General features: G+C 41.4%; 6 protein-coding genes across 6 annotated transcripts; 2 read left to right on the forward strand and 4 right to left on the reverse strand.

The window, feature by feature from the left end:
• Nucleotides 1–5,986: 5,986 nt before the first annotated feature.
• On the reverse strand, nucleotides 5,987–379,352 carry LOC126644616 (potassium voltage-gated channel subfamily KQT member 1-like). The gene is made up of 16 exons (XM_050324167.1): nucleotides 378,970–379,352; nucleotides 364,457–364,547; nucleotides 355,429–355,555; nucleotides 350,932–351,010; nucleotides 349,105–349,201; nucleotides 345,346–345,486; nucleotides 341,426–341,536; nucleotides 339,943–340,038; nucleotides 338,748–338,876; nucleotides 338,075–338,237; nucleotides 314,762–314,876; nucleotides 179,492–179,567; nucleotides 175,930–176,024; nucleotides 174,892–174,932; nucleotides 168,757–168,818; nucleotides 5,987–6,334 (listed from the first exon to the last, which is right to left on the reverse strand). Exons 1-16 carry the CDS (start codon nucleotides 379,350–379,352, stop codon nucleotides 6,179–6,181), a joined length of 1,962 nt encoding a protein of 653 aa, XP_050180124.1. The 3' UTR covers nucleotides 5,987–6,178.
• A 7,996-nt stretch (nucleotides 379,353–387,348) lies between these two features.
• On the reverse strand, nucleotides 387,349–388,607 carry LOC126644836 (probable G-protein coupled receptor 19). Its single transcript, XM_050324610.1, has one exon. It carries the CDS (start codon nucleotides 388,579–388,581, stop codon nucleotides 387,349–387,351), a length of 1,233 nt encoding a protein of 410 aa, XP_050180567.1. The 5' UTR covers nucleotides 388,582–388,607.
• Nucleotides 388,608–392,157: 3,550 nt separating this feature from the next.
• On the forward strand, nucleotides 392,158–403,540 carry MRPS35 (mitochondrial ribosomal protein S35). Its single transcript, XM_050324880.1, has 8 exons — nucleotides 392,158–392,376; nucleotides 393,629–393,663; nucleotides 394,584–394,751; nucleotides 395,127–395,187; nucleotides 396,015–396,154; nucleotides 396,852–396,961; nucleotides 397,439–397,508; nucleotides 403,035–403,540. The coding sequence occupies exons 1-8, from the start codon at nucleotides 392,175–392,177 to the stop codon at nucleotides 403,305–403,307; spliced, it is 1,059 nt and encodes a 352-aa protein (XP_050180837.1). The 5' UTR covers nucleotides 392,158–392,174; the 3' UTR covers nucleotides 403,308–403,540.
• Nucleotides 403,541–406,430: 2,890 nt separating this feature from the next.
• Nucleotides 406,431–409,625, reverse strand: MANSC4 (MANSC domain containing 4). Its single transcript, XM_050324962.1, has 3 exons — nucleotides 409,403–409,625; nucleotides 407,845–407,979; nucleotides 406,431–407,110 (listed from the first exon to the last, which is right to left on the reverse strand). Exons 1-3 carry the CDS (start codon nucleotides 409,623–409,625, stop codon nucleotides 406,431–406,433), a joined length of 1,038 nt encoding a protein of 345 aa, XP_050180919.1.
• An 8,194-nt stretch (nucleotides 409,626–417,819) lies between these two features.
• On the forward strand, nucleotides 417,820–428,851 carry KLHL42 (kelch like family member 42). The gene is made up of 3 exons (XM_050324235.1): nucleotides 417,820–418,736; nucleotides 423,878–424,071; nucleotides 427,078–428,851. Exons 1-3 carry the CDS (start codon nucleotides 417,820–417,822, stop codon nucleotides 427,527–427,529), a joined length of 1,563 nt encoding a protein of 520 aa, XP_050180192.1. The 3' UTR covers nucleotides 427,530–428,851.
• Nucleotides 428,852–485,754: 56,903 nt separating this feature from the next.
• PTHLH (parathyroid hormone like hormone) lies at nucleotides 485,755–495,812 on the reverse strand. The gene is made up of 3 exons (XM_050324672.1): nucleotides 495,712–495,812; nucleotides 489,722–490,144; nucleotides 485,755–485,926 (listed from the first exon to the last, which is right to left on the reverse strand). The coding sequence occupies exons 1-3, from the start codon at nucleotides 495,810–495,812 to the stop codon at nucleotides 485,917–485,919; spliced, it is 534 nt and encodes a 177-aa protein (XP_050180629.1). The 3' UTR covers nucleotides 485,755–485,916.
• Between the last annotated feature and the right edge of the window lie 70,613 nt (nucleotides 495,813–566,425).

Here is a 566,425-nt window from a genome sequence, read left to right on the forward strand (position 1 = left end):
GGACACACGTGGCTCTGAGGATGGAGACTCTGTTGGCCTCTTTCCACACTCTGCTCGCCTCCAAGCAGAGCAGCAGCCTCCTGGGAGCTGGTGGAATCCAAGAGTGATGACACTCATGTTGTAGCCAAACTGAAGAAGTTTGGCACGGTACTGATGTGTCACAGGAGCTGTCCCTGGCTCTTCTTGGCCTCCTGACCTGCTATCAAACCAATGGAAACTTGTACTTAAAATACCAACCATTAGAAGTAGAAAGGAGGAGGAGAGAAAAATCAGTAGCTGGCAGGATGGTTTGTTTAGATTGGAAGAAATGAGCTGTTTGGTGTTTCAGAAAGGGGAACATTCTCAGCAAGGAAAACAAAAAGAATGAGGACGCTGCATCAGGCAATTGTTCTTTTGCTCCAGGAATAATGCAGGAGTGCTCCCCCTTCCCCCTCACCATGTTTTAGACCCCAGCCACCACAAACATTAGGCTGCTTGAAGGGTCCTGGTGACCAGCCATGGGATGGATCTGTCTCTGTGTCAGAAACCCTATGAGCTTCTCTCCATAAGCAGGACCAGAGTCTCCACCTCTCAGAGCCTGCTTCGTGGAGCATTTCTTTCATCTTCTGGCAAAGAAAACAGCCTCTTAGACCTTTTTGGTGAGGTCATCTACAACCTATGAGTTGGCCAGAGGTTGGTTAATTTGAAACCCCCGGGGACATTGCTTCTTTGTAGCTTGTAGGTGTAAAGTGCTACTGGGCTTGGGCTCTCCTAACAAGGGACGTGACAATCCAAGGCACAAGGCAGTAAAGGAGAAAAGCTGCATTTTAGCAGTGCATAAGTAATGCTCGACAGGCATTTTCGAAATGTGAATTTTCTTTCCCCTGTAAGAAAGACCGAGGTGAGTCTCAGGCAAGTGCTTCGAGGCATTGTTCTTGAAAATTATGATTCTTTGGTTGAACAAAGAGCAACCTTTGCCAGTCTGATCAGACAGACAAGATACAGCAGTTAACATTAATCACAGAATTCAAAAATCCCCTTCCCCTAACTGCTTGTGTCAGGTCGGTCCCTTGCACGCAGTTCCACCCAACCCGGGGAGAGATCAAACAGCATAATGAAGATGAGTTAAAATTCTGTTCACAAACCCACATGCACCAATTCCAAACCCCAAGACAAACGTGTTTTCAGCCAGGAATCTCAGCAGAGACATTGTACTTTTAAGGAGTCATTTGGGAGCCACTGTAAACCATAATGAGGGCTGAACACACAACATAGTAAGCATTTTGGCAAAACGGCTCGTTGTAGAGAAGATGCTCTTTGCTGCTTTACTCTTTCGTGTCTGAGAGTTATGGGGGTTAGAAAAGCATGTGGGAAAAGGGATGGTGACCATTCATTAGTTAGTCTTTTTTCTCTCTTTCAGTGTTTGATATTTCCAGCTACTTTTGACTGTCTCTTGACTAGGAGTAGAGGTTGGTTTAACTACGAAAAGAGGTGGGTCTTCTGACAGGCTGAAAGGAACTCAAATCTTTTCTCACCACAGAGGTTGCACAGTACCATCTTGTTTCCTTTTGCTGGCTGGGCTCTGATGGAGCCAGAAATGATGCCTGAGAAAGATCTACCCCTGGGCCCTTCCCCATGCTTCTTCTGGGCCATTACAATCACAGTAGCATGTACTCCTTCAGAATACTAAATGATGCAATTGTGATGTTTGGGATTCTTCACCCAGTGGCATTTTACTCCCTAAACCATGGACTTCTTTTTAGACACATTGTTCAGACTGTTCAGAAAAGTGCTAAATGAGCCCTGCCTTTTAGGGCTCCATGAAATACAGCACATCCCAAATTTATTTGTGAGTACAGACCCTTCAGGGCTTAGGTTTGAAACATCACTGAGAAGAGGCACCAAAAGAATTCTGCTCATTTTAGTGAGCTGGGAATTTAGTCTCTAGCTAGTGAGCTGGGAATTTAGTTGTCATGGCCCTACAGAGATTGGAGGGCATTCCAGCACAGGATCCTCTGGTGATACCAGGGCAAGTTAGTTGGATGGAAAACATCCAGGGCTGCTGGACAGACCCACTTCTGAAATGGACAGCTGTGTCTGGACAGTCTTCTCTCACTTTTTGCTCTCCAAGATAAAGAGATTTCTAATCTGTAACCCCCATCATCTGTTTTGGGGTCACAGTTACCTTCTCTCAGGAATGAAAGCCCAGAGCTGATGAAAGCTGAACTATTTATCTCCCTCACTGCTGCAGCCTTATCATACACAGGACTTTAATCCCACACAACACTTAAGAAATATAACCATTAAAGATTCGAGTACACGTTTTGAGATAAGATTGGTCTGTGATATTATTACTGATTGTGTAATTATGGAAATGAGAAAATAATCCCCTCGGGTTTTGTTGTAATGACTTCTGAGCGTCTTGCATCATCATAGGCAGACAGCAGACTTCGGGATGCCATGCATTATTAAAAGGAATGTGGAAAATCTTGTTTTGGTTGGTGTCAATGTCTCTGGTAAGGGAGGACATCATGTATCTTCCACAGCGAAATCGGATCCGGTAGAAACCCATGCGATCTTTTTGAAAATAAATAGTTAATCTTTACTTGATCTCCTGTACTCATGTCTTTTGATGCATTGGTAAACTGCATTCCTGACGGTATCCAGCTGATACTGTGGCCTTGAGAGACCTTGACTGCCTCTGTTCTGAATCAAAAGACAACATGGGACCATTGCAGACCTAGCTGCATAGTGCTGATGATTTCATTGGTCATATTACTTCATGGAACTGTTACTGTTTTACTGGTGTGAGAAGAGGTGCTGCAGGAGTGAGCTTGGTGAATGAACCCTGGTCAGCAGCTGATCCTCCTAGAAGTTATGCTGGACCATATGGAAGACAAGGAGGTGATTAGAGAGAGCAAACATGGCCTCAGCAAGGGCAAGTCATGCCTGACTAACCTAGTGGTCTTCTCCAATAGTGACAACTGATGCCATTTACCCAGACTCCTCTAAGGCCTCTGATAGACTCCTCCACGACAACCTGTCCTCATAATTGGAGAGATATGGATGGAATATTACATGGAAAAGGAATTGTTTGGATGGTTGCAACCAAAGAGTTTCAGTTAACAGATCAACGTCAAAGTGGAAACCAGTAATGAGTGATGTCTGTAGTGGGACAAACACTAATATCTTCATTAAGTGTCCCAGACAGTGGGACCAAGTGCACCCTCAGCAGGTTTGCAGGTGACAGCAGGCTGAGCAGTGCAGCTGATAGGCTTGAGGGAAGGGATGCCATCTGGAGGGACCTTGACAGGCTTGAGGAGTGAGCCTATGGGAACCTCATAGAGTTCAACAAAGAAGTCAGGTGTAAATGGGTTAATATGCAGTTTGCTCACTATTCAAAACCATCTTTGCTCAGAAGAGGGGTCAGGAAGGCCAGGTGACCACATCCGTGGTACTTCTGTACACTTCTACCCTTGGGCAATCAGAAAGATTTTGCTAGATGGCAACTCTTGTCTTTGCTGTGGGTGTGGAGATTTGTTTAAGTGTGGCTAATGTATGTTGCTTTTATTTTTTTACCATTAATCTGGTGTGAAAATGGGTGTCTCCCACCAGTCCTCTTCCTTCCTCACTGCAGTTTGTTCAGGCCACGCCCTTGTTTCTCGATTTTAGCAGTGGGGATTGTTGTGGTGGTGCTGTCCGAGCGTGTTCTGCCACACTGCGGTGTCCACAGCACCAGCTGCAAAGCAGATGGATGGCCAGCACTGCTGGATTTTAAAACCTTTAAAGGCTCAGGCTCTGGCCTCACTGCTGGGGAAACCTTGGCTTGTGCTTAAAAAAACCAGACACGAGCACAGACACATACACACACACTGACACACACTCTGTTTTTCTGAAGGGACCACCGTGTGCCTCTTTATCTTCTCCTCCCACCCCTTCATCCCTTCTGACACTTTCTGTAGCTGAGACTGCTAGTTTTCAATTTAACTGGATTTTCCAGGCACTTTCAGAGCAGTGGGTGTTATTATATATGTACAGTGCCTGATCACCACTGTTGAGGCTCAGTAATAAGTAAAATATTGTTGTATTCCTTGGTCCACCAAGCAGTGACCAGATATACCCCTCACACAAATATCTGTAGTGCACCAGAAGGAAGTGCCACCTTGTGTTGGCCACAGCAGTCCCTGAGCCCTTCTGCTGAAAGCTGAACTGCTCATCTTCTAAAACTCCATGGAATCTTCAGGGAGATTTTTGTTTTTTACCCGTGACTGATGGAACAATGCTTACCTTTGGTGTCCAGCTGTCCATTTAACTCTGACTGGCCAGAGTCAGTGAGGTTTTATGAAGCACCACTGCAGAAGCTCATGACCCTGACTGAAAGCCAGGAGCAACTCAATGCTCTGACAGTGATTATTTACTATTTTCCCATGTTACATGCTGTATTTGGTCATGTTCAGTAACTCTGTAGTAATCAGACAAGATGGAACGGCAGCTTGTCAGCTGATTTAATTAAAACCACATTTTTTTTTTTTATTGCCTCTCACACATCGTTAATATTCTGCCTAAGACCCGCCTGCAATCTAAAGATTGGAATCAGTCTCGTTGTGCTCTTTCTGAGCTTGAATTCCCAGACACACAAACCTGGGAAAGAGTTTTAAAGGGACAGGTAATAGTTAGAAACTAATTTGATTACATTGAAATGGACCACTCGTTTGTCCAAATAAATGCTTATTAAGGGACCAGTCTTTCAGGTTGCTTTTAAATGCAGTGCAGGCTTTGCTTTCATGGATATGACTGGGAATAGAATATATCTAGGATTTCCCAGGAATCAGGTCTTTGCTCTGCAGACTTCTGCTCATTCAAATTGTTGGTTATGCAAATATATTAAAAACATTCCAGTAAATAACACTGCGCCTTTGCTAGCAAGCCTTGTTGTTTAGGTATTTAGCAACAGTGTTGTGTTGTCCCTTTTCTGGAGTGTTAGGTAAGATCCATTTCACGGTGACGATGTTAAGGAGGCTTTCCCAGCCTGACCATTCCCAGACTCCCTGGCAGTCACACTCCCAAGGTGCAGTTTCGAGCCGAGCTACCTGGACCGTGTGTTCTTCAACAACAGCACATCGGCCGGCATATGCACTCGATTTACAACCAGATTACAAGGAAAAAAAAAACCCTCATTTAAAATTATATACAGCAGTTTATTTAAACAGCGATTAACTTTCATCAGCAGGCTGTGCCTTTCTGTTTTCTTTAAGAAGCCCTGCCACTCTCAGTCACAGCTGCAGCCCTCCTGCAGCACCCCTGCTACTCGGTGGTTTGAACCCAGCTTCACAGATAGTTCACAGCCAATTACCATACAGGTTTCTTATGTTAAAATTAAGGCAAACTGAAGTCAACAACCTCTGCTGAATAAAGGTAAAATCTTGAGAACATTTTGCATAACAGTCATCAGCATAGCTGATAGCTATTACAGTGTTCTTGTGCAGTGAGCCTACGCAGATGCTATCTCTCTTGCCTGTCTGTTTCAACACGCATCTCATCTCATTTGCAACCCTTTGCTTTAATTAGCCGAAGCCTTTGCTTCAGTCTTTCATATGTCAACCAGCCTGTGTACACTTCCATATTTTTAATCAGTAGCCTGTTGTCTTTACTTTGTCATTCACACTAGCGTATAAATCTGCCCTTCTTATGATCCTCACTGCTTGGTAGAAGTCAAAACATGCTGTTTAATTTTCCTGTTCACTGATTTCCATTTGTTTCATGTTCAAATGCTGGCTCTTTTCCCCCTTTCGGGCATGCTGTGAGCATTAAACTTAGTGATTAAACGCCAAAAGAACAGTTCTTTCCCCCTTTCCATGCCCACAAATGGGTCATCCTAACCCCTCCCTGGGACGCCCACCTCGACAGCAGTGCCCTGTGCTCAGCCTATCTGGCTGGGACTGCCGTGGGCTGGCAGAGGTTAAATAAAACAGGTGCAAAACTTTGTTCTCTCCTAAGGTTGTGACTGGCTTCTTGCTGTTTCTTCGCCTCTTTCTTTTTTGTTTGTTTCTTTGTGTGTGTGTGTTCTGTTTTGTTTTTTTAATTTAATCTACTACGCCAGAATATTTCATTTCCCTGATGACACAGCTGAAGACACCAAGACTTAAAAATAACTGGATGTAAAAGAATGAGAGGGTGACGTGTGGCTCTGCACCAGCCTTCAGATTTTCCGGTTCACTGGGGGGGAATCTGAGGTTGTCTGTAGATGCCTGACAGGTGGGGTTGCTGGCTCTGGCATCTGTGCCTGTGGCTGATCCCCCAGCTGAGCCTGGAGTGTGTTCAGGATGTCATCCAGCTTCTGGTCCATCTGCATGACCTGTTAAGGAATCAGAAAGCAGACGAGCTATCAAAGGGTTGCACGTGCTTCTGGTGAGGAACATTCACAGGCCAAGAGCTCTGGATGGATAAAGCCTGGCAGGGAGCATGGGCATCTGAGCACCAGCAGCTCCTCTGAGCGTTGTCTGGCTTCCTGCTCTAGGCCAAATGACACCGAGAAGTTACAGGGAAAGCTGTAGGAAGTGGCAGCAGAAGGACAGGACTTTGCTGGCTCAAGGACTTGACCACTTGAATCGACCATTTTGTCTCTCAGCCTTCTCCCAGGGTTGTTGATGATGCATCGTGCAAATATCTGCCCTGAAACTCTCTTTCACTCTTCAGTTTACTGTGAATGTTTTTTTCCCAGTACCTCTCTCAGTCTTCACCACCCTTACTTGCAGGACATCATGCTTTCCATTACTGTCTTGGGAAATGAAACAGCTCCCCTCCCTTCACACTGTAAATAGATGCCTGTATGATACATGTTACAGTCAGAGATCCTACCAGATATGATGTTTATTCCCATGCATTTTGAGGAGGATAGCCTGCTAAAAACCACATAATAATACCAACGACTTCATTTAAAAAGAAAAAAAAAAAAAGAACAACCATTCTATAGGAAGCTTGAGGTACTAATCCCTCCCCTCATTTCTTTGCCTTCCAGCTGAAATTTCTCAGGCATAGTCCCTGGGTAGAGGAGTCTTTCCGAGCTGTTATTATTATTAAGCAGGGAAAGGCAAGTCTGGATTTTTAAAGGGACACTGCTCTCATACTTCCTACTGCTTTTTTAAAGTCCTGACCTGCTCTAGGAGCACACAGCAGGCATCAGCCCGTTGTGCTGGTAGGGCTGATAGGGCTGGCCTTCTCACTTGCCTTAGCATCACCCAGTAGGAGAGGCTGGGGGCTGCTGAGTGCCTTACTTTGCTCCAAAGGCAAAACCACGGCCAGCATCATGTAATCAGCTGGGATTGCTTCTAGTGATGCTTGAATACAGTGCAGCTTTGTGTTACAGATGAGCCCTAGAAAAATGAGCATTTTGAAGAACACTGAATGGTTCACTTTACAGTTATCTGCCATGAAACCATGAGCCTCTGCAAAACTGTGATCTGTCCCAGTGGGTCTAATAAACTTTGATAGCAAACCTTTTAGAGTGATATCAGATCTAAACCGAGCTTTCATTAAAAAGGGAGACAGAGAGAATGAGAGAGAGAAGGATTCCAGCCTTTTTCCATTCAAAGATAACTTTGGAAATAGCCATTGGCAGCAGGGACTGAAAGCTTAGCAGGCTGAGATTGCTTCAAAAACTAAGGCAAAGAAAATCACCTTATCCGCTTTTGCCTCCTCTGTCTTTTCTCACTCCAAGTGTCAGCTCCCCCGGGGGCCTCTCAAACTTCAGGGTACCTGGAACTTGAATTCAAGTTGTAACTTTTTGGCAACTGCTGTTCTCTCCTACATACAACCTGCTGGGGGAGGGAGGACTGGAGTATCCCTCCTACATCACACAGGGAGAGATGTGCTGGTCTCTTTTCCATCTCTATTTTTATGGTTGCTGCCTTCCAGCAGAAAAGCTCCTCTCCCTGCCTCTGATTTGGAGAGGGTGTGGTGTGAGGCAGTGCTTTCAAGCAGCAAGAGGGGATTATTTAGGACCTGGGTTAGACAGTGCAGAGCTTTACTGCGATTTGTGCCCCGGTGTTTTCGGGTGTGTGGCTGGCACTGCCTGAGCAGCCCAGCACCCCCAGAAGCACTGACAGCGCTCTCATCTCGGGCACATCAGCTACATATTCTGCTCAGCATTAACTTGGCTGGAAGTCTGGAAGTCACTAGTGTAAGAGTTAAGCAGCATGGAATTAATTTAAAAACCACAGCCTTTTTATTTTCCCCTCCATTCTTGAAAAGCCTGTTTGGCTGATGCTGGTAATGACTCAACAGAATCTTTCTTAAGCAGAAATGTTGCTGCAGAGCAGAAACTGAAGTACAACTAGTATTTTGCAATAGGCTAAAGAGAGGTGTAGGCAGGGAAATGGGATCAGGTAGACAAAAGATCTTTTGGGGTTTTCTTTTGTGATGCTTTGTTGATTTTGATCTGCAGGCTTGATCTTAGATAAGCTATGCCTGCATATTCCATATCATTTAAACTTGCTGTGTATCTCTGTATTTTGCCAACTCAGTGAAAGGATGTGATGGGGAATAATTTTATGCACTTTTCTTTCCAGGAGAAGAGGAGGGTGGAGAATGTAAATATTCATTTGTAGGGATGAAAAACGAGAAATTTGTACATAAGGGAGTAGATTACACTACACTTCTGTCACACTTCCCACATGAGGATCAGCAAATATTCCCTGAATGTCAACAAATAAAACTGCTGAGTTCTTCTGTGTCAACCATACACACGTGAGGGTTTTCAGGATCATTTCTGAGATTAGAAGCACGACTCTGCAAAATTAAGCAAACCATAAGAATATGTGGCAGATCTCTTCTAATTCTTGGCTTTGTATTTTATGCACAGGCTCAAGCCACCACTTTCTGGCTTCAGATGTTCTAAAGCATATACCTTACTTGCAAAGATGCAACTAGCCTAGTAAAACTTTAGTCAGAAAGAAAAATTCTTAAGCACCTTGTTCAGTGGGAGAGTATTAAAAAAGGGTCAAATCTGGAGGCTGCTTAGCTGTGATTAGGACACTTCAAGGTTTGACTGAAGTCAGTGGGATGACTTGCAGGGTTAGAATCATTTTCACAGGGGTGAAGTTTTTTTTCAGAGGAGGCTCCTGGTTTCTCCAAACCCACTTAGCAGCTATTCCTCTCCTCAAGCCCAAACGGAAGGAGCTGCCTGCTTGGAGTAACACACCCAGGCAAGTGTGCTGACAAAGGGTTAAGCTGAGCAACGTGTTTTTAAGATGAGTAAAGTGAGAAGCCATCCAGAGATTGCTGCAGAGTTTCCAGAGAGATGTGATATGGCCCTGGAAGGCTCGGTGGAGACAGGTGAGTTTGGCAGCTGTCCACGGGCAAATGGCAACAATACTTCTGTTCTCCCACACCACGGCAGCGCTCTGGAGATGATCTATAAAACTGTTAAAATGCTCCTATATCCTTTCAACTGCTCTGCAGAAAGGAGACTTGCAAAAGCAGTTTAAAATGTTACAGTGCTGTTGTTGGGGCTGGGAGGTGAGCTGAAGGGGTGTTGAAATGTGTGCTCATTCTAACATCGCCTCACCACCCCCACACGCCCTCCGTCCCTCTGGGGAAGTGGGCTGGACTCCACGGTGACATGCAGGACTGTTGGACAAAGAGAATGCCCTGCAACCAGCTCTGGTGAGTCACAGCAAGCCACGAAGTCACTCAACCCGTGAGACACAAGGTGTCCCTGCCCTTCACCAGGTTGGCTTTCAACACCTATGTGCTGTTTGAGGGTACTTTAGAGCCTCTGTCTGTGAAAGCTGGTGTTCCTTAAATACCTCTTTTTACCTTGGTTTTCTCCTGCTGCAGAAATGTAGAAGGATCCTAGGAATGGCAGCAGGATGGAGGGGGAGGGCTGGGTCATGCTGGGGATTTGCCACATGCTGGACAGATTCCTAACTTCCCTGAGAGCTTTTTTTTCCCTGACATGTTTTGCACACGCAGATCATGAACAAAATGCATGTGTGGAAAACTCAGTTGGAGTAGTCACATGGTCTCCCTGAAATCCCCTCACTTTAGGTCAGAAAAATCCCTCCCCCTGCATTTTGTCTATCTTTTTATTATGATTTCTGGAGGCTGGGAAAGCCAGTATCAATTATGTACAGAACACACTGACATGAACTATTTCCAGAGGAGGGGAAGGGGAAGATGGTCTGCTGGAGCACTGGAGTAAATCTGTAAACCCACAAACACCCTCGTATGTTGCTAAGTCAGTGAAGCTTTGTATCAAAAGCTATGCCCCATAAATCAAATAAAGTTGCTGTCACCTCCTTAAGGCTCTGCTCTCTCCCTCCCTGGAGCAGTCCCACACGGGCTGATCAACGTGGCTGAGCTGAACAGCCTTGGTGCAGTTGTCTGCTCCATGTCTGGGCTGCTGGGACCAGGGGTGCAGCCCGAAATGGAGGAGGGAGAGAAGACAGCTCAATTTGTGTTACTAATCAAAATGTCATGGAGCAACAGCAAGTTCTGCTTTTGGTTAAGCTGGATTGACTTTGGCTCCCTGTTTGCCTCAGTCAAGTGCAGAAAGCTATGAAGCTGTGCCCATAGGACAGCCCAAGGTGTCACAGCAGGAGCAGAGGATGGAAGGGACTGCGTGGTTGAGCCCTGTCCCCTGCTATTGGAACCACTGCAGGATGGGGGCTTTGGCTGTGGAAGCCCCACAAGACGTCCAGACTTCTTCTCCTTGACATGCAGCCCTCATGCCACGCTAAAATGCCAACCCAAGCACGGACAACCAAGAACCACCAAAGCCCAGTGGAACACAGGAGGTGAACAAGGACATTCCCAGGGTCTCTGCATGGTGGTGTGGTATTTTCCAGCTGACACCGCAAAGTCAACCACATTTGGGGCCGGATCGACTGTGGCCATGCAAACACAATATCCCAGCCCAGGGTTTCCAAACCCCCAGAGTGCTCAGCTCAGCCCCACTGAACACTCCTTCTGTAGCAGTGACCCAACACTGAGCTCTGGGATTTACCACCACGCAGACCATTTCCTCTGTTTCCAGCCTTTGCTGCAGCTCCTGGCTCCTTAAGTAGCTATAATGAAGCAGGATCCTCTCACTGAAGCTCTGACTTATCAACAACTGATTGCAGGGCTTTAACACCAGCTGCTTGGAAAAGAATAATTTGAGGGGGAAGATTTATTTTCTATGGATAGAAGAGTGTATGTGAACCTTAGTGTGCCATGAGCTATTCTACCTGCATGTACTTGTTTCTGAGTGTTCCCAGCTTGTTATTTGTGATAGGTCACCTAAGGTCTAGTTTGTAGGAGAAAATGGTATTAATTTAGCAAAATCAGATGTGATTTAGTTGAAGTAGTGCAATCCATTTTATGGATGCTTCCATTTCTGACTCATGTGACATATTGATTTAGCTTAAGCTCGTTATCCAGAAATTTGTGCCATTTCCTCATATTGACCAGGTCTGTCAGACAATTTTTCTTCTCATCCCAGATGGTGGACTGATTTGATTAGATCCTGTAAAGCCAATGTGTAGCTTTATATGCACATCTGGTCTTGTAGCTTCTCTCTGCCTAGGGTTACACCCAATTATTCAAACTAATTGCCTATTGTACGGTTGGAAGCCTGAATTGTTTATTTTAGGAATAGCTTTATTTTTTAGCATGTGGATTTATTGCTGCCCAGAGACTGCTGATTCTAGGAAGGGAAATCTTTTCTCTACAGCACTGCATGCAAAACTGCCTCCCTCTCATCTTGCTTGTCCTGCTAGAGAAATTTCACCGAGGTGAAACGCTGAATCCACTGAAATTTGTTTTTCCCTTCAGCAAGGCCAGACAATACCAGTGTTGATAAAGCCTGTTGGTAGTTGTCTGTGAGGAAGCAAATGGCCACAGAAACTGCAAGTAGCTCAGGGAGATTTCTCTTGTGAAAGGTGTGGCTCCAGTGCGGCCTCTGAGCCTGGTCCAACAAGGTGCTTGTGGACGTGTTAGCTTGAAGCGTGTGAAGAGTCTTGCTGAGTTCACCAAATATTTAAGTGCTTCGCTGGAGTGGAGCCAGAACGGCCAACAGTTTGCAGGACTATACCTTTAGGATAAGCTTTTGGAGTCTTCTAAAGTACTCCTAAACACATAAGTCTCTGAAGAGTAATAATTGTCATCTATCATGATATCCTTCTTGAAATTACTTTGACATTCGTATTAGCAGAGAACTAGCAGCTTTTGTGCCTCTTAAACAACAAGAGGGCTTTGATGAACAGGCTCCCATTAACTGACTGTTTTTGGGATGAGTTGTAACAGATTTGGAATTGGCCTCAATTGTGAAACGACGCTGTGTTCCCAAAGCAACACTGCCAGGTGGCAACGTACGCAGGGAAACATCTGACTGTGGTACGTCAGTGTCTCAGAGCCAAGTGCCAGCACTCCCTGCCCCAGCCCTGAGCCCAGCAGCTCGTCATCTCCCTCTGCTGAGGGTGCAAACAGCACAGAGCCACCAGCTTCAGTCCATGGGAGCTTTTGCCAGCGACCTCAAAGGTCAGGTAAACAGGTACGTGAGTAGAAGCTAAATAAAGCCCACTTCCATGATGGCCTGTTGTTCTGGCAGACCCAATTCTTCATGAACACTAAAAATATATATAAACCACCAGGCTGTCTTGTTTGACTTATTCCATGTACCCCTTGGCAGATATCAGTTGTTTATTTTCATTCCGTGAAGCTCATCTAGATAACTCCACAATTTTCCAGGCCTCCCTTCCTTTATCCCAAACATCCCCACCCGTTCTTAGGTCAGGTGTTACAACCTTTGTCGGCCCAGAATATAGTAATCTTTATTTTAAGTATAGCTTCATTTATTTTGGTTTCCATCTACCTTTCCTGTTTAAATGAAAACACAAAGGTCTATCCCTCTTCACTTTGTTCCCGGGGTATTTCCCGTCGGTACCCTTTCAGTGAGCACGATATTTTTACATTTCCCATGCCACAGTTGCACTGATGAACCCCCAACAGAAAGACCTGTGCCTGTGGCTGCTGCTTCTGGTGTAAGATGCCTTTTGCTTAATTACTAAGCAACTATCAGGAGTTGAGCCCTGGGTTTCTAAAGCAGGCCTGGTCAGCATTGTGCAGATTATGTGTTACTGCTCTGGGGAAGGTGTGATTTATTTTTAAAAAATGAATCCTCGCTTCCTAAACAAATAAGGTTTAGCTGATGATGTATCTGTGTATGTGTTGCCACAGCAGCTTTGAAGTAAGCTGGCCAACTTCAGACATTTGCCAGAGTCCTTCAAGATAAAAAGTTCAGACAGACTTCAGAAGGTCTGGCACTTGTGCCGAAGACAGACATCCAAATTAGTGCCTCAGCGAAGAAAGGGCAGAAGAGGAAGGTGAACTGTATTATTAGACCCCGGAGAATCCACACAGGATGCCCTGACCACAGGAAAAGCTTTATTCAGCCCTTGCCCCTTATTAGCCTTGGATAATCAACCACAAAATGCAGAGTCACAGGAAACCAGGCAGCGTAATTTCCACTGCTCGCAGAAGCACTTGTTTCTGGCTAAAGAAATTCAAGTGATGCCACTCTTTGAGCAGACACAACAGTAACTTCCCACAGCTGCCATTCTGCAACAGCACTCAGCTGCTGGCTGTGTTGGAACTATTGTGAGAGTTGGTCTCATTTCAGCTATTTGTATATGCACCTGTCAGTCTTTGTGTCTGCAGCCAATGCTTTGAAATGTTTTGGGGGTTTTTTCCCTAATTTCCCCCCAGTAGGTAAATTAGACTTTGCAGAACTCTCTGTCTCCCATTTATGTACATAAATGGTTATTTTTATTGTTGCAGGATGTTTTGTTCTTCACCCTCCTCCAGATCCTGCTCAGATCCTCCCTGTAGTAATCTTGCCATCTCTCTTTGCGACATCGCTCTTCAGCCACACCCTGGATGACGCACTGCCATTTCTCAGCTCATTTCATTGTGTGCCTACAAGTCCTGCTGCAAAACCAGCGTGGAAAGAAACAACAGACAGAAATAACAAAGCCAGTCCAGCCTCAAAGGTGGATCTGCAGCCTCTGTGAGTCACACTGTAATTTCACAATAAAGCGGCCTTGGAACTTACGCTCCAAGATGCTGATTAATTTAATTTTTAAATCTCTAAACAATACTGGACAGAGAGAAACAATAAAAAGAAGAAGCAGCATGGAATATTTCAATAGTGACAAAAGAGCATGGAGAAAGAAGTGACCTTAGCCTTTCACTAGGTGGGTGCATTAACTCAGCAGTTTAGATGGGCGTGATGAACTTGGTGTTTGCATCTCACCTAACCCTTTGAAGAGATGGTGTCGAGCTTTCTATGCTCTGGTTGTTTTGCCTTCACTTTGGCTTTTTTTAAGCTCAATTAAATCTCCTCTGTAAGAACAACATCTAAACCACACCAGCCTTGTGGCTAGACAGGGTTCACTAGTTCCTGTAAGCGGGGGGACACCCTGGACTGTGTGGCAGCTGGTTGTTTCTTTTCAGCTGAGCTGCAAGGATTGCTTACTGATACTGAAATCAGCAGGAGAATTCCCTTAACCCAGCCCTACTGACCTGACACGTAGTTCAGGTAGCACATACTTAGCACAGCTGATGGATTGTGTGTGAGGAGGTGACGTTCATGTGCTTTGTCACAGGTGTTGGTACACAACTGCCCCCCACTGACACTCACACACACACACAAGAAGCCTCGCTTCAAATTATCACTCCATCTTTACTTATAGGTTGGCAAGAAAGGCAAGGCGAGAGGGGGAGAAGGGAGTGTTGTTATTGGGAGGAGCGCAGGCATTATGGTGATGGCGATCTAGATAGCAAGACATGTAGGTACTAGAAAAGTTCCAGGCAGTTCTTGTGGGACTCAACCAGTACCTCATAAACCCAAGATCCAGTTTACACCCCAGCACAGCCTTCTTGCACTGACAACAAGTCACTTCCTGGGTAAGCCTCGTCAATATTTGTTAACCACACGGGTCAAATAATCCGCCATTTCTTATCTTTCTGACATCAAAACACTTGAAGCTGGATAGGTTTGAATCTTGGTACAAAACAGAAGACAACACAGACCTACAAAAGGTATGAGTAGTGTTGTATGGGGACTGAAATGCTGGCTGCAGAAAGGAAGGAGGCTGTATTGGAAAAAGACCAGTCACTGTTGGAGGAGGACAGGGGGAGAGAAGATGGTGCTGGTCCTTTGCCTTTCCTTTGCCTATTGTTGGCTCTTTGAGGATTGACATGGACATGGCAGAATGAGGCTGAAAGTGTGGCATGGTGGCCATGCCATGAAGAGAAAAGTAATCAGGAAGCAAAAGGATGATTGACTAGAGATCAGAGGTGTCACTGGGAGGCCACTCTCTGGGCCTGTATTTTCAGCTCTGTGAAAGAACCATCCTAGCATTTTAACCAAACCCTGTAGCAGAATTAAGAGATGATCTCGGTGCAGATTTGTGCTGATGTCAGACAAACCAAGCCTACAACGTGCCTTCCATTGTTCCAAGGGAACCTGTGCCTGGGCCCTCATTTGATATGCCCTGTTCCAGTGAAAGAGAGGAAGGAAGCTTGATAGAAGCTAACTCACAAGGGTCTCGGAAAGTGAAAACCGTGCCTTTGTGCCGTGAGCAGTTAGGCAGGGCGAATGAAAACTGCCCTTATTTCTTCTCTGCTTGGCATGGGACAACTCTCTAGGGTCACCTTCACATAAAATGTTCCCCGAAACTCTCACGCCCTTTGAACGATGCCGCAAGACTTGCACAACCCACGCCAGGCAATTTGAGGAAGAAGCTGCAGAAGCACCGCGTGGTGTTGTTACATATTTAAACAGGGAGGATTACAAAACACCGTTGTTTCCTCATCAAAAACACAGAAACCCAAAGCAAGTAAAATATTATCAGGCAGTGCTGATTGAAGGTGCAGCAGTTCTTGATTCCTACTGACTCAACCATGCTTTGCTGAACCGTTTGGTTTCAGCCTGTCTGGCTTATCTGTCATTTGATGGATTTTATTAGCTTGCTCGATTAACAGCACTGCCACATGCAAACTTCTAATGAATTTTTGAAAAAGTCAAACGGGTGGGTGAACTCTGGACTGCCCTGTCCAGTTCTGCTGTCACAGTGACCTGATGTTGAGGGTGTCCATCTGTCTGTTCAGTCATAGCAAGCCACAGCATTCAGTCCTAGACCAGCAAAAGCCACAGGCACAAAGGGTGCAGGAAAATAACTGTGCTGCAAGGAATGGTTCATGACTTGAGCTGAGACTGCTCAGCACCTGAAAGGGTCTGAGCAGTAAGTGGGGTGTGACAGCATAAATCAGTGCATTAAAATGGCTATAGCTGCAGGACTGTGTGTGCAGAACCTCAGAAGGGATGGCAGGAAGAATGAATTTCACTGGATTTGTCTTTTCCTCCTTCCCAAGCTAGACAATTTATTGCAGAATATGTTCTGTAGCTGAAGAGATGTCCATGGGCATTTAAAACACTGACTGAGACTAGAAGACTGAGCAAAGCAGATGTTCCAAATCCAGAACCTCAGTGGTGGATATTTTCCATTTCTTTTGTGCTTGAAAAATAACCAAGAATTTTGAAAAATCAGCATGGCTACATCCCCGGGGAGAGACTGAAGTAAAGCATTAATTAAAGTAAAGAAAGGGAGGTGTCTTATTTGAACTCTGCTGAGCTAGATGGATTACCTATGAAAGCTGGCATTGACAGGACAGCTGTAAGAAGCAGCCTGTGGCAGAAGCACCGGTGTCTTATACAAACAACAGGAGACAGGGCGGGAGATGCAAAGCCACAATTGCCAGATAGATTTCTTCCTTGTGAGGCATATGCTAAGTCAGCAGAAACCTGCTTCAGTTTTCTGTTGCAAGGCACTGCACTTTTAATTAAGGGGAAAAAAAAAGTCAGGCATGCCTACTATCTCTTTTACAGCTCTTTAGCCTTATACTGCAGGGAATACTGCTGAGAGAAGGATGTTTTTTATATATATATATATATATATATATTATTTTTCTCTACTGTGTTTCTTCTTTTTCATATATCACTGCAGAGAAAAAGTACAGCAGTAAAAAGGGACATGTATTAACATGAACACAGAGGTGTAGGGATATGAGAATGGCCTGGTGAGATTTCACTGTCCCAGCATTTAGTAAAATAATTTAAACTAGTGTTGCAATTTAATTAAGATTTTGGGTTACTGGCTTTGTTGAGGTTCTAGAGGCAGAACTGGGAAGCCATGGAGACCTTTACGCAACTTTCTGCCATGAGGGAAAGCATATAATTTTCAGGTCATATTTTTCAGGTCAATAGGACAGAAATCATTAATAAAATAGGAACAAACTAAAATTCATTAATAACATAGATACCAGTTGGGACTACTGAGAATCCCGCAGATTTAATTGCTTAGCAACACATCTACATATAATAGAATCACAGAATCATTAAGGTGGGAAAAGACCTCCAGGACCATCAAGTCCAACCTTTGATTTACTTTTACTCCCCATGAACTATGACTTTGATTTACTGACTCAACATAATCTACATGTCTAAGCCATATTTAAAAATGGGTTATTTGTTGTTCTGCAGTGTTTCTTGTCCCTTCAGAGCAGGCTTGTTTAACCCCACATGGAACTAGTAATCAGTGAGAAGGAAAATAAGATATTTATTTTTTTAAATAATAAATTAGTTTAGAAAGCTTTCATTTCTGTGTTTTGATGCATATTAAAAATGCCAGCTGTGACTGGTGCTTGTCTTTCTGCACCAGTGGTATAAACCAAAAATGACCATCACCATGAATCCATGGCATTGAGGCTCTGGTTTTGGCTGTCTGGCCACTGTGTTTGGCTTCCTTCACTGCATGCCCAGCCCTGAAACTGGGATGAAAAATATGCTTAAGCCCTGATGCTGCTGAAAGGGCAGCTGCACCCTCCTGCCCTCCCTGTTCTACAGATCTCTGCAGTCCAGCCTTGACTGGACTCAGGAAAAAAGCTCAGGACACAGAGTGGAAGTGGCTTGATTCAAAACACTTTTGTACGGTGTATTTATGGGCAACCAGCTATTTACAAAGCTCTTCTAAACGCTGGCAGCCCCAGGTGCAGCCCCCATGTAGATCTACCCTGGATGAAGGGCTTCCCCCAGTCTGGGGACTGCTGTTGCTCCTCTCTGATTTTGGCCCTGCTAGCGCATGGTGTTGCCCCACTTACCGCCCTTGCACAGGCATAATAGTTATTTTGGGCTTGAGGGGAGCAGGATCATGTGCACCAGGGGGTAACAGTGAAGGCTTGCATATCTGTGCTGCCAGCCAAAATGCTCTTCCAGCCCTTGCTCATCATTCTCCCCCTCGAGGGACTTGGGCGAGCAAGGCAAGGGATTCCTCAGCTGAAGGTGGAGTCGGTGCAACGCCCTGGGTTGGAGCAAATGCCCCAGTACGGGGTTTCAGACATGCCTCTGTTTACCACATCAGTTGGGCATCACCAAATGTGACAATCTGAAATACTGTTTGAAAGCTAGATGTGGTGCTCATGAGTGGATCTTCACCGGCAGCTGGAGAAGATTAAATACTCTTGTTAGCCACGGGGCAGCATGGTGTGACAATTACTGTGTTAAGTAGAGCTGAAAGTTTTACAATGAAACCAAAAATGCTGCTGGCCCCCAAATTCTGCAGAGGTTCAAGAACCTTTCAGTAAACATGGACTAAGCCTTGGCAGATGTAAAATTTCAAGGAGGAACTGTTTAAAACCCCACGGTTTGTGCACGATTTTGAGCTGAGACCCAGCCACGCTTGGCACTTTGGGAGTTTTGCTTTGGGTTTTTTTGCATACAAATCCCAAACACAGCGTAGGCTCAGCAGGGAGGAACCGATGCAAACCAAAACTGCTGAGTTTTGCACAGCTCTAATTACAATCTCTCCACAGTCCTGGTTTTATTTGTTATTGTTTGTGCTGTGGTAGCAGTGCAGGGCTCCAACCGGCTTCAGGGCCGCACTGTGGTAGGTGTTGTAAAGGCAGGAGGAGGAGGCAGGAACCCCAGCCTGAAGAGTACAGAATCTAAACAAACAAAAAAAGATAAAGAATGAGGGAAATTCATAAAACACACAAGCAGAGTGATAAGGGAGGTCTTGGCAAGACAAGGCTTTTCTTTGCGTCTCTCTCGTCCGCACATAAAATCGTGTCTACCCTGTAAAATCTTTGGGGTCAGGGCTGCATTTTCCAAAATGTGTAGGGAGATGGGGTGCAAGAAATGTGTGTGTGGGGGGTAGCAGCAGGATCAGCAGCCCAGAGGGCCTCCACGCTGGGTTTTGGCAGCGAGGGTGGGAGCAGGAGGAAGGTGATAGGGACAGTGGAAGGGTGGGCAGAGGAGCAGATGGACTGCACTGCTTAGCTGGGCTCAGGTCAGAAGAACCATTGTAGGCACTAGGACAGCCTGTGACAAGTCACCACACTACTCTGCGCTGCAGTTTCCTCTAGGGCTGAGCAGGGCTACAAATACACCCCTATATGGATAATTCTTCCTTGGAGTAAACTGCTTTGAGACACCCAGGTGAAAGGTGCTAGAGGAATGCAAAGATTTATTTTTCATAAACCTCCTCACATATTCTTTTCACTGCCAAGTCAAGCCTGATGCCAGAAATTTTAGAGATGCATACATCTCTCTCTCCCTCTCTCTCTCGGAATAGAAAAATACATTCATGAAAGAGGCCAAGGCATATTTTTTCAGAATAAAGCCTTAGGTTGGGTTTCCTAAATCCGTATAGAGGATCTTAAATGAACAGCCTGATTCAAAATCAGGACATTTCTTTAAAACTGAGTTCAAGAGTCTAGCCATAAGTTCTTACTTGAAACTGTTTAACCACAAGCTAGATGGAAATTTCATATCCTAAAAGAAGTTCGTATTGTTTGGCTGGTTTTGTTTTTTTTTAGTTTTTTCTTCTATGATTTAGGTGAAGGTTTGGGCTGGTTATTTTATCCCAATTATTCACCATTCTGCAACTATTAATTAAAACAAACAGGTCTCTGAGGCTATTTCTCACAATAGGGAAGATTTATATCTTGAAACTGAGGCTTGTTTTTTCACTGCATCTATTTTCTACACTGCGTAAACACCCAAGTTTGTTATTGCAGCAATCACCAGCATGAGCTCTCAGAGCTCCTTGCCAGGCTTGTGATATTTATTGTTTGTTAAGCTCCAGCTCCTGGAGTGAAATGATTAGATGAGAACCCCAGCTTTCAGTTAAACAAAACAGATGGAACTTCGAGAGAAATGAGAAAACACGAGCAGAATGTAGAGTCGAGGGTACAAACATCAGAAAGGCCAGCAAAAAAAGAAAACCCCACATGTATTGTTATTTTTCAAGCCTAAGGACACTTAAACCAACCTCCCCCTTATAATTTGGGAGAGGGGGGCTGACTCATGGCTTCTTGGCTGCCAAGGCATGGCCATGGCAAGGGTTACTCATCGCCTTGGAGCTGCCCAGAGGTTTCTCACCAAGGGGCTGCTCACCCCTCTGCTGAGCTGCACTTTTTTTTTTTTTTTCTCCTTTTTCCTTCTTCCTTTTAAAACAACTTGACTGAGACATTCATTTTTGAAAATATCCTGTACAAGGAATTGCACAGATTTGGCAAGTAGAGACAATAGGTCAGTTCCTGGCCCTTCCAGCTCTGAGAGGATCTCTTTAGCTTTCACAAAAAAAGAAGAAAACCAGAACTATTCAAAAGCCTCAGCTGCCAAATACTAAGTCTACAACAATATAAAGCAAATGTAAATACTATATGATGAAATGCATTTTTTAAACAAAACACCTCTTTTCTCAGAAGTTTTATATACAACAGGAAGATTCATTCCTGAAGATAACTCCAGCCTCTGGAACTAACCCCCACATATCATGGTCTGAAATATCTATTTTATATGATACAACAACAGTCATCGCCTTTACCTTGGGAAAAGCTCATTTAGCCTCCTGATTTATGAAAACTGCACTTTCTTCTCCACATGGTGGAATCTAGGCTGGACATACTGGTATTAGTTCTGAATGAATCACCTGCTTACAGGGGCTTGTGTGCTTGGGAGGATGGGAAGATAATTCCACAGCTTTACACAAAACTTCTTGACAGCAGTTACAGGTGGATGGTGCTGCTCTCATTTTTCACCACAAAGAAAGCAGAGGAAAGAACAAATCCCCCTCGACTTTCCTGCTCCCTGTGAATGGGCCCCTGCTGCAGAAGGTGCACGTGCAGATGCCTGCAATAATGTTATGCAAGCCAGCATAATACTCAGCTCATTGCTGCTGGAAGTTCTCCCTCCCTTGCCCCCACAGATGCCACCTGTAGCATGTGGTGAAATCCTTCGTGCACAGCAGGCAGGGGGGGTCCCAGACGAGGTGGGGACCCAGCAACAGATGCAGACAGTTGCAGCTCAGAAGAGAGTTATATCTCCTTTTTCAGGGGTGAATAAATGCCAGAATACCCTGAAAGCCCACTATTTGCCAGAGAACCTTGCATTATGAATGTGGATCTCTGCTGAGGGTAGGGCTATGCCTGCAGTAATGAACTGGTGTTGTCCTTCCTGTTTCAGACATAACTTTGTGAGCTGGTGGAAGACAAATGCTGGACCATCAGCTGCTCCAGTACACATCAGGAACACCACTCTTTCTATTCCTGCTGTTAATTCAGCAACATACCCTGCCAATAAACCATAGCAGTATCTGCCTGACAGGTCATCATCTCGTGTTTGCCAACACAAGAAAAACTCAGCCACCAACCATGGCTCTTCTGGGATAGTTAAACTCTCATGGATCATGGCAGTCCATTCTGAACTAATGTCTTATCCCACTGGGGTGTCCTGGGGCTGCCCATACTTTTGGAATCACAGCTGATGAACACAAAGGCTGCAGGCTGATCCAGTCCTACTGTTCAGTGTGCACTGCTCTGGTCCAGAACGAGTCAGCACTGGGGCATCAACAGCTGGTGTAACGTAGGTCTAATGTCTTTGCTCTGCCTCTGTGAGCTGCTAGGCAAGGCCCAGCACTGACTTCTCAAGGTTACAAGGTAGGGCTGAAGTGGCCTCCAGCCAAATCATCACATATCCAGTGCTCAGAGAGATGCACGAAGGTAAACAGCGCTTGAACAACTGGGTACTTGCTGGAAGGAAGGACAAATCAGACCAGAGATTTCTGGTTTGTTAGTCATTTGCAGCCAGATCAAGGGAAAAAGACAAATATCTAATAATAACAACCTGGAAAATAGCTCAGTAGGGATGCAGTTCATCACCTAATGTAGCCCAAAAGGGTTGTTGGCACAACCCTACAGTTAAACTCAAGCACTGCTCAGGACTTTAGAGGCTTAAACTCAAGAATGCCACACCCAGAAAAACTGTGCTGCAAAGTCAAAGTGACTTAAGGCAGATTTGTAGATTAAAATGGAAAATCCCTCACTGTGCTGATTACTTAATGCCATTTTATTCCATCCTTCTCTTTTGAAGAGCGCTGTTGTGCGAGCAAACAGAGCTTCAGTTTTTCTCGTGGAAACTCCTGACGCCAGTGGTCCTCTACTTCCATGCAAAGCAAAGCTATGTGTAAGTCATAGGGTCAATTTGTTTACCTTGCCTGTGGCAAGAGTGGGGTTCATCAGGTTAATTTCAGTAGTTGCTAAAAGGTCTTGAAGTTTTTTCTGGTGTCATATGACTTTTGCCTTTTTTTTTTCCAAAGTAGGGGGTAATCATGAACTGTTCAAAACATACTGAAGTAAACAACATTTTTCTGCATCAAGCTCATCCTGTGAATTAATTCATTTGCATTTCTGGCCCTTTCAAGTCAGGGGAAGTCATGCAGATGTGAGCAGTCATTTAAGGATTTTAAGGGTTATGGTTCACATCGTCCAAAATTGATACCAGGGCTATGCATTCACAGAAAAGGAAAAAATTATGGTGGGGATGATCATGTTTTGGGAAAAATGGGGGATTTTTAATAATTAAAAAAATTATTTTACAGTTTCTATTATTTGTTTAAGTCAAAGCTTCTGAACACATCCACAACTGATCTGTTGTGAATTGCTTCTTTGTTTTCGGTTGTAGCAAAGTTGATTTCATATTGCTGATTCATCTGCTGGGTTTGGACTACTCTTGCTATCCTTTGAGATAATGGACCATTGAGCCTGCAAACAAGTTTGCTGTCTGCCACCATCAGCTGATTTACATGAGATTGCTGAAGATTGAGTAGTTCCAGTTTTTATGGGATGTGTGTACAGCAAAAGTAAGAACTTCATGAAAATCAGAGCAGCCAAACATTCTTCTGGTCAAGAACCAGCACGTCTTAAATGTTGCTAAGGAGAGCTTGTCCTGTATACAGGAACAAGTTAATTCTGAGACAACTCTCTTAATAATTTGCCATGACCATGGCTATTGATTCTGCAGCCTGGCCTTAGGTGAAATTACTATGTGAAAAAAACCCACAGTGGCAATAGCAGCAGACTACAGTGTTTTCTGGCAGACTCTGCCAGCCCCTTCAATGCAGGAAGCAATAGATTATAAACAACTTTTATTTTAATCCCTACAGGACATATTGTGAGGTTCTAAGGACGAGACCTGATTTTCTCAAAGCCTCCCAGAGAAAAAAGTTCTTGATATCCCAATACAGTATCAAAGAGATCAGCAAGTAAAGATAAATTATCTGTTCCTGGCAAGACATCAGAACATTTCCCACAAGTTTATAGTTGTCCAACTGATCATCAAAAAAGGGGTTTTGGTTAGGTTCAGGACTTTTCAGTGCCAAGAAAGTGTTATTGATTCTGAGACACCTGGTATTTTCATGTATGCCAGCCAAGGGACTGTTGAGGGAACATAAACGGTCCTCACTACTTGAAATGTGTTATCTCTGGGCCATTTTATGGATAAACTGGTCTTTTTGCAAGCAAAATGCTTTGTGACGTGCTCAATGCAGGCAGCTGTTATGCACACAGAAGCTTCTATTTGCACATCCCTCCATTTACACAAAAAGTGTGCACAAATATATTTCCTGTGAAAAAAACCTGATGTCTAATTCTTAAAAGAACATGAGAGTCCATTAATTTTTACTGTGCTCACCACGAACACCTCACAGTGATTTCTTTTCACAGGTTTTTTTTTTGGGTAGGGATTTAAGGAAGACAGCTTTCCCACAGCACTGTTGCTGGATATGTGGGTTCCCTCTCTCCCTTTCTCTTTTCTTCCCTCTGTTCCCATCTCCTGCCCGCTTGCTCTGCTGTCCCTAGGCCAGGGACAAAGAGCTTATTGACCAACAGTGGCCAAGGGACAGTTGCAGAGGCTCTGGCCCCCCAGCAGTGAGGGACAAATGCAGCCACCCTACAGGTCTGTGGATGATGGGCTGGGAACTGGGGTTTCACACTGAGGGGGGATTCAGTGGGAAGAAGCCCAAAGCAGGAAGGAGACTTCTGGCTCTAAACGAAACCTGCACTTGGAAGGTCAGCTGCAAATGCTTCAGATCTCCCAGACAGTCATGAGGTCAAGCTGTGGCTGGGAAAAAACATCAGCCCCAGCCAGGGCTGAGAGGAGCATTTGTGCTGAACAGCACTCCTGCCTCTGAGAAACAGCATCTCTGGGAGGACAAGCAGAGGTATTTGGGCAAATCTCCCTCCATGTCAGCTCAGATGATGCTGGAGGAACCATAACACCCGGGCTAACTCTGAAGGAGGCTCATTGCCACTGCAGGGTGCCTGCTGCCCTCTTGTTGGTTCACCACAGACCTTAGTCCTGCTCCTCACCCCTCCTGAGCTGCAAGTGCTGATGCTAGACAGCTGTTTGGACTCCTCCACTGCTCTAGGTGGGTGTGAGCAAACCCCAGCATAGCTACATGGGGCAAGCACAGCTGCTTTGTGCTTTGGGCTTCTGAGCCACCACGCAGCACAACCTGCCCTAAATGTGTCCCAGGAAAAACAGTGGCAGTGCCAACATCCAAAACCTGTCACCTGAAGCTCACGATCCCATAGAAGAGGTATTCTTAGTGAGGCTGCAGCCCATCTCACTTCAGGAGAGTGGAGGCTTAAGGAAAGCTCATCCTTGACAACGGGCAATGCTTACGTGAAGTGTTGCCAACAATTTGGCAAGTTATTATTTCTGCAAAGCTCCTCTGTCACGGCTGCCCCGTCATCTTCTCAAACACAAATGTTTCTGTCATCTGTCACAAAGAGTCCTGCCATTTTGCTGCAGCGGTGGGAAGGCCAGACTGTTGAGATAGGAGCCGGAGTTTGGCAGGAGATCTGTGTGAGCAGGGAGTGAAAAAAAAAATCCCTAGGTGGAAACGTGCCAGCAGGAAAATTACACTGCACTGAGAAAGCAGCGGTGCAAAAGTTATGAAAGGAAGGGGGTAAGCCCTCTTCAAACATCCACCCTTCCAAGAGTAAGGTAAAGGGGGTGGTTTGCTGGGAAGTCAGCTTGTGTGCTGTGAAAGCCAGTTCACAGTGGTCACTGCTGCTGGGCATGGCAGGGAGTTCTGCAGATGGCACGAAGCAAATTCCAGCTCTCAGAGCTGAGCACGGAGTTTTGCAGATTGCTGTGAATGCCGACCCTCACAACTGATTTGGACTGCTTTTCATTCTCAGAGATGCAACCTGCGTTCCTCATGATCAAAATCCTTGGGGGGAGAAATTCAGCTGGGGGTTTTCACAAAACTGTTTCCTACCTAAAGAATGTCTTTGCAAGGGGCTCAGTGAGATTTTGTTTTGCTGAACAACTTTTTTCATATGTGCTAGTCATTTGAAATAGTAAATTACCCAGCTCTGGATATGCAATATTAAAATAACAGAAGGGTTGAAAAATTTTTCTGGAGAATTTTGGCTGAATTATACTGCTTAATGATTTCTTTTTAGTGATATAAAAGGTATTCAGAATTTTCTACTTTCCTTTCTAAAACAAAGTGCAGTTAATACTCTAAATTTCCAACCTTTGATTTTTTAAGTCTTTTACTAAAAGCATGTTTATTTTAACCAAATACTTTTCTAAGGAGTTAAAAAAGTTAGTTTCAACTTTGTATTAAAGAGAATATTGATGAAAATAAGGAAACCCTTCCAACTACAGTGTTCCATTCATAATCACCTTTTTTAAAAATCAGCTCAGCAACAACAGCAAAGAAAAGCCTAAATCCCAATCATCTGTGACTTTAACAACATGGAAAGACAAAGTGTGTGCAATTACACTAGATTTGCACACCTTTTAAAGAGGCAAAACCTCTTGGCTGTTTGTCACATCTTACAAGTTTGGAGAGGGGTCTGGGACACCTTGGGGTGACTGCTGGAATGTCCAACCTCCCACCCCCCTTGATGGGTGCTGGTGCAAGTTACTTGCTCTGCCTTTCCACTCAGGCTTTTAACATTTAGCAGCTGGCTATGGTTTTCACACTTCTTTCCAGTATTTAAAATGACATATTTATTTGCCCGATCAAATTTTGAATGTGGCTTAATCTTTCCCCACCCCAGACCTGTGCTTTCTTGAATAGAAATAATGTTTAGGATTCAATTCATACTCCACCAGGCGAACATAACCAGTGACCACAGGCTCTGATATTGGGTGGGGTGTGTGGGGAACAAAAAACAAAGGGAAAAAACAAAAACAAGCCACTCCTTACCCCCTCGGCCCTTTCCTGGTACAGAACAGAGTGCCCTGTACTCTGTTCAGCTGGCTTGGCTGCAATAGTTCTGTGCACAGGTACAGTGAGTGACCTGCTGCTAAACAATCAGGGGAACCCCTGAGATTTTGGGGATGAAAGTCCCTGAGGAAGAGTGGATGGATCTGTCTCCCTGGCTCAGCCCAGGGTGATGGCTCATGGCTCTCCTCTGCCCTTGACCTGCTGTGCTGTTGCACGTTGGTGCATGCTGGGGTGGGTGTGCATGGGGTGTGTGTGTGTGTGTGTGTGGGTGTGTATTACCAGGGAAGTATTAAAAAAAAAAAAAGAAAAAAAAGAAGAAAAGGGAAACATTTTCAGGGACTGCACAGAAACCTGTGCAGGAGTTGCTAGAGCAGTGTGCATACGCTCGAGAGGAATCCCTTTCAGTTCCTCTTTTCTTCAGCTTTATTTAAAAAGGGTTTGAAGGCTGGTTTAATTACGAAAACCAGCTCTCTAGACACCAAACAAAACGGCAGCCTAGCCTAAGTTGGCACCAGGACAGATGCATATTTTGCTCCCTTCTCCATGCCAATCGGCGGTAGCTCACCCAGTATGTCAATCCAAGCTGGCTGTCTGAAATCCAAGTTTAGTGGCCTGAAAATATCCCAGCCTGGCTTTGTTTCATGTGGTAAACAGCTTGTTCAGTCTATTCCTCCGACATTCAAAACAAAAATCAACCTCCTCCCCAAAAACCTCATTACTATATGTTATGGTAATAGCCTCTCTTTGCATTTCACCCCACTGCATGATTTTTTTTTTTTCTCTGTATGCGCTGACCACGAAACGCTGGCAAAACACAACTGCTTTTGAAAAGATAGGCCCGATCCTGCGGGGCACTGAGCTCTCATGAATGGATTCAGAGTTAAGACCGAAACAACCGAGTTGTGCAGCGAAGATGTTTGAGGCTTGTTCAGCGCCTGCGGCTCTGCCAGCTCCTCCGAGCTGCCTGGACATATCCTCGCTTCAGCTAAAACTGGATGTGGCCACTCTGGGAGCAGCCAGGGCTCGGGGATGGTGGCTTTGCACAGCTGAGCCTGCTCTGGGCTTTGTGAGGTCCAGTGGCTTCTTGGGGTTTGGTCCTCCCCCCCCCGCAAGGGTTTGCAGGACAGCGTGCATAGGGCAAGAATAGCAAGCAGTAGCAGGGAGGGTTTATAGTGATTTACCATTGATGCAAATTCCCTCCCCCCCTCTCCCCCCCTCTTTGCCATTTTAGCACAAATAAAGGGGCCCAAGCTCCCTAGTCAGCCAACAGGATCGGGACTGCCAAAAGAAAACAAATCCAGTGCGGGGAGGCTGCCCACAAAACATGGCTTAGTCAGTCCTGCGGAGATGAGAAAAAACCAAACGGCTTCCCAAACGCCAGCCACGGAGCATGGTTTCCTCGATAATTAAACTCAAGCAAGGACTCATCTCTCTGGCTTTCTTACTGCCTATTTGCTCTTGAAGGAAACTGAACATCTCTGAGAACCTGAAACTGGGCCTCCACTTGTCAGCTTTCTAAGCAGGAGCAACAGTTTTCCACAGCTAAACCCCACAGAGACAATTAACAAGTCAGTGATCTGGTTTTCACCTTTCTCAATAGCTTTGCAATTGACCCAGTGTTTACCAGTTTAAGGGTCAGTGAAGAAGAAAAAAAGAAAGATAGAATGTGAAGGAATGAAAGAGATATACAGCTAGTGAAAAAAGGGGATTTAAAATGTCAGGGAATCTGGAGGAATCCCTAGGAAATCAGGAAATATCCCCAGCTGTCACCTTTCCTCTCCCACCTTCCTAGTGAGAAGTTATATCGTGTTCAAACAAGGCAGGAGTGTGCTGCCTTTTAATTATGATACTTATGTGCTTTATATGGGTACTTCATATAGTGGAAGTGCTGGGCAAATATTAACTTTGACTCATCAGAGCCTTTGGTTTAAAACAAAGGAATCTGGGAGGTGTGGGGAAGCAAACATTGGGAGAAGAGGCTTGATTCCAGCTATTTACCCCAGCTGTGAGCCTGCCTGCAGAGAAAAGATACCACTGGGTGAATTCAACTGTGCTGACAGCACTGCAGAGCCATCCCCTCTCTATGCTGTTTGTTTTCTGCCCCAGCACCATCCCCTGCTTTGTTTTTACACTAAGAGACCATAAGAACAAAAATTGGCTCACTGCCCACCTTGATCCAGGCTTTTCTGAATATGCCTTTCCTTTTCCAGACTGCCAGGGTGGGTGCTGCATCTACCTCAGGCCACTGTCACTGTTAAACTTGGCAGGTTTGGTTAAAAACCACTAGCAACAGGCAAGGAGCCCTGCCCTGCCTGCGTGGCTTGATGGAGAGGTGTGGATCCTGCATCATTTGGGAATATGGGAATATGCTGTCCTGTTCCCTGAAAACAGAGCCCACACTTCCCTTTTTCCCTCCCCACAAAGAAAAGAACATATTTCCTGCAAGGGGAGGATGATTTTGCAGTGCTCTAAGCAGCTCTCTCAGTGGCTAGGGGATCTTCTTGGTATCTGGGCTGGGAGACTTTGAAAACCCGTGTTTTTCCACCCAAAAGCACTCTCAGTTTCTCTTGAGTTTGCACACAGTTTAAATTGCTTCAGAGAGGAACACGTGGATTCACCTGCCTTCTGTACTAACTAAAAAACTTTCTCAGCAATACCTGGCTTGTTTTTTTTTTTTTGTCTGGATGCTGTCACACAGCCACAAAGGCTGCCCCCCTTTCTCTGCTCTCCAGTTCTCCCCTAGGATTTCGATCTTAACACCTCCAAATGTGACTTGGCTTCCTTCCTAGAAGGAGCAGGCCTGTGGGGAAGGGCTTGCACAGTGGCAATGGCTTGGTTCGTGCATGGAGAACAAACCTGTAAGCATTTTCAAGCCCAAAAGTCAGGGTGAATGTTACACAGGAGGGGCAACCCAATGTCACTGGAGGAGCTTCTGTTCCCAAAGCTGATGGACTTGGCGTCCCTCTCTATTTCCCATCTGCACTGATGCAGAGGGCACAGCGTTCATACTTTGTATAACAACGTCTTGTTTGCACTGTAATCTCAGCTGTGGAAGGGAAATGTCTTCTCTGGCCCAAATGTGAGCTGCTAAAAATCTGGCAGATCCCATCCTAGAGGTGGCTGCATTTCAGTGGTGGGAAAAGGGATTTTCATATTGTTCTGGCACGGCTCTTGTAAACTGAACTTCTGTAACACTTCTCTTTGAGATCCATGGGAGTTTTTGCCTTCTCTAGGTTCTGCAGTGCAGGGCCATCAGTTTGTAAAACACTAAAACAATGACTGAGAGGAATGCTATAATGAAGCTTGTTTGTCAGAGTATTTTTTTTTTTTTGTCCTTATGTTTGGTTTCTTTTGAGATAATCAGAGTTGACTTTTGCATCTCACACTTTAAATATTTTTTCAAAAGCATCTGTGCTCAACAGAACACAACTCACTCGTACAGTTATGCTGGAGAAGTGCTTTGTTCATTCATATGCACATGCAAATTACTATTTTATGATCATTTTCTTGCGTGAATGACAACGATTTTGCCTGCTACTTAGACGAGTCACTGGGTGCCATTGAAAATCAGATTCTTTCCAAGGCTGAAGCGAACATTTAGCATGCACACTTCATAAACCAACTTCAGCAGCTCTTTTTCCCTGCTCCCACTCTTGTAGGAGCGCTTACTGCACTTATTTCTGCTCGTCACGCTGCGGACACCCAGAACTGTCTTTGTGGCTACACGGGAAACAAACAGAGGAAACTGATGCAAGCTAAAGATAATTCAGAAACCAAAAATGGTTATTATTCAGCAGGATCTATTCCCTGACCTAGCCCACTGCACGGTCCCATGGCCAGTTGTGCTGGCACAGAGCAGAAGGTGGTGCAAGGGTGGGACGAGGTGGTCAAACCTTCACAGAATCACAGAATGGGTAAGATTGGAAGGGACCACAGTGGGTCACCTGGTCCAACCTCCCTGCTCAAGCAGGGTCATCCCAGAGCACAGGGCACAGGATTGTGTCCAGATGGTTTGGGAATATCCCCAGTGAGGGAGACTCCACACCTTCTCTGGGCAATCTTTTCCAGGGCGTGGTCACCCAGACGGAACAGAAGTTCTTCCTCATACTCAGGTGGAACTCTCTGTGCATCAGTTTCTGCCTGCTGCCTCTTGTCCTGTTGCTCAGCAGTCCGAGCAGAGCCTGGTCCATCCTCTGACACCTCCCTGCAGACACTGACAGACACTGATAGGACTGAAGCAGCTTCCTCTGCTGCTGCCTTTGCAAATGCACCTTCAGCTGCTTCTCAGCTGTTCCCACAATTTATTTCTGATGAGCCGTTTGCAGGGGCTTTTCCAAGGAAAGATCTCATCCTCAGTGACTTAACAGAGGATCAGAAGCATGCATTAACTCACCTAGACATGCCTGAGAGGTGCAGCTCAGGATGATGCCCTGTTCTGAGCCCTGAACAGAGTGTGGCAAAAGAAGGGCTGACAAAGCCCCCATGGCAGCCTGTTTCTGCTGGCTTTTGCTTGTACAGCTTAGACCATCAATGCCATTAAGGACAGGTTGTCCTGTAGTGGAGGCACACAGTAATTTCCCAGTTGGTGTGTGAGATCTACTGCACAACCTTGTAAGATCTCATGGGAAAACCGTTTAGTTTGGTCAACATTTTGCGCTGCATCTTGCCCCTTTTCTTATATAATTCCAGGGAGCAGCTGAATTTTCGCTGGTACAATAATACTTAGAAAAAACAACCCAAAGGAAATTAAACCACAAACAACTATATTCAAAAAACAAAGGGTCTGGCCGCTGCCCAAGAAAACAAGGAAATTTAAAGATAAAGCAAACTGTCCTCATTTCACCCCGTTGCGCCTGAGGATGGATGGAGTTTCCAAAGAAGGCAAGCCACAGCATGTCCTGCTCTGCCAGGGAGTGGCCAGCAAAGCAGGACTGGGAGGATGGACTTTATCCCTGCCCCCTTAATGGGAAAGTCGTGCAGTAACGTTGAAACCCAGATGTAGAAATGTAAAAAACCCCTTAGCCCCGTGTGCGGCTGGGATGGATTAGCACTAAATGAAACTCTGACTCACCAACAGCACATGGAATGGAGGAAGACTCAAACTGCATGAACTTCCTTTAAACAGAGCTGTCCAGAGCTTTCCCATCCTGTGGCACCTCCAGAGCTTACCCAAGTGCATGGCCTGGCCCAGCCTCCCACCCTCAAGTGATGGCAGCACAAACCACTGAGAACCAGCAGCCACCTCTGCTCAGCCTGAGTTTTCCTGCGGTGCTCAGAGGGCAGAAGGATAGTGGGGGAGGAGGAGAATTAGCAAGGCATGAGAAGCTAAAATACCCCACTTTGCACAATTATTTGTTAAGCAAATACTCGCCCTGATTAGTGTATTTGCTGGTTCCATTATGACAGCACTTGGCAGCATGGCCTGTGCTTGCAGTCCATGTTAATGGACCCTTTTAACCTTGTAAAGTCTTGGAGGAGCAAGCTTGCCATTTTAAATTTTTCCTCTTTTGTGGTACCGGTTTTACTGCTATTGCAGGCCTCCAGAGAAGCCAACTCTTATCATTTCTATTCATAAGTCATCGTTAATTTAGCAGGATCTATTTTATTTATTCTTGAATGCTTTGAATATCAAAGGATTTCCTCTATCTTCCCTCTGAGCCTATGTGGCCCCGGTGGATGTCTGTGCTTTCATTCCCAATGAAATTAAAAGGCCTAGACAGTAGCCTTGAATGTGAAGATGTGCCAAACCACTCAGGAACAATATGCTAAACCCCCATCCATGACATCTGCATCCCTGTGAATGCTTCTTGCAGGTGCATGCCCTAGTACAATGTACACATCTGATTTTGATGTTTACTTTGCTTGCTGAAATTGCAATTAACAAATGAGTTGCATGCCTTTTTTTTTTTTAATTTTCTTTTCTTACTGTCACTTGAATTTAGGCTAATTCCCCTGTGCTTACTTGGATCCCATCAATATTTTATGCCACAAAGTTAAAGACAAAGCAACACAGACAGCCCTTTCAAACCTGCAATGCCTTAAAGACAGACATTGTTTCCAAGCGATCATTTTGCTGACTTTATTCTTTTTGATACAGTATGCCTTTTGCTACTCCAGGAATCAGAGATGGATTCAGGTCTTAGAGCAGACTTAATTTATAAGCCCATTTCTTAAAAGACAGTTGGGTGCAAAGGCTACCATCTCCTTGCAGTTCCACTGGCACAGCCTGATGCCCTGAAATCCCAAGCTTTTTGGCAGTTTGCAGGGGAACTGGGAACCTAGAGGCCAGCTCTGAGGGAGCATTCATTGCTCTGAAAAAAAAAAGCTCCCCCCTAGGTTGCCAGCCAAGAACTACTGGGGAACCTGGACTCCCCAGCCTGCTGGGAACATGGGGAGCTCAATTGGGCCTCCCATGTCCCAGCTGACAGCCCTAATTTCAGACCTGCTGATTATTCTGGGGTCTGGCTTTCTTTTTTGACATGCAACATTTCAAAAGGTCTCAGTTTCTACTCAACGTGAATGAGGGAAATTTGTGGAAGCTTGAAAAAACTTGGCAGGATGGAAAAGCTCTTTCTCACCCATCTGAAGTCCTCTGTTTTCTCCTGGATGAGAGTAGTGGTTTTCAAGCTTATCTAAATTTTTCCAGTGGAAGTGAAGACTCCTGCACAGTGAAGTCATGAGAATAGCTTGCTTTTCTCAGTTATCTTTTGTTGAGCCTTCAGAAGCTGCTCACAGACCTCCCTGAGCTGGATCCTGTATGGGGACTCCTATGTCCAATTCCTCCAGAGAGTCTATATAAAGTTATTGCCAGTTTATTTAAAACTACACCTTTTCTTATTTTGGCCTTAATGAATCCATGCATCTAGCAGAAGAATCTGTAGCACCATTCAAGAGCCTTTTCATGTGAGATGCTGATGCCAAGACTCCTACTGGTTCTTACCATCTACTAAATAAGACCACCTTTTCCAGTGGATTCCTAATCATATGATTACCAAAATTGCTGCCCAAGCCTTTTGACAGCTGGGCCCTTCTACCTATTTTTCAGTGGTCAGGTCACAGCACGGGAAGCTGTTAAGAGACCTGGTTTGAACTGGATAAACACACACAAGATAATGCTGCTAAAAAGTGCTTCCTCTTCCAAGTGCTGGTGTCCTGTAGCCCTGTTTGCTAGACAGCATGCAGTAGGGACCTTCCCAAAGGAAGCCTCCTTCCAGGCTCAGCCTGTCCATGGAAACCGGCACGGAGTCCTCGCTGCAGGGAGTGTGCACAACTGTGTGTTCACAATCATCAGCTCCTTGCTAGCCAGCCCCGCTGCATTGCCCCAAAAGGAGAGCTAACAGGATGGGCATCTGTTTTACCCCGATTTTTCAATACAGAGAGGCACAACTCCAGTGTGCAAGCTCCCTTCTGGGAGCCAGGGATCCAGCTTGCCTCATCTGCGGCTCTGACTCACCGGCAGCGCCCGACCGCCCCTGCAACTGGGTGGTGGCTGCGTGCTTGGAGGGGATTAGGCAGCCACAGGTGGCACCACCTGCTGCAAAGCTGTCCTGCAAAGCTGTCCTGCCCGGGCTTATTCCCCTAATGACTCCTAGACGTTTAAGAGCCGGCTCAGTTGCTGAAGGGAAAGTGGCCAGGGGGACAATGGGCTCCTTGTAGCTGTTCAACAGCATCACTCGACTTCACCACTGACTGGCGCTTGGCACAGCTCGTTGGGTTGGGTGCAAATGGTGTGAGGGGTTGGCTGTGCCCCTCCGGAAAGGTGGCAAGGGAAGAGTTACAGGTTTATGTTGATCTCTAACACAAGAGTGCAGCTTTCTCTTTCTTTGCCACAAAATCCACCCTTCAGACAGTGATGCAAACTACTGCAGGTTCTGTCACGGTCCCTACAGGGCAGTGGTGTATGACTGCTGCTTTTCTTTAGTCCTATGCTTTCTGCTAACTGAGCGTGTAGGAGAGCCTAAAATCTGATTAGAGCTAAGATGCTATGCACTAACAGTGCTGCTACCTTTGTCTGCAGCCCAAGGATTTAAGCCAGCGCAGCCATCAACAAGATAAAGCCACCAACAAGTGCTGCAGTCCCTGTCATTGCTTACCACGAGTCCCAGGCCCATTCTGAGCAAGGGAACTGGCTGTGGAGTACAGCAGTGCCAGGTGAGATAACCCAGAACCTGCAGCTCTGACGTCGCTGGCATCGTCTGTGATGACATATGGGAATTGCTTATGGCATTTATAGAAAATAAATCCCATGTGGAGTCTCATTACAAAAAATCCCCTATATAGACCACTCTCTGCACTCCCTCCCCTGCAATCCCCTCAAAGCACAGAAGAGGTAGGAGACTCCGTGCCAGATCCCCTGAACTATTCACGTTACCTGGCTGGCTGCTCTGCAGCACAATCTTGGTGTTCAGAGGATTGCTAGATGAATCTTTCGGTTTTATATTCTGATATATAAATTCTTTGTATTTTTAACCAGGGCCCAAATATCTCATGCAAATGAATGCTCTATGCTTTAACAGCCAAAAAAGTAATTACAAAAATCAAAGTGGATGTGACCTCCTCTATCCCATACAACAGAGGTCACTACCACAGCCACCTGTCTTCTTAGGTCAGGCCATACTATGAACAATGTCAGAAAGCCAGGTATCTGTGGACAGACCACAAGCCAGTGCACAAAATCTGTTCTAGCATACCACTGATTTAATTTCTTGTACTGTGCCCATCCCACATTGCCAAGACTACACGGGGAAAACCAAAATTAAACTCTGCTGCTGGTGGCAAGGGCCCTCTGGTACCCACAGGAGCACATCCGTAGGCAAGAGAGGGACCAACACCTCAGAGTCCAATCCTGCTCCAGGAAACTGAGAAGCAGGCACCCCTCAGACTTCACAGGACTGATAGATTTACCCATATTCATAATTTCGAGCTTCATCTTCAATTAAAAGGAAGTTCAAGTGACCTTCACTCTACAACCACAAAATGATAAGGCTTTTCTAGTTGCAGTGTCCACACACCAGTGGGAAGCACTGTAGATATGGTTTTTGTATATACAGTCCAAGGTAAGCAAGGAACTGAAATTTTTGGAGAGCAATGTTAATTTACAAATTCCAGAGAATCCTTAATGGATGAATATTAGGAACTCATTGTAACACCAAAGTCAGGAGGAGAAACTGGAACCGTTCTTCAGAGCCCATACTTTAGACAGTTTACTCGGGATCAATTTGATTTCAGATAAACCAACCAAGAAAAAATGAATTTCAACTGTATACCCTACAAGCCTATTTCTGAATACCAGGACATTCTGATTTACTAGTCTGGAGATAGCTTCATCCTGTGGAATTTTTTTTCAGATTTCTTTATTTCCTGAGAGCACATCCTAAAAACCTGATGACATCAAACTGCTTGGATTCATTTATTTCTCTGAATGTCATGTGGTGGAGAGACGAGACAGATTTTCTTGCCTCTGGCCTCGTCCTCCCTTTCTGATCTGGAGATGTCGGCCCCGCTAGAGCACGCTGGCTTGGCATTTGCTTCATCTCCTGTTTGCACAGATACTCTTCTGAATGGTACTTTATTTTTTTGTGGTACCAGATGGCTGGATGTTAAAAGGGAAAAATACTAGTGGGGTAGACGCTTGTCTTTTCTGAAGGACAACAAACAAACAGAGCTCAGTGCTGACCTCCAGCCTCCAGCTGTCTGGTAGAGTAGCTGTCCCAAGCTGCAGAATAGCCACCCTTTCTGTGGCCAAGCTCCCAGCATTCCCACGCATCCACACACTGGCACACCAAGCAATTCTGTTCACTTCGCTGCTGACTCTTCAAACTACTCAGAAGTACCCAATGCAAATTGATAAAGTTCATAACAACATTTGTAGCCCTTGATTCAGAGCTGTTAAGTTCCTACAGCTGGTAGGGACCAGTTCTTATACCTGTCTATACTGTGAGGTTTTTCATAGTGTCACTAAATTGACAACTAATGTTAATCAGGGAGGGAAGAGGAGGAAGAAAAGGTTTTTACTGTCACACAACAGATTTAATTGAACAGAAACAATGAATGACTTTTAAATACTCATAACTTTAGTGCTACATTGAAATACTCATTTTCTTTCTTTAATACATGGAGTTAAAAAAGAAAGATTTCTTAAAGCCCCAGCCATCTCTCTGCTATCTTCAAACCACAAGAAGTCAGGAAAGTGAAACTTAAGTTATGCAGCTTAATATGACTTATGCTGCACAGATGATAGGAATCAGTTTTAAAAAGTTAAGCATTAGCACTTTTTAATTAGTTTTTATTACTTAATCTATTTTCATTATTTATTATTGTTAATAATTATTGTTAATTATTTATTTTTTATTTCATAGAACCTGGAACTCCCCTGAAATCAAGTTGGAGTCCTTATTGCATGTGAAGGGTCTCATTGGGCCCAAGTCTTTCACCAGAAATGGATGCACAGATTGTGCAAAACCCAGTGGTTAAGGTGCCCCCTGAGGAGAGATCAGTTTTCTCCTTTGCCCAAGGGATGGAACCTCACATCTCCAGTGGCAACTGCTCTCACAGCTGGGAAAGAAATGGTGCCCCCCTCTGACTCCAGCTAAATGCATCCTTCACTGCTGGAAGTCACGTGGAATAGGCTGTGGAGAAAGGCTGGGAATGACCTTACTCTCTGAGGACAGCCCAGTGAGTGTGACACTTGGAGGGGAGAAATAGATGTCTGCCCCACCCCCCAAGAAGTCAGATCCCCTGCACTCAGAGGAACACAGTCATTGCTGAAAGCAGGAGTCACGGCACTGCTGTCACCCTCTGGGCTCAGAAGGAAAGCCACGCTGACCACAGCGTTTCATACAGAGCATCATTCAGGGGGCCCGCTCGGAGATTGCTGAATGAATCGAGTCATTTGTGTGCAATATGTAGAAAAATGCCACATCTGTGGTCATTATAGTGCTTAAGAGTGAGGCAGGCACTGAGCAGCACAGTCCTGTCAAGAGAGGGGCACTGCTGGGCACACCCTGCAGCACAGACTTAAATACATTTGTACACTTCTGTGCACAGAGCTGAGGGTGCTGGGTATAAATTTTGAGTGGAAGGTGCTAAAATCTTATTTTGGGTGCCTAAAGCCTTACACAGTTCTAGATAAGCCTACAAAAAGCCTATTTAAGTCCACAGAAACACCTTTGTTAATGACAAGGACAGGCTGCTAGTGCTACAAGGAGCCAGAAAGAGAGAGAGAGGGAGGGAGGGAGGGAGAGAGACTGGAATGACACCCTGACTTCCTGGGACAGCCCCAACAGGCAGACAGAACACATGATACAGAGGATTCTCTATCCTCTCTCCACCTGTCTGAACACACTTAAGGGACAGGGATAACAAATCTGTACTCAGCACAGCAGGCACGCCTCCTCCGTGACTGCCCCATCTCCCCACCTAACACATCCCAAACTCAAATGTAATTGATAATTCCCTATCAAAGTGACACCACTTTGTGTGTGTGTTGCAGAGGGAAGGTTTGGTTTCATTGGTGCTTATCTGCTGCTCGTGTAGACCTGCTTGAGTTGCTTCCCAGCCCTCTTGCCTGCTCACCATGATGATAGCTGGAGGCAATCAAAATGTACAAGAGGTGTCAGTGAGGTTGTCAGCCTGTGTCCTGAGTCAAAACATTGCAATAAGTTGCCCAGGGACCAGATCCTACTTGCTGTCTGTCCAGCAGCATTCACTCAAGAGTGCAAGGCAGTAAATGAACAGCACTGTGTTCAACCAAAATTAAAGAGTTGATGTAGACATGCTGATATATTCAGCCACTAATACTGGACAAATTTGATGTAATGCCTTGTAAAAATCTGTTTGTCACTTCCAGATGCTCGTGCTTGTAGCTAGTTACTGAGCTTGGGGGGCTCAGATGTAAGTAATTAACATCCTGGCCCTGTTAACATTCCACTTTCTTTCATTCTGATGAAGCGTCCCATTGTAAAGCAGACAACAATGAAAAGCATGTCCATTTTCAAACTGTTTAAATATATTAATCATACAAGCCAGGGTGGATTTCCATTAATCATTTTTAAACTTGTGTATGGGGGGAGGGATTCGCTGACAGGACTGGGCAATGTCACTGCCAAAAGCCCCGACTCTTTTAGTAACTGTGTATGAAATTAGAGCGAAAAAAATCCTTAGCCTAGTGACCAGACTGAAATATATTTTTACAGCTGCCAAGGTTCTCATTGAAGATATAAACCAGAATCTAAAGGGACCCTGTGCATGTGTGTGTTGCATTAAGATATCCCACTTCCAATGGCACTAACATTAGTTTTGTGGGAGGCTGAACGGTGGAAGGGGAGGGCAATGCTTGGCAGCAGTTGCACTGTGACCAGAGCTGTGTTACACACCCAAGCAAAATCATTTAGGGAGACAAGTTTAACATCACAAGTTCTTTTTGGCTATGACAGGGCTGGATTTGTTCTGGTGTTCTTCAGATGGTGGGATGAGGCTGGGGTTGGGCTATGAGGAGATGCTGCTCCTGGGAGCACCCTCAGAGACACAGGGGTCTCTCATCACCTCCCTCCCCCTTCCCACCTTGCTCCCAGTGAGGAAAAGTGAGCTCTGCTGCAGTGATCCCGCCTTTAGGCTGGGAAATCTCTTAAGGAGTCTCTCAATAAAAATATTATTAAATAAATTAAATTAAAGAATTAACCCAAAGTGCCTCTTGCTTGGTCAAGAAAGCTCAGGCACCAGACAAAACTCAGTCTCACCACTCGGCTGGTGGGCTGGTGCAAATTCAGCTTCAAGGGCCACAGGGAAACAGTGCAAAACTGGAACCAACACAGAGAATTCTGCTCATGTTTTCGCTACCTGAAACTCAACTACTTAATGCAGTGCCCAAAGAAATTATTTGGAAGTAAATAGGTAAATAAAACAAGGAAGGCAGTAACTTTTTGCCCAAATCCAAACTTAACTGAAAGAGTTGACTTTCTCTAGTCCAAACATTTCCACCTATAGAATGATTTTTCCTTTATTGAAGCATTTTCTTTCTTAGGGGCCGTATTTCCTTCTCATTCTGCCATATGAGATCCAAGAATGATCAAAGCCTCAAATGGGATCCCAGCTGAAAGCGGTTACAAGAAACTGGAGATAATAAAACAAATATTATAAGATCACTAATGTGAGCAGTTTTCATAAAAAATGAGCAACTGGGGAAAATCTTTGCAAGTCCTCTTTTAAGTTCATTTAGTTCTTCTATTGCATGAGCTCTGAAGATCTAGTGTCATAATTCGTAAGTACCATGAGGCCGTTTCCACTTAGAGATTTTCAGCAAATTTTGCAAATAAACAAACGGCTTCATGACGTCTATAAATTCAAACTGAACAAGATGAAGATATCTGAGCAAAGCAAAGTACAAAATAAAGGAATAGTTACAGATTGTAAATACTAGTTTATAAATTGCAGAGTATAAATCAAAATTTATGAATCACAGATTATGAATTGTAATTGTCCTTCAAAATCTCCCACCTAGACTTTTGAATTTCTGATGCTGATGGCCTAATTCATGTTCAAGTTATCACTTGGTACTTGCAATAAATTCTCAAGATGAATGCAACAGGAAATGTTATTTTGTTCTATTAATTATGCTAGAAAATGCCGTGCAACATTAGAAATATACCCTTTCAAATGAATGGAAATCAGGTCAAGTTTCTGGAGGACCACAGCTCTATCAATTGCAAACAATGAAAGTAATCAGGAAATTTAAAAAAAAAAAGTTGACAAAACAAATGTGGTTTGTAGGCCATGTGCATCCCTTGACTCTGTGCAGTCTGAAAAGGGTGTTTTTAACCCCAACAGCAGAGCCTCAGCAGTGCTGGCAGTCCCAGCTCTGCTCCTGCTGCCTGGGGAACAACTTGGGAGAAGATGTAAAACTACTGAATAACAAAGCAAATTTTTAGTGAAATATTCTGAAGGATGATTAGCTGGAACACATTACACAGATTCAGCAAACACCTAAAATTCCCATGGGGTTGGATTTGACGATGAGAGGGTCACCTTGAGAAGTGACAGACTTAACCAGTTTATAAAGTCCTAAGGGATATTTAGAAAGTATTATTAAGACAAAAATGGAAACAATAAAAGGCAGCTCTGCTCATGTCTTGCCTCCAAGAGTACACTGTTTCTGACCACTTAAATGTCTTTAGAGTGTGCTGTTCTTTGTTTCTACTTTGCTTCACAATCGCCCCCAAAGTGAAAAGTACTTTAGATAAAACAGAAAAAAAAACTGATTAGCAAGTTCTACCAAGAGCACAGCATCCAGCCTCCTGAATTTAGACCAGGCCAAGAAAAATAATGGAAATTTTTACTGCGTATGAAAATGGTAATTGTCACAAGTTCAAAGTTACTCAACCAGTTTTCTGCATACTTAATCTGCTTTTAAGATTTCACTGGTATACTCAAAGTCTATTACTGGTATGTCCAATCATTACAATAAACATGCAGGTTTGTGTTGGCCTCTTGGGCCCCAATTATGCATTTGCTTGTTTGCTTTTTGAAGCACAAGTAAGCTATGCTGGTCTTCCTGGTACTTGAAAATAAAAGGAATGGACAATTTTGATGCAGTAAAATTTGATTGTGTGTCGTGGTTTTGCCCACCAACCCATCCCTGGGGCTGAGGATGGTTTTGTCCAGGTGATTTCCGGACAAAAAACCAATCAAAAAGTTCAGTGACGCCTTTGCTAATTACATCTTTAAGAAAACGGAAGAGAAGGTTGTTGTTGCGCAGTTGAAATTAGGAGCAGCAGCCATGTAGAAGGGTAGCGGGCCCGAGGAGGGCCAAGGCCCCCTCCTCCCCCGGCTTGGGCCGGGGGGGGCAGGTGCAGCACTGAAGCCTCTCTTGTCTCTTGTGAGAGAGTGAAGAAAAAAAAAGGTTTAAAAGACAAACTGCTTAGACAAGAAACCGCTGCAGAAGAATTCCAGCCATGAGATAACAGGACTTCAAGGTCGAAACTGGCAGCTGAAGCTGCAACAGGAGAGAGAAGAAAAGTTCGAAGAGGGGAGAGCTGCTGTTCTTCTCCCTTTCGCTCTCTCTCCCTTAAGCAGGGTAAAGACTGAAAAATAAAACCCTGCCACCTGTAGAAGTTTGCTGGGGTGAAGAGACCCCTCATGCGGCTCACAGAGGAGCTTGTGGATGCACCAGAGATTTGTGACTTTAACAGAGAGAAAGCCTTATGCTGGAGTAAAGCGGCTCAGATGAGGCAGAGTCCTGTTAAAGACTTTGTGACCCTCGAAGGGATCGATGCTTATGCTGGAGCGAGACGGCTCAGATAAGCTTGGGATCTCAGTGAGAGATCCATGCTGCTGCTGTTGAAGATTTATGACCCTGATGGGTATTAGAACCTACGCTGGAACACAAAACGGTTCAGGTAGGGATGTTGGGATCCATGTGTGGGATCCGTGCTGCTGGTGCTAGAGAGAACCTACGCTGGAGCAGAAAATGGCTCAGGTGGGATATTGGGATCCAAGTAAGGGATCCAGACTAGACCCATGCCGAGAAGTCAATCAAGGACTATTCTCCCATGGGGAGGGACCTCCATAGGGAAACAGGGGTGAACTCTTAAACCATTATCCCCTGTAACCCTGTGGAAGAAGATCCATAGTAAGCAAGTGTCCCCTTGCAAGCCTATGGAAGGAAACCCTTCAGGACCTGGGTAACCCTCAACCTTCGGTTTTAACCCAGGAGGGGGGTAGGCCCAGCCCTGGAGGCCAACACAGAATGAGAGAGAAATAAAGAAGTCCTAACTGCGACGAAAGTGCTGCAGAGTTACTGGAGAGAGAGAGAAAGCTGGAATTCCAAGAACAGAAAAGGACTGCTTCTCCTCCTTGGACTAATATAAAGGGAGGTGGGGGGAGAAGCATCTTCTGTAAATACATAATACCTATTACTTAAGTAGAATTATTGTAGATATAATTCTTTAGTTTTAGGTTGTTAATAATAAATACTCATACTTTTTTTAATTCAGTCTCTTTTTGTCTGCATAAACCTTCTCTCAGCTAATAGTAATTGTATGTGGGAGTATAAAAGTAAATTGAGCCAGGGCAAAACCACGACATTGTGAGGGTTATGAACAACTAGAAATCTGTGTTCACAGACAATAGAATGGAAATTGCATTCATTGCTGTGATTTTCTGCTGTACAACCATAATAAAACATTATTAGTCAGCTTTGATGGGAGATGCAAGTCTGTTACTCTGACAGAGTCTATGGAAATAACAAAAAGCCTTTGTCTCAGATGTGGAAGGATCACCAGCATCCTTTCTGAACACCACTGGCCCTCTAAAATAAACACAGCTCTAGTCTGAAATTTTTTATGCAATCATACAAAATAATGGAAATGAAGGTGCATAGCCAAGGTCCCCATCCTGTCCTGGGAAAGCATTTTAAGAAAGCTCACTATCTATGGGCAGCACTTGCTGGAATCCTGTCATAAAACAAATGAAGTCTGAGCTTATGGCTGCCTGAGATGTGCCAGAACTCCTGGAAAGAGAACGAGAGAGAAGGCAGGTTCTGTTTCCATCAGGCAGGAAACATCAGCAGTGAATTGCCTTGTACAGAGCTTCTGTGCTGCTTCTGGGACTCAAACCAGGTCATTTCAAGCCAGTGTGATTCTCTCTGCCCTCTTCTGCCACTGATATTCCCAGTGGATCTTCCTTAAATGAACAAGCTCTCTAAGTTCTCAATCCGGATTTCCCTTCCACGAGGAGAAAGATGAGAGCTGTTGAAGGTCACATAAGCAGTGTTTATTCTGCTATTTTTTTTATTTTATTTTATTTTATTTTATTGAAGGAGGGCTAGCACAGGGTGAGGGCTGCTGGGGTAGGTGCTGTGCAAGCAGAGCACAAAGGGTGCCTGCTGCAAGGTGATGGGGCAGTGCCAGTCCTGCAGCCCTGCAGAGTGATGCTCTTTTGTGCCATCATCGAGGAAAGCCAGCCAGGTCTTGTTACCGTTTGGCCTCATGAACAAAGGGTTAATCACCCCAGTTTTTTGCCAGCTGGGGAGGCACTGAGCCAAAACAAAATTGGGAGGGGAAGCAGGACAACTAGCTCTTTGGAAATGGGAGGGGAGGGAGGTTGCCAGGCCTCGCTGTTTGTGTTTACATTTCTGTTTTATGTTCTGTTTTGAAATAAAACACATTATTACACCTCTGCAAACGACTGCATTTTATAAGCCAGCCCAGGAGTAGAGCCTACAGCCTCATGGAAACGAAGTCTAGGGGCACACGTAGGAACACAGAGGCAAAAGAAGATGGGCTGTGGTCTCAGCACCTACTTGTGCTGGCAGGAGCAAATATCTGCACAAAAACAAGGCTGGGACAACATCCATTTGATAGACTTCCCAAACTGCAGCTCGAGTCACTCGTGGCCCTTTTCATGCTCAGCCCTTTTGTCTCAGCCCTACTACTGCTTGTTTTTCAAACCAGGCCACTTGCTGCGGGAATTTTGCCTCTTTAATTCCGCAGGCAGCTGGAGCTTATTAAACGCGATTTTCCACGGCAGTATTTTATATCAGTACTTGATAATGGCACACCTGTAAACACCCTCTCTAATGAGCACCTTTAGGCACCCATGGAATCCGCCTGCTGGGGCTGGCGTGGTGGGGATGCCGGCTAACAACGCCGGGGCAGTTTAAGCCCCAGCTTTCTTCAATGCATTTCCCCGCCCTGCTTCCTAATCTTTCCTGACATAACGTTGAAAGTTATTACTCAGGCGCGTAAAGAAAACCATCTGTCAATTATTTACCTGCCCGCGTGTGGGACCAGGTACCCAGAAGCTGTTACTGCAAGCCAAGGCAGCTGCTGCTGAGCTTGCAAGGAAGCAGAAATCCAACTGCAGTCATCTGACTGAACCATCTAGCTAGGGACAGCCAATAAAAAAATCTGTTCTCTGTCAGAGAAAAACCGAGGTTCCTCCAAATACCGTTTTTGACATCCAAGCCACGGCTGAATAGTCCTTACGCTTCTTTTGAGAGCTCTCGGAAAACGAGATTTTTTAGCAGTAAATAAGTGTTTAAGGGCACATCTTGCTGAATATGGGCATGGAGATTGTTCACGCTCATCTATGAGGTGTATCCTCACGTGTGTAACAAAAATGCTAACATCTCAGCTCCAGTGAGCATCCAGAGTGCTCCTGTCATAAATTACAAAATTTACTGCCTCTCCAGCTTTCCTGACGTGAAAACTGAACTTTCTGGAAGTACTTCTGGTGTCTGCAGAAGCCCAGTCCTGTCACTGAGTTTAACAACAATTTCAGTTGAACTAGGCCCTGAATAGAAGGTTTTGGCTATATGTGAATTGACTGAAATGCCCATTTTTTTTTTGCCTTACAGCCTGCAAATATCAGGGAATTGTACCAAAGGTTTTGTGAGACTGCTTGGGAAGGCCATCTAGGAAAAAAGTCACTCTTGAAGAAACTCATGAGCTGTAGGCAGATTTTTGCTCCTGTTATTTCACATTAGATATTTTCTGCTGTAATTGGTAGATTCACTTGAGGTCTGTGGATTTCTTATTGGTCTCTCTGGAGCTTAAAAAGAGAAAAACAGGACTTCTGGTTTTAGGCTTGTTTGCTTAAATTTGCTATAGCATAGTCTTCAGTGGAGACTGCCTCCCTGGGTTCAGAGAATTGGAAAAGAGACTAAAAGCCAGCATTAAAGAGAATCCTTGCTTGAAATTATAATATATATTTTGATAAACAAAGGTTCTGACCATTTAAAAATTCTGGCTCATGCTGTCAACATTTTCATTTTTGTTCCAATTTTTTTTTTTCCCTCTGGTAATTTCTAAGGAGAGGCTGACAGTTCTGAAACAGAATTGTCCAGATGGGTCTTTCCTGACACCCTGAATCCAAGCTGGGCAAAGCTGGCTGGTTTGGTGGGGGTGCCTCATCTGGGATTTACCAAAAGAAAAAAAAAAAAATTCCCAATGAATTTTTGCCATATATCAGCAGCAATATTGCCAGACATGGAGAGGGTTAAAACACTTGCTCATAGATAATTCCAGGCCTGTGCTACTCACTTCACTGGAGAAAGACTGAAAACTTCAGGATTATGTTTTTCCTCCAATCCTGCAAACTGGAATGGAATAATAACAGAACTGTTTCCTTGAATTATATACTCACAAATCACAGCAGTTATAACTTCAACTTCCAGAAATAACATGCTAAAGATTTTGTAGAAGGTAAACTGGGATTACATTTGCTGTAAATAGTCAGCATTCACGCAGCAGTGCGTCAGCTACCGGAATATCCCTGTGCTGGCCTTAACTTTGCAGGTTGATCTTTTATTTGTGGATGCTCCACCTTGTCAGGAACAAAAAGAAGAGGAAAACAAAGCACACTTAGTCTTGGTTACAGTGAGATCAGTCAGGTCAGTGCTGAGCGTTTTCATAAATCCCAGAGAACGGAATGGAATGGAAGCTAAGCTGCTTGTTGTGCTGGCCGGATAGGAAAAATGTGGGATCTATAGAAACTCAGAAGCAAAATGGCCAGCTTAAGGCAGCATTGTCAGCAGCTGGTTTTTTGGTCTTCTTAAATAGAACGTGCTTTTTAAGGAGGTCTGTTGGGAATATTCCCTCCACTAAGTGAACCCATAACAGCGTGCTGCTGATGGCTGAGTAAATGGAGATGGAGGAGAGTTCAGTGTTTCCCAGGGGAGTTGCCATATTTCTTTCCAGGATTTCTTGGACAGCACTACATGTCTGAGCTGTTTGTGATGCCTCCAAAAGAAGTGTGGTCCTTGTGAGACCTGGTATGCACACACTGCATCCAGAGCTAGGATGCTTTTCTGGTGCCTGTCTGAGATGTGCACTGTGGGATGTCCCAGAGAGTTTTACAAAATCTCCAGATTTTCCCAAGACAGACAGAAACAGAAAATTGGGAGAATTTACATGAAGAATATTTCAGGATTTATAACTTCCTTTCAGTAATTTTTTTAACAATGTTGCCAGCCTCTAGTGTTGTTCTTGCATGAAAGATGCTGCACAGTCAATGAAGCAATGAAGAAATCACAGCTTTGCCACAACTTAAACTCACAGTCCAAGGATGCTCAGACCTAACTGTAGAGATACTAGTGTGTTCTAGATGCTACTCTTTCTGGTTCTTAAAACCACCTCTTCTGCTCAGGACTGTCTTTTTTAAACATAGTTACTTGTCAGTTTATAATTTCTTTTTAAGAATACTTCATTTTTACCTGCAGTGGGAGCAGCCTGACGGCACAGAGGGCTACTGTGATGGGCACACATGCAGCAAATGCCATTGGAGGCAAGTCAGCCCTTTCAAAGACATTTTTAAAATATCATCCCCACAGCTGGTTTGGCCATTTGTTAAAAACAAATGGCACTTGGGCAGTCTGGAAACCGGGGTCAGCCATTAGGTGGACCTAAAATATGTGTCATCTGTTTAGTGTTGTATCCCCTTACGCGCTGTCTTCTCTCAGGAGGCCAGTCCCTCGAGATATGGGACATCAGAGGGAAACAGGAGACCCATCTGCAACCTGCTGATTAGCCAGTCATCAGCAGATTATCTTGTACAAAGGGATGAGGGTAATGGGCTGAGGCCAGCTGAGCATACGTGGTGCATCAGTGCCACAAAGATGGGAAAGTCCAGAGGATGGGACTTCTGGGGAGGGCACCTTTAAACAGACAGAAAAAGAAGGGTGGGATTGCTGGGTGAGTCACTCTGGAATACTTGGCACTGATATAAAATCAGTGGGTTCAGCCTGGTCTTGTGGTTTCCCTTCTCTCTGGGCAGGGCTCTGCACAGGCCGGAGGAGCTGCTGGGTGTGCGGTATTTGCAACCGCTTTATTTTCTCTGGGCTAAAAATACTCTGCAAACTTCGGTTTTATTTTCCATTCCTAACAGCTGAGCCCTGGTCTGGAGGGAATGAATGTGTTATCCCACTGTGAAAATATCTAAACAGGTGGAAAGGACAAGGGAGGGTAGAAAGAGAGGGTGGAGAGACTGGTTTTAGACAGAAATCCTGTTTCCTTTCTAAAAACAGAGTGAAGGTCCTTTAGATTGTATTAAAGCTAAAATTTGTTTTCACATTCTCATCTATTTGCTTAGAAAGAGCCTTCTGTTGCAAAACATCGGGAGGAAAACAGTTATGGAGACACTGACAGAGGACAGAGAAAATCGTGGCCACTGTGCTGCTCTTTCAGTCAGACCCAAGCTCTCTGCCAGTAAACTTCATTTTTCACCTGTAACTTCTGTTATGCCAGCTGGAGTCTCCATTCAGCTTTACCAAAGTGCTTTTCTTTTATCTTCTTCTGAGAAAGCTCTTTATGAAAACTCTCCTAGCTCTGAGGCAGCTCTGTCGAAGCCTCTCAGTGCTGAACTGGTGGTGCTGTTTCTGTAGCCACCCCCGTTGCCTCAGCACAGAACAGCCTATCAAACAGGCTGAGCTGTGCTAAATGTTGTGTTTTCCATTTTTCAGTGTGGAAATACTTTCCATTAAGAAGCGTGATCCTGCCTGGTAAGATTCCCTTCATCCAAATCCTGTCTGGATTGCGAGTAAGTCTGCAAAGGCAAGGGCTAATGCACTAATCCATTCTGGTACTGTATGTCTTTATAGGGGCTTTCTGAGAGAAGAAAAATAAGAATAAGAGTCTGGAGACTTGTACTATACAGAATGTAATCAATAAAGTTATTCAAAGTTTTACACAAAAGCACTCACACAGATCATTAGGGCAGAAACTTTAATCCACTGAGGTTTAGAAATGAGGAATTTCTTAAGTAGCACCTGAGATATTTTTTTTTCCACTACAAGTCTGTAGGGCTTTGTGGATTGCAAATCCTCTGAAAACACTTCTTTCAAATAAATATTGTGGAGGGAAAATAAAAAGAGGAGCAAAGGGAAACCAAGCTGAAATCTGATAAACAGCCCCAAGATTTCAGCCCTTTCAGGGGTCGCTGACTATTGCCCCACATTCTCTCCTAGGTGATGGAAATTAGTAAATAATCATAAACAGTGGGGAGGAAAAATGGTTTGTGAGAAGAACAAAGCCAAATGATAGCTTTGGGATAGCTGATACACTCTGCTCATACAGCCCAGGCCATCAAACGTATCACCTGTGGTTTATTGCACATATTTTATTTGCAGTAATGTTGGCACCAGACTGTCAGCTTAATTAAGTTGTCTGTTTTATGCCTGCCACAGTAGGGCTGGTGGGGCTGTGAGGTGTGGTCCTCCTCCTCCAGCAGAAGATCTGTGGCCTCTACAGTGGAAAGTTAAGTATCCTGCTTGTGTAGGTCAGTGGTTTGAAAGCTGCTTGGTGAGGCTGGGTGCACGATCTACACCTGCCTTGGAAAGCCATGTTAACCAAGGACTTGCAAAAAGCAAGGAGCAAAAGCAAGCTGACAAGCCAGTGTTGCTGCCTTCAGCAGGTTAATGGAGCTTGTTATGATTCACTCAGATTTCACAACACTAATAGCCATTAGAATGGATTGAGAATAAAAATTAAAAAAAAAAAAAAAAGAATAGGCAGAAGAACTGGTTGGGTCACCACGAACAGAAATATTTTGACTTCATCCTGGTGACACTTAAATATTGAAGATATCGTGATGCAGGTGCTGATGTTCTAGAGAGCATCCATGCACTGGAAGGCAAGGAAATGCTCAGAGCCTGGTATCACTATCAGCCAGTTGCTGAGGGGGCAGAATGGAAAAAGATGACTGATGAAAGAAAACATGAGGAGGGACAAATGATTTTGCTGCCTGACTGCTGGTTTCAAGGTTAAAGAGAAAAGATGAAATCAAAGTGCCCATTAATTCTAACTGTTCGATCTAACTTAGTTTGCTAATGCTGCAAAAACCACTGCTCCACTTTTATCTAAAATTGAAAAAGCGTAATTCAAAGCCTGTTCAAAGGGAATAATGAGATAGCCCGAAAGACCATTACCTAAAACCCAGTTACAATTCTGCGTTATCTGTGTGGACTCAAGTTTTTATTAGCTTGCCTTTGCCCTCCAGGGCATCAGACAAAGGCCATCTATTTGTCAGGCTTTGGAGGAGTGCTCAAATCCAGCCGTTCTGGACAGGGTTGAGGGCAGGACTCCCATCTCTCTCTGGGATTTCCTAGAGGGATGTAAGCACACGTGACTTATGCAGCGACTTCAGCCTGTTCGTCACTGCAAATCACCGCACCAGTGATTTGCAAATGCGTGGCTGGATTCCTCTGGGCTTTGTGGATATCTCTCCGTGTGCTGTAGCAGTTCTAACATGGCTATAAGACTGACAACCTTCTCCCAGGCAAAAAGGGCTGAAACGGTTTCTTTTTTTCAGCTGAGCAAGATTTCTGGACGGAAAGCTGGAATCAGACATGGGGGAAGCAGGAGGGGGAACTGCTCTACCTCCTGCTGCTTAAACACCTCTCGCTCCTGCAGGCTGGTGGCTGCCTGATGATCTTGTCTGAGTTGCTGTCACACTATGCTATGTCATGCTGTCACACTGCTGGGTATGGCTGGTGTAGAATAGTGTAAGTATGTTCAATTCATGTGAGTTCATAACACTTTGGACAGTTGGAAGTTGCTAATTCTTATTTTGCCCACCAGAAGTACTGTCTCTCCCTCTGCAGCTGTGATTTAGTAACAGGGTAGTATTTTGCAGTCTCAGATTACTCTTTTTTTTCGAGTACACAAAATTAATTCCTTACCTAACTCAGTTGAAATTAACGGACTGATTGATACTGATGATTTGATGGTACTCTGTTAAACTGACAGAAAAATGTGTCAAGATATGTTTTATTATTCTGTGGAGCATAAATGAAAGAGTTGATTGAACTGTTTTTTTATGGGGAAAAAAAAGGGATAATAATTTCTTTTGTACCTTTATTGTCTTTGATTCTTAAACTGTTTAGGACATGCAGGGGGGGAGCACAGAAGGAGATAAAAATCTCTTTGTACGCCCTCGAAGACTTGAAGGGAGCTCTGGAAGGAGCTCCTGGAAAAAAGGCCTTAATGAAAAAAAGTGGAGAAGTAACTGCTCTGGTCTGGATTCAGATCCAGACAAAGCTTAAGGTCCATGGTGAATAAAGACAGCTCTTCTGGCAGGTGATATGGAGTGGTGTCACTGTCCTGTCACCACAGTGAACTGAAATCTCACAGATGGGGTCAAATGAATGTTCCTTCCACTTGACTGCAGCTTCCCTGAAAGTGTCGACCCACGGTCTCTGGGGTGATGCAGAATTTTGCTCGTTATTATTACAGATTATTACGTTTCCTGTGCCAGTCACTGGAAACCTGCCTGAAAAGACACAGATCCCCGTGGAGCAACAGCCAGAACCTGGATCCCAAAATATCTATCGAAAGGCTGCATGATGGTAAGTCCTGGGTCATTCTGAAGCACTCTTAAGCTATGACTGTTATTTTTCTCTGCTAAAAAGCATTAAAAAACTCTGAGGAGGAACACAAATAACAGGGATGAAAGCCTAATCTTTGTCAGAAATCCAGACACTGACTGTATTGTAGTTTCAGCAACAGTCATGTGTCTGATTTAAAATCAAGGAGGCAAATAAAATAGGAGCACTCAATGCAGTCACAAAAAAATGGAGTTTTAACCCTTTTTCAGCCTAAGCAGTTGCAGCTTGGAGTGAATAGTGACCGTGTATTTTGTGAAGGAGGAGCTGTTTTTGTTTTTGTTTTAAAAAGAGCATTCAGATCAGCTGAGTTTGAGCCAATGCTGAAAACAGAGCTGCCAAACTTATCATTGACCAGAAGATTTGTATGGGGCCAAAGGAGGTTGGTACAGAGAGATTAGAAGCAGATTATCAGCATGCTTTTAGCTTTATCTGTTTCTAGAAGCAAATAATTAGCCTCAGACAAAACCTCATCTTAAAATAAGTTTTAAAAATTATTGTTGTGAAAAGACTGATAAAAGTTACAGAAACTATTATTTCTGCCAGAAGAAATTAATTCCCAGAGGAATTAATTTCGCTCAACATGGTTTCTGTTGCACTGCTTTATTTTTGCTAAGATAGGATTTTTGGCACCAATGGGGGAAAAGTGGTTGATTTTATACTGGTATGTTTACATGGATTTTCAAAACAGTGCAGATTCGTGTAGTTTCCTCACACCCTGTTTCCCTTATGTTGCTTTGAAAGCTTCCATTAGAGAAATTAAGAACCTTTCTAGATAGTACTGTAAGTCCTTTATCATATTTGAAAACTTAGAAGCATTTATTGGGGGGGAAAAAAAAAAGTTTAAAGTAAAATGTTGTCCCGAAGGCAGATGAGGAATGAAAACTTTGGACTTGATACTACAGAGGATTTTTATGAGGCAAAACTTTGTGCTGCTGGTACTCTGATGAATAAGAAAGCAGACCTTTTCAGCTACATGATGGGCTTTTTTGCCAAACTTGAAGACTGCTGACTGTGTCCAGCCTGGAAAAGCATCTTGCCCATACTATGCCTCTAGCACTGTTAAGTTCTGTTCTGCTTTCCTATTTGGGATGTCCCCATGTGGAAATCTGCATCTTCAGCTGAGCACAAATCCTTAGGAGGCCAGATCAGAAGTTAAGACCGAGGTCTCCTGCATGTCTGTGCCAGGAGATCACCTCTGATCTTCCCCTCTCTGAGGAAGAGCTGACAAAACGACAGACCTTGCTGCAGAGTCAGGGCTGGCAGCTGTGGATGGAAACACCTCTGTCACAGGAGTGTCACCACCAGGGCTTTTCATTTCCCACATGACAGCGTACCCCCCGCCCCTCTGGCAGCCAGGTCACTCTTGGTGATTTAGGACCTAATCTACTTCTTCCCTAGGCAGTTTTAAACACAGAAAACATAGGATCGGTTGTTACCACGAAATCCAGGGCAATGCTACACAGAAAAAGGACATTCTTCTCAATAAAATGCAAATTTAACTTCCCAAGTCATTGGGTGAGTAAGAAGCTGCATTTTTTCATGAATTTTCATGACTAAGAAGCTGCATTTTCACCAGGACAGCTTGATTTCTCTACTCATTGCCATTGCAACTCTGCTTCAGGGGGGATGGCAGTTCCATGTGTGGTGTGAGATGAGGTAGGAACAGCAGCTCCCAGGGAAGGGTGACTGCTGGCCTGTCCAGGCAGTGACTTTGGGAAGTGCATGATGCTTGCTCGGATGGCAAGAGCTACCTTGCTGCCTCACAGCACCCCAAAGAGAGAGGCCACTGCTGCGAGCTGGTGGATGCTTGGTGTGAAACTAAAACTGCATTTCTTCGCTGTGGTAAAAGTGTTTACAACCCTGTGCCTGAGTGGGGCAAAAGCAAAAAAATAATTGACAGAAACGGGGCCGGCTGTATGCCAAATATATGAGCTATTCTGACAGTACATTGTGTCATGGGCTCGTTATTCATCAGTGCTTCATCACACCGAGTTTATGGTGGCATTAAAACTGGAGGGGGAAAAAAAAAAGACGTCATTTACATGAAATGCTGGAGACACTCCCTCCACCCTTTGATTCCTTCAGTAAGCTGGAAGGAGTTGGTGTGCGCATGAGAAAGTGTGCTATACAATGCCGGCCTTTATTCTCTTCTTGAATTACTCATACTGTGCAGTATGTAGCAAAAAAAAAAAAAAAAAAAAAAGGAAAAAAGGAAAAAAAAAGGAAAAAAAAAGAAAAATGTTTGGGGCTTATTTTGCTCTTGAGAAATAACAGTGAAACGCTGAAGCCAAGCTCCAGTGTGAGTGACTGCACCGATCCCTTCTCGAGTTTATTTTTCTGGGAGTTTTTTTGGAATGCTGGTATCTCTTTCTGGGCTTCACGCTGAAGCTGCCGCTTTCCTACGCACACAGGACAACCAAAATTCCTTCCACCGCCCCCTAAGTCCTGACCTCAACAAAGGAATGACTGTTGTCCCACTGCACAAGGTCCTGCAGGCTGTTAAACAACTGAGGTGGAAAGCACCAGCCCGATGAAAGTAGCTGGCCTTGGGAAAGGAGCTGGAAATTTGGGCCAGCATCAGTGTAAGAGAGCGGGGCAAGGTGGGGAGCTCTGCATGAAAACCCAGATCCCACTGGAATGTCTAACAGAAGGCTTGAGAGTTCAGTAGCTGACCTCCTTCCCCAGGGACTTTTTTATTTTTCTTTTTAAACCTCCTGGGTTTTCTCTGCTGACAAAACCAGGCATATTTTAAAACCTAAGCCATGGCACAGAGCAAGGGGGAATATGGGAGGCCGAGCTCAGTGGCCTTCAAATGGGACATTGGTGCCTCCCAGCCAGGGGACCACAGCTCAGAGAGGGGCACCAGAGGGGTTGGAGGGACATGGAAGACAATACAGGAGGTGCATGCCTGTGCATTTACATCTTGTGCTGACCTCCACCAGAAAGAATTCGGATGGGTGTGTTTTGACTGAGCTGTCTGGCCATCAGCTAAGGTTTGAAGATCATTTGACTGCTCATTTTGGTGGCCATTTAGTTTTTCAAAGTTAATTTCCTAGTACAGGCAAAACACCAATTTTTTTTCTTAGTTGTTTCCCATTTTTTTGCAAAGAAGGGATATTCAACCTTTACTACCCATGGCATTATCCATCTAAGGTTTCTTCAAGCCCAGCATAACACAATAGACTGGACTGGCTCCAGAGGAGTTTGTTTAGTCCCATATATAATTATTACCTTGTAAACAGGATGCACCTTTAAGTCATAATTTAAATATGATAAATGGGTCAAACCCAAGAGTTTTATTATCCCAGGACACAGTTATTACCTACTTAACAGGAAACACCTGCAACTTATTGTTAAAATTAGAGATGGTTGAAAAATGGGGAAATCATTTTGTGGAACAAAAAAAAAATAGAATTACCAAAGTTACTTCGTTCTAAAAGGTTCAAATGTATTCATGTAGGCAAAATTTTGTGCATAATTTTAATTGAAATCATGTCTTTCTGTTCTCATTAGCAGAGAACCATTACACTTTTCCACTGAGAACTAGTGTTTAGATAAAAGAAGAGTACTAAAAAGGAAATTTAAAGCTACGTAATTTCAAAGTCTCACTGAAGAAGCAATCAGAGGTTTTGTTTAATGAAAAAGGTAACAATTTGGGCAATTTGCTCCCTATTTTCAACTGAACTGAACTTTTCCTCAGGCAGTGAGGAAAGCAATCCCAGCAGTGGGAGGAGGGAAGGTCACTGTAGAAGGTTTTAGGACAGTCACAGCACACTGGTGAGAAATCAAATTGGTTTTAAATTGGTTTTAAATGCTGCTGCTACATTAATGTGCCACTGTCAGAAGTTTGTCAGATGTACAACCACACATATATGTGTGTGTTTAGAATGACAGCACTGAAAAGCCTTACAGCAATAAAACATTTCATGAAAATAGTTTCCCAATTTTTGAAGAAAAGGTTGCATTAGAATGAGGGACCGTTACTAAATTAATTAGCATGGAAAATACATAATGATGTTTGATTGAACAGCCCCTCAACCTGAATAGATTACTGCAAACAGGTTTACTTCTGGCTTTTTAGCATTATAGTTTTTAGTGCTGCAGATTCTTGAATTTAATTATACTTTTTTTTTCTTCAGTAGGAAAATGGGACACAGTTGGAGAGCTGTTCCATGAAAAAACTTTTAAAATAATGAAATATGTCTGTAAGAGATAGTTTTGAAAGTCTAGGAGTCTCAGTAGACTTCCATAGGCCTGGATGACTTAATTATGGAACTGGAGTCACCAAGTCAGTAGGAGGCTTTACAGATGTTAACTGGCATACACTGTCCACTCAATCTTCCTAGACTAGATTAAGAAGAGTATTTTGTAATTTAGGAAGAGTGTATTTTGTAAATTCACTTTTCATGTAAAATATATCACAATAATTTAAAGCAGGGCGCTGTTTGGACAAAAACACTTCTCCTTTTTGCAACACTGACAGAAAGACAGAGATCAGAAAGCCAAGCTGACTGGAAACTGTGGTAAACCAAAAAAAAAAAAAATCATATTGACTTATCACCATCCTTTACTTCTGGGCATGTTTATCCTGTCATTTCCCTTTAAATTCAGATTGACCTTCTAAATGTGCAAAGGTGAAATGGCTTGTTACTCGCTCTAGTTATATTACAATTACTGGCTTTTTAGTTTTGCTACAACTAAATGGTGAATCAGAGAAGTGACTTGAACACATGCTGCTTCTCTTTCCTCTGCTCCCATCAGACTTTCCCATTGTGCATGCATAAGTAGGAGAGGACACGACTGAGTAACCAAAATGAGTCACTTTCTATCTTTAGTGAAATAACTCTCTGTTCAGCATTGCCCTTTGCCAAGTAGCAGGCAGCAATTGCAAGTAGGTAATTGCACTGCTAACACATGCCAGGGCTCAGATAAGAACCAATCTGGGTACACGCAGTGTATTAACAAATTCTCCAAGCACTGACTCTGCAGAATGAGATTCAGCATTTTCATCCCAGATAATGTGCTCTAATTAACCAGTGCACGGTACTTTACACTAAACACAGGACTTGAATAGAACTTGGGGAATGGGATAATGGAGGCTTATTAGGTTAATAAAGAATCATGTGTTCCAGGGCTGACTTAAAAACACAATCAGACTTCCTTTAAAATAGGCCAAAGTATTTCGGATTTAATCAGTTCCTGGAGGTTACTGAAATTATGAAATAAGTTTGGCAATTGATAAGTGACATCATTTATGTTGTTCAGAAAATGAAAATGCTCCAAAGAAATACCAGGAACTCTGGTGGCTAAAACAGCCACCTTAAAACAGCCTCAGAGACTGGATGCTTTTTGTCCAGCATTTGGGCAGAAAACATTTTATTACAAAAGTGGGAACCAATCTCTAATACTGTGCAAGATTTCTGCAGCAGAAGGGAAGATGTATGTTATGCCATCTGGCTTCATTAAGATCTCGTGTTGCTATTTCCTGGGGAGGCTTCCCCTCCAGGTCTTTGCCTTGAATTTAGAAGCCATCCCAAAATGACTGATGAGAAACCTCGAGCAAATTAAAGAGTTGCAGTGCATGGAATGGGCTGAGAGGTTCATAGAATCATAGAATATCCTGATTTGGAAGAGACACATTAGGAACATCAAGTACAACTCCTGTCCTCCTGTGCAGGGCACCCCAAGGACCTCACCATGTGCCCGAGAGAGTTCTCCAAACTCTTCTTGAACTCAGACAGGCTTGAGTGGTGCTGTGACCACTTTCCTGGGGTCAACCACCCTCTGGTTGAAAAACCTTTCCCTGATGTCCAGCCTAAATCTCCCCTGCGACAGCTCCAGCCGCCCCCTCGGGTCCTGTCACTGGTCATGAGAGGAAGAGCTCAGTGCCTGCCCTTCCCCTACCCCTCAAGAGAATGTTGAAGACCACAGTGAGGTCTCCCCTCAGTTTTCTATCTTTAAGTCCATGTGGCATCTACTGACCTCATTGCAGCCTTGCACCACCTGAAGGGAGCCCACAAGAAGATGGGGGGAATTATTTACAAGGGCCTGAAGTGACAGGACAAGAGGGAATGGCTTCAAACTGAAAGACAGCGGGTTTAGATTGGATATCAGGGAGAAATCCTTCTCTGTGAGGGTGGGGAGGCCCTGGCACAGGTTGCCCAGAGAAGCTGTGGCTGCCCCATCCCTGGGAGTGTCCAAGGCCAGGTTGGATGGGGCTCTGAGCAACCTGGGACAGTGGAAGGTGTCCCTGCCCATGGCAGGGGGTTGGAACTGGGTGATCTTTAAGGTCCCTTCCAACCCAAATCATTCTACGATTCCTGCATAGAATTGGTCCCACGGAATGGTGGGAGTTTACTCTCACTTTCTCTCAGCAATTTTCTCTCAGCAACTTGCTCCTGGCAGTTTGAAACAGTAGCTGGGTTGGTTTGACACTTGACAACATCATCTGAAACCCTCCTTGAATTGTGACTTTATGACACAGTGGCCTACATATCATTAATTCCATTTCTTCTTTTTTTTTTTTTTTTGAGGGGATGATTTTTCTTACACATACACCCTGAAATGTATTTGTTCTGCCAGCAGTCTATGCCATTACTTCTGGTTTTTATCAATTCAAATTTTTCTTAGCTAATTACATAGCAACTGATGAGCCAAACACCCCAGGGGCCTGATCATCAGGCAAAAATCTCACCTGAAATGAAAGGGAGTTTCAGCCTAAAGGGTGGGACTGTCTGTCATGAATATTGAAAAAACATCAAAATAGATCATGCCATCATGCATGCCTAATAGGAAAAGCCAAATGTGTTTTAGCCTTTTTAGTGGAAATCATATTTAAAAAGAAAATTACTGGAAGGGTGGGAACGTAACTGAGGAAAGACTCTGCAAGTAAAATAGCTTATGTGACTAGTCTGGTACATTAACACAGCATTATTTCTAGGACTGGAGCTGGCAGAATTTTAATCTTTCCTTTGCAGATCACCTCAGATTAATTTGAATTTTCTCACATCTTAAAATATCAAATTTTTTTCAGGTTTTCTCCACTTATCACCCATCCTCCTCCACCTTAGCTGAATTTAAGCTCTGGTTGACCCATGACAAATACATGGAAGACTGTAACTCTCAACAGCTGCAAAAAAACCAAACCAAACCAAAACAAAAAAACCCTTAAAACATTCCAGCATGTCAAGGCCCAAACTGTCCTCTTCCTCCTCCAGTTATTTCATTGCTAGCTTCGCTAAAAAGTGTCAGAGAGAGTAAGTACAGAGGACAAATCCAAGCTTGTAGGAGGAAGACTCCCACGTGCTTTGCACTGAACCCTAATTTTACTGCACCTCATAAAATAAAACTATTTATATAGTCACTTCAGTTCCAACCCCCCCCCCCAGCCAAGAGATAAGCAGTAAATATGTGCAGAACTGACAGGCAGCACCTGAATACCAGGTGAACATTATCTGTGGATCTCTTCTTGTCCCAGGATGTGACACTGGTTTGAACAAAGCTGCCCTTAGTCAGGACAGGCCATTAGGAAAAATATTTCCTGAATTGTGTGCAATTTCTGCAAACTTATGGAAATAATTTTCAAGCCAACAAGAGTTGTGTTTAATCACACAGTGCAATACTGCTCATACTGGCTGCACAGAATAATTAAAATAACAAAGCCCATAGGTTTCTTTTGTTTACCCCAGAATCACATCAGAATACAATGAGATAAGCAAGCAGATCTTTCTTTCATGTTCTGGAAGCCTATTTCCTGCTTCAAGGTGTGTGTGCACTAGGAAACAGTAAGCTAGATATGTTTAGAAGTTCATCTGTTATCTGCTTTATTTATGTAACAAATGATATTTGCCTGGAGCGGGGGTGACTCCACCTGGGTTTTGCTCTTTTTCAAGGTACCAGCTGATGGTAGTCCTGACCTGCTGACACTCAGTTTCTACTGGCAGTTATGTCCAAGGCACCCAAAAGGCCCTGCTCTGTCTGCAAATGGTCAAAGTGCCACTAACCTGTCCCAAAAAGGCAGAAGGAGGAATTTGTTTTCTTCAGTGATTAAACACGATTTCAGCCCAAAGGCTCTCAGAGCTGGGGGTGTGTAACTCAGCACACATTCCTCCAGCGGGACACTGGAGCTGATGAAAACGAAGTTTTGGGTACTCCAGTGATACTGCAGTTGTTCACGTGCTGTGTCACCAGCACATGGCTGGATATTGTGCAGGATGCCTCCCTTGGGTAACACAGCTCTTGCTCCTTTGGCTGCAATTCCTACAGCCAGCAAGCTCTGCAGGACAAGTGATCCGCCCCCCAGCCTTTTGTCCCCTCTCTGTTGTGTGGCTACACACTTGGGGCCCTCTTTGTTTTTAAAAAGGTTCAGTGCTGCACATCTGGAGCTGTGCAGTGCCCCACCAGGAAAGGAATACATTTACAGCAAGTGTAAGGATAAATATTTACCAGAAGTCATCTGTAACAACAGAACAGGAAAACTTTTTAAAAACAACAACAACAACAACAAAGGAACCGGCCAAGAAATAATGAAGTGGTTAATCCCATTGGCTGGACTGATCTATTTTTAAACTAGCAATAACAAACAGATTTGCAGTGAGTTGTACTGATTATGTTCAGTATGGTAGCACTGAGGACCCATGATCAAGAGCCAACCTGACACTGACATTGCTTGGTTTTATAAGCAAAAACTAAAGCATTGTTTTATAGCATAGAATGCCAATGTTCACAAAATAACCAAGTACTCAGGCTTCACTCCCACTGAATTGAATTTAAAGGCTCCCCCTGACTTATGTGGGAGTTGGATCAGGCCCCACAGCAACTGCTTATGCCCAAATACAATGTATTGCTGCTGCAAGTAGGGGCAAGCCTTGGGTTTGGATGATGATGATGATGATGATTATATTTGAAATTTTGTATGGGGAACACATACATTGTTTGTTTTTCAGAACTGCTTTTATCCTAAAGTGTTATGATAACCTTTCATCAGGCTCTAAGCTGGCACTCTGTAGGTTCAGGGAGGAGTGAATGTCACCAGTGCCTCTCTCTAGGAATAAATCCCAGCATGTATGGATGCGTGTTTGGGTTGTACCTGGCTTGGGAAGAGCAAAGGCTCCCTGGTTAGAGCCACTTTGCTGGAACTTCTCCGTGGAGAACAAGGTCTCCAGGAAGCAGACAGCTCCCAGGAGGAAGGAAAAGGAGCCAGGTGTTCAAGTCAGCATGCAAACCTCAGAAGGACCTGCAGAGAGAGGTCTTCAGGAGAATGGAATGGGAAGCAGACCTATGACTTCAGGGGAGGATCATGCTGAAGCTGCAAGAATCCCATTGCAAGACTCCAAGGTAGACAATGTAAGCCATGCAAGATTATCTGAAATCTTGAGCAGACACTGCTGTAACACACAGGAACAGTAGCCAACAGCGAGGAAAGAGTAGCAGAGTATGATTAAGAAGGGTGTCTAAATTCACCCAGACCTGCAGACCCTTTATGCTCCTTCAGAGAACAGAATAGTGCCTCACAGGCCTTTTACAGGTTTTAAACATGATCCTTTTAAAGATGGAGAACATGCCACAAGAAACTGAGCAGGAGGTGTAAATGCAGTGCAGAAGATCAAATGGCCACCGAGCACGTCTTCTGTCTGCAGCAGAGGCCAGCAGCAGATGTCTTCAGGAGAGCACAAAACTGAGGATGTGCAACATTATTAATTTCCTTGTTTGGCCTCCCATTTTGAGTAATCATCGCTTCAGGGACTTCCTGAGGTGGATGTTCAGCATGGACAGTCTTGCCCTGCAGATCCAGCCTTCTAGTGTGAATTTGTCCAGTGTTTCTTGGAACCTATTTGAATATCACTCTCCCCACACTGTCCCATGCCAATAAGCTCTGCAGAGTTACTCCATGCTGCCCAATAAAACAGAGAGCTTTTTTTCCCCTCAACCTGCTAATGTCATTTTTGTGCCGTCACTTGTGTCATAAAACCCGGTGACTAATGGTTAACTGCTGTCCCTCTCTCTCTCTCTCCCCATTTATGAATTTAGAGACATCTCCCATATCAATCTCCCCTCAATCATGTCTTTTCCAGATGGAGGGCTTCCAGTCTATGCTGTGCACACACAAACCCCCACAGCCCTTTTTTGCTCATCCTCTGTGTCCTTTGCTGGAACTTCTGTGGTTTTCCAGTCTCCTGAAATGGTTGGGGATCAGACCTGTATATTGTAGTCATGCTTTTGGAAAGGGCTTTTTAGTGCCTGATGGGTCTGGGGATGTTGGCAGCCATCTGATGGCTAAGATGGGAGACCCTGGAGGTTTAGTTTACAGCTGCCTAACCAGTACATCCAGAAATCAGCAGAAAGCACTTGTCAGTTTCTCAGGTTGGAAACGTTTCTTTTTGGACAAAAAATTGCTTGGAGACCCTAGAAATCCTTCTTCCTACACTTGAACCTGTCCCAAGGATGAACAGGGAAACTTGGGGCTCTTTGAGCCCAGAGGTATTTTTGGTTTCAAGAAAGTGCCCATATGAGCTGGAGATAAAAATCATCCAAGGGAAATCAGAGCAAAATCATGTCTGAAAATCCCAAATTTAATCTTTGGGTGATTATGAAGAGACCTATAAGACATACACTCTTAAAAAAAAAAGGAGATAATTTTAAAATTAGGTATTTAAAAACAATCTACTGACTGCTGAACAATCATGACTTTTTTTACTGTTTGGAACAAAGCTGTTAATTTATGTAAAGAAGGCAGACAATTCAAATAATGGGAAGACCACTTCTTGCCCAGCCTTTACAGTTGATCCAGCATCCCAGCCCTGTTCTCATTCAACTCTCTAAATTTTAATCCAAACTATTGACCGGATGCAGCGTGGAAAAAAACACCTTGAAATAAACAAGCTTCTATATTTATACACATTCTGTTGCACTTCTGCTAAAGCTGATCAAGGAGATGTGTGTTTCTGGAAATCAAATCATACTTTGAAGAAATGAAGATTAAAATAAAAGAAAAAGGCAACCCAGTTGTTAGTTACATCAGTGGACAAAGGATGGAGGAGGGATGTAACCTGAATTTTGCTGAAAAGTTTTAGTTTTTTCCATAAAAATAGAGAGAAGAATAATGAAAACGAAGTTTCATTCATCTTTACCAAGAATTTTATCGGCATTTTACAGTTTTTTAATCACTGTTTATAATTTTAGAGCAATAAGAAAACACTGAGCAGAAGGCTTATTACCTATTAAACCTTATCTCAAACAGAAAGTCCTGGTAACAAATCATCCAAAACACAAATCATCCAAGGCAAATTCTACTGGCATGATAGTTACAACATCCAGATGGAGTCATTAGACATACTGAGGAGGTATAATATAAGTACTATAATTTTAAGGTTATTGCTGGCATCTTGACAATGAGACCCCATCTCATTCTGTGCAGCAGTGTAACCTTACTGACTTCAGCAACAGTTGCTTGAAAATGATTGCAGGGTTAAAACTGAGTCAGTGTTAATGGAAAAGAATAATATCCCCCAGATTTAAGGTTATGAAACTGTGTGGCAATGCAGACCACTCAGAAACCGAGAGGGCCAAAGAAACATAAAACAGTAGGACACGAAGTTCATGCATTTATAAAGGGGTTCTTTTTTCTTTAATGAAATGAGGTATCATTAACTGAATGGCTTCTTGCTGATCCATTAAGTCCTAACTGTGACCTTTTGTGTCCTGATGACAGCCAGAAATGCCTCTGCTGAAGTTAAGAGAGTAACCTGTGTGTGTAAGTGCTCTCCCAAAGCAAAGCAAAGACAGTGTGTTTATTTCTAACAGGGGCAATGATACCATCACATGGTACTTTTTACACATTGCTATAACAGTTCTTTTACATTTGCTATACCTTTTTTTTTTTTTTTTGGCATGCCAAAGGGGGATGTATGTTTTGTGATTCAATTTTTGCAGATGTACTGCTTCTTACCTATAAAGTGCATTAGCATGTGTTCAGCATTTAGAAAAGAGACTAGTTTTGTCATCTGGGATCACAGACAGCAAAGCAGAGGAAAAAAAAGATCCCGTGTGTCTGAATATGGCAAATATAAGAGGCAGTACACGAACACAGAAGTAAGGTGATATTCCATATAGAGCCACATTTACTGCTGAAGACTTGTTAAAAGAGAAAGGACAAAAGATGTCAGCTCAAACCCAAACTCTTTTGGAGGTCAGCTGCTTCAGGACCAAGCTCTAGAGATGTCTCAAGAAAAGAAAAGAAAAGAAAAGATCCTCAAACAAAGAAAATGCAGTGAAAACCAGTCTTGGACATACATTAAATATCAGTACTGCCTTGAGATCAGAAGGTACTGAGGAGAGAGAAGAAAGGGCTTTATTTCCATAGGGTCCCAAACTTTGAAGTTTACTTTAGGTAAACCTTAGATCTCTCTCAGATTGTTTCTCTCAAGGAAAAGCACGAGTTAAAAGAGAATAGGAAAACATAAACAAGTTATATGTCAGGGCCTGGCAAACAACAACAAGCAGTGGTCCTAAAGGAAGAGCTGCGGATTTCAAGGAGACGTGGACTCATGCAGGATGTGAGTAACTCCCATAGACTTCCCACTATCTTCCAGTGGGCTCCCACTGACGTTACTGGTATCCTGTGGCGAGAGAATGGGACCAATATTTTTAGATGTGTGTGCCATGGCTGTTTTCTGGGGTTGTTGCAGCTCTAGTGTATTTTTAGTGGTCCATTATTCTGTCGAAGGGTCTTTGCGTCGTGCTGTGTCACGTGCGGCGTGCGAACTTCCTGCAGCTCATCTGTCCCTTTGATCCCACCAGCCAAAATAGCAGCAGAGCTGACACATCACTCACGAGGATTTCTTCCTTAATAGGAGCTTCCCAGGTAGAGGGAAATGAGCCAAACAGGGCATGGTAATGGCCACGTTGACTCTGACGGGACATCCACTGCAGATGGGATGGATCTGAGCAACGTCAGAGATGCTGCAGATATTTCTTCTGCTTGCCTTTCAATACTCTGCAGTCTCACTGTCTCACTGTGTCCTAACCATATTTTGCAACTATAGAAATGTCATCTTGCCAGGTACAGCCACCTGTGCCACTGTGAGGATGACACGATTTGTCAGACAGATGACAAGGCCTGATGCACATTTAGAACTCATAACTGAATGCATCATGACCAATAAGTTGATATAGAGAGGTCATTTCTGGTGTATTTTTCTGGTGTATATTTCTAGGAAAGACCAAAAAAGGTCACTTTTCCTTTGTAAAGTTTCTTTGACTTTCCTGTGATTGTTATTCAAAATAACCAAAAAGTGATGTCCTACTCAATCTGTATTTTTCTTACTGCTTTCCTTTTCGTCAGTGAATACTTAATATGTGCTGTCAGTAACACATGCTAGCGGTTAGAAAATCCAAATAAAATTATTCAGTGCCTCGTGACAGACATACTGTTTTCCCCACTCCTCACTGCTGTACACCCAATCCATCATGACAGCTGTTTAAGATACATAAGGCTGGGATCACATGTGAATTTGCTTGAAGAAATAATACAGTATTCCTTTAAACTTGGAAAACGTGGGAGTAGGTAAATTCTCTCATATACAGTTATTTTGAGAACAGTCGTATAAGTTTAACTTTATGCACTTCCACAGAATTTGCAAAAAACTTGCATTTGAGTTAGAGAATCACGCAATATTTTTCTGACATACTTTCATCACAATTTTCTGTACTAGTTCTTCAAGCCTACCCCCTCAACATAGTGTACCTCAAAGACTTTCAGCTGTTTATAAAGCAACATGACCATTGTCTGAGAGGCTTTTTTTTTTTCCCCTTGTCTCTCCACCTCTCGCAGGTAGAAGCCTGTGCAGCCTGCTTGATTTTCTTTCTTGCTTCCTTCCTTCTTTTTTAATTACTGAGCATTTTAGCACTGAAAAGGCACTGTTTCTAGTTGCAAATCTAGAGGAGGTTTAACAGTAGTTTTCTTGGCCAAGCCTTTGTTTGGATTCTTTCTGCACACGAGCACAGTTTCACATGGGGCTTGAATCAATCCAAAACCATGCTGCTGCTCTTTTCCACCAGGCACATACTCCTTGCTCTGGCCCACCCTGGCTAAAAGGGAACTCCAAAACACAGAAGTAATGCAGAAATGACCAGATGGGTCACTGAGGTGGTGCAGATGCGTGATTTAATGATGTCAGCACAAGGGATGTGGTGGGGACCCAAGACTGGAAGAGAAGCATCACTGTTCTACTGGCCACCCTCAAACAGTCTCAGGCGACTGCTGAGATCCCTGGGTGGTTTATTTTTGAGAAGACACTCTGCTGGTCCTGTCCTAGGCCTCTCTCTGCAGGGTTATTTCTCTAAGTGACAGCTCAAAGGATGGCTCCTGACAGAATAATTGACAGGGCTTCATTTATCTTCCATGAAAAGGGTGCCAGCCTTTCACAAAATAAGACCTAGAATTTTCAAATGCCTTTTTTATACAAGAAATCCAAATCCACTGAGAGTAAAGAGCTCTTTTAAAATCTCCTGCAGCCCCTCTAAGGGCACTCAAAGTGTCCTAAGGCCCTGGCTGCAATGTGAGCATGGTTCACTTCTGCAAAAAATGTCAGGGTCCCCAAATGCTGTCTGTCAGGAACTGTCTGTTGGGAGGCTTTTTTCCTCCTTTGGGTTGATTTCCAAGGAGCAGGGGAATGTCTGAAGTGCCCTAATCTAATCCTATCATCACACTGTGTATGTATCTGTGTATACATGTACATTTATATACATGTACATATAAACATAAACATGCACACACGCAAATTCTTCAGGCAAGAAAGGAGGGACAAATTGTTAACTACAGAAGTAATTCCATCACTGTATGAAATGCAAAACTTAGTGGCTTATTCAGACTATTTCATTATTATTTTTGCTCTGCTTTGATAGAGGCAACTCCAGTGAAAGGGAGGAAGAAAAACCAGAGCTGTTCACCAGCCGGTGATGGGAATGGAAACATCTCTCTGTTCCTTCCAAATGTGATCTCCAGACCAGCCTGCCTTCGTGCTGCTCCTTCAGGCAGCGATTTGTTGGAAAGCATTTAACAGCTTCAACTGTTTTCTCTATGCACAGGAGAGATTCCTGGTCTCAGCTGTGTAAATGTTTTAACTGAGATTCATGCTTGGCTGTTCAGGTCGTTGCTTTCTCTTCCGGCCCACACAGGCCAAAATGCATCTATATGAGCATAAAGTGTCCAAAATCAACACAGTATTTTTCCCCTGAACACACCCATGGCACGTGGCTCACTCAAAGTACAGGATACAATGCCAAGCAGTAGATTTGTACATTTGCCTGATATGAACTTAGTATGATTTACACAAAAAGAGGCAATAGCCCTGTTGTGTGCCCGTGTAAAATTGGCTTGGCAGAAACGATCTTTCCAAAGAAAGAACACAAGGAAACCACACTCTCCCTTCAGTCTAGAGAAAGGACTAATCTAATGTAGGAAATGTTCTCAAAATATTTAATTTATATTAAGAATTACAGTGTATTTCTTTCTGAATTCAAGTAACCCTTTATCTCCTTTACTGGAAGAATAAAATAATAGATAGCTCTGGCCTTTTTATAGATGTGTTTATCAGTTTAAGTCTAAAAGAACAGGTATGTAATAAAACCAACATAGTTAGTCTGCAGTTGATCTTGCAACACAGGAGGAGAAGGGCTTTCATCTTTCCCTAAACTTGGGAAAAGAACAATAAAAATAAAGAGTCTAGAGCTGAGAGATTGATGTAACTGTCTTAAACTACCTCCATTGGTTCATCATGGTCACCACTGTCACAAACTCCCCCTTCTCTTTGCCAGCTGCAGTCTAAGGAGGGAGGTGCTGCCTGTGAGCCTTCCCACAGGAGGACTACCAATGTCCTAACTATAACAGAGCAATGCTCTGACTGCTAAGCTATTTGATAAGCTTCATATTTTCTTTTCCCACTTTTTAAATCTATAGCCATGTCCTGTCCTTCTATTTCTTCCTAACAATATTTATCTCCACAGATTTGGGTCAAAGCTGGCAATACTTCTGGGGCAAGAAAGACACTCTTTTTGGCCAGTCAGTTTTGGAAGGAAAAAAAAAAAAAAGTAAAATGTTTTTCTGCTTTTTTTTCAGGGCAAAGCTGCTCGTGCCTCTGGACAGCCTAAACTGCAAAAGCATCAGTGTGCGTAGTTGTAAATATGAAAAGTATATCAAGTTTCAACTCAGGTTGAAATATAGAAGTTCACATTGGAGTTTTTGGAGTAGAGAAGAAGTACATTTTTTTCTAAGTTTTCAGCCACATCCTATTAGTTTCTAGTCAGTCTGGGTAATCCTGTCCTATAACAAGTGGCCTAGCAAGTCATGGTATTAGTGTTTTCCTTCTGGTAGGAATCAGTGATCCATAAACACTGTGCTGGCTGCTGTAGAAACACTCAACTTGTCCTAAACATTTTACAGAGCCAAGATTAGTGAAGTGTTAAAGGAAGCATGGACACCTCTGTTATCAATAGGAAATAAAAGATGAAGAGTTATTTAGAGCTTTTCCCAAGTTCAGACAGGAGGCCCATACCACAGCTCCAGCTCCCTTAATGCCAGAGCCACACTCCAGTCACCAAAACTATACTTCTCTTTCTAAATCTTTAAATGTGATAATGTTAGAAGTCTATTTTGGTAACTTTGATTTGATGGCCCTTTTAGAAGCATATAATGAAGTGGCAGCCTCAGAACACACATGAATTGGTGGCAGCAGTAAAGCAAGATATTTCAAGCCTGCACCTTGCTTGTTCCCTACCCCCTGAACTGTGCCAGGAAAAACACTGCACGTGAAGAAGGCCAGGGAATTTGGTAGATCATCCTAAAACCAAGTTGTTTTGTCCTGGTTTTGTCAACTTTAAAATAGGGGAATTTATTCTTCTAGATGCAGGAATGAGAGGTGTTCTTCTGGAAAACCTAAGCCACGTTGTGGCTGATCAGTCTCCACTCTGAAATCTGTGATGCAGAAGTGAAATTATATGAAATTTCATGTAATACCTATGTTATATGTCCTGACCAACACTATAACCACAAAAGAGAAGTCAACATGCATCTTGAAAATGAGTCACCTTTAATGAAACACACGGACTGAATGCCCCTCATCCTTCTCCCCATGTTTTGTTGGGCTTCATCTTAAACTGAGCTGTGAATATTTCCATGCAACAAAACATCTATGAGGGGCCATGTTTTACTTATGATCCCAGGGGAAAATATACTATTACCATGCTAATTTACAGAAGATGATGCCAGATGGTTAGAGCAGACTGCAGAATATATTTGAAGTTAGGAGGGCTGTATATCCTATGTAGTATATGCTACATAAAAATTTAAAACCAAGAGAAAGAGATGAATGTGGTAAATCTATAGTAGCCTAGGGGTGCTTTATCAGTCATATAGTGCATGTGAGTAAAATATTGTTAATGAAAAGGGTCAAGGTGTGCTTAAGGAGCAAGAAAGAAGAATATATCTAGTATAGAAGCTAACACAGCCCACTCAACAACCACTCACACTACAAGCCTGAAGCAAATCCTAGTACTGATAAAAAAGCCCATGATTGTTGCCAGAGATCTTATTGCAGGAGATAAATCTAAGAGAGAAAATACAACAGCACATTTTCTATCATCTCTAAGAATATCCCAGGTCCATCTATCCATAACATCCTCTATCTGACAGCATCCAGGAAGAGACAATGAGAGAGTTTGCTTTCCCTGTTTTATTTTCTCAGTGAACTGTGGCTGGAGGTTGTAACCACACTGTCAGAGCACTTGATGCACCTTGGTTTTGTAAATTTGTCTGCATTACCATTTTGGACCTGTTCATGAATATCTAAACTACCTTACAATGATGCATTCAGTGTTAGCCACAAACGTGGTCTCTCCTGTGATTAAGCTGGTAAGTGCTGTCTTCATTTGTTGCCCTGTAATTCGTGCACAACTGGAAGGAGGGAATGGCCATTACTGCTGCTTCTTCTATACATTATGTGTGATCTGAGGGACACTCTCCAGTGACTCTTGTCCAGGTTAAACAGCCTAAAGTTGCACAGAAACCTCACGTGCTTTTGGCCTTCCTGCTCACCAGCTACTCTTCCTTTCAAGTTCTATTGTAGTCTCTCTAGAGCTGCATCCAAAGATCCACCAGGTGTGGGGTCGCCAGGGATTTCTACTGCAGTGTAATGCAATGTACTTCTCACTTTTCATTTCTCTCTCAGTAATTCCCAAATGTCTTTTGCACTGCTGGCCTCAGAGAACTGCAGCAAAGGACTCCAAGGACTCTCACACTGTGAGTGTGAGTTGCTCCTGCAGGGCTGTCCCAGTACAGAAATTCTTAGGTTCTTTCTCCTCTTATTAAGTATTATGTTGCATTTACTGACTCTCTATCACCCTGTGAGCTGAAGCTCTTCACAGTCATTATAATTGTGATACCTTGAATAGTTTTGTAGCAACAGGAGAGTGCCATCCATGAAATGCTAAATACTTCTAAAGTACTCCCTCTCACGAGGGAGAACGAGTGCCATTAACACTTTGATCTTCATGTCTATCATATTAAAGGTATATTCAATCAACCTATCCCTTTCCACAGTGCAGATGAACAAAACCCAGGCACACTGACAGAAGAACGTGTCTACACTGTCGTAGCTCAAATCTGTGTGAAATGAAATCAAAACCAGAAAAGAGCCCACAGTGCAAGTCAAGCCTAGTTGTTGGACTGTTCATGTGTATTATCCATTGTGTCAGAAGATAAACCTTAACTGCATAACTGGGGCAATCCTTCAATGATTCCACTCAGAAAATACGGCAGGGAAGCTGTGAACGGTGTTTGCCTCAATTCTTTTATGTAGTGTTAAAATACATGAGAATTTTTCTCAGTTGTTGAACCAGCCCCCCTTTTTTATCTTCCTGACCGCTACTTGCAACATCTGTCAATGCTTATTTAGGAGGGCCCCATGACGCAGAGAGCACCAGGACAATTACTCTGAGCTATGAACTGTATTGCCAGGATGCTCTTGTCTTAGCCTTGAAAAAATATGTTCAGTGGGAATAAGATAAAACTGCGTGATTTTTTTTATGTTTCAGAAAATATATGCTGGCAAAGGCTTGTCTCTAACAAATGCTGTTTCTTCTTTAAAAAACATCAGGGGAAAACCCCATCATAACTCTTTTTAAGTATTGTTAAGACAATAAACTACTCTATCCAAATAACATATGACATTTTTCTCATTTCAACCTGCAGTATGTCTCTTTGGCAGGCTTCAAAATGTCCTCATAGTCACAGGGGGACAACATCCACAGATACAGAGCTCAGAAAATCAAATGAAAATTTTCTAATCTTTTCAATGGAAATCTCTACAAAAGAACAAAAAGACAATGGAATTTCAGCTGATGGGGACAGATGATCCTTCTGTTGCCACAGAAAGCCTAATGTATCTGCTGAAAATATGAAAGACATATTTCCTTCATGATTTTGGGGGTTTTTTTTTGAATCCTTGTATGTTTAGGGATGCTTCTGTTTTAATGCCTACTCAGCATTGAAAAAAACAAGGAAAGGGCAACTTGCTTCCTTTTTAAACTGAAAGAAAATCAATGTGTTTTGGGTTTTTTTTTTCCATTTTTGAAAACAGCTCATTAAATAGTGTGAAAAAGAGCAATGAAAAGCACAAATACAAGCAAGCAATTACCGTTGAGCATCACAAGAGTCCCAGTCCTGCCCAGCATTTATGTGGCAAGTTCTGGGACCGCCTCCTGAAATAACTGCATCTGACAGAGGTTTCACGCCTGAAGAACATCTTTGCATGGAAATATTTGCAAGAACTGGATGCTAATGAATGTGTTTCCCCAGAAGATTCTAAGGCCTGATGAAATCCCCACTGCAGCTGATGGAAAGCAGGCAGAAATCAAGTCCATCAGAAGAAGTGACCAACCTCAGGTGTTGAGTGCAGCACAAAGTGTTTGTTTTTTGGTCGCCCTGTTTGGATAAATGTGTGTCTGATGGTGCTCAGAATAAATAGTTCTACACTGGGCCAAAATAACTGATTCTGGGTGCATGAAGTGATATGGAGAGGTCATCTCCACATCACAGTGAGGGTCATCTGCAGTGAGGGTTGTGGTGTGGGGAGAGAGAAGGAGAGACCAAGCCACCCATCACTGCTGTGCTGGGCTCTTACTTTGAAAAGTTAAATGGAAGAGGCTTTGGGCCAAGTCTGCTTTTGCAAAAGTAACTTGGAAATCTCTCCCATTACAAAGCAACGTGCAACACACATTTGTTCTTTATGCTGCTCTTTAAAGATCAGGATTTTACCTCTGTCAGAGTGACACATATGTACAGCTCTTCCCTTCTTACACACAAGAACCCACAGAAGGGAAAAAACCCCACTGCAACTCACAACTTCATGCTGAAAACTTAGGCTGAACAGAAGCAGCAAAACTGCTAATAATTAATGTTAGTCAGTAGGTGTAAAACAATTCCTCCTCCTCTCATTCCCTCCAACACTCTGAAGAATTGAAAAGAAGTACAAACACCACAGTGTGGTTTAGATGAAAATATTACTAGGTTGAATTAAATATCTCAGATGCTAAATTACTTCACTGGGCCATTTTGTTAATTGGCTGTATGGGAGACTTGATCAGTATGTGGTCAGGGCAGATTTCTTAGACTTGTAATCTGCTTGGCTGTGAAAACCCCATGTACAGTTATCTATACATACACATAAATGAAGGTATAAACATATTATGGAACACAGTGTTATGGCACTGCAAAGCATTTTTATGGGATCCATCACTGATATGTGGCAGAACATTCTGAGAATCCACTATGCACCTAAAACTAAAAATGAAAGCTTGTGCTTATGGATGAGAATTCAGAGACAGGGTTTACTTTCCAGCAACTAGAATACTCTAAAATGTACTGTCAATGCATCCACAATAACTGTAATAATCCTCCCTAATAGCCTTAAAGATCTCAAACACATTTCACACTCAGAACATGAGTTATGTAACTATTTTGTGAAATGACCAACAATTAAATAATTTTACGAAACAGTCTCAAGTGTGGAAGTAAGTAATTGCATGGCTCTGTAGAAATACATGTGTAGAAAAATAATGCCAATTTTTGAAAAATTAATTAAACAGTAATTTTATTAAATGACTGGCTGAAACAATAATTTCACAAAATGACTGGAAATTTTAGTCATTTTGCAATGTGGATAGAGCTTACTTTCATGTTTGGGAGTGAACTTGACACCCAAGAAAATGAGGGACTAACAAGCAATCAATACTCCCCAGACTCACTCCCTAGCTCTTTGAACTTCTCAGACCCAGCTCTACTAATCCATCTGTCTCTTGTCCTGAGCTGTCCCTGCCAGGTTAACTCTGGGCTCTCTGGCAAGATTATTTCATGCTGGATGTTCACTGAACGAGTCTGTAGCTCTGTTTCACTTCTGCTCTTGAGTAAATGCAAGAACAGATGGCTGAGGGTTGGGAGAGTGATATGGCTCCTTGGCTGCTTCTGCTAATCCAACCCAACTGTAACTGCAGTTTGAAAAATCAGGAAGAACGCCCAAATGCCAAAAATTCTGCAACTGAACATGCAAATAATTACGAGGCTTGTGCAAATGTGTGGGGGGTGTGTGTCCATGCCCACAGCAAGCCCACACCCACGTGGACTGCCATTAATCCCCCTGGGATGTTTACTCCTGGCTCATCAGAATGCATTCAAAGAACAAATAAATGACATTTTTTTAGAAAAAATGATAACAGTGTTTCTTGAGGGAGGAGACCCCTGACAAACACCCAGTGGGTTTTCTCTTCTACAGTGTTAAATAGGCTGGTTGGTAGAAACAACTGAAGATGACAGCCAGGCTGTAAACTGTTTGGGACAGGGATCATCTCTTCTTACACAACATGCAGAAACTAGTTTATGACAAATGGCAGAGCCTTGGTTAATGCCTTCTGCAGGAGAAAGGGTCTTTAATCTCCAGGCCTTTCCACCTGCCCTGCCTTCAGCCATGACATTAGCTTAGAGCTCTTGTGCTGGCTTGCTTTGCTCATCAGTTGATGACATCATGAGAAAAATACAGAGCACGTGGTGAGCCCTTGAAAGTGTTTATATTAGAAGTTTTGATTCTTGCTAGCAGGCTACTGAAAATGAATATACACATCTGAAAATGACAATACACGTTGGCATCCACTGTGTAACTCTTCTGTAGCAGCCCAAAGACAGCAGAAGCTACTTAGTTGAGGAAAAATGCAAGAGGCTCAGCTATGCTCAGAGATAGCCTGCATCCTCCTTTGAGTTCAGGGTATTAAAATCTGCATTCCCCTAACTCCTCATCACTGCAGAACACCTCTTTCTTAACCTTCAGCTTTGTGGAAAGTGCTCATCAGAGCAGCAGAGCTGCATATGGGAATGGTCCAAGATTTATGGTAACAAGGACAATAAAAAAAAGCCAGAAGTGGTAATCCCTTTGGCTTGGAACAGTTGGAGCTGTGAGGAGATGTTTGCTTGCCATCTTCACTGCTTTTTGTTTTCTAATTATGCGAGCCCAAACACCAGGAAAATTACCTATATATTATTATAATAAATATAAATAATAAAACTACCTGTATAGGAAGTAGGAATAATTGAAGGGAGTGGTATAAGAAAGGCTGGAAGAGAAGATGCTTTCAGATTTATGAACCTTGTATAATTTATGGTCCATGATGCTGTGGCTACACCTCTCAAATGCAATGACTGGTGATTGTCTCTCTTGTCAGATAATCTCACCTCCTAATTTCACGTGAGAAATGCTCAAGGGACCAACTGAAAGAGTGACCCTGAATCTCTTCTGACTGAGAACATCTCCATGTGGTGGAGTTCCTCATCTGACCACATTACCAGAGAGAAAAGAATGAGGCTTCAGGTACAAACTCAAAGCAGTCATCTTTCAACAGAAGATATCCTAGGTTCCCAAAATATAATCCCCCCCCTCTTGCTTAGTCCTTTGCTCCTTAATCTGCACTTATGTTGCACTGAAAAAAGTCCTTTTATTGCCAGACCAAGCTACCAAGCACTCAGATCCTACCAGCACTGTATTGAGTAAAAATAAAATAAAAATAAAAAAGACTGTCTACAATCAATATCCTTTACAGAAAGTAAAATGATTGGATCAAATCTTTAAGAGATCTGGTGAAACATTTGTTATCCAAACACAGGTATGACTTGGTGAGTCTTCTGAAGCAAACCTGTACTTAAGTTGTGTGAGACACTGAACTAGAACACGAGTGCTATAAAATGCCTTCAAAACATTTGTTTTTGGAGAGGACAAGACAGAGCTAGAGGAGATTGTCTTCATGAAAATGCAGTGGGTGACACACCTCAAGCATGAGCTAAAACAAACCTGATGAACCATGAAGTTGACCTAGGAGCTGGATGATCCATATGAGTCCTTTCCAACTCAGGGTGTTCTGCAGTTCTACGATTCTATGAAATCCATTTCTACTTTTTTTCATTTGGAATAGTATTTTAAAATTTTATGTATCACCTCCACACGTATACAATGTACAAACACACCCAACACACATGCACAGATTTGAGGATGGCAGTAGATAGCACATATGTGTATGTATGAACTCCTGTGTGCACTGCAGCAGTGCCAAACAAAGAACCTTTGTCTGCTGATCTTACCACACTGACCTGGATATGAAATAATGAAGATACAGCTAAGGCAGGAAAGGAGTGATTTCTTCAGAGCAAATTTACTCAGCATCTAGGAAAATGAATAACACAGCACTGGACCAAACTGAAAACAGTCTCAACCCTTGTTGCTTCCCAACGGCCATGACACTATTTGGAAACCACCTGTCAAACACACACAAGGACTGGCAGAAGTTCTTGCTTTTGCTGCTTACTTTTTCCAGAAAAAAGGGACCTTCAGTCCTGTGCACCAGGAGGACACCATATGCAGTAAAATAATAATAATAATAATAATAATAAAAAAGGAAACTACTCAGAAATACTTCTTTGCCTCCAACCCTAACAAGACTTCTTTGGGGATGTAAAAATTCTGTAATACTGAACAGATGTTAAGGTAACCCAAATACAATACCCAGAATCCTTTTTCCAGCCTGTTATTTTATAATTTATCAAAATCTTTAAATGCTCCTTCACTTGGCTATTAAAAAAATATTATTAAATGAAAGTAAGACTCTTGAGAGGGCTTTGAGCTTTAATGTGTTTCACAGAACACCCAGTCAGAGAGGAATGAAGGTGCACAAATCCTGCCAAGGGCTTAGTGAATGGATAAAGTGTTAGAGGTGATGTGTGTTTTCAGAAGACTTTATGCAGTGTAATTTCCAAATGAGGGCTGCATCCCTAAAGTCTTATTCAGGTGAGATGTTCATGGGATGAAAGGAATGGTGGATGCTCAGCTTGGGCTCCTTGAGGTCATCTATTAAGCCTGGAAGTTCCTGTTGGTACACATCCTTATCTTCTTTAAATGCTGAACATTAGCCTGTGTCTGGAACAGTAAATGAGTATATATTCTCACTTGTGCACATCAGATTTCTCAAGCATCCAGCTTAAAAGCAAGGACATGAGTCCAAAACCAGGAGTCCATTCTCTGATACTAACAAAGTTAGCTAAAAGTTGATGGAGTTAATCAACTAACCCAATTTAACTCTGATACAGAGAGAAACCAAAAACTCTAGAAAGGAATGTGCTCAAACCCATACTCTCTGCTTGAAAATTTGGTGAGGAAGGAGGAAAGCCAAAACCTAGCTGTGAGTCTGGCAAGAGGTACAAATCCCAACTCAAACCACTCGGGAGCTTTGGACACTCAAGTTCAGCTTCCAAATTGCCTGCCTGGAGCACATCTTGTATCTGGGATGGGTAAGTAAATCATGACAGCAAGAGAACTTAATTTTTAACTTCCTTATATGCAGTAAGATTGTTTTTATATTCATTCATTCTTGATACTTTTCTTGCTTACAGGATTTATAGCTGTCCATTTCCTGGAAACTCCACTGGCTGGCCATTGCACTTGCTGTTTTCTTCCTAGCCAGCAGGGAATGCTGGTGTATGGAAGTAACCCCCTCCCTATCACATGCAGAAATGCCTCTTCCTCAGCTAAGAAAGCACAGAAAACATTCCCTGCACAATCTGGAATGTATTTGTTTCTGGAACAGCGGTGTTCAGCCTAAAGGGCAAACTGATTTTCAAGTGCAGAGTGCTCTTCCTTTAGTCTGCCCTGCTTTGCCAGTGCTTCTAGTCCTAAAGCAGGATGTCCTATTTTACAGTGCTTGCTATTAGTGCTTCAGACAAGAAGGATCTTCATGCTGCGGTCGTAGAAAGCAGAGCTTGTCTCCAGGCTGGAAGAAACACTGGTTCTTTGAGTTGCCAGCTTCTATTCTTAAATATATGAATGGTCCAAAGATCTCTCAAAGCCTGATGTGACATGACAAAGCAAAGGTATTTGTGTCCCATGGTTATTTTCCCTTGTCAGATTCAGTCAGGAGAACATACAGATGTACTGTAAGACTTTCAGTGCTCTCAAGAGAGAAAGCCCCTTTGGCAGCCATCCTTACTTTTTCAATAAACATAAGGTTTTTCTCAGTTTTGATTTATAGCACTGAACGTGTACCTTTTCCATTCTGTAGCTGATGATACTGAAAGCTGGAAGTTAATAGTGTCATAAAAAAAAAAACCCCAAGGCCTTGTTTCCAAAACCTGTACATATTCTTTCTACTTTTGAATCAGAGAATATCTGGGAGAAAACTCTCCAAAGTAACTGAGTTCCAAGATAAATATCCATTCTCCACTTTGCACTCAAACCCCACAACCCCCAAGAAAAAAAGAGTTTCTCTGCGCATTAAGGGCGCCCTTAAGAGTATGAAATGGAAATGTCTGCCAAAAGGAGAGAGGAAAGAAGGAAGATCCTGTGTCTGGCCTCCAGTTGCAAATCTGCTGGGATGAATTGCTTGAGGCCAGCTCTGTAGAGAAGGACTTCAGACTATTGGTGGATGTAAAACTGGACATGAGCCAGCAACGTGTGTTTGCAGCAGAAATCCTGGGCTGCACCAAAAGAAGTGTGGCCAGCAGGTTGAGGGGGATGATCCTCCCCTTTTTGCTCCGCTCTCATGAGACCCCACCTGGAGTGCTGTGTCCAGATCTTGGAATTCTCACCACTAGACAGACATGGGCCTGCTGGATTTGGCCCAGAGAAAGGCCAGGAAGGTGGTGAGAGGTCTGGAACATCTCTCCTGTGAGGACAGGATGAGAGAGTTGGGGTTTTTCAGCCTGTAGAAGAGAAGGCTCTGGGGTGACTTTATCGAGGCATTTCAATAATTAAAGGGTGCTTATAAGAAAGATAGATAGAGATCCTGGAATCACAGGATCATGAAGGTTGGAAAAGACCTCCAAGATCATCAAGGCTTTGACCAAACACTCCTTGTCAACTGAACCACAGCACTAAGTCCTGTCATTTCTTGAACATCTCCAGGCATGGTGACTCCACCACTTCCCTGGGCAGCCCATTCCAATGCTTTACGACACTTTCAGTGAAGAACTTCTTCCTGATATCTAACCTGAACGTCCCCTGGAGCAGCTTGAGGCCATTTCCTCTTGTCCTGTGACTCCTCTTGACCTGGGGGAAGAGACTGACCCCCCTGGCTGCCCCCTCCTGTCAGGTAACAAGAGACAATGGTTCCAAACTGAAGAAGGGTAGATTTATATTAGATATAAAGAAGAAATGCTTTACTGTGAGGGTGATGAGACACTGGAACAGGTTGCCCAGGGAAGCTGTGGATGCCCAATCCCTAGGAAAGTTCAAGGCCAGGTTGAACAGGGCCCTGAGCAACTTGGTCTAGTGGAAGGTGTCCCTGTCTACAGCAGGATGGTTGGAACAAAATGATCTTCAAAGGTCCCTTTTGACCCCAAAAATTCTGTGATGCTATGATTCTATCTCCAAGATATCAAAAGTTTCACTTTATGATCAAATAGCCGTCACAACAATAACTTAACCAGCTGCATTATTACTTATACACCTCGCTGTTGGCTTTAGTGTTGGCTCTGCTTTTTGCTGAAGCTCCTCATATTACCTGTGAAGGAAGGCAACCAGCACTGAAAGAGCAGTTTATGAGAAGACATGAATGGTTCTTAAGGGATAGTTTTTTGCTTCTAAGCCAGTCTTTGGTGACATTTAAAATTATAATAGCAGCATTACACGAGCGATAACCTGGTCCAAGAACCCTTTAGTGCCATGAGCACACGCAGCAGATGTGCAGCACCTGCATGTAGGAATAGCTCTTCCTCTCACCAAGGCGTGAAGGCTCTGCACAAAATCTCACGGACAAAGCTGCACAGGGGCACAACCACCACATTGGTCTTGGCTGTTTGAGCTGATCCTCTGCTGTTTCATGTCCTCACTGAGCAGAGCAGTCATTTTCCATGTCTGTGGAGAGAGCTTCTCTCAAAAATCACAGGCCTGCCCGGTACAGCTAAAACGTTGCAGCAGCTTTGCACCCCAACACTCCCCTGCCCTCAGAAAAATGTACTTTATCAAGCACTGCTGGCCCTCAGTGTCTGTCTCTCAGTGGGAAACACCTGAAAAGTTCACTATCTTTTATGGCACATTATCAGCCTACAGCATGATCTGCACACACCCATCAGGACCACAGCTGACTGCCCCCGGTGCAGCTTCCAACACGGAACTATCCCTACACATTTTTATTCTTTCCTCCTTTATTCTTTGTTTACTTTCCAGGAACTGTCTGAAGTGCCTCCAGTCTGCCTTTACCCAGCTTCAGTTCTGATCTAACTTCCTTTACTTTACTTTTTCTTTTTTTTTTCCATGGGCAGCTTCACTTGAACCCCCGGCAGATCAGCAGCAAAGTCTGCTGACTTGCAGCATCCCTGGGGAGTTGATTCAGTCAGTCCCTGTCTGTGGGTCTCTTCAAAGAGCTCCAGCTCAGAGCTCCAGCAAACTGGCAGCTTGCTTTGCTTTAAAATACATAATGGAACAAACTGGATGTGAGAGCAGCAGAGCTGGGAGGATGGTCAGTGGAGGAAGGCTGGACGTGTAAGGAAGTGGTGCAAGAGAGGGCAGAAAGGTCTTGCAAAATATCCTGGCAAAATCCATAGACATACCACAAGGAGAGACCCAAGGTAGTGCAATCTGCACATAAAATCCCTGCATTGAGATTTTATACATTTTATAACGAGATAGAGGAAGTTTAAAATTTTTTTTTGAACTTTAAAATGTTCTTACATGAAATATCTAGTTCTGCTGTCAGAAGTTCATCCCTTTAAAGCCCTCTTCCCCTTGTTTTAATGAAATATGGCTTTTTCTGGTTTTTTAGAGGTCATCTTGGAGTAAAATAAAATTTTATTTAAGGATTGATGAAACACAATATGTCAGCTTTCCACAAGCAACACGTTTTAAAAAATATTGAAGTGTTCTTTCTTGATAATTTCAAACCCCTTCCTTCGTTACTTCTGCTGGGACAGATTCCTAAATTTAAATGGATTCATGAGCCATTTTAATTTTTCCAGACTCTGTGGTTGGATTTGCTATCTGTTGAACACAGAAGCCATAAGGTGCCAAGGGGCCTTGTGCAGAAGAGCACTCTTATGGCTAAACCATCGCCCTGGGATTCAGGAGGCCCCACTACAGCTTCTGACTCAGCCAACTGTCTTCATCTTGGCCTTTACCTGTGGCCAAATTCTTAAAGGTACTTTGGCAAGCTTTTTTTTTTTTTTCAGGGTACCAAAATAGGCAATCTATCTTCCAGCCAAATTCTCCTTATTGTCCCCGAGACGCTGTACCCCTGGGTCACCCTGTGGCACAGCTAACCCACCAGAAAAATTTTTATATCCAGACAGCTTGGGATGGTCTTTTAATAACCTAAAAATTAAATACCATGGTCGCTGTGAGGGGAGGCACTTCCACTGTCATCATACAGATGGGGAAGGTGAGGGAAGTGTCAGAACAGATATTTGCCCCAGATTACTCAGCTGCAGCACAGGGTTAAAATTAAATTTTTCTCTTCTCTGACCTTGCATTTTGGGTCTCAGTGATATTCCACACCTTTGTAACTGGCTGTGAACTCCTCAGGACTGGAAGTGCCCTGCTGGTACCACTGCAATCAGACATACGACCACAAGTACGGACATATCCAAAATAACCTAGAGATAAACTCTCCCCTTGTAAAATGAACACACCAAATGAAGCATCTCTGCCCTGACAGAGGAGTGGACCATGCTGTCTTACAACGTGCCATTTCTTAAATCCAAAGAGAACTGAGCGAAAAGGGTATACAGGAATAAAGCACTCTGACTGCTAAGGAATCATCTGCATGTGAACAGTGAAAATAAGCAAGTCCTGCTCATTTTGGAACTGGGAGGTGCAGGCCTGAGGGTTGTTTGTGCATTAACTTGTCATAGTGGCTTTACAAGTGTGTGCCTGCCTGTTTATTCATGGATGCAACACGAATGGAGTGCTACTGTAAGCAAGAAATACAACTTGCAGATAAGTAGTATTGCGTGGAGACAAAACACCCACCGAAAAACTGTGGGAATTTGTGTGTCTTTATGAAACGTGTTCCGATAGGGAAAGACATGTATAACAACAAAGCCATCTTACTGGTAGCAGCAGTTAACATTTCTCCTAATTTCATTAATGATTTAATTCTTAAAGGAAGAAAGGCTGGCAGAGTTCATTTGGTTTTAATTAGGGGGTTGAAGTAAGAGGTGACTAGGGTTTTGCAAATCACTCCTTTTGTTTCGAGAAACCAGTTTACAATTTTTTTGTTCTTATGATTCGTTTTCTTAAAAAAAAAAAGTGAAAGGAAAAATAAAATCTATTTAAGGTATGTTTCTTCTCTTTGATGAGGCTTGTGATAAATGCTGAGGATGAAAGCAGAAATTCAGGTGTATCAGAAATAATAAGTTTTAAACTGTTTTTCCCTGTCTCAAGTTTACATTTGGACTTCACGAACTCTTTCCAGTGTGTGTCTTCAGTGCCTATCACCACAATGCGCCCTTCTCCAACACATGCTTGTTAATCTGACAGGGAGGACAGGCAGTCACCCACTAAATGATTTTCTTCAGTGTGGATTTTCACACTGCAAGAGCTGCGAGCAGGAGGAGAGAAGTGTTTGTTTTGCTGTTGGGGACCTATTTGCCTGAGCATAAAAAAAGAAAAGAAATCTGGATTCATTGCAACGATCACAAAGAAGGCCATAAAGCGATTTTTACCAGGGTTCAGCTCTTGGTCAATGAGATTCATGTTTGCATACATATCACTGAGCCGTGGGGGTCCTGCAGCAGGTGCTGTGTGGGGAAACCTTCGGCACCACAACGGCACCTGTGCCCATAAAGTCATCACCCACTGCCCCAGACGGGCGTGCAGGAGCACCAGGGGTGGCAGAGCCCCTCCCAGGGGGCAGCTGGGCAGGAGGGATGAATGGCAGAGCTGCTCTCTCCCGTTCTCGGGGCAACAACTGCCCCCTTCCCTCCTGACCCTGGGCAGCCCCTCTCAGACACAATGGACAGAGCTGGCTGCAGCTGGCTGGCGAGCCCACACAGAGCTAAACACCTGTGGGCCAAGCATGCCCAGCTGCAGCTTGCCAGGGCTGAACCCCCGACTGTGCACTGTGCACACATCGCCCGCCTGCGCCCCAGAAATGCTGCGGGTTCAGAGACGGAGCCATTGCGGGTGGGGGGAAAGAGGGGGCTGCCAGAACCCCATCATCTGATTTCACTCAAATGCCCTGCAAAAACCTTGCTGTGGCAGAGGGCGTTTCTTAGAGCTGTGCAATGTATGGATGGAGAATTGAATGCCTGCTGAGGAAGCACTCGGCCACAGTTCGCAGGTTTGTTGCATTCAGTTTTCGTGTTATTGCTGTAAAAGCGATTCACAGGAACAATTAATTCTTGTAATGGCCTAACTCTAATACTGAGTAGATACAGAAAATACCTAGGGATGACTGAGTTGCATCTCCATGAATTAATTTCTCGAATGTCCTCAGAATATGCAAAACAGCACACACCTATTATTAGCCCCAGTGAGAGTAATGCAGAAACTCAAGGGCAGATATTTCAGGGAGCTGCCTTTGTTCATGAGACATACATATATCCATTTAAATGATTCTTCCTATCCAAGGTTACACAGGCTTTAGCAAATTAGGAAGAGACTTTTTTCAAATAGGAAATATTAATAATCTGTTATCGTGGCTAGGGGATGGCTACTCTACTCAAATCTATTGGAAGCTGATCTGCGAAAACTCCACCATCCAGAAATTCCCCTAGAAAATTTCAGCTCAGGTGGAACATGGGACAGTGTGCTCTTGAACTAAGAAATGAACACAGTGTTGACTGCAAGCTGAAAAATTAATTCCAGCATTTTTGTACCCCCAAAATAACCTGTTCAATACATGTGTGGTCCAACCTGACTGGCTAAGAACTTTATCCTCAGAGCTTCTGGTAGGTGAAGGGCCCTTCAGAGACTCCTTCACCCATGTTACCAGGTGTACCAAGACACTTGCACATATGTCTGACTGCTTCTAGGGACGTGCTCAGTGCTCCCAGTTCTTCTGGCCAGCCAAAACTGGTTGTCACCTCCAGAACAGTTTATTCTGTCAACCTTTTTTTTTCTTATGGATGCTTGGAAATATCCAGGGAATAGGGTGGAGGCATGCCATGAAGCTGTTTTCATCGTGAAAGTTTTCTACACTCAAACCAAAAGAAATTAAGAAATTTGTGCCTTCTGGGAAGCTGTCACTTCTGGAAAACAGACACCACAAAGCAGTCACACAAAACCAGCCAACAACACAGGAGAAATCACTATTCAGCCAAGGTACCCATACGCTGATATGAATAAAACAAAATGCTGCTTTATGGGAGCTATTAAAAGGGTATTGAGTTTTTTATGCTTACTGGGAAATGGACAGAGGCCACCAACCTGCTGCAAATCCTCCAGTCAGTAAAAACTTTCAGTTATCCATGTCTAGATCTGAACCCATGCAAAAGGTGCTGTATCCCTTCATCACTCAGCCCCTCCCTGCCCAGTTTTTATGGTCAGCAGGTGTGTGTGTGTGTCGGAGGGACTGCGGTCTCACATTTAATTTGTTACCCCTGATTTATGACATAGTATCAGTTAGGCAGGCTTCATAAAGTTGGAGGGGCCAGAAGGGACAAGTAGATCATCTTCTCTGTCCTCCCGTGTAGCACAGCCCATAAAGTTTCACCCGGACACCAGTATATTAAGCTGAAATTAAGGTGAAATTGAGACTACAGTATTTTAAGTACACAGGGGGTTAAACCACATGCCACAGATGCACCCAGGAGAGATGAAAGTCATCACTGCTCAAGACCTCTGCAGTCTCAAAGAAGGAGAGGTTTGAGAGAAGTCCAGCTGATACCAGTGGACAAACCCATCCCTGTCATGCAGCACCCAGATCAAAAACAATGAGGAGAGAAAACCAAGAATGAGAGCCAAACAGCCAGAAATTTCTGCCAACCTAATCTGGGAGAAAATCATGTCTTCTATCCAAATACTGTGATCAGCATAGCCCTGGGTATGACAAGAAGGAACAGCAGCAGGAATATAGTGGAAAAAAAATTTTCTGCCATCACAGGACTCTTTTTCCTTATCCCTTCAAGCTTCTGAGGAAGACCAAAAGGGGGAACAAAAAGGCAAAAGGTTGCCTTGTATGGCTAAGGTTAGACTGGCTTTTCATAAAGGTTTATAGGGGCACTCAGAGACACTGGGCATGTGATGCTGAGAAGTGATGAGTGTAACGTCATTTCAAGAGCAGAAGCTAAAACGTGGGGAAAACCAGTTCTCGGAACAAACCACGCCACCAGGGCAGCTCTCCTGAGCCACAGCTTTCCTGACTGGGAAACAACTGACTAATAAGGAGCACACATGGAAATAATTTACTGTCAGAGCAGCGGCAAAAAGGATAGTTTTGTTTTATTCCATCAGGACAAAAGCATCGCTGGAGAAAAGCCAGTCCAAGCTCCAGAGTTTCTAACCAATTAAGCATGGGACAAAAAAGGCAAGCACTGCAAACAAATACAAAATTAAAGCAATATTTGGCGGACTTTAGCATCTTGTTGCTTTTGACCGTGTAGAAGTTTTAGAGCTAAAACACACAATGTCTTCCCTAGAATGATGAGGTGAAATAGCGTGGCTTTTTAACTGGTCAAAGAGTATTCAAAGGCACGGATAGTATGATGTGGTGTGTCTAGTTTATACATCTCCCACAGAGCAGCCTGTCCACTGCCCCTGAATGACCCAGCAAGTAATTTTTCATCCAATCCTTCCAAGTTTCCCCTTCTCGTAATTTGCTGAATGTGATGGTTTTGAGGAATAGAATTATCTCCTCTCACTGTCTATCTGACATATTTCTTTTTAGCTGCACTGACTTCAGGAAACTCTACACTCTTGTGGACACCCTCATAAACTAACTCTTCTATACTGAATAATTGTAAGGAAAAAAAGCGCTTTTATTATTAAAGAAAAAAAAAAAAGGAATTAGGAACACCACAACATACTGGCACGAAGTGAAGATTCTGGATTTAAGTATCAAACCAAGTTTTCTTGTGCAATGATGTCACCAGCACATAAAATGTGACTCATAAAGCCCCTTTTGATAAAGGCCCTCTTGCACCAAACTTTCTCTTGATATTTTTTATGCACCAAAGAGATGTGGGGTTCCCTCCACACACAGTGGGAGGGAAAAAATAAGAGAGCTGTGGGGAGAGATTGGAAGGGAAAACAAGAAAATGATGAAGGTTGTTTTAATAAACCAAAGGAGAGAAGGATGCAAAGTGCTGGAAAATATGTCTAGAAGGAAAAAGTGTAGAAGTTGAAAGGAAAGGGGAAATTAGGCAAAATATGTGAAACTGGGAGATCAGCAAGCCAGGTTTTCAGCTGGGGTAAGCCAGTCAAAGTCCACTGAAGTGAGTGGAGCTGAAATGAGTTCTAGCCATTAAGAATCTATCTGGAATGGCCGAGGCTAAAGCCTGACATGTATTTTGGGGTGCCAGGGAGGAGTACAGAGTTCCCCACCCACACACAATCCCTTCATGCTGCACTGTGGCAGCCCTCCATCCATCTGGAAACGCTCCAGAGTTTGGAGGAAGCTCAGGAGGAGCAATTTGCAGTGATCCTGCTCACAGCCTAAGGAGCTGTGCCAGGGACCAAGTTCAAGACCTGAGCAATGCCCTGCTTGGCTAGTCAATGGGATAGAAAAATTAATTTACAGCCATATAGTGGAGGAGGGCCCAAATTCCAAAGAACACTTAAGTCTCTGGAAGCTTGGCTGAAAGATAAGTAGTGCTGCTGTGGCAGCTGAGCTTTCCACTTGTTGCAAGGAGTGGCAAAACTTGATTGCCACGCTACGACAGGCAGCCCAAAGGGACCTGCACATCACCCTGTGTGCTGTCACCAGCATTCACCAGCCAGGAATGGAGTGTGTGGTACAGCTTTTCACCCTGACTACAGTTCAGGTGAGGTCATCTTGCCCATCTCAGTGGTGGGTGTTTAAAATGAAGAAAACACCAAGATGCTCGGAGCTGCATTATGTGTGAATGCAACACGTAGAAATGCTGCTTCTTTTGTGTTAAACACGAGAATGGTTGCAAGCAGGTCTTTTCCTGGAGGCTAAGTCTAGAACCTCCAGCTCCTGGAGAAGAGCCAGTATTTCTCCCAGGCAGTCAGGATTGCCTGGTACTATCAGGAGCCACATCTACACTTCAAGGTCTCGCTGACTCCTCCACATTGATACGTTTGGATGGGAGAAGGATTGCTGAATTGCTACGCTAAGGAAAAGGTCTGCACCAGTCTGGAGTGAGGGAAACTGTCCAGCACTGGTTTTAGAACTCCTGAAGTAGCCTGTGACACCCAGCCCTCCACAGGGAGATGGGGGCCTGTGACGTGCAGCAGTGGGATGGGTAGATGTTGAAACACTTTCCTAAAGCAAGGGGAGATGTTAATGGTTGCAAGGGGAGATGTTAATGGTTGCCCGTGTGAAAACGAGACCTGTTTCAACAACCACAGCAAAAAAAAAACCAACACTTGGGATTTTAGAAAAGTATAACCCAGATCAAAGGCCTATTTATACTGTGGGCAGTGAATATTTCTGAAGAACTTTCAAAACCTGTGTTTCACGTTCTCACCTGAATTCTCTCCTACCTTAGAGAGGATGCGCCTTTCGGCGAGAAAGTAAAGCACAATAAATGCTGCAAATTTCATCTGACTTCCCACCTTTTGGGGATAAAAGAAGAGGTTTTGAATCTGCCAGCAGTAAAAAAACCCCAACATGTTTTTGCCTTGAATGCATGGCTACCAAAAATAGAGGCTGACTACCTGGCTCCTTCACTGCTCTCAAAGCCATCACTTGCAGAAGGTGTGCCAAGCCCGTCCAAAGGAAGCGGCCTGTGAAATAAAACTTCATAGCTAGAAAGCTAAAAATAAAACTTCACTGCTTCTCGAGTGTCCTGGCTTAATAGCCCTCTGTTATTCTTCTTATTCTGATGATTCTTCCTGTTATTTGTACAGCTGAGCCGAAGTTTCCAGGCAGTTCACAGAGTTGCTCAAGTGGGACATGAGGAATTATAACCTGTAATTTTGACTCTCATTTACGCTACAGTTTCATCTACATCCATTTTTAAAGTCTCTTGACATTCAGAGAGGTATGAAGGGGCTTATTTTTTTTTTTTTTGGTAACACTATTAGAGGTATTCTACATGTATAATTATATTGTTATTATTAATTTTATTTTAATATCTCCTAATCAAATTTTGGGGTTTTCCAAGAAGAACTCAACGCTTGGTTAAATTCCAGAGAAATCAAGGGAATAATAAAAAGAATTATCTTGCCCACTCCTATTATATTTAATCACTTTTCTACTATGTGAAAGAAAACCTGAAGAGTGATACAGTGCAAATTAGATTACTTAAAACAGGTACTTCTTTATGAAGTGCATTTGCAGGACTGTTGTCAAGTTTTGTAAAAAAAAAAGGAGTTCTCAGTGATATTAATTTTAAAATTCACTAATCATATTTCTCTCAGGTAAAGATAGGGTTATTAAAAGACTTTTCAGCACAAAGTATTTCTCCTACAGAAACTGTAGGGCTTTTTTAAGGGTAGTCTTTTAGTTAGTAGTGTAGTTGCAAAATTAATCCAATCACCTTCTCATCACCCATGACCATCCCAAACCTGGTATCAGTTGATCAGAGTATCAGTTTCTCTCCTGTATTTCCTAACAATTAGGAATAACACAGGAAAATAATATTCAATGTAATGAGATATTTATATATACACTTGTAAATAAAATTATTTCATGCCATGTAAGGTATTTTTCTATTTGGACATTGCACCAGTATTTTATTTTAAAACTTCACTATAGATTAAAAAAGACAGATATTTGCAAGCGAGGAATAACTTTTTTTCCCCATTCCATTTTCATAAGCATCCTTTCATTTCTCTGCCTTCTGCTCCCTTTTCTTTCTCCCTCCCTCTCCACCTTTTTTTGCCTGGTGCAAATGCACATCCCTTAACATGAGAAACTCTCCTAATGAAAGCTCATGTAGATCTTCTCAAACTTTAATTTCCACAGGGATAGATCAGGTCCAACAAACATGCCTGTACATGTGGAGATTTTTGTCTCAAGACACAGTATGAGAGGTGCCCTATTTCTGAAGGTAGTCATAGGCTGAATTGAGCTCACCCCATATAATCCACTAACATTTTGTTGTTAGGGGTGACATCATTTAAAATTTTGATACTGGGAGCAGGGCTGCTACAGAGCACGCTGAAATCTGTAGGGGTCTCTCTACTGACTGCAGTGCACTAGTGATCAAGTCCTTTAATTCCACCTGCAGAAGGCAATTTCAAAGCATTCCTTTCATTTAAAAAACCTCACAAACCCTCTGGTGCACCCTTAAAAGCAAGGCTTTTAAGAGTCCTGTCCATACCCAGTGGACACGCCACCCTACCTGCTCACTGCCTGCTCCAGAGCTCTGCAAATTGCCTTCAGTGTTTGGTTGTGTCAAAAATATCATAAAGAGTCATTACAGCATTTTGACAGCTGAGGGCAGAGACCCCTTGAATCAGTCAAGTATTGCTGATGTGCCAGGAGCTGAAAAGCCTTTGCTTCACTTTTTATTGACTTTTTATTCCTACCAAATCGCCATTCACATTTCAGCAAATTTAAATATTCTTCTGATGGGAGCAGTAAAAGCTAAAAAAGCTATTGGCTGTAATACCTCAGGCAAGATTAAAAAAAGAGAGAGAGAGAGAGAGAGAAAGAAAAGGAAAGAAAAAGAAAGAACAAGAAAGAGCCATGGTTTCCCAAAAGTCCTGTAGCTGTGCAACAGAGTTACTAAGGACTATTAAATACATAAACTTCATCTTCTACTCTTGGGATGTTTTGTTCAACTGACTCTTTTTTCCACTTTGACCACCCTTTTGACTTCTCAGCAGTCTGTAGGTCATTGTCCCTACTCTTCTGTCTCTCACCCAAACTAGTGCAGGGCCAGGGATGGTCCAACCCTACCCACATCGAGAAAGCTCTTCCTTCCTAAGTTGTCCTGTTTGTCCAGACAGCTAACGGATCTCTCTGGGAGAAAAGGAGATGGAACCAGGCTCAGGGATGTGCACAACCTCAAAGAGAGCCCAGGCAGACGGGGAGGGGGAGATGTGGTACCCGGGGGTGGAGGCTGCAGCTGGGCACAGTGGTGCACGTGGCTCCCACCAGCAGTGATGCTTCCTTCTGGCTCGCTGCATCTGCTGCGTGGGATGGAGGGGCTGGTGTCAGCCAGGGTGCTGCAGGGGGAAAAAATGGGAAGCACGTGGGAAGCAGGAGGGAGGAACCAACTGGGAAGAAGGAAAAACAAAGCCCCTCTAGCTCCTTCTCAGTAAAATGTGAGCTGTCAGGCCTTTGAGGTCCAACAAGAAGCAGTAGTGTAGGTGGGCTGCTGCTCCCTTGTGGAGCAGCTCTGAAGCTGGCTGAGCACAGCCAAGTCCAGGATCCAGCCCCCCAACTCTGCAGTCCACTGGGCTAAAAGTTTAACTCAACAGAGGCCTATGTCCACTAGCAAAACTTTGCAAGATCCGGTCCAAAGCAAGAAATTTTACTGGAAACCATTTTTAAACTACATGTGAGGAACAGGACCAGGGAAGACAGCAGAAGGAGAAGCTGGTGATGAGCTAGTCAGCATCAAAGTTGTCCGAGGAGAGCTCCAGAAGTGCTGCAGGTAGAAGCCATGCTCTGCACTTTCTGTTCCTTTCACTTCTTAGTTCTGTCTACAGAAATTGCCATTAGCCACATATATGCACTAATTCCTTCTTTGAATAGTGCTAAATTCTCAACCCAGTAGCTTCCTGCAGCCACAAATCCTGTAATCTAATTACACATCCTGTGAGAAAATGTTTCACTATGTCAGTTGTGAATATGCTGAATTTTGGTTTCACTGTCTCCTTTTTCCAGTATTTTTAGACAGAGTCCCATTCTGAGCAAAGAACTTAAGAGCCCCAAATCAGCTCCTCACCTACAATACATACAAAGATTGAAGACAGAGTTCCCTCTTTCTCCTCTTAGACTTTTCAAGTGGCAAATTCAACCTTGAATTTTGGGTCATTCTGGCAGAGTATGGTGCCTGTGGGGTGACTTGTGCTCATACAGTCTGGTCTTCATAAGAGCTTTGTTTTTCAGTTTCCTATTAATTCAATACTTGACTAACTAAATGGAGTAGAAACAGGTACCTGATACAGAACGGCCTGATTTCACTTCTAGGTACTTATCTAAAATATTCTGGGTTATGTAAATACTGCAAATACTTGAGAGGCTCCTTGGCTTCCATAGAGTGAAGACTCACAGCTAGACTGGTGGTGAACAAAAACCACACGAATTTGCAAGTTTTGGATCAGAATTTTTCAGCTTTTCACATGCTGAAAGCTTTGATGCTGTCAAGTCTCGAGTCAATGGCATGTGCAGCTCCAGCTTCATACTGAGGTTGCCAGCTCAGTTCTTGTGGCCAAGTGACTGCCCAGCTGGGCTTAGTTCTCAACAGCAGCTCTTTCCTGGTGCAGGAATATTGATTTCTGTTTCACTGGTACTCAGACTGGCGGTTCAAGCTGTCCTTGGACTGGGCATGTCTCCGTCACAAAGGCACAATGGGGATTACCGTATTGCAGGTGGAAGCGAAAACATTCCTGTGCTGCAGGGAAAGGATTAGCTTTTGGACTGACCTCTTCAATTATTTTCATGAATGGTCTTGGCACAATGATAGGAATGCACAGGAATGCATTAATCAAACTTTGTGATGAGAATTTGGGATATTGCCAGTACAGCAAAGGATCAAACTGTCATACATTAAGAACTGAGCTGTTAGAATAAAAGAGGTGTAGTAGGTCATGCGCTTTTGAACTAGTGACAACAGTTTCTGGAAAAAGTTGGGAACTCTCCAGTTGGAAAAGGTCAGGAAAAAAAAGCTCAGGGAAGCTTGAAAATGCTGGTCAATACAGAATGACTGGGAGTCACAGTGTGAGGCAGCTATGAAAAAGATTGCTGCAATTCCATGATAACTATTTCCACTCAAAACAGGAACTGTTCATGTCACTGTAGAGGGCAGGGACAACCTTTCCTGGAAAACCTTGAACTGTTTTAAAGTTCTTAAAAGAGAGGAATTCAAAGAGAGACAAACACAGACTCTTTAATGCTGCAGATTCCACGTCATGGTGAGCTGAGTCCCGTTTGGTCTCACATCCTTTCTGGTGCTCATGCAACTGTGTGGCAAACCACAACAAAAGAGGAAAAAAAGCTTTTGAGGCAGAGATTACCCTTGTAGGACTTGAGGATGCAGTTCCTGTAGAACACGTAATACTTGAAAGTCATGGTAATTTCCTTTTTAAGTCTTTAAATATATACATGGATTTTTAGGGATTTTTTTGAACTTCAAAAGTTCAAAATACTAAAAAAAGCACCTTAACTGCCGTTTTTCCAAACTTGTTCAGCAGTTAAAACCATGGGCTATCCAAGAGCTGAAGTTCCACCAAGGAACTGAAAACAGTTTGATTTCCAGAGGTGCCCTGTACCTCCCAGGTTTTGTCTTCAGATGGAGATGGAGGATTGGAAAGAGCCAGAGTAGAGACAACCTCTGACACTCTGGCCACTTCAGGCAGCTGGGTTGAAGTGTGCCTTTATGAAAACCTGTCTTCTTTACTACTACAGCCTCATTGGGAACTCCTGGATACTGTTTTCTTATGAAAAATTGGTGCCTTAAGGGATTGTCTGAGTTAATAAAACTATCAGCAGTCCTCAACCAAGACTCACATGATGTCTGCCTTCAAATGACACAGGATGTCTTAAAATGACAGACAGCAATGTGCACAAATCAAAGGCATCAGGGAGGCTGAGCACTACAGAGGAGCACAGGTAAAGTAAAATCTTGTCCACGCAGAAGAATGGCAAGGATTTCTGACAGGTGTATTTATACTTGCACTGAGAAAACGTGTAGAAAAAGTTGATGCCCAGACTGAGGTAAGAAGTTCAGCATTTCAAGCCCTTTGGTTGGCAGTATGGTGGGAGCTTGCTCATGTTCTCTACAGGATATGCAGGACATGTTGGGTTACAGCTCAGTGTACTGATGAAGAATTCCAATCCTACTTCTCTGAGGAAGGTCCCTTCCTCCAGGCATTCCCTGCCTGAATGGAGATCAGGAGCACCCTGGAGCTAGGGTGCCATTCGAAATTGCCCAAACTGCCAAGTCAGAGCCCCTTCTGGCTGGTTTCAAACTCCAGATCTGCCTCCTCTTGAAGAGCACCCACCTCAAATCTGAGCAGGAGTCGGTGCTATCTTTGCAAACCCAAATATGTTTGAGGGACTCCTTCTTTTATGAGACATAATGATGTTTGAAGACTTGAGCAAGAACTGGCAGGTTTGTGATAGGTATTCCTTCAGCTCTGAGAAGGATTGTCAGCTACCTCCCACCGTGCAAGAAAGAGCAAGGGGGCATGAAATGAAATGAAGTGATGGGTTTGCAGCACAGGAAGAGGTGGCACATAGAGGGGAACTCATTGCCACAATTCACTCTTAATGCCAAAAGCTAGCAGAGGTTCAAAAGGTGATTCAACAAAGACATGGAAGAAAGGTCCAGGAGGAACTTTGGTTTTAAAAGCAGGTTGTTCTTGGGAAATTCTCTGGAACCTATTGCTGCAGGCTGGGAAAATGCTGTGGGGAACAGCACTATGTTTGCCATGCACTGACACTTTTCCAGGCAGCTGTTACTGGGCCCTGTTGGGGACAAGTTAGTGGCCTATTTGAGCCTTTGATCTGACCTAGAACTACCATTCCCATGTTCCTTCAGAGCATAATTAAGCTAATTCACAAAAAAACCCCACAGCAAACTGTGTTTCTCTCTCTTAACTTAGAGATAAACTCCTTTTTTCTTCCTAGAAAAAAAATTAGGCTGTGTGGATGAATATGAACTTCGGGCAATCAATAATATCAACGTGTTGATAGTAAACTTATTATAACTATTCAATAAATCAGTCCCTTACAATGATGATGTCTAAATTCTTCAAGGAGATCAAGACCTACAAAAAGTCAGAAACTTTCCTCCACCCTAAAAGTATGTTCCTATAGGGAGGCTCCTAATTCTGTATTTAAGCATATATCTTTTATTCAGAGGCAGCACTTCCTGACCAGTAACTGGACAGTTGCAATCTGTATTAATAAAATCTGGTCTATATTAGTAAAGTCTGGATGATTCTTGTCCCCTAAAAGATATCCTGTAGTTAAAAGAATGTTCATTAGGATAGGAGAATATAGAGGTTTAATGATCTGGGCAATACTTTCTAATCTGGAGTGAGAAGATGGGGGAAAAGGTGAATATTAGTTATATTGCAGAAAAAAGTCAAATGTCTTTTTACACCTCAAAGCTGAAAATGACTCAGCTGTTTCTTGCACAAATTACGAAATAAAGCTGTTGCTTTAACAACAATAAGTTGTGTACAACTGGTTTTCTTTAGCCAGATTGCCTATGTGAATGTATTCATGGAAAATAAACCACTCCTACAAATGAAATATATGTTTATAGGGTTGATCTTATCTCACGTTTCACAAATAGTGCACCACGAGAACAAGCACTGACAAGATAAAACAAGTGCCCATGAAAACGTTTGGCCTGGGAAAACTCTGCTTCTGAATTTAAAAGCTACCTAGAGTGGGAGAACTGGACACAGACGCAGCATCAGACCACATTTAAGCACTCATGACAAGGACTGAACTTTTCAAGGCAGTGCAACCCCTGTGTAAGAACTCGAGTAAATGCTAAGTAAGTTCTTCACAAATGCTGACAGCAAGCTGGAGATGCCAGCTCTTGGGTAACTTTTGAAAGCTTAAAAGATAAGCAGAGACCACATAAAAATGCAGTCCAGTTTATGGGCTTCAGGTACTTGGAATGGTAGCTCTGTGTATTCACGTTAGTATGGGAGCAGCTGAAGTGTCTGTCTCTTCAGAGACACTTCGATGGGGGGTGTAAAGAATAAAGAAAAGGGTCTGGCTTGCTTCTAGGTGCTCTACTGATTTTTTTCCTTCCTTGTTTGTGCATTTCCTACGTTCAGGCTGTAACTTTTAAACATTAGGCTGCTCTGAAACACGTCTGCTGAGTCACAGTAGCTGCCCTACATTCACTGACCCGTGCAGTGCCTTTACCTGAAACCACTTCTTGTAGCACTCAATGCAGAATTCTACACAGCATCTGCAATTCAAGATGGCAAAGGTCTCAAGTGCTGGACTACACTGGGACACCAGAGCCTGAGTGCCAACCTGCTGATGCAGCTTAAAGCAGGGTTTTCTCTTAACACAGAGAGAACTTTTTTGTCTGAGTCCCTCTCATAGTCATTCTGCAGATATTAAGCTTGGCAGTCAGTGCAAGCCTGAGACCCAGCTAGAGGACTACTGTTTAAACAACAGGAACAGTAATGTTGCATGTTAGAGGCATCACCTGGTACTGGAACAGTCCCACTCCCATTTTGCACATGTAGACCGAGCAGGCTGCTGTAACCTGAGAAGAAACATCTGGCTCACAAAGCTTTAGCTTGGTCTTCTCTAAACTGAAAAAAACCCAAAAAAAAACAACCTAGACCCCAAGCCCCTACAAAACCACACCCCTTCAACAGCCCACAGAAATGTCCAACAATTATCTGACTTTTCAAAAATCAGTAAAGTATCACTAGGTTGTGATTAAGCTCATTTCAAACCTGTTCCTCAGGAAATGCCACTATTACATTCCAAGCAGTTCTTCAGGCAAACTCACTTAGCATACAATAATAGAAAAATACATTTGTTCCAGGTGCTTTCTTGGCAGAACCTGACATTTGTGTCTGTTTATTCTTTCCTCCATCTCCCAAACTCCCTTCAGATTTTGTTATTCTGTAATTGTCCAGGTTGCCCTGTCTCTCATGCAAGAGATGGCTGGGGAGGGGAGAAGCTTTAATGAAAGGAGCATGGATCAGAGCCACAAGATAAATCTAAATATGGTCTTTGTTTTCTTATCTCGCAGCTGACCCATGTTCATTGTAAAACAGACTCTTCCATGACCACTACCCCATTAAAAATATTTGGAGTCTTCAATACTCTGCATGTTTAAAATGGAATTAATTCCTTTCTTTGCACGCTTGTTTATTAACTAACATTGTGCATGGAATTGTATAAAGCAAAAAGGACAACATGCTATTTTCTTCCAAGTCTTGCAGTCTAAGGAGACAGGGAAAAAGCAGGAACAAACACTGCAGCCCATAAAATGCTGGAGATTATGGCCACAGCTTCCACAGCAACCTGTGTGCTTGATTTCTAAAAAAGATCTGTGTTGTATTTGGTCATTTTCAGGAGGTGGGAGGACCAGCAGGTGCTGAAAATTAGGTGCATATGAGAAGTCCAGAGCAGAACCACTAAGAACAAATGCTCCCTAAACACTTGATCACTTCTAAAAGCTTGATACTGGAATTTTTTATTTCTTTCTGCGTCGTTTGAGCTTCATTTGCCATTTTGATAACAGGTGTTCGTTGTACTTTTATTACTTGGGGTGGTATCTGAGGAGCTCTCAAAAGAAATAAGCTCTATCCAGAAGCAGTTTTTAATAAACACTCCTCTCAGCCCAAAAGTGAATATTAAAAAGACTTAGATGTTGGTTTTAGGTTTGGGGTTTTTTTCACCTCTGAGTTTGAAGAGGCCTTTGGCAGTGGCCTGAGTCCAAAGAAAAGAGCCTTGCCACAGAACACCAGACCAAAGCAACAGAGAGGTCCAGAGAGGAGAATAATATCGTCTTCTCAACCATGAGACCAGGATTTTATATTTGAGTAACAGGACAGATCTCAAAGCCTAAGTCACTGGGCTTGCCTCTCACCTGCTATAGATTTTATTTTGCCTCTTGCCTTATTTACCACTGAATCACTTCAGTCCAGCCTCTCTTTCCAGGTTACAGTTGTATCAGATTATGACATCTGCTTCATATTCATAGTAGGGTTTCCTGTAATAATACGCTTTCCTAAACTGAATTCAAGTCAACAAGGTAATTGTATCTGGAAAGACAATACAGTGTTTCTTCCTTCTGTTACTCATTTAATTAATTTGCACTGTGGACAGAATCTGATGTGTGAAAAACCCTTTCCTTCCATAGTTTTGCATGACTAATGAAGACAGAGCTTTTGGTCTACAAAACCAGCAATAATACAAATGGCTTTTCAGGCTTTCATCCCTCAGAGCACTGTAAAAACATCTGCTGCACAGAAGAGTTGTCTCCCCCATTGTTTACTAGAAAACTAGTTTTCAGGGCTAGACTACCTAGAAACGTGTTCTGAGCACTAACAGACCATCCATCTACAGGCTGAAAAAGCTGGATTCCCAAATTAAATAATCAGAGTTGTCTGCCTATAGAAGTGGTTTGCTTTCCTGAAGGGCTGACCAGGCAGCAGTTCCTACTGGCTTTTTTTAAAAGCTCAGACCTAACCATTTAGCAACCTTGATACAAAATTAGAAAGCTAACTTTAGATACCGGGGTTGGAAAACGTTGGTGGTCTGTAAATACGATTACAGGTCAGACAGTGCAATTAAATTTCCAAGGAAACAATCCCTCCATCTATCCCTCCATCTGTGCATCCATCCACTTATCCATCTCACCCTACTTACACACCCCTACATACCTGCCTACTCCCACCAACACACGATATTAGCACTGGGACCATGAAATTCATCTGTCTTCACTTAACTCTGGCCCATTTTTTCCTGAATGAATTTAGCTACCTAAGCATACTTCTTGCTGATGCTCTTGCCTTGAAATTGGAGAGCAGATGATCTCTGATGCTATTTTGCCCATCCTTGGTTACCTCACTGAAAAGTTCCCCACCCATCTTGGCACTGTCGGTTTGAGACAGGAAGCACAAAATCGTGACCACACAGGGTAAAGGTGGTGCCCCAACAAAGCCACAGGGACTCTAAATTTAAGCCTGCCATGAAAGCTTTGAAAATGATGACACACAAAGAAGGAGAAACTACAGGCAATGAAACACCTCAATTTTGAAAAACCACAATGATCCACCCAGCACTTTTAGAGCTTTCAGCTTAGGGCATGAATTAACCACAGGCAGTTTTCAACCTACCAAACACAGAGACTCATTCTTTGTAACTTTGCAGCTGCTTAAAATGGGATGGATGTGCCTTACAAACTTAAAAAGACAGCTCTCAGCATGTCTATATCTGTTTTAAAGAAACCAACAACATACATTGACAGTCCAGTAGGCCGGAGTTCCCAAAAAATGAACTGGTGACCCCTCATTTTGGAATGGCAAATCCAGGGTACTGTAGTGGTACCTGGCTTAAAAAGCCCAGAGCACTCCTGTTCTGCAAAAAACCAGTGCTCTGCACTGCTTCATCTTGAGCTTGGGTTCCCCCCAGAAAGGCACCTCAAATGAAAATTTTGGCCTGGAATCTGTGATTTCAAAACTCTTGTGGGCTGGCCACATTTCACAAAAAGGTGCTGACACTGTATTTAACTGTGACTGTAATTAAATCTATTTATGGCATCGTTTGGTATTAATTTGTATTAATTAGTCAATTACTGCTAATAGCCAAGTGTTTTTTGGACTCCACTTTCATTTAAATAACACTCTTTAAAGGACAAGCAAATGGTATGAGGCATCTTCTCAAACATGACGCTATCCAGAACCAGCGGTGAGTGGAAAACTGTTATGTACATTAAGCTAAGCCCTTCTCTGAATTAGGGAAATGCTGACTGGTGTTTCCTCTGAAGTTATGTTTTGGGGGAAACTTTGAGTGCTGGCGAATGTGAGTATCAAATTAAACTGAAAACTAAATCCTGCTCTCTGGAACCTACTGCCCTTCAAAGCCTAATCACTGCTTTTCTTGGAGCAACGCTGTGTTTTAGTTTGGGGTTTGCTTTTTTGGATTTTCTTCACCTGTGCTCAAAAGGCAGGGTGAAATTATAGGAACACAGGGGATAGAGGAAATTCTAACGGAAATAAAGCATGTGGTATGGCCAAGACACAGTTTTATAGCCTTCTGCAGGTTACTGCACTTGCTCCTGCAGGCAGGATTTGCCAAGGAGCCTAAGGCGTGTCTTTCCCGAAAAAACTTTGAGAGTCGACTGCCTGGAGCCGTTAAGATGAATTTAAAAATCTCAGCCTGGAATTGTTCTGAAGTTCCTTAGAAGCATTAAATCTGCGTCCCTAAGAACGCTGAACTCCGAATTTTGGGGTGATTTCAGCGGCACCTGGGAAGGGCAGCCGAGTGAGTCAGAGGGTGAGGATGCCTCCAGCCCCGGGAGTGCCCGGGGATGGCAGCACTCACCAGCCAGGTGAGCAGAGCTGCCCACACCTGCTGCGTCAGGCCACGGGGAGGGGAAGATGCTCTGGTGCAGGTGCAAGTCAGTGGCTTTGTGTATCCATCTGCATGAAGCAGGAGCCAAGCACGGGGATGTCATGTCTGGCCTGGCTTCCTGTTGAACTTCACTGCCCAGGAGGGAGAGAAACTCCTCTACACACTGAAAAGCATTTTTAAACTGGATTCTAGTATTTATAAATTTATATTTTTTTCGTTTCATTAGAAGCTGTCAGTTTCATTCCTCCCAATAGGACTAACTTTGTAACACTCTATCATTTACAGAGGCACTGGGTCTAAAAGCAGATGGAGAAACCTAACCTTATGGAAGAGAAAACTCTAAAAGCCATGACAGAAACATGTTTAAAGACTTAATTCCTTCTCTATTTATCTGCTCAAAATTTTTTCCCCAACAACTGTCACTTTTTTTACTACATTAAACAGGGAAAGCTCTAGTCCAAAAATTTTAATTTTTTTTTTTTCTGTGTGCACTTATATGCATGGATATGAAAGCAAGTGTTTTAAAGCAAATGATACCCAGAAGTTTACTACTGGCACATGATGTTTCTCCACCTGTCACTCTGACAACAAGTGCAGGACTTCTGGTCCATTACAATCTCAAGACATCACTAATTTACTAAAATCACTTTCAAATGCACAGTAAAAGAATGTTTTTCATAAAAATGAGATGCTGGGGGTATCATGCAGCAGTCAAGAAGGTTGACCGAGTCTTGTGGCTGCAATTAGCCCATTGCACTTATGGGATCTGTCAAACCATAGAGGAGAAAACAAGCTCAATTCTGTTGGAGCCAGAGATATCCTTTTGAAAAGTTAGAAAGGAACATTCCCATTACAGGGATCTCATTGCAAGGACACAGTCCCTGCTTGAGATAATATAAGGGAGAAGATGGTGGCTTATTTTGCCTACTTTCAAATTTGGGATGCTGTTGGGTGTTTCAGTTCCCCAGGAGGGGCTCGTGACAGGGGATGCCACATAGAGTCAACCCACCAGAAGCCTTCCATGGGAGTGTAGTTTCTCCTCTGCTCCCTGCTCTGCCTCGAAGCCTGCCTTCACAAGAGGAGCAAAGAAGGAGCTCCAGGAGGGCCAGACTGCCTGGCCTTAAAAGGAGATTTCCAGAATGGAAATGTTGTGCATAGCCTGACTTTGCTGGTTGCTAAATGAAGGCGAAAATATACAAATAGGCAGGCACACACACACACACACACACACACACAGATGTTCTTAAGGGAACCTTTACACACTCTCCTTCTTTCTTCTAAAAACATTACCACTCTTCCCCTTTCAATGACAGCAAAGTCCTCATTTCTATGACTTCAGTAAAGAATTATATTCTGCCACCAAAATGCTGAGTCCTCTCCAGTAAGGGGGTAACTGAACCTTACACATCTTCCTGCAGATGAACTGTTTTCCCTCTGTGCAGTTCCTGAAGGCGGGGTACAACTATTAAGAGGCTTGTCTGCAGACATAAGGGCAATAATCTGACTGGAGCCAGTCAGTCCATGACCTCAAGTGCACCATTTGAAAACTACACCTCAAGCCTTGCCTTCATTCTTACTCCACCCTCTGCAGAGCAAATCACACCACACCGGTTTCATAACTCTGGGAGTCTGTTTTACCCACTTTGGCTCTGGTGCTGTCAGCAGCTCTTGGGAGAACCGAGTTAAGACGTTGTGGGAGAGCTTTCAGACAAAAATCTTTCTTCTGACTTTTCTTTTAATGTTACCTTGAGTGCTTCTCTTTGCTTTTCACATTTGCCTATCCTAGTTTGACAGCACGTCTGAATGAGTTTGCATGGTGTTTATCAAGAACAGTATTATGACTAACATACTTTCATGGGTCACAAAACAACTTATATCAATCCAGCTAATTAGCTCTTTTCTGTGGTACTTTTTTTTTTTTTCCACATGAAATATTTATTCAGTTTGCTTATCTACTGGAATTTGTGATGTGCAGACAAAGACATACCACAAAGCGATTCGTTGTGAAAACCGCAAGACACTGCTCTTTATTTGTTCACAAAAACATTCAAAATTAATTTATCCTAAGGGATGAAAGAGGCAGAGAGCGCAAACTGAAAGAAGATGAAGATAAGGCAGATTAAAAGAGGCAGAGAAAAGCTTTGCCCAACATCTAGATCTGGCACTTCACCCTACAGAGAGTCAGCTGAATTATTCCACTTTCAGCCTCTTTTTTTTTTTTTTGCATTACTGGCATTTTGGGCTGACTCCCATCCATTTCCTACCAGCTCAGAGAAGCCAAAACGTGCCTGATGGGACACCTTACAGGGCTGGAGGGGGGCTTTGCTGTGTAACAGCCACTCCAGGTTGTTGGCAGTGGGCTGGAACAGCGTAATCCCGTGACAGGATGGGGAGCTGGCAGATCATCCCGCTCATCCTTTGCCCAAGGCAGGTGGCCTGCACCCCTGTCCTTCCTGGTACATGTTTACAAGCCTATTCCTAAGGTCTCTACAAATCATTTTTCTCTGTCACTAGAAACTGAAAAGTATTTTAGCAGCACTTTTCGTGCTCCAGTTTCTCTTATCGAGCATGCAAATGGAGAATGGAGCATCGTTTCCCTCCTTTTAGCTACCTTTTATGTACTTGTGGAATCATTCTCCTCCTTCAGTCCTTTAGTCTTTTTAGTCCTTTTTCAGACTAAATTGCCAGAGATGACTTACTTCTTTTTGTAGGCCATTTTTCTAAAACCTTTGATCAAACTCTCTGCTCTCCTGTGCCTCCCTGATACCCCAAGCTACTGTACCGAGGACAACATTCGAATCCTGATCTAAAGATTTATGAATGCTAACAGAAACAGAGTGGAAGAACCATTGAAAATGTCAGTCAGTCTCTGCTCCTGGTTACACGACCCAGGCTGGCATTTGCCTATGTTGAAAACCATGGTATTGCTGGCATCGTGTGCAGCTGGAATCCAATACACCACTTGCAAGCTCTTCCCTGCAGAACTGCTGTGCTGCTGATTCATTCCCATTCCTCATGCCTGCATTTAGTTACTGCTAGGGGTAGTTTCTGGCACTTGTTGAAATCCATCCTATATTTTCAGCTCATTTTTATATGATCAATTTAAATTGTAATCACCACGCTCGCAGTCCCTCTCAAATTATCATCTACAAATTCAAGAAAAGTGTTCTCCTCCTCTGTCACCACGAACACATAGAATCAAAGCAGTTTCTATCTTTATACTGGTTTTAGAATGGAAGCAATAGACCAAAATACATCCCTCAGCACACACTGGTGTGCATTCCCACTGCCACTGGGTGGGGGAAATATTTCAGGGCACATCACTTAGGCACATGCTGTCTTTGTCTGGATCTCTACGATGCAGAGAACTGATATAACCCTGAAACACCCATTATCCAACACCCAGGGCCATGGAGCTCCAATTGTTGTGGAACAAGGATGTTTCTTGTGGTTATCTTACACTTGTGATTTGAAATTTCATTACAAAAATTAATACATACCATTCTAAAAGAACTGCCTGCATTTGAAATACTACAAACATTTTACTAGTCCCAGATTTTCCTCAAAACATTTTTTTAAACTTTCACTGCAGACAACACTTCTACTGATTTTGAAAACACTTTGCCAGAAGGACTGATGTTGTATCCAGATCTTGCAAATAAGACTTTATTATTTTGTTCTGCCCCTGGCTTGCCATTTATCTCAGTGGAATTCCCACCTGCTTCTTCCAGGTGCTGCCAACAGAGATTCATAGGAGCTCTATTAAGTTTTAAAGTGCTAGTTAACGTCATTCTAAAAAGCCACTTGTTTTCATCTTACTGCCATCAGTCGAAAAAAAGCAGCACTCCTCTTTTCAGCAGCTCATTAAATCTTATTAAAATACACGCCTGAAAAATAGGTAGATTAACTCCAAAACTCTGCTGTGATAGTGCCCTACCCTGCCCTTCCCTTCCTCAAGCTGCAAGGGACTGAAATTTTAAGAGTTAAGGACTCAAACGATTGGCCATTCCCAAAAGCAGAAGGGGAGTTTTTGGATCTACACAGGAACAGCCCTTCACCATCACCTGAGGATGACCATGACAATCCAACCTTTGTTTGGCAACAAGCTGGATTTTGAGCCAGATAAGGAGAGAGGAGAACAAGAAGCAGATCCTGCAAGGTGGGATAATGCTTTTTATCGGCCACAAACCATCAAAGACCCCCGAAGTGTCCCCAGACTCATTTAATTTGAGACTTTACAAATTCATACAAAAGCTCCCTGTACCAGGTTGACTGCACTGACATTTTCCTTTGCAATAGTTCAAAGAGGAAAATTAATGCCCCAGACTTGGCTATCTTTAGGCAAAGCATTTCTGTTAGACTTGGCTAATGTATGCCAAATGATTTTAGGTAATTTTACCTTCTTCCACTTTTCTTACATCCAGGTAGGTATTGCCTATATGTCAGCCAGCAGAACATTCACCAAAAAAAGCAGCCTGTGTGTCTCTAGTTTGCAGAGGACAAAAAAGACTCAGTGATTTCCAAAGCAGCGTTTCTGATGAGAGAAGCTGATCAGGTGAAATACAGATGGAATAAAAGACTGCCATCTGCTTTCCTGTTTTAATTTTTGTGGTAAATTCTGAGAGCCTGTATCTCTCATTTATGCATACACACACTCATGAGTCATAGCTGCAGGGCAAATGGGGAGTACATGAGCATTATTAATTTGATAAAACAAAACAAAACATGAAAAAAAAAATCCTTGTGTTATTTTTGAAGGGACCTTTCTGTTTTGTTTGAACTTTAAACAGAGCTAATGCCAAGTAACTTAACCTTAATTTACCACGAAAATCACTAATATCCAGTCCTTCAAAGAAATTATCCATAATCAGCATTCCCTGCAGGATTTTTGCTACAGTCGGAGGAGATTTTTTATTGCTGTTTCCTTCTTGTGAATATGCTTTACAATCAATTATTCATCTTGTGTCCTCTAGTTCCAGAGCCTGTCATCGTCTCTGAAAGGGGAATCAAGAGGAAAAACATAATTGCTGCAATTTCATTACTTTATGACTGTCATTCTCTTCTGCAACTCCCTTCACCCAAAGAGCGGCACTTCACTCATCGCTGGATTGCTCAGACCATTTGTAACTTCTAAAGTATTAACACCACCTAACAGTCGCTCAGTTAAGTTCAGGCTTATCAGGAGAGAAGCAAAAATGTGAGGGAGGGACCTGGGTTTAGTCCCAGCACGAGCACCAGTGCTGGTGCAGAAGCTGCCAGGCAGTGACTCTTTGTCACGCTGTTGTCCAGCACCCCACCTGTGCTGGCCCCACATCTCGCTCCCCCACCATTTCTGCTCTGGACTAGGAACCTTTCCCTGGGAAGAGCTGTGATTTAGGAGAGCAGGGAATCAGCTCTCCAGTACATACAATCTGCTATCCACAACTGAACCACGACAGATCAGTCTGGTCTAGCTTTATCCTTATCACTACTGCCTATACTTCAGTTTGCATAACTGCACAGTTACCTGTTAGCTATAAACAAGAGGGAGCCTTGTTGTGGAACTCCTCATTTGCATGCAAAGAGAAACACAAAAGGAATAGTCTGTCTCATATTTTAAAATATTTTTGTATTAATATTTCAAAAATACGGAGACCAGATTTTTTTTCTTTTTTTTTTTTATGCCCAAAGTTTAGTGTGCTGCCATGCTTTGGCTAGAACATTTGGATCAAACTTCAGTAAAAACAGAAAGAAAAACGTGTATATTGCTGTAATTTTTAATCTAAGAAGCAATTCGCCACAACAATAAGGAATCTTGGACAGTTACACCAATCCCCTGTTAAAAGGAGAAAAAGATCACAGCTTTGCGTCATTTGCAAGCTCCTTGTGCAATGGTACCCAGCAAACTGCTAATGGAGGGTGAGTAAGAAATCTGGAGCTGGATGAAGTACCAAGTACCTTACAGACAGTGCCTGAGCTCAGCTGAAGGGAAAGAACATCTCTCTGACTACAGGAGAGCAACAGGCCACTACTGCTTTTCATCTTTCAACTCCCTAACGTCGCTGTGATTGCAGACCAAACTGCCCAATCTTTCCTGAGATGGCAAATTGGGCAGCTCCTGTTTCATTTCATGCTGTTCTATTTGCCGTGTCTGGTGCACAAAGGTCTTTCCTGGGAGCTGCTCCTGGTGGGTGTAGCCTAGCAAGCAGGATGGGAAAAAGAGGCTCGGGCTTGGCACGCTGTTTAAACTCCCAAGTTTAATTGTATCTGGTTGCTGAGATGCACATTGCTTTTTAAAAACTGTAAATAGAGACTGGCTGCTCAAACAGTAGCTGCAGAAGCCTGCTGACAATTTCATCTGGTGACAGGAGCGGGTTTCAAAGAAGATTAGTCACTGCTATTGAGAATATTAATTAAGAACTCACTCTTTCTGCCTGCAGATTACAAAGGTTTACTGGCGGTTCCACTAACCCAAACAAGCCAGGCTTGTTTCAACCACCCAGTTGCAGCAGTTTCCTAACCTCTCCTGCACGCAATTTACCACCAGCTCCTTTTAGCTGCAGCGAGCTGCAGAAAGGAATACGACTCTTTTAAGACTGATTTTAGCCAAGAAAACTACGCTAAGGAAGAGCTACATCATCCATTAACTGGGATTTCCATTCAGTTCTAATTAGGCCGCATAAAAATGTCTCCAAACATATTTAACTTGCAGGCAGTGGCATAACGTTCAAGGCTTAAAATGTTAATTTATGGCTTTGGGTGGGTGCCTGATACTTCTAATGTTTAATGAATCTGTCCTCACTTGGCAATTTGCCAGCGGTGATCATAGAGTTTGTGTATGCCCCTAGGTATTTATATCTCTAAAATTGATAGTGTGTGAAATGTCTTATATTTGACAAAACATGGCTGTTTTATTTTCTTCTGAAATGACATAATTACTCCTGCAGGATATGTGGTCAGTTGAAGATTTGCAATTTTTCATATTAAAGAGTTCCATATATTATTTCTGACAGCCAATGTTTTATTTTTGTGAGAGATTCAGAGTCTGTTTAGTTAGTAGCCACATTTTGTTTAAGTCTCACACTGGAAGCTCCCTGGGACAGGGGCTATCTTTGTGTTGTAACACAATTGAAACAATAACTTTAAAAACCTCTGTAAAATGCGATTTTCCATTAATTGTGCAGATGGTGGTTTGCTAAAAATACACATAGAAATTAAAGTGGCACACAAGCTAGTAAGAGTAAACACACAAAAACACTCCGAGTCCAGAGAGAAAGGAACAAGAGAGAACAAAAACCTCATGGATGTTAATAAAAAATAAAAGGAAAATCCTTTGTTATTCAAGCAGGCCTTTTAAAATATCTTTATTTTTTCCTTTCAAATACCACCAATGACATATTTAAGTAAAATTTCCACTCCCTTGCCAAATAACTACTTAAAAACTACAGTGCTAAAAAAAGACAGGAAAACAAAATCAGGAAGGCGATCATATATATGAAAATAAAACCAATCTGAAGTCCACTGGGTACAGTCTGAGGGTTCAGCACTGGTAGAACAATAAGGCTTTTGAAGGTCTCCCAGTTCAGCTACATTTAAGGAAAATGATGGTGTTGTCAAACCCTCTGTACTGCTCTGACTTTTGTAGATGGGCCACCCTAAAAATTCAAAGCACCTACACTTTCAGAATCTGCCCAGGTTCATCCAGCTGTAAAAGTAAACTTGTCCATGTCCCTTCTAACACAGTTGCACTGACAAAGCTAGAAAATCCAAGAGTTATTCTCTGCTCACTTAACAGCCTCCCTCGCATTCTCTACGAAAGGAAACGATAATTTAAAGGAGACACTTTTCAGAAATGGCATCTACCAAGGCTATTTTTTTCATGGTAGTTGCTAAACTCTAACCCAGGGCAAGTCTGGGCTTGTCTGTGAATAGTTAGGAGCTAAAAGGGCTGGTTTGTTCTGATGCTAAGGGGCAGCAACTGTGACCTGCACTACAGAAAATACCCCTTCCGAGCATCCACGTGCCTATTATTTTTCCCACGCTTAATCTCTTGTGTAAGACAGAGCAGAAAATTGTAGGTAGCATCCTTCACTTCTTGTCTTCTTTAGAGTGTCAGGAAAGGTCTTATAAATCAAAGGTTTAGAGCCCCTTTTTTTAACAACTCTGTTTGCCTTCCTCTCTAATGCCACACTTCCTGAGCACGATAAAGAGTCCTGGATATTTTTAACAACTTTTTTTTCTCCTCCATAGCTCCTGTTCTCCAGGGATCCTCCATCCTTCTGGCTGCAGGACTGTCAAAGGTGCTCAGAGCCTAGAAGTCCTCCTGGGAGGTCAGTTTTTGGGAGCAGTGCTGCTTTCACTGGTGTGAAACTCCAGCTCCACAGGCTGAGGAAGCTGAGCTCACTGGCCTCGCTCACGGGTTTAAGAGTTTCTCTAAAGAAATCAGGCAACATTTGTCAGTTTAGATCAGTGGTGATAACACATTTTCCTAAGGAGTCGAGTTTTTATGGAAGACGTTTGGTTTGTGGGGGTAGATGGCTCTGGATGAACTTTTGGAAAATCCAAACAAGCTTTTCGACCTTGTCTTCCTGTTTGTTTGATGCTGTCTACTGTTGCTCTCCTGCTGGCCAAAATCTGTTGCATCACTTGCTTCCTCTCTTCTTAGAGGTTGTTCTTTTTTTAGCTCAAAAGTCAGCAGTTTTCACTTTTTGCTATAAACTGCACAAAGTGTTTTCTTTCCCCTGATGGGGTCCTGTCTGCACCCTTCTACTTCTGACATCCTTCGAAAGTTTCTTTGCAACAACCTTAATGTTGTTTGTGGCCTCATATCACAGTTTATCCTTGGAACTTCCCAGCTCAGAATAACTGAAACTAAGATTGTGAATTTAACAACACTGTCATATTTGGTCTCTTTACCCATGAAATCTTTCATCTTAGACAGCATCAGGTATTTGAGTTAAGCATCGCAGAGGTGATGGATGTTTTTTTGCCTGACAGCTCTAATTTATTGATTTGGCCCACTGGGACAGTTTGGTTACCTTGGCAGGAGAGCCACCCATTTTGGCACTGCAGAGGGGTTGCAGAAGTTTTATAAGGTTTTCAGCCTCTGGGAGAGTTTGACAGCTTGGGCAGAGCTTAGAGATAGTGTTAACACAAGAGAAGGGGTAAATTGCTGGTGTTTCTGGCTGTTTCTGCTCGCCTAATAAATGGTTTAAAACTTCTAGGCTTTTTGTCAGAGCAAAATTTCACCTCAGCTAAATAATGACGTGCAAGAGGAATAGAAGAGAAAGAATGTATATAAACAGACATGCTTGGCATTAGAGCTTGAAAGAAATCCTCCAGTGTGTTCACAAAACACATGCAGACAGAAAAACATGCATGGGTGCAGACACACGTGCATATGCACACACACAAACACTTCTTCAGGCCCCCACTGTCACACACATTTGTTTGAGGTTTTATGGGTGCCAGAAAATGCTACAAAAATCAAATGAGATTACTGCAAAGAGATTCACATTTTTGAGATACTGTTTTCCTGGAGCGATATATATTCACTTTCTGAATCAACACACTTTCCATCCCAAGGGCCTGTTTGGGTGGGTGAGGGGAGCAGGAGGGAAGGGGAGGGGGAAAAAAAGAGTAGAGAAAAGAAGACTCCAGTACTAGTCACTTAATTTGATTAACTGAGCGATACTTAAATTGTGATGTCCATTTATACATATTTCTGTGCAAGTTAGAAAAAAAAACCAAAAACACTGGAGTAAGGATTATTTGCTAAATTCTACTGCAAAGAGTGGCTGCATATTTGTGTCTCTCATAAACTCCTCTGACATAAAATAACTAGTGTTGCTGGAATATTTCAGTTTAGTAAAGGGGTTTCACTGCTGAGCACAGTTTTTTTTTTTTTCCTCCTCTTTTCCCTCCCCCCTCTTTCTTTTTGAGTCTGACTATAGGATAAAACCTCAGTGATTAGCTTCGTTGCCGGCAACAAGCCCGATTCTTTAATGTAGCTGCTGCGCTCCTTAGCTTTGTTTTCATTATTATTTGCATTGTGCAGCAGATGACTAAGAGATAGTCAAAAGATCAAAGGTTTCCTTTGATGGTTTCTATCACGGATCCCTGCTGTATTAAAAAGGATCTCAGGTCAGGACATTCTTGTTCACACGCAGATCTGAACAAGGGGCTGCACGGGGTGATCAAACTGGATGGAGGCTGAGCACATCCATCAAAGGGCTGACCACATTGGCCCAAACAGAAGAGGAGGTTCTACCTCCATAACCATGACATTAACTAGTGACAGATGTCTCCCTGTGGCTGCTGCTTTGATGTGTCAGGGCTAAGGAGAACAGAGAACACGGAAGGGTTACACTTTCCACATTACTCTAGAACTGTTTCAATAAAATAAAATAAAATAAAATAATAATTCACAACAAGCAATTTCTAATATCTAATTTCTAATATCAAAGGGTGTTTGCTTTTTACAGAAGAACACAGTCAGACCCAGCTTGCATAACCAAACCATGCCTGTGTCAGGTCACAATGTGTGTCTCTCACACATTGTATTTAATCTTGAAAACATTTACTAAACAACAGTAACTGAGTAATCACAGCACCCCTGTGAAGTGAAGGACTATCCTGCACAGAAGGGAGGTGGACTTATTGAGACCAAAACGAAGACCTAGTGCCCAGAAGGAGGGCTGGTGCAGCTTGTCCACATCCGTGTTTAAAACTCCTGGCTGCAGCCTGAAACGATTTTGTGTGTTTCTTTGTGTTTGTGGGAGAGGGTGGTGACATTTTTATACCATTAATATATATCAGGCGAAGATTGCTTTTGCAGCAGGCCTGTCAAAACCCCTGCTCCGAGCACGCTGTGTTTCCCATCGCATCAGTGACGGTGCCATTATCCGTGCACTGAAGAGACATTTACTTGGAAGGGGTGTCCAAACAACCCACACCCACTTCCTGAGTGAAATAGAAAAAAAAGGCAACAGCAAACCCCCTTGTTTCATGCCACATAATTTTTGTTTACGTTAGGACTTTTGCCAGGTGAAGTGCTGTCATGCCTCTAAAGAGTATTAATCTATCATTAAGAGATTTAAGTGTGGACTTGCCCTGAATTTTACAGACGATCTCCATCTGCCATTAATTGCAACAGCAGCTTGGTTACACCTCGAGAGGTAGGAGGATTCCGCTCTGAAAATGTCATGTGAAGAGAGGTTTCTAACCCGAAATAAGTGTTGAAATCACTTGCCTCGTGCCAGCAGGAGGCCCAGGGCACTTCCATAGCTCTCACAGCACTCCCAAAGAGCGGTTCATTCTGCCTGCTCTGCCATCTGTGTTATGATGCTGTACGGGAAGCCCTGCTGGGAGATTTCACTTGGATATTTAGACATCAAAAATCAGGCAAAATGTTTCGAGTAGCATCCATCTGACAGTATCTTCGAAATGGTTTGTTTACTTGTTATATTCTGTGCCTTCAAAAAAACCAATAACCCCTCCCTGATGTACTCCTCTATTTAGTCAGCAGATGCAAAATTAGAAGAATCTGAAACTTGAAGGGGGAGTTTAAATGGTAAGCCCATTGCTCAGTAGCTTTGTAGTGGGATACAAAGTGGCAGAAACTGCATGATCTGAGTGTGCTTATGAAGCGGTGGGAAAATTCAACTCTTGGTCTACAGTTTAAGGGAGCCTTTTTACTAATAAATATATTACCTGTAATTGTTACAGTTACTTGACTTAAATTCCAGAAACTTGACAGACTTACAGCCCAGGTTTTAGCTGTCCTCCCTCTGCTGAGAAATTACCTAACATCATAACATGCTTTTTCTCTCTTCTCAGAACATCAGATATCCAGTTCCAGGAACAGAGAGTTATTTCTCTGTCAGTTCAATTTTCTCTAGTGATAAAATAGAGGAAATTCTCTTTTATTACTGGTGGACTTTTGATAGACTGTCTTGTTTTCCAAAATGATCACTTTTTTTTTTTTTAAATGCTAGTTATGAATCATGTTCTGAAACACTTATCCACAGCTGTGAATGTTTATGTAATAGTTCTAGTGGTGGCAGTGTGAATACTTCTGAAGTGGAAACCCCCTCAGAATTTAGTCTTGAAGACATGTTTTTAAAGGACTGTTTGTCTTTGTTCTATTCAATTTGCTATCTAAAATGGAAGCATTTGCTTGATGACTAAAACCACTAGAAATTCTTAGATTAATATTCTCTATTTGTTGATGATGCATTAGGAAAATCAGTAAGGCTTGTCATGCAGTATTCTGGTACACAGTATTCTCCTGAGCTGCCTTTTTTTTGGTTGCTGTTGTTGTTGGACATTTGTGCCTGCTGCTCACAGAGAGAATGCCTGGCAAAAACGTGAGGGCAAAAGCACATTTGTATGTGCACAGGCTACATCCCAGCCTGTCAGCAGCTTGGAATAACATGCAAATAGGTACCAGTGCAGCTATCTTTCTGTTTATTGTCTTTACTCACTCTGAGTTTGACTTCTCATACAATTCTGGCTCTAAGCAGTTGATAAACACCATTGGACTACTGGACTTTGTTTCCCACCAGCATCACATCTTTATCTTTTGGAAAGGTTGATGAAATACAAACAGTATAAGAAAAAACTTCACTGGCAAAGGCCTCTGTGTGTGTTGCTACACCACAGCAATGTACTATGGTTGCTTTGTATCTGCTGCATAAAGTTTGTTTGAGTGACACCCTGACAAATGGTCTTTTTAGCACTGAGACTTAAACAAGGAGCGGATTGAGTAGAATCACAACCTGGACTGACTCAAAATGACATATCAGGAACATTTTTCAGTGGTCAGTTTCCTGATGGTTGAATTAACTGCAGTTTTATCTTGCTCTGTATTAGCTGTTTTACCTCACTTTCACCAAATTGCTCTCTTATCGTCACAAACACTACTGAATTACTGTAAACTGCCAAAGTGGCAGAACTCTGCTATCCAGCCCATGGGTGCAATCACTGGATTTGCCTCTCTCAGTTGTCCATTGTACTTGAAATCACCTCCAGAGAAAAACGAGCCAACAAAGCCATATTTCGTCCTGAATGGCACAAACTGTCACACACAGTAACAACTCTATTTTCGTGTGCCTGGATAGGAATTTCATGAACAAACACGTGCCAGACAAATACATGACAGAAAAATAGCTTTGCTCCATCTTCTGTCAGGTTTAGGTGGGTTATAAAAACAACCACATTTCCGTGCAAGGCCTTTCCTTTCATTTTGTGGTTGCCAAGATGACATCCAGAGGAACCTGAATGAAAGGCACTGAGACTGGCATGGATGGGTTGCAATTTCCCTCTTCTGAGGGTAAGAAGTCTCACAAAGGCAAGGTGTGAGAGGCCAGGATATAGTATTCTGCAGGTTAGGGATGAACTGTAAATATGAATATTTTTTATATTTCAAAGGAAGTACAAAGCACCTAGTCCAGATCGACCAAGAGGTCTCACTGGTCAGTAGTGGTAGAGAAAAAACCCCTAAAGATCAGAATGAGGAGCCCAAAGTCAGCCCCACAGCTTCTAAGAAATGCAATAAAAAGTCTGATTTTTGTAAGGTCTGAAATTGTTAGCCTTTCTTCCTCAACTTCTTTACAGGAGAAAGCAGGGTCCTTCTGCTCAGGAGACAGAAAACCTGTCTAAAATTAATTTTGTCTTTTCAGTAACTGAGAGTCACTGCTGCACTAACTTTGTGACCAGTGAACATGTATTGGGTTACAAGCATTAAACCCATCTGCAGCTGCTAAACACAGAGAAAGACAGAGATGAGTCAAGACAGATGAGAAGTATGCTGTGATCTGATCTCAGTGCATGCTCCTGATCTGATCAAAACCTTCCTCTTGAAAAACTCCAGGTTTTCCCAAACTGTCCCTTGCAAAGACAAATCAAGAGCCACAAGGAGTAACCAGAAGACCAAACTCTTTGTGTCCACAGGACAGCTTCTGTCAGTAATATATTGGGACCTGCCAGGAATATCTAAGTATGTGTCATTAAATGTGTAATAATTGCACAGTGCCAGCAAAATGAGACAACTAGATTAGGCAAAGATACAGGATTTATTATAGACTCTGCTTTATGTAACATCCCTGAATCATGCTTTCTAGGCTGGCTCTCCAACAATCTCGTGTTTGTACTGGTGGTTCTGTCATATGGCATCCACATTTTCCTGGGATCTGGAAATACAAAGTCACCTTTGTACCAGCACTCAGTTTACCTGCTCTGGTTCGAGTAAGTGCAATAGCATTTGTGTAGACTGTTTTCTTCATGAGGCTTTCTAAGCTGCCCCTTATCATCTTGTGATATATAGAGAAAAAAGTTAGTACCTCCTTATAATGGTGATTTTAGGATGCAGGTGCATCACTGAGTTTCTTCCCTTTCAAGAATGTACAGCCAATAAGCCAAGAAAATCATCATAGTTTGGGATCTATTTCCTTTCATGGAAGTGTCACCTCCATTGGAAGAGCCAATGCATCTCTCTAGTGAGGTCTGCCCTAGCTTGTAGAGATCAATGAGAGTGACCATGATATTGTTTTCCAAGGTGACTTATATGAAGAACTAATGTTTATGCTACGAGAGTTAGAAAGAAAAAAAAAAAAGGTGGAGAAAAGTATGATCCAGCTACCCAAGTGGCAACTGTGCCAGCACACTGTATCTTCAGATGCACACCCTCTCAAACTTCTTTGAATAAACCCAGGGTTGTCAGGTTAAGTACCTTTAAAAAAGCTTTTGTTAAAGGAAAAGGAGAAGATCCTGCAGGATCCCAGAGGATAGCTGTGTTTTGGCCAGAAGTTCCAAGTACCAGAAAAGTACATTTTCTCAGCTATGCATGTGTGGCGGCCTCCAGTTTAACCACGACTTTGGCAGCCCTAGCTAACTTATGAGATCATCCCCACCCCTTGGATATCACAGCTGGGCTCACTGGGCAAGAATATAGTGGTAATTCATCTGTTTGACACCAAAAGATGCCTATATGAATTATTAGCCAAATCGTCCCGTGCAACTTGTCCTTCACGGCTTTGGCATTTTGGACATATTTCTTTGGCCTATTACACAGTGTATTTTTTTAAGATGTTTCTTACAATTGTCTCTAGAATGATAGCTAATTATTTTCCCTTATTTCCCAAATACAATAGCACCTGATTCAGCTGTACTTTTGGAATGAGACAGGAGGAAAAAAAAAAAAAAATCTGCTGAAGTAAATTAAAAAAATGATACAGCAAGATTATTACTTCCGTTCATCCATCTAGAACATCCTGAGGGGATGATTAAAGGTCTCGGTAGCCCATTAATTTAAAGTACTGCCAACTTTCTCAGTGCAAACATACATATGAATACGGAAAAGAAAAAAAAAAGAAAATAGAAAGGTGAAAGAATCATTTCTTGTAGACACCTTAAGGTAAGGGTAGGATTTTGTGTTGGTGCAACCTTTCACCTGCTTGTGAGAATCCCATGAGAAACAAAAAATGGAGCTGAGGGGAGATGGCAAACTTAGACACAGCTGCAGAGGTTGTTGTACTTTCAGCCTATATGGATCAGAAATCAGTAAGGGAAAAGCTCTGACAGCTCATCCTTACTGAAGACCCTAAGCTAATGTCAAATCAAAACTGACCTAAAGTATGCAAAAGGTTCTACCCAGGGTGCTTTAAAACACCAGGGGCATTTTCAGGGGGTTGTAGAGATTGTAGGCATCTACCTGCAGACTTTCTGGTTAAATAAATTATTCTGTATAAATGATCCAGTTAAAAACTTAAAATGCCAGCAAACACGATATGACCAACCTAGTTTTAAAGTCCATTTGTAATACCTTTGCAATTAATCAACCAGTTTTTAAATTAAGAAAATTAATTTAAGAGTGATTACTGATTTATAAGCACTCTAACTCAGAGCCAGCATGTTTTTATTTTGTTTGCCTGGATTTACACTAGAGGTCAATTAATCCTGATGAGATTAAAGTCTCGGTAATTTTGAGTAACAGCATCTATATGAGATCATGCAGTTTAGCTTTAATGCATTTTAATCCACTTTCATACTTCTGGTTAATTTGCATTAATTTTCTTCAGGGTCCATGTAGGTAAACCTTGCAGCTGAAGCCCCTAACAAAAGGGAAGGAATAAAATGAGACAAAAAAGCATCTGCTCTGCATGGAATTGGGCCAGTCCAGTCAAGTTTAAAGACTGAATCGTTTAAGGGGTAGGAGACTGGCAATTTACTAATGACTACAACTTATTAAAAAGGCATGAAAAGCTCCCTAATTACATATTTGGATGCTAAGTAGCCATTCTCAGCTTCACAGGCAGCATGACTTTCTCTTCCAGTCTTGTCCCAGACCACACATTAAAGAAAACAGACATCACAAAGGGTCAGGTGTTTTACATGTTAGAAACCAAAATATTGTAAAAGAGTTAACCAGACTTTCACTGCAGGCTTGAGGCTACTCTCTGGTTTAATTCCTTTTGAAGGCTAAAAAATCTTGGTCATCTTACAGTATGTGCATTTATAAATTAAATTACAGTACATCCTAAAACTTTCAAAAGCAGCACAGGACATTAATCTCAACGAACCTTTTTCTCTACCCCACCAGGGTAAATTTCACTGGATCAGTTTTAAACATCTACTACACCGAAAAACTCAGACAAATCCTGCAAAGCTTATGGACACAAAGCCATACATTCAAAAATTTGGAAGTGCCAGATTCAGTGCAAAAGCTCTTTGAGGCTCAGCCCAGGGAAATCTATTTGCAATTCCTATTATCCAGATTCCTCAGTGCCTTTATTTGCTGCATAGCATCCAAAGCCAGCACTAAATATAAAATTGTTTATTTCCTGGTGAGTGTTTTGATTTTGTTTGGTTTGGGGTTTTTGTTTGTTTGTTTGTGTTTTTGTTAATAATGTATTAATTGGACATATCCACCCCTGGGCACAAGCTCAGAGGCCCTCCACAATTTTCCCTATTTTCCAGGAAATGAATTGAGTACAGATAGTGACACTGTTGTCAGAAATTGATAATCTATTCAGTGCATTGCTGCTGGTTGCAAAATTTAAAATCAAAAAAATCCCCACCAAGCAAGCCTACGGTGAAAAATCAACAGCTGTCTCTGCAGTGAGCATTTAAATACAATGCATGTGTAAAATCCAAGCAAAATAAAGCTGATCTTGTATTTTTATAATAGCTCTACAGCTGTGTGAGTACTTACTATTCACCTATTTCTCCTGCCAAAACAGCAGTCTGATAACAGATAAGTCGGTAGTTTTTCTTCTGAAAAGTTCTAATCCCCCATGTAAAATCCACATAAAAGTCTTGTTTTGCTCTTGCATGGACTAATGCAGACAGGCAGTACTTTCAAGGGAGACAGACAAGATTTCTGTGTCTGGTCACTCATCTGAGTAGCACCCAAAGCACAACCAATATTTCACCACGGTTGAAAATAGAATGTGTAAGACCCATCTCTTGTGACCTCAATCAGCTGGTGTTTAGCTGAAGTTATCCTTCCAGATTCCTTCCATCACCAGAGGGCATGGGAAGTTCCCAGGAGTGCTTCATCCCACCTATTCTAGCTTAAATGCAGGCTATCCTGCGACCAGCCAAGCTGTATGAAACACAGTCCATACAAGATGATTTCAGGCAATTAAATCAGGATCTGAAAAGTGTTTGTTGGTTTTTTTTAAAAACTACAGTGTAGTGAGAGCCTAAATTGCATCTAGTCCAGAAGAGCTCAGCTCTCCTACCAATGCAATTCCATTCCTGAAGAGGATGACACCAACATGGCTATTGGCTGCAGCATCATTCACCTTAAAAGTCTCCCCAAAAGTGCTGAGCCAGGCACACTTAAACCTCGAGATAAGGTTGCAAGTGCAATTTGGACCGTGGTGGCTGCACCTTATTTCATTTATAGGGAAAAAGGACTGGCAAGGACTTTCTGAGGAAGGGAGTTTCTCCTTGCAATAGAGGTGGCCACATTATGGAAAAAAAAAACCCACAATAAACCACAGTATTGAGAAAGGATTACCCTACACAGGAACTCTACATAGAAATAATGCTCCTTGAGGATACAACCTCTCCCCTTAACACACACATCTCTAAGGAGCCCTACAACTTCTTCCAGAGACAACTTGAGAACTGGAAAACAAAGAATAGATGGGGCAGTGGCAGGTGGCATTCCTAACTTTATAGAGAAGCGGTCACTGAGTTTGGGCATTTTGCACACAATCCCAGAAAATCCAGATCTTGGCAGTCATAGAAGACACTTGACACAGAAGTGGAATAATGAAATGAGGCTGTGTTCCAGCTCAGTGCCTCTGAGTAGAGGGTGGTCAGATAGAAAACCCAGACTCATTCACATATGGTCAGGCACAATCTGAAGACCACACTCATTTTCTGGAGAATTCTTCAACAAACTTGAACAAAAGCCATGTACTATTAAACCAACAGAGGCATAAACACCAGGTTCTCTTTCAGCTGATACAAGGACAATGAAGAAATAATAATACAACTCCAAAGTGTTGTAGGGAAAAAGGCTAAAGATTATAAAGGTATTTTTATTCTTGGCTGACACTTCTATCGACCCAAGCCAAAAATCACAAGCAAAAGAATAGCTGCTTTCCTTTATCCACATAAAAGGATTCTGTGCTGAGCAGCACTTAAGAAAAATGATCAGATTGTGATTATATAACCCTAGCATGAACTTGGTGACCAGTATAGTCATGTCAAATTAGGATGCATTATTCAAGCAGCAGGGAAGGATGAAAGTGTTTACCATCAGATATAAAAACCCCTGCATTTCCCTTTCTTCTAACCTGCTCTCTTCTTTTCCCTTTGCTGGCTATGTTGGTGGGCTGGCTCACTTACTATACCAGCTCTTCTTCAAAAACACAGAAATTATCAGTAACAGATGCTGATGGTAATTGAAAAGAAAAGGGAAGACATCCAGTCATTATTTCTCCCATGTGCCTTTATGCTTCCATCTCCCCCCCACAGCTCTCAGGAAGCTGGTTTATTTCTTTGCTCCTCTTGTCCCCAGACCTCTGCCCATTCTTTCTTCCCAATTCTGATTTTTTGCCAGGGGCCCTTCACCTGACCCCATCCTCACTTTCTTTGTCATCTTGTTTTTAACTTCTTTTCATAAAAATACACAGTATTTTGCCCATTGATGTCTAGACCACCACATATCACCTTTTTTTTTTTTTTAATTAGATTTTAAAAATTGAAACAGGAAATAAATGAAAGAAATAAATGCTGTATGGAACATAAGATGAGGCTGAAGCAGTCATAAACAATGTAAAGTTTTTAGATGCAGTTTAACTATTTCTAAGTAGTATAATGCAAAAAAAAGAGAGTTATTTAGGTATATTTCATGCACATTCTTACTCTATGAAAATTACCAACCATATCATGACAGCTAGCAAGTTTAACTTTTTTATCCCCTTTACAACTTTGAAGACCAACCAAAGCCAAATTTATTGTGAGCCAAGCCTCACAAAACAAGAGCACAAAAGCCATCTGACCATCACAGAACTCGTTTACATCCCATATGAATAAAATTTATACAGTTTCTACAATCCATCTGAGGGTCACAATTGAGAGTTTGGAAAATTCAGTTCGATATTTCCAATAATATTTAATTCCTCTATCAAGCCAGTTTTGTTCCTTTTCTCAACCTGTCATCAACAATAAAATACAGATGATCACTTTGCCTTGATACCATGGAATTACACGTGAACATTCAAACACGTATAGAAAGAAAAAATTCCTTCTCACTCTTTTTTTTTGCAATAAGAACTTGTCTTTGCATAGCACAGACCAAGTCCTTCTTGGATGCTTGTAAAAGATTCACTGGCTCACCATTACAATATTCTACAAGTCATATAAAAAACATGCATTCCTTTTTCAGAAGGTGGTGAACTGGTGACCATCATTGCCTGAGACCCTGAAGCTGTAGTCCTGTTAAGAATATTGCAATATAACCTCAGCTTTTCACTGCAAATAATCTTATTTTACCCTTATTTGCTTTTTAGAATAATCCATCCAGAAATCAGAACCACAGATAAAACAGTATTAATTTTTCCTCTTCATATTCCAGCAATATCCTTCTCATTGGAACAACAGCAGTAGAAAAGCAACTGTTACTTCAACCTAAAAAGAGCCTGCATTCCTAGCTGGAGAGGTAGCCCCTTGTCATCCAGGTCTAAAGAAAATTTCACTCATAATCTTACCTTTTCTTCTCTTCTCTCTTCTTCTTTTCCTCCTGCCATACTTTTTTTGGCACCTCCCCACATTCCCCCAGACTGGCAGCTGAGCAGCACCTCACTAATGCATTACCTGATCACATTAAGTACTTTCACATGTGGAGTTCTGCAATAACGGGACACTGATTAAGCAGTTTACTCACCCCAACGGTGCATGAAAGTCACAGGGCATCAGGAGGAACCCAATCACTTACAGGAGAAATGTTTTTATTTCCTTCTCAACATCCAATTTGATTATCTCATTATTGTTTCACCACCTCTGTCTAACTTAGCAATTTGCTTCTAGATAATTTCATTCTTCCTTTTTTTTTGCTGTTAAAAACCAGTGACGGGTCACATGGAAATTCCTTCTCCAATAGGCATTCAAAGATGAAGTTGATTAAAATGTCATATATGCAACAAAAACACTGGCATTCAGTCAAAACCTGACAAATTAGTTATGGCTTGTCTAATCCACATTCAGCTATAAAACATGATTTACCAAATACGCTCACCTAACAAAGGGTATTGGATTTCTTACTGAATTCCCTCTATTTGACACTCTCATAATTTGCTAACATGTATGGATTTAATTTTTTCATTTCCTTCCTGATAGAATTTTTCAACTTGCTAATGTCTACACAAATCCTGGTAATCCTGAAAGCTGTTTGGGCTTTATTTTTCTTTCAAATTATATTTTCTCTATTTTTTTCCCCAGTTTTCTTTGTGCTACATCTGTCTTTGTGCATGAATTTTCCAAGAGCAGGCAAATAATGAAAACAACACGTTGTTTCAAAGAAAATAATTGAAATAGGCATAAAACCAAGATTTTTTTCAATTAAAGTTATCAACATCCTAGTGGGTCTCAAAGTTCCCTGAAGAAATGGTTAAAATAGACTTCTCACCATGGCAATAAAGGTTAAGTTGGCAATGGCGAGGGACAATTGCAGAGAGGCACTTCAGGAACTTTTTTTTCCAGTGTTTCAACTAGGCAAAGATTGTATGAACCTGGAATTTCATCCCCATGGAAGCACAAGTGCCTTTGCATCTGTTAGGACCACTTTGGGATTTGTGTCCTGTGTACAATGGAGATGTGAAACTCAGTCTGTGACGTTAATGGGATCAAATGGTGATGCTTAATCCTGTGGAACAGGCAGAGATCATCTGAACACTCTCTTCAACCTTCCTGGCTCTTGCTAAGGTCTTGACCTTTATCTTACAATAAAGTTTGCTAACCAAAGGCATCTTATTTCTCTCTCTATGTATTATATTAAACTAGATACATGTTAGTTTCCCTGTCAGATGATGTCAGAACCAAGAAGGTGTGACAAGCGAAAAGGGTCTCTTTTACTCAGAAACTCTGGTCTTTTTTAGTGCTACTAATTCTCAAAGGAAAAAAATAGCAACCACACATCACTGTTTTTAAGATAAAGCCTGCCTGAAAACAGGTGTTTTTTTTCTCTTAAGAGCAGACACCCTGTGCCTGATGCTATGATCAACTGTATCCCTGAAAACATATTATTATTTTGTACAAAATTAAAAAAAACCCCAGTGTTGGAAGTGGTTATTTAGAGGAAACTGGTTATGGCACTCAGGCACTTGGGCTACTTCTAAGAAAGCAAGCTATGAAAATGTGTGTCTGGGTCTTGCTGTAGCCATTGCTGCTGACAGGACCCCCGGGATGTACACACCAAAAACAAGGTGTTAAGAGTTAACAACTGAACTATGACTAAACAATAGCTTTGTTAAGGAAGCTGATTAAAGTTTAAGATGACTCCTTCTCCCAGTGCCTCCTCAACAGGCAGATGTTTAGTGAATGGGAAACTCCCAGGCACAAAATAACTGTAGAGGAAGCTGTGGGTGAGGGGAGAAAGGGGGTGAGAAGCACAGGGGGTTCCTGTGAGGAGGGCAGAGAGGCTTGGATTACTTGAGGTTCACACCAAAATTAAGCTCAGCCGGCACATACCCGTGTTTCAGAAGTCAAGACACTGCTGTAGAAGAAAGATCATGGCCAATCTTTACCCAAATAATGCTGTCTAGAGGTGAGAAAAAAAGAAGCTCTCTGCCAAGGAAGTGCTCCTGAAAAGCCAAAGAACCAGCACTAATAACCCAATGTGCTTCAGAGGAACTGCTGGCACAGGCTTGTTCTGGGTAGCACTGGGGCCAAAGAGTTAGGATTTGAATTACAAGCAGTAAGAACGAGGCAGCTGAGGAGCTATGAGAAGTAATATATCAAAAGAGATTTAGGAGAAGCTCATTTCTTTGATTTTACTGCCAACAGAGCTCAGAATTTCTTGTCTGACACGGGGAGAAGAAATGGCTTTACAGGTAGCAGATAATGTGTTGTTTATTCCAGAGACAACAACTACTGCCAATTTCTGAGCTCCTACCTGCACCAATAAATCCTAATTTGAAAAGGAGAAGTACAACCTGACACACCTATGCTTGACAGATGCATCCCTCCCAGTTTAGCACATGAAGGCTTGAGACCCAACAGCAAAGAGAGTGGCCAAGAAGGAAAGCTGTGTCAGCTCTGTATCCACTTTGACTCGCTCTTCAGCACAAATAAATCAACTGTCACTGCTTCCCTCTCCCTCGAGCCACATATTCCAACCTATTTCTTTCCTATGCATCTTCTCCCCTTCAGTGACAATATTAGTATGTTTTTCAACACTTCTGCTCCATCTGGAGCTTCTTTTCAATAATTTCCAATACTTTCCTTTCCTACCACCACCCACTCCTCATTTTCCCAGTTGCCTCTGTTGCATTCTGCTTTACCTGAATCAACCCATTCCAGCTGCTGCCAGCTCTGCAGATATTTTTTCTCAGAGAACATCCAAAATACACACAGAGCCCTTTTGCAAATGTTATGCTCTCTTTTTATTTGTGTCTTTTCTGACATCTAGTTCTCTTTTTTTTCTGGGCTGCTATGTCTAATTAATGCAAAATGACTGTCACAATAAAGAAATTATCCCATCTTAGAATCTGAGCCGTTTCAGGACAAAAATGTAATTAAGGAAGAAAATAACCTGAGGTCCCCAGTAGTCAGAGCAGGCCAAGAGCTTTAAACTGAAACCTCATTTTTGTGCTGTGTGAGCTTTGTTCTTCCCTAAACTCCACGGGGCAAACTCCCTGATGTGGATAAAACACAGCATCTCACGACTGGCAGGTCAGAGCATCCTCTCCAAGACTGCTCCACACCCACTGAAGTCAGCTGTCAAGTCACTTCTGAGGAGCAGCCCCACTAACATCTTAGATTTAGGCCAGTGTTTTCCAGCTGTGGGTCGTGACCCCACATGGGCCAGGGTCAAGACAGGGTTTGCACGGGGTCACCAAGTGTTGGAAAAAGCTAAAGAAATATTTAAGCTTAAGGATTTGTGTTCAGGGTTTTTTCCCAGTAGGTGGGGGGAAGGGAAGGCTCACAAACAGACGACCAAAGAGAATGATTGTTTCAGAAATCCTGGCGAGAAACATTGGGAATTCCACACTCGAGAGAAATAAAATGGTTCTGTGGCTCGTGTGCTTTGTCTATGCACTTTTTTTTTTTTTTAATGTATTAGTTTGAAACTAGCCAGAAGTCTGGAAAGGTTTCAGTAACCTTAGAAGACAGACTAGCAAACAAATACAAGAGACATCAGCGTGAGCATCCTAGTAATAGTACCTGGCTTTCATCAGAAGAATTTGGAAGGGTTCTCAACAGTGAGAGCATTTGTACTTCCCCTAGAGTAAAAGGAGGTTTTGATTATCACATTTTACAGAGGAGAACCTGGCTAGGTGACTTGCTCAATGTCACGGAAAACTTCTGTGGCAGAGTTGAAAGCTGAGTCCAAAATCAGATTCTTAATTAAGTTAATGCCCTTGTCACAGGACTATTCTGTGCTCACATCCCCACTCCCAAATGCATTTTCAGTCATATGGATATCACCAGCACTATGTAATTAGAATTGTGCAACTACAGGAGCATTGCAACAGACCTCAGGGTCATGAAAGGTGTGAGAGGGATTAATCTAATGACTGAATTTCTTTGATATTACACAAATAATACAGATACAGTCATAGATAGTGATTTGCCAATGCCATTTCATCCCTAAGGGGAATACCTGTAAAATCTTGCCCACACTTGATTATAAAGATCCAATTCAGTGTCTGCTTTTTCCTTTCAGAAGCAGGATGGGAGTCAAACAGACAGCATCCCTACAGATATTATGGCTCCAACTAAATAGCAATAATAGTGAAATTGCTGAGGGTCTTCCCTAGGTGGGCCACCCTGCAGCTCCTTTGCTGGCTGCTGCAGCTCTCCCAAACCTGAACCAGCTTGAAATGTGGGAACTGTGTGGGACAATCTCCCAGCAGGGAAGCCAAACGAGGCTGGTAAGCAACTCCAGCACAGCCCTCCTTGTGTGCCCCACTCAGAGCAACATGTGCAGCACGGGCCTTGTCCAGGAGAAGACAAAAACCTCTTCCCCAGCATTTCTGGAAGTCAGTAAACTGCTGTGGCAGCAAGACTGATCTGTAGGGGATCAGCTCACCACGACCACAACCCCTTGGGGCAGGGACCAACCGGCATCAGAATGATCCTTCACTGATGACATTTTACAAGATACTTTTAGCTGATATTTGGCACTGGTTCATTAACCCAGCTGCTGGCACAATCCTATTTTCTCGTGTAGATAAGAACTTGGCCTCACCCATTACAGACTGATTTGTTAGCTGGGAAAAGATCATTTATTGCTTTCACATCATTGCTTTAGCTATCCTCGGATAAACTGGCTGTGCAATTTAATAGTTGACAGCTTTCTGCTTGCAGAATTTTCTTGCTACCTGCATTCTGTATTCCTACTTACCTTCCCCCCCTCCTCCCCCCTTATTTGCTTTAAAATATTTTTAAAAGTTCAAACTGGTAGCAATTTTCTCCACGCCGTTTTCTAGCGATGAAATCAATCTTGCAGATATCTCTGCATGTAAAAATAAGCCTATTACAAACCAACAGATCCTTCCACTGTTTCCTCCCTTCACTTTGGGAAGGTTATCTGTTTACAATCATCACCCCTGTTTCTGCAGGGGAAGGTTGGGAAGCCTGGGACTTTCAAAAAAATATTCATGCCCGTGCTGAGCGGGGTGGAGTAGGAATGGATACAGACTGGGAACATTTTGATTCCAGAGCTCTTAGAAAACTGCTAATAGGATGATGAAAGCTTGATCTCACAGATCTGTTACACTCTACCAGCCTCACTTGCAAGGTTTCTTTGTGTATGGCAATTACTTTGGGTTCCACCAAAATACCCATAAAATTTTCACCTGCTAGAAGCAAAATCACTTTTCTTTGCCTGGACAAATGCAGTGATAAAGATGCTTAAAAACAACTGCCTAGAGACACTCTGGACTCCCTGGTGAGTCTAAGAACTCTTACCCTTGTAGACATGACCCAGGTTGTTTTGAAGATGGACAAGAGCCTAGGAGCAGGCTGAGGTGTCCTAGGGCATCTTAAATGGCACCACAATCTGTTGTTTCCATGGTAACTGAATCCCACCTAATTATTTATATTTTTTTTTAAATTACAGAATGAAAATTATTACTGCTCTTCATTTCATCATTGTAGGTACTTGTGTGCATGTACATTTATAAACAACATTAGAGCATTGCACAGCAGCAGCAGCAGCAGCAGCTTGAATAAAAATAATGGCAAGCCAGGCACAACTTGCCTGGCAGTAGAGGAAGTCACTGGACCTCTTAACTGTTCATTTTCCAAGATCTGGATTTTTTTAAATTTGAAAGTTTGTTTAGAATGTGTAATATCAAGAGCTAGGTGTTTGAAAAAGACTTAATGTGGAGTTGTAGCTAATTGTTTGTTCTGGAAAGTGCTAGTAACGTATATATATATAGCTATATTTATAATTTGATATATTTTTATACACACATGACATATATTTAAGTGTGGCAGCAGAAACTAATAACGTTAGCTAAATAAAGCAAAAAGTTAACTAAATTAACTTTCAGCTAATGCCATTCCTCTCTGCTCTGTGTCTAAGCATGAAATCTGCCTTCTGAGCTACAGAAGCGACCTGAAGGTCACTCCTGATGCTGCCTGACGTACCAGACAGTAACAACCATGTGGTTGTAGGGAGCCAAGGGCTGGAGAAAACACACAAGACTTCAGGATTTCTACATGGAGTAGGGAGTGGAAGTAGTTCAGGTTTTCTTCAGATTTTTAGGCAAAATCGTCTTTGGAGTGACATCTTGGCTCAGCACTTCTTTATTTTCCTTCATCTGCAGGGAAAGGGCAGCTCAGCCATCTTTGCTGGAGTCTAAACAGGATCTAAGAAGATTTCTAGATGGTCAGTTTTCTAGATGGGCTAGTAGTTTTGTGTGTTCCCTCACTACCTGATACACCTGCAGGAACTGGACCAAGGAGCAGGACCCTGATGAAATCCTCGCCCCAGTGAAATCAAGGCGATAAGGTGGAAATATCAAAGGTAATCTCCAGTAGTTAGAACTGCAGAAGGGTTTCCAAACTCCAGTATGTTGTGAAGTTTGATTTCATGCAGCTGTAAATGGAAGAAATAATGAGTAGATCTACCACTTATCAGAATGGGGTTGTTTTGTGAGAAAGGTCTGACAGCCTTATTTCTGAAAAGAGCAGAGCTAATGCAACTATAAACATGGGGAAAAAAAGGCCTCTCCAACTGTTCTAGCCAAAGCCACGTGTTTAAAATGCATTACAATGGGTGCTAGACCCAACCAGTAATTATCTGGATCTAGACAATAAATAAATACTGATAACTTTAATTACAGATCTTCAATAGAACTCAGGAAAGGAACAAAAATACGTCTGGAAATAATTATTGCTCAAAAATTAACAAACAAGAGAAAGGCAAACATAATGAGATCATCTTCAGGTACTACAAGGAGCTAAATTGTGGTTTATTCCCAAGGCAGGGTTGAAAACAGTGACAAATCTTAATCAGTTTTCCTGGGAATACCAAGTTTTTTGAAGGGTACATGAAATACATATTGCATAAACATTCCTGATATCTAATTCCAAAGGGCTCAATACCAGGTGTGGTGATTTAAAATTGTTCAGTTTCCTCACATCCACAGAATCCTCCCAAACATAGGTATGCCCCACATGTTGATGGTGTGATTTCATATAAAATTATGCACGATTATCCCTGTGCTCCAAGTCCATAAACAAGAGTTATTTAAATGGCACAATTTCATGCCATGTTTTTTATCTGAAGCAGCTGGCAGCCGGTGCACTTACTCACACCAGCACTTCTGTCAGCAACTCTAAGCCTTTTCAAATACAAGACTTGCATTACAGAAAATACAACTATTTTAAACCTAAAATTATCTCTGCCTGCTCAGCTGTGTCCTCGGATTGGCCCCAGCAAGTGCCAGCCCTGTGTCTCGTACTGTAGAGCGTCCTAATGGGCTTCGTGACAACAGCACAGCTATCGAGAGGCTCTGACCGAGTCAGGTAGTGCTTGTCAACAGTGTGTGTCTCTCCCTCAGCTCTGAACGTGGTGCTGGTGAGAGACATTCAATTGACACCTCGCCCCCGCTCACCCACAGAACGGGGAGCTGAGAGATGTGGGTGTCGTTTGTGCACGGTCTAACCTGTGCCACCTCTGGCACTGACAGTGCCCAGGGGTCACCAAACCCCGGGAAAGCCCGCCCCTGATTTCAGGGACTCTTTGTTTGACCTGCAGCCACTGACCATTGAATCCTGATGCTGGGATTGACAAGGGTGCCGCATGTGAGGGTGGCTCCCACCCCAACCTGCAGACACGGGTCCAGCAGGACCTCAAGTGGGGCTGTGACTGCTTAATAATTTATTATTTCAGGTAGACAAAACCCAGACCATCGCTTTTCCAATCTCAATTTGAAAACTACAAGCCACTGATGGTGCTTGAAGGTTTGTCCATGCATTCTCAAATACCCCAAATGTGCACTGTGCTTTCCTCACCCCTTGCTTTTCTTCTTACTATATGACCTATGGTTACAGTTAATTTCTTAGTGGAGACAAGCACAAACATTGCATATTGTTGTAATGTTAAAACTGGCTCCACTGTGAGTGCCTGAAGTTGCTAACAGAAAATTCTAAGCCAAGTAATAAAATGTTGTTTAATTTGAGTAACCTAAAACCAAGCTCAAAACACAGAGAAGGGAGATTCCTCTCTCTCCTCCATAAAACTGTTCTGTAGTTAATTGTACTATCAAGGCAGATAAAGAGAACATATTTCATTCCTTATGCCTTTACTGCACTAGGGCTTTTTTTCTCTTACAGAGAAAACACAAGTGTACCTTCAGTACCAGTCAAATACAGCCATGTGGCAGCAGAAGAAACTCTGGTTCATCCTGCTGTCTCAGCATAACTGTTTAAAAATTTTCTGTGGAGCTTGCAGTAGAGCAAGAAATTATTTTTCTGTGAAAAACTAATGATAAAAATGAAAACAAAAAGCTTTTTTTTAATTAAAGAAGTAAATTCCTTTTCCAACAGTCAATCTCCCACCTCCCAAATTGGTGGATGATGAAACCAGAAAAAAGTTTTACCACAGATGTTAGACAAACATCAACAACAGTTAATTAAAAATACATATATTCTTGTAAAGAAAAGGCAATAAAACACAGAGGAGCTGGTTGCCCATTACAACTCTTTCATAAGCTGTTCTTCAGACCTTGTTTGTGTCTTTTTTTCCATGAATGTTAGAAACTTAAAATGGAATGAGGAAGAAAGTGCTGTGAAGTTTCAGAGAATTAAAGCAAAAAACCCTTAGTGACAGCTAAGGCTGTGGAATAATCGTGCAGGTAGTGCCTGGTCTGTCCTGTTTTTGCCAAGACAGAACCGACTCTTAACAGAAGAGTCCCCCAGCACTGGGGAAAGCCTGGAAGTAGGAGCCATACAGAACTTAAAAGCTCCCTTGAATTTTGCTATTTTTTTCTTCCATGTCTAAACCTACAGTTGGTGTAAATGACCTCCCCAGGGGGAAGAGCAAGTATCACAGTGTACATTAGCCTCATGGCAGAGTCAAGCTCTTGCAGCAGAAAAAAAAGTCAAATTTCTGTGCAGCTTGTTTGACAATGGCTTCTGCCAGTTTACCACGTCAACTAATCTTGCTGTGTCTCGGTTCTCCCTTTGAAATACAGAAAGGGTGTTATATATATCATTATAAATTAACTCCAGAAGTAAAGCCAGGAAAGTAAAGCGTTTCTGTAAGATTTTTGACACTACCGTAATCAGGGAGTGGCGAGAGAAGCAGGTGAGACTTGTGTAAGTCATCAGGATCCCTGACTGGAAATGGGCCTCGGGAAGGGCTTTTCCTGCACAGGCATCACTGCCACTTGCACAGACAGCCCTTTTGGCCTGACTGCTTTTCTTTGGGGCTTCGCATCGCTGGGCTATTGCAACCCTAGTCCTGGCTCTCTTCCACAACAGAAAGAGTTGATCCTGCAGAATTTGCAAAAAAAGTACAGCGTGGTTTAGTCTTCCTGCCTGCCAGGGACAGTGTTTGGCAAGCAGAAAGATCCGGAGGTGAGGATCTCTGGGTTGTGTGAATATGCACACATGTGTCGAAAGGAGAAGGGGCTTCAGAAAATGTCAGCTCTTGGGAGTAACTTCTGGAAAGATTTCCAGGACTTGGAATCTGTCATGATTAAAAGCAGTTGTTCTCTTCCTTATCTTCTGTCAAACTTGAGAAGTGTACTGACAGCTCTTAAAGATCGCACTCTCCAAGGCTTGGGAATGCTCAGAGTGGCACGTGAGCCAAAGAGAGCGAGGGAGATAAAAAAAAAATCGGGGATGAAAGTTCCCTTCTGCATATCCCAGAAATGTGGGCACGCTTTGCTTTGCCTCCCAGCTAACGACACAAAAATGTATCATCCCCGAATGTGTTTGGCTTTAGAGTGAAAACCAAAAAGGCATCTATTGACATTAATATCACAAACATTGCACTGTGCTCCAAAATGAACTGGTTTTGGCTCCTACCATGAAATGTCAGCTTAGAAAATAAGAGCGCTCTGTTGTGGTAGCCTCTGATTGTCATATGTGTAAATTCATCACATGCACACAAACAAATCTGTTTTAGTGACGGCCTCCAAAACAGGGTCTTTGGAAAGGTTACCGCTCCACCACGTGCAGGACTTTGATTTATAGTCATATTTTTCACAGCGTGACACACATTGTTGGTGAACTGCGGCTGTGATAAAATCGTGGAGGTGTAAAGTTTCACTGGCTGGATGGCAAAGAGCGAGCCAGGGAGAGTGTAATGCGAGTCGAGAGCTGCTCTCCAAATGAATGAACTTGTATTGTGGATCTGGTTACAGCCGGCACACTGCCTTAATCCATCAACAGCAAGTTCACTTACAAACCAGCCTTTGTTTTTAATCCACGAGCCTTTAGGGATTCACTATAATCAAATGACCAATCAGAGGAACACATAAGAGGAAAGAAGAAAAAAATAAAAAATTGCTCCAGTGAAGTTTACTCTCAGCCACAAACTCTCCCTCAAAACCCCCCAGGTAATGCAGATAACAGTATAATGCACAGCATTTAAGCTTACAGGCATTTAAAACTCCGCAAGTTGAAAGTTAAGGCACTGGCAAAACAGATCTCGTTACTTGCTGGGAGTGCTTCTCTGAAGCTCGGGAAGGCTTTGATTTCAACCCATGTGTGCTCGCAGCACAGACACAGCTTAGTGATGGAACACAGCCACAGGGACTGCGATTGCTGCAGCTCACTTGGAGCTTTCTCCTGTTCTGGACCGAACGAAAAGAACGTCCTGGATCTTGCAATTAAAATGTGTCAAGCTGAAATAACATATGTTCCTTGGCAAAGGCCTGAAATTAAGCCTTGGGGTGTGCCTATGTATACATAAACAAATACTTTTATTTAAAAATGCGTATGTGTGTGTTTTACTCTCTCTCTGTTTATCATAAAGCATAAATGAAGAGCAACCTTTAGGCTGCTTTTCCTTGCAACAGACCAAGCCAAACATCTACCACTGCCCAACTGCCCACATCAGGACGGCAGACACATCCACGAAGATGGAAAATGGGGACAGAGTTCCCATTGTTAGCATGATAATATCTTGCTTTTCTACTCCTACACCGTAACTCTGGGCTACCTGGGCTGTGTCCCCTGCAGTCCCCCAGGATGGACCCAGAGGAGGAGGGCACGCAGCGTGGCTCACTCAGTGCCATATGGCTGAGCTCCCCAACACGTGTGTGTGCCCACAGCGGGGAGGGGGGGCACAGGGGTGGCAGGGGGAAGGTGGCAAGACACACACCCCATGCCATTAAAGGAGTGACAGATGGTGATGAAAGTGCCATAAAACCGTAAGCACTGACAGCTCAGGGCCACGGCTGAAGCAGCTGCTGAGGTACCACGTTGTAAACAGCCCCCCTGGCAGGGCTCCCTCCTCGCAGCTCCTATCACAGAAACTGTCACCTCTCACAAACGCTGCGCTGCCCTCCCACAAACCCACCTCACCCTGCGTGTCCTTTGTCTCCCTCTGGCAAGGGATGCCGTGGGGTGAAGGAGAGAGGACTGCAAGAGGCTGATGATGGGGCTGGAAGAAAACCTTTTGCACACTGGGCAACCTGAGACGAGCCAAAAAATAGGGAGGCAGCCACAAAGTCCCCCGTGCCAGGGCACAGGAAGGACATTGGTGCCACCAAGCAGTGACTACACATCTCTTGGTACCCTTCTCCCCAGCCTGGCCTCCCAGCTCCACATGTGGGAAGTTCTCATACCCAGGTGCCCAGTTCCCTCCTAGCAATGGACCAGCAGAGCAGCATAAGCCCTCATCATTCAGGCTGGCTGTCCAGCTACTGGACTAAAGGAGTCCCAAGCCTCCTTTAGAGAATTCCATCAGACCATGCAATCTTTCTTTATACCTCATTCCCATCAAGTTAAAGAGAGAAGCATTCAAACTCCAGATGAGCAGAAATCTGGAAAGAAGCTCTCTGCTCTTAGGGAACTCCTTCTTTAAACCCTAAGGAAGGTTAAACACCACAGCCTCTTCTCAGGGAAAGTTGTACTGGAGACCAGTGCTCTTGGGAGTTCACCTCAGATGTGTTTTTTTCAACCTTTTTTCCCCCTTTTTACAGACACACAACACACACAACTACAGTGCTGCTTGCTGGAACAAACATAGATCCATGGAAGTATTGCAGGACTCATATCAATCATATATCATATCATATCATATCTCATATCATAGCGAGGCTCCCACATGTGCATGTGTTGGGGGTATTAAGGACTATAAGATGATCCTAACCCTGATTCATCCTGCATAACTTGAAGCACTTGGGTGCCTAATTTGCTTTGTTTTCAGTGAGGAGAGGATGCAGGACAGTCCTTCCTTTCATCTACAGCCTCAACTGCCTGCAGCAGGTGCCCCTTACTAACCCAGCTCGAGGCCTGTTTAAGACAGATACATAGAGAGTGCCTGTTTTCCTCTATGCTGTTTTCCTTCATTTCTGTTTTCCTGGGAAAGGAACAAGAGATTCTTCACTTTGGAAATACTGCACAACAAGCAGTACAGTCTGCTGGAAAAATTTAGCTGGGCCACTTGTCATATGAAAAGCTCTGTTCTCACCCAAATAAAAACTTAAAAATGTGCTGACTTCAAAAGAAATTGTAAGATATTGCATTTTAATTTTCTTTCCAGGGAGTTCTTTTTTACAAGTTGTCTTATTTTTTATTCTTTCATGACGTAGTAGGAATAATTTACTAGCGGCATGTCATTAAAATAGTTGAACAAGTGCATTTTAAGGCTTTTTCTGAAGTAGTCTTTAGTATGTTATGTTAAGGAAAACATCTTGTCTCCTTGACTCATTTGATGTAACAAAAAGGCTTGAGATGTAGATCAAAGTACAGCTTTGGGGTGGGGGGAAGCTATCAGATGCTCTCCACTGATACATTTTAATGCACAGTTTTATTTTGCCTCACTCTCTGCTTCCTACCCTGCTTCTTACTTGTGCTGAAACTCTTGAAAAATCCTTTCACCCTGGTGTGCCCTTCCTTTCCTTAGATTTACCTCATCTGGACTCTGCAGAAATTAGCAGTTTATTCCAGCTTCCCTTTGGAGGGAACTCAGCACAGCAAGCCTGAAGTTATTTTCCACTCGTACCAGAAGCAATTTAGCTGTGGCAAAGCCCTGCCCAAGGAACTGTCTTTTTTAGCAGCACCAATGAGCCCCCACAAACCTCCATGTGGCTGTTCCTTAGAAAGCATCCACTATTTGGACTTGCTCATCTAAACACACGTGTGTTGATGGCCAGTTCTGGCAAAAGACACACCCATGATCTCTTCACCACTGAGTCTCCTGCAATTTGTTTGGATGTGGCTCCATTCTCTCCTATTTCTGTGTCTTTCTTTGGACAGAGAAAAAAACCTTTGGCAAAGGTTTTCCAACTTTGCCAACATAAGGACTGATTTTTTTTTTTTATTTTATTTTTTAAAATTTTTTTTTTGGTATGGGTGTGGACTGCTGTGCAAAGAATTTAAGCCTCCTGACTACATACTTAGTATTCACCACTAGCTTCTGTGGCCACCTTATAAGTCATCTATGGAGCCACAGATCATAAGCTGAAAACCACTGTTCCGTGGTACTTTGATACTTATGTCTATACTTAGTTATGAAAGTGTACTTATTTAGGAAAAAAGATAATCAGGCTGAAAAGTTAAAAATATTTGTGATTTTCAGCATCTCTACTCCTGACCTGTGGTGCCAGTACAAGGCATTTTCCTTGCAAATAAACATAAGAGTGCTGAGGAACGTTTCCAACATGAACTCTGCACACTTCAACACCAGGAGACTTCGTAGAAAGAAAAGGAATTCCCCTCCCCTTTCCCCCACCATTCTGTGATTCTGTGAATCCAGACACCTGGCATGAATAGCACTGAAGACTGATCTAGTCTCTTAAAGTATACATTACTGTGTTACTAGAGGCTTGGACTTACAAATGGATTTACACATTTCCTTTAGGGATCTGGAATTTTTAAAAATGAATTAATTTCTCATGTTATTAAATTTTTTTTATTATATCATATTGCATTGTATGCTCATTCACTGACTGAATGTGGATAAACTAGATTAAGAAAGGACACAAATATTTGATTTATGGTTAAGTATCATCTCCAAGCCTAACAGAAAGTTGGTAATTACACAAATCACTGGTTCCTTGTACATAGAAAACCAAGCTCAGCTTAACAAAGAACAAATATTTCGCTAAGGTAAGGCAGTTGCAATCAGATAGTGTTGTTTTATTACCTTATTATTGATAAACATGGACTGCCAGAGCGTTTAACAGTGATCCAGCCCAGCAATCCATTGCTCATACAGTCTCTGTCTGTAAGCTTAGGCCCTTAAATGGCTGAACTATTCTTAGCCTTATGTGGTGAATACACAGGAATGTTCATGGGCAGAATATTAAGGACAGAAGATGGCCCTAACAGTGCTTGGCAAAGGCAGATTGGATTTATGGAAAGTTTCCTTTTGATGCTGTTGACTCCTAACTACTGCCTTCTCATGCTGCCCCAACATAAAAAAATTAGTATTAAACTTGCATTCCAGATGAATGACAGGGAATAAAAAGGAAAAGGGATTTCAGTTAAATCCTGTGGAACTAGATTCAAGGCCAGGATCTGGCCAAGGTTAAAACCAAGCTGGATCTCTTTAAGCTGGAAATTCCCTGACTGAGAAACTCTGTAGCTACTTCCTAACCAGTATCCTTCCTCTTCAGTTGCTTTATAGGGAAATACAACATACCTGGGCCAAGTGCTATTTGTGGCCGGCACAATTACCACTGGATGCCAAAAAGACAGCCTAGAGCTGCCCATATTATGTAGGCATCTGACTCGGGGGATGCTCCTTTCAAATATGCTCAATGAGGTCAGGAATCCCCCACAAATCTTGCCCTACAGTTGTGCTGGTTTGTTATCACCAAAGCGAGAGAGCAGCTTAGCCAAGCAAAATAAATACATTATTTGAGGGGGGAAAAAAAAAGAGGGGGGGGGAGGGGAGGGATTACTTCTACAGCTATCCTAAAAAACTAACCCAATGTTACCTTCCAGTGATGCCACATGAAAGGAATTACTACAAGCCTGTATTAATGAATATTGCCTAACAGCTACGAGAAGTGACTAAACTGCAGTTGCATATCAGTGTGTTTTTTGGGGATGGATGGCAGGTATTTATGCACTGCTGTAGAGCTTTGTGACCACCAGACCGTGTATTTCTAACAACATCATTTGTTTTCAGGTTGTAACCAATGCTTTTTGCAGGCTGGAGATGAAGGATGACTGAGCCTGCGAGGGAGATTCTTAACCTATCCTTTTGCAGCCTTTCTGGGCTGGAACAGAGCAGCAGTTAAAACAGCACCACGTAAATATGGGATACTTTGAGGGCAGAACCTCAGGACTCCCCTCTCAAATCAACCTACCAAGCAAGGACACGTCATGTACAGAAAGGGAGAGGGAGGGCAGGCTGCTTTTTTTGGCACTTTAGGAACCGGCAACCCCCACTGCTGGGACGGGTAAGGAAGGGTCTTCGTAACCACAGCGCACCGGGGTTTTTGCTTTGCAGCTCTTTTAGCCCCAGAGCAGCACGTAGGGTGTTGATTCAGGAGAGACACAGAGGGAGTAGTGCCACCTACTGAAGTAATTATTTTTAGCACTCGAATTTCTTGTCCTAGGCTCTTTCCAGCTAAGGTGGTCTAAAGATACTGCAGCATATTAGATAGCTCTTCTTCCTCCCTAATTATTTTCAGGAACTGAAAATAGCATTGCAAAAACCCCTGCAAATCCAAACCCCAGAAGACCGCCAAACAAGCAATAGTCTACCATCAAACTGTATTTTTATAAAGCTACTAATTTGAGAAGTGAAACCTTGGCATCAGGGTGTATTTAAGCCTAGGCAGACTTTTAAACTAGATTAGAATTTAGATCTGCTCTAATTTTATTTACACAACAGAAGAAATGCAAAATTATTTTAGTGGGAGCAAGTTCACTCTGTTATTTTCTTCCAGACTAACTTATTTAGTGTTGGATCGATAGCCTTGAACTACAAATTTGAAATTGATTGCTATGGGGACTGGAGATTGCTTTAAAAACCTTGACTAAAAAAGCTGAGTTTAGCTTTTAATCACTAACTTTTTTTTTTTTCTTCTTTTTTTAGTAGGAGAAACACAACTCTTTCATGGCAACATGACAAAATCTCCCTTCCCCTGTATCAGTGAATGTGAATAATATTACCAGGCTAAAGAACAGCACTTTCTCTTTTCAGCAGGTATGAGAAATACACCAGTGTTCTGTTTTCAGATATTGATTAGTGTTGCTACGTGCTGCCAACCAGCTGTGCAGAGTCACGTCACTGGCAGCTACTTATCAGCAAGGAGTGAAGTGGTCCCTACAGTTTACTTTAACTACTGCACAGATTTAAATAGTTAATGTCTGCAAGCCCGGGGGAGAGGCTTGCTGAGAATGCTCCAGGAACACAGTGACATAACAGTCATTCCATGTGCTGCAAACCAAATTTACCAGCAGAATAATTAATTAACAGCCAAAGTCATAAATACCAATAAATGGCAATTTTACCAATAAAGTGGCAACTCAAAAGCCATCCCAGGTGTCTTCCACAGGAGATCTGATCAGCTCTGGGTGCTGTTTCTGCTGACCCATCAGTAATTTTATTGCTGCAGAGGCAGTGCAGCGTGTCATAGCATGATAGATTTGGTCTTTTCTGACATCCAGCTGCTTGCTGTTATCGTTGGCTGTTGCTGAAGCACTGAAGATAATACAGGTGTTCTGTGCTGCTAGAGCTGACTGCTCTGGGGAGAAATCTGGGACAAGCACGAGTTAGAGGATATGCCTGCCTTGGGCAGTGAAAGCAAGCAGTCTGATGGTAAAGAGAAAAATGCCAAATAGGCTTCAAAATTAATGGAGGACTATTTTATTGGGCTCGTCCTAGTTAAACACAGCAGGCAATGCATAAACAGAGATCTCTGCTGGCTGATTGGTTGGGTTTTATCTTATTTTTGCTGGTCAGTTGAATGACTCCTGCAGTGAGTGTCGGATCTTACCCCCCAAAACTACTAGCAGTAGTCAGTAGGCAGTCATGTGTTTTGCAAGTTTAAAGATAGTTACAAGCTAGACATGGGTACCAAGGGCCACCTCAGTCTACAGGTGGGCAAACTGAGGTGCAGACCAGCTGAGCACTGCTTCGTTTTCAGTTTGTCCAAAGCTGCATGTTAAGTCTGGGAAAGAGCCTTAGTCAGGTCACAGGTGATTCTCAATCTGAGCAGAATGTTTGAATAACCAGCTAGAGCAGACAGGACAGTTCCTGCTAAACACAAACTCAGGGGAGTGGTATCTGTCTCCGGCATCAAGGAAGCAATACAGAACTAATCCTATGTGTCTGTTTTTATAAAAATGCCTGACAAATACAATGAGTAAATAAACAGCTGCCTCTGAGTTATTTACAGTGCTGTTAACCAGCATTTAGGCTTCAAAATTGATCACCAGAGTCAACAAAGGGTTGAACAAACATATCCATGGTGGAGTATTTGTATTTGAGATTAAGTACACATATACAACTGTGAACACATGTGTTCAGCCAAACTATCGAGGCATTTCACCTAAACCAAGGCTGTGCCTTAAACTGCATTTTGGTCAAAAAGCAATAAAGTTATTCATGCAACTAACTCATACTTGTCCTTACCTCCTTGAATCTCATCTAAACACCGACTTGGGACTCTTGTCAATTCTTTATGTTGAGTTTTGACCTGATCTTTTTTAATGGTCTTCTCATTTTAAATTCTTTCCCCTCTACAATGGTATCTTGTCTAAAGCCTTAGTATCCTTTGAAAGGAGTTGTTCAGTAGTAAAGGTTCCCCCCTCACAATCCCACTCCTCTGGGAAAACAGGGAAAGGAACAGTGTACATCCCTGCTGGAGCTTCACGCAGGAGAGTAGCATCAGGAAAAAAAATTCAGTGAGGCCCTTTTCTGTTTCCAAGGCTTAATTTTTCCTACTGCAAATAAATTAAACACCACAACTGCTTCAGGGGCTGAATTTGTGCCTCTGCAGCAGCAATAAGTGTGAGCACTGAGCAGGTATTCAAATGGGTGGATAGAACAAGTGTTTGGTAGGGACTTGAATAAACAACAGAGCCAGAAATAACCCAGTGGTAAACCCAAATAAAGGCAAAAAGTTTGGCTTTTGCCAAAAGGTGTTTATCTTTTTTAACTGTCTTTTTTTTCTCCCAGCCCTTCAGGGAGCTGTAACAACCTGAGCTCTGCTCTTTTCACAGCACATCCACCATCCAGGAACTGAAATACCAGGAGAACATAAATTCTGCCAAATTTGGATTTTACAAGTCACTCCCCTTAGACATTTAATAAAGACTCCGAAAATAAATCTGTCCAAATGTGAGAGAGTTTGTGCACCTCCTGGCACATGAAGCGTTTACACATAAAACAGTATCTTTGGGGAAAAAAAAAATAAATTGTATTAGACAGTTACGGAACATTGCACCAGAGAAGGAACATCTTCCCTCAGGGAAAAACATGACTGAGCTCACACAGGTTAGCAGGGCATGTGGCACCACTGGCACCAAAACTGTACCCCTCCTGGCTGCCTCACCACCGAGGCCAGGCACTGGATGCATCCCATGCTGCCCTCTCTGCAGGGAAAAGAGCAGGTGGGGAAGCTCAGAGTGCCTGAATCCACTCTACTTCTGAGAAAAAAAAAAAAAATTGCCTCATTTTCTGTGGTTGCTAGTCCAGTACCTTTAGTCAGCACTAAATTTTCATTTATGAAATGAAAACAAGAGATTAAAACCAAGATCATTCTTCTGCTCCGTGTAAGAGATTTTAGGTACGGGGGTTTGTTCCTGAATAACAAACTACTTGACTAGAGGCTGATTTTTAACAATGCCACGTTTTTATATTCAAAAAAAAAAAAAACAACCCAAGCTGCATGCACTGTAGCTACACACTCTGTTTCGCTCTGGGTCTATTTTAACAGGGTTTTAAAGCTATTTCACCTGAGTGCCTGCTGATTACCATGCTGAGTTTTTTAAACCAATCCATTGAATTCACTTCCTTTCTGTGTCCCCAGTGCCCATTCACCTATAGAAATATATAGACATACAAGGCCACAGGTGCAGAAAATTGGGCCTTTCCTGCTGTTTATTACAATGTTGACCTTGGGGATTTGTTGGCGGGAGGAGGAAAGAAAAAGAAGAAATACACGTTTCGCAATAGGATTCTGCTAAAATCCTACCTTCCTTTTCTTGCTAAGTTTAACAAAAAAAAAAAAGCCTCCTAGCTGCCAGCAAACACAGACACCAAATTATTGGGAGGTGAAGTGGGGGTGAGGCTGTTTCTTTTGCATCTCTGAGGGGGTTTTGGGTGAATTGCTGCTGAGAAGAAAGCGTGCTCTTCCCTCGGCCCCCCTGCCTCTCTGCAGTTTGCCTGCTGGTTATTCTCAGGCACAAGAATTTTGCTCTGCCCTGTGGTCACCCAAAACTGGAGGGCTTCCACCAGGGGCTGCAGTGCCCAGGGCAGCCCTGCTTCTCCTCCAGGAGCAGAGTGAAGATCCCCACATTACATTAAGTGGGCTTTGCCCACGAGAGGAGTTCGAACCTTTCTTGATGCAAACTGGAACAAAAAGTGAGGAGATCAGGTGTTAAAAGTCATGCTGCTGACTGGACAGGGAGGGTGAATGGGTCAATGCCAGTCAGTACTTAGCTGGGGTCGTTTTTTCTGTGCTGAGAGCTGAGGCAGCACAGCACACAGGGGCTGCAGCAGGAGACAGATGTGCTGGAGTGTGAGTGTGTGTAAGGTCTCAGCGTTTTTGTCTGTCTGTGAAGGTGTTTGGACCAATTTCTGTGGCTTGATCTCAGTGGATTGATTAGGTGAATGCATCTAGTAAGGGCTAAACCCTGACTCGAAGAGCTTCCAGTGGGTTTAAAAATCAGACACCAGGGATGGGAGGAAAGATGCACTTTTCCCAACATTAACAATGTGGATTTGACGTGCAGGGAGAATAAACAGCTTGTTAGGGGTGATCTTTGTCGTCTGGAAACTGAACTCATTTCTACTCATCACCAGTTCATTGCCTTAATTGTATGACTGCTCAAAGCAAAGTGCCTCTTCTCAAGCCCACCCAGATTTAATCTGAGACTGGCAAAGCCCTTTGGAAGCTGATGTGCATTTGGTCAGACTGACCTGCAGGTAAAGGAGCTGCTTGGGTAAGTGAAGATTGGCACTCTGTGTTCTGCTGGACATCTCAGGCACAAAGCTGACCTGCAGTAATTAACCTGCTCCCCCAGAGTCTGGGCTGAATTTCATCTGTCTCGTTTTCACAGGCACTTCAGAACATGCATGAAGGTTTGCAACAGAGGGACACTTTTGAAGTTCTTACTTAAGAATATCAATAGGGGTTCCCTTATTTTATTGCAAAGTAGGTGCCAAAAAGCCCTCTGAGAAACCTGGTCTGTAAGTCCTAAAGCAAAGCACATTGCAGGACACGACCAAGAAGGTCCAGAGAGCAGCTTGGGCAAGCCTTGTGTAAGGCTGGGCTTTGGTGGGCAGTGATGACTTTGTCATGACTATGATGAGCTCAGCTCCTGAGCCACAGATAGAGCATTCTCACTGGTTGCTGCTTGATATTGCACTTCATCAATGATAGCTGGGAAAGGCTCAAAGTGTGGCCCTGCATTTTATGACTCTTTTTTTCCTCTCTCAGCACTGTATTTCTGGGACATGAATATTCACATGGCCTCTGGGCCTGATGCATCACTATTGTGCCTGTGCCTGCAATGCAGCCATTCCACAGAAACACTTGCTTGTGCCTTTGCCTTTAATAACTGCCACCAAAAACTCCAGGTAACAAACTCAGCCAACACAGCCAAGGACAGCTGGCCTAACAGAGCAGGGGTTTCAAGCAGTTTGAACCTCCTTCTCATAACATACAACCTTCTTAAGCCATATTTATGACAGGTGGACCAGAAAACTAATCTGAATGTGAAAACACTCCTATTATGCTGCCTGTGAAGACTGACATCCATGTTCTTTATCCAGGGCAGACCCCTATCCATGTGTGAGTCCAACCTCACCTGAGGACACAAGCTGGTGGTGAAGCACAGCTTTAGGGTGGTGGAGTACTGAAGACAGAAAGGGAACGAGCTGCTGGGGCTGCTGAAGGGCCACAGCACTGGGTGACCATGGAGGTCCTCCTGGGACCTCTCACAAAGAAGGAAAAGGTCTGTGGGAGATCTGAATTCTGGTTATCCTTCTTTGGTGGCTTCCCACCACATTACAGGCATCCCACTGGATAGCTGGGCCTGGGCTAGGACACCTGGGGCCCCTGGATTCAGTGCAGGTTTCATCTGGAAGACCATTTTTAAGGTACTGTGCAGCCACAGATAAATGTCAGAGGGAAATTTTAATTTCAGTAACTTTCCTTTTTTTCCTGACATACGACTTGGAATACAGGTCCTGAAATTGTAAAACTAATGATGTCAATACGCCATAGTTGGTGCTAATTACTACTTTATGTCTTCCCTGGCTCAGACACGCTCACATATCATGAAATGTGTTTAAACAACAATAATATTACCATGAGTTGTGAGAGTTCCCCTCCACCTCCTCATGCTCACTCTGATGAGCTAACCAAAAAACACAGTTTGCTTTGTCTGACTGAGGAATTTAGCTCATATTAGTTAACAAACCTCAGGTATGAAAATTAAGCAAGCCTTTTTTCTGTAATATAGGCAGGACTTAATGCTAACTCCCAATATGAAATTCATCTTAGCCGTTTTTTCATGTAAAACCAACTTTCTGCATTTCTCGTTTTCATTTGCTCAATTTTCCGCATTGGAATAATTACTATAACCGAAAAAGCATGTTAAAACCCCCGGTTATTACCAAAAAAACACGCTGGAACTTTCATTCCAGAATTTGTCACTTCATAAAACTCCACATTATAGAACTGGCCATTCTGGGCCAAACACATGCTCCATGTAACCCAGTATCCTGCCTGTTGCTGTGATTAATAGGGGAAAGTGTGGAAGAAGATAAAAATGATCTTTTCCCCTGCTGTTCTCTCCCACCTTCCAGTCATCAGTGGTTTACAGACACAAAATGCTGTGTTGTAATAACACAGGGAAACAATGCTTCCAATAAATCAGAATTAAACTGCTGTTTGCTTGCATTAAGTCACTCAATCTTATTTTATCGCAGTATCTGCTTTTAAAAATTTCGTTTAATTTTTAGAAGCAAATGGGTATCTTTATGCCAGCTCTGGAGAATTAAGCTGGAAATATTCCATTCAAACCACAGTACCCAGGAAGGGAGAGGATTCAGCTGGAAAAGAAATTTTAACTGAAGACATGAAGACTTGTCTGTCAAGGTGGAGTGACCTGTGGATTGTCTCCCATCCTGCCCTGGAGAAACTACTTGGAAGTCAGATTTTTTTTCTCCTTTTTTTTTTTTTTTCCCCCCCTTGAAGGTCTCTCTGCATTGTTTCACATTCTTTCTTTATTCTCCTTCCTTCTTGGTTCTTGTATTTTTAATTCCCATTGCTTCCTTTCTCAGCCACTTCTTATGACAATGGAAATAAAGACCCAAATTAAAACTTCAAACATATAGGTACGCTTTGCTTAGAAAACCTGCAAGGATTCCCCCCCACCCCAGGTCCTTTTTAAACCCTTCCTTAAAAAGAAAACACGTCTATTTAGACAGTTTGTTTCTCTATCAATCTGTGAAAAGTTAATACAGTTTTGTGCCATTTTTGTTATGGAAACAGCGCTGTAAAAATACCATATGGTCCACTGAGCCCTGCCCTTATAACCCCAATAAATACAAATCACCCTAGAACTTATCATTGCAAGCTCAAATATGTAGCTAATGTAATCTCAAAAATCCTTCACAAAAAAGAAAACAAACGAGCTCCTTTCAAACCCCTGACTTGCTGCTCTTGACTTCAGCTATTTGTTCAATATTTCAACAACACTAAACAAATGTGCCGGAAATACTTCTCATTTCTGAGTCACCCCCTCGCTATCCCAGATCCCAGACTCTTCAAATTAGGGGCTATCTTAAAAAGATTAATGTGATTCATTCCCTTTGTTTCTTTCATTTCAGTATTGTCTTCAGCCTACCCCTTGAGAGTCTCCTATTATCAATCTGCCTAATTCTGGCTAATCTTTCTTGATAATTCATTTCCCATCTCCCTGTCACAGGCTGTTTTGGCTATTCTGTTTTGTACCTTTTCTAACTCTGAAACATTATTATTTGTACTTCATTGCTTATTTATACATATGTATTTTAGACAACCAGAACCCACCCTAATTCCTCCTGATTTATAATAAAATATAATAATAAGCTTTAAGCAAAAACCCTGTTCTCTCAACACACACTAAAAATAACTACTCTGGGTATTATGGTATAATGGGAAATGTGATCAGATAAACTGCATTATTTTATTATTTATCAACAGTATTTCACTAGTGAGTATCCAGAACTACCTTCATGTCATGGAACATAGTAGAAAGCAGCTTGATTTCCAATGTCACATGAAACTCTGGTTCCCATCTAACTGCTCTTCCAGGGATGCTCAGGAGTTTAGTTTTAAGAGTGAGCAGCAGTTTTTGTGTCTCTGTGTGATGTCTGATTTTTTTAGAACATGTTTTTCCTGTCAAGGAATTCCAACATAGAAATGTCAAAATAATAAGCTGCAAAAATAAAAGAGTTTCTTTAAAGTAATTTCAATCTTCATGGCTCCTCTGTCTTCTTGAAGTGTGGGTGAATGGGAAAGAAAACCAAAACTGTAAATGGTATTTTCAGGGACATGATCTTGGTCATTGATATATCCTTTTGTGTCAGCGAGATGAAATAACATAAATGCAGAAACATCTGTACAAAAAATGCTTATGTTTCTTTTCTTTTTTTTTTTTTTCTTCATTTCCAGCATTGCAGTAGCACCACAAATGACAGAAAAATGACTTTGACATGCACGTGACAATTTGTTCTGTGTGTACTTCTACTCTCACCCTAAGGAATGGAAACAGGGCCAGATGATTCCACTAACAAATGTCAGTTGAAAAAAGGGCTATTTGGGGATCAGCTCACAGAGCAAACAGTTCTAAAAGCAAAGGGTATATCACAAGACTGGCTATATATATGTAAATAAATCCCTCTTTACTCAGAGATATTGCACAAGTAAAAGAAGATCAGAGAAGTTCACTGCAGTTGAAGGAACTACAGTTACAAGATTCAATCTCAGAGGCTTTTGGGATTATCAGCAGGTAGCCTGAATGCCACACAGCTGTTTCCATACCTCCACCTTGCTACCTGCGCAAAAGTCACACCCACTCTGCTGTTCAGTGGGAAGAAAAGCCAAGGAGTGAGGGAAGGACTGCTGAGGGTTGCTTGCTCCTACTTTTGTCTCTGTTCTTGGAGCTGTCCTGAGTGCAGCTCTCAAGGCTCTGATGTAGCCCAGACTCCTAATCTTAATGTGTTAAATACATTGTCCACTTTGGATTGTTCACTTAGCTCCAGCAAATGCCTGCTATTTTTTCCTGTCTGAGTACAATTAAAACTGCAGGATATTTGCCAGACAGGCTGAGACTCTTTCACCACTCCAAGCATCCCTTTGCAGTGTTGTGAAGAACAATCAATCAAATTACTCTTAGTCTCACCTATAAACAACTTATTTTAACTGTCTTTACGGGTCTGTTTGGAGGCAGTTTAACACCCAGACTCATGCCATCTGTGCCAGGCTGTCCTTTCATTCACAAAGAAATAACACAGGAAAATTGGGGCACTGTGAATGAATTTATCAGTGAGCTAAAAATGGCACATGATAACAAATAAAACCAACCTATAAAAAGAAGAAATTGCTACTCAAGAGTAGGAAAAAACCCCACAATCCTCTCTTGCATGCCATCACATGCGAGTCCTCATGGTTTTTTTTATCCTGTTATATTTTTTATACCTGGTGGTATTTCACCAGGTATGCACAGGAACACCTGAGAACAACAAACATGCAGCCTTTGTGCAAACCAACTGCAGACATCTCTAATTACTAAGAGCTGATTATGTTCTGGGGGGGTGGCTTTCCTGAGTGGTGATTTTTTAAAAAGCCTCATTGAATTCACTTCATTTATTGATCCAGGAATGGCCACCTAATGTAAACACATCCTGGGCAGAGAAAATAAATGGACAAATAAATAGAGAAGGAAAGAGAAATTCGTTTGTGCTGAGGCAAGAGTAACAATATGCTTCATAAGGATATCAGTTCTGAATGCATTTCAGAAGTTATTTTCCCTGTAAGTTCATACTCAGCTTTCTGTACACTTATATTTCTGACCTTATGCAAAAAAACAAGACCTTAATTACAACTTATACATCTATTCAAATACAGTCAATTCTAGAAAACAGAAGCAAAACATACACAACTTATATTTTACCAATATAATTTCAGAGACAGGGTGGATAATACTTTTGAAAAAAAAAATTACTTGATGTAATTACATTGCATTACTTTTTCTTACTATAAATCTTTCTCCTGCCTCTCAGGACAAAATCTGAAAGATAACTTTTGCCCTACCAGGTTTTAAACAAATGCACACCTTCATTGTTGCTACTGAATTGCAACCGTGTTATTCAGCACAGCTCCTGTCCCGTTCTTTATTCAATATACATTTCTTTGCTCACAACTTGGCCTGTACTGTTTCTGCTAAATTAGAAGCACTTTCAGTTTGTCTGAAACCAAATCCTCTTGTGCTATAAAGCAGCGTGCCTGTGTGTGACAACAAACACAGTAGGGGCCCTGTCATTTGGAAGTTTATTTTAATGTAACAACCCAGAGTAGATCACAGATTTGGATGCAGCCTAAAGTAACTGTTTTGCCTTTTTTTTAAAAGTCTATCTAATAAACTTGGCAATTGGCAATTTTTGGGGAAAAAAAAAAAGTGGACAATTTAATTGCATAAACTCTCATTATAACAGGTGCAAATCATTAACTCAGTGTCTTTTTTAGACTGCCATACTGGTGAGCTTGTCCCAGAATATTTTTGTATCTGTGGGCATTTGCACTTTCAACACATTCTTTTGGTTCTCTGCATACTCCTCTCTCAGTTTGTTTTCTGAAAACTACCTGAGCAAAACAGTCAAGAAATTAGGAGCAGGGTTTTGTTCCCTTTACATTTTTTAGAAACCATAATTTTAGCACTTGTATATATGAACTTATGTGAGCCAGAACTACACCTATACTTAAGCAAGAAAGTAAATCATAATTTGTCCTGCCTGAGAAAGCACAATTCACCAACACAGCTCAGACAGAAAATCCCTCAGAGCGAGTGCACAGATTTTATGTTATCTACCAAATAACACACACACATCTGAGGAAACCACATCAAGAACTACTTTGTGTTCTGGAAACCTGAGGTTTTTTCTGTTTTTTAAAATACAGATCTTCCTGTATAGCGGGTTTTTAAAAAAACAAATCCCCCATCATACGGCTGCAACACATGCATACAAAGGGAAGTTTAAAAAAACTTTTCTGCAGCTTTCCTCCACTATACACTTTTGGTCTCTGGTTTCTCACAGGTTTCTCTTCTCTCTTGAGAGCTTCTCTGCCTCTGTCTCTAATATCAACCTGTACTTATTTCTTACAGGAGGGAACCTTTGATAACTTTCTTAGCAGATTATTTGCATGACACTGATTCTCTGGTCACAGCCGAGAGTACCATGACAGCAGAGGGTAGGTACACTGATTAAAAGAAGGATTCATTTCTGAGGAAATACTCCAGTACACACTTTTGGTGGGAATAAAAATCCTGATGCTGCAAAGCTCCCCAAGCCTGTGAGAACCACATGTGCCCACCAGGCACTCATGTGGCCACTACGGGCTTGGGGGTGCTGCAAGTCCAAGCCCATCCTGAAGGACTCAGTGGGGACATTGAGAAGCAGCTCTGTTTTGAGGTCCTGTCTTGAAAACATCTCAAACATTCACGTGTTTGGGACTGTGTTTACAGGCTGGTGGAAATATATCTGCCGGACACGTCCCAGTGCTGCCAAGGAAACAGCTTCCTGCGCACTTCCCACATCCCTCACCGCTCCTGCTGGCCCCTGGGGACGTGCCACTCGTGTGCTTGTGGCTGGGGAGCACCATCCTGCACCCACTGGGCTGCGTGCTCCACAGTTAAAGCACAGAAAGCCTATTTCTAATCCCAAGACTTTATTGTTGTCCAGTATTTTTGTCCTCCTGCTTGGCCTTCTCTTGAGTCTTTAAGCCACAGCATAGTCAAAGCTGAATTTATGAGTAGAGAAGCTGACAGCAAAACCATCTGATGGGTCTAAGGAGAAGGTGAATATGGAGGAAGGGGAGAAAAGCTCCACAGCAGAGCCTGCTTTCCATTCCCAAACCTCAACCTTACAGGCAAGATTGTGTTTCTTCAGTTGTCAACAAATAGAGAAAGGAAAAAAAAAAAAAAAAAAAAAAGAAGCTTTACAATCGAGTTTCAGGTAAAATGTCTTCTTTCCCTGACAGCTGGAAGGAGAATGTTATTTGGATGTAAGATAAGGAAGCGATAATCTGTTGCTTGTGTGTGATTCACTGTAGCTACTACTTTCTTTAATAAAGAAAAAGCCCACATGTGAATAACATTCCCTCTGCCTAACAATTTCATATGCTATTTGATTGCTTTTTTCTTCTTTTTTTTTTTTTTTTTTTTTAACAACTCCCTTTTCTGGTCCTTGTGCTGTGCAGTAAATGCCACCGCTAATGAGATAATACCAGCGTGCTTGAGAGCAGACTGACCCCGCTGTTTTCAAGCAGCTTCGACTTCTCGACAGTCAGGAGCCTGCCTAATGTTTTGTGGCTGCCTCTGGTCATTGACATGGTACAAACTGCCTTATCTCCCCGTGGGAGGGAGGTCACTGCCAAACCCACGGCTACTCGACTGGGGAAGCAGTGATTCAAACACACTTGGCCTGTGCCAAGCAGAGGGCTTATAACAAATAGCCTAAAATAGCTCCAGTCTGCGCGTGTTTCAGTTTTTCTCTGTATGTCAACAGATGACATGCATTGTCACGGCGCTGTGTACGATTCCAGAGGCTCAGTTGAGCGTATTCCAGTAAAACTCCCATTGTTCGGGATTTCTGCAACTTCGGCACTTTCTCAAATATCCTTCTTTACTTTTTGCAGAGCCCTCTCGATGACCCTTTTTGTGTCAGTGCAGAGCTCAGCTCACAAATCAATTGTTCTATTTTTATTTCCAATATTACACTTCCTTCCAGAGGGCTCACAGGACGATGCCGTTCACTTTTGTCACCAACTCTTGCAAATTTCCCCAAAAACTCCCTAATTGGGCAGGAAAGCAGGCTTAGCAGGAAAGTGGGGAAATAAACAGGAGTTCAAGCAGTGGTAGCCCTCTCACCTTTTGGGCTTCTGGTGTAGCCCATCTATTTGTGAGAAGGATATTCCCCAAACTGGAGTGATGTCTGATCCCCTGGGATGGTCACATAATTAAGCCCATGAGAATTTGTGGCTTATGGAGGGAGGGAGCACTGCTGGCCTGTATTTCCTAGGGAGTCCAGTTCATCCAGAGCTTCCCTGGCTGCCCACACTTGGCAAGGCTCAGCTGTGACTTCCCAGCCCCCATGACTCACCACAGATGAGCAGCACGACACAAATGCCAAATTTCTTTCCAGGATCTCCAATTAACAAGACTTTCCGGAGCACTCGACAAAGTCTCAGACACGCATTGCTCACGCCCACATCTGCCTGCTTCTGGTGGTGCTCAGCTTCTCAGCTCCTCATGGGAACAGAGGGGTCCCTCTGGGGGACTCCTCAGAGAGGACAGGGACCTTCAGCATGAGTATTATTAGCCAGGGATACGCACTGAACACACGTACAAGGATTTTTAATCTCTTACTTGGAAAGCTTGAACTACAAAATTGTGCCTTCCCTAATTTTTTTCCTCCCCTGCTACATCAATTTGTTTTCTCGGGAGCTGAACACCAGCAATATTCACTGCTTCAGCAACTGGAAGCTCGTTATAAATGGAAACATTTACTATGGAAGGAATAAAACAAACAAACAAAAAGAACAAAAAGAACAAAAGCAGCATGGGAATCTCGTGAGGTTTAACAAGGACAAGTGCAAGGTGCTGCAGCTGGGTAGGGGCAACCCCTGGTATCAGCTGAGGCACAGTGTCCCAAAGATGACTCTATTCTTCCTTTAGGTAATGTCCAAATGTTTTCTTTTCACTAATGTGTTCTGTGTAGGGAGCTTGCTGAAGGGTCACTGATTTTTAAAAAGCCATCATTGTAGTCTAAAGATTTTCTTTTTTTCCCCCATCTTTGTACCGAAATTAGATTATTCCTCTACACAAAAGTAAGCAGAAAATACCACAAAATGGGATAAGGCAGAACTTTTTCAGTATGACTGGCAAAGAGTAGTCCTCACTACTCTTCAAAGGTACAGTAGTACCAGCTGATGAGATGATTGTAACCTACAAGAAAATAACAGCCTGTTCAGAAATGCATCTTCCTGTTTAAAGAATTCAAGTAAACCACTCTCATAAATAGCTTTGAAATCGGATTTACAGTGAACAAAATGACCCAGCAAATATCAAGTCAGAGCTTACTACAAATACACAAGAGGGATTATAGAAGAAATCCATCAGTAGAATCAAAGATGAATTAATATGATGGCACAGTCCTAAATAAATGTACTTCACAATACATTCTTTGAAAGAGAGAGGGAGAGCAAGAGAGAGTGCAAACTATGCATTTAATGTGTGCTTAAGCAACTGTAACAGCATAGTAAGAGCTTGTATTTTTTCTGGCACAGCCCTCTGTCATAATCCCATTGCATACTTGCAAATGTATTTTTAAATTGCCCAGCTTCTGTCAACAGATTAATTCAGGGCTGTGTTATTTAAAAGGTGAATGCAAAATTCACAGGGCTCACAGCGTCTGCTCTGGCTGACACACCTATAACGAAGGATCACTAAATCACCCCTCACCACAGGAAAATAAAATTAGAAATAACAGATACCAGAAAAGGAGGACAGTCCCTGTGCTTAGCTCCAGCACGCCAAGATGATGCCAAGTAGACTTCGAGATTCATTTCCACTCAAAAGATACTGACCAAAAAAAAAATGTTTCAAGTGTTTACCTTGCCTGACTTCGCGTGGGTAAACATTCCTGCACCCAGCGTAAGGAGCTATATTTAGAAATGTATTCTTACCAGGAAACTAAGTAGGCTTCAGTGAAACCAAAACAGTCCTGGGTCTGACTCTGAGGCAGATGAAGCCAACGGGAACCCCACCCACATCACCCAGCTCAAAGCCAAAGCCAGAGGCTGCACCCTCTCCCACCCCACCGTGGGGTAAATCCTCCCTCTCAGGCTCCATGGATAGAGGAGGGTTTCTGGAGCCATGTGAAGCCATAGCAATTACTTAAAAGGGACCAGCAGTACTGAAAAAAATGTTATACAAGCAGTGGTAAACCTCAGTGGTCTGGGTTTGAGACAACAGAAAATCCCTTTGACAAGTAGTAAACACACTAAAAATAGTGCCTGCTTCTTTTTAAAATCAGCCTAAAATAAATCTCTTTGCTTTTTGTATCCTGTTTTGCAGTTTCATGTGGAGGTGCCCAGCAATCTTTCTCCAGCAACAAAGATGACTAAGGCCTTATTCCACAGCCTGTTCTGGAGCCTAATTCAAGTAGAGAAAGTCATAGTACTGTCAAGGCAGGACCTCACATCAAGAGCAAAATTTCAGACTGCAATGGGTGGCTTCATCTCACAGTGAGATTTTAATTCATCAAATGTATTTGGGAACAGAAAAATACTAACTTCAGTGTCCTGAGCAGCCAAGACAGAGAGGATAAGGATTAATTAGACTACAATGTTCTTGTAACTCTTCTAAACTGTATTCTGAACCATTTCCACCTGGTTAAAGACTGCCATCGCCCAGGCACACTGCCCTCCCCTCCAGATCTCAGCTGTCGGTAGGAAGACATCATCCTCTGCTAATAATAGTGTATCTCTTATTATTATCAGATGGGACTGATCCCATCTCCTTTATGCTTGAGCTAGATATCAAGATTCCCTCAGCAGCCAGTGGAGGGAAACAAGTACTTCCAGAGAACAGAGCACCCGTGTCAGACGTGTACTTTAGGACAAATTATACATCAAAAATTATTTTTTCTACATTGGCAATACAGGGAGTTCAGACTTAAATTTACATTTGATGAACTATATGCTAGATGGGCTAATTCCCTGCCTTGCTCCAATAGAAAATTCCATCTGTAAAACCACCATAATTTATTTTATTTTATCACCAACGTTTCTCGGGTGCTCAGAGTACGTAGGAAATCAACACCTGTTCTGCATTAATTGTGGAAGCCTATTGTATGCTTTTGAGAACTACATTACATACTTATTAGTATGTACTTTTAATTAAATGTTCTAGATGTCTCAGAGGTTTGGAGTAAGGTGCTCTCATTTTCCTTTCACCTTGAAGTTTTTGTTTTTTTTATATATATATAAATTCTGTAATTTTGGTACGTTTCCCTTTCATTTTGACTTAGCAAGCATTCCATGAAAACAAGTGATTCTGTGTTCATAATATAATAATTTAGTTACTGAATATCTTCAGAGTATGTTTGTATTGCTGTATCTCCTGCACACCTACAGCTATGTTTACCTCATATCTAAAATCTGATGTGTTCTTTGGTTTTCAGTTCATCAAGGTTCACTTTGGCTTTTCTACTGAAACAAAAGCAATGTTTCCACGGTCATGAAAGCAGTAGCTGGGGGAATCAAAAGCCTTTGAATGTCTGGCACAGTAATTTATATTTTAATATAAATTCTGTGAGTAAATGTAAAAGAAAAACCTACTGTTTATAGGAGATTTCAGCTAAGAAAGTAAACAAAGCTGCCTTTTAAACATAGTCTCTCAGGCAACTATGATGCAGATTACGAAACAAGGATGGGAACTTACTAACATTCTACTTATTGTGCAATCACTACATTTCACATATACAGCAGAATTACCATAAAAGCCAAGACTGGGGCTCTGAGCACCCTCATCTAAGTGAAGATGTCCCTGCTCACTGAAGGGAGGTTGGACTGGCTGACCTCTAAATGTCCCTTCCAACTCAAACCATTCTGTGACTGTGCTATACAGCAGCGGAATTTTGGACATCTGACTGTATTACCATAACCAAATCTGCACGCTCCTGATGGTAAAAATATTTTGTCTTATCTCTGCAGAACTCACTGTCTGGGTGAGTGGAACTCACTGTTAACCCCAGACCATTTTCCATTGCTGTTTTTTGGATGGGGATGTTGAATGGCAATGGCTTGTCTGTAGAAGAGAAGCTGAGGGACAGAAGCACTGGAGGAAATCACCAACTCCTCCTGCCAGCTTTCCCAAAGACTTGCAGGGTGTAACTTTTGCCATGTATTTTTCTTCATAAAGAAATAAGGAAGGACCCATGCTGAGATATCTGAGTGTGTATCTTTCGGTAGAGCAACGTACTAGCCCTGAAATTGTTTCAACTTTCCTCCTCATCTAGCAGTTACTGAAGCACAAACATATAATCATGGGAAATGCTATAATTAACCATAAATCTCTGCTTCAAATCAAAAGGGCTCTGAGCTTTCATTTCAGACTGAAAGACTGGAACAAGAGCACAATTATTAGAGCATCTACCTTTGAATCAATTTCTGTCAGTGTGCTGGCCTTGTTTTTTTGGTCTAACCCACAAATTTGTACCTGTATGGTTACCCAAAAACTCTACATTATTTACCAAGATCAGCATTAAAACTCAAGGATTTGGCAATGCTCCATCTTGGAACTAAGCATCTGACACTTTAAAAAAACCATCAGAACTATGTCTGAGAATGCTGCTCCTTGTGCAACTCCCCATACAAGAACTTAAGAAGAAATAGTTTTCTTATAGCTTTTTAATTTTTTTTTCTTTTTAAATCCATTACACGTCTTTGTGTGAAACAGAGTATTCTCAAACATAAGGCCTGATGTTGCAAAGCATTCCACAACTCTCTTCCCACTGAGTATCTACTGAGGTTACTTTAAGGCTTTACTTCACCATAGTCTATGAACTATTAAATATTTTGAAGAAAAGATGGTAACCACAGCATCACTTTCTTGCTTCATATTTTAACACAAGCAGACTGCAGGAGAAACACTGATTGTAGCAGAACTCGGGTTTTCCAATAACTAAATTATAAAGCCCCGAAATTTAGGCAGAAGTTGGGCTGATTTTAAAGTGCCTAAAAAAACTCAAGACTTATTTAGCTTACACTGCATTTTGCTGGCATCACGGACAAGGTCAAAATAACCCCAGGGGGGTCCTCCCAAAATCCAAATTTCCCTCTAAATCCATTTCCCTCTTGTCCTGTCTTCAAAGAGGCAGGTTTGATTTGTTTGAGGATTATTCTGATTGTCCCCAGGGACCAAATCCCACCTTGGCTGTTCCTTTACCTGACCTCAGTGATTCCACTAATGGGAAAAGTAATGATGAAGCTATTCTGTGGCACTTGGTGTGTGAACACTCACAGTCTAAATCAGACTGTGATGCAAGCGTGAGGAGCCTGCCAGTGGTGTATTCTCCCCTTTAAATGTGCTAAAATCTAATAGAGATGACAGGGAAAGGGGTAAGATAAGACATCCCCTGTTCCTGCATCCGGCAGGGGACTGACTATAATGAAAGGGAAGAGATGGCTAAAACATTTTTTTTTCTAAATTCTATCAAAATACCCCTCTGACACTGTTTAAAATGCAGGAATTTTACTGCCAAAAAAACAAACCCAAAGCAAAATAAAAAACAAATGCAGATTGAAGCTCGCCTGCTGATAGCACATGCCGTTCTGGAGCATCAGGCTGGGTAAAACCTCCTGCAATGAACTCATCTGCTGAGCATGCCAGTAATTCCCAGGGACTGTGACTTCCAGGGGGTCACAGTTAAGGTTCTGCTGTTAAATGCCAGCAGCCCTCATTTTCTGTGTTTTCAGAGGTTTGAGTTTTGCTGAGCAAGGCATTTTGGAAAGAGATGAGAAACCACTGGGCAGTTTTAACTCTGTGTTAACAAAGATTTTATTTTTTTTTTGGTCACTGAACGAGCTTATAGAGGATCTGCTTTAACTGTGTCAGAGGACAGTTAAACTGTGCTTTAAATGTGTTGGAGAGGATTTTCAGAGGGGAAACTACACATTTCTGAGAGAAACTCTCTCAGGCTGTGAAGAACTCTGCAGAATCCACAGACTGAACTGCATCAGAAAGGTAATATACCAAAGAGCTGAGGGTCAGTGAGTGCAGCTGCAGGTTTCTGTGCTTACACACCCACCCTTCCATTCCTTTTTCTCGAGGAGGATAAATCCCTGGGTAAAGAGGATCTCATCACTGCCTGCACCTCAGTTTTAGACACAGAAATCTCAGATGTTCACTGTGACCTCCAAATAGCTGCATGTTTTCTGAACACTTACAAACATTATATTCCTCATAAGCTGCACACAAGTATGAGGTCTGATTCTTTAGAGGAGCATGAAGAATCATTGGCTAAACAAACATGCAGCCTGGTTAATGGTTTTGTTAAAATAGCTGAAAGTGAGTTCTCTTTTTGATTAGGGTATTTGTCCTCTTTGTCCTCTAATACAAAATGCCCAAGCCAGCAATGTATTTTTTAAACACAGAGGGCTGGTTTGATTATGCTGGCCTGGTTCTACTTCAGGGAGTTCCTTTAGCTGCTGAGCTACACACTAACTCGCCTGGATCTCCTTCCCCTCTCACCACATCTTTACATTCATGTTTGGTTGTTCAGACACCGCTCTCAGTTACAGAGTGCAAAGTTGCAGTGCCTCATCTTTGGCAGGTTACACTGAACTTCAGAGGAGTTTGAGACTCATGGCATTTGAAGTGTTCTGGCTCGTCTCGTGGGGCACATTTTTTCAAAGGGAAGCAGGGGTCTGACATCTGGGACAGATAAAAAGATGCCCCACAGAGAGGTGATGGCATTGTTAGTGGACAGTTCTAAGGGATGACCTGGCTGCAGCAGAAATTTCTGCCTAAATCCATCGTGTAGTGGTTACACTGAGGCTCTGAGGCATGAGGCATATGTCTGGTTTTGAGAAAATGCTAAATGATGTGTTCTAGCTGCCCATAAAGCATTTAATCCTGCAAAACTCTTCCACTCAATAATCTGTGTGGCACTGACTTCCATAGATGTATGTTTATATGTTTTGGGGAAATAAAAATATCTTTCAAACTGCCTTTAACTTTATTTCTTGTTTCATTTCGTTGCATAACCCCTTCTATCTATAAAAGCATACAACTAATTATCTAAATGGGATATTATTAGTTTGATTTTTCTTAAGACCATTTAATTATGCTTCCAGGCACAAGAGTCTGCTTCTCAAAACCACAAAATCCAGTCTCACTGCTGTGCCCTAACAAATCTAGAGCTCCAAGTTACAAAAATGAACTAATCAGCTATAGGGGCACAGGAACAGAAAGAGTGCTCATGTGTAAAATGTCACAAGATTTCTCACAACTGGACATATGCAAATAAAAATAAAGCAACAATTACAGCAATGTACACGCACTGAATGATTCAGGAAAATTAACTAGACATGAAACTTGTATTACTGCAGAAAATGTATATATCTGTATGTATTTATAGCTACACACACAGAATATATATTCAGCAAAATTGTGTCTTACCAGAAGAAAGTGCTGACAGTCATTTCAATTTGAGATGTCTATTAAAAACTCAGAGAGAGAGAAAGAAAGCTCTGTTCTGATGAAGGACTGAGCATAAGAGTTCTAAGCTATGTTTTCGCCACGCTGTTCCTGAGGTTAAAATCCTGGGATCACAGGTATTTATGGTGCTGGTTTACTATCTTAAAAAATGTTACTTTTCTCTTGGTGAATCAGAGTCTTTTTCACTTAAACCAGCCACATGGACAGACAAATGGGACAAAAAAAGGAAAAAATAAAAAAGTTTGGGAAATTTGTAATAATCTATCCCACACATGCATGTTATAACACCTACTTGTCCCGAAATATAACTTTTTTTCAGTTACGTCACTGAAATCTAAATTATTAGCTTTATGCACGTCAAAAGGCTAAACAGTCATTTTGCAAATATACCTGATTTCCCTATACCCTTTGGAAACACAGAAGTTACCAGAAGTCTGTCATATTCAGTAATCAGTTAAATTTCAAGATAGTTCTTTCTGCAAAGGTCTGTAATAGTCAAAGTGTTCACATGCAACAGCATAAATTTCCCCAAGTTTTGGAGTTTCTCTTTGGGAAGTGCAACAACTTCTTTGTATCAGGGACACTTCTGAAAATTTGAGGTTGGACAGATTTGTTACTGTGATCAAAGCTGAACCTGTCAATTTTGACAGCTTCGCTGAGGAAAATGCAGCTTGATTCTAGCGAGGGGTTTTATGAGTGAAATTGGAATCTCACAAAATGTGCCTTTGTGCGGCCCATAAAGGAAAAAGTCCAAACTAAAATACTCCATCGGTATTAAACACACACACAGCCTGATGTTGTTTGCTGTGTGCCCTGAAGACCGTAGAAAAGATAAAAATCAACAGCTAGAAGGCATCATGCCTTCCTGCAAGGCTCTCCCTCCTGCACAGGCATGGTCAGGAAAGGGACCAAGGTGGTGTAATAAAACCCCTGGAAGATGTTGCTGGAAGGTCACTCTGCTGTTTTTGCAGTAATTTTTTCTCCCTGCCTACCCCTCCTCGGGGAGCAAAGAACACAGGTGCAGCTGAAGTGTTGGCTGAACTGTGCCCCCTCCAGAAGCTCTGGGGTCACTGAAGAATGAGGAACAGTATTTTTAATTTTCAGAGGAAAACACCAGTGGAGTCACCAGGAATCGCCACAGAGGCTTCTCATGTTGGATGCTCACACTGAGACCTGTCCTTGGAGCCCAGGGATGCAAATGAGCCCATATCTTTGCACAGCAAAACCATCCTAAAGCTTTACCACTGAAGCTATTTCAATGCTGATGCTCTGGAGACATTTCCCCCCATCCTGTACACTTTCCCAGAGCTGGAAGATCAAAAAGTATCGTAAGTTTGCAGCCGATGTTTGTGCAAGTTCTCTCAAAGTGATTCAGACACATCATACTGCCACAACCTTACTGACTAGTGGACCTGAAGGCCGTATTCTTTTTTGTCCATCTATATAAATCTTCTTAAAATTGCCTTTTTTATTGTATTTTAATTCAGACGCTCTGACAGACCAGTGAAACTTCCTATTTTGCCTTTCAGTGTCATTCTTGTTGCTCACTGGGGATCAGGATGAACCTTCAGAACAAATGCCTCGTGGAAGGAGATGAATGAAACCACCACTCAGAGAACCAACTGATATTTTTCAAGAGACCAGGAAAAAAAAAAAAAAAGAAAAAGAAAAACACTCTCCCTTCTATGCAGGAAACTAAAAAGACAAGCTCATGGTATTATGAGGTAAAAACCATGAATGGACAGAAAGTCCACTCACAACCACGAAATCCAAGTCAGAAGAGTTCTCTCTTCCCAATCTCTTTAAATGACAAAATCGTGTGCAATTCTGCAGGAGGGTACACCTGTGCTACCATGAACTTTTACCTAAGTGCAAAGAATTTCCTGCTTTGCTCTTGGAAACCCTGTCATTTGTCAGCTAAAGAGCACGTGGGAGGTTTGTTTCCCTTCCTTCTAGCCTCATGTGGCATTTGGTTGAGGTATGTACATAATTTTCCAGGCTCTTTACACCAGAAGTTTTTGACAAGTTCCCGGGGACTCCCCTTTATTTAAAGTGATTCCTCTTCCTATAAATGTTTCCAGTTTGCTGAGCTTTTTCCCTGCCTTTTCCCAGAGTTTCTGTAGAGTGCCTGGTCATGGCTTGTCATCTGGCAAAGACTGGTATGGAGTCATCTGCCAGAAGAGGCATTAACCATCTTTAGAGTTGCAGGGATTGTCATTTTTAAAAAGGATTGTTTTCAAAAATCACTCAATATTCTCAATAGAACATTATTTTTCTTTCCATACTGGATGATTGCAACAGAAATACAACATTCCCACACACGCACAAATAAAATTATCAGCCTTATACCTCTTCCTGAGCCCTCTGAATGTGAAATGCCACATTTTATGGGAAACACACAAAAGAATATTTTAGCATTTTTTCTTGACATGAATTCAGAACTTGAATAAAAAGAGCTGAGAGTTAACACCTTTGCTGAGCTGTCGAAAAAACCCCAGCAAAACACAACTCACACCACAAAAAGTAAACCAAGAAACCACTGTCTGTTGTCCAAAATGACAGCCACGTGCCCCCACCACTCACTGCCAGTGGGTTGCATTCCTTACAAAAGATGTGTGCAGCACCTCCTTTCTTCAGCATTTGTCACAGAAGTTTAACATGGCTACAAGGATGCTAGAAAATCCTTTCCCCCTTCTGTTCTCTGTCTTCCTATCACTATTAAAAATCCAACTGAACCAGAGAGCAAGACAAATAATAATGATAAATCTAAACCAATGCCAAACCATAAAAGAAGTAACGCTCCCACCACATCTGAAGTTTCTACCCCAAAGGGGAGAAGTGGCAAAAGAGAAGATTTAGTTACTCCTAGTGATATGAGTAGTGACTCATATCAAACCTGCTCAAACACTATTCCAGCTGCATGCAGCTCCAAAAGAGAAAAAAATAAGGAATGATCTACTGAATGAGATATTAAATAATACACATTAATCAAGCTCTGTAACCAGCTCCACACAGACGTGCAGCCTGACAAGAAGGCCCATTTAGTCAAGCAAAAATGTAGGGAAAAAATATCAAAAGATCTGCTGCATATTTTTTCCAGTTTATTTTTCCCTTTTTTTTCCCCCCTCTCCGCACTAATAATTTTTAAGAGGCCAAAGAATATTCAAAGCGAAATGTCACCATTCTTACAGGCTTAAATAAACTATTTATTAGCAGCAGACTAAGTACTCTGAAGAAATTTATTTGCCCTGGCAATAATATTTATAAACGACCTATGAAATATTATGACTCCGTACCAGTAGCATTGCAGTTTGCCTGGGAGGATTTAGTTCCAATCAGCAAGTGCACTTTAGAAGGGGGGGGAAATATTTCTGCACTGGGCCAGTGGAGTGTGCAGGCAACGCTTGGGAGAAGATGAAAGGGGCTGTAAGCACAATCTCCTCTTTGACACCGGCGGTAAATAAATAGAGAGGCAATAAATAAATCAATCATTCAGCTCCAGCAGGACGTGCAGCCGTTTTATGGTCCCCATCGGCGGAGTCTCTGCTGCTTGTCACGCAGAGGTGTAAATGCAGAGTGGCTCAAACAGGGAGCTTGAGATCCTCAGCCCCTGGGAGGCTCCCGGAGGGGGGACAGAGCGTGGGGACACACGGGCTGCTCTTCACGCTGCTTTCCCTGCCCGACACCGAGCACCGGGGCGGGAACCACAACAGAAACCCAGCAATTAGGTATTCCAAACAGAACTGCTATTTTAAGGACAACAAACTTCGTTAAATGGTTTGGGGGTGGAGGGGTTGAAGTAAAACGCACGGATACACAAAAAGGTGTAAAATTCAGGCTACTGAAATGCTAATAAATACTATATTTGAACACACATTCCCCCAAATGACACTATTTGGCTCTGTGCTACAAAGCTGTTTTAAAAAGCAGCTCATGTTGATGTTATTCGTCCTCCACCACAGGACAGATAAAAACTTTGGGGGGGAAAAAAAAAAAAAAAGAGAAATAAAACAGATGATTAATTCTAAAACTGTGTGTTACTTCCTTGGGCCCTGATGGTAGTTTTGAGCAGGGAGGGAAATATCAATAAAGGATTTAAGAGTTAGGTCTCTTCTGCATTCTCAATTGAAATTTTACTTTACTTGTTAGGATGTAAATGAGTCAACACACACACTACTAAAGATTATTTTTCCCTACAGTATCAAATATATCACTGGAAATAATCAATAAAATACACAGATGTCAGAAACCAGCTTATATTTCCACTTTTATTCCCCCTGAAGAAAATGTTAAGAGGACTAACAACGCCACAAACAGAAACATCTCCCTGGGATTTAAGCACAGAAGGCATAAGATCAATAGATGTCATGTGGAACACAGCATCTACCTAAAACACTGTATCTAAAGAAAGCTGGATAAGAAAGAAAGTACCTGCAAAGTGGTTGCTCAATCCTATTCTCTCCCTTTCATACCATGTTTGCTTTATTCCCACTCCACTGTGAAAATGCTGTAGAGGCATAAGACTGACACAGTGGCACAAAAAGCCCCCAAACCCCATCCTAAATGTCCTTAATTTTCTACCTGGATTTATTTTTTTCCCCCCTAACTGACCCCTAGTTCTTTGCACACCAAATTTTAAGGCACCCAAACAAGCAAGCCCTGCTGAGATGTGGCCAGGAGCGGGTCCCAACAACGAGCAAGGCACAGGGCGTGTCACGATTTTCATCTTGACAGCAGCATTGAGCCTTAGCTCATCCAGGGAGCGGCCCTGGACATGAACCTCTCCAAACTTGGCCCAGGGTTCCTGTTTATAACTGAAAAAGGTGTCTTTTGCCTGGTTTGAAAAACTACCCACTGCTGATCTTTAAAGTCTGCTTCCAAGGCACACTTCTCATGCTGCACAGCCATCTGCTCTTCTGGGGTTATTTACCAGGCTCGTGGGAGTGTAAGGAGGTAGGTACAGGAGGACTTTTCTTCTCCCCAGAAATAATGACCCAGGAAAATGTAGAAAGCGTATCTCCAGGCATGACACCATAGCGGCTACGGCAGCAAAACAAGACATTCGGAATCGTGGGACTGACTGCAAAATTTCATTGGGATTCTTCTTGTTTGTCTCCTCGCCTTTAAGCACTTGTCCTGCACCCCTGCAAGTGTTCACGATTTTGTTCAGTCAACAAAGAAGCAAAGGCCTATTTGCTCTGGAAAACAACTGGCTTTTTTTTTGGCTAAATAAATTTCAAAAGATCAATCATATTCCCCCCAACTTTTCCTTCAAGAGATTAAATTGCATCCATCATTTTCCTTTCTTTTTTTCTTACTCTTCCCTCCTCCCCCCATTAATTTTATCTTGCTGCCTAATCTCTGCATGCATCTTGGAGGTGCATGTCTGCCATTACAACAGAGAAACGTGAAAAAAGTCATAAATGGAGGCTGATGCATTAAATACAAGATATATTTTGTTCGTTGCTGAATCCAACTTGGTCCACTCTGCCTGCTTATTCTAGTTAAATGCACATGTCAACATATAAAAAGTTATTTCAGACTGCAGCATTTCATTACCCGAGCCAAGCCAAATGAACACAGGAATAGCAACAGCACACACGCCAAGGAAAATGAACTTTTTTTTCCTCCTACTGTGACATTTTTGAAGGCAGCCAATTATACATTAAAAACATCATGAATGAGCAGTGTAATTTTGGAGCCATAACTTAAAGTGAAGTATTCCTTTAAGTATGAAATTAATATAATCATGACATTTTAACAGTTTTTCATGGTCCTGCATTCTTCTACAAGGACTCATTCTAAGTAAACCTATATGCTACATAAAAAGACCACAATAATCTTTTCCCACTAGTAAAATTGCTACTCTTGTGAGTGTTACATATATAGGAGTTTTTACATACATAAACATAGTGTGGTCACTTGTGGGATCTATAGATTACATTGGGGGCATATTAAGGGAGTAATGCATGTGCCAAATTTGTTGGCATGTTTTACAGTGTCTAGATTTTTCTACCCTGTGCTATTTCGTACATTTCCTGCCCTGACATAAATGACCTCATTAACAAGAAATTCTAATAAGTATACAGATTTTTTTTTTAATTATTTTTTTTTATTTCAAAATCTGAACTTTGCTGGCTACAGCTTACTTCTGTTTTGTGACCTCCCTCTGTATGCATACTGTTGGAGGAGAAGGAAAGAGGAGGAAAAAAATTAATAATATGAAAAAAAATTGTGCTCACAGAAGGAAGTTTTCTGCTGAATGACATAACCTGTACTCCCAGCAGTCCCAGCTATGGTCAGCCTGCCCAACCAGCTAGAAAAATTAAGTAAATGCAGAGAAGATATTCTGGGGATTGAAAATCACCTCCCAAACACAAGCAGTTCATTTTTGCCTTCCAAGCCAAAGAAGGAAATCACACAGCAGCATATGGAGTACTCGATTCCCTACATATTAAAGTTGTGTTGGCTTCACAGCAGTTCCTGTCACCATTCAGGATCTTACCCCCCAAGAAGATATGTTTTACCACAGGATCAGGAGTCTATTTTTGCAATCCCAAATCAGGGTAAAAAACCCCTTGGGATTCCAGGATCTGACCCACTTGCAGTGATCCCTGCAGTAGCATTTACTCTGTAGCTGGGGCTGGAAATAAAAGCTGTTCTCAGCATCAGAAACAATGTTTTGTTTTGGATTTTTTTTTCTTTTGTTCCTCTGGATAGTTTAGAATGTGCTACAGTACCTAGCAAAAGCTCCACTCAGAAATAATAGCAATATTCAGTATTCATATAGAACTGTAAATTCTTTTTAGACTCTAAAAAATGGAGGATGAAATGCATAAAAAATAAAAGATAGCCAGAAAAAGAAAAAATGTAGATGCAAAAATTACAAAATATAAATCAGAGCTCTATATGTTTACACATCCATGCAGCTGCATGCTCAGTTAACATATATCAAAGACCTTTGGCTAAGGTAGGGCCATGCAAGGCTGCAGCACCAGGCTCAAATGAGACCTGGCCTGAAGCATGATTCTCAGGTCAGGCTCCAAAATCCTCTAAGTAAAAATCTCATTTGTTTGCAGCTCCTACACCCAGGAAGAGCAGCTTCATGTTCCACCTCCATCCTTCTCCTCTGACAAACTGCCATTTCCCAACCTCCTGTTCCTGCCCTGACCTCCTTCCAGCCACCTCCCCAAATGCTGTTCCCCTGGGGCAGCTGCCCACTAATTTAATGATGAGGGTGAATGGAGGGGTCAGAGCTGAGGGGGGCACAGAAATGCATACCCCGAGGGCACTGCTGTGGTACTGCCTACCTAGCCCTTCATTTCTGAAGCTGGCTATCCCATTTGTATGGTAATCATAAAGTTGGCTTGGTGGTGAGAATACTCCTCGGGTACAGCCCTCCTGCCCTTCAAAAACGATTTCTAACTGGCTTGCCCAGACTAATTTACGGTGTGTGTCGTGGTATTACAGAATTTTGAGATAAGGATGGAGAAAGCCATTTCTTCTGTTTGACTGCAGCCACCGAGTTGAACTGCACACTGCAGGAGGGTGTCGATGCTCTCTGCATCCCACCCGATCCTGTTACGGGCTCAGCCTTCCACAGGCAAAGCAGACTTGCTGCTCAGGGCCTCAGAAACTCTGCGGATGCACACAGAGACGAGCTGTGCGGAGCTGCTGAGCACCTCGGGAGCCGGCAACCAAACTAGCGTCAATGGGAAGGCAGAGGAGGAATTTTAAAGAGGGTTGGTGTGTTCTGAGCCGCTGCGAAGGAACGTGGGCTTCTGCTGCCTCCTAGGGTATGTCCTGCTGGCAGTGCCTGCTGCTTGGGGATACCTGAACTCCTCCTGTCAGACTTGCTAAGCGCAGTGCAGCTGGCAATGTGCTTAAGGTGGCAGAGAGGCCAGGGTGCGCTAGTTCTGAGCATTTACATGGCCTTTAAGTTGGTTTTTTTCTGGACACAAAATAAAAAAATATTGTATTGGAAACATGTTGTAATTTTCAGATGGGGAAACATCCCAAAGAAAAACTCTCAGCTGGTCTGTAGGGAGGGTGGCCACTTGCAGTGTTCAGCCATAGCCAACTAAGAACAGCTACAAAACCTAATTTTGAAAATAGCTTTCGAAATTAAATTGTTTAACGTCTGCAGCAACTGGAGGCTGCAAAAACTGTCCAAAAGACTTTTCTTTTTTTTCCGTCAGAAAATTACAATTTTTAAAACACTGCTTATATGAAAAGATGGGTGTAATGCATTTATAAATTTTTATATTTTTTTATATGAACAGGATAGAAGGATTGTTGAAATATCGCCTTTTCCACATTACTAAAGAAAGGCATCTTGTTTTGCGGCCCAGGACCATTCAGAACTTTATGTTTATTTACAGTAACCTATTAAAAGTTACAAAAATCGTAAGTAAAATACTTGTAGCTGATCTAACCTTTGGACATTCAGGTCAAGGCTCTTCATGGGAGGATTTGACATTTTATTTAAAAAAAAAAAAAAAAAGGTAAAAAAATCTCCAAAATACCCTTAAAGTAAAAATACTTTTTTTTTCACCCAGCAATAGTAAATAAATTACTTCATTGCATCATAAGCAACAGAACTACCAGAGCTTTGATTCCTATACATTCGTGGCCGGACTCTCTGGCACCTGAGAAGAGCCACGCTCACACTGTAGCCTTTTCTTCTGGGAGCAGGGGGATTAACAGAGTGTCTGTCCTCTACCCAGGCACTTGTTTTCTCTAAAACTTACAGGAAATCAATGTTTTTAAGCTCATGACCCTTTCCTCAGTTTTGGTTAAACCCACTTGTGATGCTGGGATGGTTTTGGTGGAGCACAGGAGGAGATGGACAGGCTCCCTCAAGCACAGCCTTTTTGGTCTGCTCTGCTGTTTCCAGGACCTTTTCCCTGCAGGTTAATCAGAGCAATCCTTGAGGCTGCAAATGAGATCCAACTGTTCAAGCTGGATCCTAATCAACAGCCAGTGCAATCACTGGGGAGCAGACACTGCCATCTGCACGCTCATTTCTTGGGCTTTGGAATTATTTAACATTTGATTTATGGTGGTGAATTGCATCCTGGCAAATGTTCACTACACAAAACTCTCTTGTTCACCCATTAAAAACCAGGGCCTGATCCATGTGAAGGCTTCCTGCTGGGTTCACTAATTTTGGATTCTGGCCTCTGGGTCTCAAGACTGGCATATAATATTCCATTTCTGTCCAGTTTTCTTTCTCAAATTCAGAACCTCAAGTGTTTTCCATCAACATTTTTGTGTTTACTTTTGGGAGAATCTTCACAGTGGGTCAGGTTGCTGTGATATAGAAAGGATGACCCACGCTGACAGATAAATTTTCGAAAGGATCTCAGCCTGAGGCAGACATCTGCCTCAGAGGATTTCAGCCCAGATGGCTGGAGCTTGGCAAAGATGTAAGGAAGTGAAAACAGAGCTCCACAATGGAAAGTGGTGTAGAACCTTAATAATTGGAGGGTGCTACCAAGTACCACATATTATAAAGCTCCACAACAGAAAACATAAGGGAAGAGTTGAGGGAGGATTCTTTCCATTATACTTCAGAATATATGATCTGTCTCTTCTTTTACTTGCAAGGCTATCAGAGTCAGCTCTTTTTTTTGCCTGATCCTCCTGAAATTACCATCACAACCTGGCAGCTCAAAACCAGCCTTTCGTTCTTATCTGTATCAAACAAGGTTTGTTTGAGAAGCATAAAACTGTCTCAGATAGTCAAAAGGAGTCAGGGCTGAGATAATTCCTCTCTGCATTGAGAAGTCATCCAGCAAGCTAGAAAAGCTGTGTGGCTGAGATGATCTAAGCAGTTAAACCATCATTACTTGGTTTTCAGATTAAAAGCCCATCCTGAGGTTTCAGTAGAAGAACACGTGCGTGATTTCAGTTCTACAACACCTTAAACCCCTAGCACAACACAAAGATTCACTTAGTCATAACAGATGAAAACCATAATTTCACTCACATTAATTCTGAAATTTTCGAGTTCCCATTCTTGCTTTCACCTCATCTCAGTCAATTCACGCCTGATGAGCAGCATGTGAGGACATGAGCTGGAAACTTGTTTAAAGCCACGTGAGAAATTTGCTACAATTTATACCTGTGTAAGTCCTGGGTAACTTCACTGACATAAATGGAAACATAATTTGGCTTGAAGGATCAGGGCTTTTATTTTTTTGTTTGGTTGTTTTGTTTGGTTGTTTTGTTTTGTTTTAATTCGGTAACAGACTGAAAATAAAAATCCAGTGACATCATGCTTATGGTGCAGAATCAATGTATTTATGCTCCAGAGTAAATGAGATAAGGCTTTGACCTAATTAGCTAAGAAAATCCACACAACACCCACTTGCAAAAAGCCTTCTGAAGAACTTCATATTATGGAATGACTCAATCTTTACAAATCTGAGGGCAAACAATGCACAAACTCCCTAGCGCCAAAACATGTTTTTGTTAAAAAATGTGTTTATTTCAGACATATTCATGAAATCTTGTAAATGAAGCATGCTCATTTTGCGACTGACTTGTCATGCACCAGTATTCACCTTTTTTCTGTTTGCTTGGGGTTTTTGTTTTGCTTATGATTTGTTTGTTTTTGTTTTTGGTTTTTGTTTGTTGTTTGGTTTGGGTTTTCTTAAATGCATTTCAGTTATGTCCATCACCCCACCCACTAATTGGGAGTTTATAATGGAAATTCTGACCAGGCCTTCACTACGGTGGTGCTTGCAGGCAATGTCATGATAAATAATTTACTGTTTAATGACTCCTGACTCAATCACAGCAGGAATGAGATTCACCAACATCCACCCCTCCACTGTTACCCAGGAGGAATAAGATGGCAGGGAAATACCACTCTTCCCTGAGCCCATCTTTTTAGCCCCCAGTTCAAAAATGAGTGTTCAAATTGGTAAAGAGAGAGTTCAGCACCACAGTCCAACCTCTACGTTTGTTTGTGTTGGACGACACTTTTGGTCTGGCTCGTGTTACTCAGATGGATAAAACTCTGAAGGGTTCTGCTTTACTGCCCTGCTTTCTCCCAGTGTTTCTGCATTTTTTAAATGCTACCAAATGGCTGCTTTTGGCTCCCAGCATCATCACATGTTGTCTGTAAGTATGGAAATAGTTATGGTAATACGGACGTAAATCATAACTGCAAATACCACATAAAGAAGACTGCCATATAATTATAAAAATACCTAATAGATTTCTTTTTCAAAGACAACACAGCTGTCCTTTCTAACCTTTCATTTGCAGATTCTTTTCTCTCCTGTTTTTATTTATAGGTTGCCGTGCAGAATGACACAGCACACCATGATTTTTGTTTCCAATTTTGAAGAGGAAAGGAAAAGAAAGAATACTCATTTCATCATAAAGAAGCATTAGTTTACAATTTTGAAAAGAAACTAACGCCAGCTCTAGAACATCGTCTTGGAACCAATCTCCCTCTTAATACAATTCAAAAGGATCTGTCAATGGCTACATACCACAATATAAAATTAAACCCTGCCATCAAACTAAAGAAGGGGTCGGCCAAGTGGCACACATCACGTGTTGGGAAAGAAGCCTCGCTCTTTCTCGAAACATTTCAGTGTTTTTGCGAAAAGAACCACACTAAGACCACAACAAAATAAGATTTTTATACTCTACTCATGGAAAAACAGGTTGAAAAGTGTCATGGGTAAACTTACACTATGTCACTGAAAGGAGTAAAGCCTTAGACAGCACTGATGTCTCCAAAAAGGGGGTTACACACTGCCTGAATACTGTCAGAGATCTGCACCTATGCCTTTCTGTGCAGCAAAGCCCACATTCTAACTGAAACCACAGCAAGCCTCTCAAGATAATGAAGTTCATCTTAACCATCAGAAATGAGCACCTTTCTGTCCCTCAGTTTACAAAAGGATTAATTATCACTTTATGCAGAAAAACGCAGAGCTCTGAATGGGTACAGCACATCCTGACTCCCTTTCAGGAGTCAAACAGCTAAAACAAATGAACTGCAAAATGCTGGTGGGAAGGATCAGCCTGGACCAGAGGTGTATTATTAGCTTATTGATACAGATTATTAAAGCAGATGAAATGCTCAAGTCCACGCTGCATTTTTCTCGGTCTACACTACCTGGCCTTTGTCCAAAAACGTGTCATTTTATCAGATGTGTCACTCTGTTGGGAGGCTGCCATGACTGTACTGGGTGACTGAATGTTCAAGTAATTTCTCCAGGGGGAAGGGGCTGATCCCAAGGGTTTCCTAGTTCCAAGGGGGAGATCATTTTTCACCACCAGCTGGAGCCTGATGTCAGACATGCCCTTGCTTCATTTATTCTCCTCAGAGGTTGAAACTCAGCTTGTCCTTCCTGACTCCAATATTGTTTCCCGTTTGGGCACACAGCAGCTACTCCACAGTGAATGATTAGAACAGGAGAGCCCATGAGACACAGGAAAATAGTTTAGGACAAGCAGTTTGACAGCAGGGTGCAGTAGTTTCTATTGTCCCATTAGAATAGAGATAGCTAAGAAGCTTCACTTTGTATTCATTAAGTAAACATATGCATTTTAGACAAATGTGCTAAAAAGATGCAAATATATATATAAAAAAAAAGAAAACCCAAACCAAACCTATGCCACCAAAATTCCAAACAAACCAACACAACAAATGTCTGTGCTTTTTCTGCACCATGTCTGTTTTCCTAGCAGGACTAGGAGAATGAAGCCCTGTACCCCTGAAAGAAGTTTAATTTGTACTGAAAAAACAAATACCCTGGATTACCTTGGAGTCTGGCATTTTATTTTACATTTGTAGTTTGGTCTGAGAACAAAAAGGAAGCTGCAGTGATTGAGTCATCTTATGAAAACATCTGAACAGGTTTTCATTTCTTTCTACGTGGGTTTTTGCAGAACAATAAGCAGAGAGAGAGAGAATTCACCAGTTTCCATACAATACTTAAAATTAAAGCACTAAGTTGAACTTTTCAAATAAAATAGCAGCTAGGTCTTACCCACACTAATGGTTTGAGCTTGCAGCATATTTAGATCATGTCTAAATGAAGCTGAGGTGGCTACACCACTGGGTTTTTTCTTTTTCTGATTTGCACAAGTGTTGTTCTGAAAATATTGCAGTGAATCCACGCTACAGACTTGTTACCACAAAGCTTTCAATAGATATTTAACTTGAGATGGTGAAACCATGTGGCTTCATCATCTCTAAACGTTTACATCAAGGCAGCATTGACGAAAATGATAACTCTTCAAATCAGCTAGAGTTCAGTTTTCTGGCAGGTTTAAGCTGTAAAGGCCTAAGCAACAGAGATCAGTCACTGCAGCACTTATGGCACACACCAGTGTCTCCTGTAACATTCCTCTTCTTATACCAAGATCCCTCTGCAATACTCTGAGGAAGGCTTTGAAATAAAATTTACTGAATCCACAGCCCATTGTGCTAAAGCTGGACCAGTGCCAGACACACTAAAAACTTTCTCACCTCTCTTCTTCATAAATATGGAGCAGTCAGGAGACCGTGAAAAACTGTTTCCAGAGGTATTTACGACAGGAGCAGTATTTCTCACTCAAAGCACTCTGTTATCACAGATACTTTTACAGCTGAATTTTCAAATCTGTATTGTGGGTTTCTCTGTATATGCATATTCAAGAAATCTGAATGAGCTAGTGGTGCAAATTTACAGAATATGCAGAGACTAGAGAGCAATTTATCTCTTTTGAAGTGAGTTAAGGCAACCTGAATGAAAGCCATTTTCACTTTAAAGGGCTGTGTCCACACAAGGGACCAATCCACTTCAGAAGTTAACTCAGATGGTTTGGGAAGCTGATTCTCTGGCACTGCCCAAGAAGGCTAAAAATCAAAGAAAATCTGTTCTTTGACATGCAGTGTTACAAATTTCCAGTGTTGTCCTACCAATAATCATTACAAATTAGGCAAGGGATTGTATGCACAGTTCTTAAGAATTATGAGAATTTTCCTTCCTCTTTCCTTCTTGCCTCACTTCCCCAGAAAGAAGTGCAAGGAAAATTTGCATAAGAAATTTGAGTGAGATAAGGATAACAAATAAGCAGCAGATAGGGTAAATTCAAGTGGACTTTTGTCTCAGCTGTTACATCATACCACCCACCAAAACTACTGTGCTACTGTCCACAGAAATCACCCTGTTCTAGGGACACCAGCTTTTAGAGGTAGGTAGGAGTGCTGACCAAAACACTGTTAGAGAAATAGAGCCTTAATTTTAAGCAAAATTCTTTTTTTTTGGTTATTACTTGAGTGGGAAAAGCTCTTGAGGAAGTTTATATTAGGTCTAAAACAATAGAGCCTCACTGAGCTTTGGCCTCTAGGCATACTTCTGAGTAACTCTAATTAATGACAAATATGAACATATTCTTGGAGAGAAGGCAGTGGGGGAGGGGCAGAATTGATGCAAAGATAATTGCACAGGGAAAAAAAAAAGCAGTAAACATTAAAGAATCTCAAGACCATTAACTGAGATATCAACTGTTGCTGTTTCAAAAGCTCCTCACACTGGCCTTGCTGTTTAACTCACTAACACTTCCCTGTACTTAGACACAAAATGGGTGATTTGGCTTCAGGATGAAAGCAGTCCCTTTTATACCCGAGAACCAAACCTGCATGGCAGGTAAATGGTTAATGCTGAACAACATGCACGCGATACTTCATCAACTCCCTTACAAAAATTATATTACTCTTTATTACGGTGCCCTGCAATTCTAAAGTAAATCATGCCAAGATACTATCTTGCAGGTCTGTAGATCAGATATCATGACTCAGGAAAACGAAAAAAAAGCAAGCTTTCATGCACTTACCTTATCCTCCAGCCGGATCAGTCTGGCTCCTATACTGTAGTATCCTTTGTCTACCCCTTTTTCTAAATAAAGAGGAATAAAAACGGGACATCCATTACTGGAGAATAAATTCAGACAAAGAATTATATTTATGATATTTAAAGCAAAAAAAAAGAAGCTGGTAATAGTAGGGTAGCATAAAAAACATGAACACAGCTAGAAAGAATTTTTGGTGGTGAATGGAAGTGAAAGAGAGTTATTGGAGAGAAGGGAATTAGTTTGTAAAACTGGCAAGATTAAGTTAGTCTAAAAGGCAACCTGGACATTGTAGACATGAATGATTACAGGTAGTGTCTGTGGTAATTAATTTCCTTGTTTAATTATGTCAGCTAATTGCACGTAGTTAGATGGAATAGGCCTAGTACTGGGCACACCTCCTATTTTGGATATCATTGGCACGAGCAATGTGCACTTGCTATGCTTAAAGAAATCAGAATAGTTTTCAGCTGAGGTTGCAGGTGTAGAAGACAGCACTACCCAGGAGTTCTTTCCTTTCCTTTTTCCTTTCCTTTTTCCTTTCCTTTTTCCTTTCCTTTTTCCTTTCCTTTTTCCTTTCCTTTTTCCTTTCCTTTTTCCTTTCCTTTTTCCTTTCCTTTTTTCTTTTCTCTTTTCTTTTCTTTTCTTTTCTTTTCTTTTCTTTTCTTTTCTTTTCTTTTCTTTTCTTTTCTTTTCTCTTTTCTTTTCTTTTCTTTTCTTTTCTTTTCTTTTCTTTTCTTTTCTTTTCTTTTCTTTTTTCTTTTCTCTTTTCTTTTTTCTTTTCTTTTCTCTTTTCTTTTCTTTTCTCTTTTCTTTTCTTTTCTTTTCTTTTCTTTTCTTTTCTTTTCTTTTCTTTTCTTTTTTCTTTTCTCTTTTCTTTTTTCTTTTCTTTTCTCTTTTCTTTTCTTTCTTTTCTTTTCTTTTCTTTTCTTTTCTTTTCTTTTCTTTTCTTTTTTCTTTTCTCTTTTCTTTTCTTTTTTCTTTTCTTTTCTTTTTTCTTTTCTTTTCTTTTCTCTTTTCTTTTCTCTTTTCTTTTCTTTTCTTTTCTTTTCTTTTCTTTTCTTTTCTTTTCTTTTCTTTTCTTTTCTTTTCTTTTCTTTTCTTTTCTTTTCTTTTCTTTTCTTTCCTTCCTTTCTTTCTTTCTATCGATCTATTGATCGATCTATCTATCTACCTATCTATCTTACCTACCTATCTATCTATCTAATCTAACCTGTAGGAACAAACACAGTAAGGAGAGAAAATTCAAAGATTTTTCAAGGACATTGTGTGGGGACAGACAATAAATGACAGAGCTTGGCTTATACATGTGTGCTGTGCATCATTCACAACCTCAGAAACCTCTTAAAATATAAGTGGCTGAGGCTCAAGTTTATCTGTATTCATCTCTGCCTAAAATGAAACAATTGACTCTGCAGTCCACTTTCTAGTTAATAAATCTGTAGGCAAATCTCCCAAAGAATATATCAAAAAAACCCATGCATTCAAGGATTTCTAAATTGGGATTCAAAAAGCAGTGGGTAGGTAGTGTTTTTGTTTGGGTCTAAACCCAAGAAGTCCCCCAAACATGAAGAAATATTTCAAAAAGCTTGTTGTTTTGTTGTTGTTGTGGTGGGTTTTGTTTGTTTGTTGTTTGTTTGTTTTTGTTTGTTTTTTAAAATAAAAATAAAATAATAATTTCCTCACCGACTCTAATTAGACCCATCAGATAATCACCAAGACATCACAAACCAAGCAAACCAAGTTAATGATGCTTCCTATTTTAGTTATTCTCCAGTGTTGTGTGGAACAGAAAACAAGAAAATAGGAAGCAGATAAGCAGTAAGAAGCTGTTTTGTGGCATGTGGCACTCCCAGCAGATGAAGTGAAAAGAATAATACACATGCACGTAGCTGTGTCTTGTCCACCCCTTTACTGGCATGCAGACTGTACAAGTCACAAAATGCTGTGGTCTTTCCCAATTTCTTATTAATTAGCCTCCATATAAAACAGCATTCAGCTCTGATTTACAAGCAACCACGACAATGACCTTAATGGAAGGAAGCCCAACTATTTATAACTGGATGAAAATACATATGGACAAGTTTTAGCTCAGAAATAAAAAAAGAAATACCTTGAAACAAGCTTGTGTAACATGGTTGGTATGATACCAGCCCGTCATTTTATAGACTTGGTTCTGAATCAGAGAAAACACTGATTTATAAGCACTGGGCTTTACAGTTCAGGAGACTGAATACTTGTTGGGTCATCTAGTCCAGTTCTCATCTTTATAAACAAAGAAATTTCTTCCCTGGAAGCCTTTGCCTTCCTGAGTACACATGCTATTCTACTTTCAAAACAAGTATTCATTTCCTAATATTTTCATAAAGCTGGCCCATCTCTTTTCCTATTGAAGAACAAGAGAAGCCTCTTTAAAAAAAAAAAAAAAATTAAAAATTTTAGGTATGCTCCATGCCAGTTCAGCAGGTGGTGACTCTTTCCCCAAATGGAAGCATGTGATATAAATAACATACAATGATATAAGGAGGAGGAAGAAAGCAAATAAAATGAGGGACCACATCATATTCTTAATTTTTCATACAGTTAGTGTCCTCCATCTCATCAGAAAATACCAAACATTAAATAAAACATATTTTTTTTCCTTTGGTTAGAAGAAATAATTACAGGGAGCGTTAGGACAGTGAATGAATTGCAGACAGATGGTCTGAAAATTATTAAAGCTGGAAATAACTGCTGGAAATAACACCTTCCTTCAGTAGATGCTGATGGCAGGACTGAGACACACTATCATTACACTGTGTATAAAACAATTACTACACCAATTTAAAAACTAAATGCAAGCTTCTTTATTAAGAATACTGTTCAAGACTGGATTCAGAGGATCTAAATTTGCTGTAAATTAGCTGCAAATTCCAAACCCTCAGAACAGGAGATAAGTGACATTTCTGCTAGCTCCTTGCATTGAGGTAGATCAACTCCAGCAATGAAATGAACTTTCAGAGACAAGATTGTGAACACCTGACAGCTACAGAAAACATCCTGTGTGGTTTCTGGTTTTGACCAAGTTCCCACTGATTTTGTCTCCAGGAGGAGTGGAATAAATCAGTTCTTGAAGAAATACGAGTATCTCTTATTTCAAATATTAATGCACTCAAAAAGATAAAAATTAACCCAAGCATATTTATTATGTTTTAAAAGATACTATGACTCAATTTCTTCTTAACAGATGGGAAGGAAAAGCTATCAGAAAGCTTAGGTGACATTTAATGGAAAAAAAAAGCAAGCAATGGAACTGTCAAAATTTTACAAATAAGTCCTTTCCTCCAGGGATTCCCACCCATGTTATGCAGGCCCAAGAGGTTCAGATGAACTCCAGATAAATATCAGCTTTTTGTGTACTTTTCTGAACCCAAACACTGGCCTTTTTGTTTTACCTTGGCATTATTCTTCACCTTTGCCCCTGAAAAGCTACAGTAAGTCCCAAAAAGTGCAATCAGAAGCAGTTAACTTCATTATGTGTAGTGAAGGTCAAGTATTACACTCTTTTTGTTTGTATCATTATATAACTGTCTACTTTGTTAATTCAGTAATTTTATTAATATGTGCTTTGCCTCTATATCAACACTTTGGAGTTATTAAGGTGTATATTATTACATAAACATGTTTCATCTTACAAAATTGTGTCACCTGGAACACTGGGACAGGCTTTCAGTGAAACTAAGACACAGCCTTCATAAAAATGGGATTCGGGTCTTTGGAGAATGTATCCATCATCTTAAGGTTTTTAAATCCACTCCTGATAGTAGGAGTTTCAAAGAAAACTAGTGGGGACCGAGACCAAAACAAGCAAAAAGGTAGAATTTCTCACCACGTGTGTACGTGAAACTTAAACCACGAAAAATCTTTTCACAAAATATCCCAGATGTCAAACGTTTCCAGGGCTCTCTAGGAAAGTGTGTTGAGGACACACTATTTTGTACCACTGAAGGCCCTGAAACCATGTCAGGAAGTCTCTGATCTGTAAATGGCTGAAAGCTCACAGGAAGCTTAGAGGCTTATGCACAGCCTTTTTTAACACATTTCCCAAAGCACTTTGCTTTTGGCTCCATCAGAGTCAGGACTGGTCTGACCCAGCGTGGCTTTTATTCTGTTCTTGTATCCTTATCTTGTTTTAACACAGCTTTTAGTGCTTTTCGTCTCTGAGAAACTTAACTTGAAAAATAACAGTAATTGCTTCCAGCGAATTCAGATTCTGCATCTTTTATGACATCATTCACTTTTGAAAGGTAATAATGCTACAGACACACTGCAATTACTTCATATTCTCAAAGCTGACAACAGGGTTTCAATAACACCCTGATCCAAAACCCACTGAGGTCACTGGAAAGACTCCCATTCATTTCAACGGGCTTGGAATCAGACCTGAAGATTTTTTGAATGGGAGTATAATAAAATTCTTCTCATATTTTTCTCCTTGGCAGTTTAATTTTGTTTGCATTGTCGCTTCTCTTTTGCTTGCCATCAATATAAAAATAACACAGTCTGGAGGAAACACCCATATTGTTACAAATGGGGTTTTTAGCAATGCCTGGAAAAGTGTGAGTGTCATACTGAAAATACATTGTCAGTGTAGAACAAGCCATGCATTCTGAGGAAAGCTCGGGAAGAACTCCTTTTCCAGAGGAGAAGGGCAATTCAGGAGTCTGTTTTCACCCAAAGCAGACAAATACTGTAACCACTCATCACTGTTCATCACTTGGATAGTACTGGCAGTAAGGGCAGGTTGGATAATACTGGGAGTAATTGTAAACTAACTCCAGATTTAGTTCTGCAGACCATTTTTGGATTTGTGGAGGCTCTAGATAAAATAACTGCTCTTAAAAAAAAAAAAAACAAACCAAAAAACAGCTTCTTAAACTTCTCAGAATTAGTTTCTTCGCAGCCAACACTTCTAATTATTCCTCTCCTCTGAAACAAGACACTGCTTCATAAAAAGTGTTTCCAACACTAGTCTTTTTGAGCACAAATTGCAGTTCTGATTTGGTAATGCTACATTTGAAATAAAATAATACATTCTTGGAGGTAAAGGGAGTTTTTCCCTAAGTTTAGCTTGCACATTGTGGAATGAATTCCCAAGTATAAATATTTATAGAAGTATTCAAGCTGACAGATTATTTTCCTGGGATCCAAAACCAGCACAGTTACAGGGAAGGAAGATCATACTACTGAGTCCTCTTCAGCAATCAGATGTTGAAAAGGTATTTTGAGAGATATTTCTTGTTCTGGTAATATTAACCACTGATAATATGCAATTTTTTAAAGACTCTGAAATAACTTTGCCACCCTCAATTAAACTTATGGCTGTGGATGCTGAAAGTCACCTGGGGATATGTGGCTTCAGTTCCTAAGTCACTTTTGAGCTTGTAGGGACAGAGAATGAGACAGAGCCCCTGAAATTTGAATTCAACTTCTTTTGGGAACAAAAAAATAAACACTTCTTTCAGTTTTCCCCATCAAGCACTCAGGTTTCTGATCTCCACGATTCCCACCACAAGATTTTCCAGAACATCACTGCCATGCATGGCCATCACATTCAGTGACATTTGCTTACAATTAATTAGCAAACCAGGCCTTTCTTTTTCTTAGACATGCCAAACTGTTCACCTTGCATTTTTTATGATGAATTTCATCCCCCTCTATCACTCTAGCTTTCACATTTACCCCAGTTCTTCCTGAGTAAGACCCATGATCTTCCTTTGAGCTTTCCAGAACTGAAATCCATTGGTCACTCAGAAAGGAAAAAAATCCCTTTTTAAGTGGAATCAATATATGTTCTAGTCCCAGCACGAAAGATTTTGAAAGAATATTTTTGTGGAAGAATTTCCTGTGACATATTTCCAACTCATTGTGCACTGATACACATTTTAGCATTTATTATTACTTCCTATTTGTTCCACTACCAACTAATGCAACATATCTTTACACAGGCATTCCAAAGATTATTAACAGAATTATATTAATGCATAATTGGACTGGATTATAAATCCATATTACTGTAGCCAAGGGTATTTTCCCAAAGTTATGAAGGTAATAATTTTACATAAAATGCAGTCACTATACCTGGGAGGAAAAGGCCTGGCTTTCCCAAGGATTGGTCCAACCTGAAAAGCAAACAGAGAATTACCAGCAGTGCAATTACCAAGCAACTTAAACTCTGCTGCTAGAGAAAGCATGGGAGCATAACTTCCATGAGAATTGACAGTAGCTTCAAACCTAAACCAAAACAAGTAAAAACATGAGACCAGCATGACTTTCTGCATATCCAGTCAGCAGTTTAGTTCTTTAGAGTTTTTTTTCTCCAAAATCAAACCATATTATTATTGTTATTTTCTTGAGTACTAATATTTCTTAGACTTTCAAGCTGTAACCAAAACACAGTTCTCCTGTGTCTTATATAATCTAATAACAAAGTCTATACAAACAGAATAGCTCCTTAATAACATTTGCAACTATTCCCTGACTCTCATACAGGCGGATTTAATATCTATATATGTTGACACAGTAGATTCCATTCGACAGGATTTTATTTTATTTTATTTTTTTTCATTTGATTTAAGGGCCAGAGAGGTTCATTCTGGTGTCCCAGTCCACAGCGTTAATTTGTAAAGAGAAAAGCACTTTGTGCTGAAACAGAAGAGAACGGTTTTGTGGCAAAGTATTTCAGCTGCAAATCCAAAACTCCATGTGCATGGAGGAATGTAGGAAGGGAAAAGTTCCAGATAGAGAGGGAAACACAAGAGAACCAGATTTCTCTCAACGGTGGAGAACCAGAGAGTGGGAACAGAAAGATAAATCGTTATTTGAAAAGCTTTTCTTTTCCAAGAAGAGGACAGAAAAACTTGCTTCATACTATAACCTTCACAGCATGCACCTTCGTTTCCTTTAATTTCACTTGGAGCAAGAGGAGAGGAGAATAAAGGACGACTGTAAGCCTGGTCATAAAAAGGGTTAAAAATGACTCCGAGCTAAATCCTCTAGATATTGTGCTCCCTGTTGTGCTTGCAATTTCAGACAATTACTGTTCATTAAGTACACATCTCTGCTAAAGCCAGCTGGCACTGGAGAAATGAAATATTTCATGAGGTACACAGGGCCTACCTTCTTTGAAGTTCTTTTATCCGGACCATCATGTTGAGGTGTCCCTGCGAGTACTGCTCGATGACGTCGCGTACGTCGTACGGCTTCCGAGCTTGCTGTGAAAGGAGGCAAGACACTGAAAGTTGAGTATTGTTTAAACTTGATTTTTATTTCAGATGGGCCTTCATTCTGTTTTTTTTTCTTTATCTTCCAGAGGTTATTTGCTTGTCATTTTGCAACAGTTGTTACAATAAAATATACGTATCTGCTGTAGGAGTGCATGTTTACGGTGGAGATGGGGCCAAATGATCCCCATTACTGTCAGTCAGAGTCATGTCTTCATGTTACTTCATACTGAGCAAAATATTAGACCTTCACAGTGTATTTGAAAAACACAAACCCAAGATATATAATTTATCTAAGCCTGTCATGTGCTGTATCTCTTGGCTCGTTCCAAAACCATATGATAATCATAATGTCAGAGGACTGAACCACAGGAACAGGCCCAATTCATAACACTTGGACCCGGAATCAAATGTCTCTAGAGACTAAAGATGCCTGGTGACAGAAATATTGCTGTTTAAGGGACTGGGAGGACAGATGCTTTGCATAAGTCAGAAGACTGCTGCATGTGGATTTTGTTTGCACTTCTTTGTCTTTCGTGATACCTACAAGGTCAGGAAAAAAAAAAAGTGCAATTCAAATAAAAAAGGACAGATAAAAAATGCAAGAGAGTGAAAAAACTGCCATCTGCCCAGCTTTATTCCCATTCTAATGAGAATCCAGATGCTTCTGCCAAGCTTTGGTAGAATTTCGAAGCAAGTCTAGAGAACTTGCATGAAGTGATGTGATTATAAAAAGTGCAGCATGCTAAAATTTTAGCAAGTAAAATCCATAGTGTGTGGTGGTATAAACATAAAATTACGTCTTTTTGAAAATGTCAGCATTTTGAGAGCCGTACCAACCCCTATGGGAAGTGTGGGGCAAGATGTTCTTCCTTTTGGCTCTGACTCAAGGAAAGAAGGGGAAGAAAAAAAAAAAAAAAAGCAAAGGTAAACTGCAAATCTAGTAATTGGAAATTACTGAAAACAGCTCATTAGTCATCTTGTTGTCTGTTTCCACTCTGTCACAGCTTCAGCCAGAGCCATTAGCATGCACCACTGCACACATGCACTGAACACCTACAGTATGTGCTGGAGTCATGCTTGGAAGGCAGCCACAGGATCCTAGAAATTTCAAATGAAAAGCGTGGAACTGGAAGGGAAACAAACCCCGTGAAATGAATGAAGAAGGCAAAGCTCTTCGTGGCAAAATGCCTTCCCTGCACTCAGCACTTACCTGCATTATTGCTTTCAGAAGGGTTCGTGGCTTGGGTGGTGTGTGTGCATTTGTGAGAGGAGATACTCGGTGGGGGAGGGAGATACTCGGTGGGGGAGGGAGATACTCGGTGGGGGAGGGAGGTTTCAGCTTTCAGTTTATCGCCTTTTTTTTTTTTTTCTTTTTCGATTCACATTTTGCAGACGCTGACACATCACTATTTCTGGCCAGAAAAGCAGCCTATTGTTTCTTCACCCCGAGAAACAGTGCCAGTATCACTCTTTAGATTGACGAGTGGAGGTGCTTTGAGAGGGTTTTGGCGAAATTCTCCGTATGGCACAGAGCCTGGATGTGCTGGGGGTTTTTCCCCTCCCTTCTCCCCCATGGGCTACCATGTGCATAATTAATTCTACTCATTGGTAATGAAATTTCTGCCCCAAAAGAAGTCCTCTGTCTGTTATCCCTTTTACCAAATCATCAGCTCTGGACTGTACAGTTGCAAAGTGCTGGACACTGCCATCTGCCTTAGTAAAAATACCCTTCCAGCTTTCACCATTTTTATCTCCTCTTTTCCCATAAAGCTTTAGATCTGAGCATCCAACGTCCTGCCAAACTTTGGCCCAATCTCTTGTTATGTTTTTAGCAGGAGATGCCAGTGCAGTACCACTTAAGCCAGGAGGTAATGGCCTTCCAGGGAAGTGTGGTAAATGCAGAACTTGAGCGACTCCCTTAACTTCCATTCTGCCCATAATCCCAAATCCTGGCCATTTGAGTTCAGTAGTCCACATTCAGTGTGCTCAGAGCTCCCAATGCAACACTCTAAACAATATTACCCAGCTTCGAACCTCCAAAATCTAATCAGCATAGGGAGCCCTAAAAACTGTATTTCACAGCCCCAAGGAAGAAAGAGAAGATCATTCCTTTGTCTTCTTTTTCCCTGTCACTAACACCAACTCCCAGAATTCTCTCCACAGACTGATCAAGTTCAGTTTGTAAAGTTTGGCAGCTTTGTAAAGTTTGGCAGCTTTGTAAAGTTTGTAAAATTGGCTGACAGCTCCAGAACAGGAGGTCTCTGGTGGTTTGAAATATACTAATTTTTAACCTAGCTCATTTATAAACTGGTTTTATTTTCAAGAAACAGTGTCTTTAATTTATTAATTAATTTATTTATTTATTTTTTAATTTCCCATAACGTTTATCTCTCTGGTATATTTACAATATAATCCTGCTCTCCTGTTTTTGTCTGAGTTAAATAAACTGCCTTCCCCTAGTCTTCTTTCAAAAGGCAAGGTCATCTGAAGATACGTGCCTGCATGAGCTTGGGAAATGTATATGCTATTCTGTCTGCCAGAATTCAGAGTCTTCTGAGTGCTGTGAGCTTATCTCAGACTTCTATCCCTTGCAATTAAGTGCTCAGCTCTAATCAAACGTCCCTGAAATGTAGGTGCTTGATTTATGTTTTTAAAACCTCTTCAAAAGGATTATGAAAGTTCATTAACTTGCAGTGGATCCTCTCAGACAAAAAGAAAAAAAAAAAAAAAAGCAAGAATCTTAAATGGAAATAACAGGGGCTTTGAAAATCAGCCCAGAAGTTAATTTTTCATTTCCATGGCATTTCCAGCACGTGGGTGATGAGAATGATGATATCAGAATGCCATTCCAAAAATGTTTTATCGTAAGTAGCCTCAGTAAACAGGCAAAATATGACGGTATTTCCAATGCAGCACGTTTCTTCTGAGCACTTCCTAACCTGAATGAGAAAATGAACTTAAGCCTCCATGAAGACAGTAAATTTCCAGACAGCAGCTTTACACAGCACAGTACTCCTCAGTGAGGCCTGTTGATCAGTCAGCCACCCACAGCACACAGCTGGGCACCCTCTGACCAGCTGTTACGATCTGTGTGGACACTCCAGTGTTCTTGCAGACACTCCAGCACAGTGTTCTCTTCACTTCTTCTAGCACAAGTGTAGTAAATGAACAGAACCCCCAAAAAACACAAATGCAGCAAGAAAAAAAGAAGCGAAAAATAACCATGCTGACTCCGCAAATGCAGGTTTTTGTATCGTGCCATATCCATGGATAGGCGACAATTCTGCCCACACCACAAAAAAAATCCACATAAGATAAGTCTGAGGCCAAGAACTTAAAGAATACCTTCGACTCATTAGCACTGCATGCACAAAGACGAGTCCACTGTGAGAGCACTTCCAGTGTCATATGCTTATCTTACAGCAGTTGTACTCACGATCAGTCGTGCTGCTTACCTGAAATTTTCTTCTGGCTACAAAGTACTGCATTCTCCTGATGACTTTCACAGCTGTTCGATGTGCTTCAGTTAATCTGCCAGGAAAGGCAAACACAGACATGCATCAGTTGGTCTGGGGTGGGGGGGGAGGAAGCAGGAAAAACATCTTAATGGGAGATGTTGACTCTGAGCACCAAAATCCACAACTGTGTTTTGTGTGTACAGTGCAAAGCTGTAGCGCAGCACGCTCTGTGTGTGCACATGTGCTTTGTTCTGCTGCTTTGCCTCCTTGTGTGTTGTGGTTTTAAGTGTTTAAGAACTGATAAGTGAGACAGTGAAAGCAGGTGTACAAAGATAATGCGTGTGGAGGGGATTAGACAGGATTACTGTCAATGTGTACAACTGGCACCGCTTTGAAGGACGTGAAACGTATTTAGAACCATGACTGCATTCCTTATTTTGCATTTAGTGTTTGCCCACGAGCTCTACTGCACAGAAATTAAGTTCTTTAAAAAAAAAAAAAGGACTTTGAACTCTCTAGGAAGGAAAGAAAAATTGAAGTGTCACATCTTAGGAAAAAAACCCAAAATAAAACACAACACACTCTCTTGGTACACGTGTGTGTGTCTGTGCACGTGGCTGTCTCTACTGGTGTTCAAACACAGAACTGGACATTATAAACCTCAGCTGTATCACTTCACCCACAGGACACTGTACTTGCAGAACATTAATTGAGCCACTTGGCTGGCAATTAATTACCACAACCTCTTATTTATGGTGGATTTTGGAAGGGTGGAGAGGAAGCAGGAATGTGGTAATTGTAAGTAGAAGTACTTTCTTGAAGTACTGATTCCTTCCCCGTGGTCTTTATTCATACAAAGTGAGTGAACTAAAGAGAAAATTTTCTTTCCAAGGATGCTGCATAGTTAGGAAATCTATGTTCTATATGGACATCATCTTTGACATGTGATGATAACCCTAGGAAAGCTATCCAGCAAATCTCTTGAGCCTCCTGAAAGCACAGTCTGGCCCAATGTAAATGGCTGGGGAAATGGAAGTATTAGCTAGGCCACCCACTTGGGTGTTACAGTTTAGAGATAAAGTCTTTAAAAAGTGGACAGGTTACAGTGTATTACTGCAAAGTGAAGTAAATAAAAGCTAAACAAGCAGGGATTGTATTTAAGAATTAGCATAGTTTTTCATTTTACAATTATTCTATGGTAAAATTGTCTCACCTGACTGGGTGAGACACCAGAGCCCCAGGAAAGGTTTTTTAAATAAGCTTTCAGGAGCTTTTTCTGGTTCTTTCTATGTCAAGCCCCAGATTAATATTGGATACATGCACAAATATGTGTGAAACTCAGATGTCTGTACTACACATACCCTCACATTTCATTTATCTGTGTGCATTCATGCACAGACCCAGATAAATGCACTCACACATGCAGACACACGAGAGACAGTGCAGGGTGAGCATGACTGAAGAAATACCTTTATTGAGTAGCATCAACAGCACTGCAAAGTACCAGCCTTGGCATTTGTGTAAACCTATCAAAGGGACTGGAGTTTAGCCTACAAGACCTTTATTATGGTAAAAAAAGATCTCAGCTTGACACTCAGGGCCCCAGCTGAGCTCCTGTGGCCAGTGACTAAAATGGAGATGACATTCTGCTTGCAAATGGCACATACTTGATATTAGAGAAATCTTTGTCGGTTCCTACAATTATTTTTTTTATACATATAACCAGAAAAGAATCACAACTTAAGGTTTGGGGTTTAGCCTACCTCCCCTGTGTACAACTTAAGTAAAAAGCTTAAAATTATCCCCTACCAATAAATCATTACTTTATAAATTACGTGAAACTTCATATATGTACTTGAGAGGTGTTTTTTATTAGGCTTATCCATATGAGGTGGTTCATGAGCTGTCCAAACAGACTTAAATAGATAAGCTTAAAGAAGTCAGAGATGGAAACAAACCAAAGCAGTAATTTCCTCCTAATTACCCTCCTTCAGCAGAAATCAGGTCTACAGAACTTTTTCCACTGTGTTATCAAATTTAAGTGTTCAGAACCACGAGACTGACTCTTGGAAATTGATGCACAATTGAACAGGCCTCATTTTTAGAGAGAAAAGTTATTTATTTGTGAAATACAAAGCTAAGGTCACCCAACTATAATTCAAAAGCACTTGATATTGGCATGTTCCAAATGGCAAAATTCACACCAATCTCACTGGGAGCAAATCCTGAAAAAGAAGTGACTGTTCAGATTTGATGGTCACTACTATTACACTGAGAGACAGAAATACCTGAAATCTGACTCTAATGGAAAAATAGCACGAATAGGTGCAAATTCATAGGCTGAGATCCATGTTATCTTAATTGCCTCAATAAATCCATAAAGAGCATAGGAGCTCTAGGTGACAGGGAGCAGCTCCAGATGAGGTGAACACCCTGCTCGACACAGCAAGCAGTGCTGTCCTCCTCACAGGGGGTTGGGTCAGATCCTAAACATCTTTTGAGATTTTAGCTGATTTTCACAGGTTTCCTATCACTGATGCCCACAGTGGATAGTTACAGCTATTACTGACTAGGTTTCATTTATCCCTGTATTTAGCCCTGTGCATTTACCCCACCAAACCTTTTATTTTATCCCAAAAACACTGGATTAGGCAAAACCCTTTCAGCCTAGAAGGCTGTGCCAGAATCCCACAGCTGGAGAGAACAAAAGGGCAGAGATGCTTTGGGTCACGCTTTAGTAACGCTCCTGAGGATCACAACACCACTTGCAGTGAATCTCCCAGGTATTTTGGGATGTGCAACTCACGACACAACACCACGAGGGGGGAGCACCGCACTAGCACACCCTTTCCACGTGGGACTTTCTAGTGACACAAGACAGAAAGGGGCAGATCTTTACAGGTATTATGTTTCCTAACTCCCATGGGGGTGAAGATTGAACTGCTTTCACAGCTCTAGCTCTCATGAGAAGTCAGTAAGGGCTAGGAAAGTGGGTGGGTGGGTGCCCAAACCTCAGTCCCTAGAGCAGCCAAGCTCTCTCCTGCCGCTGTGCACCAGAGGGCAGTGGCACACACACACACCCCCCAGGACATGCTTTCCTGGAGAGGGATAACAAAAATAATAATTGATTAAATTTGATTGATTAAAACAATTGAATTGTTTTAATAAAAGCTTTACCCATAAACCCAGGCATAAGCTCTAGGCCTCGTAAGGATGGGTCCGTGCTGAGGTGGGGTGTTACTGTTGGGTGGTAACAATGGGGTGGGTTGGTTTTTCTGTGTGTTTTGCTCAAAAGGGTATAATTAGAGTTTTATTGACAGACAATGGCATGCTTTTCCATCTTTTAACCTAAACAGGTAAGAAGGTTTTGTCAAAACCTTCCCTTGAAACACTTTGTAAAGGCCAGCAAAATTACTTTTGAACAGAAGTGATCTGGGTTTGGGAAAGTTACTAGCACATAAAAACATTAATAATGGGAGCTTGTAGCATCTGTAACTATAATGGATACCAGGAAAACTGTATTGAAATAATATATACTTGGGTTCATAAATGATGCTGACTCAGCCTTCCCCTCTGCAGGTTTTGGGCATGCCTGTGTGGATGAAGAGGCTGGAGGGACAGCTGTGAGCCAAGGTGGCACTGCAGCCCCGATTTGGTGCTCTGCTCAGGGTTCAGAGAGCACTGAAAGGCACTACTTTTAGCTAAAACACTTGGATGCATTTAAGACTTTTTTTCTTTTTTTTAGCTGCAGAAAGGCAGTAGCTTAAGCCAAAGAAGCCAAACTTTTTTTTTTCCAGTTAAAAATATTTGAACCAGAGGAGGAAATAGAGATGATGAAATCCAAAGCAGCTCTAGAAACTATCCACAGCCATGGTTTTTTTTTTTTTAAATTTTATTTTTATATACCATTCTGTTTGTTAAAAGCTTGTGTTGGCCAGTTCAGATGTCTCCTTTCCAGAGTAACATACAGCATCATCAGTTCTGGAGTTGCTCACATCAGTGATGGCAACTGAAATATAAACAAGTTCTCTGAAAAGCTCAGCCCTCCATCTGCCTTTTTGTTTTCCCACCACCTCTGATTAAGAGTCAATCGCTTTCCAACTGGGATTCTGGGAAGAACATTGATTCCTAGTCCTAACTTCCCTTTTTTAACATGTACAATCATATCAAATGATATTTCATTAGGTAAAATACAAAGCAAATCCTTTTTGCACTGAAAGCATTTCCAGAATCAATACAAAACACGAAACAGTGGCATCATAGGGCACTTTTTTCCTGCAGGTGCATGTGGAACAGACTGCTCACCTCCAGAGCTGAGCTTCTCCCTTGAACCTGCAGATTCCCACAGTTACTGAAGGGCAATATTTAGCAGAGATGAATATCATCTTTATTCAAAGATATACCCCCAGCTAAACTGGGCAATTATCCTGTCACGTGGATAGCATGCACCAATAATTTGTTGGAGGATAAGAAGGGTGGGAAAAGATAAATCTTCCAGGAGATAACGTTACAGACGTTATCACAGACAGATGCAGCAGTTACTCCATATGAGGTAAAATGCACTATGTCCACCTTCTATTAATGGAGAAAAAGGGTGGAAGAGTAATGAGTCTCACCACAAAGAAACGAAGCTTATATAATGTGTTTTTAAAGCTGAGGGAAGCTACAATGTCCAAATGAAAAAAAAAATTACATCTTCGTCCCAGTAAATGAAAATAAAATGAGTATTGCCTTCAGCTAAGCAAAGCCAGACAAAATGCCTTGAGCCTTAGCCACGAGTTAAGAGAAGGCTGCAGCTTGAATTTGACATGCAAACACCTAGAAATGTCAGGCAATGATTCTGATTCCAGAGCTCACCCCAAGCCAGCAGTAGCAGAGAAGTTCAACATAAATAAATATAACAGAAGAGCTTTCCAATCTTGTAACATTTCATCAAAGCCTTGTAAAGAACACATACTTCTGGAGACTTTCCATCACTTACATGATGGAAATTATATAAGATGCCATTTGCACTGAAACCTGAGGGAACATTTCAGAAAATGTTGGCACAACTTTATTTTCCCCTTCATTCTTAATCACAACCCCACCTTAAACCTACCTCATCTCTATTTTAACCATATCCTTATCTGAACCTTTTCAAGCCCGTGTTTGGATCGAAACTACAAATAAATTAGGATTGGCTTCTCTCAGACTGCGCAGCCTGGAGGCCTTTTTGGCTTCACCAAGCTCTGCTGACAGCCTCAATTTACGAAGGAATGCTGAATGCTGCAGATTCTGAAAATCCCTCCTCAGCAGGTACAGTCTCAGGCAAAGTAGGAAACAGCACAGAAGTGACAATTTTGTGGGGGGGGCTGCTTTCTGGCACCAGGTTATTTTGCTGAAGATTTTGTGGCAATTGCTACCTCCACCCATTCACCACCGTGCACGCTGCTGCACTGAAATCATTCCAGAACGCATCTGCCTCTGCTCCTGTTTGTCTCTCTGACCTGGCCTTCCCTGAAGTGAATGAGGCAAAAAAAGCAGATTTCCCACAGCAGTGCCCCTAGGGATTGGGGCAGGGAGGACAGAGCAGGGACAGAGCAACAGCTCTGAGGAGAAACTGCTGGAAGAGGAAGAACTGGGACATCATTTAAAGGGAACAGCTGCCAGCACAATATACTGGTAAAGGAGACACCACTGGGAGAAGAACCAGTACAGGGTGGTTGCTTGATGTTGTCCATGAGCAGAATAGAGTAAGCAGAAAGCTCCTGAAAATAATCAGGGGTAGATGCAACCTCTTCGCTGAATGGGATTTAATGAAGAAGAAAAGCCCTTGAACTTCAGGCTGTTTTTCTCAACCTCAGACAGTTGGAGTTTTCAGTTACAAGTTTCTTCTGTAATATCACGAAGTGGGTTCATTGAGAAAGTGGGAGAAAAGCTCAGTGTTAGTCCCTTGCTAATTAAAATGCATAATTAAAATGAGCAATTAAGCTTACTACAGAATGCTCTTGTGTCTGGGAGCCCAACTGTCCTTGAAAAACAATTCATCTGCTGAACTGTCTCTGAGAACTAAAGTAACCATTGGATATTTTGGTTACATCTTTCCTCTATTTTTTGCTGGCAGCAAAAAAAAAAAGCCCCTGGTCTCTTTTCTGCCATTTTATTTCTTCCATTCTTGCTGCAATGTCAGCACAAACAAGATGATGTCATAGGGATGTCTCTTCAGTGTCGAAATACAAACACAGAAAGATTTTTTTTTTCCCCTGAGCAAACATCTTCTAGAAATTACATCAATAACTTCCTATATTAGTGCTGTACCATCACTACTTGTAGTCCCAGGACTGGTGAAATGCTCCTGTGCCCATTTCTGTTCTCATTACAAAACAGACTCTAGCCACAAACCCCTTCTTGGGAGTTGGACAGATGCTGGCAGATAATGGCATGTGTTTACCCCACATGTTACAACATTCACTGATCCTAGCAGCTAAAGGTAATTTTTTTTTTTTACTTCTCTCTCCTTAAAACTCAGCCTTCCTCCTTTTGCCTTTTAAAAAATGTCTCCAGAACGTTCAGCTGGCGAAAGGCACTGCAGAGACAGTCATCACCAAGCCCAAACAACCACCCCAGATGAGGAGAAGCCTTTCTGGAATCTGAACAGCCTTCATATCTGTGCAGTACAAGAACAGGACAGCCTTATTCCATAGGTTCTGGTTTGCTCACTCGGAAAAATGCCTCAACCCAAATTAATGCACTTTAAGACTTCATTTTCCTCTTGACTGTATTCAGCATTTATGGGAACAACGTGGTGTTGTTAATATACACCAGATGACTGAGCGCTGTATTTATGCCTCAATGATTTTCTGTCATGAGAATATAATGCCTGGCAAAGACTGATTCTCTGAAATACCAGTTTGTTTGGGTTCATTAATCTTAATTCCTATCTTGCCTGAATGGGAACTGGACAACAGTCAAGTCAGGGAATAGTTCTGAGAATTAAAACTTCAATGGCTTTTGGGCTGCCCAAGGCTTTACGTTTCTTTTAAAAATACGTAATTAATTAATCTGCACCAAGTACCAGGAAGAAACCCTGTGGAATTGAGGAATATGCTTCTTGTGGTTCTAAAAAACACAAAACAGTGGCTTTTGGCAGGATCTTTCCTTAGCAGTTCATGTGATTTAGTGGATACAGCAGGGGCTATGGAAACACAACTCCTGGGCTCTTGAATTGATTGATTGAAGTGGTCTCTGTCTTTCTGGGTGATCTAGTTCAAGTTCCTTTACCTGGCTACACTCTGGTTTATATGTCCCTAAAGTAAGTGCAAAACCTGTCTAGGTCATGGAGGTGTCACTGGGGATTTTAAGGCAATTAGCAGTCCCAAATGAAGTGGTGTTTTATTTACAGAATGACTCAGCAGAGAAGGAAAGGGTAGGGACAATATGTTTTTTTCCTCAATGATGAAAAGAAACGAGGGATACTGAGCTGCAGGCTTGGGATAAATTGCCATGTCACTGACCCCTGAGCAAAGGCTCTTTTCCAAAGCATTCTTCCCTCTCCACAACCTCTGCTCCTCCTCTCCTGAGCACCTGAGCAATCTGGGAATTAATTCCCCATTCACCAGACACTCAGCAATGAAAGACATCCACAGCATCTGAAGCCAAACAGGACCATTACATCATAAATGTGACCTGCTCAACAGTGCAGGGGGTTGCATTTCACAAAGCTGCCCTTGCCCTGAGCAAAAACCTTGTGTAGGACTAAAGTAAGTTACCAGAAAGGCATCTGGCCTTGATACAAAGACCTTTATACACTGTTAAAAAGTGCCTTATTTTTTTATTTGAATTTGTCAGCATTCAGTTTCTAGGTTCCTGTCTCCAACTGGAGTAGTAGCAATTTTAACCTTTTCCAGTCTTCTTTCTTCCAGGGACCCTCAGGGGTGCCAGATGCATTCCCTATGGCCTGGCAGGGACACCAGGCTCTGGTATAGGGAAGAGAGAGCACAGTACTGCTCTCTGTGGAATTTCCAGGAGACACTGAAATCCTAAAACATTTTTTTTTTCATTTTTTTTTTTTTGCCTGTGGTTTAAATCATGCTACCAGTAATTCCAGAGATTCATAATGGAAATGCTTAGACTGGCAGGAATGAGAATGAATGTGGAAGTGTCAGAAGAACAGCATAAAAAGCCCAGTGAGGATGGCAGGTGCTGGACGTGTTTATGAACAGCTTTTAAGGTTCAGGAACACAAAGGAACAGGTTCAGTCAGGAACTGCCTTCACCTGGAACTGAAGAAGGTCTCCAGCCACTAAGAGGTGACAGTAGGGAAATACAGAACAGGGCTGGAGTCCCAAAACAGTCCTTGTAAGGAGACAGAGAAGAGGCAATAAATCCTAATGATTCCCAGAGGTGGGAGAGCAGAGGGATATAAATAATAGAATAAAAGATCTGGGAAACTCTCAGCTCCCAGAGGCAAAAAGAGTTCAGTGCCACCTGGCAGGGGAATCCTGAGCAGCCCAGCTGGATTTGTGCAGCTGGGATACAGACAGGGTGGACAGACTGCTTGGGTACAAACTTCATTGCATTTGTGAGTACCTGGATGACCTTGCCCTCCGCTGATGTTTTGTGTCAGGTTTGGCACACAGCCACCAGTTTCTACCAGCAGAAAGACCCCAGCAGAAGCCACTTCTAGGATAGATTTCCTATTTGAGGACCCTCAAATTTGCCTTTCAAAGGTCTTGTTGCAAACACACATGTTCTCATAAACTTCAGTCACGGAGTCACAGCCCAATTTGAGCTCCAACACCCACGTGCCAAGGAAGAATGTCACTTTGCCACTAGAGAAAGTGGCATTTCGAAACCAGAAAAAAAAAAAAAAAGTACCTTTTCTTTGAAATTGTAGTGTGCATGAACTATTTTGCAGACAATGATCACACTCATAGAACCTCGCAGGAAACGTGATGTGGCCACAGACATGGAGTATTTTTCCACCCTATATTTCATAACATGCATAAAAACCTTACAGGTCTCACTTGCCTGAAAAATACTGAAAATATGCAGTGCTTATCAATAGTTTACTACTGTGAGATAAATATCTTGCTAAGAGTGGCAAGCATCATTTGTGAAAATAATCACTGAAACCAGAGGTTTTGCTGCTCTCTTATTTCCAAGAGATTTCACTTGCTCATTGAGAAACTACTTTCTTTCCAAGGATTGTGCAGTTTTTCTTCACTTTCAGGAAAAGATGCTATCTCTTGGCCTTTTTTATTTTTCTGGCAGACCTTTAGCTCAGCCAGAAGGAAAGTGCTCATATACCAATTACTTTTGACTCACTATTAAAGAACAGGAAAATTTCTGTTTTCAAAGTAAGTGAGGAAATCTGTGTCTTCGTGCTCTGGAGAATTCTGATTTTCCTGTCTTTGTTTCCATCCTAACTCACAGGAAAAATATTTTAAAAGTCATTATGAAAGAAAAGATTTTGAGCCTGAAATGATAACACGTTTCATTCCCCTCGCCCCCCTTTTAATACACTTTTGTTTCCAGAGAGGAAATATTTTATTCTCTTATAAAATGAATGCATTTTATCTGGATTATGCCCTTTCTCCTCCCTGTAACTGGGACTGTAACCCTGAAGACACGCACCCAACACTGCATCAAAGGGTGCAGAATGAACACTGTATGTCTTAGAGAAGATGTAAATTGGTTTACAGGGTATTATTAAAGAATGGCACATCCATGCTCTGCATCCTGTGAAACTGCAATTTTAAAGTGGTTTTTTTCCCCTCACTTGAAAGATCATCAGCTCTTTGTTCACTGAAAGTTATTAGCAAATGAATATCTGATGGAAGCAAAAGACAGCCATATTATATTGAGTACATACGAGGTGATCTAATTAACAGGATAATAGGTATTAGTGCTTCAAAGACTCAATATTTTGTGTTTTGATTTTTCTTTTTGTGCGGTTTTTTCGGCTTTTTAATTGGGCCTTGAGGATGCCAGTGCTGCAATCAAAAGTGTTTCTAAATAATTACGCACTCATTTAGGTGGCTAACCACCTGAACTGCTGTAATTAGAACACTTGATACAAGCAATTAATTATATTAGCAACGCTGAAGGCTGTTTTTAAGATCTAGATACAGAAATATGTTCAAACAAATAAAAAAATCCCCAAACAAACCAAAAAGCAAGGTCATCTTCCTTTCATTTGGCACATTTCCACTGATTGTTCTCTGACAACGATCTGGGAGCTCCTCTTGGAAGCTCTTTGTAAGAATAAAATAAAAACTGGGAATGATGCTATCAAGACTCCCACTGAAATTAATTTTTTTTTTTAATCCAAGGAACAGACATATATAGATATTGCCTCAAATCAGCTTTATCTTCTCCTCGAGCAACTGGCTTTATGATGGGTCTGAAGAAACTTACTGCAGTATTACTCAAATATTCACGTACTCAAGCCCAAAATTCTCAAAAAAGTGAAATAGGTCATGACCATCTCTCAACTTGGAGCTGAAATAAGAACGTTCTGCTTCTCCTCCAGTATAATTCTGTTACACAGAAGTTTCCCAGTATTCTCCTATCCTCCACTTCCTAAAAGTTCACAAACCTATAAACTTCAGCTTCATTCCGAAGGAGCTGGACACAATTTATCTTTTTGGCTTAGAAATTATGCAAAAAGAAATTATGCAAAATCTCTGGTTTGGCATAGACTCGAAACAAAACCACTTGAAACACTGCAATTTGAAGTGAATTTTCTTTGACAATTTCAGTTTGCCCAAACCTGAAGCTCAAAGCAAACCTCAGGGCAGAAGTGTAAACCAGAACAGATAGAAATCAACAGGCGTTGACACAGCACTCCATGAATCAAAGATACTTCACAGGACATGAAGCAGAGGCTGACAAACCAGGAATCAGGCAGGAACATTTTCTGAAGACAATCTCCTTCACGTTTACCAAAACAATAATTCATCTCTTCTATCACCAGTCTGCTCAACCACAAAGCCTCATAATCTCAAGTTTTAAGCTCTTCTCCCAGTCTTAAAGTTTCTCTTACCATCACTTCCATCTTTCTCAAATTTTCAGGCCTCATGTCGTGAGAACTACAGGGAAAACAAAGCCTTTTTATATTTCCAAAACCCACCTCTAAATGTGTTCTCTGGAGAATAATCACATGTGTCTGGTGAACTGGTAAACCAGTTGAGTCTGAGTGACAGGTGACAATTTCCCTGAATTATACAGTGTCACAAGTGATAATCAACTTAACCTGAAACCATCACTTATCTGAAGCAGAGAGCTAAGGACAGAATAAAGAACTAATTTTTAGTATTCTGAAAGATCAATGGAAAATAAGAAAAGAGCTCTTCAAAAGCAACAGCCAGACATATTTATACATTGATTTGTGGCTATGCTACATGTAGCTCATATTCATTCTTGCTCTATAAAACATAAATATGGAAAAATACAAACCTGATTTATAAACTCCAAAAAATCCCAAGACTGATCCAGCTGTAGTTTTAATAGCATGAAAATGACTAATTTAGGGTCAAGAGTAATTTAGTTTCGACTGACTTTGCAATCCTTTGTTCTCTGGGTCATGTAAGTGTTGAGTAAATTATAAACCTGTAATTCTATCCTGAGGTCAAGGGACTTCAGAATTGATTTGATATATTGGTCTCCTGGAAAGTTCTTCCAAGGCCTGTACCCCCTAAACTGTGTTTATGAGTTGGCCACATTAATAACTAATAGAGTCATGTAACATTAGCAGAGGTGAAATTAAACCCTTTCAAAGAAGAGTCTGTTCAAATGAGGGATTTTTAAATGAGGGACAGGAAAGTCAGATATATCTGCGAGAAGTCAAGTTTCTACAGAGCATTGGAAAAAAATTACATGATTGTAAAAAGGTGTGGATATTTGACTTTAAGAGCAAAATTAGACTGCATCACGAACATCACTCGGGATAATCCTGGATTTATGAAGCAAACCCTATATATCTTACATGGGGCAAAAATAAGCAAGGCAGCAACTGCTCTGACAGACTATGTAAGAAGCATAAATACATTAAAAAATCAGCAGCTGCTCATTTAATGCAGGCTTTGCTGTGTCCCAAAACACTTGCCATTGAAAATCTGCGATGGGATATGAAGTGAAATGTTTTCCACACAAGAATTAAATGTGCACTTTTTAATTTGAACCTTTTAACGTTTCCAAACGAAACTCATCACACTGCTAAAAAATCCCCACACTGTAAAGCCCAGACAAACTGGTCTGGACTATTCTTTCATCATCAGGCACACATTAAAGTTAATGGTCCTCAAAGTGTTTAGGGTTATTTCTTTTGCCCCACGTCACAGTCCTGAACTCTTTAGTAAGAGGTGTATTCAGATTACTCTGTTCAGTTGTGATTTAAAAGAAATTCAACAGTAATCACAATCTGAAATCTTAAAATCATTAGGAATGACCTGGTGTTATCCTTGAAAGGTTCTGTAAAAAATAAGAATTAGATTCTCCCCCCTCCAACACTGTAGATTTCATGTGAATATGAATATCTTCTGGTATCTGTGGAGTACTAGGAGATGTTTCTCCTGGACAGTCCTTGGCTATCTCCTTCCACTGCTTTAAAATTCCTAGCAAGAGCACTAACTTTGCTTTTACATTTCCAGTAATTCCTGTATAAAAATCCAACAGTTGGTTAGACCAATGATCAATAAATGCACACCAAGGTTAAAGAAATATTGGCATCAGAACTGAAACTGCAAAGGCTCTCACCACAACGGATGACAGTATTTGACCTGGTCACACAGTAGGAACCAATTTGCAAAAAAAAAGGAATCATATTGCTGCTTGGCAAATAACACAGCACAGGATCATACCCAAAGACCACTGAATGTCACAGAATACATTTAAGTAGCATTTCTTTTGCAACTTCAAGGGACCTTTGAACAGGTTTCTGGTGGATATTAAAAGCACAAGCCAAGTTCAGGTGGCTGCTTCACGATCAGCTGAGGCCGAGCTTTGACCACACCTGAGAGGAAGCAGCCTTAGTCCCTGTGTCATCAGCAGATCTCACTGCCTGCTTGCACTCAGGACCTCACAGCTGCTGTCAGTGTGTCAGGACAACCACCCTACAGGGGAGGAACATAGAGCATTTTCCATCGGATAAATACCCCGAGCAAAATCAGCACTGCAGAGCAGGTGACAGCAGCACATGGCGGGGAACAGGAAGAGGTGGTTTGTAGTAGCTCAGATGTAGACTGGTTCAAGTTGCAAAGTCATGTCCAGACCCTTTACTATCCTTGTGTCTCTCCTGTGGACAATCTCTGACTGCTTAATGTCTTTTTTGTATTGTTTGTTCTGCCCAAAACTTCCCACAGAACTCATGGTAAGGTTGCACCAGTGCAGAGTAGAGTGGGACAATCACCCCCTTTGCCCAGCCAGCGATGCTTTGCCTGATGAACCCCCCAGGACACGGCTGGCCCTCCTGGCTGCCAGGGCGCTGCTGACTCCTGTTCAACCTGCCATCAACCAGGACCCCCAGCTCCCTTTCCATGGCATCTTTCCAGCATCTCATTCCCCAGTCTGTCCATACATCCCGGGTTGCCCCATCCCAGGTGCAGAGTCTGGCACTTGCCCTTGTTGAAGTTCCCGTGGTTGGTGAGTGCCCAGCCCTCTGATCTGTTGAGGTCTCTCTGCAGAGCCCCTCTGCCCTCAAGGGAGTCAACAGCTCCTCGCAACGTAGTGTCATTTGCAAACTTAGTATTACTTCAAGTCCTGCATCCAAGTGACTTATGAAGATGTTGAAGAGAACTGGGCTGAGGATGGAGCCCTGTGGAAGCCCACTGATGAGAGAGCTCACCAGCCAGATGTCACCCAGTCACCTAGAACCCTCTGTGCCTGAGCCTTGAGCCAGTGGGTGAGCCACTGGCTCAATAACACGATTATTGAGATGTGGGCTGCACATTTCGCCTAGAAAGGAGAAACAGTATCAAAATCATTGCTGGCCTCCACAGAGATTACATCTACGAGCTTTCCTGTGGGTTAGCCTGTCCACAACAGGCCTTTCCCCTCACCAAGCTGTGCTGGCTCTGACCAATGGCTGCATTGTCCTCCAGGTGCTTTTCACCATGACCCGGAATAACCTTCTCCATGATTTTACTGGGCCCTGAAGTGAGAACTGATGCAGCTCTCTGAACTGGCTCAGAACTACATCCCACAGTGATCTGCAGAGGAGGGAGGCGAGGGGTGTGCAGCTGGGGCAGGACCTGCCCCTGTCAGCGGCAGTGAGCTGTGATGTTGGCTCAGCCTCACACTGACTTATGACTTCAGCTCGGTGACTCTGCCTGCTACAACAGGCACCTGACAGCTTGGGAAGGAACGGGCAAAGCCTGGCAGGTCTGAGAACTAAGTGTTGTCTTGTAACTGCATCTGGCAGGGAAGGAGGGCAAATCAGCAGTGAAAACAGCCTGCTCTGATTTCAGAATGAGAGTGCTTGAATTGGCTATCTATCTGTGAGCTCGCTTATCTAAGTATTGTTTACATTATATGCAAGGTAGAACTCATTCTATGCTGAACTCAGGGCTGCTGGCAAGTTTCCAGCTAGAGGAACTTTAAGTCAGGTTTAGGTTTTAACACCACCAGCAGGAGAAGGGCGAGGGCTTGAATCAAGCACTCAGAGCTGGGTTTAACTTGCATTGCAAACCTCTCCTCGAACACCCTGTAAGTAGAGCAGCCCATGACTGTTCACTGTGAAAAACACAGGTTTGAATGCACTTTGTGTGTGGACAGAAGATTTAGTGACTAAGGGCAAAGGCTGTCCCATGTAACAAAGAGAGCTCCTCCAGCTGAAGTCACTGTTGTGTTACCCAGTCTCCATCAAAAGCATCTTCTTAGTACTATATTTGGATTTCTCCATGTAGCAGGACTACAAAACAAAATTTCTGTTTGCTGACGTTTATCAGCTGCATTTTAAATGAGAGCTATTCACTTGGAGACACTGAAAGAAAATTCTCTCCCATTTTAGATAATATATACTGTATGGAGAGTATATGCCGTATTGTATATTTTCTATAAAAACATTACATTTTTAACTTCCCTGGGACCATGTATATAAATATTTGTACATGAAATTATACGATAGGCTTTGAAATTTCTGCCATACATTTCTGTTAATGTTCTAAAAATATTTGTTCAGGCAAATGAAATTGCTGTAAAATATTTTACTACAGATCAGTCAAAGGTTCTCAAAACTTTATCTTCCTAAAAACAATATTTCAAGCTATAAAACAGAGTTCCATTTCAGATATCTAAAAGGCAAATTTAGCCAGCTTGACTTAATTAATACGAAGCAGTTTAACATTTTTTAAAACACTGAGGTTTTAAGGCGAAATAAAGTCAAGATGCAAGAATTTTCTCCTATTCCATGTACGATTTAATTTTGTTTTCTAAAAACTTACAGTGTTAGAGGCAAATTTCCTAGGCAGTAGAGGTGGAGGTTAGGTGCAAATTTCCTATTGCAATCAGCAGTAATGAGAGCGGGATGTGTCGCCCAGCACACAAAGCTTCAAGTATGCAAATTGTCAATAAATCCGACTCCTCACGAACCAGAAGATTAATGCTGTGCTCAGAACGATGTGTGGTCCATGAGATATTTTAGAACAAACTCCTTCGGTGTCCCGACACCTTCATCACGAGCTCAGCTTACCACCCACCGTGGGAGCCTCCTGGGCAGCTGAGTAAGAGCCCTGTTCTCCACCACCGTTTATGCTCACAAAAAAAACCCCCAAAAAAAGTCCCTTTAACGTCAATAATTTTCTCTCAGGAAGGTTCCAAACAGCCCCCAAATCACAGGCCTGGTTTTCCTAGGTTGCACACAGGGGGGAGAGCCTGTGTGCCCTCTTGAAAAGCTGTTTCCCTGCTCCTCTTCCTTCTCTAAATCCCCATCGAAACACCCACGGTCAGGTGAGCTGGAATCACTACCAGCTCGCACTCGGTTTTGCAAGCAGCAGCTCCTTGCAAGCTTGTGTCAATTTTAAATTTTTTTTTTGGGGGGAGAGGGCATATTTTCGTTCTTTTCAAATTTAACACTCTTTTCATGTAGTTCATGTGTCACCTCTAAACACAGCACTAGTAAGGTCATCTCAGGTGTTGTTCAAAAAAAAAAAAAGAATCAGGAGCACCAGCAATCACACCTAATACTGCCCAATTTAGAGACAGATCTCTAAAGACAGATCTCTACATATAAGTTTTGCTGTTTTCCATTGCAATGGATCTTGGTGAGCCAGGAAGAGAAAAGACTGTGATGTACTCAGCTACAAATGCTTATCCACTTCTGATTTGGGTTTGATGAAGCCTGTCTGTTTCCTGCACACGTGCCCCAGCAGATGTTTGGGGATTTGATTTGTTTATTCGTTTGTTTTGTTATATTTATGCCTCTAGGTAATACAGAGTGGGAATGTGTCTGTGTCAGAAATCTGTGGAGGCAGAAAGAGCAAGATGCAGGGTCAGGAATGGGGAGCTAGAGCCATCTGACAAAGAAACTAGACTGAGTTTGAGGTAGAGAAGATAGACTGGGATGAGGAAACAGAAATGAGGAAGAGGTGAAAAACATTTGGAGAAAATCCAGGGAGAGAAGCTGTGTAAGGGGACAGCAAACAGCTTTTAGCAGAGTTTGTTATATATATAGTGTGTGTCTGCATCTCCTTTGCTGTTAGCCCACAGAGCAGTTTTATAATTAAAGTCTTAAATGAAGGATAGGATGTCACTGTGTCATTACTGTGAAGCTCTGTTTTTGTTTAATGAACAAGAGCAAACACATTCCTGAAATAAAAATGATTGATAAAATTAAAAAAATAATAATAGTAGAGTAGTAGCATCAATCAAGAAAGATCAGGGAATACCATGTTAAGTACCTTCACAAACTCAGTTTAAGCCTCTATGCATAGACATTATATTAGGATTGTTTGAGTCTTCAAAATGAGTGAAAATATATTAAGATATTATCTGTTGTGATAGATTCAGCTGAGAATGGAGAAGTTCACACGTTACAATGTACTCACAGTCTCCTTTATCTGATTTACCTTGCTTTTTTCAATAAAGTTCAGCTGACTGCAATTTTGATGGGGTTTTTTTTGTTTGGTTTTTTGTTTTGGTTTTTGTTTGGGTTTTGGTGGTTTTTTAATGTACAGAAAATACAGTGCAGTAAAATAGCAGTGCAACAGGGAAGCTTCAGTTTTTGTATTAATCTAAAATCTGGGTCACTGAACAAGCATTAAAATAATCCTAAACCAAACAGACAGCCCATTCTTACGGCTGAAGAAAGGTGAAGGGTGATGCCTCAGCTGAGCTAACAAAGGTGGCAGACTTGAAGGTGGACCATCCACACAGTTCAGGTACAGACCAACTTCAGCTGCTATTTTACACTGAAGGAAAAACTGAAACAACGAGGGGTGTGCCTTTCCTCACACATGACAGTACATTGCAGTGTCAGATCAATGAAGTTTGAAACCAGTTTTTTAAAAGCCTGAACTAATGTGCACATGACAAATTCAACGTTAGAGTAAACCTTGTACTAAACTGACAGCTCAGCTAGCCCTTTAAATAAATGTCTGTGCAACTTTCCCAGTGATCCTGACTACTTCAGGTTTCCCCTGTCCTCAAGAAGCTGATTGCAAACTAAATGCAGAAGTTGCAATGAGCAGATGGCATAATGTCCCACTATATAAAAAAACCCCAAAAGCACTGAAGAAGAAACTTTGTACAAAAGCTTTCTATTCATGCAACATAACTGCAGATAATACTTTTTAGACCTGGGAGAGTCAGAAAGCTCAAATCAGCATTCACAGAGAAACTTAACTTCAGGGGGTTTTATTACACACTTGTGCTCACCCTTTGCAAAGTTAAGCCACGGTGCCTAACAGAGATGGTTTTGTGCCAGAAATTTGGACCAGAAACTTCCTCAGACATTGAGGGTCAGATCCACAGGAGCAAATCTGGACGGGAGAGAGAGACAAAAGCTAAAAGTTTCATGAAAAATGCAACAAGACAGCCAAGTTTGGAGCTGCTGTGGAATCCTACTGCTGAAACTTCTGACTTTCGTGCCTTTGACTTCAGGATCATAAGGTTTCACTAAAAGAGTGTTTGCATTGAATGTATTTTCTTTGCATTCTTTTTGCAGATGGATTTGCATGAGAATTGTATCTTTGTTTCCCCGGGATTCCATCTGCTCCCAGTGTTTGCTGCTCACCTGAAGCCATAACCCTCTGCCTGAGCCTTCACAAATGGCTATTGTGGACACAATTAAGGCCTTCAGAGTAAGATGAACTCATAAGATAAAAAGGTCTTCTTTACATGCAAACTTCCCTGATAATAAAGAATCAGAGAGAGGGGGGAAAAAAGAGAACAGAATACATAGCAGTGACACAAGTGTTCCTAAAGAAAATGTTCTTGTTTTTCTTCAGAAAAGTTCCTGTTTACATGGGAAGCTGCCACGTCAACAGCATCTTGTAGCGAGCTAATGGGGAGGACTGCAACTGGGTAGGCAGCAAGCCCTTCTCCCTCTGTGAGGGCTTATAAATCTGCCAACGTTGCCCATGTCCCTGTAGACAGGGTGAGGAATGTTGGTGAGCTACTGGAACTCAGAAATGTGAGCAGCATCAGTGCTTTCCCTAAATTGGCAGAGAGAAAAAGGTAAGGATCTACCTAGCCAGTGAAACTGGGGGACTTGGAGTTTGCAGCTCTCTCTCAGGCAGTTACAGAATAAAGGGGCAAAGTAAAAGCATGGGTTAAGTTGCTCATAGATGCTGGGTTGACAGAATGGGTAACATCAAACTCCCTCGGAATTAGATGATGTTCTGCCAGAGCTATTAAAAAAGTGTGAGAATGACGTGACTTGGTCGCCACTAAAAATAGAATTGCAGACTCATCCGGGCTGAAAGTACAGTTCAATCCCTCGTTAGTACAGGCCTAATGTCAGAGTTAGGTCAGGCTGCTCAAGTTCTGAAAGTCTTGGGCACAGAATCTCCAGTTAGGTAATAATAATCCCAGAGGCCCATCAGGCTGGCAAGCTGTGTTCCAATCTCACAGAAAGGAGCTGAGATCAGCTTTGTGGCGAGCAAATCACCAGCACACTACACAGAGATGCAAGCAAGGACAACACCACAACTGTAAATGTTGAAGAAATATTTTCAATCGCTGTATGAGAGGTGCACGTAAGAGATTTTGGAAGGGCAGCAGAAAGACTGGTTTCTTTCCCAAAACCTACTAATGAACTGTTGTGTGACCTCAGGAGAAATCCCTTCAGTGCTCCGTGCCTCGGCTCCCTTTCCTACTGGGTCTATTTAGACTAGGAGTGCTTTAGGGGTAGGGACTGTCTCTCCCTCTCTATTTACACACTGTCTAGCACAGCGAGCCCCTGATCTTGCATGAGATCTACAGATGCTATTGCATTACAAAAAAATAACAATTGCAACAATGAAGATGTAACCAAATTAGGCAGATATGAGAGGGATTAGATTTACTTGTGAGAAGCTGTATTGGATTTTTTTGTTAAGGAGTTTTTTATGACAGTCCATTCTAATGCACAGTTAACAAAGCATGCAAAATCAGCAGTGAAAATGTGTGTGGGTGGAAAATTACACAAACTGAAGTTGAGATCAACTTTGGGTCTGTTAAAGGAACATATAGGTAGCCTGTTATAACTGATTTTTGTTACATGTCATATACCAGATTTTTTTTACGTATTTTCAGAATGAAAAGATTGTTTAAATGATTCTAGAGGCAGAAAACAGCTAACAGTGATTGAGTTTGTGAAATTTCACCCAGTTGTCCCTCATGATGACACCAATAATTGTTCTGTATTAACTTTTGTCTTCAAGTGAATCCTCCTAATTTTCCAAGTGTTAGTGAAATATGTGTAATGACTTTTCAGTATTATCCTGAATTTCTTTTCATTTCATTTTCAATCCTGTATGAACTACTCATCTGCTGAAGTCCATGAGAATTTTAATGTGGACACCAGTAGAATTTTTAGTTCCTTCCAAGAGATAGTTCTAAGGAGAAAGAAGAATATACTGATGTCTAATGGGTGTTTCATTCATTTTTTTTTTCATGTCAGCAGTGTTAGAAGGAGGTAGCAGAAAGTAAGCAAACAAATTAAGCAGTCTTGCTGAAAATATTTATACTTTCTTCCTAAAATACATTTTGGACGTATTTGTATACATTTGTATACTTAGTATACAAACTAATATCCCTTGAAATGAGAGCTAAAGAATGACATTTTTGGTATTTCATACAGGGAACAGTTTTGGAGACATCTTATACCTGAGGCAGTCTACTGTATTTCAAAGGCAAGCATTTGCTCTTTAGAAGTAACCTCTGCTAATGGGTGCAAACCCAGCAAGGCAGCAAAATCACTTTGATCTCCCTTTCAAAATGTTTTTGGAATTTATCCATTGCCACAGAATGAGTTTCTTCTCCTGGAAAGCACTGAACCCTTGTATTGATTAGAACTCTTGATCAACAGAGTTAAATCTCACCATTTCAGACTTACAACGTGATTTGTATCAACGCACTCCCCAAATACACCTTCACTATCTAAATAGTCCAAAGATTTCTGGGTCCTTTTCTATTCTATTCAAATTAAGAGAGTTATCAGCAGAAGCACTTCAGTCCCAAACATTTGTCACTTCTATCACAATGTAAGTTTTATGAGCAAGAAACTTTGCAGAAACAGCACAATTAACGGGGCATAAAGTTAAAAAAAACCACCAAACAACATCCTGTATATAGTGGCAAAAGTTACCAGGATTTTTTGTTTTGTTTTTGTACAATGAAGTGTATGTGAGTGGATATTTGAAATGTTGGATATCTGTAGCTTTTAATACTGTGAGATAATTTACCCATGGACAAAGTCCTGCATAATCAAATTAAAACTAACTAGAACACGGAGGAGTTCAAGTCTGAAATACTTTGGACTTTTAATACAGCTTGATGAGGAAGTTTATATTTCTTGCTATATGGAATTTTTAAATCTTAAGGAAACAAACTAAAAAGTACCCTACTACTTGGAATTTGTTTGCTTTGTATTTTTTCATTAGAACCAATTATTTTTCTTGTACTGCTGTTTTGCTTCAGCCAGAACTGAGGAGGTATATTCAGTGGGTTTTTTATCTTTGTAGGATCTCTTGGTATAAATATTCTTCCCACAGATGCAATCTAGTATGCTGAATTTTTAAGGATTTAATAGAAGAACGAAAGCAATAGGGAACAATGCAAATTTCAAAGGCAATTGACAGCCTTTGGCCTAAAACTTGCACTTAAACAATTGCTTCATATTCGTTGACGAGCCAGTGAAAATCAGAAGGCATTAAAAAATTACATCCCACACAGAAGATGCTCAAATATGAACTCTAGTCTGGTCTTCCAGTTTTATATACTTTACAAAGGTCAAACTGAGCCCAACAGGCAAGTGCACAGAATGAAGCATTGGACTAGCAGTTTAAAAGGTGAGAATTCAGTTATATTTTATCTTTGTTTTGCTTTCTAGTCTTCAAACTGTTATTAGCTTGTAAGCCATGTATAAAAACAAATAGTCATCCAAGGGAAATATTCATAATAATAAATACAGGATTACACAATAATTTGATTAGCCCAATAGATTAACAGATTATAACAATCCAATACACTGTATATAATTACTAAAAAGAAAGTAGAGTAATTAAATTACATATTTTAAACCCTACCGGATATATGACCAAGTCATACATTACAAATCAAGACGAATATCTGACTTTTCCATGTTCTCCATTCAGACTTTGACAATAAAACTGGGCAAACACAAAGTCTGACTTCAGATCACAATGTTGCTGAAAAGAGCAGATAACGAGTCCTGACTGAGGCCCATTTCGAAACATCACACAGACTGAACTTTCTATCCTTTACGAATGATTTGGGTGATATTTAAGACATTTTATTATTTGATCTAGACAGATGAAATCACATTTACTTGACCTTAAGTGAATGAAACTAATGGATGCAATGTCACCCAAGCACTGGCCAGAAGACTGAATGGTAGAAGCAAATCAGCCCATGGATTAATTTTGTATCAACCCACACCTCTGAGCTGGACACCACATTGACCATGCTTGCTGCACAGGAGGGTAAATCCTAAGAAACACCCACATGAATATTTGGGCACTGCCAGACGCGAATGTTTAAGGAATTTGCGTTGGGGGGAAAGAAATGGCAAAGTGAGCTTTCAATATAAAAAGAAAAGAACATGAATAAACCCATCCTTTCTTACTGTTTTGGAACGGCAGAGGAAGCAGAAAAGAACTCAAGAACACGACTCTGTGTCCCCATGTGCGCAAGGGGAGGCTCCCCTGTGCTGACCAGAGACAGGAGCGCCGACATGTGCTGACTTGAGCAGCAAGAAGGCCTCTCTGCCACACTGCAGACACTCGACTTCCCACCGGGGAAGCGCAGCTTTCTCTCCTAACAATGGCCCGACTGGTTTTCATAACGCAGATAAACGCTCCCCGCTGTGAACTGTAATAGGAAAACATGTCAAACAACCGACAAGAAAAAGCGGCGCGGCCAAAGGACTCGCTTTCTTCCTGTTTTTTATGGGCAGCGCGGAGGCAACCGAGCACGTGAGCCGCGCCTGGCTCCTCACGAGTCAAAATATCGCTCCTTTTAAACGAGGAGGGGAAAAATGCAACTCCTTTCTGACCTTCTTCTTCGCTCTGAAGCGCAGAGATGAAAACTGAACCCATTAGCACTTAGTTGCCAGAGGTTTACAATGAAACCTCTGAATGTGAAAGTCAGATGCTTTATTAAAAAAAAAAAAAAAGGAATGGTTATTCAGTTAGGATTTTTCCACCCTTTTAAAAGCTGTTAGGGTATAAGTGATAAGAACATCCAGCTGCCATTCTGATGATCCTGTGATATTTTTTAGTTTTATATTCTCTGCTTTTTTCTGACAAAAGTTCACTTGCTTAAACCCCCCTCCTCTTTCATCCTTTCATCTGCTCACTTTTGCCTGCCCTGCATACTTCTCTTTTTCATCATTTTACTTTTCTCCCAACTACCTTTTGTAGCCAACTAGCTTTATTTTGACATTTCTAATTAATTAGTTCTGTGAAATTCCCTTTCTTGCTGTCCTTCTCATCTGCTCAAAGTGGAAGATGCCAGAAATGAGGTCTTTTTAGTGAGCACGGACGATTCTGCAAATTATTGGTTAATCTTATATCTTCTGGCTTCAGGTTCAGTTGTGCTGCACGTGGTCAAAGAGATCAAATGCACACATTTCCAAGGTTGAAGACAACACAGGTTTACAGTACCCTCTGATAATAGTTCATGGCCAGGTATCTAAAGTGACATCTGTAGTCTGAACAGCTGCCTGCAGTGCCAAGAATCATTTCGATAAGAGTGAATTTTTGATAACCCTGCTCTGACAGGGGTGAACACAGCTGTTTGTTAGTACTTTTGTTCTTTCCTCAAGCAGAGGTGTCTTCTGTTCTCTTTTTCTGTTTCTCTTGTTTGCACCAGACTCCTCAAAAGAAACACTGGTGCGTGTGCCAGGCACGCTGAGCAGAAGACCTGCAGTGTTTAATTTGTAAGTTTTTCAAGGAACACCAGCCCCATACAGGAATCCTGATACCTCCAGGTCTCAAAAGACTTAACTGATCGTGCCTAGGCTAACTACACAACACGTGTACTTGGATGCATCTGACTCCCTGCACCTACAGAATGGATATTTGCTTGAGATCTGAGGAACTTCTCTAAGCCACAGGTGCTGGGAAGGTCAGCAAGCATCACCGAGTGCCTCTTCTACTTTTCCTTAAGTATCCACATCGCTGGCAGGTGACCAAGCTGGAGAGACTCCTTGTTCAGAATGTTCTTAGATTGGTAGATTGGTAGATTTTGTTAGCTGTGATTCTACTACAACGAGGCTATTGCTGCTTGATTTTAAACCAAGCATTTCAAAAGGGCAGAAATAACAGCGACTTCATCTAACGTTGCTGTTTGTGTAGTACATTTTTACACTCCCTTGCTCCCTTTGTAAAGCCAGTGCCTCACACCTGGAAGGTGCAGTCATCTCAATCAGGAACCCTAAATCTCCTAGAGCCTAAGAGGATTCCTCAGTCACTCTCATGGTGGGTGCCTGTGCTTTGGGAACAGAAGGCACTGGACTCTGTCTCTGTTTATAAACATGACATTCTAGACAAGCACAAATTGTGAGATTAAAAACAATAGGTTAGAGAGTGCAAGATGTTTGTTACTGTAATAAGGATGATTAGCCTGTGGCTGGGCTGTGAGGGGAACGGGAGAGGTCACAGGAAAAGCAAGAGAGGAGAGTCACAATGAGAGGTCTCAAATGTGTGGTTATCAGGAAGGCTGCTTCCACCCTGCTCTGGTTTCTGTTAATGAGACCACAGCTTGGGACCCCTCTGAGGACGCTGAAATATAAATGCATTAAGGTACATTAGCTACTGCAGCTACAAAGAACCTCAGAGTCATGACATTATCAGATATGCAGGACAAAGAACAGATTCTCAGAGCAGCCAGAGAAAGCAAACAATTAATTACAAGAATAGCCTTGCCCACATGTTGTTCTTCCCAGACCCAAACCCGATACCAAAACTTTGAAAGGTATAAATTAGATTTTAGATGCTCCTAACCAAGGGAGATGCCAAAACTTGCTTCCATTTGATGCAGAATTAAGTATTCCACAAAGGATAGTCATATACCATTTGTGCAGGGTGTGGAAAACAGAGAAAGAGTACACTTGAAAGCATAATGATAATCAGAATCTCTGTGGCATTGGAGATGACTTAGAAAAAGAAGTGAATGCTGGAGTATTTCTTGAGCCAATATACTTGGATTGGGGTAGGAAAGAGTAGAAAAAGGGGAAAGAATAAAGCACAATTAAATTAAATTAAAGGAGAGTGGCTGAAATTTTCTCTTTCCTAAAGTAACAACGGTCAAATATTCCATATGGAATCTTAGAACTAATGTAGGACAACATTTTTGCATCATTAGGTCAAACGTTAAAGACTGCTGATATTCTGAGTAAGCCTTCATACTCTCACAGTGTCACATACATGTTGACATCTATGCCACAAACTTTAGGTTGAAATTTTTAAATTCCATGAATAAATGTAAATAAACATTCCTCTGTAAGAGAGTGGAAAAAAGCATCTGGCTGTGCTACATTGTACTTGAGAATAGAAATGGAAATTCAGTGAGAATAAAGAAAAGGGGAACTGGCTCATTTGAGCTGTCATTTGTGGTAAGCCAACAGAGAGAAAAACTGAGACTTGAGGACGTTTAAAAGCACATAAAACTTTTAAAAATTCAATTTTAAGAACCTGCTTAGGACTTTATGATTAAGAAACCTTAAAGCTGAAGTAGTAAAGGTGTTTTGCTAATTCAGGTTGGTCGTGAGTCCCTTTCTGCCAGACCTTGCCAGCAATGGACACATCAGAGTAGAAATTATGCACAACACAGGTGTGGCCTGCACAGGTGGGGATCTTCCAGAGTTCAGGACCAATGCCACACACACTCTTGCTGCACAAAAGAAAGAAGAGATGTTTAACTTGCTGTGAAATTGGCCTGTGCAAGTCATGACAAGCTCTGGCTATTGAAATACAGCACTGAGGCCTCTCGGTAGCAATTAAGCTTTGATTCATATTTGCAGAGACTCTTCCTTCCCATCCCATGTTTGAACCAGTTCACTGAACTTCTGCACTGTGTAAAAATGTACCTACACAGGGGAAAGGGAAAGAGGGAGCTCCTAGAGACAGATATATCATGGGGAGTCACTCATTCAGGCCCAGATGTGCCTGAATACTTCCAGTTTCATGCACAAGAATAACTTCATAGTGCCTTCAATGGCACTTCTTGCAAACCTAGACTGATGTTGGATGGGTAAAGGCCTAAGCCTTGCAACTCTGAATTCCCTACTCATATGAATTAAAGCCTTCTGAGGTAAAATGAATAAGTAATTAAACAAAATTAAAAGGATCCTGTCTACTCATAAAGATTTTCCTCATTTTTTTAGACATTCTTTTTCTACGTGAATGTTTTAAGCGTGGAATAGCTCTGGTGATTATTACTGTACTGAGATGCATAATTCCAATGGGTATAACTAGTTCTGTTATGAAAGATGCTCATCAAATGTTGAAAAATATATAAAATATTTACAAGAAATTTTATAACTTTTTTCAAAAGCCATGTACACTATGTGGCCTTACTGTACTGCCTATCTACTCCATTTTTATTGTTGCTTATTTAAAGCCTCACTCTGTCATAGCTGTCTGTATTTTGTTTCTCTTCACAGCAGCACCACAGAATGTTTACAATTGACCGTGCAGTGACACACACTTGCCACGTCTTTGTCTTATTTCGCATGAGTTATCTACGCTCTGTACTATTTCCTGTTATATGTATGCTTGCATTCTGTTTGCTGCTCAGATCTGCTAAAAAATGGGCCAAATCTGTTGATACCTGTGCTGCAGGGACTACCTATAGCCCAGGAATACAGTCTGCAGTTCAGTAAAGCACTCAAGGACACAAATAACCTCTTTGTTACTCAGCAAAGCGATTTATTTAAGTATGGAGTTAGGCATTGTGCTAACAGTGGATGGAATGATTGCTGCTTGGTGGCTAAAGCTGTGTTGAATTGCATTTCTAGGCAATCACAGAATTAAAGGATGACCCCATAGCTTCAGCTGTAGTGAAAACTGCTGGTGAAAAATGACAGAGGGAACACAGAATAGTTTTCTCAGCCCTATTTTTTTCCTCTGAATGGTGAGCACAACCAACTGTGCTACGATGGCAGTCACAAACAATTGAAGGAAAACATGACTGTAACCCAGGACACCACTCTATGTTCAAAAGCAGACAGGCTTGATGTTTCATCTGTGTTTAGGAACTGGCATTTTACGGCATTAGTAGTGAACCTGGTGGCTGTAAATGCATATTTAGCTTATTTAAACCAGTCCCTCATGAGCGATACATATAAAAAACCAGAACCCTTGCATTTAATTTCATATCCCAGCAAAAATACATTAGAACTAGGCTGATGTTCCTCTTTTCCAGTATTGCTAAATATCAATCAAGTGATCAGTCAAGGGATGCACAAGCATTCCTAGTACGAGTACATGATCGGGCATGGGCAGAAGAGGAAGAGCCCCATGAAAAGACAGAGCTCAGATGCCAAATTCCCTCCAGGATAAACCTGCAGGGTTCGTGCTTCTTTGGATTAGAGCCAGCAGTGAGTAAAAGGGATACGACATTTTGATGGCTGTGAGTTATCACCAGAGGGATTCTGAGAAGCAAACACACCTGGAAGGATGTGAGTGAAGAGAGGAGGTTCCATCCGACCTGGCAAGAAGCAGATGATGTGAGAAAGAGCTGGTTTTGTAAAGAGAAATAAGCAAGGCATGAAAAGCCAGAAGAGATGTTATTTAGGTGTTTTCCTCTTGAAGGGGAAGGAATTTGCACTGAAGTGTGCAGGACAGCAGAAGCAAGAATTTGAAGCATTTATCACACATGTTTCAAGCCATGATAGATGAAGGGACTGTAAGGAATCTGATGAGCAAGGACCAATGTGAATGACAAAGAATATGTCACAATATTAGACTACAGCAGTGGTAGGCAGTACTTCTAAAACAAGTAGTCTACTTTTGACATCTAGTTATGCCCAAAAAAGTGTCCTCCTGCAGCTCCTCACATTTCTAGATGGAAAGGATTGTTTGGAGTGTGTCAAGGACTGCAAGATTACTGCATTTCTTCAGTTACCACCTTAATCAAAGATTTGCTGGGATCCTGTATATCGTTATATTGAATTGTTACAGGACCTGGAGCCCTCAGTCACAAAATGGGGATCCTGTGCAAAGGTCCAGCAATGCATTTCAGCCAGTGGACAGGAGGAATTTGTGCTCTCCAGCAAGGCATTTACACACACACACTGACATTTGCAGTGCCAGGGTTTATGGTTGCTGACAGTGAGGAGAGAAAGGGAGGGAAACAAATCTGTGCACAGTGCAAACAAGAAAATGTATGGAATGAAAACTCAGACACATCCCTGAAACATGACAGAAGATCAGATTCATCTGGTCTTTTCTCTGCATCTTTTTTTTTTATTTTTTTTAGTTTAAATTTGGGGGAATAATTTATTCCTTGGGCTATGGACAGCAACTTTATAACTTGAGATGAAATACTGCATTTTAGCCTTGCCCATATCTGGGCAGAGAGTATTTCATACTACCTATGTCAACAGAGCAGTAATCAATTGTATCTTCTCACTGCTCTAATGATGTTGTTACTATTTTATAGTTATGCTATTATTTTTATAGCAAATATTTCATATGCCTATTGGTCATTAAACACAACTTTCAGTATTTTAAGTATGGCAGGATACAACAGCATGCCTTTAACCCCTTGACAGGAGAAGTAAATACCTAATATGTAGTAAAACACGTAGTTTTCAGTAAACTTACACTAACTGTGAAGTTGCAGTTCTTTTCCATCTTTATTCCTTATTATTCACTGAAACTAAATGTTCCTGGAGGTTAATGTTTGCTACTGAGCAAAGATCGAGTCAATACAATCTAGGACAGTTTATTACAAAAATCAAGTATTTTCCAAACTGTTTTTCTCAGGGTAAGCTGGGAAAAAGAAGAAGGAGATTTAACTAGCTCTAGACCTAGCTATATGTTTCTTAACTTTATTTCTTTTTAATTACGCTCTCCCCCAAAGCAAATTCCTCCTTTTATTTTGATGAGCAGCTCAAACAACTAATCACAAAGCCCTGGTATTGTTGGTAGGAAATGCACCTACAAGAGGTAAACTTTATGCTCTTTAAACACATATTATTGGAAGCTGCAATGACCTCACATATGCACAGGTGGGTTACCTCATAAATAGAGCAAGGCCATTGTTGTAAGAGGAGCAGATTACAGCCTGATAGCCAAGACCTCAGTCTGTTTGTGAGCAACTGCTCTGAGACCTAGAGGGAATCCACACAGGGACTTCTTCTCCTGTCTGCAGACTTCATGGAGTCTCTGTAGCTTGGGAGTTTGGTAAACCCAAAACTCCCCCAAGTCCTTTGAAAACTCAGTTTTGCTCGGTTTTTAAATCAGTAATGATGCAACAACACAAAACGTGACCACTGTTGTAGTTTGTGATATCCCTTCTCTCCCACACCTAATATGCCATTTGAAGACTCTGGAGAAGCAGGCTCTAGAAGGAATTGTTTCCTGGTTTTATTGGGTAAAGAGAAGGCTCATTAAGGAGCAGGAGCAATAGCATTTCAGTTAAAGCAAGGCAGGCTCTTCTGCACAGCCTTCTCCCACGCATCCCTGCCAGTGCCAGTGACCTGCTTCACCCCTCTTATTGCAGTCCTGGGCCCCTGGGCAGCTCTGCCAAAACACCTCAGTCCTGACCTGTGACACCCCCTTCGCTATTCCAGTCCTGGGGCTCCCAAGAGGCTCTGCTGAGACCTCCTTTCTGACCTGCAAGGAGCTCCCCGCTTTTCCTCTCCCTGAGCCCCTTTGTGCCAGTGCCCCACGGGTACCTCCTGCTCTCCTTGCAGTGCTGGGCCCCTCTGGGCTCTGTAAATGAGCCTCAGTCCTGACCTGCAGCAACCCTGCTCTTAGGATCCAGAGGTCTCATCTGAGCAGAGCCTGTCAATCATTTCCCAGCACTGCCTAGGGGGGCTGGGGGGATTTTTCTTCCTTTTTTTTTTTTGTGTGTGTGTGGGTGGAGGTGGGGAGGGGAAGAGGGAAAGGGCTGTTTTTAAAGCTTAATAGAATCAATGAAGAATTTAAAGAATACAGTTTAACGTGTTATGAAAACAAAGGCTTTGCAGTGGCTCACTGCAGCAAAATCACACGAAATGACACTTTTCTGCTTGTGGGAACGCAGCGTGGACTGAAATAGGAGGAAAGGGCACATAGGAAAGGACCAGTCAGAAGCAATCAAAGATTCTGATAGACAAAGGAAAACCATGAATTTCTCTCTGTGTAACTGGAGGTACAGCCCTGCACAGCTCATACCTGCTGACTTGGGGCATTCCCTACTGATTTCCCACATTCAGCATTTTTGCTCTCGCCCATTTTTTCATACCCTCGCTCGTGTGAGCTGGAACCCACCAAAGGCTGACGTACACTGAGCCTCACTGACTTCAGGGGACTGGTTCACATATCTAAAATTACTCACGAGTGAAAGGACAGGAAAAATTTGAGGATTCAAACCACAAAGTGTTTGAGACAGAGGGTTTTTAATTTTTGCCTGTAGAGTTTTGTTACAAAAAAGCGCAGCTACAGTAGTACTGCCTTGAGTCATATTAATGTATAAGACATCAAACTTTAAATGCAAAGATCTACCTTCAGAAATGAGGTAACTCTTGTTACTCTATTGTTTAGATGTGGTTTGTTTTTTTTTTTTTCTCATTTATTCTAAAGGCTTTTGTAAATAATTGCCCTACAATCTTAAAAACCTTAGCCTTCTCAGTCTGGATTTTTTTCGCCCTCTGATCAGTATCAGCATGTACAATATTTATTTTGTGTTAATTTCTTACAGCTGTAGCATCCTCTTTTCTTGTTTCTGAAACAATGTAGGTTGAGCACACCCTCACCCTCCTCTCCCCTCCCTACATGCTCCAGGCTTTTGGTTTTTTCACATCACCAGGAACATTTGTTTGCTGATAGATGTTTTCTAAATCTTTAACTGTGTACATTTAGGAAGAGAAATGAAAGCAGTAATTTTCTTTGAATTATTTCAGAATTCATTAAATGCATTGGCGTTTATAAGGAAAACAGAACTGACACAAAAGGATTATTTTTAAAATGTATTCATGGTAGGGGAAAATACACTCATTACAAGAAATAAAATTCTTCATCTCATAAAGCACTAAAAAAATTAAACACAGAGACAGGCATGACACAAATGTGATCATGCACTATAAATAAATTCCATTAAAAAGGCCTAGTTAAATGAAATATACTTATCACATCTTAAATAGTATTTAGAAATGGAAAGATGGCAAGAGAGACGGCAGATCTCAGACTGGATAGGAGATATTTATGGCATATATTCTGAAACACAATCCTTCAAAAATTCCAAGGTTTAGATTTTATTTTTACAACTGGAGGCCCGAGCAGGACAGGGTAATGGGGATCTGAGCCACAGCTGGAGAGCAGCTCTGGCAGAGCCAGCTCACACACCTGCAGGAGGAGCAGGTGCTGTCCCTCACCACGACACACCCAGCAAGTCCAGGCACCTTTAACCAGCTTTCTGAGAGGGTGTCCCAGATCCAAATCCTTGCAGGCAAGGAAATTCTCGCATTCCCTCCTTCCTTCCTGTCATATCGCCACTTTGCAAAGCAAAGAAAGTGGATCAAGCTCAACCCTGCCCTTATTCAGCTGGTTTTCAGGAGGGTTTGCTGTGCTAGAAAACTCCTCCTCTGTGCCCCAGCTTTCCTTCAGCACTGTATTGGCCTCCTCACGGTGGTCTGATGGGCCTGACACCGATTATTGATCTGCACACCCCGTGAAACAGCTCCACCTCACTGGTGTTGCAGGAACAGTAACAAATCCACAGGTCACAGACAAGACCCTGAGTTAATTAATCCATTTTATGCAGGTTTGATGCGTTTCGAATGCCCCAGAAATGTGGTGGATGTTGGGTTCAACGGTGAAAAATGTGAGCTCTTCTGGAGACTCAACGTTTCCCAACACAACTAAGAGGAAAGCAGTAAAGATATACAGCCATTGTAGGTGCACCTTCATCATCACCACACTGCCTTAACGAGGTCTTCAATCTGCCTTGCCTTACCTTGCAAAAGTGCTCAGTGAGAAAGCGGGTACAGAAATGTGCAAGTCGTTTTTTCAAACAGCCTCATGCCATCTTTACTTGCCTCACCAGGGTTTGTAGTGGCCAGAACACAAACCTTGCTGAGCACAATCGACATGGGAGGACAGGCTGGGGGGAAGGGAGGGGAAAATCAGTCGTGCTAGGGGTTGTGTGACTAAAATAAGGTATTGAATTTCTGGTTTTCACAATGAAACACTCCAGGACAAATGAGGTGCTGAAGCAGGATTTATAATTCATTGAGTAATAGGATTTGGTACTGTTTAGCAGGATTAGGCATGTTAAAGAAAGACCTATTTATTTCAGTCTAACAATGGAGGAGAAAAGTGTATAGTGCCCTTCGTTGTTATTTTAAGCAATTTACAGGATTACTCAGTAGTGGAGGCCCTGTGCTCCCGCTATCTGCAATGTGTCACAGTAATGGGGAGATTTGAATAATTGCAGTTTTCTCCATGCAGTTTCAGAATTGAGGGATCAAAGGTATGAAGGTTGGTGGAGGGGAGGGAGGAAGGAGAGGAGGGATGTCAGGGGAGAAACAGTAGAAACCAATTAAAACATTCCCTTATTAGGACCACGACCTCAGTGACCTCAGCCCTCCAAGTCTTTGGGACAGCATGGTTTGTGACTTAATGGTTTCTTTCAGGGGTTTTCTGCCAAAGTGCTGACTGTGCTTTCTCCAACGATGTCTGCCATTGACGTGGGGACCAAACCTCTCTTGCAAAGTGGTTGGAGGGAGGAAGAAATTGTTTTTCACTAACACTTAGGATAGGATTTCCTATTACAGGCACTGTTTTATTCCTTCTTGCTCCTCTCTCTCTCTCTTTTTTTTTTTTTTTTTTTTTTAAGAAAAAGCAAAAAAAAAAAAATCTTTCTTTTAATTCTATGGTTTTCATGAAGATGTTTACTTCAGTTGGCTAACTGGAAATAAAACTATCAGCACATCCAAGCTAAGGTTTCAGAGCAAAACATGTGCAGAGAAAGTGGGACTTTTCCCAGCAGTGTTCGTTCTTAAGCACAGGTATGAAATGGCAGCTTGTGTTAGGAAAGTGCTCAGGTCAAAGAGAAGCTGAAAGCCTGATTATGCCTTGGGAATCCAAAATGCAGCTTAATTAAACCAGAGTTAGTGTTTCATAACAAAGTTGTTAATTGTGGCCACTTTCTTTCTGAATTTAAAGCATCTAAGGCAGTTTTAAAAAATGAAATCCTTTCTCTCCAGAAGCTCAGATGACCAAGCTACACCACCAATTAATTCGAAGAATTCCTCTGGAAATCTGCAGAGGTTGCATACTGCACAGCTCTAGGCCATTTTAGGTCAGAAAATAAGCCTCAGTGGCACGACCACTTTGCTCTCAAAACCCTTGAGCTGTGAGCAGCAGAAGGTCCACGTTCCTTCTGGCATCTCCATTTATTGCTGAAGAAGCTGGAAAGCGAGGTGCCTAAATTGGGATGACTTTCTGTTGAGCACTGAATCATAAATATAATACAGAGAAAATTAAAAGCTGCTTTTTTTTCTTCCTAGTAGATGAAACACGAGTCTATTTACAGCAGGAAGAAAACAGTCAGTGGAAAGAATAATATTTAAAATCTTTGCCACAGACTCATTTACTGGACTGAGGTGCTCTCAGCTTTTAACTACAGACACATATCCTGCTTGCAGAGCAGAGTGCCAACTGCAGTGCACACCTAACTAATTTCTCTTTCCACCTAAAGGAACAGCAAAACAGATTAAAAAAATCCTCTGGAGAACAGAGTAAATTTCATGCACGTGCCCATTGTAAGCAGCACCTGCAGAAAGTGTTTGCAGTCCCTTGGTCTCCACAGGAAGGACTGAATCACCATCAAGTCAGGAACTCACTGGTCTTATGGCAGCAATAATAAAAACTTGCAAGTTTTGTTCTTCTCACAGTTTGAAAGCAGATATTAAATACTTGACAATGCTAATCATCACGTGGCAGAATTAATTCAGAAACAATCTCTTGAAAACTGACCATTATTACAGCCAGAGACAAAACAGAGATGGGTCAATAATCTAACAGAATGGTCATTAGCAGCAGTTCTATACTTTGATTTGACTGGTTTCTTGCTAGGATCTAAAACAATAGGTTACCCAGCAACTAAACACAAAAATAAGGTTATAAAAATATATTCATGCCATCTGGCAACAAACGCTAACTCAAAAGATAGGAACAAATTATTTTGGACCATGGCACTGATCATCAGGATCATATTTTCAGCTCAGAAAATGTTTAGCTGAGATGTTGAAACCCCTTTTCAAACTAGGATTACACCTCAGAGAATTCCTGGGAGATGAAAGTGCCAGATTTTAAAAGCAGTCTGTATGCTAATGGTGACATAGAGGAGTATATAAAATAGTGGGGGTAAAAAGCAAATTTGGGCACTTGTTATGAACATTGCCTGCTTGTTTGCAGGCATGAGATTAGACCTTGAAAGTAGTTAATGAACAGGCACTCTTTTGACTTCATGGACAGTCTCATGATACTTCCTGACTTCCCAGCACCCCATGGCACTGGCAGCAAGGGTCTATGTAAGAATTGATAAAAGTCCAGTTCCCAGGGCTCCAGAATAACTTGCAGGTATGATGTTTGAGATTCAGAACTTATCTGCTGTTTCTGTGCCGTGACTTCAAACTACATTCAGAATCCAAACTGAAAAACAGCCCCCTCTTGTCATATTTCATCCAAGTTAAAATCTCAGTTTTGAAGCTGTACTATGAGATTTTTAGATTTTTAATCTATTTCAACATGTAGAAAACTATTGTTACCCTCTGCTTGATGTTCTGAGAAACATCCAAATGCCATGCTGTTCTATATTGACAGCTATGTTCTGTCACCTACAAAACAGAACTAACCTGTGGAGCCTTTTAAATCAGTAATTTTAAGCCTGTCATATGTAAATACTTCACTGTCCCAGAACTACTTCTAAAAATCTCCACTAAACCAAACCACCAAACAAATAAAACCTCCTTCTCTGTGTCTGCAAAAACATTGGGAATGAAAATTACTGTGCCAGATTAGGTTTGGTTCTGAAATGAAAAACTAATGCATGGCTTTACAATCTTCATCTTCCTCAGGAGACTGTAAATCTAATCCATTAAAACAAATATCTTTGAAACAAATTATTTGGAGATTTTATAAGTAAATTTCCTATTTTAGAAGAGTATTATTTTCAGTTGCCCTAAGTCAAACCTCAATCACAGAAGGAGATTATATTATTTTAGTGTGTAAGTAATATTTGCAGGATTTGGCCAGTTTTCCAAAGAAAAAAATTCTACTATTCTCATGGAGTGTGTGATAAGGTTTTCCAGTAGTACCTTGAAGTAATCTATGAACAATTCTTGAGCCCAGTGAAGCTCAGTACCAAAAACTTCTAACTATAAAACCACAATTAAATAGGAGGCAAACAACTGGAGAATGACTGCAAATGTTCAAATTAGTTCTGCTTAGATAACGTAACATTCACACTTCTCTGAGCTGCCAGTTCCCAAGGATTAGTTCTGATAGATATATCTTGCAGTGCTTGTTCAAAATATTTGCTAAAAAAATTAGTGTTTCTGTTCTGCAAACCCAAAACACCTGTCTATACAATCAAAGCAAATTCATTACAACCTAAAATCTACTGCAAGGCAAGAGGAGGTCAGAATGCTGGTTCAAAAGAAGTGTCTTTAGATTTAGGAAGTAAAGCAGGACAGGCTTCTGAAAAGTACATTGAACACATCTCAAAACAAAATCAGAGTATACTTTAAACAGGGATGTTAGGAAAGTATTTTGTTACTAAATAGTAACAAAAAAATAGAAATCTTCTTTCTGAAGATGTAGACTATTAAGTTGCTATTGCTGTTACAAGTGATTTAAAGCCTGACAGTGATCCAGAGGATGTGTAAATTCTCTATCCCACTCAGAGCATCTCGTTCAAATACTGCCATGTTAACAAAATCTCAGTAGGAAAAGGCTCAGTTCTGTGATGCCTCAAACACCTTAATTCTATCAGAGGCCAGTCTGGCTCAGCATAAGTTTGAAAGGCAATTAATGTCATCAGAATGGGCAGCTCTGAGATTGCAATAATACACCCATGACTCAATTCCTTTGCTCTGAAACAAAGTTAATATTTACTCTCTTCCATCATTTATCAAACTCTTTGGTTTTCCATTATGTCTAACACAATGACACCTTGGTGTCCAGAAACCCAAATGATAAACAAAATTATCCCCGTTGTAGGGCATGTATTTATTATGTTATTTTTTTTTCCCACTGGTTACAGTGTAGAGTCTGTTTATAAATGAACACACCACTACCTATGCACAGCTGAAACAGCACTTATTCCAAACCCCACTGACACATGTTTGTTCTTTCTGACCCTTGGTAACCTGAAGTAGGGTTTTTTTTTTTTTTCTAATGACAGATGACCCACAGCTTCCAGACATCTCTAAGATATCATCTTTGGTACTCAACATCATTAGTCATTCTTAAAAATATTATTCTTCTTCACTGGGACACTGGTTGTACATGAGTCCACCCAGGAAGAAATCTGATTCCCCGTTTAAATTAAATACCCTGTGTTTCTGCAGTAATGACATCGAATACCAGACTGATCTTCCTAAACGTAACAAATGCTTATCCATGTAGTAAAATGTAATGCTTTGACCTTCCTTCCTTACAGGAATCATAATTTCTTATTAGGCAACAAAGAGGCATTTCTGCTGCATAGCATTTAAAGACAGATTTGAAGAAAACTGTTGTGGTTTGATAGGATGGAGTATTGCAGCCTCGAGAAAAGAGAGCATGCCATGCATGTTGAAAAACACAGAGTTTACAGAGATAACACTATGATCAGGGCAGTGTTACTCACAACAACAGAAAAACAGGTTTCCTGATCTGAGAAAAAGCTTTCGGCTCGGCCAAGGAGAACATTCATGGACTGGAAGGACTGCACTCCTTTCAGTGAGATAATCAACACACCTGATTCAAATGCCTGTTACTGCTTTCTCTTTCTCATGTTTAAATCACTGAAACTTTACAGTAGCTTTTTCTGTGTGTGGAAAGGAAGCACTTCAATTTCAAGTACTACACTGAGGAAAAATACTGTTCCATAAGTAAGCATTAATAACTCAATTTAAAATTCAAAACCACTTGTGTAATTCTGGCCTTTGTTTCTAGAAGATGAATTTAAAGAGAGATTAATTCTTATTACTTTTCACAATGTAACCAATCCAGCTAAGGATCTAATGTTTTTACTGAAATATTTATATGCATATAAGCCTTCACCTGAGCATAACTGTACCACAGTAAAGATGCCTTGCACTGCTAAAGTGGGAATTCCCTGACAAGCCTATGAGTGGGCACATCTCTCTAAACCTACATGAGAACTGTTTATACTAAATTATTATCCTGGCCAAGGTAAACTACTTGACTGTATGAGTTGGGACCATTGTTTCCTCCAGTTTCATGGCATCAAACAAAACAGTGATGAGAACAAGCGAATTAATTCCCATGTAACGTCTCAGTGACCGTTCTGAGCACTACCCCTCCACCCCTCCAGATTATTGTTACACATGGGGTACTGCACTGAATACACACCTTCCTGATACTGGGTTGCTTTTCATTTCAGATTTCAAGCACTAATGCTGTTGTATTAAATTCAATTTATAGAGCTATGGACGTGAATATTGCCAGGGCTGAAGTGCCAGCGTGTGACAGAAGTTAGCCACATTGCATAGTGCAGATATGGCAGTGAATGGTACATGAGAACCTGTGCAGAATGGAAAACTAAACATTTCTAGACCCTCTTTCTCAGCCAACTGTTCAATAATAATTATTTGAGCTATATTAACTATAAATGACAATTAACACGTTGCATTCCTTTAATGCTGTTCACACACAGTAGTAATGAACTACTATTTTAAAATATTTTAAACGTTTTTTGGTGGAGTGATTTTCTTGTTTTAAATAAGGCAGATTGAATCTTTTGCCAGCTCTGTTTTTTGTGGGGGTTTGGTTCAGAATACAGCTGTGTCTCTGAACTGAGGATCAGCTGGGGGATTACTTTAGAAACTTCAGGAGCCAAATAAACTCCTCATGCAGCTCTAAGAGTGGTTTCACAGCAGCACCTACCAGTGCCTTTTTGGTGTGAAGACAAGGATGGAGCCAACAGTGAAGCAGGGAGGCAGTGGGTGTATAATTGTGCTCTCCAAAACCAACTACAAATCTCTCTGACTGCGTTCCTTATTTATAGGATGCATCTGTGCCAAAGAGCAAACTCAAAGCCATGTACACCCTTGGGCTACCAGCTCTACACTGGAGCACCACCTCCTTTTGCCTCGGTTCAGCAGAACCTTTGGGCAGCTGCTGTGCCCTGTAAATAGCACAGGCTCTTTGTCTCCACGATCTGTTTCACAGGCTGGCTGTCAGTGCTGACAGATTGACCAAGTCACAGTTTCCCTGCCTGCTGACACAGCAGGGAGCTGGTGTTGTGCACTTCAGATATGACCACGTTTAATGGTGCTCAGAATGAATGCAGGACAGAGTTCTTTGTCACCCAGAGCCATTTAAAGCCCATCAGATACAAGCCTCCTTGCAGTCTCTTGCTTCTAAACCATTCCTTTGCTGGTGTTTACGTCTCCAAAACAAAGCCAGATGATCCATCCCCCAAACCTGTCTTGTTACGTGTGAGCACATTTTTCTGATAAGGTAAATTACAGAACAAAGGGAAATGCACTGCTTCAGCCCTTCCTCCCCCCTTTAATTATCAGTGGCTGGAGACACAATTAATTTTGAAATTAAGACTGTCTGCTTTCATAAAAAACATATCCTTCCTTGTCTGGCTGTGCTTTTTTTTTTTCTTTTCATGAGCAATGTTTGTAATTATCTTCTGGGTCGCCTCTCAGTTGTCAATAGGCTGTCTGTGTGTGCTGCTCTGTTTCTGCAGCCTTTATAACAACTGGCTGTTTGTGACACAATGTGGCACAGCCAGGAGAAAAAAAAACAAAACAACAAAATACTTCAGCAGTGCTGCAGAGGCTGATATGATGGAGTAATTAGAGATGTCACACAACCTGATAACATCTGTGAATCACAGGGGCCTCCTAATGAGCATGATAAAACCTACAGCAATTGTTTCAAGTCTTGAATGTGGTATAATTACATAAAACAAAACCCCACCTCTGAGCTAACTAAACCCCTGACTAAAAGGCATGGATTTCACAAGCTTCACAAATGAGTCCTAGGAAATGCCATCACGACCCACTCTGCATGATCTCATGATCTTAAGTGAAGGCATTCAGGACACAGGCACGGATAAAACTCCCTGTATCAGAAAGGGCCGTGATTTCCTGTTGCTAAAACGTGCTGTGTTGAGAACTTTGGAGACTGGAATTCTTCCTGTAAAGTCTCTGTTCAGATTGGAAGGAAACACACCTAAAGCAGCTGGGCATAGGATTATTTTGCCTCCACATGGTTGACTTTGGTCCTTAGTCAACCCTTGACTCAGACCCAAGGCTGACCGTCAGAGAAGCCTGGTCCTGAAAATAAGATCCTAAAATGAAGACTGAATCCAAAACACTTTGGATTCCATGATTTTATAATTCTTTTCTATGGCCTCTGTGGAGTCCACAGACACTTGACAATTTATCATCAACTTGTCACTTTACCAGCCATTCAAATCAAAGGAAAGAAGGAATAACTTTTCAGTAAAGGAGAATGCATATATGTAGAACAAAAATGAGACAATAATAAAGCAAATAATTCAGTCTTCCTGCCACTCTAAAAACTGAACAGTCATGAAAAATTTCACAAAATTTATGAGGCATTTTTTTCTAATCTTTTCACATTTCTAATTTAAGCTTAATTTTTGAGGCCAGTGAATCAATGCTGACTTTCTCAGTTGCCATTCACTCACCATCTTCTAACCATTTCCCTGAATCCAGCTGAATACTGGGACCATCTTTGTCATGAACTTTGAAAAATCAGATTCCACTTGCTTTTGGTGAAAGCACAATTATTATGTTGAACAAATCTTTGCCTTGAATTCATACTCTCTGAAGGAAAAAGAAGAGAGTAGAAATGACTAGAATACATTCTGTCCAGAAGCTTCTTTACCAGAATTATGATGTTTAATTCCATTTTTGATTACGCACCTGCAACCAGTAGTAGCCTGCTTCCCAAAAACCTATCCTCAAGAAGGCAGTGGTGATGCACCAAAACTTCCTCTCCTTGAACTGTGCCTGACAAACTAAAAATAGCTGGCACAAAGTGCAAGTGTTTCTAACAATTATATATAGAAAAAAAAATCACTCTCTCCATATTCTGAGTGTGTACACACTAGTATAATTCCCAAAGTGTTTAACATTGCAATGTAAACACTTTTCAGTTGCTTTCCATGATCTATTTCTCTTGCTAATCATTCCAATCTGTAATTATTACTCTGGTGGATGGTCATTTGGCTTCAGTTATATCTGTAAACTACTTGCATTAACTAGAGCAGACCAGCTCCCTCACAAAAACTGAGCGATGTCTTGTTTAATCAAACCTTACACTTCATAGTTAAGACACTAAAGTGCAAAATAAAAGTAAAAGAAAAAGCCCCAAAATGCAATCCCCAGCTCTCATTATTTCAATCTGTCTTCTGGGCTGTGTAGCAGGGCAGTGGAAGACAAGCAGGGAACAGGTTTACTTCACTGACAATGCCAGCCAATGCAAGTCTTGACTTAATTTCATAGGATGGTACAGGTTCCTAAATTCCAGAATAGTAAGATGTCAGTGTAGGTCAAAGCAGACAGTCAAATCAAATGCAAGTGGAATTGGGCACTTCCAATAAAAAGGAAGAGGAAAGTTTTTACCATGAGCAGCAATCATCACAGAGATAAATGGTTTTATGTGTGTCCAAAATATGGAAGTATTTCACAAAGAAAGTACACTTTTTAGGCATAGAGGTAGAGAGAGGAAGAAAAAAGATACTTTCATGAATAATTGCATAAAAGTGCCTGACCTTGTATCTGCAGTAACAAGAAATCACACCTAGTTTCTAAAGATGTTCCTCCTGATGAATCAAATACAGCACAACTGCTCTTTCCAAATGGGCAAAATGATTTGTTCTCTGTTATTCCAGTTACATACTGATGTAACTCACTGCTGTGAGAGATTCTTGGAAGCAGGTTTGAAAAAATTTGATCAAGTTCAACGACAAGTTCTCCCTTTTAAGCAAAGGGCACTGATTTGCCTGGCTAAGTGGTGCATAAATTCCCGGCTTACAAGAGAGGAAAATGCTCCTTCAGCCTCAAGTCCCACACAGTGAAGACCTTTCCAGGCATGAGGGTGAAGGAAAAGCTGCAATGAAATCATTCAAGCAGCAGCTTGTCCAGGCCATCAGGGTTAGCACCTTCAGGTCCTGCAAGCACATCACTGGAACTTTAGGGACCACAAGTGCTCAGCACTTTGTTTTCATCTCTTGGGCAAACATCCTACTTTGTGAGTCAACAGCAGAGTCCTGAATAAATCAAGTTTACCTACAGAGTCTTCTAGAAAATGAGGGAAGAAGAGTTGTAGTAGTTAATCCTAGACGTCACCAAAGGAGTTTCAGTCCAGTCCAATCCTTTTAATTTGCAACCTTTGGCATTCAGCCAAATAGTTGTGACTTAATAGGATCTGCAAGTTAAAATTAAGATCCTGCATGCCTGCCTGTTTCAGCTCTTATCCCACACTTCCTCTCTGGGTAAAACTCTCCTCTATTACTGCTGTATCCTTAGCCTGTATTTTGACTATTTGGAACCATAAATTCAGTTCAGAACCTTAGAAGCAAAAGAGAAACAATGCACAAGCTCAGCAAACAGTCTTGGAGATGCATGGAAGACATGATACAGCATATTCCTGAACACAGCAAAGAGAACCTGAGAGCAAACATTGGGCTGAAAGGTCCAATTTAGGGTATTTTCGTTTGAGACATTTCATTCCCTTACTTCAAATAACAAATGCAAGGGGATTCTGCTACCTGCTCAACCAAGGGATTAGAAATAATGAACAACTGCTGTGTTGTACTCTATTTTTACTAAATGGAAAGGAAACAATTTACATTATGTAGCATAAAAAATTTCAAAAAAATACTTATGTGCGCTGTAACTACTGAGGACAACTCTGAAAGACATTAGTGGTAATAATTTCAATCACAGATCAACTGTGAATTTTTCCTTCACTTTTTTTATTTACATTCCTTTTCTTCTTCCAGACTTTTTCTTTCCTTCATCTTTTTTTTTTTTCTTTTCTGCCTCATATTTCTATTCAAACAAGTTGGTCAAATGTTTTAAAACAATAAAATATGCAGCAAATTCAGTATCTGGCAGCTTCTTGCTATTTTGCATAATGAATATATACTGAATATATATAGGTTTTGCAAACTTGGGAATCGCTGTGCTTTTGTATACCAATAAAAATAAAGATACACGTATTTTTAAAAGGATCCAGTTGCTCTCAGAGGAGTTTATAACCAAAATATTTTCCTGCTTTATACTCTTCAGTAAACAAAACAGAGATCAGAGAAAAGCTGAGACTGGTGCTTCTAAAAATGTGCTATGGAATAGTTCTAAAGTACACAGGTAACACTATCCCCTATGCTGTTTAAGGAGAAGTTCAGGAAATTTGTCAGAAATTCTTATTTTGAGGTGTTTTAAGACTTCACTAAACCTCTGATAACAAAACAATAGGGGCAAGATAATAAGTTTCTATCCTTGATTACTTTTCTGCCTTAGTGGAGGAGTGCCCCCACTGCGATCTGCACAAGAACATTTCACGAGACATTCATCTGCAAGAGAGAAAGGAACAGAACGAAATCCGGGCTGAGTGATTAAACCTGATGTCTCCTTTCTGCAGACACGTGCACAGGCTTAATCAATCCGACGCCAGCGGCCTCCACTTTCACGTTGCCTGCTGGCTTCGTGCCTGACAGATTCCACCCTACTGTACATCTTTGTAGGCAGGATAGAGATGGGAGATAAAGAAAGCAGAGCATGAGCTGCGTGAAGCTCTGATCCCCGGGCCTGTCGCTGTCTCAGCCACCCCGCAGCGCAAATGGAGTGTTTATGATGAGGAGATGTTCGCTCTTGAAAGGCAAAGCTTGCAAAAAAAGTTAGGCTTGCTCTGGTTTTGTTTTGTTTTTTTTGGTTTTTTTTTCCCAAGTTGCGAATGGTAATGCTTTCAACATTAAAGAGCCTGCCTCCTTCAAGTGTTGAGTTGTCCATCTACACGTGCTACACGAGTCAAACAGGAAACATATTGCGGCTAACAGAGGTTCTTGTGAAAATTTACCAACTCATCTCAGACACACTGACCTGAGAGGATTTTTTTAAAAGCAGCACCTATTTAGGCTCGCTGCATGAAAGCAACGACTGTTTCAGCCCAGAATTTTCCTAAGGGGCAAAAAACCAAAGAAAAGCCTGTAACTAAATCTCCAGCATTCGCTCTGCCCGATGAAAAACACCAGCAATGCTGCAATTTGAAATTCAGTAAGAAAAACAGTTAGCATAATAAATTGCTCTGGGCTCAACGCGTCCTCGCTGAGGGTAATATTGGATTCTCCTCTAAACAAAAACATCCCTTGAGGATGAAATGCTAGGACAGTAAATATTATGCTTTAAGGGGATGAGCGGCAGACCTTCCAGCTGTCCTAAACTGAAATCCAGAAAAAAAATCCCATTTCTTTCCCCTATCCCCGTATTATTTAATATTTCAAGGCCCAAATGAGGAACCATATTCGTACACAAAATGCAATGAAGAAAACGCATGGCTGTGGAAAACTTTACATAGCTCAGATAATATATTCTGGAATCAAACACACACAAAAAAATCTAGTTTCAGATTTATCAGTTAATGAAAATTCCAAGAGTAAGAATAAGAAGTGACTAAGAAAATTACAACAGCAAGAGAAATTCCAAATGTTTATCTGAAATTAAACCCCATTCCTTTATAATGATATAAATCACAGAGGTATGTTTCACTAATTCCAATAAATCTCAATATTATAACTGCAACACAAGTCTATTGGGAAAAAATATATATAGGCAACCAGAGATTACAGACCAAGCCATGCTCCCTGTGGTATGGGCCAGCATCCCAGAATTCTAATTTGCTACAGTTCTCTGATGAAAATTGTATAAAATACCAAATGAGAAAAGCCCTTTTCAAACAGGTGTGTCTTAAGTCGTAAATAACTTCTGCATTGCTGGAAATTTCCCTTTCATTCCATGGGAGGGTGTGATTATGTGATATCATCTATTCTTGATGATACAACATAAAGATAGTCCTTTTCAGGAGAGGCAGGGTACAGAAAAAGGCTCCTGAGAATTAGAGACCTTCACAAAAAATCCAGATATAAAAGAGAGCATTGACTCAAACACAAGGGAAGAAAGAGAAGGACAGGGTGTCTTTACCCCAGTGTTTTAATAGTGGTGATATGGAAAGGGGCAGATGGACAATCCTGTCTTATCAAAACAGAACAAAATGTTCATTAGAATTCTCTCTGCTAAGATTTAAAATAAATAAATAAATTAATTAAAAGACAATGTCAAGCATCCATTGAGACAAAATAATTGCTACCTTTTTTGGAGTGCTGAAGTTTTTTTCCTCATCCTTAGAGAAACATGCTTTCAAAAGCATGCCATTTTTAATGAAATATTATCATCAGCCACAGGAGTTGAGTGATGTATATTCCAGGAGTCTAAAGAAAGCACCTAAAATATTTTGAATTCCAAGTGATGCTGTGTGTAAACAGAAAATATAGATGCATATATATATAGCACAAGGTATCTTTTGAATCTTTTTGACAAAAGGGGGAAAAACCATGCTTTCCCTACTTTTTTTTTCTTAAATCTTGGTTGATAGCTGAGTCCTACAATTTACAAATTTCTGTCTCTGCCTGATCCTGCCACTGAGTCAGAGTCTGGATTTGAGACATTGGGATCTGCTACCCGTGAAATGATATCGATCCAATTCAGAAGTGCCAGAATTGGACCAGATGGGAAAGCACAAGCACAAAAAAGCAAGAGAGCTCCAAGTTTCCACTGACGTTTTCAATAAATAGATGAACAGAAAGTGAAATTTTGAACAATGAACCATGGAATTTCTGTTGAATGAATGATACTGTCACCAAGTTAATGGCAGCAGAAACTACCCAAGTAAAACAGGATGAAGGCTCAGGTATGTCAGTTAATTGGGGATGTATTTAGGAAATAATAGGAAATGCCACTGATAAGAAGTTAAGGACTAAATGGACAAATGTCTTCTACGGGATTTCAAATTCTTTGATGGGCCTATAAGGCAGAAGTCCTCTTACAGTCTGTGCTACAACCAGAGTTAAATATAGATTTATATATGTGGAGAAAAGACTTGATGGTTACCTGCAAGAAGCCTAAATTGGATAGAGACAACCTGAGGTCAGGGAAGTTATTAGTCTGCCACAGAGAACTTGGAGTAAATCCAGAAAATTATTTGTGTAACAAACCTCAAACCCACTTCCCCTTCCTTCCCAAACCGAAGCAACACTGCCTTCATCATCCTCACTTCCTAGCTGGCATGCAGAAATCAAAGCTTTTCCCTTTCATAGTACCTGTAAATTTACTTCTCCTTTTCCACACAAAATACTTTACCAGCCAGTCTGTTAACCATGCTGTCACAGATTCAGAAGTAGTCAGCTGAAAACGTAGCTGGTTTCTGGAACACAGGAATTTTTCAGGATATCATTGTGTTCTAAAGATGGAGATGATCTTCCTCATATACAGTAAAAAATTAATTAATTTCTATCACAGTGTTCTGGAAAAGTTATATATCAGCAACAACCAGGTTCATAATAAATGCACACTAGACCTAACAGCAAGAGGTAGTGATTACTGTTATACTAAACCAAAAATGCTATAAACCTGCACACGATGAGAATGGAATAAAAATTAGAAATTAATTTAGAGACCTTATTTGCCTCTGTGCTCCTATTTCATAAAAAAAAAAGTCAGAGTATAGCTAGTGAGTCAAAATCTCTGACCTTGCTTAAATCTTCAAGCTAATCTTGTGATGATGGTGTTTCCCTATGACTGCCCTAATTTGTGAGTTGTGATATCATGATTTTCCTGTTTTAAGCTATTCTTTCAAAACATGTATTTGGATTAATGATAATATATAAACACTTGTTGAAATTAAGGAAATGTCTTTGCAATTGTAATCAAGCAGCTCATTGTTGCAGAAATATATTTTAATTATCTGTATTGAAGTTGCTCATGGGAAAGAACATAAAATGATTGGCATAGAAACTGCCATACAGACAGAAAATGTATGATTAAGGTTGCCTGGTACTTGTCATTACAATATCCTGATTTTATTTCCTTGTGAATTCGCCAACTTTGCAAAAATTATACAATAGTTTCTGAGAATTTCAGGATAAAACAAGTCTTTATGTCGATGTAACGAGCAAACAATGGTTAGAAAAAGATCCCCCTGTCCAGTCAGTGACAGTGTCATTCAAAAATCTAATTGTACTCTGCTTTAGAGCAGAAAGCTAATGCTTGTCAGGAGCTTCACACTTCTGTCAGCAACGTGCTTTTTGCTGTTCTCAAGAAATCACCCAAATTTGACCAAACTGTGGGTCGCTGAAAGACCTGAGTTTACAGTTGCTCAGCAGAGGTTTTTTATAGCTCGACACCTCAACGATCCAGTGACTGCCTTTTCACTGAGCAGAGCCTTCACATGGCATCCACAAAGACATGGGGCACGGCTGGGATCAGAGCTCCAAGTGGAAACAGAAGTTTGCTCCTTTCAGTTAACTGGAAGGGCTGGAATATTGGGAATCAGCAATAAGAGCACAGGCTGATCTGCAGATTAACCCTTACTGATGGTAAATCTTACAATAACTAACATGGGTGCAGTAATACTGTTCTAACTACATGGACATGTTGTGGTAGAAGACAGAAATATGACTTAATTGATATTCCATACTCAAATTCTTCTCCACTACTGTAGCAATTTCATATGCTAAATATCTCCATGTTGCCCCCCAAATAAAGAGCGGCTACACAATCACTTTCCAAAATATGCACAACCACAGCACCTCAGTAAGTCTGACTGGCTCCTAATTGCTGATTTTATTTAGTTTCTAAAAGATCACTGCTTCAGAAATCCTCAAGTGAATCACAAAATAATTAATATTTGGAAGGAATGCACCAAGGTCATCTGATCCAGGCTCCTGTTCAAAGCAGAGCCAGCTTAGACCAGGTAGCTCAGGGCTTTGTCCTGTCAAGTTCTGCTATCTCTGAGGATGGAGGTTCCACACTCTTCCACTACATCTGTCCCAGTACCTGATCACCCTCCTGATGACCAAACACTTCTCTATACCTATTCAGCATTTCCTACTGTCCATCTTGGATCTGTTGCCTCCTGTTCTGCCACTCTGTGCCTCTGAGATGAAGGCTTCTCTACACCCTCCCATCAGGTGGACAAGCTTCCCCTGAGCCTTCCCTTCTCGAGGCTTAACAAAGCCAATTCTCCCAGTGCCACATATTTGTCATGTACTCCAGTCCCCAAATATCCTGGTGGGTGATACTCTGCCAGTTCAACAACTGAAGTCAGAGGGAACAGTTGCATATTAAAATGCCAGGTGAAAGAATGCATTAGAATCTGGTGAAGTATAAAATAAGTAAAAGTTCCAAAGTACTAAAGAGAAGTTATTTCACAGAGGAAAAGGACGTATCACACCCCAGTGCTCTCACATCTTACAAAAGGACTGGTGTATCACAAGATTTCTGTGGCATGTCATAGTGGCACGTCTGGACCTTACAGAAACACCTTTCCAAATTGATTGTTACACAGTAGAAACTACAAGCTGTAATACTTAGAAGAATGAGCTCAGAAAGAACAAACCCTTCCTTCACTTGAGCAGGCAAATGAGGCACATGGATCGTGCAGATGAATCTTCATCCAGCATGAGATCAGAGAAAACAGCATTTGCTGCCAATGTAGAATCCATGACTACTTTAAGGGAAATATCCAAACCCAGCAGGAGATTTTCTTTTACAGTATACTACAGGTTTTTTTTGATTTATCAGATGCAAAATAGGGATCTATACAGATACAACAATGGATATACAGGTATCCAAGAATCATATGAGAAACATGCAAAGAAAGCTTATAAAACCCCAACTATTTGCTATTGCTGGTACCCTTTCTCTCTCAAACCCAACCTTCACTGATGCAGCTCAACCACCCACAATCACACAGCTCAATCACATCAAAGCTTCCTAAATATGCAACCCTGCAGCAGATCTCAGAAATTTACAGTAACATGAGTTACCTGCTAGTGACCCACGTAGTGCCACCAGTCACAACACCACATGCTTATGACATTTCCATTAATCATTATCTAATTTGTTTTAGAGATATAAATTAATATTCTAACCTTCCTCTAAAATCTCATAAACGAGGAAATTCCCTTAAATTATTCACATTTAGCAGTTGTGTTGTTGAAGACCTCAGGAGTTCCAAGCACTGAGCTCTCAGTTTAACAGCAAACAAACCAACCATTTCCAAACATTGGAGAAACCATCCCTGTTTTATTCTAAAACACAAATGCAGTTCTGAAATTCAAACCAGATTTCTGCTTTTGTGGAATGGAGACAAAATGGTGCTTATTAGCAGTTTGGTCACTTGTTTGATGTTATTAGCATCTCCCCAGGACATGAATAATTAACAGCAGGACAGTCACAGATACTTGGATCACTTCCAAGTGTTTCTGTGCTTCAATAATGCCTGGAGCCTTTTAGATATTGAAAATTGTCATTATTATATTCCTCTCACTTAGGCAGTTGATCTTCAGACTCTAACAAAATGATACCACAGTTGCTTCAATAGTCTCAGGTTTTAGAAAAAAATGGTTTGATCAGTATTTATGCACTTTGATGTGCACTTTTAAGGTCACATCCAACATGCTGTAATTTGTCAGCTGCAGCATGATAATAAATGTCAAAGTCAACTCCATATTTGATTTGAAAATGTCCCTCTAAGTATGTGTTTTAATGAAATTGTCAGAGCCATTTGCTTATTAAGTACCAATGATTCAGCAAAAGAGTTTTTAAATGTTGAAGTCAAAAGACCCTGCATTCCTTCCTATAGAAATTCAAGTAGAATTCTTTTTTCTCTATCTACACAACATGGACACAAAAATACTTCCAGCAGCTGCCTTTATACAAATAGTTTTGGTCATACATTTTGTAGATCATTAGAAGCTACCTCATATTACTGTTAATTTCCAAGCTATAGAGAAATGTTATGCACTTAAGAAGCTTAAATGCTTAATAGTTCAGTCTTTGACAATTCAGCATTTTGTCAATTATTGCATGGGGTTTTAATTCCTTTACTGATGCTCTTAATGAAAAATCATTTAATCCTGTTGCACTGCAAATTCAGGTTTTCCTGATGAGTGTCACGATTCAATTCCCTTATTTTTTTTTTTTTTCTCTTTTAAAGATGGCCCAGCCATACAACTCCCAAAATGCATCTAAGTTTTCATAGACTGGAGATTTCCTAGGGAATGGAATGTGAAGCATTTGGAGGTTTCTTTTTTGCCCCTTTAAAACAAGTTTCTCAAAAGGCTATTTTAAACATAAAAATTCTGTGAAATTAGCTCAGTAAAAAGCTACTCTGCTCAAATATAACTTTGTTTGACACGGGAGTATGTGGAGGTCACACAGAAATCACAACATGAGGGTGCTTGAGGGGTGTGAACAGTAAAATACAGGAATTTCCATAATAACTGAATACTGACATAACTGTTTGGTAGGAACATCAACTGGATAGACATCTACAGTGACATGGCTTTGGCATGCCTCAGAAAAGGAACTGCCAGTGCACCAGGGTGATTATAAAACAAAAACTTGAGATAAAGGGATAGCAGACTCACTGTCAGCTTCACTTTAGAGGATCCTCAGTCCCTCCCATTAATGTTCTCTTTTTTTTTTAGGATATATGTCTTTGGATTTTTCACTTGACAGATGTATTTCTATCGTTCCATCCATGACCTTGTTTTGTATACGCAGCAAGGAGAGGTCGTGAGTGCACTCTAAAACAGATCCCTCAGGTCAGGAGGCCTCGAACAAAGGCAAATATTGCTAAAGGCAACATCCCCTCAACTGCTAAGTGAGGGGAACTAGAAAAACACCACATTGTCTTCATCAGAATATTTTTGCCTCCAACAGCTGGAACTTTTCCGCCCAACTATTACTGGAAGAGAGTGGTGTAGTAATGTTTTTTATCAATTTACATGGATAGCTGCTCTTACAAGCCATGATCAGGCTGTTGCTGTGTAGGTGTGCTGGCAAGAGGATTAGTGGAAGCAGCTGCTGTTTGAGGAAAAAATACATGCCTGTGGACAGCTGTTTGAGTCAAACGTTTCAGCCTCTTTAGCTAGTCCATGACAGATTTGCTCCTTCTTGTTTAAGTAAATAATGGTTTCTGTCACAATATTAAAACTGCCAAAATTATAGTAAACTGTGACAGTTAATTTGATTAAGCAGTAACTGGCTATGATGAATGGTTAAAGTGTAGTTTACCTTCAGGAATGCTTCATTTCTCTAGAGGCAAAAGAGAAAAGAACATTGCATTTTTTCTGATTCTGTCCAAATAAGTTCTCTGGGGAATCTAATTATCTTGCTGTCTCCTGCAGAATACGCAGTTTTCTTAGGTATTTAGTTTTATATTTAGTTCTGAACACCAGATATTTTCCAGAGAACTGTAATCAGGCACCCAGTCAGCAGTAACAAAAATCAAGACACCAATTTATACACAGGAATTGTCACCTTTAAAACACTGGAGCCACAGCATAGCTCATCCTAACAGCACAGAGCAGACAAGATTGTTGTCTCCTGATCTGCAGTGCTAACAGAGATCATGCACCTTCTTGTCCCTCTATAAAGGTCCAAAAGACATCTGGCACATTTCCTTCTCTCAGAGTTCTAAGTCTACATCTCTATTCCTAAACTCTACCAAAAGTTGGTTGAAGATCCATTTTGATTACATCATGTCAAGGAGCAATACATTACTCCAAGTGTATTCTCATTCAAATACGTGATTATGGGATGAGATTGGCAGCTGGAATTAGTACATTTGACTTTATCAGCCTAGTCATGAGGGAACATCTTTCTCAAATCAGCAGTGGGGATTACTCAGATATCAATGCCTACAGTATTTAACTCTGCTTAAGGTACTGTACTAAATTACTGCTCTGTGCCATAGATGAAATTTGCTTTGATATTTTGAGAGAGAAAGAGAGTATCTTTGGCAGAAAAACCCTTCCATGATCCACTTAAGGTGGTCTGAAGTTTTTGTCTTACCACAGTCAGAGATCAGATATCAAGCCCACGTAAGAAGGCGTGCAGTTTAATTGGGTTCTGTTCTGAGATTGCTGGTAGGATGGATGTGCAAAGTGACTTCAACATGACCTTTTCCAAGGGAAGTCACGACACTGAACTCAATGAAAATCCACAGTGAGGTCAGAGCAGAAGAAAAACAGTGTCTGAGCCCACTTGTTTCATTCGGCAATGCTGAGTGCAGTTTACTGGGAGTGTTAGGGATCTTAGCAGGACAATCCTGAGAGCCCTTGTGAAAGACAAGTCTGAACTACTGGCCCTTGAGGAATCTCAGCAGCCCAACAATTTAGAAGATCAGCCAAAATAGTATGATTGATTGCCATCAATCATAATTCAAGACTGAATCACAAAAAAATAAACTTCAGACTACATTCACATGGCCTTGTGTAGGGGATTAATTCAGGTATCACAGCAACTGAGATTTAGGCACTCAGTCATAAAAGAATATTTCAAAGAAATGCTCAAAACAGTCTGGAGACATTTCATCACCCTTGACAGACATTATCAGTCACTTGCCACGGGGGCTGAGCTTAGCAGCTCACTTGATGATAAACGGGACATTTTTGATGACTGTGCTTTCCTGTATGACAAATACCTTCTTCAAACACCTGCTGATCCTCACAGAGTTCTTAAAATTATATAAAGGCATTTTATTCTGGTAGGAGAGCTGATGCCAGTGCTTCAGCAAGTTCTGAAGATGATCAGTATTGGTACTTGTGCCAGTAGTTCTACCGGTGTGGTGGGAATACCACAGGAAAGCTTTTTTGCAGATGTCAGACTCACCTCTTTACTCTGTTTCTGGCTTACAAAGATTTGCTTATGCCTCCTACTGTTCGGAAAAAAATGATTCCCTTGGCATGAAAAGCACAAACAAACAAAACCCCCCAAACACCCAAACAAATATGAAAACCACCCCCCCTAAATCTGATGTTCTTTTTTTTAAAAAAAACCTTTAACTACAAACACCAGCAGGTTTGTTGTGTTTCTGTGATCCTGAGAAGCAATGCCTGTGTTCCAGTATGTTTTCCCAAGCATCTGTATTGTAAAGATGTTTCCTTTGAATACACAGAGAGATCAGAAAGGCTGATCCAGCATTCCCATGGGAAAGTTTAAACTTGTGAAATAAATGTTTTCATTGGCTGTGCTAAATTGCAGTTTGAACCTTTTTTTCTTTTTTTTTAAACCAAGTGCAATTTACAACCCAAATTATTACCGCTATTTTGTCAAAAGCGTGTGATTTCAAGAGAGTAAAAATGGAATTGGTCCTAAGGGTTTGCAGTTAATGGCTGAGGGACATACAGCAGCATTGTTATTTGTTCACAGATGGATAGCTAGAGCACTTACTCTAAATGCTAGCAGTGGTTAAATGTTTAAACAAACAACTTCTAGAAGTAATTGACTGTTCAATCGCTTTTACTTCTGGATAATATCAACTCTCTTGTCTCCAGTTTTCCTGCCTGTGTTCACAGACCCTGCTGGGACTAGATTTGTTCTTCCCCCTAGGAGTCCCGAGGCACTTATATCCATTATCATCAGTCAGACTAATCATTTTTTTATGGCTTTGATGGCAACCTATATTATCAAAATAAAGTATTGTCACCACTGTATACACCATCACATAAATACCAGTGCTTATTCATGTTTTACTGCAAAAGAAAACAGTATGATGCTTGAAAACCCAGTTTTTAGTCCTAAGAAAATTAAAGTCACAGCCCACTCATCATACTTTTACATCTTTGTTGGCCCTTCATCTTAGTGTGTCTGAGATGGACTTTTGTAACCAATTTGGCAGAGGAGTAATGATCACAGTTACGTTTTGTTCTAATAAACAATGAAAATAGAAGAGGCAAAGAAGATAAAAAAAGGGAGCCCCCGTTAGTGGTGCCCCACAAACAGGAAAGACTGCAATATAAGCTCCTTTTTTATTGGACACTAGAGAATCAGGGCACACAAGAAGCTTTGTAAATAACCCAGCTGTGGGAAAGGCTTCAATTGGAAATTCGATTTTACTGGACATCAGAGAGTCCAACCATGAAACTCAAATGCATAGGAAACTGGGCTTCATTAGCTTCACTACTCATAGAAAAATATGCTAATAAATAGAGATATATCAGAGATTTAATTCTATCTTTATTCCCTCCCAAGTGCTCATGCAAGTGTCAGTAAATACAATCAGGGCACACGCAGCCTGCAGGAGACACTGCCTGTTTGCAAGAACAAAGCACTGCAAATTAGGAAAGTTTGGCAACCTTCCTGACTCTCTCACCAGGCTTCAATGTGTGATCTCAGGAAAAAAAAAAATAAATCAAAACATTCCCATGGGTCAGGCTTCCTTTATCCATATATATTTATGTTTATACAGCGCTTTCTGCTTCCCAGCTAAAAGGTGCTCTACGAAAGCAAGGAAGTTTGGGAGTGCTGCTAATATGACATTGCTCATTTTCCTCTCAAGCACACCTGACTCTCAGATGTCTGTGCTACAACATTGATGGTTATTTTTACAGTAATTTAACTTACTTCAGTTGTAGAAGTCGTCCCTCAAATAAAAAATCATAACAATAATTTCTCAACCAACCTTTCCAACTCCAGTGAGGAGATCTACCCAATTAAAATGCAATGGAGTTTAACATAAATGCAATGTAGTGTAATAACATATTAAAATCCACATAGACAACTTGTACTATAAGGGCAGAAAATTATAAAAGAGCCAGCTTTTGAAAATAGCTCTGCTAAAAAAAAAAAAAGTATTTTCAGAATTGTTTTCTTAAAGGATCTGCTGAGGCAGCTGTCCAAGAGGAATAAATTTTACATCTCAAGAATCACTTAAGGCAACGGTTTTGCCCTGCCAATCAAAGCTATGAGACTCAAACACTTTTAAAACGAACGCCATCTCAAAACTCTAAAAAAGCACATCTTGGATTTCTTAAAACATCTCTTTTCATTTCTTATAAGCCAATTTTAAAATCAAACCGCTAGCTTTTTTTATTTTATTTTTTTTTCCAACACAAAGAAGGCAGAGGGGTAATTTGATCACAGCTCCTCAACCCAGTGAGGTGGAGGGGTGTGTACTCAGCTCCCTCCAGCACAGTGGGGGAGCAGAGCTGCAAACCCAGCCAAGGAAGAACTGCAGTGAGGGACTCCTGTGGTCACCAGGGCATGTGCAGTGCCTTTGAGAGGTCATCCCAGGATACGTGGCTGAAGTCTGTGCTGCTGCTCTGCTGAAAGAGGGATTTCTGCAGCACTGACACACGATTTTCCACGGAAAGGGTGTGGTCAAGGATAACACCACGTTTCTTAAGTTAGCTCACTGCTTCTCAGTATAACCCTCTCAAAAAGTGGGAAAAAGCAGGAAGAGAAAAACATCCAGCTTGTTCCTATTTCCCTTCCTCTGTCCTTTCAAAGGCCACCATTCCACTATCAATTTACAGCCTCCAACAAACAAGAAGCCAGGAAATCGGCTTAGTGGCACGTCCACTCTGCCTGTCTCTTTGCAGGCACTGCTGATGGGAGCTCATAATTAACAGGAAGTGTCTCAGTGTTATGACTGTGACAGAAAAAGCAAGGGTTTACCTAAAGTAACATTGGCAAAGCCACTATTAATACAGCACATAGTCATTTAATGAGGTCATCTCTGCACCATCCCAGCGCCTTTCTCTTCGCCCCGAGACTGACGTCTGACCTCAGCAGCCACCAGAGAGGAAAACAAAAAGTCCATGACAACATGGCTAACAACATACAAAACCCAACTGTTTGTGTTGGTCTTTTCTTGACAAAGGTTACACCCCAGAAGTTGGAAAACAAACCAAACATAACCTAGACACGGGGCTGAATGGATGTTATGACAGAGCGGTGGAACTGAATGATGACTTTAACAGTTCATCAAAACTATTCTTTCTGGCAGTGGTGATGTATCTGCCCAGCTCCAGGCTTAAAGTTATGATTTTGCATTGTTGGCCATTGGTGAATGGCCTATCATTACCGTGTGAACAAAAGCCACAGTCTTTCCCTTGCAGTGGGCAAGCGCCCTGCCCACTGATAGCTCTCTGTATAGAACTGATAATTGATGTGTTGAAATGTTCCCAGAGCCCTTCATTATGTTTTACTGTGCAGGGCCAAGGGATAATCAGAGGAGAATTTCAGCAAAACCCAAGAAGTCTGCTGAGGCAGCAAGTGCTAATGCAATTTTTTACCACAATGTATAAATAACCCCCCGAGCTCTCCAGTAAGCACACGCAGTAAAAAGGAGTGTGCAAAGTTTTTATCACGCAGCTCTTGTGTTGCTTTAGGATAGTTAATCAAATAAAAGGTTCCAGAGCTCTAACTAATGAAAATCTGCACCCTGCATTTGCTTTGGCAGTTGGACACCAATATTATGTTACTAAAGCAATTGAGCTTTAATACAAAAATGAGGGAACTGAGGGAATTGTGCTAAAAGACGAAAGATGAGAGGAACAAGAGGGTGTTAAATTTCCACAACATGATTAGGGAGATACACTGTTTTGCCCCTCTTTTCAGGAAAGTCTCCAGATTTCTGTATCAATATGAGAACATATGTGTGGAAATAAACACAGTACAGAAGTGCTTATTAACTAACATTTCATCTGCATCTTATCCAGCTATGTTTGCCTTTACAAAAGTTGCTGCTTTAACGTGACGACACGTGATTCATTTTTATCTGAAATGACTTACTGAGCTAATTCAGGTGACTTCCTCATCTGGTTTCACTACAGTGTTTTCCCAGGCATCGTCATCTAAGCACTGCAGGTTTTTTGAGCTGTTCAGGTCCTATTTGTGTTAGGCTTTCTATGCCTCTTATAATAAATTCCAGTTGTGTAATTCCACGATGGGTTACACAGTACTAACCACGACGTGTTACAAACAAGACTGGTTAAAGGGCAGGCTGTTATTTTATGTCAGAAATAGTCCTCTGGTCAGCTCAGGCTTCAGGAGACAAAGGGAGCTTGAATTTCAGGCCTCAGAGGGAAATGTGCTGCTGGGAAAATGCAGGTATAGTAAGTTGTTTTAAAACTAAATGTTTGCAATCCATTCAGCAAGATTCTGATGGGCGCCAAACCAATCTGAAACAATTTAGATTTCCTGCTGTGTTTTGGCAACATTTCAGACTTTCACATGGAAAAAGTAGAGTTTGTAGATACTGGGTTTTCCAGCAGACAATGGTACTACAACAGGTCTTGTCAGTAACTGAAATGTATTCAGAATTTCAGTGTACAATACCCTTCCCCCTCCCTCACTCCTCCTGCCCCTACATACGCACAAAAAAAGGGCAAAATCTGAAATATCTGATAAATGGTAACGGTAAGATACATGTAAATTACATCAGATACCACATGGTTTCCTTGGATTTCTATTTTCAAGGTCCCCAGTAATTTCTTCCTTCAGTTAACTAGTTAACTAGCATACAGGACATCACTCATCACATCAGGCTGTGGCTCCAGGGAAAAATTGCCAGACACTCCTACAGAATCTCTTCTTCTTCTTTTGGAAACACCTTCTTTTTTTTCTGGACATCTCACAAAGAATAGCCCTATATGACAGGTTAGCCTGAAAAGTGGAAACATCATTAAGAAACATGACCAATGGGCTAATCAGGGGCAGTTCACTCTTAACCTTTGCTTGATGAGAGTTGAGAGGATCTGCAAGGTTTAGTTCTTTCATGCACTTATTACAGGAAATGTGTAAATAACCAACTTCTAGAGCAGTGGCTTTCAATCTCAGGGACCATCTGTAGCAGCAGAATTAATTGTTTCACTGCCCACAGATAACTCTGGTTACAGGTGGAAGGATGGAGCAGTTAAGGCAAAGAAAAAAGAAATTATTCTTCTCTTTGCCTCCCCTCTCTCCATTTTCCACAAAGAGGACTAAAGTAACTTTTGCTCAGAAACAGGAGAGAAAAGGGTGGTTCATCTCCTTCACATCACCAAAAGTCTATCAACAGTAAAAATTTTAAAATAACAAAATCAAAACAGCCCCACCTATCATGGAGGTTGTTCAAAGCACCAACTAACATTTCTTTACCAACAAAGTCCTTAAGCTTTACCCAGATGAACCCAATGTAACAGCTCTGAAGAGGCTGGAAGCCAAAGTTTCAGCTTGGTGGCAAACAGAGCATAACAACAAACACATGAAAATTACTTATTATGGCAACCTAACAGGCAGAAGTGACACATGAAATCCGTTAAGAAATTTTTTACCTCCTCAAAAGTGAGGCTCAAGCTTCATCTCAAATTAATTTTAAACATTCTTCTATATTTCTTCTTCTTCAATACCCTTACTAGGCTTTATATCCAGCTTGCCTAACCCAAGGGAGAAACGTCCTAAGCCAATGCATTTATATGAAAATATTATGGTTGAGTAGCTCAGTTTCCAAGTGATATAAATTGGCAGTAGCCATTGTGATTGTTGGAAATTTTAATAAAAAATTAGGTTTTATTTTGCCAAAAAAATCCTTATGCCTGGAATCATATGTCTGAGGAAGTGCTGCACATGTAAGTGGAAACAGCACACGATACCAAGTAGAGCTTGCAAAAAAAGCCATTTACGGGATAATTTCTGCATGAGTGACATGTTTCACATTAAAAAGGAAGAATGGAGGATTGTCTTCTGTTTCAAGACACTGCAGCACAAAGCAAACAACTCAGGTTGTTTAAAAGGTTTTCAGACACTCCTTAGAGTGTGACACCTGTCATTGTCCCACTGATACCAGCACACAAAAACCAGAAGCTATGGCATGGTAGTGTCCAGGTGCAGAGAAAAAGAGAAAATTATGCCCAAGGGTTCTGAAATGTCACTGATTTGAAGTAGTTTGGTTCCTGGGTGCCCATCTGGGTACTCCCAAAACATGGCATGACATTTGAAATCTGCACATTCCTAAAGACTGTGAAGCTTCTCAACAAGGGCTTATCACGACACAGGTGAATGCTGCTGAAGTAACCTGAGAAAATACTAACATCCATTGGAACAAAAGCACTTGAGAAATAGGAATGTAAAATAGCTAAGTCAGAGAGAGAGAAGCAAAAAATGCTCTCTATAGCTACTGTATTCTTGCTCCATTCAGGGGTTTAATGAAATTGGTGACTTTGAATTGGATCCTGAGTGTGTAAGAATGTTGATTGGGATGCTGTAGCTACTGGGAATTAAATTTTGACACAGAGACATACACAAATGCAGCTCTGTCAAGGGAATATTGTGATGTCAAAGCCAAGCCTTCAGAGATGAGGAAACACCCCTTAAGAATGTGCATTTTCATACAACCTGAGGCAAACATTCTACTGAAAAATGCTGAGTGATTCTGCAATTAAAGACTGGGTTACACACATAAGATCAGACATATGGGAAACTCCAACTCCTGAGTTATGGTATTTGAACCCCTGATGTCCTTTTAATCCCAGGTTTATATGTAATAATTATGCATTTTCAATCCACGTGCATTTGCAAAACACACACAAAACCCACTAGTTTGATGCAGCTGCTCAGATTTACTGCAGAATAAAAAGTTAGAGTCTATGCAGCAAAGAGATATCTGGAAGAATTTCAGACTAAAAGAATTTGTCACTGTGCAAGAGAATGGGTTTCTGCAAAATGGGGAAACCCATTGCTGGTTGGAAACCCATTTGGGTGTGGAAAAAGGCTCTTTAGAAAGGCAGTTATATATATAATTTCTGAAGTCCTGACTACAGTGGATGCTGGAGTACAGTGCACCAATGTTGGAGCAAATACAGGAAAAACAGAACATGATAGAAAAAATAAATCATATCTGACTTGAATATGTTTTTTATTACACAAGGTACTCAAGAGATACAGTATTTTCACTTCAAATGCAGCATTTCTGGGCAGCGTGTCAAAAAGAAATGCACAGCACTTACAAGCACATTACTAGACCTGCTATCAGTTCCCACAGCAATTGTGACAACAAGCTGAGAATGCTGGGAGGACACGTTCTGCCACTCCAAAAAAGAGTCAAGCACAGACAATTGATTTCCCTCATTTGAGTCTCTGCAGAGCCTCTTATGATGCAAAAGCTTATCTGAAAACAGAACCAAAAGCGTGTGCAGAAAATACTTCTCATACCAGTAACTTGCGTGAAAAAGAAATCATCATAAGGACATCACCAAAAATACTTAGCCAAACTGGAAGACTGATGTAAATCAATCAGTAAAAGAGTGGAATATATACAAATTCCTTCAGAATTCTTTGTGTGCTTTTGTTCCCAGTCTGCCAGCACAATTGACAGGGACAAGAGGTGTGACACAGCCTGCAGATGTCAGGTCCTTATGACAGGACTGTGTTGTTTCACTGGGCATCCAAAGATACCTCTGTTCAGCTTCAGCCCTGGCATTACCTAATACAGCCCACCAGACACCCTCTCGTTATGATACAAAAATGAAGTAAAATTTATTGCTAAATATGATGACAGAAATTTTCCCAAGGTATTTTGAAGACTATTATCCTTTAATTGAGTTTCAGCCTTTTTTTGCTGGCACTGGATGTTGTGCCAACACATAACCATCATAATTTCATTTCAAGAAATCCTCATTGCAACACCATATCAAGCAGCATTGCAGTTGATATCTAAACTAGATTTTAAATTGTCTGATTAAAAATACTTTGCCACCAAGGCAGTCAATTTTCAATATCTTTTGTGAGTATCTGGCAACAGATATACTGGATGGGGGAGATCCCAGTATTTATATGGTAATTAAATTCTGAATATCGAAAATAATTAGATTTTTAAGAGCCTGGATTGAACCATATTATTTTAAAAACCTATGTATTTAGAGGCTTTCCTATCTGTTAGATTGACTAAAAAGAACTAAAAAAGAAAAAAAAAAAAACACAAACAAAAACTAACCAAACAAAAAAGAACAAAACTAGAAAAAAACCCACAATACCTAAAAAACAACAACAGAATAATTCTACATTCCTCCTTGAACCCCTAAGTAGAGAGTTTTCTTTATTCATCACTTCAATGATAAGCAAATTCAGGGGTTTGGTGAGTTTGAAGGAGATTTAAAGGCAGGCAGGAGGTGCAGCTGAACATCCAGACACACAACAGCCCAGGTCAGACACGAAGAGGGAGCCTGAGCCTCAGAAAGGACATTGATTTTCCAGATAAGGCCACGGCTCGGGCTGCACAGTGGAGATGATTTGTTCTCAGGGTTTGATTATTGCTCAGACCGCCTTCCTTCGTGTTCCTGCCATGGAACTCACACGGTTCCTGATGGAAACGGAACATTAGCCCAGAGAGAGAGCCCCGCTCTGAAATCGTGCGGCAAAATATCTGTGTTCCTGTTTGGCTGAGGCAGGAGGAGAAAGGCCAAAGTACACAGTTCTTAATAGTGTTTGAATTAATATCTACTAGAAAACCCACAGTGGGGTTGCTGGGAGGGGGAAGCCAAAACCAGAATTCAAAGGGCATAGGCGGGTAAACCGGCAGACAGAGCTGTTTCCCATTTCCTAAAATATGTAAAGCTGAGGGAGAGGAAATCAGCAGCATAGTAAGAGAATAAAAGTGAGGGTGTGAAGGGTTTGATCTGGGACTGCTCTCTGCAGTGCTGCTGTCTCAGGGAAGGCACTGCATGAGAGGAGCCCACGGAGGAACAGCCAGCAGGCGTGGATGGTGGCCTCAGCTTTTCCATTCAGAACAGCTTAATGGCACGGCAGCTTTGAGAAACGCTCCTTTAAACAGCAATCTACCCCTCCCAAGAAAAGATAATGTTTCACCAGCCCAGACAAAAAGTGCCTATTTCTTCGCTCACCTGTCATTGTGCAGCTTTAAAATAAAGTAAAAAAAACAAAACAAAACAAAACAAACCCCTCCACGCACAAGAAACCACAAAGCGGAATTGCATATTGCCTACACATGTCGGGAAGAGGTGGCATGACTACCAGATGTTTGGGTCCATCTCAGTAATCAGACACCATGCAGGCTTGAATAATAGGTAAAGACCCTTTTTTTTCCCCACAGTGACATCTGCTTCCTTGAGAGATGACAGATCAGCTCAGCTTCGGGGAAAGTGATTCATCGCTCTATAATGACAAAGTAGAAACCTCAGGAGGAACATGCTGCCCTCCCTGTTCTTTATTTTTCCGTGGGCGAAGAACAAAGTGGCACCAATTAATTATTAATTACCAAGATCTCTTTACGTGTGGGATGGTAAATTATTGTGCCTTGCTAACAATAGCTAATTTGTTTTGGAGCAAGACTTCTGAAATATTTCAGTATTTTTCTTCGTGTTATATACAAAGATTGAGAGATTAATTGTCCAGATGTTTCCTTGGGTTTTGTTCTCTCTTTCTCACATAATAAAAATCTTTCAGCACTTTTTTTTTCCCCCAATAAACCCACAGTCCATCTGTTATACTTTGCTGGAGACATAAAACAGCGCTACATGTGTGTTACAATCATTCTAAAAAGTAAATCTTCACCGTTTGCTTTTACAAATAAGGTGAAAGATTCCATTTTTATTTGTAAGGTAATGTCTTGATATGTTGCCCTTTGCCCCAAAACACCAGCTCTGTTCGCTAATACCTTCACCTTTGCTTCTAATGTCATGGGCTAAAATATTCAAATTCCAAGCCAGACCATCAAGTATTCCTGTCTGTCTCTCACAACAGAAACTCTGGAAAAATACAGCAGAGCAAGGCTGTAACAGCCACCTCCCACTTCAGTGCAGCACAACTGCTTCAGAACAGTTTAGGGCTGATCTGTCTCAGGCTGTCATGAGTAAAATGAATAATGAGAGCCTGCGTTTTTATTTCTCTATGTATTACAAGAAGCATTTGTTCTGTAAACTGAGCAAGTGAAAACACGGCTTAAAATTGTTAGAAGTGTCAAAACCTGCTTCTTAGATTGCTACTACAAAATGACAGTCCTGAAGTAGAACTGATAAGGAATTGTTTTAGCTGTAGCCATCAGTAGTTTTCAAGCCTGGTTTACAAACGCATTTTTGGGAAGCAAAATTTCAAAGCTGCTGTTGAATTATTGACTTACAGTTTAGTTGATAACACCAACAAAAAAAAAATAAAAATCTCAGAAATCTTTTTTATCTCTAGTCATTCAAAGTAACACACCAAAAAAACCCACAAAGCCACAACAGGAGGACTTTAATAGAGCAGTAAGGTTAGACCATGCCAAGTGAACCTGTATCAGCAGACGTGTTGTGGTCAGAATTTCCACAGATTTGAAGGAAAACTTTATGTAACAACAACAATGTTCTGAGTGAGCAGATGAGACGATTTGTTTAAATGTTGACACAAACACTATTTCACGTGTGCAAAAATTATCATAAAAGATATAATTAATATCAAAAAGGACTTCAAAGGGTAGGCAAATTGAATTTTTATCATAGCTAGGTTTTATCATAATCATAATTACAAATTTAAGGGATTAGCTTATACCTCAACTACATCTCACCCCAGCATCAGCTATATCCTTTGAGAACACAGGGGCTCTTCTCTACCAAATTATAAACCTGAGTTTTTTCACATTTCCAGATACACAAATAGTGATATTGTAGTCCTTAAGCAGTATCCTGTTTTTCTTAAGATACCTCCCTTGCTAGATTATTACTGCCACTGCTCTGCCCTAACACCAGCTGGTTTCAGTCTCTGTCCTCAACACAATGACAAAAATGAGCTTTCAGATATCAAGGAATACCTGAAATCACTTAAACATAGACTGAATTTAACTCATGATTACCAGTTGCAATATGATTTTAACAACAATCTCTAAGAATATCTAAGGTTTATGTAAAAGGGATTTAGTTCAATCAAGCAGAACAATCAAATCCATAGCTGTTCTTGTCAAAGATGAAACACAGAGGTATTACACTGGCTTCTTGGTTTCCCAACTGCTGACTCAAGAAAATTTGGAGTCTGTAGGCTATTTATAAGAGGCTAGGAAATGTCATGAAGGAAAGCAAACTCAATATGCTGTGCATATTTGTGAAATTTCTAAAGAGGTTTGCATACCCACTGGAAAATGTTTAGGATGCTTAAATAAAAAGATACTGAAAAACCACTACTCGTGTCATCATTTTTTGGAAATCTGGTGGCAGCCTGCTCCTGGAAAGTGAGAACACTTTCAGAAGGGTTCTGGGTTTTTTCCTGGAAAGGCATGGAAGGAGCAAAAGGACCAAGTTCTCTTGGGCTTTGGACTCCATCCTTTGGATTTATCATGAAGTGTTTTAAAAGGCAATGTAAAAACAAAACCAAACAAAAGCATTGTATCAACTCAAGACAACACCACAATGCAAACACTGGAACCTGATACTGGGATGCCAGACTGACCACAGCTGCCTTCTGGCTCTCAGCATTTTTAATCAACGTTGCCACTTCTCATTTTCTTCAGGGCTGAACACTATTGCACACTGGGATATTAACAAAAGAACCAAAACAAGTCCACCAACCTAACCAAAAACCCCAACCACCAAAAATCTCCAAAACCATCGCAAAAACCTGGCCCAAAAGTTCCAGCGAGGTATGCAATTTTTTTAAAGTAACAAAGGCTATCATTCACATCCCCTCTCTTGTCACCATAAACTAGTTATTATCTCAGCCAGCACGTGCTGAAACCAAGAGAAAAGAGGAAAGAAAGAAAAGTATTTTTCTGATAAAGGCATTCAAAATGACAATCACCTTCTAATGCCTCTACTGCCGTCAGAGTTTCTAAGCTGGCACAGATATCTGCATTTCTGTATCCTGACACAAGTTCAATCTTTTTATATCATTATAGAAATGACACTATATAAATGTTTACCAAAAAAAAAAAAAAAAGAAAAGAAAAGAGAAGGAAAAGGATGACTGAAAGCTTGATAGAAACCTTTCTTCATTTTGGACTTCTCCACTTGATGACCTCTGTAATCTTACCCGGGCTTTTGGTGTCTCTGAAGGGAAGCTGTAACATTAGCTTTTGAATAATACTTAATAAACATGTAGCAACATCTATTATAAATGGTGGGTACCATGTGCAGAGCTGGGTGGAGTCATTCTTTACAGCAGCTCACCATATGGCACCCCTGTGAATGTGGCCCTGACAAAAGCGATCTATTGAACCTGACTTCACTGCTGTGGTGTTAAATTACTTTCCTTCTTCTCCCCCCATTCACTTGCACCAGGAGTAAAGCTGATTCACCTGTTTCGTGCTGCAGGACCATGTTCTCCAGCTGCTTCCATCACCAGGATTTAATAGACTCTGTTACATTATTCTACTTGCATTTGGGCTGCAGAATGGGAGCAGAGGAAGGAACAAAATACATGGTTAATACCTAAAGGAGCTACACACTAGCACATGAAAACCACCTGTTTCATGGACAGTGTCTCTAATAAAGGCTCAGTTCCTGTCTTCTCCATATTCTCCTTTATACTGTAACAATTTCTTACTTTTAGGGGCTTACTGTCAGCCTCCAGACACTCCCATTGTGGATGACTTTCACCTACACATGGAGCCCCTTTCTTGGGGACCACGTGCCTGTTTTGACTCGACTGGCTGGCTTCTATGAAACAGACTCTTTAATAACCACGTTTTGCTTTCGGTTCAGTAGGGACCTTTAACTTCAAGGTCCCTTGTCCCTGTCAGTTTTGGTTGAAATTCATCATGGGTTCAAAGCTTTCAGGAAAAAAATACTACCAAAAAAAACAACCCAGTGATTTCACCTAAGACTTAATGCCCTAGGAAAGCAGACTAAAAGATAATTATATTCATAGTAGCCCTGGATACGTTACCAAGGTGTGTGTGTTCTTTTCTCTGTATGTTTTTTTCTGCTAGCTATCATAAAAAAGTCATGGAAAATGTTTCATTTTTATAAACAAAGTAAGTCCCTTGGTAGCAGATTTATCAAGACTTTTATCAAAAAACCTCTCAGAAAGCAAAAGAAAATTTATCAGATTAATGCCTCTTCTATACTATGAGAAAAAGTTTAAACCATAAAGGGATAAAAATGTTCAGGGATCCAGGTATCTCAATTCCTTATCATTAATAATAAAACTAACCAAGTGACACATAACAGCTGTATCATTGCTGTTCCCAGAACTTTTTTCCCCTCTACCCATTAAATCATACCATGTTCCATCTTAGGTCCTGTGCTTTTAAAGGTTAAAGTAGTGTATAATTTTATCTACCTGAGGGTTTCCAATGAAATCAGTGAAGCCATTCACAGCAGCAAATCCATGTCTGTGCTTCAGGTATCTGCCAGATCAGGGGCTTAGATAATGAGCATTTCACAGCAGCAACTTTGGGCTATTTATTTGGATTGCTCAGCCACTAACATACTTCAGAACACTGCAAGATGTTAATCAGAACTCATATTAAAAGATACTGGGAAGCAGTGTCTGGATCACTAGGAAATTCCAATTAACTAAAGTATAAACATAAGACTTTTAGAACCATCACACCGGTCACATTGCTTGTGTGCCAGAACCCTTCATCTGGTGCCTGCCTAATTTACATGGCTAATTGTTTCTGGGCTGAGATAATCTCAATTCTTTGTGCAATATCAATCAGTAAAAAAACATCAGCAAGAATGATAAGTATATATTAGTGGAAGGTTATTCTGTACACACAAACTTCTTGTTAACAATTCAAGGTGTATTCAATACACGTGCCAATGGTATATCGTCATTCTCATGGGGTTTTAGTTTTGGGAGCAAAAGAAATTTTCACATCTGGGAAGGTTTTCATAGATGATAGACTGGCCTGCATTGGAAGGGACCTCAAAGCTCATTCCAACCCTCTTCCTTGGGCAGGGACACCTTCCACTATCCCAGGTTGCTCCAAGCCCCATCCAGTCTGGCCTTGAGCACTTGCAGGGATGGGGCATTGTTTAACACAATGAGCTCTTGCCTGGCATGCAAACTTGCACATTTTATTTTTATAGTGAATCAAAAAGAAGAATAGTAATAGGATCTTTTCTCTTACAGATAAAATATTTTCAGATGAAAACTCCTTGTGAGCATTATCTACAAGTCACAAGGAGTTATCAGATATGCTAGATAGGTTGCCTGCTGAATCCAATTACTTGGTTGCCACTGAATTCCATGGAGCAAGATGTCACACAAAAAAGGCGTAATACAGCATGCTTAACTTCGCTCTGTATCTTAAAAAGGAAAAGAACAAGAAGAAACACCATCAAGAGCAGATAAAAGAAAAAGAAAGGAAATGATTCCTACTGTCTGTGCAATACAACAATGCAGGCACATAGATGAGAGAACAAAATACACCACAGAGAGAAGACAGTGAAGCTGACTTGAAGCTGTGATCTCTACGTTCCTGTCCCAGTACAAAAGGATTTTGAAGTGTTTACATTTGTGATGGGCAAAGTGATACAACAAAACACACCAGGGATGCTGGAAACTACCTGACAAAGGATCCCCTTCTGCTGAACCAGCAGAAGTGACGGTGGGAATTTTTGCCACTTAAATTCTGCCATGTGGATGCAGATGGAGCCTCACACCAGAAATGAAGACAGGGCATGCGTGGGAAACAGAGAGGCCGCTGATGAGGGGAAAAAAAGTGCTGAGCCACTGCTGTTTTAGCTGGAGCACTGACAGCAGAATTGTCCCTGGGAAGTTTGGCTGCTGTTTTTGCTATCTTTCTTCTGAGCAAACAGGAACTGAGCATATTGTATATTCAGGATAATAGCTACATGATCCATGTAGGATGAACGATGCACTGCAGACACTGCACTGATTCCTCTTTTCACATCAGTAAAAAGGGCAATGAGAGAAGTGCTCCATGAGTGTTCACAGGTATTAATTGCCTTTCCCATCCTCTCTGCTGGCAGCACATGATGTCACTACTCAATTTATGCCAGCGGTGCTGCACTTCTGCAGGGCTCATACACAGAATAAAATGATGATGAAAACTACTAGGGATGCTTCGATTGCACACAGGAGATTTACTCAGGTCCCTTCAACATTCTGTGCTTTGTTCATACAATAAGACAGTAGAAAAAGAATGGGCAAGAAAGGTTATATGAACCAGAAGAGAGAGGAACTCCACATAGCACCTGCTTCGTTCTCTTCTGTCTTGCCTACTACTCTGGAAATGAACAATCTTCTTTCCAGTCTGGTTTCTTTCCACTTCTAGAAACGTGGTAAAATTGAGTCATGCAGGTGAAACAAAAGGATTACTCCCAGGCATACTGCACCTTAGAGATCTGTCATTAAAATTAAAATGGACTGACAGGTTCCCTCAGCCAGACTTTGAGGACAGACCTCTTTAGACATACCTCATTTCCCAAGCCAGGCTTGGGAAGCATCACCAACAAAGACTCACACATTTGTCACTCTAGTGGGAATAGCAGCTGCACTTCTGTTTGGTCCCAGATTTCTCCTCTCCTCAAAGAAGGTAAGTTAGAATGGACAAGAAGGCATAACTATATTTCACTAGTCCAGGCTCCAGGTGGAATCTTGAGCCCCAATTTTGAGACTTGCTTAATCCCCCAGCTACTTTCCACTGGTCTTTTTCTGTGAAATCATGTTGCAAGTTCTGCTGTGATCTACCAACCAGCCAACTCTGCCCCAGAGCATTAAAAAAACAGGTGAGAAGCTGTGTTACTGCACTGTGGATAGAAAACATGAACCTGAGATGTTCAAAGAGGTACCAGGGCCAAGGAAAGTCCTGTCCACTGCCCGCCACGTGCCCTTTGTAACACCATTTCACAGTAGCTTACAGAGATCTGTGATTTTAAGCCCTGAGATCTTATTTGAAGTTTCTGAGGGGTGAAACTGTACCAGAGTCCTGGCAAAGGGCAGGATGTGTTTGCTGCACGTAACAAATTGTTGCTGCCCGAGATGAACTGACTCATTTTTTTCGTATGTGTTTGTCAGGTTTGGAAAGAGCAGAGTATTCAAGGGTTTTATGCAGCCAAACCAGCACCTAAAGTAAATCTATTGAAAGAACTACCCTAAATGAAACAAGGTCTAAACTGGGCTATGAGAATCCAAAGGTACAGGGTGATGTCCGGCACAAGATTTTAAACATTTTCAAACACCTGAAAAAAATACCCAAAACTTGAGCATGTCTCCTGCACAATACTCTTTCCCTTCCAGATGACTATAAACTAAAAGGAGGGGAAAAAAAGACTAATTTGGATTGAATTTTTTCTAATATCACCCTCAGCTTGGTGCCTGTAACCAATTCCTACCTGCTGTTTCTAAACTGGAGCTTGCTGACGTGCAGCCAGCTCAAAAGCACTCATGACGCAGCATTTTTGGCTCAATAAGAAACCTGGTTGTACAAAAGAAAATAGAAAAAAAAAAACCAACCACAAGTAGTTTTCAAGTGGATCACACAGCACAGGTTCAGCACAGCACATCAGTTTTAGCACAGGACTGAGGAGGAGAAAGGATGCTGAGCTAAAAGCTGATGAATGAGCTCCTTACAGGAACTGCATGCTTTTGGATTCACATCAGTCCCTTTGGATCTGCAATATCAGTGTTTTCTAAAGCCCTTCCAGTGACATAAACACAATAGTAGATGACACAGGATTAAAAAGAATCACGTTTTAGATAGAGAGGAGAAACCTTAGTGAGAAAAGTTACTAAAGCATGGATTAAAGAATAAATCAATAAATAAAAATAAGTTCTGATGTAACTTGCACAGCAGACCCCACTACAAAGGAAGAAATTGAATAGGAAGGAAACACCTGCTATAAAACAATTTTGCCAATTCTTCCTCTGATCACTCTGTTATCTCTTTTCCTTTTTTTTCTTCAACTGTAAGTCACTTGGGGTAGATTTTTCTTTTACTGTTTGCTTCAGTAATTTCTGAATCTGATGGGAGTATAACATTATACAGAAATCTCAGAAGTGCTTTTCAAAATTATTTTTTGAAAGCTAAACAAAACACAACAATAAAGAAGTAAATATTAAACACTGAAAATGTCATGGTAGATTGTCTTGAAATAGACTGAAGATCCCCAGAGGAGCTACTCAATATCAAAACACAGCAGCTATTGTAGAAATAAATGGATTATTACCAGAACTTGCTGATAATTGAATACAGGATTATTAGATGTCCATATTCCTCTTATGGGGTTCAGAGGGGAAAAGTGTGGCTTTATTTTGAAAAAATCCCCGTAAGTGCATTGCAAAGTATGTATTTTTTGGTTTTCCTCTTTTTCTTCTTTTTCCCGAGTTTAACCCTTAGCTATACAATTTAATAAAACTACAATATCTGAAATGCACATTAATGCTATTGGGGCATGGATCTACTCTGCTTTAAAAGCCAAACAACCTGGGAAGTTTGTAAACTACAATATAAGGTTTCAAAGCAAATGGAGATTTATCTCACAATGTAAATGAAGTATTTACCTAACAATATATAACTTAAAAATAGACATGCATTTAAATACATATAATGTAAATACAAAATTTAAATGTTCATCAGAGAGCAGAAATGTGATGTAAATAAGCAGGAGTGGCTTAGATGTGCAGTAAGTGCTAGTGGTATGCAGGATATTGTATTATTTCCTTATGTTTTAAGTTAAGTTTATTCAGAGCAATCTGTATTTGATGAATATTTTTCTCTGCAGAGATATAATAGCATTTTGATTTGTTGGCTGTTCTTTTCAGCCAGAGGAAGGAGTTGAGCCAAGAAAAAAAACACAGCACTCCCTATTTATGTGTCCACATAAAGGAAAAATCTCTTAATGCTCTATCAGCAGATGAGGCAGAAGCATAAGCAATGATCAGCACACAGAGCTCAGAGAAGCAGCATTTAAAGTCGGTGAAGTTCACTAAATCAGCCACAATATCAAGTCTTAGCAGTCAGGGCCTCTATTGGCACTGATGTCACGTTCTGCACTGACAGATAACTCGGATTTTCTCAACAACACCCTGACAAGAAACTGCTCTGCAGGCATCACAAAAGTCCACCACCAGTCAGCAACTCTCATGGCTATGAGAGTCCATCACTAAGAGAACATTCCTAGAGCTTAATGCAGGAATTGATGGTTTAAAGGGACAAGATTTTTCCTTGTTTTTTTCGAGGACCAGACCCACGTTTGCAGCCAGTTTGGCTTGCACTGCTTATTCTCTCCCAAGATTTCAGACTTGAAATTGCTCTGAGCTTTCCTACACGAACATGGGCACCACGCAGAGGAAACAGAAACTTGAAAAGCCCCAGAAAGGACTCATTTCCCTCTGAAGCAGCTCTCAGAGAACAACAGAAAAGGACTATAAAGCTAATTGGAGGTAGTGGATCATGTTACACAGTCATATTTCTCCATTCCACTCAGGCACGCTACAGATTTCTGCCTTCTACTCACCTAAGTAGGTAACCAAGAAAATCTGAGGAAAATTCACAACTAAAAGCATGAAACTAAACTTTTTTTTTTTTTCTTTTTTTTTTTTTTTTTTGGTCATTACATTACAGTTCAACTGCTTTCTAAATAACATTCAAGGTCTGAAAACAAATAAAAGGATACTGTTATGATGTCACTTAAATATACCATAAGCTAAAGGAGACACATAATTAGATTCTGAACAAATCTGTAATTTTTATGCTAACATTGTGTCTCCTTTAAATGAAGTTTTAAATGTAAAATGACTTTCAAGAATTATTCCTTCTATCCAAATATTACAGAATTTGGCATGAAAATAGATACTTTGTGCTCAGTTACACGCTCCGTGAGGAATGGAAGCTGCCTAGAAATGCTTTGTTTCATTTAAACTGCCAGCTATATTCCAACTCTGCTCACCCCTCGTACTCAAGCCACAGTGGTTTCAGACTTTTTGTATTGTGACATGTAAAAAAACATGACACATGGTCTGTGTTTGGGAGATCCCTGTATGGTGGATACCTTTTTTACAAGCTTCCAAGGACCCTGATGACACCATCATACATCATTTTAAACCCGACACAGCTCTTACCCCTCAACTAATTCAGATTTATTTCTGAGGGGAAAGAAAACTACCATGGGGGTCAGACTCGGATCCAAGTGATCAGTGAACAGACACTGAATTGGCAACCTCAGCCCTGAGCAGCTCCAGCAGCAAGAACTCAGAGGAGAAAAATGTGTGTCCTGAAAGGGTGCCAGGTCAGGCTCGGTTTAAGCTGGCATGAAAACATGAGAGAGAGTTGTACTCTATGTCTAAAAGTGCATTCTTCAAGAGTAAAAGCTGAAAATAACCATTTGGACAAAAAAAATATATCCATTGAGCACAGTATGAAGTTACTCTGTATTAATAACTAATGAAAAGTATCTTGGATATATAGAAGGTGTTCAAAAAAACCCCAGTTATTCCTGAGGACTGCAAGTGTTAAAACAAAATTGCATTTCACATTTATAAGTTGAGCACACAAACAGCAGAGTGCTTCCAGTGTCCTGGCACACAGGGTAAGTTTTAGTATTACAAATTCCTACTTTACCTAATGTCTTCACTGTATTTATGTCGTGGGTGTATCAGCAGGGTAATCATCCCTGCCCTACTAAAGGCACTTTTTAGGGAATCCTGGCATGCATTTCTTTAGCAATAAACAGTTCATTTTGTCAATGACTTCACTTAAAAAAAAAATTTAAAAATTTTATCTTTCCAAGATCTGTTTAGTTTTACAGAGTATGAAAATTAACATCTCTACCTTATATAAAATGTTTTATCTTCTTGGAAAAAGTGCTACTTGCACCATTTAAGTGTCCCAGGTTTGGCATCAACTGGCAGTGGTTTGCATATTTGGACTCATGATATTTTTACTCCACTTTTCTTTGTCAGTGCCAACTGTAAGCTATTTTCTTTGGTCAGTTGGGTGCTCCAGACAGCAAATCTCCCTTCTTTTAGTACCAGTGAGGTAGCTGTCAGTTAGAGGTTTGGCAGGCTTAAGACTCTGCTTCACTAACCAAGATCCCAGAAAAAAAATAAAAGATATTGAGGCAGGCCCATAAATCATAAGAAGAAAGAAAACATTTGTATTATACTGGGAGCCCAATAACATCACTGAACTTCAGAATCTGGCAGGTATGATGTTACAAGAGAATTTTCAGAGGCCGTAAACATTCACCCCAGTACCGAATTTCAAGATGCAGGTGCTTCTCCCACATAATACAACCCATGCAAATTAACAGGAAAGTTAAGCAGGAATTTACAGGATGCTTGGCAGGACCCTGTTTCCACTACAACCACTCGGTGCACTTTGAAGGCACAGGAATACAGACTGCTTGACATTGCAGACTCACCACAAAATCAGTAAAACTGCCTGCTTTTTAACAGCTATGATTTTTCTGAAAGTATTCTTGGCTCCTTTATTTCTAACTAGGAAGACTTCTGAAGCTTGGTGAGGCTGTGCTTTAAAGTAGGAGTGACCTTAGGATCGCTATTCCCCAAACTTCAGATATGCAGGATTTATTCCAGACTCAAAAGTGGTAGATGATTAGTTTTTCCTGCCTTTTTCTGCCAGCAGACCAATTTGGCCACTGCAGCCTAAAAAAGATCTCCAAAAACTGAAGAAATGTGAAGCTTTGCTTTTTATTTCTTTTCCTTTTTCTTTTCTTCCCCTCCCTTCCCCCATTTTTTTAACCCAGACACTGAAAATGTTTTTCTTTTCCCTTCCTTCTTCTTTATTCTTCTCTCTACCAGATATAGGAAAATTTCAAGTCAAAGATAATCTTAACCAAAGGTATCAGTTGACTATAGGAAAGTTTCAACCAAAATCTTCACAAGCCTGCACAAGGATCATCAGATTCAAAATATTGTCATCAAGACTGGCATTCCACCCTGAAAACTTGGATATGGGGAAAAATACAGATTGTTGATGGTGTTCCAAATAATATATTTTTATCCTGGGAGGTCCAAGAATTCCAGTTACCTCCTACTGAACAGATCCATTCTGTCAGTTCAGCACCCCTCTATGGTATTGTCTTAATGGACTTCAAAACAAAAGTAAAGGTTCTGCTGCTCTGTGTGAATGAGACACCCACATTCAATGTTCCAAACATTCCTTGCTCATCTCTAGCAAGAAGAGAAGAACACCCCTCCCAGTAAAATATCTGACTATGTGTGTTACAGTCTTAAGGACTTTTGCAATGCCCAGAGCTCAGGTTTCAAGCTGAACTTGCTATTTCCTTGCTTTTAGAGGTTTAATAATATTAATAATATTATTTACTTTTGCAAATTAATAATATGAACAGTTTGGCTTGAGGTTGACTTACTTATTAATGTTGAGTTTGGGGCCTGATATAAACTGCTAAGTCCTTTCCTGCTAACATACAATCCCTTTTTGTTGTGGAATGTTATTTAAAGGGATTAAAAAGGATAGGACTTGTCTTTAGGAACCAAGGTTCCCTTTATAAACCAACAATACATAATAGCATTTTCACCATTGAAATCCTAGTGGAGGCTCTGTAACACCACTGTGCAAAACATGTGATGGTACTTCACAGGTGCCAGTGTATGACTTAGAAACAGCCATGAGATTTAAAAGGAGTAACACAAGTTTATATACACCACTAAAATTTTTTCTCAAAACTCAATAAGCATATTACTAGAAGTTAATTTTTTTTGTCCCAGCAAGAATGATTGAGGTGATGCCACAGATGAACTGAAGCAAGCAGAAAATCAAGAGAATTACAGACATGTACAAGACACAGATATGCAGTCCTGAACAGCCACGGTGTCATCTCCTGTTCTGGCAGCCCTAAGAATTAGAGGACAGGTTCCAGGGTGTCCAAGACACCTTTTTCATACTGCAAGTTACATACAAATCAGCTTGTTTCAGCTTTAAAGTGCAGTGCATGGCACTGGGTGGTAAAAAGCTGTAACAGCTTTGAGCTGAGGACTCACTAACAGCCCACACTGCCACTGAAGTCCCAACCTGCCATCTCTCCTGTGCTGCACGAGGAAATGTGACATCAGAATCAATGGCCAGAGAAAGGATTCACCAGTCAGCCACGTGTGGGGATCCAGCCACACAGAGCAGGGAGAGGATGGGGTCTTGTGATGTAAAGGTGTGAGATGGCTGCTTACTCTGGTTTTCTCTCACACAAGAGAAAAACAGTTTGCCTTTCATCCTAGACAATTATGACTGGATACTGTTATTAGAAGTAACTCATATCTGGAGCTCTGGAGAATGATTGACTGACAGTCAGAAAGGGATATTTGAAGCAAGTTAACCATATGTTCAGAAGACAAAAGAGATTTATCACCTGTCTCCCCAAAGGAGGCCAAACTGAGGTTATTGAGTCTGCACAGAAAGTCAAATAATCACAGTGGCATAAAAACTGACTTAATTGTCTACAAAAGATACAGATGATTATGGTGGTTAAGGATTAAGTGAAGTAAGATGTTACGTATAAAACACTTAAAAGAAACTAGAACTAGTTCCGGTAAAACAGAAAAGGATCAGAAGCTGAAACACAGACAGAAGTATTCTAATGGCAAATACAAAAATGCTCACAAATTTCTAGACTGAGAGATTTTATTTCTAAGGTCTGCTTCATGTTCTGACAGCTGAAACAATACTTCCTTGCTAGATCATGATTTTCAGCAAGCAAAACACAACAAAGAAATACGAAGCTGACTGGGCTAATTTCATCTTCTATGCTGAAATGAGTCAAACATGACTCACAGAGCATCAACAACACAAAGAATATTGGTCAGCTGAACCCATCAGTTTCTTTTTAAAAAGTTGAGCTTTTCTTGTATTCCTCTTCCCTTAAATAAAATCCAACCCCCAAGAAAACCAAACAAAAACCTCCCACCCCACAGCACCTGTTATTAAAATATGGCATTGAAATCATCTTACTGTACAACTGAACTTCTACACTAGAAACTAGTTAATTCAATGATTTATCTACCAGGACATATGTTCCTAGCCTAGAGCACAGTGGGGAGGGTGGGCACCAGTGACAGAACACCTGACACCTATCTACTGAGGCAAGGGGGAAAAGGAAGGCTAAAGGAGCTGACAACAACATTCTCACCCACAAGAAAATGAGACCAGACAGACTCCATGTTTTGGCTTCCAGGAGAGGAAGAAAGAAATTACTTCCTAAAACAAAGGAAAAATTATACCCACACACAAACACATTTATATATATATATAGCTATGGAAACTGTGTAGGTAATGAGATGTGCATTCCCAGGTAATTCAAGACACTTATTTGTCTGACCTTGAACTGTTATAGTTTGCCCCTGCTTAGCCACGAGAGGCAGGAAGTCTTCAGGCATTAATATTTTCTTTGTGGATATTTTTGTGCACATTTCAGGAAGAAACAATTCTGCAGGAACAGATTCACCACGGTAGAAAGCTCCTCGCAAGTTTTTCAGCTATTCTGCAGGCAGCCTACAATTTGTCGTGCACTGTGTGTTACATCAAGGGGTGTAACGAAGCCTGATGGCCCAACAAACTTAGAAGACCAGCATTTAGCTAGAGATTTAAATCAGTAAACACCTACTGGTGAAAAAACAAGCTGCTGTTGGCTTCTACCTGTTTTTTCAGCTGCAGCGTGAACTTGATTCAGTGTTACTTAAAAACAGTTTCCTTTTTTTTTGGGTTTTAATTGCTATGAAACCTCTAAAAACTCAACTGCTGCACCTATACACACAAAACACAGTGGACATCTCTCTGGGATGGGAAAAGAGCTGGGCAGCTGCAGATCCTCCTGTTGGAACAATGGGTCCATACACTCACTAAAGGATGAAAATTTTGGGTCATCTACTGGGGTAACAGACAGTGGAAAAGGTTACAGCAGAAGAGGTTAAAACTTTATTAAATATTTGGAATGAACATCTCGAGAACATTCACTTCTCCTTCCCCTCACCAACAGGATGTAGTCAGGCTGAGGTGGAAAAGGGGTAATGGTTTTTTTTTTCCCTACTGCTCGCTCTTTAATGGGATATCAGATCTGACAAACCCATGGAATTTCTGGCCCCAGCCAACTCCATGTACTGGGACCTTGCTCTACTGTGTTGGAAGATAAAGCCACAAGTGCCATTATTGCACACTTCTCACCTCCTCTTGATATTCTGAATTTTAAACCCTGAATTTGTTTTGTTCATCGACTCCTCACTACTACTCCCCACCATGACTTCCCATACCCAAGGATGAGTAAAGCAAAAATAACTTTTAAGGATTAAGCAAAGTAAATGTCCCAGTCAACAATTCAAGAGCACATACTTGCTGCACAGACCTCTGATTTGTCAGGCACACATTAACTCATTTTTTTTTTCTGCCTCCAGCAGGTTATTATTTACTCCTGCAGTTCAAGCAAATGTTTCTTTTTTATTTAGGCTGGATTTTGGGATAGGATGAGCCTAAGCAATAAAAAATTCCTGCAAGAAGCAGCCAAGAAAATAGCAACTCTATAACTATTGTAAGAATGTGCAATCTTAGCTGCAATTAAATGAAGACAGAATGGGGGTGGTAGGGGGGACGACCTGTACCATATGATTACCAGCTGGAAGAGAGAATCAGTCCAGAACAGTGTGCTGGAAAGCAGCTTCCAACACTAGGAAATTCTTGCAATAATATCAAGAAAGGCCTCCTTTGGGAAAATACTTTCTGCACCCACAAATTTATATCATTGTATTATATTATATCACAAACACTTGTAAGGAGTGCCACAAGTGAGTAATCGCAGCAAGTGTCAAGTGTTGGTTTTGGTATGACCACTATGAACTGAATGTAATCTAATTTCACTCCTACTGTTTTGTAATATGCTCACAGCCCTGATTAGTGCTCCCTGAGTGACCTGGCATGCTTCAGCATTCATGAAATTTCCAGTATAATAATTCACTTCCAAATATTTCTGGGTTAGCTTTACTGCCCACTTGACTTAAAAATACATGTATCACTTGTGTGCAAATCCTTTAAATAGCTTTTCCTCCTCATAAACAGATTTCAAATATTTTCAAGAAGGAAAACACACTCCCCTCCCAAATCCTCACTGTTTTCTCTTTGTTAAGTACTAAGGTTTTTTTTCTGAAAGCAGATCCAACTACATGAATGTTTTAAACAGTAATCTGTCATACAAAAAGTAGGTTCAGCTTTTTCCCCTTCCAATAGGAAGATGAGTAGGCTGTTTATCCTGAAAACTCATCTTTTAGCATTTGATTGTAGATATTATTCCAGACTGTGTCTAGTTGAAAGTAAATCTATTCTTCTACATCAGAGTTTAATCCAATGAGCCTTGGTATCTTCATATAGCAGCAATGCTTTCCTCCTCAAACATTTCTAAGGAGAATTCAGTCAAAATTCACTTATTCATCCACAGCATGAAAATTCTCCCTTAGTGTTTTTGAAACCAAGCATTATTTCTCAAAGCACCTGTTTTCTCCACAATGGAAACCAGCACTTTTTTCACCAATAATGCAATGACACTGTCCTTCAGGGGAGATAATCTACTTGCAACATACTCTGTTCTCCATTATACATTTTCTTAGTTCATTGGGAACTGACTTTCTGCATTATAGAAGCTGATTACCACCACATTTTTCATGTTCTAAGTAGAACTAACAATAACTAAAATTGCTTAGATACATTTTACATTTTATTTCCCTGCACTTAAATGCAGTTAAAAAAGTAAAGACTCATCTCTCAAAATACAAAAAAGGAAAGTATATAAAATGATTTAAAAAATAAAATGATGAAAAATTTCTATTCCACATATGTGTAGATCTCATGCATTATTCAGTAGATGAAAGAGAAGGAAGAACCTGGAAAAGGACAGGGGAAAGCACTGTTTTGTGAATTAACTATTTCAAGCTGCTTAACCCTTCCCTCAGAACACTGTGTTCTCATGGAGGGGAATCTGCTGCAAATTAAAATCTTGTCTGCTGCTTTTGAAAATGAAAAACTTGAGAATACTTATGAAGTGGAGCCACCTTCTTTCCCATTTCATTGACTCGAAAATGAGTCCCATTTCAAATGCTTCTTCCCATGTGTCATCCAGAAGACCACCCAAAAAGTTACTACATTTTGAGCAAACTCTCAGTTCTTCAAACCTGCAGTAGTGCCCTGCTCTCATCCCCTCCTGACCCAGTCTGTTTAGCTCTCCAGCACAAATGTTAAGTAGGACAAAGAGCCACTGTCCCAGCTCCTTGTAAAACATGAAAAAAAGCACACAAAAAGCGCTCCCCCATAATATTTAAGGTGCATCTGTTAAAAAAGACTGGTAAGAAAGATAAGAATTTCCACTGAAACAAGAACATGCCCCTCCAGCAGCCCCCAAAGGTCCAGCATCATAAGTCCTGCTGCAGAGGCCACAGGATTCCACTTTAGCTGATCTCAACAGGGGGTATAACTCTGATAACATTTTCAATTAATAGAGATCATCAGGTGACAAGGGAATTAAATCTTAAGCACTTGCAAAACTACAGTTATGTCTTATTTCTGGACTGTTACTCATCTAGAAATGCAGACATGACAATCAGGTGGTTAAGAAGAGTCAGGCTTTAAAAAAACAAAACAAAACAAAAAAACACACAAACCCCCACATCATAATCCACTACATTGTGGGTTTGTTTCCAATAAATGCCAACATTGTATTCCCAAACCTGCTCAGACCAAATAAAAGATATGTTTTATTTTCTCCTTTCCCCACTAGGACATACACAGAACTGCCAGTAAATTCATCAAAAGTATTTTCCTCTCTTTATTAGGTTTTCTCCTTGACTCAGGTTTTCCCATTTGCTTGCATTTAGGGACAGGAACTTCAAACAGACTCGGTACTTGAGAATGCTGCACACAGAAAACCTCTTAAAACACAAGAAGGAATCACTGGTTCATAATTCCTGAAAGGAAAGCAAGCTGATTTATCTGAGAATATTCTGCTCCCATCTAAAACATTTACCATGTTGATACTAAACCATTCCTATCCTGACTGTGGGTCAACAGAAAGCTACACCTTCAACATACAAGGAAAGGAGCATCACTGACTGTTGCAGTGGGAGCACAATAATCTGCCTGGCTTTTTATTTCTCAAATAAAAATAAAAAGGAAATAAAGGTGCCAAGGAAATAGGCTCTGAAAGTTCCGAGAGTATTTAACAGGAGCAAGGAGCAGTCACTGTAGTTGTCCAGCAAAAGTTCAGCAGGGCTGGAGAAGAATGTTTTTGGGGGAGCCAAATAGAAATGGAACAAAAAGGGTAAATATCAGAAAATAGCTCCATTAGTAATCAAACATTTTTACTCAATTAATAATTACATTGTTATTAACTTGGGTTATTTAATCTATCTCTATATAACACATTTAGGCAAGACAGATATGAGTTTCCTAAACTATTTTTCCCTAACATGTTTCATGTGTTGGTTCACATGCCCACCTTCACTGTTGATGGTTCCCACTGTGAGCATAACCAGTTTATCTGTTGCCTAAACAAGTTTAGCTTTTATCAATCTAGTCCAAAATATGCCTGGTACTGACTGAGGGGAAGAGATTATATATATATATATACACATTTACAACAACATTTAATTTATGAGATTGTCAGTGATCACTCAAAAAAATTTGAGAATTGACTACAATCTGTTATTACCGATAAAAATGATAATACAAAATGAGTGCTTATTACATTCTGATTAAAATAAAACCCAGTACAAGCCAATTGCTGCCTTCAAAGAATATCACTACTCATTTAGACTGGATCACTGGAATGTGACTTGGTACAATTACTAATGAAAATTCTATGCAAAAAAATCATAAATCTAAATATTATGAAACACCTATTTGTTAGTCCTATTGCCAACTGATTTGTTCTCAAAAATCAAACTGGATTCGTGTAACCAAACTTCTGTGAGTATCTCCACAGGCCAGATAAAACAAACTGAGATACTGCTTTGAAAAATTCCTCTGAAGGAGAATCTTAGATGCTTATGCTTTCAGAGAGAACACTCATCTACTTGAAACTTTTCTTCCCAACTCCCTTGTGGAGGTTTGAAGACAGTTTCCCTCCTTTGCCATCCTGCTCCATGTGACAATTTTCCTGTGTCGTGGCAACAGCCCTGCATTTATGGGCCAGTCTGCAGCTCTGCCTGCAGGAGAAGTGCCCTTTAACCCTCTGGGACAGAGGCAGATTTGTAGGTCTCAGTCTCCACAGACTTTAAACTCATTTCTGCAGCTGGTTTACTGTAGAATTAGCTTTATTTCAGGGGGAGGGGGGAAGTCTCTGAAGCCCAATGCGTGATTAATGGCTCTTGGTTTTAGCTTCTTGCCCCGTGCTCTTCTCCCCTCCCCTGCTCATCACATCACATCACTTGCTGTAGCTGAGCTTTAAAATATTCTAGGGGCTCCATTTTTTCCCCTACAACACATTCAGTTTGATAGAAAATCTTAATGCCCTCTTTTTAAGTTACAGGAGAAGTCTCTGAGCAAAATGTGTGTATCATTTATGTCTTGCATTCTGTATTTAGCATCCAAGTGGGAGAAGAACAGCTTGGCGTGACTAGAGATTCACATCCAAACACAACAACGTGCAAGCCACTTTTCACACCTCCCAAAAAACACTTTACAGCTCATCAGAAATGCCAAGGAATTGCCAAACAATGTAGTGCCAGGAATACCATATCAAATCTGTGGGCTTGCATACTTATTAAAAACTTTTTTACATGCACAGCACTACACATTCAGAAAACCTACTGAAAACACAGAGAACTTAAAAATCCACTGAAGAGCATTTTCCACACTTGTTACCCTGAATCACTTCCATTGTTGTTTTCCAAGAAGGTCACACACAACCATGACCTCAGAATTTAGTGTAAAACTGACGTTTTAATATAGGCTGAATGGGATAAATTAACTACACATGAAATGGAATGGACTGCAAGTACTCCAAAGAGGACAATGCTTGAATTGTTCAACAACTTATCAGTCAATGTTTTAACCTTTTAAGGCTGCTGTAGATAATGCCTAATCAACTAATCATGCATCTTTGTAGTAGAGACAGCATTTCACTATTACTGTCTATCTAAAACTAAATTACAACAATATGTATCTGGCAACAGAGTTGTAGATGGTAAACTTAGGTGAGATGAAACAGGTAATCAACTATTTTAATGAGAGGAACTGAAAGCTGAAATCAAGCTTTTCTAAAATACTCTCATAAAAATTAAAGTGCTAGTAACAGAAAACCAAGACAACTTTTCAAGTTGATGTTCAAGCACATTTTAAATTGTTTGCAGCCTGTTAAAACAACCCACGTTTGGCAAGTTTGGTTGGGATGGGACTTGAGAATTTGCTGCTCTAACATAAACTAGGTATCCTACCAAAAAGCAGCTGCAAGCATGGCTTCCATGGAAATGCACCTTACACATGAAAGTCCAGAACCCTCACAATTCTATTTAAATAAAGACATATTTGTTATTGTTGTGAAATACACAGCATTTCAGGATAGCACACCTTTAATGTGTGCTGAACTCTCAAAGAATTGGTTGAAAATGGTGATATTGTTTTGTTTACTAGTTTATACTCTGAATGCTTGTATTTTTATTTAAATGAGTGGCAACCTGGAAATTCTACAGCAGATCTAGTTGGGCACAGGAAAATAACGAGCCAGTCTCCAGCTCCCTGCCAGCAATCCTAGCCTAGAAAAAAGGCCACTTTAGGCTTGGCAATACAAAGCATGAGGTGCCTCATAAGCACAGGTGAGGTATCCAATGGTTTGGAGCTCATTCTTTGTGAAAACTTCATACATTTCAGTGTCCTAATGCCAACACTCACAATAGCATCGTTGTTCTGGACTTGTATGCAATTTTTGTCAAATTAATTTTGAAAAATCCTATAATTTTCGAAGCATGGACACCTGCAACTTTCTGAAAATAAGACTGTTAATACGCCCCTCAAGTTAAAATCCTTCATATAAAAATAAATATAATAAGCAGAATATTTAAATGTTAAAATCTGTCTTGGCTTAGACAAACAACAATTTTGTTTTACTTAACTCTAAATTTTAGTCACTTTATTTGCTTATCATAAAATAAGCAAATTCAACCCTTCAACCACACACAGTGCATGCAAAAACAATGCAAAAGAATTAGAGAAGAAAAAGAAATTAGAAAAGAATTATTAAAGAAAACAGGAGATTTCTGTTCAGCCACTTCTAAGTAACTTGCTCACGTTGAAGACTCTCAATAAGCTATTTCAAGCATGACTTCATTTCTGAATCATTTTCTGTAACTACCCATCTGTTGTTACCTCTATTACTCTGAAGTAGCAAGAGGGAGGGAACAGATCATCTCAGAAGGAAAACTTCCAGAGTTTCCTGGTGTTTTCCAACTTCCTTCTCAAGCAGTTGATTCAGAAATTGGAAGAGATTTTTCTGCTACGTGAAAATAACATGACCATCTGAGAAAGCTCAACTTGAGAAAACATCTCTTCTTACTAAAACTCAAAATCTAACTTCTAAATACATAAACCCAATTTCTGAATAGGGATCTACTCAGGATAGAGACCTAAATTCCTTCCCTTTAAGGGTGGGATGTCACATTAAATAATATTCCCCAAACAAGTTTTTAGTAACACTCATTTTAAAACTGGAGCAAAAATGAGATTCTGTTTTAAGGAAGGTGGAGTTGAGGGGGAGGAAGGGGAAAGGAGGGAAGGTTGGTTCTGCATAACCACTTCTTTATTAAAATACACTAAAGTTATTTGTTTGTTTGGGCTTAAATTTATTTAATTCTGCTTTAGGAATTAACTTCAACTATCTAACAATCTTATATGACACACTGTTGTACAACTACTACTGAAATGGAATAGAAAAATAAACCCCTTATAATAATAATAATAATATTTTACTTGCTTATTTCTGGATTTTTTCATCTAAGTTGGTGAAAATGTTCCCTTGAGATCTAGAAGCTGGTGGGTTGCATAAGGAGACATTTCCACACTTCATGTTGGGAAGTGACTTTCAAGTTAAACTAGTAAATTAAAAATCTAGCTAAGCCTTTCACATTCAGGAACCGTAGTGCATTAGGCTGAGTGAGGAGTGAAAGATCAAATCACTACATACACTTATCAAGGAGTGAGAAATTCAGCATAGAGGAATCTCTTCTGCCCTTCGTTTTATTTAAAATTTTGCAGTAAAATTGTCAAGCTTTCCTGAATTCACTCCCAGAAAAGCAGTAGTAAGCTGAATGTAAGAGTGCCTGCAAAGGGAGCTCTTTCAGGAGAAGTTTATCCTGAGGTCATAATTAGCAGACATTGAAATTTCATAGAAATTACAACTCTGTAGACATGATTCGCACCTCAGAGTACGAAAAAATGGCAAAGTGCAATTTACTTCAGAATATATGAGCAGTAGCCTTAAAAGTTATCCTTTACATTAAACTAAATGTTATAAGTCTTTCTAGCCTTTAGAACTCAAATTTTATCAAACTAATATGCAATATTTACACTCTGATAGAAAAATCACACTTTCACAAACACTGATTTCCACAATCTTCTGTTTCCACACAGCTTCCAAACACACCACCCTCTGAACAGAACAGCCATACCAACTTAATTGACTTCAAGAAATACACTCAAAGTTTTATTGCATACTGTAATACACATTTTAGGCTTTCACAACCACAAACATGAGTCTGATTACCAACACACATTTTCAGCATACAAGAGATACACTCTTTAGGCAAACACTGCACACCAATTTACCCTGACCAACAGACCACTTTCTTTCCATTTTAACTGCACAGTTAACCCTTTACCTGATTTCCCTCCAAATCACCCTATTCACTCCCAACTGCATGCAAAGACCAGGAAATGGTTCCATTATAAAGCATAGTGATCACTAAATTCGTTTAAGCAAATTCTTGAATTGTTTGATGAACTGTGAACAAAACCTATGATTTTCACTAAAGAAGCACTTCCCAGCTATAAAGGCTGGAAGATAGCTAACTTATGAACAGGGAGGGAGATAAAGTCAGTGTCAACTTGAAATATCAAGATGAATGTGCCAGCTGACTTGGTTTGTTTATCATGCCAATTGACAAGGACAGCGAGAGGGGGAAGGAAACCTCATCATCATAATCCTGTATTGAAAGAGCCAGTCCCAGCAAGCCATTATCCCCAGCCTCACCAGACTCATTTCCAACAAAAGGACCGGGAAACTACAGAAAGGAGGAGGAGGTGGCAGAAGAGATAAACCTGCAAGCCTTTTATCTGCAAAAGCTTCTCTTTGAATCTGGTTCAGGTCACAGAAGACAGTGGTTTCGATCAAATGTTTGCACCAATGAGGTACCACACAGCTCAGCCTAAATAGAGGCACAGACCAAAAACTAAAATGCCAGAATTTATACAGGATAACCAAAATGTGTTCATCAAGTGATCTGGGAAAACCCACACAGTGGGTTTTCTTTCTATTCTGTGTTTCTGAGAGTAGTTTCAGACCCAGAGGCACCTTCAGTGCCTGCTGATTTAACAGTGAAGGTGTGCTCAGCCATGCCAGGCACTTTACACCTCCATGGGCTGTGACCCACATTCCTAATTCAGAGGTTTATGTCACAATAAAGTCATAGAATTCTGATTGGCATTTTAGGTATCAATTATTGGCTGGACTCTACCCTGCAACATCTTGTAACTACTCAGCCTCTTTTTGCAGGCACAGGGTTTTTACCCATGTGATCACAAGAGAAGGGCGTGGGGCATTTTCTACATTAGAAAGAAGCCTTTATAAGGCATTTTTTAGAGTGTACATCACTTTTTCTTGCCTGCTGTCAGTTAGTGAAAACTGCTGCTAAAAGTAAGAACCTCTCTGAATACTTTCTCAGAACTTTATTTAACGGTAGAAAGGGTGATACCAGGAGACAACTTTTTTTTTTTTAAATTCTGAAAAATTTTCTATCATAAGAAAATCAATATATATTTGTTTCAATTAACAAATGGAGCCAAAAAAGAAAAGGAGTTCCTTTTTCCCCTCTTTATCCTAACTCTAAACCAAAATGAATACTAATGTAATAATGCTACATCAAACACTGATGAATTTACACTGGCAGAGTCGTGGTTGTACGATGACAGCACTCCCCCAGTGAATAACTGCACAGTGCATTGTCCCTTCTAGAGCTCAACTTCAAAGCCCTTGAAAATCTCCTTTGAGTTTTGAACCTTCCAGATCAAAGCCTTGGAGTTCATTTATACTTTTAGGATCAGATGAAGGCAGGGCAGTAAGACAGCTGTGATTTAAAGGATAAATCACTTCAGAACAATGTCTATGAGCATTTGCTATGGCATTACACTTGAAATTAGGTTTAGAAAGCAATACCACACAGACACATAATCGGCTCCAGGAGAACTGAGGAAAAATAACATTATTTTTTTAACTTTCCCAGTGGAATTTACCTTTCCACTTTGCAAGCTTGTTTACAAAACAATCCCCCACACAGGTCTAAGCCAAATGTCTTGATGGCTCACACCCACAACAACTCATACACAGGCTGGGATTTAATCTTTACTGCATTAGAGGAAAAACAAAGATCTCAGTGTTTAAAAAACCCCAAATATACGCAGATATCTGAAAAAATAAGCGTTCCCCAATCAAACAAACAAACACCCTCTGAACCAAGCCCGTGGTTTGATCTGCATGCGAGTCAGATCAAAGCATGCCTTGTGCAATCCTGCTGCACATGCACGCTTGGAAAGGACAAAAATGAGCCCTGCAGCAACTCTGCTCACACTGAACGATGAAATCCTGAGTTCAAATGCGTCATAAAGATTTTATTCCAGTATTTACGGACTCTTCAGGTGTGTTTAAACACAAAAAGGCAACAACCGACCCAGCGTGGTAACCCAGACTCAAAAGCACTCAGATGGCTGGTGGAAAAGGGTGCTCTAAGGCCTTGACTGCTTCTCTTGACTGATTGTCAAAAAGATCAGTGAAAAAGAATTTTACTTTTCCAAATCCTCCTTTGGAGAGTTTGTGACCCCTCCGCACAAGGGGTGAAAATTTTCAAAGGGAAACTTTAAAGATCTAAACAAGCTACACTGAGAAGGTTTTCGGAGTTTGGATAACGGTTTGGCATTGAGTCCTCGGCAAAAAATTGGTCAGGGTGGAGTCTGTATGAGAGTTTGGGAGAGAGTCTCTATGGAACTCCGAAGAGATACTACTATGAATAAGCTTAAACCCCAACATTTTACATAGTGCACTTTTAATTAATTAAACTTCTAGACTATAAAATTATTTAATAATGTCCTAGCACTAGATTCAATTAATAATTTTGGTTTGTTCTTACTGTCAGTGAAGATAAATATAACCAACTAATAAGAGCAAAATTCTCTCTGCAGGCCTCAAAAAATTCAGTGGAAAAAAATATTTCTGATTTATTTCCTGTTGAATAAAAGCAAAACTTGAAAGAAGCCAACAGCTGAATGGCAAAAAAATTATTTTTCTTACTAGTTGTCTATTAAGTATGGCAAGCTGCTGGACAAAAATAGTACAACTTGCTTCCATGTAAACAAGACAAGGACTTACAGTTATGTGCACATAATTATTCCACAAGTTATGTGCGTATCTGTATTTTCTGTTGCCCTGCATTCACCTCAAGGGTAGGTCTGAAGAGTTAGAAATCCTTTGAGATGAACAGCAGTACTTAAAATACTATAACACAGTGTAGCAGGAAAATACATGCCAATCATCTGAGGAGAATGCAGAAAGCTTCTAATTTATCAAAGGCCTTACATTTTATTGCAAGAATTAAGGAAAACATTGAAACTTCATTCAGACGATGGAAAATGTCAGTGCAAATCCTGAACACATAGAAGCAAATGCTGATATGCTGGATTAGAAAAGAGCAATGTTTCAAAGCATCATATTTTTTATTCTGTCACTGCATACAGTATCTTATTTCAGAAAGGAATGGAAAACATCAGCAACTCAAAGCCAGGATCTCTGAAGGAAAAAAATACAATCTCCCCACCAAAACCCCCCAACAAACCAAACCTCCCTCTGTGCAATGTGGTTTTTGGGACAAAAAAGTTACTATCTGGCTATGAAAACACAACATTTACATTAATATGTAGTTAATTCAGAGAAAGTGGACACAAAGGTATATTGCAATTGTACCTATGCAGAGGCCTTTATTACTCAGAACACCATAGGAGTGCAAAATAAGGTTAAAACCTCAGGACAAAACACAGTCCAAGTGTAATTTTTAACTCTCATAATGATAAACAATTACTCAAAATATTACCAGAAACATCAGTATTTTCTTCTCTGTAAAATCAGGGGCTTTAATCAAGTGCTAAAACAGAATTGCATTTGTGGGTAGTTTATCTGCTGGAAACAGTGAAGGCTAAAGTAGCTCAAAATAGATGGAGAGCTCCTCTACCCTTTTCATTTTCATATAACAAGCGTTGGGAGAAAGAGACATATTAGGTGGAAGGTTTTAAAGTGAAAGCATCCAAAGTAGGTAAAACTCCATCTCCTGAAAGGCAACATAACAACAGATAAATTACCAAGCACAGAAGCCCCATCCTACACACTTTCTCCTATAGAAACCTTGTCCTGGTTTCATCTGGGACAGAATTCATATTCCTTGTTATTGTGCTGAAGTTTTTTCCCTCTCTGGGTACATATAAAAACTCATTTAAGAACTTCATGGATTGGCTGTGTCTCTCCTTTGCCAAGTATTTTTTTCTCTCACCCAGTGACCTGGTGCAGGCATGGTTGCAAAATAACAATTTTCCTGAATAACAACACAATTTCCTACCTAATGAGAAGATGAGTGCTCACCTCTCCCAGCTGTTGAATCTGTTCCAAGTATTGGTAACTGATTAATTGGCTGAACTAACCAGTTTAGCAGCTCAGCTTCAGACCAGCACACACAGATATCTGCACTGGGAGATCCAAAGAGATAAGGTGGTGTAACCAGTTAATTCAGGGCAACTTGTCCCTGCAGGGGAAGGCAAAAATCTGCAGCCAGTAGAGTTTCCCATGCCTTGACCTCAGTGTTGCACGACAGTGCTGCTGCAGTGGTGACTTCAAAGAGGCCCTGAGATTTGAAATCAAATCCAACATAATGCTTTTAAGCTGAAGAGCTCCCCCCAGACATTTGTGGCCTGCTCTACTCATCTTCTACAATCTCCTGATTAATCGACTCCCAAAGCCCCGTGGTTTCAAAAATAAAAAGCTGAGCGCTCTCAGAAAAAACCAGACCTCGCAGAAACCTTGCCCAGAGGATGAAGGTGATGAACTGCTGCAAACCTCTCATCTAACAAACACCAGATAAGCGAATTAGAGATGCCATAACTCATTGCCTTCAAATTAAAAGTGTAGTTCTGGGAATATGAACACATGTACTCAACTCATCCTTCATTCAGCAGGTGAATAATTATGATTCACAGAATTCAGTAACACCTGTTTGGGTATCACTCTGCCATCAATGCATCTCACGAAGTAGCACACCAAGAAAAGTGCTCTGACACATCTTAGACTTACAGATTTTGAGGTAGCATTTTATGCCATTGTTTGGGCATAAAACGGTGAACAAATAGAGTAAAAAGAGAGATTGAAAAGAAAGCTTTGTAACCTTTTCACAGCTTTTTAAAGTCATTTCACCAAAAAGTGTTGCTTTGTTTTTTTTAAGTGTTGAAAAAATTCAACTAGCCCTGTGTCTGACGATGAATTGAAACACTAAACCAAAAGTTTTTCAGCAAATTCTTATGACTTGCTTGTAGTTCTAAACCCAGAAGGTGAAACCAGAAATGTGAATAATATTACATTACCCTCCTGAGAAGTTGGTGAGTAGGCCAGGGATGCCTATTTACTGGTTACAAAGCAGTGTTATTGGGTGAGTAAATGGGATAACGATTCAAAAACCGACTGCATGACTTCAAAGTAACTGCACATACTCCTGAAGGATTCAGAATCCTAGTGAGGACTTTTCTGTACATAGCACTGTGCACTTATCCTGCTTTGATTATGATCTTCTCTAAGCATCTGCTGCTGACCACAGATGGACAAGGAAGTTGGACAGGCTTTCAGTTTATTATCAGCATGGCCACTCTTCTGTTCACAAGGATGCTGACCCACATTATTGTACTGTGTAAGAGCCCACACACCTCCCACAGAGGCACAGACTCCTGTTTCATACATTTATATACCATGTTTTGCTCTTCCTGCTGCCCATATCTTGTACCATTTAACAAAATTGGCAGTGCTAGTCTGCTAAAAGATGTTGACATCTGACACACAAGTCATCTGTTCTTATTCAGATCAACATTAACGTGAGAAAATCTGCATATTAACATTATTGTACATACAACTCCACTTTAAAAATATTTTCCAGCTTGCAATGTCAGTCAAGTGTGATGTTATCTGTTTATGTGTAAGCACTACTGCCACTTGAGACACAATCATGCTTCTGAAATGTTTGCACAGGGCTTCAGGCAGGAGAAAAGATTGATTAGGGACTTGCACCCTTCAGAAATAGCAGCCAAGAGCCAGGTGGGACACCTCAGTGTCTCAAATGACAACAGACACATTTAGGTAACCAAATCCCACCCTGAATGAGACAACTACAGCGGTTCAACATGCAAACAGCTTTCTCGTGCATCTACTCCATACACATTAGTGAAACCCTAGCCAAAGAATTTAAAAAAGCATTCCTAATTGCTACCAATTTGAAATAAACAGCAAACTGAAACAAATAGTGTTGTTTCAGTCTTGCCAAGGTATCACTTTGTCAGGAAACCAGATGTCTTTTTCCTTTTCCCTGAGATGTTTCGTATTTCATTATATGTCACTACAAAATTCTAAAACATTTAATGCATTGTGAGTTATAAAGCAAACATCTCTTACTGAATTATCAAACAGCTTTAACCATTTTGTTTATGTGTGCAGTGACTGAATTGATATCATGAGACAATTATAAATCTGGCATGCCCTGGTTTCCAAACACTAGCCTCTTCAAGTACATGACTTTGTGGTCTTTGTAATGAATATTACTTATCTTTATAGCATCAACAGTGTTCTATTTACTTCATGGACAAGTTAAGTCATGACCCCTGTCTGCTCCAGACTGTCAGTGGGAATCAGACCTGAAATATTAAATATCAAGAAGAACAGCTCTGTGCATAAAAACCCTCCTTTAGCTCTGAGATAAAAACCAGACTGCACGGCTGCAGAGATCAGCTGCTAGTTAGTCATGACCACACAGTCAGGCCTTTTTATTCCCGTTTGATAATGCCCTGACAACATGAGAAAGAGAAAACATTAACACTGGACAGTGACAATTAGAGTATTCTATGTATATTGTTAATAAAAGAAAAACATAACATCTATGCATATATATATATACAAATATGTGTGCGTGTGTATAAATACATACAGTTGTTACTGTTTGATCCTACCTTGGAAGATAACCCTAAACACGGGCCTTTGAAAACCATGTAAGCATGTCCATTTTTTTTGTTGTTTGTTTTTTTTGTGTGTTTGGTTTGTGGTTTTTTGTTTGGTTTTTGGGTTTTTTTTGTGTGGACAAAAAGGACAAGAAGCATGTTTTCCTCCCACGTGTGAGAAAAGAGGAAAATGTAGCATAATACATCAGTGGAAGGTGGGTTTGGATTGCTGGAACGTTCAGAACCACAGTTATATTCCAAGGAGTAAGAGACTTACACAGTGAAACTGCTTCACCTTTGCACCACACTCTACTACACAGGTTTGCACAAAGCATCTATTTTTCATGCTAATACACCCTACTGTTTGTTTGTAAGCAGTAAGAGAAGTGCAGACAGTTAAAGCTGCCCTCTCAAAGCTCAGCCCAAATGGCTGATGAGGAGTGTGAGTGTGCACCCCCAGCTGGCTGGGTGTCACACCCACAGAAGGGTGCAAATAAGTAAAGAAAATAAATTAACGTCTGACTGCAAAATGTCCCCATAAATTTCCCACACAACAGCACTTTCTGTGATTAATCCTGACACAGAGTACAACGTTTAGCAGTCAAACATTTAGCACCCAAATATCTGCAAACAGTAGAAAATGTGAAAAGCACATGAAAAATGTGCTTATTTGTAGCTGTTCCTGTACCAATTATCTGCACTCTAACAAGGATTACATTTACACTGTAAGTGTTTGATACTGGCAGTCAGGTAGTGGAGAGAAACTCGAAGGAGTTGTCCTCCAAAGAGGACAACTCCTTCGAGTTTCTCTCCACTACCTGACTGCCAGTATTCATTTTAACTCTAGGAATTTAATATATTTCAGACTTCTGCTCTAGCAAATGGGACTGAACTTGGCCAGTGGGTTCAAAGTTATTGGTGAAGACAGGAGGAGAAAGAGGGGGAGGGAGAAGACTGACAAAAGCAGAGACACAGAGGGGATGATCTCATAACCCTCGTCTCCTTGAGAAACCATGAAAATATAATCAGTACAGTTCAACTATGATACATAGGAGCTGGATTAGAGTAATGCCTTTTTCTCATTCCTTCACATGCCACAAATGTGGAATATACATTTAGACAATAACCCTATTATAGCTCCTGGAGAAACTATGAAATAAACCTTAGTAACTAGAATATGTACAGATGGGCTGCAGAGCACAAAAGCAGCCCACTCTCACCTTGCAGGCTGTATCTGTCAGCTCAGCAAACACCAATGGAAATCAGCTCCACTTACTTACACTTCTGTGCACAGGATCAGTGGAATGGGGAGTGATCTTTGCAAAGACAAAGATCAAAGAGGGGAGAAGTAGAAGAAGGGCTGGTGCACACACACAAACTGTTTTCATCAAGCCCCTGTAATGTAGTTATAGCAAAGCAGATTTTCTTCAGATGGATGACGTATGACTCAGGATGATGACCCTTCCGAAACACCAAAATCCTGTGGCGTGAGATCCAAAAGTATTATTTCTTTTTATTGCTGTTACTGCTACTTCTACTGCTACTAATAATGTAGCAACTTAAATACACTCTGTATGTGCATTTTCATGTATGCATCACATGATAAAATACTCTTCTCAGCTGGAAAAAAAATCTAAACAGGCTTAATTTTGAGAAAATGTTTCTTCCACGTAGCAATAAAAAATGGGTAGTTTCAACCTAAATGAAGACATCTTGCAAAGCTATAAACATTAAAAAAAAAAAAAAAAAAGAGACTGAGACTTTAATTCCTTTTCACTCTAGGTGTTGTTCATATACCATCTCTAATTATACAGGTATATTCAAGGACAGATTGTCAACAAAGCTGAAAAACAACAAAAAGAAACTCAGCACAGATAACTGGAGTTGGAAAAGGTTAAATCTTGCACTTCACTGCCCAGTGAACAGAAAAGAACAGATTTCTTAGGGTTAGATGCTGATCACATCTGAAAATCTAGCTTAAATAAATATATGAGAGAAAAAAGGAAGAAAGCCAAGATACCTCTATTTTGATCAAGTCAGGTTTTGAAGCCTAAATTAAGAGACAAAAGGAAAAAAAGACAGTTTTCATTATTACATGGGGATGTTGAGACACTGCAGACAGTTGTCAGGAAATCTTAGGCCATGTTTTAATACTGAGAGCTGAGTTTTGGCTTTAGATATCCAAATACACAAACTTATCTCCTTTTAAATATTTTATCGAAGGAACAATTTACATTTCCAAGCATAACACTGTCATAATTTTAGACACATTCTACCTAAGAAAGAATGGAAGGTTTTGAATTCAATGTGTGTTGGCTTTCATCTTTAACATTCAACTATTACTGCCATTTCTGGAGTTCAAGAAAACACATTACAATACATATTCCTTTGAGAAGCATTCACTCTCATAAAAACAATAAATCCCCCACCGTCCTCCCTCCTCAAATGCAAACAAACCTAGAAACACCATTCACCTGAAGGTGTAATTACTTGGTTAGTATTTATAAGATACAAGACATTTAACAGAATCCCATGGAGACGAATTAAAGCAGGGGAAGTTCAATGTAACTCATTCTTTTGGTGTCTGAGCGCCCTCTGCATCTTTTAAGGTGCATATTGATTTAAATGTATGCACTAAACATATTCCTAATCGATTTTTTTTCTTCTTGCCAACCACTCTTCTCTCCTTAGCCCTTCCATACAGAGTGACATCTGCAAAGTGACCTGGTGGGGGGTTGTGGCACTGTTATATGGCAATGGCTGAGCTTCACCCTCAAATTCTCACACTGAATGGCCAAGTCCAGAACTGGGCAGGACAGAACTACAGGACAGCCAGAGCTCTCACTTCAACACATCAGCAGAAACTATTCCTACCTCAGAAATAGTTAGAACAGCAGAAAAGTACATGCAATATGTATTGCTTACAAAATATTTCAGCAATCAGTGAACTGTTCACACAAGATCTGGGCTTCAGGGATTTTTTGGTGCTGTCTGAACAGCTCTGCTCCAGGTCTGCTTTTACTAAACAGGATTGCAGCAACTGCAGTTTCAGAAGCACTGACACACAGACACAGGTGAAAGATCATCTGCCAGTGAGGACACAGTAAATCCAACAGGAACAGGCTCAGTTGTTCTTAAATGGGTTTTAGCCAGCCTTAAAGAACCACTGGTAATGTGAGGCTTTGAGCATGCAGGACTTCACCAAAGTTCAAGGAACACAGAATATGGAATAGGAGGGTGTTGGGATCATAGAGAAGCTACTGTGCACAGTAGGAAAAAAATGGACATCTGGGATGATTTTGATCTATGTCTCAGTGAACTCTACACCAGTTTCTAACAACATCATTTACTCTAGGATGTGCAGCCTCCAATTTAGAGACTGAGGAAAATAGCTTCTCTGAGCTGCTTAGGATGATGCACCGATTTTTCCTGTTCTGAGATGCATCCACAGCACATTTACACTGGCCTATCCTCCCCCTTCAGCACCTCTTGAACAGAGCTTCCAAAAACACCTTTTGCAGTGGTTTTGTGAGAAACCATCCTGAGCTGAACCCAAAACTCTCTAAAGGTAGATTCTCAGCAGTTGTGCTGCGGGAAGTTTCTCACCCTCAGTAAGAATTCTCTGATGAAAACAAGGATGTGACCCCCTTTAATAACACACCTTCCATGCCATTTACTGAATATGTAACGGGAGACCCAGGTTCAGCTGCACGCCCTACTGATTTATGGTGGAGAAACTTGGAACTCAGTCTCCCACAGTCACATAGAATAATATTCCCTGTTCTGAAAAAAAATAAATCACACATTTTTCTAGACAACAGTTCAACTTCATCCTTTTCAGTGATGCAGAGTTCTCTTTCCCTTTGAGTCAACCTGCTTTCTGTACTTTTTATCAATCTTAAAAGCCAAAATAGATTAAAGATGCTCTCTTTCCTGCAGCATATTCTGGCAATCACCTGGCAAGGAGATACCGGCACCATCATTAACTGAAGAACACAATGTTACTTTTTTTTTTCCACTTGGAAAATAAGACCACCTCGGGTAAGCCTTTGCATGCTCGTCACAACACAACATTTTTGTAAAATTGTGAGGTGATTGGAGAACTGTGGGAAAAAAAATGCACGTGGGGAGATTACTGTTAACTTATTTGCAGCTACAACATGAACTGCAATTGCAGCAGTAGATCAGGTGCACAGCAGAAATCTCATCCAGCTGCTTGCACTTCCAGATTGGGCTGCTTGAGAGGCTTCCCTCACCAGCAGGGCCGGGTGCTTTGCAGCTGTTCAGCTGTATCTGGGTCACAGATACACCAGAGCAGGTTTTGGATTCAGATCAAGCTGTGTTGCGAAGCTGGGGCACACACGTGGAAAAGGGGGACTGGCTGGAGCAAGCACAGTTAAAACTCTTGAGCTGAGCTACTCAGACAAGTCAGGAGCTGAAGGCCTGATTCTGCTCTGCCCCACTGGACAAAAGCACCTCAGTTCCTTCTGTCGTCCCTCACCTCTCTGATGTGGTGGGCCTGATTTGGAACCTCATTATTAGCTCTTTGAAGAGAGAACCACGCCTTCCCATAAGTTCATAAAGCACACACAGCACAGCTGAACTTGCAGGGATGTTTCCAATCACAGTTCAGTCATTTAGATAATATTCTTTTAAAATGCCTGAGAGTGATGCCAGCCATGTGTTGAGCAATGCTTTCTCTCTACCAGTAAGTAAGGAACTCAGAGGTTGCATGAAGTCGACTTCCCAATCAAATTTGGTTTGTTGGCTCCTGGAAGGCACAGATCTGACATCTGCACTATTAATATTGACAAAAAAGCCTCCTCCTGTTTTATCTTAGAGTGCCTGTGGTCCACTTGTGTTGCCACATATCAGAAGGGCAATAAACAGCAAAGCTTAGTGATTTTATTGCTGCAGTATGTTATGGTGGGAGTTAACAAATAGGTAATAAGATAGGTTTCCAGTTGTAGGTTTTAGGGTACTGTTACACACAACTCAGAGCAATGGTGACCCAAGAAACATTACTAAACACATTTGCACTTTTTATTGTTGTGCTTATGTGGAGATTTATGTAGGGTCTTTACAAACCTAAAATGGTTGTGATAATTTATGGCCACAAGATATTGCTTATAGAACAATTTTGAAACTTCTAGGTACAGACTGCCAAAAACTATAAAATCTGGTTCTGAAACCTTGAAGAAAAGAGCAACAGGCTTTTCAGTTTGTGTGTTAAACCACATCTGTGTGCAACAGTAGAGTACTTTAATGCTAAATTATTCCAAGATGAATAACCTGTACCAAAAAAAAAAGACCCAAAAAACACACCCAAAACATTCCTTCCTTCCCAAACTTCTGCATCTCATGCTTTATACCACACTGCAAGGAGTCTGCTCTTTTATTATTTTAATTAATCCAAGAATGTCTCCCTTTAGGAAACCTCCTTATTGGGCACCCACATCCAAGCTCCAAAAACCCTTACTGTCAGGAATTATCATGGCATGGCAGCAGAATTTCCCAGTTTGAAGGCAACAACTCTGCTTCTGCCCCGAGCCAGACTTTCCAGCACACATGAAAGTCAGTCTCAACACAGGTACTGAGAGACACAACACTTCACTGAACCATAAATGAGTTAGACTGACAGAACTCTCCAATGGCAGCAACCTAAAAACGTTATAATAGGATGTAAAAACTTCATTTCAATTTTGATCCTCCTAAGCAACGTCAACAAAAGGCCAAAAAAAAGATTTATGGCTTCATAACAAATCCAGTGGATGTATGTCATCTTGTCCTGCTACTTGCAGAGTCCGGGAGGGAGGTCAATGAGAAAATATTTCTATTTCATATTAAAAAAAAAATAAAATCACAGTTAATCAGATGACCTATTTATAAGTTACAACATGTAATAAGGAATGGCAGACATTACAGTGAAAAAAAAGAAAAAAATCCCCTAATTTATTTTTACTCTGCTGGTCAGCAGAGCAGGGACAGCGGAAAACAGAGCACAGCAAAGTGTGGCATTCCAACCTCATTCCTACTTTAATAGGCTTGGTGGGGCCCCCTGTTTGCAACTGGCAAAACTCCAGAAATTACCCCACAATATATGTCTTAGCAGGCTCAGCAGGAGATCCTGCAAACAGCCTTCACCCACTCAAAGCCTGCATTTCAGCTATCCCTGCCAGACCAAAGGGGGCTGCAAGAACTGCGATACTTTCAGCATGCAACCAGGGGCACATCAGCTGAGCAACAGTAGTTCTGCAGAGAAGATACAATTTTCAAGTATTTCTGCTTTACTAACTCTTTATTGTAGAAATACATCTTTTTTTTTCCCCCTTGGAAAAGAGTAAACAGAATATTTTTGTAGGGTTGTGGTTGTATATGTGGGAACACGGTGTTTGCTCATGCAGAGCCCTCTCTTCTAAACGTTTTAGAATTACTAAATTAACTAACAACCTGCTCAATAAGCTGTTCTTTTTTTTTTTAAAATAAATTTACAAAAAGAAGACTGTAGAAGAACTAAAAAAAAGCCCAACATAAATAGATCTAGCAATAACTACCTTTCTCGAGGTTGTCAAATATTGTGAATGCTCAATTTGAAGAATAAGGTGGTGTGACATTGCTTATTTGTGACAGAACAAAATTCCAGGAAGAATTACCAGCTTCTGGATAACTGCTGTTAAGTGGAAATTAAAGCTTTTCTGGTTATAAAGGGTAGATCACTATAAAATTGCCATAAAATCACCACGTTCACTCTTTTTACACAGTTTTTAACTATCATAAAAATCCATCTTGACATCCATTGCTCACAATTTTCCATTTAGCAGATTGCCTATTCTAAAGATGGGTAAGATATAAAACAAAATAGAGAAAATGACTTTTCAAGGTAGAACAGACATGAAGAATCTTACTGTCTACCACAGCATTTCAGCAAAACATCAGAACACTGAAGTACAAAAAAAATTATCAGTCATAAACCGTAAGTTCATCCCTAGAAATCAAGATTTCCTCGAGTGGAATACTGTGTAAACAGAAGAGAAGAAGGATGTGAGTAATCCATACAGACTCTCTTTATATGTCACTAACATATAAAAGAAAAAATACCCCAGGTTATTATCTTTACTTGATTTCATTATCACTTAATTCAGCTAAGTTGCTGAAGTGCTTGTATTTTGAAAGGTTAGGAAAAGAAATAAAATAAAGCAGAATAAAGCAGAGAGCAGTTGCACCCAAATAAGTAAAATGTTAAGTATGCTGTGAGATTGTTTATGCAATTATTTGATGGTTAGTTAATTAAATTAAAAACCAGATTTAATTCTGTATAGAACTAGAGCTTTTATATATTAAACACTTAGAGAAATTACAACCAATTTAATTTCAAACTTCTGGGTTTACTGAGCCAGCGCTTTAGTATCACTAAGGAACTCAAATTCAAGGAGTACATTTGTATACATGTCCTTGCTGATCAAAAAATGAAATAATGAAATCTAAGATCCCTGCTTGACAACTCTCTGAGGAAGCAGCTGAAACTTTAGATATCATTTTACCTCCTATAAATGAACACTTTGAAACAGGCTTGCACTTAGTGTAAGCAGTAACAAAAGTGCTGCTTCGCTCTGCAAAATTTATGTATCAGCTCTTAATGTGGTTTTATTTTGGCCGTGGAACTGGATGGGTGTAAAAATTCCTTCCTCTGTGAAACAAGTGGAAGAAGATTGGCACCTAAAAAGCTTCACCCAATCCAATACAGAGAAGTTATCCTGAAGTCACAACCTCAAGTTATGCCAGCTCCCACTCAGGACAGGCTTGCTCAGCTTTGCCTTCACTGCTTCTGTCTATCAGGGAGCTTCTGAACCCCAGTGAACAAGCAGTGGCTGTTGTGTCATGGCACAAAAGACAACACTTTGTACAGCCAAACCAACAGCCTGGGAAACAGCAGAGGAAAATATGGAATAAAGCAGAGCCACACTCTAGCAGAGGTCTGGGAGTCAGCGACAGGCTGCCACCCACCACAGCCATGCACTTCCAGCTCTCCAGTAGTGCCCTCCTCTCACAGTAACCCCAGTTGGCAGATAGATACTATCATTTATACTGCTGTGAGAGGTGTGGACACAGTCCAAGGGGGAGAGATGACAGTTTCTGGCCTGCAGATCTTATAACTCGAAGGACAAAGGAGGGGGAACAAAGGGCAGCCCCAAGCGCTGCTGTGTGGAAGGAGCAGCGCCAGGGCACTGGTGAGCACGTGCTCGGTTCCAGCCTTTCATTAAGCACAGCAGCACCATTTCTCAGATGTCTCCCTCTTTCACGGGGCAGTGCAGCTAGAATGAAAAGCAGTTGGCTCAGGATACTGGTCAGATGTTATGGCAGGAATGTGAATATCCAACTTCTCCAGGTTACTAGACCACCAAAGGGTCAAGCTGTTTGCCAGGGTGATGCTTGTTTTCTGAAGTTTGTGGGACTCATCACTGACTCCACATGTTCAAAGAGCACGGAAAAAATGTCTGGGTTTTTTTTTTTTTATTATTGTTTTGCTCCAGATCTGCACAAGAATGTCTGTATTTCCTTTCAGTTTCATCACTGTGGTCTGTGGTTTTATCATCACAGCTCAGACTGTGATAATGTTCTGCCTACACCAAGACTTCTTACTATTGTCAGCACCAGGCACCCAGCCATGCAATTCACTCCTCCTTCAGGTGATGTTAAACAAACTCCTCAGAGGCTGAATCCACAAGCCTGAGACAGGGAAGGCTCAACTGGTAGAGGTGCATTCCTAGCAGGCAGGCACACACATAGATACAACAAATACATACACACACATGTGGCCAGCCACACAGATCAACACAGACAGGAACACTCAGCACCAATGGCCTTACCCTGTTCTCCTCACCAGCTGGTCAGGATGAAGGTCTGCTACCAGAAAACATATACATGTGCATACAATTTTGATCTCTCCAGTAGCTGGCCCAGACATACAAGCCCTCGAGGCCCAGAGCCCACTCCAGCTGCTGGCAGAGGTCACCCCTGCACACACCAACAGATGCACAGGCAAACACATTAGAGATTGCAGCAGTAGATGCTGTTGTCTACTCAGCACTTCGTCCTTGGACCCTCTCATCTCCATGGGTCTCACCCTGAGGCACATGTGCATGCACTCACTTGACTCTCAAAAGCCCTGCAGTTTCCATCATGAATAGCTTGATCCCTGCAGTTGCCACCTCAGTTCCTCTGCCCATTATCTGGCTTTCCCAGCAACCCTCTGGCTGGTCCAGCTTTGCGCTGGCCAGAGATCACCCACTGACCTGCAAGCCCTCCCTCGTTCCAGCTGCAGGTTCCACTCAAGGTCTGACTTCCATTGCTGACCTCTGCACTCCCACACAGCACAAAGAGTCCCTCAAAAAAGAGCAAAGGTTACTCAGAAGACAATCTGTGCCAATCAGATAAAGGGCAAGGCCAGACAGGTGTACTGAGAAGCAACTGTTTACATGTGACCAATCCATTTTCTCTCCTCTTCCCTCTACTTTCCATACCTCTTTCTCCTCAAACCACCCATATGTCCCCCGCTTTCTCCACAACCCATAGTAAATTTTGTGCTGTCCCAAGATGCCCTTCCCCTGTGCCCCATGGTGAGCTCCACACCCCAGGATGTGACCCCCTCAGTCTGTTACCTGGAGAGGTGTTCCCATCTTGGCCAGTCATGCTGGACCATAGAGCTGATGTTCCCTCATGACAGCTTTGGGAGGGCCCTGTCTACTACCATGTCTGTCTGGACATTGTAAAGGTTTACCAGCAATATCTGCTTAACAGCTGTAAATCTCTCTCCAAAACTCGAACAGGCAAATGTCTTAAGAGAAAAAATACAAGCTGAGGAGGCAGGAGAAATGTCGTAGGCAGAAAGCTGGGATTCTTTAAATTTAACTACAGCTCCAGGAGCTACCCAATTCCTTCTCAAGCCCCCCAGAGTGGCTTTAGCCCTTGCCTGCACAGACAAAGCTAATGAGCATATTTAGAGCTTGAGTTTTGCCCAGTCCTGGTGCTCGGAAACGTGGAATATGTAAAACTCCCCCAACAAACCCAGGTTCCAGTGCTGAGGAGGCTCAGCCTCCTAATTCCACTGCATTCAAAAGAAAGCTGTTTTGTTTACATGGATTTGGCTTTCAGAGTTTTTCACCAACAATCTAAACAAATTTAAATCAGTAGAACATTCAGGCAAAGTTACAGATTTCAGTCCACAGAGAGTTTAATTTACAGAACCTCCTAATGTACAACAGATATTCTTTAAACTGCAAACAAAGGCTAGAGAGTTGTTCTGTAAAAAGAAAAACTGCAATAGATCAGGATTTTCTGGATAATGGGAGTCTTGAAAGAATATGCAGCCATAGCTGCCTTGTCTGACAGTAAGTGATGTTTGAGATACCACTAGACACTGTACAGAACCCCAAGGAATGACTGAAAGAGTAGGTTGCTGGGCTGTAGCTGAGCAGCAGAGACTGAATGTAGACAGGACATTTAAATCTAGGCAAATAATTTTCAAACTCATAAGTCATAAGGTATCACAGTGTTCTAGGCAGCTAAGGCAACTAGAAATGCAAGTAGAATATATAATTTTTCTTCTACCCCAACAGCAAATGGAAGCCCTGAGACAACAGCAGCTTTTACTATCACTCACTTCCTTTGACTTTCCACTATCACTGATCCATATTTCCTGAAGGATCTGAACTTTTATTTCTCAGAAAGCTGTTTGTGCAAATGTGCTCCCCTTCCTTCCCTCCTCCCCCATCCCAGCTTCCCCACCTTCCACCAGCCAAAAAACATCCAGCCACAACATAAGGGCACAAGAGGCGGGGTGGGGAAAGGGAATTACAATGAAAAAACCCTCTGGACTACATTCTGTAATCAAATAACCTCCAGGTTCTGCTCCAGGCCAGCCCATTTTTTCCCTCTGGCTGTGGGCTATTCCACCCTGCAGAAAAGGGCTGTTATTGTGCTCTGCACAGGTGCATAGAGAGACTCCTAAAGAGAACTCCCAATGAACACAAGGCATAAACAAACTCAAGTGTGGTCTTCTCTTCAAGAAAATAATTCAGCCAATGTGAAACTCCCTCCTTGTAATAAATTAGCTCCTAAGAGTATTCAAAAGCCAACCTTTGACCTCCTGCCGTATTATTCTCATGACCACCAGTGGGAGAGGAGGTCAAGTTGGTCAGTTCTTCTCACCAGTCACCGATGCCTCTTTAGCAAAGGAGGGGTGGGGGAGGAGGGAAAAGAGAAAGAAAAAGAGAGGGAGTGGGGGGAGAAAAATCAAATTTGCTTCTCCATTGAAACACGGGCTTAGTAAGTAAACCAAAGAGGCCCAAGCCTCCCCCGGCAGGCGTCCAATTTTACAACACATTTGTAAGTGTGCTGCTGTCTAAATATACTCAACACAGAGAAATTCCACACCATGGCTACGGCAAACGGGCCAGCACTCGGCAGCCAGCAGCTGCAGGATTTTTCGGCCCTCGGTCTGCAAACTAAAACCACGGAGAGCTGATGGAAAGGCCACAACTGGCAGCTTGTTTTGGCTGCCTCGCACGCATAAGCCTCGTCTCCTGATTGAAAGCATATGAAGGAGGTTAGGGTGCTAAAAATAGCATAATTTGTTAAGTGGCACATTCCACCTACCCGTGGCTGGCACATGTTAAGTTCATTCATCTGCACAAGGCGTTCCTTGCCAATCTCTTCCGACATTTTTCACTTAGTGGGCAGCAATTTTTAGAATAACTACATCGTGGTATCGTATTAGATAATCTTTGTTAATAAAACCACACGTTAATTTGCTTCCCATGTCACATGCAGCTTCACAGGAAACCCCTCTTTTGATAGTCGGGATTGTTACAGAAATCTTGGTAAATGCAGTGCTCCGAAAAGTATTCCAACTATCTGTAGCTGGCCAGCACTTGATTTATTTTGCCAGCATATACATCAGGCTGGGTTGTGAAAAGAACCCACTTTTATTTTTATTTGGAGTACAAAAGCTGCTCTGTAGTTTCAGTACCTCCCATTGCCTGGATACCTCTCTGTCACCTCTGCACTTTGTATTGCTGAGGGGAAAGACTGGGACTTTCAGCAGAAAAATACACTGACTATTTCCCTTGCCAGAATAATATTGATCTCAAAGTCCATTTTGTTAGCTCTAAGCAAAGATGAGCATTTTATCTCTGCATTCAACAGCATATAATAAATCCACTTGGCAAATCATCACCACTATATTCTAGCTCCTTCTTGGAACTCCATGATAAAGTCTTCTGAGACACTGCTTTGCAATTATTCTATAATCCATAAACAAGTAAACACTTTTCCATAAAATAAATCTAAATTACATAATCCCATTATATTTAAAAGGAGAGTACAGTTAGCTGGAGATGAAAGCTGAACACATAAAAGGTAAGAGAACATAAAAGGCAAGACATCTTCATGCAGCCAGAATGAATACATTTTTTCCCAAATGTTGTTAAAGTCATAATAAAATTTATAAGGAAAATTATATTCTTAGGACAGAAAAAAAAAAACCATAATGACATCTTTTATTTTAAAGTTACACAAATTTTTAATAATTTCACATTGTTTAAATGCTCTTTTTTCTGCTCATTTTGTACTCCACAGTTCTTCCCAGTTTTGTAAAATATCCCTGAACAAGGTTAATTTATAATGTCTCATCTGAGAACTATATGAATTTTGTGATTTATCTACCAAAATACATACTCTTTGGAAGAAATGTCTCTTTTATGAAATTAAAGTGATTTTTATCTTCTATCTTAGTAAATCAATTTGGAATTAAATATTTCAATCATTCTAACATTAAATAGTACTTCTATTATCTAGTAGCTTTCAAATCTTTATTTCCATTTCTGTCTCTTTGGAAACAATGCAGGAATATAAATAGCACTGTTGACTCTGACGTGACTCATCCCAAACCAAACTCTGATGAATTTTCCCAGACAGCAAAGAAAAACTGACAGAAACCTCACACAACCAGCTATTATAAATGACCCATATGAATTGTGATGGCAAACAATTAATGTGAAAAATAAACCACAAATCACAACAGAGCCCAGAACCACAGAATTTCTTACTTAACTAAGGTGGTAGATGGTGGAGACCTAAGCTGCCTAATTTCAGGAATCTGAATATTTCAGAATAAACACGCAGCTGCAACAATTGAAACAGGGAAGTATTCAGTGCAAGGCTACTGTTGATCTCATAGTTGCTTAATGATCTGTGTAAAACACGCAGCACGATCGTGTATCAGCTCACACCAGATAATTCACAACAAGACACCATTACAAGGGGCCATTCTTGTCTCACATTATCAGACAATGCAGGCTCTAAAATTTAATGAAGTCTGACATACCTAGGTTAGTTCCCTGCTCAATAATTTCAGTGTCAGATTTTTCCCCAGGAGCACAGATTCTGTTTTCACTATCTTTACCTACACAGGATGACTCCCGGTTCAAGCCGAGGACTAAAGAATAAGTGAACAGACGGAGTTCTGAGGCAAGATTTGCTGCTTTCCCGCTTTGTGATTACATTTTGGGGGTTGGCTGCACCCATAAGAAAGAACACACAGAGACATCCCTCAGCAAATATACAGTCAGATTTCAAAATGGTTTTTTGTCATTTTAGAGTGTGGCTGCTCACAGTCGCAGATCAAGCTTTTTACTCAGGGCTTGGCCCCACAGGAAAAGTTGGAGAGATGGACAGAGAGGAACTGTTTGAAACCCAACAGGCAAATGCAGGGGTCCTGCACCTGGGCAGGAATGACCCCTAAAACCTGCTCAGCAAATACTTCTTGAGGCATAAAGAAAAAGCAACAGTAAAAACACAAAGGTAAATATATTTTCACTAATTAGGTTACAAGATAAAACCGTCACCCATCTCACAGTCCACGCGTCAGAAAAGGAGTCCATTCATAAGAAAATGGAAATGAGTCCTGATGAATACACAGAAAGTTCAGGGCAGGAAAAGCCAACTGCTCTGATATTTGTAAGATTTTGGCCATTTGGAACAAAAATTACCTACATTGACACAATGAGCTTTCTGGATGCTGACGGGCCTGAAGCCAGAGAGTTGCCAGCAAACCTCTCCTGTAGCCCAGCATTTTGAGTTTGGGTTCAGAACCTTTGTTCTCTGCAGGTCCAGCCCAAGAAATTTGCTGCTTTCAGGGAGTTGTTGGTTTTACTAAGTGCCTTAAAAAAAAAAACAACAAAACACTAGAATGAAAAAGTATCAGATACATTCCTGTAATGTTTTGAAAACATTAAAAAGCAGTCCTCAAGTTATTCTTGGCTGATATTATAGTATTTGGGGTTGGGGAGAAAGAAACCAAAACCCAGCACAATAAAAAGGGGTGTGCACTTAAGCTGGCTGACATTTAAGAGATTGAAACTCACCCCCATGTGGGGTAGGAGGGTCACCAATCCTTTCTGAGCTTCACTCAAGCCTTCAAAACAAAACTGGAGCAGCACAGAGGGGTTTTCCCCTACCTAATAAGTTATTTCCCACATATTCAGCATACAACAGATCAAGATTTGGGGGTTTGGCATATGACAAACACACAGATGCAAGTCTACAACATCCTGCACTCTCTGTGTTGTCACAGAAAGCAAACAGGACTAATTCCTAGAAAACTGCTTAGATGAGATGTGGGGCTCATAAGTACAACTTGCCCAGTTCTGAGCATTATTGCTAGTTCCACAGTACAAAGACAAATTATTTATTTCAGAGGACAGAATTCCCTGTGTATCCTTCAATAGATTCTACTGTTCATAATTAAAACAAACAGCTTTAATGAAGTCGAATTTCCTTTACATTCAAATATTTGGTGAATTGAATCTTCATCTGTTTCAGACTGGTTTAAAATTCTGAAAGGCTTTGCACTGGAACTATCAAACTAAAATACTTTAAAAGTTAAATAACTATAAAAATCTAGTTTACCTTTCATGACAGATTCATAATTATTTGGGCTCTGTATTCAAATTAGAATTAAAAGTACTTGATCCATTTATAGAAAACAAACTCACCCAAAAAACATACAATCCATTTGTTGATAATCCCTAGTAAAGGCAGCAAACTGTTATTTTATGAAGTATAGCTCTATATGAATAATGAGCATATTAACTGAACCACTGGAAGTTTCTCTATACTGAAAAAATAACCCAACATATTTTAAAATTGTAGAAGCATTTTTAAAACTTGTTAGATCTGCAGTGTAGAACTCACGTGGTTTCAGTGAACATGACCTGGTTTTAACGCCACAATGAGACCAACTCAGTAAAAATAAAGAAGTCTACCCAAAAGTGATTCAATACTACACTGTTATACACTATAGTATAAAACCATTTTTAATTAGATTCATCCAAATCTAAATTTTGCATAGTTTTCAGATTTAACTATTTTTGTAGTGATTTTTAAAGTGAAAACGTGAATATTACAAATTTTAAATGATGCCATGGAATGAGTCCTCATCTCTGACAAATTACCTACCAAATTCAGACATAACTTTGATTTCCCTGAAGGTGTGGGGGCTTTTTATTCAATTTTCTAAGAAAGCAGTCCTGATTACTTAGAAGCTAAGGTTGAGCAGCAGATGTTTTCAAACTGTGAATGTTTGAAAGATTTTTGTTTTAAAATCATGCAAAATTAGAATAAAATCTCCAAAAGTATTGCAAACCATAGCTGAATAAAAGGAAAAAAAGAGATCAGAATATTTTGTTTATATGTTGACTTTTTTCATTTAAAATTATTAGCAATATTTTAAAATGTTTGAATCAAAAATCATTAAATAAATAAGATTCAGTTCCTGAACTAAATCAAGCCATTTAACGAAAAGACACTGCTTAATTCTTTTAAATTTTAACAAATATAATGATATGTGAGGAGAACCAAAGTTAATGCATGAATTATGTAGTCTGTATTTAGGGCTTCTAACACGGTTTAGAAAAGCAAAATTAAGAGTAGATTTTCTTGATTTAAAGCTGCTGAAGGGGGTGTCCACTCTGTGCCAGAGTGGTTTAATTCAGAAGCTGAAATTCTTCAGTTTCAGGTAAATTCAGACTTGCTGTCAATCAGCTCCTTCACCCCTTTGAATCTCAGGCTTTGAACTCCGTCTCTTGGGTTCCCTTTCTCTGATCTTTCATAGCTACCTAGTTAGTCCCTTCAGACAACCTGAACTTTGAGGAAGGGACTCACTCCTCTCTCCCAGCCACAGCCCTGCAACTCACAGAAGCAAATGCCATTTAGCAAACGTGCAAATTAAAAAAAAAAAAAAATTACACTTTTTTTTCTGGGGGAGGAAGTATTAATTATTTCTGAAATTTCCATCATACTCAGCTCTCTCAGCGTGCAAAAATAACACAGAGTTTTGCCTGGGTTTTTAAGCACTTGGCCAGCAAAGGAATCAGGGCAAATATTTTCTGCTTTGAAGTAGCAGTGAAGCTGTGTACTGTCCTTATTTATTTATGAATGAGTTTAGAATTCAGTGAACTAGAAAACAAATGTGCCGTAACAATCTGAACTAGAAAGGAGACAAATATGCTCTATTCTGCTTGACTGTACCCTCTATCTAATGTTATGCAGTGTTTCACTGCAAATATCTCTGTTACAATTAAGTATAAAGGCTGTTTTATTTTCTGAACTTCATAGCATTTTTACACATGCCTTTTTTTTTTTTCCTTCCACTACAGAGTTGCTCTTTTTAGAAGTGTTTGTAGGCAATTGGTTTTAAAAGGGCTCCAGGGGGCTTTTCCCTACTGTGTTAAGCTGTTTTGATATTCTTTTACAAGCACAGTCTTAAAGTTGTTCTCCCAGATGCATTGTCTTACTAATCAGCTTTATGAGGTTCAAGGTTGCCATTCAACATTAATTATTCATTGTACAACTCACAGCTGGTGATGATGCTCCAAATGGCAAATAATATGAGCGTTAAAAAATACATTCATAAAGCATCTTTTCCATATTTCTTCAGATCAGAGTAAATAAGAAGTCAGAATAATAAAAAAAAAAAGAGATAAGATTAGGATGGTGCTATGAAAAACAAGCATTAAGATCACTTCCAGAAATACCTGTGTCTTTGCTGATTTTATACAGGTATTTCCAAAATTAACGACAATGGGGAAAAGGGAGGTTGAGGGCACTGGTATCAAAATAGTCCAACATCTAAGCTAAGGCAGCCATAAGAAAATCACAAAGAACAAACTAGATATTCAAAATGCATTGTTAAAGGACTTACAAAGTCAAAATGCTTGAGAAAAAAAACTACCCGTGAATGAAAACTCGTAGCGTGGAAAAAGAGTATAAATATCTTACATTTATGGTAGTCGTCGTGTATGTTTTAAATCTGTGCAGTGTCAATTTTAGAAAGGGTTTTTTTTTTTTTCCTTCTTTTTTTAGGCAAGCCAAGACTTGTCACGCTTTGACAGTGGCAGGAATGATGTCATCAGCAAAAAATAAGCCCTTTTTTTTAAAGGGCTATTTAGATTTTGGCAAACTGGCACGGGCAAGCTGCTACAACAGATTCTGCCCGCTCTCTCCTCTGCTGTACTCATTCCTTAACTTATTAAGGATTCAAGAACAGTTGAGGCTTTGAAACAGTGTGGAACCAGAGCCAAAAACTCCTATTATAAGTCTAATTATTCTCAGTTCCTTCCATACACACTCTACCAAACATAGCACTTCTCTGTGTACAATATACTGGCTTAACCCAACCTTTTTTTAATGATAGTACCATATTAAAGACCTCCTGTTTTCTTTTCTGCTGTCCTGTTTTACAGTTAAAATACAAAATACTCGCTGCCTCCACTCAATCACACTTCTGCAATTACTCAGTGTCTCCTGATAGCACTTCAGCAATTATTTTTATCTGCAGCTGGAATGCCTCTCTGTCCTCTGCATCCTAATTTCTTGGTTTGTTTGGACAAAATATGTTAAGCTGATTTCAAAAATATGGTTTACAAAGTGCAGGTCACTGCCAGATGTTATTTAATACTTTCAGGCTGATGCTTTATGTCCAGAAAAGTGGGTCCTGTGATGATTCTCTTGTCAATAACTACCGAGCTGACATTTTACAAATGGATCTGATTCAACACAAATATTGAAATTGATACCTTAATTCTGGCACAAAAGTATTGTTTAGGTTCCTTTCAAAAGCGAGTGAAGTTTTTAAACATTATCAAGTTCTAAATGCCTGCACTCACGCATGTGTGTGTTAATAAGCACGTGTATTTACAAAACCTGATTCAGTTATCAAGTACACTCTATTTCTCTTCATGGAGGAAAAGCTAAATCAAGCTTTAACCGCACACCTTATGCTGCCTGCGTGCTATGTTTCTTTTTTTTTAAACAACTGAGTGCTTACAGCACAAAATTTCATTGCCAAGAAAATAGGCAGTCAAATCAGCCATATAAATACATTGCTGAAAGAAACCAATTTTTATTTCCAGATCTGTTTTATGCAAGAACGAAGCATATGAAAACATAATTTTTCTGAGTGGACAGACAGAGGTAGTTTAAAAAAATAAAATCATTAAGAATGTGAAATAGCGAGTCTTTTGATATTAATTGTAAATAATTTAAAAAAAATCTACCTTTTTATCTTGTTTCATAATCTGATCAACTTGCTTTAATTTACAGTGGATACTAACTATGGTACTACCCTCCTCCCTCTCTGAAACAGATATACTTCCAAAATTCTGTCTAGAAAATATGTAGATAGGCAGCAAGACAACAGATTTGAAAAATCAACTACCCATTTTTCTGGTTTTCTCTTCCCATTTAGAGTTCTGTGATTTGTTACATGGCATCTGTAAGATCACGAACATCTGTGTTATTCTTGTCAAGAAAACAAAGCCTGCAGTTTGAGCAAAGAATATATGTGAATGCTGGCTGCTTCAGCACGTATTTTTGGATGCAAACTGGTGACTCTAAAGCCTAGGAGAATCACAATTGCTCCTTTTTAGGACACCACATCTCTACCTCCAGACCTTCCATTGCTTTTTCACTTAAAAGATTTAAGAAAATCTGTTCCTCCCTTACTCAGAGTTATAGATCAGCCTGTGAATAGCTCCTGACTCTTTAGCACTGGGGATGAATTTTTCTGACGTTAAATCAGAGATGAAAAAATGAGCATTAATTTTTAGCTTGCTTTTGCTCAGAATTTCTGCTCATCCAGTCCCTCAGCAAAAGTGTTCCATTTAAAAAACCCCAAAACTCATGCATTTTTATACATTTGAAGTGTATACCAAACTATGCCATGACCAATGTGCAACTTAACCTTTCAAGTTTGGTGCTTCAGTTTTCTCTTTGATTTCTGTTGACATAAAAGGCATTAAGTGTCTGACTTCAAAGGACAGCCAGCGTGGATATTTGTTGTTCAGCATGGTGGTCTTTGCTTAAATGGCTGCTTCTTTTGTGTTTCTATTTTTTTCTTTAGTTGACTTACTATATAAACATTGTGTTCTAGGCCTCCCTGTCTCACAATTCAGCCTTATAAAAAAAAAAATTATACAGCCTTGTATAAATTACTCTGGTAGCCAAATGTAATGTATTCCCAGAACGTTTTCCATTTCTGTAAAAATGTGAAATCGCAATGTTTCCAAAATTATTTGTTCTCACGTCAAACACTATTTTGAAAAATTACAAATAATTAAGACATTATAGTTAAACTTACAATTCCAGTCCCACACTTTGAAGGAAATACAAGGAAGGAAAACATATAAGAGGGTTCATTTCCTTTCTGAATTTTACATCAGAGACTCTCTCTCTAGAAATTGAAAGACTCAGTTATTCTCCCAAAGTCAATTGTTGTGTTTTTTTTTACTGCAGTGATATTTTTCTATATTCATCATCCTCATATTAATTGCATTTAGGGCATACATGTCTAAAATATTTTTCCCTGGAGTGATGCAAGGAGAAAAAAAAAAAGGCAGAAGCAACTTGTTGGCAAAGGCTGAGGTAGAAAGGAGCAGCAACCATTGCTATGGGCAGGAGCTGTCACTCCTTCACATGCTGGCCCAGCTGCTGGAAATTAATGCAGAACTCCCAAACTTAATAGAGATGTATTCGTTTACACCAGCCGAGAATCTGGGACAGATTTTTGGATCACCAAACACACAACAAGCAGCAGCTCCTCTGCAATTATTCTGGGTGAAACACTGTGGCCTGTGTTCAGCCTGAGTGCATCTCATGTATTATAAATAAGATTCCTCGTGGCTCCTTTCCACAGAACTGATACAATGCACACCCACAGCACAACCTGCAGCAAGCTACTTGGGCCACAGTTTAAAAATGCCAGCGTGGGGTTGCACTGCAACCAGAGTGCACATTTATCAGAGCTCCACCTCAAACTTCTTGATATACAATCTACAGGGTGCACACAGACACCTCTCCTGTAGATCCAGGATATATTCCTCACGTATTGGTGCTTGTTTCTCCACCACAGCTCTGTGTGTTGGAAAGCTGGCAGCAGTGTGCATTCATCCACACTGACAGTTTGAGTGGGAAATGCTGCTTTGTCCTGAATTCTGATTTTAAAATTTCTGGACAAGGTTAATGCTGAGGAATATGAGTTTTGGTTTTGGGGTTTTCCAGTTAATCCCAGCTGCCAGCACACCTCCTATTGCTGAGGTCCCCAAATGTCTTACTGTTTGCAGCCTGTGCAGTGCAAAAAGGCACTTGGTTTGGTAAAATCTTCTCTTCCTTATCCCAACCCTGGTGCCCAGTCTGTTGTTTTTATAAATGAATTTTGAATTTCCCACAGGACCGCTTAAGGAGTCTGAAGGGCCATGTGAAAAGCTCTTCATGAGCTGGTGAAAACGTTACTTGGATGGATGGCACAGGACAAATGGAGCCCAGGACAGCACATAGGTGACATTGCACTGGTCTAGTTACTTTCATTGCCTTCAGTTTTAGATCAATTTACACGCAGAAAGAAAATATACAGGCTCACTTCTGAAAATTAGAAAGGAGAGAAACTGCCTTATAATATTTTTTACCCTGTTGAATGTCTGTCTCCTTGGAACAGGGAGAAAAGGGGGAGAAAAATAGAAAGAAAGAATAACAAGGAAAACTGTGCATGAGGAATAAATATGGCCCTATGTCACAGCCTCTGTGAGCTGGGGAGGCCAGGAGGACTGCATCCCCTGTTCAGTCCTTCCACCAGATAAATTATGCAGGACATGTCCTGCTCTCTGTGCACCAGATTCCACCTGCAAAAGGGAAACAGCGTCAGCAGTCTGTCTGTAAAGTGTTTTGAGACCTACTGGTAAAAAACCCAAACCAATACAAAACAAAAACAACACCACAGAAATTAATTTCTCCATTTGAGTTTCCTGAGAATGTTGGTTGTAAACTTTCTGGCAGCATCAGACTGAACAGTCTCTGCAGCTGGTTATGATGTTATTGTTCTACCTGGGCAAGGTGAACTGAAAGAACAACTTGGTTTTTTGCGTAACTTTTCTGATTTTTTTCACCAATGGATTTCAAAACACTTTACAGAAGAGACTGTAATGGAAACAACACCAGCTGACTCTTTACATGTTGCCCTCACTTTGGAGTAAACAGAAGCTCAGGGTAAGCAAAAAAATTGGTGTGTCAAGAACAGAACCCAGAAACTGAGCAACCTTTTCTTTGTATTCTAACCAGAAGAGGAGATATTTCTCAAATAGAAAGTTATCCTGACTTTTTCCCCTACTCCCCTTTAGAAATCAAGGCAGTAAAACAGGCTTGTGTTTGGCCACGAAAACTTTTTACTGCTCCAAGTCAGTTCTAGGGCAGTATTTGCTATCTGCAACAGATCTATAAAAAGGTAACGCTCTACAACATGTCCTGTATTGCTTTTATTGTTTGTGGAATTTCAAATGCCATATCTCTATCCACAACAGCATAATAGAGAAGAAGCAGAAAACCAGACTGAAATTCAGACAGATGAAGAGAATTATTACCCACTACCTATAAAGAGTAGGGCACATTAACAATAAACCTAAGGTGAAAACACAAGTTAATACCCCTTAAATATAATTTATGCAGTGGTCTGTGTCAAGCTTCTGAGAGACTGATTGCACCAATCAGTATATAGATTTTAAATGTGTGTGCAGGTAAACCTTCAGAAGGCTGACTATACCATACTCCAAAGGTGTACATTCTCATATTTATGGCCTTGAGAAGCAAGAAAAAAAGAAAAACTGGGGTCTTGTTTTTCTTGCATAATTTTCTGCCATTGTCACTTCACTACAGCAATCAAGACAAATATAAAAAATACAACCTCTAGGATAAAAACCTTCCCTTCCTCCACTTCTTTTTTTTGCCCTCCTGCTACAGACTTTAATCACTTTGCACAAAATTATATCCCACAAAATGAGTTGGTTTATTGAGTAATATTATAACTGTTCTAATTATCAAAGGAAGTGAAAAGTCACCAAAACAAACACATTCAGTCTGCTAATTTTACTTGCAGTTTCTGAAGTGACATAATGCAGCTTCTTTTTAAGGCTTTCTTGAAAAAACAGCAATTTCCTGTGTTTATTTTGTCTTCTCATATCAGAAAATGTCTCTCTCATTTGTGGCAGCAGATGTGATCTACGTGATAGAAAGTTTTTTACCGACAAGGGGTTTCATCTGATATGATCAATGGAGAAATAAAACCCTTGGAGTATTACTGCCTTCATAGATTTTAAAAGAAATATTACCATGGGTCTTTCAAATGATTGTCATTCATGGTTTTAAAAAAACAGTAACCTCAACATTTAATTACTAGGACCGTTCTATAACAACTCATGATCTACTTTATGCCTTAAATTGTGCCTTAAACTTGATCCATTTTATTCTGCTGAGCAGAGTGGAAACTCATATGGTATTTGTTATCTTGCTAGAACTGTGACAGTCTGTAGTAGGACTTTTCTATGTTTTGAAATTACCAGAGCAGCGAGAGTAGAACTTTAATGTGCTCATCTTATTGAAAAAAGGATTTAATGGACAGAATGGAAGCCAAGTGGACTAGATTGTAAGACATAATTCAGTGTGCTTTTTTATTGCTTTGACTTTAAGTCAGAATATGGATATTTATAAATGAAACAGCTATTTTTTTCTTTAATGGGCTTTTGGCCAAGGAGTATAGCCATCCTCTGGTTAAAAAGACATCTCACTGACAAATTTTAAATAAACTGCAACAATCAACCTGCAAGCAATGGGGAGAAAATAGTGGAATGTGGGTATAAAAACCCCTGTCAAGCTTCCAAGTTGCAAGATTTTGCTAAAAGCACAATTTTGTGATGAAATATGGAAGGAGGTAGGAAGAAACAGCCTCAGTAAAAACCCTGTCCTGGCTGAGCAAACCAAGAGAGCTCAGCTGCTCCTCAGATGGCTTTCCCTCCAGACCCTTCTGAAGAAGAGACCCATCAAATCACATTTAAGACATGAAGTTGTGAATAAGGAAATGACAAAACAGTTTATAACTAATCAAGACTCACGTATAAGAACAACGAATACATTTGAAAACACGACAGCCAATGTACAACATCAACTGAGCTCTGACCTTTCCATCAACGGGTCTCAAAGAGATTCATTCTACATTTTCCTACTCCGTGCTATGTAAACTCTGCCAGTACTGAGGGAGGATAAAAGACCAGTAGATTACTCAGATTTAACACAGTTTTATGACATAAGGAAGACTTTGCTTGCACCCTAGCTAAGCAGACCCATAGCATGCTGGTTACATCTCTTTCCCCTTCCCACAGTCACTCAACACAACGAAAATCCAAGTTTCTGCTTCACACATTGTTTGGCTCCCTGCATTTTGAATAGACTTGTTGCCACTTATTGACCACTTTTGCTGGGAAGTTCACGCTACTCTTTCTGGAGAAAACACAGGGAAGTCATGCCAAGAATTGTTTGTTACCACTGTGGGTTTACAGAGGCAAATTGTCTCCCCTGCAGAAATCTCTCCTGTTCCTCCAGCTTTGTGGCCTCTCAGAGAAGGACTCAAAACATCTGTCCTGTGAGATTCCCACCTGCAGATGGGCAGGCTTTATCAAATCATGCAGCAGCACCAGTGCCACGCTGCTGCTTTCAAGAGGGGAAAAAGAAAAGTGGGGAGAACAGAGAGGGTGGGAAAAGGGAGAAAAATAGAAAGGCGTTTTCCTCACAGCCACACAAAGTTGCAGAACAGATAACTCTTGTGAGCTTTGATGTGGGAAGCTTTTCTGAGGACACTCTGCTTTCACACAAAGGCAGCAGATTGAGAATTAACTTAAACACAGTTTTGCCATGAAAGCTTCACCCATCTTCATACACCAATACGTCCTGCAAACACCTTAAAGGGCTGGAGTTCACCTGACATCCATCATACCATAACACAAGAAAAATCCTACCCACAGGAGAAAAATAATAAATATGCACACGCTAGAACTTCAAAACAAGGCAACAATTTGAGCTTACACACAGATACACTGAAGTACAGCAAACAGAAACCAGCAGTGACAGTGGTTGAATGTCTGGTGAAATATGGGAGCTGGAGGGATTTGTACTTTAAAGAGAAGTTAACACTGCACATTATTTTCTAATAGCTTCTGGTTCAAGACTCATGCAATATCTCTGGTTTTTAATGCCAACCATCTGTACTAAACTCAGAATTGTATCAAAGCTGAGTATCTTTAAGATACAGAAAAAAATGAATTATGTAACTACTGGTCCCCAGCCCAATGTCCTTTCTGCCTTACAAGAAACACACATTTCTGTTACTGGAAAGGCAGCCAAATATAACATCTTGATTGCTGATGCAAAGAAGGAAATAATTTTCTGCAGTCATATTAGAAAAAATTAAATCAGATGCCTTTGAAATGCCTTTAAAAAACCTGCAGTCTCTTCATGTATAATTTGCAAGGGTTAAGAGAAAGAAATAATAAGGGTCCTGGCACATTTCAGATTTCTACTAGCATAAACAGAGGTCGTTCCTGCTTATTAGTCTAAAAGTTGTTCAACTTTCAGGGCAGATTTGGGAGAAAGAGGAATCCTACCTCCTCAAAACCTATGGACTCCAACTAAAAATAAACCCATTTCTCCGTTTTCCCTAAACCCCTTTCTGCTCTTGTTTGTTTGTTCTGGATTGTATCAGTCCCTTTTTCATGCTGGTGAATCATGTCTCTGTCACAGCTGATTCCATTTATCTATCCTGGGAGAAAACAAAAGCTAAAAATAACCCTTTTGGGGTTTCTGCTGGGTTTTGCATGAGAAGGGACTGAATATGTTCATTCCAAGCTTGTGTGTCAGTGTTTTGCTTTATCTTTGCCAGGGTTGATTTAACCAGTACCATGTTCAGAAAACAACAAAAAAAAAATATAAAGCCTCTTGCTGTCCATAAAATTCCGAGTTGGCTAAAATTTAACAACATCTGCGGCAAATGAAAGAAAACTTTCTTAACATCCAAGTCAGTACTGGACTATTTTATTTGCAAGTGGGATCTTTCCTCCCCAAAATGCTCTGACGTTTCTTGCAACGAGCAACAACACACAGGTTCTGCCAGGCTGCAGCATTTGTGTGTAAAAGGCCTCCTTTCCTACTTTGAAAGACTCTGACTGTGTAAAAGTAGCTCACTAAATTTAAAATATCATCGCAGTCAATACTGAGAGTCAAAAGGAAAGGCATTTCATCTGGGCTAGGCTGGTGGTTACTGTGAAAAGAACAAGGAACTTTTACAATATAAAACCACAGTTGCTGGCCAGCTTACTGCAGATTTTTAAATATTTTGGGGAACACAGTAGAAAGATGTAACATTAAAGAAAATGGTGCTACATTTAAATGACAGTTTAATAACACACATGGTCACTTGCCAAGAGAAAGCAGATGAGCTCTAAGGAGAGCATCGAGAAGCACAGATTGCCTTGCACCAAAGCAGTCCATTAGTAACAGGCACATCTTCAGGATTCATTAAAAACTAGTGGGTAAAAAAAGAAGGCTGTTTTAAAGATTATACCTCACTTATGATACCACTGCAAGCAGTCAGACTTGTTTTCTCTCTACTTCCAGGTCTTTCAAAAAATTGAAGATTAAAAGTTACAGACAATGACCAAGAGCAAAGCAGGGATACCAGCTTAGGGTTTAGGAAAAAAATCCTGGGGTGGTAGCACCTGCACATCCCATAAATGAGATCTTGAGACCTCTCTAAATACATCAAAAGGCAATGCCATGAAGTATGAAAGCGTTTTTGACAACAATTTTCATCAAACAACAAAAAGTTACTTCTGTAAGTCCCTTGGCAAAACTGCCCATGATATCACCACATTCCAGGCTTCTTAGGCTGACTGAGCTGGAAGCGTTTAAGTTCATGAACTCCCGTCTCTCAAAGCCACTCCTAGAGCAGTTATCCTAACTGGGGCCACGTTGTGCTTTTCAAAATGTTCCAAACCTAACCTTGAAGTGGATGTGTGCTTCTCCTTGAGAAGGAACAGCTTGTTCTTCCTGCCATCCCCCAGTAACACGGTTGCTCTGTTCTGTCTTGCACAATCCAATCCATGAAACAGCAGTTTTTTCCAGAGTTTCACTGGACATCAATATAGAGGGGATGCAGTGCCTACAGATTCACTGGGCTGTGGCTGTTCAGCTTCAAGCCACTGCATATTTCAAGATCAGGAAACAGGAAAAGGAAGAACAACAGTAGCAAAATATTGTTGAAATATATAGTTTTATGAGCTTGCATTTGCAAGGCAAGTATATTTAAAGTGTACTTGTTTAGCAACAAAATATATATATATACACACATATTTCCATACCATTTCTTTAGACATGCCTACTCTGGGTGAAGAAAGAATTTGCTGTTGCATCACCTAACGTAACTGAGCAAAATATGATCTTACTGACCTTCCCCTTATGAATCATTTACAAAAATGATCTACAAACCTACTCAGCACAATTTGTAAACAGCTACTGAAACCAGGAAACACTCATTTTCACTTCCAAAAGCCTGGTTAAGATAGAAAGCCTGATACTCAGAATTTCTCTTTCAAAATACTAATACCTGATCTGCAAGTTCTTTTTGCTTAATGTGACACTATTTTCAGCATTTTTCAGCAGGCACCCATATTTTATCTGGAGAACTTTTACAGGAGCTCTGTGGGGGAGGTATAGGTACCCATCTGGGGTTTAGGATTTGTAACCAACTCAGCAAGTTATACCACAGTCATAACATCAGAAACAACTCCTGAATACTAACACTGGATTCAGTTTTCAAAATTAAAAATAGGATGTATGCACATACACACAATAGATTACAATTAGAAGCAAAGACAAAGCCTGACACAGTGACATGTCTCCAAGCCAAGAACCACCTGCAGGTACGGGAAGTGCACCATACAATCAGTAAACAGATGATTTTCCCCTCTTGCCAGAGCAAACAGGATTTTGCTCTGTTGCACTGGTCACAGCCAATGCAACGTGATGGCATTAAAAAACCCAAGTGCCCTTTTTCATCCCTGGAGTGACACATAGATGGGACAGGAGAATTTACTATTACTGAGGTATAGTAGGAAGTACAGGTGGAGAATAGGAGTTTTTGATTTCTACCTGACCTTTAAAAAAACCTGTTTACTGCAAGAGTAGTGGGTCCTTCCTCCACTCCTGAAATCACCAGAATCCTAAAAACAAATGCCTGTTATAGTGCAGCCCCTATCACAGTGGGAAGCAGCTGGCAGAAAGTAAGGAGTAACAGGGCCAGGTGGCAGTTCCAAGTGGGCTGTGAAAAAGTGTGGAACTGCCCAGACTTTTTAGGATCCAGAAGAAGCGCGGCAAAGCAGAACTCCTTTTTAAAGCTGTGCAGAAAATAAAACAGGAATTCAAGAAGAAACTTAATACCTTCTGAGCAGGACTGAAGTTGTCTTGGAAAACAGCTTCTCCCTCTCACTATTGCTTAAAAGGAGAGGTGTGAGGAGAGAGGGATACTTTAATAAATATGTGGATTTCTTCCTGTCACTCAGTGCATTGTTGAATGGGTCTTCTCCCTAATCCCTGCCCCTCCTCCTGCACACACACTATTCCTTAGTTTAGGCTCCTTGTCCAGTCAATCCTGGCACATCCCTATTTGTTCTCTCTCTCCTTGAACTGTGTTTCCATTTTGACCAAATGTCTGATTTAACACTCTGAAATGGAACTTACTCGTTCTGATTTTTTTTCTCTTTAAAAGACTGTAGTTGGTGAATTTAAAAAGTGGTCTTATTCTTGAATACAGATAAATCTGATGCAGGATACTGGAGCTGAATGTATTATTTTGTTCCTTCTCTGTCTCCCACTCCCCCAGTGGACACAAAGGTATTTCCCTTAAAACATCCACTGTACTTAAACATCTGTTGGTGCTTAAGTGAAAATACACCGAGATGCTTTGGGGCACAAGCTTCAGTTGCAACTGCTTATTTTCACTTTACTATCCTTAAACAGAACTTTGTAAATAAGGAATAGGAAAACATATCAGACTGAAGTTCACAACCTCAGTATGTCATCTCAGTAGCATCCATTAATCAGTGTACTGTGGCCTGGTTCAGCTACAGCCATAAACAAACACAAGCCTGACTATAACATTAAGATGCCCACATATAAGTGAAAGAAGAGGGCCAAGAGATTTGAAAACTCAAGTGAAGAGTAATTCCATAAACCTTGAAAGCTCACATGGAATTTTTTTCTTTATTATATTCTCAAAGTAAAGAATTGTTGTGAAACCACAACCATAAAAGTAAGAAACAGTCAGGATTTCTGTAAAATATCAGTGAGATAATGTAGAAAAGAGCTGGTGAAAAAAACTGAATTACTTGGTGAGAAACAGAGGGATCTGTTCACAACTTTGAGATGGTAGCTTGTTGGTTTAAATATTGTTTCTAATTTAGGTAATTTTTTTTTAATAACTACATCAAAATTCCCAAAATTTGTTGCTCTAAGTTAATCAAAGGGTTTTTGGAGACTCCCGTACAAGACACCTCTTTTGCCTACAGGAACTAATTTTCCTGAGCCACACCTTCCACAAAACTAGACCCAGAGGAAGCTTCAAATATAATTTTTTCTTCTGAAAGATAAAAAAAGAAAATGAAAACACTGTTTCTGATTCATCCTTCTCACGTGAGTCCTGCAAGAAACCTGTGTGAATTAGAAAAACAAACCAAACCCCCTCCCTCAAAAAAGGCAGACCTGTGGTTTTTTATTATTCTTTGTCCAAAGAAGCCTACCGTTCAATTGCCTCTTTTATAATCCATCTGTAATTGCACTCCCTACTCCTTTTGTTCCTTGAGAATCAACAGAATTTTCTTAAAAACCTCTTTTGTTACCAGTTATTAATCAGCTGATTTTTAACGTTTTACTCCCTCCTCTCTCCCCATTTTAGTCCTCTTGCATCACTTTCCTTAATTCAATCCTAAAAAGAAAGTAGCAATATTAAAAGTATTTGGAAGCTACACTGCCCTGTCTTTTATTTCAATGGTTGTTAATTAAAAATTCTATAGGAAGAGTGAGCATCTGAACGAGCACAGTCAGTTTGGGCAGAAGTAGAAAAGAAACATTAACCACTCTGACAGACTGCAAGAATTGACATTCTGCCTTTGGCATGATAAGGTAAGCACATAGTACAGTTAAAAATCTCACTAATTAGCTCAGTTTTTTTCTTTAAGGAACTTAAAGAGCTAAGCAAAGACATGGAATGCCCACAGGGCATTACTCAGTTTATGAAAAGGAGAAAGGCAGAGCACAAAACACCCTCACAGACTCAAAGTTTCAGTCAGGTGTTCCTTTAGTTCACAAAGTTCATGTCTCATTTTTCTTGGCAAATCAACAACCAACTTCTAATGTCATTCACTTAATTTTTTGCCAATGCATTAAAGCATCTTTTTTTCCCCAAAGAAAACACATAGTCAGCATCATTTACTACTCCCCCTAAAAACACTTTCAGCACAACATTACAGGCATATTTTTGACAACTGCTTTTGGAAAACAGCATTCTCTGCAGCAGTTAGACAATAAAAGGTTTACTGTTTTAAATATGTGCTACTGACTAAGAACAGACAGACATTAACAAAAACTTCAGGATAAATGTTCATTTCTTGTCTTTATAATCATAAAAGATTTTACTGTATGTAGGTACAAGTCTGGATAAACCCAGTCATCTAGCCTTGTAAGTCCCAGCATCCCAAAATTCCTTAATATATGAGTGTTTCAAAGTTCTCCTGACTTAGACCTACAAACAGAAAAGTATAAAAACTTTAAGAGACTTTTTTTAATGCTAGTTTTCTTCTTTTCTTGTTGTCTCAAACTAACAGTTCCTCTAGAAAGCAAGACTGAATTTTGGCTATGTCAAACATTTTTTGTAGATGACAATCATCTACATCAAGGAACATAATAAAAGCCAGGTGATTTAAGTTAAAAAATAAAATCATGACAGTTCTATAGTTATCAGTGCCAGGACAATTCTTATTGTCCTTTGCTGAAAAAGACAGAAATTCCTTTTCACTTTGTTCCGTAGATATTTTTAAAGATGGCACGTGCAAAAGAGGAAAAAGGATGGCATTTTGCAGAAAATGCAGGTTGACAGAACATTACAACAAACACAGCAAGAACTGCACGGCTAAGCAGCGATCAAGCACCGTGTTTATATGCTCATAATCACATGAAGGAAATGAAGATAAGGTCTGCTAGCTTGTTATTCAAAATTCAAAGGCAGATTTTAGCATAGGGAAGACTCAATTTGACTACCAGAATATCTCATTGATAGAAAAATACATGTTCACAGATGTCCTACTCGGTATCACCGAGGACTACAAAATACATATGCTCCAATAACATCAAGGAGAAATTACATGACCCAAACCCTGTTTCCTATTTGTGATTTGGACTTTGTGGACCGAGCTGGTGCAAAAGGTGTCCTTCCACAGGTTGCTGTTCCCAATCCCTTTGGAGTCAGACCTTTGCAGCAGGCACAGGCAAGCACACAACCCTCAGATCCTGCCTAAGTGCAAGGCAGACAGCTGATGGGCTGCAGATCAGTCACTCAGCACAGGCTCACGTGTTCACAACCCATTTAATAATTTGGGTTCAGAGCCTGCACAGAGAAGTTAATCCACTGTGCTCCAAGAGTGAGCCAACCTAATATCCCACGTTTGGGAGTTCCTCAGGTTTCTCCCTGCCTCCACAGACTTCCATCGCTACAGATTTCACCTGCCAGAGCACAGCTGGTTGTTAGTCCACGACAGGCCAGCTGTGTTTAAATAAAAGAACTCAAATGAGAACTAACAGTGTAAACACCCAAAGACCTTGAACTTAAATTGCTTCCTTCGCTTTCCAACCCCCCCCCATAAACTGAGGCATTTTAAAACAGGTTGATAAGGAAGCCACGGTCATAAGTGTGAAGAAGATCTCTTATAGATGAAGCCATCCACCCAAATTCTCTTTCTTTGTTACCAAACAAGAATGCTGTAAGCAAGGAACAGGCTGAAACCCCTTACTCAGGGAGAAGTACAACTGTTGTCAAACTTTCATGTTTACATTAACCTTGCTCGGGCAGTGCCAGAGGAATAAAAGCCACGTAAGACAAGAAGCAGTGAGGGAATGGGGATGTCTTGAATAGCAAGTTCTACAATGAGCTCATGGCTCTTCTATTTGTGAGAGATAAACACTTTCTGAACGAGGAGAAGGCAAAGATAAGATTAAATAACCTTGGTTGCAGCTCCAGTTCTTCATTAGTTCCTGCATTAAAGGATCACAATGCTGAAACCAGAGGTTTTGGAAATCTTCATTATTAGTGCTCAAAATGATATAACTAAAGAAAGAGGATGACTTTGTGAGGGTTTTTATTTCCTCAGTTGCTATAATTAAATTATGTAATACTTGTCTGAGATAAAGACTGAAGGGTTGAGGTAAGGACATATATTTTGGTTTTGTTACTTCCAATTTAGTTGTAGAGGTCTGAGATATCAGCTGTGGCAAAGTCTTTAATGCAAACACTAAAAACAAGGGTCATGTTTTGAGAACCAGAGGAGAAAACTTTACAATATGCTTCTAAAAACATCAAAATAAAAAAAGAAGTTTACATTCATCTGTGCAATATTTGTTTCTCACACCAAATAAACCATCTAGTAAAATCTACTAAACCATGGCCTTACCTACTGAAGGTGAAGAAAGCTACCCTTGCAAACAAACACTTAAATTTTATTTTCCCCTAGGCCACCCACAGTGTGTTTACTCATCACACACACAGACTTGCTGTAAAGTAAGCAGGAGGATAATTCTGACTTAATTTTCAGGGTTTAATACTATGCACGAGTGATAAAATTAAATTCAGACTCTGAGTGCATTTGCAGGGGTTCAAACACACAAGCTGGTTGGGAGCTTTCACAACTGGGCAAACAAACAACAAAAGACATCTAAAAAGGTGTAATGTAATATCACAGAAGAGACCTCTCAGACAGTCACACAAACTCTGTTTCACAGAAATCCAATAGCTAACTACGTGACTACATCTCTAAATCTAAGTATTATCAGCTCCATACAGGCCTGACAGCTCCTCATAGCCAGGGAGTAAATTTGAAGGGAGTGGGGATATCCCCTGCATCCTGGCTCATCCATGGCATCCAAACAGCAGAGAGCTGCTGTCAGGTTGCTCAAAAGATGTGCTGATAACGAAAGACAAAGCTTTCTCTCCAAGTTTTCCAGGTGCAAGTCATTCTTCCTGGGAAAAATGTAAGGCCAGCTGAGGACACAAACTCAGATTCTTGACCAGCTAGAGAGACAAATGCTTGATCATTGAAATAAAAGTCAGAGCTCAATCAAAGCTTTTCAGTAGAGCAAGCAAAAGCACATTTTGTTGGCCAGGGCTGTCATCAGAGGTGTACATGCACACTGACCCCACCCCACAAAGAAGAGGAGGAACTGCAGGGATTAATGAGACACTGAGATGGTTATGAATGATGAGAGAAGCCAAAGCAAGCTCTGAAGTCATCAGGAAGATGTGTAAGGGAGGCCTGGTTAAGCATGAGGGTTCCTTTCATCTTCATCCAGACTGCTGCTCTTTTTCCTGCATCTATTCTCCCGATCTGTCCAGGCAGGAGCTCCCCATCTCCTGCCCACCTCTCTACCACAAATGACAGAACCTGCACTCACCACCTAACACTGACCATAATCGACCCCCCATCCTAAGGAACTCACATTATTCCTGTGCCTTCAGTGTTGCAGGGGGAGAAAGGGACAAACAGGACAAGATGGCACAGGCTCAGCCCATTCCAGCTGAGACAAAGCCTGGGTCACAAAGCAATCCTCCCTCGCTGACAGCAGCAGGGCTGTACAGTAATAGCAGGGATAATTAGCTTAATAAATTGTACCTTATTCCATTTAGAGCTGACCTTGGATTGCCCTGCAAGAAGGGGCAAAAGGCTCGCAGTCAAAACCCTCAAGGTAGCACAGCAGCTCCGTGGCCAGCAAGTTCTCCTTTCCCAGTGCTTGTCAAACACTAACAGGCTCATTTTCTAAATTAAAATTTAATCAGGGCTTGTCAGCTGGAGAACATGAGATTAATAGAAGCCTTTCACTTAGACATAGAAGGTTAAGCACAAAATCAAATTGAAATTTTCTCTACATTAAAAAACAAAATGAAGCAAAAAATTCATTGTCAAGATGAGAAAGAATTTGAACTTCCACAACAACAAAATTCTGGGATGAAATACAAAATTTACAGCAGCCACAGAGTATAAAGAATAACAAGAGAACTAAATACAGCAAGAGTACATGCTCTGTTTATTTGAAATGCCTGGTGAGTGCTGCAAGCTCCACACATTTCGGTTTAGGAGTAATTTTTTTTTTTAATAACAAAATAGCCAAGTAAGCACAGGAACGTGTGCAAACCTTTAGTTTACATTGTATTATTGCATTTAGATTACTAGAGGGACAAGCCACAGAACCCACTGGAGGGGATCCTTCAGTAGCAACTGCTGAAGGAAGAGAAATCAGCATAAGAACAGATTTATCAGCTCTTTGAGCTCTGTTTTCAAACATTTTCATACTAATGAGCACCACACATATCGCAGACAGCTGACTAAATAAAAAAAAAAAGACCATCAAGATTATCTATTCTTGCCAGTCCTCGGGTGTAGGCAGCCTAACTAACGTAAACCAGAGCAGATAAGTATCAGTGAGTTATGAAAAATGCCATTACAGCATGCTGGAAGCAAACCAGCCCTGTGCACTGAGAGGAACAGGACTCAATATAGCGTGCAATGACTGCAAGCTTCAGTGCCCACATACTAAGCTTGCTGTACTGTAATGGTCTGATAAATTCATTTCGACCCAGAGACCAGAGATAAATTGTCTTAGCAATACAAACAAACAGCTAAGCAATTAGGGCAAAAGTTTTTTGAGAACAGGGTGATAACATCTAGAAGCATTGTTGGGTGATGGGGGGAAGGCAGCCCTGGAGATAGGGGGGGTTTAATCTGAAGTAAAAGAGAGAGTATAATTGCTTCTCCAAATTACAGCGCACTAAAAGGAAAAGCAGACAAGCAACTGGCACTGGGATTTGTCTGGCATCTATTTCTGTGTATCCAACCTGAAAAGTAACTTTCATTGTCCCGTTTGGAGTTCCTCAAGTTTTGCCTATAAAAAGATTTTACATGTGCAGCTGTGAAATCCATAAGGAACCACCACGTTTTAAAGAATTGCCATCACTTGAATTTCCTGAAAGTAACTTACTGAAATAAAGCCTTCAAGCACAGAGATTAATCCAGTAGGCAAATGACCAAAGCAACGATTTTACCTATCAGCTTTCACATATCAGCACTTTTTGGAGATCATACAGACGTGTATTAGTTGTAATGCAGAACATGGGGTGCAACAGGCACAGAAATTGAAATAATTAGTATTTAACTCAAATTGCATGTTGATTTCTCAACAAATATCTGGCTATTGATTTAAATCTATGTAATTATATATTATATATAACAGAATATATGATATATGTGTGTATAAATATACAGATACATACATACATTAATAAAAGAGAGAAATATCAGGTCTAGAATACATTTCTTTAGTTTGGGCAGAGTTACCCAAGGAAACAGCCACAAGCAGAGACAAAATTAATACTAAGTTTTGTTGTTGTGAACATCTCGTACACATTAAAATAGTTGTATTGGATAGAGATGCCTGCTCATTGCAAAATATCTAAATTTGATTTTAGAGGAAAAAATTTAATTTGAAGAAGATAAATTCACATTGTACTTTTACTGCAGCTGAACAACCAGTGGTCTCAGTGTCCACTGGAAAAAGAAATATTGCTTTTAAACATTAATGAAATGAAGATGCCAGTGGCAATTTTGTACCAAAGAACCTATTTTTTCTTGTGAGATTTTTCTTTGAAGTGTATTTAAAAAAAGAAAATCAATAAGGCACATAAGTCAAACACTAATGAGAGGTGTTTTTGGAGGTGTCATAAATGAACCATAGCCTTAACTCCATCCCATATGAGAGAAGCATCTCCAATAACTCAGCCATGTCATCTGAACTCTAATGTCATTTAATGCACTGAAAACAGGCCTGTGTCTTGCTTCATTGTGCACTATGTTGCAGTATACAAAAGTCTACGAAAAGCCACCTCAATTAAAGGAGCAATTATTTATATTTCAATAAGGAAAAGCACTTTACCAGTAATTACAGAATAAGACTATACAGAGAATAGCAAATAAAGCAAGACCAAAGCAGCCCTTGGTAAACATCAAATTAACACTTAAAAAGACAGAAAAAGAGTCTTCATTCTTTTATCTTAGGATAAGTGGACAATCTACCTGCTTCCTGGGGAGAAATAAATCAGCAGCTCCAAATTTTTTGTTTGTTTCTTTCAACCCCACTCTGAATCCTCACAACCAAATAATGTCATTTTAATTTATCCTTGACATATTATTTTGAAAAATAAATTTGAAATATATTATTTAGGAAAAATAAAAATGGATTGTAATATTGTTATGATGAAATACCAAAGAAATCACCTATAAACAGCATTCTCCAACCACACAATGGTTCTCAACAACTGTAATAAATTTTTCTTTTCCATCTCTTTTCTTCCTTCAGTCATGACACTCATCATGATCTGTTGATTAACCACACAGAGATCTCTTAACTTTCAGTTTCTCTATTTTTTCCTGCTTGGTACTGCCCCAGAAACAATGTCTGTAGGAGTAAGGTGTTAGACAGCCACATCACCTCTTAAGGAAGTAGGCTACAGGGATTAAAAAATCCCTCTTTCAACTGGAAGGCAGGACTCTGGCCTTCAAGTTTTTCTTCATTCTTTTTTCCCCCCTAATTGCTTACAGAATCCCTGCTTGTACAAGGATGGGCTTTTGGTTTGATTGGACTGATGGGCTGCCTTACTTTTTGTCACAGGAGCAGCCCATGGAAGCAACTGCAGACAGAAAAAGGAAAGACAATTGGTATATTCAATTTCTAAAGTATTTTTTGTGTGTGTGTTGAATGCTGCCTGTACAAAATACACACTGTGGTTTATGGATGGAGCTCAACCACATCAGGAATGACCTATGAGGTCCCCTCCCTGTGCTTTTCCTTCCCATCAATGTATTTCACATCAACTGACACAACGAACACAACAACGTGCCCAGGACTGGAACAGGTATAGGCATGACCCAGCTACTTCAAATTCAGTCTCACACAAGAAGTGTTGAAGCCAAAACCATTGCAAAACCACAAGACCAAGGGTAAAAGAAAACACATGCTTGCTTATTTCTATGGTAAAGGACAGTCACCCTTCTCTCTGCATTGCAATCATCAATTTTTTTTCCCCCCACCAAGTTTTTTTTATCCTCCCCTCCCTGAAAAAGAAGTCCCACACTTGGCACTTTCATTCTGCCTAACCATGACACACTGAAGTGATCTGATACAGAGGGTTGCACTGTCACCTGCAGCAAAGAACATGCTTTAATGTGATGCTCTTCTGAACTTTCCTCACAGATTCATTTAGTGGCACATATGATAGATACTGTCAAGTGTTAGGGAGCTTGACAGTTATAATTAAGTGAATTATAATAGTCAATATTTAACTGAAAAACCTCAGCAAAATATGAACTCCAAACAAAGCCTTTATAACGTGATTCCTGCCTTTACTGCCTTTCTCCTCTCACATACAGACAAGAGGTGCCAACGCTGAAGACTTTGCACACTTTTCAATAACAAATGAAAGAGTTGCCTTATTTCCTTTCTCAGAGTTGCTACTGAGATAGATAAATAACAATTTCTGCGTAAAACAAAGCCACAAATGGGAGTCTTTAACTTTGATCTGGAAACAGATACATTCTTTATGAAGTATTTCTGACACAGGACAGGTATTTACAGGCTTGTCTCCCAGAGTCACCTCACACACACACACCCCTCTCCATGCATAATTCTATCCATGCTCTAAAATTCTGTGAAATTATTAGAAAACTCATTAAGAGAAAACCAAAACCATTATATATGAAATGTTTTGTAGAAGCTTCTGTTTCCAAAGCAACCTTTTATTTCAGGCTTTTCCATCAGGTCTGGACATTTTGCTGCCTGGAGGCTTAGAAATGATATATGCACTTGGTTATATTCTGACAGTCTTCAGTGGGCTGTTACAATGGTCTGTTTTCCAGAAAAAAGAAAGTATAACCACAACACCAAGCTGAGCCTTTGGGGGTCGGTTAAGTTTCTCATTAAACTGGTGTTTAAGCAGACGGAGGGGTTTTCCTTAGGGTGGCAACTTGCCAGTTTAACACTGGGGAAATTCAGATGCATATAAATTAGTTTTATAAGTCAAGTCCGTTGAAATGACAAATCGGGTTTTGAAAACTGAAACGGGAGTTTCTGCCTCTCACTGCGTTATAAGGCAGTGCCCTCCACTGGCCAAACGTCCTCACTTAAAAATAAAAGAGCAAAAATTCACTGTAAAGTTGCTCTTCAGACTAAAAACCAAAAAATAGCTCCGAAACCCCTCAGAATCAGTGTCAAATTCTTTTAAATGTTACTGCATAATGGCACCAATTTACACTAATGCCAGCCTTGCTTTCATATCACATGGTAATAAAAGTACTTTGGGTGCTGAAATAAATCCTGAAGCAGCCTTTTTAAGAGGTCAAAATTAGAAGTGACAATACAAAAATATGTAATACTAAAAAGTGTAACTTAACACAAGACCTTATATTGGTTAAAGGCATAGAACCAGATTAGGAATTACTACTGTCCACTAAATTTTCACTATTTTACCTTTTTTTTTTTTTCTGTTCAGAAATGACAGACCCTCATGTAAATTTATCTTTGAAGTGATTAATAATGTTTATGAGTGCAGCAGACAGAAGTAGTTTCATCAGTAACACCCATATTAGATGTACTTGAGAGGAGGGATTAATAAGTGTCAAGAGCCAGCAACACTATAGGAAAGCTAGAAATATGATATAGGTGTATATATATATATATATGTCCTCCCTTCATGTTACTGTGGGTTGCACACTTATTAGTATTCCAACTCTTCCTCTCAATTTTATTTGTTTCAAAAATATGGATGAAACTTTCACGCAGTGATGGTAGGAAAAACTGTAGCAGTTTCAGGAATATTCTGCACTCTGATCAATCTTGCTGCTGTCATTTGGCCAACCTGCTCATCTTGGGTGATTCCACCTCTTCTAACACCATTCCCTTCACTCACTGCTTAATGGTCAATGTTAACTCTCTCCAACACCCATATCAGCTCAGAGACACTGTCAATATTTACATCGATACACCAACTGCCTGATTAAGCTTTCAAAAATTAAGAACAATATTTTAAAATAATACCCATGAAAACATGCAAAAGGACAACAGGTCACACAACAGATCCAGCTGATGATCAAGGACGATAGGGACACTATCTTAGTAATAAAAGTGATATAAATGAGTTTATAGCAGATTCAATCATGCTACACAAGGTTAGTATCTAATTACTAGATCTAATAATATTCTGGGCAATAGATTTGCTGGTCATAACGCAAACTGTTTCTTTACTAAGACTAAAAGCAGCAAGCTAGAGAAGGAAGTTATGACGGAAATGTTACAAAGATAAAGGATGCTTGCAGAGATAAACCAAAACCACAGAAAGATTGAAAATACACTTTGTGACAGGAGTTGCACCCTGTTAGATTTCTAAACAGACAGAAAGGGAAGAAAACTATTCTTAAGTCCCTGAAAAGCCTTCTACCATCTAAACATGGAGGGAACAACTAAAAGGCTGAAATAAAGTTGAAAGATGGATTTAATATCCCTTTTCCAAGTGCTGAACAGTAACTTAAAAGGGGCATACAGCATCATTTTCTTTGAGCATGTCTAATGCAAGATTTAAGACCTAGTAGAAGTATTACCATTTCTTCCATTTACTTTGTATAAAATATCTGTATTAGTGGGCAATGAAGGAAACTAGTAATTTTTCATATCTGCCAATCCTGTGATAAACTACTTCCACTAGAAAAAAACCCCAAACAATCTGCACTGTTCCTAGACTTGTTTTTAAAGAGGAAAGCAGGATTCCAAGACTATTTATGAGCCATCTTCCTTAGAATGTAGCTGCATGGATTACTAACAATGGGGAGGGTTTACACTCTAGTGAACAGCAGTGCTAAAGGTACCCTCTCAACCTCTGCAGAACCTGGTTCCAATGAAGTGAGGAGCAGCTTTGGTTCCCTGTTCTTCTGGGCAGCCTGGAGCGAGTACAAACACCAACAGGTAAAAATAACCCCTCTGCTTCATGAGGCCTCAGTTCTCACAGAAGATCCTGCTCCTCATTGAAGACTAATTTGTGGTAGTCCTTTTGCATCAGGATTCACCACTGATGACACAGAGCAAGCCATTCAGCTGTTCTCACCCTCGGAGTCTCAGTTTCTCCTCTTAGAAGCAAGTGTTTTGAGGTTTGTTTTGCAGCCATTGCCTTACCTCAGATCTATCTTTTCACCCCTCTTCAGAGTTCATTGGACTGTTTAATAACCACATACTCATGCTGGGTTGTTCTGCTAATCATTTTGCAGATAAGATCTCCCTTGTACAGTCTAAGAGCTGCTTTTGTACTACGAGCTGGAAAGAAAAAAACCTGGAGGTGGGAATGGTGGATATTGGGATATTGCTTCCATGTTCTCATCTCTATGCTTCTATCACACCATTTTAAGGCCTTAAACTGAAGCAGTGAGCCATTTTCATGGCCACGTTACACAGATTTATGTTATTCTGTTGCAGCCCTATGCATTAACACTTTCTAAACTTCTGCACGGAACTGTTTTAGTCGGTCCCTTAACGTGACTTGACTCTGTTGTGGGCAGAGCCCCACGAAGAAGAGCAACTGCTGGTCTCGCTCTCAACCCATGAAAAGTACTTAAGACCCCACTTTCCCCGTGGGGAACAGGTGTAGCCATCCCTGCCAGGGCAGCCCGTTCCAGCTGAAGAGTTATTACCACAGCTGTTCACTGACGGCATTTACCACTGCCCGTGGTCACCGCACGTGGATCTCACCTTCTAAAGGTTTCCTCCCCGGAGGGCTGAGGTGCTGACTGCTGAACTGCAGCACTGCCCTGCTCTCTGCTGAGAGACCAGCTGACATTTACCTCTGCTGAGAGACCAGCTGACATTTACCTCTGCTGAGAGACCAGCTGACATTTACCTCTGCGTGACCTCGGCGAGCTACAAAAGCGCGCGCTCAGCCGCGGTCGCCTCGCCGCGCTGACACAAAGGATTTCCAGCTTTTGCTTTCCCTTACAGTGTAAAGAGCTGAAAACGCCACAGCATTAAACCACAGAACTCTGAAAAACAAAAACAGGATGTCTGCCTCTGAAGCTGGTGCTGTGTGCATTTTTCCTGAGACTGTGCTAATCTGGAACCAGGTTGATGCAATCTTTCAATGCAGTCTATTGGCCAAATTCTCTCTTTCCTGCTGGAAGGTCAATTCTGGCATGTACGACAGAAAATATTTTAATGGCCAAGGGTTGTTGGCATCACAATCTCCCTAACAATAAGACCAGTTGGAGATTAAAAAAAATAAAATAAAATAAGGCCTAAAGTTATTTCAGTGGTCTCCTTTACTCTTGCAAAGCTCCAGTGCAGCCAGGTAGAATCCAGGAGATAAACAACATTTGCACAATTCAGCATAATAATCAGAAACAAAATATCAGAAACAATGTTATTGTTTCTTCTTCTTCTTCCTCAAGAGTGGATTTTGATACTTCAAGGGTATGTAAGTGCCTTAGAGGACTTGTAGGTCCCTTTTGGTGCTCATCTGGCCCAGCTTCCTGACCAAGTTCAGATATATTATTAAAGGCATTGTCCAAATGCCTCTGAAACCTGACAGGCCTGGGGCATTGACCACCTCTCTAGAAGCCAGATCCAGTGTCTGACCACCCTCCCAATAGAGAAATTTTCCTAATCACAGAATCACTAAGGTTGGAAAAGACCTCAAGGTCCTGTCCAACTTTTGACTGAATACCTGTCAACTAAATCATCCAGTTGTTTCTTGAACACCTCCAGGGATGGCGACTCCAACATCTCCCTGGGCAGCTCATTCCAATGCTTAACCACCCTTTCAGTAGAGAAATTCTTCCTGATGTCCAACCTGAACCTCCCCTGGTGCAGCTTAAGGTCATTTCCTCTTGTCCTGCCACTTCTTACCTGGGAGAAGAGATTGACCCCACCTGGGGTCAATCCCACCTTCCAGGGAGTTGTAGAAAGTGATAAGATCCGCACTGAATCTCCTTTTCTCCAGGCTAAACATCTGCAGCTCCCTCAGCTGCTCCTCACATGACTTCCTCTAGACATTTCACCAGCTTCATTGCCCTTCTCTGGACATGCTGCAGCACCATATCCAGCCCAAACACCAGCTTTGAGACATTCTTATGTGTCCTGTCACTGGACACCAGGGAGAAGAGACCAGCACCTCTCTCAGCATCTCCCCCCTCCTAAGGCAGCTTCAGAGAGCAGGGAGGTCACCCATTAGCCTCCTTTTCTCCTAACTTTCCAAGTCCAGAGTCCTCAGCCTCACAGAATGTACCTTCCAGCCCCTCCACCAGCTTTGCTGCTCTCCTCTGGACACATTCATCCGTCAAGCCACACTCCTATCCCCAGAGACTGCCACTTAGGACATGTAAAGCACAACTATAATTTCTGGTTTGAGCCAGCTGTTGGGAGCAGCTGGGTCTTAAATGTTTGGGCTAGGAAGGACCCAAAATCCACTAAGGTTTTTTGTTCCTGCTCTCATTCTGAGGTGTATTTCTCCTCCTTTCTTCCATATGTTACTTATCAAATTCACACACACTTTTGAGATGTTTTCTTTGCATTTGTGCTGTTTATGGACACAGTTAAAGAATTAGCAAGCTTGCAGATCACTCATTTTGCAGACCTCAGGAGCATCAGCTCTTTTCCTTCTCCTGAGACAGTATGTGCCCTTCCCACACAATGAAGGGAGTTTAGAAGAGAGTATGTCCTAAAGCAAAGGTTACTGTCACCAGAGAACATCTCTCCTATCATCAGTCCAGCAGAGCAGATTTCAAAAGAATCTGTTGTTCACGTTACAGAAAAAAAATGCTCAAAACATTACCTGCCATTTCATGTTCAATAATCAACATAGCAGCTTAGAAGTTTAAAAAATGACCAGTTCCTGGCTTTGAAAGAAAGGTTTACTGCAGGATTGATTTTTTTAGCCCACAGGACTTGTTGAAGGCAAAGAAGAAAACTTTGCCTTTTGGCAGCTTGACAAAGTCAAACTTGAGTTCCCAAAGTGCTCCACATGAAACTGTTACCATCATTGTAGGACACTGTCATTAACTGCTACATGAAAGCCATGATTTCACTCATTTTTCAAACTGAGAAGGCTCACACTGTGTACATAGATATATATATATAAATAAAAATATATACACACCCCTTTGGCTGAATTCTACTCTTGGAAGTATTTTTGTCTAATCACTGACTGCTTTTGTGGCTCTAGGATGAAAACTCGTTGCACTAGTTAAGTGAAGAGCAAAAGCCATGCTGTTCTGGAAAGCTCACACACCAAGGCAAGTGTAACACACACACAGACTTACCTGCTTACACTTCTGCTAAAAGACAAGATAAATAATTACGCTAAGTAAATCTAGTGTTGATGTAGAAGATGTGCATATCAGGCAAATACAGTGTCAACAGCTTATTGTTTTCATTAGAACTGACAGTTTAAAAGCAAGATCCATAAATATACCATGATCTGGGCTCGTCCAGTGAAGCTCACATTTTGAACAATGAAATGATAAATTTCTGCTCAAGAATCAGGTCAAATCTTAAATGAATCCTACTAGGTAGAATTGCACACAGAAAAGGAGATGATCAAAGATAGAGGTGAAAACTGGCAAGTTTGACTTGAGAACCATCAAGCTACAACTTATGATGTTTTGATTTTGTTTTTACGTGGCACCTTTTAACTTTACATTACATCTATGATTTTTGGCCTTACACTTTCTGTACATTTGAGGTTTAGTACAAACATTCAGAAGTTAAAAATTATACATACTTTAATCTGTGGTCAGCCCTTAGAACATAAAAATCATTGATTTAGCAATATTCAGTTACAAGATCATTCTGTTGACATCCACACCATGAGAAATTATTGATTTAATAGTATATTACTTCAAATCTCTCCCTATTTCAGGGTGGTTTTTTGCATTTGTGCATTTGGTTATATTTCTGCTTTCTTTTACTTTCTTTACCCACAAGAGTGAAATGCATTTAAACTCTAACATGAACTAAAACCCACAGGTATTGTTTGCAAGGTGCACTACACAAATAATATAAAATACTTCCATTTTTTCATGCACTAAATAGTAGAAATAAGATTAGAACTGGGTTTTTAAAATGTAAAACCCTGTGCTTGTACCACACTGATTTGGGAAAACAAAACAAATAAACAACAAACAAACCAAAACAAAACCCCACAACAACTGAAAAACCAAACCAAAACCAATGAAATCAAATAGAATAATTTATAATTCTAATTTGAAAGCAGATCCAAAATCTAGCATGTTGGGAAACTAAAAGCACCAGGATATCCAGTAGGAAAGCAAAGTATAGTTACTACAGATGCAGCAGACACATCATCTGTATGAGTTACCCAGACAGAAAGTAACCATATGATGTGAAAGAAAACATCTTAAAACCAATCATTGTGTACAATGGAATCATTGCTTTCAAATTCATCCTGAACAAACACCACTGTTGACATTTTTCCCTCGCTGAAGGCAAGCAACAATTTTTGTTCTTTTTTTTTCTTCCCTTCAGTCTCAGATATTTACTAAAGGGTTTTTCCAGTGACAAGTCCATATTTTCTCTTACAAGCATGACCTCAGTTGAGTTTTTTTACGTTTCAATTCATACACTATTCATATTAGGACTGCCTTAGAGCTCAGACTGATGCAGAATTCTACAAAGTATAAAACTGGCTGTAAAGCTCAATCTCAGGAACTCTGTCAGCTGCCTTACAAAGTAAAACAATGAAGACACCAAGACTGCACCCATCACAGAGCTGAGTGCACAGGGCTGATTTTTCCAAGTGTCATGACGACTTCTGTTCATGTTTAGTTAAAGAAGCTCAAACTCATAATCACTTCAAGTTCAGCCAGCCAAAGAATAATACTTTTATTCAGTGACGAGTCTCCCTCACTATTAATGAGCATTTATACTATTAATTAAAGAACTGTTCCACTTACTGTGCCACATCGGATACAGCTGGCAGGGGTGACTCTTCTGGTACGAGGTCAATGTCATCAGTGAAGCTGTTGGCCCGTGACATGTCCTGGGTGTTCCCTTCCAAACGCCCTTTCACTGCACAAATAATTCAAAGAAATCACAATACATTAGGGAGACAACACACACAGGCTCTTCCCATGTTTACAAAACCTGATGTTTTATAAAGCTCCAGCCTCAAAACTTATTTCCATCAAGTATAGGGCTGACTTCACCATAAATGTGCAGTAAACACAAACCCACCTTTCTAGGTTTAGCTGCATCAATATTCAAAAGCCATTTCTACTTTAAGGTATCTATCTTCAATATCTTTCCCTGTATTTATTTCATTCAAAAGCTATTATGGATATCTAGCTTAAGCTGGTTTGATCTAAAATAGCAGTTTTATTCATGATTACTAGTCCTACTAACACTTTCTAAGGAAGCTACCCATAAATTTTAATTCTGATCATCCTTGAAAGCTTGGCAGATACAGTTATGAGCTGGCAGAGTATCCTGGAAAATGGATAGGATGGCACATATAAATTCAAGGGAGAAAAGAAATGTTTGCGTGTGGGGGGAATCACTAAAAGTAAGGGTCAAAACAAGTAAAGCCTAAGTAGTGTTACTTGCATTGCACTGTGATGGGTTTTATTATTAATGCATGTGTTTAATCAAATGTACCCCAGTTCCATTTGTTTTAATGTGTTAAAGCATGCCCAGACATGTTCTCCCCTCACAGTTCTCCTCAACCCCTGAGTGGTTGGAGTCTGGCAAGGTGGCTCGAAAGCAACGAACAACTCACCCCTGAAGTTCTAAACTATGACGACTGGGACGAATTGGGCTTCAAATTATGGCAGGCAATTGATAAAGGCGAGAAAGGTGCAGCAAATGCCCTGATCGCATGGAGACTTGTTCTGATGGCTTTAAAAGGCCAGAGGACGAAAGAGAAATCAGGTCTCTGAAGTCCGTCTATGTGGAGAAAAGAGCACCATAACACACCAAAGTCTCCTTTAATTAAATATAGAAAGGACACTGTACAAGACGGCAGTCAGGAAAGACGTGAGGACTTTAACACGCAAAATGACGGCCGGGGAAGGCGTGTGGGCTCGGAAAACACCTCACAAAATGGCGGCGGGGGAAGACGTGTGGGCTCGGAAAACACCTCACAAAATGGCGGCCAGGGAAGACGTGTGGGCTCGGAAAACACCTCACAAAATGGCGGCAGGGGAAGACGTGTGGGCTCAGAAAACACCTCACAAAATGGCGGCAGGGGAAGACGTGTGGGCTCGGAAAACACCTCACAAAATGGCGGCCAGGGAAGGCGTGGGCCAGAAACGCTACAAATGGCGGTGGAAGACTGTGGCTCGGAAACACCTCACAAAATGGCGGCCAGGGAAGGCGTGTGGGCTCGGAAAACACCTCACAAAATGGCGGCCAGGGAAGGCGTGTGGGCTCGGAAAACACCTCACAAAATGGTGGGCGCGAGAGGGCGGGAAGAGACGCGCGCGGGAACATTGAACGCTTGAAAACCCCGCCGCTCCCCCTCCTTATGTCCTCAACACCCCTTCCTGTGCCAGCTTCACCTCTTCCCTCGCCTCACTGGGTTCCTCCGACCTCCAAGGTCATAAACGTGGCGATGCCCATGAGACATCCATAAAAATGGTGCTGCCCACGGACAGAGAGGCCTACCTAGTGCTGGCAGTTGTTCACCCACCTCACAGCATGAGGAGAGGTGGGCAGCGTTTAGGGATCAAGTAGAGAAAGCAGGTGACTTGGAATTTATCCGAGCTTTTCCATCTACCTGGAAGAAGGGGAATCTCCTCAATGGAGACCAATATTGTACCCTGTATTAAAGGACATCAAAAAAATCAATTGTGGAATACGGGCTAGGAGTGCCTTTTAACATTGGCCTCCTGGATCATCACTGATGATAAATGCATGTAATATGTTCCCTTTTCTAAATATCTTCTGTCCTGAAAGTGACTGTTTTAGTTGTGAGCAGTTTTCTTATCTGAAACACTCTTTCTAGAACCAACTCGGTTTTTGAAGTTAACTCACTTTTCCTGACTGACCTTCCAAAAACTCATTTAGACAGCAGTGTACAGTCATAAAGCAAAATTCCCAAAAATCACACTAAAAAGAACAATTTTTTTTTTCTAATGTCAAGGAGCCATAAGTTGCTGATCAATAAAGTGATTCATAATAATAATTCATGATAATGCTTTGAGGAAACGTGAAGCATTCAAATACATTCCACACATGGCAGTGATGCTTTCCAGAAATAAAATTCAGACTTGTAAGGTCCTGCTACTACATATGGTAAGTTTGTAACAGCTGCAGGTCAAGCCAGAACAACTATATCTGCGCTCTCTGTATTTATTTTAATAAGCTTTCTTTTTCCAGACTGACTTTATGGGAATTAATGCCTAATGTTTGTGTTGCAGAGCAGTAATCAGGGGATGCAAGGAAATAAAAAGAGGAAAGAGGAGAGGAGCCATCCTCTTTTCCATGTGTTGCTACTCACAATATGAAGAAGCTGTACCTATTTCATTATAAAATATATAATGTTTTCTGAGCATGAACAGTTGAAAGCAGCAAGTTGAAAATACAGAATGGTATCTACCACAGTACAAATAGCAGTGAATGCCATGACCCAAGTAATCAACAGATCAACAAATCAAATGAAACAGTCAAAAGAAAGCTAAGTTTGATACACATCTAATTTCAGTGTCAGTTCCTAAAATGATGAAATCTTTAAAATAAACACATCAAAACATAACCCCGAGATATTTTAGTAATGATGTCTGGCCTTATCTAACCTTAGATTCCCTATCTATATTACACTAACTCCTGTTCTGCAGTGTGGGGAAAAAGAGTTCCCAGTTTACAACTGCAGCAGAAAACAGGACTTCCCATGGTTGGCATTGCCATGGTCATTCTCAAACAGGCAATGCCTACTAAGAGCAGGAAAAAAATAACAGGGAAGATTTTGCACTAGAGTCTGTTCTCGGATAAAAAAGGTGAGCACCAGAAAAAGCAGGTGTCTTCTCTTACAAATAATTCCAACCTACTCTTTTTATTACAAGTTTTTTTTCACCTTCACAAAAAACAAACACCCAGTTCAGCAAATTGAAAGGTGCCTTGCACCATTCCCACACAGTTTGCTTTATAAAAAGTCTGCAGAGCATTGCAGTGGCTGCTGACATTACATAGAAGAGAACCTGTGGTTGCTCCTCCCAGGAGCACAAGCACCAACAAATTCGAACAAAAGGAGATATCTGCAAATTAAACCCGGAAAACACAGGCACATGTATAGAAAAGGACAGTAAATTTGAGATGGTTTAACATAAAACAGTTCCTGTCACAACAATATCTATTCCTCAATTTTTTAAGTAACAAATCACGTGAAAACAACACAAAGTACCTGCTGTCAGGGGAGAGCTCACAGAGCAGATGGATAAGCTAAACCTGTGTCCACAGCAGTACAAAAACTCATCATGTAGAGAATGCTGGTGAGGATATAACCCTAACAGATGAAAAGTGTGTGTGTGTGGGGGGGGTTCTCTGTTTATCTTGGGGTTTTGTTTGTAACCAACCAAGATAAACATCCAAGTTTGGGAGACCAAAAGCAAATGCCACTGTCTTTTCATCACTTTCAGATCAGAAGTTGTTAAGACAATCTTTACCACAATGCCAGGGTGCACTACTCAAAGTAACAAATATTTATGAAATAAATGTGTGATTTGATTGCATATGTAAGGCTGCACCTTGACAGAAAATCCTTGGGATGGTTGTGCTTCCTTCATCCACAGGGAGGAACTGCCTGTGAGGTCACAGCATTTTGTCTCATTGGCTTTCTTGTGGCAGGAACTCATATCACCTCACTTAAAAATACAGGTTTTTTTAAGCTGTAGAGAGGCAAACTGGTCTCAGTCTAGGCCCCAAATGTTTCCAAATCCTTACTTTCCTCCAAAAAAAAAAAAAAATGGAAACTTAACAGCTTATGAAAGCTTTGCAAAGGGCCTGTGTCTGGCACCTGACCACCAGCCTGCTTTTAAAAACCTCTTCCACTTGCTTTTATTTTTATACATCTCAGCAGGCAAATGGCCTTTAAGTTCACCTGAGAAGTCATGCTGAATAATATGGGAAAACATATCATTAGCACAGACTGAATCATTTCTTTACAAAGTTATGAAAGCTTTGTTTCATTTCTGTTGTGGGAGCAGGAGTGACAGGAGTGTACTACTCTAAATAAGACAAGGATATTTTTATTTTAGTTTTCTGTAGAACTGCTACAGATCTGAGCATCTGAAGCTGCGTTTTAAATCCTTACTCTGTACTCATTTGTAAATCATCTGCAAATGCCAGATACTCGGGTTGTCCCATACACAACTCTTAGAGTTACAAGTGTCCAATACAGGTAAAAAAGCCAAGCCACTTTCTCTACCCTAATTTTAATCAGCCAAATGTATTGTCATTAGAGATGTGGCTGATTCTTGTGGCAATTCTTGTACATTCTCTCTGAATTTGATTTTGTTCCCAGAACACCTTCAGAATCAGACCAGAATGAACTAAGCAGTTCATTTGCAAGCAGAGCAGAAATAAAAGAGCACCTGAAAAGGTGAACTGAGGAATAGGAGTAGATTTGCATTTGCTGCAAACATGTTGCTAACTATATGCAAAAAGTGCTGTGCACTATTACTGCTGTACTTAGCTACATGTTGGGCTGCAAGTGTTTTAGATAAACTTCAACATCTGGTTTCCTGTGTATCTGATTTGAAGCAATCAGCACTCAAAATGCACCGATGCTGACTTTATTTGTTGTACATTCTTTTGTTTAGATAAGCCCGCGGGCCAAATTACAGACTGACTTACACCCCGTGGAACTCAATCACTCATTACACGTCTGATGGGACAGCACCAAGATGTTCATGAATACCAACACATCATTCAACATCACAAAGGCATGCAGTGCTGGAAAACATGCAGAGACAAAACAATGAAACATACTTCAGAAGGCACAGGAGGATGCTCTTATCTACCCAATTGCCTGAAAAATCCTTTTCAGACCTACCAAACAAGAAGGCTGTAACATATTGACCAAAAGCGTAAGTACCAAAACAAAACAAAAACCAAACCCACAAAACCCACATCTTCTGCAGCATCATAAATGTAAGTCTACTTTACAATAGGTACATTGAGCACAGAATCAGCTTCTTTAAATTAAGTGTATGGGCTTAAAGCATATAGCTGAATATTTTGTATAAAAGTAGAGTGAGCAAGTGTCCACATTGCTGAATCTGTGTAGTGTTTGGCACTAACTGACAAGCAGATTTGTTGACAGATTCAGAAAGTGGACAGGGACCAACTGCACAAAGAGCTGCAAGTGTCTCCTCATGCACAGGTAGGACCTGCCAGAAGAGAACTGGGGATTGATGGAGCACAGCAGAGAAGCCTGCAGTGCTGGTGCCACTCACTGCCTGTTCAGAGAGCAAGCCACGTTCTCCAGTGGGCACAGTTCACCCCTCTTTCAAAAGCAGCAAGCACAGATTGTCCTTGCCAATCTAATCTGAGCAAATTTATTATTTTAAAATGTCTATCGACTGTGCTGTGATAAAAGCACTAATAAAAACATGGAAATAAGGACAAAGAAAAGCTACTAGTTTAGATACTTTAACTTTTTTATTTCTGGCTGCATTATCCCCAGGACTGTTTTTCAGTTTTCCTCATGGGAATGACTCACAACAAAAAGCCAGAGGAAGCTGTTTTCAGTTCCTTGTCAGAATACCAAGCTTAAAGTTGTTCCAAGAAAAAGTCAGATGTGATTTTTTTATTATTATTATTATTTTTTTTTAAAGAGTGCTAAATGCAGTTAGCTTGAGCCAGCTGTAGTTGTGCTATGATCATTTAGTCATAGGGCTATAAAGATGAAGAGAGGGCTGCAGCAAAGGCAGGCTGAAAGAGCTGGGGTTTTTCAGCCTGAAGAAGAGAAGGCTCCAGGGAGACCTCACTGCAGCCTAAAGGGTTTAAAAAGGGAGGAAGAGAAACTTGTACAGGCACACAGTGACAGAACAAGGGTCAGTGGTTATCACCTGTAAGAAGGCAGGTTTAGATTAGATATTGGTGAAGAGAAGAATTCAGAGAAACCCACAGAGTGAATTGCACAGTAGATGTAGTTCAGCTATTAAATTGTGCAGGAAGATTAGCACAGCAGGAAAAATACAGTAGGCAAAGCACCTACCTACTTATTTTGCCTAGACTTTCCAGCCCTTATCCTTCAAGTGAGGAGACCAGGTACCAAAAAATCTGTTTTGGAACCTATTTTAAGATGTTTACATCGCAAACAACTTTGTGACGAACAAGAAACCTCTGTATATCCTTCCTCTTCCATTTATCTTTCTTTTCAGGTTTACTAGTTTAAAACTGGACAGTCTTGCATTAAACATTTCAAATGTTTAATTTAAAATAACTATAAATACATAGTATTTTTACTTAAGTAAAACTGTTGTAGATATAGTTCTTTAGTTTTAGCTTGTTAGTAATAAATATTCATATTATTTTCCCAAATCCAATCTCTTTTGTCTGCATAAACCTTCTCTCAACTAAAAATAATTGTGTGGGGGGTGTGAAAGCAAATTGACCCAGAGCAAAACCACGACACCTACTCTGTTTCTTTTGCCTATCTGACACAATCCTCGCACCCACAGGTATTTTTCAAGTTGGAGATACCATCTACACCTCGTGAGTACATTCAGAGATCAGCTCTCCAAGACTAAATTCAAGCCACCAATACTAATGCATTTAACTTGTTAAGGCCAACCATACTTGACTGGTCATTCAGTTCTTCTGAAGAACAAAACACACAGTCAAGGAAAATAAGACAAAAATAGCTTTGAAATTGATCCCTCTCCACTGCCTTTTTTTTTTTTTTTTTTTTAAAGGACAAGAAGAACTTGACCTTAAACTGAAACAATTAATAGGCAGTGAAATGTAATTTGGCAGCTTGTTAGCTCTGCAGGGAGAGCTCTTAACACATACACACTCTTAGAATTACACAGAGGGAACGCATCACGTAATATAAATATATAGAGTTACGTTCCATTATGGGATTCAGAACTGCCATTATAGTAAAAGTGTTTATTTTAACAAGGAAGTACAGTTTTAGTGTGGCTATTATAGAAAATAAACCCGTCGGAAAACATTTTTATTTTTCGTGACTGCTGATGGTCAAAGCATGCAGATTGCAGTGACAGTAAAAATAGAAACATCTTAATTGTTGTCAGTGTTTTGACTCTCAAGAACACAAAACTCAATTACTGCAATTACAGTGAAATATGCCACAATTATTTGCTGCTCGAATGCAGTTCTTTGCATCACACAATTGAACCCTGGTAGAACAATTTCCTATTGACAAGAAGTTAATCATGAATTCAGTACATATAACCTGCCTGTTCCATGCTGACTAAAAAAAAAAACCCTGTAAATTAAGATAAATCCTAATATTAGAGGAAATAATTGCCCTGTTTGTCCCAAAACTCAAAACAAATTAAGCAAAAAAAAAAGTGTCTGAGACAGCACTAAATCAGAACTATTCCTAATGAAAACTCCAGCTGTTTTTTCACACATTCCAGGTGAAAAGACAAAATTTAATCAGATTGTTCCCTACTTCAAATACATTTGCTCTGAATACTTACTTCTTAAATGTTGAATGTGAAGATATTTTAGACAGGGCATTAATTTCAGTAAGAGTTTAAGTTGCAACTGTTGAAAAAGGAAGTCAAAGTAGCCATTGTTATGTGTACCCAATACTATAAAAATTTTGACTGACGGATCTTCAGATCATAAAATTCAAACTAAAACATCTTATAAGCACAACCCCCCTTCATAATAAGTTATCTTTCCAGAAATGCTGCAAACCAGCTGACCACATCTTATTTAAAATTAAATACATGAGGTCTTCACCCATATACTTTGGGGCTCAATCAGTATATGCATTCATTATTAACGTTTTCTCATATTGCTTATTCAAAGCTTCTACTAGAAAATATTTATAATTAAGAAAACATTTAAAATATGAATGCTGGATGAGCATAAAGAGTGACTTGAGTGGGATCAGCATCCTCAGAGAAAGTAGTTATACAAATCACAACAGAAATGTATTTTCTTACCCTATCAGTCTCACGTCAAGGCCTTGGTTCCACATCCAAGCTTCTTTAAAAGCCACATTACTGAGGACTAAGATACAAATTCCTCTTTGCTGTGTGTCAAAGTGACATGGCTCAATTCTCACTCAGTGCTATTCATCTCATGATTTATCAGATGCAGCATTCTTGTTTTCATATACACACAGCTACAGACGCTGAGCCCTACCAGAGGCATCAGGGGAAAAAACATCCACGATACTCTCTTGATTTCCAAATATTTTTCTTTTATCAAACAAACAAACAAAAAAAAAATTGTAATTTGTCTTTTAATCCATCAATCCAAATTCATTTCTTTTCTAACCAACATTACTGGTTTCAGACACATTGTCAAAAAGACAGAAATTGAAAACAGGGTAAGGACAATCTTTGTGCCATTGACCAAAGACATTCTGCTATTTATTGGTAGGCAAACCACAGACTATCCTTGCAGAATATTCCCTTCAGTTTTCTGTGGAATGAAAGATTCAGATCCCCCTCACTGCCTTGAATCCCTTGAAAGATCCCAACAGTGATTTCCAATTCCCATCTCATGTTCTAATACACATTAGGATCATATGATAACTGGAATGAAAGTTTCTGTGGAACAACTTGATTAGAGCACTTGGATTTTTTTTTTTCCTTGTAAAAACTCATAGATTGTTAACTTGCTTTTTTAGAGCACACCCCAGGCTGCACTCTGAGCATGGCCACAGGTCCTTGCCACAGGGAGGATGGGTTTTGAAGGTAAGTAAAGGCACTTTGTCCCCAAGCAATTTCTGTTTTATTCACAGACTAGGTTAAAATAGCACAGATAATCCTCCCTCTACCTCTGGCAAATACAGGCTACATGAAGAATATTTAGACCTTCTCAAGTGTTCATTCAGCAGTGGTTTAAATAACCATTTATTCATCTATTAAGTCTGGACAAAATGGATGATTTTATATATATATATATATATATGTATATTTGTAAGTGTATTTAGGAGGTAGCAGGATTCCATGGCTGTTCAAACGCAGAACATACCCAAGTACAAACCATCCCAGGATGGTATGCACACTGTTGAAAGAGAAAAAGGCACATCTGGATTGGCCCAATATCAGATAAAACCAGACCAGGACAAAGAACTGTCTTATGCACTGCCTTGTCTCCAGCTGAGGTGAAGAGCACATGCACAAGGACAGGACAAATATACAGTGCTAGCTTCACAGAGAACTTCCTATGGTCTGCAGCTGGGGGACTTTCCAAGACTGAGGTGGTATCCAAGAACCCTTGATGGGTCTTCTGATACAGTAAATTTGCTCACATGGTGCTGAGAACACACCAGAATTTGTTTACACTGATTTTAGCACAGATCTGAATGTGCACTTGTTCAGTGGATGGAAAATTCCTGCAGTGGCCTCTAACACTGCTGATATTGCTACAGGGGTGAAAGAATGCAACACTAGTGAAGCAGCAGCATGTCACAACCCTAAAAAGGTAGGGTGTAAGTCAAATTAATTTTCTTCCAATAAACTTTACAGGAGGGTATTAGAGACTCTGGGAATAGCCCAAGATGTAAATTACTACTTTAGGGAGGAAAATGTAAAGACTCCTATTACAATCCTAAGGCATTAAGACCCAAGATTTTCACTGCCCTTTGGACTCTTTTCTACACCAAGGTTTTGGAGACTTGGTTTCAGATCAGCAGGGAGAAATTAACACCTTTTTTCCCCCCTCCCCTCCCCACATTGATGCTCATGTTGTTGCAGTTGCTTGCTCTGAGCACTGGCTATGTTTTTCTATTTGGGTTCCCCCCAAATATCCCCCAAATTGATACCTCATGAGCTGGTTTTCAAGATATAAATCCTTTAGTGTACTCTTATCCAGATTTGGGCATGGCCCTTTTCCCATCTGAGATAAAGATTTAAATTAGGTTGAAGTCACAAGTGAACAGAACACTCAGTTTAAAGTAGTGATCGTTTCTGGCTTTGCAAAGCTTATTTTAATGGTAATGTTTGCTAGTGTGGAACAGAAGCACCTCCTTGACAAGGACCTGCTCCTCTTATGCCCAGATTTAATTATCACTCATCCAACATGACAAAGATCCACAGCTGAAACTTTGCCAGTCCAGTGTTCCACTCTGAGACCACAGAGACAAAATTCAGCAGTACTATTTACCCTGGAGTGGTAGTTCAGTTGTAAAAGCAACTTCTTAGACCAGACCACTGAAGAGAGCCATTCTGAAACAATCCCTCAATGCTGGAGACAGGAGATATGAAGATGAAAGGGGCAGAAGAAGAGAGCATCAGAAACCTCCTTAATAAGCCTTATTCTGAATTAAAGGCTTGAAAATAGTAAACAAACTTTTTCAAATTTTGCTGCGGTTTTTTTTTTGTTTTGTTGGGTTTTTTTTTATTTTAAGAAATTACTACCAACACAGATTTTATTGCATTGCTCTCCAACTGTAAGAGGGGTCCAAGAAGTATTTCCTCCAGCCCTTTACACTCCTGCCAGTCCACATCCAAGTTTGGCACATACTAATGCATTGGTTTATCCAGCAAAGGACATCCTTACCCTTTCAGGAGGCTTAAGCAGAAGACAGCAAGTAATGTAAATTGAGAGTCTTTACCAGGCCAAGTAACTCCCCATAAAAGCCATCGCTGTCTCATCCAAGTAGATCTGTAGCAGCTAAAAGTGACATTGCTCATATGACATATTAATAGACCTGCTGTATTATGAGTGTGGTTTTACCTTACTAGAAACAGTGCAACCACAGAACCTCCAGAGATACCATTTCTTCAGGGGAAAAGAAAAAAAAATCCTATTTAACACTGATATTTTATCATGGTTGGGCAGGCTTACCTGTATTTTTGCATATACTTTCTACTCATGAGGTTTTTTAAACTAAACCCCATAAATCTCGAGATGGTGGACCCCTGTGTACACCAAAATCTAGTGCACGCTCTCTCCACTCTTTCACAAGATTACAGACACAGCAGCCCATCTGAGCCCCTCAAACAAACAGCAAGAGAAACTTGTAGACTTGTCTTTGGCTGGCACACACGTGCTCCCTGACAGCTCACTCAGCACAAACTCATCTAGGAAAGATTCAGGTCAACCTGACCTGAAATGGAGCTTAATTGGGTTAGTACAACCAGGTCTAGAGTATCCCACTGCCATGCTCTGATTCACCCCATTAAAAACAGAACGAAAAAGCCACTAGCAACAAATACTGGCATTATGCTGCTTAAGATTTTTTTTCTTTTTTTTTTTTTACAACTGGAATCAAGTTCTCACAACTCAGCATAATATAATAGTTAAAGGAACACAAATAGATCCAGAGGGTCAGAACGTGGTCACAGTTTACATACTCGTGAGGCAGCTTCAGGACCAAGTTGTGTGCAAGCCAGAATTCCAGGAATTAGTTATCTGAATTGTATTACAGATGTTCTTTCCATAATTCACCTTACTCAAAGGTGAAAAAAATCTTCTTCTTTTACAGGGGATGTTAAGTCCATGCCAGACCACAGCAAGAATGAAAGAGAGGAAGACCAGGAGGCTTTTTTTCCTTGATGGTGGATTACCACTACTATAGATGCTTAAGACAGAAATAACACATCATTAAAATAAAACATTACTTTAAAAGCCATCAGAATTGCTTTACATTTCCAAGCTGGATACTTTTCTGCTGCATTGGGTAGAACTAATCACATCTGTATTTTTATATCATACAAGACAGGAGGGTGCCATACAGGAGTCTCACCCACATCAGCATGGAAGGGAAAGCACGAGAACTCCCTAATAAAAGAGGGCAAAGCAGACAGGAAGGGATGTCCACAGTAATTCATCAACTTCCCCCAACTCTCCATGGGCCTTCCCCAGAGGACTTCCCATAGAAATTATTGCCAAGTCACCTGGGACATTCACTGCAAATTTCTCTTGAGGAGAACACTAAGAAGAAAAAGCTTTTTCCAGAGATAAAGTTACTCACTCATGGTTTCCAGAGAGGTTCTATTAATAATGCTCTGTTTATTAATAAATGCTCTCCTGCAAGTGAGCAGGATTTATATTGAAAAAAAATAGTATGTATTCCCATTTTGCCAACTTCCTTTGTAAAGCAGGAATGCACTGTCTACACAAAACACTGCTTAAATGCATGCTATTTTTCCATATATCTCCACCAAGTGGCCTTTTAAGTGGTTTCCATTTTATGTAGTATTGCTATCCAAGCCAGCAATTTAGCAGTAAAGTCAGATGAAGAGCAGATATCAGTAGCTAACTATAAAAGTCCAACACCCTAATTCTGCAGGAAAAACTAAGACATTTAAGCAAAACCACTCAGATAACAGGCAGAAGCTTTTAACATCCTCAATAATTCCACATACTCATAATTCAACGCTGCTTCCTATCCAAAAAGTAACAAGGTCAAATGGCTCCCTCAGCTGTAGCCAAGCAATGCTAAACAGTTCACAATTTGGCCCAGTTTTAATCAATACAAATAAACAGTCCCACTCACTTAGAAATTTATTAACTCTGATCAATAGATTTCATACAACAGCTGCACAAAAATCGATGAACGACGCAACCTATACAGAGCACTGCAAATATTTGCTCATTAGGAAATTACTGCTGCTTCCTCTTTTCTTTCCAAAAGATAACAATATTGCAAAACATCACTCAGCCAAGTATCCTGATGCTAAAGGTGCACCAGTTGTATGTACACAGCAGATTACTGGACACTCCAAAATTGAAGGGGAATCAGTTCCAGATGTTTTCTGCTGATTAAATTCAGCCCAAGCAAGGTTAAGTAAATGACAAGCAGCTGCCTTTTTTTTTTTTTTTTTGCCATAGTCATGAAAAACACTCTCAAGGGTTCTGACTAACTCTAACTGGCAGGCTCATGGTGCAGCACCTATTTTCCTAGGTTTTCATGCCTAACAGAGACTGTGGACAGTCTTCAGAGCAACTAATTCTTTTCACCTCCAGCCTGTCAGATCTTATGCAGACAGGAATTAAAAGAAAGAAGCTCAAAAACAATAATAATAAAAATCTTCTCTCCCCCAGTGGTGTAAATCCTAAACCACAGCCACTCTCACTGTATACACTGCTTTCTATTCAAGTGAGCAGAAATAAAACATGAAAATGTTAAAGTGTCACTAAAGCAGATCATGGCTCAGTGCAACACTGGCATCACCTTCATGCACCATCACTCCACTTCACAAAGGGCAGAAAAGTTTAAGCAAGGTTTTTGTCAGACTTCTTTCCTTCTATTTATACTCAGACATGCAGAGATTCTTGCACACCTGACAGGGTTAAACTGAAATCAAGATGCTCCAGTCCCTTGTGCATTTATCCTTAGGCAAGCTGACAGGTCAGGTTTTCCATCACAACATTTATTCCGAGCGGTGCAAGGAAGAGTTTCCAAAGCACAGAATTTCCAAGGGCTTTCCAAGGCAAATATTCCCATGGATTTGTGGTTGGGGAAATCTGAGAAGAACAGCCTATATACCTGTATATCAAAGTTATTTTCCAAGCATTTTCTGTGAGACTGCAAACAGCGTGCTATATAAAGAGACGTATCAAACAAAGCAAAATTGTTTACAGAGAGGTTAACACCTGGATTTTTAAAAAGGGAGCAAAACAAACAAATAATAATAAAAAAAAGGTACACTCAGTCTTCTCCATTTTTTAACTAATGGTTGGTGATGCATTTATAGAGACATCACCCATCTCCCCAGAAGGCCAGTGTTTATTTTGCTTCTAATTATGGAATCCTTTCAGCTTTCCCAGCTGACATACAAGTTAAGTAAGTTAAATGCATACTTTTCAAGACATTAATCCACTTATTCAAAATGAAGTGTATTTTAAGGAGTAGTAAAAGTATATTTACTACTCCAACATTTAAGTAAAACCAGTTTAAAAGGTCATAATTTTTTTAACGTGACGCCCCGATCTCCCACAATAACGTTTTGTCATTTCCATCAGAAAGAACAAATTTTTGTGGCCAAAAAGCAGCTTTACATTCTAGATTAAACCACATCATCTTTTTTTCCCCACGGAGCATTCAGTGCATTTTCCACAAAAGAAAAAAAAAAAAAAAATCAGCTTCTCCTCTTGCAAGAGCTGACATTCCTGATTACCACTCCTCCTTGTTTATGCTAACGATAAACAAATGTGCAGGCCTGTGTTTAACACTGACTAACGGCATTCTCCACTTCTGTACTGCTGTGTCAGTCTAAAAGCACTCCGTGAACAATTAAGACCCACAACATCTCTGTGACAGAGACAAGACTTAATATTCGTTTAACAGATGATGCAACCGCAGCACAGCGGGTTAATTGTCCGCCCGAGGTCACGCAGGGAATCAGTAACGGAGCTCTGGTGGAATCCAGGAACACTGACTCATGCAGCCCTCCCTCCTCAGCAGGAGATGAGCCTTTGACACACAGCCTCGGCACCAAAACAGGGTTTCCATCACAGCCTAACAGCGACATGCTGGAGCTTTGTCACCGTCTGGCGTTCTCACTTTCACAGTTTCTTCAGCTGCCCCTGCTTCTTCGGTGGGAAAAGGACAAAGCTGACAATTTCTGGCTCTGAGAAACCAGTGTGCACGCAAAAAAGAGAGGAAACACAAAAAGTTATCCTTATTCCCATCTGTGAGATGAAGTACCTGCCTTTCACCTTCAGTGAGAAGACACCACGTTGGCTCAAGAAATGCCTTCACTTCCATACAGTCACCAGGGAGCTGCACTGGAAAACCTCCCCGTCTACAGCACTACAACATGCATGTCACCACTGCCCTAAATGCTCCTTGGGGGTCCCCCTGCCTCCCATTTCCCTTTTCTCATGCGCTGGATCGCATGGAGATGTACCTTGCATTGTGAAATCAAGTTTCTGATGTTTGAAGTTTGGTCTTTGGCATGTTAGAGCCCATATTCCACACCTTAAGCCACGCTGGAGTGAGACTGTGTGAGACCCTGAAACCTTTAACGAGCGATGAAATTCTGCAGTACTGAGGAAAATCCAAATTGTGTAGCACATTCTTATCAGTGGATTTAAAAGTAAGTTTCATAGATTGTTTTCCCAAACAACCTGCATTTATTTATGTATTAGTTCCCCATTCCCTGCTGCACAATCTGCATGACAATTTTTAATATCAAAGATACTTGACTAATTAGAAAATCTTAATCAGGGTTCTAGCTCTCCATAAAAAGGGAAACCTTAAATCCAGAATTTTCTTTTTTCCTGCTCTCCTACTTTTGCTTTCCCAGTCTTTTGCTTCTCCAAAATGATTTGGATCAGGTGCTGTTCAGTGCTGGGCTGGCTCTGCCTACGAGGGCTGATTTGAGCCCAACACACCCCTCAGGGCTAAGTGGGGAGTTATTCCTTCCACACTGTGGCATCATCTACCACAAACAGCTGGTTAGTAGAACAGAGATCAAGTCAGGCAGCTGCTTGATATCAAAAGTGTGGAGACAGATCACTGCAGGGAAACAGGGACACGGGATTAGCGGGGAACGCAAGGCAGGAGCCAACTGCACAAGCACCCGCAGGCTCTCTTCCAAAGTGCTCTCAGCCACTTCTAGGTCAATACCAACTGCACATTGAATAAAAATTCCACTCTAATCCATGATCTGGCCCACTGATAGGCTTATTTGATAGCACCAAGCAGCAAAAACCTCTTGAAATAAATGTATTTGTCATTTCAACAGTGAACCGCTGGTAAATATTTTTTTTAAGTATCACATTGCAACAGGTTTCATCTGTCTTACAGTAGCCTAAGCTAGCTTTCCAGGCTGTAATCCAGATACTGTGTTTATGCACATACAAAGAGGATACAGACTCAAATCAGTATGGAAATTGTCTTCTGCTTCTCTCCTATTTGCAATGCACATTGTCACAGAAGAAAAAAAGCCCAATCTGACATCACTACTCTTGACCAATTCATGTTCCCTGGTACTTACTTCCATCTTACCGACTGGTTTGCTTGTGTTGGTGTTTTTATTATTATTATTTTTTATTTTTGGTTTGTTGGATTTTGGGGGGTTTTGTTTGTTTGTTTTTCTTTCCCTTTTTTTTTTTTTTGTGGTGTGTGTGTATTTGTTTTTTTTTTTCTTTTTAAATTCCTCTTTTTCTTGGAGCCACGTCCCAAAATTGAATACCTCCAGGGCTTGTTCCCACATAAAAGGTGACAGAACAGAAAGCTGTTGATGAACTTCACTTCTCCTGGGCAGCCTATCATCTGCACATCCAACAGAGGGGGTAAGTGCTTTCCTTCACAAGGAAAGGTACTCTCACCCTCTCTCAGGAGCCACTCTTGAAATTCAGAGCCCAGGTCCAAAACTGAAAACCCCTCATGGCTGCTCCTGACAGAGGGTGATTGCACCTTTAGTTGTCAAGGAAAGCAACTCCATCCCATGGCTCACCACACCAGAACACCTCCAGTGCCTTCATCCCACTTCACTTACCGTGTTGCACACTCATATTAAATAAAGAAACGCCCAATAAGCTCCTCACACAACCCCCAGTTGCATCTTCCCTCTGGCACTCCACACTGACTCACCTCCTCCAGCGCTCTGCTCCCCTTTGGCAGGTGGCTCATCCCTCGGCGTCTGTCTTGAGAGGTGCTGAACTCCAGACTCAGGCACACACATGGTGCTCCCCAAACTCTTTTTGGATAATTTCAGCATTGGCCTTGATAGACCAACCCAGCCACTTCCCCTTCACCAGCTCCCTCCAGCAGGGATGCCAGGAGGCCTCTGGGAGATAAAGCTTCTTCCCACAGCAAGACCCGCCCCATCATCATCCTCACTGGTCCCACCTGGGGCTGTCCTGGCACCATCGTCATCCTCACTGCCCACACCTGGGGCTGTCCTGGCACCATCATCATCCTCACTGGTCCCACCTGAGGCTGTGAGGAGCAGCACAGCACGTCCCCCTGCTCACAGCCCCCCTCTGCACCTGGAGTAAAGGGAAGGGGGAATATTACATGAGGGATGAGGGAGGCAGGCAAAAAAGATATTAAGAGGGTGGCCCTTTCTAAAAAGAGGGTTTTAACGCCCTTCTCTGGCAGAGACATTTACACTTACACAGCTGCTTAGTTTGCATAGGGAATAGATATATTTCACATGCTTATCTATTTTCACTTAGATCTATTTAGACATATATATGATTTTATAATTGTATATCTCATCTATTCAGCCTTATCTCATGTTACACTTTTATGTTTACACTTATGTATCTATTTAGCCTGTGTCTGCTTACACTTGTATTTAGATTATGTATTAACACCTATTGTAGAGAAAATCTATTTAGACTAGATATCTGTTTAGATTTAAAATGTTTACACTTACATCTAATTACTGTGTAATTACTCTGTAAATACACAGATCTAATTACAGTGTTACTTTTGAGTGAAAACAAAAAAAATATTATTAACTGCTTTCTGACACTGCTGTCTTCACACCTTTGGGTTAGTAATCGGGTCAAACTTCCACCCTGCAGAGATTTTCATCTCAAGTTTAGGTTGTTAAGAAAAAACTCACAATTGCTTGCAAGACCTCAGGAATAAAGCTTCTCCAGCCTGCTCTGTGAAGTGATTTATTTAACTGTGACAGCACTTTTCTAATTGAGCAGGTGTCTGTATCTTTACTTGTGTTTATCTTTGTGTTGCACAACCACGCTTCCCTATCTCCAGCAGTTATTTCAGTGGGCTGAGATATTTACAGCTAAATAACGACACAGTTTACAGAAATACACGCTGGGTGGAACATCAGAGGCCTTGAGAAGTGGGAACACAGGATGCAGTGTGTGAGTACAGGCATGAGATAAGAGATGGGACACAGGCTTGGCACTGGAGACCCCCCAGCTATAAACAATTCACTTATGGTCACTTAAAACAATCCTGGAGCAGGACAAAACTGGTTTTAAGGGTAACAGAGAACAAAGAAATACTATTTCACACACATAAAAGAGAACATATTTAGTAAATTCAGCTAAAACCTAGAGCTGCACAGCAATGAAAAAATATGTGAAAGTGTGTTAGGAGACATTTTTAAGTGACCCCAAGTGGATCCCAGGAGAGAGAGGAGGAACTGTCACCACAAACTTCATATTCCTCCCTGTTAGGGACATGAGATTTCAACAACTCATTGTACCACTCCCCCTGCTCTGCCTGCAGCAAGTGACACCTTAGGAACTGGAGGAGCATAAATACTAGGAAAACAGACAGAAATTAAAAAGTAGGCTTTACAGCTTTAATTGTATTTTCACTATTATTGCAACTTTTTATTTACAGAGAAAAAAAAACACATTGCATTTGATTCTTTTTTTGGCAACAATTAGATCTGGACTAACAGTGATTACACCAAGATTTCAGTTATTTTCAATTAGCACTAAATTCTAATTCTACTTTTATACCATGTGCATACTCCTACATATAAAGACAACTTTGAGTATAACACTTCTTAATCTTGCTTTCTACCATACCTTATCCGTTAACTTTGACTTTCCATTCTTGAAGTCCAATGACCCCGTTTCATCTCTGTGTTTTTCCCAAGGCTGGCCAAGTCAATTGTTTCGTGGTACTGTCCAACCTTCTGGACCAAGGCTACAGAGGACCTAGCTCAGAAATAGGTTCTCCCACTACAGATGTCAGGGAAAGCACACAAGGCCCTGTGTTGTGAGAAGAATCTGCTGGTTGCTCAAACATAACAAAAAATAAACCTATTTCTTGACTTGATCTCTAAGAGTAGAACTCTCCCTTGACACCCCAGTGACAGGGTCTTGGATTTCTTTCCTTCCTTCTCTGGCCCAGAGACTTACACAGCAAGACTGTGTATTCTGGACCCAAGAGCAAAAACTACCAGGGCCACATCATGAAACAGCTGACCCAAGGCTTTACAATTTATTAGGACAATTTAATCTCATTTTAAAAAGCTGCCTCTTTTATTGTTATTACTCAGCATGTTGACTCATATATAATTTATTTGCTTCTGTAATTTTCTACCTTTTTAATGTTTTAACAGTTATCTGAAATATTCATTTTGGCAGCAAAACATCTATTCTGGGGTATGCCCTCTTTTGCAACTCATAATTATTATTTTTCTCACTGCTGTGCTGATATATTGTCTAGGAAAATTTTGAGGGAGCTGCAAATACCTTCTCTCACTATGCACTCCCATGGTCTTTGGGAACATCTGGCACAAAGTCCCTGCCTGAGTCTGGTGTGACCAGTGATGCAAACTCTGGTCTTAAATCAAGCACAACGGGGAGCTGAGCAAGTGCAGAACAAAAATAAATTTCTAAACCTCAAAAGGCCGCCAGATTTAATCAGAAGTAAGAGTGATTTTGGCAGAGGCAGCTGTTCTCTTCCTCCATCTGCCCTCACACCATCCCCCACCCCTGGTCCTGCCATCCGCTCTGGCCATGCAAGATAAACCACAGAGCTCACTGACTGTTCTCACTCAGAACAGCCAGGGCTGGGGCAGGACAGACTGAACCCTTTCTGGGAAAGGCAAAGAGGTGTTTCCACAGCTCTTACAGGAAAAGGACCCTTAGTACAAGCACTGAGCTGACTGACAGATGCAGGAGTTGAACAGCTGTGGGCTGAACACGAATTCTTGCTGCAAAGCCACCAGCATCTGCTAAACTCACCTTCCTAAGAGCGTGATGTCTTTCAAAAGCAAGGTGTCTGGATACCCTCTCTTGCTGATTTGCTATATTTATGCTTTTCTGACTTACTGACAGTCATGCAGACCCTCAAAAACTTTGGTGTTTCCTTTATTCTGTTAATTTTAGCCATATGTGGTTTTTTTTCTCACCTTTCCCTCAGCTTGTCAGCGCTGGAATCTCTGAATCCACTCCACTTAAAATGTTTGCTTCTTTATATGTACTGCAGATTGTAATCCATCTACACCATGAAGAGAAAGCAGCCCTTTTTTCCCCAAAGGGGAAATGCAACCAGTTTCTAGGAACAACCAGCATATTACTAGATAGGTGAATGCTGTAATGCCAGCATCCAAACCAGAATTACAGACAGAATAAATCAACACTAACAGTATCACACATTTTATATGAGGGGGCTTACAAAGTTAAGGGGGAGGGAGGGGTCATAAAAATTACAGTTCTCTCCCCCTTCCTGGTAAAAAGTTACTCCTGTGAAGTTCTGCTTTAAACTGCACATACATCAGCACACAAGAAACTCCAAAATGCAAACAGAAAAGCACAGTGATAAATAGGGAAATTTATTTTTAGCCCAGCAGAGATTTATCACTGTGAGAGTCTTGTGACTTTGACAAATTTAACAATAATGAGCTGCGTATACAACCTACAATAGCTGACAGCAAATAATACATTCCATCTGCTGGAGTTGTCCCAGGAGGCTGATGTTCAAGGTCTAAAAACTTTTAAATTTCTACCATTTTTTTTCCTCCCTAATAAAAAGCATTATGAAATAGCTATTTGGTTCATTTTGTGAAGCATACATTACAGTGAAGAGCTGTTATTTGAAGAGGGAGCTCAAATTACATATAGAAAAAAAATCCATTTCCACCAAAATTTTATTTTCCTTCTATAGGGATCGGTCTCTATGACCTGCCACTCACAACTATTATTATGGAAGACTCTGGCCTTTCCATGTCTGTAAGAATGGTCAAGTTCTTAGTGTTGCAGAGCACTCTGAATTATCAGTCACACCCAGAACCCCATGCATGGTGCAGAAATCAGGAGCTGTTTCCCTGTTAGGTTACCAAGCACTTGTTTCGAAGTTCCATCGTTTTTGGTGAGCAAAGATTTTATTTCTATATTATGCACTACCCACTACCTGGTTTTTATTCCACATACACAAGTATCTCCTAATATACATGATCAACATTCTTTCTAAGATTTCCCTTTTCTAAAACCTTCTTTGTATAAAAAAAAGGAAAGCATTTTTGCCCAGCTTGGAAAGATGTGCCTCCTAAGCAAGTTTTGAGCAAGCCAAGAGGATGCTGGATGGACACAGAGACACGAACAAGATTTCATAGGAAAAATTTTATTTGCATGGGAAAAGGTGCACACACATAATGCAGTTCCTGAATTAAGGTAAATTTATCCTTTATAAAGGATATTCTAAGTACATTTCTATCTATTTCTGCATGGAAACAAGGAATTTTCTGTTGCCTGCACTTTACAGGCATTTGTTTCATGCCTTCCTAACAGTCCCTCTCACATCTGACCCCCAGCAGAATAGAAGAGGTGTTTTAAAGCAACAGCTCTGCTCCTCCTAGTGAAAAGTGATATAGTAGATATGATCTAATTAAACATCTAAGTTCACCATCATCTGTAAAATATCCAGCCCCCACAACCAAGGAATAAAATATTCCACTATAGCAACACTCAAATAGAAGCTATCCTGGCTCCTTTCAATTACCTTCTTTATTATTATTATTGTTTTCTCTGCATTTTCTACTTTCAGCTTTTTTGAGAGGGAAAAAAAAAAACCCCAAACCATTTACAGGCTTGAAGCCTAATACTTCCCCTTTCCAAGAATAGAATGCCTATTAATTCTGGCAAGGAGAACTTCACTGAGAGAAGTCAGATTTAAACTTTTTTAGAGGTGTCAAGAATGTTCAGTCAGTTGAGCACTTGAGTTTGCCAACTACATTCCTGGAAGCTTTGCAACAGAAGGAATGAATCAGAAAAATCAAATTAAGTGTGATTTACCCCTGACACTGGCTGAGGCAAAACGTGAAAGAAAATGAAAAATAGATAAAACTTAATCTGTAAGGGAATAATATGCAGGGCTGTCTCTCGGAACAAAACATTTTCAGAATAAGGGGGATAAATTCTTTCATTTTCCTGTTACCAAGCTGTCAGGCAGAAAGAGATACAGGCTTGTCTTTTTACCCTCGTTCCTGGGATGAGGAGTTTTGCTCAGATTAATTGTGACCATTCAGAGAACAATGCTCTAGTTAATAAATGAAATAAACAGTATTCTGAGAGATGGAGTTCATAAATATCATAAATACCCTTCACCCCCTTTCCCAGAACCCATAAAAGCACTGCGAGGGCCAAACAAAAAACCAAACCACCACACTTGCTGAAAAGCAATCTGACCTCAGAGTAACAGGTTAGGAATTTACATCAGAGCACAAAGCACAAGGCAGGGCATGAGGGGGAATGAAAACCTCCATCAGTGGAAGGAGAGCTTTGTGTCAGCTTCAATGTGATGTAAGAGCAGCAATTTTATACAGAGTTGAGGCTCATGTTTATCAAAGGCAGATGAAAACCTAACTCAGATCATGACATAGCATCCCCCAGAACAGCACCAGCATCTTTGGGTATCTCAGGAAACTTGGCAAGGCTTTGCCTGCCTCTAGGTATGGAACATAACTCAGACTGCAAGGAAACATTCTCCCTTTTAGAGATCCAGAACAGATCCCCAACCCCATCAGGAAAAGGACATCAACACAGAAGTGGGAAAACTAGCTTTCCAGAAAATCTTCTTTTATAGTAAACAAAGCCATTTCGTATGCACATTTCCATTACAAACCTTAATTAAAAATAAGAATTTTACAAACAAAGCAAGTATCTTAACTCAGCACTGAAATTCAATCAGTTTTCAGGTTGAAATACACCCATCATTTACAGAAACATACAATACATTACATGAAGCAAGAAAGAAATCCCATTTATAAAAACCTCTTGGTTGAAAATACTTAGCTGTTCCTACCAAAATTTGTTTGCACAGTGTTCAAGAGGGTGCTGTAAAAAAAGTGAAAAATATTTTTCCTGGTTTATTTTTCCTTCCTTCAGATTCTCTGTGAGATAAAGTTTAAAGGTGGGGCAGATTTGAGGAAGCTTTCCACACACCTCTGAAATAATTCAAAAAAGGAGAATTATCAACACAGCCGACATCTAAATTGATTTAAATTTGGTAAACAAAGAAAGGTCTTGATAGTCACACTGTGTGAATCTAAATTTGTGTATTCCCACTTTTGTTATGCAATCATTGGTTGGGGGCATCTTGCTTTACTGATTAGCTTATTTTGCCACAGAAATTTTCCCTTCAGCAAGTCATTTCTTTTGACATTGTCTCTTAAAAAAAAAAAAAAAAAAAAAAAAAGCTAAACTCAGTGGAAACAAATTACCTCTGGGTTCACCAATGTAGAAAGACACATCTTTTTTGTCCTCTTGTTCATCAACGTGATCATAAGTGATCTGTGGAACAGACAAGGCATTTTCTCCTGGGTTTATTGCCGGGGCAGAACCATTACCACATCCTAGCTTTCCTTTTCTTTTGTATCTTCTAGCCTGCAATGATATCAGAAGATATTACCAAACACCGACAAGAACCACGTGTGAGCTTCACTATGCAAGTAAATTCACTTGAGGTCATATGTTTTTGGGTTTTTATTATTTAAAAAATGAAATTGAAGTTCAGTGAAAGGTTTAGAACTTTTGCTTTCAGCCCCACATAAAAGTACCGTGGGGTGCTTCAGGAAAGCACAGCTACTTGTCAGCCACACGTTGAACGTCAGCATAAGTTTTCGAACTATCTTTCACCTTTCTTTTTGTGTGAACTACTGGGCAGAACGAATGCATCGTTGCTTTACAGTGCCCTTTGAGACAGGAGGAGACTTCAGAGGGGATGAAACCATGGAGAATCGGCACCTATCTGACCACCAAGCAAATTTAAAGTTAGCACGAGGAAAACAACCCAACACATTTCAGCTGTCCAGGTTCTTCAGGCGGCTTCTGGCAAGTTATTCCGCTGAAATGTAAAAGCAAGCAAGAGACCCGAGCTGTGCCGCCCCCCGTTACCTGTTTTCTCAGGCTAGGGCTAGATGGCGCTGCCGGCTTTTTGGGATTCTGCACGGGGGGTGTAAGGTAGATCTTCCAGGTGGCTGTAGAGCCGCAGGATTTCTCGGCTGCATAGCATCGCCACAGGGTCTGCAATGACACCCCAGCCCAACCACCCCAGTGAAGGACGAGCAGACACCGCTGCCCTGCGGGGCACGGGAGTCACATCTGGCTGCAAATCAAACTGGCAACGTTTTTATGTTATCATACAGACTGTTATCCTTGGGCATTTTATATTATCATACAGACTGTTATCCCGGGGTATTTTATATTATTATATAGAGTGTTATCCCAGGGTATTTTATATTATTGTAATAGAGTGTTATCCTGGGGCATTTTATATCATCATACAGACTGTTATCCCAGGGTATTTTATATTATCATACACAGCTAAGTTATCCTGTGGGCATATTGTAAATATTCATTGCTAAACGAGTAAGTTATCAGTATCAGTAAAATGTTATAACTGATCAGAAACTGCATCTTGTCTATGACAAATACCGGATGACCAGTTTAAATGAGCTATATACTAGCCTCAACGCAGCCACAGTAATAACTCGACTTGGAGTATGTATATAATGAACATTTACTACATTTGGGTGTGTCTCGCAGGGCACTTGTCCTACAGGCCACCCAGCTGTTCTGCTTTATTATCGCTTGCTTAATAAATTTATCAATGTTTAATTGGAATTGAGTTGTCTAAATTCTTATACTAACTTATAACATATATCACACACACTGTTATCCCAGGGCATTTGTCTAAACAGAGGTGTGTGCTGACATGTGTTTGTACACGCACTCATCGCCTCAGGGTTTCACAGATCTAAGAGAATATCGAAAGGAAGCTGTGAATTAAATATTACGATGAAGATTTTTTTTTGGTTTTGTTTACTATTTCACCACATACACTCATTGTGTCCTTATGCCTGGGAATATCAGGTTAGCACAGCTTTCCTGTGCTCACCTAGAGAGGGAGGAGGGACAGGCAATTAATCTGATTTTCTCTAATGACTGAGGTGGATCAAAATGACTAAGTGGTTAAACACAAGTTATAGGTTTATAATAAAATCTAGGAGCCATGATTCTCAGTATTTGAACTACCAGGCCACATTCCTTCTCCAATAAGCTCCTATGTATTTTACTGTTAGGGCCTTACCTGAATTAGGGAAGCTGCAGCTGGGATTTGTCTGTTGAAATGCTTCTGACGTTGCTTTTGCTGCACTTTCAGGGCAAAACCAGACCCCAAAATACCCTAAATATGTCCAAAATTCCTAGTCAGACTCTAGTATGGCTTCACATACCTAAATCAAACACTCAGCATATGAAAGAAACAGACATTTTATAGAGGACTTTCTGAGAAAAAGAAAAAGGATGAATTTTCAAGTGTCCCAGTAACAGAATTTATTTATTCCAACAAATAAATCTGAAATTGAGCAGATCAATACTGGCATCATGTAACTTCAATAAAGAGCAGGTGTTTATTGGTGTGAACAACAGGCTACAGGAGTCAAGAGACACTCACAGAGGCAGACACGTTCCAAAGGGAACCCTGCACAGTGGTGTGAGAAGCAAATGACAACATCACACGACTGATTCCCAGATATTCTTTGCACTTATTTTTAATTCCTTGCCACAAAAAAACCCCAATCCCAAACCCTTCCCAATCCCCCAAAAACTCCTCCCCAACCCTCCCTAAAAAATTCCATACCCACCTGCTCCTCCACAACAAAAAAAAGAAGAAAAAGCAACCAAAAAAACACCCCTACAACTAAATCCAGAACCCAATTTGTTTTTTCAGTCAAACTGAGCAAACAAGGCAAAGACATGTTTAATAATTCCAACAAATAATTCCAACATTTCTGTTCAAACTGATAGCTACTGAAGAAATACTTTATCTTGTCCAGTTGCCTCGATGCTGTTGTCTTTATTCTCACCCTGTTTATTCAAAGACCCAAAAAGCCCAAAGATCTCTCTAGCACCACATAGGATGGCAGATGCAGTTCCCTAGACTTTCCTGGTTCTTTTTGTTCCTGTCCTCACAGGACACCAAATTGTTATCACATAATCACAAAACACCAGAAACAAAGAAGTGTTCTCCTCTGGCACCAAGATGCTGATAAAAAAAACCCCTCTACAACTCATAGACTGGAATATCTTCAATTCTTCAAGTAGTGGAAGTTATTCTTACCTCCCTTCTAGGCCACCTCTGCCTAAAATGACTGCTGTAAAAATACAGGTTTCATTCACAGAATCACAGAATCCCTTGGGTTGAAGGGACCAGTTCCAACCCCTGGAGAGGGACACCTTCCACCAGCCCAGGCTGCTCAGAGCCCCATCCAACCTGACCTTGGACACTTCCAGGGATGGGGCAGCCACAGCTTCTCTGGGCAACCTGTGCCAGGGCCTAATTTCTTCCTAATATCCAATCTAACCCTGCTCTCTGTCAGTTTGAAGCCATTCCCCATGGTCCTGTCACTCCATGTCCTTATAAATAATCTCTCTCCATCTTCCTTTTGGGCTCCCTTTGGGTCCTGGAAGGCCACAATCAGGTCATCAACCCTGTTATTTCCTCTCAAAGGCACCAATTACTAAAACACCTCATTGTGCACCCAGGTCAGACAGATTGAAGTTCTACTCACCGCTGGCAGAGCAAAGAAAGAGATAGCAAACACTGAAAAACAGGAAGCTATTGTCTTCCCAATCCACGTCTGGGGAACTTTGTCTCCATAGCCAATTGTCGTGACAGTCACCTAGGCCAGAAACAAACACCAGTTTCAGCGTCACAGGGTACCCTTTTTCTCCAAAAAGCAAGGAAAAAAAGAAAGAAAGGGGAAATAAATAAGAGAAGTATCAGGAGATAGGTATGAATGAGCAGTTTTTTGGATATAGAGTACCCTAAACGTCACATTTACCCTGGTTTTACGCTCTCCAGCAGACATTCACAGTCGACCACTGTTTTGGAGGCACAACAGCTAAGCTAAAACCACCTCTCTTGGAGGAAGATGTTGAGTTTAAGTAGAGCCCCTGGGCATGGCTGGAGGCCACTGGTGATGCTGGTCAGGGTCATTAGGGCAATTAGTGCCCTTGGGGCCTTAACAACACCCCTGTGTCGTTAAGCACAAGCTTACACAGATCTGCAGGCACTTGCTGAAGAGGGACTAAATCACCGTGGGGGTGACAGGCCACCCTTGGAAAACCACACAGGCAGGAGGACCTGAGCAGGATGGAGGTTTTGGGCTCATCCTGATAAACCCCAGCAGGGAAGAAGAGAATTCATTATGACAGGAAAGAGTTGGTGCTGGGCAGGGATCAGAGATCATAAAACGGTGTGAGAAGTGCTGCTTGCAGTCCCTGAGAAGTGAAAGGCTCCTGGTGAGGAAATGAGGAATTCTGTCACCAGTACTATCCGCTGGGGAGAACTTTAAACAGAAAAATGCACTTCTCTTTGGGAGCATCAGCCCTAAACCTAAGTCCCCCTCCCTTCGTTTTGCCTTGAATGGTAGCAGAAATACAGCCAAAACAGACTTAAAGGAATATGTAAATTTGCAGTGACTACAAAAGAGGCTGCCTTTTATGGAAAAATTTGCTGACAAATGCTTAGATATTATGCAAAAATAGGCTTCTCAGAAGAAGCTATCAAGCAATAAAAGCTTGAGAAGAATACACTTCTTCCTCCTCTCAGAGCAGTTCTACAGAGAGCTGGAAAAAAGATTCGCAGGGAAAAAAACAACCAATTACTACCAAACTTATTTTTTCCAAGTGCAAAAAAAGTTAGGCCTGTGTTTATTCAGCATAAATTTCTCCCTTGGTGAAGTCCACTTTGTAGAATCGACACCCTTGAATGAATATTGGTTTTTTGAACTGTACACTGCTCTCAGCAGGAACTCTGTCTTGCCAGGTTTAATGTGGCCTGTGAAATTAAATCTTGTCCAGATTTAATGTGGCCTGAGAAGTGACTCAGGTGCTCTGTACCACCAGCAGTACAAACAGCTGAGCTTGCCAGTCCCCAGAATTAAAGCAGACTCCCCCAAATCCAACTGTGAAATGCAGTATGTGTTAGTGGGCAGGGGAGGAAGTTAAAGCAGTGTTTCTTTAACAGCATTTCAGCTCCTCAGTGCACCCAGATGACCCCTTAAAGCCTGTGATTTTTCCTTCCTTTTCCTCTCTTTCTTTTTTTTTCCTTATGAAAGGCTTCTTGGTTTTTTGTGGGTGGTTTGTTTGGTTTGAGTTTGGTGGGGTTTTTTTTTTCCTTTTTCTTGTTTTTTCTGTCTTTTCCAGCACTCAGGGCTTAAAAACAAACTGCAGTAATGCTGAGCTGCCTTGGTGTTACTAGGGAAGACAGCATGAAAGCTGTAACCACAGAAAAGACGAATTTTCCATCTCTACAGCAAGCATTTGGCTGGCAGATTCCTGCAGGTGCCTGAACTTGTCTCAGAAAGTTTTTCCCTGGCTACCTTAAGAGGATGCCTCCTTGGTAATCTAATTAGTACACAGAATAAGGAAAGGATTATAAATAATGTAATTCTCTGGATTTGTTAACCACAACAGATTTTTTTTTTTTTTCCTGCTTGTACATCCAGAAGTTATTAGTATCTCTGAGAAGAGAATACTGAATATCTGGGGTGTTTTTTTTGGAAAATGACACCTCCTTCGTAACACAGATTTATGGTGGCACATTCTGGCTGCTGTGCCCATGCTCTGACACAGGCTCTGAAAACGTTTCTGGACACTTCAAAAAGGGAAAAAACTCCAATTCAGTTGAATTCAGCAGAGCTGCCCAGATGCTTTCAGACAGGCAGGTGTCCTGAAGCGTGAAGAGCCAGAACTGCACACCTCAAAAAAAACCCCATACTAAATATAAAGGGTTTCAAACTGCTACCTCTGGCATGAGAATTTACTGCTGGAAATTCTGAGCAAGTGATCCTGAGTAGCTCTGCCAGTTAACACCAATTTACCGGAGAAACTATTTAATTCAAACTCAGTGGTACAGAACAGTTGAGTTTTTTAGCAAGACCAGTGTTACCAGCAGCAAGAGGTAAGCGTGGCAGGGCCAACACAACAGAAGTCTCACACAGTTTTTCTTCTTTCCTCAAGAAAAAGTACCCAGAAAGGATAGGAAAGCTGCTGTGACAGGGGTTGCCTGACCATGCTGTTAGAAATGCTGTTGTTGCATGTGTTGTACATGTTGCAACTTCTGCAAGTGGTTCCACGTGAAACACAACAAGTCTTGGATATTTTAGTGCAGTTTGACCCCGTTTTCCTGCCAAATCTGGGTGAAACAGCTTTGCATTGAACTAAAGCAGGTGAATGAATGTAGTCAGCATCTCATTCCAACTCCCCTTCGTTCTTTATTTTCTCTTCTCTTCCCATTTAAACCTTTCAGGTCATTTTGTATCAAGTTCAGCAAGCTTGCACTTTCTACCCAAAGCAAAATATTCCCCATAACACACTCTGTGGTTTTTGTCAGACACATAAAGCTTTCAGATACTTGCCACCGAGATTTTTTTTTTTTTTTTTTCTTCTTATGGTTTAATTTTGAAAGGCAAAAGCGAAATCAAACTTCGCTCCCTGGTAACTCCACATCTGTGTTTCTCCGTTCCAGAAGGTTTGAAAAGGAAAAGAAAGCGATTCACTTTGTCCTTTGTGGCCCTTCCCAGCTGTGAACTGCACCTGCACCGTGACTCACTGAACGCCGAGGAGGCCTGGATGCCTGAAAAGCTCAACCAACAATTTGAACAGTGTTCTCCACACAGCCAGAGAGAGAGAGGAGCTGATTTTATCTCGCTGCTGACACAAAACAAGCGAAAGTTTTGGAAAACGGCAACAAAACCCGTGTAACACTTGGAAACCACAGATTCCGAGTCATCTACCTCGACAAAGTAATAAACCACGTTCTGAACTTGTCTGTTGGTCTTCAGAACTGAACTCCTTCAATATTCCCAAAGTTCAAAATTCTCTCGTATAAACACATCCTGGCTTTTTTGACCTTCTAACTTTTTTTTTTCCGCTCTTTACCCAACTCAGTGCTGTAGTTTCTAGAATTTAAAACTCTTTTTTAATCCATAGCTAAGTATTCACTCATAAAGCAAGCTCTGGATAACTGGAGCTTAAAACAAAACAAAACCAAACCAACCAAACAAACAAAAACCCAAAACAAAAACATAAATAAAAACCAAAAAGGAAGGAAAGGATGGTAAAAAAATGTGCACTGGGTTCACATGGAAGTTTTATTAATGCAGGGATAATCCACATATGAATATACATGGACAGAACTGGATGCTAAAAGTGAGAGCTAGTTCCCAAACTCATTGCTGGAAATCCTCTTTTTTTTTCCCCACTGTACCTTGTTTCCCTCAGTTTGCTAAATTCTTCTCCTCCCCCCCTCTCCCATAATTTAATTGTGTGTATGACATTCTTTCTTGTGTCCTTCTTAAAAGGCTGTTGAGCTTCCCTACAGAGATACATTCTGCAAAGAAAGAAAGACCAGATTTTTAAAAAAAATATCACAACTTCAACAGGAAACCTTATGTGCTGTTTGATTTGACTGGTAAGGACTTACCACACCCCACCAAAGGGCATCAGCGTAGCTGGAGAAACCTGTCTTGCCATCTTCATCAACTGCATCCTTCTCAGCCAGATAAACAAAATAGGATGAAAAAATTAACCCCAAGAATCCAATGTACAACGTGGTTATGAGCTCCTGTCGAAAGACAAAGCAAAACAAGCACATAAGGTTTGCATAATGCATATTCTGTCACTGTAAAACATTGTAAATATCTGTGGGGGGGCTTTTTTTTGCATCACGGTAGAAAAATTAATTAATATGTTATATTTCAGGTATAAAATTTGCCTCCAGTGAAACAGGTAGTACAGTAACTTGTTTTCTATTCATACCAGCCCAGAGAGTTCCAAAAGCCATTATAAATAATATGAGATCATTTGGGCAGCTAAATGTAGAGTGGGAAATCTCTCCTAATTATGCCTTGAGAATGGAAATCATTCCACTAAACTGTCCACTCAAAATGCTAAATCTCTCAACGTTTTTAAAACAGCAAAACAGCTTTAGAAATGCAGTTTCTGAGCAGAACACTGAAGTAACAGTGAAGAAACAACAACCATGTCATGTGATTGTGGGCTCATCTAAGCAATGCACTTGTGTATCTGATGTTTAGATTGCTTAAGATTAAATACTGATGCCTTAACACTTTCATGTTAGGATAAGAGAAATACCAATACCTGGTTATGAGGCAAAAAACCCCCTTACTTTAAGGAATAGTTTACATGCATCATTCCCATATTTTCTTTGCACATATTTAGCCATCTCTTTTTTATGAAACGCTGTTGTACTACATCTTCATCGGCATCTTCCTAAAGCCTTCTCCTTCCATTTCTCTCTCCTTGCACCCAAACCAATAAGGAAATTAAAATACTTGCATAAGATGAAGTTCAAATTGAAACCTGTCTAAGAAGGATTGCCTCTGTTTTTAAAGTGATGGCAGGTTTTCAAACACTTCCTGCAATGCTCTACCCGTGTTTCTTAAACTGTTTGTGACAGTTTTATCATCAAACTTCCTTCAGATTTTCTTTTTTCTTTTTATTTTTTCAATTTCCTTTTCACTTCCTTGTAAGAGCTTTCTGGGAAAAGGCATCCCTGGTATCTAGTAACTGCATTCAGCAGCAGAAACTATAGATGCTCTCCCTTCTCCTAAGCACTAATTAAAATCAAGGTTCAGCAAGCCTTTAAGGGACCTTGGCACAAAGCAAAATAGGTGGTTTTCCTCCAATCATTTAACAACGACCTAAATAATGAATTTTGATAGCATTTTGATAGTTTTGATGATCCTTTCAAAGGGGCGGAATTATCAACAGGACTACTCAGCTTATTTCACCACTGGGACCCCTCAGCTCCAGCACTATTCATCCAAAGACTGAATTCTTTTTAAGTAAAGGCCAGATGAAAGTATAATTGCCTTAAACTTTTTCTAAATGTCACCACTCCGTGTTACATATGCAAAGGGAGACAAAGTAACACATGCTTATATTTAATTATAAGAATAATGACAGCATTCTCACACATACTGCATTTAATAGGTAATAAAATAAAATAAATTTGAATCTTGAGAGAGCTGAGTCACCACAATTTTGAAAACTTAGACAGATCTATATTATAAGCTACAATAAGGACCACACGACATAAAGTTCAACAGATACAAGGAAACCCCAAATCTCAACTCATTGGTAACCCCCTCCCAAAAGCAGTAGAAGATCTCACAAAATCAGATGAGTAAGGAGAAAAAGTAAGCAAGAGGCTTCAAAGCAGAAGCCAGATTGGCTAATTCAGTTTTGCAGTAAGCTGCATGATTTCTCCACGTCCTTCCATCACCACACACCATCTTGAATAATGTTTTGTTGCTTTTGGCCAGAAATCCTCCTATAAGCTCAACCTGCTGAAAATAGAAGAGCCAAAGTGGGCCTGAGTGAGCTAATAAAGCTGTATGTAAAATTCCCAAACACATGGAAATCACTGGTGACAACTTCACTACGCTCTTCTGGGCCCACAGGGGTACCAATGCTTGCTATTTTAACAGGTCACAAAAAAATGTGGATTTATTTTCTCACATTGTTTAATGGTTATGGGCCCCATTTTTTTCTGAAAGAGCATCTAACTCAAAAAATAGGCGAGGGCTTTGTACTCTGCCAGCGAGGAAAAAGCAGCTGAGGTGTTTTTGTTTTGGTTTGGGTTTGTGTTGGTTCTTTTTAAACAAAAATTTCTTTCAGGGACTGGACAGGAATAAAGGTTCCATTTTCCCTTCTGTTTGGTACCGTGCTGGAGTTTCAGCTGCACTTGTCCAATGTCAATACAGAACTGTGTGTTTGATGTTGTTTTTATTAATGTGTTGGTGGGTGATCTGCTTGGACAAGTACTACAGATCTGTGGAGTTTTATTTATCATCATAATCACTTCTTTGGAGTAGCAGGATTTCAGGTGCGTTTACTCATAAATGCACTTCTCCAAGGATTTTTTTTTTTTTCCCTTTTAAATCATGGAACTTATTTATGCTCGTGACATTTAAAGATTTAAGTGTCACATTTTGGAGATAGTATTTCCTGATTCTTGACTAAAAACTCTGAACACCCACAGGAAAATAATTTTCTCAAACACCTCTGTAAGCAAATGTTGAGCAAGTGTATTTGGATATCAGCTCTGCCCTAGCTTGATATCCAGGCAATGTGAGCATAATAAATGGAGACCACACAGACTTGGAGCACTAAAAGTCATCCTGTTGTACAGTGTGAAAGGAGGCTTTATGCTGGAGCACTTTGGTGTGCATCACTGCTGCACAGCCATCGGGACATAAAATTTCCTACAGTTCTAGGGGGGGGAATAATAAAGGGAAGACAATTGAATTGTAGCATTAATCACTCGGATTAAGCACCTCCCATTCTCTGTCTCAGAATTGAAGTTTTCTAAATGGAAAATTTGAAAAATGTCTGTGTGAAAATCTGTAGCTATCAGTCAGTACCTGGGGAACAAATCTACACTGGTAAAGCAAGTCTGATGTGAAGATTAATTGCAGAGTGTTTGCCCTCCACAGCGTGGTATGACATGCAAAATTAAAAGGGTAATGCTGTAGGTTTCTGTTATATTGATAAAGCTAAGCAGGTTAAAGAGATTCCATGAAGACTCAAAAAGGAGCCTTCAACTAGAATTTTTTTTACTTCTAAGTTTTTCCCACTTAATGAACTTTTATACAAAACAATTGTTTCAAAGCTTTAACAGACACATAACTACTTATGGCCAAGTTTACCTCTGAGACTACCCCATGAAGAAAGCAACTTTTCTTGCATATTATCATAACATAGTTCATATTTATAGAATGCACTAGAAAACTCCTTATTCAGGTAGAGAAAATAGAATTATTTAAATAATTGAATTTTCCCGCTAGTATTTCTTTTTCCACACAGCAACCAAGAAGGAATACATCTTCCATGAAGACAGTGGACAACATCTGCAATATAAAAGGCAGCCCACATAGCTGCATCTAATAAATTATATTGAAGGATACCATCAAAGAGTGCAGCAGTTCATTTCCAAAAAAACAAACCAAAAGTGATGCTTATACCCCATTATGCACTGCCCTGAATAATTAAGAATAGTTTCCCATTTTAAAAACAGAAAGAAACACATGATGGACCTTTAAAGTATTTTGATTCTTGCAACAGAAAAGTTCGTTTAAACCAGACCACGATTTTGAAGCCCACAAAAGGAATTTACTAAAGTAAACAAAATGCTGGGGGATCCTTAAGGGTGGAGTACCTGACGGTGGATGAAAACAACCGATCCCAAAAGTCTCCAGGTGCCTCCCTGTCGATCCACGTGGAGCATGCGAAGTATCTGGAGGAATCGGATGCCCCTGCAAGAAAAACAGGGCATTAAATAAAAAATGCTGCTCTGTCCATCCACAGTTAACTGTGTTCACCAACGTGCTGCCACGCTAGAGAACTGTGACTCTCAGGTTTGAGGCATCTCAGTAGACTCCCTGTTTAGATTTCATTATAGTCAAGTATGTTCAGAAATACTGAACTAGGAAAACAATTATTTAACAGAAAAACAAAGAATCTCAGGGGAAAACCGCATATTTTGTGTGTTTCTGATCGTCAAACGCCTCCTTTCCAAGGAAAACCAGTGCTTCAAGCTTTCCTAACACGAGTTGGAGCAAACTGTTTTCTCTATTTGCCAAAAGCAGAATATGAATCAAACGTGGTGTCACTGAAGTCCTTGTTGTGTGAGTTACAGAAATAATCCAGTTGGAAAGAGATACAGTCCTACGTCTTTTTAGGACAATAGGTGAATCATAAACTCCATATATATATTTTCAACTGAAGAAAAATAAATGTCCATGTGGTTCCCTCCAAATATGTGAGCGCAAACAGACTTACACAATGCAACTGCTCACTGACTGCTCATGTCAGGAGGGGAGAGATCCACATGTAACTCCCCTGGACAGTTATTAGACACAGCTCTGGATGCCAGGGTCAGTTCTTGATTTTCCTGCCTTTTGGATCCAAGCTGGTCACAGCTGTGTTACTGCCCAGTGCTGACACGCATGGGATAGACTGGCAGTTTTACAAATGAAGGTTTAAAAATCATGACAAGAAAATCCAGATAGCCCCCAAACATGCACAATGCATTTCCACTAAAAAGTGAAGAGGAATTTGTTGGTGTGAAGACACCTTTTATCAGTTTGGTGACCTTGAAACTGTGAGAAGGTTTTCAGAAAAGTCCTCCCTATGCTTCTAGTTAAATTCAGAGAAATTGTTGGAATTTTCACATTCACCCTCCTCTTTTCCTGTACAAGCTGATGAATCCCATTCACCTTGCTCGTGTGAGTCTTTATTATCATGTAAGGATTCATGTTCTATGGTAAAGAGTCACCTTCAAAATGCTTTATACCTCTAGTTCCCTCCAGTGTTTGTTTACACAGCTGGAGAGTTTAGATAGTCCTGTACATTCTCACTTCCCAGTGATCAGACTGCACTGGGAATCAGAGGCCTGTGACAGAACAGGCAGCACGTCCTGCAAGCCAAGTTAGAAGGAGTGGGAAGTAACCTGCTTATCATTCTTCTCTCCTATTTACCCACTTTTCCTCCCAAAACAAGCTTGCAGTGCCTGATGCAAGCTGAACAAACACTGTAGACATCAAATGTTTCTGGATCGTGTGTAGTATGAGCTCCTTGTGCCAAACAAACCCACCAAAGCATAATTACTCTTTAAACAAAGTAATTACTCATACTCAGAAAGTACCGACTTAAGTGCTGCCTGGATTACTTCTTAAATAAACTGATGTTCTGTAATACTCTCTTGTCTCAGAAGGAGAGCTGTTTGATGTTTTACATAGGACATAACATTTAATTTTTTTTCCATTTGGCTTCAGCATTCCCACCATTTTTCACTTTACTCTTGTTCCCCAACAGTGATCAAGCACAAAAGCATACAGTCCTCCACTGTCCAGTGCTTCAACAGAATAACTTTTCCTATATTGGGAAAATCAGAAATGAATCTAATTCAAAAATTAGGAAATCAGATACACCTCTGATGGTAACATCTGTGGTACTGAAGAGCTGCATCACTAGAAGAACATACCTTATTGCAGAGGTAGCAAACACCTGTCCATTAGATCCTATGCTCAGAACAATAATTGAGGCCACTACCACAATGAGATCTGTTAAAAAAAAAAAAAAAAGTATTAATTTTTAGATCTCAGCACTGAAACACACAAAAAATATAGACTGAGGAAAAAACTTTGGAAAAAAAAGAAACTTATCTGAAATTTGGTGGGTAGTGTAAGAGTTTCACATCAAGAACCCAATGACTACAGTTTCTTCCACGGTGAATTTAATGATGGCAATTTCAAAGAGCAGCAGCTTGCCACAGAAACAACAAATGCAAAGGCATATGTACACCCTAGAAATGAATCCACATTTCGGCTCAAGGCTTTTGATTTTACAAATAAAAGTAAGGGTAATGAAATGCATAAAGTCAAGTATCATGCATACACTTGGTTTAAGAATTGTGTCAAAGCTGTAAAGCCAAGCTTTCAAAGTTTAGGGAACTGTCAGAACAAAGGTTTGCTGGGGAAAAAAAAAAATCAAAACAAACAGAGTTGTTGGTTTACTTTGTGCTACAGTCTTTATTTGTACGAAAAAATAATTGTTTCCAGAGTTCCTTATTTTTTGTTTCCACAACTGCACAGTTTACAGAGTTCCAGCACTATACAATGCAAATGATGGATTGTGTTCACGGTGCCATCATCCTTTATTTTCTCTTATCCTAGTTCAGTGACCGTGTCTGTTTCTTTTAATGACTGAACCTTACTCTAACATCATCCTGAGAAGACATTTTTCTTATTTCCTCACAGGCATTTCTGTGGTAAACCCCTTCAGAGCATCGAAATGCTTCACTTTCTAACCAGAAAGTAAAGGACAGCATTACAAATGGGCAGCAAATGTAGACAGAAAGAGGAAAAGTTTGGGTAAACTTCCCTTGCCAGCTTCAAACAGGCAGCACTTTATTCCTCAGAGCACTCAACGTTATGTAGCACTTCAAAAAAAAACCCGAAAAAACCCAAAAAAGCAGCTCCTGCTGACCTCACTCGCAGCTGTGAGAGCTCAGAACCTCCACAACCTGACTTCAAAGCCTTCCCTTGGACATCCAGAAAACGAGGCACACTTGTGCAAACCCATCCAGCTGACTGCCACGGAGTTTCCGTGCCGTGCCTGGGCAAGAGGCGGGACAGGGTCCAACCGGAGAGGCGGCAGCAGTTTCCTTCGAAAAGGTTAACTTGTTTTTTCCTCTCCCTCAAACCTCCCCCTGCCCCGTTCCCAACCGCGTGGTTGCTGCGACAAATATTGCCGAGGTTCTACAGCCAACGGCATCCCTCGCTCTCTCACTCCGATTGATTTCCAGTAGCAGTCTGGTTTTTCTGGCTGGAAAAGGTGGATTCCTCCCCAAATGACAGCGCTGGGTCAGTGTAAGGAGCGTGCAACAATAATTGTGCATTTATGAAAATGGAAATAAATAAAGGGAGGGATGAGGGTACACAAGGAGCTTCCATTTGGGGGTAATCTTAACTTCTGAATGCCCAGCTTTCCAAATTTTTCCTGCTATTCTTCATTACGTATATGTGTGAGCAGATGTTTGTAAATATCAGAATTTAGGGTGGGTTTTCCTGCCATCATGTCATAATACAGATCTTCGCTCTAATGCAGATGATGCACCTGTGTCCTCACTAAATTATAATATATCATTATATACATATCCATCCTATGACCAGCACTGAAGGAGGAGAAGACTGACTCTTAGGAAATGAGTTTCAATCAGGTAGTGAGAGTAAAACATACTTTTCATTTGTTCTTTCTACTTTTCTGAAAGTGTTCTACGTGGTAGAGATATTTCTGTTCTTTTATGCCCTCTTCTTCTCTGCTCCTATTTCTCATTTTAGTTTCCAGTCTTTAGGCTTCTCTCTCAGTTTACTGGTACAAATAGTCCTATTTTCCAGTCTAGGTCTGCAGCACAGCCTTCTGTTCTTTCACTGCCACCTTTCAATCCCATGTATTCTCAGCCCCTGCTGTTTTTTATTTCAACCTCCTGATGGTTTTTCAGCCTCTTTAAACGTTCTTCTCCCAAACCTTTACATCCCTCATCCACTCTCCTGTCATTTAACTGAGCCTGTATGTCCCAGCTCATTCCTTCTACCTCACCATTTGAGCCTGGTATTTTCCATGTGCCCTGGGCAGATTCAGGAAGAACACTATAAAACCAAAATCAACAGATTTTCCACTTCCAGCCCCAGCACTGCTGCTCCAAGAAACCTGAAATTTGAACTGTGCAGGCTCACTGCAGGTTCAGTCTCTGAGGAATATAAGAGCATTCTCTAGCAGGGCATTGGAAGCATAAACAAGCTACCAAATTTTCAGGGGCTTGTTAGTCAGTTTGGATTTTCAGTGATGAACAAAAAAGCTATTTTGCCATTAAATTTCAAGTGTCTGCTTCATAGTGTGGAAGTGACAGAAGAAACTGCCAGAATTGCCCCTCTCAGGAACAGCTCAAACATCCTGCATGAAATGTCCCTACAAGACTCAAACTGAAGCAGACACTGGCACGGAAAACATCAGCATAAAGAGCCAACTTCTGTTTAAATAACTTTCTCAACTCTAACAAGCACTGGTATTTAGAATAGCATCACACTTGTATTTATGGCAGTTCTTAAAAACCGAAGTGTCAGGAAGTTCGGCAATTTAAAAAAACAAACAAACAATAAACTGAATTCTAGTAATTTATAAACAGCAATATGTGGATATTCTTCTTGAAGTTTCTACCTACTTACATGAAGTAAGGGCTTAAATTACACAGACTATATGCACATATTTGAGTTTGATTTACATCACCTTTTTTTTTTTTTGCTGAATTTTTGTGTTCTATCAGCATTTCCTGAATTATAAAGATAACTGGAGCTTTACATACCAGATGCTGCTGGTATTTCAGAGCTGTTTACACAGCCAATTAAAGGTGCTTACAAATAAAGTTCTACTGTGCTTTACTTAAGGACAATGTGAGATGGGCACACTCTGCACACTCGAGTCCTTACACCAGTAACTTTTGTCCCCCTTACATCTTTCAAACTGCATCCTTTCAAAACCAGGAGAAACAAAAGGTAATGATAGAATTGTCTTTTCTCACATACATTTAATCATCTACAATCTGTCTGCAAAGAAGAGAAAAATTAGGCTAACTTTAGAAAATCTGCCTAAGAAATAAAAAAATTAATATTTAAAAAAATAATAAAAAAAAGGTTTACAAGGTAGGGAAGTTGCATCATTTTCCATTGCACCTAAAATGTTAAAATAATGTGTCCTATCTTAACATTTTCCTTTCCCAGCTACAGAGGTTGCATGTTAACATACTATTTTATGCAGCATAGGACTCAATAATATTTTAAAAGTTTACAAAAGAAAGTAACACTTAGGCTTGACTACTAAATCTCCTTCAAGTAAAAAGCACCAAAGGAATTTTTATTTACAATTAGAGACAGGAAGAAAGGAAAGATAATGGAAGAAATCAAAGAAATTCAAAATTGAACCTTCTAAGAATGAATCCAAATTTTAGTGTGAACAAAAACCCATAGGAAAAAAAAAAAATCTTCCTGCTGTCAAAGAAATTTCAGTGGAATTTTTCTGTTTTTAAAATACAGACTTTTGTATTAATGCAGAAGTAAAATGAATACCTAATTTTCACGTTCTGTTCCAACCTTTAATTTCTTTTTCTAGTGTTTGTACTCTATTCATGTTGATTTGAAGATCATAGGATGAGTCAGGATGATTCTTGTCCCTCAATAACCCAAAACTGAGTACAGCAGCTCCTCACATTATTCATTACTTACATCTAGATATATGATAGAATATCTTGTTTCCTGAGTTTTCCCCCTGTCCCACAGTGTCACAGATGGTTAAGGAAAAAATCAGCTCATTTTTCTCCCCTTTTACACTGTCTTTGTGCTCTGTTTAAAACTCCATGAGTTGATGTTTGACTAATGTAAAATTTGCAGCTCTGTATAATATGGACTCCGTGATTTTACGGTCTATTATAATTTTGTCCAAACACCATCACTTTTTTATTAATCCCTCGCTCTTCCACAGGTTCTATTGATCACCTCTCCTAAACTCTCTCCTGCTCCAGAAATGCCACTTAACAACGGTCCCTCAAACCACCTAAAATTGTTTAACTTTACTACTACCCAATAAAATTGTTCTACTTTTCCCATTTCCACGTTTTTCTCAATTTACACTCACCTTTGTGCTTGCTTTCTACAGGAGACCTAAAGGAGGCTTTTGTGTCCAAAATCTTACCAATTTTCTCCCATCAAACAAATAGATTCAGTCATTTCTTCACTTACATTTTGCCTTTCTAAGGCTGAGCTCTGCCCGTGTCTCACGGCCCTATTTTAAATGTTCTAGCAAACCAAAAGGAGAAATAATTGCACAGGTTCACAGAGCAGATAAATGCTGGAGGAACAGACACAGCTCTGGCATCTTTCAAAAAAAAAAAAAAAGGGGGGGGAGGAAAAAAGAGTTTCAATCTTACCGATGATCGATATGGGCTTGCGGGCAAAGCGGATCCTTCCCTGGAAGCCGACGTATTTACTCCTGCAGCCTGCAGACCACAGCCGGACCAGATACTCAGCCCCAAAGAACACAACCAGCACTATTTCCTATCACAATTAAAAGGACAAGATATCAGTTGGGTTTTTTTTTTTCTTTTTCATTAGAAATCAAGATTACAGTTTGCACATCTAATTTATTCTTACGACTGACACAAATAACTTTGTTGAGAGGAATGGTGCAATAAAAAGGATTGTGCCTAAGCTGTCTCATTTTTATGTGCATATGCCAGCTAGTACGTAAAAGGGAGATATAATTTGTTCCTGACTGTGATTTGCATGAGCAAATGGATGGTTTCATTCCATCACAATTTTCTTCTTCTTTTGTTTCTTTCGAAAACTTAAAATTTTTAAAAGAAAGAACGGAGGGAACCTGCACAGCATATCACTCCTAAAACTAACAAGTATATGAAACACTTCTAGGTCATGAAAAAGAATTTATGAACATAAAACCCAAAAAGTGTAATTTCAGTGTTTGTTGGGACTGGGTGCAAGCTGTGGGCTCCTGGTGGGCCTCTTTGCTCCTGAGAACCTGAACTTCCCCCAGGATGGAATCCCACCCTATCCTCCTTAACCTGGAGTGCTCTGCTGTGGATCTGGGTGCTGCCAGAGCATGTAAAACACAGCATGGAAAACACATAAATGACCTATATTTCTAGTATTGTTTCCCTCTACAGCACTGCATTGTAAAGCACTTGTGCACAACCAAGAATAAGATACTTGAAATCCTTCTAAAGAAAGCAGATTAGTAAAGATCACCACCTGGACAGATTTGTTGAGATCTTTGCTCCTTCCTTCCTTCCTTCCTTGTTTTCCTCCACCATTTCAATATGCTAGCACAGCCAAAATACAACTTCTAGGCTTTGTTCCAACCCAAACTGCATCCAGTAACTCAGAGCCACCAAACACCTACTACATAATTTACAGCTTCGGAAAATATTTGTATTTTAACTTAAACAAGCGTGTAATCTGCACCTGGGGAATTCTGAAGCACCCAAAGAGTGAACACACTTAAATCACAATTTTCACTGAATAACAACACCAACATGTCTTTAAAGCTGACATTCTGGATGGTTGAAAAGAGACCAAAATATTTCAAAGCTGAAAAACAGATAAGAAAAACTCCAAACTAATACGTAAAAACTTCATGTCAGTTCAGATTTTTAACAAAGTTAGGTTCATGTTTCTGTATTCACTTCTGCCTCCTTGTTTTGCCTGGAATGAGAACCAAGAAAACATGCACAGTTTTCCTCTGCTTTCATGGTACTTTCAGCCTGACTAAACCAAGGACTGGTATAAAGTTAAGAAAGTTTACAGCACAGTTTCCAGGCCGAAGCACAAGGAAATACACAACAAATCAACTCCCCAAGTATGATTTTTTTTTTAATTAATGTATTATCTTGAGCACCCAGAAATAATCCTTCTAGGTTTGTGTTCGGTCTGAAATCTGAATGCAAATATTTATTCAAGCATAATAGTCAGAGCAAACCCCAAGAACAGTCTGCAAAGGAAAACAATTCTTACATTTCTGGAGTCTTGCAAAATGCTCTCCCACTTATTAAACTGTGTTTTCTAGCAGATTCCTGGTATCATCACTGAGTAGAATTTGTTTTGAAGTCACTTATCAGGGATCTCTTATTTCCATCAAAGGAAGCAGGACATTTTATGGCAGTGGAAGAATCATTTTTACAGATCTGCATTTTGGAATTCCTGAGCCAGGTAAAAAAATGTGTGGAAAGGAGACAAGCAGGTAAGTGCTGAGGAAGCAAAGACTTTTTAGACTTAGGTTATTCCTTGATGATCTTTGGAGGGTACTTTTAAAAGCTGAAATTAAAACTGCATCTGGCCTAAGGGTATTTTAGTCTCAAGGCAAATGTCAGAACCTACGATTTAATTTCATCTGCCAACAGGGGCCCATCTTGATCGTGTCCAGGAAACCCTAGTGAAGTAAATGAAGTTACACAGTTAATGGAAGGAAAAAGAAATTGTTGACCAGAAGGAGGAAAAGGAGGAATTTGCATCTTCCAGAAATTTGAAATGAATTACTGATCTCAGTTCATTTTGTCCCGGACAGGTGTCCACATACCCAAGCCACAGCCATTAACACTTTTGTTGGCAGCCTCAGACAGGCCAAAGATCAAAAAAAGCATGGAAACTGGACAAACATCATAGCTCTATAGGTGGGCCCTGAAAAAAAAAAAAACCCAGGGAGATTATGAAACTTCCACTCTTGTTTTGTGTGCTCCTGATGGAGACATCCATTTCCAGGGCTGTCAAGGCTGATCGAGCTTCACCTCACTAAACTCACCTTTTTAAAAAAGCCCTAACCTGCCTCTTTTTCCTCTTCTACACATAAACACTTTTCAGAACCTTAAATTTATTGCCTCATATTTACCTTCTGGTAAAGAAAAAAACCAAAAAAAACCCAGCAGTTTTCTGGAAAATCAGAAAAAAAGCACTTAATCTCACTGGAATGGCAATAAATGATGGTTGAGGACTTGTGGACAAAATATGAACCAGATTAAAATCTGCAAAAAAACCCTCTGCAAATTAAATTTTACATCCATCTGTATGTTTGAGATCTTCCTCCAGCTTTCTGAAATTTTCCAGAACCCTTGCTTTCGAAATGGGATTAGACTCACAAGGATCCCACAAAACCTTTTCATTCAGGCTCTCAGCGTTATTTTCCCTCTTCTCCTGGAAATGGTCAAGGAAGAAACACATGATGAAAGATTCTCAGCAGATTTTATAAACCTGGAAAGCCATCTGGCATCAACACAAAGGCAGGGATGAACTCCTCTAATGAAACCGAAACCAAACATTAGGACCAGACCATGACCTCAGAAAAATAAGAGGCACGCCAGATTTGATCAAAACAGAGCTCATAAATACCCTTGGCTGCTCTACCTTGCAATCAGCTTTGAGTGTCAGCCTTCCATTTTTCTCAGACCCTTGTCTGAGCTCCTGTGAGGAGAGGAAGGGTAGCAAAAGCTGGGTATCCTTTGAGCAGAACAGCTGCCATAAACTGTCAGAACATTTGACATGACCACCTGGATGACCCTGAGTCATCAGCAGCATTCCATTATTCTGTGCTTCTCCCTCTTGCCTGGAAAAAAGACCCAAAGCACACACCTATATAATATTCTTTGCCCAGTCAGGTGGAAGCCTTTAAATTATGATTAATTTTTTTTTATTATTATTATTTTCCTTAAGTCTAGTCACTGCATTAGTCTCCCCTCTGCCCAAATTAATCATCAAATAATACATAAAAGTGTTTATGCTATTCTTGGTATAACTCCATTTTATTACTTTGATGAAAAATGTGAAAAAAAAAAACCCACTAAACTTAAAGGAAAATAGGTATGCAAACAACTTCCATCCGTATCTAATTCAATCAGCCAAATAAGAAACTCTTGTGGAAAAGTCCCCAAGAATGGCATTGATGACCAATTGAAAATAAATAAATAAATAAAAATGCTCACATTAGCACAAAAAAAAATCAACATTTTTATACAGGGGCGTGTGCAGATGGAACACACAGCCTGGAATTTACAATATCTGCCAGTCCGGGTCTGGATAGCTGCACTGGAGGAGCGGGAGGAGGGAAGTTCGGCAGGAGCGATTAAAGTGCACACATGAAAAAGGACGGGTATTTTCTCAGCTGCAGCTGGGTTTTAGGTGGAGAGCACACACACAAGGCTCTCTTCACTTTTTTTCTTTTTTTTTTTTTTTTTATTGGAATATTTAGGTGCTGGGGTAAAAGGAGGAAGTGGGATGGCTAAATGAACAGTGTGTGTGCTCACGGAGATTCAGTCGGGGAATGGCAGCTCCAAACAATGAAGCCTCAGAAGCAGGGCATAAAGGTTTAATAGTCCAAATGTTTGCACACGTGTACTCGTGTCCAAAATTTCATCTGATAACCTGCCTTCGAGGTTTCCCAGCTCTTAGAGCTGAAAATGTCAGTTTAGTGACCTGTTTAGCTTAATAGCTACTCAAACACTACAAAAAGCTACTGATGCTGAATATATTTATTTCTTACCATCATGCTTGCTCTCACAAAGATGACAGGCATCACATGTGAAAATATAATATCCAGTATGTAGAAGAAAAAAGACCAAATGCTGCTAAGTGTCCTACAGTATCATCAGTTTACTCAGACTTACATCTTTTAGGTTAAACCAGTGCACTGAAGTTTTAGAAGTCTGTTGTTTGGATACAATTGGACTTCTTTAACATTTCTTTAAAAAATGTTTCCATGCACACCTGATAAATGTGCTGAATTTGCTGACTTCATAAAGGGACTATCCTTATCTTTCAGTTTATCAGCATTTGCTGTTTCCTGTATGGAATGAAGCTGTACACCAGTGAGGGAAGCACATGGGACAACTACCACTCAAATGAGCTGGGAGAGTCACAGAGAAGGTTTTTTTTAATTATTATTTCTATTTAAGCAGGCAACAATTTTTCTACAAAGAAAATTAACTACTGCATCAGCTATTTTTGAGCAGGACTTTTTTCTCAGTTACCTAATTCTGAAAGATCCCACTAAGGCAAAGATGATCAAATAGTGAATCCATAAGATTCAGTAAATAGTGAAGGGACCATCTCTGGTAGGAGTGGAAGGGTTTAGCTTTGCTCCTGGAGTGGATCTATCCAATGTGAACGTGGACTTCAGAACTGTAAATAATTATTTCCATGTTTCTTAACCTTCTGATGTGGGAGGGTGTCAAAACTTCGAGGAGAGGAATTGAAAAAATCCCGCATGTACCTCTCCACCTTCCTCTCACTCCCAAGAAAGAAATGTTTTTTTAGTCTCTTGGGCCACATTCTGAAACCACTTTGCACAGAGGAACTCTACACAGAGCCAAAGTGAATAGAATTTGACTGAGGGCATTATGAGTTGGCCCTTTGTTAATGTCTCATACCTGCTGCACAGTGATTTCCATTTTAGACAGGTCAAAAGCACACAGCAATCACCCAACACAACACGTTCTGCAGTGCATTGGGGCAACCTACAGGGTAATATAACCCACCAGAATAACTGGTTTATAATTCACATGGAGAAGCTTGATGGTTACATTTGATTCTAGAAAGACAGTGGCAACTGAGCAACATCACTTTGCAGACAACTTAAGCTTTATGCAATGTTTAAAAGTACTGTGGATTCATTTTTGTTTGGTTAATATGCCTAATGCATGAAGCAATATCCCATACCCATTTTAGTAATATAACATTCCTGATTTGTTTTTTCATCTTCCCACAGACCAACAAGAAGTTCAGGAAGGAACAGGGATTCTCCTCCTTCTTTTGTCTCTCACAGGTTTAGAGGAATAAAAGAAAAGAGTGAAAGCCTTTGAGTCATGTGCTTATTTTAATTCTACATTAACACAGTCTGACTCTTCCACTGTTTACGAGAATCAGTGCATTTTTCTACTGTGGCAGTTTACCTGTCAGTGCCTTTAAGGGACCAGACACCTCATTAACACCTGCTTTTATACAGGCAATACACACTGCACTAATATCACAAAACACCACTAAATATTATAGGACCTACTCTACATGCCATAACCTGTAAAATACCCATTATCAGCAGGAAGAAATGATGTGGTGAGGCCAGCAGGGGTACCTGTGAACTCCATGTATTAGACTATCAACTTTATCAGACTTTCACTTTATTAAACAGTCCTGGAGATGGCCCTCAGTGTTAATGTGGCAAAGGCCAGATTTAGAATTTACAAATTAGCACAGAGGCAAGAAATAGATGAAAATTCCATTACTTTCTAACACTGACCACTTTGATGAGATGGAGAAAATGCCCTCAAACCTATTAGAACATGCACTTCAACACAAATCACAGAGATGACTCAGTGAAGCTTGTGGCAGCCTTGTTCCTGCTCTGCAAGAGGTTGAAGGCAGAGTCTTTGCAGGGGTATTTTGTACCCTCTGGTGCAGCAGTGCTATGAACTACAAGTGTTTATGTCTTTGGAAGATGTGATGCTGCTTTTCCCAGCAAAGAAACATGGCAAAGGAAAGCAGATGCGTGGAGTCTGTCTCCAAGAGGAGGAGGTACCACCACAGGACCTGACTCATCCAGAAAAACCACTGGAATCCAGGATCCAGCCCCGCTGAAACAGGAAAGGGGATGGCAGCTGGAACACTACGAATATCCACCTCGTTTGTGGCTCTGCCTCTGGGACTGCACATGCCCTTTCAAGTCTGACTCAATAAGCCTGAAAAAAACTGCAGTAGGAAATCACCCATCAGGAGAACACGAGCAGAATATGGTGACCCCTGGCGAAAGAAAAGACTCAGAAGCACTTTAACTGTTTTAATAAATAACAGTTTTGTAAGAAAGTCTTCCTTTTTTTTTTTCTTTTTTCCGTGAAAACAGACCACTGTCAGAGATGCAACTGGAATAACTAAGCATTCGGTCCAATCCAGGATCTCAATTCCTACACAGTTTTGCCATCATCACTTAATATGCTTAATAATTATCACTGAAAATGCTGCACTGATTTCACATTTGGATTATGTGCTCTGACTTGGAAAGCATGTTGAGACAAACAATATTTAGTCCCTCCTTCCTTCCAGCTGCAATGACCACAACATTATACATATCTCGTGGCATACAATTAAAATCAAATTAATGAAGTTGAATCAACATGATTTATAGCAAAACCAATCTGTTTTCTCAAAGTCAAGAACACTCTTGATATTCTTAAAATGAGAAGTGATTAACATCATGATATTAAACCAGAGAAAACTTTTCACCTATAAAACTTTCATTATACAAATTGTTTGTTGTGGTCTGTTACTCACATTGTGTAAAAACAAAATGTTTATGATAAAAGTAATATTTTTTTCTTGCTTTTAGAACAGCACAATCAGTGAAATTAGTCCCACAGCTAAGAAGCTCTCTTCTTGTAAGCTTTTATTTACAATAAAAATAAAAATCTGTCTTTTGCAAACTACCATGGTGACCTCTCCTGGTAGAAAAATATATAACCTCTAACTATAGAAAACTTAATCAGATTAATCCTCAAAGGAAGAAATACATCTGGCCCACTTGATAGTTTAGTTTTATATCCTTAAAGATTTAGATGCCATTTACAGATCAAAACTGACACATGAACTAGTAGATATCAAGAAAACATTTACAGCCTCCTGCTGTATAAGCAAAAGGCCAATCAAGAGGCTTTGGCAACTTTTTAAAAATAATTTTTCAATAGAATTATAGAATCAGATAAAATTATCACTGTATCTATTAGGGAATTAAAACTTGCAATAAAAAGGAAGGATAAAATGTTTCCTAAAAGTGACATAAAGAAGGAGGGATGAAAAAATAATAGATGGACATAAGCATACTTTGCTGAAAACATAGTATTTCTGGTCTAATTTTTTTTTTTTAAATTAAAAAAATCATTTCCATGGAAACTTGAAGTCAAAATACTCCTAAACATGTTTAGCTCCTGTGGGGGAGGTGATTTTCCCCCTCTTCTTGGAGCATCAGTCATAGAACAAGGAGTGTAAAAGGAAGACTTACATGCAAGTTACAGATATTAAAAGCCAAAATGAGCAGTTAAGCAAGTCAAATTTTTATACTGGAAGACATCATAAGCAATCAGCAAGAGTTTGATTGATCAGCTCAACTCACTGGGAAAATTTCAACGAGTGAAAGCAAAAGGAAATGAAATGGTTACATCTCTGGGAGATATGGTCAGTGGAAATAGAGCTGATCTATGATAGGGATCCAGGGTAATGTTAAAAGTGCATATATTTGTTTTAAGAACAAGTAGATAAAAAACAACTCTAGTACTTAAAGACTACTTTTTCCTTTTAAAATTATTTATTACCAAACTATCTGTAAATTTATCAGTGAAGAGTTGAAGTATGAAATTACTTCAAGCAGGCAGGGTTTCTAGTTAATCCTTCATTTCTCAGAATGTGCATTTTGACAGTATTTCATGTCACGAAAAGAAAACCAGCAAGCAACAGGTAAAGACAAAAAGACTGCTAATTAGCATAATTTTTTCCCTGTGTTTTATGAGAAGTAGTAATCCATTTTTCAAAAGGAATTTTAAACCCAGTTCCAAAATTCTGATGCTCATATAGGCCTGTTGGGAAAAGGCTTCACCACACAGTACACAAGAAGGCAAGAAATTCACATTTTCTCCACTCCTCTCAAATTGTTATTCTTAGAAGACAGCAGGTTACCCACCCTCTGATAGTCAGGCATGGCATGATAATTTGTGAGACTCAAAGTCAGAGTACTGCACTTTGTTTGACACTGAGTGTGGCTTAAAGGCCAAGCAGCATTTGTTACAGGATTAACATTAATCAAAATCTCAAAATCACCCAGGGATCCTCACGATGGCACAGTCAGCTGCACCCAAAACTGCAGATGCTAATGTAGTCTAAGCCATAGAAAACAAATACGTAACTGTTCTTTATTTTGAAAGCAGACAGAAAACCAATTTCCAAAACACATTAAAAGTCACCATTTAGAGGGAAAAAAACCCAAAACAAACCAAAACAAAACAAAAAAAAAAAACCAAACAAAAACAACCAAACAAAACTAAAAAGCACGGCTCTGGGACAATTTTTTACCATAAGACTTGGAAAATATACGTTTTAAAAATCCACTCCTACAGAATACACTGTTCTATGTTGCATAAGACTGATGAACACCAATTGTCTCCTGTAACAGCTACACCTTAGGAAAAACAAGTGTATAAAAGCTGCTAATCTAAAAAGTATCCTCATAGTTTAAAGATTTAGAAAATCATCATCCCCATTAAACTATGAACTTCCTTTAATGAAATCAGGCACTATTTAAGATGTCCTGGTAACATCCTTTGCATGAGGATTTTTAGCAGCTGCCCCCCTTGCTCACCTAAAGCAAACTAGATTTAGTCACACTGATTAGTCTTTCCCAAAAAAAAGTTCACTTACCATCCAGAAAAGGGTTCCAGTGGCAAATTCAGAATAATGCTCTATAGTAGACAGTACACTGAATATTAAACATATCAGCACCAAGAGAAATCTGCAGAAAGAAAACAGCGTTTAGTGACATGTCAGGTTGAGCTGTAAATCTAGATCTCGTTTTATGTCGCATTCACACACCTTTTTTCATCACAAGTACTTTGTGTTTAATCAGTTAATTCTTCCTAGTCGAGTCAGTATCATTTTGCATTCATTAACTTTTAAGAAACCTGTTTACATTAAAAAACGTTTACACACAAAGGAGTGTACAAATGGGTATAGCACAGAATCCTAGAACCACTGAGGTTGGAAAAGGCCTCTAAAGATCATCAAGTCCAAACATCAACCTAACACTTCTGTGTCCACCAGGTGCCACATCTACATGTTGTTTGAGCACTTTCAAGGATGGGGATCCCACCACTTCCCTGGGCAGCCTGTTCCAGTTATTTACTCACAGATGCACTTTGTATGTTTATATCTATAATATAGAGAGAGAGGGACAGAGCTACCAGCAGAGATACAGATTTAGCTGCCAGAACTGGGACAGGGATGTCACCTGGATGACAGATATTACTCTCCCTCCTCTTGCATCAGATGCTGTTCAGGGATGATAACACCCCCAGCAGAAGCCTTGTACACTCAATAGAAACCATCATCACCTCACCTGAGTTTTCTTCCCCTCCACCTCTAGCTGCTTTCTCCATTTCTCTCCACCACACAGCTCAGTTTCTTAAGGGTTCTCTCCCTGCATAGGCTTCTGACATCTATTTGCACTTTAAAAAATTCTCTACCAATTATTTACTGTTACAGTGAAATTACTGTGGAGTTACTGAAGAATTAGTTGAAGTACTCACACTTTATTGATACTTCTTACTGATTTCTTAATTAATGACAAATATCAAGAGCTGAAATGTCTTTAGAAAAAAATAAGGCTGAACGAGGAAAGAGATCCAGGTAACACAACTTAGTGAAATTCTTTTAGCACAGGATGGATCTCAGCCATGTTCCCAAGATTTCCAAAAAAAAAAAAAAAACTAGAGCAAAGTGTTCAGGACAGGCCCTAGCCAGTCTTTGTCAAATGAAAAACAGTAAGTCAATAAGGAGTTTACAGCATAAGGGTGTTGCCAGCATCCAACACCAGAATAGGGATGGGAATATGCAAAACTTTAGCTTTCCTTAACACAGTAGCACTGTTTTCCATGTAAGGAAAATGCAGATATAAAAGCAAGGTAAAGCAGGGTCATAAGAGTCCCTTTTTTTTTTTTTTTTTTTTAAAAATGGAACATAGAAACCCCTCTGGTCCCTGAAATCAGCATATCAAAACAACTCAAGCATAAATGTACCGAGCACTTCTTGAATCTAGTCAGTCTGTTGCTTCTCATCTTTTTGTATGCAATTTTTGTTCTATTCCTGCCATGATTGCAGCTTTTATTTCTAGGCAAAATGCACTTATAAAGGTATGGTAACTTCCTCCCAGTACAGCCCTTTCATTTCTTCCAGATCCCTGCCATTTCAATCACCTCCTTTCAAAATACCTTTGTCTTCTTTTACTGCCCTCACCAGTAATAAGTAAAAATTTATTAGGGGTTATTCCCATTCTAAATGTTGTCTATCAAGACACCTTTTCCATTCTAAGACAGGCAAAGAGAAGAACTGCATATCCTTATACCCTGCAGCTATTATCACCACATCTTCAACCATATTTCCTATTAGGCCTCAGGAAAAGTCACAAAATTTATAAAAGTTAAAAAAAAAAAAAAAAAAAAGAGGTTTACAAAAAATTTGAGGGAAAAAAGTGGCAAAGTGCCAAGATGTAGGTGCATAAGGATGTGTAAGGGAGGACAACTGGTGGCACTTTTTTTCTTAAGGGACCCAGAACTGTCCAAATGCTGCTAATACAGCCTGCAGGTCTTGTAACTTCTCGTTAATTGTTGCTTCTCTCCTGTTTTTATATGTTGAGACACTCTTTCCATTTCCAAAACATTCGAAAGACCCTTTAAATTCACTTATTTTACGGCACTCCATCTTCTGGCCAGTGAGTGTCACTCGTTCCCAACAAATAACGAAGGCAGATCACAGGAGCTGAGTACAGATCGAGTTGCAGTGGGGACAAAGTCAAAGTCAATCACAGATCAATCACAGATTAATCAAGAACAGCAACAGAAGAACCAAACCAAGCCAAACAAAGCCACACAAGAAACAAACAAACAAATAAACTGTGTGGAACTAGAGGCATACGCTGCAGATACTGATCTGCTGCACAGCTCAGCAGCAAACTGCAGTGGCAGCACTCCTGCATGTAGTTTGGCACTGGAGGAAAATGTGTTTTATTAAAGAAAAAAGTTCTCTTTTTGAGTCCACCTTGGCTGAAGGATAGGGCCATTAAGTGCCCTCAGTGGTAAATCCTAAAACAATCCCAGTGATTTTTCACTTTTATATGATGAGAAGACCATATATGTTTTCCAGCTAGGCGAATTCTGTGGAGAGAAAAATCGTGTTAATAGACACTAAAACTGCTAATAATTACTCAGAAAAGGCGCTGTGGGCTCTGATCTCATTCTGTCCCAGTCCCACAGCATTTGATCGAGCTGGAATAAAGCCAGTGCATGAACACTGCCATGTCTTGGAGCAACGTGTGCCCAGGGAGCAGTTCAGGAAACCTGCAGTCCAACAGCTGTGCAGTCGGGTCACCTGTTAAACAAGATCATCTGCATTTTATTCTTTCCATGATTAACATGAATTAAAAAAAAATATTTGTTTGGCTGGCATATACAGCATTACCCATTGCACAGAAGATCCAAAATACAGAAACAAGGATTTTTTTCTACTGCATATATCTGCAGTAAAAAGCTGTCTCTCCAATGCTACAAACAGACAAACCAACACCCTCAGTTCCACTGTGCAGGAATGCACTTAAACATGACAATCTTCTGTTGGCTTCCTCCAAAAGAACTTTACCATCCCTTTTGAGTCCTAGGAGACAGGGCAAGAAGTGCTTTCAACCAAGGCCTTCCCAATACCAAGGGCTCTTTTTTTGATAACAACTCCACAGAATGCTGGAAACCTCCCCCACTGGTGATGCTTTACATTTTAAAACATATCAAGCCTTCCTTTTGGCCATGGAACCCCAAACATGAGGTTCAGGAGTGAGAGGGAATGGCAGGAACCTAATTACCCCTCCTCACAACTAACATGAAAGTAGACATTCCCATCTGCCACGTGAAGTGTTGAAGTATCTGTGTTATGACAAAAGTGCTGGAGACAAAGGTCAAGTCCTCCCTGCACCCTAAGTAAATCCACTCCCACAGAAACAAACACTCCCTTAGCACCTTTCTCCCTCATAGAGTGGAAGATCATTTCTTTCTCCCTCTGATGTCTTTAAACCACGCTGCCTCCTTAGCTCTTTCAAGGCTGCAGTCTCTGTAGCTGAGCCACGCACCAGAATGCAGGTTGGTTTTGACAAGCCTGACCTCAAAGTTAAACAGCCTCATTAATTGCCAGCTGATCTGCAGAATCCAACAAGATACAGCTCTCCTGCCTCTCAGGCAACCAGAAAACCTCCTGGTGGATTGCTCCCAACAGCCTCTGGAACGCTAAACATAGCTCTATCCAGTGACCTTTTCAAACATACCGGTGGAAAAAACCTTGGGTGAGGGCCAAACTCCCCCTAAAAAGAGCAGAACAATAGCTGAGCACGTGGTAACAACATGCAAACCTTCAGCAAGGCTCACCAGTGAATCACAGAATATGCCAAGCTGGAAGGGACCCACGAGGATCAGCAGCGTGAAGGTCTCACTTCAGGTTTTGGTTTGAGAAACAAGCTGTCCCTCCTAAACCCAGCAGCAAAGTCTGCCAGTGGTAACCTGTCAACAAACACATCCTGGCTCTCCCCAGATATTTCTGATCAGATTTCTGGGATACCTACAGATGGGGGTGTGTTTAGCACTGTTGGTTTGGGGTGAAAGTATTTAAAGGTTGTCCTCGTCACGCGGCGATTTCCCCTTCCCCAGCAGCCGCCAGTCTGGCTGTCCCATTTCCCCCCTGTTATCCACACCCTCCCTGGCAAAGGGCACTTCTCTGTGCTGCCAGGGTGTGAAAACAGGCTGTGGTTGTTTATTTGCTTGCAAGTGGTTATTTACACCAACAGGGAACAGTGTCTCCTGTTGGCAGCTGTTCAGTTCCTAAAGGGAAGAAGCTGATAAGGCAGAGACATAAATAATTACCAACCAGTAGAGCTGAACTACTCTTTCTACCTTCTTATGGAGGTGCCACTTTCCAGTGTTTCATCCTCTTTGAGTCTTTCTGTGATTCTTGAGGATGTTGTCACAGTCTGAGCCATTACTTCAGAAAATACTGTTTTTCTTTTCTACCATATATATAGCTGCTAAAAATGGAGAAGTATTTCCACTCAAAACACCTGCATTTGTTTTCTTTTTTTTTCTTTTTAACTTCTCTGAAGAAAGAAACTTATGACAAAACACCTATTTGCGGACCCTTCCTCATTCTCTATTAAACATAATAATAATAATAATAAAATGTTTTACTTATCAGAGGTAAGAGGATTATCTGAGAATCCCCCATTTGGTTTCAGATGCTCACGTGGCACAGTTCACACTTACAGAACATGAAGTGTCAGGTTTTCCCGTGAAACATCTTGCAAGGGGAAACGAAATTTTAATATTTCTTGATTTCTCCCAAAGTTCCTTAAGCCTCACGTCAACACAAAAATACAACTGCTTTTTCATCAGGAAAGATGTTTATGTTGTTGCTGTAGCCAGGGACAAATTACATTTAAGAGACTCAGGGACAACAATCACTCTTTACTGAAGCCTAGGCTGGGAACTCGTAGGTTAACCATCAGCACTCAGAGCAAAATGATGTCAAGTACTTTATCAAGGCTGAACCTTTCCAAGGTCATGCTATAACAATCTCATTTTCCAGGGAAGACAAACCTGATGGAAGTTCTTAAAGGCGAACTTAATAATTCATAATTCCTCTTTTTAAGAGGTTTGTGGTTTATTTTTTTTGGGTTTGTTTGTTTGTTTTTTAAGTTTTGCAGCATTTCTAGCAAAGACTGTGCATTTGGGTTTTTGGGTTTGCCTCCTGCAGATAAGTGTACTTCAAGTGTTGATGTATGAGACTCTTGTGGGAATTACCTCTTGGACAACAAAAAAAGGATGGGTGAGGAGGGGGCAAACTTATAAATTCACAGGCAGAGAGATACTCTGAGGCAACCAAGTACAAAACAGTAGCTCTGTGGCTGCCTGGGATTACCAAACTTTATTGACTCTGCTCAGTTGTGCTTAGAGAAAAAAAATAAAAAAAAAAGAAAAATTGAGATCTATAATGAGAGAAAAATCAACAAGAATTATCAAAAAGCTATTAAAACCTATGCTCTGTGGCCTTCATATGCCTTGATCATGGGTCACTGGTGATTTTAACACAACCAGACACATCTTTTACCTGCTGTCTCTTCCTTGAAACTGAGCCACTGTGACTCAGCTCACCACAGGAAAGCTCTGCAGCTGCATAATTGCAAATGGCTTGTAGGAAACCCTATCTTTCAGATTTCTTAGGATAAAACAAATTATCTGTGTGCTGTTTGCTCCAGAAGATTTGAGCAACCTGGTCTGGTGGAAGGTGTCCCTGCCCATGGCAGGGGGTTGGAAGGAGATGATCTTTAAGGTCCCTTCCAACCCAAACCATTCTATGATCCTATGATGTGAAGCCAAAATACTCCAGTCTACCAACACAGTAGGAGAGAAAAAAATCCAGTTGCTTCAGCTGGACTTAAATTACAAGAGAAAAAGACTGAATTGAAGCCAATATGTCCAAGTAAATCTCTGCAACTACACCCCTTGCAGCTTCAACTTTTTTCTTGATGATAGACTACAGAGCTGTCCAGAGGAGACCAACAGCTATAAGTCAGCCTGGTTTTAGGGGAGAATAAATTAATTCAGCCAAAAGAAATTTCTTTGAGAGGCTCCAGCTTTTTATTTTAACTGGTCATTTTGTGGCAGGAAAATTAAGGAGAGCATTTCCATTTTTTTCCTACTATAAAAGTGCAAGATATTCTCATTCCTGACTGCAGGAAGCACTACACTTTCTTCTAAATGGGACTACACTGTCTTAATGTTGAATAGCCATGTCCTCCTAGAAAACATTCCTGCTAGTCTGAGCAAAACCTCATTCCAGGTCCTTCCATGTTTTTGTTATCCAAAGGAGTTTCTGACTAAGTCATAAAGAGAAAGCTGTCTATGTGCCTTTGTAGGCAAGATTTGATGTCCCTCAGTTCTCTCATAAATCATTTTCCAGGCTCCTGGGGCTTGATGTTTTGTTGAAAAGTCTTGTGCTTATACATGTGTGATCATACACAAATTAGAGTTGGTTGGAAATTTTGGTAAAGGAGAAATTTTTTCTGCTGAAAATACAAATATGTTAAAATTAGAAAGCAGTCTGGGAATGTGTTGGTTTCAGCAGAACTGGAGAAGGAGACCAGACAGGTTTTAATGGAAACTTGCCTAGCTTTGGACTCTGCTAACAGGGAGCCTGCCTGGCAGAGAGTTTGGGCATAGCTGACTTATTTTATTCTGAGGCAAAAAAAAAAAGTATTTTCAGAGATCTGAAGCCCTCAACCAAAGGAAAATCCCACCTCTCAGATAGATATCCTGAGGGTATCTGGTTTCAGTGTTTGATTCAGGTCATTATAGGTTGCATCCAGAAATGCCCAACAGCCCCATGGATTGCAACAAGGAGTTACCCAGAAGTAACCAGCCAATATTTCTACAACACTAGAGAATTTAAAATTTAATTTACAAGTACATTCACCTGTGTATATACAAATCATCACAAACTGGTTTGAATCAACAGTTGATACCAGTGCTGTCCAAATCACAGCATGAGCCACACATCACCCAAGAAGATCTCCTGCTTCAAACCACCTTTCTGAATCAACTGACCAAAGTTATGTTGTTTGTAAAACACCCACAGTGCCCTATCAGTAATGGCAACTTCACATTTTCAAACCATTTAACAGCCCAACTTCTTTGCTGTTCTTTAAAGAGCACTGAGGTTTGGATTTTGGTTTTTTTCAATGACTTTAGCTGGCAGTAGTCCAGAACTGCATTTGGGAATCCATTACACCAGGAGCACTGATCTTACAGAAACCTTTCAGCAGTGCCCTGTCTTTCCTAGGATTTAAGCTCCTCAATTCCCCTGAGTGCCTGTACCTTCCACTAACATCTGTGCTGCTGTGTGTCTCTTGTCTGCTCTTATGTCCTATGTGTTGTCACCAGAATGCCTGGGTGTCCTCTCCCTCCCTGGTCACAGGAACAGAACTTCCATTTTCATTCTGTATCTAAGAGTTTCTAGAAGACATAAAATCACTTCTTTAAACAGTGACAGAAGCATTTCATCATCATGACATCAGTGTTCATGATTCTAATACATTTATCATCAACCAAGACAAAAGAGTCAGCAGGTTTAGGCACGTGATCTGTGACACATCTCCACAGGGACAGGAAGTTACCACCACCACTTACAAAGCAACACCAACCTCTTTGTAGTAGACATATTAATTAATGTTTCTTAGGCTCTCAGTATCAAAAAGGAGAAAGAACAAATGCATATAAGTGATGCTCTGTAAATACATTCACTAAGTTAATGCCAGCTCAATTATCATGAAGACACCTAAAACGTTCTAAAACCTAAAAATTCTTGAATTTGGTACCACATTATAATGTTAACACCATGAAATACCTTACTTTCATGGTTTCTGCAAGAACAGAGTTTTTTTCCCCCCCAAAAAAGCCCAACCAAATTCCATCAATAGCACCATATCAGTGTCAGATTATAGCATTTGTTTACAGAAATATGTGATTTCACTATAGAAACAGCCTGTGGGGACAGACATTAACGCATATTCATCACTCAGATTATTACCAAAGTGAGCTTTTAGAACAAGATGGATTGAATTTCTTACAAAAATGATGGAAAAAGTCATCAATAACTTCAAAAACTGGAAATAAACCTTACGTATGCCGTGGCTTCGTGCCCTGTGGTTTGGTTACTCTGTGCCCAAGCAAAGCACACTCAGATCAAAGTTCTTCCTTAGGAACTTTTGTAACATCTCTCTCCTGAAAAGACTCTTTAGTGCCAAACAATCTAATTAAGCTCGAAGTGAAGTGTTTTCATCTTTGGCCTTATTAATTTCTCTCTCCTCTACATAAATGTCTATTTTAACCAAATATGAAGAAACGTGGTATCTCTGACTTGTCTCATCCTCTGTCAATATTAGCTGGAACTTGCCAACTGGCTCACAAGTTTTTGGTAAGGCACTTTCAGACAGACATGTTTAGACAGTGTGGTTGAGGAAACCTCATTTCCTTAGGAAGAGAGGTTGAGAATTAATAACTGTCCCCGTGTATTTTTAGAACAGCCAAATCCTGACATTTGACAGAATCCTAAAGACAATTCTCTTTAATATTAGTGCACCTCCAGTAGCAACTTAAGCCATTCCAGCATGTCATCCAGTTAAACATGCAACTCCAAGCAGTAAGAACACTCTCCTTTACTAAAATAAATACTTCTTGAGTTTCTTCCCTTTAATACTGCTCTTCTTTTGGCATCTGAAGTTTATCACCATAGATGAGGCATCTGCCTGGTACCTCTCGGTAGCTTTTTCAGAGATGAAATGCAGCTCCTGCAGTTCTAAACTGAAAACCCTCTCAGTTTAATTTCTGTATAAAATGTCCAAATAAGTAACTGTTCTGCTGGCAAGAAGCACCCTGAGCCCAGTAATAATAATAATAAGAAGAAGAAGAAGAATTAAAGGTCCTATCTTATGAAAGCACACCATGTTCAGAACTAAGCTGTGACATCAAGGTCAAAGCCAGAATCTCAAAAGCAGCCATATGCTTATAATTACTCTGAACTTTAGTTGTTGCTTGTGTTGGTCATGCTACAATCACATCATTGGAAAAAGCAAAATATCTGCTTGCATTCTGGAGATAATTGTGGAAAGGACAGAAATGGGAATTTGACAGTCCCTTTGAGATAAACAGTTATAAATAATGGGTTATAGGCTCCATTTACAGATAAAAACAGGAGCTGGAGAACACTATGCTGACTTACTTGCTATATATATTTAGTTCACTGAGAGCTGCTAGACTCAAAGAAACAAAATATATGCAGGCAAGTGCCCCACAGTCATTAAAAGGAAGGATCAGATCCTTACATTTCTTGCCTTTTGATGTTCTTTACACCAGCAGCAGCTGCATGCCAAACAAAAATGGAATATCAGCCAGAATGGTTGATTCTGCTTCAACTGCATTTACAGAATAAGACTACAGCATTTTTTACATGGAATTGGAGGAGGTAAAAAAACCTTGGAAAGCAAAGTTTGAAGAGAAACAATAATATGAAAAAACCTTGCAATTTGTAATCTGTACAAATAATCTGAATTATCTTTGTTTGTTTGTTTTGGTGACACAGACTCTGGTACACAGAAGCTTTTACAAAGGAAAAAAACCCTTAGCTGGCCAGCCCCCTTTTTATAAACACGTTTTTGATCTTTTGTACTTTCCCCCCAAAGTTTTAAGTCAGTGATGTTACTGACACTGTTCACATTTTTGTAAGGATTGTGCACTCTGAATTATTCCATCATTCCTGAGTTCTTTTCAACAAGGTGCCAGGAACACGTAGGTGTGTGTGCATGTTCTCTTTGAAGAAGCCATGGGAGTCAGTCTGAAGGAGGAAAAGGGTAACAAAGTAAGTTTAGGGCATGCTTTCATATAAAACAGAGGCAATACCACAGTCCTCTGAGGCAAAAAAAAAAAAAAAAAAAAAAAAAAAAAAAGAAAAGACAAAGTAAAGAGAGAGAGAAGTTTTTGCAGTCTTGGTCAACAGGTTAGAACTTCCCCTCATTCCACTCGAGTCTTGGCCAGCTGGTTAGTAGATTGCAGCACCATCAGACTTGCTGGCATGCTACAACTCCTTAAGATATGAAAGGCTATCCCCTTTCTTGCTGAGCTCCATTTCTCCCACTGCAGTGAGGTGACTGAGCTGAGGAGGGCTACAGTGAGTGCCACAAGCAGCACCTGTTCTGCAGAACAGAAGGTGAGAGAGGGAACCTGGCCCTGTTGATGCTGGTAAACTATTATGTAAACTCTTGTGAAATAATAATCTAGGCAAAACATACCCCCTGTCTTTGCCACATAGTCAGAGGGACAGGTAGCATCCCCTAGGAACGATTCAGGGTAGCAGCCATCACTCCCTCTGAGTCACCGTTTGGAGGAGTTGTTTCCCTGTGAATCACGAGGCAGCCTGGAGAGCAGATTTCATTGCTAGGCAAATTCTGCATCTAGGAAATGTTGGTTTTCAGTCCAACCAGGTGGTCTGCAGTACTTGCCAGACGATTTGCAATGTTGCTTTACAGTTGCCCTTTACAATTTCATGTGGAAATCCAACAGGTGATTACGATCCACCTGGAGCACTAAGAGAACAATAGTGGACAGTACTTCAAGGTGCTGAGTGTGTAACTACTGACCTCACAGAAGACTATCCACTTTTCCCCATAGTGGCCTATGTTTCTGTTGGTGTAGTAAGCTGAACTGGCTCTCCAAATATAACCAAGGACAACCAGAGCTGGCAGGAGCAAGCTGAATGGTGACAGTGGATGAGGGGAGCAGAACTGGAGGTGGCTTGTTAGCAACGAGCTGCTAGATCAGCTCACCTCATCCCACAGGAAATTATGAGGTATAAAGGCTTGTCTAACACTCATTTAAGAAGTGGCCAGACCAGCATGAAGTAACCTGGAACAGCTGCAAGTTCTCCCTTAAACTTCCACAGTGTTACATAGCAAGAAAATGGCAGGCCTGAGAATGCAACCTAAGGGTCCCTCCCGTGGGCCCCCTCTTGACTTCGACTTGCCTCCCTTTTCAACCAGCCTGTGGTTTCTCTAGGGCCTGCCAGGAACACTTCCAGCTGTGCTGACTCCAGCAGTGATGCTGACATCCATTTGCTAAGAACTGGACTGAGACCAACAGCTCCTTTTGTATCTCCCCACAGTCACTGCCACTTCTTCACTGTTGACTTGGACAAGGTTCAAACCAGTTGCCTGTGGGTGAAAGGTTCCTTGTCCCATCGTGAATTCCACGCTCCCTCTTTTCCCTGGCTTCCAGCTGTCATCTCCTGCCCCTTCATCCTCTCTGTGGCTCTCTGAGCTTCTTGACCATTTTCAGCTGTCCCACAGTTCCAGCTCTTTCAGCCTATATCCAGCCTTGTGGTCTCCAAAACCTGCTAGTCCTTTTTCCTTCATCCTTCCTACTTAAATCAGATTCTCTCTGCCCTTGAGCTAGACTGCTCTTGTATTGCTTTTCCTGGAGTTTCAGCATCACTGGCACCATTTTCATCTTCTACAACAAACCAATCTAGCCTTCTCTGTCCCAGGTTCTCCTCTGTCCATGTTTCACCACATGGAATAGCCGGACTCTCTTCTCCACCCTTTGTCTGTGGTCAATGCGACCCACAAAGACTTGGAATTGCGGTGGGAAATGTTGCCCTGCCATTCCAGCACTTCGAGGGCCTACACTGGATTCTGGTTTTGGTTTATGATCATTCCTACCTGGTGTCTGAACAAGTGTCAATAGTCTTACTATCATGAAAACTGACTTCACCCCTCATCACTTGGTTCACATGTATTTAGCCAAATGAACACAATATTCTAGACATTCCAGTAGTAATTAAATGTATAAACATTTCAGAAACATAAATTCATCACATAAATAAGACTCTATTTGCAATCAAATGATTTAAATGTGTAGATTTGCCAAGAACCTTCGTTATCATACCCACTGTATTTTTCACTCAAGAGATAAAATATGAGGGTTCTACCCTCATACCTTGACATTTGGATGCCATTTTTAAGCAAGCACATCACTAAATTTAGAAATCAAATCCAAGCCAGGCACATGCTTCTTTTTCTGGATCAGAAAAAAGGGCCATCTGGCAAATAGCTGCACTTTAATATATGTGATCTCCAACACCTGAAGGCTCTTACACAGCCACAAGGATTGCTTGGTTATGATCAGTGTATTGCCATTGCATGTAACAGCTGCCTCTCAAGCCCTCACTTCTTGTAGAGGATCACTGAGATCCTCTACTCTGTTCTTGGGTATTGTAGGACTGAAATAGTCCAGCAAAGCTAAAAAGCACCTGAGTGAGAAGGTTTTCAGGAGTGGGAGGGGAAATTCTCAAGCAAACCCATTCACCCCTTCAAACGTTTTGTTTTGCAGCCATAATTTCACCTTAGAATAACTCCCCTAAAATAACACAAATTCTAGATTTAATTAGGCAGTGATAATTCTCTTTTCTAGCACATGACATAACGTTCCCTAAGAACCACGGGTTTATTCCCTTAAAAGAAACTTCAAGTATCAGACACGCTGCAAATGTTACAGGAGGTGAGATAAGTTTGGTTATTTCAGAATGAGAGAAGGTCACCTCCTGGAGCACTTGCTCTGCCTGGTTTTGGAAAGTTATCTTCCTTCCAGCAGAACTGGCTCCAGATCAGACCAGACTCCAGTCCCTCTGGGACAGAAGGTTCCCACAAGTTTGCACATGAGTTATGTGGTCTTTGTGGCACACGAAGGCCAAAACAACAATGAAGGGACAGTGCACATCCAGCTCCTCCAGGCTGCACAAATACCAGCTTGAAAGTTTGGCTTTGTTATGAAAATGGTCACAATCATCAGATCAACTGTACGTGAGTTACCCCAAATGCACACATGTATAACATGGGATACCTTTTAAAAGTAAGTCACAGGTTGTTCTCATTATAAAATATAATTGTATTTTAGACTGGTGATTTATTTCTTTAACAATGTTTCACTTGAATAATGTTTAATGTTGTAAAGCGTGTTCTTTCCAAAACAGAAACTTGTTATATAGATGAGCACACCATGTAGTTATTGGGATAATTATTAGGATAAATATCCCTTAGACAAAATTCTTGCCAGAAACTATGTCTCAAATGTTTCCTTTCAAGCAACCTCAAAATAACCCCAACTTTTAAAAGCAGTCAAATTACATATTCTTTCATTTAAGTTAGTAATTCTTGCTAAAAAAAGGAAAAAAGAAGCTTTCTCTTGGTAATACCAATATTTTCTCCAATTTTCTAGTATGGAGAGGGTGTATAGAATGTTACATTTTGTTTTATTTAATGCCTATTGCAGAATATAAAGTGCATATTAAAGGTCAACCTTTAAGTCAGAGATAAAAGCAACACAGATGATGAAACAAATGCATTTTAGCAAGATGAGTAAATTCTAATCTCAAATAGGTTTAAATCATCACTATTTGCATATTTAAATCTACACAAATTACATCTGTTTAATCCTTAAGAATTGTTATATACTTTAAACATAGTCCTTAAAAGAGGCTCTATCCTTTTACTTTGTGAAATTTAATGAATAAAAAAATCCATTTTAAAAACAAATCCCTATATGATGTTGAGGGGGTGAAAGGAAGCAAGTATTAATAAGACTATCTATTTTATGCCAAACAGAAGCATTAGGATTCATCCTTATAATTACCATATATTTCTCTGGGCAGTTCCTAACTGCAATAACTGATGTCTTTTTCCAAAATTAAGCCAGGCCACAGAAAAGTTCATCTGAGACAAACAGAATCATTTCAACACTCCGCATTTCTTTAGGACATATGCTAATTTTATAATAAAAGCAAGGCCTTTTGGCTCAGTTTGCATTCACTCCAGCCAGCAAAACTTCCTCTGGCCTCAGTGAGAGCACAATTGGACCCTTTCTACAGCTAAGATGACAAATTATCATTCTGTTAAGCAGCATTCAAAACAGTAATTGAGGTCTTGCTAAAAACTTGACAGATACCATAAGCAACTCAAAGAAAACAGTAACAGCTGTATTACCATGTCAACCACTGTTTTACAAGGGTAAATGGAAGTCCTAATTTTCTCCTTGCTTGTACTACATACATGGTGTAACGAAAAACATTTTGCTAAATTTGTACTCGTTACATGTTCTTTACTATAAATCAGTTCAAATTCAGTAACGTTATGGCTACATGTTTGCCCATCAAACTACTTGTTTTGGCACTTCAGCAGGAGCAAAACAAACTCTGGGGAAGCGTGATGCACCTGATGACAGCTGAGCCCTCCACATCTCACGATAAAAATTGCAGTGCCCGAAGCGACAACAATGTGAAGCAGCTAAATCAGCAGCAGACACTGCCATGAGCGTTCAGAACTTACCCTCAGAGATGCCAAATACACAGAGCACGTATTATGCAAACAAATACCATTCGAAGAACAAATGGAAATGTTAATGGGTACAGTCACCGACCCTTTGAGAAACCGGCTTTTCCATCCCTCTCAGCGGGATTACTCCTGCAAGTGGCCAGTCTGGGATTGTTCTTACCCCAAAAGATCACGTGAAAACGCGGGTACTTACACAGCAAAATGATAGATGAAACACTTCCACCCGCTGGGCCTCTCCAGGAAGTTGTAGACGTCCCCCTGGGTGCTGGTGGCAGTCAAGTAGCGACCGCGGAAACATCCCAGCGTGCGGGCCCTGCCGGCCTCCCCCTCCGCCAAGGCTGCAGCCCTGGTGCCCTCCTGGGGCTCCTGGGGCACCCCAGAGCCGTTATTCACGGGGGGTTCTGCATCCAGCACCACGGGAGAATACTGCATGTTGCTTAAGTTCCCCCTGCCTTCCAGCAGTGCTGCAGGTTTCCTATTTCCACTCAGACCGCTCAGCTGAAAAGCGGAGCCTTGCTGCTCCCCACAGCGGTTACCCGTGGGGTACCCAACGGTTTCTCCACCATCACAGGACATCCTGGAACAATGCACAGGTATTACCAACTCTGATCAATATTTAAAATCATGAAGAAGGTGTTGGGTGTCCTCCCTGTCCAGTGTGCGTGCTCTCCGGCAGCCAATGACTTTGTGCTGTTATCGCAGGGCTTCGCTGTGACACCAGTGTGAGCTGTCAGCCTGTCACCTGCTGTCACTCACGGCCTCTGGAATTAAATCAGGAAAATGGATCAGGAAAATGGCACGTGCTAGACACCAGATGTAACAAGAGTCCAGGAAACAAAAGAGGTTGAAACGCTCTGGAGGAAAGAAGAAAGAAAATTAAGATTCAAAGTTACATCATTAAGAAAGAACCTTAAAACTATTTAAATAATGCAACACTCTTAGAGCAACAGAGCTGTCTTGAGACCTGATCCTATGAGATTGTTCTAAGCTGAGTAGTTCTTACAGTGTCCTGATTAGAGATGGAACTGTGAAGATTTCCCAGAATTCATAAACTTGCTGTTGCCCAAAAAACACACCTGGATGAGGTTTGAACTTCAACACCTACACCTCAAGGGGTCTTAAGATTTTATGACTTGAATAAATTATTTCAGTCACCTCATGGGATCTCATCTTGCAGTCCATGGTACTGTGGAACACTTTTTTCTCAAGTGTAAAAAAGGATGATGTAATTAATGATAGCTGATATCAAGAGGTTAATATTGCTAGAAAGAAAAAGATCAAGGACTCCTGGCCCCATTTTCAAGTTTCCTCAAGCCATTTAATGTTTGCAGCTACTCTTAAGCAAGTAACTAGAAAAAACAGAATACACAGTAAGGTTTTTCTAGATCAACATATATTTATATGGCAGACTTCAACTGCTGCTAATACTCAGCAGCAATTTCTTAGCAGCAATATTAGTAATTTTGGTAATTGAGAGCAGCTGTGTTTTGTATTGTCTTATTTCTTACACACCACCATGAAAAGCTCCCTCATTTGAAACACCTGGCTAAAAGGACAATATGAAAGCATTGCAAAAAGATGAGAATATTAAATGTATCATGAGAGGTGACTTTAACTTCAATGCACTGCTGGTGCTAATGTCAAAATTACATCAGTAATGTCATATTATAATGTACTGTGTCATCTGCAATATAAATCCCACATGTTAAGGAGTTGCAGCTGACTGCTCCTCTGTCAGAAGAGACTCACATCCACATTTTGAGTTATTTTAGCTTCAGCAAAATAGAGCATCTTAGAGAGAGAGAACTTCAGCCTTCACCCCCTCCTTTTAAATGAAGCTTACTTTTTGCTGTTGCTTAAAGATCCTCACGTGTATTGCATGAGCTATCACCTGAACAGAGCCCTCCAAGTTATCCCCAAAAAATATTTACATCTGTACATTTTAACATGATTTGCTACACTGTGCTCATTTCTTAACACTGCTCATGGAAAGGCAAACATCAGCTCACATTTCTACATTAGTCCCGTAGCAGATAGAGAAATACATCCTTTCCCTCATCAGTTTTCTTAAAAACAAAGGATGGAGGAGCCAAGCATTGAAGTTAAAACACAAAGCCCTTTCACCCAAGCCTATAACCCACAACAGGCACACAAGAAATACCCACGAGAAGGACGTTCATCACTTCAGGACGCTGAGGCTGCCTGGACAAGCGGTTGTAGCAAAGGCTGCCTACCCAGCAGCGGCAACCAAAGCTACCTGCAACACCTCTGCTAGCCTGGCTAATCAAAACAAGGCATCCCCCAGACACACAGCACAGAAACCAGCTGGCAAACAGCACTTACTTTCTCCTGTGGCTTGTCCTGTCCCTTCTCCCGGCTGCTGCCTCAGCTCCATTCAGCGGACTCCCTGGATAGGTGCAGGGAGAGGAGCTGCTGCCTGGCTCTGCCCCCAGCTTATCAAGTTCCACCCTAAGGAAAGCCGGGTCCCTCCCTTTTGGCTGCCTTATATGGGTGGCTGCCCTTGCAAAAGGCAGAGAAAGAACCAGGGAACAGCTTGGACGACTTCAGAGAGAGAAGCCACTTCTGCCTCTTCCTGTTGTCAAACCCAGCTATCACAAGCAACAGCTTAATTTTGTCGAGGATCTTGGTCCTTTCCCTCCCAGTCCTTTTCTTATCTGCACACACATTGCACATCTTTAAACCCCAAATTAGGTGTTACTTGTAGCTGCAGCAGACTTTTTACATTAGGTCTAAACATGCAGCTTCAGTTGTTTGGGTTTTTTTCCATCAAAGTTTTGGCAAAGCCAAAAGCAGCACTTCATTGTTACATTAAGTAATGGAAAATCAGAGTTCTCAAATGTTGTTGCCTTTCTGAACTATAGCTCATCTTTTATATTAATTTGGGAGGAACAGAATCCCAACCATAACCATTCCAGCATCAAACTCCTCATTTCGTTGTTGAACTTTCTATTCAGGAATGAGAAAGTGAACACTGCTATTTGTCTCTTTGTCTCCCTTTTGTAACAGAAAGCAGATTGTTGTCTTCAATGCCAGCATTCTGAACATAAGCTGCTTCCCACTTTTCCAGAGCCACGTGGCCAAGAATGGAACAAAGGTAACCATTTCACCTTAGGGTATCATCAGTGGGGGAACTGCCACTGCACAGCCTTCAGCTTTCATCATAATTGTTCATGGGGCTCTCTCTTTGGAAAGATTGTCCCAGAAAGTTACTTTCTTGGTTTCCCAGATGTATTTCCATACCACTGGAAACAAAACAACCAAAAAAAATCAAAACCAAAACCTCTTAGTTTTTGTTTGGTTTTGGGTTTGGTTGTTTGGGGTTTGTTTGTTTTGTGTTTTTTTTTTTTTAAATACACATACTCTGGTTTTGCTTGTCTAAAAATCAACCCCTCCAGAACATTTTCCTTGTTATTTTGTTACTCAATTAACTGTAGTTATAACTCTATTTATTTATAACTCTCTCTCTCTAAAATATAACTATTATATTAACTGTAATTCTGTTACTCAGTTTAGGCCCCCACAGAATTGAATACAATATTCCACATAGTACTGCAGGTAAGCAGACATTGAGAACTGAAAGCTGACTGGAGCTGCACAAATCCTCCTCCAGGCTTTTCCTCATGCTTCTTCCTTTAAATTCTTTCTGTATCAATTACCACATTTCTACTCTCTGCTCTATGAACTTTTCCTGAACATAATCATTCAAGCTCTACAAAAGTAGCTTTAAAAATAAAACAACCTACAAAACAAAGCACCCCAATGAAACAGGAATTATCTTGTTTTAAAGTTAAAAATAAGTTTCCTCTGAGGGCAAAGTAGTACCCAACTTTACTGCAAATGCAGAAACTCAACATAAGAGCAGCGAGTCTGAAACCATGGCAGAATTAGAAACTAGAGCACCTGTCTCCTATTTCTTGATTGAGGAAAAGATGATTTAGGTAAAATGTTATTAAAGTGTAGAAGACATGAACTCACTCCTTCACACATCCCCCAAATGTAGCACATCACACCTTTGGGTCAGAAATCTCCAAAGGCAATTAGTCACCTAACCATGACTGAAATGCATGATTTCAGCAATGTCTAGATGTTTTCATTGGTAACATTATATTACATATAACACCCTGCAACTGCCTATAAACAAATGGGGGGCTTTTATGGCTGGGCTCACTTCGTGTCTTTAATTTTGATGTGTCTGGTGCTGCCCACCTGCTCAGAGAGGCCACCTCCCTCACCCTGACAGCCAGCACAACAAACTTGGTCATTTATAACCAAAAGGCCAGGATGGGCAGGCACAGGGAAGTGTCTGGGTTTTCAGATGCATGTTTGGATCCCTCCTTGATGAGAAGACACCTCTCAGGAAGGTAACCTAAACACAGCACCACTGATATCACCCATCGCCGTCCCCTCCGGGAGCTGGATTTTAGAAGAAAAGTGTGAGTGAGTCATGCAAGGAACATAAAGGGATGATATGGAGCCCAAAGCCTAGAAAATATCTGGAAGGGTAAATAACAGACGAGACTTGCAAAACATTCCCGCGCTCCTCCGTTCGTTTTGAATTCCATTCTCAGGACATCAGCTCTCTGCACACAGCGCTCCTGAACATCCACCTCGGGCTTGGGAACCACTCTGCCAGGCCTGGAGACAGAGAAGTAGACACTGCTGAGTACCTACAGAATCTTTTCCTAGCAGTGATCATGTGAAAGCACATATTCAACTTGCAGTCCTCATCCCACAGGGATGGCTCATCAGGTCATATCAGGCAGTTTGTCACCTCCCCTCCCACAGTCTGCCTTTTCCACTTGCCTTTCAACCACGTTTTTGCAACAATAAATCCTTCCAAAGGCCAGCTGGGGCACGTGGGATAGCACTGCGTGGTGCCTTACAAGGTCTCTGCCCAGGAAGAACAGGTACAAACAGTTCAGCTTTTCACCCACCAAGATGAAACCCAGGAACAAAATGTCACCTGTCCCTTTGGACCAGTATTGGGAACAGCTTATCTTTTGAGGGAACACTTCCAGAGAAGACTTAAGAACTTTAAGGGTCATTGGTTGTAAACAGCAGGTAAATCCCTATATTATGAAGCTATGAGAGAAGTGAATGGCTCCTGAAGTCATATATATTTTACCTCTTTATCTCACCAAATTTATAACTGCAATTTCTCCTGTATGTCACCAATTAAGTAAAACACCTATTTTGAAGTCAACACTATTCTTATTTCACAAAAGACCTTAGTTAGTAATTATCTTAAAGACCTTAGATATTAATTATTCTTTGACCAGCATATTTTCTCTAGGCAAGACTTGAAAGACTCGAAGGAAGGAGCATGGTGGTGGAAATGAACCTACTCGTGCATTTGTTCTCACACAAAACATCACCATTTTTAGAATCTTTATCTGTGAGTTTTTCTCTCATTTTTAATGAGTTCTTCTGGGTCAACAGCCATCCAACACTCATCTCTTAAAGAATGCACATTTTCATTTTTTCTACTTTAATTACAGCAAGGATGTCAGGTGTTCAGCTTTTTGTTTGTTTGTTTTTTTGTTTATTTGTTTGTTTTCTGTGTGTGAAAAATCCCAGATAAGCAAAGCAATTGTGTGGCTTAGCCATCATTCCACAATCTTTCAGGATAGTTTTCACTTTTCCATGAAGAATTTATATATTCTGTGCCTCAGTCTCTTAGCTTGGTATCCTGTTGCTGCTTCACCTGGTCTCCCACTACAAGGAGGGGAGGGATAAAAGCTGGAGAACCAGGTGAAAGAGCTGACAAAGGAGTATGTTTTCCTCTGAGGGAAGGAACTGAGAAAAGTATTAATTCCATGACTTTTGCACCATAGTTCAGCTAAGTTTCAAGTGCACCACTTTCCGGTAGACAGATACTGTGCCAGTGCCCTTGTACTGTCATTTCAATAGGCTTTTGGAAAGAAGAGAACTGTTAAATTGAAATATTGAGGATAAGGAGAAATTTATATTATTAGAGTGCATTTTCTAACTTGGGATTAGCTACTGATTAAGAAAATTTTGTTGATTGAAAGCCAGCATCACAGGGTCCTGATCCTGTTTGCCATTTGAGGCACTGTGGTAAATCAAGCAATGATTGTAATGTATTCCATGATAGTTTTTTTCAAGAATGATGCAGCCAAATTCCACTGTTCTCATGTTATTCTACCTGGACAACAGAGAACAGCTTGGTATGCAGTCTAAGGTGTGTTTGGTCTTTTAGTTTAGTGCTCTTCACTAGGTCAGCAGAATCCTTTAATTATAATCACAGCACGGCTTTAGAGAAACCCACAGTATTTTTTTAATATCTGGATATTAATAAATTGTATGAGCTAAAATAAACTGCTACCACCTGGGGCAAAGTATCTGTTGCATAAAAGGAAGACAAAATTACTGCTTGAAATACCGTCCCTATTGTCACTGCTGAGGAGGGATCAGATAGCAGGCATGGAGAGCCTTCAAATAATGAGGCAATATAAATTCTTGCATAGAGAACCTCAGCTGTCACTTGATTCCTATCTTCAATTATATTAAGTGTCCCAGCAGTGTTTGATTGGGTTTGTTTAAGTCATTAGTGATGCACTGGAGGAAAAGGATACTGTTATTGGTACTGAGGTTGTAACAGAACACCACGAAAAGTCGATGTTTATTTCAAGTATATTTGAACAGATTGACCAAAACAGAATTATGGCTTCAGTAGAGACCTTTTACATAGGAACTGTGTCTTCTGACTGAAGAGACTTATATAGCATCTCCAGTTCTGCTGATCTGAGTTTCTAAATCACATGTCTGTATAACATTTTTATGCAAAATCATAGTTTCAGACAAAGTTCTACCGTGCTGTAACTGGAAACATTTTTTAAAACGTGTGTGCATTTCAAAACACAGGAAGAACATCTGTATGTGCTAAAGAAGTATACAAACAACGTGTCCTGAGGTGAATTTGTAGGGCCACTTGATGGGTCTGTTGATTTGAAGTTACTGTACTTGTAAGGGGACTGAAATATCCATACAGTGTTATGAATATCTGGTTAATCTTAACTAGTTTCTCTGTGGTGGAATTAAGCTATTGATCATGAAAAGCATTCAAATGAAACATTCGAGTCCAAATATATTCAAAATACAGGTGACACTACTTTATTATCTGTGTAGCAATTTTGAATAACAAGTGATGGTGCATGAAAAACTGAAAAATTCTGTATTTGTATTGCACTCTTGGTTTTGTCTTCCAGGCACTTGCAATGTATTATCAGCATCGGTTTCTCCTTGCCTCTTTCTTCCACTCCAGTTCTAAAAAGAACAACTCTTTCTCAAGTGTTATGGGGCAGGAGAACTTGAGAGCTGTGTATTCTAGGAACTGGAACATTCCATAAACGTTCCTTTAAAAACACCCTCTTGAAGTAGACAATTTAATTGTTCTTCTTGAGTGAAATCAAACACAAGCAGCAGAGTGCTGAATATGGATCATTCTACGGAGAGCTGATGTTTAAACAATAATTATGACCAACTGGGTTCTTTGTAGGAAAACCTGGAAAATTTGAAGAGGGTTTAAAAATGAATTAATAACTCTTGGTACTGCAACCCAAGATGCGCAGGTGACCTGCACTGGAGTCATGAAACAGGAACTCCAAGCTAATACACAACACCTGCAGCTGACCTTGTTCTGTTACTGGCACTACATGCTTTGAATAAGGAGTCTCTTCTTGTGTTACCCTAATGTGGAAAGTAAGATAAAATTGAAAGTGTCTGTTCTAGTGAGAATATAGAGCAGAAGGTCAGGAAGATTGGCTAAGTCAGCGTTTTGTATTTTTAAAATTCACTAACTCTATTAAGTGTTAATGTGAACCAGAGATTTATAAATTCAACATATTAACACCGTTCTCTATTTTGTATTCATGTGCAATAACTGACTTGCCAGGCTTCTGTCATGAGGATATGACAGGAGCATAGGTGTGTGCAAATATACAGCATTTTCTCAACCTCGACAATGACACGTCACTGTGAAGGCAGTAGGCTATGTCTGACAAATCTGCTGAAAATGAAGATGCAATAATATATTCCTTTTTTTAATTGGAAAAGCAGGTATTATTTATGAGGCATATTTGTGAATGCATTATATGATAGTCAGTGCAATTTTATATCCCATGGGTAGGTACAGCATGAAGAATTTATACTCTCCAGAGGTGTGTCCATGCACCTCACTGCAATTAACAATTCAATTTTCGGGTCAGGATATAAAATTTTTGATTTTCAGTTTCAAGATAGATCCAACCCCCTTTTTTTCCCTACAGATAGTAGTGCAAGGATTCTTGTTTTGTAGAAAAACGTTGCTCATGATTCTGGGAGAGGAGTTCCCCAAAACATGACAAATGAAATAGAACAAATGCATCAAAACCAAGGCATTTAATAAAACAGATCATATTTTTTCGACTCTAAAACGTGTGCTAAAATGTGTAACTATACTTTGCTTCAAAGAGTGAAAGATTCCTCCCTCTCCTGGGGGTCTGCAGCACCACCATAGCACATACACGGCTTTTCAAAGCTATGACTACCCCTAGGCAAATGTATTTGGGGGATTGGACTCATCAGTCCTGGCAAGCTCATCCTTCTTGACTTCTCTGTTAAAAGCACCGGAGGTGGAGTCCTTGGGGACAGTTTGGGCTGGTGCTGGGATATCTGTGATCCAAACATGATTCTTTCTGATTGTCCCATAGCTGGTGGTAATGGTGAAGATGCTGCTTCTCTGGTATTTCCTGGCAAACATGCAACAAGTTTCTTTCATCGCCCTTCTGAAGTTTGCATTATAGATGTAGAAAAGGATTGGCTTAGAGGCTGAGGAACTGAAAGAGATCCAGGTGACAGCCAGGAAAACCAAGGAGCTCTTTCTGTAGTCTGTTTCCTGTGGGTGCCACAGCTGTGCCACGTAGAAAGGGAGCCAGGACAGGAGGAAAACTGAGTTAAAGATGAAGAACATCTTGACATTTTTCACTTTTCTTCTTGAGATCAAATTCACTGTCCTCCTGCCAGCCGTGACTTCGGTGCCTCTTCTCCAAATGTAGGTGAAGACTTTCTCGTAGCAGAGGACAGTGAAGAGGGAGGGGATCAAAAACAACAGCACTGGGAGGTGGACAATACTGGAGTCAAATCCTTGCGGAGAATCAGGCAGAAAAAAGTTGCAGTGGTGGTCACTGTCAGAGTCATAGAGAAAATAAGCTGGTGATGCAAAGAGAGCACCACAGAGCCAAGAGGCCAGAATCATTATCTTGGCTTTCTCCTTGGACATTTTGAAGCTCAGGGGACGGACGAGAGTGTAGCATCGAGCCATGCCTATGGAGAAGAGCACGTAGAGCTGGACCCCCGGGGTGAGGTACTGGATGTACCTCACCAGCTTGCACATCCCATTCCCCAGCATCCACCTGCCGTAGGTCAGCTGGAGCAGCAGGAAGGGCGCGCTCACAACACTGGTGAGCAGGTCTGCACAAGCCATGGACACCACAAAGTAGTTGGGGGATTGTGTCTTCCTGCTCCTGGGCATCACTGAGCAAAGGAGGGAGTTTCCCAAGACGGAAACCAGCCACAGCACTCCCCAAACGATGCCGGCCGCTGCCATTTCCCCCGGCCTCAGTCCATAGCCTAAGAGAGTGTGGTTCCTGCTTGAGCCGGGTCCTGTGAGTGGAGATTCTGTCACCTCATAGCCAGCAGGAGGGATGGAGGATTCAGGGTTGCTCGTGTTCTGCAGCAGGAGCAGTAAGGTGGGGAGAAGGAAAGGACCGCTGCTGTTATCCATGCTTGGGGCAAACTCGGCCACGTCTTTTGCTCAGGCTGCAGAAAGAGAGGAGAGAACAAGTTCTCTTGAGCAGCTCTGTGTGAAAAGCCTGCTTTAACCAATAAAAAATAACTCTCAGTAGTCTCCATACTCCCTAGAGTAGTAGATTTCAGAGAAAAGGGTCAGAAATACACAGTGACACTACTTGGTATAGCAAAGGGCATTAAGTTTCGTGCAGGTTTTTAGGAATGACCTGAGTATTTCAGACCAGCATTTCTGTTCTCAGAAAAGTGAATGTCCCTTTCACAACTGGAGACCGAGGTGCCATTTCACCAGAGCTGGTGAGCTGCAAACAGAATGAGTGGAATATATCCCACTGATCCCAGAAATGAGCTGTACTTCACAGTGTCCATGGAATTGTCAGAGAAGCAGAGCAAGAGGGTCCCTGCACCCTTGACTTGACCTACATTGGTCAAGAAGATAGGCAAATGAGGTGTTTCTTATACCAAGAGATGGAATGGGAAGTCACCTTTTCCACAATAACAACATCTTTATTGATAAGGATACTAGCAGACAAACTATGCTCCCATCCAATCATTAGTAACATGGGTGTTAATACCCCTCAGTTAATATTCTCAAATCTGTTTGTCTCTGGCCATAATTTTGGATGGGAGGCGAGGCCTGGATTGCAAGGCAAAGGAAAGATCATCCAAGCAGAAGGAAGGACTGGCACCAAGCTGGAAGGGCACTCCTCACCGTGAATCCCCTGCAGCCCTTCCCCAGGGAGGAACTTTCCTTCAGGAGCTGGACATTGCGTACCTGAAAGAGTCTGTTCTGAACAGCAGTGCCGACCCTTCACAGGTCACCCTGTCGAGCAGAACCTGCCTTAAGGTCCTGCAGGTCTGTAGGTGAGCCAAGGGACAACTGCAGGACTGCCAGGAGCAACCAGCACCAACGGACAACACAGAACCCCTGCCCGCAGTTAAGTCACAAAGAGCTCGACACTCTCAGAATCCTTCTGACCCAAGCACAGGACCCGGCACTTGGCCTTGTTGAACCTCATCCCACTGGCCTTGGACCATCTAGGCAGCCTGTCCAGGTCCCTCTGCAGAGCCTTCCTACCCTCCAGCAGATCAACAATGCCTCCATAAACTGGTGTCAACTCTGCAAATTGCCTGAGGAGGCACTCAGTGCCCTCGGCCGTGGTGGTTGATAAGAATATGGGACAGGACTGGCCTTGCCCAGCTCTGGGAAGGGACAATCACCTTTGGGGAGTCACTTTTTCCATGATAATAAAATCTTCATGGATAAGGACACAAGCAGCCAAACCCTGCTTCCACCCAGTCCTTAGTAACATGGGTGTTATGAACTGGTTCACACCTGAAGAACTACAGAATTTTAAACCTAATTGCCTTGCCCTCCACTCCACACGCTCAGACCATTTAGGAAACAGAGTTTGCAGTTTGATTCCCCTTCCTCCCCCAGCTGATTTAGCCCAAGGCAAGAAGATGGCAAGTTCTTCTTTCTAAGCATGTCTGAAATCAAATGCAATGGAAGATTGGGAAAGGCCTGGTAGGCAAGATCAGAGAGGCTCTCTTAGAGAAATTCCTTTACAAATCAGCACTAACTTTTGCCGTAAAGGTGCCTTGAAATTTCTAGCTGTGGGAACTGATTCCTGAAATCACTGTTTTGTATTGAGCTGGCAGGCCTCCAGGCACCAATGTGTATGCAACTGAAACAGCAGACTTCTCAGCACAGAATCATGGCATGTTTGAGGTTGGAAGGGAGGTCAGGACATTTCCAGCCTGTCCTGCTGCTTAAAGAAAGGCAGGTGTGAGATTGGACCAGAGTCTTGAAACCCTTCAGGGCTTGAGATTGTTGAACAACCTGTGAGCTGTGAGCTTTGAACATGCCTTTTGAGACGAGCTTTGAGCCAATCTTCAGAGCAGCAGCAGCAGCAAAGTTGGTGATAGTTGTGTTCTTATTGTGTCAGTACAGAAGTTAAGATACCACAACACCACATGCTCATAGCATCTGTATGGCATCTAACCATGGCAATTTTGAACAATTTACAAGGTGAGTTTACAACAGCAGGGGTTGAGTGTATGTGACATTCTTGCTCTCTAAACCATGTAGGATATTACTAGATATAAACGTCTCCTGTGAACTGTGGCCATCAAGACAAGATGCTGGACTCTGAATTGGCTGTGGTGCAGTGGAGAGGAAAATTCAATTAATAATTTATCACTAAAAAGCCCAGTTCAAAAACAGGAGGAAAAAGCAAACGGAGCAGGTAGTCAATTTACCAGTAAGGCAAAACATTCAGTAACTCAATATTCCTTGCCCCATCAATTCCACATGATGTCTGACAATCTTTTGATTTCCTAGATATAAACAAATCATTGTAGTCTTTTCTACTTGCATGTTTTTCCTGGAATACTTTCCCCCCTCTTACATTTTCTGTTCTTCTGGAAGATATACTAGTTTATTTTACACTAAACAAACAAGCAAACAAACAAAATGGATAAAATTGTGCATGTGTTTTTCGACTAGGCTTGGAAATCTGTGCAGTTTATTGGGACCATTTGTGCTACCAACAGTTTTGTTTCCCTATCAAGACTTTTTTGTGGCTAAAACATTAGATAGCTGAAAGCAGCTTTCCCTCTGGAGCATGTGTAAGTGGTCTCACGCTGTGTTCCAGAGAAAACTCTTAACGTGCCTGATGATATTTCCCTTCATTTTTATTGAGTTTCAAAGACCAGGCTCTGAGCAGTATCCATTTCTTTAATACAGGACTTTCTAGGCTGCTATTTAGATTATTTTTAATCTGAGGCTTTTTCAGTATGTAAGAAATTTGAGTCAAAAACTTGAGTCCTTTTTGCAGCTTATTTGCTCTACAGTCCACAGTCATTCAGATGAGGTTTTTAGCATGTTTCAGATGTGGTCCAGCATGATTTAATTTGCTCTGCAACAAAAAAAGGGGAGGTGAAGGATCCTGTGGGAAGAAGTGAATGTGAGAAAGACAGGAGGTTCTGGTTGAAGAGCAATAGGGGAGATTGATGTCATCAAACTCTCAGCAGAAGGTTTTGATTACTATTTTCAGAAATACATTGTATTTGCAGGACTGTGCCTTATCCCAACAAATTTTACTGCTGATGCTGCTTTAATTTAGAGCTACACTGACTTAAACCCTCCTTCTTAAGAGGTTGTCTAGCTCTCCTGTTCTTGAACCGCGTTTCATGGCTGTTTTCACCAGTCCTCCTCCCTTCAGATCTGAGTGTGGGGAAAAAACCAACCAACCAAACAAACAAAACCAAAATAACTTGAAGACTGAGGGGAGCCCTTTTAGGAACAGGTTCTTCCCCCAGAGGATGTCTGGGCAGCGTTCACAGCACCGAGCCCGACAGAGCTCAGGGAGCGTTTGGACAGCGCTTTCAGGCACACATTTTGGGATTTCTGGGGTGCCCTGAGCAGGGCCGGGAGTGCCTCCGGAGCTGAGATATTCTACCTCCGGAGCACCAGGCTCCTCCCCGAGGGCAGGGCGAGCTCCACCGGGGCCCGCTCCGTGCGGGCGGAGCTTCCGCGGGGCCGGGCGGGGCTGCGGGGAGGCCGCGATGGCGGCGCCGGCCGGGCTGTTGTGCAGGGCCGGGCTGTGCTGCCGAGCCGGGCTGTGCTGCCGGGCCGGGCTGTGCTGCCGAGCCGGGCTGTGCTGTGGGACCGGCGGGGCGCTCCCAGCCGCGCCTGGCTGTGGCCGCGCCGCCTCCTCATCGTCGTTGGCCGCGGTGAGCGGCAGGGAAGGGCCGCAGCCGCACGAAGGTGAGCGCGGCCGGGCCCGGGGGTCGTTTCGGTCGTTCCCGAAGGGAATGTCGTGGGTTTTGCCGGGCGCTGCGTGCTGCTGAGAGACCAGACCTGGCCTCCGAAAGAGCTTTTAGGTGTTGAAGGGACCCCGAGCTGCAATTGTGGACGTTTGTAGCAGTGCGGTGTGAAGCGTGGCTGCGCCTGAAAGCAGCACCGCGAGGGAGGCGGGTCGGGCCATAAAGGAGCGCTGTCCTGGAACCCGCGGGTGTCCGTCTTTCAGTTTGAATTTTTTTATGTAGCAAGAAGAGGATGAGCGGAACTGGGTGCATAAAGAATAAGGAAAAGGAAAGGACTGTGAAATTCAGGTGGTTTCGCGAGGTAGGGTTGTAAGACATACTAATGGGCGAAAAACCAAAACGCCCACTCCTAAATCCTTTTTTTTTTTGATAAATATATACAAAAGCATTAAACCTCAGAGCTCAAACCACTCACTTGAAAATCAATGGCACCGGATTCACCTTCGTCTATCTTGAGGCCACATGATCCAGTGTTGTTTTTTGGAGAGTGGAATTTGAAGTGTTTTGGAGTTTGAGGAGGGGGAGGGAATGGAGCGAAGAAAGATCTCTGTTTAGTTTGAAAATCCGGTGGTATTTGGTATATTCCTGCATCCCTGGGAGTCCATCACCACAGGTCCAAGTGATGTCCGGCTATAAAGTAGAGTCAGAGAGTGGCTCAGACCTGAAAGGAGTTAAAACTCTCACAGGATAGCTCAGTAAACTGGATTGACGTGATCCCCATCCCAAGCTCAAGAAGAGAAACAATGCAATGTGCAAACTGTTCCTGCAGAGCTGGAGGGTGGCACAGGAGAGGGTGTAAAGCAGAAGGAAGGGATGGAGTCAGGCCGGTTCTTCTTTTGGAAACAGTAACTCTGAAGTTTATCCATCTTGTGCTGTTGTGGGAGGGTGATTTGTGACTGAACAGCCACATGGGAAAGAGGGAGCACGGGGGTGAAGGTGAAGGTTTACTCTCACTCATTTCCTCGAAGTTCTTTTTTTTATCTCATGTTTCAAAAAATAAATGAGCAATCTGAAGCCTGAATACCTGATCTTCCCCTTCTTCCATGTAAAGATTGGGGAGTATTAATGGATATGGTACAAACAACACAAAAAAAAGCATAGAAGATTATGCTGCAAGCCCCCCTCAAAAAAAACACAAACTATATAACAATTTGTATTTTAAACGGCTGTTTGTTTGGTTTTTTTTCTTTTAGCTTCAGTAAGGAGAAGAGGCAGGACACCACAGTTTGTAAGTACTGAAACGATTTTCAGCTAACTCAGGTGTTTGAGGCAGTTTTCTGAGCTGTGTGTCATAACAGGAACCCCTTCTGCAGTCAAACCCTGTGAGTGTTCCAGACCAGCACCTACCTTCTGTGGTCTCCCAGCTCTTTTCAGTCTGTGCCTTCAGTCTGAGTTTACAGGCTCTATGGTGGTTTCTTTCTGGTGTAAATAAAAAAAAAAAAGTGATCTTGTGCATCAGTGAAATTGCACTTGCTCAGTGGATTTAAAACTGATATCTGGACATTCAGTAACTGAGAATTTCCTGTTGTCACCCACAGGTACATGCTAAAAGTTGTGTAGTACAGGTTATGATGTTTTAAAGGCAAATAGTGAAGCAGACCTGGGATACATTATATTTTTGTTTAGCTTCTAAGAGTAGATTTTACAATACACCAAAGCAGTTAGACCAGTTGACTGCATATATCCATTTCCTTTTTACCCCCTCTAAATGAAAAATTAAAGTTTTGGGGGGAAAAAACCAGTGACTTGTTTGTTTGCTAGGGTTTTTTTAGGAGCATCTGACTGAAACTGTGGTCAGTTGTGGGAGGATATAAGCTGTTTCTGCAATATACTGTTACCTCGTTCCTGTGCTGGAATTTCTATTTCTGCAATATACTGTTACCTTGTTCCTGTGCTGGAATTTCTATAGCAAGAAACGTCGGTTAAAATCTGTTTCTTTTGTTATGAACTGGTTTACACTTTTAGAATTCCAGTATTTTAAAACTCATTGTCTTGCCCCCCACTACAGGCTCATTCCCTTTAGGAAACAGAGATTGCAGTGGTTGGATTCCCCTTCCTCCCCCTGCTGGTGTATGTTTTGTGTGTGGATCCTGCTTTGTTTTGCAAACTGTCTCTCCCATCCAGCTTGTATCCATTTCCACCCGTTAGACTGCGCGTCCCAGGGCGGAGGGGATGGCTGTGGATCAGGACTGGAGCAGTGTTTACCCAACAGCAGCTGCCTTTAAACCTGCCTCTGTGCCCCTCCCAATCCGAATGGGCTACCCAGTGAAGAGGGGAGTGCCTCCCCCAAAAGAGGGCAACTTGGAACTGATCAAGGTGAGACACATCCCGTGGGTGGGTGGGCGTTTTAGTGTTTGTGTTCACTAAAGCTGCACTGCTTTGGTTGGGGTGTTTGTGTTGGAGACCGTTTTCTGTTGTTAAATAGGATGATCCTCTTTAGTTTCTAAACGAAATGGTAACAAAGTTAAGTAACAAGTGAATGAAATCTGGAGACTTTTTTAGGGTGATGGTGCCTGTGATTTTTGTAAGTCTGTTCCTAAATCAGACTGGAGTACTTTTCTGAATATCTTATTCACCGTGTTGTATTACTTTAACAAATGTGAGAAGTGTAATCAGATTTCAGTCACGTCCATTTACTTAGGAATGGACAAAAAGCCGTTATTGTGGTAACTCTTAATGTGTCTGTTTCAGATTCCCAATTTTTTGCATCTTACTCCTCCTGCAATTAAGAAGCACTGTGCAGCTCTTAAAGGTGAGAATGTAAATGTGTGTGATGGAGTAGAAAGTGAGACACGGTACACTTGTGAAGCTGGTTATTTGTCAGGCTTTGGCTAGTGCTGTCTGCTTTATTGCTGCTGCCTGCAGTTATCCAGGTGGTTGGCAGATGTGTCTTAGGAGGTTTTCAGCACCCCAGTAAGACTGAAATTTTACTTTTCAGTGAGGCCCTGCTTAGACTGATGAGTTGATGGTTTAGTGCCTTGAGGAAGGTGAGTGATGAATGTGACAGAATTCTCAAAAGTCTCTCTGTGACTGAACCAGGGTTCGATCAGTAGCCATTCTGGAGTGCATTCAGTGACCAAAAAGCTGTTAATACATGATACCCTCTGTGAGAGCAAGGTCTGCTGGGGAGATACAGGATCTGCTGAAGACCAGGAGAGTCTCTGCCAGCCAGCAAGGAGAACCTAATGAGGGGGTTAGGAAAAGGAAGCATTTTTTGTGATGAGGGTGGTGAGACACTGAAAGGGCTTGCCCAGAGAAGCTGTGGATGCCCCATCCTTGAAGGTGTTCAAGGTCAGGTTGGACCAGCTTTAAGCAGCCAAATCTAGTGAAAAATGTCCCTGCCTATGGCAGGGGGTTGGGCTCTTTAATCTTTGAGGGTCAATTCCAACCCAAACCATTCTGTGATTGTTTGGCATCTGGAGTACTGTGTCCTGGGTTTTGGGGAACCCGGTATACAAAAACGATTAAACTCAGTAAAAAGATAGATTGCAATAAATCTGGAATAAAAAAAAACAACACAAGCAACAGCCAAATACACCAAACAGGTATTAGGTGTAGTGTTTTCTCTTCCTTACGCAGATTTCTGCACTGAATGGCCAAGTGCTCTGGACAGTGATGAGAAATGTGAACAGCATTTTCCTATTGAAACCGAAACCGTAGATTATGTTTCTTCAGGGACGTCTATCCGCAATCCCCAAGCAAGAGTGGTGACTTTAAGAGTAAGTAGTAATTTTGGTAAACTGCCTTTGTCTCAAAAGCCGTAAGTACTTGTGTTTCTCTTTTCAAAATGTGCAAGCATGATCTGCTATCAGGAAATGAGGGAAATGGTTTCCTCAACTTCAGAATAAATAAAAAGCAGTGGATTTCCTCAAGTATTTTACAGAGTGTTAGAACTGAAGTCTTCATGCTCGTGGATATGTATTTAAGTTAGCTCTGATATAAGCAAAATAGTGTACCTTCTGAAGAATGTCCTTGTAGAAAAGGTTCTCCATGTCTTGCTTAGATCTTCTCATGGCTAATTTTTTGCCCCTGGAACTGCACAGGTTTTGAAAGACGGGTCATATGAATGTGGCACCATTTACAAGTGTTAAGTTGGCACCAGTGTGCATGCAATAGGCACAGCAGCCTGCTCAGCATAGGATCATGCCATATTTGAGGCTGGAAGGGAGCTCAGGAGATGTAGGCATTATGTGGGTGTTGTTCATGCATGTATATATTGCTTCAATATCCACATTATTCCTGCCTTGTGTTAAGACTTCTGATGTGACACAATCAGAAGAAATTCTGCAAATGCATCCTGAATGGTTATCCTTGTCATTCCTAACAGAAGGTGTGCCACGCCGTCTCAGGCATTTCCAAGGTGCAGAGACTGGATTTACCCAAGGAATTAAAAGTTGTTTTCTCTTGCACTTGAAGGTTAAACTTTCTAACCTGAACTTGGATGACCATGCAAAGAAGAAGCTTGTTAAACTCGTGGGAGAGCGGTACTGCCAGGAGACAGATGTGCTCACAATTGTCACAGACAGGTACAGTTACAAGAAGGAAACGAAAATGCTTGCACCAATGGTCACTGTATAGAGAGGGCTGGGTGTCTTCCAGTAATACCAGCTATTGCCTTGGGGAATTATTATATGTTTAAGGCTAAAATAGCACTTAAACCTAACGCTGCTCCTGTTATTAACCGTTAAAATCAGGTTTTAAAGGAGTTCAGACTTATGTGTGCTGGATTCCACTTTGGCGCAGAGGGCAAAGAAGTTTTTGATGTTTCCTGAAGACTTGTAAATTCTTGGATTTTGTAGATTTTCCTACTGAGCTGCAGTTTCCCTTTCTCCCATGTTCTTAATACACCTCCAAGGTGTTATTCTTGGTTGGGTGTAATTCAGAAATGCACATGAATCAAACACACGTTTCCCTGAGATTCCCCACATGACAAAGCAGAAACTTTGATGGTGATTTTTTTAACGTCTTGTTCCAAAAGATGAGCTTTGTTCCTGGGTTTGCAGGTGTCCCCTAAGAAGACAGAACTATGATTATGGCATGCACCTGCTCACGGTCCTGTACCACGAATCCTGGGTAAGCAGTTTTGAGTAGCTCGTGTTCTCTGTCATAACTTAAACTAAATTATCTTGAGATTCTTTCCCTCTGGCACCTCACTTTTCCTCAAATTCAACCAAGGTAGGTTGCCTGTGTTTGATCTTAATTCCAGAGTCCAGCCTGAGTGCATTTCTCTAACTTCACAAGTGCTATTCTGTTGTTTGTAAACAGTTTGTCTCTTTTAAGAAGTTCACTTGGTTTTGACCTTGATAAGAGATTCTTTCCCTATGCTTTGCTCCTCTGGGCCAGGAGCCTAAAACTGACCCTGAGCCTACCAGAAAACACCTTAATTTTCAGGATTCCTAAACCTACCTTTAATGTGGCATCTTTAGACTACAGATCTTCCTTGCACAGTGAACTCTCCGGACCTGTCCCTTGTATTTTTGTGGTTAATTGTAATTAAATCAATTGTGGAAGGTAACATTTACTCTAGATTCCAAGGGGTTGGTGCACGTGGATGCTCCTCTCCCCAACAGCATTACATTGCGTTACAAATCTTAAATTAATGACAGATCAGTACTGCAATGACAAGGGAGTTAGACACTGCTCACTTTATTAATTTCAGACGAAGAGCAGGTCTGTGCTGTGCTCTGGCATTAATTAGTGATGGCAGACAGGGCTATCTGATACTGCTGCATGAGTGTTCGGTGCGTGTTGAATATGCACAAGTCTCCTGCCCCTTTATTACCTTCCACCCTCCATGTTAATGTTTGATGAGTTTGTCAATCAGTTGTAATTGTCTTTGATTTCCATGAAAAATTAATGGTTTCCCCAGACATGTTTTTTTTTTTAATTTTATTTTGTGTGACATGTTTTGCTTTGTGGTATGCTTTGGTTTTTTTTCCCTCCATGATCAGCCTTTTAGTGACTTGCTGAAAGGAAGTTTTGTAAACCATAAGCAAACAATGTGTGTTTTATTTTAATTTGTACTGGCCTGCCATTTAGACAGTAACATCAGTCCTGTTTGCAGAGCTAATTGTAAGATTTGATGGCTTTCACAGCAGTGTCACACTGTGTGTTAATACATGTCTGTGATGTAATTGATAAGAAGATGAGGGCAGTGAAGGCTAAGTGAAGGAAAGCTGGATGCATGGAATTTTTACCCTCAGTCCTGAAAACTTTGCCTAATATCTCTCTCTAAACATGGCAGAATTTATGTTAATAACTTTATTTCTGTATTTTGTGAGTTGGCAAGCGTGTCCAAAAGGAAGAATTATATGCAGATATACATCGGGAAATGTAATTTTAAGTGTAATTATATTTTAATTGCCAGTGATGCACTTTTATTACAATTACGAGTGCACGTAGATATCACACCTATCAGTTCAGTTATCTTTAAAACAATCAGATTTTAAAACTTAGCAATATTCATTTATTTTATCACTCTAAAAATACTTGGAGATCTTTTGCTTCCTGTTTAATAGTTTTCAGGTTGATAATGAAATATTTGTATTTTACTGGCTTTCAGAATATATTAATTAGATAGCTGGCTTGTGCACCAAGTGGTAAGAATTTAACTTATCCTCTTTGGGCTTCTTTTGTGATTCTTTTCACATCATCCCCGAGGCTGGTGCCTGGATTGAAATAATCAAGGGTCAGATATATTGGGCAGAGTATTAAACAGCAGCTTAACCAGCTGTATTGCTGCTGCCTTTAAAGGATGGTGTTTCTTGAGTGCTGTAACATCACTTGAAACCTGGATGTATTTTGGTGGTAATCAGGCGGTTTTTAGAGAGTAAGACTTTGCTGCCCTCGAGTGGTTAAAAGGATCATGGACTGATTTCTTCACACTCAGCGTGGATTATTGTTTATCACCCAGAAATCCAGTTCTGTTATGAATGGAAAGCAGGAGGGAGAAGCAAATGGAGCAGGAAATCAATTTTCCAGTAAGGAAGAAGATTCACAGTCATCCAGGATTTTTACTCCAGTTCCACGTGATGTTTCAATCTACACAAATGCAGGAGGATGGAGAGTGGAGGATCTCAATTCTGCATTACAGATCTGGGATCTTGAGAGAATAATAAATAGTTGCCCATGGATTTTCTGTTCTTCAGTACTTCTTAAAGTACAAGGTCTAATCTGACATATTAGCAGGAGATATTTAGTAGATGGTTAATGCTGCACACACTTAAGGACTTTCTTGGTTTCTCGAGTAGGAGGAAGGAAAGTTTTTCTGCCAGGAAATGTGTATTGCAGTGGAAGAAGGTTACACTTTTTTTTGCACCTCTTGTACCACAAAGAATGAGCATTCCAGCAATTAAATTGAATTAAAAATTGTCTTTGTATTTTTTCAGACCGCAGTAAGTCTTTTGCTTAAGTAAGTTTATGTAAGTTTAAGCTCCCTATTTTTAGTTGCTGGGGAAACAAGGCTTCTTTTTGATACATAAATGTAATTGTTGCAGCTGTTTAGTTTTCAGTCTGTATGTTGGAGTGAAATGGAATCTTGTGAGAAAAATATGTTTTGCCTCTCTACCAATTTCTGTTGACACTTCTTCGTAAGTTGTTAACTAAGTAGTACAAATCAGAAGTGTTTTATACCCAAAGAGTCTGTAATTGTTTTGGCAGTTCCTTTTAGGATTAAAGGTATCCAATCATTTGGAAAGTGTTAGCATAGCTGTCATTTATTACCTGAAAATCTAAGATTATTGTACCACGTAGAGTACCTTTTATTTCAGTGCAGTACTAAGAAATAGGTGTATTTATTCCAGGCAATACAGAGTTTGAAATTTGACTTGGAACTCAAGAACTTTCCTTCCCCTCAAAAAAAAAAATCCCACTAAAGTAATTGGTCTTTTTTTTTAATTTGGTTTTGGTTTTGTTCTTATTGTAAGTTTTGGTAAGAGAGACAAAGGTTGAAATTATCAGCTGAGTGGATGTTCAACCAGACTGGGTAATACTGAGATTCTGTCTGATGTGTGACAGAATGAGGCAATCATATTTAGTGAATATATATTCTTGATTTTTAGCCTTGTTCACTAAGTGGGGGTTCTAGAAAAATATTCCAAGTACACTTGTATTCCAGTTTTCACAGTTTTATTCTCATTTTTAAGACTCTTACTGCAGTGTTCACTAACATTTTAAATTTGCAAGGGATAAGAATAATCAACTAACTAAATTTGGGGTGATAGAGACCCAATTTTGAAGTTTCATTCATAACACTTTAAACCAAGACTACAACACTGGTAACATTCCGACTGTTCAGAGCTCATGGATACCCAGGGTATATACCTTGTCTACCTAGGGTGTGTTTTCAACTGCATATATAAATCCAGATTCACTTTCCTGCTGCAGTAAATTGTGTTGAAAAGGTATTTATTTGAGTTTCACTTGATTCAGTTGGTTTGCAAGAAGCCGATTCCTGCTCAGTTTCCTGTCGGTGATGTATGTCTGGGCTGGATATCTGCAGGATAACTTTTCATTTTGAGGCACGGCCACCAACAGTGCAGTGATGGATACTGGCTTCTTGTAGCAGGGATGAAGGAATGGATTTGGAAATCTCCCCCTGCTGTCAAATCCCTTCCTGCTTTCCCCCTCTCCCCCCCACACCATGGAGTCAGATTTTACTTTAAAATCCATTTTGACAAATCATTCTGCTGGGAAGGAGTCCAAGAAAGAAATACTTTACAGTTTCTTTAAAAGCTCCTTTAAAATCTTGCTCAAAAGAGGTGGGGAAAGCTTAATCTGTTTTATCAGGAAGCATCTCCAAAGTCCTCTGAGTTAATATGTGCAGAGCAGGATTGTCCTGATGTAGATAAGTGTAATAACTGTAATTAGTTCTTGTTGTCTCTGCTATAACTTAGGGGTGTTTAAAAGCCTCACAGTGATCTTTTGTTTAAACTTCCAACGTGAGTTTAGGAGTGACCAGAGGTGATACCCATATTCCCTTACTCCTGAGAAACCCTATCCCTGTGAGAAAGGCTTTTGCTTTAAAATTCTGCCCGAGTTTGGGGGGAAAAAATGTCTCAGTCATTATGCAGGTAAACAAGGGATAGGTAAAGATGATGTTGTTAATTAAAAAGTATGTCATTTCAAATGAACGTTTTAACGGTGCTATTCACTGCTTCTGACTAAACATTTGGACTCAGGGATTTAACAGACAAGAGATTCCATTTACCAGGTGCAAGGTGCAGCATTTGGTAAAAGTATTTTCAGTTCAGATAGACAGATCCAAGCACTCGGGGTTGTAGTGGGAAAAAAAAAGTCTTGGGTCTTAAAGAAAGGTTGTTAAATACTGTGGTTTGACTGCAGCAGCCTTGACAATTAGTGGACAGAATGCTTTAAAATAAATGCAAAATCCATACTAAAACCCCATCCCCCCCAAAAAACCCCAGAACTCAAAACCAATCGCAAACAACAAAGAAAAAAAACTCTCTGCAGTTGCAAGGTTTTTTTTTGATTCTGCATAGCATAGTTAAAAATTTACTGAGGAGACTTTTCTGCAAGGGATTTAAAAAAGACAAAAATACATATGATGTTAATGCTTTACTATAAGGTTTTTTTGAACTTAATTCCAGAAAAATGCAAGTTTTATTTAGAGATGATTTTATAATAATTCTAAGAAAAACACTAAAAATAAACTCAAAATACTTCAAACTGTGATCCTTGGAATGATATAAGGATACTATGTGTTGTTTACATCAGTAAAGTACTAAATAGTTATAAAAATAAATAAGCTTATATAAAAATATAGATCTACCACTGAGGCATATATCTTTACCAAAGTACAATAAAAATTAAAAATACAGAAATAGCTGGTTATAACATCTGAAATATTCCTTCAGCAATCTGTGAAGGAGACTGCTGGAGAAATGTTGAAAGACAACATTTATAAAGAACAACTGTACAAGCCGAGTATTTACAGGCACTGGGATGGTGCCTTCTGTCAGTGTTCAACTTGTTATCCTGTCTAATCCTGCAGTGCTAATTAGGGAAAAATTAGCAGCTTGTGGATGGAGATTCTTTTGAAGCGCAGTTTGTTTTGCAGGAAGAACAAATGGATTATTTGGTGGTGCTTTTCCTGTAAGGGTCCCAATTAAAACATTTCCCAAAGGGTGAAGGATTGCTGTCTTTCATCATGGGTTACTTGGTATGGACTGCCTCTCTTCGTGTCTTACAGCCAGTGTAGACATTCCAAAATCATAATAACTAATAATAACTAATAATAACTGCCTCCAAATCTTGAGCATTTAGAGTCATTTAAAATCGTTGTTTTTACAAGGTTATTTGTTATTCATTGTGGGTAGTCCACAAGCTTTTCTTCCCACTCTGACTCGCCCAGTTGTACCTGCCAGATCCATAAACAACTTGCTAAGTGGGAGGAAAGAAACTCATCCTGCTCGTACAGGCTCCAGTTACAAGCCTTGCACCTTGGAGGAGGAAATACCTTCCCCAGTGAATGTCAGTTGTGAAGTGAACTGATACGAGAGAGGGAGAGAAATTTCCTGGAATTACTGTAGCTTTGTGTCAGTCTTGAGTAGTTTTTAAACACTGTGTGTTTTCTTTCAGAAAACTGAGAAGTGGGAGAGTGAGAAGACTGAGGAAGACATGGAGGAGTACGTCTGGGAAAACAGTCGCTCTCAGAAGAATGCCCTGGATACTCTGCTTCAAATAAAAGCCTCAGAGAGTGTCAGTAATGTCTCCAAGGAGGAACTGCTCGCATCTGACGTGGTTAAGAATTACAAAAACTCTGTAGTCGCACTGAAAAATGAGGGTGAAACAGAAAGTAACATGTCTCAGTATAAGGAATCCGTGAAGAAGCTGTTGAATATACAAGCATGAGAGCAGGCTCTGCAGGCACAGCTGATCATTACAGAAACATTAAGCTACTATTAATATTCCTTAATTATATGGATATATAATTATTCAGAACCTTAAGCAAAAATGTGAAAACTTGATGATGATAATCACAGTAGTAATCAGTTTTCTCTTTACTGCTTAATTTTCTGTAAACATGGTTGTCCTGTCCATGAATCTTGTTCTCTGAATAAAGTATGTTTGGATTCATATTGGTAGCTTTGGACATTTTATTCTGTGTTTTCTTAGCATGGGAGATTCTGGTTCAGTTCTCTGCTTAATCACACTTTGATTTCTCACACAGCTTTTTTAGGCATATAACTTAGAGCAACAAAGTCAAAACTAATTAAATTACTTAAGCTTCCAGTTCCATTAATTAAAAGTCTGAAAGTTAAGAACTCTAAACTTATCTAAATGCTTTTCAAATGCCACTCAGATTTCTCTCTACCTGTTACTCCCTATCTGTAAAATAAAGATAATGTGTCCAGGTAGTTAGAACTTCTGGAGAGGTGTTGAAGCACCTAGGAGAGTGTGAGGTACTCAGCTGTCACCACGAGGGCTAACAAATAAAAATACCTGTGTCTAAAATGATGGAATTAAATGAGGTAGAAAATGGGATGGTGGTGGGAAGGTGAACTAGCAGTTGTTGAGAAGATCCAAAGAAATGGGAAAGAAGAAATGATGAGAGTTGCTGAAAGTGAGAGCTGGTGAGCAGTGAGGTGAGTAGGAAGCTGAATAGGAATGAACCCAGTCTTGGTGCCCTGAGGCCTGCTGAGTTCTCTCTTGAATCTACCCAGGCTTTTCAAGGTAAAAAAATTGGTTTTAGCATCCAGCTTACTGGTATGCAGCACAGAGAGAGATTACGTGGATGTTCAGCTTATATTTGGTAATTTGTATTTGAAAGGCGTTGATTTGAAACACTGGAATCACGGGCAACTTTTATTGCCTTCTCACAGTAAAAAAAAAACCCCAAACCAAAACCCCACTTAAAAATAGCAGCTTTTAGGACATAAAGTAACTCTTGCTTTTATTGTACCTTCCTGGCTCACTAAGATTTCAGCTTAGAAAGTCATTCTTTCTGGGGGCAGAGGGAGTTAAGGATCCTGCATGCCTAGGAAAGAACCAAACACGTGGCCCTGCCAGCAGCTCCTCGTGGAGAGAAAACAGTGTAAGAATAAGGACACAGAAAAGTGAAGGGAGTTGATTCCTGCAGTGTTCCCTGTGGCTTGACTCGCTCCCTGCCAGGATTGCTCATTGTCTGTTTTGTGTTTACATAACAGCCACAGACTGCATGCACTCCCACTTCCAAAACACTCCGTTTGGGAAGGATTCTTAGGTCAAGATTGTTTTCATATGGTGGGAGACTGAGTTTAATGCAGCTTTTTACTGCCTGAAAATGTTTGTCCTGTAACCTCAGTTTTGCACTTAGTTAGTTATTTAGTGGTCCTTCCTTTTAGATTTCTATTAATGTGAAGCTTTAGCAGAAGGGGGAAATATTGGGGAAGTTTCAGCTGTTACCAGGTTGTTCCTTTGTTTAGGGATAATGAGGGCAATGTTTTAAATTCTTCTTTGAAATAGTACATCTGTGTGATTCCAAATCTTCTTTGAACAGCCCTGAAACTAAAATTACTGAGGAAGTAACTGCACTTTGACTCAGAGAGTGGTCTGGGTGGTGCCTGGAGTTGTGCCTGGCTCTATTCCAAAGGCAGTTTTGTTCTAGTATGTACACAAGGGGAAATTTGCTTCCTTAATTAGCTTTGCCAGTGCTTGCAGAAGGACTGGCACATGAGCAAGTGTGTGGAGCAACTTCTGTTTTGCAGTGGCATGTCTTGTACAAGATTGTCAAGAGCAATGCCCTCAAGTGTTTAAAAAATAGAAAACAAACCTCATAAGCTTGATTGTGTCCATAAAATTGTCCTTTACTGCTCAGGACATAGGAGCACCTGATAAAATCCTCTCTGCAGCAGAGGACAAAATCAATTTTCCTCTGCTCTTTGTAGACTCAGAACGGACCTAAGTAGATCTCTGGAAGTCATAGTTAAAATAACAATTTGATGTTACTAATTCTACTGTCTGGTAGAAAGAACAGCCCAGCAAAGGAAACTGATTTTTTATTTTGATTCTATCACAGCTAATTCATGGAAAACACAACTTGACATGGAACATGTGATTAATCAGTTTATTTAATGTATTTGATCAGATCTGTGACCTGTGAATGTGGCAGAGGTCAAAACATGAACTTTGCAAAGCTCTAATTTCTTGGTGAAGACTTTATAAATGGAGTGAAGCCTGCTTATGTCATCAACAGAAGGGTGGTTTACTGAGCTGTGACCTTTCCCTTCAGAATTTGAGAGGCAATTTGAGGTAGAGCACTGTCCAGAGAAAATCCTGAGCCACACAGTCTGCAGCTCCTGGTCTACACATAAGCATAGGACTGCCCTTAAAAACAAGTCATACCCCATTCCAAGTTTTCTAGCTGAAACAGAAGAATTCTGTGTTATTTCAGCTGATTAAATAACACTACCCTTCTAAAATGTTCTTGTCCTGTGTCGGTCTCTCTTCTATTACATACAAATTAGCATATGATGTCAATAAAATGCTATAAAAAAGCGGGTTTTTTGAACTCCAGTTTTCTAAGCTCCAGTGGTGATCAATGTGGACTAAAATACAATTTTAGAGAGGTCTTTTCTTCTGAAACCTGCTCAGCTGTAACTAGGTGTTCATGTGGCCTTACAACCTCATCAGTTTAGTCTTTGAACATTGCATTAATCTTAATTCTTAAATAATATCCTGACACATGGACATGCTAATGGGTACAGCTGCAGTGAACCTGCTCTCTTAAGTTAGGGAGAGTGTTACACTGTTTGTTAGACATCAGTTGGCATCAGATTAGGAACCAAAACGCGCTTGAACACCTCTGAGCACACAGTGGGAGCTGTGAGTGTGTACTTCTTAGCTCAAGAGACAGGGGGAATTGTATTTCATCTCACAAGAATTTAATTATAACTGAAATACAATGAAAAAATATCACTGCTTCTGTAAAAGAGATGAATTGCCGTATTTTAAAGAAAAGCCTCTTTGTCCCACAGCAAGGATGGTGACGGTGTTTTACAAACCGCTTCTGACAGCAGCGTATTTTACGGATTGTCTCGACGTTTTTGTTCTCCTCCTTAGGGGCCTGTAGTGACCTCTCCTGTTGCTGCAGCGGCCCGTGGTGAGAGCAGCGGTGCAGCAGCAGAGGCAGAGGAGAGAAGAGCAGAGAACAGCAGGGATCAACCAGACCCCCAAAGCCGACGCTTCCCAGGCGGGTGCCTCGTTTTCCAGGGTAGAATTCCTGCCGCTGTAGCCCTTGGTTTCGTTCAGGTGTTGCTTGCTGCTGTTCAGGCGGGGAGGGGTGGGCATGTGGGATGCTCCATCGGCAGCCCTGGCTGTTGGAGCTGAGCCCTCAGCCTTCTTGTCTGAGCCTGGGGTTTGCCTGGGGCTCGCTGAAGTTGTGCTCGTCCTCTGGTCGCCTGCTGGAAAAGTTTCTGCCCTGGGATGAGCAGTAACTTGGTTTTTTCGGAGCGTGGGGCTTGTGCTGGAGGTGTAAGTGCTTGCTGCTGAGCCACGGCTCGTGGTAGGGGCTGGAGCTTGGAGCAGAGGGGACCCTGACGTGGCATTGCGGTGTCGGCACCTTTCCCCCTCGGTGGTCTCTGCGCTGTTCTGCCTCTCGTGCTCACCCTGTGGGGAGTGAATGTTTGGCTCTTTGGAGGTCGGTTTTCCAAAAACGAGGAGGTCTGGATCAATCCCTGGGAAATCACAGCAGTGTCAGTGTCGTGTGATAAGAGCTTTGTCTGCACACCCACAAAAGGAGTACCTGGAGCCCAAATAGTACCCATCAGCACCGTTTGGACTGGAGGCTGTGGGACACCTCATGAGATGCAGTTTGGGATTGCACAGGACTTACTATGGGATGCTTGGGGAAGGAACCAAAGGTGAGGAAAGGGTGGGATCTAGGTTACTGGGGGTAGGGACATCCCAGAAAGCTCTGTGTGTGTGTATGACAGTCTGCACCAGCAACTGGAGAGAAGCTGGGGCTGAAACATCAGGTGACATTGTTTTCATTTTATATATGTGTGTATATATATATATTTTCACTAGTAGATCTCCATCCTGGGAGCTAGATAAAGCAGAATGAGGCTTTTGGTACCACCTGTGGTTGTGTGTCTGCTTCACGTGTTTGAAGGCTGTGCAACCTGTGTGCTCTTTGTGCAGATGCCTAATGAGAATAAATTTTCAACCTTGCTACTGTTTGGATCTGGGGACAGATCCAAAATACCTGGTAGGGTACTTTGCCCAAATATTGGGCAAACAGTATTGATAAGTTACACAGAGCATGAAAAAACAAAAGCCCTTAAGCATTTTTGCTTCAGAAGCATGTTACTTCAGAACATCTTCTAGCACGGCAGCCGACCTGGTATAATTTTAACATTTTCTATAGTTTGCCGTGTTTTCAGCCTTTATAAACGAAGTGCTTAATTACCTGTTGTGATGTTGTACAAAATGACATTCATTCCAGCCTTCAGGATGCAGCTTTCCAGTGCTGGGCAGGACACGTGCAGGCAATTCATGTGCCCGTGGATGGCTCCATGGTAGAACACTGCTAGATTGCAGGAAGCTGCAATCCAGAAAGAGCAAAGCTGAGCTACTCAGCAGAATGACTATTGCATTTTGTATGTTATTCTGTTATTGAACATCAGGAGATCATTAACAGTGGGCAGCTCTGCCCAGATCCTATGAGAAGAGAGAACCAGATGCTGTGGGTCTCTCGTTATCATGCAAACTAATCGAGCATACAGTCAAAAAAGTACAACTACTTATAATTATATTCTCTTTTTACATCTGGACCACAATAGCCATCTGAGTTCTAAATGTGTCTCTGATTAAATAATAACTGATTTAAAGTGCATCTTTGAAATGCCCTCTAATGTCTCTATTTTACTTAAGATCGTAACAAATTTTTACTTGACTATGTAAGAATATAAAAAGGAGATTCCAAGTTACTGTTAATTATCTTTGTAAGGTATCCAGTCCCTTGTTCTATGAGGAAAAGACTTTTGTCCAAAAAGGAGGAACATTGCTGAAATATATTAAATTTTTATTTCCTCACATTATTTAAGACAGATTTTGACTCTTCCCAGGAATGCTGATGGCAGTTTGGTCACTGTCAGATTGTCAAGGTCCTGTTTTTGCTCATAATTCAAAATTTCATCAAAATTTATGTTGACTTTTTTTTTAGTAACTGGTTCCTCGCTTTCATCCTCCATATCCAAAACCCCCTCCAAGTCTTGTGATTTTGGAAAATTTAGGCACCACAAACATGCACTTCATGTATTCTCCTAAAATATACTCCTATAGTGTACCAGTGCAGTGTGATACAAAATATAGTACTGGGTTTAAAGTAAACACTGATTTTTCTTGTTTTTATTCTGAGTTTACAAGGCTAGGGAAAAGGGGTTGCCAGCTGAATAACTGCTATCATTTATTGCTATAACTTTATTGTTCATATTAATATTTTTATTGTTCATGTTAATATTTTACTTGGTTTGCACCGCAAACATGGTGTGAACATGGAATAAGAGAATGCTTTCTCCAAGGAAATGAATATTCTTGTATTTCAAATGAAAACTGTGTGTTCCCTCCCCTTTCTGATGCCATACTCCATGAAGAAGAGGGCTGTTGGAATCACTGTCACTGGTTGTTCTCTACAGGAGTAGATGGTGAATACTGAAGAGTCATTCTTTTAATGCTGGCATTGTCTACAAGCTGTGTAACAGAGACCTGAGATTTCAGAGCAGACCCTAAGATTTTCACGTGTTTCTAGAGCACTCTTCTAAAAAAAACTCAGATTATCAATTTCCTTTCTATGGGACTGAAAATGGGAGAACAGTTACAAGGTGCCTCAAAAAAATACACAGATCCTCTCGCCCATTTCTTCCTCAAATAAAGGAAAGTTTATAGAAGCACTACCCAAAGCGTGTTCCTTGTGTGCTGTGACGTCAATTTTACTGCGCGCCGTGATCTCGGCAATAAACACTCACCATTCCTCAGAAGGCAGCAGGTTCTGCTGCACTGCTGGGGTGAGACTTCTGCATAAACCTTCAGCACCTGGGCTCCCCTCCTCTGTGACTCCTGCAGGTCCACCAGGAGGCCTGGGAAGCGCCGGATCCAGCAGTCCTTGTAGAAGGCGGTGGGGGAGCAGAGCGAGTCGGACCCCAGGGCCAAACCCAGCACCAACAGCACTGCTGCCACCAGCAGAGCCATTGCCTGGGTGTGGTGGGCTCAGTCACTCTGCACTCTGCTCCATGGGTGCACCACAGGCTGGACCAGCACTGGAGGAGACAACCTCTGGAGTGGTGGGGATGCTGCCAATTCTGCCAGGGACGTGAGCCAGGGGATGGGTTTTTCCCAAACAATTCCCATGGTGCTGCTTGGACAGCTGCTGGAAGAAAGCAACCATTTTATGAGCTACACACGATTATAATAATAACAATAGTTACTATTGTTACCCTCTAACCTAATTATTTGGAGACAGTTTTTGAGAGACAAAAGGCACAGGTTGTCTTTGCTCATTCAGAAAACTTGTTTCTTTGGACAAGAGTGTGTGTCTCTCATCCTGCCCCTAGTAATTTTAAGAATATTCAGCATTCCATAAGGAGTTTTCTGCTTATGTTTAAGCTTGGAGAAGGCCTGTCAAAGAGAAAACGGAGTTGACATAAAAAGGGGGGGCGATTTTTCAAGCACCTGGTCTGAAACCTGAAACTCCCACGCGTTTTGTTTCTTAACAGGAACCAGTCTGATCCCTGATTCCCACTTCTGTGTGCCTTTCATACAGGAAGGCCTTAAGTTATTACAATATATGAATTGATTTAAACTCACTGGGCTATACAGTGAGGTTGAGAGAATTAGGTAGAAATAGGGCTGTCTGCAATAAAAACTGTGCTTTGAATATATAAAATGGTTTACACTGCCTTTTTATCCTTCGGGATTAGAATCAAGGAATTTCCTTAGTTCTACATAAAGTATTGATTAGTTGCATAAAGTGGGGGAAACCTCAAACTCGTTTTAATTCTGTAGTGATTATAGCTGATGTTTTGCAGAACAAGGCCCCCAGTTTGGAAATGAACCGAAATGCAAACAATTAAGTTCCTTTCAGAACTCCTTGGAAGGTAATAAAGTTCAGAGCAGGTTTATTCATGTTGATCATTATTTTATTCATTTAATATTCATATAATTTAGTATTAATTCATGCATTAAGAATACTAATAATAGAAATTAATCAATCACCTAATATCCATACCTTATTCATTATATTAATATTCATATTCCTATAATTAGGAGGATTTCTGTTGTGGGGAATACAAGAATGAAATTGTAAGTAAGGGTTAAGTGGGTAATTCTTTAAGGCTCTGTCCTGGAAAACAGCTCTCGGTACTTGTGTTGTTTTATTTAGTTCTGGTAGTTTGATGTGCTTTGTTTTCATTTTCACCTCTGTGAAAATCACAAATTAAACCTTAAATACACTTTAAAAGACCTGTTAGCTTGCATTCAGTGGACTGCACAGGGAAGTTTTTAGACTTTCTCTACCATTGCTACTATTGACAATGTATTTTGCTAAAATGTTTGTTTCAGCTTTCCTAGCAATCCAAGGCATCACCTGGTATGGGACAAACTCAGAATTCTGAAAGATATGCCTGTATTTTGGCAACACGTTTAGTAGGAATTTCAGATCTATTTTGTTCTATAAGACTCGCATGCAAAATTCCTGGTTGCTTTCCTCACTCCTACACGTCCCATGTCTCCCAGAACAGAAATCCAGGAGACTTGGATTTCAAAACCTGGGGAAGCACTTAACAGGGAGATTGAACTGATACAGAGGAAGTATTTATATTGGACAAAGCTGACTATGCCTGGATGTGAACGTGCCTGAGCTCATAAGCATCTGCCACACCATCCAGTAAGTTTTCCTGTGTTTTGAACCAATCCTATTGTGTGCAGATCTGTGTGTTTTCAATGTCTATTTAAAAATATTTTTCTTTCTTTTTGCCACAGTTTGCCAATAGACACATTGCTGCTCTTAATGCCTTCATATGTTCTGCTCTGTACTTGAACTAAGCAGCCTTTTTTTCCTTTCCATTACTTGTTATTCTCTTTTCTTTCTCTGTTTCTGAATAAATTTTAAGAGCAAGAATATCTGCAGGGAAACTTTCTGTTTAATGAAATACTAAGAGATTGAAATAAATAAGCAAATATATGGCTTCTTTAGGCAATTTCCTTCAGAAACTAAAAAGTTCAGTCTATTAAGTTTTAGAATCTTCTGCCTTGCTTCCCCATAATTTTACTTTGATTTTTCTGTGGAAAATACATATATATATACAAATACATAAATTTTAACTCACAAACATTTTACAGGAAGGAAATATCCGAGTCTTACCTGCAAACCAGTGACCGACTGTTCCATGTGCTCTGCAAAGAAGGATCAAGGGACTCTTGCTGCAAAGAGTCCCTGGCTGGTATCAGACCAGCACTTTGTGTTATTTAGTAATTCTTTTCATCTATCTGCTCGAATTTCTTCCTGAGAAACAAAAAGGCAGTTGCCGTTTTCTGTGAGAACAGGGATGGTTCTGCAGACCTTTCAGTAAAAGAGATATGGATGAACCTGCCACACAGGGAAAAAAATTGTCTTTTTTAATGATTCTTCTTAGAAAAAGTACCTGAAGTTTCCCACCTGGGCTGGCAGTGAGAATGGCACAATCCAAGAGCTGCCAAGCACAAAGAGTCCATCATCAGGCATTAACTCTTTTTTTGCCAAACAATTGCCAGCAATTGTAAGGTCAAAATTTTATGTAAGCTAAGCATTTTGATAATGCCAGGAAATGTCACTGTAACCCTATTACGGTATAAAAGTTACAAAATACTTCTGTGAGGGATCATGAAATAATGAAATCTAAATACTTGGGGGGAAAAAAAAAATCCAAGCAAAGATTTTTGACATTATTCAAATAATGTGCTTGCTTTCTTTCTCCTTTAAAATTTTCCTTGAAATCTAAACATTCTTGCAAAATGTCAAAAGTCCAACAAAACAGCATTTTTTAAAGAGAACCGTTTTGTCAAAAACAGCTATTAGTGGTCAGGTTCTGGCTTGGAGCAATATATCACATTTTTAATGAATCTGACCTTCTCCAAGGTTTGGGACAGTTGGCTCCAGGATTCTGGTTTCAGTCCCATCCCAGCAACATGGTAAATAGAGGTAAAATATTACAGTTTCTGTTCCTGGGACTTTGTGCAAAACCATTTTTCAAACCCTCATTTCCAAGGGGCTGCCAGGCCCTGAGATTGTCTTGGAGCTCGTCTTCAGACTAATTCTGGCAAAACCTCTCCACGAAGGTTGGAATCTGTGCGTTCAAACAAAGAGCAACAGAAGCCTTGGCCAGGTTAGATTTATACAAACATAAATCTGCTGGCACACACACAGGCTTGAGCCAAGGTTTATGACAAAAGGCACGGTGTTTAGCAAACAGTGATGAACGAATGCTGATTTATGGCAGAACTCGAAACCAGGCAAAGGGGATGGAGTTTCAGGATTGTGATGCATTTTATACAGCTGGATGCTTAGTGAGTCTTCCACGTGGATTACCATTCGTCTTACCTAGTTATTATGTACTGAAATTCAGCTCTGCCTGTCTGCACCAGGATTAAGGAATATCTGCTGTTTCAAAAGCCCCCAGTTTAGTCTCCTCTAGGCACAGCTACACGAGGAATTCCTGGCCGTGGCTGCACAGTGCACTTGTGCAGAGCAAACATCCCTGGCAGGGGGTTCAGCAGCAGGCAGAGCACTCCAGCAGCCTGGAGGAATACAAAATGGAACAGATTGAAGGCCATGGTAACAATTTCCACGCTTACACCTCCATTCTGCTGTCAGGTGCCCGAAGCTCCTCGTGATCCACACGGAGTGCCCACAAACACACAGGTTATTGGAACTGCTGCCCAGAGAGAGCTCAGCAGCACACACCGCAGCATTAATGCTAATCACTCACTTCTGGCTAAAGCAGGGATGAGAACTTCATAATAAATAATCTGTGCTCAAAAAAAAGAATAACGCTCCAAGTGTTTTTTCCGTAGCGTTGCAGCACGCCTTTGTGGCAAGGAACAAGATAAATATTACATTAAAAGCAGAAAAAAACTGAACAGAAAATATTAGGAAATAAAGCACTATTAGAAATAGGAGTGCTTTTTAAAATTATTTTTATTTTTTTGGAAGAGCATTGCTAATGGCGTTGGGTAAGAAGTGCTTTGTTTGGCTGTGAATCTGAAAAAAAAGATTATCTTTATTTAGCAAGTCATCCATCAAAAATGATAGAAACTTCAGTTGAAGTAAAACTATGCTCCAGTAAGCTCCTCTCAGAAATACCAAGATCCTTTAGAACACTGATATTTTTTAATGCTGAAATACTGCAGGATATTTCCTATGTTCCATAGATGCTTACTTTGTATCCCATGACAAGGAAAATACTAAACAATGGCAGCAGTGGCAAATCCTTTCCAAAAGAATAATTCCTCTCTTGAGTAATTCCACTATTACTCAGTTCAAAGTTCCCTGGCAGTGCAAGACAATTCCCTGGCACCTCAGAGGGAAGAATGGGGCACTTTATATTTTATATTGGGTATAGCATGTATATTTTAAATAACCCCTGATTCTGTTCCATTTCACACTTCAGACTAATAAGGCTGAAAGGAATTAAATTTTCCCATTGCTTTTTTTTCACTCTGTGTGGTTCTATCCTTAGGGCATTCAGGTTGGTGTCACTCTCTGGTTCTCAAGTATTATCCAGTGGGTCTGCATTAAATCAAGAGTTTTACCTAAAACAAGCATAAAGCCACTTCCCTGAGACACTGCACTGATGCTTAAGAGTTTGGGGTTTTTTGTGGGTTTGGTTTTTTTGTTTTGTTTTGTTTTTTTTTAATTTTTTACTTTTCCTGCCTCTGAAGTGGTAGCTCCTCCTGACTCTCTGTGCTCCCTTGCTTTTGCTATGTTGGAAAAGTGAGAGGGCTACAGAAATAAATGTATGCCCAGGCAGAGAAAGGCTTTGATTTTCTGTGTCATGGTTGAACGGTCTAATACAACGTAGTTCCTGTATAAAAGAGCTTCTTCCATTTCCAAGTCTTTCTAAAAGAAAAGAGTGATCTCTTTTCAGCCTTGGAAATAATTCAGGCATTAATTACAAGAAAATAGTTCAGGCACCAGGCACAGGAAAAAAATTGTCCAGACTGTGAATCTCAAGCAGAAATAGCCATCTCAGCTCTAGAGCAAGAGAGCCCTGACTGAGACTCTCTGGTGTCTTCCTGGTCTGTTTGTTGGCATTTAAGAACCCTTTTCCTTGATATGAATTCGTCTCTCAGGTACTGTAAAGAAACCTGAACTACCTAAAACAGCTTGAAGATTTTGCCCCAGGAGCTTTGGCTCTAAAAGATAGATAATGAAAAGCTGAGCAGAGTTCCACTTGTCTTTCTCGCTGTAAAATATCTTGTAAATATCTTGTTCTTCAGGGTATGCTTTATCACAAACTCATTTAACATCTACCACGATTGTTTTCATGTTGTTTCGTGCCTCAGCGTGTTCCTGAAGAATGACACATGGTCTTTCATGTTTGTTTCAAAAATCATTCAAATCTTTTATGGCTCTGAACCGCAGATTTTGACTCTGTAGCTCTAGCACTGGAGTTCCAGCTCTGAAAAATACACTTCTTACTCACTTAAGATCAACAAAGATGACAGCAAGACCTGTTCTTTGATTCCAGGGGCAATCTGGGGACTGCCCTCTCAGCACGCTCTGGCTTAACACAATTGGCCTGCCCTAAGCTTGGATAAAGCACCGAGAGCTCTCAATAAGCCTAGTAAAAACAACTGGCTGAGGAAACACATTTAGGCTTTTTTTCAAAAGTGGTCATTCAACAGAGAGCACTGCTGACCCCCCTTGGGCACGTGAGAGCTCCTGGTGAAAGCTGTAGGAGTCTGTGCCCTCAGAAGTTTGCTGGCAGGAAGAAATATGTATTAGTAGATGACAGAACTGATCTGGTCTCTATTAAAAAATCTCATGGACTGTGAGGAGGAAGGACTCAAAACTCAGGCAGAGTGGCAGGTGCAGGCACACGGGCAACAGGAAGACACACAAGGCAACAGAAAAAAATATTCCATCTACCCAGGCTGCAGTGTCAACACTTTGAGGTCAAACTTAACCATAGGTGACTACATGGAAAAAACCACTCACCAATTAGGAGCTAATTTATGAATACATGAAACATAAGAGACTCCAAAACAGATGTCTAAAGATGGCAATCATACCACTGTGTTGGCAATCGTACTGTATTCCAGCAGGGGAGCTCACTGGCCATGCCAAACATGAGAACCCTGTTTACATCTGGAGCATGAATGATTACAACTGCTTGAAATGTCTGCCTCTGGGAATTAAAGTACAGGAAGGAATTATGGGTTGGACTCCTACAGAAGTGCTGAGGCCCTTGTGTGTGATGATCTTTCCAAGGCTGAACCTAAAGCAGAGAAAAACCAGCCCAGTGATCATAACTGAGCTTCAGTCAGGTGTAAGAAACTCAAAAAGCAAAACAACGCAGTGCTTCACCAAGAACAGAAGACAGGAATTTGAAAAGTAATTAAATATTGAGGGAGAATGAAAGAGGAACACAAACTAAGCAAAGAGTGAAACTCGTTAGTAGGAAAGAGAGGTGATGGTGACCTAGTGAGGGACTGTGGCTGCTGAAGAGAGCTCTTTGGGACTGGCTGAGATCCTACAGGAAAGGGTGTCAGAACATTAAGTGGGCCCTTCAAAGGCAAGATAACAAATATGCTTTGAAGTGAAGCAGAAAACAAAAATGCACAGAAATCTACCTCACCTCAAAAAATGCTTGCATAAAAGTCATCAGAAAAGAACACCTGCAACTCTGAGATTGACATTCATGTCATCTGTGTGAGCTAGAGTTAAGAAGCTGAAGATCAACAAAACAGTGAGAGAGGATCATTTCACAGAGGAAATGCTAAAATGCAGACAACCCTGCCTTCCTTGAAAAAGAAGGACCCCACTCCCACCCCAAATAGCCTAATATCACTCTGAAAAATTTTACTAGTGGGAGGAAAGATCCTTCCAAGCAGTGGAAGTAGGGAATTGTCTGAAATCTAAGCAATCTGCAATAACTTGAGATGAGCTAAAGGAAGAGATTTTCTATGGTCTGCAACACATGAGGTGAAAAATATCTTTATAAAGATAAATATATTTTGAACATCTTTGTGTCAAGCATCATCAGACAGGAATACATGGGATCTCAGAGTTCCTCAGCTGTTTCTGCAGGTGTTTTTATCTTTGTTTTTTTTGTTGTTTTTTTTTTTTGTTTGGTTGGTTGGTTTGCTTTGTCTTTTTGTATTTGTTTTTTGGGTTTGGTTTTTTGGGTTTTTTTGTTTGCTTGTTTTTTTGAAGAACTGTCATTATGTTTGAATAGTGCAGCAAGTCGAACAGAAAATCTGCTGCTTTATCCCTGCCCAAGATGCCCAGTTGTTCATTTTCCTTCTTCATGTCCAGCAAGCTCCGGGCCCTGGTATGTAGCTCACTCCCCTGAGATGTCCTGTTCCAGCAGCCTGGTTTAAATAGAGAATACAGACTGGCAGGACAGGTTACACAGTGTCCTCACAGGCCAAAACAGGCGCTGAGACACGGAGGGACCTACGCAGGAGGAACCACAGCAGGATTATGTATCACGCTTGCCATTCCTAAACCCCACTGCTGCTCCAGATGTGCAAGGCGAGCCCGTCGGCTGCTTTTTGTCAGGGAATGGACGCCCCGGTGTCGGGCTGTACCGCTCCCTCCTCCTCCTCTCCGGCTGTGCGCGAATCCACGGACACGAACGGAACTTTATCCCCCGAGAACGTTCCCCCCTCCGCAGGGATGCAGCGGTACATTTATGGCAAGGGGTCAGAGCTGCGGCCGGAGCTGCGATCCCGGCCCAAATCGGGAGAGCCGGAGAGAGGGAGCATCGGGGGCGATGGCTGAGCCTTTGCCCCGAGTGCTTGGCCTTTCCCACCGTGTCCCCGACACCCTCCCGGGATGGGCAGTGCCCTCTCCCCAGCGCTGGGCCCCGGGGATGCCCTGCTGGCCCACATCCCCCCCCCGGCTGGTAGCCTGGCAGCGCCGGAGCGCTCAACATTGCCTTTTTAGGGCTTTTCTTTCTTTCTTCTCTGTGTGTGTGTGTGTGTTTTGGTTTTTTTTTTCCTTCCCCTTCCCTCTCCTTGCAGGGGCCGGAGCGGCGGCAGCGCCTCCTTCCCCGGCATCCCGACATCCCGGCGCCGCTCCTCCCATCCCATCCCGTCCCATCCCATCCCGGCCCGGCGGAGGAGGAGCCGGGGCGCTGCCGGCACCGTCCGGGCTGAAGCGCAGCCAGGCCCGCGGTGAGCGATGTCCCTGGCGGAGCGGCGGCGGCGGCGGGAGGAGGAGGAGGAGGAGGAGGAGGAAGAGGAGGGGGAAAGGGAAGCAGGGGCTGGGGCCGGTGCGGGGGAGGAGGTGGTGCAGATCCGGCTGGGGGACAAGCGCTACCCGGTGTGCAAGAGGAAGCTGATCGAGCAGAGCGACTATTTCCGAGCGCTCTACCGCTCGGGAATGCGGGAGGCAGGGCAGGGGCAGGAGGAGCAGCTGCTGCGCGGGGGGCTGAGCGCCCTGGGGCTGGAGCTGGTGCTGGACTTCATCAACACGTCCTGCCTGGCCAGGCTGGAGCAGGAGGAGGGCGGCGATGAGGAGCCCCCTTTGCTGGAGGAGCTGGTGGAGGCCGCTTCCTACCTGCAGGTCACGCCCCTGCTCCGCCTGCTCCTGTCCCAGGTGAGGTTGGGCAACTGCTTCGAGCTGCACCGCCTGGCGCAGGTCTACGGCCTGCAGGACTTGCACGACGCCTGCCTGGACTTCATGGCCACCCACTACCACCAGGTGCTGCGGAGGCCCGACGCCCGGCCGCACCTGCTGCTGCCCCCCGCTCTCCGGCAGCAGCTGAGGGAGAGGCGGATGAGGGGCACCGCCACCCTCGTGGTCATCGGGGACTTCATGAGCGCCTCCTCCCCGGGCCTGCCCCAGGGCCGTCACCCCCAGGTGGAACCCCCCTGGTCTATGCTGAGGTACGACGAGGAGGCGCAGAGGTGGCTGCCCCTGGCCAACAACCTGCCCCCCGACCTGCTGAGCGTCCGAGGCTACGGGTCGGCGACGCTGGACAATTACCTGTTCATCGTCGGGGGCTACAGGATCACCAGCCACGAGATTTCGGCCGCCCACTGTTACAACCCTTGCCTAAACGAATGGACTCAGCTGGCTTCGATGAACCAGAAGAGGTAACCCTTGCTCCCCGAAGCACACGTGTGTGTCCATGTGTGTTGTTGAAGTCACGAGGCGCTGGCTGGGCTCGGTGTTACGAGGCGTAGCTTGGCCCCGTCTCTGTGCTGTGATCCGCCTGCATCCCTCGCGTCCTGCGGGGGGAAGGACCGCGGTGCTTGGCCACTGAGCCACTGGACAGGCTTTCCCAGCCACGCTCATCCCACAGCAGCACAACTCATCCACCTCTCTCCCGCTCAGGGACCCGCTCAGGGAGCTGCCGTGGCGGGGGAAGGTTGAGGGAGATGGGGCTCATTGCGTCGATGCTGCGGGAGAGCACGAGCTGGGCATCAGCAGAGGAGGACTGTGCTGTGCCCTTCCACCATGAGTGATCACTCACCTTGGTGTGAAACGGTGGTGGGCTCCCCGCTTCCTTAGATTGCGGTATACGAGGTTCCAGAGTCTCCAAACAGCCGGGTGGTAGTAAAAATTCTCTTCGAAATAACAGAGGTTTAAAAAAAAAAAGCCCGCAACAACCCAAAGATAAAATTCCAGCCCTGCTTTCTTTGTGGTTTATGTTAATTCCAGTTAAGTAAGTGACAAGTTTTCCTGCCCTTAGTGGGGATATACTCTCTACCACAGCTGGCTGAAAAAAATTTAGTTGGAGCAGTTATTCATTGGTTTGTACTTCCATAAAACTCTGAGTGCTTTGTAGGCCTGCATTTCAGTTAAATATTCACCAGAAAAATGTCAGGAAGATTGTGAGAAATTTCTCACTTAGTGGGAATGTGTGGAGCTGGGAATCATTCATCATTCAATCATTCATCATTTTTCTTTTTTCCTTTATTTTTTTTAAATTAGGGTTATTTGACGTTTACGTTTTAGTTAGTATTCAGAAACACTTGTATTATTTGTATTGAAATAGAAGTAGGGAGCTAACCTTGAGAAGGACCCAAGAAGAGAGGCCTTCTCCCTGGCCAGGGCTGTAGCTGCTCTACCTCAATCCCTCTTTGGAGTTATAAATACAAAGTCTTTTACTTCACTGAAATAAAGCATGAACTTCCTTCTTGTTTCCATTTTAGGAAAAATATTTATAGTTTTATCTTGTCTCTCAGAAAAAGAGCAAGTAAGGAGGCCAGAACTCACTGCAGAATGGAAATTCTTCATCCAGTAAACTGAAAGAGCAAGAAGAGACCCAAACCAGTGGCATTAATGTTTTGTGTCTGGGTAGTAAAACTACAGGCTCTGTTCAGCTTTTGCCACCTAAACCCTCTCAAAACAGGGGTTTGACCTAAAATTAGGTGTTTCCCATTTCACCTTTTTTTTCCCTATTTCACTGAGATAATCTCCTCCAGAGTCAGTCACTGATGGAGTGAGGAGGTGCTGGTTTGTGTGATGTGTGTAGCAGGAAAGGTGGGCGATGATTCTGCAGCATGGTTCTTGAAAAATACTTTCTCAAGGCCCCTTTTTCACCTTACAACTTGGGTATTCAAACTCTAGATCAGCCTTTTTTTTTTTTTTTTTTTTCCCTCCACGCCTTCCCTTTTTATTTCTTGGATGTATAATCATTATACTTGAAATAAACACATGGATGTTTTCCCCCAGTGTTATTATCTTCACCAACTTAAGGTGTGCCTTAGCACAGATTTTCACATTGGCAATTCAGAAAAGTAGCATGAAAATGGCTTATTTTTTGGAGTAATCCTAGTCTTACATTTCATGGCAGTTATTTCAGGCCAAAAAAGAACTGAGAATTATTCCTGCCCCTAGGCTGTCAGGTATCAGTGAGTATCTTGCTCGCTGAATAATTGAAGGAACTGTTTTTCATGATGGAATCTCAGCTGACCCCCTTCACAAAACGTGTTTTTGACTTTACCACCTTCACGGAGTGAAGTGCAATTATTTATTTATTTATTTTTCTATCTGACTGTAACATTTCAGCTTCCCTGAGAAGGCCGAAAGGGACAGCCTGTGCCGAAGGAGCCGAGAGAGCAAGGCAGAGTTTTAATGTGAGGGGTTTTGCCTGAAACATCCAAAGTTGCTGCTGCCTGTCTGCCCCACACACACACACACACACATGTGCTGTAATTAGTTCTGCAGTTTGCCTGGCATTGTATTTTTAGTTTGTTATGCTGTAGTAAAATAAGCAGGGCAGTCGTTGCCCAGCCTGCTGCTCAGGAATTGCAGTCGTGTGACTGTCTGGCAGATGAATTCGTGTCAGCCGATACAATTACACCCCATGGAGGAATTTTTTACATATCTTGAAGGGTGGGTTCCAGTTTCCATTGAAATTTCATTTGGTTTCCATTGGTTTGACTTCAGGCAACTGAGAGTATCTGGATTTGTCCAAGTGAGTGGCTGCATATGGGAAGGCAAAGGTGTTATGGAAATAGTTGTGCTGGTTTGCTGTTCGTGTAGGAATTCTCTGCCCCCAAAAAACCTTTAAAAAAATCAGACAATATTTCTGTCTTTAACTACTTCCATTGTTGTAATGCAGAATTCCAGGGTGCTGAGGTTCTCTACACGTGCTTAGATGAAATAGTCCCAAATTACTTCTAAGTAGAAGACAAAAGCCATCAGATTTATCCTGAATGCTCAGCAGCCGTTCTGCTTTAGGTTATTGCTGTTAGCTTTTTTTTTTTTCTAGGTGTAGAGGTCTTATTATTGTAGTTTCAGATTTGTTCACAATAGGAAACTCCTGTATATAATTATTCTTCTGATGCCCACAGGACCTTTAGAAAGTTGTTATTCCCTCTTTAACACAAGGGAGCTAAAATTATTTGCTCAGGCTCGTATAGGAAGCCTGTGACTGAGCATGGAATGTCTCATCATCTGAGGGCTAAATCTGGTGCCCCTCACAAATTGTCCAGAACAGATCACAGATTCTAGATCTTTTCATTCCAGAGATATTTCTGTACTTGGAATAGTGTCCTCAGAAAATGACCTGAACCTTTTAATAGAAGAAGCTTATTTTAAGTGTTGCCCGAGATCACTTGTGGTTTCTGGGGTCAAGAAGGTAACAAAGTACCTACTGGACTGCTGGAAGTAATGTCCTCGAATGCCTTTTTTCTTTTCAATTTACACTTTCAGTTGAAATTTGCTATTTAAAAATAATATACTTGATAGGAGTTCTACTGCATGTGCCAGTTGCAGCTGTGTATTCCACTTTTGTTTTCCTTCAGAACATTCCAACTCATGGCAGGTAAATCTTCCAGGCTTGGAATACCCATGTGAGCCCCTGGCTGGAATTATACAAGTGCATGTGGAACGTGATTTTTGTGAGCAATCTGTGCCTGAACTGCTGCCACTCTGAGGACTCTGAGAGGCATAGAGGAGAGGATGCTTCTGAGGAATGCTAGCTGTTTATGAGACCTTCTCTTTCCTCATTTTTTTACTTCTTTTTCCCCTCGAAATTCTTCGGTGTTGAAGGAAAGTAGACTTTTCAAACATTTTTAAGTCACAAATATTCATTACCTTATGTATCACAAATGTATCGCACACTCCCAAAGCTAAATATTGGATTCAGTGTGCTCTGCAGACTCGTATAAGAAATTGAAAAAAAAAAAAAAAAAGTGATCACTGAAAAAATATAAAATGCTTTTGGAATTGCCTTTGTAACTGTGCTCTGTTGTTTCCAAGCTGTGGTCCATGGAACAGTTGTTAGTTGTGGAGAGCTGGCTGGTTGCTCTGCTGGGTGTTTGCTTTCCTTCTTTCCAGCTGCTCCAGCACATTAGAAGAGTGTAAAAATGCACTAAATATTTCCTAATGTTCACTCTCCATAAAAACACCTGCTGTTATTGGCATGGAAAAGTGAATGACAAGAGTTTTAATAACATATTGAGCCATTGTCCAAACTTTCATATAAAGTGTGCTGATGGATACTTGCAGCTACTTTTGAGTAAAAATGAACCATGTCTTTAATGAGTTCCATAAATCTGAGATACTTCCACTTAATGTCATCTGTTTTAAGAAGTGTTGGAAGTGGTTAAATGGCTGACACAAAAGTGTGTGGTCTCCTTTTAGAGTATTTAAAGTCAAAAATTGTGCTGTACGTGTTTCACCAGATAGTAATTACCCTCATTTCATACCTGCTTCTGATCACCGTGGTGTTCTGGATTCTCTAAAATGGAAGACATAATTGCTATAGAGAGAAGGTGACCAGAGTGGCTTTATTGTAAACGTCAGGAAAAAAAAAATGAATAAAAACCAATTAGTTTCTTCAAAGGAGCACTTTAGTTTCCAAAGCTATATCAGGATGACAAGGACGAAATCATTCCATCTGGAGACAAACTCTTTTTCCAAATATGTTTAATAAAAAGAAATTGCAGGGTAGTCTGCTGCTAGGCAGGGTTTGTTTTGTCCAGACAAAACCCTACAAAACTACTTATTGGTAAGTTTTTGAGTCTTGGATTCATGCAGGGTTGAAACTCCCTTTGCTGCTCAGCAGGCCAGTGCGAGGTCTGAAACATCCTTTCAGTTTTACAGACATAGCACTTTCACACGTCCAGTCATGATGGAGTCTCAGTTGGCTCAGCAGCAGAGAAGGAACAACCTTTCTAGGCAATGAGACTGGTTCTGAGGAGAGGAGGAGCTCATCTTTTATTAGCCCAGCTTCCATAGCTGGAAGGAATTGCTGACCACACAATCCTTTTCTCTTCCAGTCCTCCAATTTCCTCCTGCAGACTTGCACCTTTGTTATCCATGGACCATTTGTTTCTGTCTGTATTCAGAGTGTAAGATAGAAGGCTTCTTGTGCTTCAGTAATTAGAAGTTGCCCTTTGCCATGTGTGAGATTTGAGAGCATAATGGAACAGAAAGAGAAATAAATAATTGCTCATGGAGTGCAATGTATTTTGTGCAGCTATGGCTAGAACATAATTTACAGATAGATCTTGCTTCAGTGGGATGGAGGATGTATTCAGTAGTTTAATGCTGAAAAAGGTACAGAAGATTCACTCTTCCTTTTGCAGAACATGATTCAATGTGTTCCACTTTAAATTGCTTTTTACTAGGGTTAATAAAGAGATTCTGTAATACAGCCTAAGACAAGTATGCATTGTTAGGCATTCATCAAGTCTTGGAAGTTTCTGCAGGAAGCACTTTCCTGTGTATTTCTGTACATCTGTGCACCCTGTTTCAGTGCTGCAATCGTTTCTTTCAGGTCCAATTTCAAGCTTCTGGCTGTGAGTGGGAAGCTCTATGCCATCGGTGGGCAGTCCCTTTCCAACGTGGAGTGCTACAACCCGGAGAACGACTGGTGGAATTTCGTGGCATCCATGCCCAACCCTCTTGCAGAATTCTCAGCCTGTGAATGCAAGGGCAAGATCTACGTTATTGGAGGATACACTACACGAGGTAGAAAGTTTGCTTTTATTTCTTCCTTTTTTTGGTGAGAGAACAGAGTGATGGGTACTTCAGCACCCAGCTCAGCCCTCAATTTTTTTAGAGTTTGATCACATAGTACAAAGAGAGGCCTCAACAGATGTACTTTGGTTACTTTCTAAATGCTTGGTTTAGATTGACAGAAGGAGAAATACATAGAAAATATCTGCCTGCATTAGTATTTCTCATGTATTAACAGATGTCATGGTCTTTTCACTACAACATTTCAGTGTTTCACAAGGAAATTCAAGATGTAGCCTAATAACTTAATATCATAATCAAAAGGTTAAGCAAGAACCAGTGTTTTTATCTTTTATCATTTCTGTACCCTGTTTTCTGAGGACACAGTACAGAGGGAAGGATTTGAAGTTTCATTCTCTCCTGACAGTTACTTTTCCTTTATCAAGTAGAAAAGCAAGCCACTTAAAAAGAGCTCCCATTTGCTTATTCCTTAAGCACAGAATGCCATTCTTTGGGAGGAATACATTTTCTCAGAGCTTTTTTTGCTTGTCAAAAGTATTTACTAGGATTTCCTAATTCTGAATTTGGCCTTTGCCCACTTCATCTGACCACGGCGGTTTTAAAGGTTTTCCTTCCAAATGGAGAATAAAATGAGAAGGCAGATCAACTTTTACAGGCAGAACAGGCTGTCCCTTCTAGTGTTCTGAGAAGATTTTAGCTCTGAACAACTGTAAAGCTTTTAAAAGACACACTGCTGCTACTCGTGGTCCTTGTGGTAATGAAACCCTTCAAACACATCCTGTCCAGTCCGTTCTGACCCAGAGAATCTCTTGGCTTCGCTGAGGAAAATGGAATCTGTGGACGTGCCTGTGGCCACATGGAGGGCCATGCTGTGGTTATGTTCTGCAGTGCCAGTCCTTTGGTCAGACTTGTTGCTTCTCCCCCACCTCAGGGGATTGCTGTTGTCCTTCAGGCCTCTGTTTTTCCCTAGGTCTTCTCCTAAAAGTCTTTTTCAATGGAAACAGGAGAGTAAAACGACATGCAGTTGTGAGTAGTGGAGAAGTAGCACACTTTGGTCCTGGATTTAAACATGAGCCTTTCAGGACAACAAACACCTGTGGTTGTTATCAATAACTTGCTGAATAAGGGCCTAGAATCAGTTTTTTCTGTGATGCCTTGGCTTAGGACAGCTAGCAGACTTAGAAACCAGAACTGCCAGAGTTACACTGGTAATTCTCCTTCCAAATTATGCAGATGTCAGAGAGTGTTAAAGCCTAACTATCTGAGAGACACTGAGGTTTGTATGCTGGTTTGCTATATTCAGTACATAAAACATGTGCAGCAATTAATATTTTTTATATGTTACACAATTTTAAATATGTTGTGGTATTTCTGTATATACCTCAGTTTTGGTAGGTTTTGTAGGCTATTTTTTTTTTTTATTATTTGTGTAGAGCTTTCTCCTGAGACTGCCCTTTCCAAAATATGGGAGGATCTGGCATTTCCCACCGTAAATTATAATGACACTTGTTGAATGAAGTCCCTCCTTTCAGTTTGCAGCTCTCACTTGTGGACCTAGATCCTAACAGAAACTCCATGTCAGGCACTGTCAAATTCATGTTTTGTATTGTGGGGTTTACTTTGGTTTGTTTTTTTTTTTCATTATTTCAGTGGATATAAAAGACCCAGGCTGTGGACTGAGCAAATGAGGGCCACGTTGCAATGGACTTCTCTTTCATACACCCCCTCTCAAATCATAGCACCTTTTATAGGGGAAGTTTACTGCTATAGATAGTCATAGAAACTTAATTGGGATTTCCCAGTTAAGTCAGAGAATGATACATTTGTAGACAAAGGTCATCTCTATGTAGAGCTTAGATCAGCAATTTCACAGAACATTGCTATGAAAATAATCAGAGTGCAGGCAGATGCTGGAGCAGCACCTCCCTAATGCCACTGATGCACTTCATTCATGGCAGTCCAGTTACATTTCTGGCTATTTGTGCCTGTGCCCTCACATAACTTGCCAGTATGTCACTGTCTGCTCTTCCTTCCCCTTGGGAGCCCCTCTGGAAATCCTCATGCAGGATAGCCTGGTAACATGGAGCAGATTTTATTACAAGACCGGCCTGGACCCTGCAAACCTGTTGCCGCTTGTCACTTGAGTTTGGATTTAGGCTCAGGTCTGCAGAGTCTGGAACTGAATTTATTCGCTGAATAAATACCTGAATCAGTCCTGTGCACTGTGGGATGGTTTAGTGAAGCCTTGGGCACAGCCAGCATCTTCACTGGACCGTAAATCAGAGTGGTACTGTAGCAATTTTGTAGAATAATCCTGTAGCAAACACATGCACACACTGAGCTGCAACTGAAGTGTGGAGATGACTTCAGCTTCTTTCTGAGCCTCTGTCTGATGCTGGAGCACGGAGTGCTTGGCTCCTGGATGATTCTGACAATGTCTTTCTCTCTTTATAAGGTGCCTTTAGGCCACCCATGGCACTTGCTGAAATGTAAGCAGTGTTATGAATTTTATTCCATAAATTTCGATTTATGGAATGAAATGCAGAGCTGAAGTTAAGCTTGGATGATAAATCAGCACTTGACAGCTATTAATGAAGCATACTGTCTTCATGATAATCCTGGAGAGGAGAATATTGCTCCATTTCCCTTTTCCTAAAAATTTTTTACGTATTAGAGGCAAAATAAAAAGTGTAAGTTAAAAGGTAGGGATTATTCTGCTGAAGTGTGCATCCCCAGACAATTTACAACATGCAGTGTGCCAGAAGTAGCATAATTTTTCCCTTCTGCAAGGGAACAGAACGTTCAAACTTCCTTGTCAGGGACACAGAGCTTGCAGTTCCCAGTGATCAGTATTTCTTCCCTGTTTTTGCCGTGCTTTTGCACTGTAATTTGTTATCTGCAATAAAGGCTGATGCAGTTCGTAGGGAGGAATAACCTCCCTCCATGACTGCCCTCTGGTACAGCTGTTTATTTGCAAACGTCTCCTCTCCGTTCCAGACAGGAACATGAACATTTTGCAGTACTGCCCCACCTCTGACTCCTGGACCAACTTTGAGCTGTGCGACGTCCATGTCCGCAAGCAGCAGATGCTCTCTGTGGAAGAAACTATTTACCTGGTGGGGGGTTGCATCCTCGAACTTGGACCAAACCAGAGACCCAGCCAGAGTGAGGACGTGCTGACTGTGCAGTCTTACAACACTGCTACCAAAGAATGGCTCTACCTCAACGAGAACTCGTCCAAATCCGGCCTCAACCTGACTTGCACTCTCCACAACGACGGAGTCTACATACTGAACAGGAACATTACTCTGTCCACGGGTTTGGAGCACCGTGCTTTCCTGAAGTACAACATATTTACGGACAGCTGGGAGTCACTGGGACGCTTTCCGGCCTTTGGACAGAACATCCTGATTTGTTCGATGTATTTGCCTAACGTGAGAGAAGTGTGACAGCATCAGGGCTCTCTTTTCAGTTCCTTAATCATTCTTTGAGGAAATGTTATGGCCCCCTGAATAATTCCATTCTCAGAGCGCAATGTGGTTGCACAATGTAGGCGTAAAATACCCAATTCTGTTCTTCAAAAAGGTTGCAAAGTTGGATATTGAGAGAAACGCTTCCAGAAACAGTTTCAAGATTTCAATTTAAAAATTTTACTGGTTAGTTCTGATTAAAATTCACCAGGTATGAATTGCAATTTAAACATTGTGTTGGTAGCTGATACCAGAATTCCAAGGGCAAAACCGATCAGTCTAATTTTATTCTCCATCTTAATAGACAGTGCAGAGCATGAGCAAGAAGTTTATATTTTAAACGTGGAAATATATATTTTAAAAGTGGAAACAATTCAATAAAGTAAATGATAAGTATAATCAAAAGCAATGGAAATTATTTCTTTTAAAATACCCCTTTTTACTCAAGCTGTGTTTTGTCAGATGCACAGTGTTTGAAATTGTTTATGCTACCACATTTTTATCAGGGTCCCATGAAGAAGTAAGAACTTCCTCGGAATTATTTGTGATGAAATGCTTTGCCAGGGACTGGAAGGAGTGGCCTAGAGAGGCTCGAGGTTGCTGGCTGGATAGTGGATGCTCCTTTAATGGAAGTTGGCAGCATTTATTGCTACCATTAAGGGAGAGGTAAAAAGGCAGTAGAGCTCCCACAAAGTCACCCTCTGGGAGCTTCACCCTTTTCCTGCCTATTGCCTGAGAGAATTACAGTCAGTCATGACTGGCCCATTTTCTTTTTGTAGCTGAGAAGTGCATGAATGTCTTCTGAAGGTGCTTGCCCAGGTATGGAATGTGTGTCCTCACAGCAAGGAGAGGAAAGAGATCTGGGTCGCCATGGGAAGAGCTGACCACGTTGGACGTGTGCTGAACACACTGCAGGGATTGCTGCTTCTGCTCCAGCTGCTTCTCCACGTGATCAGATGATACTTAATGCACCTGAACATGTTCCTGATCATAGAATCATAGACATCCAACAGTACTGCTGTAGTAATCTAAATACACTGCATTACTACAGGATGAAATAAATAGAACTTTAAAAAAAAAATTCATTACATGAAAGTATGCAATGTGTGTGGCCCTGTAGCTCAGGAAAGAAGCCAAGCCCTGCAATGACTGTCTCATGCCCTGTTCATTTTCTTTCTATAAATTATATATTTCACATAGGGCCATGCTGGGCCTATGTGAAATATGCCCCATGCCTCTCCTTTGGGGCAAGGAGAACGGTTTGAGAGACATAAATAGAGAATAATAAAAAATCCTGCTCTTTTAGCCAGTGGAAATGTTGTTCAGTGATTCAGTGTACTCTCCTTTCTCTGATGGTGGGAGGAAAAAAGCCCTTAAATTAAGGAGTAGACCAAGAGGCCTTGCAGTCTGATCAGCTGGAAATTCCTGTGCTGTTCTGATGTTGCTTCTAACTTACCATGTGGGCTTGGAGACATCAGTGCACCTCCTTGCATCTTCATCTCCAAATGTAACACGTAAGTAGGAATGATGTTCATCTTGTGGGAACACAGTTTGTCTGGTGTACTATGTTGTAACTGTTACCTTTAGTTTGAACTAATGGCAATTTCCAGTCTCTTTTTGTTGGTTTTTTGGGTTGGTTTTTTTTTTTTTTTGGGTCATCCAATAGTCTGTAGCTCATCTAAGTTTCCTGGTCTTGGTGTTCTCAAGTCTGTATCCAAATTCAAAACCGCTGCTTTCCTGCTTATGTCTGGGTTATCCAGTGCTTATACATCCACTATTTATCTTTTCTGTCTCATGGACTGATTCCCCTTCATACTGACCAGCAAAAGCTGCCTATGGTAGAAGATGATCCCAAGCTGAAAGAAAGAACAACAGCTTCCAAAGTCCTGAGGGAGGAGTAAATGGAAAACTCTGGGAACTTAGTCCCTTCTCATAAAACAGAGCAGCATTTTAGGAAGGTTGCTCCCATCAAGGCTAAGAGAGAGCATAAAAGTTTCTTCCTTTCCGGGAGTGGTTTGTGGCTTTCAATGTGAAATAAGAGTTGTGTGGGGCTTAACTTTAATCTCCCTGGCTGCTTTCCATGGGTTTCCTTTCCTGCCCTGTCGGCTGACCTTTCTTTGGGCTTCATGTCTGTGCTTTCCATTCTTTGGGGATTTTGCTTTTCTACATGGATGTCCAGCCCATTTTGCTGAAATCATGTGGTAGCAGTTTGATGGTCTTTTCTATTAATCACTCTGCTAATCACCACGAGGTGAAAGCAAAGTAGTTTGTAATTCAGGTGGAACCTCTTCATTTATTTAATATTGGGCATTTGGAAGAGGAACATACAAAGCTGCAAATGATTTGTTTCATTCAATCCTCATTTTAGAGAGAAATGGTGCTACAGGCGTTTGATTTGTGGACATTGGTCTGCATCAGTAATGTGACAGAGAGCAGAAGGCACGGAGCAATAGTGACAACATGCAGCCCATAAAACGCTCAAAGCCTCCCCCAAGCTCATTCCTCATCCCTACCATCCCTGCCAGGTGAGATGGATTCTGTAAATCGTGCTAAACCAGAGGCAATCCTTGGAATATCTGTCAGGAAGACCAGTGAATCTGTAGGTGGTTACGAAGAACCCTCCTCGAAGCGCAGAAACCGACAGCCCTCGTGGTGTTATATTGATTTTGCACTTACAGTGACGACCAAAGGGTGGCTCCCCATCCCCACGGTAGGGCTCAGGAACCAGAAATGGTCTCACAGAGAGTCTAAACGTCTTTCCCTACAACATTATCAACTACCCTTTTCAGAGTATGTTTTCTGTCTAATTAACCTAATCAAACTTCGTGTAACCTCCGAGGGTTTTTTTCCTCAGAAGGAGAGTGGAGTTGGGAAGAGGAGTCTGGATTTTGTGAACTAATAGAGATAATGCATTCACAGGTTCAAAATTGCTATCCCAGCAATAATGCATGGTATATTTTCCTAAAAGCATCAACATTGCCAGTAAACACATGCTGTTATGTCCTGTGAATATCAGCATTTTCTAAAGTAGGTTTGAGTTTCTTTATTGCAATTAAAAGAGTGAAACCTTTTGTTTCTGAAATACAAACTGCCTCATAAGTGAACAGGAATCATTGCAATTACTGTCTTTTTCTAGTGACAGATTAGACACGGTCCATTTTTAGGGTATCCAGTTTTATCATGTGCTGCACATCATCAACTGATAAATGCTTCAGCTAGGAGAGAAGGATTTTCAGCACCTGAGCAAAGATATTTCCTGTTTGTTGTTGTTACTTATGCCATTCTTTAAGATTGAGGGGTGAATAAAACCTCTCTGGATCCTGCTTCCCTCAGTCCATCTTTCAATTGAAATTTATGATTATTTGCTCTAATGTTCATTTTCCACTCTCTCATATTTTAAAGATGTGTTAAGACACCCTTTTAAAATAATTTTTAGAAGTTAAAGTATTTTACTCTGGTTCTTCTGTCTGTGAAGATTTTACCCAGACTTAGCTCTGCCATTTTTCTGCCAAAATTCTGCTCTAATGCTGCCCCACATTTGCCCTGATCATGACATTATCCTCCATGTCTTCTGCGTGCTATTTTTTCCTCAGATGATTTTTTCCAAAGAAATATATTTTTTCCCTCCATTCACTTCCACCAGTTAGAAAAACCTAAAATACTCTTTCCAAGAATCTTCCTAATTTTAAGTTCTTGCATCTTCAAAATTACTTAGCCTACAAACTTTCTGGTTTACTTTTGTTAGGCATGCTTTGAAAAATTATTTTGTAGAGTTTTGAGTACTTTCTTGTACTTGGTATTGATGATAGAAGGGATTTACACAGTGTAAGGGCAGGGAGGTCTTATCTGCAGCTCTTCAAGGACGTGACTTCAGCCATGCAAGGTTTGAAATATAAAAAGGGGCACTGCTTGGTTTTCTTTGGAACTTAGACTAACTTACAGATTTACTAATTTCATTTTAATTATTTACTAATTCCAAGATTTACAACACTCACTGAGGTAAAAACAGTTCTAAGTGAACAGGGATTTGGGAGGTGATGTTACAAGGGCTCTGTTTTCATCTGTGGATATTGTTATTGCCATTTACTTTTCCTGCTAGGGCTGTTGTACATGTCTGGTATCACACTGTGTGCCTTTTTATTTGGTTGTAAGGGAAATTTTTTACCCTTTTACAGGTAGGGCCTTGATTTACTGTGAAGACCAGAGCTGTGTCATGTGAGAACATGTATTTTGCAGCTGTAAATTATTGATTGATGATAACTGCTCCGAGGCCCTTAAAACCGTGATTTTGGGTGATAGGGATGGAGATAAAGTCAGGAAACAGATGCTTCGGGTTACAGCAATCCTCTAACCTCCAGGCATGAGTTATTTTCAGATGCAGAAGCGGGCAGAAGAGGTTTTAAATGGCTTTAAAACAACAACTCCTTTCCCCCTCTTCTCATCTCTTCCACTGCAACTCCAACCCTTTCAGCCACGGTAATTTGTGGCGAGACATCTGTGTGTTTGGAAGAGCATGGTTAGTGGTGAGGCACAGGAGTGCCCTGCTTGGGCAGGTGATCCTTTATCAGAACTGCCCCTTGGCAGAGCAAGGGACCTTCCTGCAGCTCTTCTGGCTGAGTTTCTGACTGACATTTATGACTCTTTAATGACATGTTATCTGCTAACGTGTGTCCAATGATAGGTGAGGCAGGGAGAGGAGCCACAGAAGCCCTGTTGTGTACCTGAGAGAAAATGCTCAATAGCCTTGTAGAAAAACTTACTTTTTTTTTTTTAGGGGAATGATCCAAAGCCTTTTAATGTTAATAAAGAGAACCAGCTTTGAATTAGGTGCATATTTCAGCGAATTAGATAATTCTGAAAGAATCCAGAGGGATGTCAGGTGGTTGATGATAGAAGAGGCATAGGCTTGGAAGACCTTGTTACTGTATGATCCCTGATATGCCCCATTTGTGGGTTTTGAATTTCAGTGTGAAGTTGTCCATCTCTGTAGACACAAGTCTTTCAAATATACTGGCTCTAAAATAGTCAGGGGAATGATGTTTCCCTAAGGATATCTGGGGAGAAGGTGAACATCTCTGCAATTATACTACTGGGGAGTCACTGGGAAAACACTGCTGATACTTCATGACTCTGAACATCAAGGCACTTTTGTGTATCCTAATCTATGTTTCCTTGTACCAAGAAATGTGGTGTGTGAAACTGAAATATTTTACTTTAGGTCGTGGTCCTGGGACATTTTTATTTGTTTGCTTACGCAATATCCCCTCAAAAAACCCTAAATAATCTTGTATTTGGCATTTGGATCCTGCTAAAATAATGCCACAGCCAACAAAATGGCCTGAGCATGGTCATGTGGAACAGACAGGCATCATTCCTGTTTTACACTGTCAAGATATACAAATGCAAAAGATTTATTTGTACAAGGAGTGGAACTTTGGCTGATATTCCATGCAACAGCTCCAGGAGCTTTTGAGAGCAAACCACCTCAGGGCTACACCTTTATAGGAAAGATAAGGGTGTGCTCCAAGGAGTGATTTGAAATCTTTGAGGAAGAGGATAGACTTAAACCCAAATCTCCTGTGCCTTGGCAAGTCTCCCAGTTAGCAAAGCCCCTTCTGTCTTCAGTTTGCACGAGTAACTAGTTTTTTGTTATTTGCTTAAGCAAAAAGCCCACATTTTGTCAGGCTTTAAAAGGGATAATTAAACTGGTTTGTTGCTTGGGTTTTTTTTTTTTTTTTCAGAAAATAAAATATTTTCACCCAGATTTCTACATATAACACATCCAAATCAGGGTGTTCAAGCTGGCATGTACTATGTATTAATTCCCTTGTTTTTGATTTAAATCTCTTTCAGCTACTGAAATGCTCAAATCAACATTGTCCATGCTGTGTCCTCTGAGTATTTGTAGAATAGCTCATGAAACAGGAGTGCCTCTCTGTCCATCCAACCTGGAATCACTGTGTGGAATTGGGCATGGGCTTTACTGGCACAGTGTTTTCCTTAGGGCACTTGGTCAGAGCAGGTTGGGCCAGCAATTCAAGACTAGTTGTAAAACCTGACTGTCATTCTGAGGAGCGATAGCTGATCAGCGTGGCCATAATGCCCCTACAACACCCCCTTTCCAAGCAGCATAATTTACCAGTAATTCTGAAATTGTTTCCTTCTGAATTTCTGTTGATCCGAACACCCTCGAATCAGAGATTTTCTTCTGCCAGCTGCGTTGCATAAAAAGTTCCACTCTCTATGTGGCCCCTGAAGTCCAAAGTAAACACACAGGAACATAAACCCGTTCACCCCTTCTGGGCCCAGAACTCAGCAGACTCCTCACCCCTCCAGCGGTCAATAGAAGTCAAAGAAAAGTAAAAACAAAAGCAAATACTTCCATCCCACTTGGTATCAGAGACCCTAAGTCGCTGGCAGCCAGAAAAATCACTTATTTTCTGCCAGGCCTTCTTTGCCAGAGGTAGGCTTTTCTTGGGAACAGTCTCCCTTGGCTTCAGGATCGGTTAGTCACCATAAATAGCTGGATACTCAACCTGTCAAGCTCTTCCCTGCCAGTCTAACACCTACTTCCTTCAGGTGCCACAGGGTGGGACATATTAGGAACTCAGCAGCCCATTAATTCTTTCCTGGATTCTGTGGAAGGTCTTAACAGAAGTTCAGGATTTTCTTCAGAGGCAGAACATTTGGGATTTTGAATTCCACCCTCTGTAGCCAGCATGGACCATATATATTAATACCCAAATCTACCGGTCTTTTTATCAGGGGTAAAATGCACTTGTACTTTAAAATTGAATGAAGGCAATGGCCAGGAAAATGTTCTGGTGCAATGAAAAAGTGAATTAGAGTACAGAGCACACTGTAATTTCACTGTTCACAGGTGTGTACAGCAATGGCAACTCAGCAGACACAGACATAGGAAAAAGGGACAGGTTTTTCAACATGGCCTGCAGTGCCTTAAAGCTTCAGGGCGTTAAATTTCGGGCACTTCAAAATGGACTCTGATGTTTCGAAAGTTCAGTGCTTAAGTGCTTTCTGAAGTGTTTCCAATTGGCCATCTAGGAGTTATAGTCAATCACTCTGAGATATTTCTGTACATTTTACTAAGCAGCTTTTCGTATCTTCCTCTTTTGAATGCTTTGCAAACTCTGAAAACACTGTTTTCTCGATAGAACAAATTAATTTGGGTTGGCTTCCCTCGGGCTCTGCTATCTGGACAGAAATAGCAAGGCGCTTGCCTCACCTCCAGCGTGGAAGTGCAGTTCTTCCAGCTCAAACCTCCCCAGTTTTTGTGCGGCGTATTCCAGATAAGAGGTTGCAAAATCCATTTCGTTTGTGCTGCCCGTTACAAGCTGTTGATCAGCAAACAGGAATTGTGTGACGCAGGAGAACCGCTCGGCGTTGGTTTGCTTACGCACCGAGCAGAGCAGCAGCGAGGAGGTGCACGCTCAAAGGAAGAGGCAGAGGAGCAGAAGTGCGTGGAAATAAAGTGCCTTTATCTGCACAACAAAGGGGTAATCAGAGCCCACAGCTTGTCTTTCACCCACGCAACTTTTTTCCTTCCATTTCCTCTCTCATCTCACGTGTTTCCTGTGACCAGGAAATCCCTTGCTGTAGGTGATTTTGGGAAGAGGGGGCAGCCTTGCACACCTACCTGTCCATTGTTTTCTACCAGCAGTAGCTGTTAGGGAAGATTTAGGACCCAAGGTTCTTTATTGAGCCTTTTACAATAATCACCTAAAACTGCCTTTCCGCTGGAAAGATTAATGTTTTAATTTGTGACTCAAACCTGCACAACAAATATCAGTTTTGATGTCGTGTTGTGACACTGCTGGAATCCCAAAACAGCCAACAACTGTGAGAATTACTAAATTGGTAGTTTGCTACAAAGACCTGGCAGGGTTGTGGAATATTGCAGAGTACTTTTCTGGCGACCTCAGGAAAAACACTTCCCAGGTTTCCCTGGTTTGCAGAGGGAGCTATAGGAATAAGAGGCCTGTGGGGAAGCACAGAAGTTTAGGGTGAAATACTGCTCTGCACCAGAGTGGATTTTTAAAGCAGTAAGAGGTGTCTGGGTAGGAGAGGCAAAGATGTATTTCCTTTCCTGTAACCCTGTAAGTGTTTTGCAGTGGACTTGTTCCAGGCAGTTGACAGTTTAATCTGTTCGAGGTCAAGTGGGTTGTGTAGCATCCAGACGGTTTTTTGTTACGGAGAAATGTTACTCAGCAGGCTCAGATGGGATTTAATGAGCCTCAGTGGGAACAGCCCAGCGAAGTCAGGAGTGAAAGCTCCCTTTTCTGCACGTGTTTGAACCAGCTTTGTCTGGTACTTTTGTGTCAGAGTCTGTGATACCTTCACCTGACCAGCTGGTGAGAACCTTTGGGGATTGCTGTGATTCCACTGCATTTAGTTGTGCATGTGGGCAAATGAACCTGTGCATCCAGGCCCTTGCTCCAAAAATCCTTCTTGCACTGTTATCTCTGCAAAGCTTTTCCTTCAGCTCTCACGGAAGTTTAATCTAAAAAAATTTGTTTCCAGATTATCCCACTCACTTGAGTGGTTCTGAGTGCCTGATTACAAATTTAACACTTCCAGCATATCAAAACATGGAGTTAAAATTATCTTAGCATTTGAAATATAAGTCTTAAGTCTTAAGTCTTGTATGGATCTACACCGTAGGTAAGAGGGATGCATTGACTTCTTAACAATCTACATACTTTGTCCCAGACAAACTTACAATCCCAAATGTGCTTTTGACACAAACCCCCATTCATCAAATGCTATAAAAATGTCATCCTTTGCCTTAAGAACATTTCCAAAAGTAAACTCTATACACCTAGGATAAACCCAATGCACTTATTCCCCAGTTTTAGTGCTTTTGAGAAGCATACCTGGCATTCTATAAACATTTATCATATAATATATTTCCTCTAGTAAATATTTAAGTAGCTATCTGTCCTATTCCGACACAGATGGAGACTTCCCCACGGCTGGGGGGAAGAAGATGTTGCTAGGTGTTGCTACACTAAGTGCTGCACCAAGTGCACAACCTGCTTTTGCAATAGCAGTTCAGCTGCTATCTAGAATAAATACGTGGTTTTGACTCTGTAACAAAGATTATTTGTATGAATTGAAAAGCTTCAGTGAGTGGAGGCTTATTGTAATTGTGCCTCTGTGCAGCCCTTGATCATGATGGAAATCTCTTTTCTTGGGTTTTTTATTAACAGTGGTAATTCCCTGCTTAAGGAGAGAGCTGGCTGCACTAAAACACACCAGTGGGATGGCAAGGGCCAGATTGGCTGAACAGTGCATGATCTGGACTCTCAAATCCCATGTTGCCAGGGCAATATGCTTCTGGCATTTTTTGGCGTTTGTTTTTGCAGCGTTGTGAGGTTCCCTGGGTTCTCCCTGCCCTGTGCTTCCATTTCATCTCATACGTGTAAATCCAGGACTCCCATTTTCCTCGACTCAGGGTGCACGTGCTGCATCAAACGTGTTTACTGCTGGACTGTACAGCCTTCAGAGGAAATTCAGTGAAGGTCAGTTCTTGCTAGCTGTGGGAGATGGGAGATGGACTTTGCTTTCCCCTTCTAGTCAAAATATTCCAGAGACTGGGGATTCCTTACAAAAACGCGATGGGTTTGCCTGCAGTGTTATCGTGAAGTCATTATAGGCTTGCAACAACAGCGCTCCAGCAAGACACAATAATAACACACACACACACGGTCACACTCTGTTTAACTTCTCAGTTTATCCTGCTTTGGCCTCCAGCACTGCTTCTGTCTGATGCTGGGTGATTTGAAAGCATTCCCGAGAGGCGAGAGAGCAAAGCCCCGGGCTCTGGCATATCTGGCGCTCTCTGTTCCCTCGCTGGCAGAGCCTCTTTAATGTGAAGCTAATCACTTTCTTTTGAACTGTTTATGACAACAAATTGGATGTGAAATAATAAACACTGGCAGCTCTTTTCAATATTAAAGGTGTCCCAGAGCTGACACGAGACCCTATCGGTTTCTTCAAGACAGACTTTTCTGTGTAACCTTTTAAAGCAATTTTTCTGTGGGTGAACACATTAGGAAATTCTTCTTGAATCTCCCAGGGATCTCAGGCTCTTTTATTCATTAGAGGGCATGGGAAGCTTTGTTTTTGTTTTTTTTTCAAATTTAGAAAAACTTTCAAACAAAGATAAAAATGCCATCACTTTGATTAATTATTTGATGTCTAGTTTACTGAGGCAGCAGAGGAGAAGTATCTACACTTTCAATTTTACCTCAGTTTTGAAAGTGATTGTTTCTTTCCACTTCCTTCCCTGGTGGTTGCAGAAGTTTGCTCTTAGCTTACCCGCACACAAACCCATTTCATACAGTATGAAGAACACTATCAATGCCTAATGAACAAAAACAAAACAATGCTAGGTTTTCAAGGTAGAAATTTGGACTCTTAAATGGCTCAAAGGACTTGTCTACACCACTACTCTCTGGTGCTTAGCTGGAGAATGGGTTAAATTCCAGGTTATTTCTTCCTTTTGCCTCCTGACTCATGTTTTCAGTTTCCTCATGAAGACAATAATTGAAAGAAGTTACTGTGAACATCTCCTGCCACCACTACATTGTAGTGAAGCTGTGATATTGTTTGTTAGAATTAAACTTTTGGGGTGTGTAAGCAAACATCTTAAAGCAGGCAAATATTGTCTCACGAGGGGGGATTTGAGTTGGCTGAAGATTATTTTAAATATCAATTTTGGAAGTGTGCCCCATATTCTGATCTCCTCCTTACTGCTTGGAGGATTTTTTTTTTTTTCCCCCTCACTATCATTTTTAAAACACATTTTAAATCATTCCCAAATCCAGATAATACAAGAGCATTTACAATAACTGTACAAACAGTATATCCTGCAATAACTGATTTAGCATTTTTAACAAAGTGGTTTAGAGAGACTCTGTTGAGATATGGATGTAAGGATTGCAGTTTTTCACCTTTCCTCTTTTCTTTTGTACTCTGGCTTGAGTGGGGCAGCTCCCAGGGGAGCACTGGTACAGGTGAGGGTCCTGCCCCGTGTGCCACCCACTGCTCCGTTCAATTGCCCAGTTCACAGCTTTTCTCACTCCAGCTTTCCACCTCCAGCTCTGTGCTTTCTCTGAAGGCAGTACAGCAGCCTGCCCCACACATTTCCAGGTTTATTCCTGGTTGCAGTTGGTCTCACCCAGTAGGAAAGTATGAATTTGCAACCCTGTGGTTATTTTTATATAAGAATGTCTTAATACCCGGTGGATGTTTGAGTCTAGCTTTCGATGTTTTTCAAACGGTGTCTGTATTTTGATTTTTAATTTGCCTCTGAGCAAGACTGTCTACAGGCACTGGCCAAATCTGCCTATCTGGGACCTGGAAGGGGTCCCTGGAGAAAGTGTTTCAAGTCATTTATTCAGCACCGGCCGCTTTTTTACGTTTGGCTTGAAGTCTGACAACTTTTCCACCAGACCTGCAGCATAGTAAAGCACATCCTCTCTGTGACAGCAGGAGAGCCAAGGAACTAGCAGGTTGCAGGAGTGAATGCTATAAAACAGATGTTATTAGTGGGCTTCACCAAGGGTGGGAGGCTGAGTACAGTAGCCCTATTACAGCCTCCAAGGTGGGCCACAAGATCGCTGCCTTACGAGCGAGCTGTGCCTGCAGTATTTGGCTCAGCATCGCATCCTGAAAATTCCAGCGCTGAGAAGCACTTCTGCCCTGTGAGTAAACCGTAAGCTGGGTTTGAAAGGAAAGATTCTGATTGAAATCAGCATTTCAGAGCCTTCAGCTGGCAGCTGGTGGGGTGTTAAGGATGGACATCGTTGGAGACTCCTGCGGTCAAGAGGCCCCGCGTTCCGAGTGTTTAAAAGCGGGTTCCATCCAGTTGTGGTGGTGGTTTTTAACAGCCGGGGAAAAAAATATTGCTGTGTATTTACACACAGGGACAGATTCTGCTCCCCTTAAAACCAGTGGCAGAGTTCCCATTGATTTCCATGGGTGCCTGCCTCAAAATGTTTGAACAGTAAATATATTCTTCTGGGTGGGAAAGCGGGATAGAAATCCCTCTCACAGCCTGCTCCCAGCACTGCAAATGTCAGGGGTTTTCAGCTCTAGGCTCAGAAACACTAACTCTAATTTTAAAATCCTTTTAAACTTTAACAACCATATGTGGTCTTGCTTCACAGCTGTCAATCAGAATGAACAGACAACATTATATTTTTCTGTATTTACTTCTAGTTCCCCCTGCATGTTGAATTATTTCATTGATATGAATATCAAACATATAGGGAGTAACTGAGAAATGTAATATCAGATACAAGCATTTGCTCTCTGAGGGCTTTTATCAATAAATCTTGGTGTGCTTTAATTTCACTGACACTGGATGAGCTGAGCTGGTATGGATTTTTCAGTGCTATATAAATAAGAGATTAAAAGGGAGGAAGAATAAGAGAAATAAGAAGGAATTACAAAAAGCAAGTAACCAGAGTTCAGTTGACGTATCTATGCTTCTAATACCACTCAGGTTATCAATCCATTCCTAAGCTACACGCACCTGACAATAAATTGCACCGCCTTGGAAATGTTAACGTTGGAAATAGTTTTGAAAATGCTCCTCACTCATTTTTTTTTTTTGTCAATGGAATATTAAGCAAAGTTTGGAGCCTGTGCAAGCATTCTTAACCAGCCCATTGCTTGTAGAGTGAAGTCTTCATAAAGCCAAGAGTTCCCAAGCCTTTCCTGCTTTGAATTTGGCTACTAGAACTCATGTCTGGGGAAGCCACTCCGTTAAAATAACAGGACTGTTGGGAGTGTACCAACATTTACAAGCTGTTCTTCTCTTGTGGGAGAGGAGTGCCACTTAGGGTGGCAGCTGTTAGCTCTTAGGGAAGCCTCCCAAAAGCAAAGAGTGAAGAACAGAAGGAATCACAGCAGAGGAGCAGAGGCTTTCACTGCCCATCGTGCCCTCTAGGCCAGCTTTTCCTCCTGTTGGGATAGCAGGGCTCTGTGTGAGGATGATACAGCCAAAGTGGAGACAGAGAAACCTCTGCTTCTCACAGCTTTTGGGGTCCTGAAAGGGAGAGGGTCACATTCAAATTTTCTTCCCTCAGTAACTGCACGCAGTCAGTAAAAATAACAAGATAACCTAGGAGGCAGAAAAGCTCACATTTATTTCCTTACTTTGGCACAAATTACTCACAAGTCAGAATTTTTTGAATCTCTTCACCTTTCTGAGGTAAATAAATTGAGTGCCACACGTCTTAATATGTGTGGGTCTTTCATATAAGATGTTAAAAACTGCATTGTGGAGATAATAGATCCATTGATGAGGGACCAGACTGGGGACTGGCTGAGCTGGGTTCTCGTGTAGGTTCTCTCCGTGAGTGGCTGTGTGGGGTTAAGAAAATCACTGAGCCTTGGAGCCCCCACTTGGGACAGCCCCTCTCCCAGCAAAGCCCTCGAGGGTGCTGAGGTCATCGCATACAGATGACCACGACTGAGATTCCCATCTTCCCATAGCCCTGTGCATGAAAAGATGGGACTTAGGGGGTTTGCTTGGGCTCTACTTTACTTGATTTTCCCCTTAACCCTCATTTCCTCTGCTGTGCAGCATCTGTTAGTGTTGAACATAGAGGGGTTTTCAGTGGTGTCTCATCACTGTATTGATTTACAGGTGTAAATATTCATTTCCTGGTGTCCTTCTTGCTGTGGGTGGTGGCAGCTTGGTGTTAGATCCACTGAGACGTCCATCAGTGTATCAGTATGAAGCACCCTGTTATTGTTTTGTTAATGGCTGACAGTTTGACAGCTAAAAAAAAATAAATATAAGTGTTAAGCTACACAAATAGTGGGGGCTTTGGTTAGTTGTAGTGCTGAAAATGTGACCCTGTTTTAGGTGTCCCTCAAATGTTTTTACTTTTAATTTCTTTTTATCAAACTCTGCCCTTTTTTATTTTTCTTAAGTGAAAAACACAACTCTGAAATGTTTCAATTAGCATCAGTGCAAAACATTTCAGCTTTCCTACTTTATTCTTTTTTTTTTTTTTGTCAAAGGCGATTGTGAAATTCAGAACAACTTCATTAATGGTTTCCGCTGCCCAGAACCACAGAGTTCCGTGGATAAGCTGTTTGCCCAAAAAAGCACAGAAATCAATCTACTCGGTTCTATTTATAAACAAAAACTCAGAGAATTCGCCGTTGTTTTACAAAGCCTATTTGGAATAAACTGGATTGGTTTTCAGCCTTGCAGTGTGTCTGTTCCAAGTAACAAACCCGAAAAATCGCGACTGTTTCTCATAGTTTTGAATTTGCTCTCGGCTGTGGTGACAACACGTTGTGATATTTGCTGTCTGTGTTGATGGGGACATTATCCACGTTATCCACACTGCTGTACTGTCCTTCCAAAGGGAGAGGGCTTCACATTTATGTAGCACAGGTTCAGATTTTTCTTCCCCCTGTGTTTCTTTCTCAAAGATTTAACCCTCCTGACTGTGCCCACAATGCTGCAAGGTCACCAGGGAACGCTAAAAAAACTCTCCCAGGGAAAGGCAATTGGATTAATACTATGGATTAGGATATATTTGTGCTTGACTGTTTTTCCAATATCTTCATTAGCACTGCTGTTGATAACATAGCTTTTAATAGCTTTCATAACCACAAATGCAGCGAGGAATGAAGCAAATAGGTCATTAATCCCTTAAAAGTACAATTTAATGCAATGCTTCATGACAGGAAGTTAACAGGATAATAAAACCTTTACTGTTTTAAGCCACACTTAATATTTTTATGGCACAGTTGGCTTGACAAAATGACTCTTTGTGAGTCATCACTTCAAAGCGAGGTCCTGGGGACCAATTAAAGCTGTGCCTGCAACCCCCATGCATAACTGCATGTAAGCGTGAGGTATTTCAAAATATCTCTTTCAAGAAACAAGGGTTGCACCAAGATGAAGTAAAAGGGACCTTTTGCTTCAAGCCTTTTAATTTAATATGCCCACGTGTGGAGACGCCCTGGGGAATGGGAAATTGATTTTCATTCTTTACGTAATTTGCACTGTCAAAACAGCCCATGGCATTTGTCTTCCAAGCATGTCTGTGTTGTTCTGGTGTCACTGATACTGCCACACACCTAACGGGGATGTTCTCATCTGAATGGCATAGTGAGCATTTTTGTGTGAATTTCGTAGATTTCTGGGCAATCAGCTCGGGTGGAAGGTCTTTGTAAGTAACATGATGGCTTTCATCCACATTCTTATTGGTTTTTTGGGGGATCATCTGGATAGAATCCCTTTAATTACTCTGCAAATAGCAAGTTTACAATGATAATTCACTGCTGGAGGAGTGGGACAGCCAATGTATTATTTTCATGTAAGTAGAGAATAAACATTAGATAAGCTGTGTTTTCTGACAGACACCATGTGTTTATGGCAAAATAACTCCCTGCTATACTTGGATTTAATGTCTTCATTGTGCTCATTCTGCAAGAGATAATTTGGGCTTCAACAAGCTTATAATAAAATATTGATTGTTATTATAACAAATATTGCTGGCAGACAAAAATGGGGGGCCAACAGGCAGAAAGTGATGTAATGAATCAGAAGTGAGAACTGGATCTGTGTTTCCTGGGTTGTAGTTTGCAGCTGTGTTTGCAGGACTGCAATATCTCAAGCACTGTGGTTTCTTTGAAGAAAATTCTATACTACCAGAAAAAAAACCCCAAACAGCAAAACACTGAATTGTTTCAAGATACAGCCGCTTCTCCCCACCAGATAATAATTTCTCAGGCACTGACATCTCTTCCTTTTTCTTTCAGAATTTCCTTGGATTTTGGTTGTGCAGTTTGTTTGTGGCTTGAGTTGGTGAATCAGGACTGAAGAACTGTCTTACTACTGTAGCAGATCACAGTGTTTTTATGTGTTAGTATCCTGACACGTTCCTAAGAAATGTGCTGTGGAGTAGGAATAGAGGTGCAAAGAAAAGGTACTGGCATGAGTGGTATAAATTTGAGATGCAGATGCACGTGACAGAGTTCACATGAGAATATTTAGATTTCTGTTTTCTGTCTAGGAAGCATTTTTGCAGGAGTGTTTTTGTGAACAACCAACTGTCTTTTCCCTCACCTTCTCCTCCTCACGTTTCCTAATTATCTGTCACTTCCATCTCCTTATCCTGCATCTCCGTTTAGTGGCCCAGGAACATCTTGGGAGCTTGAGAGTAGACAGCTTTGGTGAATGTTTAGCAATGGCTCATGTGCGGATTTCTGAATCCAAGGAGGTTCAGCCCGTGGGAAAGTTTCAAGTCCCATCCTAGGACTAAGTTCCAAGTATGGTTAACTGGCTGAGGTTAGAAATAGTGGGGAAAGAGTAAAGAGATGCAGAGCTGCAAGTCAAATTTTTGCAGCCTTTCTTTTCCCTCTCCCCACAGCCTTGCCTCATGCGCTGTTGTTACATGAGTCAGGCTGTTTCTCCCTCTGCAACACCCCCCTAAGTGGGAAAGTGGATCCATAAAAACTAATAGAAACGAGAGAGAGAGAGAGAAAAAAACCCCAACCCAACCAACTCTTGATCTTCAGACTCGGAGACTTTGACTGGGAGCCAAATATTTCAAACAGCAGCCCTTTCATAAGCGGGAGAGCCTGTGCTGGATCTGCTGGGTATGCAGGGTGACCACATAATGCTCAGCACATGTCAACAGAGCTGATAACCAAATTGTACCTCTCAGCCTCCCATGCAGCACAGCTTTGGCAGGCTTTCAGTCTCTCAGTCCTAATTAACACGCTGTGACTAGAAGGTTAAAGCCACAGCTTTATTTACTGCACAGTTAATGGGTAAACATGACTTAATCATAACTTAAACACTCAGCATTTACGAGAAAATTTCAAAATCCTTTTAGGAGCCCTTTTGACCTCGAGCCTCCAAGCAGACCTCTTGTAATGCAGAATTAACTGCCTGCTCCACCAAGGGACATCAGGGCTCTCTGTGACACCACAGATTTCCATCCTTGAAAAAATTAAAACCAGCATCAACTTAATAGACATTCTTGTGTGTGGGGCCTGTCCCAGTGTCAGGGTTCTTTCTTCTGGGCTAAATCTGCACCCAGTGGCATCTGAGCACTGGCTTGAGTGAAAATCCTCAAGTGTCAGGATATGTCCTTGTTGTTCTTGGATCTCAGTAGCTCTGCTGTGGCCCAAACTGACCCTTCGAGCTTTGATCGAAATGCAGCAGCTTAGTCCTGGTCCTGCAGAGGCCCAGGCATGTGCTTAACTTTACATCTTGTGGACTTGTTAACTTTAATAAACTGACCACTCAGAAAGCTGGGCATCCATGTACTGTTTGTTTATCCTGTTTGGACCTTTAGATGGCAGCTGAGTTACTCAGTTTCAGTTTTTAAGTACTGTAGAAACCCACCAATATAAATTGACTTCAGCAGCAAATTTCTTTTTGCTTAAGACAACTGGTGCCTCAGTACTCAGTTTATGGTTTGTTTCACACCCAAACAGACATGTAATCCTTTCAGTTAGACTAGATATTATACCAGGGGTGGGAACCAATCTTAATCTCTGGGGAACCACCAGAACAACTGCTGAGCCAGCATTGCCATGTTCACTGCTAAACCATGTCCCTAAGTGCCACATCTGCATGGTTTTTAAGTCCTCCAGGGATGGTAGTCGTAGAGAATGATAATATCCCCTCTGAGCCTCCTTTTCTTCAGGCTCAGAGTTAGGCAGTCGTTCCTCATCTCCAGAATCAAGGGATTTACACATCACCAGGTGTGTAGGCACCACATTTTGATAACACCCCACCACTGCCATCGCTAAATGTACAGCCCTCTCACTGGTAGAAAGGATGGAAGGGGGGAAAAAGCTTTCCTTTTCTGGAAGCAGAATGACTTTGGTAGATAAGTACTATCTACTGAAATTAATTGAGTTTCAATACTGTGCAGATTAACACAAGGCAGTTGTCTGCTATGAGCAATACTAACCCTCTTCCACCTGAACTCCTACTTTTTTAATATCATCTTTACTACCAGCATGCTGTTTGTGCCACTGCAGTAAAGGCTGAGCTGGCAATTTTACCTCTCCCACCCCTGGCTCAGGCTGCAATATTAAAAGTGTTTGGCAGGAAAAGAGGTGAAGTAAAGAAGGAGTAGCTAGTATCCACCAGAGTGGATCAATAAAAGAACTTAAAACACCCATTTAGATGTATTACTGTATTTTACAACCTGTAGATTGCAACAGAGAATAAAACCAGTCAAGAGAAAGAAAACTATTCATAACTTGTTGATGGAAAATGCTGTTTCTTAAAAGTCTTGGTGCTGTTGCTAACACCCAGTTTTTCCATAGTCTTATGTATTTCTTCTAGATACCAAAAATGCCACATCTGCTGCCATGTGAGGGATGTAGTACTTATGTAAGGACCTGTAAGAAGAAAGATGGGTGAGCAGAAGCTGGTGCTTCCAGCACAAGCTGAGGGGAGACAGCAGAGTGTGAGCTGTCAGAAAGCTGTGCACTTCAGGTGGGCGGATTTGAGCCCTGTTCTGTGGGGTACATTCCATCCCCTCCCTGATCCCGTGAGCTTCTCCCAACCCCTGAAGAGGCGTTTCCTCTCCCAGTGCAGCCCGTGCTAGGAGCTGATGCACAGTGGGAGGAACTGCAGAATAAAGGAAGCTTTGTGGTTCTGGGACTGGCCAGGATGCTGGCAAAATTCCTGTGCCCTCCTCCTCCTCACGGCTTCTGCAGCTGCCCATGGCGCTGGCCACCTGTTGGGGTGTGCCCTGTGGCAGAGGAGGCAACCACTGAGCACTGCACTGCCTCAGACCTGCACTCAGACAGTCCTGGGGACTGCCTTGCAGTGGTGAGAGTAAATGAAGGTTTAGGACTCTGATCTTCTTATTCCAGCCCTGCCACTGACTTGCTTGCACTGTGAGAGGGAAGCTGGTCACTCTGACTTCCATGCTCCTCAGCTTCCCTGCCTCTAGAGTGGAGCTGGTGGTGCTTATCAAGAAAACACCAGTGGCTTGAAATATGCATTGTGCTTGGAGAAAGCTTTAGTTCCTTGGATTTGTGGTCCCGCTGGAAGTGTCGAGTATTTCCAGTGTAGAAGAACACGGTGGTTTTTTTTTTTTTTTTTTTTTTTTTTGCTTCCTCCTAATGTGTTATTCACTTCTTGGCTTGGGGACTGATGTGCACATCCTCCTGTGTGTCTGTGCCAGCGCTCAGTGCCGGCTGTGCCAAGATAGGTTACAGTGTCTGTATTTACTATGCACAGCCTCCATACCGCCTTTGTGAGTAAGTACAGCAGCAATGTCAGAGAGGAAGGGGGGCAGCACCCCTGTGTCTGTATATAAGATCATATATTTGTACAAAGTGTGTGTCTGTGGGCTTCAGAGACTGAAGGGAGTCTGTGGTTCAGACAGTCTGCCTGGTTTTTTTCTTTCTTTTTCTTTTTCTTTTTTTTTTTTTCTCTCTCTGAAGGCAGTAAAATATGTTGATATGGATTTGTTTTTTGGTTTTTTTTTTACAGGAGCTTTTTGCGTTTCGAGTTAACGCGTTTCCCTCACATCAGGCCTTGCCAAACATCATTTACTTACTAGTGCTGTGGAAGTAGGTGACCTGAAGGCAGCCCCATTCCCCGTTGTTTGCTTCCAAACTGCTCAGGGACACGCTGCAATAAGACTCCCACTAAAAAAAAAACCAACAAAATAACAGCACGAGCAGGAAAGTTGAGCAAAAATGCCACACATTGCACGTGTGCTTAAATATTTAGCTGCAGTAGTGCCGAGGTTGTGAGTTTATAATGCAGAAATGCTGCCACTGATGTGCTCTGTGGAACTGGGACCCAGTAACTCCAGCTGTGAATTATGCCCAGGGTGATGTTTTTGCTCGGTACTCTCACTGGTAAAACGAGGCTTTAATCACGGTACAGATGGGAGAAAGAGAGAGGCTTCATACAGACTAATCTACAATGAAGTGCAGAATTTTCATTCATGAGAATAATGTTTGTGATTTTGGTTTTTTTTTTCCCTTCCAGAAATGAAATGCCTGCAGTAAAAAAGTACAATAAAAAAGGAAGTGAACTCTTCCTGACTGCTGGAGTTTGCAAATAATGACCTCTTTTCTCTTTTTTTTTTCCTCCTTCTTTTTTCTTTTTTTTTTTTTGTTGTTGTTACCAGCTATCAAGATTTCTCAGTGGAAATGAGCTATTTTGTCCATGGATAGATCGTTCATCAGAGGGATTGAAATACATTCTTCATAAGCATGCTGAACATACCCAGCCATTAATAACAACATTTTTAGTGGTGAATAAAACAAAGGATATTGCACATTGCCAGCGGGGAAATTGATTTATCTTGCTTTGGTTTGGTCTGCGTTAAGAAATGTCACACATATTCCAAGTGTTTTGCATAGCTGCTGTCCCGTGTTTTGCCATACAAAAATCGCTGCTAAACTCTGTTTTGGCATCTTTTTCCTGACCTGGTGTCAGCTAGGAAACAGTACTTTCCATGAAGGATGTTAAAAAAATTGACAGATATAATTTTTTTATGTATATATGCATATATAGAGAGAGAGGAATTCAGTTTGCCTCTGTGCACTAGGTTGGTTGGCACACTCTCAGATAAGTTTCACTTAAATTGGTCAAAAACAATAAGCTGCCCATGATATGCCCACACAGACAGGATATGAGGCCCAGAACCCCCACAGATTCTTTTAAAGCTTCTTTTCAGAGAGCTCTGGGAACATATTCAATGAGCACTGCTGGGCGAATGGTGATGATGCCACTCCAAGCATCTGTAAATCTTCCCACTACTTCTTGAAAGACAAAATGTACTTACATCCTGAAAAGGAAATTTAAAAGACTGAATTTGTTAATGTCCAGATTTGGCTTGAGGTTTTAGTGTTTGTTTGCTGTTGGGATTTTTTTCCCTAAACTTATTGAGCAGACATACAAGCAAAATTTGAAAATTCCTTACTTGTGGGTGATTTTGAGTTCATTGAGCAGAAAATAACTGATCAGAACATACATGGAAATATTTTTGTGTGGCTTTTTTTGTTTTCAGTGCTAACATAAATAAACTGTTTAACTGATTTTGTATAAACTTTCCAAAAAAAATCTCAAGCACGGAAAATTTCATCCCAAAACGGAGTTTATTTGAGAAAATTACAAGCAACAGAAAAAGAGGGTTAGAATGGAAATCTGAACTCCTCATTAACGAGAGTTAAGTGCCAACTTAAATGCCAGGGGTTTTTTTTCTGTTAATATTTGGTTTAAAGTTACATACAGGTTTGGAAGAGCTTAGCTCTTTTTAACCCCTTTTTTTCTTGCTGCCACTGACTTAGTTTTGTTTCAAAGTGGTGGCATGGGTTCAGGGCTCTGTAGCTGCCTTCACCACAGCAGTAGACATGGGTTTTAACTTCTTTAGAAGTTAAAAGATCATTACTTGAGACTGTCTTCACACAGCCTTAAATTCCACACAAATCCCCCTCCCTTATATAGGCTAGATCTAAATATTCAGTGGCACAAGCCAGTGGAGATCATCAGGGCTAAGGCAGGCCTTGGGCTGGCTGATTGTGGCTTCTGCTTTCTCCCTGGCATGGCTAAAAGGTGTGCACAAGGCAGCCAAAACAAGGATGCACTCTGTTTTTAGTCCTTGGCTGGGGCAGAAACCTGCACAGCTTCATCCCTGAAAGCCACGGCAGGTGATGTTCTGAGCACACGCCACACTTTTCATCTGGAAATCTCAGCACCTCCAGGACAGTGAGGAGATGGATGTTAAGTGGCTGCCTTTGCCCTTGGTCTAACTAAATATGGAGATTGCTGTGGTGGAGTGGATAAGACCTGCATCTCGCTCCTCAGCAAGCAGCTAGCTCCATTCCTGGCTCTGCAGCAAATTCCCTATGTAACCTCTGGCAAACTTTCTCTTCCTTTGCTCCTTCCTTCGGAAAATTCCTCTGAATTCAGGGGGGCATTTTGTTGAGGGAAGGCAGGATGAGGAGTCGCTTTACCAGATTTGGAGTCTCTTTTGCTTTTTTGAAGGTTAGCCAATTCAGTTATGAGACCAACAGTGAATGTCTCCATTGCAGTTCTTAAGAGAATTGTCTCTTTTCCCAGTGATGTAAATTTTGTTTACATTTTATGCTTTCTACTTTTGAAAACCTCCCTGGTCTGTCTTTGTTCCCATTTTTTTTTTAGTCCAGAAGATCTTTATTAGATATACAGAAGAAGGGATCCAAGTATGTATTAAAATCAATTATAATAGCTCTTAATTTTAAAATTGCCCATTGCAAACATTCAGAAAGCGTTCAAGTGGTCAGTGATATTTCACTGAGTACAGGAGTGAGCACATCTCTTATTTTTAGGCTATGAAAATGACGATATTATTCAGTACTATAACCATGAGGAAGAATCTGACAACCCATGGAAGAGCAGGCCCACAGCTCTGGAACTGCAGCTCTGAGGCAGAGATCCCTGACACCTGAGAGAAGACAATTAAGAGAAGACTTCTGTCAAAAGTGGTTCTGTCAAGCACTGGCAGTCTGCAAAAAGGTGCTAGAGAAGAGCAGTGGGGCTGGGGAAGGGTCTGGAACACAAGTCTTGGGACCTGATTGTTCAGCCTGTGGAAAAAGGAGATTTGAGGGGACCTTATTGCTCTCTACAACTCCCTGACAGGAGACTGGCTTCAGGTTGCACCAAGGGATGTTTAGGTTGGGTATTAAGACACATTTCTTCACTGAAAGGGGTTGTCAAGCATCAGAACAGGCTGTCCTGGGAAGTGTTTGAATCACCATCCCTGGAAGTGTTTAAGAAGTGTGTAAATGTGGCTCCTGGGGACATGGCTTAGTGGTGAGCAACGTGGTGTGAGGGTGATGGTTGGGCTTGATGATCTTATGGGTCTTTTCTAACCTAGATGATCTGTGGCCACCTGTCAGTGGTCCTCAGGGCCTGGCCGTGTTCCCACAAAATGATATCAAAGCCTTCACTCTCATCACTGGAAGCTGAGGTGGACTTGTCTGTCCATAGCAAAGATTAATTAGAATTGACAAAACTGTAAGGTATGGATTGACATTTCTAATCAATTCACATTTTTTAGCCAGACTATTCCACCACTGGTTAGACATAACTCCAGATTTCTTAAAATGCCCTGAAACTTTCAGCCATTTCTTCACTGGCAAATTTCTCCCCCTTTGATTACACAGAAAGCTTAAAAGTGCAACAAGCTGCATTTTGCTGTTTCCATTTTTCAGTAACACGGACAAAAATACAATCTAATGAGCAAAACATTTATTTTGGTACAGGACTCTTCCTGCTGCTTAATGCTGTTTCCTTCTGCCTGTTTTTTCACATTGGCAGGATTGTGTGTGGACATGAGCTGAATATATATTTAATCTTAAATTTGGTTGCAAGCACTAAGTTATTGCACAACAATGCCTGCATGAAGGCAGCATTATGTCAGCTCAGGAGGGTCTTATGATAAGGGACACTGGGGCCTCCTCTTAAACAAGCATTTTCTGAAGCAGCAACACTTCTGATACCCACACTTAGTTTTTTACAGAATCTACAGCTCGGCCTGTAGCCTTTCCTGTGAGGCAGATACAAACCCCTCACAATTAAAATATATTTTGGGTGCATTTTTTTTCGAGTATGCCCAGTGCTGTCACGATGGTTAAAGGAACTGTACTGGGAAATGAACTCAGTGCTGTGAGACTTGTGCTGATTGTGGTGGACCTGGAATAAAAATAGAGATACAAGCTCAGATGCTTCCATGGACAACATCAGTTCCCTTCCAGATGCAGAGACTTATGTTCATTTTTTTTTCCCTGCAGGGAGCCCTCAGGCTAACATTTGTTAGGAGAGAGCTGTTTGCCACCAAGGTAAATGCAGTGTGTGTGTGTCTCTCTCAGAAATGCTCACAGATTCCAGCTAGCACAATGTTGTTCTGTGACTGGCACTATGTTACATCTGCATTTGAGGTATTCCCATACTTTGATCAGAAAAATCCCAACTAAACCCACCTCTTGGTCTTCATGGAAGGGCCCCTTGTGAAGGTACATCATCCACTTCGAGGTCCACCTGGGCACACTTTTCTTGGTGCTGATTTATGTAACCTTACATGTTTACTCCACTGTGGATATTTCCTTCTGGTCATGAAAATAGCTTAGAGTGGCAGAGAGCTCCTTTTGTTTCTCACAGTTTCTACCTTTTTGCCCTCTAGGAGATGCTGATGTTGTCTGTCACCTTGGAGCTTTATGCTCCCAGCAGTTTGTTACCAGTCCCACTGCCACTTCATCCTTGAAGGAATGGTGAGACCTTTTGTCACAGTGGCTGAAAGGCAGAAGGGGAAGAAAGAGGTGACCTCGCAGGAGCTCGGGAATGAGGTGGGATCTGGCAGTGAAACCCTGTGGGTGGTTTTGAGCGCTGGGCTCAGTGCTGTCGGTCAACGAGCAGCAAATGTCTCATTGTCTCTTCTTTTTCTGCCATTCCCAGCCCTCTGCCCCAAAGCTCTGCTGCTCTGAGAGGCCGAGAAGTTGGTTCTCCTACTCTAACTTATTCCCTCTCTACTTATTTGCAAATAAGTCTTGTCCTCCACTACAAGTACTGTTGAGTTTTGGCTCAGGAGGGTGGGAAGCCATGGTGAAAGTGCTTTGACCTTCACAGTCTTTTTGCAACACACTCTTTGCTCATTCCCTCATTGCCCTGGATCTTTCCCAGATGAGTGGACATGCCCCAGGGCACAATTACAGATGGCCTGCAGAGAAGGAACACAGTAAAACAAAAACCAAGAAGTAACCAAGCTCTTAGGCTTATTTAATGATATCTTCTATTTCTTAAGGGGGACTAGATGTTTAAAAGCTTTTGGGTTATTAAAAATCTGGTCATTTAAAATCCTGGTAGGTGTCTGCCTGCCTACTCCATGGGTGCAGGAATGAAGCCAAGTAATATGACAAGTGAAATGTTGTGGTTCTGGGAATTTCTAGCAGGCTTATGGCTCACATGTGTGTTTCATGTGAAAGCATGTCATGTGCCTGTCCTGGCTGATCTTGAGTACAGCTGTTGAACAAAAGTATGTGGAAGAAAGATTGCATGCAAATCTCTCTTCTGCTTGCCAAACAGAGGTGTTTTAGTCCAAGAGATGTTAATTGTTGGGGCTGGGCAAGGAAGTACTTTCAGCAAAGGACTTTTGCTCTGAGGAATTTCAGGTTTGTTTTCCCACTTGGGGAAAATTAATTTTTAATATGTCTTTTGGGTTTAGAGTGTATAGGGCAATTTGTAGTGTACGTTATTGCTAACTAGTTCAGAGCTGCTACCAGAAAGGCAGGTGCCAACAAAGCAAACAGCACCCTTTCCTGAGAGAAAGGAAGGCTGAAAGTTTTCCAAGGTGTGTTGGGAGTTTTTGCTTGCATATATCACTTTAGTAGAGTAGGAAGAGGTAATAACAAGATTGTCTGCAGAAGATAAACAACTCAGCCTTTAATTCACATTATGACAGAAACACTGAGGCTGTTGAGTCCAACATTTGTCAACTAGACCAGAGCACTGAATGCCACATCCAGTCGTTCCTTGAACACCTCCAGGGATGGGGACTCCACCACCTCCCTGGGCAGCCCATTCCAGTGCCTGACCACCCTTTCCCTGAAGAAATTCTTCCTGATGTCCAACCTGAACCTCCCCTGGCTCAGCTTGAGACCGTTTCCTCTTGTCCTGTCACTTGTTACCTGGGAGAGGGGGCCAACCCCTGCCTTTCTACAACCTCCTTTCAGGTAGATGTGTGTTGAGGTACACCCTTTCTAATTGTTGCAATGTGCTTTCATTACCTAAAATTTAGCATGCCAGGCATGGTAATTGACATTCTACTCCCCACCTGTAAACTTGGTCTTTTCACCGTCATTAACATTTCTCAGAATTGAGTCACTGAAAGCTGCAATGGCACATTCAGGCACTGAAATTTATTGCTTACTTTGCTCATGAGGAGTCTCTGATCCTCAGTGTGATATAGATTATATATAGAATTGTAAATGTAATATCTGTGTAGCTTCAGACCATCAGTGTGGCCTGAACCCTTGAACTCTTAATAGTGAAAGCACGAATCCTCTCAGAGCCAGACTTGTAATGAAGTACTTTACAGTGCAAGCTTTTGTGCTGATTGTTTTAAAAAATGGCCTGAAAAAGATGGGAACAAAATAAGCTCAAAATGGGGACCACACTTTGAGTTTCTGCAGAAGGCAGTAAGTACATGGAGATTGGAACTGTTGGTTGTCAATAACTTGATTTTATGCAGAGCACATGATGTTTCCAAAATATCTGTGCTTACACTGGCTTCAGATGGTGACAACAGATTTGAGAAGTTGTTTGTATGGGAGAGAGAAGTCAGGAATACTAGATAGGGAAGAACAAACCAGTTGATTTGATAGTTTGATGACCTTCCTTAAACAACAAATAATCCCTCCTGGTTACATTGAGATGTTATCCTAGATAAAGCCCAAAGGATTCTTCCTTCAGCAGCTGAACACTGAGAAGCCTTGGTTTCTTAAATTAAGTTGTCCCATGACTTCTCACCTGCAAGGTTTTCCTGTTTTCTGAAGTCAAGAGATAAACATCATTCCCGAGTGGCTCAGCTGGACTGATCAAGGAGATGGATTAAGATGATGTTTCTCTCAGCCAACAGATGTGACAACCTGTTTTTATAGGGAGCCAGTTTTAAGAAGTCTTACTTAAGAAAACAGAAAGAACTGAGGAGGAGTTTCGTCCGTGGCATTTCCTTCCTTCTCCCCCTAAATTTGTAATATATAAATACTCTCTGAAATCGTTGCTTGGAGTGACCTTGAGTGGGTTCTCAACCTTTGATGAATTGCTTTCAGGTTTTATTTCTGAAGACTTTGCACAGTTAGAGAAAAAAGATATTCCTGGGGGATTCCCTAGGAATATCTGCCTGTCTTGTTACGGGATCCGTTTCTTGTACTGTCACAAGATGAAATGAGGGGCTCCCCTGACAAACATAAAAGTTGTATGACAACCCATCTATTTTTAGATGATTTAAATCAGTCAAGAGGGAAAAAACATTTGTTTCCAAGACTGTAATTTTCCAGATGACACCATTTTATTGCACGGTGCCATACCATGAGAAAGAGCATTCTTGTGGCTTTTGAACTGGAAATCCTGTAGGAATGCTATTTCTGGCATTTATTTGCAGTGAAGGGAGGCACACATGGAGAGCAGACAGACTGACCATATACAGTTTGTGGTATTAAGGCACTCAGAAAAGTCCCCGCTGCACAGCCCTTTTCCAGTATACAACGTGTTGAGTGAAGTTGAAAAATTATCAATGAAGTTCCAATCTGAGCGCCGTGATCTGATCCGACAGCCAGACTTTCAAGCCATTAATGTATTTCTTCCTCTTGCAAAAATGCTATTTTCAGAATCCAGCTTTTCTGTCTTCATACACTGATGCTTATAAAATAATTCTTGGGAAGGAAGCGATATTTTGGTGCGAAGTGGGAATGGGAGTTGCATGCACACTTCAGTGAGAAACCAAACGCTGTCACTCCATTTTAAGGGGGAAGATGTTGTTTTTATTTACCCAAGTACCATGTAAAAACATGCAAAGAAAGATGTTGATTGAAGCATGAACACAAGAGTAGAGAGCTTGGGCCCATACTTTGGTCACATTCTGAATCTGGCGGGGATGGTGAATTTAATGTGACTTCCCATGCAAGGAGAGTTTTTGCATGGCAAAGTGCTTATGAGAGGTGGCCCCCTATCCCTTAAGACTTTGTACCATCAGATACTTTCTGTAGTCAGTTAAATAGAGCAGGTTGGATTTTTTTTTTATTATTATTTTTCATTAAAAAAAAAAAATAGAACTGGGCTCTGAAATTTTCTTGAATAAAGTTGTGCCTCTCCACAGCCTCTCTCTCAGGAACAGCTCTAAAATGATAGTCTGCCTGAACGGAGCAAAAACACTAATAAATATGGTGCATTCCTCTTTAAAAAGTATATTTATTTAGTAAGTTTAGAAACCACTCTGAGGTTAGGTTACAGCTATTGGGATTAGAGGGCGTCTCGTGGGCAGTTCAGACATCAAGCTATAGGTCCGTGGAACGAAGCTGAGCTGTTTCTAGCCTGATGTCTGAATTATGAATTAGGTTCATTCTAATTCCAATGGGGTAAACCTCAGAGCAGTTTATATACTTATGGCTAAGTGCTCCTAAAATACAGGCTATTTATTTAAAACATACATGTAAAATGGAATATCTAAAAAAGATGCCTGGCCCGGCGATGCCGGAGCACGGCAACCCAGCCAAGTAAAAGCGGAATTCTGACTTTGGAGCCCTCGCCAAGGGGATGGCACAGCTGGCTTTGTGCCACACACTGGTACTCCCAGGTAGGTCAGATCCCTGCGTGGCTCGGGGTGAACTGGAACAGCCACAAGAACTAAATTAATTTGCCTCAGCTGTGGCACTTGCCTCTTCCTCAGCCCTGCCTGTCCTGCCAAAGCTGGGAGAGCCTTGGGTCACGATGCCCTCCCTTGAGGATTCAGGAAAGTTCTGGAGGCCAAGAATACTCTGCAGGGTTGGCTCCTCTCTCTTTATCACTGGAGCTGTGCAAAGGAGCCCAAACCTACTTTTTATTCTAGTTGGATATTTGGGGAGCAGAATGGAGCTGCAGGGCTGGACAGAAAGCGCAGGATTTATTAATAGCATCAGCAACTACTTCCATCTGGAGCCACCCTGGTCTCTGAGCTCATTCTAGCAGCAGTGCCAGCTGGTGAACCTCTCACCCTGAGCATGTGTCTTTGACCCCTGCTGCTGCAGTCAGGTAGCTGTGCCAAGCTGCATTCTGCAGCTGCCTTTTTCACAGGGCACTTCTGATTTGCCTCGTGGGGGAGAGCACTCAGTGAGGCTTCCTGCAGCAAGGTAAGCCATCCCTTCCTCTATTCCTTTTGCTCAGGCTCCTAGAGGATTTAAAGGAAAGACAGCATCTGATGTTATTTTCCTGGGATGGGAGTGGAACAGAAACTACCCGCTATTTTAGGACATCTGAGCTGGCTCCATCACCATACCAAAAAAAAAATGAGTCAGTTTACTCTCTGGTTCTCTCTTCCCTCCTCACCATGCTCCTTCAATTTCCATTCCAGGAAACTAATGTGACAAAATACCTCTCAAGTAATTACTTCTGTCTTGGCACCGAGATGTAGACAAATCTTCTGGAAACTCCCATTCCCTGGTTTGGTCAGAAGGGGAAGATCTGCTGCAGTTGCAGAAGCAGCAGACGTGTAGTGGACACAAAAGGCAGATTTCTTTGGACACTGAAGAATTGTCACAGGGCTGAAGGAGTGCATAATTAACTCATGTGGGGATCCTGGGGCCAAAGATCACTTCATACAAATTTCCAGCAGTTGGCAAAACTAAATGTCACAAGCGAGCAAGTGGGAGTTAGAAACTGAGCGTGGACAAAACCCACTGTTATTGTTTTCTGTTTTCAAAGGAACTAAATCTCAGCATTTTGTGTGGCAGCAGAGTGCTTACTCATAGTTCTTGAATGCCTGAGGCTGACCATGCAGCACTAAGTATGTGTGAGTGTAATGAGGATATTGAAATAATCCCTCTCCCTCGGATGCCTAAATCCAATTCAGAGACACTTGTGAGGCAATCCTTCATCTGGCATGGCTGAATTTTGGGTTGGGCTCTGCTTGGTGCAGGAACAAGAAGCTGAGTGCTTTCAGTGGACTGTTGGGACATCAGCAGACTTCCCACATCATTGGTAGACAGGAAGGTAATTAATGAAGGGGTTTGGAGAATGAAATAAAAGCGAGGAAAAATCTGAACAGTGGATCTCAATCCAGCCCTGTTGCTGTCCTTTGATCCTAGATATCCATGATTCTCCATCATCCATCTATGGGCATTGCCAAATGTTGTCTATATTATGTCTATATTATCAACAACCTCTCCCTGGGCTGTAGCATTCATATACTTATGCATATATATATATATATAATATATATGTCTTTTATTCAGATGCACTCCAGAATTGGAGGAAAGGTCACATCTAGAACTGCCTGACATTTCCATGCTCTGCACTGAGACTATTCAGGCAGTAAGATTGGGTCAGATGAAGGTCTCTGCTCCACTCTGTTGTGCCCAGGCTACACATCTGTCCCCAGAGCTCTCTGGATTAGCTACTTTGGAGGAGGTAGAGCAGGTCCTGGAGGTGTGATGGCACAACAGAGCAGACAGGAGGGCTTGGCAAGGACTCAGTTGTGCCTGCAGTGTGTTAGAACCAGCTGCATGCCTCGGATGGCATTTTCTTTGCTGATGACCAATGCATATGGCCAGAGGGAAAAATTCTCAAAGAAGGTTTTCCTAAGACAATAGGTATCAGTCAGTAGAAGCAGAATTACAGGGGGGGAAGAAACAAATCCTGTTGTAACAGATGGAGTACCTATCAAGTGACAACAACAGTTTATTATCCTTGAGCAAAAGTAATGGATATACTTAGGCATAATCCTACCCTCAAGTGTTTTAGTTCCGATGGAACTTCTTATTAAGGAGAGACATGAAAATGGAAAAGTACACACTCTAATGGTAACAATGCCATAAAGTTGGCAGCATTTCTGCAAGGTAGATTGGCACCTAAATTAGCTAAGAAGGCTTGAAACAAGATGGAAAAAGAAATTAAAATTAAAAGGAAAGAAAACTATTTGGTATGAGTCAGTGTTTTTGTTATTTGATGAGTGTTTTCAGTCTGTGTTTTCACAGCTAATTAAGATACAAAGGGTAAGAGGATTAAGTTTTTGTTTTGCTCTACCTTCCCTGTCTGTTGACTGGCTAATCAAGGAAGCTCCAAGCGCAGGTGGGAGTTCATACCATTTATGATTTCTCTTTGCCTCCGTGTTTTACTTGAAAATGTACTTTAAACTCCTCCTAGATATACACTTGAAAACAAAAAAGGCAAATGCAATGTGTTCAAAATTCCCTGTCCCTTGGCCTCTCGGTGTGGATATTGTAGGCACTGCTCATCTGTACAGAACAGAGAACATGCCAGAACACTTTTTTTATTCCATGCAGTGACCAAAATCACACAGCAGGCCGATCTATACACAGTGCTGATATGACCAGACTTGCTTTCGTATCTCCTTAATTTCATTTGTAAGGAGGTAATTGTGGGTTATTAAAATCACCCAACAGGCTAATGAGCCCTACAGTGTGTTTTTATGTGATCCCCAGGATATTTTCTCAACTTAAGCAAAACCAAAGTTGTGTAACTCCAGGAGCACCTGAGGGGAAAGAAAAAAAAGCACATACTTTAAAAAGGCACAGTTCCTGTTGTTCCTTCTTGGCTCCTGCTGCAGAAAGTCTTACATTTGTACTAATCTGCAGAATATATATATAGAGAGAGAATATATAGAATCATATTATCACAGAATGGTTTGGGTGGAAGGAACCTTAAAGATCATCTCATTCCAACCCCTTGCCATGGGCAGGGACACCCTCCACTAGCCCAGGTGGCTCAGAGCCCCATCCAGCCTGGCCTTGGACACTTCCAGGAGTGGGGCAAATAACTTCACAACCTGTGTGCAGAATGGAGCATCTTGTAAAGAAAGCTGCTTATGGGCAAGCTGAATTTTTGGTTCACTATAAGTCAGTTAGGCCATGTTGTATTTCATGTCCGTGGATCGAATAAAACGAGAGACTTCGAGGTTGGAGATCATTCTGGAGAGCTCAGCTTAAGTTCCTGAAATGTAATTTTCCTTCTCTACTCATGGGAAAGTTTCTTTGCCTGGTAGAAGGAGTATGATTTGATTCTCTATCTTTGAGCAAGGGGGAAGAAGTTATATGGAAGAACTACAGAACTACATTCATACACACACATACACCAAATAAAACACCAAAAAAGGCATAATCATGAGCACAGTGGTTGGAATGAAGCCCTTTCAGATTCTCCTGTGACCTTCAGCCTTTCAGACTCCCCCATTCAAAAACTCAACGTGACAGGTAGGCCAAGATGGTATGGTTTCGGGGTGATGAATCCGAGACTGAAACCCTCTCTGTAAGAAGTAACAGAAAACCTCTCTGGTGTCTCTGTCAGCATGTCTGATGTTTTGAGACAGCCCGGAAGACGTTTCATAAAACAAGCTTCCATGGCTCACTGCTTTAGGTTGATTACTCATATTTTCCCTTTGTAGTAATGTTTTCCTAAATGCATTTCATTCAACACAGTGTTTCTCTGGCAACAAATGGCAGCTCGTTGTTGAATAGCTAGCATTGCTTTGATGGTTTTAGGACCTCGGTGCCCATTTGCATAGCAGAATCCTCTGCAGATCTAACACAGCCAGTTCCTTGAGTCAAAATTTTTGGGAGGTTGAGCCTTAAAAGTGCACAGCTTTCAACAGCAGAAAGATGAGTGCTTCATCCCACAGAAGCGTTTGAGGTTCAAGAAAGGTTCCTGCACAGCGGTGAGGCCAACGAAAACTAAAATACCTTGTAAAATATTTTCACACACATGTGCAAAGACACCTTGGGACAGCTGAGGGCTGTCTACTTAGGGCACTTGTGTGGGTTGGCAGAGAGTGACTTAGCAGAAGTTTAAATCCAGTTTTTTATATCCCAGTTGACAGCCCCAGTCAGTAGGATATCATCTACACTGAAGTAATTTGGTGAGCCTCTCCTGTCTCACATCAATGTGGTCCATGGTTTTCCTCCTTCCCAGGCTGCCTGATCTCTGATGTATGCAAAGAGAATTTCCACTTTAATTTTTTTTGAACAAACAACAAAAAAAAAGTTCTTCTAAGATTTTAAATGCAGTAAATAATTTTGATCTCTTTTGTGGTCCCCCAAGGTACTGAAGATACAGCTTCTGGCTAGGCCTAGCACTCCACTGGATTTCCTTGTGCTGGTTATTGAAACTTGTATGCAGTTTGTTTTGATGATGGCTGGCTGGGAGTCTATTGGCAGATATGTAGCTTAGTCTTACTGTCATTTCAGAGTTGTTCCATTTATTTAAATAAATAGGTATTTTTTTCAATGAAACAAAGTCTTGGCCTGTATTCCAGGTGAGTGTCGAATCACTGAAACTAAACTTCGCAGAAAATTCCATTCAAAATTTAGAAGCGATTTTTTGAGTCAAGGTTATGGTGCTAAACTAACATTAGGAGTTCTGGTTTTATGGAAGTGGCATTTTTTGACGTTAAAATATACGGTCAAAAGGAAAATAATGGATGTTTGTGTTTTCCTGCGGACACAGAGGTGAAATTCCTAACCTGGGCAAAGAAAGAGCAGGAGTTGTTGTACTGGAGAGCTTGACGTACTGATCCTGAGCTTTTAAACCACCACTGCAACGCTCCTTCAGTGGGTGTTACAAATTAGGAAATCAGGAACCTCCTTGGTTTAAGAACATCCTTGCCACGAGGAGCTCTTGGTTACCTGGCCAGCTCTTATTCTACTGGGAAGAGCTGAGTGGGTGTGATTAAGTGGACACTTCCATTTATCCCTTCATGCTGGGTCAACGTGGTAAAATGAAGAACACATGTTTAAAGCGCTTGAAAGGCAGTAAACCTTAAAGTGGCACTTAATCAACCTGTGGAATTTTTTGCTGTGGGACATGGAGGCAAATAGTTTTGGGAGTCAGGGTAGGATTAAGCACTTGAATAGGAATAATACCTGCAGTTAACTTGTGAGGTTAAAGTATTATGAGGTTTATCAGTTCTTTTGCTTCTGGGCATAAACTGCCATCTCAGCTTGTGAAAGAACTCATTTCTGCTCCTGCTGATTGCTCAGAGCCCTTTGTGGGATGTTTTCACAGGGTGTGGGGCACCTGAGTAAGTTGGTGCCTGAGGGCAGGACAGCAAAGTGGAAGGGTCAATAGCCCTACTGTGCAGCAGGGTCTGCCATATATATATACAACCTTATATTAAACCTTGTTCCCAGAAAATTGTCAAGGCTGGGAAGTGATTTATCATCCGATCACTGCATGGCCACTTTTCCATGCGAAATAGAAGCCCTCCATCATGTCTGTGTGTCTTCTGACACGTGAATATCTCAAAAGGAATTAAACCCTCCCACCATTTGTTCTGAGATCCCTCTTGTCTGCACATTCTCTTCCTGTGAAAGTGGCTTGAACATTCCTGCCTTTTTAAAACTTTCCATGCCATCTCTTCACAGACGGATTGCACGCATGCGTGTTATAGCTGGAAGTAAATGCACAGGTATTAACAACAGCAGCAGGTGCTTGGGGGGTTGCTCACCTCTAGAATTTTTGCACAGTGCCAGTTAAACCATCAGCTGTTTGCCCTCCAGGACTGGGATTTGTAAAATGGAACACTTTTGCAGCAAGAGTGGTTCTGACTGGAGGCGGCACCAGTTGGGTGAGGGGTTTTGTTCTCAGACTTGCAGATTAAGATTAAAACTTGAAGTGGTTGTACCGAAGTGGCACTTTGGGTTTAGACTGCAAAGCCGTGTTTAGGCTGCAGGAGAGCAGAAATGGCACTGCTGGTAAAGATGTCACGTTAGAAAACAGGGCTAGGAGTGGCTCTCTTCAGGCAGACAGACAGTGGCTTCAGACAGGCTCAAAGGAGCATCTGATAATCTTATCTCACAGAGATTAAAAAAAGGGAGAACGTTCTGGCTGCTTTGAATGATTAACAAAAATCACAGCGTTACTAAGAGGTCTGGCTGAACCCAAACAAGAGCAAGTGATGCTTTCCCTCCAGTTGTCTTCAAGGAGCTGGTCAGGGTGTTAGATATGCTGATTTCCAAAACCGGGACAAAGGGATGAGAAACCCAATTTAAAAGCTTCTTTTATTTCTGTACTGCATTCAGAGCTTTATTGTTACAGAGGGGAAAGTGTTGGAGATGCCATGAAATATGCTGTTATCTCTCTACTGACCTGTGTATCCTTGGGTGCAGGTAGCAGGACAAGCACTAACTATCAGCATGGCATCTGCTATCTGGAAATTTAATATTTGGATCTACTGACCTTACACATCCCTTAAGGGACTGTCCCTTCAGGGCTCTGTGTCTGAGATGAGTTAAGCAATAGTGATAATAGTGATAATAACCAGATTACTAAGGGACAGTAATTCACAAGCTCTGTCACCAAGTTACCGTGGTCAGGGCCTTCAGTGCACCGGCAGACCTTGGCTGCCTTGACCAAACTTACCCAGGGCCTCCATCCACGCAGTCCCTGCCCATCTGTCAGTCCCTGAGCTCCAGTAAGCTCAGGCCAGGGCTCCCAGAGCGGCTGAGAGGTGTTGCCTGTCCTGATTTGGTGCCTGTATTTCCAGGATGGACATCAGCCTGTGTTCTAGCCTTTCTTCTGATCCCGTCTCTGATCTGAGCTGCAACATTGGTAGTCTTCTCTCCATTTCTGTCTCCTCTCTTGACCAGATGACTTGACTTGACTTCCCTCATGGACCTCAGGCGGTGTTGGTAGCCTTGTCTCCAGCTCTGTCTCCAGCTCTGTCTCCAGGGACTGCTGTGTTATGCAGTAAACACGGAATAATCCAAAGTACATTTGGCACTGCGCTGTAGCTGTGAGGATATTACCTGGCAGAGTCAAAGCCAGAGAGAGTTGCAGCTGTGGTGATGTGCTGGTTAATACTCTGGGGACTAATTTACTCGCTGTGAACCACCCAATGGCATCCAGCTTTATTGTGCCCGTTCCTCTAGTTCAGACCTGCAGCTGAACAAGGTCCTGATTAGTTCTGTGCCAGAAGGGCAGCTTATAAACCCTTCTCAGACAATGCACAACCTCCTTTTTTCCCTTCCCGTGAAACCTCCTGGGGCCTGAGGTGCGGGGGCGGTGGAAAAAGGCAGGGAGAAGAGGAGGAAGGCTGAGAGGAGCAAATATCCCCTGCCAGCTGCTCCCGGTGGAGAGAAAGGTTGTGATAGTAAATGATGCATTTTATGGCAGAGGGGAAATGCCTTCATCCCATGAGCTGTGGCTGCCTGTGAGCACTCTGGCCGGGGTTCTGGCTACCTGAGGAGGAGGGGGTAGGTCCCTGACTGCACTGGCCAGAGGAGAGGTCTGCAAGCTGGGAGGTGTTGTTCCTGGGGGATGTAAAACACTTACAGGTGCTTCCTGCTGCCTGGCTCCGGCTCCAGCTCCGTGTCGGGAGGCAGGAGGGCTGTGAGCAGATGATGTAGTTGTGTCTGGAAGTTCTCAGGTGGCAGATCACCCCTCGGGGACTGTCCCAGCAAGTGAGGATCAGCACAGCGAGATGAGTCCAGAGCTGTGGAAGACTGGGATCTGTAACAGGCCGTGCTTTTCCGACCTGGAAAAGGGACACAGGCAAGGAATGGTAGCAGGGTTTAGTCTGTGGAATTTTTTGCCACTGTTGTTTCATTTTTGTCTGAAATGAAACACTTCGACCCTTCTCTGGAAATGAAATTTTTTGACGCTGCTTTGGTGGCACGCCTAAGGGATGGTCAAAAACCTCCACAGGAAAGGTCTGGGTCGTGATCTCTCTTATGAGGTCCAAAGAAAAAGAAGCTTATACCAGGTCTAGCAAAGTTTGTAAGCAGAGCTTTAACCCTTTTGCAAGGAAGAACATTTTCTCTCAGCCATGAGGGTTTTTTTCCCCTCCCTCAGTTTTTTTTCTTCATTCTATTTATAGCCTGCTCTAGTTTAATTTTTCTTGGCCATCAGACAAGCAAGCAAGTTTCTTCTCTGCTGATCTTATGGCAGAGTTTGTTTATACATATACAAGATCTCTAATTACATAGCGGTGTGATTCCCCATGAAACATCCCCTAGCCTCCACTCCCCAAATTCATATAGGACTTCTTTTCTGAGAGGCCAAACACACTTTTAGAGTTTATAGACAAAGCTGTTTTGTGTATATATGACTTTCCCTCCTGTCTCAACCCTTCCCTCGCAAAAAGAAAAAGGAGTGGGGAAAAAAAAACCACAAAGGAGACAGGGCAGCTGGGAAATCTTAGACTAAAGAACAGATCACATTTCAAAACACAGTGATCTAAAAATAAGAATTCTGTTTTCCCCTTCCCTCTCTTTCTCTCCCCCTTGTCATTCTTCTCAATGCAATTCATTTTCTAAAGGAGGAAATTCCCAACCTGGGAATGTGTGGACCACGTAACACTCCAGTGAGATGGATTTTGTTTGCAGGACACAGCTGGGATTCTGTGAATGGGAACTGGAATAAGAGCAAGCCTGAGACCATTGTAACTCGTGCAGTGTTAAGTAACACTGCACATACATGCACAGACACGTGTGGGAACAGGACTGCTGAGGCTGGAATTCATGTCAGCTTATGTCAGGAATAAGAGATTTTTTGCTGATTTCACATCAATTATTAAATATCTTGGCTTTGTGGGCTTACTTCTATCTCCCAAAGGACCCTTGCTGCTGAATTTTGCGGGTCTGCCCTTCTTGTGTGAAGATCAGAGGTTTTTCAGCTGTGTGAATTAGATTGGAGGGCTTGGATTGTTGGCTTGTTTTTGGTCTGTTGGTTTGTTGTTTTTTTTTTTTTAACTTTCATTGGTGTTTTCAAAAGCAAAGAAGAATTTTGCACCTTTTTGAGTGCCACTCTGCTGCAGGTAAAGAATGTAACAGCTTGTGAGAGTGCAGCTAGAGCCAATAATAATTTGACTGACATGTCCTGGCACTAAAATGCCTATTAAAAACTCACTCTGCCCTTTCAAGGCAGAGATTTTAATGCTGGGCACTTGTTTGAGCTGAAAATTCACTCTCTTTATAGATCCAAAGAGCCTACATCCATGAAAGATTCTCAGAAGGATCTGGTATTTCTACTGATGATAGAATAAATCCTTCAGTGTCTCAAAGTTTCCAAGCCATGGAAGTTTCCAGGCCCAGTACATGTTTCCATGTGGAACACACACTTTTCCATACAGGATCCCAAAGATTTCTTAGAAAACTGCAGTCAGCTGACTGTGATAACCTGGTAACAGTTTTAGGAAAAACTATATTTGCTTTTAAGAATTTGTAGGGGATGCAGAAATTCTCAGGAGGGGTTAACTGCGGATTCTAGGAATAATAAAGGCCATCAGAGGAACAAATAACTCTGGATATCTGACGGGCATGATTTCAATGGCAAATAAACCATCTCTATTTGGAAGAGTCTGACAACACATATACACTCATTTCACAGAAAGGCAACTTCTTGGTTTTATGCAAGATGTGCACACATTGAAAGCCAGCTCCAAAGTAAAATCACTGATATTCTTTCCATGGATTTGAGGGAGTTCCAGTAGGTGGGAGGTTAGCTCTCCTACCTACACTGCCAGTAACCAGAAGAGGTTTTTTAAAGAGCTGTTTATTACATGGTATGGCAGAACAAAATCCTTCAATACAACCCCCTGTCTCCTGCAGCCTGCAGTGCTAGCACAGGTTTGTGGTGCCTGCTGGAAGCTGCCTGGGTTTTTAAGGCAGGATTTTAAAGGCTCTATCTGGTTTTTTCCTGCTTTTACTCACGATGCAATGGAAGCTGGCATTAGCATCTGTAAAATTCTGCATTTGTTTGACCCAGACTCCCGTGTTGATTTTAGCAGAATTAGAGATACTCTGTTACAGAAGGAATTGTACTTGTGTGGGTGAGATTATAGGGATTGGTAGCCCATGCCTGCACTCTTGCTGCTTGCTTTCTGCCCTGTGGCTGTAGCCTTTTACCTCTAATTGAGCATCATCACCATCTTAATGGTGACTTGTAATGTTTCTACGAGAGGTTTTAAATTCAGTGTCATCAAGGGTTAATGAATAAATAAATTAATCCTGGTATTTGCATCAACACGGAGGGGTTTTTTTCAGATCAGCAGATCTGAAAATCTCCAGTATTTCCAATATAGAAATCTGAGGTGAGATCTTACCTTCCTGGGTTACTGTCTGCCAAAACCCCCCTTGAAACAGAGATGAAACAGCACCATGGTGAACAGTCAGGTCCTTGCACATCAACAGAAGACTGGGACCTCGCAGCTCTGCAACAGCTTTTGTTCCTCTCTTTGCTGAGAAGTCAAAGGAAATTATTTAGGAGGGTCCAGTTGGAAATCCAGCACGGGCTAAGGGTGTCCCTGGACTGCTTGCATGGACAAGAGTGACAGGATTCTCCTGAGGCTGAGACAGAGGGGATACAACCACGCCAGCAGCACCTGTAAAAGAACCTTGGGGCAACTGGAATTGGGTAGTCCAATGACTACTGAATGAAATGAATTTGATCAATCTTTCACACAGCTGTAGTTCTAGTTGCATTCTGGCATTTCTGTATGTTTGTGTCACAAGCAAAAACCATTTTTTCCTGAAGCAGTGATAGCTTCTGAAATTCATTGTACCTAAATAAGCCTTTCTTGAGGAGCACTGTCGTACTTTTCCGTCCCAACACACAATCTAACAAATATTTACAGACTAATATGTGTACTGTAAACTATACAGATTTATTTATTTTTCAGGAAAGGTTCTAGACACCTGGTAGCATAACGTTGTCCCACTGCATGGCAATTCTTTTTCCACTGGTGGTTGTTCCGTGGTCGTGTTGAGAACACAACCCATCTCTGAGGTTTGGTTGGTGTGAATGACGGCAAAACTTGGGCTTCGTCACTAATGAAACTCCACTTGCCTCTCAATTAGCTCTACAACAAAGTCAGTAGAAGATGTGTGAGCCCTCAGCCAGCACATGTCCCTTATTTCAGGTGTGAAAGGGTGAGACCCTTCAGGTGTGCGTGGCTGCAGTATCAAAGACCGTATCTGAACTGGTTACACTGGGCTCCATCCACAGCCAGGATCAAATCAGTGTAATGAATGATGCCCAGAGCATCACCTATCTCATCAGGAGGTACACAACTAGAATGGATCTCTAAAACTGCCACTTTCCTGTTTATCAAGGGACCTCAGAGTGGCTCATTCATCTAGAGAATGAAATCTGTGGTGTAAAGGGAAGGGAGATGAGCTCCATCTAAACTCTTCTCCCACTGCCAGTCACAGTCAACATGAATTGCAAAATTCAGCTTCTATGTCTCTCCCTAATACAGAGCAGATGTGAGCAAAAACGGAGTTGATGGCATTTATTGTGACAGCTGATGTGGGTGATCTGACTTCTTCCATTAAATAGATGACAAACCCACGATTTGCTTTTAGATTGTCTAGATTATGTGTGTACCTAAAGTCCTTTGGGGATCTTAATTCTGCATTTCATCTGGGACAAGGAAAAGGGCAGGCATGTTGAGCATATGAAGGTGCAGAAAGGAAACCTGCAGGTTTCCCAAGCTTTGTGAGGCACTGAGTCAGATTCTCCAAGGAGTCAGGTGATACATAAATTCTTCTTTGGTGTCAGGGGTCTCTTTTCTAAAACAGCAGTAGAAAAATGCAGGTGGCATATTCCTGTGCCAGGAAAAGCAGCTACAGAGTGAGTCTGCTGGGATCACTCTTCCCTCCTGAGAAGAGAGAGAGCACGTGTGCTTTCTGATAAGATCAGGTGGAAGAGGAAGACTTCTTTGAGCCATCCCAATTCTAGGATCAGAAATACGTAGTGGAAACCAGCAAATGGCAGCCAGCATGCAAACCTGTACCTTTGTTTAAACACCTGCTGGTTATTCACACATGAACTCCATCCTGGGTGCTGAGTTCTCCCAGGGATTAATTTTGTGGTTTCAGAAATGTCACCTTTCCTGCAGCAGCGTGTGCTGGAGATTGGAGCACATCTCTCCACTGTCCCTCCAGAGACATACCTCTCTTTAGGGGAAAAAAAAAAAAAAAAGAGAAGAAAAACACTGAACCTTCTTTCTTCCACACTAAAAGACCTTTGTCCCAAACCACACATGTAGATTTTAAACAGAAAATAATATGAAAGCACAGTGCTTCCTTTATAGCAGACCTTATGTGCCTTATGCAGCTTTCTGAGTTCCTGTGTCCATGGATTTATGATGTGCTCTACACTTTCCACATTCTCAGTGTTGTTTTCCCACATTTGAAGGAGAAATGATCAAGAGATTTGTGCTGGAGTGAAATTTATTCTGTCTTAAGCTGTGTAGAGGTTCCAAATTCACCACAGCATGGAAAATAGAAATGCTGTAAGCATCTTGGGCCCTTCCCAGGCATGCAGACACCGTGCCTTCTGTAGAAATGAACATTACATTCTTGTAATTACTGTTCTTGTCAGAACTGCTTTTGCCTCTAATAGATCAGGTAAATATGAACTGAGAATGTGTTATAATGCCCAAGGGGTCATTTCTGCATGGGAAAATAGCCCCCAGCCCAAGGAAAAGTTGCACTGCTCCGCAGAGGAGGGAGCCTGTGTGGCCTTTCTGCTCATTCAGAGGGAATTGTAGGGGTAAACCTCCAAGGGGGTCCCTTATTTTGGTGTAGGAAGCTGTAATTTAATGTTTTTTAAAAGTTTTAAAAACCTTTTTCAGGGCTGTGGTAAACAGGGCTGTGCTGTCCAGTTTACCCTGTGTGTGCAAGGAAACTCTGAGTGCCCATCAAGGCTCAGGTGCTGAAACCACTGTGAGGACAGCCTGGTACAGCCCCCACTTCCACAGCAATTGCTAAAGGCAGCACTGCCAGGCTGGTCTCCTCAATGCTTAACAAGAAACCACCCAGGTATTCCCTGGAAATGGTCATTGCAGCCGTGGCCCTGTCCCCCCACTGAGGAATACTCTAATCCTGCTGAAATTCCTCAGTGGTTTGCCAGCTGCCCTTCCATGGAACAAAAAAAAAAACCAACCCCAAACCAAGCAAGAGCAAAGACTGAATTTCTTCTTGCTCCAAGGTTAATGAAAGAGACACAAAAATGAAATTAGCCTTTCCTTAGATCACCTCTTAAGCAGCTCCCAAGACACTTACGTAGCTGGGATCAACCCTTACTCCAGATTCCTGGGCATTACTTACACAGAAAGGAATTAAGACTCGATGGGGAACTTCTCCTTATATATCTGTTTGTTCCTTAAGCAAGTGGTTCCAGCTCCAAAAGCCTTTTTGTAATTCATAACTTAATTAGGTTGCCAATTTTTAACAGTGCTAATAAAAGATGACTGACCTCCCCCTGACTAATTTTAGAAATATCGATGTCGTTTTGGCACGTCTAGGTAGATCTATTTTCTGATCAGAGAACAAACATATCTCATCGATGACTGGGCTAGTACTTAACAGGCTACAGATCTATTTATAGCAAAGAAAGGAAACCTTCCTGCCTGGAATTGTCAAACATGCACTAATGTTCAAACATTTTATGTGACCAGTGTACCAAAGAGCCTATAATTTAAAGAAACAGATTAATAGATAACCATGCTTCACTCTCTCTTCTGTGTTTGCATATTATTCATGCAATAATATAATTCATTATTATCTCTCAAATCTGGTCAGAACATGACAGCAACCAATCAAATCTGAGGTGAGAACTGCTCTGGGGAATAAACATGCCTTACTTTGGCTTAAAGGGATATTGTGATTTGCAGCCTAATATTTTCCCCTTTCCATTTCATTGCTTTTCCTTTTTGTTATTCCATGGGGATTTTTAGACTACAGTCACTGGCAGCTGCAGTGAAGAGAATTCAGTTTAATTCAATGTAGTCAGATTCTAGGTAAGCACTAGGTAAGTGCCTCTCTGGCTGCATTCTCCACAGTCAGAAATGAAGCTCCCTTCTGCTTACACACCAGAAGTGTGCCTGATAGAATAATTGCCTGAGTGTAGTGGAGTCTGATGATATCAAATATTCTGGGTTTTTTTAATATTGCTTTAATTCTAACATATATTAAAGCTAATAAACCTCTGAGACACTGAAGAAACTTTTGTTCCAATTATTAGCTTGCATTATCAGCTGGTGATCGTGTAACTAATAAACATTTCTTTCTGGGTCTCACTGTGCCCTGCAGGTTCCCTAAAACAAAACCTAAGAGCCTGAAAATCAGGGCTCAAAACCACAGTGTTGAGCTCTACAGCCCCCTTATCTACCTTTGGCCTTCCAAATTTTACCTGAATGGAACAACTCACGGTGTCAAAGGAAAAAAAAGCATCATTCCTGCGAACCTTTGGTGCTTTGATCCTTGCTAAGCAAGGGGCTGTGCCAGACTGTGCTCAAATTGCCAGTCAAGGCAGGCTCTGCTGCTCTCAGACTGGGCAGGGGTGTGTTTCTCTCTCCTCATCTCCTGCTTCCAGGGCCAGCAGAAGCTGCAGAGACAGCACATCGGGCTCCCTCCGGAAGGATGTTAATGCTTTGTTTGGTTTGAATGCCTCACCTCGCCCTCCGGCCAACGAGCCATCATCATGGGCAGGCTCTGAAGGGAATTTTCTCGAGGTCTCCTGGAAGGCAGGACGATGCCAGAGATCTGTCAAGGGGAGAGAGTCATACCTCAGAAACCATCATGGCTTTACCACACCTACCCACAAAAAAAAAGAATAAAAAATAAAAAATAATAGCATGAATGGTAAAATTAGGGTTGGAAATAAGCAGTGCAGTGCTATCGCCACAAACACAGCACTAAAGGGAGCCAGATAAACCGGCAAGGGAGCAAAATGTGCTGGGATCTGCGCAGAAGCAACCTTGGAACAAGTCAGGAGGTGAGATCCAGTGGAAAAGCCATGCTGCATTATCCCCTGTTCTAGCACCTCGCAGTAGATGGCACTGTGGAATTCCCACGGGCCACTGTGTTACTGGACTGATACGGGAATAAGTGAGAAACCTTTCTTTTCCTCTTCAAAGGCATGTGATCGAGAATATTAGAGGTAAAAATTAACCTAATAAGAACTGCTAGAAAATAAGACAGAAAATTTGCACTCTAAAAAAAAAAATCCCACACAGCCACATAAACCCATAAAACATTAGAGAGAAATAGTCTTAAAAGCAGAAAATTAATGGGAAGCTGGCTTTTTGTCTCTCACATGGGCACTGAAGATTCTGTATGGGTTTAAACTATTTGTATATAGAACAGAAAACGAATGTTTTGTAATTCAGATCAAAAGATAGGTAATAGATTCAGAAAGCATCATAACCTCCCCCCTGCAGGTTTTCCTGCAATCTTGGTAAGAGTCTTTTCTGCAACTTGTTGATTTTGGGGGTTGTTTGTTTGTTTGTTTGTTTGTTTTGTGTTTTGGTTTTTTTTTTTTGATTGTAATGACTTTTTTATTACCTGGGTTTGCGAAAAGCAGATTATCACCTTAAGGCAAAAAAGAGCAATTTTGTTTTGTTTCTAACTGGCTTGACACCCAAACTGATCTGTTTGCTAGTGGAGAACATCATCTCTGCCACACTGATATATATGCACAGGATTCCACTTGTGACAAAATGGGAGAACATTGCAAGGAAAATACAGGGCCTTTTTTGCCAGCCTTATAATGAATTAATAAACTATTGTGGTAAGACTTTTCAGAGTTGGGGATCTCAAAAGTGTACAGTTGATTAAGCACACTCCAGCTCCTGCTAATTTGTTTCTAGCACAGAAGGTAAAGGAGGAACAGCAGGTCCTAAGACTTTTGGCTGAATCAGTTTATCCTTGAGTGCCCTGGCTGAAGAAAACTCAATGACACTTTGCAAAACTCATCCTCTACTTGAACAAGTGCAGTTGGAAAGGGTGAATAGACTAATCATTGCTTTTTAAGGAAACCATCATCTGCCTGTCTGAAATCCCTGTCCATGCTGTCATAGTTATTAACAGCATCTCTTACTGTAAACACTATTTTCCTACCTTTATTTCTCGTTCATATATTCTGTATATATAGAAGTTCTGATGTATAATTATCTCGAGTGTATCCTGAGATACTCAACCACTTTTTCATGCTGGTTATATGACCAGGCAATTGATGAAGCAATAGAAAGATTTCTTTCTCCCCATCACTCTTTTTTTTTTTTTTTTAAGGAATGTTCACCACAGGACCGAGGGCAACTCCTTTGGCACGTTTGCCTGTGCTTTCTGAATATTTATTTAGTATCATTGTTTAGTACTGAATTCTCTGATTAAACTTCACTGACAGTAACTCCAAGAAAAAATTACACAGCTTCAAAAACTGTGTGGGCAAATTCATGGCAGAAAAATCTACTAAGGCTATTAAACACAAAACCAGAAAGTCCCTAAACTGCAAATTGCTGGAAGTTGGAAGAGTGTTCCAAGGAAGTATCACTGTATCTTTTGCTTATAATTTTCCCTGGGCATCTGCTTTTGGCCAGCGTTGGAGACAGGGTACTGAGCCAGGCGGATCTTTGGTCTGACTCACTGCTGTTACAATTTTACAGAAGTGTCATGAGAGAGTCGTGACAGATGCAGGGATGCAGGTGAAGAATTGCCTTTTTTTTTTCTTTTTGCTATAAATAACACAATTTTTTTTCCTTTTCTTTCTTTTCTTTTTTAATTTCCTTCTCTCCCCTGCCTCCCTCCTCCGAGCAATTAATATGCTGCGTTTTGCTGTGACAAGCCATTCAGCTTCAGTCATTGTTTGGCCAGAGGTGGCCTTTTATGAATTCAACCTAACTGCAAATGTTGTGGGGAAAGAGAAATCTCTCTATCCCTGGAGGAATTAAAGCTCTCAGTGAGAATTCACTGGTCTGATCCTTTGTGTAACCACAGTGTTGTTGCTGAGCTCCTGCTCTCCATTAGCCTCCCGTGCAGTCTAGGGTTTAACTTGGCAGAACTCAAGGTTTTCAGAGAAATTGGTTCAGCTCTTTAACCATCACGTTTAGCAGCCCACATGCAAAATCCCTAAATATCAAAAGTCACGGATGCTTTGAAAGCACATGAAAATCCATGACTCACATGACAGCTGGGACAAAAATGCAGTCCTTCTCATTGCCTTTTTGTTTATGGTCTTTCAGCCAACTTCCAGTGTAGAAGTTCAAGTCAATTTTCAAATAAATGAGTGAAGTTTAATAGCAATACCTTGAAATCTTCGCTAAAACTCAGATAGAGTCTTCTTTGTGTTTGCTTCATCTGTAGCTCTTTTAAACTGAAGACTAATATTAATAAAAATATATAGTTTGCTTGAGAAGTCTTTATTTTTATGTTTATTATATTTATTCAGTTTTTAAGAGTTCTTTTTGCACATCTGGTACTCAGGCATTTGTACATATACATTTTAGCACTCTCTCTTTTAAATACACTACTATGAATGTCAGCCACTGATAAAAGGGTAAAGTCTTCAATCAACTGTGTGTCTTCACACAACTGTGATGGTGGATCAAAAGAAAATTTCAGGGGCTGCCACCATCTATGCCAGCAATTCAGTAATCACAGGTTCTGAGATCTCACTCAGATATTGAAAGGTCGCTTTGATTTGGCAGAAATCTGCGCAGCCAAAAGTGCTATCTCTGCCCCCCTCTGCTCCATCACACCCTTGGGGAGGAGGCAGACTTCAAAATATGGATAGAATCAGCCTCTCAGTACCTGCCCTAAGCCGAGGGTAAGCTGAATTCTCCAGCTGCTCCAGACAGCAGGTCGCTGCAGAGCACACGCATCACAAGCACGCTGCACTTCTGTACCAACACCATCCCCAAAGCAAGCCCTTTGCTGATGTATGCAACCAGTTAAGTCCTTAAGTGGCTGCCAAAAAGAATTATCTGGTCAATAATCTGAGCCTGACAAGGCCAGTTGCAGCTGTTATCTAGGAAAGGAATGAGGGCAGAAAGTGAAGGTCTCCCAGCACATGCCGTGCTGTGAGGTTATAGATGTGGGCTGTGGCCTCCTCCCTTGTCTTCTCCCCGAGTTCTGCTAATAAATAAATGAAGAAGTGGTGACCTCCTGGCAGGTTTATCAGCCACAGGAAAGCAAGGAGTGTGAGGAAAAGGAGGCCAATCTAGACGGGGGTGTTAGGTCAGGATGCAGCAGGAGTGGGGCAGGACTGCTGCTTCTCTTGGCTCCTTGAACTAAACCAAGGTACAGTCTCTCCCAAAAGAATGATGAGACCTTGCTCCTGGTGTCAACTCCTAATCCATCCACCTGTGTCATCCCCAGGTTGGTCTAACAGCTTTTGTTTTGAGCTCCTCATCTGGAAGCAGTGACTAGATCTTACCCAGAGAAAGTTTGACATAGTGGGCATTAAAATACAGCCCAGAGCATTGTAGAAGCCTCTCTAAGCTCACACAAATACATAGATTAAAAAATGAAGAAATAGGAGCTATAGTCTTACTCCTGACTCACCTATCAGCCTCTAAATGCTGAGGATGCTTTTCTGAGTATTTCCAGTTTTGTTCTATTTACAGGCTGAAATGGTATTTCCTTCCTTCCTTCCTTCCTTCCTTCTCCTAATTACTTAAAAATACAGATATTAGTAATTCAGCCCGTTCATTTGCTTCCATAAGCAATAATAGCTGCTGTGTGATGTCTTCCAGGAACACATGATGGGTAAGTTTTCGTGTCTTTTCTATATTTACCCTTGTGTTTTTGGCCATGGTTTCCAACTTTGCCATTTACTTGTTGTATTCTTATTAAAGAGGGGCCTGAAATGTCATTTTGGATGTTTCACCTCTAATAGTAATGCTACTTAATTTTTAACTATGTATTTCCTTTTTTTTTTTTCTTTTTAAATTGATGTAGTTTTTGCCCTCTTATGATTTTTCTCCCCCCTCTCATTTTGAGTCTTGGTGAAATGTTCTTATCTACAAGAGAAATGAGCACAATTTTTTCCTGTTTCTATTACAATATATTTTAGAATCACATCTTTGAGCAATCCCTCCTGAAGACCCGCTGGCTGGTTCCTGGCTTTGACTTCTTCTTTGGAGAAATTGTAACCTGTTGGGCCTTAATTATGATGACTCCAAGATTCTCCAGCTGCCTTGGATCTTACTATTTCCTCTTGCTATATTTCTTCCACTACTCCACCTCTTCTTTGCCTCCAACTCTCCTGCTCCTCTTCTGATGAACGGAATTAAAACTTTCACTAGCAGAAATTATGGTGTGCAGCTGTGCACACCATTTGCTGATCCCGGATTCTTTCCCTCTGTTTATGCTTTCCACACAGATTGTTGCTGCCACTGGAAAAACAAATTAAATACAACTGGCACCCGGCTTGCTGGTGAGAGCAGCCGTAAACAAGCTGGGGAGGGCTGGAGCTGTGAGATGATAGCCTTAAGAAACTGAAATTAAATTAAAAAAAAAAAAGCCCAGCTGCAAAGAACCATTTAGCACAAATGCCTAGAAAGTGTCACGAAGGTGAGGTTTCCCAAAGGTGGATGACTTTGGGTTTGTTTTTATTAAACCTAATAAGCTTTGGTGTTTTTTTCTCCAGGTTTGGGGCAGTAACAGGTTGACTTGGAGGTTCTGGAAAGGACAAAAAGCCCTTTTGCTAAAAGGCCAGAATTTCCAGTAAAGGATTTATTGTTTTTCCTCCTATACTCAGCAAACTGTTTTGTTTTCTTATTAGTTAATGAGTATGGAGAATAAGGGGGAAACATTCCCTGCTCTGTGTTAAGATACACATATGGGTCTGCAGAGATATTTCAGGTCTGGAACCTCACTGGCAAAATGTTGGGTATCTTCCAACCTGTGTTGCCAGCTGCATGTGAATATGCATCCCTGAAATGCTAGCATTTGGCAGCCACCTAGATCTGCAAATATTAAAGTATTCATTCTTGGATCTACCTATATGTTTATAACTTGCCTTCCCCAACTGCGTGTGTGAGAGTCCAAAACCAAAGAATCCCCAAATACCCTTTATGTGCTCCCTGGCTCTCACTCCCACACACACTCGTACGTGCATGTGCATGTATGCATAGCTATGAGTCAAAAATACATACACAAAAAACAAGGCAGAAAGGAAGGCTGCCCTTGAAGGGACATTATTCACAAGGTGTGTAGCATTTGCAGCCTAGTTTTTGTTCTTTTATTCGATAGCAGATAATTTCACTGTGCTTTTTCTTTTATAAGGTATTCTGAGCTGAGCATGACGTTACCAGAAACTCGTGGAGGGCTATAGGTGGATAAAAGGCACATCATAAACTGGTCTGAGAGGCAGGTTATGGGGTGGAAAGGAAGCTGCAGGCTATAGAGGGGGCCTCTAAGGGACAAAAAAAAAAAAAAAAAAAGAAGCTTGGATAGATTTTTTTAGGGTTCTTATTCCAAATGAACTTGCAAACCTCTTCTCCTGTGTGTCCAGCCAAGTGATCTCAGCCATTGCAAGTGATGATTGCTGCACATTCCTCTGTCACAGAGGCAGCAGGCATGGCTGGAGAAACGTGGGATTTGACAGCTGGGAGGGGGGTGAAGGGTGGAAAAAGACGAAAATGCCCCCTTACATTTGAAAGGTGTGATGTTCCCTGCCTTGTCCCCCTTGCCTCCACAGTGCTTGCTTTCCTCCCTCCTGCACACACATCGACGGAGCGAACGAGGACTCCAAGCCATGCGGTTCTTGGAAGTCTCTTGGAGAGCCAGCGGTGCTGGAACCAGCGTGGGATTCTCCTTTCAGGAACGAGCCCCACGCGCTGTGTGCGCTGCTGGGGCACAAAAGCCTCTCTGCCACCTGGGGAAGAGGCAAAGCCTCCGGTGAAAGTTCCCCTCAGTGCTGGGAAAAACAGAGAGCAGATTGGCATTATATGTGTGAGATATAACGTAACTTTGTTTTCTACAAAGGCTCCCATTCAGCAGGGCACGGAGCTGGGAGAGACTCTGAGCGGGGCAGGACGCTTCACAGTCAGACTGAAGGCGGTAAACACATGCAGGAGATAAAAGTTTGACATTCTTTGGAGGGAAACCTGGTCAGAAGTCAAGCTTTTGATGTGGACCCAAGCCTCGTCTCCTGCCTTGCCTCTGCAGCCAGTGGCTCCAAATTCCAGTAAAGTCAGACTGGAGATGAAGTCTCCTCTCTCACCCTTTCAGCCCCGTCGCCACCACCACCACCACCTCAAACGGGTGGCTGGTGCATTGGAGGTCCCGCTTTCATCTGACTCATTCTCCCTTTCTGTCACAGTGACCTCCAGTGGTTCTCTTCATTTATGTCCCTCATGCCGTGTCCCTCAAAAGAAACTGGGCTGATTTGTTCCCAAGTTTCTTTGAGACATCCACGGAGCAGAACATGTCGAAGGGAAGAAATCAGAACACATGAGATTATTATTGTTGCTTGTGTGGGCACTGGATTCCTCCTCGCTGAACGTGCAGGAAAGGCATGCATCTGTGAGACTGCTGAAATAATTAGCTGGTGAAACAGAACCATTATTTGTGACTATTAAATGAATGAGTAAAACTGTTCTGAGATCTGCCAAAGTGCTCACATAGAAAAATCAGTCTGCTCGAGGGGAGGGAGGGGGTGCAAGGCTTGGAAAAACTGATTTGCTGGAGTTTGAAGCAGGTCAGGGAAGACTGGGGGAGGGGAAGGGACGAACTTCATCTCTGAGGTGGTCCCACTTTCAAGAACTTTGTGAGCCCTCTTTCTGGAAGTGGTTCTCTTTATACATTCAGACTTGGCTGGCAGCAGTCACCTTGCTTGGCCTTCCCTTATTTAAAGAAACAGCTGCATATGTCAGTGTTTTTGTTGCTATAACTTTGTACCTTGAGCCAGAAGCTCTGAAGTTATAAAGCCTGCTCACCTTATATGTACAGCTTATAAATCTGTGCTCTAAAGAAACCTGATGGGACGGCCCTGGGGGATGGGAATGAAAGGGAAGGGCATCAGAGGCCAGGACTGAGACACCTCTGTAGGCTGAGAAGAGAGGGATCATTATAGACTGGAAGAGGAATTGTGTTGAAAATGAGTCAAATGCTGTCAAACTCTAAGGGTCCCTTGGGAATATTTTTTTTATGCAGGCAAATCTACCACTGAACCCAATGGAAGGTTTGCATGATTAAGGGCCACTGAATACTGCCCTAGAGCAAAGGCTGTTCATCCAGAGGGTGGCTGGGCACTGGAACAGGCTCCCCAGGGCAGTGGTCACAGCACCAAGCCTGGCAGAGCTCAAGAAGCATTTGGATGATACTCTCAGGCACGTGGTGTGACTCTTGGGGATGGTCCTGTGCAGGGCTAAGGGTTGGATTTGATGATCCTTGTGGGTCCCTTCCAACTCTGCGATTCTGTGGTTCCCCCACCCGCCCAAGTCCAACAGCATCAACAACATGAAGCAGAAGTCTGGGTGGTGAAGAAAATTATCACGACTGAATTTGTAGTCTGTCGCTGAAAACTGTATTAGGGAAAATTCACACATGCACTTCCCTGCTTGGAAATGCCTGTGGTGTTCACTTTTGCTTGGAGGTGGCAATGCATCTCATCTGCTGTGATCTTCCTCATTCCTGATAGCCCTGTGTAGTGGCAGCAGGGAAAATACTGGTGAAATGCGGGATGACTCCCAAGAATCCTGTGTGAGATCAACCTCTGCTTTCTGGGCTAGCTACTGACCTTTTTTTTTCCAGCTGGATGAGGAGCCTGCGCTGAGCTGAGCTGAGCCTGCCTGTGCACACGAGGAGATGAGGGGCGGGTGAGCACAGCCTGCAGCCCGGTGCCTGTGTGCCAGTCCCGGGGACAGCTCCTGCTAACATCAACAAAAGCTCTGCAGGGTGTTTACAGTGCACCCAGACAAGCATTCCTTTCACCATACCTAACAGGCACTGCACATACCGCTGCAGATTGTTCCACATAATCCCACCCCCGGCAAACAGGACTGCATTGCAGACCCCTCGTTCCCAGCTTCAGGCAACCTGCCATCGTGCTCTTTGTCCTCTTCTTGTGTTAAAATCACCTAAGAAGAGCCACACGTTTTCCTGAGGTCCTTTGTTCAGAGTGTTTTCGTTAGATCCTTGGATGTGTTTTCCATTATGCGTGCATATGCTCTTACTACAATGCTGCTTAAATAATAACACGCACAGAGAAACGTTCATGTGAGCGTGTTCTAAATTTACTGGTGATTTTGGACTGTAAGACTAACTCTTGTTACGTCTGTCTCTGTTGGTCTCTGGCTGCTGGCTTTTTTTATAAGTGTAGCTATTAATGGTCCCAGCGGGTTGATCTTCGTCTGATAGAAACGTCTCTTAAATGGATTAAATATAAATGACGGATCATCTGTTGTTGGAGCTGCTCTTAACTCCGAGTATTTACCCCATGTCATCTTATCATTATCTGAGTAACTCAAATACAGTCAAAGTGACTGTGATATATTTATTTAAAGTTTTCGTTCTTCTGCCAACACTGAGCCTCTGAAACTGAGCAAAGCTGAGAGCTCTGGATCTGCTTAGCCCCGTGGAGTCCTGATGTAAGAGTAAGTACAATGCAAAAGTAAAATTAAAAATCAGTGGATGTCAGCTGCATTTCATTAATGGAGATAACATTTTCTGTATCTTGTTTCATGATCTGGTGTTCCAAATAGAAACAAATCTACTCTGTCCTGTAAGGAACTTCCTGTAGCCATTGCACAATAGGCAGGCTACTTGAGAGGAGGCCTTTTTAAAGAACAGCTCCTCTGTATCTTTCACACTTCATAATCCCAAACTTTTGTCAAGTTTTTATACTGATGTCAGTTCCTCACAGCATATCATTTGGAACTGAGTCTCCTTCAAGCAACTGTCATTAATGCTGTCCTGTGCTGAGAGATGAACCTACAGACTTTTCCAGCCTCTGGAGGTGGTTCTGGCCCTGCTCTTCCCTTCTTCTTCCCCCTTCTTTGCAGAGTCTGTGCTTTTTCATGGTTTTGCCACATGTGACTGACAGATTCTATATCCAACAAACACACAGAGCCTCTCTGTGATCAGTGCTTGCAACCCTGAGCCCTCCTCTCCGGGGGGACAAGGAGATCATGCAATCCTTGCTTACTTATGGACTGCTTGAGGCTGTGAAGCAAGACTGCCAACCCAAGGTACATTTCTCAGCATAGTCAGTGAGTTGCAAGCAGACTGGTCCTCCATCCCCTGTGATTTCCATGTGTGCGAGTGGAATGTCATCACTGCACAATAATAAGACTCATCGTTATCCCCAAAAGCATGATAAACCCGCTTTGCCTCATGAAAAAAATTTATTAAGTCCATGTGCTTTCCTGGTAAATCTCTCTTGGTTATTATTGGAATAGGAACTGGAGCGATGCAAAAGGTAGAAAGGGAAAGAATCTATTTACAGACACTTCTTGCCTGCTGGCATTGAAAGCTGTAGACATTTTAAATGGGTACAGCAAAGCCCTAAATCTTCCCTGTTTTGTCTCAGAATTCCAAAAGCAGACCGGCCTAAAAGCCTGACTGAGGAATTGGTTACTAAAGCCCCCATGTTGATGGGCCACCACCCCTACGATCCCTGGGCTGGATGAGAGGAGCCTTGGGGGAGTTTGCATTTCACACTTGATGGTTGATCTGGTTGTAGAACTGAAGCACAAAGTAGTGCACAGCCACTTTCCTTCTGACTGGGAAAAGATTTGATCTTATTTGGACCAGAGTTTAGCTGCACTAAGTGCTTGTGCACTGTGCATTGTATGCATGTCCTTTCAGCTCCTTCAGGGTACAGGTGAAGGGTCTAACAGCACGAAAAACTGGACCTGGATCAGAGTAGGTCTTCTTCACCCCTCCAGTGCAGTGACAGAATGGAAAAATGGGCACATAACGGAAAACTCAGGTTAAAAGGTGGGATAATCTTGCCTTTTGTTGTGCCCTGGTTTTCTTACAAAAAGTATTTCTAATGGCATTAATCCACACAAATCCTTCCTGCCTTTAGCGTGCTTGTACAGGCACAGTCATGGCAAGAAAGGCAGCTCCAATAAAGGATTTTGGTTAGTGCATGTGTAGGGTTTACCTGGTTACGGTTCCACTGGGGAAAGAAATCCCCTCAAATGTTCAGAAGCTTTTATAAAGGCAACTTCATCCCCAGTGTGCAGGGTGGCCCTAAACGTGCTTTGTGAAGGTCAGGTCTGTACTTTAGTGTGGCAGTGCACTCAGCAACGTGCAGAGGGTGCTCCCCTGCTTTGTCAGAGCACAGAATCCAGCTGTTGGAGAAGGATGGGCTGTGGCACAGGCATTGCAAACCACTCTGCTGGATCACGAACTCATTTGGAGAGGAAGGCATGGAGAGGGTTAGATCATAGATATTTTCCACAGTAAATTAGTTAATATTAACTGGAGGAAAAAATTATCTGTGAGGAGAACAGTCCAGGAAACCAATTAAAAAAAAAAAAGGACTCTAGGGGGTATTCAGAGAATTGTGGGGGAAGCTGTGTGCAGAACTTCCACCTAAGTCAATGTTTAGAGGGGCATGGTGGTGGATGGGCAATGAGAAACTGTCTTTAAAATTACCACCCTTAGCTGGGTAAATAATGAAACCTATGACTTACTAGGTAATGCCTGTGTTCATAGCCTGATTTAAAAACTGGGATAACCAACGATGGAAAAACAAAACAAAACCCGACCCAAACCAAACAAAACCAATGACAACAAACCCACAAACAAACAAAACCCCAAACAATCCAGTGAGGGGGAGGAGGGCAGGCTACATGTCAGTGCTTTGCCTTTCTGCACCAAGCTTTCTACACTGCTCAGAACGCTTCAGAAAAGTGGGCAAATCTGTCCCCAGTTTGGACAATAACTGGAATAAAGAAGTAAAATGACTTTGCAAAGGAGTCCCAGTGCTCCCCCCATGAAAATCAAGAGTGAATGCACGTGTCTGTTTTGTTTTAGAAGCCCTTAGCAGAAACTGGTGGTGGTCTCAGCAGAGCACAAAATGTGCTTTTTAATGAGTTTGTTGCTCACATGACCTGACTCCTCACTCTGATGCTTTCCACTTTATCATGGGAGGTGTTGTGGTGCGGTGCTTGAAAGGTAGCTTGTGCTTCCTCTGCCAGTATCTATTGTGTAAATAACAAAATACCCCTTCAGACTCCACAGAAACTATTATAGCACCTTTTCCCTGCCCTAAATTATGACCAAATAACAAAAAAGTTTTAAACTCTCAAAGGCTGTAACTAAATACAGCCAGCATTCCCCTGCTTTCTGAATTACTGCAAGGGAGCCAAGCTCTCTGTGGTGGCTCAGCAGATCAAGGGCACTTACTCATAAGTGAACACTCATGCTTACAGCACTGTAGGTGCATTGTATTGGGAATAGTGCTGTCCACATTTTGGGATGGTGAATGCTTCAAGCTAAGCCAAACAGCTCCTGTGCCTGCAATCCCTTCCTGGAGAGCGCAGAGCCATTCCAGAAGACAGGCACAGACTGCATGGGTGGTTTTTTTTTTTTTTCGTGTGTCTTGAATGCCGAATGAACGTCTGTGTTTACAAAGGGCCACGAAACCCTGCGAGTGGAACTGCACTGCTGGTGAGCTCCCACTGCCAAGTGCACGGAGCCTGAAAAGATCTGTGATTAAGGTCCAGCACAGGGGAGCTGCTGTGAGGAGCTGTCATCATTTGATGCCTCCTAGGCACTTTCAAGTTTCTGTAGTAAACATGGTGGCTGCTTTAAAGCCAGAGCAGCAGTGGGGGTGCCAAAGGTACATTCCCCTTGGAGGTCTTGGGCAGCAGCAACGTTTCTGTGTGGGTTGGATCTGCTGTTCAGTGCCCTTGGGAGGCGGTTCACCACCTCCTAGCACGACACCCTGGCTTCTTTTCTTTGCAACTCTGACGTGTATTTGGCCTCTCAAGCTGAGAGCTCGTGAACTGTTTGGTTTTTTTTTTTTTTTTAGAAAGTTTGAGCCAAAATAGTCATATCGTTTCTAAACATGAAACGAGGAAAGTCAGCTGTATTATCCATGTTAAAAATCTGGAATTTCTTCTAGGAAGATCTAGCACCTCTGTGGCTCGCAGAGGGGAAAAATGGAAATTTGGAAGTGCATCCTCTGTGTTGGTAATGCTCTTTTATCGCCTTGAGGAACCCCTGGCCATGCTGTAATCCCCTGAATAATCACACTAATTTAGCGACATCTCCTTTATCAACAAAAGCCTCCATCGTGGTTCAAGTCCTGTGCCTGACTGGACTTCCAGTGCACATCCCCTGCCAAACAGCCAAAGGTACCCCACCACCCTTCCCAAAGAGGAGGGAAGATGAAGAGTTCCTAGGGATGGGGGAAACAGGGCTGAAAGGACACGAATGTGAAAGTGCAGTCTTTCAAAGAGGTCATGCAATGAATCATTAAATACTGAAATATTTTTTTCCATCATCACATTCATCAGAAAATACTGGAATGGATCCTGATTCCTGCAGAGTAATTTGAGAGCAGTTGAACCATTTGGGTTGAACTGTCTGAGGAGCTGTGAGCTCTGGAAGATTTCAGTCCTCCACAGTCAGGGAGGCAAAGCTGCTCTAGCTTGCCTCAGAAACAGGGATCTTCAGGGTTTGTTTTCCTGCAAAGCTGAGAGCTCAGGAAAACTTGCGTTCAACTTTGTGGAGTCTGCAGTGGCGACTTTCAAACCAGAGTCTGGGAACCACAGGATCCATAGAAAGCTTTTATAAGGCCTGTGTAAAGATCTTTAAGAAAAACAGGACTTTTGCCTAAATTGCCTACAATTGCAAATTGGAAACTAGGAAAACAATTAAAAGTACTTAAATGGAACAGTGTAAAGATAGAGGGGGACCAGAGGCACTTGAAAATCCGTTTTGCTCTTACAAGGGGGCCAGCTTTGTGGAGTCAAGGTTGAGCATTTGGGTGTATGGTTTTGTTTTATGCTCCTTGGGCCCCCTGTCTGCCAAGGATCATCTTTTCTGACGAAGATAAATTACCTCTGCCCACCACAGCTTTCAGTTTTAGTTCCAGCTGGGGTATGCTGGTAATCCTGAGATAAAAAATAGTCTTCTGAATATATTGCAGTTAACTTCAGTTGTATAAATCCAAGCATTAGCTGGATACTATAAATAGGCAGGATGTGCAAGGAGGCCAAGTTGAAAATGTGCAGAAACCGTGCCTTTTTTCTGTAGTGCTATGCTTCATCATGTATAATATTTTTCATCTGAAAAGGAAACAGTGTGCATGTGCTTTGTTGGCTGCAGTAATTAACTGGACATAATGAAGCGCTGAATTTCACACTTTAGAGAAGCAGATTGGGAAGGATGGGTAATTTTCATTAAGTTTTCGTGCTTTCAGTATTTTCTCAGAGGTATTTTTGGGCAAGATTGGGCAGAGAGCAGAAATACATCTGGTTTATATTACGTGATGGCTGTACTTTGGCAACGGGAAAAGATGGCACTTAAAAAAAAAAAAAAAAGGAAAGAAGAATAAAAAACAAAAGTTTGGCAACTACAGAACAGAGCAAGAAAAATCACAAGAACTATCTTGAAATTCCCAGGATTTGTAATTTGTTTTTCCATGCTTGCATTCTTCTGATGTTGCTGGTATTAAAGGGGTGAGACAGAGGAAATTCAGCAGGATTTTGCAAAGCGCAGATATCCCCGTGGAACAATCTCCTTTATTCAGGTTGCCCCCACAGAGCAGCTGCTCTGATTAACACGTGGGTGGCGGTGGAAGGGGTAGGAAACAGGGCTCGTATGTTCACTTTTAGAAAAAGTGATAGATGGTTATTTTTTTTTCTTTTTTTCTCGCGTTTTCTTCAACAAGTGGCCCTGAAATACTGAAGGTGGTCTCTCCCCGAACTGCTGTTATCTATGGGTGTAGGGCAGAGGTAAAATTAATGAAGTTGTTTTTTGAAGCTTTGTGATGGGAGAGGGGAAAAGATGTTCAGGCAAGGCAACGGCACCTTGGGATGTGTCACCTCCTGCAGTCCCATTATTTCTTTTCTTTATATATTTACCCAGGAAATAGGTTTTTTTTCCCCCTCACATTAACATAAGGTGGTAGCAAAGCACGAAGAGCTGAGGCTCTGCTCGTGGGGCAGATATTTTGCAGCTCTGAGAAGAGTCTGTTCAGCTGACTTGAAACAGAGTACTCTGGAACAAAGTTATGTTCTGAGTGATTTTTAAGTAAAGGCTAATGTGAAAATGTGGGCGTTTAAACCAACGTAAACACATTAAATTTAAAGCCATTTTCAAAAGTAGTAAATAAAAAAATAAGCGTTCCTGCTCTCGAAATTCCTAAAGGACACATTTTTCCTCCCGAGCCGCGGTTTAATTAGATTATATTTTATTAGACATTCTTTACAAATTTTAAAATACTGCTATTATACATGCACAAAGGAAAATCAGTTTGAACAACTGGATGTAGGCATTCATCGAAATCAACCACAAAAAAGGAACATTTTATGTCAGTTATCAATGTACTCAATATGTATATCTAAAGTGCATTATGTTACAAAAAATATAGAAAGTCAGCAGCACCAAGATATGTTCACAAAATAAATACACCAGTCAACAAAATAAATTATGGTAGATGTGACAATAATAATTGTCTTAGCCTTAGCCAAAAAAAAAAAAAAAAAAAAAAAAGGAAAATTCACAATAACCAAATGTGCAGTTTCAGAGAGCAATGGGGGAAAAGGTTTTATTCTGAGCATTTACAATATTTACAGGTAATAAATATTTTAATACTTCCCATATGTTCACTATTACAGAATACTGCAATATGTCTTCCAAAAATATCTTGCTGAAAATGTCAGCGCCTCCTGCAAAGAAAAAAAAAAAAGGACAGAAAAAAAAAAAAAGGAAAATTAATTTTTACTTCAAAGACATGTACATAAAATTAATAGCAAAAGTACCACACACTATGACAGGCGTGCCTTGCTAATAAACATTTGCAATAATAGGGCCTGATTAACAATGTTACAGCTGTAGATACCTTTCCAAGACCTCCACTATATTTTCTTCAATGCAACTCATCCACCAGGATGATGACCTACAGGTTGTCACAACACTGAGGCCATCTACTGCACTGTTCTGTACACTCAGAGTCACAGAAAGGGGCTTTAGTTTTCTTTAGAGACTTATGCCAGAAGGTTCCTGAGCGCTCCAGGTAGAAGAATTGTATCACCCTGTCATAAATATGCCAAGAGGTATAAAGAAAAAAAAATACAGTTGGAGAAATGAGAATTCAATTTTAAATATATGTTTTTTAAAAAAATCCTTATTAACCATGTGGCAGTCCTGCCCCTGCTGTGCCAAATGGCTGGGTGTGATGCCAGGCTTGGGTGTGATTAAAACAGTGCCACTGAGCTTTATTTAGTCTCTTTTTCTCACTGAGAGACCAGCTCTTAGGCAAGGGTCTGTATATTTCTGTGGTGTCACATACATGAGGATATGCAGGAAAGGATGCTCAGGTCTTGGAGTGAGCAGGCAGACCCTTGGACAGAGTGTCTCTCTGAGTGCTTGGATGAGTGAAAAGGTTATAAGCCTGCAACTTCCCCTCTGTGAGCAAAAAAACTTGGTCCTGAAAGAAAATAAGCGCTTTCCTGTTGCGTTCAGTCCAAGCTGACACAACCAGCCCTGAGATCTGGGAGTTTTCTAAGGGATGTTGGCATTCTGTGCTGAGTTCTCTACTCCTGCCTTCCTTATGAAAGCTTGAGAACAAAAGCAGAGCCTTCTCCTAACCACTCCCATCCTGCCAGTCTGTTACTTACACTGTAATATTATTTTAAGTTGCTTAGTGGTGCTGCTGGAAATGCTCAAAGGTGAGGTGTTTTTCCCTTCTGTCCCTGTGAACAGCACTTTTTTTTTTAATGTTTCCCTGGGAAACAGCTGTGGGGTGGAACATGAAGCTGTGGGATGGAGTGGGATTTGCTCTGCTGCTTTACTGATCACCAAGGGCTGTGGGTGGCATTCCACATGGCAGAAGTGTTAAATGGTTGGGTGTGATGCCATGATGAAATGGGAGTATAGATGAAATGTCCATGAAAAATAATTCTGAAGAGCCTGGAGTGGAGAGGCCATCGTGAAGGTCTTTAATAATTAACTATTAATATTAGGATGCATCCAGGATATATTACAGCAAGTATGACAATGGCATATCTTTCCTGGAGCATGACTGTGTGTGTCTGCACCACTCAGGCCTATTTCTAAGAGGGTGACGTTTTTCATTTGGCCTGGATTTTAGCTTTTGTTTTAGAATTTAGGCTAAGCCACGTCTTGACAATGGGCTTTGCACTAATGATAACTTGCGAGCTGCCTCCTGTGATTTGGTCCCAGATTTTGCAAGACTGGCTTCTTTCATGAGGTCCTTATTGTGGTAAGTCAAAAGATCTAGAGATGACATTATTGTTGTCCTTTTATTCTGACCTAAACCCATAATTTTGTTATCAAGACTGAGCTGAGAGAATTGGCTCGAAGATTTTAATTTGGGGTGTTGAGCAGAACAGAAGCCCAGAGGTACAGTGAAAAGCGTGCCTAAAGTTTATCTTTGCACTTCCTTGACATTTACCCTGCTGCATTGTGCACTTCCTCTCTGTGAAGTGATGCTGCTGCTCCTAAGCTGCAGTTGGCCTTAGGGGTGCAACAAAAGCAGCTTCTACTGGTGGAGCATATGGAAATCTTGGCTGCACACACCATCCCTCACCCCCAACCAGCAGTAGGGTAGAAGTTCCTGATTCAGCTGAGGAATCAACCTCCCTCAGATGTGCCCATCCCTCTGTCTAAACTGTATTTGCCCACCTCGTGCCAACAACTGCTTAGACAACTGCATTGGGCCTGACTCCCCCATCTAAAGGGGGAGTAACTTTCCTTTAATGTATAGAAATTATATCTTTTGGATATATATCCCGTATCTGGGATAACTAAAAGCTTGTGTACCAGCAGTTTCTTACAGGCTAAACCAAAATATTGTGCTCTGTACTTGTGAAGGAGAAATTCTGTTTTCCTTGTTTAATGTATTCTCTTCATTTAACCCTCTTCAGTTAAGTATCTAAACTATAGGTTCTCCACAGGGTTCTGCTTCTTGCCCTGAAGAAATACCTGCATCTTAGAGGGTAATATCAGTAAGGTAAAGGTAAAGGTAAAGGTAAAGCCTTCATCCATCCAACCATACTTCAAACAGAAAGGCTGAACTAGGAAAATCAACAGGGTTGTACCTGTAGCTCTTTTATATATTCCATTGGATGTACAACCAAAGACAGCGTAGTAAGAAGAAGAAGGAGAAACAGTTGAAACTCCCTGGGATATTTTTTCCCCCTATATTTAAGATTTCTGTGTGCTGAAGATGTGTTATGTACTGGCCAACACAGTTCCACAACATCTGCTGAAACATCAGGCATCTCCTGAAGGGTGCCTTTCCTCAGGTGCTGAGACAAACCAGCCTCTCTTACTTCACTCCTACCTGCTCCAGCCCTGCCACCTGGTTTCTGGTCTGGGACACTGAGTGCCCAGCCCCAAATTCCAGTAACTCCTGCAGAGGCCAGCAGGAGCTGAGACGATGGAGCACATTGCAAACTGTGGCCCGTAAAGCTTAATCCAAAACTGGATCTTAGTAAATCCTGCAGCTGGCATGTCTTCCTAAGGGATTTGCTGTGAGCAAGTGGCACTTCTCTTATGTCTCTATTCTGCCAAAGTGAAGGGGAGGAGGAGGAGGGAAAAGGGTGGGAGTTTTGCTGTTGAAAATGCAAACATCTGAGGAGAGCTGAGGGGTGGACTCCTTGGCTTTGTCTGCAGAGTGCGTAGACTTCCACTCTGAGATGACTGTGAGTGGGTGAGTCATTTGAGACACCTGGGTTGATGTCTCCAGCTCACCACTACCCTGAAAAGCCTGCGCTGTCATACGTGAGGGAAGCACTTCTCTCTCCAAGAGCAATGCTAAACATTTGTCAGCAGCAACGTAATTGCTTCATGAGCTGGCAAAAAGATGGAGCTGAATTAAAAAGTCCTAATGGCATGGAAAAGCTGATGGTGAAAGGCTGGTCTGCGTGGTTTGCAGATATTGCTAAGAGAGAATTTTTCCGTGTTCTCCCCTAAGGTTAAACAGTAAAATGAAAAGCTGTAAAGTAAGGGTAGGAAAGTTGCCAAAAAGGGGAGGTATCAAGAGGGAAGAGAGAAAACTTCAGCATTTTATAGATCCAAAGCCTTAAATAAAAGTCAAAGCTTTCAGTCCGCTCAGGCCCAAGTGTGGGACCAAGATATGATGTGAGAGGAACTATGGTTAAAGCAAAAAAGGAAATTTCAATGGCTGTGCGTGATGTGCTTTCTTCTTGCAGAAATCACTTACTGCTCAGCTTCAGGAAGCACATTTTGGCATAAAGTGGTTTACTTGAATTGTGTGTCATAGGAAAGAAAGACTTTGTCACCCTGCAACGTGGAAAGGGCAGTTACCTTCAGAAAGCCCCTTGAGACCGTGCAGTGCTTGAAAAGCTCCCCCCCAGTTATGAGTAGAAAGATCTGCTGTTACTCCAGGTTTGAGCAAGGCCTTGGCCTCTCTCACCAAAGGATTACAGTTTCAGTAAATACATGGTATGGTCCCCAGAAGGATCTAGCAGAATTACCTTAAAGTGTGATTATGTGTGGTGACAGAGCTGTCCAAGAGTGGGCTCTCAGTCACGACGTCCCCATAGGTGCCAGGATTTAGCCAAGCTGAGCGGGTTCGCCTCTTTTTCTTCTCTTGTTCCTTACGTTTCCCAGGCTTTGCTTTCTTTTTCTTCCCTGACGCCTTCAGGGGCTGCTCCTTGTAGGTCTGTGATTTGTTTGTCTCCTGAGTTAGGTACCTGCCCTCGTCTTCACTGCCGAATCGGACAGGGTAGTTCTTCGTGTTGGTGGCGGGCTTAGGGTTGGGGGACACCTCGGACGTGGCGCGGATTTCTGCAGTGTTGACACCTTCGATCAAATTTTGAAGGAATATTCTTCTTCGTAAATCTTGGATTGACTTGCCCTTGTCGTGCAACAGCTGGTGCTCTGATACAGCCCGTTTGCTAAAGGAAGAGAAAGGAGAAGGGGAAAAAAACGTTCAGGATTTGGTTATTGCCCAGTACTTGGCAGAGCTCCCCTCGCCTCTGGCCGTGGTGACCACAGTGGCTGTGTACCAGCTCTCAGGCTTGGAGACATCCAGTTAAGTCAGACTGCTGGAGTAAGTCCTGCTTCTCAGAGTAGCTGCTCCCTACAGAGAAGGGAAAGACCTAAGAGGGTAATAATTCTCAGCTGACCGATCACACACCACTGGACCTGGAGCTGGATTAGTCACTGCTCTGTTCTAGGAAAGCATTATGACTCTTAATATATCACACTTCAGGCAGTAAAAGCAGGAAGGCGGTTGTCAGAGATAGAAAAACTAAAGGGTTGGATAACGGAGCACTGCAGTGAAGCAAGAGGGGGAATAACAAGTACTTGTGCTGGAGCCGGAAGCAGTGTTTATACAGCATCATTCTAATAATTTTCTTCTGCTCAGTCACACACTTCAGAAACGTAAATAAATACACAAAAGTGCGTTTCATTTCTAAATTTAAGTAAGTGCAATTGCAGGCGTGTCATGGAAAAAATATTGGAATTGGGATGCCTAAAGCGTGGGCGCTTCAGTCCATAGTGAGCTACCCGGGCAGGCAGAGGAGCATGGGCAGAGATAAACCTCAGCCAGTGCCTCTTGATTTACTGTTTGGCCACTTGTGTCTAATTCTGGGTTTAGGTGCCTTCCTGCTATTGCTTCCAGCCTCAACTTTCGGGGCCAGATTTCTTGTCTGCTGTGCAGTTGGAGTTTTATGCTGGCCCTCTTCAGGAGCTCTTCAAGAGCATCCTGGTTTTGTTGGAGTGTTGGTTTTTTTTTTTCCAGAGTTCATCATGACCTTTTAGTACACTGAGCTCCGTCTTGTTTTCGAGGAACTGCGAGATGACTAGCTATTTTTCTTTTAGAGATGTTGTGCTGGCAAAGAGCATATTAAACATCTGAGGAAAATACAAGTGGCACCTGGATAATAAATGACTGTAAGAAAATACATGCTCATTCCTTCATGTGGAATAGACACACAGCTGCACTGTGAACCGCAGAAAGAGCATAAGCTGGGATTTTAGCTGTGCTCCCATGAATGCTATGATACACTTTATCCTTCCAATTGCCCTGCTTCAGTGTGCAGAGATTGGCTATGTGCTCTCTCCTCTTGCATCAGGGTACTGCATGTGACTGGATTCTTACTGGCCAAAGAAAATCCATTCACTGCCTTGCCTATCCTATAATCATTTGGTCAGTTAGCTGGATAAGAAGCTGTTTCTGCATGTGGGTGAACTGGAAGAAGACACATAATCATGAGTGAATATTCCTTCCTTCCATCCCACCCCTCATTTTCCTGCTGTGTTACCAGGTTTCAAAATGCTAAATGTGTGGGGGTGTTCTGCACTTTCTCAGTCCCTTTAGCCAAACTCTTTAGATTTGTGACTTAATCCACAGTGGAGCTATTTGAAATTGGCAACTTCAAGTAGCATTGGTTTAAGAGCATCCCCTTCACTTTTTGTCTCTGTAGGACTGTACTGTTTGAGTATTGGGTTCAGGTGATGGGCTCAGGTGATGCTACATCTGTTACTCAGTGAAAAATTCAAACAGCAGCTTTCCTCTGTCTCACAATGAGAATGGAAGATGACTGCCAACATCTTGCTCAAAATCAGGTCTAGATATACTGAGGTTTGAGAGCACATATGTAATCATTGTCTGTGTTTTAAATGTCCCCAAATCAGTTTTGAATTACTTCAGTCTTTAGGGCAGGTATTTTATGCCCCTCAACTCAATGTCCCCAAGCAAAAAATGCAATGTGATAATAGTAAGCTGAACCCATATTGTGTCTTTCTCTTCAGTGCAGCTGTGACCATTAACACAAGCTCGTGATCTCCCCCAGGAGAATTCTTTTGACCACTGAAGCTCTCCAACAGCCATCTCTCTAACAACCTTCTCATGAAGGTCAGTCTGACTGGCAAAAACTAGCACCTTGGACTCCTCTGAGCGGTGTACCCCTGTGCTGCTTGTCAAGCTGTCCACTGTGGCTCATGTTACATTCCTAGTTTCACTAATCTGTTTTCCCAGGAAATCTGCATGGGAAATGCAGAGCTGCCTTCGCTCTTCTGGTTTACAGAAAGCATACAAAATCTCAGTGCTTTGCTGAGTCTAGAAGAGTATGTCTCATGTGATGAGCAAAGCTTTCCTACTGCCTCTTGTAAAGTACCGAGGATAATTCCTTCTGCCACAGACAACCTAAAGCTGCCTTAATCCCGTAATATGTATTTGGTCAATTTACCCGCCGTGACAAAATCTTGAATCTCCAAAGCCTGTTATTAAAGTCCTCTCGATTGAAAACCTATTCCATCTTACACAACTGAAACCTAAACATTTTGTTCCACTACACACGAGGCAGTCACAGAGCATTACAAGATCTGCATCTCGAGGGTGTATTTTCAAAGGGATGAGGGGACTGACGTGTGAGGGGTCAGTGTGCCAAAGAGGGTGGGTTTCTGTTTAAATGTCTGTATGATATTTAGCATCCAGTCTGGCCCCAAATAACATTCTGCTATTCCAGATGATTGTATAACATTACGTAGTGTTACATTTCACATGACTTTTATTACTCAGCCAGACTTAAAGGATTACGTTTTGCCTACCAGCTTCCTTTGTATGCTCTGGATCAAAAATCTCCCTGAAACAAAGAAGATGTGGTAGATACCTATCTCTTTGACCTTCTGCCTCCTTCTGCTTCAGTTATTCAAACAACTCCTATGTTTGTAAATCACGGAGAAACGCTTGCTCAAGAAGACTGATGTAAGATGGAGATATCAACAATATCTCACCCACACACACAGAGGGTGTGGAAGGCAGTGGAAACCAAAATGATTGTACTCACATATTGGCTATGATATGAAAAAAAAAAAAATAAAAATTGACTGTTAAGGTTAAGACGACCCACTAGAGGTCCCTTCCATCCTTCTCATCACACACTTCTCATCCAATGAAAAGGAGACTGTGCCCAAACCAAGTGCAGTAAATGCTAAGGTTACGTGTGGCAGGCACTTTTGAGGGAAGGATGTTGGCGGTTTGTATTTGACCAGAGCATCCAAACTAATGACTGTATCCAAGGACGCCATGTACAAATAAGACCTGATGTCCCATCGTGAGCAAAACAGTAGAAATCCATAACTTGTGACTATCCTGACTTCATGTACTTCCAGATAAGCTGTTCTGCTCAGGCACATTCCTCCTTCATTTTTTTTCCCCCGAGATATCTAGCGTTACTAAGAGGCAACATTCTTCAAGCAACAACTTTCTATCTCAGGGAGTTGCTCTTATTTAACTGTTATTATCCTTGACTGTCCATGTTGGGTCTGATCATAAATTCAGCAAAATAACTGGAGAGGATTCAGTCAGCTCTCTGTCTGGATTCTGAAGACTGAGTGCCCTTGCCACTGACTCCAAAGGGAGTGAAATCTGCTCAACCTATCTCAGGGTAGGAAAAATATTTTGAACACATCTGGGGACATGGTGCTGCAACGTCTGGGCACGCTGATAAAAATACCTAATTTCACTTTGAGGCATTACTGTGTTTCTCAGAAGCTCTTTAGCAGCTAAAGCATTCCCATAACAAATAATATGTCTGGAAATCTGTTCTTGGGACAATTTGCTATTGCTTTCCATGGGAGATTTGCCTCAGTAAAGCCTCTAGAATTAGGCCTATGTAATTTTGATTATTTTTGCATGTCTATAATAATGTGCTTAAGTATTTTCATCCATTACTGGTTTAAGCCTTTGACTGAAAAAAAAAAAAAAAACCCTCTAGGCTTAAGTGAGTTATTAACCATTAACTCTAGGAATGGTTTGTGGTGATATTAAAACAGGACACATGTTTGAGTGTGGTGTCTGTGTTTGTGCTGTGCCCACAAACAAAACTACGTGAATGCCACTAACTGACAGCTAACTGGTTTCTCGTGTGTGTTTTACACGCCAGAGCAAAGAGGGAGCTGGGAAATGCATTTTCACTGGTTAGCTTCCACTTTTCTTTCCCCTGGCAGGACAGAATGGGAAAGTTGGGAAGACCTCTAATCCTGACTTTTAAAAATGCGTGTTTCAACACTGCTAACTTCAAAAAGAGAACGAGTATTTCTTAGCAAATCTAACTTTTTTTTTTTTTCCTAAAAAACGGCTAAATTTGGCTTAGATCCAGTTCGGAGTTTCCTATCCAAGAAAATAGCAGCATTTGACTGCACTTCAATTTTCTTCTTTTTTTTTTTTTTTTTTTTTCTGAAACTGAAGTTTAGTTCCTCTGTATGCAGAGAATAAAATTGTTTTAAATGAAAGAAATAGCTCAAGAACAGCTTGCAGGAGTACAAAACAGCTAAGCATTAATAGGCTGAGAAGAATACACTGTAATATTATCAGCAATAACATGTTCTACACAGTTTGCTGTAGGAGATTTGTAATAGCTGTCTGCCTGGTGCCAAACTTTAGGTGTGTCTGAAGTCACTTCACCTGGGGGATTTTTGGTTTGGCTTCCTTTTTTCTTTTTTCTTTTTTTTTTTTTTTTTTTTTTATTTTATTCTTAAATGGCAGAGGAAGTGCTATTTGGAGATCTTGCACGTAATAAAACATTTACAAGGAAACCCATCTGAAATTGTTTGCTGTGTCATGTTTCCCTGTAAGCTGCGATCGGATTTTCCAACACTCTTTCTCCAACTTGGCTTCCTCTTGAACTGAGTAACAATACAGCCCTCCACAGCATGACTGAGGTGTTTCTTCCTTAGAAAATCTGATGCAAGTCCAGAGAAAGCCAGCGACTTAGATGTGTGAGGCAGCTGCTCCTACATCAGCCCAGTGGCTTCTCCTGCACTTTGCGTATGGGTATTAGTATAAACCATGCTGATTATTTTGGAAGGAGCAAAAAGGTCATTTCCTGAACAGACTGTCTTAAGTTACACTACCATTTATCAAAAAATATTCTTCTGCCTCCAAGTAAGACACTGGACTCCCTTTGGATTTATTTTTTTTTTTTTTTTTTTTCTTTTTGTGAAGTGGCAGAAAGCCAAAGAAATGGTTCGGCACTTCAGTGTCGTGATGGCCCTCACTTTCTGCGTGTCTCCCCTGTCCTTATCAATGCTGGCTCCGTGCCAGCGCCGAAGAAATACAGGTTATTCAGTTTAACACACAGCAGCTTGATGGACCGGGATGCTCCCCACGAGGAACCGAAAGGTGCGCGGGGGGCCGGCACAATAAAGAGCTGCTCCTCTCCCTGGGAAGGGGAGACCCTCAGCTTTCACATCTCCTTCCCCAAAGCTCTGTGAGGTCAGAGACAGCTGCGAAGCGCCCTTTGCCTGCCCCAAATCCCCTCACCTGGCGCCGAGGCACCGCCGGTGAGCACCTGGGGCAGGTAACCCGGGAGCGCTGCTGGAGGCTGCGGATCCTCCCGGGCTTCTCCCGCCGCCCGTCCCAGGGGATCCCGGCCGCCTCCCTCCCCACCCGCACCGCCACCGCAGCGAGGGACAATAAAGGGGAGGAAAAAAAAAAAAAAAAGAAACTCACAGTCTGCGGCTGATCCCCTCTACTGATCTCCCGTAAGAGGGCACGGAGTAACTCAGCAGGAACACCGCGAAACTCCACTGCTGGAAGAGTTTAGCGAACATTGTATCCTCCGGGGCTTAAAACCTGCAAGGAAAGGGAGGTCAGTCCAGGGGGACACATGCGCCAGCGCCGTCCTCAAGCAGCCCCCGCTTCTCTAGCAGCTCCGAGGCTCTGAAGGAAAAACAAACTTTCTGAGCTCTCCGCTCACTCCTTCCAAACTTCGCTCTCTCTCCCTTCCTTGCTGTCTGCCTCTCCCTCTCTCCCTCCCTCCCCAGTTCCCTCCCTCCCTCTTTCTCTGTCTCTCGCTGCCCGCAGGCAAGATCTCTCTCGATATTAGTTAAAAAAGCATTTAGCTCACATTTGAACCGGGTTAGAGAGCGGGTCCATTTGGCTCCCTGAGCCCTGTTCAATTCTAGTCCGCTAAGCCACTGTCTCAGGTATTTAAGCTACAGGAGAAGCCCTCTCTGCAGATAAGGAAAGATTCACGAAAGCCAGCTCGGCTGCCCACTTCTCCATAAACACACTCGCGGACACACACACACACACAGACTGAGGCGAGACAGGGGATGCATCTCTACATGTCTTCTAATATACCTTCAAAAAAAAAAAAAAAAAAAAAGAGTCAGGTTCACGTCCTCAGCTTCCCCAAAGTTTGGTCCCCAGCTGTGCCAAGGAGAGGGAACTCAAGCAGAGGTCGCTGCCTAGCTGGAGAACCAGAGAGGTCCGAGAGGAGCGGCAGCCCGGGAAGGCTCAGGGGCTGGGAATCATGCTTGGCTCGGCAGGTTGGACGGGGCTGGAGCCTGCGATGTTCACACGCTCCGAAGCAGCCTCTGGGAGACCTGCGGACGGACGGAGGGTTTTGCAAAGAGATGGCGCCCTAGGAACATGTGCGGAGAGAGCGAGAGCCCGGGCGGGATACCCACAGCCAAAACGGAGACTGGAAACAAGCGCTTCCCGGGACGGGAATCAAAAAAGGAGCGAAGGAAGGGGAACACCCGACAGCACACGCACGCAGCGGACCCTAAGGACTCCGGCCAAGCTCTTCGCATCTTCTGCAGCCGGGCTTCTCCCTCTCTCTCTCCCCTTCCAGCTCTCCCTTTCTGTGTTTATCCCCCAGCTCAGCGCCTCCCCTGCCGTAGCCGGGCGATCTCTCCATCGCGGGGGCACTTTTTAGCTCAAGCCCCAAAACCCTGCCCGGAACTGTTGCCTTTCACGCACCTACCGTGGTTCGTCGCCTTTCCCCTATTAGCTGGAGGGTCGATCCCTAATGATGCTAATTGTACGCCAGTGAGGGGGTGGGGGGGCAAAGGGGGAGGGCTGGGGGAAGGACTCGCCGTCTATGAACACAGGCGCTCCTGGCCAAAAAAGTAAACTAGTGGAAAGTTTTCTCCTCCTCTCTCTCTCTCTTTTTCTCCTTCCACTTCGTCCTCCTTCAGCGTGGCAAATCCCCGTGTCAGGCTGCGCTCCCGTGCGAGGCTGCGGGGACAGCGGTGCCCGGAGCTGCGGGAGCGCTGCCGGTCACCCCCCGCACCCGCGGCGGAGGGGCCAAATTTTTCCACCGCGGGAGAAAGAACACTTATGTAAAAACCGAAGGTAGCACAATCCGCCCCTTTCCGCAGCCTGTTTCGCGCAAGGAGCTGCCCGCGGCTGTTGCAAGTCAGGTACCGGGAGAGAGCCGGGGGGTGTTTGGTGCGCCCCTTGCCCCCACCCCCCGGCGGCTCTTCCAAGGGGGAATGCCCTGCACGCCGATCTCCTCCCGCTCGACGGCAGAGACCGTGCCAGCGGGCACCTGGGGGGACCAGCTCCGTCCCGGCAGCATCCCTGGACCCCCCAGCCCTCCGCATCCCGCAGAAACGCCCCCGAGAGACCTTCCCGCGGGCAGCGCCGCCGCCCCCAGGCGCAGAGGGGTCGCTGGTCGCTGCCGCTGACAGCCTGATTTACAGGGAATGCTTTCCCAACACCCTCACAAGCCGCAACAAAACAGTGAGGCGTGCCGGCTGATTGCTCCTTCTCAGCCTCTTCCCGAATTAAGGAAGGGAAGGCTCCCCGGAGAAAGTTTGGGTGCAAGGCAGAGCATTTTTCTACCTGCAGGTTATTTTGCGTCAAAAGGCACTTGCTGCCACAATTTAAAAGCCCAGCTCCTTAGCCAAATTCCACACCACACAGGCAAATAAAACCGACAACATAAGAGCTGAAATAGAAATCATGGCGAAAACATTAAATCGTTTATACTGTAAATAAATTCCCTGAACACCTGGTAGGCTATAAATTAAAATGTATGGCTAATAGGCTTCTTTGATTTACACTGCCCTTTCTACTAATTAAAAATAATTGCGAGATCCCCTGAAAACAGCCCCCACACACTCATAAGTCTATTGCTCTTTTAAAGGTAAAAGGTCCATCAAATATTTTTAGAATTTCCTTTCCCACAGAAATTAAAAATTAAAAAAACACACCAAACCTCCAAAAACCAACACACACCAAACCTTACAGACTCAGGAAAATAAATAGCCTTCATAAACTCAGAATACTGAAGTCTCTTCACAGTTTATTACTTCACCTTTTCCTTGAGTTACAGCTGTCTGTGCCTCTCAGGAATCACCCTGGCCAACAGTGGTTGATCTTCTCAGCAATCGCTTCCAAAACTATATTCTATGTTTAAGAAAAAGTGTAAAAAAAAAAAAAAAAAAAAAAAAGTTAAATGGGAAAAAAAGGGTAATACTTTTCAAAAATTCAAAATAAATCCAGCCCTACAGATTTTTTATTCTGCCTGCAACAGGTTAGGGAGAAATAAAGGGCGTTAAAAGCAGGTGCTTTCCCCCCTTGCTGCTCTTTTTATTATGAAGAACAGAAGCTTCTCCTAATATATATATAGTGAAGGAGACCCTTCTCCATTGCTTTTATTGAAAAGACCAAACTTGTGACATCACTAAGTACCTTCCTATGGCTGAGTTTGCCTCATCTCTGCCTCAGTGGGCTTGGGGCGGGGGGAAGGGGGGGGGCAAAGGGAGAGAGGAAAAAAAAAAAGAAACTATGGCTTTGCTAATACGGCAGGAACTGAGCAGTGCCAAACCCGTTTAGGAGACTTACTATCATACCATTCTACGATGCTCCCCTTGCCCCCCCGCCCCCCGCTGAAGACTGTCATCTCAAAACACCGGCGCAGTGCTTTTTCACCTGCCACTTACACGAATGCTTAACCCGTGAGCAAACTCCTGGTGCCAAAGCCTCACCGCAAGCCTGAGCCCTCCGCCGTGGCGGGATGGGGAGAAAAATCCCCTCACTTAGGGTTTAAACACTCCCTTCCCCGCAGGACGGCGCCCGGGGATGCGCACCCGGGTCAGCGGCTCCCGGCAGGGACCCGCCGCCACCTGCAGCATCTCTCCCCACCGGCCCGGCCGCTCCGCCCTGCAAGCTCCGGGTGTCCCTCGGCCTCGGAGGGGTGAAAAGAAGATGACGCTGGACCAGAGGAAGGACCGGCGGAGCGATGCTTTTGGCGCGGTTCCCGTCCCCACACCTGCGCCAAAGCATCCCTGCGCACACGGGGCACCCCCGGGCACGGCCGTCCCCGCGTCCGGGAGCGGGGAAAAGCCGCACTTTTGTTCGGGTTTCACCTGCCGGGGCCTCGGTTACGGGCAGGGCTCGGCGCCAAGGCGAGGAGCTTGCGGTGGCTGGTTGTTTTCCCGGCCGGGACGCACGGAGGGAACGGGTCGTTTTGTTGGACCTGGAAAAGGCTTCAGCCGCGGGGAGGTGAGGCAAGACCCTGCGTTTGCCTCTCTGGTCAAGCCCTCCCTGCCGCGATAAGGCAAACCTTATCATTTTAGGTTTTCTGCCTCCACTTTCTCCCGTCTTCCCGCCTCAAAGACAATGAGATTTTGGAGGGATGCCGCGCTTGGCTTCTGCCTCCTTTTTCCATACATATAAACAGGCATAAATTAGCTTTCCTACGAGGAAGTCGACCTGGGAGTTTGGCTAGGAAGACAAATCTCTGCTCCAGGTTTGGCACGTAATTCCCGAGCGGGGAATGGGGCCAGGGGCTGCGGGCGGGTGTGTGACCGGGCTCCCCTCAGAAGCCTCTCGGGAGCGAAACATTCCCTTGAAACAAAAGCCAACAAGTGGGTTCAGCTCACTGGGGAGGAGGTGCCCTTGCAGCCTCAGCGAGACAGAGGGAAATAATGACTAACCCCCCACCCGGTGCTCAGAGACGGGCTAAATCCTCAGCTCTGCAAACTTCCCATCCTTCACCTCTGTGAAGTTCCGCCTCTCCCTCCTCCCTCTTGTTTTATTCACAATAAAGCACTTTCGTCATTTCCCCTCCCGGATTTCTATAACCTCAGTTGCACTCGTCCAGGGCTTCGGTTCAGACGGGGAGTTTAACCTCCGCAGTCTTCCCAGGGCGGAAAAAAATGGTGTTCAGCAAAAAAAACACAGGCGTGCTGACTGCTGGAGAGGCTGGCGGGGAAGGGAAGGGAGCGGCAACATCAGCGATTGCTGGACTCGTCCTGCGAGGACCAGAAATCCCCCAAGACTTGCACAACCTCTCTGATCCAGGAAGGTTCAAAGCCAGCGAGCGCAGCTCTCTGCAGGCGAGGTGCGAAGCCCCAGAGTTTCTGCGAGGCTCTCAGGGTGGGTTTGAGGGCAAGGCTGCTGTACAACTGGTAGCAAACACTATTGCTTGCAGAGTGAGGCAGATTTTCTAGCACAGACTCATTCTTGCCCGCACCCGAGCCCTGCTGCACTCCCCTGTCCCCAGCTTGTCCCCTCTCCTCTGACTCTCCGGTGGCCGTCAGGGATGACAAGCTCCCTAGCCCACCTCTGACATGGTGTAATCTTCCTGTGGAGTGAAAAGATTGCTCGGGGAGAAAGAGAAACCCGTTTTATCCCTCCCCACCAGCAAGACCCCGACGTTCCGTGGCACTCCATCTGCATACACTAATCTCCTTTATTAAAGAACGATAGAGTAGCTCAGTAGAGCAGCCTCTCCCACCCGAGGGACAGCCGGAGTTCCCCCGGCCCAACACAATGCGCCGTTTATTTAGACAATGTGCATTTAATTTAATGAACTCAAGAAAGGGCGGGGCGGGCGGGGGGGGGAGGAAGCCAAATTAAAAAGGGGAAAAAAAAATAGTTTCGCCAAATCTTCTGTCTGGTTCCTAGAATCCAGCAGACACCGAAAGGGATAACTTTCAGCTCTGAGTGCGAAGAAGCAGTGATGAATTCCCGCGGCCCGGCGGTGCCGGCGCTGTCCCCCCGCGGGCGGCGGAGCGGGGCCGGGCTCCAGCCCCAGTGAGCTGTCCATGGTGGAGCGGCCGCTCCGCTGCTCCTGGCACAGCCGGACAGACCTGCCCGCCGACACTGCCCCGGACACCCTCCCGGTCCCCCAGGGGCGCTGCCGCCACGGCTGGGTGAGGAGTCCCGGCTCCCCGAGCATCCCGGCTCCAATCCAAAGCGATCCATCCCACCTGCGCTGTTTCTACCACAAAGCCTCTGCTTGGCTCTTGTAAGGAAGACACCCCAAAGAAAGAGGCAGCTGGTGTAGAGCCCCGCTGAAGGCAGACTGACAAACACACCCCCTCCAAACGCTCATGACATTTGAACCGATACACGAGCGAGGTGGGTATCAGTGTCTTCTCCCAGGCAACCAGCTGTAGGACAAGAGGGCACAGACTGAAGCTGCACCAGGAGAGGTTTAGGTTGGACATTAGGAAGAAGCTCTTTACAGAGAGAGTGATTGTGCACTGCAATGGGCTGCCCAGGGAGGCGATGGAGTCACCGTCCCTGGAGGAATTTAAGAAGAGACTGGGTGTGGTACTTGGTGCCATGGTCTAGCAGACAAGCTGAGACAAGGTGGTGTTAGGTCAAAAGTTGGACTCAGTGATCTCAGATGTCTTCTCCAACCCAGCTGATTCCATGACTCTGTGAACTGCTAGCAGTCACCATGCCTTTTCGATGGTACACATATTTTCCTTTGGTGCTCTGAAACCTTGAGCTCTTGGGCTGCCTCTCTCTAGGTCTGGTCTTGACTTCAGCTTTAAATATCTCTTAACATAGACTGAACTCTTATTTTATTCCTTTGTGTGCGTGTGACTAAATATCTATTAAATATCAATAGAAAGAAATGTGTCTGTTCTTTTTAACTTACACAAAACTGTTACCAAGCTGGGCTGGCTGGAGAACAAGAATTCAATTTAAAGAGTTGGGGGGGTGGAGGGGAGGAAGCTTTGCAATTTGTTTTTTCACTACTGTTGGAACAAAATCCAGCCCTCTAGACACATTTCTGAGAGGAGACAGACTCAGCTCCTGCACTGGAATAGCTTAGTGGTTAATGTACTCATCTGGGATGTGGGACACCAGAGTTCAGGTCCTTCCCTTCTCTGATTCATTCCTAATCCCTAGACTGTCGGTCTCTCTCAGTTCCATCCCATCCCAACCTTTCCGATTACATTTGTGACGAATTGGCGTTTTCCAAAGGGTAAAAAAAAGATTGTTTATTTAAGGAAAAATTCCTGCCTTGCAGTTATTCTGAGCAGCCTTGGTTAAGCAAGAAGTAATCCAGGCAGCCATGATACAACAATGGAAGGGAATTGCAAGTTGAGAAAAGAAGGGGTGACCTAGGAAAAGGGAAGGAGGCTCCTTCTCTGGTGGCACAGAGGGATAATGTGGTTAAACACACTTTCTTTACCTTTAGGTTTGCAGATTATTTGAAAAACAAAAACCCAGGGGGATTCTGTCCTTCTCCATAGGTTTGGGGGCTAGTATGGTTAAGGTAGACTTTCCTCAGTTATGGTTTGGTTTGATCTTTTCTATTTCTCTAGCTTGTGGAATACAAGAGAAAGTTGCACTTAGGATCACATCCAGACTCATTTGACTTCCCAGCTTAGAAGACAGGCTGCCTTTCCACACCTAGGCTGATGGAAAGATCCTGGTTGTTTGAAGCCTGAAGTCATGCCTGTGATTCTGGGCAGCAGAGTGCCATAACATGCTCTACCATGAGCACAGCCTTTATTTGCTAACAGTTCTGAAATACTTATCTTTGGTTTATACTGGGTTTTTTTGTTAATCTAATTATTTTTGATAATCTCCCAGTCTGACTTTCAGGACCTTTTCTGCTTCCTGCTGTTTGTTTTAAAAAGTAGAAATGACTGGAACTGTTAAGTGCATCCTCTGCTTTGACTCAGATGTGCTTTGTTCCTTCCTCTGCTCCTATGAAAGTAAAATGATCCTGTATTCTCATCTTTCTTACCACGTTAATTATCTGTTTTCATATCCCTAATTCCCAGTGAACAAACTGCATCTTTAAACTCTTCCCAGAAGTCATGGGATGCAGTCCAGCTCTCACTGAAGCCAAACTGGTTCCCTTCCTTCACTTCATTTGGATGGTGGTCAGCGTCTCACACAGCCACCCCTTCTCCAAATTTTGAACTCTGCAGTGTGGTTTCTCTTCCAGACACCACGTCCCACAGGTTGTGAACCTTAAGCTGCAATAACAAAGTGGAATGACCACCTGACTTGCTTCAGTCAGGCCATGCATAGTGAAATGCAGCCTGTGGAGTTGCCCATGACACAATGCACAACAAGCTTGAACGGCAGGAGATGTGAGCAAGCACATTTTTTAGGAGTTTCAATTAACCCTTGCAGGTCGGGGGTTCTAAATTTACCATGTGAAATGCGAAATTCAATTAACCTGAAGAAATAAATAAGGATAAACTATTAAAGTTATTTGCTATTATTTGTTTAGCCCAAGATGATGAAACTGGTTCTTATAGCAACTCGCCTTACACTGAGATTAAGTTAATTGCTCCTTCACCTCCAGATTTCATCTCTTTTAAACCCAGAAATATTACTCTGTGTGTTTGGTCTGACCTATGAAGGGTGCTCTTTAAAAGCTCTTTTTGTGTTTCTTAGGAATATTCACTACTTCATTTCTGCCCGATGCTCGAAGCAATCTCAGGGGCTGTGGGAGATGGAAGAGCTTTGGCTCTGGGCAGGACTGGACATCGACAGTCAGAGCTCCTGGGTTCTGCTGCCCTTTTGGAAATCACTCCGTGTCCCGAGCCCTGGAGATACTTGAGGGAATGACACATGGGAGTTTTCTGAGAGCTGCCCACATGACTCAGGGGTGGCCTCTGCAGTCATAAGGCCTGTGAAAACAAAGCAATGTGTACTCAGTGCAGGCTGAGGACAGCTCCAGGAAGGATATGTACGTTGCTGTGCTGGCAGGACTGAGGTTCCAGGTTGTAATACACAGCCTTGACATCAGGAGGCTGCAGCCATCACTGCAACCTGTAGATCGGAGCAACAGCATGGGGTTGGCTTCTACTGTATTGGAAATATTTCATTTTCTCCATTGCTTTGCAGGTCAGAAACAAAATAAGTGGTTTTCCCATCTTTTTCCTGTTGAAGTGTTGCACTTGCTGCCTGACTAACTTGAATTACTCTCTTGAGTAAGCCTTGTCTCTGCAGCAGGACAAGCAGGCCTGAAGTAACCGAGGGTGCCTGCTTGATGTTGCTTTTGGCAAAGAGCCAGTGGTTAGGCATGGATAAGCTTCTTGCTTCAGCCTGAGTGATGTGTCAGTTTTGAAATTATAAGTCACTCAGGGCATGTGGCTATTCCAGGCCTTTCCAGAAAATCTTTCAGACCCAAGTCATTGAAGAAATTCTTCACGTGTGCCCAGACCTGACAGAACTCTTCCTCACTTTATTATTTGACATCTTTCAAAGCACAGCACTGAAACTCCAACGAGAACCTCATGCCAGGACCAGTTAACTGCAGAAAAATGACATTAAATTCCAGGGATCCCATTTGCATAGGGATAAAGAGCTTGCAGGACTCAGGGGGGATGTCAGACCTGATTACAATTGTTAACCATCCATGGAGTCACAGGCATGAATAGGGAAAAATTATGCAACAGGTGGTGAAGCTTACCAGGTGGTTGCTTATCACTAATTACCCCTGGGATTCCCTTGTCCTTTTTCCACCAAATATCACTACTTGTGCAGTGTCAGACCAAAAGGCAATCAGTAATAACAAGAGCCTGTCCTGTCACAAAGGCAGGGTTTGTTAGACTCATCCCTTCTGTCACTGCAGTCACTGTCAATCTGCGTCAGCCTCTCCCTCAGCCACCTCTTTGAGGGCACGCTCGTGAACTCCTTTCCTAAAACCAACCAGCACGAAGGGTTGGGTCTGTGCATGGGAGGAAGGGCAGCAAACTTTATTTCAGTGTCTGCGGGTACCAGGACAACGCCCCGTGCTCTGAAGGCCACCTGCACACACTTTGCAATCAGCCTTCCCAAAGGCTCCAGAGCAGGTGTTTTTTAATCAAGCTCTCCAGGTGCTTGTTTGTGAAATGCTTTGTTTCGAGGGGCACATGCGCAGCCTGAGCGGGAGTCCGATATCTGTGCAGACCTCTGGAATCCTCCGCTCATTAGTAAGTAGTGATGATGTGCTTGTCAACACCTATGGGAAAGCCAATTTGTACTAAATTATTTAAACCTTACTCAAACAATGATGATCTTATTTGAGTTGCAGGTGCTCGGCTTCAGGCTCAGGCTTGTGTAAGCTGTTTACTTGTATAAATACACTCACTCAAAATACACTCACTGACAAAAAAAAAATGAAAGAAGTGCATGTAAGAAGTGCACAAAACAACGTCTTTGTTAAATTTTAGGGCCTTTTCTTGTAAACACACTGAAGCTGAGCTAAGAGAGTTGCGTTGTGTTAAGTTTTGCCAAGTGCTGGGGCCTCCAAAATCCCGTGTACATTCTACAGAGCTTTTGCACAATGGAGAACATCTTCAGGCTGCAGGGGAGCCAAAGGCTCTGCTGCACTCAGTGCTGGAGATGCCTGTGGTACCAAAATAGCTTCTGCTTTACAATCCAGTGTAAGGACAAGTTGCAACAGAGCAACAAAACAAGCAAACAGGGAGAGGGCAAACGGGATAACATTAAATCTAAATCTATCTCAGTTAGCTTTGTATCAGTCCAGCCTGCTGTCTATAAATTAAGGCAGATAAAGCCTCAGGTGTGTAAGGAAATGGCTTAAGGGCACAAGGGATACAAGGAGAGAAAGAACAAGGGAATGTGGGTAGATATGGATGAACAGGCAGGGAAAGAGGTAATTGCTAGTAGCATGAAGATAGGAGGATGGCAAGAGCTGAACAGCCAGGTAAAACAAAGTTCAGTTGTGAAAGGATCTAAAAGGAGGGATATAAGAGGGTTTGGTTGATTGTTTTAGGTTAGGCTTGTTTATTTGTTTGTTTGGTGCTTTAGGAAAGAAGTGGGAGGAAGCAGAAGGCCATGAATGGTATAAATTACAACTTACTGAAAAAAATTACAGAGAGGATGATTTGGGCAATTCTCTGAACAGAACAGGTGATAACCAGCTTGCAATGGCTGAGGTTTAAAATGCAGGGGTGAAGCACCCAGGTGAAAGCTTTTGTATTCAGGACACCTTCTGAAGATGTTGAAAGAGGAAAATATTGAGTGTAAAATGAGCATTGGAAGCACCAAAATATCTCAATCCACACACATACACACCCCTCCCAAAATAAAAGTTAGTTCAGAACCATGGACCCAGGAGATTGTGTGTTTGAAAAGACTCTTATCATCAGGGAGAAACAGTTAAAAAATAAAGTGTGTGGATTTGAAACCCAGCTGAGATATTAATTCTGTTAAGCTTAAATTCAAGCCTGTACAAGTGAGAGATGGAATGAAGGATGGAATTGGATGGAAGCAATTTCATGTATCATCGTTCTAAAAGTAGTCTGAGAGTGAACGAAGGTTCTGTGTTTAGGAAAGCCTCATACTGTTGGTCTCAGTGCATAGTTAAGCTCTTGGCTGTTATGGTAATGCAAACACATAATGATCACAAAGGAAGGGTTAAGGATAGCTCAGAGTAAAGCCAAAGAAAGGGAAGGGGGGAAAAGAGGAGAGATCATCTGGGTAAGGTTCTAAATGGCCAAGTAAAGGAAGCTGATGAAACACAGTGCCCAATGCAACACGAAATTTAAACTGGGTGTTGCTGAACAGAAGAAATGAGCAGTTTATGAGGATGTGGATAGAGGAGGAGATTTGGGACTTGGCCAAGAGAAAGAGGTTGGAAACTTATCTGAGAGCTGCATTAGCCAAAAGAAGAGGCTAGAAGTCAAACCAGAGGCAGCTGTGAATCAAATTAGTGAGAAGGATTCTAGGGTGTTGGGGTGTTTTCCTCGTGTTGCAAAAGGCACAGAACCTCCTGCAGCTGATTTATCCCGGCTTCCTTATTTTTGTGCACGGTTTGATCACAGCCCTCTGCTGTCACAGCTACCTGAGAAACATCTGAATTTTTACACTGCCTGCTTAAGTAATTCACAGGGAAGGCACTGAGTCTTTCAGGTTGCTCCAAAGAACCAAACCACCCAGCTCACTGACCTGGAACCGTGCTCTCAAATCCCAGTTAAAGCTGATTGCTTAATTTATAACTATAATAACTGCAAGGTTCCCTAAGAGCACTGTCCAAGGGACATATGTAAAGTTTTTCTGCATTTCTGTTGTTATTTACAGGGTCTTGCTGGAAGCACTTTATAAATTATGCAATCACGCCTTTAAGTCCAAAAATTCAATATAGGAAGTTCCATAAAACACTGCTGTGTGAAGGAACACTGGGATTTTTTTTTTCCCAGTCTGTTCTGCAGAAGTTTCATTATAGGTTTCATTATCTTGTGACAAGGCATGTGAATACAGTGGTTGGCCATAAAAAAAGCGACAGAAATAATGTAATTTTGATTTATTTGTATAATCTTGTTTATTTTGAATTATCTGCCATGCTACTGTGGATTTTTTATTCCTTTTATGCTGTCACAAAAGAGACAAGCTCCATTTTCAGTCATGTGGTAAAGGCAGTGAATGACTGGTTACTGAAACAAGCAACACCAGTGCAGTTGGCCTTCTTAGAATAAAGAATTAAATTATATATTTTATGTGGAAGATTAACAAAAGTAGTCTGAATGTCAGTCCTTGCTTTACTGCAAAAATTCTCTCTCTCCCTAAGTGTATTACAGCTCAGACAGCATTGTTGTAGTTCTGTGACTGGAAACACTTTTCCCCAAGACTTCTTTTGATTTTGGCAGTTGAAACCTGGCTTTATTTATCTTATAAAAAAGCTCATTTCTGTGATAGAGACTGTTTTAAACGATGAAGCTGTGCCTACTTAAATTGTGAAAGATAAATAATTTAATTATTATTTATAGTATTGCCAACAGGTTGATTATTTAATCAAAACAGCTATTTAGTAACCATAGGAAACATAGCAAGGGTCACAGTAAGGTACAGTAAATGCTTGGCTATAAAGAAAGAAATCTGTTGAGATGGTTTCTTTGCTAATCAGAAGCATGGCCAATTTTCAGGCTCAGGAAGTTCATTTAAGTTGCAACAAGGCAACAGTATATGGATATATTGTTCAGTATAATTTTTTTCCCCACAAGAAATAACAGAATCTTGAGTCACAGTATGGCAGAATAAGAAGATGAGAGAAAATCAGTGTTTAAATGCCCAAAACCAAAAACCTAATCATGATTAGAATTTATGAATTTAGATTTGAAGAATACATTTTTTTCTAAAAATTTCTCTGTGACTACCCTTTTGCAAAGTAATGGAAAGTGTTTGGAGATGTATCGTTGGAGCTGCTGACATAATTAATGGTTTCATTAAGAGCATGAAAGCAGGCTCTTGTATTTCTCTGGCTTTCAGCAAGCCAAGCTCATGTGGGAACTCCAAGAACCAAAGTCGCTTTTGCCGATCCAGGCCCTCGGTCCTCCTGTTGCAAAATAAAAATTTGAAATCCATATATTACACTGGGCTGTGGTACTTCCCAACGTGTCAGGAGTGAGACAGGTTCGAAATATGAGCAGCTACTACGGGTGACAGGCTGGCACAAGACTTGCCAGCATTTCAGGTGACGAGGCAAATGGGAGGATGGCAAACAGAACAACGTGCTGCCAGAAGTTCAAAGGGAACCAGTTTAGAAATTACACTTATCACTCCCTGTTTTCATGTATGACCCTTGCTTAGGTGGTCTGCACTCCAGAAGTAACGTTGGTCCTTGAAAATTCATGGCAGTCCTAAGGAAAGTGCAGCAGGATTTGTTAGGAATGATTTGTGGGTTCAGGGCAGTGAGCTTTCAGTTATGCCCTGACTGACTTCTCATCTCGTGACACTTGGGCTGACATCCTAAACTGACATGAGCTTGGTTTCTTCATCTTGATACCTAATGATTAATAAAGATATAGAGGCTACAAAATCCATACTTTGAAGTACTGGGGGAGGGGAACAGAAAGTGTGCTGAAAGCCAGGCCTGTGCACTAAACCTCCGAGAAAACAAAGCACGTAGCAAGAACAAATAGCCCAACTTCCCAGAGACTACCCAAGTGCTTCAGCTAAGGAAAGGCTGCTGAGCTTCTCTGGTTCAGAACCAAGCACAGCAGGGACTAATATATTAAAAGGGCTGGAACCCATGTTAGGGATGAAAGGCATTGCAGGATTACATGGAAAATTTCTAGCACTTGTCTGGCCTCACACAGGATTAGCTTCTTCAACAAACATTGAAGTCACATAATGCCCTGCACCAGTCTGAAACACAGATTTCTTCATTTTATAAAAAAACTCCAACTCCTGGCTGATGTTACACTCATGGGATCAATGATGCAAATCACCCTGAGCACAGACCTAGCACTGAGCCTGCAAGGAGGGTCCTCCTTCTAAAAGGGGCATTTGGACATTAAAACAGGGGCAGGTACCAAAAGTAAGGGCACTGTGAAACTGTGTAGAGATTAAGGGGGGAAATGACCCTGTATCATGTCATATGCCTTTGCTGAGTCATGTTAACATGTATGGTCACTTCATCAGTTTGTGGACATTACACTGCAGCTCACATGAGAGGCAGATGTCGTAGTTCTTTCTCTGTGGGTGTTTCTGATTTCATAGGACCTGCACTTACACATGTCCTGATATCTAAAGGCTTCAGAGAGCCCAGGAATAACCATATGAAATCAGAATCAAGGTGCAGCTGGCCTGTGGGAAGGGCCAGCAGCAAACACAGGGCTTAATATGAAGTGAATCCTCTTCTCCAGTTAAATTCTCCTCTCTCAGTAATCACTGATTTAAAGAGGGACTGGAGGACACGTTGTACCATCATTTTGAATAGCCACCAATAAACTTGTTCTTCCTGAGTTTTGCTAAAACCTTTTCTGAGCTTGGTTACAGTGCTGGCCTCCACAACATCCTGTGGTGGACTTTCACAGTTTAATTATCACGTTGTCCGGAAAAGGTTCTTCCTTATGTTTGGTTTTGATATGGAGGGAACTGAATTCTCCCTAATTTTTTATGTTATGAGAAATAGGGAATAGTAATTTTCTGCTCATCTTCTCTTTGCCATTCACAGTTTCGTAGATGTTATTATATTTCTCTGGCATCTGGTTTTTTCCAGCAGGGAAGCTGCAGTCCGTTTCCTTTCCCTTCCTGTGCAAACCTTGCTTTAATTTATTTTTCTCAGAATAGTTATGCTCTCTGTCCTTTCCACTTCTACCGTGTCATTGCTAACAAAGGGCAATCACAATTAGGAAATTATTCGAAGGGCTGCAAATACACCATGCAAGGAATTGTGATTTCTTTTCCTCACACTTTTATAGGATTTAATTTCCATGGCAGTCTCCAGCTAATCACTGCTGTTCTGCAGGTTTTGTCTGCAGCTTTAGTGCTTCTTGTCCTGAATCGTTTCTGCATATTCTGTCCTATGGGAGGATTTATTTAAAAAAAAAAAAAAATCAAATTACTTTTCCCCTCTAAGCGATCCAAAGAGAAGACAAATATAAATTTTTTTAAAATTATTTGCCTGTTAGCTTCAAATAAGAGAAGGAAAATAAAAAGTGTAAAATAAGCGTGCAGATTCTTAATGTAATTTTCAAAGCTCTAGAAGAACCATCGTTAGGCATTACCTTCAGAAAGGAACTTAGGTTCCAAAATCTGCATTTGGGTACTTTTCCTTTAAAGTCCTAATTCTAAAAGTCTGTCTTTTAGCTTTTGCTTGACCGTGTGGTGGCATGTATTTATGTGTGCTAGGGTGTGTGTGAGTGTGTGTGTGTGTGAGCTCATTCACTCTGTGCTTGGGTTAATAAGATATGAGGTCATTCTTCCTTGAGAAAGGGGTTTGTGGTCTGGCTAGAGAAAAAAAAAAAATCCATGTTCAGCATTTTAAGCTGCCTCTTGCTGGGGAAAAGCTCAGCTTTCTTGTGTAGCCCACTTATCTCACAGAGATCTGGGCATGGAATGGAATGCTGCACTTTTAGTTGCTCAGTCCTAATCCTCTGAATTTATGGGACTAATACATAAAAGAAACAAAGTGATTATTCATATATACTTGTCTATAAACAGGTTGTGTTTTCTATGCAACGGCAAAAAGATGTTTGATTTGTATTTTACACGCATGTAATACAAATACCTATATGTGTACCTATACCTGTACTTGAAATATACATTATATATATGTATATATAGATCTACCTATTTGCAAATAATGGTAAGTCTGGGGAGTAACAGGAAGCTCTTCTGTCTAGAGAGACCCTCTTTGAAGTAAACAGCCAAGGTATAGTGTTTATGTTCCCTCCACTCTTGAAAACCTGATGGGAATTCCCATATGGCTCAGTTTATGTTATTCTTCTACTCCTAGCTTCTGTCCCATTAGGGTGGATATCAGTTACACCACTTACTTGAGATGCCCTTGGAAATTTGTAGCCATAATTCCATTATTTGATAGCATTGTTTATGTCACTAGGAGGCTCAGGAATGATTACACGTGTCCACATGCAAAAGGTACAGCTCTGGTTGTGATTTTTAGCGATGTGAGTGCAAGACCTTGCTTAGAACGTCCGGGAGGCATGTGGTTTGAGAGGGCAGATATGCATAAATGAGATTTTCTCAGACTGAAACTAAGCTAAGGAAGGAATTCTTTTCTTGTAGAAAGCGGGAACAGGGTGTTTCGTCCCAAAGTGGATTGGTTTGGGACAGTTTTAGGCAACTGAAAATCCAAGATTAAGAATGTGTGTGGAAGGAAAGCACTCAGGACTGATCTGGTTAGTGAGAAAGGGCTGGCAAGGGGTTATGAAACCTCATGTCTGGGACTGCATCTTGTGGTAGAGAAACATTTCCCACAGCAACCAATGCGTACTGGAGAGAGCTGAAAGTCCTTCCTCTCAGTCCATCCACTTGAAATGAGCTTCAGCTTTTACGATCCAAAACGCCGAACTGTGCTTGTGTAAACTGCACTGTGTCTGCACCTAGAAAGCATCCATTGTGAGGCTTTCCTGGCTCCCCCCAGCGTACCACACACCTAGCAGCGTACACTGAGATTAACAGGTGTGACTGTAATGTATGAGTAAATAATAAAACCTTAAAACCAAACTGGCATTTAATGGGAAAGCAGGCTGACAGAAAAAAAAATAAATATATTTCTGCCAGCATCATCAGGTCCTGACTACGTGCCCCTTGCCATTTGCTCTGACTTCAGAGTGGAGCTGCAGTTGCAGCAGTCTCCCTTCTCAGCTGACACATCCAGAGAGGAACACCTCATACAACCGCACGCTGAGTCAGGGCTGGAGTTCAGTGGGAAAGTAGTAGTAGTTGCCCTTTAGGTATTAAAACAATAGCTGAGGTATTAATCATAATTTAATGCTGCAGAGATGAACAAGCCTTTCCTTTAAGTTAAATATATTTATTTGAGCGTTATTTCCACGTCATAATTGATTCAGTTCTCCCGTTACGCTCTGACTGTTAAATGGAAAGTATTGATTGAAAAGCATATAAGTTGCTGTTTTGTTATGTTGTGGAACTGTGATTAACATGAATTTTAACAAATTGGGGTTTGTTGTTTGTTGTTTTTTGTTTGTTGTTGGGGTTTTGTTTGGTTTTGGGGTGGGGGTTTTTTTGTTTGTTTTTGGTGTTTTGTTTTTTTTTTTTAAATCTCTCACACAATTCTATAAGAATTACATTATATATTCTATTCTTGAAGAATAATTTATCCTGGAGGAACATATACACCTTGCAGTGAATTTTCATCTTTCTGGAACACCTCCTTTCTAGGAACTTCCAAAATCCTCTGCAGACTTAAAATATAACTTAGAGATCGTAACATGAGTTTGCATCACAGTCCAAGGAATGGCTCCCATTAGCTTTGATGGTTTTATATACCCTCTAGATATTATAAATTTATTAATTATTAAAATGGGATGGTATTGAAAAGCATTTCAGTACTGTATGTCAGTACTCAATAATGTTTCGTGAAAATCTGCACAGTAAGAGAACATAACACCCACCAAAAGCTGCAGCACAATTAAAATCCAAAGCCTCAAGAGAAATTTGAGTGGGACATGAATATTATCTTCTTCCAGTCTCTGACAAGGACTACAGGATTTTACATATCTAAAGAGCTTTCCTGTACCTCCTCAAATATTTGTTCAGCCTTTATTTAGGATATGCTGACCAAAAGAGTAGTTCAGGAGGGTTACATTAACAGGGCCTCTTGGGAAGAAAGTTTGGAATGCTGTCTTGAAATATTTAATCTGTAAGCATTGCTGGGAAATGAGTAAACAGTAATCTCAGAGGTAATCCTGATAGTCTCAGCCAGAATGGGAATTCTTAGTTTCCAGACCCTTTCCAACGAAGTGTCATCAAACAGAAAGAGGTTGTTCAGTTCATTAAAAAAACATAATTCCCTGTGGGAACTGGACACTTGAGCAGAGGCATTTTGTCTGTACCAGCACGAGGCACAGCCATCCAAGGAGATGTTGGGGGGTGCAGCATGAAGGCAGATGCTTCAAACCTCTGGGGAGTGTTTATTAGTCCCCAAAGTAACTCTGGGTTCCGAAAAAGAAAGTGAAAAAATTGTGATTTTCAACACCTCCGTTGCTTGTCCGTGTCTGAATTTATTAACAGCACCAGCGAAAAGCACGGCACTGGCCCTCAGGCAATCCCCTCTTCTGCCAGGTTTCAAAGGCAAACAATAGAGGTGTTAACGTTTTTCAAAAATTGATTGAAATAATCTTAGGATGGAAAGCATTAGGCAACTTAGACGGAGGGGCTGGTGCCAGCTCGCACGGCAACAACAGTCTCATCTGCCTCGCCGTGCCCAGGCACAGCAGGATCACATTCAGGGCAAAGTGTCCATTTTTGTTTCTCTTTCAGCTTTTCTCACACGCTCTCACTTTGCTCAAGCAAACAGCCTGATCTCATGGAGGGACCTGGGGAGGCTGTGATGTGGGGACGGTTTTGGGTCAACACCTCAGAAGGGGCACTAGTGGGACACATGGAACAGGACACCCTTACAGAGAAAACGGCTTTGAAGGCTGTGTAGGCTGCTTGGTGCTTCTCTTTGGGAACATTTTCTCCTCTCTGGCCTCAGTAGGACGGTGTGATTGTCATGTCTCATTGAAGTGTCATCGACCAGTCTCACTTCTGCTGTGTGACTGGGTTCTCTTCTCATTTGTTTCAAAACCTGACTGGTATCTGGCAGTACTTTCTATCAGGTATATGCCTGAGCTTCCTGTCTGGGACAAGTGGGGTTAAGAAAAACCATCAAAACAAATGAGGAAAAAACCAATCCCACTATACCTGAGCACCTACAATGAAAAAGAAACACCCCATAGTACATACAGTGAATGACTAGGCTCCCTTCACAGTTTTGCTTGGGGAGGAGTTTCACCTGGAGAGCTGAATTTGTCCAACTGTCTCTCAGTTTCTATTTATTAATCTCATCTAATTTAATGACAGGAAATGAGTAATGAAATTCAGTAGTGACAGGCAGCTTATTTGGGCCAAGTGATTCGCATCAACTGAACAGAAAGGGGCCCAAACCACTACTTTGCCGTGAGATTTTTCTCTGCTGATTGCTAATTCAAACAGATAAAATAATAATTAAAAAAATTTCATGACAATTTTAAAGCATTAATGGGAGGCAATACTAGAAGGTGTTAGATCTTTAGAGCCTGCCATAGTGGGTTCTGATGGCCCTGTCCACTGCCACCAGTGGCAGCGGGATGGTGTTTATAAGCTGGCTGCAGTTTGCAGCAAGATGGGCAGAGCTGAGTTAGCACTATTTACTGCTTCTCATAAATTCCAAGAAAAACACGCACACCTGCTGGGATAACGTCTAAAATGGGGATTTTAAGTTTGTTTCCATACCCCTTCATCTGTTGTGTGTCATTTCCGAGCTACAATGAGGAGAAAGGAGGGACAGAAGAAGCCAGATGAAGTGAGATATTTTTTAATTTAAATGCGAAGGCATCGCCTGGAGGTATTTGCAGCTACAACCCGAGGTTTTGGAATGGAAGTTTAATTGACGTGATGTCATAAAATAAATAGAATAAATCTGTGAACTGATGGTCTCTCAGTCTGGCTCTCAGTGGGTGGCAGGCATCTACATTAAAAAGACCATCAGGACTGGCACCTCTCTTGTCAGTGTCAGCTCTGGACCCGAGCATTAATTTGGCACGGGGATTACACTGCCCTTCAAGGTGGTCTCTGCAGGTGATGCCTTCAGCACCGTGTTGGATTCACGAGGGGAGGTCTGCGGGTGGCACAGCAGGCAACAAAGGGCGGTCAGTGCCCAAGCAGAACCTGTGCCTGCATCACTGAGGGCTGCCTGCTCCCGTGGGGTCAACCTGACATCTGTCACCACCGCTAAGAGAGCTATTAACCTTTGGAGGGAGATGTTTGTTTGTTTGCTTTCGACGTTTGGGGCAGTTTTTTCAGGTGCTGAAGGGGCCCCTTTTTTGAGAAGGTGCTGGTGAGATCAGGAGGGTTTGCTCTGCCGTGTCAGACACGGTCCCCACGCTGGAGGACCGTGCCTGCTGTCCCTGGGGGTGAGTTGGTGCCGGAGGGGGTAGCAAAGCAAAACACTGAAAGGAGCTGGGGGCCTCAGAGGAGAAGTGATGCCAAGGAACAGAGCTGGTCCTAGAAGGGAAACTGTCCAAGAGACCTAACAAGCAAGCTGCTGAAGTTGACAGCTGGGCCTTGAAGGGGACAGGACTTCATCTAGAAGGGCTATTGGCAGAACGTAATCCAGAGATTTAAGCGGTGCACAGGACCCCACGATACAGATAGTAGGGCTCACCCCCATTTTTATAAGATGAAACTGCTCCTGTGTGGGTGGGGACAGATGTCCTGAAAGCTGAAGTGCAGCAACCAAACCCAAATAAGCATTTGCCTTTATGATATTACGCTATTACCCCAAATCAGGGTCTGCAGTTCCAGCTGTTGTGAAAATAATAGCAGGCTACTGGCATCCCTACGAAGTATTTGCCAATATCCTCAATCCAGATATACAGGGTGAGGAATGAAGCTGCTCTTTTTTTTAAAAAAAAAAAAAACATTAGTACCAGTTTGTTAATTTTATTTGGCAGAGAGTGAAATCTACACCTTCAAGGGGAGGGGAATTTTCTACCACTACTCCTCAGTCTTCTGGGGTTTAGGTGAAATATCTTGATAACAGATGGTGAACAAGGGGAGGGAAACCATTTCCAACTGACTCTTGGTGTCTTAATGAGGGGTATGCTTGAAAAATATCTATCTCCACATGCCATCTTTTCTGTGCTGAAAAAGAAAAAAAGAAAAAGCTTTCAAGCAAAATGCAGCACAAGAATTTCACGTAGCTCTATTCCATTAAGGTTCTTTGCCCAGGCAAGCATGATTGTAGGGAAAACTTTGTCTGCCCATGTTCATTCATGGAATCCTGTGACTATACACATTATTATTGTTAAATATAAACTGTGTCCTAACAGCAATTTTGATCTGAAGAGGTGATGGAGACAGAGGAGTTGTATGGTCTGGGGCATTACTCACTGCTCAAAAAAAAAAAAAGAAGCCTTGTGAAAACCCTCAGAACTAATACTTGACTGAAGTAACAATTGTCATAATTATGCCAGGTCTGCGCTGTTATTTTACACCTCCTCAATACAATGTGGAATTATAGGATTCCAGTGAATGTTGCCATGACCATTTCATCACAGCAGTACATGCCAGTTGGTAGTTTCCCTTATTTTTGGTATGATCATTGCTCCCCACACTTTGAACAACAGAAAATTAGTAGGAGTGGGAGAAGGTAAATCTAGATTCAGTTGTACAGTTCTCACTTCCCTGCTTCCTTCCACTCATCCCATGCCTTTTTATGGTTAATTTGTGAAGAATGCTCTTGAAATGCCAATTATAACATGTTTTAACATTTGCACAACATAAATAAAATCCATCAGCCTTTATTAACAGGAAAAGAAAAGCAGTGTGTGACAGTCTTGTTAAACCATGCTAATGGATACATGCTGAGTCTTGGTTTCTGTTAGGGCAGAAATGGGGTGCCTGTGGCCATGGTCCACCTACACAAAAGTCTAGGAGGATTATTTTATTGATTCCTTTTCTCCACACCTCTCCTGAATAATGCTTTTGCCTGCTCAAGTCTTACTCTTTGCATCAAGTGGTTGTTCTTGAAGCTCCACTTTGTGGCTGCACTGAGGGATTAATCAATGAATATTTCCTTTAATGCTTGACATTTGCTCAAGTTTTAAATATGTCTGCATTTGCATGTGCATATGAAGATTAAAACATATGAAGGAAACCATTTAATAAATAATATACTTTAGTCGTAGTGAATGGAGTTTCTAGAACTGAGAAAGGAATCATTATTTTTTCTGGAAGTCAGAATGAGGCTCTTGCAACACCTGAGGCTCAAAAATATCGTAGGATTCCTGAGATTTAGCAACGTAAATATATGATAAAAATACAGGGAGACTTCCTTCCTTGCAGTTAGTTGTACTGGGCTAATCAGGAGTAATTCTAAATTTTCTGGGAGGTTGTACAGGAGAAGCTCTGGTATCAAAATGGTATCTTGTGTTTGCAGCAGGAAGAATATACAGAGACAAACGTAAACTTTAAAACAGGTGTGATCTGAAGCTGTGCAGGTTCACATCACATCTTGACTGCAATTCTAGTCACACATTTACTTCCCCAGTCTTTCTCCCCCTCCATCCCTCCTTTTCCCTCCTCTCCTTTTCTTTATGCCTTCCACTTTTCTTCCTTTTCTCTCTTTCTTGCTTCCCCCCTCTATTTGTCCTCTTTTCTCACTTTTTCTCACTCTTTATCCCTTTCCTCACTGTTGTCCCTTGCTCTTACTTTCTCCTCTTTTTATCATTTATTATTTTCCTTCTTTCATTTCCTTTTTTTCTTTTCCTTCTCACTTTTTTTTTTTTTTTTTTGAAGTTCAGCATGACTTCAGATCAGTTCAGGACTCTCTAGTCCTCAGGAAACTGTGCCTTACACTAATAATAATTTACTGCATTTACTGCAGAGCACATAATGTCCCAGTTCAAAGGAAAAGGACAATTAATACTTCCCTCGGTGTGATGGCACCCAATCTGATTTACATGGACATTTATCAAACTTGACAAAAGGAAGCATTTCACTCCTTGCCTCCAGGGAAGGGTGGAACAGTTGTGTTACACTTAGTTCAGAGCACGATCAAATAGAAAATTTAGCATGGTGGAAAAGGGTAGTTTCTCAGGTTTTTTCCTCGTTGCTTTTTATCTCTGGTGCTGAAAAAGTGCCTGAGTTCCTGTGGCCCAGCTTATGAGAGAGTCCAAACCACCACATGATGGAGCAGATCATCCTGAGTGCCATCACACAGCACATGCAGGACAACTCCAGAGGCTGGTGCCAAAAGAAGCCCTACTTTGCCAAGAGGGATTTGGATCAATGCTGCTCCCATGGGAAGGCTTGGGTCGTGTTTCCATGGCAGTTCCACCAGCTGAGCTGCACCATCCACTGTTACAGACACTTTCCCAGGGATTAAATGTGTTTACATTTGTGGTTACTTTGAAAGCCCTATGAAGCCCTTTTTATTTAATTAAATTAACATCTATTCTCTTTAGTGAAACATAATGTGCATTCATTCTCCCTTTATATTCATTCTTTACCTTAGGCAGTTTGGATAACATTGTAAGGCTGTTAGGGAAGATTAGCCTCACATAGGATTGTGCTAGCTTTGCAAAACGTGTTCTTTCATATCTTCTCAACTCTTGAGTTTGTTTGGTAGTGAATGAATAAAATGTATCATCCTGCAGGCTAGAATACATCTAATTGACATCTATCATATTTCAAGGGAGGTCAATCAAGTAGGTTATTTCCTTACACATTACACATGTTGCTTGGTCTTTTAATTCCTTAAAACAAAGCAGTGGTGCAAAGTAGAAACCTTATTTTTGCTTCATGCCCCCTATCTCTTTTATTTTTCCCCCTGTCAGAATATGTTGATGAAGTGCTCGCACTTCACCAAGATGAGCTCAAAGACTGGAAGGAAAAGAAAAAAAGGCTTAATGGATGTTTATAATAGGCAGAGTTCATAAACATGGGTTTTTGCAGGTTTTTTGATCCTTTCTGTATTTTACGTTTTCCAGGTCCCTCCATATAAAATATAGTCCTTGCACTATGGATTTGCTCTCACCACTTCACTGCAGCTCAGTCAGAGCAGATGGAGTTGCCCATTTCCTGGATAAAACAACATTAATCTGTGCTTCACACAGTGCTTCATTAAGAATACCTCTGTGCAGTATCAAGGGAGAAACCAACTGCAGGAGTCAAAACTTAGTGAACCTTTGTTTATTTTCTCCCCCTCAACAAGATAAATAACTGAAATCCAGAACTGAGCAACCAATTGTAAGGGCATTTCATAGGGATAGATAACTAGGAAAACATAATTAAATCTGTGGCCAAGCATTAGAACACTTTATCTTAAAAAATTAAGGCTTGAAAATGGTTTTTATTTTCCACTTTGTCCAGTCTCAAGTGGCGGTAATACAGATTGAAGGGTTAGCGTGTTCTGAAGTAAACCAGTTTCCCTTTAAATTTGCCCCAGTGAAAGGAGGTTTCAAAAACCTCTTGCCAACTCTTAAAACATCCCAATGGCTGTTTCTTAAAAAATGGCTGAGGTCATTGCTGTTCTGAATGAGCACAGGATGGTGGTGTGGCAAATTTCAAGAACTGACGCAACTTCGTTTTGGTATGTGTGATAAATGGGATTTCTAGATAATACATTTCCTGGACTGTTAGGTAAGTCCTGCTCGGAACTGGATGAATGCAATCCCAAGGATTTGCTGTCCTTCCCAGATTTGCTTTGTCTTCTTCCTGCTCTGACACTGCCACCGCCTCCTGCCAGCCTGTCAATCAAACAAAGGAAAAAATCCCCACTTTTCTTCACCTTTATGCTCAGCATTTGCTGCTGCTTCTCTTCGCTGCATGGAAATTGCAGGCAGAAGACAATGAGTGATATTTTGTTGTGGCACTGTTTAAGTCTGAGGAGAAAGAACAAGAGTGACCTGTTGGTTGATGAAGACACTGTTTATTCTAAGCTGTAGTCACACTATTCAAGAGAAGCAATTCCTTTGCTGCAGGCTTCCTTTCCACCCAGCTGCATGGGCCAAAGTCTGCTTCCACGCTCCAACTAATTGCATGAACTAAACACTCCAAGGAGTCACAGGGATAATGTCTTTTGTCCAAAAAGAGATATCAGGAGAAACACGTACAGAGCTAACAGAGAATTATCTGACACTGCTTGCTGTTTATGGAAAATGCTGACCTGCTCAAGTTCAGCTTTCCGTGGAAAGAGGTCCATAGCTGGGAGGAAATAAGAGTCAGGAACAAGTTCTCAGAAATTGAAAGGGGAAGAGAAAAAGGGACTGGAAGGATGAGACACTTTTGGACCACATGGCTCCTACATCAGACAGATGATGCAGCTCACAGTGTTGATCTAAGTAAGTAAAACAGGGATCTTCTGGATCCTACAGTCTCAGTGTGAAAGTCAGGATTGGTGTGCAAAGCAGTTCTCAAAATGTAATGGACCAGTTTCGAGCTCTATCTTATTGAAACCTGGAAATAAAAGGTGAAGCAAAGCATAGAGGAAAGGTGAGAAGGGAGATTGATTGATATTCAGGACAGGTTAGATGTTTCCTACCCCACTTACCTTCTGTGCAAATATCTCTCAGTAAGGGTTTAAACTTGTAGACATAATGTTTGTGAGACAGGTCTCTGTCCAACTAAACTTCATTGATTCCCATTTCTCTGAAAGAGTGAACAGAAAGGCTTCAATAGCTTCAGTTCTGCTTCTCAAACTCAGGGACTGGAGACCTCAGAGCTTAGACAATGCTTGCTATGATCCTGCTCTTTGTTTTATTCTTTTTGCTTTGTACCTAGAAGTTACAAGCAATTCAGCACATTCTACTCATGCTGAAGGTTTGATTTCACTCTCATCTTTCTGCTTCCCCCCCTCACATCCTTTCAAACTCAGGTGTAAAAATAAATAAAAAGAAGAGACTAAGAAGTTGCCTGAGATGAGTTAAAGTCCGTGAATATTTCTTTCAGGATTGTACAATATGCTCATTTGCACATTGAAATCTGTGGGCACTGACTAGTTACAAGGTGAAATTACTAAACAGATACTTTGATACAGTCTGTGCTTCTAAAATCTGGATATTCAGTGTTCTAAAGAAACCTTTTGTTGTTTACAGAACCCTATCCTTTAGTATAATTTAGTAACTGATACTAACACACAGTGCTCCTGGAAATTCTTAGTTTTGCTATATAAATTGCTACAGTTACCATAAGAGGAAAGTAAAGAGGTGTGTAAAGACAAGACCTAAAGGGTCACAGAGGAAAAGATCGGATGGGTATTAAACTGGAATGTGGTTGTTAATTATTTTCGTGCCTGGATGAATAAGAAGTGCTCATGCAGAAGTGGCACAGACCATTACAAAGGCTGTTGTGAAAATAACATCTCAGAGAAATGGGAAATATTTTATACCTAGTCCAGCATGAGACAGGTTAAAAGGTACATACTGTAGCACTTCCAGAAGAATCAGTCCACAGAGAAATACTGCTTGAATTGGCACACATTAAAGCTTACTGGATTATGTTTCCCAAATGCTCAGAACTTCACATTGAAGCACTTCAGAAAATATTACCAATAGCACATCAATTTCCTGTGCATCAGTTGGAGGTGGGAATATATGATCAAGTACACAGGTGAATCAAAGGTTGGATCAGGGAGAAAAAACAATATTGTGTAGATAATCTCAGCTGACTAATTAAAAATAATTGTAAATATGTGCACAAATTCCAAAAACTAATTTTTTAAAAGTTTGGAAATATGTTTTTTCCTTCTATTTCAAGCATATAATAGCCTATCTACTGTAAATACACGTGAAACTCAAGAGCAGGGTAAAATAACACAGCTCTTTCAGGCTAGGCTATTTTTGGCTATTTTTAAGAAGAATTTTACTTACATTGGTCTTTAATTAGTTTTATTTTGGGCCCTAACATAGCTAGAAGCAAGAGTTGTGTGTTATACCGGGGTGCTGGGAAATTCCCCCTTCCAAAAGATGTAAAGTTTGCTTATCTAACCCTGGAGGGCTTCAATTTATCAAACTTTAAGATAATTAACTGTTTATATATATTTATGTATTTGTACATGTTGGTACAAAAGCTGTGGCCTGTGACAGAACCTTGCCCAAGCTGAGCCTCCTGCAAAAATATCAGATTTTTTTTTTTTTGTGGTTTCCATCTCCTATATTAAAAAAGATGGATTAGTGTGTTGGAAGCAAATTATGTGGCTGAAATTAAATTAGTGTATCTATTGCAACACCTTCCAAAATAAAGGAGAAAATTTTCAGAATGGTTTCTGAAGAATGAAATAAAGTTGGCATTTGAAAGGGTCACAGGGGCACTACAGATAACAGGTTACAAATTGAGAATAAGCCAATAATAATTTAATTTGTAAAATCAAATGTGAGCCAGTGTGTTACATTTCCTGCTCTGGTTTTGCACAGGCTAAGAAAGTCAAACAGGACAGCAGCAAAAATGATTGGAGGTTTAGAAAAAAGGGTAATGTAAAGCTGAATTAATTTTGGATGAATAGTCCACAGGAAAAAAAAAAAAAAGAGGCAACTCATCTAAATATGTACAAAGGTTGCTATAAAGACCAAGGAAATAACTCCTTTTCTTATGTCTGTGCCGGACAGGACTAAAAGTAATAGGTTAAAGTGGAGAGGGGAGTGTCTAATCTGGATATTAGGAAAAGTCTTTCCAGTGTTAAGAAGAGTTGCTTGTGGAGTTTACAGGCCGTGAGAAGAGACTGGAGATGCCTCAGTCAAGGTTAAGTGGCTTGGTCCTGTCTTGGGCAGGAGGACAGACTACACAACCCCCTGAGGCCTCTTCCAGGGTTATTTTTGTGTGATTTTACTAGCATTTCGGTGTGTAATCCCCTGAAAATTTTTTATAAAGTGCTTTACAGTGCACTGGTCCCAGGTAGTGAGAGGGGTTTATGGGGAGTCACTTTTATGTCCTATTTTTTAATATGCCAGAGCTGCAAATTTCTATGCACAGACCTCTTGTATTTTCCTTACAGAAGGGTTCCACGTACTTGAAGTCAGTGTAGAGTGGGTTTAATATATGGGCTTATTCAGAGCACAAGAACAGGAAGGAAATTCAGTTAAGATGCTGTCCTAATAATAAAACTTTGGCTAAAGTGTAGTCAGACAGTTTATAACTAGAATACAGTGTTCCAGTTCATCTGACCATATGTAAATGCTTCCATTGACTTCACTGATGTTCCCTAAGCTTCAGGTGAGTTCAGCTTTGTGATTGGACTGTCTGCAAACCCATCTCCATGCATTCATGGTTTTGTTAACTCCCAGGAATTTGTACGGTAACAATGCTCTTCTTTCATTGCCTACGGGACATGAATATTGTTCCTGAAGTTCAAGACATTGTCATACCTACTTTTGGCCCCCAGTGAGACTCGTGGTTATGAGTTTCCTTGAGCTGGAATGACATAAAAACATAAATGAGAAATATTACTCTTTTATTTCATGGAAAACATCCAGAAGTGCTCCTTTGGGAGGCAGCATTGAAATTACTAATTCTGGCTAATAAGTTTCTAGAATTGAAAAATAAGTGTGCCTTCAACTCTTGTAACTATGGGAGGAAGGGCAGATGTTAAAACCTCTTTCTGTCCTAATATTTTAATGAGAATGTCCTTCTGGTCCCATGTCTTAACAAAGTCCCACATTATTTTCAGCTCAGAAGTTACAAGCGTAGATAGCCTGCATAACTGAGATCCAGACAGTAAAATAGTTTCTGAATCAATGAGAGTGCCCAGATCTGCCTGCTGGAGTGTTTTAAATGCAGTTGATGACAGGAAATGCTGGAGCAAGACAGGGTTCAGATAGACAGAGTTACTTGGTGTACATCACACCTGCTAAATTCATCACAGGTGGCACGTGAAGACTCTGTTCTTCTGCCTATAGGCACATGTATGTCTTTCCTTCTTTGAAAGTCACACTGGGTTTGTCTACATGGTATTTTCCAGGCTGATGAGAGTCTTCTTGGGCCACTCTGTGAGCCACCATTAGCTCAGCTGGGAGAGAAGTGCTATTATCTTTGGCACAACAGCTTTAGCTCAGGCTCAGCACCGACCACGTTCTGGTCACTGCCTGCCTCTGGTCTGGGAAGCTCAGGGAGCAAGGAGGCTGGGCTGGCAGCTGCTCAGGGCACATGCAATCCTGGCTCTTGTCTGCAAGGACACTGGGAAAAAAAAAAAAAAAAAAAAAAAAGAATGCTCAAAGGCTTAAAGAGGTGGTTGAGTGCATGTAACACTCGCTGTGAAAAGGCACAGGAGGTGAACGCCTGGTTTCGCAGTCTGAGTAATAGTTTACTGAGGTGTACGTAAAAGATAGGGTGGATTTGTGTAACTACAAGCTTACCTTTCAGATCCTGTCCTCCTTCACTTGAGAAGGTTTCCCCAATGAGGGAAAGATCTGAGTTCAGTACAAAACCAATTGTTCATTACAAAAGCAATTGTTCATTGTGTGGTTTCTGTGCTGTCTGTTGGCATGGACCAGAGCCAAGCTTCCTCAGGTTTGCTGGGCAACCAACCACTATTCTATTGTGCTTTCACCAGTCAAAGTAGGATTTTCATAACCCTTGGTGTGCTAGATAACAATGTGTGAAATCCGATTTTAATCTGTCTCTATAAACATACTAACGTATCTGCAGCGGCCCTGAGGGCGTTAATGCCTGAGGTAACGTCTGGATTTGGTGCTCCTCCCCTCCCCTGCTCCCTGCTTCCTCTTTCATGTGAAAGATTCTTGGCTCAGGGAGTCTAGTCCCTCGTCCTCGTGAGGTTTTTTGCCTGTGTGCGATTTCTTTTTGCTGGCACTCAGCGAATGCCACTGATGCACCTGCAGAAGGAGCAGAGGGAAGTTTTTTCTGATGTGACCTTGTGGCCCTCTGGCAGCGCCTCTTCCAGAGAAGAAGCCTTTAGGGTACCTGGTAGGATTGCAGGATTCATAAGTACTGGTGCTCTACCTGATGACTGTGACTGATTTGGGATCAGTCACAAAAGGGTTGGCCACCCCCCTGAAGAATGGTCGGATGTTTGGCAAAGCTGATCACAGTGCGGAAAAAAAGAACAAACTTCACCATCATAGACCTGATAAGCCTTCAGAGTAGCACCTTTTGGTAAACACTGGCTTTTGAAAAGGCAGCTCTAAGGACAGTAGTACAGCTGGATCTGATGCTACCAACCCTCTGTTGAATCCCACGAAGAGTAAGAAACCAAAAAGTTGCCAAACTTGCCAACACATCTTATTTCAGCTGAAATGCATTCCAGGTCATTTTTTGTCACTTGGACTCAAAGAGAAGCACACGGACACGCTATCTTCACTTGCAGGTGATGAAAAAAAAATGGATCTCTAATTCTGGTGATTTTGTACTATAAATTTCCTTTTTTGGTCAACATGCAGGTGGTAGGGCTCTGTTACGCTACCCAGCTTGCAAGCCTGGATCTTAATTACCACTGCAGCAGCACAGGCATCGGGGTCTGTAAATCTACAAGGTGGTGACTGAAACTTGGGCACACCACACTAATTAAGGACTCACTCTTCTCTCGTGGGGAGAGGTTATATTGCTTCTGATGGATCTGGTTAGTCCTTCTGTCGCAACAAACGGTGCCCAGTCTTGCACGCTGTATGATGTAACACCTTATCATCACCCTCTCATTAATGTGTGAAAATCACAGAATGCAGAAAGGTTTATCGGGTTGTGCAACTCAGCGCGTTCCATCATCATTCCTCAGGGAGAGCAGCAGAGAGGAGCTGCTGTTGAGATAGTTGAATTTGGGCCACCTCTCCAGACAAGGAGTCTCCTCTGTTTCACATCAGGTGCAGCATAAAAGTTTGACTATTTCAATGAATAACTCAGTGTTAGAGAAGCAATCTGCAGAGTGCAGCAGATAAGAACCAAGAGTCAGATGCTGCTGCTAACCCACAGTGAAAGGCCTCAAAACTGCATTTTGAGCCAGGGGAGGGGTTCAAATTTGCTTCAGGAGTAAAAATACAGAGAGAAAAATAACCAGGAATCTTTAAGTCCTCTGAGGTAGTGTTTTCTGTTTGATTAAGATTAGGAAAGCTACAAATTTGCCCACATGTATAACTGAAAGGGATGGTGCTTGAAGAGTTCCCATACACAAAAAAACAACTTTTGCAGCTGATGAAGACTCTCCTCTCTTTCTCATTGAAGTCTGCAGAATTCCCCCTTGATTTTAGTGGAAGCAGAATTTGGCTACAACTACTAAAGCAAGGCAGACATTTAAGAACCACAATATCGCTTGGTGTAAGACACACTTTATTATAATAATTATTGTGTTGCTTAATGGCAAATGAATAGTATGGACTCTTACAAAATGTGTTTTTCTTTGCAAATGTTTATACTGCCATCCAGATTGCCAATTGCCATTGCAAGAAAAAACTTTTCTACAACTGTTAGAATTTCTTAGACTTAACAGTACTTTATTGTGCAGCATCAGGGTATAAAACTGAGCACAGCTGTATGTATTATAAAGCAATATACACATTGTTTGTAAAATTAATTGTACAATAGCAAAAGACATTTAATGCTTGCCACTTTCAGCATGTCTTGTTTCAAATAACAACAAAAAAAAGGTAAAGCAAGATAAAATTCGTTTATAACCATTCAGGATGGTTAGGAACCATAAAGGAAGCAGGTCTTCAGAGTGGAAATTCCTGGACCAGAACTCCTTTAGCTACAATCTACAATGGCTGTATAAATAAAGGGTCCTTGACAACTCCATACTGGGGTGACCTGCAACACAAAGTGAGACCAAGACAGCATGAACTAAAAAACCAACACAGTAGGGAATGGGCCCAGGAGCAGATTAATCTGTTCCACTTTTCAAGCAATTAGTAGCAACTAGAAATGTAGTTTCTAGTTTTGCCTTTCTAGAAGGTACTTTGGTCGAGCATGTGACATTGGCCTGCTGGAGATTTGATCCGACCATCTATACAAGTTCCACTGATTTGTGGAATTGCTGTTTATTGTTTAAGAATTTAACAGCTGCTGAGTGAGACAAACACCTGAGGCTGCAGGTGTTATTTAGGGAAAGTTTTTCAAGTGTATTTTTATTAAATTTACAGAGGTATCACAGGCTTTCTTATGAAGTCGTATGAAGTGAGATGCCCTCACTGAGAAGTGGGAGCACATATTGCTGAGTTCAGTTCCTTTTCAGTAAAATCAATACACTTGCTCTACTCAAGAAAATATTCTAGAAGCCTTAGGAAGCTTTATTTGCCCACATAATTTAAGCTGTGAACATCCACACCCCTGAGTATGAAGGCTGATGCAGCCTCCCTGCAGAGCCCGTGTTATTGGGTCTGAGAAAAGCGGGAGATCCTTTGCTGTTTGATTTTGAGGCACATTGGAAAATGGCATTTGAGAAGTGCAGGAGCTGCCTAGAGTTTTTTAGAAGCTGGTTTGCCTGCCAGTAGTGCCTGCTCCCTGTGAAGTTAAGGACCTGCCAGGCAGGGAATGCCTCTGGAGACTGTCCACCCTCTCTCAGGAGAAATAAGGCGATTTTGGGGAAATCCAGTTCTCATAAAACAAACAAACAAACAACAAATCCAGGTCTAACCACACACAATAGAAATAAAAATACCAATGCATACAACTTTGCTTTCAAATAAGAAGTAAAGTTAATTAATATGCAAGTTCTATGTGACTGAGAAGCAGGAAGAGAGCATCCTCTGGAATGATTTTATAATCTGGTAGATATGGAAGATACCACCTACCTTGTGATAAGTTAAACATGGAGCAGAGCCACAGCTTTTCTTTCCCCTAACCATGGTTATGGCTACCAGGAAGGCAGGTCTGAAAGAATAACACTGATGGTACAGCCAAACCTGGTGGGTGATGTCTTGTCAAGAATGGTCTCTAAGCTGGGGATGGCAATGAGAAGCAAAATCTTCTTCTCCAGCTTTATGCAAGTATTAAGAATCCAGAAGGGGACACACATTTTTCAAACCAGAAAACATTTTGGTGGAGGAAGCATGAAACTCTGGAATATATATAAACCCTTCTGTACCCCTATCTTTGCATCCATATCCTTTGCACTCTTTTGTGTTCCCAGCTTGCATGTAAATCACTCCTAATTACTTCTAATTTGATCTTCCTTTGTATGCTTTAGTCTGTGTAGTGACTAACAGAGTGAACCTGGCTATCTAACTGTGTAAAGTCACATTTTCACAAATTCCTACTATACTCTGCTTTTGCCAATACCTTTGATGGTGTTTCTTTAAGCTGCCAATTCTGCCAGAGGAGGCCAGAAACACCCACTGTGTCTGGGCCAGAGCATAAGAGCTGTGCTGATAAATCAGGTGTTTCACAGAGGAGACAGGAGAATGATGAGTGGTTAACAGAAAGGATCTCCTGTTGCTCAGTTTACCAAGAAGAATGATATGGAAGGACTTGTTAACAGATTATCTGCACCTAAATGGAAAGGAGATATTTGCTGATAGAGCTCCTGAAGGCAGGATTTTGTTGTGATGAAGCTGAATACGACTGAAGCCTGGAAATTGAGTGTGAATTTTATAACCAGTGTATCAGAGGCATCCATGGATGGGATTGTGTAACTCATTGGATTACAATCAGTCAAAAATCCTGAGAGAGATGGACATTGCTTTCCCACTCCTCATTTCATGCGGTGGTTTGAAATACCAATATTATAGCATTTCTTATTTTATCAGCCCCTGAAGATAAGTGCAAAGAAGTGGAATATGCTAGTTAAACTTGTCTGAAGATTTACATTCTTATTAACTTCACATATGTAGTGCCACAAAAGGGAAGAGAATGCCTTTTCCAGATATGTTTCCTTCAGTCCACCGTCTGTAGGAAATGTCTATTCTCCAGAAAAAAAATTTATAATTTATAGAACAGGCTGATTACTTTACAGTCTGAAACTGAAAGCTACATTTCATTCAAATAAGCTGGCTGTTCTGGGAATGGCACTGCTGCAGTGATAAATCATAAAAAGCTGTGGTAACATCGGGCTGCTCTTACGGCTGTTGGGTTTTTAGGTGTTTACTGGTAACACTGGCCAGTGATTAAAACAGAGACTTGATGGTGCCAAAATTTTCACTGATCTGATTGTTAACCTGAAATTTTTGATTGGTCAGAACTATTTCAAACTGCTTGCATTATGTACCAGTGGGGGAGTATGTCCATAGGTGAGACATGAAAGGCTTTTCCATCAGAGTAACATTTATTTATCTTAAGCCTTGTCCAAGTAGAATCAAGATATATTCTTTTTGTTCCACATCTTATCACAGACTAGTGAGAGATCATATGAAACACACATGAAAAATTGTCTTGCTTCTTAGAATAAGATCTGATCATAAACTTCTCTTCTTTATCAAGAGTCCTCCTTGTCTGGAGAGCCTCGTGAACTTGAATGGCAAAGTCACTTCTGGTTTTTTATCTTTTTCCCATGGGTGCATTTTAGGAGCTCTTGACCACCTGCATAGATCTGATTGCAGTGCTGAGACCTTGGTTCAGCTACTTATATTTACATTTTTTTTAACAAAATGAAGCTCCATTATTTCACATTCCAGAGTTTCCAAGCTCCTGCCAAGCAAACAGTCAGCTGATAGGTATATCACCCTGTAATCACTTAAGACCATTTACAACACTTCTCCAGTTACAGGAAAAAAAAGCTTTGCAGGCAGGGACAAAAGAAATATTTGCCTCTAAAAGTTCTGAGGAATTATCATCTTATCTCAAACAAATAGTGGCTTTCCCCTTGAGAACCTAAATTGGTTATGTTGACACATGAAATTGAGGATTGTGGCTGTTTGAGTTGTCCTATATGGAGAGGATTATATATTGTATATTACATAGGATTCTATTACATATTTCTTTTGTCCCATATGTGGTTAAACCAGAAGAAAGGAACCAGAGGTATTTTTCTGGTAGTGAATCTGTGCCAGTCAATCTGTTGATCTTTCAACCTAAATATTTCTTGTTCCACAGCAATAGTCAAAATCACTGGGCCAAATCGTGGCCTGTATAGATGGCAGCTGTTACACACCAAGCCTAATGGAAAGGAAAAAAACCATACAGATTAAAAGTAATACCATAGTAATTAAACCTAAGAAACACACAAACAAATACTACACAGTCTCTTCCCTTTGATCCAATACTGATTCAAATTGCCTTCCTATGCGAGACTGTGCTTGTCCCAGATAAACAAAATCCATGCCACATGCAACAAACATGCAGAATAAAACCTACCTCAACTGGAGGAAACTGAGAATATGCTGAAAGCTACTTCACTAAATAAATAATGTCTCAGTTATGCCTATTAACATCAAAGGAAAAAGCAAATTGCTACACAATTCTAAAACAATCCTAACACCTTACCGTAAATTAGTTTGGGTAATTTTAGCAAGGAAAGCAAGCAGCACCTTTACAAAAGGGGTTTAGTGCACAACTAAATACAAATAAGTTATTTAAAGTAGCTTTTTAAGGTGTCTGATAATGTATCAAAAAAATTTTGTTTGTGGTGCATCTGGGTCTATTTTAACCGTTTTGTGAGTAGAAATCAATCCTAGTGGCTCTTCATCCATGGAGGGTTCTCTTTGGCTTTATCATAGTAAGAATGATAAGACCTTTATAGGTATAGATACATTCCCTGAAAACCAGTGGCTTCATGATGTATTTCCACTGATGTTACACAAGAATATTCTTGCATCTAAGTTTTTTACAAAATACTGGAGTTTAGTAGGATCATGCCCAAATTACAAACTTAGCACCCTTGATCTCCTATTCTTTTCATCTTCCTACAACTTGCTTTCTCTTTATCTTTCGTTTTACCTCTGAGCTATTCTCAAGGTAATTTAAATGTGAGAAAAAAAATGGGACCTCTTTACAAGAGCCGAGTGCATCCAAGGAAACCGAACGAGCTTTCCTTACCCCAAAGATGTGGAACAAAGGAACTTGAAAATTGCCATATGTGGTCAGGATTTCTAACCAGGAGCTTTTGAAACGCTGGGCAAACAAATGCAATATCTAATGTAAGAGCTGCTGTTGCATCACAGGCCATTGGGAAGCTATTTAGTGCCTTTTTTTCCCGCTGTATTTATCGTTAGAAGCGCGGTGTTTGCTGTTGCACCTTCGTGCATGCAGGCACACATAAGCTCATCCCGTTTTTACCATCTTAACATTTCTGTCGTTCACAGAATGATTGAAAATTTCCTGGAAGGATAAATCTGGACGCAGGGGAGGGGCCTTTTGCGGGTTCCAAACATTTCGGTTTGCATTTGGTCGATTCGTAATTGCGGGGCAGGCGTTTTTTTCAGCCCGCAGTTTGAACAGCCCAGGAGGTTTTGGGGGCTTGTTTTGGGGGGAGGAGGGTTTGGAATCGTGTCAAAGCATGCCCTGTTGTGGTGTTTCACATCCCCTGACCAGGCAGAGCCCAGACTGTGTGGCTGCATGAGAAACAGCCCCTTCTCTTCCCTCTGTGTGTGTCCTGCCCAGTGCTGACAAGCAGCAGGGATGGCATTCCCACCCCATCTCGGAGTGCGAGTGGAAGAGCGATGAGAGAAGCAGGCTGAGCTGGCACTCCGGGCTCAGAAAGCTCTGCAGAGCCACCTGCCCATCTCACCTCCACCAGCTGAGAGGCAGGAGCCACAATTCTGCAGGTCTGCCTTCTGAGAAACAAACACCTCTTTGCTGTGGGTTGCCCAGAGAGGAGGGAACAGCTGTCTGAAGGTGCTGAGAAGTATGGAATGGTAGAAGGAGTCCCAGAAGAGCCAGGTTAGGAGGGAAAGGCCAGATGAGGTTTTCAGAAGCACTTAATAAATTGTGAAGCCATGTAATAAATATTATTTAGTGCACGGTTCTGCAGTTTATCTTAGGATTCTAAGCTTGCCATGAGGATAACACCATCCATATATTTATGCATATGCTGTATATAGTATTTACACAGAAACATAAAACTCTTCTGTAAATAGGACCCTATTTATAGATACATATATCCTGCTATGTTTTGAAATACTCCTGGCTTTTTTTTTGGTATTAATTTGGTATTATATTTATTAGCACAAAGATAACAGTGGAATGAATAAATGTCCCTCAGCATTGGAATAGCTTCCTCTTTGGCTGTTTACAACTTTTGCACACACTTGTATAAACCAACTGGTATCGAGTTTAAAAGGAATCGTATCAGTGACTGAGAAAAATCAAAACAGATGCTCATTACATTAGTCTAAGATAAAATTAACTGAACCTGTCATATTTTGTGGGCAACTCTTCTAACATCTGCAGAACAAAGCAAAGGCACTTAATTCGCTACAGCCTTTAGTTTAAAGGATAGATACGACCTCTCAGGGTTATTGTGTTTGTGTTTGAAAAGCTTAGAGTTAAGTTTGAAAACAATGAAGGCTGGAAATGTTTATTTTTTTGTGGCCTGAAATAATCATCCTTCCTGAGTTTCAGTTATTCTAATTTAAGGTTTACACTTGGATGGAATAACCAGACTCAGCACAAATAATTCATACTCAGCCGGATGGGGGAAAGGGAACTCACGAAGGGTAATAATGAATTTAACTGTTGCCTCCTGATACTGGAGAGGAATCTCTGTCCTAAACTGATCTGTCTCAGAAGAAAGACATGCCTGTGTGTCTGCAGAGCAGGCATCTATTTTCACTGCTGTACAGTTTGACTTGACTGGAGAAGCTGATATTTCTGCCATACAAGATAAAGGGGTGCTGACAGGGCTGTAACAATGCCCACTCTCAGTTCTTCTTCATGCCTCAAATTTTCCAAGCAATAGAATAGCTCAAATGTTTAATCTTTATTATCTAAGGTATCTAAGCATTACCTGCCACCCCCACACCAAACCTGGGGTACTACCTCTGTGTTTCTCTTGATGATGAGGGCCAAACACATCCAGGGATGTATTAGCAGGAATATTTCCAGTGGGCCAGCAGAAGTGATTCTTCCCTTCTGCCCAGCCCCTGTGGGGCAGCTCCTGCAGCACCAGGTGCTGTTGTGGGCTTCCCATGCAGAAAAAAAAATAAATAAATGTTGCTATATTGCAATTAGTCCATGGAGCACATCATGTGTGAAAGGGGCTATGAGAGCTGGATTGGTTTAGCTTGGAGAAGAAAAGGCTAAGTGGAGTATGGGAGGAAATTTCATTTTTGTCTTCAGTTACCCAGAGAAGGATTATAGAGAACGCAGAACTTGGCTCTTCTCAAACTTGTGCAGTAAAAATGGGACAGATTTCAGGCTGTTCTGGTTAGACATTAAAAAAAAAGCATTCACTTGAGAGAGGGACAACACTGGAAAAGGTACCCACAGAGCCTGTTGGGTTTCCCTAAAGTTTTAAAACTCAGTCAGACAAGGCCCAGAGCAACTGAATCTAGCTAGCTTAAAAACAGGCCCTGGTTTGAACAGGAGGTTAGTCTAGAGAATTCCAGAGGTTCCTTCCCAACTCAGCAGTCCTGGTGCTCTATGGAAGTGTCCCTGGGTTACTGCCACACAGTTCTTTTGGAATTTCCCATCCTTCTCTTCTTTATCTTCACATTTTCCATATTTGGAGTCTTCCTCACAATTAAAACAACCTCATATTTGGAAAGTGCAAGTACAAGTCAAGAGATTAGAAATCAGGTATTTCATGCACCATTAGGATCCTAGAAATGGGAGCTGTGTCCTTGACCTTATTCACAAATTTCTAACTCTTCATAGATTGTTACTACATCAACATTTTACCCAAATCTACACTCTACATAGTTTTTTAATATATTAAAAAAACAATATTTAAAATCTTTTGTTTTGCTCTTTCAAGAGTGGACCCAGTCGTGCTCTGTTGATTGGCAGTGCCTGATGGAGTTCTCCAAAGAGCTTTTGGTGTTGTTGTCAACTGTATTGTGGGAAACTCAGGAAATTATGGACATGTTTATAATGTGGCAGCTGATGATTTAACTTGCTGGTGGGTCAGCTTGGCTAAACACTTTTACTTTTCTGGATCCCTCAGACTGTGTAGTGCCACCCATGGGCAAAGGTTTTCAGAAGCAAGATCTACCCTTAAACCTTCAACACATTTGAAGCTGAATAGGCCTTGAAGTACTTTTACTTTAAAAGAAATATCAGGGATTTAAAAATAATTAAAAAAATTACTTTGCATGAGTTGGATTCTTATTATGAAATGACCATCAGTAAAATCATTCTATAAAGTGCAGCCCATGCAAGGTGTGGGATATTGTGCCATTTTTATGGCAGTCTTAGCTTTAAATAGAATGGTTGGGGTTTATTAGACACACAGGCCTTCAGGGCTCTTTTCTGGTAATTGGACACATAAGTTAAATCCATAAAAGTGCTTTCTTGGAACCACTGTGGCTAAAAGGGTGACACAATTTACTTTTGTGCTTGGCATGACTCCTTGAAGCAATATATACCATTTTATTTCAGGATGTGTAAACTGCACATTATTGTCAACAGTAGAAACAATTATAACTAGGCTTGCTTATTCATGCTAACCCATAATATTGTTATAGAATGATTTGAGGTTAAAGCTAAGAACATTTTATTTTAATAAATACCGCCACAAAAATCTCTGCAGAGAGTCAACAGAAAGATTTAACAGGGAAGGGCAAATTTATGTGTGCAATGAGAAATAATAGGTTTGTTACAGACTGTGATTTGGGAGGGAATGTAAGAATAAATAACTGATTTATTTATGAGAGGAAAGAACAACTTCTGTTTAGAAGAGTAGTCCTACCAATCAAAAGCTTTCCCCACAGCTTCTAAAGATTCACATCAGACCTGACTTCTCCCTGTCAGAAGGAACATAAGCAACAGTTTTTCAAGGATGAGTGTGCCTCGTGTCTCTCTGAGGCCATGTGACTGCACGATCACATTTCAGGATGAAGCAAGGAGGATGTTAGCCTTTCGAACAGCAGTTTTGTAAACTCTGGACTGTACCTTGCAAATGGCAATGCTCAAGTTCATGTCACATCTACGTGCAAACAGCTCTTGACTCCTAACTAGTTGCAGCCCAGTTACACTCATGCTCGGCCATTACTTTTTGTAAACAAGGTGATTTTTTCTTTCCTAAGACATGTAAATAGAGACAGGCATCTGATTTAGATCAGTTTTCCAGAAGCTCATGAAGCCATTGCAAAGACGCTCTTAAAAATGATGTCTGAAGCATCTCAGATTTAAACTGTCCAATTTAAATTGTCAATCTGATTTAGAAGTGAGCAGTGGGATCAGGAATTCAAGGAGGAAAGGAGTGTAAAACGTCATTTACAGGGACCTATTAGAAAATGATGGATTATTATGTCTACCAAAAGACCAGAGCACTTTCACCTCCTTTTTGATACTGCCTTCCTCATACCAAGCGTTGCTTCACAGCTATTTGGAAACCTGCAAGAAGTTATTCAGGTTTTAGTTCAAGGTTGTCTGTACCATAAATCAAACGATCCATGCTGAAATGGGCTCTTTTCTCCTCAGGCAGCCTTCAGGGAAAACAATGATTTAATGAGCAAGGGGGATAAATGACTCTTTTGCTCTTTGGACGTGGCCTGTCACAGGCGCATTAAAGAATTTTTTAGGTTGGAAAAGACCTCTAAGACCATCGAGTCCAACCTTTAACCTCACACTGCCAAGGCCACCACTAAACCATGTCCCTGAGTGCCACATCTACACATCTTTGAAACCCCTTCAGGGGTGGTGGCACAACCACTTCCCCGAGCAGCTGCTCCAGTGCTTAACAACCATTTTGGTGAAGAAATGTTTCCTGCTATCCAATCTAAACCTCCCCTCATGCAACCTGAGGCAGTTTCCTCTTCTTCCATCACTTGCTACCTGGGAACAGAGACACCCACTTTGTTACAACCCCCTTTCAGGGAGCTGTAGAGAGCAATAAGGTCCCCTTGAAGCTCCTTTTCTCCAGGCTAAACAACCCCAGCTACCTCAGCCCCTCCTCAGAGGACTTGTTCTCTCGACCCATCCCCAAGTCCATTGCTCTTCTCTGGAAACAGAACAAACAAAGCAGGGATCAAAAAGCACCCGAGTCTGGTGTCAAAAGGCACAGCCTGAAAGCACAGGAGGAGCCAAAAGCTCTGGGTGAAGTCTTGAAGCCCCAGCCAGTTAGGGAACAATGTGGGCTGCTCCAAAGTTTACCTGTGGTTAGGTTGTGGTTTCCAGAGCTCAAGCAGAGAAGAACAGTTCTTTGATCCTTGCAAATGTTCCCCAGATAGTGGGAAGTGAGGCCAAACTCAGAGACCTCAAAGCAAGCCACAGTACAACAAACTCCTACTTTAAGGGCATTTTTAACCCAGCAGTTGAGGTGAACTGCAGAATGTGAGGTTTAGTCCATGGTACGGTTGCCTTGTGCTTTGGTGCAGTATTTTATTTGAGTATTTTCCTTTTATTGTCCAGTAAGGAGCAGATCTTGAAGAGAATGTGAATATTACCACAGTACTCCCCATCCAGCAAGTCATGGAAAGGATCGTGATGCCTTTAGGAGCTCATTTAGTTGGGTGATTGTGGATTATTTCCTTTCCTATCCCACAGGTACTCTACCTTGGCAGACTGACTGCTGCTGTTTTTCAAAGGCCTTGAGAAACAGAATGACAGGAAGTATTAAACGGGGTAATTTTCCTGTGAGGAATTAGGGCAGGGCATTCATTTGTTCCTTTGAGAAATCTTTGATCTGGTTTTGTGTCTTACCTGTCCTTGATGGGAAACAAACTGAGACTTTGACAGGTGGCATAATACCTGTACCTTAAGTTGCTCACCTACTTCTAGAAGGTTTAGTGATGATCTGGTTTCCTCAGATTCAAAAAACTTCAATAACAAGCTACAAGGGGAGAAAAGAAGGGGGGAAAGCAGTATAGGTCAGCACTCCAGGCCATGTTATAAACTAGGTGGTAATTTGGACTGCTGCATTTACAGCTAAGTTCTACCAGATGACACATGCAGAATGAATCATAACATGCCTGAATCTGCACACCCTTCTGACTGCAGCAAGCTCAGGGCAAGAAGGGACAAAGAGATTAAGTCTCCTTCCTCAAGATGCCAAATCAAAGACCCGCCTTCTGCTTCTGGGATCTGGTTGTTTTTTTTGCCACAGCTCACTCCAGTCCAAAAGTTCACTGCCAGTAGTTTTATAGGTATATATTTATAGAAGTATTACGTGTATTTTGCACATGCACACACACACACTGAAAGAACCAGTGTATACACACACTAATTTCCATGGTTTCAACATTGATTGGCACATGTCAGATGCGTGACAAGTGTTAGAAGGAACATCAGCCTTTTAACTGCAAGGGAGAGAGTTGCCATCGCTGCTGGTGAGAGCTGCCTCTTCCCTGTACCAAAAGCTTATGGCAAAAAATGATAGTGAGGAAGACAAAGCTCAGCAGAGTTTTCAGTAGATTTTTCTGAAGTGACAGACTCTTTCACTGACTTTGGCTGTTCTTGAGCAGCTGGCAGTGCTAAGCTATTAAATGAGAAATTATGCGTGTTGGACCCAAAAATCTTTCATAAACACCCCTCTATCATGGTTTCTTAAGAGGAAAATGTACTTTTGCCATTGCCCCTGGCATCTTGGAACAGCAGAACACACCACTTGGTTCTCTGGCTTTATCAGCTGGATGCAGCTGCATGCAGAGCTCAGCAAAACCAAAGCATGGTTCAGTCTAGAGCATCATCCATGGAGTCTTTGTAAAATGTTACCAGCAAAGTTCTTCCACGAGCAAACACTTCCAGCATTCCTACAGTCTCATTTTGCTTTTTTTCCTGTAGGTCTTATTGAGACAGGAGGTGAAAACAAACACACCTCTGGTGGGTGAACTGATCTTGGAAATTTGTATCAGGATGTAAGAGATTTCCTTTGTTTCTTTTTCCCTGGGTTTAGTGCTGTCCAGGCTCCTGTTGCATTCGTAGCAATGATTTTCTGCATAAGGAGAGGACACCAGTGTTCGGGAGTAACTTCATTTCACAGCCTACAGAACACACTGAAATATTCTTTTGAAAACACAAACTGCAGCCTTTGAGTTGCACCAAACCTAAATGAGAGCCTGGAAACCATGGGGCTTGTCCTCTTCAGCTGAAAAAGAGCACTGGGGTGAAAAGCTGAAGCCTCGAGCTTAGCAAAATTATATATACCCCCAGTAAAGCCTGCCTGAGGCCTTTCTGAAAGGACTTAGTCTAGCCCAGTGCCAGCTGAGCTAAAAAGAAGCATATTACCCTGAAAGAAAGTTTTGTTTTGCCTTTAATGCCTGGAAATGTCTTAGCAGAAATGGAGGTAAACACCTTATGGGAATTAGTCATTAGCTTCTCAACTTCCCCTCTTACAAGAAGACAGAAAGCTCGAGGCAGGTCCCTGGCTGGGTGGAGATTCCCTTCCACAGCAGAAAGAGTAATTATTCACTATCACTGCTTGATCATTTTTAGTTAAGCCTTTGGAAATCTATCTGAAAACTCAGTTCCTCTCCAGTGGCATGAAGCAGTGCTGTCCTTTCCCTCTTGTCTACTCCTCTGAAACCACCACCCCCAGCTCCCACACAGGGCATCACCAACCAGCAAGGAGAGAAAAACTCTCAAAAAAAAAAAAAAAGGTAATCCTAACGACATGCATTCTAAATTCTAAGATAAAAAAACTGTGCTGAAATTGCAGGTCAGCACTTGGGCAGATCAGGTTCACAGATGAGGCTTTCCAGCCGTTCAACGCTGTTTATTCCGTACCAACAGGAATGATGCTCGGTTTTTGCACTGAACAGAAAAACAGGAAAGTTGAGGAGAAAAACAAGAGGCCAGGAAATCTTCTGAGGAGAAAAGAGGGCTGGAGATGGCTAACAAGGAGATAAGAATCTAAGGCAAGGTTTTGCTAAGGTTTGATATATTCATTTGATTTGTGAAGGCAGGCTAATTTTGTGTCAGAATGACCCAGAATTACAGAAACTTTTCCATCTATGTACTAAGGGGCTATATTTCATGCAATTTTTATGTATTAGAGTTCTTGTATCTCATTTCACTACCTCCTCCTGCATAAAATAAACTTTATGCAAATTAATGCATGAGATTTCTGGGTTGCTGTATGTTTTCAAAGGTCTGACAATGCCCTAATCATTAAAAGAAGGTAATGATCTTTCATAACAGCTTTTCTACATCATCATTCAGCAAAAGTCTCAGCAAACTTCACAGATCTGCCCTAATTAAAACCAGCAACAAACACACATGCCTCTTCAGTTTTGATTCAGAAACCAAATCAGACTCTGATTTCCAAATATAAATCAGTAGCTGATTCCACAATCGTGAATTGACAGGCTCCAGCCACCAAACGTTTTCAATTTTTGTTTAGGACTAGCTAATAAATCAGGCTCTGACCTCAGAGAGTAACTGGAAACATAAAATGAAAGTCAGTTGTGAGGACATGGTGGAGAAATGTGAAGAGCTGGACAGGTAAACATAAATACTTTAAAAGCATCAGTATAAAATATTGCTGCTAACTGATGAAAGGTTTTCAGCTCCAGGGTGTTTTATTCCAAGGCTTCTCCTGACGGGTTTTTTTGTTTGTTTTTCAGTAGTAAAGCAGCTGTACTTCCTTATGCAGCCTAGGAGGCCACAGCGTTGTATCAGTCAATGAACTAAAGCTGTTTGTGCAGTACCAGTTGTGAGAGTGGGCTTGAAACAGCACACAGAGATTTGAGACCTCAGTGCTACCCACTGTGTGTCCTGGGTGGTCACAAACTGCAGCCTGAGACCTGTCCCAACAGTGCCAACATCAGGATTGCAGGGTGATCCTTCAGGGATGGCATCTCCCACGATCTCTGCACACCCTATGCCAGGAGTAGGTTTTAAATCTGTTATTTAAGAACTCATTTCCAATCTGAGCTGAGGCAGGCAGAGTGTCTTCATCTGGAACTCCCTCGTGGTCATTCTTGCATCCCAGGCATAGAATTCACCCTTGTTTTTCCATTGTTCACTGACATGCAAACAGCCCTGCTCTCCAGCTCACTTCATTTTTCCTTTACAGTTCTCCAAAGGGAAGGAAGGGTTTCTTGCCAAATGCTGCTGTCAGTCTGACATAACTGTGGGCTTGATCACATGAAAATTGAAAGTGTTTCTCTTTTCAATTGATTAAATGATTGAGTACAGACTTCTTCAATAGAGCAGTCAGCATAACTCACCCATAAACTCAGCATGGAGCGCTGTGTTCACCATGTTCTAAATTGCTGACAAACAGTTTATGGTTTGTCACATTTGGCAAACTCTGTACAGGAAAAAGGCCAGCCCTAAGCTGAAATAAAAATAGGTGCTTTAACCAGAGCTTGGAAACAGCTAGTAGGAAGAGAGGTTGTGCAAATATATACATAAAATGTTCAGCTTTTTGTTTCTCACTTTACCAGCTTTAGTTTTATGCATCATCATAACTGTCCTTCTTTACCATCTGTAAATAATGCAATGTAAGCAATGTTAAGATTTTTTAATTGTGCAGTGAGATATAATTTCTAAAATATTCAGTAAATGCTGGGCATTGGTGAAATAGAATGGTGGCTAAAGGAGCAGGGGTGGTGGACTTGAAACACATCTTGACTCCATTATCTTGCTGTCATAAATCTTGTAGCAGGTGACACAGATCTTATGGTTTTTTTCTCTTTTCTGTCTCTCTTCCTTCTGGTAATGTTTTGAACATTGAAAATTTTAATTTTTTTTTTTAATTATTTTTAGATGAGTTTTTTGATTTGACTTTCTGCAAACAAACAAACAAAAAATCATGCCCACTGATTTTAACTATCTGGAGAAATAAATGGTTCCATCTGGATTCCATCTCTGTAAACTGCATAACTCTCTCACAGCTGGGCACGTGGAACCATCATTTAAAGCAGTTTACTGAACTGTAACCCAAATGGCAGCAAGCAGCAAAAATAAAGTGCACAAAACATATTAGTAACATGGGTACTACATATATATATATACAGTTTTTTGTATAAACTGCCTAATTCTTTTTTATAATGTAAGAAAGAACCACCTGAGAATCCATGGGTGGTATCTGACTCTTCAATGGCAGCTGATTTATCTGTTGGCTAAAATCATGACACTTTAGCAAAGCCATGTGAAGATTAAAGATTAGGAGAGCAGAAGTCTCACAGATCAGAATTCAGCAGCTTCTTTATATACCAGACACACCTTAAAAAGCCCAAATATTCTTGACCTGATTAAGCCTGGTCCCTAAAAAGCACTGGAAATCTGTTTTACCTGTGATGTACCAGTAGCTGTAGATTAGAAAGCTCTCTGTCTGCTTTGGGAGTGCACAAATGAATGTGTAACAGGCTGTGATATTTCAAGAATCTGAATAGTGCAGGAATATTTGCAAACTGCTGCCTCTTTCAGAAGATCCTATGATCCTGAAATGCCAAATCACAAGTGATAATTAACCTAATACTGCTTCTCACACTGAACTGGACCATTTAGTGCAACTTTTCCATCCAGACACAAAAGAGTCACTTTCTGTACTGGAATTCCTGATTTGGGAACAGTACAATTCCTCTGCTTTTTAAAACCTTTAATTCCATCTACCCCTCACATATGTTAATAAAACACTCCTCAACATAGAAACACATTCTTTACTTGTGACACAAAGTATGAGAAGAAAAGCTCCATAGCTGAACTAACAATTTTCCTTACATCATTTATTTTTAAAGCATTTTATAGATGCTAATAAAGTGTTATGGGTGTCATCCAAATTTTAGTGACATAAGTGAAAAAACTCCCACCATTTCAGTGACTTCAGTGAGCTTTGGATGTTACATGAGTAACATTCATTGCATAAATTTGGACAGATATTGTTCAGAGAGGATTTTCGGATTTCAAATTTTCCTTTTTTTCCAGTACCCTTTTTTTTTAGAGTTTGTCTCCACTTCATGTAGAATTTTCAGATGCTTAATTTCTGATCCAAATCAGAATAAAGTCAAATTTATTAATTTTATGAGACTGGTAATTGTATCAGTGTTTCATGCACAGAATTACTCCACATCAAGAAGCTAAGGTCATCCAAGATACAGACACTGGAGGGATTAAAATAATGACTCATTAAAAGAATTATTACATTAAAACGTAGAAAATACAAACAAACGAATGCAAGACTTATTCATACTGATCTAACTTTGTTTATTTTGATAATCTCTTATTGAAGAGTTGATAGAGATTCAAAAAACATCAAAATCACAAAGGAGGAGAACAGTCTAGATTAATTTTGGAGTTAACCGGTTTTACTTCAATGGAATAGCTGCTTGCTAAAGTTTTCCAATCATTTTCATGGCAAAAGGTGTTCTAACAAACATTGTGCCCCTTTTGCAGATGCAGATTTTTCTGGCTTGTTGAACATTCCTAAGTGCACCCTCCAATAACAGAGAGTGACATGAAAACAATATTAGTTTTAGAATGTGCCTGTGTTAGACCATCTTCTGAATGATGAATTCAAAGATTTCAGAAAGTGTCTTCCAAATTTGAGGAGACCCTTCTGGGAATAAGGAACCACAGGCGTATTCAGTTTTTCAGCCATAAATCTTTGTGCAGTTTAAGGAAGTTAACAGATAGCAGTACCCCTGAGAAATGGGAATGATTTGCATAAATGGAGATATGAATAGTTTTAATTCTCTCAATTTCTGATTCAGTACTGTCAGGAAAAGGTTCTTCCCCCAGGGGGTGGTTGGGCACTGAACAGGCTCCCAGGGGCAGTGAGCACAGCACTAAACCTGACAGAGCCTCAAGAAGTGCCTGGACATCACTCCCAGGCACAGGGTGGATTCTTGGGGTGTCCTGTGCAGAACCAGGAGTTGGAGTGGATGATCCTGATGAGTCCCTTCCAACTCAGCATATTGTAAATGATTCCTTATCTAGAATATTAACACAGATCCTACAGAAGCAAATTACTTACGAAAGTACTAAGTACAATTGAGAATAATTGCAAGTGGAGATAAAAATCCATTTCTAGTATCCTTCCACGGCAGCTGATGGAAAACCTTGACTGTTTTAGTGGTAACCACCTAGTCATTATTTAACTTGATAGAAATGTACACTTCAAGTTAGTCCAGACCAAAGAAACCTGACATGGGCAACTGAAATCCTGAAAGAGCCATGGATCACAATATTAGGACAAATAGGAATGGGTGGAAGCTGTTACAGGGCTGACACTACAGTCAACCTCTAAATGCCTCCAGTGGACTGGGCTTTCCTCACCTCTGCACCTCACTGCTTGTTCCACCTATTTCCCAGGTTCTTTTACCCTGTACTGGCCTTGTTTTGTGCCCTGGCTCCTCCTCAGGCATTACTCTTCTCTTGCTCTTATTTGACTGTTTTCTGGCAAATTTCTCTTTTCCAGCCCTTATCACTGTGCCCTCCAGCCTCCCCAGCCCACTGGGCTTGGCAGTGGCAGCACCAGATGAAAAACAAGCACCCAGAAATAATTACCTCTATATGGTATCCCCTGTGTGATGACCATCATGTTTATCCCACCCTGGCTGGCTACTGCTCAGCATATGTGTTTACCCCAGCCAACTGGTCTAAAAACAAAACAAATCAAACTCCAGGCACTGTAAATTAGATTAATACTACAGGAGTGTTTCTAATCTTTTTTTTTTTTTTTTTTTAATATCAGTTGTACAAACCTGACGTAAGTCCGGTCACTCCTGGTTTACCTGGTTGTTTGTGCAATTTGAGTAAATTGCTGTGAAAATGAAGTGTCATGGAAGAAGAAGGTGAGTTTTGGCTGAGTTGCCAGCTCTGGTGTTACACCAGTATAATGAGTTTGCAATCAGCGGCATTGCTTTAACATAAAACTGTAAAGAGCTGCAGGGAATGAAATCCTGTTTTGCTGCCTCTGAGAGTTTTCAGAGGCTGCCTGATATGGCATAAGTCAAAAATATTTTTTTTATTCACTGCTTTTTCTAATTATCAGATTTGTCTCCAGTCCACTTTGTGGTGTTGGCCAGGCACTTGATCTGAGTCAAATTTTCCATACAATCCACACTGCTTTATGTTTCAGTGTTTTTTTTTTTTTTTTTCTTCTGCCCTAAAAGCAGAACAGAAGAGCTAGCTGAGCATGTACAAACCTGCCTGGAGAAATGACTTGGTTTTCCTTTTCCTTCACTACTTCTTTTCTGTCTAATGTTGGTGCAAAGATGAAACACTTTAGGTAGCACAGGGGTTAGAATAGTGATTAGCAGATAATCAAAAGTTTTCCTTGCCAGTGGACCACTTCATCCACACAAGTCATCTTCATTAAAGAAGCCAATCTCTTGGAGATAGCATTAATTTTTATAATAAGAAGCTGTGGCTGACACTGTTTTGAGAACACTTGTTCCAGCATTCCTTTCCTGCTGCAGTTAATCTACTGAGAGTTGCTGAGGCAGGAAAACCATCTCTAGTTGCACAAAACCGCATGAGAAACACAAAAAACTGGAACGAATAAATAACAAATCCTCTTATCCCTCATCACTGAGGGGTCTCATCACCTGGCCCAAGATCCACCTCTTATTCTTCCCATTATGGACACGATGCTGACATTGTTTTCCCCACCCACTTCTGTAGATGGCAAAAGGATATTCACTGTTGAAATTTAGGTGAAAATTCATGTGCAAGTTGCTTGCTGTCAGTTTTGTGCACCCCATTCTGAATCTGTGATGGAATAATTTGGTGGAAGAAAGAGATTGCTTTGCCTGTGATAGTTTCACTGAATTCTCTGAGACTGGGGCAGATCTTAGAGGCATCATCATTGCAAATATTGATTCAGACAAACCTATTTCCTGATCAAAAGCACAGCCTTAAAGTGACTCCAAGGCCTACAGTGTTGTCTTGCTTAGTGAAAATATGCATAAAACCCTACTTTGGTTTACAAGTTGTGGCTGAAGGAGCTCCATGGATGAAACTGTAGCTTTTGGACGAAAAGAAAATAGTCTCTTGTTTATACATTACACTGAAAAATTTCAGTGTTGTTGGCTTTGCTAGAAAATTCCCACTGGCCTTGACTTTAAACATCAGAGATTATCAGAAGCCTGGCTTAAAAACCCACTGTTCTAAACTAGATTTTCCTGAAATTTCCAGCTCACCAGGAATTAAAAAAAAAAAAAAAAAAAAAGAAGAAGCAAAAAGCCAATAGCTGCTGTTGCACTTCAGTTCCTTTTATTTTTTTCTGAGTGTGTCTCTACTTTTGTGCTGCCTTTGTCTTACCCAGGGCCAAAGACATCAAAACAAACCAAATGTTTCTGAAGTTGAAAAAAACCATTAAGCTTCTGGTCCAGGTGGAACACTATTTGTTTATTTATTTATTTATTTATTTTCACAACACCAAATGGATACTGAGTGTTACCTTCGACCTTAAATCCCTGTTTGAGCTTTACACTTTTGAACTAATATCTTTTTCTTACTCTGACTGATGTCAGCTGAAATAAAGTTCCAAGTAAAACGCCCTTTACAATGCTATTTTAGGGCTGAGGCCATTCTTTCTCTCTTCTCTTCATCTTCCCATTTTCCTGATGCAATCCTCAGCCTGGCCTTGGGCTCACCTCACACACAGCAAAAAATCAAAACCAAAAACAAGTAAAACCAGAGGGACCCTTCAAACCTCAACATTTTGCCTTCAGAAGAGGCTCAGAAACCAGTGATTAACTTCCTCCAAAATGCTTTTCTGATTGATTCCCAAGTTTGGAAAAATTGGAATCATCAAAAGGCCTGGTGGCAGATATGCATCTTTTTTTTTTTTCATTGAACCTATAACCCAATCTTGCAAGGAAGGAGTCTAGAAAAGAAACAGTGCAGAGAGAGGAAGTAACTCTGTAAGGCTTGGCAAATACCTTCAAAGAATAACTATTTTTCCAAGTTTGATCGCTGGAGACACAAGCAAACACGAATTAACACATTATCTTATCTAGGATTTTTCTGGTGAGCAGCAGGGGTGCTTGGAGGGCACTGTCTTGCCATACTGACTCAGTTGCTCTTTTTGCAGCAATTAATCTCCCATGTTTGGTTTTGCACTGCTTCACACTTGGCCTCACCACGGTGCCAGAAGTTCAGTTCTCTTGTCCAAGGTCACCAAATGACTCAGTAGATTAAGTGAAAACTGAACTCAGAGGACCACCCTGCCTTTTAGCTTTTGTTTTTGGGATTCAGTCTGCACAGTTCCTCTGGCATTTTGTACATTCCATTAATCCCACTGGCTATCAGCCACGAAGATACAGCAGAAAGATTCAATACATGTAAATGTGCACAGTGATATATAACTTCGAGCTGACGGAAAATACATTGGACAAGCATGATTTAGTTCCTCTGCATTAAAAATCCCCTTTAGGCCTGTGGCTCAAAAACAAAAGAACATGAGAATACTATTTGTGGCTTTCCCTGCATTTATTAAGATGAATAAGATGAACCTTTGATCTTATTTCACTCTTGCACTAACCACACATATTCAAAATCCCATGTTTTTGTATCCAGCTTCTCAAATTACTCCTATCTGAAAAAGAAATTAGTAGCTTGACTGTTATGACTACTGTCCTGTTGATGTTCTCTGGATGCAGAATAGATAAATTCCACGTTTCGGGACAAGGGACTTATTTACAGTTTTCCCATTAGTAAAAATGAGAGCTGGAGATACAATGAAGTTCTCAGTCCATCAGCAGAGTAAGTGAGGCAAACCTTCATGTGAGAACTTGTTCCTCTAGCCAGTAGTAGTGAAAACCTTTTAAAAGTGAGAAATTGCCTCATTTTAAAGCCCACCGTATTCCAAACAAGTTGGATTTGGAAATGCAAGAGTTAATATGCAGCTACCTTTTATTGCATCTCGTTAAGGAGCAGCAGTAGTGCCTGACCCTGGTGAAGCTCTGCAGCAGCACAAACCCCTGTCCTGCTGTGGCAAGGGCTGCAGGGATGTCCCAGAGCATTGCAAGGTGGATAACTAGTAAAAAGTGTGAGTGTAGTTGCTGCCATGGAGCCCTGGCCAGGAATTCATGAGGTGAGGCAGAACCTCAATCCTCAGTACTGTGGATCCCAGCTCTCCCCTCCATCAACTCTCTCTGCCCATTTCTGTCCCTTCTTTCTCTTTGAGCAGCCAGGTGATTTGAGAGACACTTGCATGATCATCTCCCTGAAAACAAAACAAAACAAAACAAAACAAAACAAAACAATTAAATGGGGACACTTGCAAGATCAAAAGATGAATTAAGTGATTTTCTTGAGCACATGAAAGTGAAAAAAACCACTTGCTAAGGGTTGTTTTTTTCCAGGGGAGCTAAGTAGGAGCTTGTTAGGAATATCATGGCCGAAAAATAGCCATGTTAGAAGAGCTGGGCTCACCTGCATGTGGGGGTTTCAAGGTTTACTGTGAAAGAGTCCCACAGTATTTATCCATTCATGGCTTTACTGGACTTGTTTAGGTTTTATTTCTTGGTAGCTCTGGAAAAACGTTTTAGTAGCCAAAAAATCTGTACTTAATTAGACACACAAAACCAGCAGACAGGAAGTCTATTTCCTCACAAAGATACTGTGGTTTATATATTCTGCCCTAACACGAACAAGTCTACTACTATTTTCTGATGTCCCCCTTGTTTGAGGTGCTCTGGGCAACATGAAAGCTCTTTTTTTTGAACACCAATCATGAAAGATACTTGTCAAGATACAGGCATGCTAGACGTGTTGGTATTGGAGGGTTCCTAATTCCATTTGGAAAAAAAAAAAAAAAAAAGCTCCTGGCCAGATTTTATTTTATGGAAGTTTATATCATTTAAGAGCATTTGAATGTAATGTGGATATGTGTGCAGGCTTGGGGCAAAATCTGATAATAACTCTAAACCAGTGCTCCCACCCTGAATTTCTTCAGTGCTATAAGTGCTGGTATTATTTCCTTGCTGCTTGGGGTTAGTCCAAATATCCAGTGCTTGGAAGTTGTTTAGGACAAGGGCTCTGTGTTCATGAAGTGTCCCATAGAAAGGGCCATCAAAGAACTGCTGTAACAGAATAACTAATGAAAAATATTAATATCTGCAGCCAAAAAAAGGAGGTGAGGTCTTACAAACATGTCGCATATCCTCACTTGAATTTAAAAGTCGTGTGGGAAAGGTAAACTTTGTACCCAAAAAAAAAGGGGTTCAGTTTACCTTAGAACTCTAAGCACGTGTCAGAAAATCCACGAATTTCACTATTGCTTTTTATTCTGTTCAGAAAGAATTCAGATCTTAAGTGATGAGTGGCCATACAACACCCATACATCCCCTTGAAGCAAAGGAGGAAATTGTTGTGGGTTAGAAAGTAGCACAATTTCTTAAATATTAAATTAAAATTAAGGTACACAGCGTGACTTACACGGTGTGACATATAACTAACCTACTCTCACTGCGTTATTTGTTCTTGCATTTTTTTTGGAAGGGGGGTGGGGTTTTAATCTGGGGTTTTTTTAACCCATTTGGGTTTGTTTTCCTTAGGATAATTATAAGAATATAATTTCTTACATCCTCAGATACTCTAGACTTCTTTTTTTGCACCCTACTGCGAAAGTTCCTTGCATTCACCATTTGCTCTACTTTTTCTCCTCACTCTATCCTAGCATTACGTCTCTCTTACGTATCACCTCGGTCTTTATTGCTCTGGTTTCACTCTTCCTCCCACAGAGCGAGTAGTATTCCATGATCATCGTGAAGGGATAACAAGGACTAAAAAAAAAACAACTTGAAGGTGATGCCAACGTTGACAGTGCTGGAACAGGAACTCTTGAAAACCCGATCGATGCCAGGAGATGTGGAAACAAAGATGAGTCTCTCGCTCAGGTATCACCCTACTCCATCACTACTACAAACACATCTGAGCTAGACCTGGAGTTAAAAATAAAAAAAACCACCCTGAAATCACTAGACTGCATTGCTTGCATTGCTTCTCGAGAATAATCTCTTCCTTCAAACTAAACCCATGTATTTTGGGATTTCACACCTGAAATCACAGCCTTAGGTATGTTCAAAGCAAGTCCTGTAGAGCACGTGGGACTCCCCACTATATGCCATGTGCAAATGAACAAATACCTTAATTTTCCAGCTGCCACTGGCTGTCTGTGAGGAAGCCTTGTGGCTGGTAGCCAGGACGTGGAGAAGGGATTCATTCCCAGCTCTCTGCAAGTCATCCTTTATTTGGGGTAGCCAGTAAGATTAGAACACAGACAGACAGTGAGGGAGATAATGCCTTTTGTCTTCTTTCATCTAAATTTACCAAGGTGAGATCTCTACCAGACACAGAGTAGGAAGGATGTGCATGTGGAAAATGGTCTGGTCTCTCAATGGTTCTTGTCAAACCCTTCTGAGGTAACTCAAAACAAAAACTCCCAGAGACACTTCTTCTTAATAACTATTTCTCCAGGTAGGAAAAAAAGACCACTGAGCCCATTTAAGTAACATTCCTGTCCATGTGTAATGGCAGCTGATGATTTCAGGAGGAAGCTAAGCCCTCTCTCACTAATGGTGATCTGGCTCTCTGCAAAGCAGCAGACAGGCTGATAATGTTTGGGCTGAGGAATGCCCTCTCTTCATATGGTTTTTAGATTCAACATGTCTGAGGGGACTGTCAGTACTATTGGAGTATTTAAGTTTTCTTGACATGTCCAATATGCCCCATCTTTCTTTTTCCAGAAAAAAAGAGCCAACGCTTATTGATGGCATATGAAAATACAATCACTACCCTGCCTGACCACCCTGGATCCCCCAGTGCTCTTTTATCATCACTGGATGAAAGGTGAAGGTAAGATGAAACTTTTAACCAAGTTGTTTTGGACAAAGAAGGAAAAATATAGCTATCAGAACACCAGCAGGCTCCACAGTCCTTAACTTCATAAAGACAGCACAGAAGAATGATGTTTTTCTCCAAAAAAGAAGCGTGCTCTGAAGTAGTCACTCTAGATTATTTTGTGATTTAGTGCATTGCAAGTTGCTCTGAGAGACCTACCTCCGTGGTATGCCTAAATTCTAGTATATTCTTTGCCACAGGCAAGATAAGTCACACACAAAAAAAAAACCAGACCCAGTGGTAACATTATTGGAAAGCAGATTCCTGTTCAAACAAGCTGGAGATGAGTAAGATAGATTTCTAGTGACTAGACTCATCCCTGGCTTTTGTCTTCCTTCGGTGTAAAATAGAAGACAGATAGTTTGATAGAGGAAAGTCTGGCAGAGGCAGTGATGGAGCAAAGGAGTCATAACATTCTCCTGACGAAGCCCGGATGTCTGAGCAGTGAAATACAGGGGAGCGATGATTAAGGTGACTGTTCAGCTTCCCATAGGCTGCCAGCAGGAGCTGTAGTGTCTTCCCAAAAAGCACACACCATTTTACTCATTGTGACTGCTTCTTCAGGCTAAAGGTTTTGGTAGCAATTTCCACAATTTCAGAGTCCTCCCGGGGAATCTACACCAATCTGCCAGTGAAAATGCCATTCTCTGTCTTTACAATTTCAATTTAAAAAAAAAAAAAAAATTACAACCTCCCTCTTACTGGGCTCAAAATAACCTGATGAAGTGTCTGATAGATATTTTAAATAAGCAGTAGATTGTTTCTTTTCAAATAAATATAACACTTAGTAATTGCAGGAATGCAGACTGCACAGTAGCCTCTCCTATGGACATCTTCAGGTACAGTGGTAAAGCACTAAAAGATGCAAAGCTGCTTTACTGTTTTACAAAATCAAGTTGTGCAATTTTTACAGCTATAGAGAACATAGATCTAAAATTTATAAGTGTATTTTCTGGAGAAAACAAAATGTGCAACTGATATTGAATAAAGTGACAAAACGGCATAGGAAGAGAGAATCATCTAATAACTCAAGAACCCCTTTTCAGTGGAAAAATATCAATGGACTTGGAATATCCTGACTTGATCTTCAAGTGGCATATTCAGTAACCTTTTATTTCTCTTGACAAACTTTTGTGATGTGAGCAGGAGGACGTTTTCCCAGCCAAGTCACTTATAGGATCACAAGAGACATGCCATGGATTAGACTGACTCAGAACTAATACAGATTGAAAAGGACAGTAGTAATTATTTTCATTCTAAAACTGGCAATCCCTTTGTCATGTTGTAACTGTTTTAACACACTCAAATACCAAAAGAAACAAATATGGAGAATATTCCTTTTAGGCTGCCTAGCAAGCTGGGTCTTCCTCATCAAGTAGATATGAATCATTACAATTAATAACTTAATATTAAGCAGAAGCACAGAATAGCAGAAGTTGTTATAATTTTATGTAGAATCTCTGAATACAAATTTGAATCCTGTGTTTAAGAGCTACACCAAATGATGTTGATTCTGTGAGTATGGATCACACCACACCTTTATTCACCAAATGAATCCACAACTCCCAACACTCTCCCACCCCTTAAACATCATTTGATTTTGGGAAAATAAAGCTCAAATATTTATATTTTTGCATAAACTTCTGAGTTGCTGGATCTGGGATCAAGTAACATCAATGTGCTGATCAGGCAATAATTCATGTGCTTAAAGCTGAGCACATGGAGAAATATTTACAGCCCCGAAGTCTAAGCTATCAGTGTTCTCTTTTAAGTGGTTTAGTTACCCAAAAATTCAGAGAGGCTCACTGGGGAGCACAAAAGGGACAAAGGTACCTAATTTCCAATGACTCAAAGTTCCAGGATGCCTTTAAAAAAGTACCGGTAAAGAGAAACTTCCTGATGCCCTTTGATTCACACCGAGCCTCACCTTATTTTGCAATAGTTCCCTGACTTGTCAACATCAGGGTTACAGAACACAGCCTAGAGATGTCACATGTGTTTCTCTTCAGCACATCAGAAGAGGAAGCAACAGGGCTGAGATCTTCATTCACCTTGACCTGAGTATTAACCTCTGCAAGAACATCCCTACTGAATGAATTCCCCTATATTACTACAAGTGGTAGCTTAGGTTCAGGGAAGTACTTAAGCAAGTACACATTTCCCAGATATCTTGGGCAAGGCAGTTTTGAAATTTTAGGGGGATTAAAAAAAAAATTAGTAATATTTCCACGCAGATTGGCAGGACTGCCTCCTCTGAGGTGTTCCAGTGGATCTCAGTATTTCTGATTCGATTACTAGGGTGGAAGCATGGATGCTTGCAAAAACAGGGATCAACAAGAAAAATGTGGAAATTAACTTCTCAGAGTTCACTGGTGGACTGAGGCCATGCTCAGACCTCATGACAACTGGTTGATACTTAAATTACAAGTGTAAAATACACCCAGCTCTTGGGAATTTTTCCACCAGAGTAACAACAGTCGTGCACTCAATGCACAATTGTAACCTTTGATCCAATTATTAAGAGAAAGCTCTAGGCTTCAGTAAAAATCAAGCAACTCTGTGTAAGACATCCCTTCAACTTGCACTGATTTCACAAGAAGCTTATCATTTGGCCTTAGCTTGCAGTCACCAGCACGGGTTCTTTTCAGACTTGCATCTGGCAGCTTACAAACGTGTTTGATAAGGTAAGAGGCAAGTTAATCTTGGAAAAGAAATCTCTGTTCATAAAATAAAATGAAAACATCATCTGAAACACATTTAAGCATATGCAAATTGCAACAGACTCCCTTAGGCATATGTGTGCTTACAACAAAAGATAATTTAAAGTCATGTTCAATTTGCCAGTTTATTGAGACGGTGCTATTTTGACTGGTATTAAACAGTCTTGACTGATGACCTCTCTAATTTGTTTGGTGCAAACATTTTCTTTCAACATCACTTATTTTTTTTTTTTTTTTAACCTACTTATTTGAGAGAAAAAAATCTATTGTGGCCTTTGCAGGCAATCCTGCTTTTTAATTGTGCTAAGGGTTTTCAGGATCTGCCAGACAATGCATGAGAGCACTTGATGATGAGAGCATCGATTAAGCTTGAAACATACATTTTTCCCAGGGTTGGTTCTAAAGAGTTTTTGGCTCTTCTTTCAAATGTAATTTGCCAAGAAGCAATTACTATCGAGATGCAAAAAAACTTGTCTTCTGGATTTTAAATTCACTTTCTCCTTTAATGTATCAGGAATCTGAGCATGCTGCCTCCTGCTTCTTATCAGTTTTATGCATTGACACCAGAAAAAAGCAGCTGTGAATTCTGCAATTCAAGTTCATTAGAAGTCATCATATGGGGAGCATCTATAAAAGCAAACGGTGCCAAGCAAACTGTTCATCGACTCTGGATTTAATAACTACCTTATTTATATCCCACATGCTAGGAAAAATACTGTAATTGGGATGGATTATGTAAAACATGAGGAATGGAATAATTGACGGAATAATTAAAAAAAACCCCACCAGTCTGCTTTGCTTCTGAGATGCTTGTTTGAGATCGGTTGGTTCAGAGGTAACAAGGGAATATCATTAGTGTCTACTTCCTTTTGCTTTTCTAGAAGTGCCATCAGTGTTCAGGAGAGAACTTTTTCATGAAGGACAATGCTAGAATTTCTCCTGTCTTGCCTGTAGGCAACAAGGGGCCTGCCCATCTTGCCCAGGATTGTTGTCATTGAGTGCCCATTTCAGGGCCAGGCTTTGGAGCAGGGCAGCTCAGAACACGTGCACTCCGCTCATGCCCTGCCCCAGGCCCTTAAAACTCTCTGTGCAGCAAAGCAGGACAGGAGGGTGATGTCCTGACTTCCACACTTCATCCTGCCTGGCTTCTGCAGGTTAAGGAAGAGCTGGTGTCCCTGACTGAGAGTGAGCCATCTGCTGTCAGCACCAATCAGCCCTGGAAACAATGGAAGGTATACGGTGTGTTGGGACTTGCACAGGCATCTGATGCAATCTGGAGGTGAGACAGTCCTAGTTACCTAACATGTCTAAATGACTGTCCCATAACCCACATTTTTGTGCTGGGGAACTGCTGACTGCAGTAGCTGTTCATTGCATACAGCTGTATTCCTCCAGGTGATAATCCAGCAAATGAAGGACTGTTTAATCTGATATATTTAATATACATGCTTCTTGTTTGAGGACATCAAGAACAGTGGTGTTCCAGCACAGGGGCACTTGTCCTGAAGTTCAAAGGCTGAACTTCAGTAGTGTGGGGATGAACCTTGCACTGCCAGCATCCTTTGCCTTGCAAAAGTGTTCACAGAGGCTTTAGCACAAACAAGAAGCAAATCTTTATTCTGAGTATCGGCTGAGAAGGCCATAAGATTTTTTTAATAACTTGAGATAAAAATAATCAAAATACATTAGATATTTTAAATGGTTTTCTTGTGGTTTTTGATTTTTTTTATTATTTTTACTTTTATTTTAAAGAGGAGAATGGATAGAGCAGACTAAAACAAATTAAAAATGAGCCATCACAACAAAAACCCCACACGTGGAGATACATGTCTGTAAAATTAAATACACTGACCCCTTATTAATATCCTTGTAAATGATCTACATTTATTTGTTCCTATCTGGAATCAGCTCCCTGCTTTTTGTTGTAGACAGAGTATTAAAAAAAAATAAAAAACCCCAACAAATTAGGTATTTGATTCTGCAGACAAAAGAGCACAGAAAGTAGTGTGTGTGCACATTACAATTATATTATCAGGGCTTTCTGTAATGTTATTATAGGCTGTTCCAAGTTACCATGTATGAAAACAAACCACACTGATTCCAAGCCCCAAAATGAGAGAAGTTAGGGAAATATAATCAGTGCAGCTGTGGCAACAATACCATTGTTAAAGTACAGGGAGATTTCATAAACAGTGAGTAAGAAGTCAAGAAGGAAATAGTTGTAGACAAAATCATTGCTAGAAAACATGAAAGCAACTCTTTTTTTCCCATCCCATCCCATCCCCTCTCCACCCTGTGAAAAGATTATCCATGGAAGGGGAAAAAAGGGTGAGGTTGTGGGTGGTGTCCCACATAAGGCCATAACACACAAAAAGTATGTGTACTTTTTTTTTCTCTTGGAAGAAGATGAGGGAAAAAAAAAAAAAAAAAGAAAAAAGAGCCTGGAATTTCTTTTGGAACAGATATTGTACTTTCAGGTGCCACCTGTGGGCCATGAAAGAAGTCTGTGTTAAAACAGGAATAAAAGAGATAAAGGACCTTCAACAATCCATCGTAGCCATTGCCTGCAGCATGACAGAGGTGTTCCCAAGCTGGTTTGAGGGAGCCCTGCAGTAAGAACCAGTGGCACTTCAGCTTCTCTGCCAGTGATGTGTAACATGGGGCAACAAATATTTCAACAAACACTAATTTATCACGCTTCTTATTGACAAAACTGCAGATGTCTCCGGGAAGAAAAACAAATGCCACTGAGTCAACAGCTGTGCTTTGCAGTGGTTGTCATCCACTTTTGCTTTGGCACCACGTTAAGAACCTCAGTGGCATCGCTCCTGCTTGGCATCACTGCAGAAGAGCCACTCAAAAGTCTGATCCCCTGATAAACAGCATTTCAAAAGAAACTGATGGTGCAACTCCCCCCAGCACAAGAGAGGACAGACTGGGACCCCCGTGTTTTTAACTGCCTCCATGAGACGTCAGTGATGTGCTAGATGAAACCTAAGGAGATGAAACTTGACCAGTGGAGCAACCAAATTTACATTAAATAAAAGGTAATTTTAAATCTGCAGGAAAATGTACTTAATAGGAACCACAAACATCTGAAAGGTGAGGGCAGGATTTCCTGGTATCACCAAAACTACAGGGATATGGAAATACTGCTTCCCAGTCTAGCCAGTTTTCACCTTACAGTTTTTAACAGTGCTTGGATCATACATGAACTTTAAAGCAGTTCTAGATCGTATCTGAGGAGTGTGGCAGTGCTTCTGTTCTTCTCTGCCAAGATGAAAGAGAAATTTTCACCATTTCTTTTGAAGTTCAGACTCTCTTAGGCAGCAATATAACATTCACATTTTGGAAAAAACAGGGTTCTTTGTGAACTGGCAGGAAGCATAATATGACTTGCTGGTAATTATTTCCATGATATTAAGTTATTCCCTTCTGAGGTTTGCTTAGAATGTATATATATTTGGTGCAGCTAGGAAAGTTTATTGAGCAAATGTGCAGACTGATGAGTGACAATGAAATTTTAAAGGAGCTGTGATTGTTTCTTCAGATCACTCTGATGGGAGGCAGATATTCCAGGCCACATCTTTGAGGGAGGTGTGCAATGTCAGTTCAACACTGGGAGCTGAAAGGCTGAACAGAACTTGGTTTTGTCAACAGTAAAAGGCATTCTCCATAAAGATTGCTCTGCCTCTTAGCCATAAGATTATTCCATCATTCCTATCCAGCATCTTGTGAAGGAAAATGAACCGGATTCTCAGATTCTCAATAATAATTGAGAATCTGAGAATCCGGTTCATTTTCCTTCACAATTTAAAAACTCCAGTAAAATAATTTCAGCCCTTTTTGACTGCACCTTCTCTCTACTACCTTCAGCATGTTCTCTGTCCTCTCCCTGCCAAAAACACTTCCTGTCCCCCAGACGTACAAAGCTGGCAGTGAAGAGGTTAGGTCAGCTGTGAGAGGGTTTCCATGGAATCAATTAAAGCTTTTTTGGCAGCGGGAAGGCAGACACCGTGGGATGTGATGGGAGTCGCTCCACACAGAGTTTTGACCTCATCCAGTGTTCTCCAAGTGCTCTTTGACCCCCAGCCCAGCATCTCCACTGCTGCCCCTGCCCAGAACACGGAGTTCCCAGACAGACCAGGTGCGCAGAGAGAGCTCCCTTTGGTACCGGAAACTTTGGGATTCGGGGAATCCCAGAGCAACAATTAATGCTGCTAATTTTTCTGACAGGAATATGAATGGCCCAGAGCCAGGCACAGCATCGATGCACTTACTGCCAACTACTAAAAACAAGCAAGTCAACCATGATTTACTAGCATTCCTGACTCTTTTTTTTTCTGAATTGCATTAGTGCATTTTGAGAGTTTTCAGAGAACATTTGTGAGAATTCAGCTGGATGAGGAACAAGAATTGTTTCACTGACATAATTTACTGGGATTTTTAAAGCACTTTTGACAATATACCTCACAAGAGGCCAGTAAGGAAACTAGGAGGTTGTAAGGTGGGGGCTGTAGTTGTGTTTTGATCACAAAATGGCTGAAAGAGGACAGAATAGAATAAAAAGGTCAGTTTTCAATATGGCAATGGTTAGCAGCAGAACAATGCAAGACTAAGGGAATTTCACCATGTTCATTAATGTTCTGGAGAAGGGCTTAATCAGTATGGTGGGACAATTTGCCATGGAGCCATTTTTTTAACCAGTAACAATTATTTAACTGAGCAGTTATTTAAGTTAGTCAAGACAAACCTCAGCAATTAGGCAGCACAATGGCAGAGGAAGTTCACGATGGAAAATTCAAAATAAGGTGTGTTGGGAGGATATTACTAATGCACATTGTTGAATTTTGAATTAACAGTAACCACCCAAGAAAATGACCTGTGTGTCACCTTGGAGAGCTTAATAAAAACATCTGCTTAATGTGGAAAGGCAATCAAAAGCAAATGAAATGTTACCATGAATAAAGAAAGGGGTGGGGTCCCACGGAACCTGCTCTGGCCAAGACTGCCCAGGATGTACAATAAACCAGGACACTTTCTCACTCTGCCGAGCAATTTCAAGGATGAGCTGGTCCAGAGGAAAACTCCTCTGAGTACCTTTCACTCTGCTTCCCATTCTCTGCCCCCAGCTTTCTCCAAAGGGCCTTCCTGTGGCTGTCAACCAGCTGTTCATAGACTTTTGCTGTGGGAAAGAAACTGAGTTCATAAAGCCAGCCCACTGAAATGTGGCCATTTAACAACATACAGGATTTCGAGCCAGATGAATAACACCCCATTCACTTAACAATAATAGTAATAATAATAATAATATTATTAATAATAGGTAAGGGGAGTTATTCAATCCAGTTGTGTTGAAAATTGGAATAAGTGCAATGGCTAATGCTCCCAATTACAGAGACCAAGATTTCTTTTGTTTTAATTACATCATTAAGCAGTGTACAGGCTAAAAAGCCATGAATATTTACTATTTTGTGATAAAGAAAGGTTATTAAGCATAGGGTGTCTTATTAATCTCTGAAAGCCTAAATTAAAACTATCAAGCACCCACAACACCCAATTAATCACCAGATTTTGTCTGTGGGAGTTCTTTGCACCTCCTTATAAACATAATCCCATAATAGCAAAACATTCCACTGCCTTTAACTTACACACTACTATTCTGCAGTAAAGGTGGGGACTAGAAGGACTGATAGAACCAGTCCTGCTCAAACTTACAGCATGAGGCAGAAATCAAACTTTGATTATATCTCGTTGAGGATGCATTTTTCCTCCAGAGCACAGTAAGTGTTCTGTACATGCCTGAAAGCAGATAAGCCAGAATAGTGCTGACTGTGGTAAAACAGGAAAGCAGCTGATCAAAATGCACAAGAGGGGGAAAAAAACCCCAAACAAACCACAACAAAAACCAACCCAAAACCTATGATTACCTATTTATGGAGCTCATGGGAAACAGAAGAGAAGAAGTTCTGAAAGCTTAGACATTGGGAGATACTGGTGAGGTCTGGGCACAGGAGAAGAAGGGACTGATAAGCACTCATTCCCATCAGCTTGGATCTGGAACTGCCTGAAGATACAACTGAAGTGCTCGGGAGGAAAGCTGGGCTTAGACATTCCAGTGTGCTGGATGAAGACAGGCAAGAGTGAGAGGAGGAAGAAGAGCTGGACAACTGTCCAGTGAATATCAGCTGGGTCTGATACAAGGAAACTGTCTGGAATAAAAAAAAAAATCCCAGAGGAAGGCAAAGAGACTGGTCCTGAGAGGAACCAGAAATTGCCAGGCATCATGTTCTTACTTTGGTAGAAAAAATGTATTATTTCTGTTTGTGCTGGTTCACCTAGACAATGGTTAGTCATCCTGCAATCAATTATTCTGTCAGTTTATTCAGGGCAAAGCAGTACAGTGGATCCAGGTTCCAATCCTGCTGACATTTCACATGTTGCCAGAATACAGTACTTTTTTCCAGTTCCTTTCTTAAAAAATCTAAGAAGAAATAAAACATTACATGGCAATTATGCATTATGGTCATAATGTCAAATGTTAACATTTATGAAAAGCCCCAAACTAGAGTTATTTATGCAACCTTCCTTTGGCCACCAAATACAGAGTTGCAATATCATATTTAATTACATGGTTGAAGAGTTATTTACACACAAGATCCCAGGGTTTTTTTGAGTATGATGAAGGAAACTTTAGCTGCAGTAGAAGTCTAAGGCAAAGGAAGTCACGAGGCAGAGAACACAGTGTAAGACAAAGAATGTCTTAATGACTATCAGATACTGACCTAGAGGATTCTCTTCCAGACTGTGCTGCTTCCCATGCAATATCAGACAGCTGACTTAAATCTGTCTCTCCCACACGACCTGCAAGTGTATTCTCAATTTTTTAGGTGTCTGCCTGACTTATAGAAATGCCTACAGCTCAAGGCCATGTTTGCTATGTGTGGTACTCATTCTTTGAGAGCATTAAGTCACAGACAGTTCTTCCCATTCTGAAAAGATCTATTCCTAGGCATGCAAGATCTGGCACACAGAACCAGGGAAAACTTCTGACCTTGAGATCTCTGTGCTGCTCTTCTCTGCCTATAATACTGAGTTCCCTGATGCCGTCTTGTGAAAATTATACCATAAATATCTGTGAAGCATTCATAAACTGTAGGCATGAATATGAAATGAAAAGCCAGAGAGAAATAACTAATTCTGTTTTCATATCATGGATCCAGCAGGTTCCAGTAAACGAAATCACATGCTGGAGAAACTCTCTATTATAGATCCTCCATGTCTGTTCATCAACTGAAGTCTGTCCACCCTGTGGGCTCAGTGAGACAGAGATTCCCCTGGAGAAAGGAAAAAACAATAAAGTCTTTAATCTCATCATTTCAGTGGATATTCAAAAGGTGACCCAAAGTTCTGACATTCCCTTAGTTTGAAGTACTTTATGATTTCACCATCCTACATGATCTTTTAAGCCTTTTAAAATCAATTTTACCTGTGTGAGACATATCAAATATCCATTTTTGTAAAAAAAAGAACAATGGAACCTTGATGCTGAGTGCCTTGATTAATGATCAACCTATTTTAGCATTCTATTTTCCATTAAAGTCACATCCAAACCTGTGACAAATAAAATTCCCAAAGATCTACTTATCTCAGGGCCCCCTTGGTCCTTCTCAGTTCCTTTATTTGCAAAGGGATGGGACGGAAATCGCGCTGGTTCCACCTGTCTGAGACTGAATTATGAGTGCATGTCTACGGTAACACTGTGAGACCTCTCTTCCAAGTTTCACTGACTTTCATACCACACAGCAGTCATGGAACACTGCTTTTAAATTGCTGCTTTCTCCCCTAATTTGCTTTCCCCTGAATGTCTTGCGTAAAAGTCACTTCCTTCCCCTTCAGTCACTCCGAGGGAGGACTGCACTGGAGATCTGCCTTGTCACCTTTCCTGTTTAATTGAACTAGAGAGCGTTGGGTGAGAGGCAGCAGTAGGATCCAGGCATTGTTTCTAGGATGTTATCACAGTTTTATCACTCCTCCAGCAATCAGTGCAGCGGTGCCTTGCCAAAAGTCTGGGAAAGCGGCAGAAGAATGAAATCTTGCTGATTCATCCACTGCAACGGGGATTAAATTGATGGCACGGCTGGGCACTGCAAGTGAATTGTAAAACCACTAAATCCTTCATTGTCTCACTGTTTCTTACGTTTGCAAATCCGTGGTTATGTTGGATACCAGCTGCTCTCTGATCCTGTAGCAGAAGTTCCCAAAAAATGCTGCACTGCCCATGCCTGAAACATTCAGCCTTGGGCTGAAACGTCCTGCTCAGATCCTTGCTTTCACACCTCGGGACTGGGTCACTTCAAAGTCAACTACATGGGAAGCAACCCAAAACCTTGCAAAGCACAGCACACCAAAAGAAGAGCTGCTGCTGTTAGCAGCACTGTGTGCCCCCAGTGTTCCTTGCCCTGGAATGTGGAATTCCTAATTGGAATATAAGAAACTGGTTTTGGCCCTAAGGTATCAGTGCTGGCTCCTGAGTGAACACACGGTGTGTCTTTGGGCTGAGTCACCAAAGGTTGTCTCGGTGGAATTGCTCTTAGAAAATCCTTTTTGACCTTCAAGACAGAAGGTTACCCCCAGAGTATCCTCTGCTTTCCTCTTCCACTCACCTACACCGTACATGAGAAGCAGTGCACACCTGACTGCCACAGGAGTGCAATTTCAACCTTTAATTGTACGTGGCAGGGATAGGCAAAGACCTCAGAGTCTTCCTCTTTTGCTTCTCTGGAAGTCTTATTAAACAAAATTGTTAAAAGATGTCTGTAATGCAGAAAACTTCCAACCTGTGCCACTAAATGAATGTTCTCGGGAATGGAAGGTGAAAAATCAGCCTCAGATGTCAACCCCATGTATTAAAAAAAAAGAAGGTGAAAGAAATCCTTCTCTGGGAAAAGAACACCACCACAGAGATTTTTTTTTTTTTTTCTCTCCTGTCATCCCTTCCTTTGGATCAATAAAACCCTGCATAGTTATGAGAATCTGCACTTGTTATTTCATCACTTATGAGCAACGCAGTAATTTCAAGCTCGTATTTATAAAACTGTTACATCCTTTCGACATCTGTTTCCAATATGTATGAGAACTAGGTTTATCTCTGTTGTCTAGTGCAGTCCAGCAGTTTTATTTAGGATTAAAATCTCCTTTGAATATAGTGAGTGTTTTGCTCTGAAGTTCTGGACCAGTACAAACCAGCTCACCTGAAAATGATGCATCCTAATTTTATAGCTGGGGAAGTTACACATTTTTTGGATAAATTTCACTCCATTGATGGACCAAAATATTTAATTATGGTCCTTTCTATCACTTTTTATTCTGCTGTTTTTCTCTGTTATCATTATAGGATCAGAATCCATTTTATGATGGCTGAGTAAGCTGTCTTAGTTATATTTCCTACAGCACTATGAATCACCTATTTTAACCCAAAGTTTGTCACTTCCTGTAGAATTATTTCAAAATAAATAGTGTATCATAGGAATTAATGTGGGGTGGATGATTTGAGGGAAATTGAACAGGTCTGATCATGTGAAATTTTTTTTATACTACTGGAAGTTAAAAGGTGAAATTTTTTCTTCAAATCCTGATGGTTTTTGTTCATACTGATAGTTACTCTTTCCAAAAACGTTCCAAAATTGCATTAATTTTGGTACTAGTTTCCCCTACCTAAGGAAAGTTTTTATATGATATGCTCATCAGGGTATATTCTTCCTTTCCTATCCCATCCTTTTTTCAAATTTTTTTTTCTTACTAGCCACACTGTTACTGTGTGTTTGCCAGATTGGACAGGCTTATGATCTCTATGGGACAAATAAGGAGAAAGGAAAATTGTGACTTGTGGCTGCCAGCGCAAATAGGGGCCTGAGATTGAAAAGACAATTTATTTCATTTTAAAAATCAGTCAAGGACTGCCAACATACGAACTGATGAAAGTTGCATGAGAAATTCCAAAAAGCAGATGAGCAGAGACAAGAGGAGAAGGAGTGAATTTGATTTAACACACTGTAACACACTCACACGATTAATTCTGTAACCACCTGGGGCAAGCCCTGAGAGCTTTTCCTATTTTTTATTCACTTTTTTTTTTTTATTCAGGCAAAAGTCCCACTGACCTCTCTCCCACGGTGTGTTTCCTGACTAACATTTCTGTACATTATCTTTGTGTCACCTCGTATGGATCACACAGACCGTGATCTTTACTCATTTGGCTTCAGGAGACAACGCATTTCATACTCAGAGACAGGCAGGGCTGTTCTGACCTAAACATGAGAAAGGATTAGAAACTTTATTACCCTCATTACTGCCCCACTGTGCAACTTTATACTTCCTCACATAAAAACCTTTCCTTTTAAAATGGAGAGCTGTTTTCGTGATACCATTCTGACAAATAAGTATATAACCATATGATGGCAGCAATATGCTTAAATATGTGGATCCCAACACGTAATAGGTTTCACTTGCCTAAAAAAGAAGGAGATAAATCAAACCAGTGTTCTGAAAAGCAGGGCAGAGCGGTGAAATGTCACGTTCAAACTGAAGATTTCTCAATTTTTTGCTACAAAGTAAAGGTTGGCTACAGTTTTAGTTGTTGAGTACAGTTTTAATTATTCTGGTCATTCATTCCAAGGTCTTTTCAACCTCTTTAATTACAGACATAAGTATTTACCATAAAAAAATTGCCTTACATACATGCAGTTCCCAGAGATCTTTGGGGTACTCATGCACGTGTAGAAAAAGACTAATAATTTTATTTTATTTTATTAGATGCACACTGTTATCACAGTACATGTACTAGATGACATGGAATTACCTATGCACTTATCACTCCACAGTGACAGATTATAATGTGCAACAGGATTAAACAGATCATCTAGAAAGAAGATGCTGAAAATTTTAATTGAATTTTACCTGGTTGATCTAAATTCCTCCGAAATTTAATTTCTAACAGGAGATGAAAGTGCTTGAACACTAAATACGGGCCAGAAGGAAGGAAGATTTTATGAACATGCCATGCTTGATAAATGGTTTACAATCATTTACCAGAGAATTCTTAAATTCTCATAAAGATGGTATGAAAATAGTGGTATGCAAAATCCATGTGGACATACAATCATGCCTGTAAGGCTTGGATAAATAATTACAACATTGACAAAGAGATATTTTAAGACTGAAAGTATAAAAATGAATGATCTGGCAGGATAAGGGGACACTGGAAATGTATTCTCTTATCCCTCTGATAGTAATTTACACTGAGATTGTTCCCAAGGACAGTTCCACTGAAAATTTATTGAGCAGAAATTTGTATCCAATGAATTGGAACTCCTAGGATTTCAGGAGGGAAAAATGTTGCAGGGAAAGGAAGCACCACGGCTATAACCTGGGCAATAAGATATTCTTCAGATAAATACAGATAAGGTGAATCAAGGGAGTATCAAAATAAAACCTGAGCTCCCTCTAGACTTTAATTTGGACTCAAGGTTAGTGCAAATCAGAGGCTGAGCACCTGCTGTATAACTCCAAATAGGCGCCTCTGATGTTTAAACAACTTTAAGGAAATTGGATTATAAAACTTTACAACTCTTTCTTCTTTGTTTATTTGAATTGCTCTCTCAGTCTTTTTTGACTAACACTTTACCAGTTTGTGGTATTATTAAACGAGGAAGATTGCTTAAAACACAAACCAAAAAAACCAAAAAAAACCCAAACATATTTTCACTGATTGGATTTCATTATAGAGAAAAGAAGTAACTTTTAGTCAACAGATTAAACACATTACAATAGATTTTAATAGTTCAGGAATGTTAAAACACAATTTCTCATCAAGGGATCTTAATAATTTCTGGAAAAGCTTTGTTTCTAAATGTCATCTATTTGTGGTAAGAGATGTTACATGGAGAAGATTAGAGGTGTTTCAAAAAATGATAAATATCCATTTGGTGTGTATATGTCTGTGAATTAAGAATACAAAACACAAATTACTTTTTTTTCATAGATGTTTGAAGATCTGTCTGTATTGTGACTTTCATGGCCATGAAAAAAATGTAACTCCTCAAGAAATGGAGAGGAGCAAAACTTTGTGGCTTACTGGATATCCAAAAAGATCCTGAAGGCCAAGCTGTGCCTTGTTCTTGACAAATATGCTTTCAGGTATTTATCAGCAACTGAACACTGGCATATACTGAACGTTAGTAATGTCTTAATAATAGTAATTCTCAACATGTTCCACCAAATGAAAAATGCTAAAGTAATATCATTTTCTGAAAAAACAAAGGAGTAGTGACTTTTGGAGAATATGAATCATTTTCAGTGAACCTTTCAAAGCTTAAGTATTTGTATAAGTATTACTGGTGGTCTAGGGGGTAAAGGCGCCGCGCTGTCACCGCGGAGACCCGGGTTCGATTCCCGGTCAGGGCCACTCCCGGGCAGGTGGGGCTCGTTAGCCCTTAAAGGCAACCCACCTACGTCCTAAGGACCTCGCTGCCACCGTCCAAGCTCGCTTGGCCCCGGCAGATGAACCTTAGGATTAAAGGGTGGGCTCAGTTCCGCGCACACTGTGTCTCACCTAAAAAATCCAATGCGCAGGCTGGAAGGTGGAAAGACCTTCCCCGAATCTTCGCTCGCGAAGACTGGCCATTATTATTACAGTTAATGTTTAGTAACAATGTGAGTTCACATGCAAATAGAAAATCAGTTAAGTCCAGGAAAATTTCTCACTCGAATAACCTCTCCCATATTAATATTCCTTTATGCAAGAAAGGGAGATATGTTATAATTTTCACTTCCCATGCTGCTTGGACTACTTACTGATATGATTCTGTGAGTTACACCTCAAAAAATCAGAGCACAAAGAAAAAGTACCTTGAAGCAAATGTGAACTTGCAGATTCATTCCCCAGTGATGCCTAAACCTCACCTATCAGCATCCTCTGGTGCTGATTTTCATTGCCATTTTCATTACCAAATGCACACTTCCACACTTAGCTGAGACTTACTGGGTGCTTCCACTATATTCAAATTTTCCACTTGTGTCTTGACCTTTCCTCCTTAGAATATTACTTCTACTTTTCGGTCATTTGCCATATGAGATGAAATCCACACAGAGTTCATGCAGGACTCAAACAGAGTTTCTGCTGCTTCTGTTTTCGTTTTATTTAGGTTTATTTTTCTAAACCACATGTTACCTTATACCTTGCCAATGTAACTCTTTTGGAAATAACGTATTAATTCAAACAATGTTTGTTTGGAGGAGCTCTCTGATAGCTTTCAGCTGGCTAAACACACTTAGATAGCATCCTGTTGGCTTCCAAGGCAGAAGTGAAAGGCTGATTTGCTTACCAAGTGACAGCTTTGATGCAATATCCTTACAATATATGGGTACTTACAGCCCTATGTTCCTGGTGATAGCTTTCCCTCAGGAGTCCTTCAAGTGCCAAAGTTCATGCAGTTCATGTTTATGTTCAATTAAAACCTCAACTAAAATATTTGCAGGCAAACGCTGCGTTCTGGAGCTCTACGGAAGCCCTTCAGACACATCTTCTGCCCATATAACAGTGTGGGCTAAGCAGATAATTCTGTGACAAATTACCTCTGCTGCTGTTTGTTTTGGTAGGAAGCAGTTGCTAAAATTGTTTTCATGCATCCAAAATGGTATGTAACTTGATA

Source organism: Myiozetetes cayanensis, unplaced genomic scaffold (assembly GCF_022539395.1).
Source record: "Myiozetetes cayanensis isolate MyiCay16 unplaced genomic scaffold, myiCay2020 scf3, whole genome shotgun sequence".
NCBI classification, from domain to species: Eukaryota; Metazoa; Chordata; class Aves; order Passeriformes; family Tyrannidae; genus Myiozetetes; species Myiozetetes cayanensis.

Excerpts from the sequence above, each read along its gene's own strand:
- PTHLH (XM_050324672.1), bottom strand. The coding sequence starts at position 495,812 with ATGTTCGCTAAACTCTTCCAGCAGTGGAGTTTCGCGGTGTTCCTGCTG. Across the intron at positions 490,145-495,711 it reads GAGGGGATCAGCCGCAGACT|CAAACGGGCTGTATCAGAGC; the intron begins GTGAGTTTCTTT and ends CTCTTCCTTTAG.
- MRPS35 (XM_050324880.1), top strand. The coding sequence starts at position 392,175 with ATGGCGGCGCCGGCCGGGCTGTTGTGCAGGGCCGGGCTGTGCTGCCGA. Across the intron at positions 394,752-395,126 it reads GCAACTTGGAACTGATCAAG|ATTCCCAATTTTTTGCATCT; the intron begins GTGAGACACATC and ends TGTCTGTTTCAG. Across the intron at positions 396,155-396,851 it reads CAAGAGTGGTGACTTTAAGA|GTTAAACTTTCTAACCTGAA; the intron begins GTAAGTAGTAAT and ends TTGCACTTGAAG.
- KLHL42 (XM_050324235.1), top strand. The coding sequence starts at position 417,820 with ATGTCCCTGGCGGAGCGGCGGCGGCGGCGGGAGGAGGAGGAGGAGGAG. Across the intron at positions 418,737-423,877 it reads GCTTCGATGAACCAGAAGAG|GTCCAATTTCAAGCTTCTGG; the intron begins GTAACCCTTGCT and ends CGTTTCTTTCAG. Across the intron at positions 424,072-427,077 it reads TGGAGGATACACTACACGAG|ACAGGAACATGAACATTTTG; the intron begins GTAGAAAGTTTG and ends TCTCCGTTCCAG.
- LOC126644616 (XM_050324167.1), bottom strand. The coding sequence starts at position 379,352 with ATGTCCTGTGATGGTGGAGAAACCGTTGGGTACCCCACGGGTAACCGC. Across the intron at positions 364,548-378,969 it reads TTCATCTATCATTTTGCTGT|ATTTCTCTTGGTGCTGATAT; the intron begins GTAAGTACCCGC and ends TTCTTTCTGCAG. Across the intron at positions 338,877-339,942 it reads CTGCAGCTTCCCTAATTCAG|ACCCTGTGGCGATGCTATGC; the intron begins GTAAGGCCCTAA and ends GTGTCATTGCAG.
- LOC126644836 (XM_050324610.1), bottom strand. The coding sequence starts at position 388,581 with ATGGATAACAGCAGCGGTCCTTTCCTTCTCCCCACCTTACTGCTCCTG.
- MANSC4 (XM_050324962.1), bottom strand. The coding sequence starts at position 409,625 with ATGGCTCTGCTGGTGGCAGCAGTGCTGTTGGTGCTGGGTTTGGCCCTG. Across the intron at positions 407,980-409,402 it reads CTGCTGCCTTCTGAGGAATG|CTTCCTGCAATCTAGCAGTG; the intron begins GTGAGTGTTTAT and ends TCTGGATTGCAG. Across the intron at positions 407,111-407,844 it reads TTTGTACAACATCACAACAG|GGATTGATCCAGACCTCCTC; the intron begins GTAATTAAGCAC and ends GTGATTTCCCAG.